Raw genomic sequence first — 576,716 nt, 5'->3', positions numbered from 1 at the left:
TGACCCAAACATGCTGCAAAGACAATCAAAAAACGCTTTCATGTGTCTTAAGGACATTTTAAGTCATTTCCCCATGTGGAGTGTTTTCAAATTATGATTTGAAAATCGTTTTTGGGGAAAAGGAATGGTTTTAAAATTTATGACAAGGACATAATGGTGTATGCTTCTTTATAAGGCAATTGAGTGTCTCTGATGTTATTTTTCCCATTTTAATGTAAGACCTTTCCCTGTGGAGCAAATTGCTTGTAAATATGCTCCCACCTGTGCATGGCAAATTTAGATTTTGAATGTTTGCGTTACATAGTCATGTTAAAAGCGACCCAAACATGCTGCAAAGGCAATCAAAAAACGCTTTCATGTGTCTTAAGGACATTTTAAGTCATTTCCCCATGTGGAGTGTTTTCAAATTATGATTTGAAAATCGTTTTTGGGGAAAAGGAATGGTTTTAAAATTTATGACAAGGACATAATGGTGTATGCTTCTTTATAAGGCAATTGAGTGTCTCTGATGTTATTTTTCCCATTTTAATGTAAGACCTTTCCCTGTGGAGCAAATTGCTTGTAAATATGCTCCCACCTGTGCATGGCAAATTTAGATTTTGAATGTTTGCGTTACATAGCCATGTTAAAAGTGACCCAAACATGCTGCAAAGGCAATCAAAAAACGCTTTCATGTGTCTTAAGGACATTTTAAGTCATTTCCCCATGTGGAGTGTTTTCAAATTATGATTTGAAAATCGTTTTTGGGGAAAAGGAATGGTTTTAAAATTTATGACAAGGACATAATGGTGTATGCTTCTTTATAAGGCATTTCAGTGTCTCTGATGTTATTTTTCCCATATTAAATTAAAAGACCTTTCCCCGTGGAGCAAATTCCTTGTAAATATGCTCCCACCTGTGCATGGTAAATTTAGATTTTGACTGTTTGAGTTACATAGCCATGTTAAAAGTGACCCAAAAAAGTTGCAAAGGCTTTAAAAAAACACTTTATTGGAAATGAATGGGTAATTTGCAATTAGCAATTTGCTCATCGCAAATTAGGAATGGTAAAGAATCGCTATTTATTCCTTAAAATTCGCTATTTAGGAAATGCAAAATAGTTTGATGATACATATGGCGGTTCATCTCTAACAAGATAAGAAGCTTAGGGATACATTTATGATGACTGGCGCAATGAAGTGGACATCACTTACTTCATTGGTAGGCCTTTACATGTATTATCTCCTCTGTATTCTTCATCAAGCGTAACTTTGATCTGCAATCCTGAGTAGGCCTCACCTTAAACAAACCTCTGGATAGGCCACACCTTATCGTCATCCTGAATTAATCATTTAAAATGCTAGGGACAGATTTATGATAGGTGTATGCCTCTTTTGCGCCACTGTGCGTCACTTTTGTGATGCAGCGGCGGTGCAAAAGATTTGCTATGAGGCGACAAAATTACAAATTGATGCATTTAGGCAGATGTGTCATGGTGTAAAAAAAACGTGCCACATGAAACCGATGCAGCAGTGATGCAAAAGATGCACCATGTTGCAAGACAGGCCTCACTTGGGGCCATATGTATCAAGCTAAGTAGCTTTCGCAAAGGCCGAAATTCTGCGAATTTCGGCCTTTGCGAATGCTAATTAGACAAATGGTATGTATCAAACATGTTTGATGCAAAATAAGGAATAGCAAAATTTGCTATTCCTTATTTTGCGATTGCACTGAAGGATTTGCAAATTTTTCGATTTTTTAAATGCAATGTATCAAACAAAAAATATGCAGAAAATGCCATTAAGGATTTGCAAATTACCACCAACTTCTAGTTGGTGGTAATTTACGAATTCTTTTCAAAAAGCTTTTTTTCCAAAAAACAAAAGGTGCCATATGACGCCCATACATGCCCTTAGGGCATGTATGTGCGCCATATGCCCCCACATTTCTTTTTCAGGGGTGCAGCAGGGTGTTCTTGAGACACCCCTGCACCCTTGGAAAAATTCCTAATTTGCGATGAGCTAATTGCTAATCGCAAATTGCACCTTCATTCCTATGGGCCTCCTGGCCCATGGAAATGAATGGGTAATTTGCAATTAGCAATTTGCTCATCGCAAATTAGGAATGGTAAAGAATCGCTATTTATTCCTTAAAATTCGCTATTTAGGAAATGCAAAATAGTTTGATGATACATATGGCAGTTCATCTCTAACAAGATAAGAAGCTTAGGGATAGATTTATGATGACTGAAGCATCACCAGGGATGTGCCAGTCATCCTGCGCCGCTGTTCCACCACCCATGGTGTGCTGCATTTACAATGCGGCGCACCATGGGGCAAAAACGGCACAGATGCGTGACGCATCTGTGCCGTAAAGGTGGCGCATTGCTGGAGTTGTATTGCAAGTGCGATGCAGCTCCAGCAAGGCTCAGGGGTGCTCCATCTCCACAATGCTGCGTCAAGACCTATGCCTGCTTCAAGCAGGCGCAGGGTTTTGACGCAGCTTTGTCCTATCTGATTGTAAATGCGGCACACCATGGGTGGCAGAGCAGCGGTGCACGTTAACTGGTGCATCCCTGGGGATGTGCCAGTTAACATAAATCTGCCCCTTTACATTTAAGTATGTGCAGGGGACACAGAGTCGGTGAGGCTTATCCAAGGTTAAGAAGAGATGAGTCCTGTTCACTGAAAAATTGGACATAGGCTTCACCTCCTCAGCATCGCTGGACATGGCTAAATAATAGGTGCAAAATGTTACTCTTGTTAAACAATTTTACTATTATAATCTCTGAGATTTGTCTCTTACTCTGCAACATCTCATTGTTGTTATCTTTCTTTAAAGATAAAGACAACATCAACATGAGCGACAATCAGCAATCAGTTGATTTCGACTTCATCATTGAACTCGTAATTTAAACATCAATGGATGTTGATCCCTTGGATGATTTAAATCCTGAGGATGAAGAAGAACGTGATGAGGATGCAGATTTGTCAGAATTGTATGACATAGGATGGGAAGCTGACGTGCTTGAGCCTATGGAACTATAAACATTTATTTTAAAAATTTATAATAAATAAAAAGTAAAAATGTAAACCGTTTAATTTAAAAATAAAGACACCTTCAAAAACAGGTAATGTGTAGTGTCTTCAATAAAATATTAAAATATGCTCATAAAATTAGATCAGATTCACATATAAAACAGCACAGGTAAAATAAATATAAATTCCATTTCTTTTCTGCTATTTCTGTATTCTAAATTTGCCAAGCACTAAAAAATCTTCTATGTAAAAATGTCAAGTAGTGTTTTAAGTTTTTGATTACTGTTATTGATTTACTGTTGGGTAATAGTGGTTAATAACATTTTTTATTATATTTTACCACAGATTCAACTGCAGATCATTTCAAGATTTCAGCATGCCAACCAAAGAAAGACTGAGAAAGGCTGCAAAACGTCAAAGACAGCAGGTCAATGAAAAAAAGCAGCAGTCCTCTAACAAAAAGATTTGTCAAGTCACCAAGAAAGCACCGGGTAAGAGTACAAAAACATTCATAAGAAATATCTGTAGTAAAAAAAATATTACTACAGAAAATGTTTCAGTCCAGAAAAAGAGAAGCAATTCAAACGGAAAGGAAAGGCCAATGAAAAATGTTACTGCTAGAGCAAAAGATAACTCTTGCATGATAGTAGAAGGAAACAACAGTTTAGGGACATTCATAAACGAATGTTCCGCAACAGGATAATTGGCAATTTGTTAAAAAATATTAAGAAAGGTCAACAGAAAGTGGTTTTTTATAAGAGAAAAAAAATAGTTGAGAAAGTTATTGATCAGGCATTTGAAATTAAACGTAAGTTATTTATTTTGATAATCAATAGAATTAGGAAGCTAAACAAGGCAATTTATGATTTCAAAAGAAATAGTAGATGGAAGAGAATAGTTAATCGTAGTAATTTTTGTGAAGTTTTTTCTGGAGAATGGATGCATAGTTCAAGCTGTGAGGCATTTTTTAATGAGGAGAGTTATGTCCAGGATAATGATTTGGTGCATGCAGTTGACACCAGTGGTCGAGCTTATGAAGTGAAAGATGGTTGTCCAGTTGAAAAAGAAAAACTTGTGACAACAGAGGCAGAAGAGGTGTTAGGTAATGAGGTTTTAGGAAGACGTCCTAAGGGTCCTGTGTATACCTGGAAGTGTAGTAGTATTTGCAGTGTGCGACAGGATTCCATCAATTTGCTTTGTGATTTTGTACGGTCATTTAATAAGAAAAGTTTGAAGCAGAAAATGAAGTTGTTGCAAGAATTAGATCCTTGCAGAGTGAGAGAAGTGACAGGTTTGCATGGTCATTCACTGGCTTGTCTTTCCAGGAGAGTATGCCAGAGTGTTTTTCATCATTTCAGGATGCTAGCAGTGCATCATAATGAAGTGAGGAAATTAGTTAGAATGTTGTATTATGCTAAGAGTCCAGCAATTATGCTTAAACAATGATGCGCTGCTCTTTTGCATGGTTCTGAAATAGATGTGAAGAATATATGTGAAGAAATTGAGTTTTGTTACTTTGGAAGTAAAGAGGAGAATGTTGAAATTGACCAAGAAGAAGCGGGTAATGTGGAAGATAGTGTACAGGTTTCCAGTACAGATAATTTCCAGAGGGAAATTGCGACGTTTCAGGTGAAATCAAGTGAGAGGCCAAATTTCACTTGTGTGTGTTGTCGACGCACTTATTATAAGAATCAGACTAAGTTAGTGGATTTATATGCAAAAAGTGAAAGGGAAAATAATAGTGAATGGAAGGATTTCACAACATACTTGATGGTAGAAAATTGTTTTGATTTGGGATTGGATCAACGTGTGTGTACTTATTGTTGTAACAAATTAAATCAAAACCAGATGCCTGCTAGAGCAGTTCATAATAATCTGGAATTGGTTGAGATTCCTTCTGAATTGAATGATTTAAATACTTATGAATCTATTTTGATTCAAAGTATCCATCCCTTTCAGGCTATTGTAAGAATGGAGCCAAAGACAGGGAAATTGCCTCCATCAGATTTACAGAGAGGATTAAAGGGAAGAGTTGTTTATTTGCCTCTAGATTTGAAGAAAAACATTAACACAATTGGAGTAGAAAAAGTGAAAGAGGAACCTCTGGTTATCTTAGTTAATGGGGTTCCGACAAAGAATAAGAAAATATGGCAAGATTTAGTGGATGTTAGGTAAGTTAAAAAGGCAACATTGTATTTGAAAAAAAATAATAAATACTATAAGAATGTATATGTTGCAGAAGAGGAAGTAAGTGAGGAAGAGGATAGCGATGTCATGCCTGCCGTGTGGGTAATGTAGGACACCTCGATTCGGTCCGTTAGGTATGCAGCGTCTGGTGGTTGGCGTTGGTTGGCAAAAAGACCGGCGAGTAGAGTGCGCATGCGCTGGAGATTAGCGTCGGAGCCATAAGCCCGCCTTCACGTACAGGAAATTGCTTCGCGTTTAGCCAGAGTGTGTTTGTCGTTCCGGGTTCACGTTGGCGTCCGAGGAGCTAGGGGATTCAGGCGTGCAGGTATTGTGCGTCGCCTTTCTTGATTCACGAAGCGTCTTGCTTCTGAAGTATTCGTTCTGCTTTTTGTTGAATTATTGGTTTTTCCTTTATCCGCGGTTGCGGTGGCCTTCTAAGTTGATTCAGATTTGGTACCTCGTTGTTTTCGGAGGTTTCCTTTGGTTAGTCTTGTCCAGGTTCTTTATTGTTCTTTCTTGAACTCGGACTTGCATTGGAGTTTGTTACAGTGCACCTGAATGGTGCTCAGGGTGAGTGTGTTATCACATGTATAGAGTGAGAGAGCATTATACACGGGGGATAATAGTGCCTAATGAGTGTTGTTTTTATTTCAAGGGTTCAGACATTAAGCATACAGTCAGCGCAGTACAGAGTTCCTGTTATTCCTTTTCTGTTTGATTCACGTTTCGTTGCCCTTCCACAAGGTATTATATAAAATCATTACATCACATTCAGGGAAGACACGGGGAGGGATTGGTTTTCAATATTGTTTCTTTTGTATTTCTGCAGTGCCATAGCAGAAGGTTCCGCATCGCCTGCGCTAAAGAAGACTGTGGTGTGTCTGTCTTTTCTTCCCCTTCCTACCCTTGTTTTGTTCCCCTGTGTTCCCTGGGTTACGCTTTGGGCGTTAGTGTTTTGTCCTGACGCCCGGAGGGTGATCAGGGGAAGCAGGGTGTTTAGCATCGTGGATCCAGGACTCTTCTGAGACATAAGGTGCGTGTATGACAGAACGCGAAGCCTTATATATAGTGTCTCCTAGGGGTCATGGATCTTACGCTGCAGGACGTAGCTAATATGGTGGGTAATCTCCAAAGAGAAACCCAAAACATTGCGGACAGGTTGGCGGTTTTAAGTGCGCAGGATGGGGAGAGAGCAGGGACCAGTAATGCAACACCAGTAGTACAAGTGGTCACCCCCCATTCCATTCCTTTGGCCCCACCTGAAAGATTTTACGGAGAACCCTCAAAATGTGCGGCTTTTCTGACCCAGTGTCAGCTACATTTTTTATGTAAAGCTGCATGCTTTCCCAATGATCAAGCGAAGGTGGCTTTTGTACTGTCATATTTAGGGGGGTCAGCAGCTAATTGGACCATCCCATTGATAGAAAAAGACGACCCTATGCTATTGGATTACGAGGCATTCCGCAGAGAACTGCGTAAGATGTTTGACAAACATACATTTACTCACGCAGCAGACACGGAGCTACTACATCTGAAACAGGGTTCGAAAGATTTGGTTACATACATCACTACCTTTAACAGATTGGTGGTAGAGGCGGATTGGCCTGTTAACAAAAGAAGCGCACTGTTTTATAAAGGGTTAAGAGAAGAGCTTAAAGATGAACTGGCTCATGTAGTGGACCCTCCTGCAACTTGCCCAGAGCTGATAGATTTAGTTGTGAAGCTGGATCATAGATTGGGCGAAAGGAGAAAAGATAGGGGTAGAACTGAATACCCTAGATACGGTCACAAAGAAAAGAAACCAGAAGTAGAAACTAAAACTGAAGAACCTGAACCCATGCAAATAGGGAGTATCAAAGGTCCCTTGAGTGAGGCAGAAAAACAAAGACGTAGAGTAAATAGATTATGTCTATATTGTGGAAAAGGGGGTCATTTCCTTAGAGAGTGTCCTGTCAAACCTAAGCCTTTTCGCAAAGCGGAAAACTAGTAGACCCTAAGGTAACAGAGACCGTACCGCCGGGTCCTATAGTTCAAATGGTCTCCTCTGTAATGGATAATAAAGGACATTTTTATGTGGACTCCAAATTGTCATGGGTGAATACCTCGGTTAACCAGGCTATTATGATAGATTCCGGGGCCTCAGGTAATTTCATGGACTATCAGTGGGCCATGTCCAAAAGTATACCTAACGAACCGAAAACAACGCCCGAGGAAGTCTTTACTATAGATGGAAGTCCTTTAACATCCGGACCCATCACCCATTCCAGTATTCCATTGGAGATGTGTATCGGTACCTCACACATAGAAAACTTATCTTTCGATTTGATTGAATCCCCCCAGTTCCCCGTAGTCTTGGGTCTTCCTTGGTTGCGCCTCCATAATCCCCACATAAATTGGAAGTTGGCTAGTATTACTTTTCCGGGGCAAGAAGAACCCTTACCTCCTGTGGAGAAGAATCCAGTTTCTCTCTCGTCTTACAACCTTATCTCCGCTAACATACAGAGTCCCATACCAGAGGTAACCGAGTCCTTTATGGCAACAGATCAGGATGAACAACCCGATGTAGCCCTGCCTTCTGTTTATCGTGAGTACCAAACCGTGTTTGACCAAAAGCAAGCCACCTGTTTACCACCGCACAGAGTTTATGACTGCCGAATAGACCTCCAGCATGGTGCTCGCATCCCTACCAGTAGGGTATACTCCCTGACGGAGAAAGAGAACATTTATCTGAGGGAGTATCTTGATTCCATGTTGGACCTGGGGTTTATTCGGCCGTCTAGATCCCCTGCCTCTTCGGCTTTGTTTTTTATCCCTAAACGGGAAGGGGGCTTGCGCTGCTGCATAGACTATCGTTCGTTGAACGACATCACTATTAAAAATAAATACCCTCTGCCGCTCATCTCCTCTCTGCTCGACCAGGTGAAGGACGCCCAATGGTTCACGAAATTAGATCTACGTGGAGCCTATCACCTGGTTCGAGTTAGAGAGGGTGATGAGTGGAAGACAGCCTTTTGCACCAAATATGGGCTATACGAGTATTTAGTGATGCCCTTCGGGCTGTGCAATGCTCCTTCAGCATTCCAATACTTCATAAATGAGGTGCTGAAGGAGTATCTTGATAAACACGTCATAGCTTATATCGACGATTTGTTGATATATTCCAAAACCTTGGAGGACCATGTAAGTCATGTAAAATCGGTTCTTCAATTATTACTAGACAACGATTTATTTTGCAAGCTGGACAAGTGTTTCTTTCATCGTCATCAGGTTGCCTTTTTGGGTTACATAGTGTCAGCCACGGGTCTAAGCATGGATCCCAGGAAAGTCAGTGCAGTGTTGGATTGGCCCCCTCCCAAAAACGTGAAAGAAATCCAACAATTCATTGGGTTCTCAAATTTTTATAGGCGCTTCATCCACCACTTTTCAGATCTAGTAGCTCCTATCACCAAATTATTGAGGAAAGGGGTTCCGTTCCAATGGTCTGAGACTGCGAATAATGCATTTACCTTACTCAAAAATGCTTTTACACAGGCTCCTATTCTCAAACACCCTGACCCTTCCAGTCCCTATATAGTGGAGGTTGACGCTTCACAAGTGGCGGTGGGAGGAATACTTTCCCAAGCTGATGCTTCTACTGGCGAGTTGCATCCTGTGGCCTATTATTCCCACAAATTGACTCCGGCGGAGGTGAATTATACTGTGGGGGAGAGAGAGCTTTTGGCAATAAAAAAGGTATTGGAGGAATGGAGACAATATCTCCTAGGGACAAATCATACTGTCACCGTCCTAACAGACCATCGTAACCTCCAATACCTCAAATCGGCCAGAGCGCTGTCCATGCGGCAGCTTAGATGGACTCAGTTTTTTAACGAGTATGATTTCAAGATCCATTTCAGAGCTGGGAGGCAAAACGGGAAGGCCGATGCTTTGTCCCGTTTGGGATTTGATCCAGACCCGTCAGTTGAGACCCCTCCCTGTATTATTGCTCCCCACAGATTGATTGGCGCATTACACACCGAAGAGGACTTCATCCTTAAGGTTAAAAACGCACAAACTGACCCTGTGGCTAGAGAAGTTGCACAGAAATACCAGGCCAGGGTAGCTTCCGATTTGCTGTACATTCAGGGGGGGTTGTTTGTCCCCACGGTTCCTCTACAACAACAAGTAATGGAGTGGTGCCATTCTCATGGGGTGGCGGGTCATCCTGGCTATAAAAGGACCTTAGAGTTGGTCCGGAGATACTGTTGGTGGTCCCATATGGCTCAAGACATACAACGATTTGTACAAACTTGTCATGTTTGCGCCCAAGGCAAGGCTACACATGAAGGGTTAGTGGGTTTGTTGTTGCCCCTTCCTACACCTGTTGCACCCTGGCAATCTGTCTCTATGGATTTCATAGTAGAACTGCCGAGAACACATAGGGGCAATACTGTGTTATTAGTGGTAGTGGACATGTTCACTAAGGCAGCTCACTTCATCCCGCTACAAGGCCTCCCTACCTCAGCAGGGCAGGCAAGAGTGTTCTTGCAACAAGTTGCACAACTTCATGGTTTGCCGTCTGTTTTGGTTACTGACAGAGGCTCTCAGTTTATTTCCAAGTTTTGGCGACAGTTATGCAAATCCCTGCAAATAGAGGTGCGTCTGTCCTCTAGCCACCATCCGCAGACGGACGGACAGACGGAACGTGTCAACCAAAGCCGAACAATTCCTGAGGTGTCAACTGTTGCAGGAACAAAAGGAGTGGGATGAACTGCTCTGGTTGGCAGAACTGTCCTATAATAATAGTCACCACTTCTCCACCCTGTATACACCCTTTTATGCGTCATATGGTTTTCATCCTAAAGTCCTCCCTTTCCCTCCATTGAGACCTTGTGCCATACCGGCTGCTCAGGAGTTAGTTGCACACCTACAGGTGGTGCATTCCACTGTACATACCAACCTTGACAGGGCTAAAACAGAGTATAAGAAAAAGGCGGATGCGCATAGAAAAACAGGACCAGTGTATCAAAGAAACGACAAGGTATGGTTGTCCACCAGACACATAGCATTGAAGGGAGCATGTAAGTTCAAGCCCAGGTACATTGGCCCCTTTTCTGTTGTAAAGATCGTCAATCCGGTGGCCGTCAAATTGGGTCTGCCCCCTTCGATGAAGATCCATCCTGTTTTTCACATCTCCTTGTTGAAACCAGTGGTGCCCGATACACGTCTCCCTGTTGTCCCACTTGCCGTCCCCGTTGATTCAGACGAGGAATATGAGGTGGGAGCTATTGTAGACTCTAGGAGAGTGAGGAATCGCCTCCAGTACTTGATTCACTGGAAAGGGTTCGGAATCGAGGAAAGGTCATGGGAACCTGCCACTCAGGTACATGCGCCTCGATTATTGCGAGCCTTCCATAGACGGTACCCCTACAAGCCCAAACCAGTGGGGGGCGTTGTGGGAGGGGTGTTCTGTCATGCCTGCCGTGTGGGTAATGTAGGACACCTCGATTCGGTCCGTTAGGTATGCAGCGTCTGGTGGTTGGCGTTGGTTGGCAAAAAGACCTGCGAGTAGAGTGCGCATGCGCTGGAGATTAGCGTCGGAGCCATAAGCCCGCCTTCACGTACAGGAAATTGCTTCGCGTTTAGCCAGAGTGTGTTTGTCGTTCCGGGTTCACGTTGGCGTCCGAGGAGCTAGGGGATTCAGGCGTGCAGGTATTGTGCGTCGCCTTTCTTGATTCACGAAGCGTCTTGCTTCTGAAGTATTCGTTCTGCTTTTTGTTGAATTATTGGTTTTTCCTTTATCCGCGGTTGCGGTGGCCATCTAAGTTGAATCAGATTTGGTACCTCGTTGTTTTCGGAGGTTTCCTTTGGTTAGTCTCGTCCAGGTTCTTTATTGTTCTTTCTTGAACTCGGACTTGCATTGGAGTTTGTTACAGTGCACCTGAATGGTGCTCAGGGTGAGTGTGTTATCACATGTATAGAGTGAGAGAGCATTATACACGGGGGATAATAGTGCCTAATGAGTGTTGTTTTTATTTCAAGGGTTCAGACATTAAGCATACAGTCAGCGCAGTACAGAGTTCCTGTTATTCCTTTTCTGTTTGATTCACGTTTCGTTGCCCTTCCACAAGGTATTATATAAAATCATTACATCACATTCAGGGAAGACACGGGGAGGGATTGGTTTTCAATATTGTTTCTTTTGTATTTCTGCAGTGCCATAGCAGAAGGTTCCGCATCGCCTGCGCTAAAGAAGACTGTGGTGTGTCTGTCTTTTCTTCCCCTTCCTACCCTTGTTTTGTTCCCCTGTGTTCCCTGGGTTACGCTTTGGGCGTTAGTGTTTTGTCCTGACGCCCGGAGGGTGATCAGGGGAAGCAGGGTGTTTAGCATCGTGGATCCAGGACTCTTCTGAGACATAAGGTGCGTGCATGACAAGCGATTTGTGTGCTGGTCAAATTGAGAAAGTAGAACCCTCTACTAGTGAAGAAATAAATGAACATTATAGTGTTCATCCTTTGCATTCCAAGGAAGTCATGGGGAATGCTATTGAGTTGTTTCAAATGAAACAAGCCAAAGGGAGTCCCATTAGTGTTTGGGAGGAAAGTTTGGAAGCTCGGTGTTTCCCACAGCTTTTTCCAACAGGTCAGGGAGGAAGATATGATGAGCGACCTCATCAAATTCCTGCTTCTGAATACCGGACTTTGCGATTGTATGCAGGAGATGCTAGGTTTCGACAATGCATTCCCTATTTGTTTCATCTCCTGTTTGAAAGCGATCTGTCTGGACTGTCATATGCAGTGAACCACATCTTGAAAAGTGGTATACACATGCAAAACATCTCGGCAAGTGACTTTATGGATAAAGTCAATGTCCAAGACAGTATTTTGGATTCTCACCTGATTAATCTCATGGCGTGTCAGCGTGGTACTAATGAGTACTGGTACCGTCGTCATGGTGATTTAAAATGTATGCTGAGGAACTTAGGAACTCCCACATGGTTCCTCACTCTGAGCTGTGCCGAGTATGGCTGGGAAGACTTACTTGAATTTCTACGAGAGGCAAATGGAAACATCGAAAACATCGAATTCAAGACACCCGGAGAACTGTGCTCTTTGGATCCAGTCAATGTATGTAGGTACTTCAATCATAGATTTGAAGCTATGATGTCTTTCATCATGAATAAGAAGAATCCACCTCTTGGAGAGGTGTTGGATTTCTTCTGGAGAAAGGAGTACAAAGCAAGAGGTGCTCCTCATATACATATGTTGCTGTGGATCAAGGATGCACCTAAATTTGGAACGGATCTAGAAGACTCAGTGATGAGTTTCATACAACAGTATTCTACGTGTGCTGTTCCAAACGCAAAGGAGAAGAAAAGCCTAAGAGAAAAAGTTCTACGTTTCCAAAGCCATCGATGTGGAAAGTACTGTCGTCGTAAATTCCGAAACAAGGACAAGTTCTACACCAAATGTCGTTTCGGCTTTCCACGACCGGTGATTTCTAAAGGAAGAGTAAACAGTTTGATGTCTTCGCTGCGACATAATGTGATGAAGAAATCACCTAAAAACACATACAATTTGAAGAGGAACGAAGAGTCTAAGTACATCAACGACTACAACCCGGTGATTTTGTCCATGTGGAATGCTAACATGGATATACAGTTTGTGGCTGATAACTGTTTGGCTGTGGCTCGGTATGTGACATCTTACATCACCAAAAAAGAGAAGACAGAATTGAAGGATATGTGGGAGGACATTTCCCATGAAAAGAGCCTCAGCAAGAAGTTGTACAGTTTCAGTCTGAAGATGTTGTCGCATCGAGAAATCGGAGCTTACGAATGTTCTGACCGGTTGTCTTCAGCAAGTCTCTATGCCAAGTCCAGGAGTATCGTTTGGGCGAGTCTTGGTCTTGCTGCAACGCGTAATCGAGTTCTCAAACCTGTGCGGGAAATTGAGTATTTGGCGGAAAAGGAGCCAAACAGTACCGACATTTTGAAGACCAACATGTTGGATACATATTATCCAAATCGAAGCAGTCACCTCGAGAATGTTTGTCTGTATGAGGTTCTTCAAAATTACATATTCAAGAGGAACATCAAAGAAGATACTGAGAAAGGAGTGTATGCTGTAATAGGAAGTGAGGGATGTCTGGTCAAGCAAAGAAAATGCCACTTGGTAAACCATCGAAAACTGAGTGGCGAATCTCCTGAAAAAAAGGAGTTTTTCTATTTAGCACTTTTGCAACTTTTCAAGCCTTGGCGTGCAGAAGAGGAACTGCTTGGAGATTTCCTCTGTTACGAAGACTCTTTCAATGCTGCCAAGGAGACCATAGAATGTCCTGCTTTTCCCAAATATGTAGAAATGTTGAATGCGGAAATTGAGCAGGAAGCAACGATTGCAGCCGAGATTGCCAGAGACAGTTCTCAGGACAGTCAGAGTTCTGCTTCATTGAGTCAGGATCCACTAGGAGGACCTGTTATCGAAAATGAAGCTGCCACTGCTATGAATGAAGTGGAAAGAGCCATGGCACATGCTCAGGAGGATGCGGTTAACTTAGAAGAGTTGGAAAGACAACTCAATGTTGAGCAGAGGAAAATAAATGACGAAGTTACTATGCAAATTGATCATGGATTAAGTCATGACAAGAAAGAGTGCTCATGTGCGTCGTTGAAGCCTGTCCGACTGTACGTGAGTGGAGAAGCGGGAACTGGAAAAAGTTTCCTTATTAAAGCAATTTCATGTTATTTGCAGGAAAGGACAGAGTCATCGCTGTCTTGTGTTGTCACTGCTCCAACTGGACTGGCAGCACATAACATTAAAGGGATTACTTTACATCGTTTACTGATGCTGCCAGTGGAGCATGACAACAAATTACAATATCACAAGCTATCTGGAGATGCTTGTTGTGAAGTTTCAAGAATCTTGAGGAAAATGAAACTTCTTATCATTGACGAAGTAAGCATGGTTTCCAATGTCATGCTTGCCTTTGTGCATTTGAGAATGCAAGAAGTTCTCAAAACAGAGTATGATGTGTTATTTGGTGGCAAACACATCATTGTTTTCGCAGATCTTCTGCAGCTGACACCAGTGAAAGGGCAACCTGTGTTCAAAATGCTCACGCATGAAGATACCAGGAAGTGCCTAGGGAGCATTGGCAATGTCAATATATGGTTAAACTTCAATTATGCTGAACTGCATGAAAATATGCGTCAGGCGAAGGATGAAGTTTACAAGACTATTCTACAAGATGTTAGAATTGGAAAAGTGACCGAGCATGGGAAAGAAGCTTTACATGCACGATTACTGTCAAATTTATATCCAGAACAAGATGTTGTGCCTGAGAATATTTTTCAGAAAATTACTGAGAAGAAATCTGGAATATGTTTGATGCCAACTCTTGCAGAATGTGCCAAATTCAACAACAAAATGTTGCATTTAGAAAAGCAAGAGATTGTGAAACTGGAAGCTATTGACAGAGTAGAGCATATGGGATCAACAATTATTTTGTCTGAGAATTTGAAAACAAAATTGGATTCATTAGAGAAGACTATATCTAAAACTGCAAGTTTTGAAAAGACTCTGAATGTCTGCTTGAACTGCCGTATAATTTTAAGAAGGAATTTACATGTTGAAAGAGGTCTGGTAAATGGATCAATGGGTAATGTTGTTGATTTTGTAAAATACAGAAATAGAGATGGAATTGAATTTTTAAAAATTAAATTTGATGGCATTGAGGAAGTACAGCTAATTGGTCGTTGTTCTGCTAGATTTTTGCTTGTAAAAGACTTATATGTTCGCCGTAAGCAGTTTCCTGTTTGCTTGGCATATGCTGTGACAATCCATAAATCGCAAGGTTTAAGTGTAGACAGTGCATTGGTGAATATTGGCAGTTCTGTGTTCAAGGAGGGTATGGCATATGTGGCATTGTCACGAGTTAGAACTTTATCGGGATTGTACTTGATTGAGTGTGATGTCACAAACATTTGTGCGGATCTAGATTGTGTTAAGGAATACAATAGGTTAAGAAGAGAGTATGCGCCACATTTGCCTCAATATCCTTTGTTTGAGAAACGTGTGGTAGGCCGGAAACGAAGAAATTTGACCAATACTGGGGAGGTTGTAGCAAACAGACGGAAAGTCGATGAACCTGAAATTATAAGCAGAAACAAAAAGGATTCTGTTGAAGATTTTGTTGGTTTTCAATTTGAAAACAGTTCTGGTGTCAACTGCTATGCTAATGTAGTGGTTAATGTTTTGTTTTCTCTAGAAAATGTAAAAGAAGAGATTGTGGTCAATTCTGATCAAAGATTTAGCAGTTTGTTAAATTCTATGTTAGAGAAATGTAGCACTGATAGAACAAAAATAGAAAGTGTGTCTGAAATTCGAAATCTGTTAGACAGATGTTCAGGCCAAACACAATTCTCTCAAAATATTCAGCAAGATTGTCAGGAGTTTTTAATGTATATGCTTGATGTATTGCATGCTAAAGGTGTAGATGTAGATCACCTGTTTGGGCTTTCTTATCAATGGCAGCATGACTGCGAGAACTGTAGGGTATCAAGTACTACTAGTGTAGACTCAGAAAGATTTATATATTTAACTTTGCCAGACAGTAAATCAGTCTCTTTTAATAAACTAGTAAAAGCAGCTGATCACAACATGGAGTGTAGCCAATGTAAATCTGAAATGATGTCCACATTATTTATACGAACATATGGCCAGTATGTTATTTTAATGTTCCAACGATGTAGGCCTGATGGAACAAAATTGACAACTTTAATTAAAAATTTTGTGGCTTCACAGTTGTCAATATCAGGAAGGACTTTTGTAACTGCAGCAATTATATATCATGACGGTCCTTCAATAACATCAGGACATTACACAGCTTATTTAAAGTCTAGAAATGGCTGGTCATTCTGCAATGATTCTGTTTTAATTTTCAAAAAAAAATTGCCGTATGACCTTAAAAACTCTTACCTGGTGTTTTTAAAACCAAAATTTTAGGGAAAGAATCTCGGGATGTGCTCTGAGGAATTTCAAGAAGTTCTAATGGCTCCTACACGATTTGGCCTTGAGGATAAGTGTAGTACAGAGACATAACTTCTTACCATAACACTGGACGTCATTGAGAAATAAGTGCACTTTGAATGAGTTCAGAAAAACTGTTTTTTTTATAAGCTAATTGAAGCAGCCAATCAAAACATGGAGTAGAGGGAATGTAAGTCTGCAATGCTGTCTACTGTTTTACATTGCTTTGTGATTAAAAGTGATGTAGAGAATTAAATAATTGTAGTAGTCATAGAGGTAGTGTAAGTCTGCTTCATAGTAAGCAGTATCAGTGTCATAGGAAATGTAGAACATGACTGAACAAGAAGGGGAAGATATTACTAGTCCAGGATTGTGAAAATGATCTTCAATATTTTATTTGTGAAAGTTGCGGAAATACAACATGACGGGATTGGCTTACAAGAATTCTAAGAGTTATAAATGGCTCAGACATGATTTGGCCTTGTGGAAACGTGTGGTAGAGAGCAAGAAGTCATTTATTGTATGTAACATGTTTTTCAAAACGATGGAGGTTTTCTTTCAGAAAGTGGCGGTCTGAAAGTAATAACAGCACAACAGAGTGTAAGCTGTTCATAGGACATCCTTCAACGTCATGGAAAGTAAGTTAACTTTAAGGAGTTCTGAATTCTGATTTGTTATGTTGTATGGGTTTTTTAAACACAATCATTTTGATTGTGTTTTTTTTTCCCCGCTGTTATATGATGAATACCTTCAAGTCACTGTTTTTAGTGAAATTTGATACATTCTGAGAACAGCAAAAATAAACGATTTAACATGTATAATTAATTCTGTACTGTTTGCATTTATGATGTACATTTAGAACTGTGTAGGAGGCATGGAGAAGGAGAGGCTTCTGTAAGTGTCAAAGTTGTTGCATACAGTGCTCATATTCTACGTAGTCTTTCATATGATAGACTACATTTCCACAATGAGATACCTAAGCAAAGGAAACACAGGTGATATGATTGTGGAATGAGCAAAATAAATTGCACGTTTTTAAAATATATTACCTGTGTTTCCTAACATCACACATCACATTGTGTAGATGAGGTTTAGGCCTGTTCCTGGAGACAGAGGAGGTCTGACATTTGTTCAAGAGTACAGTGGACATGACTCACTTCGTTGGTAGGCCTCCACATGTATTATCTCCTCTGTATTCTTCAACAAACCTAAATTCCATCTGCAACCCTGAGTAGGACTTACCTGAAACAAATCTGTGCATAGGTTACACCTTATTGGCATCTTGAAACAATCATTTAAAATGTTAGGGTCAGATTTATGGTGGCCGTGCGCCTCTTTTGCTCCATTGTGGGTCACTTTTGTGTAAAAGATGCACCATGTTGCAAGATAGGTTTCAGTTCATCTCCAGCAAGATACCATCAGTTTAAAATGTATATTATTAGCACTGTGTAGGGGGCATGCAGAAGCTGAAGCTTTTGTAAGTGTCAAAATTGTTGCATGCAGTGCTGCACTTCTGGGTACTGTTTAATATGCTGCACTACATCTGCACTATGAGATACCTAAGCCTAGGCAACACAGGTGATGTGATTGTGAAATGAGGAAAAGAAACTCCACATTTTTCAATTACATCACCTGTGTTTCCTAAGTTTACGAATGACATTGTGCAGATGAAGTTTAGGTCTGTCCACGGACACAGAAGAGGTCTGGCCTTTGTTCAAGAGTGAAGTGGACATGACTTACTTCATTGGTAGGCCTTCACATGTATTATCTCCTCTATATTCTTCAACACGCATAAATTTGATATGCAATCCTGAGTAGGCCTCACCTTAAACAAACCTCTAGAGAGGCCACACCTTATCGTCATCCTGAATCAATCATTTCAAATGTTAGGTACAGATTTATGATAGGTGTATGCCTCTTTTGCGCCACTGTGCGTCACTTTTGTGATGCAGCAGCGGTGCAAAAGATTTGCTATGAGGCGACAAAATTACAAATTGATGCATCTAGGCAGATGTGTCATGCTGTAAAAAACCCGTGCCACATGAAACCGATGCAGCAGTGATGCAAACGATGCACCATGTTGCAAGACAGGCCTGACTTCATCTCCAACAAGATAAGAAGCTAAGTCTTCTGTAAATGTCAAAATTGATGTATATACTGCTCAACTTCTATGTACTCTTTGATATGCTAGACTCCATCTGCACTATGAGATACCTAACCAAAGGCAACACAGGTGATGTGATTGTGAAATGAGGAAAAGAAACTCCACATTTTTCAATTACATCACCTGTGTTTCCTAAGTTTACGAATGACATTGTGCAGATGAAGTTTAGGTCTGTCCACGGACACAGAAGAGGTCTGGCCTTTGTTCAAGAGTGAAGTGGACATGACTTACTTCATTGGTAGGCCTTCACATGTATTATGTTCTCTGTTCTCTTCAACAACTCGAAATTTCATTTGGAACCCTGAGTAGGCCTCACCTCAAACAAACCTCTGGATAGGACACATCTTATTGGCATCCTGAAACAAACATTTAAAATGTTAGTGTCTTGTGACACTTTTGTGAGACAACAGCAGTGCAAAAGATGCACCATTTTTTAAGATAGGCCTCACTTCATCTGCATCAAGATACTGTTAGTTTAAAATGTATATCTTTAGGACTGTGTAGGGGGCCTGGAGAAGCAGAAGCTTCTGTAAGTGTCAAAGTTGTTGAAAAACTGTTTATCCTTCAATCTTTTCCCTTGTCTTTTCTAATTTTTAAATACATGTTTTAATATTTTTCAAATGTTTGTTCTCTCTTTCACAGATTGAAAGTATAAAAACAAAAAGTGAGTAAGTTAATGATAATTATAAGGTAAATGTTTTGTACTCTTTTCGTTACATTTCTATCACATTCACCTACTAGTAGTTCGACAGCTTCATTTCTTTAACCCTCAGTTTCCTGCCTTTGCTACTTCCCTCATTCCTTTCTCTATTATCTACTTACTCTACTCCTTCCACTCCTTTTCTCAGTCCCTCTCTTCTCATAGTTCCTCACTCTTGTTCACTCACTCAGTCTCTATTACTCTTAGTGTCTTTGACTGATCACTCTTTCACTACTTGTTCATTATGCTTCTTCTGTGTAGTTGAAGCACACTAAGGGGCATATTATGAACACAGCCAATAAAATTATTGCTGTTTTTATTGGCAGAAAAGTGTTGCAAAAGTGGTTTTAGCGGCAGTTTTCCGCCACAAAAGCGGCTTTAGCGACACATTTCTGCCGATAAAAGCTGCAAAACTTTTATTGCCTATGTTGATGATATGGCTCTAAAAGAAAAGAAAGAAAAGAGAGAACCACGGAGAAACATCCACCTTCCTCCGGATGCATGCCCCTATGTAGTGATCCTGACTGGGGTCACTGAACTTGTAACAACTGAAACTGAGTCTTACCAAGCCTTAAAAAATAAGGTTTGTCACTGGCTGTCAAAAAATTATCCTTTACCACCTGGCATGCCTAGTAACATCCTAATGGTGGAGAGAACCCCTTGGGTGGGAGGCAATAGGAAAAACCTACAAGGTGACTGCGTTGTGGTCACCTTTGAGCACCAACAGGTAGTAAATTACATCTGTGCTGGTACACCACGCCATCAGGCGAGCACGGTCACTGCCAGGCCTCTCTCCTACTTCTATGTACAGGGGAATCAACCCGACAGTAGGTGGAGCTGGTTAAAGGGTCCCCAGGAGCTTAACAACAGACAGAAGTTCAATCCCCCATGGGAGGCTCAATCTCGCGGGTGGGAGGAGAGGGGGGAGGACGGGTGGAATGTGGTTAGGAGAAGAAGAGCCAGACCTTTTCAGGGTGGGTTTGCTGCAGGCCCCCAAAATAAATATTCATATCATGACCATCACTATGTAAACGGGCAAGAAAATGATTTTAATGTCCCAACGTTTAATCATTACGATCACCCGTCCTTTATGGATTGGGTAGATTGACAAACATCAGGCCCCCCCACCATACAAGTCTTAACTGCTCCTTACATCACACCACAGTGCAGTCAACATTCACAAGAATTAAACTCCGAACCAACTATTGAGCCAATGTTAACCACAGGACAGGGCTTGGAGGGAGGGACAGCCTCGAGTGTGACTGATGGGAAAAAAGGAAGTAGGCGGGTGATCGCAATGGCCACTTGGAATATAGCGGGCCTTAGGAATAAGATTGATGATCCTCATTGGAGAGACTTAATAGGCACTATGGACATAATTGCCATGCAGGAAACGTGGGCGACTGAAAATTTGCTCACAATGGATGGGTATACCACCTTTTTCCTCCCAGCTGTCAATTCATTGAGAGGGCGGGCCAGAGGTGGTCTGGTTACCTTGATATCCGCTAAAATCTCTGGCACATATAAAGAAATTCCCACTGGCAGCCCCTATTGTCTGGCAGTTTTAATTACACACAGGGGATTTAATGCTGTACTATTAGTTAACTTCTACAACTCCTTTGATAGAGAACACCCACTTGATAACCTGTTGAGGTTAAACTCTTTCTTAATTAGTTTTCAGGAGTCTATGGAGGCTAACTGTATTGTAATTTTATTGGGTGATTTCAATGTCCATGGCTGTAAGGAAGAATGCCCTCCGAACCTTTTGTTTGGTCCCCCAGAAGAAGAGAATTTCCATTTTGAACATTCAGAACAGGGATCCTGTTTAGAATCCCTGTTAGCTGAAAATGGTCTAATGTTGCCTCTTGGGGGGGAAGAGGGTATCCCAACCTTCACGGGACATGGCAGTGGGTCTACCATTGATTATATTTTTCTAAGCAGTAGTTATAGTAGTCATATTTTCGGCTATACTGTTGTAAGGTCCCACTTTAGTGACCATAATCCTGTTGTTTTAAAAATTGAAAATGTACTAGCTATTAATGTTAGCACTCTGAGTCTAGCAGACAAATGTGACTTAAGAACATCGGATCAGGCCCGCCGAATCAAATGGTGTAAAATAATCCCGGAGGATTTTTTTGGTAACCTGCGCATAAGTAGCCAGGAGGCCTTTGCACTTTGTATGGATGATCAGGCGGGGGACACAGAGGTGTTAGAGGCGTATAATAGGGTCTGCGCCAATATTGTGTCGAACCTGACACAACAGTGCAAAAGGAAAATCCAAGAAAGGGTGGGCTGGTTTGACAACAAATGTTCTGCTGTTAATCGTAAATTAAAATCAGCTTTAAAATCGAAACCAGTAGATAGAAGACTTGTGGCTACCCTTAGGAAAGCATATAAGACCGCCATTGAGAGAAGAAGGCGCGAGATCAGAGAGGATGCTTGGGCTGACCTGACCTCAACTGATGTTTTGAAAAGTAGCGCCAAATTCTGGGCCGTGGTCAACCAACCATTTTTTGCGGACTCACACAACAGTGAGTTGGATTGTGGTATTCAAGAAGACAAATGGCACCTGCACTTTAAATCTGTGTACGAACAGGAAGCCCCCGGGGCTGAGGACATGACCAGCTTATACCAACTCCCTTACAGCCTAACGGTGGATGAGGAAGAGGTGGGCTTAGCCATTGAACAAATGACCAGCAATAAAGCTCCCGGGCCGGACGGGGTTCCTGCTTATCTTTTTAAAGTGGATATTTTATTTTGGTCCAAAATTTTAGCCAGAGTTTTCAACAGCATTTTTAAAACAGGTATCCCAGCATCATGGTCCCAATCAGTAATTGTCCCTATTTTTAAAAAAGGAGACAGGGGGGAACCAGGAAATTACCGCCCTATATCCCTAATAGACTCTGCGGTTAAGGTCATAGGGAGAGTGGTTCTCAGTAAACTTACTGATTGGCTAGGTGAGACTAACATTCTCTCACCCCTTCAGTATGGTTTTAGAAAGGGAAGGAGCACCATCGATCAGAGCCTAAACTTACAACTGTTGATAGGAAAATACACCATAGCTAAGCCTGGATCCCTGTACATCGCCTTCATGGATCTGTCCTCGGCTTTCGACCGAGTCAACAGATCCAAGTTGTGGGGCCAGCTCCTCAGCATAGGCATTGGACCAAGTATCGTGTACTTCCTAGCAGACCTCCATAAAGACCTCACCGCCACTGTCCGTTATGACAGAAAAGGGAACTGCACAGGGAAAATCCATATTACCAACGGTGTTAGGCAGGGCTGCATTCTTGCCCCCCTGCTGTTCACTTTATATATTAACAATTTGGGTGGAATATTGGGTACAGCATGTATAGATATACCGAGGGCAGGGAAATACACATTGCCTGCATTATTGTATGCAGACGACGCTGCTCTCATAGCTAGAACCGCAGTCAGCCTGCAAAGTCTGTTGAACTCTTTTTATAATTTTATGGGTAAACTGGACCTAAGCATCAATTTTGGTAAATCCCATGTAATGGTAGTAGGACATAAAACAAAGGCCAAAAAACATGCCATGACCTTACACTGTAATGGTCATAAATTATCTAGAGTTCCTAGATTCCCTTATCTGGGCGTAGTGTTTGACGATCGCTCTACATGGCTTCCCCAAATGCTGGAGAAAAAAAAGGTTTTAACACGATCCATATCTGCAGTTCTCGGCTTTTCACGAAAAATTGGGGTGAAGCCTATAGAGGCTGTTTTAAAAGTGTACGCTGCTAAATGCATAGCTATCGTTATGTATGGCGCAGACCTGTGGGGTTTTAGGCCTGTTAAATTTCTTCAAGTGATCGAAGATAACTTTTTAAAATCCATTCTGTCCTTACCAAAATCCACGGCAAGCTTTATTGCTCATCAGGAATGCGGGGTGGATTTTCTGGAGGACCGGGTCGCTATGGCTCCCCTCCTGAAATGGATATCTGTGTGGCTCAACCCAGAGCTTGAAGTTAATCACGAAATCCTGAAGGACTGCCTTAAATTAGATCACTGGAACAAGATCCCCTGGCTGAATTATGTTGAGCAGTTGTGTACTAAGCTAGGAAGGCCTGAATTGTTCCATAACCCCTCTGCTGTCGTGAAGGCAGACTTGAAGTGGACAAAGAACACTTTGTTGTTGTACAGTGGAATGGACAGGGAAAACAGGGAGTTGATAAAACCCTCGGTTAGGTCGCATCAATTGATTGTTTCTTCAGACCATGATCCGGAACTTTATTTGAAGGTCGTAAACAACCCAAACCACAGGTACCTTCTCACAAAGTTCCGTCTGAATAAAGTCCACTTGTTAATCTCTGGTCGCCCTGGTTGGACCAGGGACTCGGAACTGAATATATGTACTTGTGATGGACACTCAATTATGGACACTGCCCACTACTTGTTCTTTTGTATCCACTTCAAATCTATCAGGGAAAAATGTATTATTCCCCTGTTAAAAGGGAGAGGGTTTAGGCAGGTTAAACCATCTTTATTATACCTTCAGATGCTAAACGATATCTGGGAAATCTATAATGTGGCCAAATTTTTAACTATTGCAGTCAGAATGGGTAAAAAGATCAATTGGGTGTAGAATACCTACCTACAACAATCATGCTTACTGTAAAATTGAATCTAGTTTTTTAAAAATTTTGTAATGCTTTTATTTGACTGATAATTGTAACCTTTTTAAAGATATATTGTGATTTTTGGACCATTGTTTATGTGTGTCTTGTACTTTTATGGTTTTGAAAAATTCGAACCGAATAAAGTATTTCTTGACTGACTGATATGGCTCTATGTTATTTACATTTCTTTGCTGTTTCAATTAATCTTTTTCTGTTATTTTTTCTTTTTTGTTTTCTGTTTTTTCTCTCTGTTATTCCACATGTTTTACTCTGATTTTGAACATTCACTCACATTCTCCAAGAAACTCTTCTTTGTTATTGTTCTACTCTCTTTTTTTTCTTTCACTTCCTTATCTATTTTGTTTTTCACAATTATACCCTCTTCCATCTTTTCTTCGGTAAATAGATCTATTAAACAGTATCTCTGGTTTACTCCCTATAGCTGTCTTTCTTTTAACATTACTCTCTGTTTACTTCCCTTATACTTACTCTTCTTTTTTTTTTTTTTTTTTTAAATGTTTTGGTTCGCGAACCGGGAAGCGAACGGGGAAGCGAACTAAAAGAAATAGAGCTTGCCAGAGTGCTAAACATTCTAGCAATTTTTTTTTGAAAGGGGAGGTAGTTCTGAAAAGAACTTTTTTTTTAATGTTTTTGTTGTTTTATATATATATTTTTTTTGAACATTTTTTGTTTTTTTTGTATTTTTTGAACAGTTTTATGTTTTTTTTTTGTTTTTGATGGAGGGGAAACAACAAAAAACAGGCATTGAAAAGGGCTCAACAGGAGCAAAAAAATAATTACTGTCTGGGGCGGTTAGGGCAATTGTGATTTACATAAGCTACGTTGATTAACGTAATGCTCATGTTACCACAAGACAGCAATGCACCGCAGTACATACAAGTAAATTTCATATGTGCAAAATTCTCCTGAATGTTTGGCACGGTTTCCCGTGCCTCTGCTCCTGTCAACGATATTAGTGATGTTGACCTGGCCACAGGAGTTGTTGTTGGGTTATCTTGCATGTCACGTATCTCCGCCTGGCTGTAGTTCAATGGATGCCACCTGGTCATGTGACGATGCATTGTATAGTTTCCGTAGCTATATTTTTTATCAGTGCCTCTAGATAACCGGTCTTTACAAATCAGGCAGGTGACTTACCTAGCATTTACTTTTTTTTGCCCTCGAGGGAGTGAAAAAAACTGCCAAATAAAGCTGGCTTTCCGACGGGAAAACCCGGGGCACCTCCTGTAAGAACTGTGGTCCTTCGGTCTCCTCTTCCTCTAGTTCATCCTCTTCCTCCTCTGTCTGGCTGATAAACTGGGGAGGTGGTCCTCTCTTCCCATGAGGAGGTGGAGGTGGTGGTGGGGGTGCACCAGCTGAAGCAACTATTGAAGCCATTGCTCAACTATCAAAAATGGTCTTCCTCTCACAAAGATGAAAGTCAGAGTGAGGAAAGAAGGAGGGGTTTTCATCATTTGGGATAAACAATAGTTCTAAACCAATGAAAAGTGTTATTTTTAGGTCACCTGACCTAGCCTTACATCATTATGAAACCAAAAGTGAAATGAACCAATGAAAAGTTTTATCAACAAGTCACATGACCTCTTACGCTTAAGTTACGCGCTGCGGAACGCGCCCCGGATCGCTCCCGGGTCGCTGCGCTTCGCGCCTCGGTTCGCGCTCCGGAGCGCTTCCGGGTGCGCTAACGCGGCGCGTCATAAGACGCATTACGCGGCAACGCGATACGTCGCGCTTTCACGACGCGCCGCGGATCGCTTCCGGGGAGCAGCGCTTTGCGTCTCAGTTCGCGTACCGGAGCACTTCCGGGTGCGCTAACGCAGCGCGTCATAAGACGCATTACGCGACAACGTGATACATCGCGCTTCCGCGACGCGTCACGATGTTGATTTCTAACACGGCTGTTGCGCTAACGGAACGTTTACCGGTTCGCGGACTGGGTCGCGGCATCAAGATGAGCTAACGGGAAGCTTCCCGGTTCGCGAACCGGGAGCGAACAAAAAAAAAGTATTAAAAAAAAAAATTATTAATAAACATATAAAATATATTTTTGGATTTAAAGAAGAATACATTTTACAGCTACAGATATTAGCTTTTAAAAAACCAATGAAATTCACTGAAAAAACCATAGGTTATAGACCATATATAGTTAGGAATTAGCATTTACAAAACCTTGAAAATTCACTGAAAAAACCATAGGTTATAGACCATATATAGTTAGGAATTAGCATTTAAAAAACCTTATTTTACTCACACAAAACCATTGAAATTCCATATATAGTTAGTTGTACTAACTATATATCGCGCACCCGCAATCCACTGCTGATGATGTCACATATTACATCATTCATGACATTGTCAGTGACATCACTGATGACATCACTGATGATATCTCAAATGACATCACTGATGACATCTCGAATGACATCACTGATGACATCACTGATGACATCTCAAATGACATCACTGATGACATCACTGATGACATCTCATTTGACATTACTGATCACATCACTGATGACATCATTCATGTGATAATACGATGAACCTCTTCAGACTCTAATATAACCTTAGATACACTCAGTGTAAACAGACACTCATAGACTGTCACTCATCCATGGAGTTACTCAGACACTTAGTCAGGCATGCAAAGAATCAATCACACCTCCATTTCCTCAACTATACAGTTATACACACCTTACTTATTCAAACATATACTAAAACATATTTACTGACTTTTACAATCCTGGATACAAGTTCACAATGATCCATGCAGCCACTCACACATTCACTGGCTCTTATGCACAGTTATTTATATATGTCAACTCTCACATGTACTGTATTTTACATATGTACTTACTTTAACATGTAGCACTGAGATATCCATTCACTCACCAATACACTCATGCACACAGTCAACCGCCCATACAGCTGTTTCCACATGCACTTTTGAACCCATACATCTAGTCAATCAACTGCTCACACATCTATGCAAAGAGTCATACACCTCCCAGCCACCCACACACACACTCAGTCTCCCATACAAATGGTTGGGCAACCAATCAATAACCCATACAGTTAATCATATAGCTATTGATCAACACATGCAGCAGTTTACAGAACAACGGACATAATGATGCACAAATTAAGACAGTTTAGTCACTAACCCATGCACTCAGTGAGACTCATTTAATCAGTCACTCATACAGTCAGTCATGCCCCTACTAAATCCTTCATCAAGACACTTATACATCCACTCATTCTTCAATATGTAAGACATATTTTAACTTTACAGAATTATACAGTCACTGAATGTAGTCATCAGTGATGTCATCAGTGATGTCATCAGTGATGTCATTTGAGATGTCATCAGTGATGTCATCAGTGATGTCATTTGAGATGTCATCAGTGATGTCATCAGTGATGTCACTGACCATGTCATGAATGTTGTAATATGTGACATCATCAGCAGTGGATTGCGGGTGCGCGATATATAGTTAGTACAACTAACCATATATGGAATTTCAATGGTTTTGTGTGAGTAAAAGAAGGTTTTTTAAATGCTAATTCCTAACTATATATGGTCTATAACCTATGGTTTTTTCAGTGAATATATATATATTTAAAAAACCTTATTTTACTCACACAAAACCATTGAAATTCTATATATAGTTAGTTGTACTAACTATATATCGCGCACCCGCAATCCACTGCTGATCATGTCACATATTACATCATTCATGACATGGTCAGTGACATCACTGATGACATCACTGATGACATCTCAAATGACATCACTGATGACATCACTGATGACATCTCATTTGACATTACTGATCACATCACTGATGACATCATTCATGTGATAATACGATGAAGCTCTTCAGACTCTAATATAACCTTAGATACACTCAGTGTAAACAGACACTCACAGACTGTCACTCATCCATGGAGTTACTCACACACCTAGTCAGTCATGCAAAGAATCAATCACACCTCCATTTCCTCAACTATACAGTTATACACACCTTACTTATTCAAACATATACTAACACATATTTACTCTCTTATACAATCCCTGATACAAGTTCACAATGATCCATACAGCCACTCACACATTCACTGGCTCTTTTGCACAGTTATTTATATATGTCAACTCTCACATGTACTGTGTTTTACATATGTACTTACTTTGACATGTAGCACTGAGATATCCATTCACTCACCAATACACTCATGCACACAGTCAACCGCCCATACAGCTGTTTCCACATGCACTTTTGAACCCATACATCTAGTGAATCAACTGCTCACACATCTATGCACAGAGTCATACACCTCCCAGCCACCCACACACACACTCAGTCTCCCATACAAATGGTTGGGCAACCAATCAATAACCCATACAGTTAATCATATAGCTATTGATCAACACATGCAGCAGTTTACAGAACAACGGACATAATGATGCACAGATTAAGACAGTTTAGTCACTAACCCATGCACTCAGTGAGACACATTTAATCACTCATTCATACAGTCAGTCATGCACCTACTAAATCATTCATCAAGACACTTATACATCCACTCATTCTTCAATATGTAAGACATATTTTAACTTTACAGAATTATACAGTCACTGAATGTAGTCATCAGTGATGTCATTTGAGATGTCATCAGTGATGTCATCAGTGATGTCATTTGAGATGTCATCAGTGATGTCATCAGTGATGTCACTGACCATGTCATGAATGATGTAATATGTGACATGATCAGCAGTGGATTGCGGGTGCGCGATATATAGTTAGTACAACTAACTATATATGGAATTTCAATGGTTTTGTGTGAGTAAAATAAGGTTTTTTAAATGCTAATTCCTAACTATATATGGTGTATAACCTATGGTTTTTTCAGTGAATTTTCAAGGTTTTGTAAATGCTAATTCCTAACTATATATGGTCTATAACCTATGGTTTTTTCAGTGAATTTCATTGGTTTTTTAAAAGCTAATATCTATAGCTATAAAATGTATTCTTCTTTAAATCCAAAAATATATTTTATATGTTTATTAATAATTTTTTTTAAATATTTTTTTTGTTTCGCTCCCGGTCCGCGAACCGGAAAGCTTTCCATTAGCTTAAATTGATGCCGCGACCGGGTCCGCGAACCGGTAAACGTTCCGTTTGCGCAACTGCCGCTTTAGAAATCAACATCGTGACGCGTCGCGAAAGCGCGACGTATCGCGTTGCCGCGTAATGCGTCTTATGACGTACCGCGTTAGCGCACCCGGAAGTGCCCCGGGGCGCGGACCGAGGCGCGAAACGCAGCTCCCCGGAAGCGATCCGCGGCGCGAAATCGCGACGTATCGCGTTGCCGCGTAATGCGTCTTATGACGTACCGCGTTAGCGCACCCGGAAGTGCCCCGGGGCGCGGACCGAGGCGCGAAGCGCAGCTAACCGGAAGCTATCCGGGGCGCGGACCGGAGCGCGTAACTTAAGCATAACAGGTCATGTGACTTGTTAATAACACTTTTCATTGGTTCATTTCACTTTTGGTTTCATAATCATGTAAGGCTAGGTCAGGTGACCTAAAAATAACACTTTTCATTGGTTGAGAACTATTGTTTTTCCCAAATAATGAAAACCCCTCCTTCTTTCCTCACTCTGACTTTCATCATTGTGAGAGGAAGACCTTTATTAATACTTCAGAAATGGCTTCAGTAGTTGCTTCAGCTGGTGCACCCCCACCACCACCTCCACCTCCTCATGGAAAGAGAGGACCACCTCCCCAGGTGATGACCAACACAGAGGAGGAAGAGGAAGAAATGGAGGAAGAGGAGAGAGAAGAACCACAGTTCTTGGAAGAGGTGCCCCGGGTTTCCCATAGGAAAGCCAGTTTCATCTGGCAGTTTTATTCAATCCCTCCAGGCCAAAAAAAAGTGAATGCGCGGTATGTCACCTGCCTCATCTGCAAAGATAAATTATCAAGAGGGACTGATAAGAAGTATAGTTATGGGAAATATACCATGCATAGGCACATGACCAGGAAGCATCCACTTAATTACAGCCGGGCGGAAATACGGGATTTGGAAGAAAATCCAACATCAACTCCTGTGGCCAGATCAAGATCGTCAATATCATTGACACCAGCAGAGGCACGGGAAACTGTGCTAAACATACAAGAGAATTTTGGCCACATGAAACATACTTGTATGCACTGTGGTGCGTTGATAGCATGTGGTAATATGAGTATAAATGCTATCAACCTGGCTTATGAACATCATAATTGCCCTAACCGCCCCCAGTAATTTTTTTTTGCTCCTGTTGAGCCCTTTTCAATGCCTGTTTTTTGTTGTTTCCCCCCCAAAAAAAACCAAAAAAAATATAAAATCGTTCAAAAAAAACAAAAAAAACAAAAAATGTTCAAAAAATAAAAAAAAATATAAAACAACAAAAATATTTAAAAAAAAAGTTCTTTTCAGAACTACCTCCCCTTTCAAAAAAAATTGCTAGAATGTTTAGCACTCTGGCAAGCTCTATTTCTTTTGGTTCGCTTCCCGGTTAGCTTCCCGGTACGCGGACCGGGAGCTAACCCAAAAAAATTTTTACAAAAAAAAAGAGTAAGTATAAGGAAAGTAAACAGAGAGTGATGTTAAAAGAAAGACAGCTATAGGGAGTAAAGAAGAGATACTGTTTAATAGATCTATTTACCGAAGAAAAGACGGAAGAGGGTATAATTGTGAAAAACAAAATAGATAAGGAAGTGAAAGAAAAAAAAAGAGAGTATAACATTAACAAAGAAGAGTTTCTTGGAGAATGTGAGTGAATGTTCAAAATAAGATTAAAACATGGGGAATAACAGAGAGAAAAAATAGAAAACAGAAAACAAAAAATAACAGAAAAAGATTAATTGAAACAGCAAAGAAATGTAAGTAACATAGAGCCATATCATCAACATAGGCAATAAAAGTTTTGCAGCTTTTATTGGCAGAAATGTGTCGCTAAAGCCGCTTTTGCGGCAGAAAACTGCCGCTAAAACCACTTTTGCACCAGTTTTCTGCCAATAAAAACAGCAATAATTTTATTGGCTGTGTTCATAATATGCCCCTTAGTGTGCTTCAACTACACAGAGAAAGCATTATGAACAAATAGTGATAGAGTGATCAGTCAAAGACACTAAGAGTAATAGAGACGGAGTGAGTGAACAAGAGTGAGGAACTATGAGAAGAGAGGGACTGAGAAAAAGAGTGGAAGGAGTTGAGTAAGTAGGTAATAGAGAAAGGAATGAGGGAAGTAGCAAAGGCAGGAAACTGAGGGTTAAAGAAATGAAGCAGTGGAACTAATAGAAGTTAAATGTGATAGAAATGTAACGAAAAGAGTACAAAACATTTACCTTATAATTGTCGTTAAATTACTCACTTTTTGTTTTTATACTTTCAATCTGTGAAAGAGAGAACAAACATTTGAAAAATATTAAAACATGTATTTAAAAATTACAAAAGACAAGGGAAAAGATTGAAGGACAAACAGTTTTTCAACAACTTTGACACTTACAGAAGCTTCTGCTTCTCCAGGCCCCCTACACAGTCCTAAAGATATACATTTTAAACTAACAGTATCTTGATGCAGATGAAGTGAGGCCTATCTTAAAACATGGTGCATCTTTTGCATTGCTGTTGTCTCAGAAAAGTGTCGCAAGACACTAAAATTTTAAATGATTGCTTCAGGATGCCAATAAGATGTGTCCTATCCAGAGGTTTGTTTGAGGTGAGGCCTACTCAGGGTTGCAGATGAAATTTCAAGTTGTTGAAGAGAATAGAGGACATAATACATGTGAAGGTCTACCAATGAAGTGAGTCATGTCCACTGCACTCTTGAACAAAGGCCAAACCTCCTCTGTTTCCCTGGACAGACCTAAACTTGATCTGCACAATGTGATTCGTAATGATAGGAAACACAGGTGATGTAATTGAAATACGTGCAATTTCTTTTGCTCATTTCACAATCACATCACTTGTGTTTCCTTTGCTTAGGTATCTCATTGTGCAGATGTAGTCCAGCATATGAAAGAGTACGCAGAAGTGCAGCACTGCATGCAACAACTTTGACACTTACAGAAGCCTCACCTTCTCCATGCCTCCTACACAGTTCTACATATACATCATAAATGCAAACAGTACAGAATTAATTATACATGTTAAATGGTTTATTTTTGCTGTTCTCAGAATGTATCAAAATTCACTAAAAACAGTGACTTGAAGGTATTCATCATATAACAGCGGGGAAAAAAAAACACAATCAAAATGATTGTGTTTAAAAAACCCATACAACATAGCAAATCAGAATTCAGAACTCCTTAAAGTTAACTTACTTTCCATGACGTCAAAGGATGTCCTATGAACAGCTTACACTCTGTTGTGCTGTTATTACTTTCAGCCCGCCACTTTCTGAAAGAAAACCTCCATCGTTTTTAAAAACATGTTACATGCAATAAATGACTTCTTGCTCTCTACCACAAGTTTCCACAAAGCCAAATCTTGTCAGAGCCATTTATAACTCTTGGATTTCTTGTAAGCCAATCCCGTCATTTGGCATTTCTGCAACTTTCAGAATTAAAATGTTGAAGATCATTTTCACAATCCTGGAATAGTAATATCTTCCCCTTCTTGCTCAGTCATGTTCTACATTTCCTATGACACTGATACTGCTTACTATGAAGCAGACTTACACTACCTCTATGACTACTACAATTATTTAATTCTCTACATCACTTTTAATCACAAAGCAATGTAAAACAGTAGACAGCATTGCAGACTTACATTCCCTCTACTCTATGTTTTGATTGGCTGCTTCAATTAGCTTATAAAAAGAAATAGTTTTTCTGAACTCATTCAAAGTGCACTTATTTCTCCATGACGTCCAGTCTTATGGTTAGAAGTTATGTCTCTGAACTACACTTATCCTCAAGGCCAAATCGTGTAGGAGCCATTAGAACTTCTTGAAATTCCACAGAGCACATCCCGAGATTCTTTCCCTAAAATTTTGGTTTTAAAAACACCAGGTAAGAGTTTTTAAGGTCATACGGCAATTTTTTTTTGAAAATTAAAACAGAATCATTGCAAAATGACCAGCCATTTCTAGACTTTAAATAAGCTGTGTAATGTCCTGATGTTATTGAAGGACCGTCATGATATATAATTGCTGCAGTTACAAAAGTCCTTCCTGATATTGACAACTGCGAAGCCACAACATTTTTAATTAAAGTTGTCAATTTTGTTCCATCAGGCCTACATCGTTGGAACATTAAAATGACATACTGGCCATATGTTCGTATAAATAATGTGGACATCATTTCAGATTTACATTGGCTACACTCCATGTTGTGATCAGCTGCTTTTACTAGCTTATTAAAGGAGACTGATTTACTGTCTGGCAAAGTTAAATATATAAATCTTTCTGAGTCTACACTAGTAGTACTTGATACCATACAGTTCTCGCAGTCATGCTGCCATTGATAAGAAAGCCCAAACAGCTGATCTACATCTACACCTTCAGCATGCAATACATCAAGCATATACATTAAAAACTCCTGACAATCTTGCTGAATATTTTGAGAGAATTGTGTTTGGCCTGAACATCTGTCTAACAGATTTCGAATTTCAGACACACTTTCTATGTTTGTTCTATCAGTGCTACATTTCTCTAACACAGAATTTAACAAACTGCAAAATCTTTGATCAGAATTGACCACAATCTCTTCTTTTACATTTTCTAGAGAAAACAAAACATTAACCACTACATTAGCATAGCAGTTGACACCAGAACTGTTTTCAAATTGAAAACCAACAACATCTTCAACAGAATTCTTTTTGTTTCTGCTTATAATTTCAGGTTCATCGACTTTTCGTCTTTTTGCTACAACCTCCCCAGTATTGGTTACATTTCTTCGTTTCCGGCCTACCACACGTTTCTCAAACAAAGGATATTGAGGCAAATGTGGCGCATACTCTCTTCTTAACCTATTGTATTCCTTAACACAATCTAGATCCGCACAAATGCTTGTGACATCACACTCAATCAAGTACAATCCCGATAAAGTTCTAACTCGTGACAATGCCACATATGCCATACCCTCCTTGAACACAGAACTGCCAATATTAACCAATGCACTGTCTACACTTAAACCTTGCGATTTATGGATTGTCACCGCATATGCCAAGCAAACAGGAAACTGCTTACGGCGAACATATAAGTCTTTTACAAGCAAAAATCTAGCAGAGCAACGACCAATTAGCTGTACTTCCTCAATGCCATCAAATTTAATTTTTAAAAATTCAATTCCATCTCTATTTCTGTATTTTACAAAATCAACAACATTACCCATTGATCCATTTACCAGACCTCTTTCAACATGTAAATTCCTTCTTAAAATTAAACGGCAGTTCAAGCACACATTCAGAGTCTTTTCAAAACCTGCAGTTTTAGATATACTCTTCTCTAATGAATCCAATTTTGTTTTCAGATTCTCAGACAAAATAATTGTTGATCCCATATGCTCTACTCTGTCAATAGCTTCCAGTTTCACAATCTCTTGCTTTTCTAAATGCAACATTTTGTTGTTGAATTTGGCACATTCTGCAAGAGTTGGCATCAAACATATTCCAGATTTCTTCTCAGTAATTTTCTGAAAAATATTCTCAGGCACAACATCTTGCTCTGGATATAAATTTGACAGTAATCGTGCATGTAAAGCTTCTTTCCCATGCTCGGTCACTTTTCCAATTCTAACATCTTGTAGAATAGTCTTGTAAACTTCATCCTTCGCCTGACGCATATTTTCATGCAGTTCAGCATAATTGAAGCTTAACCATATATTGACGTTGCCAATGCTGCCTAGGCACTTCCTGGTATCTTCATGCGTGAGCATTTTGAACACAGGTTGCCCTTTCACTGGTGTCAGCTGCAGAAGATCTCCGAAAACAATGATGTGTTTGCCACCAAATAACACATCATACTCTGTTTTGAGAACTTCTTGCATTCTCAAATGCACAAAGGCAAGCATGACATTGGAAACCATGCTTACTTCGTCAATGATAAGAAGTTTCATTTTCCTCAAGATTCTTGAAACTTCAAAACAAGCATCTCCAGATAGCTTGTGATATTGTAATTTGTTGTCATGCTCCACTGGCAGCATCAGTAAACGATGTAAAGTAATCCCTTTAATGTTATGTGCTGCCAGTCCAGTTGGAGCGGTGACAACACAAGACAGCGATGACTCTGTCCTTTCCTGCAAATAGCATGAAATTGCTTTAATGAGGAAACTTTTTCCAGTTCCCGCTTCTCCACTCACGTACAGTCGGACAGGCTTCAACGACGTACATGAGCACTCTTTCTTGTCATGACTTAATCCATGATCAATTTGCATGGTAACTTCGTCATATATTTTCCTCTGCTCAACGTTGAGTTGTCTTTCCAACTCTTCTAAGTTAACCGCATCCTCCTGAGCATGTGCCATGGCTCTTTCCACTTCATTCATAGCAGTGGCAGCTTCATTTTCGATAACAGGTCCTCCTAGTGGATCCTGACTCAATGAAGCAGAACTCTGACTGTCCTGAGAACTGTCTCTGGCAATCTCGGCTGCAATCATTGCTTCCTGCTCAATTTACGCATTCAACATTTGTACATATTTGGGAAAAGCAGGACATTCTATGGTCTCCTTGGCGGCATTGAAAGAGTCTTCATAACAGAGAAAATCTCCAAGCAGTTCCTCTTCTGCACGCCAAGGCTTGAAAAGTTGCAAAAGTGCTAAATAGAAAAACTCCTTTTTTTCAGGAGATTCGCCACTCAATTTTCGATGGTTTACCAAGTGGCATTTTCTTTGCTTGACCAGACATCCCTCACTTCCTATTACAGCATACACTCCTTTCTCAGTATCTTCTTTGATGTTCCTCTTGAATATGTAATTTTGAAGAACCTCATACAGACAAACATTCTCGAGGTGAATACTTCGATTTGGATAATATGTATCCAACATGTTGGTCTTCAAAATGTCGGTACTGTTTGGCTCCTTTTCCGCCAAATACTCAATTTCCCGCACAGGATTGAGAACTCGATTACGCGTTGCAGCAAGACCAAGACTCGCCCAAATGATACTCCTGGACTTGGCATAGAGACTTGCTGAAGACAACCGGTCAGAACATTCGTACGCTCCGATTTCTCGATGCGACAACATCTTCAGACTGAAACTGTACAACTTCTTGCTGAGGCTCTTTTCATGGGAAATGTCCTCCCACATATCCTTCAATTCTGTCTTCTCTTTTTTGGTGATGTAAGACGTCACATACCGAGCCACAGCCATACAGTTATCAGCCACAAACTGTATATCCATGTTAGCATTCCACATGGACAAAATCACCGGGTTGTAGTCGTTGATGTACTTGGACTCTTCGTTCCTCTTCAAATTGTATGTGTTTTTAGGTGATTTCTTCATCACATTATGTCGCAGCGAAGACATCAAACTGTTTACTCTTCCTTAAGAAATCACCGGTCGTGGAAAACCGAAACGACATTTGGTGTAGAACTTGTCCTTGTTTCGGAATTTACGACGACAGTACTTTCCACATCGATGGCTTTGGAAACGCAGAACTTTTTCTCTTAGGCTTTTCTTCTCCTTTGCATTTGGAACAGCACACGTAGAATACTGTTGTATAAAATTCATCACTGAGTCTTCTGGATCCGTTCCAAATTTAGGTGCATCCTTGATCCACAGCAACATATGTATATGAGGAGCACCTCTTGCTTGGTACTCCTTTCTCCAGAAGAAATCCAACACCTCTCCAAGAGGTGGATTCTTCTTATTCATGATGAAAGACATCATAGCTTCAAATCTATGATTGAAGTACCTACATACATTGACTGGATCCAAAGAGCACAGTTCTCCGGGTGTCTTGAATTCGATGTTTTCTACGTTAGCATTTGCCTCTGGTAGAAATTCAAGTAAGTCTTCCCAGCCATACTCGGCACAGCTCAGAGTGAGGAACCATGTGGGAGTACCTAAGTTCCTCAGCATACATTTTAAATCACCATGACGACGGTACCAGTACTCATTAGTACCACGCTGACACGCCATGAGATTAATCAGGTGAGAATCCAAAATACTGTCTTGGACATTGACTTTATCCATAAAGTCACTTGCCGAGATGTTTTGCATGTGTATACCACTTTTCAAGATGTGGTTCACTGCATATGACAGTCCAGACAGATCGCTTTCAAACAGGAGATGAAACAAATAAGGAATGCATTGTCGAAACCTAGCATCTCCTGCATACAATCGCAAAGTCCGGTATTCAGAAGCAGGAATTTGATGAGGTCGCTCATCATATCTTCCTCCCTGACCTGTTGGAAAAAGCTGTGGGAAACACCGAGCTTCCAAACTTTCCTCCCAAACACTAATGGGACTCCCTTTGGCTTGTTTCATTTGAAACAACTCAATAGCATTCCCCATGACTTCCTTGGAATGCAAAGGATGAACACTATAATGTTCATATATTTCTTCACTAGTAGAAGTTTCTACTTTCTCAATTTGACCAGCACACAAATCGCTATCCTCTTCCTCACTTACCTCCTCTTCTGCAACATATACATTCTTATAGTATTTATTATTTTTTTTCAAATACAATGTTGCCTTTTTAACTTTCCTAACATCTACTAAATCTTGCCATATTTTCTTATTCTTTGTCGGAACCCCATTAACTAAGATAACCAGAGGTTCCTCGTCCACTTTTTCTACTCCAATTGTGTTAATGTTTTTCTTCAAATCTAGAGGCAAATAAACAACTCTTCCCTTTAATCCTCTCTGTAAATCTGATGGAGGCAATTTCCCTGTCTTTGGCTCCATTCTTACAATAGCCTGAAAGGGATGGATACTTTGAATCAAAATAGATTCATAAGTATTTAAATCCTTCAATTCAGAAGGAATCTCAACCAATTCCAGATTATTATGAACTGCTCTAGCAGGCATCTGGTTTTGATTTAATTTGCAACAACAATAAGTACACACACGTTGATCCAATCCCAAATCAAAACAATTTTCTACCATCAAGTATGTTGCGAAATCCTTCCATTCACTATTATTTTCCCTTTCACTTTTTGCATATAAATCCACTAACTTAGTCTGATTCTTATAATAAGTGCGTCGACAACACACACAAGTGAAATTAGGCCTCTCACTTGATTTCACCTGAAACGTGGCAATTTCCCTCTGGAAATTATCTGTACTGGAAACCTGTACACTATCTTCCACATTACCCGCTTCTTCTTGGTCAATTTCAACATTCTCCTCTTTACTTCCAAAGTAACAAAACTCAATTTCTTCACATATATTCTTCACATCTATTTCAGAACCATGCAAAAGAGCAGCACATAATTTTTTAAGCATAATTGCTGGACTCTTAGCATAATACAACATTCTAACTAATTTCCTCACTTTATTATGATGCACTGCTAGCATCCTGAAATGATGAAAAACACTCTGGCATACTCTCCTGGAAAGACAAGCCAGTGAATGACCATGCAAACCTGTCACTTCTCTCACTCTGCAAGGATCTAATTCTTGCAACAACCTTATTTTCTGCTTCAAACTTTTCTTATTAAATGACCGTACAAAATCACAAAGCAAATTGATGGAATCCTGTCGCACACTGCAAATACTACTACACTTCCAGGTATACACAGGACCCTTAGGACGTCTTCCTAAAACCTCATTACCTAACACCTCTTCTGCCTCTGTTGTCACAAGTTTTTCTTTTTCAACTGGACAACCATCTTTCACTTCATAAGCACGACCACTGGTGTCAACTGCATGCACCAAATCATTATCCTGGAAATAACTCTCCTCATTAAAAAATGCCTCACAGCTTGAACTATGCATCCATTCTCCAGAAAAAACTTCACAAAAATTACTACGATTAACTATTCTCTTCCATCTACTATTTCTTTTGAAATCATAAATTGCCTTGTTTAGCTTCCTAATTCTATTGATTATCAAAATAAATAACTTACGTTTAATTTCAAATGCCTGATCAATAACTTTCTCAACTTTTTTTTTTCTCTTATAAAAAACCACTTTCTGTTGACCTTTCTTAATATTTTTTAACAAATTGCCAATTATCCTGTTGCGGAACATTCGTTTACGAATGTCCCTAAACTGTTGTTTCCTTCTACTATCATGCACAGAGTTATCTCTTGCTCTAGCAGTAACATTTTTGATTGGCCTTTCCTTTCCATTTGAATTGCTTCTCTTTTTCTGGACTGAAACATTTTCTGTAGTAATATTTTTTTTACTGCAAATATTTCTTATGAATGTTTTTGTACTCTTACCCGGTGCTTTCTTGTTGACTTGACAAATCTTTTTGTTAGAGGACTGCTGCTTTTTTTCAATCACCTGCTGTCTTTGACGTTTTGCAGCCTTTCTCAGTCTTTCTTTCGTTGGCATGGTGAAATGTTGAAATGATCTGCAGTTGAATCTGTGGTAAAATATATTAAAAAATGTTATTAACCACTATTACCCAACAGTACATCAATAACAGTAATCAAAAACTTAAAACACTACTTTACATTTTTACATATAAGATTTTTTAGTGCATGGCAATTTTAGAATACAGAAATAGCAGAAAAGAAATGGAATTTATATTCATGTTACCTGTGCTATCTTATATGTGAATCTGATCTAATTTTATGAGCATATTTTAATATTTTATTGAAGACACTACACATAACCTGTTTTTGAAGGTGTCTTTATTTTTAAATTAAACGGTTTACATTTTTACTTTTTATTTATTATAAATTTTAAAAATAAATGTTTATAGTTCCATAGGATCAAGCAGGTCAGCTTCCCACCCTATGTCATATAATTCGGACAAATCTGCATCCTCATCACGTTCTTCTTCATCCTCAGGATTTAAATCATCCAAGGGATCAACATCCACTGATGTTTCAATTACAAGTTCAATGATGAGGTCAAAATCAACTGATTGCAGATTATCGCTAATGTTGATGTTGTCTTTATCTTTAAAGAAAGATAACAACAATGAGATGTTGCAGAGTAAGAGACAAATCTCAGAGATTATAATAGTAAAATTGTTTAACAAGAGTAACATTTTGCAACTATTATTTAGCCATGTCCAGCGATGCTGAGCAGGTGAAGCCTATGTCTAATTTTTCAGTGAACAGGACTCATCTCTTCTTAACCTTGGATAAGCCTCACCGACTCTGTGTCCCCTGCACATACTTAAATGTAAAGGGGCAGATTTATGTTAAATGGCACATCCCCAGGCATGCACCAGTTAACGTGCACCGCTGCTCTGCCACCCATGGTGTGCCGCATTTACAATCAGATAGGAGAAAGCTGCGTCAAAACCCTGCGCCTGCTTTAAGCAGGCATAGGTCTTGATGCAACATTGTGGAGATGGGGCACCCCTGAGCCTTGCTGGAGCTGCATCGCACTTGCGATACAACTCCAGCAATGCGCCACCTTTACAGCACAGATACGTCACGCATCTGTGCCATTTTTGCCCCATGCTGCGCCGCATTGTAAATGCAGCACACCATGGGTGGCGGAACAGCGGCGCAGGATGACTGGCACATCCCTAGTGATGCGCCAGTCATCATAAATCTATCCCTAAGCTTCTTATCTTGTTACAGATGAACCGCCATATGTATCATCAAACTATTTTGCATTTCCTAAATAGCGAATTTTAAGGAATAAATAGCAATTCTTTACCATTCCTAATTTGCAATGAGCAAATTGCTAATTGCAAATTACCCATTCATTTCCATGGGCTAGGAGGCTCATAGGAATGAAGGTGCAATTTGCGATTAGCAATTAGCTCATCGCAAATTAGGAATTTTTCCAAGGGTGCAGGGGTGTCTCAAGAACACCCTGCTGCACCCCTGAAAAAGAAATTTGGGGGCATATGGCGCACATACATGCCCTAAGGGCATGTATTGGCGTCATATGGCACCTTTTGTTTTTTGGAAAAAAAGCTTTTTGAAAAGAATTCGCAAATTACCACCAACTAGAAGTTGGTGGTAATTTGCAAATCCTTAATGGCATTTTTTGCATATTTTTTGTTTGATACATTGCATTTAAGGAATCGCAAAATTTGCAAATCCTTCAGTGCAATCGCAAAATAAGGAATAGCAAATATTGCTATTCCTTATTTTGCATCAAACTTGTTTGATACATACCATTTGTCTAATTAGCATTCGCAAAGGCCGAAATTTGCAGAATTTTGATTTTTGCGAATGCTAATTATCTTGATACATATGGCCCCAAGTGAGGCCTGTCTTGCAACATGGTGCATCTTTTGCATCACTGCTGCATCGGTTTCATGTGGCACGTTTTTTTTACACCATGACACATCTGCCTAAATGCATCAATTTGTAATTTTGTCGCCTCATAGCAAATCTTTTGCACCGCCGCTGCATCATAAAAGTGAAGCACAGTGGCGCAAAAGAGGCATACACCTATCATAAATCTGTCCCTAGCATTTTAAATGATTAATCCAGGATGACGATAAGGTGTGGCCTATCCAGAGGTTTGTTTAAGGTGAGGCCTACTCAGGATTGCAGATTAAAGTTACGCTTGATGAAGAATACAGAGGAGATAATACATGTAAAGGCCTACCAATGAAGTAAGTAATGTCCACTTTATTGCGCCAGTCATCATAAATGTATCCCTAAGCTTCTTATCTTGTTACAGATGAACCGCCATATGTATCTTCAAACTATTTTGCATTTCCTAAATAGCGAATTTTAAGGAATAAATAGCGATTCTTTACCATTCCTAATTTGCAATGAGCAAATTGCTAATTGCAAATTACCCATTCATTTCCATGGGCTAGGAGGCTCATAGGAATGAAGGTGCAATTTGCGATTAGCAATTAGCTCATCGCAAATTAGGAATTTTTTCAAGGGTGCAGGGGTGTCTCAAGAACACCCTGCTGCACCCCTGAAAAAGAAATTTGGGGGCATATGGCGCACATACATGCCATAAGGGCATGTATTGGCGTCATATGGCACCTTTTGTTTTTTGGAAAAAAAGCTTTTTGAAAAGAATTCGCAAATTACCACAAACTAGAAGTTGGTGGTAGTTTCCAAATCCTTAATGTCATTTTTTACATATTTTTTGTTTGATACATTGCATTTAAGGAATCGCAAAATTTGCAAATCCTTCAGTGCAATCGCAAAATAAGGAATAGCAAATTTTGAATTAAGGACATTTTAAGTCATTTCCACATGTGCAGTGTTTTCAAATTTTGATTTGAAAATCGTTTTTAGGGAAAAGGAATGGTTTGTAAATTTATGACAAGGACATAATGGTGTATGCTTCTTTATAAGGCATTTCACTGTCTCTGATGTCATTTTTCCCATATTACATTATAAGACCTTTCCCCATGGAGCACATTCCTTGTAAATATGCTCCCACCTGTGCATGGTGAATTTAGATTTTGACTGTTTGAGTCACATAGCCATGTTAAAAGTGACCCAAAAAAATTGCAAAGGCTTTAAAAAAACACTTTCATGTGTCTTAAGGACATTTTAAGTCATTTCCCCATGGGCAGTGTTTTGTAAGTGGCGCAAAAGAGGCATACACCTATCATAAATCTGTCCCTACCATTTTAAATGATTAATTCATGATGACGATAAGGTGTGGCCTATCCAGAGGTTTGTTTAAGGTGAGGCCTACTCAGGATTGCAGATTAAAGTTACGCTTGATGAAGAATACAGAGGAGATAATACATGTAAAGCTCTACCAATGAAGTAAGTGATGTCCACTTCATTGCGCCAGTCATCATAAATGTATCCCTAAGCTTCTTATCTTGTTAGAGATAAACCGCCATATGTATCATCAAACTATTTTGCATTTCCAAAATAGCGAATTTTAAGGAATAAATAGCGATTCTTTACCATTCCTAATTTGCGATGAGCAAATTGCTAATTGCAAATTACCCATTCATTTCCATGGGCCAGGATGCCCATAGGAATGAAGGTGCAATTTGCGATTAGCAATTAGCTCATCGCAAATTAGGAATGTTTCCAAAGGTGCAGGGGTGTCTCAAGAACACCCTGCTGCACCCCTGAAAAAGAAATTTGGGGGCATATGGCGCACATAAAATTTAACAACATTCCTTTACCTCAAAAACGATTTTCAAGTCATAATTTGAAAACACTGCCCACAGGGAAATGACTTAAAATGTCCTTAAGACACATGAAAGTGTTTTTTGAAAGCCTTTGCAATTTTTTTGGGTCACTTTTAACATGGTTATGTAACTCAAACAGTCAAAATCTAAATTTACCATGCACAAGTGTAACCATATTTACAAGGAATGTGCCCCACGGAGAAAGGTCTTTTAATGTAATATGGGAAAAATGACATCAAATGTCCTTAAGACACATAAAAGCGTTTTTTGATTGCCTTTGCAGCATGTTTGTATCACTTTTAACATGGCTATGTAACACAAACATTCAAAATCTAAATTTGCCATGCACAGGTGGGAGCATATTTACAAGCAATTTGCGCCACAGAGAAAGGTCTTACATTGAAATGGGAAAAATAACATCAGAGACAGTCAATTGCCTTATAAAGAAGCATACACCATTATGTCCTTGTCATAAATTTAAAAACAATTCCTTTTCCCAAAAAACGATTTTCAAATCATAATTTCAAAACACTGCACATGGGAAAATTACTTAAAATGTCCTTAAGACACATAAAAGCGTTTTTTGATTGCCTTTGCAGCATGTTTGTATCACTTTTAACATGGCTATGTAACACAAACATTCAAAATCTAAATTTGCCATGCACAGGTGGGAGCATATTTACAAGCAATTTGCGCCACAGAGAAAGGTCTTACATTAAAATGGGAAAAATAACATCAGAGACAGTCAATTGCATTATAAAGAAGCATACACCATTATGTCATTGTCAGAAATATTATAACCATTCATTTTCCTCAAAAACGATTTTCAAGTCATAATTTGAAAAGACTCCACAGCTCCTATGCAGAAAAACACCCTGTCAGTACTAATACTTCACATTTTCTCCAATTACATTTTCTCAAAGAAACAAAATCTATTTGTAAAACACTTGAGACAAAGCAACATTTGAAAAACACAACTTTCTTCATAATTTTCTCCTTAAAGCACACTATTCTCTATCTAAATTAAAGAAATATTTTCTCACCTTAGCAAATACTTTGAGTTTCAAAACAGTCTCAGAAACACACCAATTTGTCTTCAGCAGAGCAAAAGGTATGCACTCCAGAGTCTGCAGCTATCAAAAGCACAGAAATGCTGTAATTCTTCACACATATCTCTCATGTCACCCAATCAAAACTCTTCCCTCACTTTTTTTCAAATGAAAACCCTTCCCCCCTCTGCCATTTCATGCCTTTTCTGCATGGCAACCACCTCTTGGAAGACCTCTGGTGTTTGCAAGTTCACACAACAATGTTGCAATTGAACTCTGAACTCTCAGTGCACCTGCGTATCCACTGCAATCTTTCATTTAATGACTTTTTATTGACCATTCAAAATACATCTTTCAAAGAACTCATCCATGCACCCTAACTTTCTGTTTTCAGCAATCAAAATCCACCAATAACTGTTACTGCTTCATTAACACAGAAACTCCACAGTTTTTTTCATTTTAAACTCTCATTTTTTCAACTGCCATTTCATTGCCACACTTCATCTGACTGCAGCAGAACCTTCTCTCACCATGTTTTCTGTCTGGATTGTTGGACATAGTTATATCCACTGGGCTCACAGGTATGCTGAGAACAGAAATTTACCTAACCTCAATTTACAAGATGTGGAAATTAAGTGGTTTGGCCACAGAGGATTAAAATGTCACCAATTGATACCATTGGTGAAAACCTTTATGCATTTGCCAAAACCTGACCTGTTAATTGTGCACTGTGGAGGTAATGATTTGGGCACTTTGACTGGGGTAGGTCTGGAAATGCTTTTAAAGGACACCTTTGAGCAATTGATGGCACTTTTTCCTCAAACTGCCTTGGTATATTCAAATATATGCCAAAGACAGAAATGGAGGTGGTCAAACCAATTTTGTCCACAAATTGAGAAGTCGAGGAAGCATGTAAACAAATCTGTTTCAGCTTACATGAGAGACCATGGAATGGGCTCCCTGTACAACAATAACTTGCGTTACTACATGCAAGATATCTACAGAGGAGATGGAGTTCACTTCTCAGATGAGGGCAACAGAATTTTCATTCTGAATTTAAGACTGTGCATTGGTACCTACTTATAAGTACCTAAATGTACCATAAACCCAAAAGCTCTTCTCAGAGCTACCCTACATCTGATCACTCACAATTATTATTTTACTCTAACATTTTTCACTAATTTTCAACAAAGTACGCTCCCTGGGGCGCTTCCCGGTACGCGAACCGGGAGCTAACCTCGCGAAATTTTTTTAAAAAATGTTTTTTTTTCGCACATATAAGCCTCCTCAGCCACCCTCAGAATACCTAGGGGGTCAAAATAAGTCTACCGTGCCCCCTTCTACCCATTCTGAACATTATTTGCCCTCCATCTTGTATCTTAATTCGACCGAAACACAAAATGGTGGACTCCCGTAACGCTTAAGGTTCGCGAACCGGGGCGCTCACCAGTTCGCGTACCGGGTCGCTCCCTGGGAAGCGCACCATCAAAAAAGGTGGGAAAGTAGTTTACAGAAAAGCAACTGGAGACAATTTCACCAAATATAGATTAGCTCATACTACATACCAATCCCTACCATTTTCACAAATTTGATTGGAATTCCATTTAGCCATTTAGCCTGTAGACCTCTCTAAATACCCTGAGGTAAATTACTTCTCAAAACACATCTGAAGTGTTGGAATTGACAACCAATTAAAATGTTACTTTCATTTTCTACTTTTTTTACCTGACATTTGATTGGTTATGTACCTGAATATATATAAAGAAAGAGAGAGAAACACAGCCATTTTGACTACTACTTCCTGAATTACATTGCAAGATCATTTTCACTCACAACTTAAACTTGTTTTTAGAAGGTGAGATATTATTTTATAAATTTGAAAACATTTTCAGATAGTTATATACTATCCCTCTGTAAGAGTTAGACATTGAGAAAGGCTTCTTTATTATAATTATGGATTGATTTATGTTTCTGTGGTATAATTATGAATTTACTTAGGCTTCTTCACAGGCACTTTTTAATAGTACTACTTCACGCCTGAAACCATACAGTGCCCATAGATTACTTCTCTGTTATAAACTCACAAGTACCTGTCTGAACTTAAACCCAACAGTGCCCTATCACTACTGATATATTTATTTTTTATGCAAATTACAGCAATAAAATGGAAGGTGAGCAGAATGTTTCCTTCGAAATTGTTCTGGACAGCAACAATGAACAAGTTATGGAACCCATTGATGACTTAGAATTCATGGATGAGTCACTGGACTATGAATTACTTCAATGTGTAGAATCTGTCGATCATTTACTCCATTATGATGACGGTCAAATGTGGGAACTTATGTTCACTCAACAAGAGGACATATCGGACAGTCAAATGCTAGACGTTCTATTAAATTTTGAAAAACAATCTGAAAAATAAAATTGTATGTAATATTAAAAAATTGTTTGAGTCTTTAATCATTTTTATATGTAATTCATAAACTAGTTAAATGTTAGAAATGTTATTAAATTTTGAAACACAATCACAATAATAAATAATTGCTTAAAAAATAAAAAAATTAAAAAATAATCAACAAAACCAACAATCAATTAACATACAGTATTTGAAAAGTCTATCATTCATTTTTCATTATAGTTCGCTGCCCAGAACGCTTCCCGGTTCGCGAACCGGGCGCTACCCACGCAAAAAAACAAAAAAAAAATATTTGTTTTTTGCCCCGCGGGGCCCTTTTAAAGCCTCCACATTAAACCTAGGGGGTCAGGGAGGATATACTATGCCCCCTTATGGTCATTTCCCCCTTTGTTTTGGCCTCCTCTTGTCTCTCAATCCTACCGAGAGACAAGATGGCGGCCGCTCCGGACTGTTTAGAATGTTGACAGACACCGGAGAGCCAATCAGCTTCGCTACGCCAAGTTCCGGTACGCGTAAAGTCCGCGAACCGGAGTGCTGCCCAGAGCGCGCTTACAGATATATATCTTTTTTTAAACGTTAATTTCTCAAAATCCACTGAAGCACATATATTGAGACCTAGCAAAGGCACATCGGGCTACCAGTCCCTACAATTTTGCCAAGTTTCGTGCAAATCCATTCAGCCGTTCGAGCTAAAAGTGAGGCCAACCGCCCTATGGAAAACTCAATGTTAAAAACACGTTTTGGGACTCCCCTTTTTTCTCGGCCCCCCCTTGACGAACCCCCCCCCAAATTTCCAGGGGCTGCTCAGAAACAAAATGTTCCATTTTCCAGAAAATTGCAGCCAATTCCGTCCACAAACGCCAAAGTTATTAGACATAGAATTTTCAAAAATCCCATAGGGAAAAAATCCTAACTATATATACCTACTGGGGACCGCCAGTAGGTAATATATATATATATATATATATATATATATCATGACATATCGTCTGGTCAGATGAGGAGTGGAATGTTATGATTCACAATGTACCCCAATATAGGCCTGGGCAGTCTCCTAACTTTTCACCTGTATTTACCCTGCCAGTGAACTACATAACGGTTTTTGGTACTGACCTTTTACCTAGTTAGTTGCTAAATAAATGTTCTGTGGTTTCTCCGAAAAACTAGCTGCATTTATTATGCATGAGGATTCTCAGAATCACAGCAGGATTACCATCTTCTGCATAATAACTGTGTATAAGCTTCATCACTATTGTCATTCTCGGTCGACATGACACAGCAAGGTAGAACCCCTGAGGGTACCTTTTGGGTGTATAAGAACCACATCTCCACTAACCAAGGAGAGGAGAAAAAGACTTCCATGCTGACACACTGACATGAGACACTGTGGTCCCTGCAAGCAGACACTCCAGCTCCCAGTGGTCTGACATCCCTCGCGGGGTGTCCATCTCGAGGCCAAAGGCGTGGTCCTTCATTTTCTCACTTCAGGTAATGGGGTTGGCTTTATCCTAAGGGGATTCTTGTCTATACACCTACATACATGCTAGGTACAGTTAGGTACATCTAGTTAGGGTTCTCATCGTAGGATAATGTATTATTACTGTCATGTATTTATATGCCTGTATATATCCATTGATTTAGCACTGTGGTAGAATTCTACCATCTATTTACTCTATTAGTGCTTCTAACCGTATACATCTGTTTCTGTTTTGTGGTTGTTGCAGCACACATATTTTACACTAGAATAACGCTGGATCAATAAATGCTTAATGGAAACGTCCCCATCGTTTATTCTGTGTATCACTCTGAGACAAAGTGAACATATCCGGCTGGGGTGTCTGAAATCAGTCTGGACACAACTTTTGCAGTTTATGTTGTCTAAAGGAGCAGATCCTATATAGAGTCATAGAAACTATGTGACACTGCAAAGATGCACAAACATAAAGGATGAAGTGTCAGAGAAAGGATACTGTACCAGGGCAATACTCCAGGGGACGAGTAAGACACGACAGTGGGACATATACGCACAAAAAACCATACAGAAGAAAGCATTTTAGAAAGACACACATCTTAACCCATGGGCAGTGAGGGCCAAAGCTCCATAGACGTGGATACAGCATGCCTCGCAGAGCAGCGCATGAGCACAAAACTAGACCTAAAAATGACTTAGGGCCAGATGTAGGTCGGTAGGTAACGGCCGGAAATCGGTATTTTCGGCCGTTACCGACCGGCATGTATGAATTGGTATGTAGGGGCATATTTTTACAGAATCGGTAAATTTACCAATTCAGTAAATTTACCGATTCGGTAAAATACCGAATCGGTATTTTTACCGAATCGGGAAATCTCAGCTGTAGGTGGGACTCTTCAGAGTCCCAAAGGCCCTACAAATTCGGTATTTTACCACACAATCCTATTGTGTGGTAAAATACCGAATTCAGGTGTGCATGCACACCTATGCCATGTGACAGACAGACATGCCCTGGGGGGGCAACACCATCATGCCCCCCCAAGAGAAAACAGATTTGACTATAATTTTTGCCTCCTTTGGGGATCAGCCTGTATGCAACAAGGGCCAACCCCATCACAAAATGGCCGCTATTGGTTTTACCCTATGGGAGCACAATCGTGCCCTCCCCAGGGGGACAATCACAACCCCCAAGGAGAAAACACACATGGAAATAAATGCATTATACTCCCCTGTGGGTCACGTCATATATCTGAAGAGCTGACCCCAAACACATTGGCCACCATTTGTCTTCCGCTTGGGGCATGCAATCCTACCCCAGGGGAAAACACACATTTTCATAAAATATTTTTGCCGAGGAGATCCATCCCATATACCAGAGGGGCCAATCCCTCCAAAATCAGACACACACTAGAAGTTCTGCTTTGGATTGCAGCACAGCAAACCCCACAGGATGCGGGAGCAGTGGGAGGAGTGTGGGTTGTGGTCTTTGCGTGACACCTGCACTAAAAGGTTTAAGGGAGTCGGTGAGAAGGAGTCCTTACTGCAGTGCTGTTGCCCATTTATTCCTATGGATTTTTTCTTTCTTTTCAGCAAGTGATTCTCAATGCTGAGAGATGAGCGTAGGTGACCAACTCACTACAGTTCATGCAGTGCACCAAAACGTGAGCACGGCAAGTGATGAAATCAAAATTTCAACTGCATGTACCTGCATGCTATTTGATGTTTTTATGACACATGTTGTTGAATAAAGCTATTTGAAATGAAATGAAAGAAAATATATTTTGGTTGTGTCACATGCCCCATATTTATTATGCTACTGCACTAATTGGATATGACTTGTTTCTTTGTTTTGCTTTGAAAATAAAATATAAAAAAAATCTAATTTAGAAAGACAATGGAGGACAGCTTAGTGCACAAAATCTAAAAATGTACTATTCTGTGTCTGCAACTTAGCTGAGCTACTATTTGCATGTGTCTAATTACAGACATGTGTGAACTAAGAGTTTGCCTTATTTTGTTGATCAATGTAATGGGCTTCATTTAGGGGTTGACCATTCAGGTTTGCTCTTTGTAAAGTTAGGGCAAGGCAGTAACATTGACATAGAAATAGTCTTCAACCTTGCCTTACCTTAATGTTGTTCAAGAAACATGTTCTAGCGATACTTTATTAAACATAGTGTACTCAATAATGTCATTATTATAACACAACACATTGCTGTTAGAACGGGGGACTCTAGTTGGCAGAGGTAGGTACCACTGTCCAAATAGGGACCCTTGCTTCTAGTCCGGGTAAGGAGGAAACACTCTTTAGATAACCTCTGCTCACCCCCTTGGTAGCTTGGCACAAGCAGTCAGGCTTATCCAAAAGCAATGTGTAAAGTATTTCTACCAACACTCACAGTAACACAGTGAAAACACCACAAACTGACTCCACAACAGTTTAGAAAAATAAAGGTATTTAATCTAAACTACACAAGACCAAAAAGACAAAAATCCAACATACACAGTTCAAGAATATGGTTGCAAAAGAGTTCTTAAGGTTGCGATAAAATAATCCACAGTTGCGTGAAAAGTTCACAGTTGCGTCACGTTTTGCCAACAGTACCTTTTAAAAGCGACAAAGTTCCAAACCAGAAGCTGGTGCGGTGGAAAACAAGCAATGCGTTGCTCCTGAGACCCTGGGGAGGCGTTGCAACAGCCCCGCTGCAGCAGCGGGCGTGTTGCGATGAATCCGGTCTGTATGGGGAGGAAGGCGGACTTGTATAGATTCCAGTGCGTAGGTTCCGTAGGAAGTTTTCTCTCGCAAAGGCACGATGCGATGATCTCTGGAGTTGCGACGATCTCTGGGGCGACGATGCGCGGACCAGCAGTGATCTCTCTCTCGTACCTCCTTGATGCGATGGCTTCTGCGGTGACCTCGCAGCGACGTGATGCGGTCCGCAAGCAAGTGGTGCTGCGATCTCACTCAGCGAGGACAGGCTCTGCGACGACACTCGCAGCAATGGTAGTCTTCCCACACCGGTCCGGTGCGTCCCGCAAACGAAGGATGCGACGGCTCTGGCAGCGGCAACAGGCGCTGCGATGATCTCGGCCTTCGTAGCAGCGGGAATTTCCTTGCACTGTCGAGGATGCGCTCCGCAAGCGAGCAATGCGACAACACTTGCAGAAAGTCTTTAAAAGCTTGGTTTCCAGCTCCCCAGCACAGGTACAACTTCCAGAGGCACCGCACATGGGCTATGCACTCCAGGAAGAACAGAACTCTCTCAGTAGAGCTCAGGGAAGCTGGGGCTAAAGTCCTTTTGTTCCTGGGACTTCAAAAACAGGGAGCCAGCTCTTCTCAGGCCCTTGGAGATTCCTTCAAGCAAGGGGACACAGCACAAAGCAAAGTCCTTCCCTTCTCCTTGGCAGCAAAGCAACAGCAGGTCAGTCCAGCAGAGCAACAGCAGGACAGTCTTCCTTCTTCAGTTTCAGCTTTCTCCTTGGCAGAGGTTCCTTCTTGATTCCAGGATGATCTAATTTTCTGTAGTCTAGGGTCCTGTACTCATACCCCTAAAAGTATTTGTTCCCTTTGTGCAGGAGGGCTCTGAGCCCGGTCTGAACCAGTTCTGGGTGTTCCTCAAGCACTTTGTTTTCCTGGCCTCTCCTTTCCATTCAGAGAGAAGGGCAGGGTCTTCAGCTGCCCAGCAGGAGGTGGAGCCAACATTGTGGAGGGAAAGCACAGACCTGGAGCACTTTGTTGACATGATTCCTTCTCTCCTTTCATAGTGCAGGGCAGATACATCAGATGCACCACATGGGGTGGAGCCAGCACTGTGGGGGGCAGGCACAGTCCTATTCAGGTTCCAGGTGCTATCCCCTCCCACCACTCAAGATGCAGATGCAGTCATTCAGCCTAGGGCTTACTGATCCTGCCTCCTGGGGGCTCCCCAGCCCCTGTCACTCTCAAACCAAACAGTCAATTCACAAACAGACCAAGGCACACAGAAAGGTCAGACAAGAGAACAGCCACTTTCTAAAAGTGTTGTTCTCAAATACAGGACTTAAAAACAACCTTTACTAAAAGATGTGTTATTAAATTCTGAGTTCAGGGATACTAGACTTTTATGTCCTATCTTGTTCCTATGAGAAGATATGCTGGTAGCCACTGTAGCCAGCATCCCCCATGATAGCCTATGGAGCAAGATAGCCTTGCAGCAAGATAGCCTTACAGCAGTGAAAAACGAAAATGGCTGTAATTCACTAACAGAGCAAGTCACCTGCACAAGTACATGCTCTTCCTTTCACCCTGCCCAAAGAGGTACCTTGGGCCTTCCATAGGGGTGACCAATGTGCACAGAAAGGGAAGGGTTAGGCCTGGTCAGTGAGGACACTGACCAGGAGGACATGGCAGTTCACAGACTGCACACAGGCACTGCGGTGGCAGGCCTGAGACACTATTTTAGGGCTACTCATGTGGGTGGCACAATCAGTGCTGCAGGCCCACTAGTAGCATTTGTCATCACCAGCCCTGGCACACTCAGTGCACTTTACTAGGGACTTCTTGGTAATACAAATATGCCAATCAGGCATAACCAATTAGCATAACAATTTACACAGAGAGCATATGCACTTTAGCACTGATCAGCAGTGGTAAAGCGCGCAGAGTCCTATTGCCAACAGCCACAGGTCAGGAAAAACAAGGGAGGAAGAAGCAAAAAGTTTGGGGATAACCCTGCAAAAAGGGCCAGTTCCAACACAACCCCCTTCCAGCCTAAAGCCAGGGTAGATACCTCAATGGGAATCCCTGCTTAAGGCGATAGAACACGGAAACTGGCCCAAACAGCAGGGCAGTCCTGTTCTACGCCATCCTAAACCTAGTTGGATTACTCTATCCATACGCACAGGGTCCGCCATGCCAATCCATGTGGAACCCTCTTCCTCACCTGTGAACACCACCTGTGCAGCACCTAAACTTAACCTGCTCACAGGTGTGTCCCAACCATCAGACAGCAAGCCACAGTGGCCACAGACAGTGGTCAGGAATGAGACCCAGGCCTCAGGCCTCTCAAGGCTCTCAAACCCCTGTGGCGTCAGAGGGCGGGGGCAGTAGCCCCAGGTGCTGGGCACTCTTTGTCCACTCCCTCTTTTGTCAGGTCAGGTCTGATACTCTGGCCTGACCCACAAGTCCCGGACCTGTATCGGAAGCTGGAAAGGAGGCTGGGGTGGGCTTCCCCACACCCGGTCCTCCTCTTCCTTGGGGCTCTGTACCCTCCCACCAGGAGCGGTACCCCCTTCTAGAATAGTCAGGGTACCTGTGGTAGGTGTCCTGCACCATTCATCTACCAGTTCAGGGGTGGAGCGGTACCCCCTTCTAGAATAGTAAGGGTACCTGTGGTAGGTGTCCTGCACCATTCATCTACCAGTTAAGGGGTTATATCCTGCAACTGGTATCCCAGGTCAGGGGGGACACCCCGGACCTGGCCCTCAAACCTAGGCTCCAAAGCCTCCAGGTCAGACAACACCTGAATCTGGCTTCCCCACCCAGGGACCAACCCCTGTGGTGGAACACTTGCCTGGCGCACCAGGACTTCACTCACAGATGTGCCCACACTGGTAGACAGTACCCTCCTGGCCAATACAACGGTGTGGCCCAGTCCACCCCCAGGGTGAGACTCCTGCCCCCCTTCCAGGGGCAACCCTGTCCACCAGGACAACCAAGAACACAACTCTCCTATCAGTTTAGGACCTCCCTCCAGCAACGAGTCTCCCAACCTAGGGTTTAAACCCTCAGGCTGCACCGGGGTCAGAGGCGAGGACTCCCTCCCTCTGCCCTCCCCTTCCAGAGCGCTGCACCCTCCCTACTGGAGGGGTACCCCTGGAAGCCAAACTGGTCAGGACACTGGTTACAGATGTCCTTCCTTCCAGATCAGGCAGATCCTGAACCTGGTCTCCCAACCCAGGGACCAAAACCTGTGGTTGTGCACTTTCCTGGCATGCCAGGACTTCTGGGGACTCACCCAGTCCCCCCTTGAGGGTGACACACCACTCATGTGTCCCGTGACAGTCTGCCTGGCGCAGATCTCCTGACCCCTGTCCACCTGACAGTGCGTGAGGATCCCCCAGGACAGAAGTGGTGTCACCATGGTCACTCCTGGGAGACTCAGCCCTTCTGGCTGGCCCCTGACCCACTGGTTCTCCCACTGGGGACTCCTTCCCCCTCTCACACGTCAGTCTGGACTTCTGCACCCTACCAACTGGAGTGGCACTGCCAGACACCAGAACTGATGGAGGCCTGGTTGCAGGCACTCCCCGTTCACCAGACACTAGGAGATCCTCCTCCAATGGCCGACAAGTACAGTCTAGGTCCCCATCCTGGTGTTCCCTTAAGGAACCCTCCAGGCCCTGAGACTGGGTTTCGGGCACCGTGAGACACACCGTCCCACACTCACTCCTTCTCCACTGAGACCGGACATGAGCCCCTACACCCCTCCCACTACACTGGGACCTAACTGGGTTACACTAAACCTCTTCCACCTCACATGTTCCGAAGATATCTGTGCCACTCCTTTTGAGATCACTCCCCAATGCCTCCTCAGACTCTCTGGAATCCACCAAGAGGTCTGCCTCCAACGCAAGCTCTCTGGGGTCACAGAACTCACACTCCACCGGGTGTTGGCATAGCTCTGGAAAACAGGACTTAAAATATGCTCTCCAACAAATGACTCACACAGTCCCCCACAGTTGTTACCCGAGCTACCCTTTGCCGCACCCTCCAGTGCCTCACACAAGTACCCCACACCACTCTCCTGGGATTGGCAAGACAGCATCTGACTGTCTCTGTCACACAACCCACACTCTTCTGGCTGGTCTTCACACACACACACCAAGGTTTCTACCATGGGGGAATCCCTCTCCCTGTACCTCTCATCTAGAGTCAGTAGAGTGTCCCTCCCACCACTAGGAATATGGTCCCCTGTGCCAGTCCCCCAATCTACTTCAGGGACACTGCACTCCACTGGAACTACATCATAAACCTGAACCCCTTGGTGTATGTCAACCCCCTCCCTCAAGTTTGCCGCCACATCTCTGGGTGTTTGTACCTTTCTCTCAGCACTGGAAACTATAATCTTGCTGCCACCATCTGAGCTGGACTCCACCTTCAACTCAGCAAAGCTCACCTCTTGAGCTACCCATGTTTCTTCTTCAGCTGAGACCCTCATGGCCTCACGCCTCCTGAGCTCCAACTCAAACTTCCTCATTCTTAATTTATGGGCCAAGGTCAATTTCAATTCCTGCAGGGCACGGGCATTTTTGCTCTCCTCCGCCGCCCTTTCTCTTTCCGCTGTTTCTCTTTCTTTTTCCATTTGCTTCAGCTCCATTTCAAGCCTCAACATTGCTAACTTATGATCTCTAGCCCTTATGTTTTCCTCCAACTCCTCTGGGGAAAAACTTTCAGCTGAATGGTTGCTGCCAGCCCTTGAGGCTGCTCTGGAGACAGGCAAATCATTTGGCCTGAAACCATCCCTTTGTGCATCCTCATCCACTTCTGCACCATCTGTCTCCCCAGCCTCTTTGGTCTCCCACCAGGCCCTTAAGTCCTCCTGTAGCTCCTCCTTCTTGGAGCGGCGCTTCATGGGGCATCCAAAGTTCCTGCAGAACTGCCTGAGTTGACCTACTTTGTAATCACCTAACATTTCAATATCAAACTCCAGTTCTGCAACATCACTTGCTGGTTTACCATTCAGAGACAAGATGCTTGGATTCCTTCAGTGTTATAATCAAAAATTGAACAAAAAAATAAAAACTCAACAGTAGTATGCGGTGGAGTATTGGTCTGCACTCACTAGTGATGTACACCAATCACTGTGGGTCTAATACAAATACAAGTTCAAATCCCACCGCTGACCAACAATGTTAGAAATGGGGGTCTCTAGTTGGCAGAGGTAGTTACTACTGTCCAAATAGGGACCCTTGCTTCTGGTCCGGGTAAGGAGGAAACACTCTTTAGATAACCTCTGCTCACCCCCTTGGTAGCTTGGCACAAGCAGTCAGGCTTATCCGAAAGCAATGTGTAAAGTATTTGTACCAACACTCACAGTAACACAGTGAGAACACCACAAACTGACTCCACAACTGTTTAGAAAAATAAAGGTATTTAATCTAAACTACACAAGACCAAAACGACAAAAATCCAACATACACAGTTCAAGAATATGGTTGCAAAAGAGTTCTTAAGGTTGCGATAAAATAATCCACAGTTGCGTGAAAAGTTCACAGTTGCGTCACGTTTTGCCAACAGTACCTTTTAAAAGCGACAAAGTTCCAAAGCAGAAGCTGGTGTGGTGAAAAACAAACAATGCATTGCTCCTGAGGCCCTGGGGAGGCAATGCGACAGCCCCGCTGCCGCAGCGGGTGTGTTGCGACGAATCCGGTCTGTATGGGGAGGAAGGCGGACTTGTATGGATTCCGGTGCGTAGGTTCCATAGGAAGTTTTTTCTCGCGAAGGCACGATGAGATGATCTCTGGAGTTGCCATGATCTCCGGGGCAACGATGCGAGGACCAGCGGTGATCTCTCTCTTGCAGCTGCTCGATGCGATGGCTTCTGCAATGACACTCGCAGCGACGTGATGCGGTCCCCAAGCAAGCGGTGCGGCGATCTCACCCAGCGAGGACAGGCTCTGCGACGACACTCGCAGCGATGGCAGTCTTCCCGCACCAGTCTGGTGCGTCCCGCAAATGAAGGATGCGATGGCATCGGCAGCGGCAACAGGCGCTGCGACGATCTCTGCCTTCGTAGCAGTGGGAATTTCCTCACACTGTCGGGGATGCGCTCCGCAAGCGAGCAATGCGACAAAACTTGCAGAAAGTCTTTAAAAGCTTGGTTTCCAGCTCCCCAACACAGGTACAACTTCCAGAGGCACCACACATGGGCCACACACTCCTGGAAGGACAGAACTCTCTCATTAGAGTCCAGGGAAGCTGGGGGTAAAGTCCTTTTGTTCCTGGGACTTCAAAAACAGGGAGCCAGCTCTTCTCAGGCCCATGGAGATTCCTTCAAGCAAGGGGACACAGCACAAAGCAAAATCCTCTCCCTCTCTTTGGCATCAAAGCAATAGCAGGTCAGTCCAGCATAGCAACAGCAGGACAGTCTTCCTTCTTCAGTTTCAGCTTGATTCCAGGATGATCTGATTTTCTGTAGTCTAGGATCCTGTACTTATACCCCTAAAAGTCTTTGTTCCCTTGTGCAGGAGGGCTCTGAGCCCGGTCTGAACCAGTTTTGGGTGTTCCTTGAGCACTTTGCTTTCCTGGCCTCTCCTTTCAATTCAGAGAAAGGGGCAGGGTCTTCAACCACCCAGAGGGAAGTGGAAACAGCGTTGTGGAGGGAAAGCACAGACCTGGAGCACTTTGTTGACATGATTCATTCTCCCCTTTCACAGTGCAGGGCAGAGACATCAGACGCACCACAGGGGAGGAGCCAGCACTGTGGGGGCAGGTACCATCCTATTCAGGTCCCCAGGAGCTATCCCCTCCCACCACTCAAGATGCAGATGCAGTCATTCAGCCTGGGGCTGACTCATCCATCCTCCTGAGGGCTCCCCAGCCCCTGTCACTCTCAAATCAGCCAGTCAATTCACAAACAGGCCAAGGCACAAAGAAAGGTTATACAAGAGAACAGCCACTTTCAAAAAGTGTTGTTCTCAATCACAGGACTTAAAAAAAACCTTTCCTAAAAGATGTGTTATTAAATTCTGAGTTCAGGGATACTAGACTTGTATGTCCTATCTTGTTCCTATGGGTAGATATGCTTGTAGCCACTGTAGCCAGCATCCCCAATGATAGCCTATGGAACATGATAGCCTTGCAGCAGTGAAAACCGAAAATGGCTGTAATTCACTACCAGAGCATGTCACCTGCACAAGTACATGCTCTACGTTTCACATGCACTGCACCCTGCCCAAGGGGTTACCTTGGGCCTTCCATAGGGGTGACCAATGTGCACAGAAAGGGAAGAGTTAGGCCTGGTCAGTGGGGACACTGACCAGGAGGACATGGCAGTTCACAGACTGCACACAGGCACTGCGGTGGCAGGCCTGAGACACCATTTTAGGACTGCTCATGTGGGTGGCACAATCAGTGCTGCAGGCCCACTAGTAGCATTTGTCATCACCAGCCCTGGCACACTCAGTGCACTTTGCTAGGAACTTCTTGGTAATACAAATATGCCAATCATGTATAACTAATTACCATAACAATTTACACAGCGAGCATATGCACTTTAGTACTGATCAGCAGTGGTAAAGCGCGCAGAGTCCTATTGCCAACATTGCCACCGGTCCCCATTGCTATCATTGTTACCACGCAGCTACCGGCTCGCGGCTGGCTCCCCTTGCTGCCCTCCGGGTGACTATCAGCTCCCGCCACTGGCGGTGCCAAGCTCGCCATGGTGCACCGAAATTACGCCACCATTGTTGTAGAGGAGTTCACCTACGGGGCTAATTGGCGCTGGCGTTTTCAGTATTTGGAGACACCGTTGTCATTGTTATTCCACCTCCCTCCCCCTGTTTCGGATGGTACTTTAACTCTACCAGTCCTCTTCATGTATTAGTTCATTTCTGTGTTTGCCACTTTCTCCTACCAGGCTACAAACATTGTATCATCAATCCACGACTGGAGGAGACCGTTGAAGCAACACACATTTTACACTAGGGTGAGGATACCTACATCTGTTGTTCCTCACTTAGAACGTCTCGTAGCATTCATTTTTAATAACCTGTTCACTCTGTTGTGAATTCATGTGCGCCTTATTTTTAACCATGCTGACCAGCAACCAGTTACGCTAATTTCAAATAGGGTAACCTGTCACTTCCCCTTCCCTTAGGTGTGTCTCTCTGAAAGTACTGCTAAATCTTGGGCTGCCAATCACACCGCCCTATGCTCAAATGTACCTTTATATTTCTTCTTTTCCCAGATTGCACTAAGAAGTGGTAGGACCCACAGCCTATCATCCGACCCCATGTGAAGTAGGTAAATGCTTTGCCGTTCACACTGTGTAGATAGTGTATTTTTATAGGTCCTGACGAATTGCGCTGTATCCTTAAGAACTACTGCAAGAAACATGTTGACCAATCACCAATTGACCACCTGGTAGAGTACACTATCCCGGATCATTGAACTGGGAAGTATATCTCGCCATATTTCTTTTACCATGGTAGATAACCACGCCAATAAAAAATTTGTGGATTACATAACCTTTTTTAACTCTGCACCGCCATCACTCACACACATCCACACCCTTTCAAACTAGACCCACATGCACCAACTGGCAGGGACAAAAGATCTCCGACAAAGAACCCCATCTGGGTGCCCGTCAGGCATTGCACCGTCAGCTTGATGAGGAGCAAAAACCCATATGATGAAGCATGACACCTAGCTTGCTGGGTGTGTGAGGGTTTTAAGTCCCGAAAGGGAGGATCCCCATCCCCCCTTTGCTCGCTCTTAGTTTGCTTTCTTCATTTTAGTTTGGTTTCTCAGAGCACACTCCACTCTCCCAAAAAGTTTGGGGATAACCCTGCAAAAAGGGCCAGTTCCAACAATTGCCCTTTGATGGTACAATGGAGAGGAAATATTAGACAATACTCTTACTCCACTAGCACCAACTGTACTGGCCTTATATAGAGTACACATGATAAACAGTCAAGGCAGTGCTGTTAAGGAATTAAAACAATTATTGTCAACCTTTAGGTGGTCTTCCCCCAAACGTTTTGCTTTACTTCTCCATTTTTGCTGATCTTGTTTTTGTTGGCCTTAGGACTCTGTGCACTTTACCACTGCTAACCAATGCTAAAGTGCGTGAAAACATGGTAACATTGACTTATACCAAATTGGCACATTTCATTTACCTATAAGTTCCTAGTAAAGTGGTACTACATGTATCCAGAGCCTGTAAATTAAATGATAGCAGTGGGCCTGCAGCACTGATTGTGCTACCCTCTTAAGTAGCCTTTTAAACATGTCTCAGGCCTGTCATAGCAGCCTGTGTGTGCAGGTTTAAACTGCCATTTCGAGCTGGCAAAATAAACCTTTTGTCAGGTATACATCTTCTCTGTTAAAACAAATAGATCGCTCCTAGGGTAGGTCCTAACAGCCCTAATAGGACAGAATGCAGTGTATTTAAAAAGTTAAACATGTACTTTTAACTTTTTTGTGTCCTGGTAGTGAAAAACTCCTAACATCGGCTTACCTTATTACATTTAATAAGTGATGACTTATGCATTGGGGGCAGGTAGGAATATTGGGTTTGGTAATATTGTAATTTAAAAGCCTCTTTAATGGTAAGGTCAGATTTTAAGTCACAATCCTATAAATGACATGTTTAGAAAATTAGCATTTCCTTGTCCCAACCATTGGGTGCCTGTAGATGGACTGTCCTGGGTCATTTGATTAGGTATAGCTGGTAGTTGGCCTTTGTGTATTGATCCCAGACAGTGAGACAAACGGGGAATAGATGTTGACAGGATGGGCCATCTCTGACTTGATAGGGGGCGGAGCAGTCACCTCCCACAATTGCACATGACAAAGCCTCTACCTACGAACACACAAAAAGGGGTTGGCATGAGACTTTGGTGCCCCTAGGGGTGGAAACCTCTGGAAACTTTGCCTTCAAAGCTGGCACTAGGTTTAAATATTGAACCCTCAGACACTACTCTTCAGTATACCTCTGGACCTGGGAAGACACAAGAGGAGTACTATACTGCTCTGCTACTCTGCTGCCCTGCTTGTCTTCTGTCCTGCTGCTCTGCTGCCTGAGTGAAAAAACTGGATCTGCATCTTGAACCCAGGACCACCAGAGCTAGTTGTCTGGCACTCTAATCAGAGCATCAAGGACAGAAAAGTCTCCAACCACCTTGAAACCAGCACCTGGACTCTGTCTGGCGAGAGTTGTGTCCTCCATGGAATCCATCCCAGTCCTGGACTCTTGGAAGAGGGCCTGAAGTTATTTTGCTAACCCCACTGTGGTCTTTAGGCAGAACTGATGCAGCACAATGCATCTCCTTGCAGCTCAGCATACGAAAGACCACTGCACAATGTACATCAGGCACTGGACATCGCACCATGGCTTATAGTTACACATAACCGCCACTGCGCAATGCAACTTATATGCCGGACTTCGCATCACAAGACCAAACAAAGGCATCCTCAACGTCGACGAAGGATAGCTCATCTCAGCCTGCAGCTCCTTGGAACCACTGTTGCATGGTGCATCCTCGATGCCGGATTTTGCACCACAAGCCCCTTGGGAACGCTATCCTTGACAATGACACAAGACCTTTCACCGTAGTCCCGCAGCTTCATCGGATCCTCCGCTGTGCGATGCATGCTCGAAGCGGGGTCTTGCAATGCTCCACAACCAGGATTTAAGGCACTTTGTTCAGCGGGCCTAACTTTGTCCCTGTCTCTGGCCTGCGCTCTATCATGGTCGGCCTGAACTTAAGACTTTGTCTCGGTCCAGAGCAACCAGATAACCACAGTTGGCGCATTATGATTTTAGGCATTACTTTTACTTACTTCTTTAACATTTTGTATCTCTGGTTCTACTGATTAGATTTTGTTGTTTTGGTCTCAAATAATTAAGTAAATTTGACATCTTTTTTTTCTAAACTTGGTGTCAGATTTTTCTTGTGTTGAGTTTTCACTTTACTACTGTTTGACGTGCTGTATAAATACTTTTATAAATAGTTACGCCTCTTTGGTCACACCCCTATCAGATCCGCTATCCATTTCGTCCACCTTAAAACACTGAACATAACATAAAATACTGAGATAACTAATAAGAAAGTCTCACCGTAACAACAGATGTTAATGATAAATGTATCAGTTTTTTAAACAAGTAAAAAATACAATAAGAAATAAGGTTACAGTATTTGAAGATATTTATATAAAAACTCTTCTGAAAAATGATGAGCAAGCATCAGCTATGAAATTAACTGAAAAAGAAAATATTTGCAAACCATTTTTTTACAATATACAGACATGCAAATGAATGTCAATACATCGCAAGCTACCACTGTCATGAAGCACCCGATTTTTTTAGCGACATGTGAGATTGTTTCAGACATTTCATTACTTTAACCTTTATAAAAATATAGATTTTTTTATATATAAATAAATTAGGTGAATTTGAATGTCAAAACAGAAAACATTTGTTGACATTTCATTTTAAACAGAATAAGCGGCAAACAAAGCTAAAACGATATCTTACTGAGGCATTGTTGTCATAGAAAACATAAAAGTATCCATTATTTGTTTGCTCTTTGCTGTGTCTGCCTTTCACAGTGCTGTCTCCACCCCTTTAGTGTGGCTGAACCAGGGAGGACAGAACTGGTTCTAGTAAGCAAGAGAGAATTTCTTTGAAACCTGCATCCTTTAAATGCTGGAAGTAGTATCAGTAGTGGGGCCTTGACCCCAGAACTTTAGAACACTTCTGGACAAGCAGGAACCTCTGTCCTGGACAAGAGTTGAAGAGCTGTGAGGAGGAGTACTGCCCATTTGCTGTGTGTTGCTTTGCTGGGTTGGCCTGCAGTTGCTGCTTCTGCTTTGGAGAGGGAAAAGACTGAACTTGCTGTGCATCCTGCTTGAGAAGATCCTCCAAGGGCTAGATGTAGAGCTTGCATCCTGTTGTAAAGTCTCAGGGAAACAAAGACTTTACCTGCAGCATCCCTGAACTCCACTGCTGGGATTTCTGATCTGACTTCTGGCGCCAACTCCACTTCTGGGCCCCCTGAGGTGTTTTCTGGGATGCAAACCTCAAGAAAAAGATTCCAGATGCCATCTCCAATACCACTACTTGCGCCAACGCCGTGGTCACCACTCGCTGGGTGAGCGCAGCACCGACCGTGACGACACCGCATCCTAGACGTCGGGCAACGCTGTCTTCGCATCAACTCTGACTTCATCACCGGGCAACTGCCTTCACCCAGGCCGAGGGCATCTCTCGTGGGGTGCATGAAGCACCACTCAACGCAAACCGACGCCAGCAACTCGAAGTCAGCGCTGTACTTTGGATTGGTATCTGCCACGATGTCAGATAGCCCCAGTTGAAGCTATTGTTCTCTGGGAACTGTATTTTTGCAAGAAACCTTTTTAAAAGTAATATTTTGAGCAGTGTATGTTGGATTTTTGTAGTTTTGGTCTTATTTCATTTACATAAAGATTCTTTATTTTTCTAAAGTGGTGTGGTGTCCATTTGTAGTGTTTTCACTGTTACTGTGTGTTATATACAAAGATTGCCACTAAGATAAGCCTTACTGCTTAAGCTAAGCCACCGAGGGTGTGAGCAGGGGGTGTTTTAGGTGTGTACCTCCCTTATCTGGACTAGAAAGAAGGGTCCCTACTTGGACAGGATAAAAACCTGCCAACTAGAGACCCCCTTTCTAACAGTAATACAATTATATTTTGTGTACATTAAAGAAATGATCTCTAGCTAATCTCTAATGACCAAAATAGAGTTGCTATTAAAATTCAGAAAGCTAAATATAATTGTTATGTCAGTTGAGATCTTATGTGGCTGAGACCTTATGTGGCTCATGGATATGAATCTGGTATTGGTGCCGGCAGTTGGAATCCTGGTGAGGTAATAGAATATCTTAAGTTTCATTGGAAACAAACAAGGGAAATGTACATAGCAATATTTGAAATCTCTTTCAGCTTAAAATGTTCTAAAGAATTCACATACAACATACAACTGCTTCCTGGGACACATTAACTCTTCAATATATATAGAATTGAAAGGGAAAGTAGGTTCTTTCTAACCAATATGTATCCCTCTGCAATACAAATCCTGTGTGCCTGTACCTTAAAATAAGGCCTAATCATGTCAGTAGATAGCTGAAAACTATCCATCAGTAGGGTGTGCACTAATACTATTCAGGGCATTGCAAAACTGTAAAGGTATATAGTTTAGCTGGTTTTATGAAAGTCCTAAATTATCCAGTGATACATCTTTTGCAATGACTATAAAATACCTTTTCTAACAGCAACAATTTAAGCAATTATTTTTAGCATATTGTGTCAGCCAAGTCCTAAATGTTATCATGGCCTTGTGCAACATAAATTGTTTTTCTTTTCTAAAATGCCTATGGGTTGACGCTGTTTAATAAACCCACTGTATATCATTTCTCTTTCAGATGCTCAGAAAATAAATAAATACAGATACCTACTGCATGTCCTATATCTTTAAATAAAATGACACAGCTGCCTGTTGAAGAATTTACACATGTTCAATATGGGATCCTTTATTTTAGTGAAATTAAATATCATTATAAATGTGTTATGCACAGAATTCCTACTTGTCTTTTAACTAGTTCTAATTTTAAAAGACCTGCACTCATTAGGGCATTCTTGGTTTCACATAGTGTGCCACATAAGATTTCACATTGGAATAGAGTATCAATCTGGAAACTAAGGGCCTTACTCAGCGTTCTCCAGACAGGAGACTCTGTCACATAAGTATCGGATGTCCCATCCACCATAATACACGTGCATTAGAGTGTAGGGTACTTGTAGTACAATGGATAGGATATCCACTGCATTTTGATGGACTATCTTATCTCTCAAACTGCGGACCTAAATCTGCTGATCAATCAGTAGTTCCACACTGAGGACTAAAGAATAAAGAGTGCCAGATAACCTGCCATGTCTCCACTTTGCAAATTAATCTTGAGGCTGATACATTGCTTGAGGTGTGGACTAATCACATTTATATCTGCGATATGCTCTTCCCTCCCATGTGCCTTCCGTACATCTTTTCCCCATAGCACTCAAGGTGGGATTTGAAATTGAGTTGCACTTGTTTTTCATATAAGTCATTTAAAAGTTTCAAACGAGACCTCACTGAAAACGTTTGTACAGGGTGCAATGAAGCTATTGGCAATATATTCAGTGAACTACTAATAGATGGATTATTGAAAATCCTTAATTGTTTATGTCTTATTTTGAGAGAAAACAACTTCAAATAAGTATCTGAAAATTATTATGCTCTGGAGACGTGAAAGTACTCCTACTAACTTTTTGAAATTCACAAATATTTGCAGTAGTAGTCCAGGAATGGTATGCCAGTTGCTGGCTTTTCATTGTGCTACAACGGATGTAATTTAAAAAAATCTTCATTTTTCCTCAATGCAGAAATTATCTCAGCATACAGTTATGCATTGGGGAAAGGCACATTTTTCCATTTTTTTGCCACAGGGAAAACATTCCAGTAATGAAAGTAATTTCCCTACCCCCAGAGTGTTCTATTTCTCTGTCTACTATGGAAGAAAATCTATAACTATTTCCAGGATGAGAAAGGGTTTTTGAACAGGTTATTTCAACTCCCAAAGCAAAGGCTGCCTTGATCCACCCACTTGCCTGCCTTGATCTTGAGTGGGGTTTACTACTGTGTAACGGTATGCAATTCTCTTGTGCATTAACACTGTAGTAAATTCACTTACACGTACTAGGTATTCTTTTATGGATACTGGATAGGTTTAAATTGAGGCATTTACTCTTAAAAATTCAAGATTACGACCAACATGGCTATGTTAATCTGAACCCAAAAGTTTAACATATGTTTCTCGTTTTTCATTTAACCTGGATATTTTATGAAAGCATAGTAAGAGACTTCTGTCTGCGAAGAATCGTACTCCCTTCTCAAAGATCCTTAGGAACTTCGTTTTAAAAATAGTACATTTCTCCACCAAATGTCACACAGCTAAAAAAGAAGGTCAGCATGTTTTACATTGTCTTTTTCAGAATAATTGAAGTCAGGGACTGTGTGTTCATACTGTATGATCCTCGCACTATAACTTATCCTGGTTTCCCTTAGAAATCAATCCATAAGCCAAGCATTTAGATTGACTATAACTTCTGGGAGCTGCAAAGTGAATTTCCATTCACCATGTATGTTTATTTTGGATGTTACAGAAAGTGTTTATATTGTCATGTTGCGAGGGGTGGCAAGAAATCCTGAGTTCCACACACCTACTCCACTACTGATACAACCTGCATCTTTCCTTGAACCCAAGGACAGACACAGGCTGCCACAAATACCCTCTATCTGACCTAGATGACCTTTCCTATATTCTCTATTCATCTGTCTCCAACAGTAACTCTCTCCATGAACCTTTAAAATCTGTTAACTTGCCTTCCCCACATGGGAATCTAGAAAACCCCTTCCCCATCTTCATTTCTAACGCTATTGTAATGACAAGTAAGATATTGGCTGGCTATCTCCATTCCCTTGTTATATCGCTACTTCTACGAGGCACATACATGGCCCATTCATAGGATTGCTGTTCACTGACTACTATAAAGTGCACAACTCAGAACATTGAAACAATTTTCCAATCATTTTGACACAATCACTCACTATGTTTGTCTTCACCTAAAATCACTTCTCAAACAAAGGAAACGTTTCGTTCATTCGCTGTCCAAATGTTTAGGAGACAGAGCTGGGGGGACATCTGCAGGGGCCTATCGAAGGTTCTCACAATTTGACGGGTGACTGTTTCCCAATACTGCTGTATGTGTGGGCATTCCCATAGGATATGGAAAAAAGTACCTAATAGGTTGCAGTGTCGGAGACAGAGCGTGTCAGGACACCTACCCAGACGGAATAGGAGTTTGGCATCGAAGTAGACTCTATGGAGAAACTTCAACTGGATTAAACGTAACCGCATGGGAATGGCTACTTCCCTGGAGGAGGCCAAAGGGTCACACCAATCCTCGTCTTCTATAATACCCAGGTCTGTTTCCCAGCACTCTTTCAGTTTCTGTCCAATACACGGAACACGGTGACCCGGGGAGACAAGACGTGGCTCACACAGCGTTTTGACCTAATTTGGGCACTGACTGAGAATTATCCGCTCCCGGCTGTGCAAGAAGTTTCCCGGGTTTTTCGAAAAGTTTGATTCGTTGCAAGAGCGTTATTTACTTTGAGCAGCACTGAAACTATCAATCCACGTAGTCTCCACCTTTTCAGACTGCCCGGAGGACGCACACGTACTGGGGTCTATCATTACGTCTTTAGACGTGATTAACTGGCTTAGGACAGTCACGGGCCCGGCCGAGTCGGAAATATCACCGGTGGAGCGACCTATACTGGGTTTACGCTGTACATGCAAGCCCTGAGGAGTCACAAAAACTCTGTTCCTAACGCGACGAAACACGTGTCGGCTGGTTGTGGAACGATTAAAACCTTGACATTCACGGATACCTAGTGTCAAGGCATCTGAATAATGTTGTTGTCTTTGGTTTGACAATTGTGTTTTTTGTTATGTAGAGAAACGAAATGTAAATGACCAGTGCAAGTGTGTGACTAGGCATTTTGTGTATTAGTTTCTGCATTGGATCAGGACAGTTATTGAAAAGCTTTTTGTATGTGAGCGAAATTGCCTTGCGGTCCATGGGGTCTAAAAGCAACCTGTCCTCCAGGGGGGATGAGTCAGGAAGAGGGGTCCCCTTAGGTAAGGCCGTCAAGATAACATGTCTAATCTGTAGGTACCTAAAGGCCTCTGATGGTGCAAGTTGGAATTTTGTCTGGAGGTCACTAAATGAGGCCATCTTCCTCTTTATCCACATGCCTCCCACTGTGGAAATCCCTATTGTGTCCCATTTATCGAACCCAGGGCATTGACTGAGTCGACCCAACTTTTCAAGCTCCCATTACGGTGTCACCTTGGTCAGTCGGTTATACCACCCCAGCTGTCTAGTGACTTTGTGCCAGGTCACCACCGTACGGGCAGTGGGGCCAGTTAACTGCAGTTTGTGGGGATTTGTGTACAGTGTCCTATTATAGCCACCCGTTCCCATGAGCCAACAGTCCGTACGGAAGTTGGGATCATCATATTGGCCGAACAACCAGCTGTTGATAACAATCAACTGGGAGGCCTGATAGTACAATCGTAGGTCTGGTAACCCTATGCCCCCATCATACCATCCCATCCTAAGCTTGGATAGTGCAATGAGTGGGGCTCGGTCTTCCCATAAAAGGCCCTAAGAAACGCCATCGATTTGGGGAAAGTAGGACTCTGGAATAGGAATGGGGCATTTTGGAGCGCATACAAAAACCATGGGAGCGCTAGCATTTTAACCAGTGACACACGTCCCAGGAGGGGGAGGGGAGAGACCGCCAGTAAAGGTAATCAGACTTAAAGCATTGAAGAGGCCCAATCACGTTTTGTTCATAGAAGAGATCAGCATCCGGGGTGACAAAAATGCCAAGGTAGCGGAAGCAGCGGGCTGCGACCGGTATCTCAAAGCCCCTTGGACTGGTGGGGCGAGCACCCCACAACGCAAACATTTGGGACTTGGACCAACTTATCTTATAGCCGGAGAGGGCACCAAAAATATGGAAAATGTGCAGCACCTGCCGTATAGATCGCGCCGGAGAGGTCAAATATAAGAGAATATCATTGACATATAAAGAAATGCGATCCTCATGGTCCGCCAACCATTTGAACCCCTGGATCGCCAGGTCCCCCCTGATCCAGACGGCTAATGGTTCCAGCACCAGGGCGAAGAGCAGTGGAGATAAGGGGCACCCCTGCCTCGTACCCCGGTGTAGAGCAAACGTGGCCGAGTGAAGGTTGTTAACAGTTATGTGTGCGGTAGGTTGAGTGTACAATAACCTAATCCAGCTTATCAATTTGGGCCCAAACCCCATGCGAGCCAGCACGGCAAAAAGGAAGTCCCATTCAATAGTATCAGACGCCATGCTGGCATCTAGAGATAAGAGGGTCGCATCTCCTTCGATAGTAGTAATCCTACCGTGGGCCCCGATCACCCTCCGTAGATTTCGGGCCGTGTTTCTGCCCGGCATGAGGCCGGACTGGTCCGGGTGAACTAAGTCAGTGACATGAGGAAGGAGTCGATTGGCCAAGAGTTTGGCCAAGAGTTTGGCTTCTACTGTCAGTAGGGATTTGCAATCTTCGACCGGCTTGTTGGGTTTATGGATGACCACGATGACAGCTTTACGGACATCGTCCGGGAGGAGTCCCAGCTCGAAGCACTCCTGGTAGAGGTTCAGCAACAGTGTAGCCATGGGTTTATTAAGCTCGATGGGAAGTCCGTTTGGACCGATCGCCTTCCCGGGGCGGACTCCGTGAATGGCCTTCTGGATCTCAGTCAAGGTGATATCGACCTCAAGCGCCTCCCTGTCCTGCGGGGAGATGCTGGTCACCTCTATAGTGACCAGTAGGTCAGCCGACATCGGAGCTTGAGATGTCAGTGAAGCAGCATAAACCTCCTCAAAATAAAATGGGAAAGTGTCAGCCATAAGTTGGGGATCTGTGAGAAGCGCACCACCCGGGGATGCAATTGTGAATACTGCTCTTTACGCTCCAGCCATGCCAGGAGTTTACCCATTCATTCCCCTTGTTCATAAACCCGGTGCCGTGAGGACAAGGAGCGCATTGTAGCCTCTTCTAGAAGCAACTGTTTATAGTCCTGCCTCTTGATTTTGAGGCTATGCTGGGTAGCCTGGTCAGATGCAGCTGCGGTCAACACCTCTAGAGCTAAAATGTCCTCTTCCATCTCATCTGTCAATGCTGAGTCAACTGTGCCCACATTTTATGCAAAATAGTATTCCGCGTCCTTGCATAGAGCATAGAGCATAGAGCGTCCTTAATGTGGGGGACCCTCAACGCCCATGGCTGTACGGTGAGTGTACCAGGGCGACTGACCCGTCCTAGTGCAAAAGATGTAAGAACAGGGGAATAGTCCGAGATCCCGCGATCCCGCGAGCCAGCCGCCAACTCTCCCAAGGAGATTTTTCGGATAGCGAAATCTCTGATTACCCCGCCTCAAATACCTCCTTCGAGGGAAGGGGCTTTGACCCGCTGTAACAAGCTAGCGTTGTTCTTTCAACAAAAGATCCAAGCTATCCATACAGCCTTCTCCCTTAATCAGCCTGAGCCAGAGGAAACCGAGGCAAAGGGTTCGGTCCCGGTTCCGGTGCTGGAACAATTTTGCCCTCTGGACGCAGATACATTAGATCAGGTTATTGGTAAGGTGTCTTCAGGCTCCCCGTCGGACCCTGCGCCGCCTCAACATCTCCTGGCGGCTGTGGATTCTGTCCGTACAACAATCATCGAGGTATTGAACTCCTCTATTACAACTAGTGCAGTCCCCTCCCAGTGGAAGTGCACGATGGTTAGGGCCCTATTGAAAAAGCCTAGTCTGGATCAATTAAACCTTTCCAACTACCGCCCAATCTTGCTCCTGCCCTGGTTGAGTAAACTGTTGGAGAAACATATTATCAATATCCTGTCAACCATCTAGAATCCAACAACCTGCTGGATGCCACGCAGACCGGCTTCCGTCCTTACCACGGGACGGAGACCGCTCTGTTGTTGGTAACAGAGGAGGCAAGGAAGTTGGTGGATGAGGGGGGAATGGCTGCCATCATTCTTTTGGACGTCAGTGCAGCGTTTGATACGGTCAATCACATCATCTTGGCCGACCGACTTAAGAGTGTCGGGGTAACAGGCGCTGCACTGGCATGGTTCTCATCCTTCCTCAGCGACCGCCATTTCCAGGTCTTTGAGGGAGATGTGGCCTCCTCCAGTCTATCTCTGGTATGTGGGGTTCCACAGGGTTCGGCCTTAAGTCCGACGCTCTTTAATATTTATGAGGCTGTTGGCAGGGATTATCCATCCATTTGGCATTAAGATCGTCAACTATGCAAACGATACCCAGTTAGTGGTATCACTTCACCACGACAAGGGTTCATCTTGCACCTTGGCTCCTTGCCTTGAAACAGTGGCCACATGGATGGAGTGCGTTTACCTCCGCCTCAACGGGGACAAGACAGAGATCATGCTGTTGGGGAATCCATCACCCACTGTCTTTGTCCCCATGTGGCCGTCATGTCTAGGTCCCGTACCATCTCCAAAGCCACAAATAAAGAGCTTAGGCATCTGGCTTGATAACTCCCTCAACTTTGGCCACCAGGCCACCATGCTCTCATCAATCTGCTATGGATTGTTGAGAATGCTCCGTAAAATTCTTCCCCTCCTTCCATTTGACACTAGAAAGATAATGGTCCAAGCCCTCATATTGTCCCGGCTGGACTATGGAAATATTCTGTACTTGGGAGCCCCTCAAGCCATAATAAACAAATTACAAGTAGTTCAGAACTGTGCAGCACGGATGCTCCTGCAGGTTCCACGGCGGCAATCAGCAAGGACAGCACTGCAAATGTTACACTGGCTACCTATTGCTGCCAGGATACAATTCAAGGCCATGTGCCTGGCACATAAAGCCATGTGGAAGACCGGCCCATCCATCTTACACCCATTATTAACGCCCTACTTGCCGCCTAGGACTTTACGTTCTAGTTCTCTATATTTGGCCACCACTAAGAAAATACGGAAGGTGAGATGGGGAGGTCGCTCTTTCTCAGTCACTGCTGCTAAACTGTGGAACTCCCTTCCCCAAGCTATGCGGGGGAACAACAACTTGCTGACTTTTCGCAAGCTCTTAAAAACACACTTGTTTAGAATGTTTCCCTAGCGGTGTAGACTGACGTGATTCTGCTTCCTTTTCCGTAAGCGCTACGAGGCCTCCGGGTAGTTAGGCGCTATAGAAATACTCTTCATCATCATCATCATGTGGCGTCTGTGAAGGAGTGGATGTCCTGGGCACGTGTGAATAAATGATCTATACGAGATTGGCTACCATGTGCCCCAGACTGAAATGTGAAGTGTGTGTTCAGAGGATTGTACCATCTCCAAATGTCTACGTCCCCCGGGGCATTAGTGAATTCAAATATTTGTGACCCCCTGCAGGGGTCCTCCTGGGCTGGAAGACGGTCCTGATTACCTTCCATGGTTAAATTAAAATCCCCTCCCATCACCAAGATTCCCAGGGGTTGTTCCAACAGCAGGGCACCTATATCGCATAGCGTCAGTCTCTGCATCCCTGGGGGGGCCTATACAGATACAATATTGATAATACGTCCTCCCAGGAGCCCGTGACTGCTGAGTATCTGCCCTGCACATCCATCCAGGAGTTGTGAACAATATATGGACAGTTCTTTCGGAGGAGAATCCCCACACGCCTTGACCCTGAGGTGAATCCGGAGTGGACTATCAGTCGATAATCTTTCCTGTTCAAAGCTCCACACGTGTTTCCAATTAGGTGTGTCTCCTGCAGCATTACTACATCAAGCTCCTGCCTTTGGATATATTGCAGTACAATACCCCTTTTAATGTTATCCCCAAGACTGTTGACATTCCATGTCGCTAGTTTAAGCGTGAGGTCAGTCGCCATCATGTAGGCCAAGGGGGGAGAGAGCACAACAGGATGCATCTGTTAATGTGGGATGCCCCCGGGTGACCCCCAACTCAAAACACTTTACCCTGGACCAGAGGCTAATGATGTGGACCTTTTGAGCGCTAAGCACAGTGGCACTGTGCCAAATGAGGGAGCATCGAACATTACTATGCAACTGATATAAAACATAGAAGAACAATAAACCATAGTGTTACCCAACCCAAAATGACCCCCTCCCCCAAACCCCCATCCAACTCCCTCTCCCCTCCCTGCCTCTCTGCATAATGGGTTGGAACCGCCCAACACCCCCAACTAGCAGAGTGCCTGTCGCCCACCCTAAACATTTCAAGGAACGTGACACAACCTCATTCCCTAAAGCATCAAGAAAGAAAACAGTGCCCACCCCTGCCCACCAACCCACAAATAGCAAGTTAAAAAAGTCACGGAGCCTGCTGCCATAACCTGATGACAGGCCAACAGTTCTGGTGCAAAAAGATTCTCAATCCTGGTAAGCCACACCCCCCTCCATCTCAGACGCCATACAGCACTGAGGAAACCAAAGTAGGAGAAAAAAAACACCCATCAATGACAGTCTAAAGCCGGTGAAAGGCTGGAGGGAACCTCCACCTCCCTAGGCAGAGTGTGTATTTGCAGATCCGAGTCCATCACCCTTCCGGACCACGCGTCGTTGAGTCTTCCAACATCGGCGGCCCCTGCCGGCGTCCGTGTCTGCTGGGGCCCCCAGCACCCCCCATGGACCTGTTGGTTCCCTTGCCAACAGTTCTACAGCCTTCAAGCCAGTCCCATGCCTCCTCCGGACGGGTGAAGAACCAAAGTTTCCCTTCTGATTCAATTTGCAGCTTGGCTGGAAACACCATTGCATATTTAACATCCTGATCTCTTAGGGCGCGTTTCACTTCCAGGATACTGCGCCGCTGTTTCTGAACCCGCTGGGTGAAGTCAGGAAAGAAGGTGACCTTGCTGTAATCAATGAATATTGGTGGGGCAGCCCTCAATGTTTGTAAGATAGCATCCCTATCGCGGTAGTTGAACACCCCTGCCAGGATAGGTCAGGGTGGCGCCCCAGGCCGAGGCCTACCCCCGGGTACACGGTGGGCACGTTCAATGGAAAAGCATTTTGAGAGGCCCCTCGGCTGAAGCTGCTTGAGAATCAGTTCTTCCACGCTATAGGTCGGCCACCGGCCCCTCCGTCTGCTCCAGTACGCCCAGGATACCGACGTTATTGCGTCTCATGCGGCCTTCATAATCATCAAGTTGCAGTGTTAACACCTCCTGCGCCATTTGGAGCGCAGACACTTGGCGCTTGAGGAGCTCTGATTCCGCTTTAAGTTCTTTTGTGGTCACCTCAACAGTCCCAACTCGTTCCGACATTTTCTGCATGTCCGCCCGTATCAGGGACACCTCCGTGGCCACAGATGCTATACTGGCTTCAAGGGAGGTGCGCACTGTTGTTATTGCTGATAAGATGTCTTGTAATGTGGGCTCCGGGCGTCCCCCTGGGGCTTTTGAATTAGAATGATCTCCCTCCTGGCTCCCCTGCCACGCAAATTTGTCCAGCTTGGCTTGGATCGTGTTGCGCCCACTGCGGCCAGTCGCCATCTCATCAGCTGTGGGCCCCAGTCTGTAGCGGAAATGAAATGGTAGGGGGAACAAGCCCTGCTGGCTACTTTCCGCCGCCTGCTGCGGGTAACGACCCGCACCGGCTTGTCGGTTTTTGCCTACCTGGCACCCCCCACGACCTGTCTAAGGACACTGGTAGCGCAGCAGAAGTCAATAGGGGCAGAACAAGCGTGCGGGAGAGACTCTGTCGGAAAACGTGCAAGTTGAGGATGGTCCTAACTTGTATTATAGGGAGCAGGCATTACCGGGTCCAAACAGAGGCACCCCCCTTCGCGGGCACCCCTGAGTCCAGAGCTGGTTCCACTATGGTGATGCTGCCCACCACTGTACCATCCTGAGGCATTGCGGCGCTGACAGAGGCCCAGGAGCAAAGGATAAGGCCAGCCACCCATGGCCCAGATTGTCGTGAGGCTCCCCCTGGGGTGCCTTGCTGTCAGAGATGCACACGTACCTGTTCGTGCAGGCCGCGGGATGCTGCTGAGTACTTCGGCCAACCCACCGGAAACTTGCAGCCCCCAGGTAAATATTAGAGCTGGGGATGGGATCCACTGGCGGCTAGGTGCATGAGCAGCCTCCGAATCAGAGTCTGCAGCGGCGGGCGGGAAAAGTCAATTGGATCAGCCGCCGGCAACACTTGAGGCCCGCACACCATGCGACCCCGGTGTCGATTTCTGTGCATGCCCGGGACAGAGTCAGGTACGCTCCGTGTCACTGGAGCCTCCTCATACGATCAGGACCTGCCACACCTCACAAATGCCCCCGAGGGCCATGAAACTTTACCCAGTCTTCGGGATCAGGGTCACCGACAGCCAGGCACCGGATAGGGCTTCGGCGGCCAGGGCAAGCTGGAGTTTTACGGATTATACGGGAATGGCGCAGCGGAGCTCAGCTACCGTGCGGCCATTTCCCTGGGCAGTTGGCCACGCCCCTCCAACCTAGGCATTCTTGACAGCAAACTATCAATAAAAAAACATTTAAATACCATTTCCTCACCATGCTTCCACATCCTCCACATGCTGATGAAAATCTTCATTTGCTCCCCACCGACATAAGAAGCATCATCACCCAAGCACTCATCACCAGCAGCCTTGACTACAGCAACACCCTGTATGTAGGATCACTACCCATCTGCTAAACAGGCTCCAGACCATACAGACAGCAGCTTCTAGGCTTGTCCTCGACCTCCTGTGACAGACCCACATAACCCCTCACCTCAAAGCACTGCACGGGCTCCCCATCAACAAATGCTGCCATTTCAAACTCCTTATCCACACCTACAAAGCCCTTCACAACGTGGGCCCAGCCTACCTCCACCAGAGATTACACTTCCACCAGCCCACCAGACATCTATGCTTCTCCGTCCTCTCCCTCGCCTGCACCCCTTCCACCCTCAGAAGCGGCAGCCGCGCTTTCTCCCACCTGGCCCCCAAACACTGCAACAACCTCTCCCTGCTACTGCGATTATCACCAACCCACCAGGAGTTCAAAAAGAAACTGTAAACTTGGCTGTTCAACAAGCAGTGGAGCAGCAGCCCCCCCCCCCCCCCCCCCCCACCAGTGCGTGAAGACCCTCACAGGTAATAAGAAGCGCTATATGAATCCCGTTTGATTGATTGAGAAATATTTCCAGTACACAACTGAGAACTGGAGTTCTCCATCTGATTTCCTTATGTTTAAATTCAAAACCACATCAAGGTACCCCTAGATGAAATGGGAAATTGTATGATGATGTTGTCATGAGTTCAGTGACCTTAGAATGAAATTTCAATAGAAGCCTTGGGAACAGAGAGCTATGTCTGTGCATCACTTTCAGGCTCAAATCACCACACTACCTGCCTCAGTCTCATTCAGTTTTATTTTGTTTAATTTGATTGTATTAAAGCAATCGCTACCACTAATCTTGCATGCTTTCTGTCGGAATTAAATACATTATTCACATCCTCTTCGTGCACCTGCTGCCTGTCTGTGCTCTTGACACAGAGGGCGTACACGGGACATGAGAAACTGAGCATTGTGACACACTATCTGACTTTTCGTCTGCAAGGGAATTAACCCATTAGTCACTATCTGTATATAAACAAGTATAATTATTTTATGATAGTCAGTTTTAAACCACTTAAGGCAAGGGAGGCAGATGTGCTACTTGTTGGTGCACCCCAGTGCTGCCTTTCCCTAAGAGGCCAGAAAGGCACAGAGCTCATAAAACACTTCACTTAAAAAAAAAACTGTTGCATAGCATTAATACCAAGGGCCAGATTAACATACATTTTATGCTGTGTTTGTGTCACAAAAGTGAGGTAAAACCTGCAAAAAATGTTTTTTTGTTATTTAGGGGCTTATTTCTTGTAGCCCAGTATGACATTTCCACCAAGTAAAGTGGTACATGCATGATGCAGAGCTCTCATAAAGATTTATGAAGCCACGCAAAGCAACCCTGCATGGCTTTGAGTGACCTCATAAATCATGAATAAGTTGACACAGCACAAATCGCGGCGTCGTATTGCTTTTCTCCTGCGAGGCGTTGCATTTGGTTTTCCCATGCAACACCCATGAACTTTGATGCTGCCTCAGATTTACAAAAACATGTAAATCTGGGGAAGCGCCAAAGCTGTACACCTCCTGGGGTGAGGCATAACATGGAGACATAACTTAATTTCTCTGTGTTTTTTCCACTTTACATTTGTTATGCATTCTACAGCACACATAGAAAGAGGAAAACGCCTCTTAGGATTGTGTTTGTGCAGGAAGGTGCCCTTTCCTGCACAAAGACAATCCTGCCTGCAACGGAGGCACCCTTGCACCATGGGGCAGGGGGCCTATGTAGGCGCTAGGCTGCCGAAACGGCACCAGTGCAGGCAGAAAGGACAGGAATACACCATATTCCTTAAATAAGTGGCATTCCTGCCCTTTCACTTTGGCGTAGGGCAGCACAGCAGACTGCCTTGCTGAACTGACCTACACCAAAATGCCATAAATAAGGACCTTTGTTTCCAGCGTAAAACTTGTTTTGCACTGGAAAGTTTCCTAAAAGTGATGAGCAGCAGCAAGAAGCACTGCTTTGCAGTGCTTAGCATCAAGAGGGCATTACAAGGGCATTCCAATGCATTCACCCCTGCTTTTTGATGCATAACCCTGTTTACTAGCAATAGTTGACGGGGTTTCAAGTAAAAATGAATGCCTCTTGAAAGTAGGCTTTAAAAGGTGAAATGTTTCATTTTTCCTTTCTTTTATGAGTTTGCATGTGTGCTGCACTGTACATTTCACTTCAAAGTTGGAAAAGTTTTAAAAGTTGTCTAGGCATGGTATTTTGTACTGGCAGGACATTCTTCCAGTACAAAACCTATGCTAGTGTCGCGCACACACTCTTGCACTGTAGTGCAAAGATATTTGCAGTGCGCTTGGCAGGAAAACTCTGCGCTAGCACTAGGTAGAGGGGATTAGAGTGCAATTTCTCTGTAGATACGGGGCTCTTCTGCTCCCTCCCTGTCACACAACGTAGCACAGACATTTTGGCTGCTGCGCTGAGTTAGGTGACCCTTTCGTAAATCTGGTCCCAAGTTGGGCATTTTACCACCCTAAGTAAAATGTGTTTGCCACTTGCGAATATGCAACCTTTATTGTCTCTTTGATGCCCCATATGCCTGCCTACAATTCCTGTATCCTAAAACTGGCCTTTAGGACAACAAGCTCTGTGCTAAGACACATTTCTGAGTAGGGGTGTTGCACTATGCTTTTAGGTTCCTAGAGTATTAACACAGGTGTGGAAAGGACAGTATAACTTATTTGCACATGTCCACTTAATGTTTTCTGTCATCACATGCAACACATCGTATTGGAGGGACAAGACAAAAAAATTCAAATTTTCTTACAGGCCAAACTAATACTTTTGTAAATCAATCAGCATCCTGATCTACTTTTCACCACCTCTGTGTTCTCCGCAAGAGCTTGAGAACACCTTTTTAGTGTACATGCATTGCTATTAGTCATTTGGCTTGGTAAATATTGATGCAAGCTAGATGAGCAAGAGTCTCACACTTGGGTTTATATGTATCTCTTCAGGACCTAATTTTCATCCTGTAGATTCCAGACATTAATAACAGGTTCTGAGGATATTGACAGCCAGATACTTTTTTCTCCGGTGTCTGCATCTGTGTAAGTTCTGCCAAGACCTACATGGAATCTTGGTGTCTGATTTTTCTAGTGTTGTGTTTTCCCTTTATTACTGTTTGAAGTGCTGCATAAATACTTTACACGTTGCCTCTAAGATAAGCCCGGCTTTTTTTTTGCCAAGCTACCTGGGGGTTAAGCACATGTTAATCTGTGGTTTGCTTGTGATTTCACCCTGACAGAAACTGGGGTTGTTGCTGGAGTAGGGGTTCACCCCACTCAACCAGTAACTCAATTTCCTACAACACTCCTCTTTCAAGGGATCATAGTTACGCCTCGTTGGTCCTATCAGATCCCCTAACCATTTGGGCCCCCTTAAAACACTGAATATAACATAAAATACTGAGATACCCAATAAGAAAGTCTCACCATAAACAACACACATTAATGATAAATGTATCATTTTTTTAATTGAGTAAAAAATACAGTAAGACATAAGGATACAGTATTTAAAGACATTTATATATAAAACTCTCCTAAAAAATGATGTGCCAGCATCAGCTATGAAATTAACCGAAAAAGAAAATATTTGCAAAACATTTCTTTTTGTTTCATTTTTTTACAACTTACAAACATGCAAATGAATGTCGCTACATCTCAAGCTACCACTGTCTTGAAGCACCAGCTTGTTTAAAAACTTCTCTCATTGTTTTAGACTTTCATTACTTTGACCTCTTTACAAATATAGATTTATATATATACATACATTATTTTAATGTGGATGTCCAAACAGAAAACCCTTTGACTAAGAATAGATCATCGACATTTCATTTTAAACAGTATTAGCTGCATACAAAGCCAAAATAGTATCTAGCTGAGGCATTGTTGTAATAGAAAACATAACATTATCCGATATTTCTTTGCTTTTAATACTCTATTGAAATATCTTTGGAATGTTTAAAGTATTTTCCACACTTACTGGTAATGCAATTAGGCAGCCATGGTACCTGAAGTAAAGGCTAATCTCTAGTAATTGAATGCTAATTTCAACAGTCTTACTACATTCATTATATCCTATGCTCGGAAAGGAAGTATAATTACACTTTATTGACATATGATGCATGTCTTTAGGACCAACATTTGAGGAGAAATTCCTGAGATGGTGATACAATTATATATTTTTGGTACATTAAAGAAATTGTCTCTATCTAATTTCTATTGACCAAAATAGAGTTGCTATTGAAACTTAGAAAGCTAACTGTAATTGTTAAGTGAGTTGGGAGCTTATGTGGCTCAAGGATATAAATCTGGTATTGGTGCCGGCAGCTGGTATTCTGGTGAAGTAATAGAATAGCAAGCTCAGTCTTGTGAGATGGTTACATTTCATTGGAAACAAACAAAGGAAATGTACATAGCAAGAACTGTAATCTCTATTAGCTAAAAATGTTTCAAATAATTCCCATACAACTGCTTTCTAGGACACATTAACACTTCAATATATGTAGGATTGAAAGTGAAAGCAGGTTCTTTTTAACCAATATTTATCTCTCTGCAATAAAAGGCCTGTGTGCCTATACCATAAAATAAAACCTATTCATTTCAGTAGATAGCTGAAAACTATTCATCAATAGGGTATGCACTAATACTATTCAGGGCATTTGAAAGCTGCAAAGGGTTATAGTTTAGTTGGGTTCATGTAAGTCCTAAATTATCAAGTGCTACATCTTTTGCATTGACTATAAAATACAATTTCTAAACATGACAATTTAAGCAATTTATTTTTGCATATTGGGTCTGCCAAGTCCTAATGTTATCTTGGCCTTGGTGCTATGTAACTTGATTTCCTTTTCTAAAATGCCTATCGGGGGGGATGCTGTTTAATGAACTCTCTGTATATCATTTATCTTTCAGATACTCGGAAATGAATAAATGCACATACCTACTGCAAGTCCTATATGTTTAAAAAAATGCCACTGCTGCGAGTCGAAGAATTTAGACATTTTGACTATGGGATCTTTTATTTTAGTGAATTGAAATATCATTCTTACAAAATGTCTTGAACACTGAATTCCCACTTGTCTTTTATCTAGATCTAAGTTTAAAAGACCTGAACTCATTAGGGTATCCCCGGTTTTACATTGTATGTCAAATAAGATTTCACATTGGAATAGAGTATCGATCTGGAAACTAAGGGCCTTATTCATTGTTTTACAGACAAGAGATTCTTTCACATAAGTAGCGGATGTCCCGTCCACCATATTACACATCCCGTACAGTGTAGGGCACTTGTAGTACAACAGATAGGATATCCACTGCATTTTGACTGATTATCTTATCCACCAAACTGCAGCCTAAATCTGCTGATCAATCAGGAGTTCCAGATTGAGGACTAAATAATAAAGAGTGCTAGATAACCACCCTTTTCTCCACTTTGCAAATTATTCTTGAGGCTGATACATTGCTTGAGGTGTGGACTCATCACTTATATCTCTGAAATGCTCTTCCCTTCCATGTTCCCTTTACCTACCTTTTCCAACAACTTCAAATAAGTATTTAAAAATTATTATAGTCTAGAAACAGTATCAATTAATATATTCTTTAATTTAAAGCTATACCATGCATGTAGATAATTATTTCCTGAGCATATCTTTAAATGATGTAAATTAAATTTCTGCTCTTACCAGTAGTCCAGAATTTATATTTTCTGTTACAAAATACCTGTGATAATCTGGCCAAAAACTACAACCTAAAACGTATTTTCACTTCTTACAATTCGAGCAAGTCCATCAACCATGCTTTTCTGTTGTATTACTCAACAAAATCTGCTTGGCCGGTTCCCAATCTGTATAGCGTTTTATATGTTAAGAATTGTAGCTATTTTAAACCACTTGTGCATTGCAGAGTGACCTTCCTGTACACAATATGAACAGAAACTATACTATGGTATCAGGCAGAGTTTTGGTAAATTGAATTTAGTTGGACTAATTTATATACGTCTTGTGAATGCATGTAATGTGAAACTGTAATGAAGTCATATGAATAGTTTAGAAGTTAATATTAATTGTATACACCATGGGCTAATTCACATACAAGGGAGTAAATATTCATCAGTAAAAGTAGTCCTACTCACTTTTTGAAATTCACAAATATTGGCAGTAGTATTCCAGAAATGGTGTGCCATTTGTTTGCTTTTCAGGGTGCTACTGGCAATGTCATTTGATAGTTGTCCTCAATACAGAACTGCTGTTACCATACAGTAGTGCATTGGGGAAAGGCACATTTTCCACACAAAAAAATCACCACAGGGAAAATATTCCGGTGGTGAAGCCAATTTCCCTACACCCAAAAAATGTGGGAGTGTTTTATTTCCCTGCCATCACGGAAGCAAATCTACAACTATTTCCCGGATGAGAGAAGGCTTGGGAATAGATTATTTCAACTCCCAAAGCAAAAAGTGGCCTGGTCCACCCACTTGCCTGCCTTGATCTCCATCTCTTGAGTGGGTTTACTACAGTGTAAAGATATGCAGTTATCTTGTACAATTACAAGGTAGTAAATTCATATACACTTTCTAGGTATTCTTTAAAAGATATGTGATAGGTTTAAATTGAGCTGTTTACTCTTATAAGTACAGGATTGAGACCAAAATGGCAGTGTTCATCTGGACCCAATCGTTTACAGAGTGTTTCAAATTTTTCATTTAACCTGGATATTTTAATGAAAGTATAGTAGGAGGCTTCTGTCTGCCAAGAATTCTACGCCCTTCTTAAAATTCCTTCGGAACTTCATTTTGATACTGGTCAATTTCTCCACCAAACGTTAGAAAATAGGGTCAACATTTGCGACATTGTCTTTTCAGAATCATTGAAGTCTGTGACTGCTTGTTCATACTGTCTGATTTGTATGTGTTGGTTTTGATATAGTTGTGTGGGGAGGGGTAATAGCGTATATTGGTATGGTGGTGTATCTGGGTTCAAACTAGCTTAACATTGTTTTTCATTGTTCCACGTAAGATCCTCACACTGTAGCTTATCCTGGCTTACTTTGGAAATTAATTCATGAATCAAGATTTTGATTGACTAGAATTTCACTGTGCATGTTAATCTTGGATGTTACAGAAACTGTCAAAATAATCATGTTGCGAGGGGTGGCAAAGATTCCTGAGATCCACACCTTTACTCCACTACTGATACAACCTGCATTCTCTAATCATCTGTATGCAACACTAACTCTACATATGAACTTTTAAAGTCAGTGAACTTACCTTTACCACGTGGGATTCGAGAAAACCCGTTCCCCTTCTTCTTCTCTAATCTATTGTGATGACAAGTAAGAGATTGGCTGGCTATCTCTATTCCCTTTTTATGTTGCTACTTCTACGAGGCACATTCAGGGCCAATTCATAGGATTGCTGATCAGTGTCAGACTACTATAAAGTGCACAACTCAGAACTTTTAAATTACTTACTGATCATTCTGACTCAATCACTCACTATTCGTTTGTCTTCACCTAAAAACACTTCTCAAACGAAGGAAGCATTTCCACATTGCTCAATTGCAAGTATTTTTATTGTTTCTTACCATGGATATGAAAACTACTTTTCTAATGTCCCACCTGTCGTGTCCGAGGACCACAGATTCCCTGTGTACAACAGAGAACTGGAATTCTCAATATGATTTATGTATGTTTGAATTCAAACCCACATTTAGGCACCCTTAGATGAAATGGGAAATTGTACGATGATGTTGTGATGTGTTTAGTGAACTTACAATGAAATTTCAATAGAAGCCTTGGGAACAGACAGCAATGTCTGTCCATCACTTTCAGGCTCAAATAACAGCATTACCTGCCTCAGTTTAATTCAATTATATGAAACTGAGATGTTTTTGTTTAATTTGATTGTATTAAAGCAATCACTACCACTATCTCGCATGCTTTTTGTCAGAATTAAATACATTATACACACCATCTTCCTGCACCCTCTGCCTTTCTGTCCTCACGAAACAGAGGGTATGGGGACTGAGCATCATGACACTCTGTATGAGTTTCTCTTCTGCCGGGGAATGCTCTGATTATCCACTGGCTGTATATAAACAAGCATGCTTCTTTTTTGATAATCGATTTTAAACCACTTAAGGCAAGGGAGGCAGATGTGCTACCTGTCAGTGCATCCCAATGAGAGAAGCGGAATGCACAGGGATCATAAAACACTTCACTTAAAAAAACTGTTGCATAGGAGTAAATCTAAGGACCAGATTTACAAACATTTTGTGCTGTGTTTTTGTCACAAAAGTGATGCAAACCTGCACAAAATGCTTTTTTGTTATTTACAAGCTTTTTTTGAGAGCCCTGCATCATATTTACACAGTGTAAAGTGGTTCATGCGTGATGCAGGGCTCTCAAAAAGAAGATTTATTAAGCCACACAAAGCCACCCTGCATGGCTTTGAGCTGCATCATAAATCATTAAATCACTGCGTCACCTTCCTCTGCCCACGGGAGACGTTCCATGGGTGTTGTGGTGGGTTATCCCATGCAACACCCATGGAATTTGATGCTGACCAGATTTACAAAACCATGTAAACCTTGGGAAGCACCAAATCTGTACATCTCCCGAGGTAAGGCGTAACATGGAGAAATAACTTTCTTTCTCCTCGTTTTTTCTCCCTCTGCAGAATGAGGAAAACGCCTCTTAGGATTGTGTTTGTGCAGGAAGGTGCCATTTCCTGCAAAAAACACAATCTGCATTGGAGGCGTCCTTGAACTATGATGCCAGGGTGCCTACATTGGCGCTAGGCTGCCAAAATTGAGCCAGCGCAGGAAGAGAGGGTCAGCAATGCACTGTATTGTTTAAATACGGTGCATTCTTGCCCTTTCACTTTGGCGTAGGGCAGCACAGCAAGGTGCCTTGCTGCACTGCCCTATAGAAAAATGGCATGAATTAGGTCCTGTGTTTCCAGTGCAAATCTTGTTTTGCACTAAAGAGTTGCCTAAAAATGTCAAAGAGCAGTGGGAAGCACTGCTTTGCATTACTTAGCATCAAGAGGGCGATACATGGTTCCATGCAGCCAACCATGCTTTTTGACGCATAACCCTATCTACTAACAATAGTAGACAGGGCATTTCGTCAAAAATTAACACCACTTGAAAGTAGGCTTTAAAAGGAGAAATGTTTTCATTTCTCCTTTCTTTTGCAACTTTGCATGTGTGCAGCAAATGCAAAGTAGGAAAAGTTTCAAAAGTTATCTAGGCATAGTACCTAATATAGACTCACACACACACACCCTGCACTGTTGCGCAAAGATGTGTGAGGGACGCTTGCCAGCAAAATTCTGCACTGCCGCTGGTAGAGGGCAGTAGAGTTCAATGTATTAAAAGGGGACCCACTGTAACTATTAGAGGTTCCTAGGACAGGGCAACAATATTTTAAATATTAAAAAATCCTAGGCAACTCAGACCCTGAAGAATGGCAGGTAAAACACAAAAAATAATAACAGAAACTCCAGTGTACTAAGCTAATAACGACAAAATGTATAATAAAATATTATTCATTTATTGTTGTTTAAAAATATATATTAAAAAAACAAGATAAAAAGGGTGGTGACTATCAGATGCGTATCCCTTACGCTAGGTTGCCGTACATCCAAAGTCGGCGCCTGTGGCGATCTGCCTTTTATTGAAATTCAAGGATCATTCCCCAGATTGTTGTCATCATCTACATACTTAAGGTTTTATTCCCTCGGTGACCTGGATTTACATGGTCAAGTTCCTCATTTTAAAGTTGTAATAATTTTTCTTACCTCTATACAAGCTTTATCTTCGATCGCTTTCTGCACTACATTCTATCAGAACGGTCATTGGCACCCTGTCTTTCTCCAGCTGATGTGGCCATATTCCTTTGGCTTCACAATTGAGTGGACTGCATTTGCCTGCAGGGTTCTGAGGCATATCTCTGTCATGCAACCTAGCGTTGCCAGTGAAGATCAATTTTAGAATTCCCAAGTGGTTCTCCAGAAGAAGGCATGTCATACGCCGAAACACACATAGAGATCTACATCCGACCCCCTTTTTTTGTATTAATTCTTTGTATTGTATTTTATTATTGAATGTATATTTGATTCTCAAATACTGTTCTGTATCATTTCATACCTTATTTTTGGTATGTGTCTTGATCATTTCAATGTTTGACAATAAGATTGTTTTTTATCTTGTTTTTTAATATATATTTTTAGAGGGCAGTAGAGTGTCATATATCTGTAGTTAAGGTGCTCTCCTGCTCCCTCCCTGTCACACAACACAGCACAACATTTTTGTCTGCTGCGCCGAGTTAGGTGACACTTTACTAAATCTAGCCCCAAGTCCGGCATTTTTACTCCCTAAGTAAAATGTGTTTGTTGCTTGTGAATATGTGACCGTTGTTGTCTTCTTGGTCCCCTAGGTGCCTGCCTACAGTCCCTGGATCCTAAACTGGCCTTCAGGACTACACAATTTGTGCCAAGGCACATTTCTGGGTTGCTTCATAAACCAAATAGCAATGTCGCTCTAAGCCTTTAGGTTGCTAGAGTATTAGAGCAGTGGTGGAAAGGACAGTATATCTTATTTGCACAGGTCCACTTAATATTTTCTGTCATCATATGCTACACATTGTATTGGAGAGACAAGGCAAAAAAACACATCCTCACGTAACAGTGTGTCAAAAGGATATCCAAATCTTGTGCCAGGCCAAACTATTAATTTATGAAAATTGATCAGCAGTGCTTTCTGATCTATTTTCCACCGCCATTTTTCTTCTCCGTATGAGCTTGAGAATACATTTTTTGTGAATATGCACTGCTGTTAGTCATTTGGCTTGGTAATTATTGATGCAGGATAGATGAGAAGGGGTCTTACACCTGGATTTGTATGTGTCTCTTTAAGACCTAATTTTCATCCTATACATTGCAGGACATTGACAACCAGATAACGTTTTTTCTGGTGTCTACATGTGTGTCATATCCATATTTCCAAAACACTCTACCTTACACCGATATTTTTACCCATCCATATTAAAGAAATGTTATTACAAATGTCAGTCTCTTAAATGTATATGTCCTTCATAACCTGAGGTAGTGATAAAGATGTGAGAATATTTGAATGTGAACTTGGACAAAACACCCAAATTTAAACCGTATTTTCCACCTATCTCATTTGTTGGCTATGAATAAACCCACACAACAGAACCCTAGATTCATCCAGTCAATGCATTTTTTTGCACTGTAACTTCGGAAACATTTCTCCAACTTTAGTATGGAAGTGAACACCTGCTGCAATCATCACTCGTCCTTGCTATTCTATGATCCACCTAAAGTGGAAAACAGGCCAATGTTGCTTTGCTACTTTATGTTGGTGCACCGGGATAGGTGATCCAAATATAGAACAAAGTATCATGTGCCTGTTTTGTACTCCTATGTTTTAGGAAATAAGAAAGACTGTTTAGGTAGGGAACTGCCAAGTGTTGGCTTGAAGCTGGAAAATTCAATGTATGATTCAGCGATTTCTTATTGTAGGCCGATCGATGCACTAAAATAAATTGGGTGTAACATCCCCTTTAAGCCTAGAGAAAACAACACAAATGAAAACCTAACATTCTTTTAAACAAAACATATACAGATGTAGGTAGCTGTGTTTTTGTAAAATGTACTGTACGAAGTGCAAAACAGAGATAATACGTCTGATATGGTGTTTACACCAATCCATTGATGTCTGCCAATATTTCAACATTTAATATTCAAAATGATCTAGTTAAAACAATATTCGATGAGAACATTCAAAGTTAAGGTTCAGTGTATGATTCAGGTTTTGTGAGCTCAAAAACAGCATTGCTGCTCTAAATTAGGACAATTCGTTTTTTTTTCCTTTTCGGTTATTAACACCAACAGGACACTTTACTCTATTTTCGTTTATGAAAAAATATATATATTATAAGCATCTGTACAAATAATGATGTTTGAGAAGAAAGCAGCCAGTCTACCTAGATCAAGGCAATACGTTTAAAAAAGCTTTGCTAGTTTTCTTTTAGCTCCGATCAAATTTCAAACAGCAATATTACTACTTGGATTTGGATTTTTTTACCATCTGTTGCATTCACCCTAGAGAAACTCTTAATATTCTTACACACGTTACAATTTATTTGATTTGTATATATCAAGGCAGAACTCAACCTCCCACTTGGCCTCTGACATAAACAGTACTTTTTCAAGGATGTCAAATTTTGACTATGAAAAGAAGGTTTCCTTTCAGTCTGCTCACATTGTGGACACAAAATACCGCATAACAATGTAGTTTTTGTAATAGTATCTAATGGAGCTAGCCAAGTTTGTTGTAAACAAACGTTTTTGGGGCAACTGGTCATGATCCTACAATTGAGTGTCTGCAGCCACTGGTCTTGCAACCGTTTACTCTTGCCACTGACTACTTATCTAGAGCCCTCAGTGGGTCACTAAAACTACTGCCCTTTAAAAAATATCTCAGAGTTCTGAAAATGTTTGGGTCAAAACCAGATGCTGCTGTAGCAGTGAATCTGAAAATATCAAAAAAAGTATAAGAACCTTTACACTGGCAGCTAAATGTACCAAACATCGTATTTCCTTGCAAAATAGATGTGCTTTCTGAAAAAGTATTTATTCAAAACAGAAAGATGAACTTGGGTACCATCTCTATTAGATGGAGTGTTTTTCCAAATGAAATGCAACAATCCACCAGTAGCACAAAAGCATATGTTTCCATAATGGTTGTAATACTGTTTCATGTTGTTTAAAAATAGATGTTTACTTAAAAAAAACATACAAAAAGCGTCAAGTATATCCTCAAAAAAGTGAGGATTTTAAGAAATATTATGTTGGTGCAATCCTAGCGATTTTGATGCAGCCCATAAATCATCATTTTAACTTTATTTCGGTTTTTTTATGAACCATAAAAGTACATCAAGAAGAAAAAAATACATTTATAACAATCAACTAATACACAGTTACATCCCATTTTATATATATACAGTAAATCCGTTAGCATGTGGTATCTAGAGTGACGATTAAAATACTGAAACAATAAATACACAGATTAAAAGATTTAAAACACGATAGAAATCTAAATTTTCGTAGGACAGGCAATCTACCTCCATTGGAGTGCCTTGCTACTACCGAATCATTCTCCGTCTGATTAACCACATTGAAAACAAGAATTTAACTATAGCAGTAACTATTAATGCATTATTATCAGTTTTTAATATTCTAAAAAACTCTTTATGGTTCCTAATTCCTAGATTCACACATAGCTGTATAATCCATTTCTTCCTGCTAACAGAATAAGCAGGACAGAACAAAACCACGTGCATCAGGGATTCATTTGGATCATCACAACCTGGGCAAGGACGAACTAGACCAGTTTTCCATTTATCGGTGTAGGAGTGGAGGGGTAGTGTTCCATACCTAAACTGTAAATACCGTTTTTTTGCTAGGACCGGTTCTATGGTGTCTAGTTCCCTCTCAAAGCTGTATACATTCTTAAAATCCAAAAAGCTGTCGGTGAGACTAGAGGGCCCTGCCGCTCGAAGGACTTCTTGTAAGTTGTAATATTTTATAGTATCTGCCAGGGTTCTCTTTGAGATGGATTGGCATGCGACCTCCGGATTGGACCAGAGATTCTCCATGCCAATCCTGGACGCCTGCCCCCTTATAAAAGATAACCACTTTATCCTCCCTGCACCCGGACGTGCCATCACAATCTTCAGTTCTTCTCTATAGCACTCAAGCTGGAGGACACTCCACAATCGACGCCAGTAGAGGAGTGGGCGTGAGGCAATTGTTTCTGCAATTGGCCTTAGGTTTAAATCCAGCCTTAGTGGAATTAGTGGTGTATTCTTTGGTAGGGAGAGAAGCTGTCTGATGAAGTTATTCTCAGTTATGCTAATCTCACTCGCTGGGCGGTGCCCCCAGAGTTCCGCCCCATAAAGGGTGGAAGATCTGGTTTGTACCTTGTATATTTCCATCGGTACGCTGACTATTTTGTGGACACACGATTTCTGTACTTTGAGAATCCCCCCCGTGGACTGAGAAAGGGTTAGGTTAGCCTTAATCATTTGATTTTCCCAACTCATTTTATCATTTAGGGTCAGACCTAAGTAGGTGAAATTATTTACCCTTTCCAAGGGTCGTCCATCCATTTTCGGGCGTGGGCAATTAATTGCGCTGGCATTAAATACCATGTACTTTGTTTTATCTATATTAATCACCAAATTCCTGTTCCAACAGAATTCGGTGAATTGGTCTAACACCCGCTGCATCCCCATTGATGTTTTTGAGAGCAGCAGGGTGTCGTCCGCAAACATAAGTGCAGGAAATTTACCACCAGCTAAATTGGGAGCGTCAATATTATGGACGCTAGTTAGGTCATCAACAAGGCCGTTTAGAAAAAGGGAAAATAAAGTAGGGGCAAGTACGCATCCCTGCCTAACTCCCTTCTCAATTGGAAAAGGTCTTGTCAGCTGGCCATATTTGCCATAGCGTACCTTCGCATAGGTTCCTTCCTGGAGTCTCTTAAATTGATGACACAAATAAGGTGGAATCCCCATTGCTGTTAATATGCTCCACAATTGATTCCTGTCCACCATATCAAAAGCGGATTTGAGGTCCACGAATGTCAGGTAGAGACTACCCCCTTCCAAGACCACGTGCTTCCAGTAAAGTACCTGGAGCCGTAGTAATTGGTCGATGGTGGATGTTTTAGCTCAGAACCCTGCTTGCAGGTGGGAGAGGATGTTGTTCTCAGTAATCCAATCTTGCAAGCGTTGCAAAAGCAGTTTGGCATAGATTTTTTGAGTGACGTCAATTAGGCTGATTGGCCTATAGTTTGACGGGGCCAACGGAGAGCCCTTTTTGTAAATCGGGATGATTTCGGCCCCCAGCCAGGTACTTGGAACATCTTGGCCGTCGAGAATAGCATTAAATAGGACGGTCAGATAAGGGACCCAGATCTTCGGCTCATCTCTGAAAAGATCTCCTGGGATCTTGTCCAGCCCTGGGGCCTTGTTACATTTTAATGCTTGTACCGCAAGTGTAACTTCCGACATGGTAAATGGGGGAGGGAGACATCCAGGTGCCAATCTCAGTGACGTGGTTAGTAAAGCTTTGTGCTGGGAAACAGAACTAGAGTAAAGATCGCTGAAGTAGGCACACCAAGCTTCCTCAGCAATGTTGGGGTCAATCTTTGCCTTACCCTCTGGCTTCCCAGTATGGACCAGATTCCAAAAAGTTCTTGCATCTTTTATAATTAATGCCTGTTTAATAGCATCCCATTTCTCTGTTTCCCATTCAGATTTTGCGTTGGAAAGGAGTTTCTTATAGGTATTCCTTGCAGCCATGATGGTTGCTCTGTGGCCTATTTTGAGGGCGGAAATTAAAGTGGTCTTCGCCCTCCTGCAAGACTGATTATACCAGGGATTGGTGGTACATGCCTGTCGGTTGGACTGGTTTGTTGGTTTAAAAAAACTAACCACCAAGGCCAGCATTAGTTCTTTATGAATATTTAAGAATTTAGCGTCTTTATCAAGATTTTGGGCACTTTCGTGCAATGTTATTAAGCGCTCAAACTGGGGAATGACACTTTTATACAATAGGGCCAGGTTATCTGACGAGGACTTAATAGAAGCCCAACGAATTCTTTTACCACCCTGTAGGATCCTCATGTTACTGGAAACCATATCATCCTCTCGATACTCCCCATCGGGAAGTGGCAAATCCAAGTCTGCTACCAGGGGATTGTGGTCACTTTCAGAACGGTCAAGTACATAGAATTCTCGGATCAAATGCCATAAGGACATGCTAACCATGAGATAATCTATTATTGATGAGTGGCCCATTCCATTGTAGGTATTCCTTCCTGGGCTGTCCCCCGGAAAGCGACCATTACCAGATCTAAGCGAAAATGTATATGTCAATGAAGTGAGCTGCATGGCCATGGATGTCCAAGATTTAGTTTGATAGACATTTGGGGGTGGAATCCGGCAGGCATCATCCTCATCTGTTGTTATTTGAAAACCCCCCCCAAGTGGCTCATAATGACAATTAAAATCTCCCCCTATTAACACCTTGATCTCGCTTGAGAAGCTGTTTAATAGTGCAATTAAGTACTCTAAAGTCTGTGAGGCCCCATCCCCTGAAACAGGGCGTAGGTAGATGTTAATAATCGCTATTTTGGGTGTGTTTGGGCGGGTTAGGAGGATACATAATATATCACAGGTATTGGTGTTGATCCTTTTAATCGAGAACCCAAGATGAACAACCACCCATATAGTCAGGCCACCAGATGGTCTACCTCTAGGTCCCTTAGTTGCAAGCTCAGCGTAAGTAACAAAGCCCATTCTGTGTTGAGTAATCATGGCCCATGTCTCTTGGAATATACAGATGCCATGGTTGTCCACCAGGTTGCACCACTCCATACTATCTAACTTTCCAGCCAGGCCCGCCACATTCCATGATATTAATAATAGATTTTTATTTTTGCGAGGCTGTTGGGCAGTTAACTGAATAGGGGGTATGGCATATTCTACAGTTGGATCTCCCACTTCAGAACTCGTCTGTACCATAGGGATATCATGGTTAGTTGTGATGCTGGTGGCCTCATGTATACTAGCGGGGGGATGCCAGGTTGGAGGGGTATAATTGGGAACCTTGTCTTAGTCAGGGTATCCTCCCCTACTAGCCCCCCACCACCAACACTTGGATCATTTGCAAGGGGGGTGGCCAAAACGGGAAGTCAATCGCACCCTTCGAGACTGGAAAGGGCGCCATATCTGTTAGAGGTTTCCAGTGGGGTAAAAGGGATCAGGTGTTCCATGTTCCTACTCCCATGCAGGTGCTCTGGCGCCCCGAGGGGCATACTACGGCCACTGGCAGGGACTGTGTTCCACCCTAGATTGTTTCTAGTTAACGGGGGCCTTTGGAAAAGACTCACATAGCTATTATGGGAGGGAATGTGAATGTTCCTTATACCATGTAAGTCAGGTAGCCCCCCGGAAAAAAGGGCGGGGGTCACATACGACCTCGGATAAAATTAGGTTAAATAGTGTGGGACCATAGCAGTATTCTGATTCCCAGGGAGGCCAGTTAGTATACACCTAACTGCTTCTGGGTTCCTAAAATTGATAACAACTATGTCTCCCTCGATGTTTTTTTCCCTGCTACCCAACCAGGGCAGACGCCTGACATGGACTATCTCCCCATCGATGTAATATGGGAGTGGTCTATTTTGTCCTAGCCAATGGAGAATCTTATTCTTTAGTTGAGGGTGGCCCTCCTTTCTGCCTACCTCTAATGGAGGGACCCCATAAATATTCGAAACCAATAATTTCACATTTTGTTCACAGTTTTGTGTTTCTTAGACTATTTAAGCATTTAACCACATGCTCTATGGTCAGGACTCCAAAAGGCCCTTTTCATTTTTGGTGTAACATTTTACAGGGATTTACGGTACAGGTAATAGATAAGAAAAATATTGCTGTTCTCCCTGGCGGTAACAAATATTAGAGAACAGACATAAATACAATATGCCACTTCTGGAACCTTCCTGTAGCACAAGACAAATAAACCAAGAAATACTGGACACTGGTAGCGCAGCAGAAGTCAATAGGGGCAGAACAAGCGTGCGGGAGAGACTCTGTCGGAAAACGTGCAAGTTGAGGATGGTCCTAACTTGTATTATAGGGAGCAGGCATTACCGGGTCCAAACAGAGGCACCCTCCTTCGCGGGCACCCCTGAGTCCAGAGCTGGTTCCACTATGATGATGCTGCCCACCACTGTACCATCCTGAGGCATTGCGGCGCTGACAGAGGCCCAGGAGCAAAGGATAAGGCCAGCCACCCATGGCCCAGATTGTCGTGAGGCTACCCCTGGGGTGCCTTGCTGTCAGAGATGCACACGTACCTGTTCGTGCAGGCCGCGGGATGCTGCTGAGTACTTCGGCCAACCCACCGGAAACTTGCAGCCCCCAGGTAAATATTAGAGCTGGGGATGGGATCCACTGGCGGCTAGGTGCATGAGCAGCCTCCGAATCAGAGTCTGCAGCGGCGGGCGGGAAAAGTCAATTGGGTCCGCCGCCGGCAACACTTGCGGCCCGCACACCATGCGACCCCGGCATCGATTTCTGTGCGTGCCCGGGACAGAGTCAGGCACGCTCCGTGTCACTGGAGCCTCCTCATACGATCAGGACCTGCCACACCTCACAAATGCCCCCGAGGGCCATGAAACTTCACCCAGTCTTCGGGATCAGGGTCACCGACAGCCAGGCACCGGATAGGGCTTCGCGGCCAGGGCAAGCTGGAGTTTTACGGATTATACGGGAATGGCGCAGCGGAGCTCAGCTACCGTGCGGCCATTTCCCTGGGCAGTTGGCCACGCCCCTCCAACCTAGGCATTCTTGACAGCAAACTATCAATAAAAAAACATTTAAATACCCTTTCCTCACCATGCTTCCACATCCTCCACATGCTGATGAAAATCTTCATTTGCTCCCCACCGACATAAGAAGCATCATCACCCAAGCACTCATCACCAGCAGCCTTGACTACAGCAACACCCTGTATGTAGGATCACTACCCATCTGCTAAACAGGCTCCAGACCATACAGACAGCAGCTTCTAGGCTTGTCCTCGACCTCCTGTGACAGACCCACATAACCCCTCACCTCAAAGCACTGCACGGGCTCCCCATCAACAAATGCTGCCATTTCAAACTCCTTATCCACACCTACAAAGCCCTTCACAACGTGGGCCCAGCCTACCTCCACCAGAGATTACACTTCCACCAGCCCACCAGACATCTATGCTTCTCCGTCCTCTCCCTCGCCTGCACCCCTTCCACCCTCAGAAGCGGCAGCCGCGCTTTCTCCCACCTGGCCCCCAAACACTGCAACCTCTCCCTGCTACTGCGATTATCACCAACCCACCAGGAGTTCAAATAGAAACTGTAAACTTGGCTGTTCAACAAGCAGTGAAGCAGCAGCCCCCCCCCCCCACCAGTGCGCGAAGACCCTCACGGGTAATAAGAAGCGCTATATGAATCCCGTTTGATTGATTGAGAAATATTTCCAGTACACAACTGAGAACTGGAGTTCTCCATCTGATTTCCTTATGTTTAAATTCAAAACCACATCAAGGTACACCTAGATGAAATGGGAAATTGTATGATGATGTTGTCATGAGTTCAGTGACCTTAGAATGAAATTTCAATAGAAGCCTTGGGAACAGAGAGCTATGTCTGTGCATCACTTTCAGGCTCAAATCACCACACTACCTGCCTCAGTCTCATTCAGTTTTATTTTGTTTAATTTGATTGTATAAAAGCAATCGCTACCACTAATCTTGCATGCTTTCTGTCGGAATTAAATACATTATTCACATCCTCTTCGTGCACCTGCTGCCTGTCTGTGCTCTTGACACAGAGGGCGTACACGGGACATGAGAGACTGAGCATTGTGACACACTATCTGACTTTTCGTCTGCAAGGGAATTAACCCATTAGTCACTATCTGTATATAAACAAGTATAATTATTTTATGATAGTCAGTTTTAAACCACTTAAGGCAAGGGAGGCAGATGTGCTACTTGTTGGTGCACCCCAGTGCTGCCTTTCCCTAAGAGGCCAGAAAGGCACAGAGCTCATAAAACACTTCACTTAAAAAAAAAACGGTTGCATAGCATTAATACCAAGGGCCAGATTAACATACATTTTGTGCTGTGTTTGTGTCACAAAAGTAAGGTAAAACCTGCAAAAAATGTTTTTTTGTTATTTAGGGGCTTATTTCTTGTAGCCCAGTATGACATTTCCACCAAGTAAAGTGGTACATGCATGATGCAGAGCTCTCATAAAGATTTATGAAGCCACGCAAAGCAACCCTGCATGGCTTTGAGTGACCTCATAAATCATGAATAAGTTGACACAGCACAAATCACTGCGTCGTATTACTTTTCTCCTGCGAGGCGTTGCATTGGGTTTTCCCATGCAACACCCATGAACTTTGATGCTGCCTCAGATTTACAAAAACATGTAAATCTGGGGAAGCGCCAAAGCTGTACACCTCCTGGGGTGAGGCATAACATGGAGACATAACTTAATTTCTCTGTGTTTTTTCCACTTTACATTTGTTATGCATTCTACAGCACACATAGAAAGAGGAAAACGCCTCTTAGGATTGTGTTTGTGCAGGAAGGGGCCCTTTCCTGCACAAAGACAATCCTGCCTGCAACGGAGGCACCCTTGCACCATGGGGCAGGGGGCCTATGTAGGCGCTAGGCTGCCGAAACGGCACCAGTGCAGGCAGAAAGGACAGGAATACACCATATTCCTTAAATAAGTGGCATTCCTGCCCTTTCACTTTGGCGTAGGGCAGCACAGCAGACTGCCTTGCTGAACTGACCTACACCAAAATGCCATAAATAAGGACCTTTGTTTCCAGCGTAAAACTTGTTTTGCACTGGAAAGTTTCCTAAAAGTGATGAGCAGCAGCAAGAAGCACTGCTTTGCAGTGCTTAGCATCAAGAGGGCATTACAAGGGCATTCCAATGCATTCACCCCTGCTTTTTGATGCATAACCCTGTTTACTAACAATAGTAGACAGGGTTTCAAGTAAAAATGAATGCCTCTTGAAAGTAGGCTTTAAAAGGTGAAATGTTTCATTTTTCCTTTCTTTTATGAGTTTGCATATGTGCTGCACTGTATAGTACACTTCAAAGTTGGAAAAGTTTTAAAAGTTGTCTAGGCATGGTATTTTATACTGGCAGGACATCCTTCCAGTACAAAACCTATGCTAGTGTCACGCACACACTCTTGCACTGTAGTGCAAAGATATTTGCAGTGCGCTTGGCAGGAAAACTCTGCGCTAGCACTAGGTAGAGGGGATTAGAGTGCAATTTCTCTGTAGATACGGGGCTCTTCTGCTCCCTCCCTGTCACACAACGAAGCACAGACATTTTGGCTGCTGCGCTGAGTTAGGTGACCCTTTTGTAAATCTGGTCCCAAGTTGGGCATTTTACCACCCTAAGTAAAATGTGTTTGCCACTTGCGAATATGCGACCTTTATTGTCTCTTTGATCCCCCATATGCCTGCCTACAATTCCTGTATCCTAAAACTGGCCTTTAGGACAACAAGCTCTGTGCTAAGACACATTTCTGAGTAGTTTTCATAAAGCAAAGCGAAAATAGGGGTGTTGCACTATGCTTTTAGGTTCCTAGAGTATTAACACAGGTGTGGAAAGGACAGTATAACTTATTTGCACAGGCCCACTTAATGTTTTCTGTCATCACATGCAACACATCGTATTGGAGGGACAAGACAAAAACATTCAAATTTTCTTACAGGCCAAACTAATACTTTTGTAAATCAATCAGCATCCTGATCTACTTTTCACCACCTCTTTGTTCTCCGCATGAGCTAGAGAACACCTTTTTAGTGTACATGCATTGCTATTAGTCATTTGGCTTGGTAAATATTGATGCAAGCTAGATGAGCAAGAGTCTCACACTTGGGTTTATATGTATCTCTTCAGGACCTAATTTTCATCCTGTAGATTCCAGACATTATTAACAGGTTCTGAGGATATTGACAGCCAGATACTTTTTTCTCCGGTGTCTGCATCTGTGTAAGTTCTGCCAAGACCTACATGGAATCTTGGTGTCTGATTTTTCTAGTGTTGTGTTTTCCCTTTATTACTGTTTGAAGTACTGCATAAATACTTTACACGTTGCCTCTAAGATAAGCCAGGCTTTTTTTTGCCAAGCTACCTGGGGGTTAAGCACATGTTAATCTGTGGTTTGCTTGTGATTTCACCCTGACAGAAACTGGGGTTGTTGCTGGAGTAGGGGTTCACCCCACTTAACCAGTAACTCAATTTCCTACAACACTCCTCTTTCAAGGGATCATAGTTACGCCTCGTTGGTCCTATCAGATCCCCTAACCATTTGGGCCCCCTTAAAACACTGAATATAACATAAAATACTGAGATACCCAATAAGAAAGTCTCACCATAAACAACACACATTAATGATAAATGTATCATTTTTTTAATTGAGTAAAAAATACAGTAAGACATAATGATACAGTATTTAAAGACATTTATATATAAAACTCTCCTAAAAAATGATGTGCCAGCATCAGCTATGAAATTAACCGAAAAAGAAAATATTTGCAAAACATTTCTTTTTGTTTCATTTTTTTACAACTTACAAACATGCAAATGAATGTCGCTACATCTCAAGCTACCACTGTCTTGAAGCACCAGCTTGTTTAAAAACTTCTCTCATTGTTTTAGACTTTCATTACTTTGACCTCTTTACAAATATAGATTTATATATATACATACATTATTTTAATGTGGATGTCCAAACAGAAAACCCTTTGACTAAGAATAGATCATCGACATTTCATTTTAAACAGTATTAGCTGCATACAAAGCCAAAATAGTATCTAGCTGAGGCATTGTTGTAATAGAAAACATAACATTATCCAATATTTCTTTGCTTTTAATACTCTATTGAAATATCTTTGGAATGTTTAAAGTATTTTCCACACTTACTGGTCATGCAATTAGGCAGCCATGGTACCTGAAGTAAAGGCTAATCTCTAGTAATTGAATGCTAATTTCAACAGTCTTACTACATTCATTATATCCTATGCTCGGAAAGGAAGTATAATTACACTTTATTGACATATGATGCATGTCTTTAGGACCAACATTTGAGGAGAAATTCCTGAGATGGTGATACAATTATATATTTTTGGTACATTAAAGAAATTGTCTCTATCTAATTTCTATTGACCAAAATAGAGTTGCTATTGAAACTTAGAAAGCTAACTGTAATTGTTAAGTGAGTTGGGAGCTTATGTGGCTCAAGGATATAAATCTGGTATTGGTGCCGGCAGCTGGTATTCTGGTGAAGTAATAGAATAGCAAGCTCAGTCTTGTGAGATGGTTAAATTTTATTGGAAACAAACAAAGGAAATGTACATAGCAAGAACTGTAATCTCTATTAGCTAAAAATGTTTCAAATAATTCCCATACAACTGCTTTCTAGGACACATTAACACTTCAATATATGTAGGATTGAAAGTGAAAGCAGGTTCTTTTTAACCAATATTTATCTCTCTGCAATAAAAGGCCTGTGTGCCTATACCATAAAATAAAACCTATTCATTTCAGTAGATAGCTGAAAACTATTCATCAATAGGGTATGCACTAATACTATTCAGGGCATTTGAAAGCTGCAAAGGGTTATAGTTTAGTTGGGTTCATGTAAGTCCTAAATTATCAAGTGCTACATCTTTTGCATTGACTATAAAATACAATTTCTAAACATGACAATTTAAGCAATTTATTTTTGCATATTGGGTCTGCCAAGTCCTAATGTTATCTTGGCCTTGGTGCTATGTAACTTGATTTCCTTTTCTAAAATGCCTATGGGGGGATGCTGTTTAATGAACTCTCTGTATATCATTTATCTTTCAGATACTCGGAAATGAATAAATGCACATACCTACTGCAAGTCCTATATGTTTAAAAAAATGCCACTGCTGCGAGTCGAAGAATTTAGACATTTTCACTATGGGATCTTTTATTTTAGTGAATTGAAATATCATTCTTACAAAATGTCTTGAACACTGAATTCCCACTTGTCTATTATCTAGATCTAAGTTTAAAAGACCTGAACTCATTAGGGTATCCCCGGTTTTACATTGTGTGTCAAATAAGATTTCACATTGGAATAGAGTATCGATCTGGAAACTAAGGGCCTTATTCATTGTTTTACAGACAAGAGATTCTTTCACATAAGTAGCGGATGTCCCGTCCACCATATTGCACATCCCGTACAGTGTAGGGCACTTGTAGTACAACGGATAGATTATCCACTGCATTTTGACTGATTATCTTATCCACCAAACTGCAGCCTAAATCTGCTGATCAATCAGGAGTTCCAGATAGAGGACTAAATATTAAAGAGTGCTAGATAACCGCCCTTCTCTCCACTTTGCAAATTATTCTTGAGGCTGATACATTGCTTGAGGTGTGGACTCATCACTTATATCTCTGAAATGCTCTTCCTTTCCATGTTCCCTTTACCTACCTTTTCCAACAACTTCAAATAAGTATTTAAAAATTATTATAGTCTGGAAACAGTATCAATTAATATATTCTTTAATTTAAAGCTATATCATGCATGTAGATAATTATTTCCTGAGCATATCTTTAAATGATGTAAATTAAATTTCTGCTCTTACCAGTAGTCCAGAATTTATATTTTCTGTTACAGAACACCTGTGATAATCTGGCCGAAAACTACAACCTAAAACATATTTTCACTTCTTACAATTCGAGCAAGTCCATCAACCATGCTTTTCTGTTGTATTACTCAACAAAATCTGCTTGGCCGGTTCCCAATCTGTATAGCGTTTTATATGTTAAGAATTGTAGCTATTTTAAACCACTTGTGCATTGCAGAGTGACCTTCCTGTACACAAACTGAACAGAAACTATACTATGGTATCAGGCAGAGTTTTGGTAAATTGAATTTAGTTGGACTAATTTACATACGTCTTGTGAATGCATGTAATGTGAAACTGTAATGAAGTCATATGAATAGTTGAGAAGTTAATATTAATTGTATACACCATGGGCTAATTCACATACAAGGGAGTAAATATTCATCAGTAAAAGTAGTCCTACTCACTTTTTGAAATTCACAAATATTGGCAGTAGTATTCCAGAAATGGTGTGCCATTTGTTTGCTTTTCAGGGTGCTACTGGCAATGTCATTTGATATTTGTCCTCAATACAGAACTGCTGTTACCATACAGTAGTGCATTGAGGAAAGGCACATTTTCCACACAAAAAAATCACCACAGGGAAAATATTCCGGTGGTGAAGCCAATTTCCCTACACCCAAAAAAATGTGGGAGTGTTTTATTTCCCTGCCATCACGGAAGCAAATCTACAACTATTTCCCGGATGAGAGAAGGCTTGGGAATAGATTATTTCAACTCCCAAAGCAAAAAGTGCCTTGGTCCACCCACTTGCCTGCCTTGATCTCCATCTCTTGAGTGGGTTTACTACAGTGTAAAGATATGCAGTTATCTTGTACAATTACAAGGTAGTAAATTCATATACACTTTCAAGGTATTCTTTAAAGGATATGTGATAGGTTTAAATTGAGCTGTTTACTCTTATAAGTACAGGATTGAGACCAAAATGGCAGTGTTCATCTGGACCCAATAGTTTACAGAGTGTTTCAAATTTTTCATTTAACCTGGATATTTTTATGAAAGTATAGTAGGAGGCTTCTGTCTGCCAAGAATTCTACGCCCTTCTTAAAATTCCTTCGGAACTTCATTTTGATACTAGTCAATTTCTCCACCAAACGTCACACAGCTAGAAAATAGGGTCAACATTTGCGACATTGTCTTTTCAGAATCATTGAAGTCTGTGACTGCATGTTCATACTGTATGATTTGTATGTGTTGGTTTTGATATAGTTGTGTGGGGAGGGGTAATAGCGTATATTGGTATGGTGGTGTATCTGGGTTCAAACTAGCTTAACATTGTTTTTCATTGCTCCACGTAAGATCCTCACACTGTAGCTTATCCTGGTTTACTTTGGAAATTACTTCATGAATCAAGATTTTGATTGACTAGAATTTCACTGTGCGCGTTAATCTCGGATGTTACAGAAACTGTCAAAATAATCATGTTGCGAGGGGTGACAAAGATTCCTGAGATCCACACCTTTACTCCACTACGGATACAACCTGCATCTTTTCCTGAGCCCCAGGACAGTCACAGGCTGTCACAAAGACCCTCTATCTGACATAGTTTAACTTTCCTACATTCTCTAATCATCTGTATGCAACACTAACTCTACCCATGAACTTTTAAAGTCAGTGAACTTACCTTTACCACGTGGGATTCGAGAAAACCCGATCCCCTTCTTCTTCTCTAATCTATTGTGATGACAAGTAAGATATTGGCTGGCTATCTCTATTCCCTTTTTATGTTGCTACTTCTACGAGGCACATTTAGGGCCAATTCATAGGATTGCTGATCAGTGTCAGACTACTATAAAGTGCACAACTCAGAACTTTTAAATTACTTACTGATCATTCTGACTCAATCACTCACTATTCGTTTGTCTTCACCTAAAAACACTTCTCAAACGAAGGAAGCATTTCCACGTTGCTCAATTGCAAATATTTGTATTGTTTCTTACCATGGATATGAAAACTACTTTTCTAATGTCCCACCTGTCGTGTCCGAGGACCACAGATTCCCTGTGTACAACAGAGAACTGGAATTCTCAATATGATTTATGTATGTTTGAATTCAAACCCACATTTAGGCACCCTTAGATGAAATGGGAAATTGTACGATGATGTTGTGATGTGTTCAGTGAACTTACAATGAAATTCCAATAGAAGCCTTGGGAACAGACAGCAATGTCTGTCCATCACTTTCAGGCTCAAATAACAGCATTACCTGCCTCAGTTTAATTCAATTATATGAAACTGAGATGTTTTTGTTTAATTTGATTGTATTGAAGCAATCACTACCACTATCTCGCATGCTTTTTGTCAGAATTAAATACATTATACACACCATCTTCCTGCACCCTCTGCCTTTCTGTCCTCACGAAACAGAGGGCATGGGGACTGAGCATCATGACACTCTGTATGAGTTTCTCTTCTGCCGGGGAATGCTCTGATTATCCACTGGCTGTATATAAACAAGCATGCTTCTTTTTTGATAATCGATTTTAAACCACTTAAGGCAAGGGAGGCAGATGTACTACCTGTCAGTGCATCCCAATGAGAGAGGCGGAATGCACAGGGATCATAAAACACTTCACTTAAAAAAACTGTTGCATAGGAGTAAATCTAAGGACCAGATTTACAAACATTTTGTGCTGTGTTTTTGTCACAAAAGTGATGCAAACCTGCACAAAATGCTTTTTTGTTATTTACAAGCTTTTTTTTTTAGAGCCCTGCATCATATTTACACAGTGTAAAGTGGTTCATGCGTGATGCAGGGCTCTCAAAAAGAAGATTTATTAAGCCACACAAAGCCACCCTGCATGGCTTTGAGCTGCATCATAAATCATTAAATCACTGCGTCACCTTCCTCTGCCCACGGGAGACGTTCCATGGGTGTTGTGGTGGGTTATCCCATGCAACACCCATGGAATTTGATGCTGCCCAGATTTACAAAACCATGTAAACCTTGGGAAGCACCAAATCTGTACATCTCCCGCGGTAAGGAGTAACATGGAGAAATAACTTCCTTTCTCCTCGGTTTTTCTCCCTTTGCAGAATGAGGAAAACGCCTCTTAGGATTGTGTTTGTGCAGGAAGGTGCCTTTTCCTGCAAAAAACACAATCTGCATTGGAGGCGTCCTTGAACTATGATGCCAGGGTGCCTACATTGGCGCTAGGCTGCCAAAATTGAGCCAGCGCAGGAAGAGAGGGTCAGGAATGCACTGTATTGTTTAAATACGGTGCATTCTTGCCCTTTCACTTTGGGGTAGGGCAGCACAGCAAGGTGCCTTGCTGCACTGCCCTATACCAAAATGGCATGAATTAGGTCCTGTGTTTCCAGTGCAAATCTTGTTTTGCACTAAAAAGTTGCCTAAAAATGACAAAGAGCAGTGGGAAGCACTGCTTTGCATTTCTTAGCATCAAGAGGGCGATACATGGTTCCATGCAGCCAACCATGCTTTTTGACGCATAACCCTATCTACTAACAATAGTAGGCAGGGCATTTCGTCAAAAATTAACACCACTTGAAAGTAGGCTTTAAAAAATGTTTTCATTTCTCCTTTCTTTTGCAACGTTGCATGTGTGCAGCAAATGCAAAGTAGGAAAAGTTTCAAAAGTTATCTAGGCATAGTACCTAATATAGACTCACACACACACCCTGCACTGTTGCGCAAAGATGTGTGAGGGACGCTTGCCAGCAAAATTCTGCACTGCCGCTGGTAGAGGGCAGTAGAGTTCAATGTATTAAAAGGGGACCCACTGTAACTAGTAGAGGTTCCTAGGACAGGGCCACAATATTTTAAATATTTAAAAAATCCTAGGCAACTCAGACCCTGAAGAATGGCAGGTAAAACACAAAAAATAATAACAGAAACTCCAGTGTACTAAGCTAATAACGACAAAATGTATAATAAAATATTATTCATTTATTGTTGTTTAAAAATATATATTAAAAAAACAAGATAAAAAGGGTGGTGACTATCAGATGCGTATCCCTTACGCTAGGTTGCCGTACATCCAAAGTCGGCGCCTGTGGCGATCTGCCTTTTATTGAAATTCTAGGATCATTCCCCAGATTGTTGTCATCATCTACATACTTAGGGCCCGATGTAGGTCGGTCGGTAACGGCCGAAAATCGGTATTTTCGGCCGTTACCGACCGGTATTTTAGAAATGGTATGTAGGGCCACATATTTTACAGAATCAGTAAATTTACCGATCGGTAAATTTACTGATTCTGTAAAATACCGAATCGGTATTTCTACCGATTAGGTAAATTTGATATGTAGGTGGGACTCTTCTCAGTCCCACAAGCCTTACCGATTCGGTATTTTAGCATCAAATTCAATTTGATGTTAAAATACCGATTCCGGTGTGCATGCACATGTGTGCATGCATGCACACCTATGCCATATGACAGGCAGACCTGCCCTTAGGGCAGGTATGCCTGCCACATGGCACACGAGCCTCTTTTGGGGGTGCCAGAGGGTGTCAAAGTGACACCCCCTGCACCCTTGTGTAAATCGGTATTTACCGATTCGGTAAATACCGATTCGGTAATGCCCATTCATTCCTATGGGCTTCAAAGCCCATAGGAATGAATGGGCATTACCGGTCGGTATTTACCGATTCGGTAAATACAGATTTTTACCGATTCGGTAATAGGAACATCTGGATGCTCCTACATGTCCCCCCTTCCTTTTTACCGATTCTTAATTACCGAATCGGTAAAATTCGGTAATTAAGATTCGGTAAATAAGTCCTACCTACATCAGGCCCTATAGGTTTTATTCCCTCGGTGACCTGGATTTACATGGTCAAGTTCCTCATTTTAAAGTTGTAATAATTTTTCTTACCTCTATACAAGCTTTATCTTCGATCGCTTTCTGCACTACATTCTATCAGAACGGTCATTGGCACCCTGTCTTTCTCCATCTGATGTGGCCATATTCCTTTGGCTTCACAATTGAGTGGACTGCATTTGCCTGCTGGGTTCTGAGGCATATCTCTGTCATGCAACCTAGCGTTGCCAGTGTAGATCAATTTTAGAATTCCCAAGTGGTTCTCCAGAAGAAGGCATGTCATACGCCGAAACACGCATAGAGATCTACATCCGACCCCCTTTTTTTGTATTAATTATTTGTATTGTATTTTAATATTGAATGTATATTTGATTCTCAAATACTGTTCTGTATCATTTCATGCCTTATTTTTGGTATGTGTCTTGATCATTTCAATGTTTGACAATAAGATTGTTTTTTATCTTGTTTTTTAATATATATTTTTAGAGGGCATATTTTTAGAGGGCAGTAGAGTGTCATATATCTGTAGTTAAGGTGCTCTCCTGCTCCCTCCCTGTCACACAACACTGCACAACATTTTTGTCTGCTGCGCCGAGTTAGGTGACACTTTACTAAATCTAGCCCCAAGTCCGGCATTTTTACTCCCTAAGTAAAATGTGTTTGTTGCTTGTGAATATGTGACCATTGTTGTCTTCTTGGTCCCGTAGGTGCCTGCCTACAGTCCCTGGATCCTAAACTGGCCTTCAGGACTACACAATTTGTGCCAAGGCACATTTCGGGTTGCTTCATAAACCAAATAGCAATGTCGCTCTAAGCCTTTAGGTTGCTAGAGTATTAGAGCAGTGGTGGAAAGGACAGTATATCTTATTTGCACAGGTCCACTTAATATTTTCTGTCATCATATGCTACACATTGTATTGGAGAGACAAGGCAAAAAAACACATCCTCACGTAACAGTGTGTCAAAAGGATATCCAAATCTTGTGCCAGGCCAAACTATTAATTTTGAAAATTGATCAGCAGTGCTTTCTGATCTATTTTCCACCGCCATTTTTCTTCTCCATATGAGCTTGAGAATACATTTTTTGTGAATATGCACTGCTGTTAGTCATTTGGCTTGGTAATTATTGATGCAGGATAGATGAGAAGGGGTCTTACACCTGGATTTGTATGTGTCTTTTTAAGACCTAATTTTCATCCCATACATTGCAGGACATTGACAACCAGATAACGTTTTTTTCTGGTGTCTACATGTGTGTCATATCCATATTTCCAAAACACTCTACCTTACACCGATATTTTTACCCATCCATATTAAAGAAATGTTATTACAAATGTCAGTCTCTTAAATGTATATGTCCTTCATAACCTGAGGTAGTGATAAAGATGTGAGAATATTTGAATGTGAACTTGGACAAAACACCCAAATTTAAACCGTATTTTCCACCTATCTCATTTGTTGGCTTTGAATAACCCACACAACAGAACCCTAGATTCATCCAGTCAATGCATTTTTTTGCACTGTAACTTCGGAAACATTTCTCCAACTTTAGTATGGAAGTGAACACCTGCTGCAATCATCACTCGTCCTTGCTATTCTATGATCCACTTAAAGTGGAAAACAGGCCAATGTTGCTTTGCTACTTTATAGGTCATCCAAATATAGAACAAAGTATCATGTGCCTCTTTTGTACTCCTATGTTTTAGGAAATAAGAAAGACTGTTTAGGTAGGGAACTGCCAAGTGTTGGCTTGAAACTGGAAAATTCAATGTATGATTCAGCGATTTCTTATTGTAGGCCGATCGATGCACTAAAATAAATTGGGTGTAACATCCCCTTTAAGCCTAGAGAAAACAACACAAATGAAAACCTAACATTCTTTTAAACAAAACATATACAGATGTAGGTAGCTGTGTTTTTGTAAAATGCACTGTACGAAGTGCAAAACAGAGATAATACGTCTGATATGGTGTTTACACCAATCCATTGATGTCTGCCAATATTTCAACATTTAATATTCAAAATGATCTAGTTAAAACAATATTCGATGAGAACATTCAAAGTTAAGGTTCAGTGTATGATTCAGGTTTTGTGAGCTCAAAAACAGCATTGCTGCTCTAAATTAGGACAATTCGGTTTTTTTTCCTTTTCGGTTATTAACACCAACAGGACACTTTACTCTATTTTCGTTTATGAAAAAATATATATATTATAAGCAGCTGTACAAATAATGATGTTTGAGAAGAAAGCAGCCAGTCTACCTAGATCAAGGCAATACGTTTAAAAAAGCTTTGCTAGTTTTCTTTTAGCTCCGATCAAATTTCAAACAGCAATATTACTACTTGGATTTGGATTTTTTTTACCATCTGTTGCATTCACCCTAGAGAAACTCTTAATATTCTTACACACGTTACAATTTATTTGATTTGTATATATCAAGGCAGAACTCAACCTCCCACTTGGCCTCTGACATAAACAGTGCTTTTTCAAGGATGTCAAATTTTGACTATGAAAAGAAGGTTTCCTTTCAGTCTGCTCACATTGTGGACACAAAATACCGCATAACAATGTAGTTTTTGTAATAGTAACTAATGGAGCTAGCCAAGTTTGTTGTAAACAAACGTTTTTGGGGCAACTGGTCATGATCCTACAATTGAGTGTCTGCAGCCACTGGTCTTGCAACCGTTTACTCTTGCCACTGACTACTTATCTAGAGCCCTCAGTGGGTCACTAAAACTACTGCCCTTTAAAAAATATCTCAGAGTTCTGAAAATGTTTGGGTCAAAACCAGATGCTGCTGTAGCAGTGAATCTGAAAATATCAAAAAAGTATAAGAACCTTTACACTGGCAGCTAAATGTACCAAACATCGTATTTCCTTGCAAAATAGATGTGCTTTCGGAAAAAGTATTTATTCAAAACAGAAAGATGAACTTGGGTACCATCTCTATTAGATGGAGTGTTTTTCCAAATGAAATGCAACAATCCACCAGTAGCACAAAAGCATATGTTTCCATAATGGTTGTAATACTGTTTCATGTTGTTTAAAAATAGATGTTTACTTAAAAAAAACATACAAAAAGCGTCAAGTATATCCTCAAACAAGTGAGGATTTTAAGAAATATTATGTTGGTGCAATCCTAGCGATTTTGATGCAGCCCATAAATATTCGAAACCAATAATTTCACATTTTTTCACAGTTTTTTTTTCTTAAGACTATTTAAGCATTTAACCACATGCTCTATGGTCAGGACTCCAAAAGGCCCTTTTCATTTTTGGTGTAACATTTTACAGGGATTTACGGTACAGGTAATAGATAAGAAAAATATTGCTGTTCTCCCTGGCGGTAACAAATATTAGAGAACAGACATAAATACAATATGCCACTTCTGGAACCTTCCTGTAGCACAAGACAAATAAACCAAGAAATACTGGCAACAATATGTATAAAATAACACACCCCAATAATTCATTTGGCCGCGCAATCTGTGTCTTTCCTTTTGCTTGTTTTTCTGTAATTCAAAGCAGGGTCAAAGCATCAGGAACCACAGATTGATTTTGCAACATCTCTTTCCTGTCCCAAATTGGGGTGGCAGGGGTGGGGGCGGAGTAGGCACCTGTCTGCACTTTAAACAGTGTCCTCATTGCAATTGCATCCTCTGCTGTCAGCACAATGTGCTAAAGTAAGGCCATTTTAACAGTGCAGGATACTTAAAAAAAACATTTTCTTGGTTTAAAAAATGATTGTAGGCACTCATGTTTCTTTTAAGGTTTTCATCTTGTGGGTTTACTCATCATTGTCAGGCTTGACGTCCAGCATGGCATGCAACTCCTCTGCTGTATATCCCAGCAGGCTTTGCAGGTCACATACAAAACGGTACACGTAACGTTTGCCAGCTGTCTTGTGGATGATATTTTTGTCATAGTAGTAACGTAGGCCGCGGCTCAATTTCTCATAGTTCATTTTCGGCTTATTTTTCCTTTTACCCCACCTTCTTGCAACCTAGAAAATGAGACACCAGCATTACAAATTGTAAGAAGTTTCAAGAGAATGTGACACACAAACACACACACACACTGATAGTTAATCGTCAAACATGCTAGGATGAACTGTGTAAAACAAGTGAACATTGTTTTCAATTCATTGAGGATATCAAAGTCATTTTCATACAAAGTTGCTATATCCTTATGCTTGCACTTATTATGTAAGTACTTCCATGTTACATCTTTCAATTCTAATAGTTGCCTAGCACTGTAGAATGGTAGAATGTTACTCTCTTAGAAGCTCCAGTGATCAGTTAACTTGCTGGAGGCTGATGATGAGAGACGCTTTGTGAGGGTCCTTTGTGCTGTACTCCTTTACTGGAATAAATCTACTTTAAACCTACCATTGGACTGTGTAGGACGATGGATATCTGACTATGATTACCCCCAACTTTTTGCCTAGTGTTTAGCTGGTTTTCGACTTAGTTGGCCTGGGATCCGCCTAATCAGGGCCCCAGGCTATCTGCTCTCACTGTAAAATGGACTCCGTGTACTTTAGGTACATACCTAATTGGATATTGGGTCACCTTGTGAGCCCCTGTATAGTGTACCATAGGTACCCAGGGCATAGGTGCATCCAAGGCCTACCAGGGGCTGCAGCATGAATTATGCCACCCCTGGCTGGCCATCCAAATTGACATAACTGGCTCATCACTAAGCTGGGGCAAGGTTGTGTAATCACCCCTTGCTTAGATATAGTATTCCTATATCTAACCTTATATATAGACACATATGTACCTATAAGTCACTCCTATGGCAGCCTTAACAATCCTGAAGGCAGAGTGCTTGGTTTTATGTGAGAAGAGGCTCTAGCATGAGCTGAGCCTGTCTGCAGCTTTCGGAACCATGTCCTTATAGCTGTTCTATGATATAGCCATACCATATACTCTTAAGTGCATTATAATCCTCGCGGTTATTGCTAACTTTGGTTTGGCTTTATCAAAACATGTCGTGTAAGGTGTCATACGCTTTGGAATACTACCCCCTCATCAGTTCTGGCATTCCACCCTTCTAGAGGGAGAAGACATGTTGTTCCTGTTAATCCCGGTTAAAGTTAACCAGAGCCTCAGCATCACCAAATGGATGCTGCTGCCACAGACACAAGTCTGACCTCCTGCTGCTGGGAGTCCTTCCAGCGAGGGAGGCTTAGACAATAGATTTCCTGCATTGGGAGGTGCTAGCACCACCCCAGACAGGCCTTAGTGTATTGGGGCAGGGAGGGCTGAATGAAATGAGACACTGCCTGGGGCACACAAGGTGCTCCATGCATAGTCCGGTTGAAACCAGTTGCTGGGGCACTCCAGCCCCAGATCTGGCACGAAACTGGACAAAGGGAAAAGGGTGTAACCACCCCCTTCCCTGGTCCCATCCATAGGAGGGACCTAGGAGGTAATCCAGCCCCTTTGATTGGTATAAAGGTAGGAGCTGAGCCTAGAGACTTTAGATTTATCCTGAACTGAAACTTGAAACGAAACTCTCGACCTTCAACATTCTACTACAACTAGAAGACTGAAGAATCTCCCTTGTGGTCAAGGAGTGACCACCCTGTGCAAACAGGCACTATCCAGCGATCTGCGGTTTGCTTTGTCAACGCTCCCGCCGGAGCCCGAGCACAGAGCCTGACAAGAACTGGACTTCCAGACTTTCTTGAGCCCGATCCACAGCCACAGCAAAGCTGAGACCAGTGGAGGTGACGAGAGACGTGGGACCGGACATCTTGAAAAATCTGCTACTTGTTACTTGTGCAGCTTCTGAGGCACCCTCGAAGTTGTGCATTGGGGATTGAGAAGCCCTAGCCCTGAGCACCTTTTGCACCGACGCACAACCCCCCACACTCACCGAGTGCTGCGTGGGGCCTGCTAGTACTTTTGTACTTGATGCGTCTGTCTGGTCACTTGCCTGTTGGCTAGTGGCCTCTGTGACGACGAACCTTTGAATTTAAACTGCCTGCCTGGTTGCTCCAGGTTAGCCCCTGCTTCCCTGAAAAGGAGAAACCCCCCCAGACCTTGCTGGTCTGAACAGAAGCCCATCTTTGATTCCTACGTGGGTTGCATTTGCCAAGGCCTGTTGACTCCAATCCGGAAGCCAACACCGCCTACAGCGAGATCCTTTGTTTTACAGTCAGTATTTAGCGCCTGGTTGTTGTCGACACCTCCTGGTCCACGTGGCTGCAGAGACAAGCTTTGCATCTTCACCTGATTGCACCTGACATCGCCTGGTTCCTTCCTGGTCACTGGCTAGTGACCCAGACTCTGTCCCCTCTGATTTCAGGTACTCTTCATCCTCGATCTACCCTTGGATCTCAACCGGACACTTCTCTCCTGGTCGCCTGCAGCATATTTTTACAGGTCTCCATAGGATTCAGCGACGAAACCCGACACAACTTGACACCTCTGCACCCGGCTCCTGTGGGTGAGGTAACGCGAGTACTCAGGTGCTCCTGTGGGTATTGACTATCCAAGTGTCCTAGTTTTAAGTAGCTTTCTCCTAGTCCATCCGGAAGTGTCCTAAATCAACTAGTTTCTGACTCTTATGTTCCCATTGTATCCCTATGGTAACTCGCGTATGTGTTTAGACACTGCACACGCATCCTGTGGGCCTCCTGCTTCCTAACTCTTGTTAGCTTAGTGTAGCCCCGGCGATTCCCTAGGCCCTAGGCCTATTCTCTGTTCGTGACATGGTTCTTATACCACTATTTTAGTATATGGTTTACAACACCCCTAAGACTCGACTGTATTTTGTGCAACTTATTGTATGATAATTGAGTAACTTGTTTGGTGCTTTAGCATCTGACCTCATAAAGAGTTCAGAGGGGTTGTGTTTATAATAAAAAACATATATATTTTATATATAACCTGTGTGGTGTCCTTTCATTTGATATTCAAGGGGTTACATATGGTAAAACAGCTGGCTTCATATGCTCTCTGAAGTTTTAGCCTAAGACTGCTTTGTCCATGATACCACTAGGATAGCTGGTTTATAAGGTTGACTTTACAACCATCACCATAAGGGTTGTTTGGACTGATACAGGGTGCCCACTATAATAGTGGACATCACATATCAGGCCAACTTTTCACATTGGTGTGCAGCGGTTGGGATAAGAGCTTTCTGTTGTTTTACCAATTGTAATCTTAAGACATCATTTGAAAGATCACATAAGGTACCTATAGGTACATATAACAAGTCTTATAATACTTAAGTTCTACTGAATTTAGTTGTTGTAGAGCAAAGGGCTTGGCACACCCTGACTACAACTCCTAGAGAGGTTCTAGTAGGAAACACTTAGTGTAGGTAGCTGCACACACCACACCACACTAGATAATGTCTACCACAGGAGAGCCTAGTGTGACTCTCCCTGTGGGAAGTGACCCTGCCAGGGCACCTTCAAGATATGATACCCTAACCTTCCAAGACTTAAGGCACTTGTGCACATCTAGAAGGTTAAAACAGGGTTCCAACCCTACCCTCAAGCACCTGATAGAGCTCATGGAAGAATATGATGCTCAGAAAGCCTCTGTCTCAGGCCCCTCAGGTAATGCAGATGAGGTCCTACCCTAAGCAGAAGATGCCACTGACCCTACAATCATAGATGATGAGGAAGAGGTGGAGGAGGAAGATTCTGGGGAGGAAGTATGCAGCCAGCTCCAAGTAAGAAGGCTTAGCCAGGCTAATCTAAGCCTACATGGGGCTGAGGATGGGCTGGCCCCATACAGGCCTCTAAGTAGACTTAACCAGAGGTATAGGAGGAGGAGGTCCCACTCCAGGGACTCTCTCCACTCTAATGCTTCTAGGGGCTCTAATGGCTCTGCTCAGAGGGGAATGACTTCTCCTCAGAGGAGAGAACATCAGGCAAGGATGAAGGAAGTCAATCTGAGGATCCTGAGGGAGGAAACTGCCCTCGGCAAGGAGAAACTTGCCCTTGCCAGGGAGCAAAAATTTAGTGGGTTAGAACCCATTGGTGGCAGCACTATCCCTAAGGATAAAGATAATAAAGATAGGTCCTATGATACTAGAAACCTAAGCAAGATAGCCCCACCCTACGAAGTTGGGGATGACATCCACAAGTGGATTACTGCTTTGGAGAGGGCTTGCAAAGTACAGCAGGTACCCCAAAGTCAGTGGGCAGCAATCGTATGGCACTCCTTTTCAGAAAAAGGCAGAGATAAGCTCCTCACAGTTAGTGATGAGAATGCTAACAACTACACAGTCCTGAAGAGTGCTCTGATTGATGGGTTTGGATTAACCACTGAGCAATATAAGTTGTTGTTCAGGGATACCCAGAAGACACAGACTCAGGACTGGACTGATTTTGTAGATTGTGCTACTAAGGCTCTGGAGGGATGGTTATTGGGCAGCAAGGTACATGACTATAAAGGATTGTATAATTTGATTATGAGGGAGTAGATCCTTAATACTTGTCAGAACAAGCTTCTACATCAACACCGGGTGGACTCTGATCTGACCTCTCCCCAAGAATTGGGTAAGAAGGCAGACAAATGGGTCAGAACCAGGGTTAGGCCTAAAAATCAGGGTGGTGACCAAAAGAAAGATAATACCAAGCCTCAAGAGAAAGGTGGGGATACATCTAAGGACAAATCCACTACAGGGCCCCAAAACTCCTCTGAGGGGGGTGGGTCTCAAACTCCTTCCTCTACCATTAAGAAACCTTATTGCCATGTCTGTAAACAGCCTGGCCATTGGAAAACTGACAGCACTTGCCCAAAAGCCAACAATAAGGAAAATGTTCCTCCAAGTACTACTCCAAAACCTCCTGTTACTATTAGTAGTACTCCCCCAGGTGGTGGGAGTGCCCCCAAGAATTTTGCAGGGTTTACTTGGGGAACTCAGGTGGACTCTGGCCTAACCAGGTCCCCTACCATAGCTACTCTTGTCTGTGAGAATGGCATGGGGTTTTCCAACTTCACTGCTTGTCCCAACACTTTGGGCAAGTACAGACAGGAGCCCCTCATCAATGGTCAGAAGGTTGACGCCTATATAGACACAGGGGCTAGCATCACCATGGTTACTGAGAGTCTAGTCCCCTCAGGGCAACTTTTACCTGGGTACACATACCAGGGGGTCAATATTGATGGAGTGCAGAAAGATCATCCCATGGCAGTAGTAAATCTTAGCTGGGGAGGTGTCACTGGCCCAAAGAGAGTGGCAGTGTCTACAAACTTGCCTGTGGATTGTCTACTGGGAAATGATCTAGAGATCTCAGCCTGGGCTGAGGTAGAACAAGAAACCCATTCCAAAATGGTAGGTCTTCCTGGAAAGGTTAGTGGGGCTGTGATAGCCACAGCCCCAGCTCAAGATTTCCTCCCTGAAAAGGTTGGTAGGGCTGTGATGGTCTCAGCCCAATTTCAAGCAGACTCCTTCCCTGAACAGGTTGTCAGGGTTCTGATGGGCACAGCCCACACGCAAACAGAGTTCCCTCCTGAAAAGGTTGGTAGGGCTGTGATGGTCGCAGCCCAAACTCAAACAGATTCATGTGTTGTGAAGCCTGAAACTATGGATCACTCCACACAAACAGAGAGCACTGGGTAGGAAGAAAAGTCTCCCTCCCACCAGACTTTAGGTGAGAGTCAGCCTCCTCAGGGAACTGACACTACCCCTTGTAAAGGAACTGCCCCAGAGGTAGTCAGGCCTAGCCTGGCAGAGCCCCTGATGGCAGTGGACCCTTCCAAGGTGGGACCCAGTCTGGAGCAGGTAACCTGCCCCTCTCTACCCTGCCTCAGTCAGCCCAGGGCTGACTGAGGCTGACTGAGGCTTCTGCCGCTTCCTGCCCTCGTGCCACCGGTACACTTGTACTGCATTGTGCGTCTCTTTCGGCTGTATTAACGTAATATTGTGCCTCCTTCTTCTGTATTTGTGCCTTAGTTCCTCCACTGTTGTGTACTTCTTTGTACCCCTGCCCCCCATTTTTTCCCTTCTGTATCCCCCTCCCGCTCCCCTCCCTCGCACTCTCTCCCGCCGCTGCATCCCTGAAGCCCCGCTCCCCTGTGACCCCATTCGCTGCCCCGCTCCCGCCTCCCAGCCGCTCCTCCCTCCCACTGCCCTTCTTATGGAGGCCGCGAAGAGGCCGTGCAGCGGACGCACGCAGCGGGCGCGCCGCTGGCGCGCTGAAGTCACGCCAAAGGCAAGCCCGTCTGCGCCCGTCCGCGCCTGGACCGCGCCCAGCACCAGAACCCCTGGCCCCCACAGGAACCAGAAGCCCTGCCTAAGATACGACACCACCGCCCTCCACGCACTCAACACCGGCCGAATACCCGCCTGCCATCAAGCCACCCCGAAACGCACCCACGGACCCTTCACCTGCCATGCCTGCAAATTCACCTCCAACCGAACCGCACCGCGCCCCCCCCGACCAGGCGCCAACAACAACCACCTCAAGTGCATCCTGCTCAACACCTGCTCAGTCCACAAGCACGCCGTCAAACTCTGGGACCTCCTCGACACAATAGCGCCGGACGTCGCCTTCCTCACGGAAACCTGGATGAATGCCTCCTCGTCCCCCGACATCGCCATAGCCATCCCAGACGGCTACAACATCACCCAGAGGGACCGCATCAACCAAACCAGAGGGGGCATCGCCATCATCTAAAGGAACACCATCCACATCACAACCAACTCCGAGGACACCCTCACTGCCGCCAAACACCTTCACTTCCAGATACACACCGACCCCAAGACCACCCTCCGAGGTACCCTTATCTACAGACCCCCAGGGCCACGCACACAATTCAGCGAAGCCATCGCAGACTTCATCAGCCCGCATGCCCTCGCCTCCTCAGACTACATCCTCCTAGGGGACCTGAACTTCCACCTGGAGAACAACAATGACAGCAACTCCACCACCCTGCTAGACAACCTCACCAACCTCAGACTCAAGCAACTGGGAGACACCCCCATCCACAACACCGGCCACACGCTTGACCCCGTCTTCTCCTCCGGCAACCTCATCACCTACAGCCACTCTACCGGACTACATTGGACCGATCACAGCTGCGTCCATTTCAACTACAGAAGGACCACGACTCACCACCACACGCAACAGGCTCCCCGAAAATGCTGGAGCAAGATCACCACCGACCAGCTTACCACTTCCCTCAGCCAAAACCCCCCTACCTATACTACGGACACCAACGACGCAGCCCGCAACCTCACACAGTGGATCACCAACTGCGCTGACGACCTGGCACCACTGAAGAACCCCCGAAGCAAACCTGGCAGCAGGAAAGCCCCATAGTTCACCGACGACCTCAAAGACTCAAAGAAATCCTGCCGTACCCTTGAGAAAGCCTGGCGCCATGAACAGACGGCAGATAACCTGACCGCCCTCAAGAACGCCACCCGAAAACATCACCAGCTGATCCATGCTACCAAAAGGACATCGTTCAGAGAACGACTGGACAACAATACCCACAACAACAAGGAACTCTTCAGCCACTTTAAAGAGCTCTCCAACCCCAGCGCCAGCAGCAACAACATCACGCATTCGCAAGACCTCTGCAACTCACTCGCCACTTTCTTCCACCGCAAGATCATCGATATAAACGACAGCTTCGACGCCCAGCCCATGCAACCCACCACCGCACCAACGTCCCCCAGCACCACCCTCTGCGCCTGGACCCCCGTCAGCACTGAAGACACCACCCACGTGATGAACACCATCCACTCTGGCTCCCCAGCTGACCCCTGCCCCCACCACATATTCAACAAAGCCGACTCCATCATCGCACCCCAACTCCGGAACATCATCAACAACTCTTTCGCATCCGCTACCTTTCCGGAGAGCTGGAAGCACGCAGAGATCAGCGCCCTCCTGAAGAAACCCACCGCGGACCCCACAGACCTCAAGAACTTCTGACCCATCTCGCTCCTCCCCTTCCCAGCAAAAGTCATTGAAAAGACCATCAACAAGCAACTGACGCCTTCCTCGACACGAATGACTCCCTCGACCCATCGCAGTCCGGCTTCCGAGCGAACCACAGCACCGACACCGCCCTCATCGCAGACATCGACGACATCAGGACCCTGCTCGACAACGGGGAAACTGCCGCCCTCATCCTCCTCGACCTATTCGCCGCATTTGATACAGTCTGCCACCACACCCTAACAACCCGCCTCCACCACGCCGGGATCCAAGGAAAGACCCTGGAATGGATCACCTCCTTCCTCTCCGACAGAACCCAGAGAGTCCGTCTCCCGCCCTTCCACGCCGCCGCCACCAAGATCATCTGCAGCGTACCCCAAGGTTCCTCGCTCAGCCCCACCCTCTTCAATGTCTACATGAGCCCCCTCGCAGCCATCGCTCGCAACCACAACCTCAACATCATCTCCTACGCTGATGAAACCCAGCTGATCCTCTTCCTCACCAAAGACCCCGCCAAAACCAGACTCCAGGAAGGAATGAAAGACGTCGCGGAATGGATGAAGCTCAGCCGTCTGAAACTGAACTCAGACAAGACGGAGGTCCTGATCCTCGGACCAACCCCCTCCGCCTGGGACAACTCCTGGTGGCCCCTTGCCCTGGGCTCCGCCCCCAAGCCCACGGACCACGCACGCAACCTGGGCTTCATCCTTGACTCCTCCCTCACGATGACCAAGAAAGTCAATGCAGTCTCATCCTCATGCTTCAACACCCTCCGCATGCTCCGAAAGATCTTCCGGTGGATCCCCACCGAAACCAGAAAGGCGGCCCTCGTCACCAGCCGGCTGGACTACGGGAACGCTCTCTACGCTGGAACCACAGCCAAACTACAGAAAAGACTCCAGCGCATACAGAACGCATCTGCACGACTCATCCTGGACATCCCCCGTCACTCCCACATCTCCGTCCACCTGAGAGAACTGCACTGGCTCCCCGTCAGCAAAAGGATCACAATCAGGCTCCTCACACACGCACACAAAGCTCTCCACAACAGGGGCCCCGAATACCTCAACAACCGCCTTACATTCTACTCGCCATCCCGCCAGCTCCGCTCCGCCAGCCTCGCCCTCGCCACCATCCCACGGATTCGCAGAACCACCACCGGAGGAAGATCCTTCTCCTACCTGGCTGCCAAGACATGGAACACCCTCCCCACCCACCTACGACTGACCCAGGACCACCTCTCCTTCAGGAAGCTCCTCAAGACCTGGCTCTTCGAGCAGTATCAGCCTCCCCCCCAGCGCCTTGAGACCCGCTTGGGTGAGTAGCGCGCTCTACAAATTTCGTGATTGATTGATTGATTGATTGATTGATTGATAGAGGTCAGGGAGGCCTGTGGACCTCAAAGGGCCCCCTGTCCACCGGAACCCCCCATCAGCAGATTAGGGGCACCAAAGCTAGCAGTCCTAGCCAGGTGAAAATTTTGAAAACTCCTGAGGGAACTCCCTTACTCTTAGTTAGGAACCTCCCCCAGATGTACTCTGTTGGGCACAGCCAAACCTGGGACCTAAGGGCCCCAAACCTGACCTGTCCCTCCAGTAAGCCAACAAAAGGGACCCAGCCTCCAGCTATAGGTAGCCAGAGGTTGACCCTGAGAGCACAGTGCAACTCAGTCATGGAAAGAAAGGCCTATATGGTGGATAGTGATTGGAGGAAGCTGAGCTCTACATTAGTGGAGCCTCACTTCAGTACTCCATCCCAAAACACCAGCCTTTTACTTTGCCAAAACACACCACAGGTAGAGATTCCCTATGGTGGAGACCCTCTGATACCCCTAGGGTGAGGGATTGCTTAGTGGACCATGAGACAGGGGATAACCATGGCAGTGCAGGTACCTCCATATATGGCCACTCAGGTAATATAGGCTTACCTGGTCAAGATTAGCATTATTTCCTTTCGTTTGGGGGGGGGGGGTTGTGTAGGAGGATGGACATCTGACTATGGTTACCCCCAACTTTTTGCCTAGTGTTTAGCTGGTTTTCGACTTAGTTGGCCTGGGATCCGCCTAATCATGGCCCCAGGCTATCTGCTCTCACTGTAAAATGGACTCCATGTACTTTAGGTACATACCTAATTGGATATTGGGTCACCATGTGAACCCCTGTATAGTGTACCATAGGTACCCAGGGCATAGGTGCATCCAAGGCCTACCAGGGGCTGCAGCATGAATTATGCCACCTCTGGCTGGCCATCCAAATTGACACAACTGGATGATCACTCAGCTGGGGCAAGGTCGTGTAATCACCCCTTGCTTAGATATAGTATTCCTATATCTACCCTTATAAATAGGCACATATGCACTTATTAGTCACTTCTATGGCAGGCCTTAACAATCCTGAAGGCAGAGTGCTTGGTTTTATGTGAGATGAGGCTCTAGCATGAGCTGAGCCTGTCTGCAGCTTTCGGAACCATGTCCTTATAGCTGTTCTATGATATAACCATACCATATACTCTTAAGTGCATTATAATCCTCGCGGTTATTGCTAACTTTGGTTTGGCTTTATCAAAACATGTCGTGTAAGGTGTCATACGCTTTGGAATACTACCTCCTCGCCAGTTCTGGCGACGGGGGTAGCATTCCACCCTCCTAGAGGGAGAAGACATGTTGGTCCTGTTAATCCCGGTTGAAGTTAACCAAAGCCTCAGCATCACCAAATGGATGCTGCTGCCACAGACACAAGTCTGCCCTCCTGCTGCTGGGAGTCCTTCCAGCGAGGGAGGCTTGGACAATAGATTTCTTGCCTTGGGAGGTGCAGGGAAGACATGGCTTGGCAGTTCGGGCTGGACTGTTCCCATGAGGCACAGGGTCAGACTGATTTGCATAAGGCAATGTCTGAACTGGGGAGGTGGAGTGAGCTAAAGAATGATGATGGATTAAACCCAGATCAGTTGATTGGGGGGGTGTTTGATTTGCTCAAATGCTCGGTCCATCATCCCCTTTAGTATCACCATATATATAAGATGGGCGACATTGTGGCCCAATACAAATCAATCATAACCTCTACGTAGAATATTTATATTTTTCTGTCACTACAGCAATATTTCGTATATTCCTATTATGTCAAGATCTCTCTCTCATCACAATGATATTTGAAGTTCAGCCAATTAAAGAGAACAAGCTGGAAGGTTTAGTCTCACTTACCTCATCAGGGTCTGAGAGCTTGAATTCCCAGCCGTCACCTGTCCAGCTGATGAAGGACTGGCATGATGTGTCAGTGAGCAGCTCGAGCAGAAATTGCCACAGCTGGATAGGTCCACTACCTGGGAACACATACACCAACACAATTCTTAATAATTGGTCACCAGAGGATCCTTTATCCCAAACAAAACATAGTGCAGGACCCTAATATCTTACAGGTCACCCTCAAAGACCTCATCTCCCTTGCTTATTAATGGGATTGCTCCACCATAAGCAATCCCATCCCTATGTCATCGAATTCACTGGTGAGTCTGCTTTCAGCCAAAGGATAAGTACCACCACTGCTACACATAGTGATATTGATTGTCCATTTACCATACACTCGCAACATCATGCAATAATTCAGTTTGTGTTAACTTTTTTCACCCGCTCTCTCAATTCATCATAATAGAAACGCCCCTGTAAACCCAGTGACAAAAAAAGAATGTTGGGTAGGACAGAGTGATATGAGTTAGAGAAGTGAGACAGTGCTCATATAGTCCAAACCTTTTACTACTATTTATAACTCTAAAAATGATTTTGGTCTATTCTGTTCACTTTTCCTATACTCCTTTGCTAACGGAGATGGGTGTGAAGAAGCTTAATGGTTGCATTGACTTTTCTGAATTATCCCTTCCAGCAAACCATAGGCGGTTTGTCCACTAGGTCTCATGATGCAGAAAGATTTGCACACACACTTTCCTTAAAAAATGTCTAACTGTTGTTAAATGCAGTACTTTTAGTCTAGTCCATTCCTCAATACCACTATTGTGGGAAAATGCTGCTAGAAGTAGATGGTTGTATGCCATTATGGTGTGAGCTACAACATGGGAAAGGTGCTCCATCATTACCTGCTATTACATTGCAGGAATTCTATCTTTGCAGATACACTCTTAATAGTCATTTTGTATGTGGGGATAAACAACGCAACCAAAAAGCCCCTGCCTCTCTTTATTTTTCCATGTCATTTATGAAGTTTATGTATGAAGGTATATATACATATATTGCAGTCACTGGTAGGTAATTGTAGTTAGGATCATGTTTACATAGAAAAAGCGATTTTTGACTTGCCTATATCTCTGGTGCTGTTTGACGAATCTTCGCAAAAGTTCCCAAAAAAAGTGTGCTGGTGATTCTTGTTACGTATGGAAAGTTCTGGGGTGATCTGTCAAATGGGGACCGAGAAAAAGGTGCTAAAAAAGACGGTGTTATCCCATGTTAATTCCCATGGGACTTGTCAACAAACCTACACGTAGAACTGCTGGATGGAATTACACAAATTTAGCAGAAAGGAAGATTTTGTTACGCAGATTACGCTTTTTCTTATTTGGTGTAAATCCGTTTAGTAGTTGTTGAGAAATTTAAGAAAATACAATAAGTGATATCTGTGGCTGTGTGGACTTTGTGAATAATAACAGGATCGTTCAGGGAAATACTGAGTTCTGATTGGCTGTCAACACTTCAAACAGGAAGTGTTGGCAGCCATCTTGGGACTCGGCTTGGACAACGTCCCCCCAAAAATGTTTACAAATATAAAGAAATGGGGGCAGGGTAGGAATACCCAGACCACATTAAGTTGGAGAGGCCAAAAAAGCATGAAAAAAAGAAAGGGAAATTGTGATATTTGCGGTAAAAAAAACAAGGGTGTCCCGCATTTGTTTTAAATTAACTGGTCCGCAGCCCTGGTGATCCCAACTACCTGGGGCTATGTAATGCAATGGAGAGGGCCACATGCCTCCCACTCATAGAGCCATAGATGGTTCTGTAGACCAGCAACGCTCAGGGACAGTTCCTGCTATGTCCTGGGGTGCCCACCCCTGGAACATAGCTGTTTGCTGTGGCTTGGCGGGAGTTTTAACCGCTCCCGTCAAGCCACAGCAAAGTCTCCATTTCAGCAAGTAAAATAAGTGAAAATGTTCTTGCTTGCTGACAGCACCCACACCCTCGCCTCCACGGACTACATCCTCCTCGGGGACCTGAACTTCCACCTCGAGAACAACAACAACGCCAACTTCACCGCCCTGATCGACAACCTCGCCAACCTCGGACTCAAACAGCTGGTGACGGCACCCACCCACGCCGCCGGTCACACGCTGGACAGCATCTTCTCCACCAGCCCCCACGTCTCCTTCAACCACACCTCCGAACCCCACTGGACCGACCACAGATGCGTCAACTTCACCTTCAGGAAACCCACCACACACCACCGCACCCAACAGCTACCACGCCGCACCTGGGGCAAGATCACCAAGGACCAACTGACTACCACCCTCGCCCTGAGACCACCCGCCGACCCCACAGACCCAGACACCGCTGAGACCAATCTCAAACAGTGGATCAACGACTGCGCCGACACCCTCGCACCTCTCAAGGGCTCCACAACCAACCACACCACCAAGAAAGCCGCCTGGTTCACCGAATACCTCTGGATCTCCAAGCGCACCTGTCAGAAGCTGGTGAAGAAATGGCTCCACGACCGAATACCAGACAGCCACACAGCCCACAAGAGCGCCACCCACAGACACCACCAACTCATCAGGACCACCAAAAGGACCGCCTTCAAGAACCACTTAGACAACAACGCACACAACACCAAAGAGCTCTTCAGCATCGTGAAAGAACTCTCCAACCCCAGCTCAAACACCAACGACATCCCACCATCACAAGACCTGTGCGACTCCCTGGCCGCCTTCTTTTACTGCAAGATCACCGACATCCACGCCAGCTTCAACTCTGACACCCCCGTACCCGCCACTAAGCCCACCACCCCTGAGACCACCACCCGCACCAGCCGCCTGACCGCCTGGTCCAACGTTAGCGATGAAGACACCATCAAAATCATGAACTCCATCCACTCCGGATCCCCATCTTACCCCTGCCCTCACCACGTCTTCAACAAAGCTAGCACAACCATCGCGCCCCACCTCTGAAAAACAATCAACAGTTCCTTCGAGACAGCAACTTTCCCGGAAAGCTGGAAGCACGCCGAGATCAACGCCCTTCTGAAAAAGCCCAAGGCGGACCCCAAGGACCTCAAGAACTTCCGGCCCATCTCCCTGCTCCCATTCCCGGCAAAAGTAACAGAGAAGATCGTCAACAAACAGCTACCCCGCTACCTCAAAGACAACAACATCCTGGACCCCTCTCAATCTGGTTTTCGCAGCAACCACAGCACCGAGACCGCCCTCATCGCCGCCACTGACGACATCAGGATCCTGATGGACAAAGGATAAACAGCCGCCCTCATCCTCCTGGACCTGTCGGCAGCCTTTGACACAGTCTGCCACCGCACCCTATCAGCACGCCTCCATGAAGCCGGAATTCAAGAGAAGGCCCTGGCCTGGACCACATCCTTACTCTCCGGCAGAACCCAGAGCGTCCGCCTCCCACCCTTCCGCTCGAATTCCACCGAGATCATCTGCGGCGTCCCACAAGAATCCTCCCTCAGCCCGACGCTGTTCAATATCTACATGGCACCGCTCGCCCACGTCGCACGACAACATAACCTCAACATCATCTCCTACGGCAACGACACCCAGCTGATCATATCCCTCACCGAAGACCCCCACACCGCCAAAGCCAACCTCCACAGAGGAATGAAGGCCGTAGCCGACTGGATGGAGGACAGCAGACTGAAGCTAAACTCAGACAAGACGGAGGTCCTCATTCTTGGACCCACCCCATCAGCCTGGGATGACTCTTGGTGGCCCACATTGCTAGGCACAGCCCCGGAACCCACAGACCACGCACGCAACCTGGGGGTCATCCTCGACTCTACCCTCTCCCTGACCAGGCAAGTCAACGCCGTCTCCGCGTCCTGCTTCAACACCCTCCGCATGCTCCGCAGGATCTTCAAATGGATCCCTCCCGACACGAGAAAACCGTCACCCAGGCCCTCATCACCAGCAGACTCGACTATGGGAACGCCCTCTACTCAGGAACAACAGCCAAGCTCCTGAGACGACTTCAACAAATCCAGAACGCCTCGGCACGACTGATCGTCCCCTGACGCAGCCACATCACACCCTACCTGAGAGGCCTGCACTGGCTCCCCATCAACAGAGGATCACCTTCAAACTCCTCATCCACGCACACAAAGCCCTACACAACACCGGACCCACATACCACACCAACCGTCTCAGCTTCCACACCCCCACCCGAAACCTCCGCTCAGCCAACCTCGCCCTCGCCACAGTTCCTCGTATTCGGAAAACCACCGCCGGCGGCAGATTCTTCTCCTACCTCGCCACCAAGACCTGGAACGCTCTCCCCACCAGCCTACGACAAACTCAGGACCTGCTGGCCTTCAGAAAACTCCTCAAATCCTGCCTCTTCGATCAGTAGCGCCCCCCTCCCCCCCCCAGCGCCCTGAGACCCTCACAGGTATTTAGGGTGCTTTATAAATGCAGTGATTGATTGACAGCTGAGCATTTGACTGTCTCACTGCCTGTTGTCAAGCCAGCAGGGAAACAGATGAATTGCTTTCACAGACAAGGAGCGGCATGTTCAGAAGCTCCCTATGTGTGAAAGCAAAGCCAGCTCCTGCAAGAGGCGGGGAGGAAGCAGGGACCCGGGGGGTGGGGTCCCATGGGCCATAATCGGCCCAAGCGAAGGGGTGCCCAGGGCTGAAATCGGCTTGCTGAATGTATCAGATACAACATTAATGTTTTGAACTAAACAAAAGACAGAAAATCTCCAGTTATATTTAGCACAGCTAACTATGACTTTCCCCTGGCCATGCACTGCTTATGACCTCAAATATTACGTCACTCATGATATGTTCTATGATATCATTTATGACACCACTCATGAAATCTCAAATGACATAATTGATGACATCACTCATGTCATTATACAATATTCTTCTGTACACATTGCTCCATAAGTGAGTATGGCATTATAGATCTGAAAGTAAGTACAAAATAGCACAGAATAATACGAAGCATCATTAATGCCATCACGCATACAACCCCCTTAGGTGAACCAATCCTGTGATATGTGTAACAGTCAGCCTAACCATACACTTCATGGGTAGCCAAGTTCATATTAACAATCAAGCACAGATAGATGGGTAACCCAACTGCACACCGTGTTCAATCTGTATGCAGCTGTTCAGATAAAACTAATTTCCTTCAGATACTCAACTTCTGTTACATTACTAATGCCCTACTTCGATTATTTGATACAGTCCTTTTCCTGTATCAAACCCTTCACAGTCAATGAACACATAGTGAGAAATTAAGGGACTATAAGTAGAAAAGTGGGTACTGTAAACAGAGTTTACTCCATGGAGAAAGTTTTCTCTGTAGCAAACTATTTGCAGTCATAAGAAATACACTAATCAAATGGGGAAGGATCACTTGTCCTGCACAACCTTTGGTACGCAGGAAGGATATGGGGTGGCCCATATCCTTCCTGCGTACCAAAGGTTGGCAAGGACAAGTGATCCTTCCCCATTTGATTAGTATATTTACTCAGGAAACTGAATGGATCAGTCTTTTCACCTCCCTCTTTTGATTAGAGAGTCATAAGAAATACACCACAGAGTATTAGAAAGAATCTACTTAGAAAAGTAATCACTCTATGCAAAACTTGTCCAAAGAGACACTATTCAGTACCAATACCCGAGGTCTGAAGGTGCAGAAGGTCATACTACTGCAGCCTTCATACAGAGTTTGGAACTACGTGAAGTAACCCAAAAACTCCACCACGTTAAGCGAAGTTCCACACTAGGTCATTTTGTTTGCGCTGATTTTTAAAGTCTGTTGTTAGTCCCACGCTGGAAAATCAGTGGAAACTGTACCATGTGCAGCACAAAAGGGCACTGCTTCTTTCTGCCACTAGAGTAGATGTGGCCATAAGCATAGAGAAATCTCACCAGAAGGTGGTCTGGAGTAAGATTTGCCTCACGAGCGAGGAAAAAACTCCAGTTCGATGACTATAGTTCCACAAAGCTTGGAGTCATATTTATTTATGCTACCAGAACTACCGCATTTGGAGTAAATGGCTCTTAGGAAGCTGAACTGAATGGTCCCGGATTATGAAATTTGAGGAATTATGGTAATCGGACGAGACTCCTGTGCTCATTACTATATGATGTCAATGACGGCAGGCGAGGGGCAATTGTCATGTTTTCAAATCCATTGTGTGAGGAGGTACATCATTTGAATAAAAGCGTGCTGGCTTGGAGTTGCATCTGTATAATAACCCTGACCTGCTCCCACGAGAATGTAAGGCAACCCTTACAGGGTGAGATTGTATAAGGGGGACAGTTTGCTGAAATTGAGCATGCATAAGATATGATTAGAGACTTGTTATTTTACTAGCAAATGTCAACAAAAGGCAAGACAATTTATAAAGCATAAACTATGACCATTACCCAGGAAATACAACGTTTGCCATTTGGGATTTATCTACATGAGAAATGCTAATATGGCAGCTTTGAGAACTACTAAGTCAATTAGATTGTCAGTCCATCCTCAAGTATCTATGAAGTGTTCACTAAATGAGTGCATATTTACCTGAAACTGCAATTTGATGTTCTCTTTTCCGTTGTGAGCATTGACAACGGCTAATTGCAAAAACGCGTCTGTTCTATTGTAAAAATAAATCACTTATAGACCCGAGAGTGTCCATCCTGCTTTGTTGTGGGAGTTTTTCGATGTATTTGTGAGTCCACCCACACATTTGGAGCACACGCCTTAAGGTGTTTGGCAGCAGGGGTGGATCTTGGAAACGTATCTATGTATGCAGCTAGAACCACCACCTTTGGAATTAAATGGCTTTTAGGACACTGACCTGAATGTTCATGGATTATGAAATTTGAGGAATTATGGTCATCGGAACCGGACTCGTGTGCTTATGGGCCAAAGGATTACCATATGATGTCAAAGACAGCAGGTGAGGGTCAAATTGTATGTTTTCAAATCCATTGTGAGAAGAGGTCATCATTTGAATACAGGCATGCAGGATTGGGGCGTGCCCTGTAATATAACCAAGAGCTCCTCCTGTGAGAACATAAGACAACTTATACAGGGTAATATTGCATGAGGGGATAGATAGTTGACATTGAGCGTGCATAAGATATGATTATAGATGTTGTTATTTCACTGGTAAAGGTCAACAAAAGGCAAGACAATTTATAAAGCATAAACTATAAGCATTACCCAGGAAATACAACGTTTGACCATTTTGGGACTTACGTACATGAGACCTGTTAATATGTGGGCTTTGAGAACTGCAAAGTCAAATCGTTTGTCCGCCAATCTTCATGTGCCTATGAAGCATTCAACAATGAGAGTGGGGTTTTATCTATTTGAATGAAACTGAAATTTGATGTTCTCATTTCCATTGTGAGCATTCACAGAGGTTAATTGCCTAAACGCTTCTGCGCTATTTTGAAAATAAATCCATTATAGACCCCAAGAGTGTCCTTCCTGGTTTACTGTGGGAGTTTTTGAATATATATATTATATATATATATATATATATATATATATATACATATATATATATATATATATATATATATATATATATATATATATATATATATATATATATATATATATATATATATATATTCACTGAAAAAACCATAGGGTTTACAGATGTTATAGTTAGGAATTAGCATTTAAAAAACCTCTGAAATTCAAAAAAAAAAACTTAGGTTTCAGGGACGTACTAGTTAGTTGGAAAATGGACTCATATAAAACTAGAGAAATTCGCCCTTATAGTTAGTTGATCTAGTTGATCTGATACGATCATCCAGTGAATGTGTGTTTCTGTAAAGTTTAAATATTTTTCATATATATCTATTCCAAGTTGTATTGAAGAATGAGTGGATTTACAAGTGCGTGCAGGGATTATTTAGTAGGTGCGTGACTTACTGTATAAGTGAGTGATTGAACGTGTCTTACTGAATGCATGGGTTAGTGACTAAACTGTATGAAAGTCTGTATTAGTCTCTCAGTTGGTGTGTAAGCGGCTGCATGGGTTGGTGAGTAGCTACATGAGTGTCTATATGGGTTATTGATTTGTTGTCTGAGTATCTGTATGGGTGCCTGAGTGTCTGTGTGGGTGGGTTGGGGGGTGTATGACTCTGTGCATAGATGTATTATTGGGTGATTCACTGGTTGTATAGATTCAAAAGTGCATATGGGAAGGGATGTATGGGTGAGTTAGTATGTGTATGGGTGTGTTGGTGAGTGAATGAATGTCTCAGTGGTATACGTGTGAGTAACTACATGTGTTTTAAGGCAGTATATGTGCATGTTGGAGTATATAAATGACTATACGTGAAAGTAAGTTATTTGAAGAGTGGGTGTATAAATGAGTTTCTGCTTGTATCAGTGATTGTATAAGACAGTAAGTATGTGTTATTATCTGCATAAATACATGATGTGATGGGTGTATTAATAACTGAGTTGATGTGTTTAACTGAATACATGAGTAAATGGGTATGTGATTGATTCTTTGCATGACTGACTAGGTGTGTAAGTACCTCTATGGATGAGTAGCAGAGTGTGACTGTATGTAAAGTTGTTCGAGTGCATATTATAGTACTGTATTGATGAGTAACTGTATGTATAAGTGACTGGATGTGTGTGTGTGTAGACCTAGCAAATAGTGGGTAATATGTAGTATCTGGCATTGTTGTGTGTAAGGTTTCAAAAATAGTAGTCTGTATTTTAGAGTTGGTGTATCAAAGTTTATATTAGGGCATCAGTATGTGCATCAGATTATCACGTGGATGGTGTCATCAGTGATGACATTTGAGATGTCATCAGTGATGTCATCAGTGATGTCACTGACCATGTCATGAGTGATGTAATACGTGACGTCATCAGCAGTGCATTGCGGGCGCGCAAGTTATAGTTAGCTCAACTAACTATAACAGGCGAATGTCTTTGGTTTTATATGAGTCAAATGTCCAACTAACAATAACGTCCCTGAAACCTATGTTTTTTTAGTGAATTTCGAAGGTTTTTTAAATGCTAATTCCTAACTATACCGTCTGTAAAACATATGGTTTTTTGCAGTGAATTTCGAACGTTTTTAAATGTTAATTTCATATTTTAATATTTATAAAACCTATATATTTTTTTAATATTTTGGAACTCTATTATCTTTTTTTTATTTTAAAAATTATGTAATGTTTTATATCTTCAAAAAAAATATGTATATATATATTTTTTTTTTTCTTAGAAAACTGGACTCCCGTACCGGTAGTGTATCAAGCTCCATCAGCACGTGAATCCTATCCGCCATATTGCTAAACTCTTAAATGATGCCCATTTCGTATCCGAAGGGTTCGTGGCACCGCGTCCCACGTAACATCATACACGTATGAGGTCACGCCAGCTGCCACTTTTGTATGCGATGGGTACACAGTACCAAGCCGCGCATTACGTCATGTACGTACGTGGTCGCGCCCGCTGCGCGTTGCGTACGTGACGAGTGCACGCTGCCAGGCCCTGTGTTACGTTATAGACATATGGTGTTGCGCCGCGTACGCTATTCCCTAATTTTTTTTTATGTCTCAAAACTATTTATAAATAACTTTTAAGTGTATATGGAAGCCAGCAATAATGTAAAATATGTTAAACATTTATATATTTCTAACTGTAATAAACTCGTATTATGGTAAATATATTTTCTCAAAATGTGTCGGGCGCGGTCTCCTTGCGTGCTGGGTGTGCGATTGCCATGTGACCTTAAAAAAAAGCATTTGATTAATTCATAACATTTCCCATTGTAGCAGTTGGAGAACACCACCCATTTTAGTAATTCTCTCTACAGCATTTGATGATACACACCTTTTCTGCTTAGAGAGATTTTTTTTAAACCTTTTGCTATGTACACATATCTTACACTACACACAACATGCAACCGTCATCTTCTTCAATATTCATGGTCTATAAAGTAGCCTTCCACCTGTGATAGCCATGCACCTAAAAGTTACATAACCAAAGTTTTCCCCACTGCCAGAGGTAACATGGTTGCTTACGCTGTCCACAGCACAATGTAATGTGGTATGGCCCAGGGGCAGTATCATGCATATATAATGAACACACAGACACAGATAGATAGTGGAAGTGGGTACAGGCACGTGCGCTCGACTCCTTTTTATTACCAGGGTCACATATCCAGTGACGTCTGTGCTGGATGCGTGAGGTGTGAGTGTAAACCAGCCTTAAGGGAATGGTTGCTGCTAGCATCAACTGCAACAGTAATCACTGGATCACACACAGCGATTCAATAATAAAAGGGTCAATAGTTTGTGCTGCATTAAGGTAGGGACAGTAGATTTGAAATAATACACAAAAGATTTTATCGTAAAATAACCATAACTTGTGGTATACTGAGACACAGGCAGTAGATCTGAAATAATACACAAAAAGATTGTATCATAAAGGGTCCATCAGTTCTAGTGCACTCAGATAGCCACATCAAAAGCATTCAGCATGTGCACAGCCAGCGATGATGCGTGCGGGCCGTACTAGGAGCAAAGTCTCTAGCCTACAGGACTGCATTGTCTGCAATAGTGACTCAATCTGAATTGTGAACACTGCTGTCTGCCGTGTAAATTGAAGGCACTAGTCAACACAGACATACATGAATACTTTTTCTCACTTCCTCTGCACAAAATACAACAACATAAATTACAAAACACTCTGCAATAAATAAATCTAAACAATTCGAATTGTGATCTCTGCTGTCCACAGTGTTGACTGTTATTTAGTGTTCTTTTCCACTACCAAGAAGAATTTGGTCATTGTAGTAAACCAATAAAAAGTTCTTCAAGCAAGTATACTAAAAGGATATTGTGTATATTTCAATAGACGTTGTAGTTACTTGCCTACTGGATTCTGTAATTAAACAATCACCACACAATCTGAATTGTGAGCCCTGCTGACCGCAGTTTAGGCCAGAGGCAGTGGTCATTAACGCCTCACAGCCACGTGCCATTGGAATTCAGAAGCACGGAGTTGGTTGCACCTGATCAGAGGGGGTACATAGAAATCATTACAGACTTTAACTTCTGACATCCTCAATCATAGAATCAAGACCCTGTTTCACTGTTCGGACCTGCTGTACCGCGGTGTAGTCCAGCAACTGCACTCGGCCAAACCTAATAATCATGTGCAGTAGTTAGCTACGGAAGCACAGAGTGTGATGCACCTCAACGGAGGGAGTTGTACGAAAAGAAAAGCAGCAGGTAATATTGGAAATCGTCCATTGTGGGATCAAGACACCGTTCCACTGTTGGGACCTAGAGTTGGTTGCACCTGGTCGAAGGGAGTAGCTTCATCTCCACTCTCAGATACAGTTCTAACATCGTCTATTGTGGGATCAAGACACCGTTCCACTGTTGGTACCTGTTGGACTACTGTGTTAGTAGTGTACAGAGTAACCCTGGGCAGCCAACTACACTACTCTGGCGAAGTTTGCGTAGTTTGTGCTATGCGAATTGCAAGTAGCACTGTGCAAAATCGCGTAGCGTTGTTGGCATTTTTTGCTCGCTCGCGGTCCTCAATGTCAAGTTGGCGACAGCGAGATACCAAAATGACATTCAGGCAAGACTTTTTCCTTGTTCGCGATCAGCAACATCAAGTTGGAAAATAAACCTCCCGGCGCGATTCTCAACACTGGGAGGTCAGGTTTCTCATTGCGAGCGGTCACGTATGCTCGCGACCGCTCGCGATGAGAAACTACCAGTCCGTGTTGAGAAAGCTGCTGCTCGAGTAAAAATCTACTCGAACGGCAGAAAACGACAGCTCGCACTATGCGAGATGCCGTTTTCAATGATTGCACAGTGCGGAGAAGCATCCGGCACTGTGCAATATCTTGCGTAGTGCGAAGTGCACTTCGCATAGCTACGTGTAGCGCAACTACGCAAACTACGCGCAGGGTTAATACAGAGCACTCCACGGTGCTGGGCCTCAGGCTGGGCGCTGTGTGCCTGTGTCAGGGTAGCCAGCGTTGCTCTCAGGAGCCTTCCGAGCTCGCAGACCTTGGCCCAGGAGCTTCCACCGGCATGTGGTGTGCCCTCTTTCACATACGGCGGTATCAAAAGGTGAGCTGTGGGGCATATGTGCATCACAGTGGCCATGACAGTTTCTGGGTACCAGCAGGCTGAGAGCATCATTAACGCAGCCACCTTCGCTCATGGCTTCAGCCTTGTGGCGGTGTAAGCTGCGCAGACCTGCCAGACATGTTCGCCATTCCGGAAGAGAACCACACCCTGAGAAATGTGCCTTTTATTCATACCCCTACGCTAGCCTTGCGTACGCCGAGCCAGCCCACTACGCTAAAGATTTGGGGGGCGGGAGTGGGCATGTACGTGCTATGTTTTCATAATCTTCCCTACTGACTGTACTATCATGGTTGCGTCCACTCTCCACTCCACTCAATAGACTATAAGTGTATGTGACACGTACATGTCTGTGCTCAGCATGCTCGAGCCTGTCCGGCACATCACCTAAACACTTTGCATTGTATACTTTTATAATCGAGAATCACTTGCCACCTTAGCACATACTTTGCTCCCATCTCTCCCTGCATTCTGCATTGTGTGGCAGAGGTGCCATGCCATGTTTGGTTTGTGTACATGGCTAGCCACTGTTCCCACAGTACATAGTGTTGTTGTGTCTGCTAGGTGTACATGTTGTTTGTCATGTATTTGATTATACAAGGTAGCGCATTTATTCACGAGCAGTGGTTTCTCCCATTTACATATTGCTGTCTTAAAGAGGATACAGAAGTTTTTCTCACAGGTGAAAAGTGCGACCACAATGGCAGTCATTCATTACTATGCAAGCAAGTCCAACTGCATGATGCTTCTAAGCTTACAGCCCCCAATCTTGCGTGCTTTCTTAAAAGCACACCAACTACCACAAAAATACCAACATTCACACAGCTTTCTAAAGGCAGTTATCTGCTTCTTAATAACATGGACTGATAATGGAATGTGAGCTGGCACACCGTATGTCCTTACTGTTTCAAACCGAGTAACTTCCTGTGGCAATGTCTATTCCCACCCACAAAAAGTAACTCCCAAAGATCAACTTGGCCTTCAACACCTACTTTGAAAACAGATTTCATTTAACTGAGCAAACTGAAAGCTCTTCTTTTTCAAACAGAAGTGTCCCTCACTTCTGCAAAAGAAATTTGTTGACTGCAAATAGCACGACCTTCAAGTAAAATACAGTCCCTTTTAAATACAAACCTCCCATTACACTTTGTGAATTGTTACACAATTTTCAACACATCTGAAACTCAAGCTCTGGCACACTTTTTTAACACTGTCTCCTCCGGCCTTGTCACAGGCTTCCAAACTGTTTTGGTATAATACCATACTTAATTCATTCGATCATCTCTGGAATAACAGGAACAGTGCCCATAATTCTCGCTCACTTTACGGCCATCCTACTACTATTTTTGCTTGTAAAAAAATGGCTGCGCTCCCTGTGGTAACAAGCATATCCGACAGAATACGCCTCTACGCGATGCTACATCAATACCGTGAAAAAATGGAACAACTTTTCGGCTGCCTGCCTCTATCTATTATCGGAGCCAGCTACAAAATGACATTTATTTACACATATGCAATATGCGTGCAACCATCTTTCTATTGCAAAACGTGCCTATTCGACTGGCGAATGGATCTATGCCTTGCCAACATCCCAACAATCGCTCCAGATATCCAGCAGGTAATGGAGTATCTTGAAAACCATGAACTTGATTGTTTGGGCAGTGGAGAAATGGCGGATGCAATGCAAAAAGGTATCCTGGTGGAGTGGGATTTCCGTACAGCTGCGAAAGTTCTCCTGCAACGTGCGACCTTTGACAACATCGCAGATTGCCTGCCAATTCAAATTGCCGCTATAACATTTGAGGAACATTACGGTCCTTTCGAGGAAGTGAATTAGATCGCTTCGCTTTTCTCACACGATGGCAACAATCGCCTCTTGAAATATTACGCATCTCAAGCCGCGGAACAACTTCCGGACTGCAATCTCCAAGACTTGTAAGAAATTCAGGTTATTCTTGGACTGATTTTTTACAACTTTTTTGACTTTGTCCTGTACATTTTTTAACACACTTCAATTGAACTATTTTCATACAAAAACTTTCTATGTATGCTCAGGCATTTGAACTCTGTTTTCATATTGTCCCTTACGTCTCCAGCCTAACCAGGGATGGGTGATGTATGGCCTATGCAAATACACTATTTACATGCTAAATTAGCCTAAACCCAACATCCATTTTGAAACCAAGTCTATTCTTTGTGCACACGTCTCTCTGCCTGCCTGTTATCCACGAAGCCCTTTCACATAAATCAGCTCATCCTCAGCCTCTGCTCACGAGCTGGCGATTAAGATAAAAAAACACAATATTGTTTAGGAACTGGTTGGCATAGTGTGGTAATCGTATCCTACCTTTATTTTCATTATAGAGTTTAGTCATTCATGTCTAATAGCTATTGTTTATGTTACATGGAACTGTAACTTGTAATGTGGAATTCACTGATGCAGGAGCCTAGGTTTGAATACAGCAGAAGCGGTTGGAGTTTGCCTCAGCTCGATGCCTTAGCACTTGCACAATAATGTTTTTTTGAAAGGGCTGAAGACAATAATGTATGGTTTGACGAGAAGGGTACCGAATGTGCTTCTGAGAACCGCAATGTTTGTGTTCCTCCTCAAAGTCTCGATGTGGGTAGAACTATTACCAATTCTGACACGCACCAGATTGAATCTACTGTAGAAGAGATTGCTGACTGTTTTGCTGTTTATAATTTTGTGTTACAAAAAAGGAGTACCAGGGTACTTAAGAAGTTTGATGATTACATTTTGCAATATTTTTTTATTGTGTTTTGTTTTCTTAAAGGATACATGTGGTAATCGTATCCTACCTTTATTTTCATTATAGAATTTAGAGTCATTCATGTCTAATAGGTATTGTTTATGTCACATGAAACTGTAACATGTAATGTGGAATACACTGATGCAGGAGCTTACGTTTGAATACAGCAGAAGTGGTTGGAGTTTGCCTCAGCTGGATGCCTTAGCTCTTACACCAGTGGGTTCATTTATGGCACTTAAATAAAGACACTTTTTATATAACTTGCAGACTCCATCGCTTTATTACACATAGCCACTTTCTTAGACACACCTGATTTCACCATTTGTCTTCTGTAGCATTGCAACACTCTGCATTATATTCTTCACGATTATTTCTTTATTCCTGCTTGCTAAAACACTGCATTTGAGTCTTCAGACCGGTAGAGGTGAGTAGTTCGCTTCCAACTCCCTGTATAGTATAAACGCATACTAACACTACTTACACTGGTATGCTACAGCGACCAGTATCCTACAGCGCCCACAGCACATCACTTTACAGCGATCAGCTCACGGCTTAGGCTCACGGTTTTATCCCCGAGTCTTCAGACCGGTAGAAGTGAGTAGTTTGCTTCCCACTCCCGCTATAGTCTAAACGCATACTAACACCACCTGCACAGCTATGCTACAGCGGCCAGTATGCTACAGTGCCCAGAGCACATCAGTTTACAGCAATCAGCTCACGGTTTAGGCGCACGGTTTCATCCCAGAGTTTACCGGCACCTCACCTCAGCACAATCTCACTCAGGGCAAAACAGCACTTAAACACCGGTAGGTGTGAATACTTCGCTTAACACTCCCTGTATAGCACACCCTAACCACCCCACAGAGCTCGCAGTACTCCTACCCTCCTCTTTCCTACTTTTTTCATCCTTTTTCTGCCTTACTCGCTTCAACAGAATCACAAAATGGCTGCCAACACTTCCTAGTTGCAACCGTTCTCAGCCAATAACCAGCAAGCTCGTGCTCGTAACGCCTCAGCCAATCAGATGGCCGAATTCCCAAATATCGATATCTGTAAATTTTTATATTTCTCCCAAACTACTGAACGGATTTACACCAAATAAACAAAAGCGTGCTTTCTAGACCAAGACCCTTCTCCCTGCCACATTTGGGGTAATACCGTTCACCTGTTCGACCTGTAGTCTTGTCTAAAGTTTCCTCTGGAAATTGCATGGAGAAAACACGTTTTGGGACCCCAATTTTTTCTCGGACCCCCCTTGATTAATCACCCCCAAACTTTCAACATAGGAGCTGATATGAACAAAGAATTAGTTTGGAAAATTTCATGAAGTTTCATCAAACAATGCCAAAGATATAGGCAAAACTAAAAATGTTCTTCCTATGGAAACTTAGTCCAAACTATAACTACCTACTGGCGACTGGCATTTTTATGTTTGACAAGAAGGTATACCAGCAACTCAGAGGTGTGGCCATGGGAGCCTGTTTCTTGCCCAGCTACGCATGCTTGCTTGCTGGCTGGTGGGAGGAGCGGGTTCTCATGGTCAAACACTCAGGGGCATTAAATAACAACATAGTATCTTGGCTGCGGTACATAGAAGACGTCTTTTTAATCTGGCGAGGTGATGTGAACAGTGCAAGAGTTTTTATTGATGAGATAAACACTAACGATCTCAACTTGGAATTCAACGCCAGCATTAGTGCCACCTCTATCGCATTCTTGGACGTCAGTCTGTATAGCGCCAATGGTACTTTGCACTCCAAATTCCATCGCAAGCTCACTGCAGGCAATTCCACACTGCACGCCTCAAGTTTTTACCCTAGGCACCTCATAGTCAGCATTCCCTACGGGGAAATGCTACGGCTGGCTAGAATATGCAGTACCCAAGACAACCTCCTTGAGTGTCTGGGTGAGGCAGCAAAAAGATTTAGGGCACGTGGTTATGCACCTGGCGTCATACGCAAAGCCACAGAAAGAGCCAATGCCATCCCCAGAGAGGAACTTTTGGTGGGGAGACCCACCCCTGAAACCATCATTGCAGAGAACATACTGGCAGAGCCAAATAGCACAGTCATCACTAGACTGATCATAACCCACGACACAGAAGAAAGAGCCATCAGATCAGTTATGAACAAATACTGGGGTATCATAAGATCTGACCCAACGCTGGGACCGATAGTGGCAAAACAACCTGATATCACTTACAGGAGGGCCTTTTCAATGCGGGATGCACTAGTCAGGAACAGTCCTGAAATCACAACCACCCAGAACTGGTTGGCTGACAGAAAGAGTTTTTTAAAATGTCACAGTTGCAGGGCGTGCAGGTTCGTTAAAAACATCATGCAGCTGGACTCTGCCTTCAGGTATGCGCCACTACTTATCAAGTACAGGTTAACTTGTATAACTGAGTTTGCTGTGTGCATCCTTGAATGTAAATGTGGGTTACGCTACATCGGTAGCACTAAGCTACAAGTACACTTGCCAATCCTCCAGCACCTCAGGGTGATCGTCAATAGTGACCCAGCATACCCCGTAGCCAGACATTTCAAGGAGATGCACAATAACAACTTAGAGCACCTCCCATATTCAGTCATTGACTGCGTTCCACCACTTTGGCATGGAGGCAACAGGGAGAGGCTATTGAGGCAACTTGATAGTAAATATATCTTACAGTTTAATACCAAAAGGCCAGCCTGCCTTAACACCAGCGAAGATCTGCACCATTTCGTGTGAGAATTACCCATATTTGTACACAGACACCTCATGCCATACATTTCTATTGTGGAGCTTTGACCTCTGTCACCATTGTACATAGTTTGAGCACACCACAACCTTACTACTACATTACACATGTGAGAGCGTTCCTATTAACAATGACAAGTCATTCACACATTTGGTGCATTGACTTAATATGATCCTGGATATCTGTACCTTCTGTTGAAAACAATTTTTATCTAATCACTTGTATGAATTGCATTAGCATCATGCCGTGGCTTCAGTTTGTTGTTTGTTTTTACTCCTCGCATACGCATGAATTTGAAACAGGATTGAACCTATCAATAATGCGTTTACAGTTATATTCATTTTGGACAGACATGGAGTATACATTATACTAGATTGGTATTCCACATGCATTTTCCAGCATATACCTATATAGCATTATATGTCACTTTTTACATGCCCTTGAGGAGGTACAATCACTGCACGGACCTTCACTGTATATGTGTGCAATATGCATGCACGCCTGCCTCAGCTTGTATAGTAACACCATTCTTTAAGCCTCACCCTCACTCACATTCATTATGCTTATCGACCCAGAGGTGGTTAACTTTGCATTCATGCATTTTCATTTCTTCGGGCATCAAGGTTTTATTATGGTATGACGCGAACAGATCGGCATCACATGATTTACACTGATACCTCCTGCCTACACGTTTAATTACGGGTATGTCAAAGCATATGTGATCTCTACCCACATCACACATGTGACTACATTTTGAGGTCTATTCTATACACCGCTGGCACTATGTGTCTAGGCACGGACCAAGACATCAAGCGGAGGGCTGCTTACTCGCGCATGCATGCGGGCATCTTAATTGTCTGACCTTCATGACACACGCGTTCTGCTTTTGATAGTTCAAGCATTTTAAGTTTCCACACTTACTGCCACAATGTACACGCAGAATGTCACAAGCAGCCACTGACTTTATATTTCACTCGGTATGAACGTAGTCTGTTTACCATGTATATGCATATTTAAGTAACTGTGATGCCAGTCAGCAGTAAAGCAACATTTTATCAATAGTCATTACATGCTGTAAAATGCCTACTCACTTTGAGTAACATAGAAAAACACTACCACTGCCACAAGTATATAATTGCACCATTTACTATCAGCGTGCTATGTGAACAAGGCCGCTGTCTGGTGGCCGAAACGCGTCATTTGGACCTCAGATGTGATAATAAACAACACTCTCCTTTGAACATTGCCCATGGAGTCTATATCCTGGTGTTGCGCTGTTCTGATGGATGGTATATATATATATATATACACTGAAAAAACCATAGGTTTCACACATGTTATAGTTAGCTGGAGATTTCACTCATACAAAACCATTGAAATTCACCCGTTATAGTTAGTTCAGCTAACTATAACTCGCGCGCCCGCAATGCACTGTTGATGAAGTCACATATGACATGGTTAGTGACATCACTCATGACATCACTGATGACATCTCAAATGACATCACCGATGACATCACTGATGACATCATCCAGTGAATGTGTGTTTTTCGGAAAATTAAATATGTTTTATATATGTACATCTTAAGGTCGATGGAAGAATAAATGGGTATATAAGTGTCTAAATGGATGATTTTTTTTGTAAAATTGATTGTATAACGGACTGATTAAGTGTATCTTAGTGAATACAGGTATTACCGAGTAATTTTTAAATATTTAGATATCTATATCAGTGTCTCACTTTGTGTATAGGTGGCTGCATGGGTTGGTGAGTAGCTACATGAGTGTCTATATGGGTTATTAGTTGTTTTTAAACTATCAGTATGAATGTTTGGTTCGGTGGGGAATAATACTTAGTACATAGATGCATGAATGAGTGACTCACTGTTTGTATGTGTTTTGAAGACAGCATGTATGCAGGACTGTAGGGGTGGATGAGTGTGTATATGGGTGTGTTAGTGAGTGAATGTCTCAATACTATCTTTATAAGTAAGTACATATGTTTTAAACTACTATATGTGAGTATTAATGTTTATAAGTGAGTATATATGAGAGTGAGAGATTGGAAGAGTTCCTGTATAAATAAGTATGTGTTTCTATAAGTGATTGTTTAAGAGAATAAGTATGTTTACGTTTCTGTAGAAGTAAGTGTAGTGGTATGTGTATAGCTGTATATGCAACTAAATGGATTTTAGATAGTTTATTTGCATTTGTGAGTATGTGTGTAAGTAACTCTATGGATGAGTATTGGTGTGTAACAGGATGTATAGGTGTATGAGTACATATGATGAGTGAGTACATGTATGAGTGACTATATAGCACTGTTGGTGAATGAGTGGATGTGTATGTAGATGTTGGAATTACTGAATAGGTTGTTGTAACTGGTATTGGTATCTCCATTTTTTTGAAAATGTTAGTTTCTATTTTTGAATGTGTCTATCAAAGGTTATATTAGGGCGAGAGGAGGTCTGCCATTCTTTCACAAGGATGATATCATCAGTGATGTCATCAGTGATGTCATTTGAGATGTCATCAGTGATGTCATGAGTGATGTCACTGACCATGTCATGAGTGATGTAATATGTGACGTCATCAACAGTGCATTGCGAGCGCGCGAGTTATAGTTAGCTGAACTAACTATAACAGGAGAATTTCATTGGTTTTGTATGAGTGAAATCTCCAGCTAACTATAACGTGTGAAACCTATGTTTTTTTCAGTGAATTTGCAAGGTTTTTTAAATGCTAATTCCTAACTATAATGTGGCCGAAACCTATGTTTTTTTCAGTGAATTTCAAAGGTTTAGTAAATGATAATTTTTAAATGTATAAATTATTACATTTCTTTCTTTTTATACTAATTTCTTAAATTTTTATGAAAAATATTTATATAAATGTAATTTTTTTAATTATATTTCATATTGTTAATGTAAAATAATAACAAAACTAAATCCCACATTTTTTTTCTCCAGTTTTTACAATTAGAATCTCTATAATTCCTTTTTCATATTTTTTGGGTAATCGCACCGTACGCATACAGTGATCGCACCACACTTTGTACGGCAAATGGTCCTCTGCGCATAGCCACGCACTCGTTACAGATACACTTTGACCATGCGCATCGCATCAACGCTTCTGCGTGACGTCATATACGGCGCCCCGTAAGCATACGGTGCAAAAGTTTCTAATTGTTCAAAAACATATATTTATGTATTTAATGTACATATTAAGAGAAGACAGTATCTAGGACAAACATGAAAATACTTTTTTAAAACTTTTAATAAGCAATTATTACTTTTAAACGTAATTACGCAAATCGCAAAGGTACGTCATACATACTCGCATCTTAAGAGCACTGTAAGAGCACTGTAAGCGTATGCAAAGTCATCTGACCATAAAAGGAAAGTTTTGATTAGTTCATAATACATCCTATTCCAACTGTTGAAAGACCCCTCTCATTTTGATTATCCTACTTCGACTTTCCCAGGAAAAACATCTATTCTATGGAGCTGTAGTCTTTTACAACCAAACTCTACAATGGCTGCTCTTTTAGGGACTTCATCAGTACATTCCTCTAAGAAACATTTTGTTACTAAGCCACCTCAGAAAAAGAGAAAAGAAGTTTTCATTTGGAAGTTTTCTTCATTCCCGGAGGGACAGAAAAACGTGAATCTACCGAAAGTAACATGCAAGATCTGTGAGGTTACACTTTCCAGGGCTGACCCCACTAAAAAGTACTCTTTCGGGACAGCCTCAATGGTTCACCATGTCAAAAATTTGCATCCAAATAATTATGGAAGGATGACAACACAAAGGTTCCAGGAAAACCCTCAACCTGCAGTTCCTTCTACCTCAAAAGCACCACCACCTCCTCTGAACATTCCGCATCCTAATATTGTGCCTCAGTTTGCAAATCTTACAATTCATTGTACATTTTGCAGAGAACTCCTTTGTTACGGTGAGCAGTCTATTCAACTCATTGTGAAGAGCAAAGAAGAGCACCGTTGCCCAAAACAATAATATTTTATTTTCTTTTTTCTTCCTGTTCCACAGTTTTTTGTTTCCAGTTTAATTTTTTGGGTTTAAAAAAGAAACAACTAAAAACTTCCTGAAAAAATACAAAAAAAATAGAAAACTAAAAAGAAAAAAACACTTCTTTTCAGAACTACCTCCACTGGCTTAAAAAGAACTATATTTCTATATTAGTCTATAAAACTTTGTCAGAATGAACGTGAAGTGCATAAATGAACGAATGAATTAGTAGTGTATGGTGAATGTGAAAGTGCAAAAAGTATAAGAGAGTGCTACAGCATAAATGTATAAGGTGTTTACCTATACTATACTGTAGTACCTCCGAAGCACTTCAATGAAACACTTCCAAATAAATATGTTAGAAGTCTATACTTCAATTTGCACTGCTAGTGCACTTGCCTGGGTGAATTTGTATGTGTTAGGAGCGAATTTACAACCCCCTTGTACCTCTTTTACACATCTTTTCCGTCACTTTTGTGATGCTGCGGTGTTGCAAAAGATGTACCATAGTACCTGATATTTACAATGTGATGCATATGGAAGGTGCATCATATTCTAAAGCCCTGCGCCAGAAAGAGACTTTCCTGCGCAGAGAGGGGAGGGGGAGTGCAAGTGTTCTAGCATAGGAACACCTCCTGAAAGTGACTAAGTGAAATCTATAATATTTCATTCAGTCACTTTTAGTGCTATGCTACATCAAAACCCTGCTCACTGCTTGAAACAGGTGTAAGGATTGACACAGCTTTGTGAGCATAGAACCCCAAGAGCATTGCTGGAGCTGCGTTGCACTTGGGACGCAAGTCAAGCAATGCACCACCTTCATAACACAAATACATCACATATCTGTGCCGATTTAGCTCCATAATACACTACATTACAAATACTGTGCATCCATTGTGCTGATATCACAGTGCACAATAACTGCCATATCTCTGGGAATGTACCACTTATTGTACATCTCCTGATTACTGTTTCAATGTAGAGAATGGATTACTACACACTGATCAATGAGTCACTACAAAACTATAAGAGGAATGACAGAGTGTTTGCTGGAAGTGTAAGGATAGAGACTGGGGAATTCAAAATATAAAAGGTAAATTTGCAGGTGCATAGAACAGTACATGCATAGTAAATAGGAGTTTGAATCAGTCCCTATACTAAGGCCTACTTTGCTCCATAATTACTTTTGTACTGACTGCATGATTACAGTTCTGCAAAGAGAGTGCATGACCGAATGTATAACAGCTTCAGTTTTACCACAGTACATATATAAGGAAATACGGCTGAATGTCTCACTACAATATTGAAAAAAGTAGAGTGAGAGTGATTGTGAATGTCTAATGATACAGACTGGACAATTGAATGTATAAAAAACAAATGTACAGTTACATAGAAGAGTGCAAGCATACTCGATACAGGTTTAAAGCAGTACATGGCCTAAGGCCTACTTTACACCATGATTACTTGAGTATTGACTGGATAAATACATTTCTGCAACGAGAGTGTCTGTCTGAATTTGGAAGACCTCCATTTTTAGCACAGTGCATACATAAGGGCATTCTGCTGAATACTTCATTACAATACTGAATCAACAATCACAAAGAGTTTGCTGGAAGTGTAAGAACATAGACTGGATAATAAAAGCTATAAAAGACAAGTTTGCCCGTGCATAGAAGAGTGCATGCATAGTGTATAGGACTTTGAAGCAGTCCAAGCCCTAAGGCCCACTTTGCACCATGACTACTTGGGTACTGGCTGAATTATAAGGAGAGTGTCTGCCAAAATGTACAGCAGCTTCTTTTTTAGAACAGTGTATACATAAACACATACTGCTGAATGGCTCACTGCAATACTAAAATAGCAGTACCAAAATGTTTGGAGGAAGTTTAAATATACAGATTAGGCAATTGAAAGTTTAAAAGCCAAGTCTACAGGTGCATAGAAAAGGGCATTTGTTATATAATAACATTCCCAAAGCCCCAAGCACCAGCACACCTTTCCGAGGGTAGGATTACGATCTACAAATGTTAGCATTTTTTTAAATTAAGAACAATAAAAATAACAAATATGAAACCTTTTTTTTTTTCTTCTAATGATAACGATTTTTTTTATACGTCTTCTATTTAGATGCTTTTAATCATGAAAATGCAAAGAACACAGTTTACTGAGTAACACTTTTTAAACTCTCCAACGTATGTAGATAATAATACCTTATACGTGTTACTATCAAAATCGAAATCTTTACAGCTTCACAGTTTGAAACTTTTCCGAACACGTGCAGACGAAAAACAGTTAAAACGTGAGCACGTGTAAACTGAAAAACGTGCCATCTACATAGGCGGAGCCACATCTTCCTTCCATAGACTACTAAACAACAAAGAACTATATAAACCACACCTAGGCCCCCATTGCGGAAAATGGGACCGCCCGCTTTAGGGCGGGGTTCCCGATGTCTGCATTAGGATGCACCCGCCACTGTGGTGGGCGCATCCCCCATTTTCAACATTGTGGCGGGCGGTGCTCACTGCACCGCCCGCCACAATGTTAAAAATGAATGCGAGCATTTGCATAAACAAAGCGGCTGGCACCGCGCGGTGCCTGACGCTTTGTTCATGCAAATGCTGGGGGGTACCACAGGTACCCCCCGTTTGCACCCCCACCCCTCCTAAGACCGCATGCCTTTCCGTGGCGGCGATTTGGCCCATCAAAATATGGCTGGCAGTGTCTATTAGACACCGCCACCATATTAATCCTTTTTCGCCACGGCCGCAAGGCGACCGGGGCGGAAAAGCGGCGGACGGTCTTTCCGTCCGCCACGGTCCCCCGCCATACTAATATGGTGGGAGGGCATTTGGGAGTGGATGTCGGGCGAATTGCCCCTGCCAGGCCGGCGGTGGCTACCGCCAGCCTGGCGGGGGCAATCCGCCCGACATCCTAATGGCCTCCTACTGTGCAATTAGTTTTGTTTTCCCGAGGTATTTCTGAATCGCCAATCTCTGTTGCAGGTTCCGTTCTCCAGCATCAGATTCTCTTTTTGCGTCAACAAACATATTCCGGAGTTGTAAGTTGTTTCAAGATGGCATAGGCATAGTACTTAGTTGTAAATTGTGACTATTTGTCAATATTTAAACATTTATATGTAGAAAAAAATTTTATTGCATGTTTTCCCTTTTTCTCTGTAATGTCAGCAGCTTGTTCTTAGAAACAGATATATTATAACAAATATTACTCCTTTTCTGGCTCCTTTTACCTTATATATAGTGACTTTTTATATTATAATATTGATATTGTACTTCGCTCGAGAGTTGTTGCTAACCCGTCGACGCAAACCCTAAACATTTACAATCAACGTGACAATGATACACTTGTTATTATGTTTTATCCTAGAGATCACATCCTGTTAATATGTATATTATAACATTAACAGTCTTAGTGATCCTAGCGAATTCACAATCCGTCGTCACAAACAGTAACGATAAGTAAGCAACATTACCGGCTTGCGGCTTTCAGTCTATTTTCCCATTGTGATCATATGCTGTGAGAATATATACATATTATAATTCTCACCGTCATGATCTCAGAGGAGTTTATGACCCGTCGCCACGAAAATCTAATTTTTTCACCTCCCGGAGAAAAGAAGTTCAGTAAATAATTACCGCTTGAAACTATTTCATTATGGATGTTCTGTTAAATACATAACTTTATTTTCTTTTTGTTTTTACTGTAACAATGGTCTCAATCGATATATTATAATAGATTGTCCTGTTGCTACAGACGAGGAATGGGAGATTTTTCAGCGCCGTCTGTAATATAATTATCAAATATTTATAAAAACCTGATCAGATATTTTTATATATATTAAAATATAGCTATCATGCATACTTTGTTACTTTAAATATTTAATAAACCCTACATTTCTGAATGTTATTTTCTAATGTCCATCCTTATTCACCTTCTCCCTAAAGAATATATAGGACCTGTACTATATATTATAAGAGTAACATTCTATATATTCTTTGGTATGTGATTTATTAGCGCAACAGTCTGCAACTTGTAAACACGACGAGAGCATGTTTTTGAATTGTACAGAATACAAATGTTTAAAATAATAATGCATGCATTTCTATGTAATATGAAACAATTTTGATTTTACTGTTTTACTTGTTCTCTTGATCTGAGATAATGTAGTGTGGGAGTGTTTGTTGTAGCACTTCTATTCTACTTTATCTAAAAGTAACTGATGCCCTCTTACATCAACAAGAATGTGGGGCTACACTTTTACAAACTGTAGCACAAAAATGAACTATATAGCCACGCTTAACTGATATTATATGAAATTCCATTTTTAATTGTCACCCCTTTCATATATACTGCAACATTTCTGAAGAAAGTTTATTTGTATTTGCTTAACAAAAACTGTTTCAAACCTCGACTGAATTTTTTGCCGCGCAACCACCCCTCCCCATCATGAATGTAAACACCACATTATAAGTAAATAGTAGTACAAAGAAGTATGTCACCTACAAACTTGATAAAAAAAAACAGCGCAAAACACTGTCATGTTTCCGCCGTGATTAATACACCACACGGCAATTATATACATGGCCTTTGAAACATATATAAAAAATTGTTTCCCTCATAATTACTCTCCACCACCTTATGGGCACTGTACATAGTTAATAGTTTTCCTAACTTACCCTCTACTACTTTCTTTCCCCATACTCCTTTGGAAAATGCATCACAATATCACTGACAACAGTGAACCTTTCCCACCCAATAAGGAGCAAACTTGTGTTCGGAACACTTTAGCTAATAAAATGTCGATGTTCTCCAAAGACGAGCAAGGAATGACTGCTAAGCCTTCTACTTTTAATACTTTACAGCCAATGAACATTAAACTTCGTAAAGTCCCGCTTGGAGCACGTTACCCTAATACTTCCCGAACAGGAAGGAATCCTGAATAAAAACTTTTCCACAAACTTCTTCTACGACTAACGGTTCCTTTGAAAAAAAAATATATAAATCTCCAGCACAGTAAGTATTTCAATTACCAACATAGTGTGGTGAACTTCTAACCTCTCTACTCACGCAAGTGATCCATGATCTGTTACTATGGTAACAGGCAGAAAGGTAGTGGCTGTACAAAAAAACGTTATATTTCCCTTGGATCCTCTACAAGACAGAAACAAAACCAAAATACCACATTTGCAACACCTTTGCACAGATTTGTTTAATAAAAAAGAGGCCCAGGAGGTGGGGGAGGGGGGAGGGAATCGAGTGGAGGAGAAAGCGGTCCCCGGAACTCTGGGGGGGGTAGCGATCCCCGCGCAGCGGAGACCCTCTAGGCCCCCCATTATGAAAAACAAATAGCCCCAGAGATTTGACCCCCCCAGGGGCTATTAAACAATAAAGCGGGCTTCACGTTTTTTTTCTTTTTCACCCAAAACGCATACCCTGCGTTTTAAAATATATATATATATATATATATATATATACATATATATATATGCTGCGTGACGTCATATACAGCGCCCCATACACGTACTCCACGTAAGATTCTAATTATTCAAAACCATATATTTATATATTTAATGTACATATTAAGAGAAAACATTATCTGGGATAATCATAAAAATAGTTTTTTTATACTGTAAAAAAGCGTATATTACTTTTAAAATCAATTATGGAAATATCGCACGTACATCGGAAGAGTAAAGATAGTTTGAAGACTTATGCCCCTGGGGGGGTGGTAAATTAATCGAGAATGAATACGTTAGTATAGCCTACTGTGCTTACGCTACCAGAAAAACACAACAACAGTACAAAGCCCAGATTTCCATTGTAGTGATTTCTTAGTTGCAGGTCTAGATGTCAGATCGACACACACTCTCTCATGGCTGGTATACACCCACACCACACCTATCCAGCACATCCGTCACTACACACATGAACCTATGTATAAAAAAAATGGGGCGCACGTGTTCTACGCCATTTTAGAGTTGTTCCCAAAGCACCAAACAAGGGGCCCACTTCCACATGCGTGGCCTCTTTGGTCACTGAGTTAGTGGTGCCAGAAGCACTGAGCGGGTGAAGAACCTGCGATGATGATGATGGGAGCACGAATATATCGTTAACCATAGAGATATCAAGACTCGGCACCATATATGAGACTTCTTAGTTGGAGATCGGAACTACCTCATGAAGAAGGTGTCTTTTGCATGAAAAGGTGAGCAGTGAGACTTGAGTGTGCATCGCAAGGAGTCAAAGGGTTGTAGCTGACTACATACAAAAATGCGACTTAATTTTTTAGACGAACGCACTGCTACATATTGTATTAATTTATATGTTGAATTTTTTTCCCCAATAGCAGTAACGTTTTTATAATCGCTGAAATGTCCGGAATACATTCACAATACAAGCAGTTCGTAGAAATCTGAAAATCAAACGTCTATAAAAGCGCGATATTATCTAACTCCAAATTAATATAGCAAGAATTACCAATCATAACATCTTTCTTTTAATATATTTTAGATGTACAGCTTCAGGATGGATTATGTACACGGACTACGGCAATAGCACATGGTGAGCAAACAAGCTTGTTTCTGAAACAACGACAAGTTATCTGTCAAAGGAGAGAATATGCAGTATGTAGCAGGCGCAAAAAAAACATTGGGCTAACGGAGCTTCAGCAAGGATGACATAGCTTCCTGGGCCCACACACACTCGCACCTGAGTACGTGACAGGTCTTTTAAAGACATTTTGCTTGTTAATGAGGCTTTGATAATCCCCCCCGCTTACAGCCCCTGCAGCTCCACTCTTCTTTTTGCTTGAACTAAAGCCCCCACCCCAAATTTTTTCTAGGCCCCCCACCCCCGTTATTTTTGACTGGTTGCGCCTCTGGCTTCATCTACCCCTCCCCTGTCCTGTGTGTCTCTCCCAGGTTTTAATATCCTTTTTTCCCTTTCTCTTTCTTACGCTCTCACATCATTTCTCTTTCTTTTTTAAAGATTTGGACACTGCTATCTCCACTCTGCTGTATACAACCTTATCTGAATTGAAATGATTAACTCTCTTGATTACAGTGAATGCTTCTTCCACACGTAGAGCACCATGTTTCAATCACGCCAATGGCACTAGGTGACAAACAATTTTGTTTCCGAAACAACAACAAATTATCTGTGAAAGGAGTGAGTGGGTAGTGTGCACCAGCTTCACTGTCTAAAAGGTTAAATTAGCTCCAAGCAGTGACAACACATAGGTTACAACAGTCTGACAAACAGATCTACAAGCTTATTACGCCACTTTTGTGTCACTTTTAACATGGGAAAAGTGACACAAGCAGCTTGTAAATCTACGTCTGACTTTTCAAGAAAAAATCTCAACTCCAGACTCTGCGAGACAGTTTTAATGTTGTTTTCTCTCTCTTTCTTTCTCTCTCTCACTCTGTGACATCATTTCTCTTTCTCTTTTGAACTTATAGACACTGCTGTCTGCTTTGACGTCTAGAACAACAGTTGAACTCAACTTGTGAACTTCGGTGGCCGCAGTGTTTATACAATGGTAAGCACAGAGGCCTAGATATACAATGCCTTAATTACAATGCACTAGAAATATGTCGGCATATTTTCAATACCGTTCTGCCACTTTTGTGTCTGTAACGCAGTAGGCACTTCCATATAGACACCACTTGATCGCAGCACTATAACAGAACTGAAATGTACTAGGCACACTGCACACGTAAAACTGTAGTGTTACCTTCATTTGTGAAAGGAGACAGTGTGTCAGAACCTCTAAAAATCCGCAGACAGTCATGGGCACTTGTGTATACAACAAAGCTTGAAAAGAAAGAAGAAGGCAGACTAACGGGAGCAGTTGGTCAAATCTATTCCGCTTCCGGAATCTTAAGATGGCCACCGATCTCGGAATCGAGATCGCGGTCTAGTAGTTGTCCCCATCAAAGGCTCACAGGTGTCCTGCGGTGATGTGAGGTGCGCGCGAAGGAAACGCTGTGCACTTCACTAAAGATTTGAAGCAGTGCACTCCCGAAATACATAGCTCTGTTAGTATTACAGAATAACCCTCTAGAAGCATCGGGTCGGTCCGGTTTTTCGTCCAAAGCCTTGTCGGGAGTAGGTCTTTCGAAAAAACCACCACGCTCGAGTTTCTAGAAGCCGTAGTTGACAAGAGAATGTTTCCGAGTCCGGCCAACTTGAGTAAAGCGAGAAGTCTTCCTGAGTGAATTCCAGAGTCGAGCAGCACCTGAGGAGAGAGAGAAAATACAGAGCTAAGTCACACTTATAGATATTTACTATAAGAAACTGATACAGTTAAATAGAGAGAATACTTACCTGGTATAGATTATCATCCAAGTGTTCAGAACCTGAAATACAAGAAAAAACGAAAAGGCATTAGTATATTCAAAATACAGTGAGAGAGACAAAGAATACACACAGAAGAGGATAAGGAGTATTTAAGAGATAGTGAATTCAGTGAGAGAAGTAAGTAGTTGCTCAATACTAATAATATTAATTCAAGAGAGAGAGTAGGGAAAGAGAATATAGAGTAACACATGTACTATATAATTTCTTAGGTACAATATCAAACTGAGTCACGCAGAAAAGACTGAGAAGAAGAATATTTTCAGCAATAGAAGAGAAGCTTAGTTCTGGATTATCAGAGGGTAGGTAAGAAGCAGAGTATTAGATTAGAGGCAGGATAGAGTAGGTAAGAATTACAAACCTTGTGATTTATGTTCCAGGTCCTTGCAGATTTGGTAGCTCGTTAAACAGCAGAAGCCAACAACAACGGGATAAACTCCAGAACCAGTCTCTTCTTGTTTATTATTTTATCCATTTTTCCCCTTCCCCCTGAGAGGTATAGCAGGGTCCGGTATTGTAGAAGTTGTCTGGAACCCTGACTTATCTTTTGGAGGGAGTCGGAAATCTAGCGTCTCTGTTCCTGCACAAGACCTAAGGTGAGCTTGACACAGTGGGTAGTGTGCACCAGCTTCACTGTGTTGAAATGTATAATTACCTCCGAGCAGTGACAACAGATAGGTTACAACAGTCTGACAAACAGATCTACAAGCTTATTACGCCACTTTTGTGTCACTTTTTAAATGGGAAAAGTGATGCAAGCAGCTTGTAAATCTACGTCAAACTTTTCAAGAAAAAATCTCAACTCCAGGCTCTGTAAGATAGTTTTAATGTCTTTTTCTCTCTCTTTCTCGCTCTCACTCTCTGTGACATCATTTCTCATTCTCTTTTAAAGTTATAGAAAATGATGTCTGCTTTCACATGTAAAAGCAAAGAAGTCTTCAAGTTTTGAATTCCACTGGCCGCAGTGTTTATACAACGGTAAGCACAGAGGCCTAGATATACAATGACTTCATTACAATCCATTAGAAATAAGTCGCCATATTTACAATCCGTTGTGCAACTTTTGTGTCAGTGACGCAGTAGGCACTTCCATATAGACACAACTTGAACGCGGCACTATAACAGAAGTGAAATGTACCAGGCACACTGCACACGTAAAACCGTAGTGTTACCTTGACCTGTAATGCTTCAGCTCATTTAGTCACATCCACATAATTCTAAACTCTAATTTTCTAGTTCTTTATATATAGTTATCATTAAGTTTTGTTTACAGTTATTGTTTTAATAAAAGTTAATAAAAAAACTACATACTTCTTTTTGTTTGTGGGGGTGTGACGGTCCACAATAAAAACAATATTAAAAATGTTGAAGTACTATAGTAAGATGTTCAAGACTAGGATTGAAAAGTACAGAGTTATATTTTCTCTGGATACACTACAACATGGTAAAGAAATCAAACTAATACGAAACAATGTGTACCACATTTACAAACATCTTGTGACATTTCCCCATGCAACCCAAGTACTCATTGTGCAAAGTGGGCCTTAGGGGATGGACTGCTTCAAACCCTTATAGACTACACATGCACTCTTCTATGCACCGGCAAACTTGTCTTTTACAGCTTCTATTCCCCAGTCTGTATTATTAGACCTACACCAAACACTCTCACACTACTGTTTCAATATTGTAGTGAGCCATTCAGCAGTATTTGCATATCTATGTACTGTGGTAAAACTGAAGCTGTTATAAATTCAGCCAGGCAGTTTCTTTGCAGAACTGTAATCATCCACTCAGTACCTAAGTACTCATGCATTAAACTATGTCTTAGGCCATAGACTGCTTCAAACCCCTATAGACTTTGCATGCAGTCTTTTATGCACCTGCAAACTTGTCTTTTATACCTTCAATTTCCCAGTCTGTATCTTACATTTTCACCAAACACTCTCACACTACTGTTTCGGTATTGTAGTGAACCATACAGCAGTATGTGCTTATCTATACACTGTTCTAAAAGTAAAGCTGCTATACATTCAGCTAGACAGTCTCCTTGCAGAATTGTAATCATTCAGCCAGTATCCAAGTACTCATGGGGCAAAGTGGGCCTTAGGGCATGGACTGCTTCAAACCCCTATAGACTATGCATGTACTGTTCTATGCACCGGCAAACTTGTGTTTTATACCTACAATTCCCCAGTCTGTATCCTTACACTTCCAGCAAACACTCTGTGATTGCTGATTCAGTATTGTACTAAGCTATTCAGCAGAATGTCCTTATCTATGCACTGTGCTAAAAATAAAGTTCTTATAAATTCAGTCATACACTCTCCTAGCAGAACTGTAATCATGCAGTTAGTACCCAAGTAATTATGGAACAAAGTAGGCCTTAGGACATGGACTACTTTAAACCCCTACAGACTATGCTTGCAGTCTTTTATGCATCTACAAAGTTGCCCTTTATACCTTCAATTCCCTAAACTGTATCGTTACACTTTCACCAAACACTCTCACACTACTGTTTCGGTATTGTAGTGAACCATACAGCAGTATGTGCTTATCTATACACTGTTCTAAAAGTGAAGCTGCTATACATTCAGCTAGACACTCTCCAGTATCCAAGTACTCATGGGGTAAAGTAGGCCTTAGGGCATGCACTGCTTCAAATCCCTATAAACTATGCATACACTCTTCTATGCACTTGCAAACTTGCCTTTTAAACCTTCAATTGCTCACTCCCTATCCTTACAGTTCCACTAAACATTTTCACACTGCTGTTTCAGTATTGTAGTGAGGTATTCAGCAGTAAGTGGTTATCTATGCACTGTGCTAAAAGTGAAGCAGTTATATATTCAGCTCGAAATTCTCCTTGCAGAGCTGTTATCATTCAGTAAGTTCCCTAAATACTCATGGGGCACAGTGCACCTTAGGCCATGGACTGCTTACAACCCCTATAAACTATACTTGCAGTCTTCTATGCACCTATAAACTTGCCTTTTATACCTTCAATTCCACAGTCTGTATCCTTACACTTCCACCAAACACTCTATCACTCCTGTTATACTTTTGTAGTGACTCATTGGTTAGTGTGTAGTAATCTATTTACTACATTAATACAGTGATAGGCAGATCTACAATAACTGGCATATCCCCAGGGATATACCAGATATTGTGTACTGTGACATCACCACCATGGATGCGCTGTATTTACAATGTGGTGCACCATGGGGCAAAAACAAAACAGATATGTGATGTATCTTTGCCATGAAGGTGGCACATTGCTTGAATTATGTTGCAAGTGCAACGCATTTTCAGCAATGCTTTGGGAGCCTTATGCTCAGAATGCTGTATCAATCTTTACACCTGTTTCAAGCAAGTGCAGGGTTTTGACACAGCATGAGCTCAAAAATGAGAAAGTGAAATCTTGTAAATTTTACTCAGCAACTTTTAGGAGGTGTTCCTGTGCCGGAACGCTCCCTATCTCTCCATGTAGGAATGTCTCCTTCTGGTACAAGAATTTACAATGTGACGCACCTCCCACATGAATTACATTGTAAATACCACACACCATGATGCGTCTTTTGCACCACTGCTGAATCAGAAAAGTGATGCAATAGCGGTGTAAAAGAGGTAGACGGAGGTTGTAAATCTGCCACTAACACTTACAAATTCACCCACACAGTTTCACCAGCAGTGCAAAGGGAAGCATAGACTTGTAACATATTGATGCACATATGTTACATTCAATTGCTTTGAAAGTACTACAGTATACTATAAGTAAATGCCTTATAGATTTATACTGTAGCACTTCCTTATAGTTCTGCACTTTCACATTCACCAGACACTACTAATGTATTCATTCGTTCATTTATGAACTACACATTCATTCTGAAAAAACTTTTACACACTAAGACAGAAATATAGTTCTTTCTTTGACCAGTGAAGGTAGTTCTGAAAAAAACAGTTTTTTTGTCTTTTTAGTTTTCTATTTTTTTGTATTTTTTCAACAAGTTTTTTTTTTAAACTAAAAAAATGGAACTGGAAACAAAAAAACTGTGGAACAGGAACAAAAAAGTAAAAAAAAAAAAAAATGTTTCGGACAACGGTGCTCTTCTTTCCTCTTTACAATAAGGTCAATAGACTGCTCACTATAACAAAGTAATTCTTTCCAAAATTTACAATGAATTGTGAGATCCGCAAACTGTGGCACAATAATAGGATGCGGACTGCTCGGAGGAGGTGGTTGTGCAGTTGAGGTACTAGGAGCTGCAGGTTGAGGATACTCCTGCAACCTTTGTGTTGCCATCCTTGCATAGTTATTTGGATGCAAATTTTTAACATGGCGAACCATGCTGTCTATCCGGAAAGAGTACTTTTTAGTGGGGTCACCCCTGGAAAGAGTAACCTCACAGATCTTGCAAGTTACTTTCGGTGCATTTACCTTTTTCTGTCCCTCAGGATATGTAAAAAACTTCCAAATGAAAGCTTCTTTCCTCTTTTTCTGAGGCTGCTCAGCAAGAAATTCTTCCTCAGAGGAATGTTCTGATGAAGTCTCAAAAAGAGCAGCCATTGTACAGTCTGGTTCTAAAGGACTACAGCTCCACAGAATAGATGCTTCTCTTGAGAAAGTCCAAGTAGAATGATCAAAATGGGAGGGGTCTTTCAACAGTTGGAATAGGAAGTATTATGAACCAATCAAAACTCTCCTTTTATGGTCACATGGCTTTGCGTACGCTTACGGTGCGCTTACGGTGCTCTTACGCTGCGAGTACGTATGACGTACCGTCGCGATTTCGTAATTGCTTTCAAAAGTAATATACGCTTATTAAAAGTTAAAAAAAACTATTTTCATGATTAGCCCAGATAATATCTTCCCTTTTTATGTACATTAAATACATAAATATATGTTTTTAAACACTTAGAAACTTTCGCGCCAAGCGCTTACGGGGCGCACTACAAGACGTCACACGGAAGCGTTGATGTGACGAGTAACGTCAAAGCGCATTCGTAACGTATGCGCGGGTACGTGCAGAGTACGATTTGCCGTACAAAATATGGTGCGATCACCGTACGCGTACGGTATGATTATCCCAAAAAAAACAATGAAAAAGGAATTATATAGAATTTAATTTTAATATATTGAAAAAAAATTAATTCATAACAAAAATATTTTTGAATTTAGTTCATTTATTTTACATTAAAAATATGAAATATAACTTAAAAAATAAAAGAAATGTTAATATGTATAATAAAAATGTAGGAAATTAGTATAAAAAGAAAGAAATATAATAATTAATACATTTAAAAGTTATCATTTACAAAACCTTTGAAATTCACTGAAAAAACCATAGGTTTTACACACGTTATAGTTAGTAATTAGCATTTAAAAAACCTTAGAAATTCACAGAAAAAAACATAGGTTTCACACATGTTATAGTTAGCTGGACATTTCACTCATACAAAACCATTGAAATTCCCCTGTTATAGTTATTTCAGCTAACTATAACTATCAATGTTTTTAACATGGATGAAGAATTGTTTACCTTTCTCTACTGATATCTACATCTCACCAAGCGCATTCATCACAAAGCAGAGATACCTGTATAGATAATAGGACAGCACAAAAACAAATGTAGCACTTTATATTTTTTAAGGATAGCACTTTAGTCATAGAACAAAGATTTTAATTTTTCATTTTTTGGTACTGGGGAGATCGGAAAAAATAAATAAAAATGAACTGCTGTGACGGAATGGGGGGATGTAATACTTAAAGGACCACTATGGAGGGGTATTAACATATGTCCTAGATAGAAGATCATTGGTACCAATACTTACGTTGGGAATAGATAAAATGTAGGGATAGATTGCACTTGAAGAAAATTACAGCACTTCTTTAGCACAAGCACTATACAATGATAAAGCACTTTAGCATGTTTTGCACAATAATAAATTGCTGAGAATGTTTTTTAGGAACATGCCAGTAGGTGTTGTGAGTCAGGAACCAATAGGCATTTGCCTAGTTTAAAAAAAGAATTCCAACTTATAAGTTAGACAAAGAAAGAATTCAAATTGAATGAAAGTTACAACATTGTTTCTTTAAATTTAAATTAAACTATTCAGTTTTTTGATAAGAAAGTGCATTGTATGTAAATGTAAACATGCTCCAAGATGGCACCAATGCATACCTAAAAATATGTGTGAAGGTAAAAAACGACAGAAGCTGTCCTCTTTCTCTGTTTGTGAAAGTGTAGATTGTATTTAAGCAAAAAAAATATGGTGCTCATCGTTGTGAACAAGGCTGCGTGTGCCAGCTGAAACGCGGAGATGATTGTGTCACCCATAAGGAATTAAATCGGAGTGAAGAACCAAAGGAGTGCCGATTCGATCTCATTTATGCAAACAAGGTGTTCTGATCATATATATTGAGCGACCGCAAACAAGGACAGGAGCAATGCGGTGGCGAAACACACAGAGGAGAAACATAACAGTGACTGGAAGGCCTTAAAATTTTATGGCATTGAAAGCGCTAACAAACATGCAAGAGGTGGAAATTGTGAAACAAGACTACGACAATGCGAGTCTCGCTGGATTCTCTCATTGAGAACATTTGCCCCATATGGTTTGAACCAAGATGAGGAGATGTATGTACATGTTTTATAGCCAGCACATGTCAATAGCCTCATAGCAACAATAGAATAATTTTCCCCTTTCCCCATCTTTTAACTTTTGGGGAATTAAAAATCTATAAGGGTAGACTTCCAATGAAACTCAGGAGCTGAGAATGACAAAGAAGTCGCCTCTAAGGGAAAAGAGGCACTTTTGGTAAAGACTTATTGCCTATAATGTAGTAATTGAATCACAACTCTTAACCCCAACCTCTCCTATCCATCTTCCCTCCCCCCTTTTTCCGCTCCCCCCCCTCGCCACTCCCACCACTTCCCCCCTTTTTCTTTCTCTTTTGGTTTGTTTTGATTTGTAAATAGAGTTGATCAAATATGTATCAAACAGGAAATATGGGTCAAACACAATCTGACAAAGTTGTGCCCTAAAGATATAAAAGGTATAAAATGAACAAAATATAAATGCCCACTGGAGGGCACAACTAGAAAACTTAACTGTTTAATTAATTTGACGAATAAGATGTTTGACTCATAATAATTATGTTAAAATGAAATGTAATTTGATTTAGAATGAGAGCCTTGGGAATGTAATGATTAGGAAATGTTAAAAATCCAATAAGTCATTATCCAACTACATGTACCAGAATCCTACTCGTGAGGAAACAGGAAGTCATGTGATTACAAATTTTAAACGTGTATATATGTGAAAGAAAGAGTGGTATTTTCCGACCGTGATCAAGGTGTTAGCTTACACCGAAACGCGTTGGTTGTGCAAGCTCTATCTGAAAATAAAAACAGATACTTGGAAAAAGTACCCGTGAGTGCGAACCCTTTTCTTCCTTTGGAGAGTAGAAGAATATTGTACGGCTGGGCTCCGCCGTGGAAAACGCACCGCTGCAAGAGGCGCCGAGCCCCGACGAAAATCGAGTCATTAAGGAAACACTTTAACATAGTCGGAGCGGCGAACACCGGCAGATTTGCAAAATGGAGAATTCAAGCTGAGTGGAGAGCACGTTTTCCGTAACCGTCTGGAGAAGGAGTACTGTCGATTCCACCGGCGAGTAAGAAGAAACATATTATACTGCATTTGTGCTTGCCGGTTTCTGCTTGTGTAAAGTTAGTGAAACACCAGCAATATTAAGCCACTGTCACAGCACTGTCTGCAAGGCATAAAATAACGGACTGTTAAATATAACGTTAATACACAAACGGGCACTTCCTTTGAAGACTGAAAGCATAAAGTCTTAAACGAAATACATGATTATGTCAAAATAATCTTGCACAATGGAGAAACGTGAAGCTAGGAGAAATGCGCTGGCAGAAAGCTTTTGTGATCCGAAATTAAGCGAAAACCAGGAAGCAGGAAGCACCCAAAGCTCAAAGAAAACAGACACGAAAATAAAATAAAGAAACTGGGAAAAATTATCGCGAAAGGAAATCAACAAATGGTGGGAGATTCTGGCATTAAAAAAATATCTGGAAGTTAATCGGATTCCAAGAGGCTTAAGAATAACACTGATGCAGAGTCACCAAGATACATACAAGTAATGAACTTCTAAACGAGTGGGGTGAATTCATCCTAAACACATCGAGAGGTTTAATAGAAATATTGGTGAAACATCTGGAATTAGCCCTAAGCAAAATTAAAGATCAATTGAAAATCTTTGAAACAGAAATCGATTCACTAACTTTAAACACAGAAATTTTGAAATTAAAGGAAGATATGGAAAAACAACTAGAAATACATGAAGACAGTGTGCAGGAGAGGAAACAAGCTACGTTTTTGAGAGACCAACGGGATTATATGGAAGGACGTATTTTCACCTTCTCCAGAAAGTATGACAACTTAAAGCAACGGGAAAAACAAGAATGGGACTCCGATGCCTCCACCAGCGCCTCATCACTAACATCAATGGGGAGAGGCGAGAATATGGGAGATACAGAAGACGCCAGACAAAAAAGGTCTTTTTTAGTGGATATGCGGCTGGTGCTCCAACAACGCCAATGGGAACAAAATATGAGCAGCCAGCCGCAACAATATCGAGGAAGAGGCAGAAACAGGGGGAGAGGCCACTGAGCAAACAAACAAGGAGAGGGAGAAGACAAAGGATCCCAAAAAAAAGTTGGAGCACAGACGCGAAGCATGAGATTGAAAAAACTCTAGAAAATATCACAGAAGAAAGTGATCTGGAAGATTTGAATGTGATAAATCTCTCAAACAAAAAAATAACAGAAACAGAAAAAACTCTCCTTCAACGTGGTCTAAATTTTTGCCCGAAGAGCAGTATGGATATAGCTCAGACCAGGATAGACCTGTATAAATACATAAGGAAAATAAAACTAGCCAAAGTATTTAAAGAAAATGATTGAATGCGCCGATATGCAGAAAACACAAAAAAACCAACGCAACAAGTCATTAGACCCACAGTAGGGGAAACATCTATTTACCTAACTTTGTTAAATCTAGACACACCAAACGAAGAAAACCATATCGAGCTGTAATCGGTGCAAGAACAACTTGGCGCAGGTCTGAGTGGTCTAAAATCAAAATCCCGGTTTTTGCCACACCTCCCACCAGGAAATAAAATCGATATCTTCAGCGAAAATGTGATTCATGATCTGTATAAAATTAAACCTAAAAAATACAAAGACAATCTGAATGAATTGGAGAGACATGCTTTGAAGAACTTAATGCAAGACGATCAAATAGTCTTGAAAATAGCGGACAAAGGCGGAAACGTAGTAGTATGGGAAAGAACTGAATATGAGAGGGAAGCCCACAGACAATTGAACAACACGGAATATTACATTAATCTAAAGGATAACCCCACAGAACTTTATAAAAGAGAATTGGACATACAACTAGGGAAATGGAAAGATAAAAATTTGCTAAATGACGACGAAGTGAAATACCTAAAAAGAGAACATCCAGTAATGGCAACTATATACTTTCTACCCAAAGTTCATAAACACCAGACCAAACCACCAGGGAGACCAATTGTCTCGGCAAAGGGTTCTCTGTACGAACCAATGGCAAACTATGTGGATTACTTCTTGATGCCTTTTGTTCTCAATCTGACATCATATCTAAAGGATACAAGCGACCTCTTGAGGCATTTGACAGACCTACCGTGGCAGGATTCCTATCATCTAATCACGATGGATGTCGTTGCGTTGTACACAAATATCAAAAACAACATAGGAATCAAAGCCTGTGAGTACTTCCTTCAAAAACGTAACATCAAATACACAAGACACAATGAGATGGTACTAAAAATGATTGAACTATGCCTTACCCACAACGTTTTTCTCTTTGGTGAGGAAATATACAATCAGACAAGCGGAACTGCTATGGGTTTTCCTCAAGTCCAAGCTACACGTGCCTAGCGATGGGCTGGTGGGAGCAGCACCTCGCCTGGCACGTGGTCAATGACATATACACAGAAAAAAACATCGTCTGGTTACGATACATAGATGATTTGCTAATTATATGGGACGGGGAAGAACAAGGCTTCAAGGACTACTTCTCCATTCTGAATACAACAGAAGCAGGTTTCAAATTTACCTATACGATGAGCCGTGAACGTGTAACCTTTTTGGACACAGAAATGTATATCAATGAAGGAAAAATCCAAACCACCCTACATCGCAAAATAACCGCTACCAACTCGGTTTTACATGCAAACAGCTTTCACCAAAACTCACTAATCCGCAGTATCCCCTACGGGGAATTTTTGAGATTTCACAGAATTTGTTCTGAAGACAGTGAATGGCATAAACATAGCCAAAAAACAGCAAGAAATTTTGAACGCAGAGGATACCAACGAACAGTAATTGAAAAAGGCTTGGAAAAATCCAAAGAAAAAACAAGGGATGAAATCCTAAAAGAAAAAACAATTACCCCTGAAGCAGGAAAAATAAGATTCATAACAACCTATTCACAGGAATCAAGCGAAATAACGAAAATTTTGAGAAAGAACTGGACATTTTTAAGAATGGACCAGACTGTGGCAGAAATTGTAGGAAATCATCCCAAAGTGACGTACAAGCGAGCAGGCAATTTAAAGGACAAGCTAGTACAAAGCCATTATTGGAAAAATCAAAGCAAAAAGAAACATTGGCTCAAGACATCAGGCTGTGTAAAGTGTTCAAGCTGCAAGGCATGTCAAATTGCAAAAAATACAAAAACATTCACAGGCTTCAATCAAAGAAAATGGAACATTCGCCAGTTGATAAACTGTAAAACACCATATGTAGTGTACATCATCGAATGCCCCTGCCCTTTGAAATATGTGGGCAGCACCATAAAAGAAACAAAACTACGAATTGTAGAACATGTGAGAGCGACTGCAAACAAGGACAGGAGCAATGCGGTGGCGAAACACATGGAGGAGAAACATAACAGTGACTGGAAGGCCTTAAAATTTTATGGCATTGAAAGCGCTAACAAACATGCAAGAGGTGGAAATCGTGAAACAAGACTGCGACAATGCGAGTCTCGCTGGATTCTCTCATTGAGAACATTTGCCCCATATGGATTGAACCAAGATGAGGAGATGTATGTACATTTTTTATAGCCAGCACATGTCAATAGCCTCGTAGCAACAATAGAATAATTGTCCCCTTTCCCCATCTTTTAACTTTTGGGGAATTAAAAATCTATAAGGGTAGACTTCCAATGAAACTCAGGAGCTGAGAATGACCAAGAAGTCGCCTCTAAGGGAAAAGAGGCACTTTTGGTAAAGACTTATTGCCTATAATGTAGTAATTGAATCACAACTCTTAACCCCAACCTCTCCTATCCATCTTCCCTCCCTCCTTTTTCCCCTCCCTCCCCCCCTCGCCACTCCCCCCCACCTCCCCTCTTTTTCTTTCTCTTTTGGTTTGTTTTGATTTGTAAATAGAGTTGATCAAATATGTATCAACAGGAAATATGGGTCAAACACAATCTGGCAAATTTCTGCCCTAAAGATATAAAAGGTATAAAATGAACAAAATATAAATGCCCACTGGAGGGCACAACTAGAAAACTTAACTGTTTAATTAATTTGACGAATAAGGTGTTTGACTCCTAATAATTATGTTAAAATGAAATTTAATTTGATTTAGAAAGAGAGCCTTGGGAATGTAATGATTAACAAATGTTAAAAATCCAATAAGTCATTATCCAACTACATGTACCAGAATCCTACTCGTGAGAAAACAGGAAGTCATGTGATTATGAATTTTAAACGTGTATATATGTGAAAGCAAGAGTGGTATTTTCCGACCGTGATCAAGGTGTTAGCTTACACCGAAACGCGTTGGTTGTGCAAGCTCTATCTGAAAATAAAAACAGATACTTGGAAAAAGTACCCGTGAGTGCGAACCCTTTTCTTCCTTTGGAGAGTAGAAGAATATATATATATATATATATATATTACCTACTGGCGGTCGCCAGTAGGTAGTTATAGTTAGGATCTACTTTCCATAGGAAATCCGCAAAATTCTATTGGGAATAACTTTGGCGCCGGTGGACGAATCTTTGCGAATTTCTCAAAGAATATGGCCCGCTCCGCTCTGCTCCTTCCCTGAAAGTTTGGGGGGGATTCATCAAGCGGGGGCCGAGATAAAAGGGGGGTCCCAAAATGTGTTTTCCCCATGTTAATTTCTATAGGGCGGTTGGACTCACTTTTAGCCCGAACGGCTGAATGGATTTCCACCAAACTTGGCAAAATTGTAGGGACTGGTAGCCCGATGTGCCTTTGCTATGTCTCAAGATATGTGCTCCAGTGTATTTTGAGTAATTTAGGTTAAAAAAATATATATATATCTATATGCATGCCCCGGTACGCGCACCGGGGCGCGTACCAGCGCGCTACGCGAGTATGCGAGCGGAAAGCTGATTGGCTCTCGGGTGTCTGTCAACATTCCAGACAGTCCGGAGCGGCCGCCATCTTGTGTCTTGGTAGGATCGAGACACAAGAGGTGGCAAAAACAAAGGGGGAAATGACCAAAAGGGGGCAGGGTAGACCCCCCTGACCCCCTAGGTTTGATGTGGGGGCCATAAAAAAATTTTTTTTTTTTATTTTCATGGGGGGGGCGCCCGGTACGCGTACCGGGGAGCGTACCCTGGAGAAAAAAGAATGACAGAGTTTTTAAAAAATGTAGCATTTTTTTATAAATTGGAGGTAGTTCTTAAAAGAACTGTTTTTTTATTCTTTTTGTTGTTTTAGATTTTTTGATTGTTTTTTTGAACATTTTTTACTTTTTTCGGCTTTTCTGAACAGTTTTATATTTTTTTGGTATTTTTTATGGGGAGAAACAAAAAACAGGGAATTGTAAACGGCTCAACTGGAGCAAAAAAAAATCAGGAAAAAATTAGGTTTTTTTGGGGGCAATTGTGGTTGTCACCAGCAAGGACGATGAGCTTTACGCTCTGTTCACCATAGGTGATGGTCTTACCACAAAAAACTACATGTGATCCTGAATTCACCAAACCGTGGTTGTATGCTTGGGATCATCTCCCTTGTCTCTGGTCCCGATGGAGTGGGTTACTTTCTTTTGGAGATGCTGGGTGAAGATTGGGGAGGGTTACTGGCCAGTTCTCTCACCTCTGCAGCAGCATAGTTGTTGGGATGCCTGCGCTGCATATGCCGAATCATGGTGTAATTGCCAAATGAATATTTCTTATTAGGGTTCCCCCTTGAAAGTTCAATGCCACAGATTCGGCAAGTCACCTTTGGCGCATTCACTTTCTTCTTGCCCTCTGGGATGGAAAAAAACTCCCATACAATGTGCTCCTTTGGCCTATATAGGGTATTGTCTTCTGGCAGGAATGTCCTTCTCCCCTCATCCTCCTCCTTCTCCTCTTCTTCTTCTTGACCACCAATGTGATGTTGTGGTGGTCCTCTTGGTGGTGGTGGTGCAGATGCTCCAGCTGCTGCTGCTACTGTAGCCATTTTAAAGTACAAAAGATTAGTGACAGATCTCCAAACAGGTCTTCCTCAGTCAAAGGACAAAGTCAGAATAAGGAAAAAAAGGTGGGGGCTTTCATCATTTGGAAAAAAAAAACTGTCCTGGACCAATGAAAAGTGTTATTTTCAGGTCACATGACCCGGACTTTTATCATTTGGAAACCAAAACTGTTCTGCACCAATGAAAAGTGTTATTTTCAGGTCACATGACCCGACGCGCTTACGCTACGCGCCCCGGGGAGCGCCCGTCATCGCGCCCCGGGGCGCGCCCGGCGGCGCTTACGTTGCGCGATCGTATGCGCTCGGGTGCTTCCGGGTGCGCTTATGCAGTGCGTCATATGACGCATCACGCGGCTACGCGATACGTCACGATGTTGTTTTCGTTCGCGGGAATAGCGCTAACGGGACGCTCACCGGTACGCGCCCCGGGGCGCGCTGTAACACTGCGCTTACCGGTGAGCGCATCGGTACGCGCCCCAGGAGCGCTCCGGGGCAAAAAAAATAAAAAAATAAACATAAAAAAATACTATTACATAATTATACAATATAAAATTCGTTATAAAAAATATTACTTTTCATACCTATAGAGATTTGCTATTCATAAACCTTTGAAATTCACTGAAAAAAACATAGGTTTCACACCAGTTATAGTTAGGAATTAGCATTTAAAAAACCTATTAAATTCACTGAAAAAACCATAGGTTTCACACCAGTTATAGTTAGCTGGAAACTTTACTCGCATAAAACCATTGAAATTCCCACGTTATAGTTAGTTGGACTCACTATAACTTGCGCGTGCAATGCACTGCTGATGACGTCACATATTACATCACTCATGACATGGTCAGTGACATCAACTCATGACATCACTGATGACACCATCCAGTGAATGTGTGTTTTTCTGAAAAATAAATATGTTTTATATATGTATATGTAAAAGTTGATGGAAGAATAAATGTTTAAATAAGTGTTTACATGGATGTTTTTTTTTTTTTAAAATTGATTGGTTAACTGGCTTATTAAGTGTATCTTAGTGAATACATATATTAATGAGTAATGTTTAAATATTTAAATATATGTATTAGTGTTTCACTTTGTGTATAAGTGGCTGCATGGGTTGGTGAGTAGCTACATGTGTATGTATATGGGTTATTAGATGTTTTTTTAGTATCAGTATGAGTGTCTGTATGGTTTGGTGGGGGTATTACTTAGCACATAGATGCATGAGTGACTGACTCTGTTTGTATGCGTTTTAAAGACAGCATATGTGCAGGACTGTATGGGTGAATGAGTGTGTATATGTGTATGTTAGTGAGTGAATGACTGTCTCACTAGTGTCTTTATCAGTAACTACATATGTTTTAATCTAGTATATGTGAATATTGATGTATATAAGTGAGTATATGTGAGAGTAAGAGATTGTAAGAGTTCCTGTTTAAATAAGTATGTGTTTCTATAGGTGATTGTTTAAGAGAGTAAATATGTGTAAGTTTCCTTAGAAGTAAGGTGGTAGTGTGTGTATAGCTGTATATGCAAATAAATGGATGTTCAATAGTTTATTTGCATGTGTGAGTATGTGTATGAGTAACTTTTGGATGACTGTCGTTGTGTAACAGGAGATATAGGTGTATCACTATATATGATGAGTGAGTATATGTATGAGTGACTATATAGAACTGTTGGTGAATGAGTGGATGTGTATATACATGGTGGAATTACTGAATTGGTTGTTGTAACTGGTATGGGTATCTCCATTTTTTGGAAAATTTTTGTTTCTATTTTTGAATATGTGTTTCAAAGGTTACATTACAGTGAAAGGAGGTCTGTCACTCTGTCACAAGGATGGTGTTATCAGTGATGTCATGAGTGATGTCACTGACCATGTCATGAGTGATGTAATATGTGACGTCATCAGCAGTGCATTGCATGCGCAAGTTATAGTGAGTCCAACTAACTATAACGTGGGAATTTCAATGGTTTTATGCGAGTAAAATTTCCAGCTAACTATAACTGGTGTGAAACCTATGGTTTTTTTCAGTGAATTTAATAGGTTTTTTAAATGCTAATTCCTAACTATAACTGGTGTGAAACCTATGGTTTTTTCAGTGAATTTCAATGGCTTTTTAATAGCAAATCTCTATAGGTATGAAAAGTAATATTTTTTATAACGAATTTTATATTGTATAATTATGTAATAGTATTTTTTTTTTTTTTTGCCCCGGAGCGCTCCCGGGGCGCGTACCGATGCGCTCACCGGTAAGCGCAGTGCTTCGGCGCGTACCGGTGAACGTCCCGTTAGCGCTATTCCCACGAACGAAAACAACATCGTGACGTATCGCGTAGCCGTGTGATGCGTCATATAACGCACTGCGTAAGCGCACCCGGAAGCACCCGAGCGCATACGATCGCGTAACGTAAGCGCCGCCGGGCACGCACCGGGGCGCAAAGCGTAAGCGCGTCGGGTCATGTGACCTGAAAATAACACTTTTGATTGGTTCAGAACACTTTTGGTTTCCAAATGATGAGAAAGCCCAGGTCATGAGACCTGAAAATAACACTTTTGATTGGTTCACAACAGTTTTGTTTTCCAAATGATGAAAGACCCCACCTTTTTTCCTCATTCTCACTTTGTTGTTTGAGTGAAGAAGACCTGCATTAATTCTATGAGAAATGGCTTCACTAGTAGCAGCTGCAGGTGCATCTGCACCACCACCACCTCGACCACCACCACAAGGACCACCACAAAACCACATTGGTGGTCAAGAAGAAGAGGAGGACGAAGAGGAGGAGGAGGAGAGGTACTTTCTGCCTGAGGACAATCCCCCATACAGACCCAAGGAACATTTTATTTGGAACTTTTACAAGATGCCATGGGGTGCAAAAAAAGTGAATGCAGCTAAGGTGACTTGCCTCATCTGTGGCGAACAACTGTCAAGAGGGAACCCAAATAAGAAGTATTCTTTTGGGAACCACACTATGATTCGACATATGCAGAGGAAGCACCCGAACAATTATTCGGCAGCAGAGATCAGGGAACTGACCAAGAACCCTCCCCGTCCTTTTTCTTCAAGCGCCTCCAATCAACCCACTCTATCGGATGCAGAGGCTAGGGAGATGGTCCCTAATGTACAAACCAGGTTTGCAAATTTTACATTTGTTTGCAAATATTGCAACAAAACAATTTCATAGGGTGAGCAAAGCATCACTTTACTCAATCGAGCTGCAGACAACCATCACTGCAGCAAGCAACTTTAATTGTTTTCTATTTTTTTTTTGCTCCAGTTGAGTTGTTTGCAATTCCCTGTGTTTTGTTTGACCGCAGAAAAACTACAAAAAAATATAAAAATGTTCAGAAAAGCCAAAAAAAGTAAAAAATGTTCAAAAAAACAATAAAAAATATAAAACAACAAAAAGAATAGAAAAAAAACGTTCTTTTCAGAACTACCTCCAATTTATATAAAAATGCTACATTTTTAAAAAAGTCTGTCTTTCTTTTTTTCTCCAGGGTACGCTCCCTGGTACGCTCCCCGGTGCGCGTACCGGGCGCTTCCCCCGCAAAAATCGATTTTTTTGTTGTTTTTTTTCGCCCCGCTGGACCTTTTATGACCCCACATCAAACCTAGGGGGTCCGGGGGGGTCTACCCTGCCCTCTTATGGTAATTTCCCCCTTTGTTTTTGCCACCTCTTGTGTCTCGATCCTACCGAGACACAAGATGGCGGCCGCTCCGGACTGTTTGGAATGTTGACAGACACCCGAGAGCCAATCAGCTTTCCGCGCGCGAACTCGCTTAACACGCCGGGTGCGCTCCCCGGTGCGCGTACCGGGGCGCGCTTATAGATATATAAATTACTCAAAATCCTCTGGAGCACATATCTTGAGACATAGCAAAGGCACATCGGGCTACCAGTCCCTACAATTTTGCCAAGTTTCGTGGGACTCCATTCAGCCGTTCGGGCTAAAAGTGAGTCCAACCGCCCTATGGAAATTAACATGGGGAAAACACGTTTTGGGACCCCCCTTTTATCTTGGCCCCCGCTTCACAAATCCCCCCCAAATTTTCAGGGAAGGAGCGGAGCGGAGCTGGCCACCCAATTTGAGAAATTCGCGAAAATTCGTCCACCGGCGCCAAAGTTATTCCCAATAGTATGTTGCGGATTTCCTATGGAAACTAGGTCCTAACTATAACTACCTACTGGCGACCTATATATATATATATATACAGGACAGTATGGGTTGCCTAATGAACTGGAGTCTATACAAGTTTTCGATTGTACAGTATATGACGATACTGGATGCCAATGATTGGATATATCAATAGCCCATTACGGGGGAGTCGGGGACTGCCCTAACCCACAACAACATTTACCTCGTCCCTTTTCTAGGCCTTAGCCATTTCCACTGGGTCGGGAGGTGTGCTGAGCTGGTAATCGTGGCCCTTTATTTAAAAGGTTTTATATAGCGCTGGCTAGACCCGGAGGTATCAGAGCGCTTTACATGGGTATCAGTTGCAGCTGATTAATGCGGGGTTTCCTGCAAGTTTTCTGCTTTTATAATAGCTCTGAGTAACTCCGGTACCTCTTCCCAGGTATTTCAGCGCCTTTCCACGTCTTCCGCGTCTTCCTCCTCAGGGTCTTCCTCTCGAGGTTCTGTGAGCATTTGGGTGGGCGGGGTCGAGCACGACAGGAAGCATATGTGCTCGTCGGATGCAGGCTTCAACAGGCTACAGGCAGCTACGGCAGCAGCAGAGAGAATACTCAACAGGCAGAGAGAATACTCAACAGACTCTCATACTGTGATGGATTGTTTTTGAACGTTCTTTATTACATGATTTTTCATTTAAACATTTAATTTTTATGTCTAACTGCAGTTTTATTCATAAAAACTTCATTATAAAATATTCTCAACATTTTAAGCATACAATATTTAACCAAGGTTATGCTTTTTACCGTTCTTTTCTTGTATCATCCATTTGATCAAATAAATTCATTACATTTCATCATAAATCATTTTATTTTAAGTTCTGGAAAGAAAAGGGTATTTTATATGTTCATCATATGGTTTCACATAATTCTATTGTACTTTTTTCTCACCTTCAAGTACGATGTAACTAGCCCAGCTCTAGATTACAAGAACATGCCCAATTATCACTAGCTTTTCAATCCTTTTTGATAAATAGTAGTTTTCCTCACAATTCCCTTGACACATTAAACAATATTACACATGATTCCACTCCCAAAGCTTCATTCGTTTATAAGATTTTATTATCACCTATTTCTGTAAGACTTAAAACCTCTATTGAACTATAATGGGAAAATTACATTTCTGTATCGCTTTATGTGCGTCAATGGGATAACCTATTGCTTAAAATTTTCAAAACCTCCAAATCTGCTGATATCACCCAATCTTTGTTTTCTGTTTATAAAAGAGCTCATATTACTCCCACCGTTAGCCATAAAATTGATCCTTCTATTTCTCCATTATGCTGACCCTATTCCTCTTCTAATGGTATTTCAACCCATCTACTATACTATTGTTCTCGTGTTTAATTTTTGGAAATCTTTTTGTCTATATGTTTAAAGATTTTTCAATGTAATATTCCATTATCAATTTAGGATAATTTTGACACTCTCTCACCCAAGTCTGTATTATTTGTTCTTTTCATTACACTTGCTTTTAAGTTTATACTTCCTTGTTGGAAATATATTCCTAAACTATGTATGTAAAAATAGTGTAATCTTATTTGTAATGGGCATAGACTATCTACTGTTTCTTCATCTTTGTTAACTCCAAAAATAACATCTTATTTATATTGGCTACTTTTCACTACTTTTCTGTCTTCATACTCACCTATGTCCTAACTCTCATATTTCCGCTTACACGTTTGTTTCCTTCTCCTTTCTTCCCTACTTTCTATTCCTATTTCTTTTCTCCATGTCTCTTCTTTTACGCTTCTTTTTCCCTCTTTTCTTTTTCTTCCCCCTTTTTCTTTATTATATTAAAACACAAATGTAAGCTGTTAATTCCTTATATTTTAATATAACATTGAATTTTTATTTTTTATTTTAATGTTATGGCTTGACTAACAGTTATACTGCTGTGTAATATATATCATTGTCTTATCCTTTTTGCCAAGTATACTATTATTGCTCTTTAAAGCTTAATAAAAAGTATTTAACAAAAAAAAACAATAAACGAAAGGCAATGGCAGAGCCAATATTCTCAAAGGCGAAACTTATTGACTTTGCCAATGCTTGTTCAGTCTCGGCACAATACCCCTGTGATTCTGAGCAAATTAGTTAATCTGCTGATGTATGAAAAAGAAAAAAATATGACACTTGACAAAAAATTCTAGGACATAAAGAGAGCAATTGCACCCATGTCTTAGTGAAAATACATTTGAAAGCAAATAATGTCAGTTGTCAAAAGAAAAGCAGATAAAATCGGTTGTCACAATAAACAACCATTTCAAAGGAGAAAACAGCTTCTTTGAACTGCTTGTGGTATAGTAAAACATAGCTACACATTGCAGGAGGTTCAACAAGGAGGACGGGGAAGAAGAAAATATGAACGAAGCACCTCAATCACAGTGCAATCAGCAGAAGGAAAGCAGTCAAGCAATCAGTACTTGGTCCAACCTTCAACCAAAAGAAGAGAAGTGAAACCTGCCCGTGCTGGCCAAATAGAAGGCAGCAAATAGTAGTGATGATGAAGTCAATTAATGTTATGCAATGGGCAGGCTCAAGATCCTTCTTGTGTACATTATCTCTCGCAGGTGAAACCTAAAGGGTAAGCTATACTTTCTGGTTCACCCATATGAGTGGTCTCATTGATAAGGAGACAAGGATGAAGGCCCAGCTGACTGAAACCGATGCAGGCGTTTTCTCCCGGATACAATTTTTTTTCCAAAGTTTTAATGTATCCAGAAGAGACATTCTAGGACTTTAAGTGTGGAAAGTTTACATAGTAATTACCTGCCCTTTTCCATTCTCTGATTTTGTAGGAATATTTTCACCCACTCTCAAGCACAAAACGTACACAACAGAATTTGCCTTTCACCATTGGTCTTAGCGAAGTGTGTCATTGTCTGAGGTTGATGATCCTGGAAACCTTTTTATTGACTTAAATGTTTCCAGAGATATCACAGTTTAAAATTGTGACTGGATAGTGACACTGGATCTCAGTTCCCTGATCAATTGAAACTGGGAGATGATGGATCCAGTGTGCCCCAAATCCCTTAGATTCCACAACCACTTGAACATTCTGACAAAGACCAGCCAGTCATAAGACCTGGACCCATAAAATGTGTCACCCCTAATGGAAACACCATGGATGCTAGCGCATGTCCATCTCCAGTGAGCCACTTGTTTGGGAGTTTGAAGACGGTTTGAAGAGCAGTAAGTTGCAATTGGATGAACTGTGTCAACTTATCCTGTGTCAGGGACCACTGGACCCTGTGAACTGGCACAGGAACATTGGCCCAATGGCCTCTGTTAGGTACATATTCTGTCTGGTAGCTCTGTGCGAGCACCAGGTGCAACAACAGCATGGAATGCTTGCAACGTCATATGTATGACTGACCTTGTACCGACATTCCTACCATGTGGCCCCATCAGCCCTGTGTTTGAGTGCCGTTACCTGGGAAACAAAAAATGTGATGGATAGAATGCTTAAATTTATATTAGCCATTAGTAAATAGTCGAGCTACATTCCAGAGCATTGTTTTTTTGTCCACCATAACACCTTCAGCACTGACAAGCCATGTTCATATCTACCTTAATATTATTTCAAAAGAAAGAGTTTGAACACAACTGTGAGGCCAAGTCCCTTCTAGATGGAAAGCATCATGAAACAACATTTCCCCCATGACCTGTATTACTTCGTAAATTAGAAGTAATACAGGTCATGTGGGAAATGTTGTTTCATGATGCTTTTCACAGACCTAAAACAAATAACTTTTAGGGGTACCTTTTTTCCTTTTGCCCTTCTAGATGGAAATTCATGCATACTTAGCCCGGTTTCGGCCTATTGATCTGTCAGATATATGTCAAGTATAGCTTAATAACTGTGGCACAGGAACAAAGTAGCCATGCCTTGGGATACCAGTCACACGGAGGGCCTTATCTGGCCTATTTTTTTTGTAGGAGGCTACGGGCCACCAGTTAACAAGTAGTTTAGAGTTATATCCTCCCCTTCTTTTGTGCCCTTTTTGTGTGTTTCTCCTGAGTGGAGACTCCCGGCTCTATCCTAGCATCCTGCTCATTCTTAGTGGCCAAGCCTATGACCAGACCAGTCTGAGTGGAATATGCAAAAGGGAAGAACTCTCCAGAACCTAACTCAAAAGTGACAATTGAAATACACAACTGCCCACAGTACGTTGGTAGAAAGATGAGACAGAAACTTTCCTTCAGGGTACCAAGAATACTCTATCATATTCTGGGATCTCCACACCAGTTGAGATGAGAAAACCTTTGTAGTCAAGGGCTGGGGTGTCTATCTCCAGCTCCCCTTCCCAGGTTTAGCTTTACAAACCTAGGAAGATTGCTTGGATCTACCAAGAAAGTATGCATAAACTTTACTTTGATAGAAAGAGCTGAGTAAGTCTCAAACTCTCGAGGTGTCTATACATGAGGAAGTTGGCGCACAGAAGTTGAAATCATGAAGGAGCTGAGAGTACCAAAGAAGGACCTGCACTAGTTTTTGAGGGTGAGGTCAAGTGTTCCCTGAAGTGCCGTAGCTATGTGACCGGAGTGTTTATCCAAGTGGACGGAGGTGGCAGTGGAACTGATGCCTGTCTGAGTGTAAATGCTACAGTCAAGCCCCATGAAGCTTCAAGGCACACAAAAAACAGTATTGCTTCCTCAAACATTTGCCAAAGCATAGACACTAAGGGCCCTCTTTAATATCCGGTTTGTGCTGCTCTCGCACCATGCAATGTGGTACAAGAGTGATGCAAACCTTAAGTCACATTTTTTAAGCCACGCAAAGTGTGGCTCCAAATATATGGAGTAACACAATACAGCGCAAATCGCTGTGTTACGTCACTCTGCCCTGGGTAGAAGTTCCTTGTGCATTGCGTTGGTGTTGCCACACAGCTTCCATGGTATTAGATACATTCACAGATTTTCAAGGCCTTACAAATATGGGAAAGTGCTAAAAATATAACGAGGAGAAATATGTTATTTCTCCTAGTTTTGACCTCTTTCTATGTGTGCTGCATTCTCCAGCACAAATGGAAAGAGCAAAAAGCCTCTCAGGGTTATTTTTGTGCAGGAAGGTCCCCTTTCCTGTACAAAAACAATCCTGCCCACAACACAGGCACCCTTGCACCATGGCGCAAGGTTGCCTGCATTGGTGCTAGGCTGTCAAAACAGAGCCAGAGCAAGGGGGAAGGACAGGAATGTACATGCCTGCCCTTTTCCTGTGACGCAGGGCAGTGCAGTAAAGTGACTTGCTGCACTGTCCTGTGCCACAAAATTCATGAATATGTCCCTAGGGGCATGTGCGCGCTACAGTGGCAGCACAATGCCTGACTCCCACACGCAGGTCGCAGACATTCTTTCCTTTTTAAAGCAGTTCAACAGAGGTTAATTCTTGTCCATGGTTGAAGGTGGCGCTTACCAACTCTCATTTTTTGGACTAGAACATATTTTTCATCATCAGAACTTGACGAAGAGAAAAACGAAGATTGAGGGGAGAGCAAGCTAGAAAAATTGTGAAAATGTAGATAGTATGGATGAAGAGGAACCTGCTAGTGTGAAATCAAAAGACAGGAAGTGTAGGGTGAGGAAGAACAAGGCATGAGTTGAAATCGAGGCAGGGTACCTTTAGTATTTACAACACAGGATTTCAGAAGTTCCAGCATTCGGCATATAATAAAAGCTTTGCACTGAAACTAAAATAAACTAAAATACTAAAATAAAAACTGTGCCTAATTATTTTTTTTTATTTAAAATTTTACAAATTAAGCACTGCGTTTGTGCGAAAGATCTACTCAGACCCCTATGTCAGTTGTAAGGATCAATGATGTTAGTTCCCCATGCATTACATTGCGAGGGATTGTCATCCGATACCTAAATGGCAAGAGGCAAAGGGCATGAAGTTCTGGGCCATATGAAATTCTTTTCATATGCACTGTATGTTTAATGCAAAGTTCGCCATTTCCATGAGCTTTTGGGCCCTCATCGTAGGTGGTCTGGAAAACGGACCCGATTTTCTGTACCCCCGGAGATACTGATACCAGGGGTTCCGTTAACTCCAGAGGTGGGAAAAATCTAGCCCGTTGGATGCTGAGCGTCCTCTAAAAAATGAGGAATCATCGGGGAACACTGCCAATTCTGAGTCGACCCCCCTGTGCTTTCTTCCTCATTTACCCCTACATTTTTACACGGGGAGTTTTGGCAATTTTCACCAGTCGAAAAATGTTTATTTAGCTCAGTAACACGTCCTATCTAATAAACAAATATGAACAAAACCGATCCCACATAGGTTGTCGATGCGTTGGCAGACCTATTAAAGAATAGAACACCTATGCATAGGTTAAACCTAAGTATAGCAAAACAGTGACCCATAAGTAGATCCAAAAACACAGGGCCTGTCCAGACTTGAATATGATTGAAACAAAGTGATCGGTACGCACCTATTAACAAAGTGAAGCCAAGCAAAGTGCTGAGAAGTTTTGTTGCGGAACTTCAGCAGTATGTGGCTTTATGGACTAGCGCAGCCTGCGCGTCACGTCACGCGGCGGGAGCCTCTGTTGCTTCCGGGACCGTGCCTCGGATAATAAAGGGCACTCTTGTTAAACTTACTCACCCCATTCCTCTCCCGGTCCCAGACGATGACCTCACTCGCATTAAGGCGTCCAGATAGTAACACCCTTGCGGGCTAGTGTTGGGAGTCACAAGTTGCCTTTGTGTGACGCCGGCATCTGCCAGATTTTATAGTGTGGCGAATGTCTTTAGGAGAGATTGGGCAGCGTTAAACGCTGAAAGTTGGGAGTCTAAGCTCCAGAAACGCCAGGAAGCACGGTTAGGCGAATGCTGTCACCATGCACAGTGCTAAAGACACTGCCCATAGAGCATAAAGAACAGGGGTAAGGGGCAGCCGGGTCGGGGATGGGGCGGAATGAAGCTAAGAAGAGGGATAGTCAGAGACGATCACATGCTGATTCTGATTCACATTCCCAACTCTGTTTGGTCTGTAGCAGCCCTAGGATTCCTCCGGCGAGGGCATAATGCACGGCGCATGACAGGAATGGAGCAGGATCCGTGGAATTAAATGCTTTATTGTCACATTCTTCATGCATTGAACGAGGACATCAAAACAGAATAAGCAGAGTTGCCCAATCGACAACATAAACTGCACGTTGCTCACAATTTGCGACGCAGCAGTTTTTGTCAATAATTCGATAACAAGAGTGCATTTGGCCATTTTGAATGTAATAATTTCACATTTTTACTTGACTTCCACAAGATAGTCACAATGTCCACAACTACGGATCCAATACCGCAAGCAGTGGCCCAGGAGTCTCCACTCACAATCTCCCATGCCAGATACCATGAATGCTCTTAAGTATGAAGGGTGATGGAGAGCGTGAGGATGAATGGTCCCTGAAGATGATGGACCCCTGCTAAGACTATCACAGGGTCTTGTTTATGGCTTGTGCTTCGTTCTGACGCCTATCCTAGGATTAAGAGCTGGCACCTACCTTCTTTTTCGAAATCAATACTTTCCTTCAACACCGGTCTCTTCGCAACACTTCTAGGTGCACAAACTGCATTTTTCGATAAATGTTTGTCCAAAGTGATTTGATATAGGTGATTTGAATCACTTTCAGTTGAACAGCCCTTCAAGTGCCTTAGAAAGTATATTCAAAATCTTACATTTAGTGCAGAATGGAAAATGAGTGGGGGAAACTTGCTTTACTCACCATAAAACTGTACATCTGTTTAGTTCAATGGTCCATGCAAGAGCGAGCTCGACCTTAACCCAAAGTTGACCTGGTCCTTAATAGGGTGACTTTTTGAGAGGGTAAGTTTTGGACACATTCTATTGCTAAATTCCAAGTTGAGATAATTAATTTCAAGTATTTTCATTAAAATAAAGAAACATGTTTCTTCTTGTTGTCACGAAGTGGCATATATGTAGTACTGTCATATTTCGTTTTCAATTATGAGACATAAGCTGTATTAGGATATCAAGGACCAACATTTGCTAACTATGGGGGACAGCGATTTCTTTTTCATTTCCTTTCCTGAACTGTAATGAGTGGCTATCCAAATTTCAGACGCCTGGCTCTGATTGGGCTTAAATTTTCAAAATTGCCCCAATGCCACTTTTCAAAGTCAGGCTTTGAAGAACTAATCCTGGACCAGCCAGACGTCTGCTACAATGTTCATGAAATAGACTTTTCCAAATCTGTGATGAATGTCTCTGTCAATGGCTTTAACGCACAAAGGGGCAGATTTACGAGTTCTGCTGCATCTCTGAAAATCAGCAGGGATGCGCCAGAAAAGATGCGACACAAAATTCCCTCCCTGGCCCACGATGAAAGCGTCGCATTTACAATGCGGTGCACTATGGCGCAAGGATAGGGCGATGTGTGTCGCATCCTGTGGCATTAGGGCGGCGCATTGCAGGAGTCGTGTCGCCAGAGCAACGCGGCTCCAGCAATGCTCAGGGGCACCCTATGCCTAACATGCTGCGTCACTCCTTACGCCTGCTTCAAGCAGGCGCAGGGTTTTGATGTAGCATGGACATAAAAGTGACTCAGTGAAATCTTGTAGATTTCATTGCGTCACTTTTACGAGGCGTTCCTGCAACGGAACACCCAGCCTGCGCCGGAACACCCACATGAAACTTAATCCAGGGTTCATGTGGCTCAGGGCTTTTCAACGTGACACATCATCTAGATGCGTCACGTTGTAAATTAGGTGCAACGTGGCGCACTGTTTACACTGCCGCTGCGTCACAGAAGGGACACAACGGTGGCGTAAATGCGGCGCATGGGGCTTGTAAATCTGCCCCAAAGTAGATATTCCAACACCAAACTGTGGGCTCACAGCTGTAATGATGGGTTTTGGCATAGGCAGCTGAGTTCAGGGCCCCAATCTTCAGATGGGCACATCATAGAGCTGTCTGCATGCAGTTTATGCAAACAGCACTGAGACACACATCCAGCACTGAGGAACGCACACCCAGCATTAAAATAACCAAGTTCAGCACTGAAAAACCCACAGGCAGCATAAAAGGAGTCCAGCGCAACATTAAATGATCCACATACAGAGCTGCAGGAATCATAATCAACACTAAAAGAGCCAATCACAGCATTGAAGGAACCACGTACAGCATAGAGGAAAGCATGTCTAACAAAGATTGAACCGCACACAGTACTGACAGAAATACAGCCAGCACTGGTGGAATCAGACTGGGCATTATATCCAGAACTGATGGAAGGTTGCTCATTAATGGTTTCAAAACATCCAGCACTGGTGGAATTAAATCCGCAACTGATGGAATAACTCACTGCATGAAAAAAATCACATCCAAATCTGAAGGAATATGTTGGACTTGGCCCTTTTGGCAGGTTCATCCCTAAACTTTTTGCATTCTCCTAGCCTTTTTCTGTGACCTGGTGATGGTGGTTTTAGGCCTCTAGGCACTTTAGCACTGTGGTCCAGTGTAAAGTGCGTGCGCTCTCTGTGTCACATTGGTGAGATTGGCCAGCCCTCCCATAGGAATGCATTGGGGATTCCCTGATCAGTGTGTGTCAGTGGTAATTCATGGTATGTGAGGAGCAGTGTGGTCAAGTCTGGTGTGGGTGGAATTGTAATAATAAATGCTGCTCAATGGTGTGCGCAGATTTATTATGACTATTTGAGAAATGCCACTTTTTAGAAGTTCGTAAAAGGGCACATTTCTCCTGCACCCAACTGTCGCACTGCTGAAAAGGAAATCCTTCCTGAATTAAACACTTCCTCCAAATTTATGTCATTTTTGTCAATTCATCAATTGTAGTCCAAAACCTTATATCATACTTATTTCTTAATATTTCACCACCACGGAGACAGCATGTTTGCGCTTTAATGCTTTATTCAAAATTTTCAAGTGCCAAACGTTGCCAATCCAGGCTTTTACGTGGGCATGTGAGGTCAAACATGTTCTGAATGTGGGCTTATTACAATAGCGTTCTCCCAATGCATTTCAAATCTTTACAATTCTTCGTCAGGGCTTAACTAAAATGAAATTAAAAAAAAATTCAACTCGCTGCTCAACCATTACTAATGTGTAAAAAGCCCTACTCGTTGCTCTGCCTCCACCCACACCCAAATTGAACTACAAACCATTCGATGCTAACACTAAAAGTGAAACCCCCATCATGCTCACAACCTTTGGCAACTCACAAGGTGAACATCACCCATTTTACCAACATATACAGTGAATCTCAACTCCCTGCCAACTGACAAATTCCCCAAAACTCCAAACCACCCTCCTTGTCTCCCATTTACCTTCTCAGCGCCACAACCGGCAGCATGACCTCATTTCACTTACTCTTCACAGAATCTAGTTCCCTTTCCTTGCCGCTCGGGCCGTTTTTAAAGCAGGAGCTCTCTCACCTGTAACCAATCAAGCCATAATTCACTCCACCCCCGTGACATGTGCCTGTGCAATACACTACAAATCCCACAATACACTCCACTGTTGTCACAAAAAACAAAACTAATCCACCCCCCTGTATCCTTCAACATATGAAAAAACCCAATATAGCGTTGAAAGTAACCTTCCCTAACCCCACCTATCAAGTGTGTGACCTAAAGATAAATGAATATTTAGAAACGCATTTAATAATAGAAAACCATTAAAGCAGCAAAGTTCAACTGTCCCATCATTTCGATGTCGATGTTAGAAATCCTTTAATTTAAAGCAAACGTTCCACTTTGAATGTTCTTAATCTTCTGTCTCCGTGATGATAATATCTTCTTAATTTAAACTTGAAACCTTGGGGTGCAAGCTCATTTTGAGGCGATTGTATTGCTAAGCAGATGAGTCATTGTTGAGCAACTGCACACCTTCCCTTCAATAATTGTACTTGTAATCCAACTCACTGAATGAAATGCGTGCGAACAGAAGCCGTGAAAACGTCCCTAATCACAGCACAATTTGAAAAAATACGCAAAAGGGCACATTTCTCCTGCACCCAACTGTCGCACTGCTGAAAAGGAAATCCTTCCTGAATGAGACACTTCCTCCAAATTTACGTCATTTTTGTCAATTCATCAATTGTAGTCCAAAACCTTATGTCATACTTATTTCCGAATATTTCACCACCACGGAGACAGCATGTTTGCGCTTTAATGCTTTATTCAACATTTTCCAGTGCCAAACGTTGCCAATCCAGGCTTTCAGGAGGGCATCTGAGGTCAAACATGTTCTGAAAGTGGTCTTATTACAATAGCGTTCTCCCAATGCATTTCGAATCTTTACAATTCTTCAACAGGGGTTAACTAAAATGAAATAAAAAAACAATTCAACTCGCTGCTCAACCATTACTAATGTGTAAAAAGCCCCACTCGTTGCGCTGCCTCCACCCACACCCAAATTGAACTACAAACCATTCGGTGGTAACACTAAAAGTGAAACCCCATCATGCTCACAATCTTTGGCAACTCACAAGGTGAACATCCCCCATTTTGCCAACATATACAGTGAATCTCAACTCCCTGCCAACTGACAAATTCCCCAAAACTCCAAACCACCCTCCTTGTCTCCCATTTACTTTCTCAGCGCCACAACCGGCAGCATTACCTCAGGTCACTTACTCTTCACAGAATCTAGTTCCCTTTCCTTGCCGCTCGGGCCGTTTTTAAAGAAGGAGCTCTCTCACCTGTAACCAATCAAGCCATAATTCACTCCACCGCCCGTGACATGTGCCTGTGCAATACACTACAAATCCCACAATACACTCCACTGTTGTCACAAAAAACAAAACTAATCCACCCCTCTGAATCCTTCAACATATGAAAAAACCCAATATATAACGTTGAAGGTAACCTTCCCTAACCCCACCTGTCAAGTGTGTGACCTATAGATAAATGAATGTTTAGAAACACATTTAATAAAAGAAAACCATTAAAGCAGCAAAGTTCAACTGCCCCATCATTCTAATGTCGATGTTAGAAATCCTTTCATTTAAAGAAAACGTTCCACTTTGAAATTTCTTAATCTTCTGTCTCCGTGATGATAATATCTTCTTAATTTAATTTTGAAACCTTGGGGTGCAAGCTCATTTTGAGGCGATTGTATTGCTAAGCAGATGAGTCATTGTTGAGCAACTGCACACCTTCCCTTCAATAATTGTACTTGTAATCCAACTCACTGAATGAAATGCGTGCGAACAGAAACCATGAAAACGTCCCTAATCACAGCACAATTTGAAAAAATACGCAAAAGGGCACATTTCTCCTGCACCCAACTGTCGCACTGCTGAAAAGGAAATCCTTCCTGAATGAGACACTACCTCCAAATTTACGTCATTTTTGTCAATTCATCATTTGTAGTCCAAAACCTTATGTCATACTTATTTCTGAATATTTCACCACCACGGAGACAGCATGTTTGCGCTTTAATGCTTTATTCAACATTTTCAAGTGCCAAACGTTGCCAATCCAGGCGTTTACGAGGGCATGTGAGGTCAAACATGTTCTGAAAGTGGTCTTATTACAATAGCGTTCTCCCAATGCATTTAGAATCTTTACAATTCTTCGTCAGGGGTTAACTAAAATGAAATAAAAAACAATTCAACTCGCTGCTCAACCATTACTAATGTGTAAAAAGCCCCACTCGTTGCTCTGCCTCCACCCACACCCAAATTGAACTACAAACCATTCGATGGTAAAACTAAAAGTGAAACCCCCATCATGCTCACAACCTTTGGCAACTCACAAGGTGAACATCCCCCATTTTACCAACATATACAGTGAATCTCAACTCCTTGCCAACTGACAAATTCCCCAAAACTCCAAACCACCCTCCTTGTCTCCCATTTACCTTCTCAGCGCCACAACCGGCAGCATGACCTCATTTCACTTACTCTTCACAGAATCTAGTTCCCTTTCCTTGCCGCTCGGGCCGTTTTTAAAGCAGGAGCTCTCTCACCTGTAACCAATCAAGCCATAATTCACTCCACCCCCCGTGACATGTGCCTGTGCAATAAACTACAAATCCCACAATACACTCCACTGTTGTAACAAAAAACAAAACGAATCCACCCCCCTTGATCCTTCAACATATGAAAAAAACCAATATATAATGTTGAAGCCCTTCCCTAACCCCACCCATCAAGTGTGTGACCTAAAGATAAATGAATGTTTAGAAACGCATTTAATAAAAGAAAACCATTAAAGCAGCAAAGTTCAACTGTCCCATCATTCCGATGTCGATGTTAGAAATCCTTTCATTTAAAGAAAACGTTCCACTTTGAATGTTCTTAATCTTCTCTCTCCGTGATGATAATATCTTCTTAATTTAAACTTGAAACCTTGGGGTGCAAGCTCATTTTGAGGCGATTGTGTTGCTAAGCAGATGAGTCATTGTTGAGCAACTGCACACCTTCCCTTCAATAATTGTACTTGTAATCCAACTCACTGAATGAAATGAGTGCGAAAAGAAACCGTGAAAACGCCCCTAATCACAGCAAAATTTGAAAAAATACGCAAAAGGGCACATTTCTCCTGCACCCAACTGTCGCACTGCTGAAAAGGAAATCCTTCCTGAATGAGACACTTCCTCCAAATTTACGTCATTTTTGTCAATTCATCAATTGTAGTCCAAAACATTATGTCATACTTATTTCTGAATATTTCACCACCACGGAGACAGCATGTTTGCGCTTTAATGCTTTATTCAACATTTTCAAGTGCCAAACGTTGCCAATCCAGGCTTTTACGAGGGCATGCGAGGTCAAACATGTTCTGAAAGTGGTCTTATTACAATAGCGTTCTCCCAATGCATTTCGAATCTTTACAATTCTTCTTCAGGGGTTAACTAAAATGAAAAAAAAAACAATTCAACTCGCTGCTCAATCGTTACTAATGTGTAAAAAGCCCCACTCGTTGCTCTGCCTCCACCCACACCCAAATTGAACTACAAACCATTCGATGGTAACACTAAAAGTGAAACCCCCATCATGCTCACAACCTTTGGCAACTCACAAGGTGAACATCCCCCATTTTACCAACATATACAGTGAATCTCAACTCCTTGCCAACTGACAAATTCCCCAAAACTCCAAACCACCCTCCTTGTCTCCCATTTACCTTCTCAGCGCCACAACCGGCAGCATGACCTCATTTCACTTACTCTTCACAGAATCTAGTTCCCTTTCCTTGCCGCTCGGGCCGTTTTTAAAGAAGGAGCTCTCACCTGTAACGAATCAAGCCATAATTCACTCCACCCCACGTGACATGTGCCTGTGCAATACACTACAAATCCCACAATACACTCCACTGTTGTCACAAAAAACAAAACTAATCCACCCCCCTGGATCCTTCAACATATGAAAAAACCCAATATAGCGTTGAAAGTAACCTTCCCTAACCCCACCCGTCAAGTGTGTGACTTAAAGATAAATTAATGTTTAGAAACGCATTTAATAAAAGAAAACCATTAAAGCAGCAAAGTTCAACTGTCCCATCATTCCGATGTCGATGTTAGAAATCCTTTCATTTAAAGCAAACGTTCCATTTTGAATGTTCTTAATCTTCTATCTCCGTGATGATAATATCTTCTTAATTTAAACTTGAAACCTTGGGGTAAAAGCTCATTTTGAGGTGATTGTATTGCTAAGCAGATGAGTCATTGTTGAGCAACTGCACAGCTTCCCTTCAATAATTGTACTTGTAATCCAACTCACTGAATGAAATGCGTGCATACAGAAGCCGTGAAAATGCCCCTAATCACAGCACAATTTGAAGAAATACGCAAAAAGGCACATTTTTCCTGCACCCAACTGTCGCACTGCTGAAAAGGAAATCCTTCTTGAATGAGACACTTCCTCCAAATTTACGTCATTTTTGTCAATTCATCAATTGTAGCCCAAAACCTTATGTCATACGTATTTCTTAATATTTCACCACCACGGAGACAGCATGTTTGCGCTTTAATGCTCTATTCAACATTTTCAAGTGCCAAACATTGCCAATCCAGGCTTTTACGAGGGCATGTGAGGTCAAACATGTTTTGAAAGTGGTCTTATTACAATAGCGTTCTCCCAATGCATTTCGAATCTTTACAATTCTTCGTCAGGGGTTAACTAAAATGAAATAAAAAAACAATTGAACTCGCCGCTCAACCATTACTAACGTGTAAATAGCCCCACTCGTTGCTCTGCCTCCACCCACACCCAAATTGAACTACAAACCATTCGATGCTAACACTAAAAGTGAAACTTTTTACAAGTTGGCATTTCTGTGTGCTATGTGCCTGCCTGCCAGGGGCTGGGAGGTGTGTGGCCCAGGAGGGGCAGGGTGAGTCAGCGCTGGGCTGAATAGGACATCTCTGCTGGGAGGAGTAATCCCCTGACCCTGAATAGGAGAGTGCCTGCCCTGTACAATGCTGGCTCCGCCCCCTGTGGTGTGTCTGATCAACTAGCCCCCACCTGACAAAGGGGAAGAGGAGCATGGAAAACGGAGTGCTTCAATTCCCCCCTAAACCAGTTGCATCTGGTTCCCCAAGCACTGCGCTGCAGACAAAGAGATTATGGGATATAAATATAGGGGCTGTGACCCCATGTGCATGCTATGCTGGTGCTGTTCCAGATTCCCTGGGGGCTTGCTGCTGCTGGGGCCCAGGAGGTACCACCATGGGGGCTTGCCTCCCTGCTGGAGGGCCCTGTGTGCTGGCATCCCTGGGTCCAGCTATGTCCCTGGCCCCTGGGAGTCTTCTGCACCCTGTGAGCACTTTTCTTTCATAGTCCAGGACCTCCAGGACTTTTGCTGCCTCTTACGCCCCTTTGAGCGCTGAAATGTGTCTCCTGGAGGAGCACTGGAGCTTCTCAGCGCCGAGCTGCACATTGCCCTGAAGGAATCCCCAGCATAGGGATTCCCCTGAAATTGCTGGGATCGAGCGGGTGCCCACCCCGCATTTACCTGCTGCTTCGCGGGTGTCCACCTGCTTATATGCAGCAAAATAATCTTTATAGTAATAGCGGGTGCCCACCCCGTGTCTAGAGTTGGTAGCGGGTGCCCTCCCGCATGGCAGCTTTATGTATTTTGATCACGCCGTTGGTACCTACCCCGCATTTGGTGAATTATATGGTGAGCGGGTGCCCACCCGAGCTCGCCGCGAAGAACGAGTCAGCCGGCCCGACCCGGAAGACAGGCAGAGTCCGCCTGACTCTGGGCGGGCCCAAACCTGGAAGAGGCTGCCCCGGCCGCCGATGGCAGCGTGGCCGGCCGGCACACCGGGTGAAGAGGGAGACGCTGTAGGCAGACGGGAGCCCACCCCACCTGCGTGGATGCTGCCAGATGCAGCACGGGGCTCCCCTTAGCACAAGGGAGCCCCGTGTACCACAAAATTGGAGCCAGCGGGCACCACATCAGACCCCCGGGTCCCAGGAGGGGGCCCGGGTGAAGCGAGGTGACCAGAGGAGGCCGAGAGTCCAGCCTCCCGAGAGAGACAAGTGAGTAGGGGCTATCTCCAGTGTGGTGGTGCTGTTCGAGGCACATTACCGGTGCTTGCGGGATTCAGAGTTGCCCTCCTGACAGTGGGCCGCTCCAACGTGAGCTACAGGGGTCTGGAGGGCCCAGGGGTGCCCGTGCCTCCCCACATGGCTATTTTTGTACAGTTGCCCGCTTACTAGAGGGCAGCTGCATAAAAGGGGCACTTTCATTTTCTAAGAGTCCATCCATCAAAGTACTTTATTCGGTTAAAATTAATAACCATAAAAGCATACAACATACACATTTAATTTGCAATTAAAAAAAATATAAAAAACCTAAATCAATTTTCCCTGTGAACACACAGTAAGGAGTCAACCCAACAAGATAGATTTTGCAAGTTAAAAAAAAGAAACAATTACAATCGAGGAAGTGAAATTAATGTGAAACTATATCTAAGCTATGTAAAAGAAAGCACATAGGTGACATCAATTAAGATTCATTACATTTGACAACGCAAAAAAGTAACTGTGCTTATTGGATGCTTTCAGATCACCAAATCTAAGCCATTGAGAAAGTCATAACGATTGTAAGTGGGTATCTTGTAACTACTCGTTACGGGGCCCCTCCTGCCCATCCAGTGGTTTTCCTCTACGCTCCATCTTGTGGGGGGCAAATACGTTGTTCTGGGATAGAAATCGGACAATTCTCTTGTTGTTATGGGCCCGACTCCTATTTGTGAATCCCAGCTACGTAGATATGGTATGACTTGGTTATCCCTAAAGTTAGCAATTACCAGGTCTCCAACCATATCCTTAGGACGGGAACCTATCCATCCCACCCTTCTGACATTTAAGATTCTTCCGTCAATATTAGATGGAAGGGGTCTATTCCTAGTTAACCAAAATTTTACTTTATTTTTGAGGTCCAGATGCCCTTCAGTTTTCCCGTTTATGAGCACCGGCACTCCCGAGAGGACGCACTCATAAGGTGCTCCCTCTGGTGGTAGATTTATACAATTGATTTTTCTACGCATGTTAACTTGGTTAGCAACTGACCCCTCAGAGCTCGTGGCTACTTTGGTCGGCCCTGCTCTAGCGGCAACTCTCGGTTCCTTTGTCGATTTTTTGGGTACTTCCTTGCTTTTTGAGGCTAGCAATGTGGAATCTAGTGATCGATTTTGAGCAATTTTACTATGTGCAGTGGTTTCGAGCATATTGGAAGCAACTAAGCTCTGCGGTTGCTTGCTTAGCTTGATAGTTTCTTCTATCGTCGTGAGCTTTTCCCCAATTCTCTCTATCCTTTCTATGAGCGGGGATAATAAGGTTTTAACCAGTTCTCCAAGCAGGGCTAAAAGATTGGGTGGTAAAGTGGATACAGAAGTTTCCAGTATTGGACATGCTTTGAGTGGTTCAGGTGTGATGGTGGCATTGACCGAGGGGGGACTTGAAATCAATTTTGGATGTTTCGCTAGGCTCCCCCTGTGTTCCGCACCTTTACGCTTTCTGTTCTGGGGAGGGGCCTGGGAATGCATAATCGCTTGAGTGTTTGCTTTGTCTATTAATGGAAACGGAGTTTCCAGGGGATTTTTATTTGGTTGGGGTGATTTACTAAACTGGGGGCTTCTATTTCCCATCGAGCATGTTGGGGGACTGAATTGCTCAGTTACCTGTTCTACTGGGAAGTACCTAGTGTTACAAATTTCGTTTATTTCCCTCAGTAATAAAGAGTTCGGTGAGTCAGTTGAAATCAAAGGGGATCGTTTGCAGGATATAGTTTCTGTAGACAGACTATGTTCTACTCTCTCAATTGCCGATGTTACCCTAGTTAGTTCGTAGTCCAGTGTCCCCTTGAGTGAACCCCCCAGGGAGAGTGTTTGTTTAGAGGCCCCTTTCAAAGCCATGGTACAACTAAGTTATAACCAATAATAACATACAAAAACCTATATCGGTCCAGTGGGTATCTTAATAACCAGTATGTAGACCATTTAGAGGAAGCAAAAGTGTTTGTGGATAGTCTCTAGATGCGCATACCTTAGTTCATGTCCTTTGTCCCCCAACACCAAGGGTGGTTGCCCGGCCCGACCTCCTCTGGCCTCTGAGGGCCACAGAGGGCCCGCCCTTTGCCCGGGCTTCGCCGGGCGCCGGCCTGCGCGCGGATCCCGCGTCGCGGTGCTATGTGGGTAATTAAATAGCCCCGGGATTAAGGAGGGAGGGGCTGCTTCTCCGCTGGAAGCCCCGCTGCTGTGTGGGCCTTGCAGTCCCGGCCCCAGGTGCTCTGCTGCCTAAGCCGATGCGTCTCCCGCGGAGCGGGAGACGCGAGAAGTTAATATGCCCCCGGGATGAAGGAGGGAGGAGCTGCTTCTCCGCTGGAAACCCCGCTGCTGTGTGGGCCTTGCAGACCCGGCCCCCGGTGCTCTGCTGCCTAAGCCGATGCGTCTCCCGCGGAGCGGGAGACGCGAGAAGTTAATATGTCCCCGGGATGAAGGAGGGAGGGGCTGCTTCTCCGCTGGAAGCCCCGCTGCTGTGTGGGCCTTGCAGGCCTGGCCCCAGGTGCTCTGCTGCCTAAGCCGATGTGTCTCCCGCGGAGCGGGAGATGCGAGAAGTTAATATGCCCCCGGGATGAAGGAGGGAGGGGCTGCTTCTCCGCTGGAAGCCCCGCTGCTGTGTGGGCCTTGCAGTCCCGGCCCCAGGTGCTCTGCTGCCTAAGCCTATGCGTCTCCCCGATGGCAGCGTGGCCGGCCGGCACACCGGGTGAAGAGGGAGACTCTGTAGGCAGACGGGAGCCCACCCGAGCTCGCCGCGAAGAACGAGTCAGCCGGCCCGACCCGGAAGACAGGCAGAGTCCGCCTGACTCTGGGCGGGCCCAAACCTGGAAGAGGCTGCCCCGGCCGCCGATGGCAGCGTGGCCGGCCGGCACACCGGGTGAAGAGGGAGACGCTGTAGGCAGACGGGAGCCCACCCCACCTGCGTGGATGCTGCCAGATGCAGCACGGGGCTCCCCTTAGCACAAGGGAGCCCCGTGTACCACAAAATTGGAGCCAGCGGGCACCACATCAGACCCCCGGGTCCCAGGAGGGGGCCCGGGTGAAGCGAGGTGACCAGAGGAGGCCGAGAGTCCAGCCTCCCGAGAGAGACAAGTGAGTAGGGGCTATCTCCAGTGTGGTGGTGCTGTTCGAGGCACATTACCGGTGCTTGCGGGATTCAGAGTTGCCCTCCTGACAGTGGGCCGCTCCAACGTGAGCTACAGGGTTCTGGAGGGCCCAGGGGTGCCCGTGCCTCCCCACATGGCTATTTTTGTACAGTTGCCCGCTTACTAGAGGGCAGCTGCATAAAAGGGGCACTTTCATTTTCTAAGAGTCCATCCATCAAAGTACTTTATTCGGTTAAAATTAATAACCATAAAAGCATACAACATACACATTTAATTTGCAATTAAAAAAAATATAAAAAACCTAAATCAATTTTCCCTGTGAACACACAGTAAGGAGTCAACCCAACAAGATAGATTTTGCAAGTTAAAAAAAAGAAACAATTACAATCGAGGAAGTGAAATTAATGTGAAACTATATCTAAGCTATGTAAAAGAAAGCACATAGGTGACATCAATTAAGATTCATTACATTTGACAACGCAAAAAAGTAACTGTGCTTATTGGATGCTTTCAGATCACCAAATCTAAGCCATTGAGAAAGTCATAACGATTGTAAGTGGGTATCTTGTAACTACTCGTTACGGGGCCCCTCCTGCCCATCCAGTGGTTTTCCTCTACGCTCCATCTTGTGGGGGGCAAATACGTTGTTCTGGGATAGAAATCGGACAATTCTCTTGTTGTTATGGGCCCGACTCCTATTTGTGAATCCCAGCTACGTAGATATGGTATGACTTGGTTATCCCTAAAGTTAGCAATTACCAGGTCTCCAACCATATCCTTAGGACGGGAACCTATCCATCCCACCCTTCTGACATTTAAGATTCTTCCGTCAATATTAGATGGAAGGGGTCTATTCCTAGTTAACCAAAATTTTACTTTATTTTTGAGGTCCAGATGCCCTTCAGTTTTCCCGTTTATGAGCACCGGCACTCCCGAGAGGACGCACTCATAAGGTGCTCCCTCTGGTGGTAGATTTATACAATTGATTTTTCTACGCATGTTAACTTGGTTAGCAACTGACCCCTCAGAGCTCGTGGCTACTTTGGTCGGCCCTGCTCTAGCGGCAACTCTCGGTTCCTTTGTCGATTTTTTGGGTACTTCCTTGCTTTTTGAGGCTAGCAATGTGGAATCTAGTGATCGATTTTGAGCAATTTTACTATGTGCAGTGGTTTCGAGCATATTGGAAGCAACTAAGCTCTGCGGTTGCTTGCTTAGCTTGATAGTTTCTTCTATCGTCGTGAGCTTTTCCCCAATTCTCTCTATCCTTTCTATGAGCGGGGATAATAAGGTTTTAACCAGTTCTCCAAGCAGGGCTAAAAGATTGGGTGGTAAAGTGGATACAGAAGTTTCCAGTATTGGACATGCTTTGAGTGGTTCAGGTGTGATGGTGGCATTGACAGAGGGGGGACTTGAAATCAATTTTGGATGTTTCGCTAGGCTCCCCCTGTGTTCCGCACCTTTACGGTTTCTGTTCTGGGGAGGGGCCTGGGAATGCATAATCGCTTGAGTGTTTGCTTTGTCTATTAATGGAAACGGAGTTTCCAGGGGATTTTTATTTGGTTGGGGTGATTTACTAAACTGGGGGCTTCTATTTCCCATCGAGCATGTTGGGGGACTGAATTGCTCAGTTACCTGTTCTACTGGGAAGTACCTAGTGTTACAAATTTCGTTTATTTCCCTCAGTAATAAAGAGTTCGGTGAGTCAGTTGAAATCAAAGGGGATCGTTTGCAGGATATAGTTTCTGTAGACAGACTATGTTCTACTCTCTCAATTGCCGATGTTACCCTAGTTAGTTCGTAGTCCAGTGTCCCCTTGAGTGAACCCCCCAGGGAGAGTGTTTGTTTAGAGGCCCCTTTCAAAGCCATGGTACAACTAAGTTATAACCAATAATAACATACAAAAACCTATATCGGTCCAGTGGGTATCTTAATAACCAGTATGTAGACCATTTAGAGGAAGCAAAAGTGTTTGTGGATAGTCTCTAGATGCGCATACCTTAGTTCATGTCCTTTGTCCCCCAACACCAAGGGTGGTTGCCCGGCCCGACCTCCTCTGGCCTCTGAGGGCCACAGAGGGCCCGCCCTTTGCCCGGGCTTCGCCGGGCGCCGGCCTGCGCGCGGATCCCGCGTCGCGGTGCTATGTGGGTAATTAAATAGCCCCGGGATTAAGGAGGGAGGGGCTGCTTCTCCGCTGGAAGCCCCGCTGCTGTGTGGGCCTTGCAGTCCCGGCCCCAGGTGCTCTGCTGCCTAAGCCGATGCGTCTCCCGCGGAGCGGGAGACGCGAGAAGTTAATATGCCCCCGGGATGAAGGAGGGAGGAGCTGCTTCTCCGCTGGAAACCCCGCTGCTGTGTGGGCCTTGCAGACCCGGCCCCCGGTGCTCTGCTGCCTAAGCCGATGCGTCTCCCGCGGAGCGGGAGACGCGAGAAGTTAATATGCCCCCGGGATGAAGGAGGGAGGGGCTGCTTCTCCGCTGGAAGCCCCGCTGCTGTGTGGGCCTTGCAGGCCTGGCCCCAGGTGCTCTGCTGCCTAAGCCGATGTGTCTCCCACGGAGCGGGAGATGCGAGAAGTTAATATGCCCCCGGGATGAAGGAGGGAGGGGCTGCTTCTCCGCTGGAAGCCCCGCTGCTGTGTGGGCCTTGCAGTCCCGGCCCCAGGTGCTCTGCTGCCTAAGCCTATGCGTCTCCCCGATGGCAGCGTGGCCGGCCGGCACACCGGGTGAAGAGGGAGACTCTGTAGGCAGACGGGAGCCCACCCCACCTGCGTGGATGCTGCCAGATGCAGCACGGGGCTCCCCTTAGCACAAGGGAGCCCCGCGTAGCCAAAATTGGAGCCAGCGGGCACCACATCAAACCCCCGGGTCCCAGGAGGGGGCCCGGGTGAAGCGAGGAGACCATAGGAGGCCGAGAGTCCAGCCTCCCAAGAGAGACAAGTGAGTAGGGGCTATCTCCAGTGTGGTGGTGCTGTTCGAGGCACATTACCGGTGCTTGCAGGATTCAGAGTTGCCCTCCTGACAGTGGGCCGCTCCAACGTGAGCTACGGGGGTCTGGAGGGCCCAGGGGTGCCCGTGCCTCCCCACATGGCTATTTTTGTACAGTTGCCCCGCTTACTAGAGGGCAGCTTCATAAAGGGGGCACTTTCATTTTCTAAGAGTCCTGGAGTGGGGCTCAGAGAGCACGTGTAGTGCCAGTGCCATGTCTGCAATGTTTTGGGGGCAATTTGATTTAGAGAAGCCCAGTGGGGCTGAAGAGGCACAGATGTGCCAGGGCCCCTTTATGTTGTTTATTCCCAGCTGCGCTGCACCAGCGTGGGCGGCTTCAACGTTCTGGGCATACTGTTCAGAGGGCACAGTGAGTGCCAGGCCTTGTTGGATTCACAGCTGCACGGCAATTAGTGTCAGCTGCATCGTTTAGGCTACAGCTCTTTGGGGCTTTTTTAAGGAGACAGGAGTGAGATGCACTCCTACGCCCCGGCGCAATGGCACACTTTGGATTCTGCTGCATTGGCAGCCGCCCTGACTTTGTTGGACATAGAATAAACACATAATATCCCAAATGGTATTATTGAAAGACAATTAGAATGGATACGCAGTAGACAATATCAGAAAAGAAAATAAGGAGACTCTTTGAATATTTCAAATGTGCTCATGGCATCATATTTATCTAAAGAAAGTAAAGCAGAGTACAGTTGTAGCAGCACTGTAGGTAGACAAATAGCAATACAACCCATATTGTACTTGGTGCTCAAGTTGTGCAAGTGATGAACAGGGTGGCGACGCAAGTGACAATTGTGATCAGCATAAACGGCGCATAGTGACTGGTACTATAATATATTCAGCGAGGAAATAAGGCACAATGTGGCTCCAGCTGAATCGTGAAGCTTGAGTTCTAAATTAGGTTGATTGTAGTAATGGTGAACCGCATTGTGGACTGTGCCTCTTATTGCGCTGAGGTGTAGACGACGTTTCGATCCACATTAATTGGGATCATCTTCAGGACTGGGTTGAAGGGGAAACTGCTGTAGGATCTTATGTTAGTCAACTGTATTCCAGGGGGAGAACAAAATTCAATCCTGGGGTAGCGATTCGAAATTGCCTGTACGACGGGATATTCAGGCCCAGGGGCTGGGGTTCCGTAGATCTCAATGGGCCAACCGATCCATTTGGTGATCGGGGTATGGAGAGTCAATCTCTGGCTAGAAATTGCAGCAAATGCGAGTCGGTTCCGATCTGTTGGACATAGGGCATTTGAGCCCCTTTGAGAAGGCCAGTTGGCCAGGGGGACCGTGAGGTTTGTTGGGTGCCAGGCCCTAATGTGATTTATGTGGTGCTAGGAAATGTGATTCATGTACTGTATTTCACGAACCGTGATTTATGCCTCTACTGTGACTTATGTTATGAGGTTTTGCATATTGTGGTTTATGCTTGTGAGGTTATCCTCTACTGTGAGTTATGCCCCTAATGTGAGTTATGCGTAGGAGGTTATGGTCTAATATGATTAGGCTTATGAGGTTGGCGCTGTATATATTTCATGCCTAATGTGATACTGTGCATAATATGGTTTGTGTTACAGAATGATGCTGAGTACAGTGTTTGCCAGTGCTGACTGGTTGTGTTCTACATTTATGATATGTCCTACAGTTACTATGTTCACTGAGTGATGGTTCTGACAGTGGTCCAAGTGGCCCTGTTTGGTGTACATAATCCCTTGTAGCTATTACCCAGTGCCAGGTGGCACCATGTATATTATGTGATTACTATTCTAATGTGTTATGAGAATACAAAGGCTATTTTTGATATAACCTTGTGTGGAGTTCCTTTTGTGGTGTGCCTGGTATGTTGTTTCTTTGTTCGTGTTGCGCTAACGCTTTACACATTGCCTCCGGGATAAGCCTGACTGCTTGTGCCAAGCTACCAACGGGTGAGCAGGGGTTATCTTTGGCATGTAACCCCCTTGCCCTGACTTGAGTGGTGGTCTCTGCCTGGCTTTGGCGCAAGCCTTAGCCAACCAGAGATCCCATTTCTAACAGAATACCATAGAGCACAAAAGGAATCACATGGGGAAGCAAAGGAATTGCACCACACTGAAAGAATCACTTCCGACGGTGATGCAACCACAGTAGGAAATGGTGGAAACACACACAGTCAGTGGCGGTTTGTCCGTATGGGCATTGGGGCGTTGCCCCACAAACAATTATTGCCACATTTCAATTGCGGCGTTAGCGCGCCGCCGCCGCTAATTATTAATACAATTTCAACTTTCAATGTTGAAATTGTATTAATTTAAAGGGGCACGCTCCGTCGCGGGTTAAACATCAACGTCCCGTGCACAAACATCGATTCTGACTGACACTGCAAATTGCTTGCAAATGCAATATGAGTGCCTCGACTGTACACTGAACGCGGCACAGTGAGCACTTCACATGTTGGGTTTGGCCGGATGCCTTTCTGCAGCCAGGTTCCCAACATGCGCACAGTGCCCTTTGAAAAGCAAGCACAAGGTGGCTGGGGGTTTGCCGCAAACCACAGACCCCAGTGGTTGAAAAATGAGCAGGGAGTTTACCTGCTCACCCCAATACTGACACTGCTCTGTTACAGAAAGAGCCTCTCTCTGTAAGAGAATAATTACAAAAAGGGGGTGGTGATGGACAGAGTATCTGAGTTAATCAGAACACTCCTACCCAGTCAACAGATCAGGGCTTGATCCATCACCGTTTTTTAGCTCACTGCACCATCCCAGTTCAGAACCTGGCTATATGCAAATTAGTCTGTCCCTGGCCCAGTGCATCATGGGAACAGGGCAGACCAAACTACCAAGCCAATTCTTCACTGGAAAGGAAACAAGCTTCCGGGGACCGGTTTCTGGCATTACAGCCGTCTTCGGCCCGGCTTGCTTGAATCCTGATGGTGCAATGAGCAAGGGACTCATGTCTGAGCATACCCTTCCACACTCATGGTGGCCAAAATAATTACAAAAAGGGGGTGGTGATGGACAGAGTATCTGAGTTAATCAGAACACTCCTACCCAGTCAACAGATCAGGGCTTTATCCATCACCGTTTTTTAGCTCACTGCACCATCCCAGTTCAGAACCTGGCTATATGCAAATTAGTCTGTCCCTGGCCCAGTGCATCATGGGAACAGGGCAGACCAAACTACCAAGCCAATTCTTCACTGGAAAGGAAACAAGCTTCCGGGGACCGGTTTCTGGCATTACAGCCGTCTTCGGCCCGGCTTGCTTGAATCCTGATGGTGCAATGAGCAAGGGACTCATGTCTGAGCATACCCTTCCACACTCATGGTGGCCAAAATAATTACAAAAAGGGGGTGGTGATGGACAGAGTATCTGAGTTAATCAGAACACTCCTACCCAGTCAACAGATCAGGGCTTGATCCATCACCGTTTTTTAGCTCACTGCACCATCCCAGTTCAGAACCTGGCTATATGCAAATTAGTCTGTCCCTGGCCCAGTGCATCATGGGAACAGGGCAGACCAAACTACCAAGCCAATTCTTCACTGGAAAGGAAACAAGCCTCCGGGGACCGGTTTCTGGCATTTTGGTTTGCCCTGTTCCCATCATGCACTGGGACAGGAACAGACTAATTTGCATATAGCCAAGTTCTGAGCTGGGATGGTGCAGTGAGCTAAAAAACGGTGATGGATCAAGCCCTGATCTTTGGACTGGGTAAGAGTGGTCTGCTTAATTCAGGCACTCTGTTCATCACCACCCCCTTTTCTGAATCATTTTGTCCACCATAAGCGTGGAAGGGTATACTCAGATGTGAGTCCCTTGCTCATTGCACCATCAGGATTCAAGCAAGCCGGGCCGACGACGCCTGAAATGGCAGGAACCGGTCCCCGGAAGCTTGTTTCCTTCCCAGTACAAGAATTGGCTTGGTAGTTTGGTTTGCCCTTTTCCCATCATGCACTGGGACAGGAACAGACTAATTTGCATATAGCCAAGTTCTGAGCTGGGATGGTGCAGTGAGCTAAAAAACGGTGATGGATCAAGCCCTGATCTTTGGACTGGGTAAGAGTGGTCTGCTTAATTCAGGCACTCTGTTCATCACCACCCCCTTTTCTGAATCATTTTGTCCACCATAAGCGTGGAAGGGTACACTCAGATGTGAGTCCTTTGCTCATTGCACCATCAGGATTCAAGCAAGCCGGGCCGACGACGCCTGAAATGGCAGAAACCGGTCCCCGGAAGCTTGTTTCCTTCCCAGTACAAGAATTGGCTTGGTAGTTTGGTTTGCCCTGTTCCCATCATGCACTGGGACAGGAACAGACTAATTTGCATATAGCCAAGTTCTGAGCTGGGATGGTGCAGTGAGCTAAAAAACGGTGATGGATCAAGCCCTGATCTTTGGACTGGGTAAGAGTGGTCTGCTTAATTCAGGCACTCTGTTCATCACCACCCCCTTTTCTGAATCATTTTGTCCACCATAAGCGTGGAAGGGTATACTCAGATGTGAGTCCCTTGCTCATTGCACCATCAGGATTCAAGCAAGCCGGGCCGACGACGCCTGAAATGGCAGAAACCGGTCCCCGGAAGCTTGTTTCCTTCCCAGTACAAGAATTGGCTTGGTAGTTTGGTTTGCCCTGTTCCCATCATGCACTGGGACAGGAACAGACTAATTTGCATATAGCCAAGTTCTGAGCTGGGATGGTGCAGTGAGCTAAAAAACGGTGATGGATCAAGCCCTGATCTTTGGACTGGGTAAGAGTGGTCTGCTTAATTCAGGCACTCTGTTCATCACCACCCCCTTTTCTGAATCATTTTGTCCACCATAAGCGTGGAAGGGTATACTCAGATGTGAGTCCCTTGCTCATTGCACCATCAGGATTCAAGCAAGCCGGGCCGACGACGCCTGAAATGGCAGAAACCGGTCCCCGGAAGCTTGTTTCCTTCCCAGTACAAGAATTGGCTTGGTAGTTTGGTTTGCCCTGTTTCCATCATGCACTGGGACAGGAACAGACTAATTTGCATATAGCCAAGTTCTGAGCTGGGATGGTGCAGTGAGCTAAAAAACGGTGATGGATCAAGCCCTGATCTTTGGACTGGGTAAGAGTGGTCTGCTTAATTCAGGCACTCTGTTCATCACCACCCCCCTTTTCTGAATCATTTTGTCCACCATAAGCGAGGAAGGGTATACTCAGATCTGAGTCCCTTGCTCATTGCACCATCAGGATTCAAGCAAGCCGGGCCGACGACGCCTGAAATGGCAGAAACTGGTCCCCGGAAGCTTGTTTCCTTTCCAGTACAAGAATTGGCTTGGTAGTTTGGTTTGCCCTGTTCCCATCATGCACAGGGACAGGAACAGACTAATTTGCATATAGCCAAGTTCTGAGCTGGGATGGTGCAGTGAGCTAAAAAACGGTGATGGATCAAGCCCTGATCTTTGTCTTTGGACTGGGTAAGAGTGGTCTGCTTAATTCAGGCACTCTGTTCATCACCACCCCCTTTTCTGAATCATTTTGTCCACCATAAGCGTGGAAGGGTATACTCAGATGTGAGTCCCTTGCTCATTGCACCATCAGGATTCAAGCAAGCCGGGCCGACGACGCCTGAAATGGCAGAAACCGGTCCCCGGAAGCTTGTTTCCTTCCCAGTACAAGAATTGGCTTGGTATTTTGGTTTGCCCTGTTCCCATCATGCACTGGGACAGGAACAGACTAATTTGCATATAGCCAAGTTCTGAGCTGGGATGGTGCAGTGAGCTAAAAAACGGTGATGGATCAAGCCCTGATCTTTGGACTGGGTAAGAGTGGTCTGCTTAATTCAGGCACTCTGTTCATCACCACCCCCTTTTCTGAATCATTTTGTCCACCATAAGCGTGGAAGGGTATACTCAGATGTGAGTCCCTTGCTCATTGCACCATCAGGATTCAAGCAAGCCAGGCCGACGACGCCTGAAATGGCAGAAACCGGTCCCCGGAAGCTTGTTTCCTTCCCAGTACAAGAATTGGCTTGGTAGTTTGGTTTGCCCTGTTCCCATCATGCACTGGGACAGGAACAGACTAATTTGCATATAGCCAAGTTCTGAGCTGGGATGGTTCAGTGAGCTAAAAAACGGTGATGGATCAAGCCCTGATCTTTGGACTGGGTAAGAGTGGTCTGCTTAATTCAGGCACTCTGTTCATCACCACCCCCTTTTCTGAATCATTTTGTCCACCTTAAGCGTGGAAGGGTATACTCAGATGTGAGTCCCTTGCTCATTGCACCATCAGGATTCAAGCAAGCCGGGCCGACGACGCCTGAAATGGCAGAAACCGGTCCCCGGAAGCTTGTTTCCTTCCCAGTACAAGAATTGGCTTGGTAGTTTGGTTTGCCCTGTTCCCATCATGCACTGGGACAGGAACAGACTAATTTGCATATAGCCAAGTTCTGAGCTGGGATGGTGCAGTGAGCTAAAAAACGGTGATGGATCAAGCCCTGATCTTTGGACTGGGTAAGAGTGGTCTGCTTAATTCAGGCACTCGGTTCATCACCACCCCCTTTTCTGAATCATTTTGTCCACCATAAGCGTGGAAGGGTATACTCAGATGTGAGTCCCTTGCTCATTGCACCATCAGGATTCAAGCACGCCGGGCCGACGACGCCTGAAATGGCAGAAACCGGTCCCCGGAAGCTTGTTTCCTTCCCAGTACAAGAATTGGCTTGGTAGTTTGGTTTGCCCTGTTCCCATCATGCACTGGGACAGGAACAGACTAATTTGCATATAGCCAAGTTCTGAGCTGGGATGGTGCAGTGAGCTAAAAAACGGTGATGGATCAAGCCCTGATCTTTGGACTGGGTAAGAGTGGTCTGCTTAATTCAGGCACTCTGTTCATCACCACTCCCTTTTCTGAATCATTTTGTCCACCATAAGCGTGGAAGGGTATACTCAGATGTGAGTCCCTTGCTCATTGCACCATCAGGATTCAAGCAAGCCGGGCCGACGACGCCTGAAATGGCAGAAACCGGTCCCCGGAAGCTTGTTTCCTTCCCAGTACAAGAATTGGCTTGGTAGTTTGGTTTGCCCTGTTCCCATCATGCACTGGGACAGGAACAGACTAATTTGCATATAGCCAAGTTCTGAGCTGGGATGGTGCAGTGAGCTAAAAAACGGTGATGGATCAAGCCCTGATCTTTGGACTGGGTAAGAGTGGTCTGCTTAATTCAGGCACTCTGTTCATCACCACCCCCTTTTCTGAATCATTTTGTCCACCATAAGCGTGGAAGGGTATACTCAGATGTGAGTCCCTTGCTCATTGCACCATCAGGATTCAAGCAAGCCGGGCCGACGATGCCTGAAATGGCAGAAACCGGTCCCCAGAAGCTTGTTTCCTTCCCAGTACAAGAATTGGCTTGGTAGTTTGGTTTGCCCTGTTCCCATCATGCACTGGGACAGGAACAGGCTAATTTGCATATAGCCAAGTTCTGAGCTGGGATGGTGCAGTGAGCTAAAAAAACGGTGATGGATCAAGCCCTGATCTTTGGACTGGGTAAGAGTGGTCTGCTTAATTCAGGCACTCTGTTCATCACCACCCCCTTTTCTGAATCATTTTGTCCACCATAAGCGTGGAAGGGTATACTCAGATGTGAGTCCCTTGCTCATTGCACCATCAGGATTCAAGCAAGCCGGGCCGACGACGCCTGAAATGGCAGAAACCGGTCCCCGGAAGCTTGTTTCCTTCCCAGTACAAGAATTGGCTTGGTAGTTTGGTTTGCCCTGTTCCCATCATGCACTGGGACAGGAACAGACTAATTTGCATATAGCCAAGTTCTGAGCTGGGATGGTGCAGTGAGCTAAAAAACGGTGATGGATCAAGCCCTGATCTTTGGACTGGGTAAGAGTGGTCTGCTTAATTCAGGCACTCTGTTCATCACCACCCCCTTTTCTGAATCATTTTGTCCACCATAAGCGTGGAAGGGTATACTCAGATGTGAGTCCCTTGCTGATTGCACCATCAGGATTCAAGCAAGCCGGGCCGACGACGCCTGAAATGGCAGAAACCGGTCCCCGGAAGCTTGTTTCCTTCCCAGTACAAGAATTGGCTTGGTAGTTTGGTTTGCCCTGTTCCCATCATGCACTGGGACAGGAACAGACTAATTTGCATATAGCCAAGTTCTGAGCTGGGATGGTGCAGTGAGCTAAAAAACGGTGATGGATCAAGCCCTGATCTTTGGACTGGGTAAGAGTGGTCTGCTTAATTCAGGCACTCTGTTCATCACCACCCCCTTTTCTGAATCATTTTGTCCACCATAAGCGTGGAAGGGTATACTCAGATGTGAGTCCCTTGCTCATTGCACCATCAGGATTCAAGCAAGCCGGGCCGACGACGCCTGAAATGGCAGAAACCGGTCCCCGGAAGCTTGTTTCCTTCCCAGTACAAGAATTGGCTTGGTAGTTTGGTTTGCCCTGTTCCCATCATGCACTGGGACAGGAACAGACTAATTTGCATATAGCCAAGTTCTGAGCTGGGATGGTGCAGTGAGCTAAAAAACTGTGATGGATCAAGCCCTGATCTTTGGACTGGGTAAGAGTGGTCTGCTTAATTCAGGCACTCTGTTCATCACCACCCCCTTTTCTGAATCATTTTGTCCACCATAAGCGTGGAAGGGTATACTCAGATGTGAGTCCCTTGCTCATTGCACCATCAGGATTCAAGCAAGCCGGGCCGACGACACCTGAAATGGCAGAAACCGGTCCCCGGAAGCTTGTTTCCTTCCCAGTACAAGAATTGGCTTGGTAGTTTGGTTTGCCCTGTTCCCATCATGCACTGGGACAGGAACAGACTAATTTGCATATAGCCAAGTTCTGAGCTGGGATGGTGCAGTGAGCTAAAAAACTGTGATGGATCAAGCCCTGATCTTTGGACTGGGTAAGAGTGGTCTGCTTAATTCAGGCACTCTGTTCATCACCACCCCCTTTTCTGAATCATTTTGTCCACCATAAGCGTGGAAGGGTATACTCAGATGTGAGTCCCTTGCTCATTGCACCATCAGGATTCAAGCAAGCCGGGCCGACGACGCCTGAAATGGCAGAAACCGGTCCCCGGAAGTTTGTTTCCTTCCCAGTACAAGAATTGGCTTGGTAGTTTGGTTTGCCCTGTTCCCATCATGCACTGGGACAGGAACAGACTAATTTGCATATAGCCAAGTTCTGAGCTGGGATGGTGCAGTGAGCTAAAAAACGGTGATGGATCAAGCCCTGATCTTTGGACTGGGTAAGAGTGGTCTGCTTAATTCAGGCACTCTGTTCATCACCACCCCCTTTTCTGAATCTCTCTGTAAGAGAGCAGCACCAGGATTACCTGCAGTGCTGCAGCGCAGCGGTGGTTGCCAGCCCAGTCTGCAGTAGCAGAGGAGGCATCGACTTGGCACCGTGGGGGTGGGAGGGCCCGCCCAGTGCCCCACTTCGCAATGCGATGCCCAATCACTGTATTGGCTTATTGTTAAGCCATGCAGTGATTGGGTCATTCTGCCGTTGCTGGGTAAATCGGGATGGTCCTTCGTCCTCCTCTCAGTCTCACAGTCACAGTGGAGGGAGCATGTGTATACTCTTGACTGGTCACTCGACTTGAGACTCGGAATCCAATTGACTCATCGAGCACTGCAGTACTGAGTCCTCCTCCAGTGCAATCATCTGATCCTAGAGATCTGTCACTGTCAGAAGAAGAGTCAATTCACTCAAGTTAGCAGGTAGATTTGTGGTGATTGTTAACTTAGTACTTAAGTTCTGTTCAGTTGTTATTGTTAATGGTTCATGGTGTGGGACAGGTGGTTGCTGAGGTGTGAGGCCATGATCACGCCTTTATGCACACTACACAGCAGCAGTAAATTATATAACCAATATATCCTAAACTGGCCAAGTGGCCACATAATTGCAGAGGCTGCTCCCGAAGGGGGCACGAGAGCCGGCGCCATAACCAGCGCCATGCCCTCCCCCCCCCCCGGACAAACTAGTGGGGCGGCATTTTGGCGCGAAGAGGACAAAGAGGCCAAAAGAATCCCCCCTCCCCTTCCCCCCACGGCGGCTGCCGGAGCAGCGACGACACCCCCGGCCAATGGGGGGACAGGGCGGGCATACAAACCCCCCAATGGAAAGGGGGCTCCCGGGGGGCGAAGGCGAGTTGGGGGGCACATAACCACAGATCCACCAGGCAAGCTCCTATCTTCACGGAGCGGGGGAGCAGCAACAACGGCGGAGCCCAATCTTGTAACTACAGGGCAGAAGCAAGCTTGTACCTGGGACGATCCGGAATACGGGAGGCAAAGCTCTGTCAATGCTGCAGCAAGGAAGAAAACGTCCAGGTAGCCCGGTGCTCCCCGAGGGACTCGGAGTCGGATGCCGAAATCGAGCTGTAGAACTCCCGGAGCGGGGGAGCACAAGCAAGCACAGGTGGCCTGGGAGCGGGACCTGACCTGCCCACCAAAAGAGCACACGCTTGTCCGGCGCCTACAGCCTGAACGGCGGTGCCATGGAAGCCATCGACCAGACGAGGGAGGAGGACCTTAAGCGAGAAGTGGCGGGACTTTCGCCTCCCAAAGGAGCACACGAATGTCTGGCGCCTGCAGCCAGAACGGCGGTGCCATGGAGGAAGGATTAGAGGGAAGCTGCCCTGCCAGCACGCAAGTCGAATCCAACTGGGGCGGGTCTCACACCACCAGGGGTCGGAGCGGGTGAGGATGCCCCCGAATCCTCGTGGGCAGCGGAAGGCAAGGTAAGCAATGGCGCGGAACTAGGGACCCACCACCCCCAAGGAGAAATGGGCAGCGAGGGGAAGAGGGGACAATAGAGATTTCCGACGGTAACGCGGGAAATAGGGGCAAATCTCGGGAGGGCGCAGCGAGCGGCTAGAGGCGCCCATAGATTACGAGGGTAGAGAACCCAGGGCTAACCAGGGGCATCGGGACGCTGCTCACTTGCTCACCGCCGCTGCATGGCGACACTCAGGACCCCAGCGATTACCTACCAACCCTGTTAGCTCCCCCCGGCAGCGCTCTGCGCTTTGGACGGTTCGTGCCCCGCACTCGTCCAAGCGTGCAGATTCAGCGTCCTGTCCTAAGAAACAAGGGCTGCGCTATTTTTTCATTTTAATATTTGCGAAGTTGGCGTAGCACCACCATCCTGTGGCCATTTAGAGTAGCATGGTGGATACTTCATCCGCTTCGAAGGAACCCTTAGTTCGGAAGAACCCGAGGCCATGAAGTTACCCCTCCTCCCTATCACATAGAAGGGACAATGTAAGGCCAACCGCATTATTGCGCGCGGCAGTAAGGCCACGGCGGCCACGAGGGGCTCTCTCATTAGTGTATATGCAATGGGGATTGCTCAATGGCTTAAATACGCCACTAGAGAGACTTATGGTTATGTGGCATTTTGCAGGTCTGTCTTTTTAAAGTTAAGAGAGGATAGATCCGAGGGTTAAGCACAGGGGCAGAGAACGGTGTTTTACCTCTGAGACACATGTTGCGCTCATACTGGGAAGGAGCAAGGTGTAGCTGCAAGACCCTACGCAAGAAATATTTTAAAAAAACAACCAAAAAACTTGGGAACATAATTAAGCCACTATTTCTAACAAGCACCAATACCGCACTCATTCCCACTCCGAAGTCTGCCCATCACACTCCCTAGACCGACTCCAGACCAACACGTGGGGATCTCTCTCAGGCTTTCTGGAGGGACTGCTAGAAACCACTCTAGAAGTCCCACACACTTTATGGCAGGGGTGAGGTGTCGGAAAGGGTTCCCATGCTACTGGAACAGTGGCAGCAAATCCGGGCATGTTAGCGCTCCCACAAGCCTCCAGGAGCACTTGAGGTTAACAGGGGCAGCAGATTGTTCCCCCCTATTTATTCATTACTAGGAAGCCTCCTGCTACTGTAAGAATGTCATGCAGCGTTAAAATGCTTGTGGGTACAAGTGCATAGAAGCTGACAAATCAGTATACCAATTTTAAGCGTGAACTTAAAAACATTTCTGTCTCCTCCCTGATGACCATGCAGTTAGTCAAGTAAGAGGCAAGTTAGTTCTTCTGTGTGCCCTAAATGTGCATTTCATTTTTATTAAGCTGGAGCAACATTATAGGCTATTAAATCAAACACAAGAACAGAACACATGACGAACACATGTTTTGAAGGTGCTCTCATATATAATAATGAACGAAAAGGAGGTTCAGTGAAATAAAGTAATTTCCTAGGATCACACTGTAGGAAGGTGGCTACCTGACTATGGTTACCCCAGATTTTTTGCCTGTGTTTAGCTGGTTTTTAGGTCTCGGCTAGAAGCGAGCGAAGCTCGCTCTCGCCAAAGACCTATAGTTAGCGTGTCAGCGTTCCAGGAGGACAGCACTGGCCGCGCGCGGCGATTTGTTAAGGTCACGCGCACGAGAACGCGCTCGCGGCCAGGTGCTGTCCTCCTCGAAAGCTGCCTCCCTTCCCCGTGCAGGGCGGGCCGCCGCGCTGCCTGCGGCGACCCGGAAGCATTGCCGGCCAAACCGGAAGTAGGTGCTCAAATAACACAGCTCAATTTAAAACAAGCCCTCTCACTTATGTTCATATTTGCTCGTCTGCCCCGGGGCTTTGAGGGACACTGTGTCTGGCTCTCAGCGTCGGTGCTGTGAGGCTGCTGCGACGCTGGGTCTGAGACTACAGGGTCTGGAAGCAGCAGGACTGAGTAGAGCATGTACTGGAGGAGGGGGCGGGCTACCGAGGGTGATAGCTGCGGCGGCGGAGGAGCGGGGTGAGTAATGCCAGAGCGCAGACAGAGGCACACTCCAGCCCTGAGCCTGCACGCACACACACACGGCCAGGCACCTCCAGCTGCCACTCTGCGGGAGCGCAGCCCTGCCCCACCCCCTCAGCCGGAGAGCAGCCGCGCACAGACCGCGGCCCCTCCGCATCCAGCGCTTCTGACAGAAACTTGTGCCTGGACCCGCCGGCGCCCCGGACGGACCACGGAGGTGCCTTCAGGGAGACTGACCCATGCAGAGGGTACCGAGGAGCCCGCCGGGGACACCCCGGCATTGTAGAGCAGCAGGTAAGGGCCGGAAGCTGCTTCTTTAAAAAGTGTCCCATTTGGGAGTCTTACATCTACTGCATTAGTTATTATTGCATTTTTTTCTTAATTGGGATGTGGGAGAGCGCGCCACAACTGCCGAATTTTCTGATTAAAGAGCCTACTCTACAGACACATACATCTTTGATTAATCCCCTCAGCGTTTGGAGATGCTTCAGGAGCGCTATTTTGCAGCAGAGTAAGGCTCTATTTGTATAGCGAGCTGCTTAAAGAGTAAAACAGATAGAATTAATTATGTCCCAAAATAATGATGCCTATTACACAGGTGCCTACAGATAAAAAAAATGTGCAGGCTATCACGATGCAATAATTCACAATATATAATGTTCATTGAGCTTGGCAACGTCGTATATTAAATAAAGTACTCCTTGATGTCAATGAGGTGTAGTCAGGGGTAGTGGCTGCAAACCCTGGATAGACCACCGGTGCGACAGCAACAGGCAGGTTTTTAAGCCCTATTTACTGTTGTCTGTTACCACACTTGGACAATTCCCTAGTTACCACATCTATTTTATTTATTGTTGTAAAAATGTATTTATCTTGTGATGTTTTATTATTGCTCTAGTGGATTTCGAAGGAGTCAAAAGTTTGAAATAAACGTGCCTTGTTCCTTCCAGTTGTCACACTTTGACAATTCACTAGTTGCAACACTTTGACACTGACTTACTCACACTGACTCTCACTCACACTGACTCTCACTCGCACTGATTCTCTCACTCAAACTGACAGACTCTCCAACTCTATCACTCACTCACTGTCACTACCAGACTCTCACTGGCTGACTCTCCCACTCAGTAACTCACTCACTCACTGTCCAGACTCTCACTGACCGACTCACCCACTCTCTCTCACTCACTAACTGACTCTCTCACTCACTGACTGACTCGCCCACTCATTCTCACTCACTGACTCACTCACTCGCTCTCAACACATATTGCAGTACAAATGCAATAGGTGTCACATTTGCGAAAGTTATAACTATTGGCATTGTTATACACAATGCCAATAACTCAAACTTTAATGCTGCGAGACCTATTGCATTGTAAATGCTTGTTTGACTTAGTTGACCTGGTTCCCTGCTAATCAGGGCCCCAGGCCATCTGCTCTCTCTGTAAAATGGATTCCATGTACCCTAGGTACATACCACAATTGGAAATGAACTCCTTGTCAGCCCCTGTATAATGCACTATAGGTGCCCAGGGCATAGGGGCCACCAAGGCCTACCAGGGACTGCAGCATATCTTTTGCCACCCCTGGCTGGTTCTTAAATTGACACAACTGGCTGATCACTCAGCTGGGGTAAGGTGGTGTAATCACCCCTTACTTAGATATAGTATACCTATATCTAAACCTATATCTGGACACATATAAACCTGTGAGCCACTCCTATGGAAGGCCTCATCAATCCTGGAGGCAGAGTGCGTGGTTTAATGTGAGATGGAGCTCTAGCATGAGCTGAGCCTGTCTGCAGCTGTCGGGAACAACTCCCTAAGCTGTTTCAGGATAATGCCATACCATATACTCTTAAGTGCCTTATAATCCTCGCGGTTATATAGCAACTCTGGTTTGGCTTTATCAAAACATGTCGTGTAAGGTGTCATACGATTTGGAATACTATCCCCTCGCCAGTTCTGGCGACGGGGATAGCATTCCACCCCTCTAGAGTGGTATGACATGTTACTTTACTTAAATGCGGTTACTTTCTAAAAGGACCTTAGATCCGCAAAATGGATGCCTCTGCCACAGACAAGAGTCTAACCCCCTGAAGCTGACCGAAACTCAGCCAAATGAAGCCTGGACAAAGGGTTTCCTGTCGCAGGGGGGTGTTACCACCCTCCAGACAGGAGATAGTGGATTGTAGCAGGGAGGTTTGAAAGAAACCAGACACTGCTTGGGGCGCACAAGGCTGCCCCTTGCATAATCCGGCCAAACCGGTTCTGGGGCACTCCAGCCCTCGTGCCAGGGCGGCCTGGATCAAAGGAAGGGGGTGTATCCACCCACTTCCTGGGTCCCACCCATAGGAGGGGACCTAGCAGGTAATCCAGCCCCCAAAATTAGTATAAGACTGGGAGCAGTGCCAATGCACTTCAGATTATCCTGATGAAACATAAGAAACGAAACTCTGGACCCTTCGACATCCTACTCGACGTAGAAGACTGAAGAATCTCCCTTGTGGTCAAGGAGTGACCACCCTGTGCAAACAGGCACCATCCAGCCATCAACGTCTGCTTTGTCGCAGTTCCTGCCGGAACTCGAGCGACAGAGATCGACGAGATCAAGCTTGCCTGCCTCCCCACAGCCCGATCCACAGTCCCTGCAGAGCTGAGACCTGTGGAGGCGACCGGAAGCGTGGGGCACGCCATCTTGGAAAGACCACGAGACGCTGACCGTGCAGCCCACGAGTGACCCTCGAAGCTGTACACCGGGGTTTGAGAAGCCCCAACCCTGAGCCACACTTGCACCGAAGTTCAGCCCTCCACACTCGACGAGTGCTGCGTGGGGCCCTTCTGCTTCTTTTGGCTCAACGCGTTGGCCCGGTCACTTGCCAGCCGGCTAGTGGCCCCTGTACCAACGAACTTTGAAATTCGACCTGCAAATCTGGTTGCTCCAGATCTGCACCAGCTCCCCTGAAAAGGAGCCCCCACTCTGACCCTCCTGGTTCGAGTGAGAAGCAATCTCCCGGTTCCGCGTGGATTGCTCTTGCCAAGTGTTGTTTGCTCCAAACTTGAAGCCGACTGCGCCAACGGTGAGAGCCCTCGTGGGACAGATCGTGACCCGCTCCTGGACGTCGCAGATGCCCCAGAGCCCACGTGACAGCGGAGAGAAGCTCCTGGACGACCACCTGATTGCGCCCGACATTGCCTGGTTCCGTCCTGGTTCCACCCTGGTCACTGCTGAGTGACCCAGACTCTGTCCCCTCTGCTTTCAGGTACTTTTTGACTCGAGTCCACCCTTGGACTCCACCGGACACTTCTCTTTCACCCCGCCTGCAGCCCTTTCAGCTTCAAGCACCAAGAGCCTGCGTGACGAAACCCGACTCAACTTCGACCCTGTGCACCCGCTTCCTGTGGGTGAGGTAACTTTGCTCTGCCGGTGTTCCCACACTGGTACACATCTCTAGGGTCTGTGTCTTAAGTTTTGTTCCTCTAGGTTCAGCGGAAGTGTCCTTAAACTTTAACTTTACTACTTTTACGCACCATTGGTTAACATTGGTGCATGCGTGCGCTTTCCGCACTGCTCCCGAATCCCGTGGGCCTCTCCCGACTTCAGCACTGCTTGTCCCGACTGCTCCCAGCGATTCCCTAGGCCCTAGGCCTAACCACTATTCGATTGGTATCTCTTATACCACTTGTTTAGTATATGGTTTGAGTGGCCCCCGCCCTCATCCATAATTGTGCAACTTTGTATGTTTAAACTGTGCTTTTGATTTAACGCTTGTGCCCCCTTATTCATAAAGAATACTGGGGATTGTTTTTAGTAATAAATACATATATTTTTATAATATATACTTGTGTGGTGTCCTTTCATTTGATATTATAGGATTGTATGTGGTAAAACAGCTCGCTTAACACGACCTCTTAAGTTAAGCCTTTAGGCTGCTTAGTCCATGCTACCCCAGGGATAGCTTGTCTAAACAAGGTTGACTTACAACCAGACACCATAAGGGATTGTTTGGTCTGATAACAGGTGGTTCCAGAATTGGAAACATCACCTATCAGGCCAACTTCTCACATTGGTGAGCAGCGGTGCGGATTTGAGCTTGCTGTTGTTTTACCATTGCAATCTTTTATCAAAGTGAAAGATCACATCAAGTACCTTTAGGTACATATAAATCAAAAGCTTAGCATATTTAAGTTCTACTGAACTTAGTAGTTGTAGGTTGAAGGGATTAGCACACCCTGACTACAACTCACTAGCAAGGTACAGTAAGGAAACACTTAGTGTAGGTAGGTGCATCACTTACACCACACTAGAGTCATGTCTGACACAGGAAAAGCCTCAGGGTCTGCTCCTGTGACAGTTGACCTTACCAAGGCAACTTCCAGCTATGACAAATTAACCCGAAAGGACTTGATTGCCTTGTGCATATCAAGAGGGTTAAAAAGGGGCAGAAGTCCCACCTGTCCTATCCTGATAGCCATTCTAGAGCAGGATGACTTAGAGAAGGGAAATGAAGCTCCCTTAGAATCAGGAGATGGAGGGAACCCCCCTGTAACTGATACCCCTCCAGAGGAAGAAGAAGAGGAGGAAGAGGAGGAGGAGGACTCAGATGTAGAGGGTCCAGAAGATCAGGATCAGAGGGGTAGCCAGGTTATAGTTGCCAGGCTTAGCCAGGCCAACTTAAACCTACTTGGGAATGGAGAGGGCCAGCACCTCCCCAGACCCTATAACATTCTCCCAGGCAACAGAAGAGTGAGATCTCCCTCAGGGGACTCTCATATTTCTAGTGCCTCAAGAGAATCTCAGAGAGGCATGACTGCTTCTCAAAAGCTAGAGCATAAGGCCAGGATGAGAGCTGTCAAACTCCAGATAGAGAGGGAGGAGGTAGCCCTGGCCCAAGCTAGACTTGCCTTGGCAAGAGAGCAAAAATTGTGTGGCTTAGATGCCACTGGTGGCAACAATATTCCTAAAGAGAAACCCAGGTCCTATGATAGTAGAAACCTGACAAAGATTGTGCCCCCCTACAAGGAAGGGGATGACATCCACAAGTGGATAACTGCTCTTGAGAGAGCCTGCCTGGTACAGCAGGTTCCTGAGGAACAGTGGGCAGCAATCTTATGGTACTCCTTTTCAGAGAAAGGGAGAGATAAGCTCCTCACTGTCAGACATGAGGATGCAAACAATTACAAAGTCCTGAAGAGTGTCCTAATAGATGGGTTTGGCTTAACCACTGAACAGTACAGGTTGAAGTTCAGAGACACCCAGAAGACACAGACACAGGACTGGACTGATTTTGTTGATTGTGCAACTAAGGATCTGGAGGGTTGGCTAAATGGCAGCAAAGTACATGACTTCACAGGATTGTATAATTTGATTATGAGGGAGCAGATCCTAAGTAATTGTCAGAACCAGCTCTTACACCAGCACCTGGTGGACTCAGAGTTGACCTCTCCCCAAGAATTGGGAAAGAGGGCAGATAAATGGGTCAGAACCAGGATTAGGCCTAAGAATCAGGACAGTAACCAGAAGAAGGAGTCTACCAAGCCTCAAGATAAGGGTGGGGATAAAAATAAAGAAAAGACTTCCCCAGGGCCCCAAAACTCCAAGAATGGGGGTGGGTCCCAAGACACTTCTTCAACTGAGAAAAAGCCTTATTGTTATGCCTGTAAACAGGTTGGGCATTACAAAACAGACAACTGTTGTCCCAAGAATAACAATAAAGAGAATATACCTCCAAAGCCAGCTCCAACACCTCCTGTTACTGTCAGCAGTAATCCCCCAGGAAGTGGGAGCACACCCAGGAATCTGGGTGGGTTTACTTTTGGAGCCCAGGAGGACCCTGGCCTATCCAGGTCCCCCTCCCCAAATAATCTTGTTTATGAGACTGGCATGGGGTTTGCCAACTTCTCCGATTGCCCAAATACTTTGAGCAAATATAGACAAGAACCCATCATCAATGGTTTGAAAGTTGAAGCTTTTAGAGACACAGGGGCTAGCATCACCATGGTGGCTGATGGTATAGTCCCCTCTAAGCAACTTTTACCTGGTGCCACATACCAGGTAACAAACATTGATGGCATCAAAACAAATCATCCCATGGCAGTAGTAAGTCTCAGCTGGGGAGGTGTCATTGGCCCAAAGAGAGTGGCAGTATCTTCAAACTTGCCTGTAGACTGCCTACTTGGTAATGATTTGGAAATCTCAGCCTGGGCTGAGGTTGAACAGGAAATCCATTCTAGAATGATAAATTCCAATGGAAAGGTTAGTGGGGCTGTAATGGCTACAGCCCCAATCCAAGATGTCCTTCCTGAAAAGGTTGGTAGGGCTGAGAAACTCTCTGCCCCATCTTTAGCAAAAGCTCTTCCTGAACAGAATAGCAAAGCTGTTATGATAACAGCAGAAACCCAAACTGAGTCTCCTCCTGAAAAGGTTGGTGGGGCTGTGATGGCCACAGCCCAAACTCAAACTGATATGTGTGTTGTGAAGCCTGAAATGATGGATAACTCCACACAAACTGAGAGCATGGAGGAGGAAGAGAAATCTCCCCCTCACCAGACTTTAGGACAGGATCAGCCTCCTCAGGGAACTGATCTTACCCCTGATGAAGGAACTGCCCCAGAGGTTGTTAGGCCTGGCCTGACAGAGCCTCTGATGGCGGTGGACCCTTCTCAGGTGGGACCCAGTCTGGAGCAGGTAACCTGCCCCTCTCTCCCTTGCCTTAGCCAGCCCAGGGCTGCAGAGGACAAGAAGGACAGTGAGACCCAGAGGGCCCCCTGTCAAATAAAGCACCCCCATCAACAGATTAGGGGCACCAAAACTAGTAGCCCTAGTGAGGTGAAAACCTTAAAAACTCCAGAGGGAGCCCCCTTAAAAACAGTTAGGGACCTCCCCCAGATGGATTCTGTTGGGCACAGCCAAACCTGGGACCCAAAGGGCCCAAACCTGAACTGTCCCTCCAGCAAGCCAAACAGAGGGACCCAGCCTCCAGCTTTAGGTAGCCAGAGGCTGACCCTGAGAGCACAGTGCAACTCAGTTAAAGAAAGAAAGGCACAAATGGTGGAAGATAATTGGAGGAAGCTAAGCCCTAAATTAGTAGAACCTCACTTCAATACTCCATATCCAAACCAGCCTTTAACTTTGCATAAACACACCCAAGGTAGTGATTCCCTATGGTGGAGACCCTCTAATACCCCAAGGGTGAGGGACTGCTTAGTGGACCATGAGACAGGGGGTACCCATGCTAGTGCAGGTACTTCTTTATATGGCCACTCAGGCAATATAGGCTTACCTGGCCAAGGATAGCCTTATCTCCTTTCGTTTGGGGGGGGGGGGTTGTGTAGGAAGGTGGCTACCTGACTATGGTTACCCCAGATTTTTTGCCTGTGTTTAGCTGGTTTTTTGACTTAGTTGACCTGGTTCCCTGCTAATCAGGGCCCCAGGCCATCTGCTCTCTCTGTAAAATGGATTCCATGTACCCTAGGTACATACCACAATTGGAAATGAACTCCTTGTCAGCCCCTGTATAATGCACTATAGGTGCCCAGGGCATAGGGGCCACCAAGGCCTACCAGGGACTGCAGCATATCTTTTGCCACCCCTGGCTGGTTCTTAAATTGACACAACTGGCTGATCACTCAGCTGGGGTAAGGTGGTGTAATCACCCCTTACTTAGATATAGTATACCTATATCTAAACCTATATCTGGACACATATAAACCTGTGAGCCACTCCTATGGAAGGCCTCATCAATCCTGGAGGCAGAGTGCGTGGTTTAATGTGAGATGGAGCTCTAGCATGAGCTGAGCCTGTCTGCAGCTGTCGGGAACAACTCCCTAAGCTGTTTCAGGATAATGCCATACCATATACTCTTAAGTGCCTTATAATCCTCGCGGTTATATAGCAACTCTGGTTTGGCTTTATCAAAACATGTCGTGTAAGGTGTCATACGATTTGGAATACTAACCCCTCGCCAGTTCTGGTGACGGGGATAGCATTCCACCCCTCTAGAGGGGTAAGACATGTTACTTTACTTAAATGCGGTTACTTTCTAAAAGGACCTTAGATCCACAAAATGGATGCCTCTGCCACAGACAAGAGTCTGACCCCCTGAAGCTGACCGAAACTCAGCCAAATGGGGCCTGGACAAAGGGTTTCCTGTCGCAGGGGGGTGTTACCACCCTCCAGACAGGAGATAGTGGATTGTAGCAGGGAGGTTTGAAAGAAACCAGACACTGCTTGGGGCGCACAAGGCTGCCCCTTGCATAATCCGGCCAAACCGGTTCTGGGGCACTCCAGCCCTCGTGCCAGGGCGGCCTGGATCAAAGGAAGGGGGTGTATCCACCCACTTCCTGGGTCCCACCCATAGGAGGGGACCTAGCAGGTAATCCAGCCCCCAAAATTAGTATAAGACTGGGAGCAGTGCCAATGCACTTCATATTATCCTGATGAAACATAAGAAACGAAACTCTGGACCCTTCGACATCCTACTCGACGTAGAAGACTGAAGAATCTCCCTTGTGGTCAAGGAGTGACCACCCTGTGCAAACAGGCACCATCCAGCCATCGACGTCTGCTTTGTCGCAGTTCCCGCCGGAACTCGAGCGACAGAGATCGACGGGATTAAGCTTGCCTGCCTTCCCACAGCCCGATCCACAATCCCTGCAGAGCTGAGACCCGTGGAGGCGACCGGAAGCGTGGGGCACGCCATCTTGGAAAGACCACGAGACGCTGACCGTGCAGCCCACGAGTGACCCTCGAAGCTGTACACCGGGGTTTGAGAAGCCCCAACCCTGAGCCACACTTGCACCGAAGTTCAGCCCTCCACACTCGACGAGTGCTGCGTGGGGCCCTTCTGCTTCTTTTGGCTCAACGCGTTGGCCCGGTCACTTGCCAGCCGGCTAGTGGCCCCTGTACCGACGAACTTTGAAATTCGACCTGCAAATCTGGTTGCTCCAGATCTGCACCAGCTCCCCTGAAAAGGAGCCCCCACTGTGGGTGAGGTAACTTTGCTCCGCCGGTGTTCCCACACTGGTACACATCTCTAGGGTCTGTGTCTTAAGTTTTGTTCCTCTAGGTTCAGCGGAAGTGTCCTTAAACTTTAACTTTACAACTTTTACGCACCATTGGTTAACATTGGTGCATGCGTGCGCTTTCCGCACTGCTCCCGAATCCCGTGGGCCTCTCCCGACTTCAGCACTGCTTGTCCCGACTGCTCCCAGCGATTCCCTAGGCCCTAGGCCTAACCACTATTCGATTGGTATCTCTTATACCACTTGTTTAGTATATGGTTTGAGTGGCCCCCGCCCTCATCCATAATTGTGCAACTTTGTATGTTTAAACTGTGCTTTTGATTTAACGCTTGTGCCCCCTTATTCATAAAGAATACTGGGGATTGTTTTTAGTAATAAATACATATATTTTTATAATATATACTTGTGTGGTGTCCTTTCATTTGATATTATAGGATTGTATGTGGTAAAACAGCTCGCTTAACACGACCTCTTAAGTTAAGCCTTTAGGCTGCTTAGTCCATGCTACCCCAAGGATAGCTTGTCTAAACAAGGTTGACTTACAACCAGACACCATAAGGGATTGTTTGGTCTGATAACAGGTGGTTCCAGAATTGGAAACATCACCTATCAGGCCAACTTCTCACACACACAATTTGGTCAAGCAGGAAAGCTGGATTGAATCCATATTTTTCCGTTTCCACCTTGCAATTCACCCTCTAGATGTGAGCATTTCTTTCCGAGATCAAAAGTTGATGTTTTATCCACAATTCTTGCAGGATGAGGTTAGACCCTTGGTGACTTCTAGAATACACATTTTATTTTTGGGCAGTTTTACTTGGCATTATGAGAGTTGCCCCTAATCACGGGATGTTAAGCGAGGCAGAGGCTGAGATTCGAACCTGGTTCTCCATGACATATGGTCTGCAGCTGTAGGCACGTCCAAGCACGCCTTGTTTTGGGCTTGTGGTTCTAAGAGGATCTCGAGCTGAGCCACAACCACACTTCTAGCTCGAGCCTAGTTCAAGGTTTTAAGTGGCTTGCTTGCCCACCTCTAGCTACATAATATTACTGTTAAAAAAAAAAAGCACCAGACAAAAGAAAAGCACTGAAAAACCAAGAGATTTTAAAAAGACACTGGCCGGGTGTGGAAATCGGACATCTGGGTGGTAGAACGTCACGTCTATGTGGTAAGAACAGTGTTGTCAGCTGGAATCAGCCTGTTACCCCGCTCTGGTTAGTCCCTACGTTATTTGAGCCGGGCGAATCACCCCCCGTGCCCACAAACCATGTGTGAGTCCTCGAGTAATGGAACTGGTGCGAGGGAAAGCACTCTGATACCTGATGTGTATGGCAATCGGCCAGCACTAGAGGCAGGGTCGGTCCCGTCAGTGGGGGGCACACAATACGGATGTCACTTTTAATACCCAGTGGGGGGGATGATTGTCAGGGAGTGAGGCGATAGCCAGTCCTGCCAAAGGTGTTCGGGCCCAGAGTTTAAGGCATAAGCCCGCACCCCGGGCGAGGGAAGTTTGGAAGGCAGGATACCAAGGCTGCAGGGGCTGGACCCGACCTGAGGCCAGGCCAGAGCAGCGGGAGGTCGTGCGCAAAGCGTGGAGAAACATGCTAGGCCTAGGAAGCGCTAGTCAAACAGAGGGACATGGCGAGGGAAGTGGGTGCTTCCAGCGCAAACACAATCCTAGACAAGAAAGGCTCTTTTATGCACAGCTCAGAACGGGAGTGCTGCGGAGGATTAAGAGAAGGGAAGGTAACCCGCAGGCACTCCCGAGTTTTCTAAAAAAAAAAAAGAGGGGCATTGGTGCGGGAACAGAAATAGTTTGACAGGATGAGCCACTGCCAGGCCTCTGGGTGCTCCCTTTGACCGGGTCACCGACAGTGCGCTGGATACTCGGGCAAAGTGCAAAAGCGCTTATAACGAATATTCAAGGATAGCCGCAGTGGCCTGCAAGAACTGTAACATGGCAGTGGCTGCTTAAGGATTCTGCCAAGTACATAGGTGCCACCCGCCCTTTGGCCAAGGCTCTGACAGCGAACAGGACACTGCAAGGCTAAAGGCGCGACAGCGAATGGGCAAGGGTAGCGCCAGCGTTTTGTGGCGATTGTTATGACAGATCACTAATAGTGCTGCCAATAATTGGTGGTACACCCGATCAGTGATGAGAGGCTGGTGCCGATTTCATTAAAGCCGATAGGGCAGAAAGCGAAGGAGGAGAGTGGGGGAATTCTCAAAGAGACCTACAGGGGGTCACACATCCCCTCTTAAAGTCCCCGGGAAGCGAACACGCAGAAATCCCCCAGCGGAATCAGAAGGGGCTGGGGTTAAGGGATGGCACTACTGGCCACAGAGCGGAGCAGGCACTTCCAATGGAGTATGGGGGTCCACCTACATACTTTAGGGCACTAGGAAAGGCTGTGGATTAATAAAACCACAATACACACCCCAGTGGGAGCTCCGGGTATGGCTAGCAGGAGAGATGAACTATGTAGTCCACTGATGAATACTATGGTGAATTTCACAGGAAGGATTACTGCAAAAAAAACCACACAAAAAACGCCTCTTCGGCAAGTAAAGCTCAGAGGGGTGCATGGCTACTCTGTCTCATGTTGGAACGTTGACTAGGGCAGTGCCCGCAGAGGGGATGAACGGCTTCCAAACCTCCAGCCCTATCCCGTAGAGATGCTAGATAAGATACGCAGTAGATGCCATAAGACCATGGAACAAGAAATGGCACGTGCACCAGGTGGTGCTGCGCTTGCGCAATATATTTCAGAGACGTATGCAGAACGTAAATTATATGGCCTTGAAATTACTCCCATTTAGAGTTGAGTCTCTCCCGACTGTCAAACAGATTGCTGCTTATATCCAACAAACCGATGGATGCGCAGCCTAGAGCGGGAGCAGGGCGGGCCGAGCCAGCACAGGGCAGGGTCCTGTAGCAAAATCCAGGTGTCCCGCCAGGGCCGAACAGGGCGGTGACAGACTAGGGCAGCCACCACATTACATAGAGCCCCTGTGAAGGCATTTTTGAATAGGCCGGAGCTACTACTAACAGCTGCCGGCAGCCCTCAGAGACGTGCAGGCAGACATGGCAGGGCAGGCTCGGGACAAAAGCACTCCTACACGATATACAGAGAGACCTCACGGTCACAGCAAGGGCGCCAGGGAAGACCGCAATGGTCTGGGCGGAGCTGACCGATAGGCACGAATGGCGCTAGGCGGACCCCTAAAAAAGCAGTCGAGAGGCTCTGTAAGAAACTGAACTTCGCAGGGAGCGAGATGCTGCAGAACGAATGGTCTGGCGACTGGCAGGCACGGGCTCGTCCACAGAGGTCGCCCGGAATGCCATTTCAAAGAGGAAGTGCACCTGTCGAATGAAGGCAAGGGTGGGTTTGGGGCTGCCTTTGGGGCACCAAGAGGGCAGCAAGTGGCAAGCAACAAAGCAAAGGGCGTAGTTGGGGGGAGCCGTGGGGAGACGGAAGCCACCCGGACGGCGTTGCGAAGAACTACGCTGATATCGGTTGGTACGGAGGCACACCGGAGGGCGGTGTGCCAGAATAGGTCCACTCACCTTCAGATGCCGCACGGCTGGGTGAGTTGGCCTAAGGACAGGTATGTAGGACCACCCACTCTGGGATGCCTCACGGCTGGGTAACTTGGCCTACCGAATGGGGGGAGTAGCAAACAGAGACGGCACTTGCAGCCCAGCCCCCGCCGGACGGCAGGGCACAACAAAATCGGACAAGGTAGCGAGGGGGCCTAACTCTGGGACAGAAGCTACTCCCTTCCCGCGCAAACGGGGCGCAAGAATATCCAACCTACCAGAAAACGACCCAGAAGGGCCAAGAGACAATACCAAGGAAGTCTGTGATGACATAGCATGATGCAAAGTAAATACATGATTCCTTGTATTCTTAATAAACTGCGGCCAACAAATGACCACCACAAGACAGATGTGTGCGTTGGCTTTTTCTTGTCATGATAAGGAATACAGCATGGGGGTATATGCTCCATACAGGAGGGAGTGGGGCAGAGTGCGCAGGTTATTGCAGAGGCTGCTCCCGAAGGGGGCTCGAGAGCCGGTGCCATAACCAGCGCCATGCCCCCCCGGACAAACTAGTGGGGCAGCATTTTGGCGCGAAGAGGACAAAGAGGCCAAAAGAAGCCCCCCTCACCTTCCCTCCACGGCGGCTGCCGGAGCAGCGACGACACCCCCGGCCAATGGGGGGACAGGACGGGGATACAAACCCCCCAATGGGAAGGGGGCCTCCCGGGGGGCGAAGGCGAGTTGGGGGGCACATAACCACAAGCTCCTATCTTCACGGAGCGGGGGAGCAGCAACAACGGTGGAGCCCAATCTTGTCCCTTCCACCCACACCTAAGGAACAGCAATGTCGCAGTGATGAGGAAGAGGCAAGGCGTGGCGAAGAACTACGCTGATATCGGTTGGTACGGAGGCACACCGGAGGGCGGTTTGCCAGAATAGGTCCACTCACCTTCAGATGCCGCATGGCTGGGTGAGTTGGCCTAATGACAGGTATGTAGGTCCACCCACTCTGGGATGCCTCACGGCTGGGTAACTTGGCCTACCGTATGGGGGCAGTAGCAAACAGAGACGGCACTCACAGCCCAGCCCCCGCCGGACGGCAGGGCACAACAAAATCAGACAAGGTAGCGGGGAGGCCTAACTCTGGGACAGAAGCTACTCCCTTCCCGCGCAAACGGGGCGCAAGAAAATCCAACCTACCAGAAAACGACCCAGAAGGGCCAAGAGACAATACCAAGGAAGTCTGTGATGACATAGCATGATGCAAAGTATATACATATTTCCTTGTATTCCTAATAAACTGCGGCCAACAAATGACCACCACAAGACAGATGTGTGCGATGGCTTTTTCTTGTCATGATAAAGAATACAGCATGGGGGTATATGCTCCATACAGGAGGGAGTGGGGCAGAGTGCGAAGGTTATAAAAATAATCCCTCTACTTTCCGGAAAACAAGTGTTGGGGCCTGGGCCGGCTCGCGAGTCACAACTAGTCTGTTAGTCTGTAAATAAATTTAGTACACACATGATCATCGCATCGCATGGAAGGCGTGTGGGCCTTGAAAGTTAATGAATGACCCCGGCTGCGCCACATAACATCACTAAGTTCGCTGCCTGTCCCTCACCGCAGTGGCAGCACGTTTCATGTAACATTTTACATAATCCTGGGCCGCACCCACACCGATTCGCAATTGCATGCGCATCGCATGGAAGGCGGGGTGGCCCTTGAAAGTTAATGAATAGCCTCGCCCGCAGGCCGTCACATATGAGTTTGTTGGTGTTCTACTTCCCATCCACTGTCTGTTCCCCATGCATCGCCTCGGGTGGACATAGCATGGATGGATGCCATTGCCAAGTAAACAAAATAATATATTTCCTGGCTTCCAGCCCAGCCCCGGGCCAGCCGTGAGCTTCATAGGCCGGCCAATGCGGCCATCAAGCGTAGATGCCTTAGTGTGAAATTGAATTGACTTTTATAATATATACAACCCCTGAGATTTTATGGGTGCATGTTTTTTTTCTTATATGTAGCGCTGGCCTGAGTGGTTTCATAGCGCTTGAGTGTCCTAAACACAGGTCTAGTTCACCAGCGTCAAAGCCCTGGTAAAAGAGAGCCTCGGTTCAAGTGAGTAACAATGATGGCTATTGTGACCGGGTAGTGATTTCTCCCGTATCAGTCTGGGGGAGTGCGAGGTTCCAAATTCACCAGCTATTACGCTATTGTGTGCCAAAAAAAAAAAACGTGGTCAAATCCAGACTGCTCAGTTTATCTGCCACTGTTGGCCATCTTGTGACCTCCGTCTTTCTCTGGTGTTCACCGATAGCTGTGTTAAAGGTGATTAAGTCTGTAACAGGTAAAGGGAGCGGGGGCTTTAAAACAAAGGACGAGCATTATTCAGGCACGTTTTCAGCAACACTCCTCCTGCTGCTTCTGTTGAGATTAAAACTTCTGTTTCCCCACTCTCTTGCTCTTGGCGGAACCAGCAGAAATCTCTTTATATTATTATTCGGGTGCCTCTCAGATGAAATGTAATTAAAGTGGTGACCCATCTGTGTGCAAATCTCTCTGCATGTCTTGCTGATGGGAAGGAGAATGATTGAGGGTGAAAAGGCCCAGTTTACAGGGTCAGAGTTTGTCTATGTCAGGCGGTCGGTATTTTAAGGTAAACTGGTGAAAAGCCACTTGTTTCAAAATTGTGCCCATGGATTCAGAAGAAGATGATATCTCACATTTTGCTCCTGAGAAATACATGAACCAGTGATAACTTGTTTTCTAGAAAGTGATTCCCATTGAAGTCTGTGTAATAAATTACCTTTCAGCGGCATCTGTGTGCCTACGAGCCACTTCTTCTCGTTTTACATCTGCTCCGTACTTGTGGATTCTTTGTAATATGCAGCCCCAGTAGTCATCACACCAGACATCATTATCATACCAAATCTCTTTATTGATGTCATAACTACACTTTCACAGTTGCATCATTATCCTCCTTGTTTTCTCAGATTTGCTTGAAAGTCCACCATTTGCTGACTCCTTTTTCTAAATTTTCTCAGGCGGAGAACCCCCCAAAACCTCCGTATGGCAGTCGGGCTTGCTCCCTAAGCTCACTCACAACCAGCCACTTACCCAGAACTTTTACGTCGCACCACTTTCAAATGTCACTAGCCGCCACTGCACACAGTACTGTTGAAACCATGTCCAGCACTGCTTGAATCTCACCAAGTCTTGATAGGAACACACCCAGCACTGGTGCAGCAGACTGAAATCCAGCACTGCTGGATTCATATACAGCACAGGTAGCAATAGATTCAAACACAATATTAATAGTCGCATACCTAGCACAGAGGAAACACAGCACAGACTTAAAGATATCCTGCGTTGCCACTGATGGAATTATATAATTCGTTTTTTTTTGCTTGTGAAGCCTGCATTGCACAGCCCAGTTGCTTCCAGTTGCTCTTTAATAGGGTACATTGTAGAATGCAAATTAGCTGACTGCCATGGCCTAGGTTACAAGGCCATGGCAAGCAGACGGCGTAGTCACAAATAAAATAAGTCACACTGCATCTTAGTGTATTCAAGTTGTTTCCTTTAGAAGGGGGGGCATGTATTTTTGTCTGCAGGTCAACTGAGTGTCAGCTTACTGGCAATGCCTGTGATCTAGGATGGGTCTTAATTCATTGAGAGGTGGTTCATTGCTCACTCCCAGAGTTATTTTCGGCTTTAACTTGCGTTCTGGGCATCTGGCTGTTGCCAGTAAAATTTGGTGTTTTGCGATTCTTTTACAACTTCAAGGGATGGCTGGGATGGACTGAAGAGGTCGATTTTTAGCTTTGATATGAAGCCCATGAGGTTGAGAGCATTGCAGATTGTTCTATTGTCAGGGCTCCTAGGTTGGGAACTGTCTTTTTTTACCCTCGATTTACTTTTAGGTTGAGCAATGATTACGAGGGGGTCAGAATGATTGGTTCATGGTTGGCTGGTGATACAATTTTCTTTCTCGCTGATGTGTGGGTACTGAGGTGCCCAGACATTTTTTAAGTGGGGCAAAGTAGTTTGAAATTAGTTCTGGAAGGACAGCCAACACATTTCAAAGAGGCAATGTGACTAAATAGTGTTTTTCTTACCCTCAATAAAAGCGTTCTGTGTTTTGCTTTTTTTTTAGTCTTCCTTTTCTACGTAGATGGCAATGTGCATACTGTGTCATAGTACTTTAGGTGTGATTTGACTAACATGCCTATTACCATGGGGTGATGAAATGTTGGAAATAAAGGACGGGGTTCTTTTGGCCACGGCTGCTCTCTCATGCTGAAACGCCATTCAAAAACTCTCATGCAGAGTTGATGAGTTTTTTGGGGTGAGGATCCCAGGCTTTCCTAAAAAGATCGTATATGTCTAATTGTAGAAATATAATTATCACGAAATAAAGCAGCTTGCAGCAGTGTATGCACATGCACATCTCAGTTACATGTTACATTTTGATTTGTCATTCTCCAGGAACCTTATGTTTGACTTCATAAATATATGTACAATGTTGTAGGAAATGTAGAAAATATGAAATATAAAAATATAACGCAACATCAACCCAAGCAGAAACCACACCGCTGTTCGTGGTTGAATACCAGTTTAGGCCCAAATCCTGCACTAACATGAACAAGGTGAAGCATTTACTTGAGGATTTAGTGGAATAGGAAACTTAAATGGGGTTTAATTACTCTCCTCATGTCACCATATGTGCTGTGAATAAAAGGAGTTGATATTACCAATTGTAATGGTGCTTTATTCACAGACTGACCTCTCTGTTTAGCATATACCATTTTAGGTATTGATCTATTCAGCAGTGATAAGGTAGCCCCTACCGAAGACTGAAGACACACATCCCTAAATGAAAACTTTAAAAGCAGAGGGACATAAAAGGGCTTAACTACAACAGCTGTAAAGTGGTAGCACTTTAAGAAGTGAAATCTTGATCACATCGGAAGATAATGAAGGAGGAGTGCATCATATTCACACTCAGTTATACTCTCTTGTGACTAATGTACTAAATGGAGGAGCATAGCTGCCAAGGTTTCAGATTGCTTATGTGTGACATTTTCATAATTTTAGTGTAATTATGAGTGACATTCAACGAGTATGAGTGATACTTTCTCACGAGAAAAAATCAAGCATATCAGAAATTACATCTATTTGAGCAACGAGAAACTCTAAGAAGATCTGAAAACTGCTAAACAAAGAACCAGAAATGGAAGGGTACTAAGAAGTCTGTCCAGGGTCTCTCTCCACGTGGGACCCTAATGTAACCAAGCTGAAACCGGATTATGTGGGAGAGGCCCCAGCCTGGATCTCAGCTGCCTCAGCCTGTTAATAAATTATGATAATAGTACTAGTCAGGACAGCTGACAGACTCACTGACTCGGAGCGTGGCTGCAGCACCAGGAAAGCCTCAGGATTACCAATGTCTGTCCTTACTCCTGTGCAGATATTTCGACACGTGACAAGTGCAGCAAGGCCCACCTTGGCATTTACCCTAAATCTAAGGAGTTTGTCAATATATTCTGGAAAGCCTTGCTTCTCTCCCTAACTGTGAGAAAAAAACCAATGTCACGCCGCCGAGACAGAGCAGCCCTGCTGCGGCCTGCAGACAGTGCAGATTTGTGAGTTTAACATCATGATCAATCAGAACTTGCAGATACCTCGATAATGAGACAGAGCAGACCTGCATGTAGATTTTAACTAGTTAGGGTGACTGAAATTATCGATGCCGATCTGCACTGGTGGTGCGCTCCGCGGTGCAGGCGCTTTGTGACTGAAGTTAACAGTGTTCACTTAATATTAAGTAGTGGCCGCAGGTTGCCTCGCGTCAGTGTGGGACCAAAGTACTTACTTTTTACTGACAGCACCGGTGTCTCTCTATCTGCGGGTGCGTCCCTGGTCAAGTGGCCGCGGCGGTGAGCCGTATGGGTCCCGCGGCCGCACAACTGCAGCACTGAGTTCACGATGCGCCGCGGCCAGCGGCCATCAGAGCTGCTGAGCGTGAGTGTCACTCACTAAGGGTCGATGCTGGCCAGGCTCCCACCACCGCCGGCTGGGTCCAACGCGTTAATTTATGCCACCAGGAGTACTCACGGCGGACGCGACTTTCAGATTTGAGTCCCCAGGGGTCGCCGCTTCGACCAACAACCTCACTTTCTTCCTCCTCTGTTCCAGGACGTGAGGGAGCGACAGAGGACCTCATATCCGGATATTCCACCCCCAGTGGCAACCACTGCTGAGGGCAGGCCCAGGTCTCGGTAATTCGACAGTCAGTGTCAGCCGCGAGCGGGAAATGATACAACCAGGCGCCGCGGGCAGATTTGTAATATTGTAGCACAGTGCACTCTCAGCCAGAAAGCTGAGACAAGATCTTTAACTGTTACTGAGACACTGCAGCTAGTGCTGGCAAGTCTGCCGAGCAGCACAGAACCAAAGGAGGCGCTGGCGGCGCACCTAAGCACCCAGTTTCAGAGTGGCAATAAATGCGTGACAATGCATTTCAGTCCGGTGATGCGGATCACCGCACTGAAATGCGTTAGCGTCACACCTGATGCGTGATACTTGGCAGGACTGGAGGAGAATATTATGCTGCTAACATTAAGGTTTGAAATGTAATTCACATTTAGCCTTCACTATGGAATGTATGTTGCTGAGTTGTTTTTACTGCAGATGTGGATAACCCTCATTAGTTAGAATAAAGGAGTTTTGTGTAAAAAGATAGCAAAGCATGAGAAGGAGGAGTCGGCGAGGAATCGTGTTTATGAGTGAGGAGAGAAGATCTCATGGGAGAGGAATGCCAAGTGTCATGTCAACGACAGATGATAATATGTGCTGTGTTAGTTAGGGAGAGATCCATTGTCTGAGTTTTCCTATTGAAGACTCTGATGGTTGACACCTTTCTTCTTTCCTTATTTGATTATGTCCTTACTCAAATGCTTTAGTTAGGGTTGCCCTTATTGAAGTAAGGTAGAGAAAGTTAGGTTCCTCACGCTCATTAAAGAGAATCATCTGATGAAGATTAACATACATTTCTTCTATCTGATTACCTTAGTCACTATTTCAGAGTTAGTTATTTGCTTTGTACTATATATGGTACATCTCTTGAGGAGATTTCGACTTACTTTGATCTTTTTTAGGTCGAGCCTATGGCAGCGCGCATGGGCTACATAGGAAATCGACCTCTTGGAATCACTTCAGCTTCAAGAGAAGCTCGTGCATGTGGTGCTCACATGCCATTGGCCTTTGCGTCCGGATTTAGTGCTCAATTGGCCAAAGGCATGTGGATGTCCCAGCTTTTGGGGAAATAATCACTCCCAGAGCGTTTTGCTCTCAGGAACCAGCAGCGGCGCGCAGGGGCCATCTGCTTTTAATCAGCATGTGAGCGCTTGGTTTAAATGCAGTCTTTCTCTCCCCGTTTGTCTCGGGCCTCTTCCTGTTCGCACTCCTCTCAGGAGATAGCTTCATGGCGTGACAGTCAGCAAGAGACGAGCGCGGCAATTACCGAGGGCCAAGGCGGGAGAGTTAAAAAGGTGACAAACTCACCGCAGAAGCACAGACTGTGTAAATGCCGTGCGCTACCTCCTGGCGTTTCAGGCCCGACACAACTTCAAAGACGAATACCAGGGCCTGAGCTTTCACCTCAGCCCGGGATGTTGTAATACCCATGTCGGGCCCAGCCGTTCTCCTGCAAATGTATACGGAAATTGCGGCTGGTGCGGAACACCTTATCCATGAGTCCCTGCTGAGGAAACACCCTACCCGACCCACAACTCTTCCTTTAATTTGGGATATTTGTACTTTTAGGTATCAAAACCTAGCTTCGCCGGGAGCCAGCATTCACTAACCTGTCCCTAACACTTCCTCTTAAAAAGCTAATGTATTTCCCAGACAAAAAAGTGTTTAATAGTCCCACGAGCTTTCAAGGCGATCAGCGTGTGTTAAAAGTGGCGCTCCAGTAGGAAGACAGTAATATTATCAAGATATTTCTCCGTAATGAGACAAAGGTGTACTTTTATATTATCTTTTAAAGGCAGGGGTTTGCAGGAGGGCAGTAAAACATTTCCTTAAAGACGAATATTTCTATGAATATTGAGAGAGGCACAAATATTTGTATCCTGACGCCAGAGCTGTGTGCGTGATTTGTGTACTTTGGTGTGTGTTTGTATAAAAACAAAGCATAAATAATTAGTAAAGATTATGATGGGTTTGTGTTTCTGTTTGTCATGTTCTGAAGTTCCTTAAAACACGGTTTGTAATTCCGTGGAAAGCAGTGCCCTTCACCCGGTTGAAAAACGCACTTTCAGAGATGCTTGTTTGCGTTTTCGCACTCACTGCCCCTAGATCCCTGTGAAAATGTTCGCATTGCGGGCAGCAAAGGATGTTGCCAGGCAGGGGGCGGCAGTAGGGGAGGAGCCCCTGCTCCACCTGCGCACCAGCAGCACAGCCGCACTCCCTTGCCCTGGGCTGGCACCTGGCACTCAGCCCTGCATCTCCCCCTTTCGCATTTGGGATGCCAGGCAGCAGTCTGGCATTAACCATCTCTACCTAACATGGACCTTATTTGAAGCTTTGGGGGCGGGATCTTAACTTATTTAAGACCACCTAACCATAGGTATACACATTCCTCTTATTAGCATTTCTAAAGTTAAACCCATTGCTGAAGCTGCTTTGTGCACGCCCCTTCTGTGCATTAGTTCCATTTATTATGTAAACAAACTTTCAAAGCATATCTGCCCAGCTTATGTTTATGGTGTGCAGGCCTGCATGAGGGAATCTTCTCCCCACCGGACCAGTTGAGATATCGTAGGGCCAGATGAACAAATCATTTTAATGGTCAACAATGCTATAATTCGGCCTTTGCTACCATTTAAATGCTTATTGCTGCTTACCACACTAATTTGAGAAGTGAGAAATGCTTTTTGACTCCTAAAATGGAATTCCAAATGGCTACTGATTCTGTGTCAGAAAGGGGCGTGTGATTGACAACCCTTCAAAATACCTGATTGGTATCATATTTATCAATGTTTTGCAATCAAATCAGGTTGTACTTCACTGCAAGTTATTATTTCAAGTTTGGGAATAGACCATGCTTTTAAAATGACTCATTCAAGTCTGCATTGTGTTAAAGCTCAGAATACAGCATGTCTTGAAGTTCGTGCAGGCTTGAATTGCAAATGCTTAGTAGTGCCCCAAGGAAAGGCAGGCCCGTCGCGTTACTGTGGCAGAGGCCGCCATGTTAGAAGCACGTATGGTTAATATGGAATCTGAAAACAGTGAGAGGTTTTTTTTTAATTCAAGGAAATGTTTTACTTTAATTTTTTAATTCAAGGAAATTTTATTTATTTTATTTATTTTATTTATACTAAATTAGCGGACACTTTGAAAGGCAGCCTCTATACATAAGTTCTTTGTTCAGGCGCAGTAGGGAAGAAGAATGGAGTAATAACTATGATAACAAAGAGATCTAGGTTAGAATTAATTTCATACTCAACAGACAAGCAAGGAAGGTGGATTACCGCTAAAATACAGAGAGAAAACTCAGTCCTCTTTGTAACCAACATCTATGCCCCGACTAAAGACGACAGCTTAACTTACCTTTGGACCCTTGTCTTGATAGGAACTCCTCCTGTAAATTTAAAGTTAATAAATCACACAAGGCACTGATACACTTATGCAAAAGATTCAATATGCTAGATGCTTGGAGTTTGCAAAATCCCACAGAGAGGGACTACACATTTACTCGTTTCCCCATAACTCATACTCACGGATAGATTTCTTTTTGGTTTCAGGGAATGATATAAGCAGGGTCGACCAATCAACCATTGAACCGACCACTCCTGTATTATATTGACGCTTACTGACACATCCTCACATACCAAAGAATCTCTCTGGAGATTTAATGATGAGGTCTTAGTTTCACTGGATCACAAAAAAATTATTGAAGAATCCATCATTAACTTTCTGTTTGACAACAAGGTGAATGACACCTCTCATCTTTCCAGATGGGAGGCCCTAAATGCGACTGTGAGAGGTGTAATTATAAAACTTAGAACTAAGATGAGTAAGGAGGCTAACTCGAAATTACAAAAGCTAGAGGAGGATATTTTAAGACTGGAAAAAGCACACATCAGTACTAACGATCCTGAGACTCTAACAGAAATCCAGAATAAAAAATACAAATATAACAAAATTATTAGCACAAGAGCGGGTATCTAGGTAAACAAACAAAAGCCGGGAAATCTCTGGCTTCTTATTTAAAATTCAAAGTCAGAAGTACGCGATAAAAGGTATCAGGGATAGAAAACGAACAGTCCAGACAAACCCCCCAAAAATTTCAGACACTTTTAAAGAGTTCTACAAAAAACTATATAGTCCCAATACCGAAATAAAAGCACATAAAACACAGGAATACTTAGAAAAAGCAGCATTAAACTCACTAAGTGACCATGAGAGGGACTCCATTAATGGAGTAATCACGATGGATGAACTCAAACTGGCCATTAAAAAAATTTAAAACTGGTAAGGCCCCAGGACCTGATGGGTCCTGGGGCCCATCGGCAACACATTTGTGAACCCCTACTACTCCTGTACCAACAGTTTGCAACCTCTGGCCAAATAACTGGGACACCATTGGAAGCCATAATCACAGTCATCCCAAAAGAAGGGAAAGATGACTCATTGACAAAAAACTACGGACCAATTTCGCAAATAAATCTTGACTGCAAATTATATGTGATGATTTTATCTTCGAGAATACAAACATATATAACTAAACTCATCCACCCCTCTCAAACAGGATTTCTAAAAAACAGGTTGTCCAGTGATAATACCAGAATATTTTGCCATGCAATAAAGAAAGCGAAATTACTAAACTCTCCGACTGTCGCAATAATGCTCGACGCTGAAAAAGCGTTTGATAAAGTCGACTGGACATTCCTAGAGGCGTCACTTAGGAAATATAATCTAGGAAGAACATGATCAAGATGATCATGGCACTATACCATGAAACAAGAGCTCGAGTGAGAGCAGGAGGAACGCTTTCAGAATGTTTCCCATTAAAACAGGGCACCAGGCAAGGCTGCCCATTATCGCCCTCCTTATTCTTACTAGCGATTGAACCTCTCCTCCAACAGCTACGTGCCAATCAGGAGATCCAAGGCATAGATTTTGGAAAGAACACATTCAAGGTCGCAGCATACGCGGACGACATTCTAGTTGTGACCAAGGATGCAGCAAACGCCATACCGGCCCTCATGAAGTCGATCCAAAACTATGCGAAGGTTTCAGGGTACACCCTCAATAGGGATAAGACCGAAGTTAAATTACTCAATCTATGTGGCTCCAGGGAAATCTTGGGCGAGTCTGGACTGTCTTGGCAACCTGGACCAATAAAGTATCGTGGACTGGAATTCAAAAACGACCTCATCTCCACTCTAGAGGTTAACAAATCCATCATCCTAAAAAATCACTCATTTTCTAGAAGGGTGGGCTCCAAAATTCTTATCGTGGTGGGGAAGAGTCGAAACGGTTCAAATAATAATCGCTCCTCTCATAAACTATCTCGTTAGTATGCTCCCCATGATGCTATCGGATAACTTTTTAAATAAGGTGGATAAGGCTATTAGTAACTTCCTATGGAAAGGGAAAAAAGCAAGGATCTCCACAAGTAAATTAAGGCTCGGGAAGAACATGGGAGGAGTAGGCCTTCCTAATTTCAGAAATTATCAAATAGCATTCCTCTGCAAACAGGGAGCTGCATGGTTCATAGATAACCCCAACTACAAACCACAATGGGTAGATGTGGAATTAGAACTCACTAAAGGAATCCCCCTCCAAGCGATTATGACTATGCAGACAAATAAAATGGAACACTCTAAATACATCATAGCAAATACAAAAAAAGCCCTAAAACGTATGGAGACTCTACTCACAACAAAAATGGGTGCCTCAAATTTACAGGCGATCTGGAACAACCCTGCGATAAAAATAAATAAAGAAACTGTATTCTGGAAAGATTGGTCACACTTCCTTAAAGACCTATACAACGAGACTGGTCATATTCCATTCTCCACACTTAAAAAAGATAAGGGTTTTACTGAGTTAGATTTTTATGACTTCCTGAAATTGAAAGTCCAGATCACGAAACTTGCCTCTAATTTTAACTCCCCCTCACTCCCCTCAAAACTCACCCAATTACTAGGAGCAGGTCACATAGTCTCAAGGATTTACAAACTTCTGATCCGAGAGCCATGCAAACAACACTTGAATAATGTGGCAAAGTGGGAAGCAGAACCTAACAGCAAAACAATTATACTGGACTGGAAGCAAATACACACAATGCCCTTCAAACACAAAATCTCCCCAACTCTCTCACAAACAAAATTTATGATCATAAACAGGTCATACTGAACCCCTGAATGTCTATTTAGATTAAATCTAATCCAATCCCTACTCTGCTGGAATTGTAATGCCCACACAGGTGATTTATCTCACATGCTTCTGTTATGCCCAATGCTAGAAAAGTTTTGGGATCAAATTTTGAAATACATTTCACTGACTTTTAACATCCGCCCAGTTAAGGAACTATCTTATATTTTGGCTGGCTTTTTAGACCCTGACTTGACAGGGGAGGATGAACGCTTTCTGCTTGACTTAATGTTGACACTTACGTGTAAAATAGTCCTTTGTAATTGGAAGAGCTTTGGGAAAATCACATTCAAGAAATGGCAAGAATGGTTAATTTTTTTTAAGACGAGCAGATAATATTGTCTTAAACACCTCCCCCCTGGAAGCCCAGACACAGGAAACTATGGAAGGTGCTTGACGCTAACACTAAGGTTTTTAAACCCCCTTGAGCTACTAGACCAAAATGATAACACTCCATATCACCTTACACCCTCCACTGCCGTTGGAGACCTCCCGGGGGAACTAATTGAAGGCTTCCCCCTTTTTTGAATTGACTTTAATACACTACCTCTAGTTCTTTGGCACTGAGTTCTACCCTCGCTCCTCTCTATTTCTCCTCCTTCTGTACCTCTGCACTCTCCGCTTTCATTCTCTTTTTTCTAACCTTATTCTGCGGGCCTTGTACTGTTCAGAATTTGAACCTTGCTAGAATTTGGTCTATCAGCTAATTCATGGATAATAGGCTGTGCATGAAGTCCGGTCACATTCAACTTGTACCCCAGCGAAACATTACCGAGGAAAGTACAACTCAGCATATGGACCAGCCACGATCCTACCAAGTTCATCAAGTGTACATGCTATCTCATCAAAGTTCTCGGTAATTAAGGCCTTCGACGTGCCTGGTCGCTGAATCTATTTCTTGTCTCCATTTGCATTTAACTGATTGTAATATTATGTCCGTTCCACCACTTGTTGTCTTCTAGTATTGGTATACTTCGCCCGTTCTTTCATGTATTTTGTGTTGTAAGTAAAATCAATAACATTTCCTTGAATTAAACTGTGAGAGTTTTTAATCGTTCATAATTAAACAAATGCACATGAAAATGCACTGCAGGACAGGTCATTTTTCAAGCGCTAAATATGGTTATCATGAGAATGAGTAAACAATCAAAATAATTACATTACCAAACTGACAGCATGATTAATGGTTCGTTTCAAATGTACACAAACACACGTCTAGGTAAAAGTTGCAGACAAAGCTCAGGTTTTCCTCCCTCGGTTTTCAACTAGTAAAACAAGCATTAGCATAGCCAATAGGTCTTGCCTTTGGGAACGTATAAGTGTTTAGCCATGCAACTGTTAATGTTGTTGCACTAAGGATATTGTGCTGGATAACTAAACACTTGTAAGGTCCCAAATGCGAGATCTATTGGATATGCTAATGCTTGTGTATTGTTATATGATTAATCTGAAACTAATCTCTATTGATTTGTTTCTGAACTTATAATGAAACCTACTAAACTTAGATCAAGAAGTTGAGTGGATTAACGTGTAGCCACATTAGTTGCACTGGTTTGAAAGGATAATCAGTGATTTGATTCCTTTCACCACTCACTCGATTAGAAAGACCTGTCCCCTCTGGAGAGAATAGTGTAAATGAGCCTAAACTTTAACACTTGGTAGCATTATTGGATGGTTAGTTAGTGAAGTGCAAGGAATTAGAACTTGTCATAGAAAATCTGGATCCCAAGATTAATGTCTCTAGTTCAGAATCCAGGATCAAAGCGTAGAGAACAGACGGAGTTGCAGTAGTGTGAACTGAAACGGCAGCGTAGGAGGAGAAAGTATTAGTAGAGATGCGTGTGTGAAAATTATGCATAACTTGCAGTGCCGTATTGATTGAATGATGTCTGGAGGAGATGTTGTGAGAGTTGTGTGAATGTGGTACTAAGCTGAAGTTGTTATCGGGTTGGACGTGTCTTAAGATCTCAGGATATATAATAAAGGTGTAGATCACCCCATGTTGTGATTGTCTGCCACGGTTTTGTGGTTATTTTTCATGAGGCGTCATCCATGGCCCAATTGAGATAGGGAACTTTCATATGCAAGACAGAGTTGTAATTGGTGTAGTGGACCTTTGTGTGTCGGAGGGAAACAATACTGATTTGGGTGATTCTTTGTGTGTCGTGGTTTCAATTGTGGATTTGTGTTCTTTGGGAGAGTGATTCTATCAATTCTTTCAGAGGAGCAGACAATTGTTGCTTGTTTGAGAAATCAAAGTGAATGAGCAAGAGTGTGGGAAAGACTGTGAAAGAGGGTTTACTGCTACAAGGAGTGAAAGTGAAGTCAAGGTGTGCCTCACTGGGATAGGTCGGTTAGTGAAACGCCACACTGGGATTGGTTGAAATGTTTCCTTTGATGCTGTGCTGTTATTAGTGATTGTATTGTTGCGGTACTTACATTTCATTTAATTTAGATTCAAGCTAAAATTGTTGAAATAAAAGATTAGAACATTAGATGTTTTAAAGCAATTAGATTTGATACGAGGAGGTGTAGGGGTGCATACTACAATTGCTGAGGAATTGCCACCAGAGGATAGGCCAGCGCATTATATGGCGACAAAAGTCGGGCTACATACTACTGCTTGGCTTAAACATTGGCACAAGATCACAGAGAAAGAAGGTACATTGATGTTTCCCCGCTACAGTACTTTCAATTTGACAATAATTGATTATGTGAGGGGGTATTATTTGCAATTAAACTATTACCTCAACCCACACAATTTGAAGCTCTTAATGCATGGGAACAAGTGGAGCATGTAAAGCAGGGAGAAAAATATCAAGGGAGGATGACAAAAGTGATGTGTGCATATGCGGATGCGAAATGAAATGACCAACAAAAGAGAAGGAGAGTAGACATGATTGAGAGAGCGAGATTGTACCCTACTATTATAAGTGAAGGAAATGAGGTTGAGAGAAAGAGGAAGGAAATGAAAAAGGAGGGAAATGCAGACAGTGATAGTAACGCAAGTGTTCGCTTACTCGATGGATTGCTAGTCCACCTCCATATAATCAAACGTAAATGGAAAGTGGGGGAAATGGGAATCTTACTGATTGCTCTGGAGGTGCTTCAGCATCAGCTGCTCCTGGTTTTGTAGGGTATATCGACTGGGGGACACAAACATTAACCTTGGGAAATGGTAACGCTAATTTGGCTTTACAGCTTCTGGATACTCTTACAGTACTGGTAACATGGGCCCAATTGTTCCTGTGTATCATCCTAACTCTCCTGGAAATGGAGGTCAGGGAATGCCTGCTCCTACAGAAGTACAGGCAGTAGAGAGTCAGAGAATGCAATTTGTACCATTCGTTCCGATGAATGCGAGTACACCTTGAGTAGCAAGTGCAGATCCATCTGCATTGCTTAATGGATGTGGACCCGTAAGGTCCTTTCTGGGATACGTAGGTTTTGAATTGCCTGTATGGGAAACACTCTCAAATGTGCGTAACAGCACGCCTCAAAAGAATGCCACTCCAGAGAAGGGGATGTCCGAGGGTCAACATGTATTCGATGTCCAAGATTTAGAGAAGTGGTTAAAAGACCATAATGATAAATCACTGGAAGGCCAAAGTACTTAAACTAATTATGGAACTAATACATCAGCTGTAACGGAAGATTTGATTGATGTGCTTGTGGGGCCCCCCTGTGAGTGCTGGCGCAGCGCGGTGACGCTGCGCTGGACAGAGGGACTCCGGACACCTTGCTGCTTCTCCGCGTGGTCCGGACTAACCCCGAGACCACGCCTCCTTTATTTTATAGTACGCGCGGACGCCACGTACCACGTCCGCGCTGGCGCACGACTACGTGCGTGAACACTAGACTGCGCAGGGCAGTCTTGGACATTACACTCCTTTCCACCTTTATTGAAAAAAAACAATATGCAAACTGAGAGTCAATGGTGAACATGTGGAAAAACAAACAAAGTGGCCGGCAGGCCTGTTACCAGTCCGACGCTCATGGTGCACAGTCTCAGTCCACAGCAAAGTCCGCCAGCTGTGATGAGGGGGCTGGATTTCTTCTTAGCCCATAGCCAGCGGCCTCACCTCGAAACAGTGTTCTCCTCGGGGTGACCTGCCGGGCTGGGGTTGGAGACAGCTCATCCCCGGAGGGACACCGACTGGCTATGCCGGGCCTCTCAGACTCTGGCGAGCTCGCCTCTGGCTGGTCTGCTGCGTCGTTGTACCCGCTCACCGGGGATCTGGTGCTTGGAGTCGTTGGGCTTGGTGTTGCTCTGTCCGGGTCTCGGCTGGGCATGCCGTTGGGCGGGACTGCAGCCCGCTTGAAGAAGGACACGTTGCGGGTGACGGTTTCTCCGTCGCGTTGAGCCGTTACCATCGTGCCTGTCCTGCGGGTGACAGTCCAGGGCCTGGGTTCGAACGGGAGCCTGAATTTGCTTCCGGGATATCGGTCTCGCACGTATACTCGATCTCTTTCTCCAATGTATGATTCCTTGGCTCGGCGTCGGAAGCTCGCGTACTCGTTTGATCGCTTTCTGTTGAGCAAAGTCTGCTGAGGGTTTGCTTCCGTCGGGGTCCAGGTGTGGTGGTGAGGGATCGTGTCTCGGACAATTCGCCCCATGGCGGCTGGCCCTGGGGCCGCTGTAGTGGTACGGTGGGGTGTCAGCCTGTACTCCCTCAGGAACGTGTAGATGGCTTTCTCCAGGGGTGTCTCCTCCGCATGAGCAATCCGAATCACTTTATTGAGGGTCCTCATGAAGCGTTCTACCTCCCCGTTGGCTTGTGGCCACCTGGGGGTGACCTTCCTGTGCTGGATGCCCCACTCCTGGAGATAGTCCGCAAATTCTTGGCTTTGGAATGGCGGCCCGTTGTCGGTCTTGACCAGGTCGAATATGCCATGGGTGGCAATGAGTTTCTCGAACTTCGTCGTTACTTCCTTGGCTGTGAGTGTAGGTATTATCTCCACCTCGGGGTATTTGGTCAGGTCATCAATGACAACGAGCATGTACCGCCCGTCCGGGAGGTGTCCAAAATCGGCGCTCACTCGTTCCCAGGGTCTCTCGGGGTTCTCCTCGGTGATTACCGGCGGTGGCGGTTCGGGTGGACCTGCGGCCTGGCACCAGTGGCACTCCTTGACCATTTGTTCGACCTTCATGTCCAGGTCCGGGAACCACACTTTGGCTCTGAGTCTACTTTTTGTTTTCACCACTCCCTGGTGGCCGCGGTGTGCCAATTCGATTACTTGTTGAGTCAGGCTCGCCGGCATCACAATCCGTGGTCCTCTAAGTACGCACCCTTGACTGTCTACTGACAGTTCGTCCTTTACCCTGCAGAGGGTCTCTAGGGCTCGCTTGGCTTCCGGTGTCCTCTGACTCAGCGAGGCCTGGAGTGTTCTCCAGTCGTTGTCTCTCAGGGCAGTGTTCACTAGCTGCAAGACTTCATCCTTGCGGGTTGCGTCCACAATCATGTCAAGGTTCATGGGCAGCGGGCGTGATCTTTCGAGGATAACTTGTACATACTCTTCTGTCTCTTCGGCATCTTCTCTCTCTCGGGTGGTTGCCGCTCGGGGGTGCCGTGAGAGGTAGTCGGCCGGATTGGACGCACCGGGCTTAAATTCCAGTTTGTAGTCATACTCTTGGAGTTGTAGAATCCACTTCTCGATTCTCGGGGGAGGCTTCGAGACTGACCCTCGGAACAGGGGGAGGAGGGGCTTGTGATCCGTGGAAACAGTGAACGGATGTCCATAGACGTAAACGTGGAAGTGCCTGCAGGCCCAGTGGATCGCAATGGCCTCCCTCTCAATCTGAGAGTAGCGTTGTTCCGTTTCTGTCAGGGACCTGCTGGCGTAGGCTATGGGTGCCCAGTCTTCACCGTTTTGGCTTTGTGTCAGCACTGCTCCGAGTCCATAGGGACTGGCGTCCACTGCTACGTTCGTCGCCTTGGAAGGGTCAAAGTACGACAGGGTCGTGTTGGCTGACAGGGCTGCCTTGGTGTTCTGAAACGCCTGCTCCTGTTCTTCCCCCCACTGCCATGGGGTGGTGGACTTGGTGAGCTCCCTTAGTGGCCTGGTGAGATTGGATAGGTCGGGGATGAATCGCCCGCAGAAGTTTACCATCCCGAGGAAACTTCGAACTTCTGATGTGTTGTTCGGCGCTGGGGCTGTTTGCACGTCCTTCACTTTTTCAGGGTCAGGGGCTACTCCCTTGTCGGAGAACGTGTACCCAAAGAAGCTGATGGTGTTCTGCAGGAACTGACACTTCTCTCTGTGTAGGGTAAGGCCTGAGTCTTTGATCCTTTGTAGCACGCTTCTGAGCCTTCTGTGGTGCTCTTCTACTGTATCGGCGTATAGCAGCAAGTCGTCGCTGACATTTAGGACGCCTGTGATCCCACTCAATACTTCTCGAATCGTGTTTTGGAAGACCTCTGCAGCGCTTGATATTCCAAAATTGAGTCGCCGATAGCGCCGGAGGCCAACGTGAGTGGAGAAAGTGGTGATGTACCTGGAGTCCGGGTGCAGAGGTAGCTGGTGGTATCCTGATCTCAGGTCCATCTTGGAGAACCACTTCGCTCCGTTTAACTCTCCTAGAATGTCGTCTATGGTAGGCGTCAGGTGTCTTTCTCTCTTCACCGCTGCGTTGGGGAGGCGCATGTCGACGCAGATGCGGACCTGTCCTGGTTGTTTGGGCTTCCGCGCTACCACAATCGGCGACACCCAGGGGGTGGGCCCACTGACCTTCTCGATTATCCCCTGTTTTTCAAGGGTCTCCAACTCCTGTTCCACTTTCTTTCTTAGGTGAAATGCTATCCGTCGATGACGGAGGGCTACTGGCTGTATGGATTTGTCAATGTGTAGAGAGACTTCTTTGCCTCGGAGGCATCCAATACCTTTGAATGTGTCTTCGAATTCTTCCAGGATTGTGTCTAGCTCTTCTTCCCAGACGGCCATGGCAAACGAGATGAGGTGTAGGTCTTCAGCTGCTTGGCCACTCAGGAGCATTCCGCTACCTTCTTTGGTCACGTAGATGGTGGCTGGCGTCCTCAGTTCTTGGTGCTGTATGTCTGTCTGGAAGCACCCTATTAACGGTATTGGTGTCTTTTGTCCATAGGCGAAGACTCTGATCTTGGCTGGTTTCAGGAGTGGTTTGTCTCGCAGTTGGTTGTAGACGTTTGCCGCCATCAGCTCTATCGAGGCCCCTGTGTCAATGGTCGCTCTCACTTCTTGGTTTAGTACCTTTATCCTGCACTTTGGGAGTCGCCGTTTTTTCCTCAAAGGCTGATCTATGGCGAACACATAGTGCACCGGATAGTTGTGAGCGTCATCGTCCATATCTTCGCTCTCAGGGTCTTCCCTTATGGCATGGGCGGCTTCAGGTTTGGGTTTAGATGATCTGCACACCGATGCGAAATGGTTCATGCGCCCGCATGACCCGCACTTCCTTCCCCGTGCCGGGCAGTCTTGTGCTCTATGTGGTGCGCCCCCGCAATATCCGCACTCTTTCCGGCGTTCTGGCGTTCTTCCTCTCCCCGCCGGGCGTTGCTTCGGTCTCACCACGTTGACGTGCTCTGCCACGTGAACTTGCTCTGCCTTTGCTGGTCTGTGAAGCGCTGCCTCCATATGCGACGCCCTTGCGTGGGATAATTCCTTTGAACGGCCTAGTTTTAGAATGTCGGCCAGGGGCTTGCCGTCCTCCTGGAGGATCTTTACCCTCAGGTCAGAGGAGTAGCAGTTCTGGATAATCTGGCCGCGGATTTCTTCTTGTTCATCCTGGAATCCGCACGTGCTCGCGAGTTCCTTCAGGCGACCATGGAAGGCATCGAGGGATTCATCCGCTTCCTGACGCGCTTGCCTGAAGATGAAGCGCTCGTAGTCCTTACTCTGCATCGGCTCAAAATGGGCATTGAGCGCGTTGAGGAGCGTGGCATATGTTCGAGGGGTGGCCTCTACCAGGGTTTTGTATATCCTGTAGATATCTTTTCCTCCCAGGTGCAATAGGAGCGCCCTGCGTCGGTCGCGCCCCGTTCCCGCTCCTTCAAAGTAGAACTGGAGCCTCTCAACCCAGTCTTTCCAGCGAGGGGCCAGGGATGCTGGGGCCCCGTCAACAACAAAAGGCTCGATTGGGGGGATGGACGCCATGATGACGCGGTGTGACTAGCCTCCGCTGCACTGGCACGTGGGGCGAGGGTTGTGTGAATCCTCTGCCTCCTAGGCGCGGATCTCGAGCCAGGTGAGCAATGCCAGGTGAGAAGTCAATTCAGTGGCCAGAAGAGGGCAGTATGCTGGAGCCCTGGCTGCACTGCTTGGGATTGCGCGGGGGAGGGGCTCATAGGAGTAGCTGTGGCCCTGAGCAGATGCACGGCGCTGGTACCTCGGGTTGATCAAGTCCTGCTCCCATCATGTGCCAGAGCTGAAAGCACTCGAATTGTCCCCTGGGAGGCAGAAAGCACTGAGGCCAGCCTGCGCCGTCGAGGAGATGCAGGGCCGGCCGCTCCGCACTCGGCAGACACACGTGTTGTCCCAGGAGGTCGGGGACGCCTGGGCGCACCGGCGGTGCAGGCGAGATAGCCTTTCCTCACGCAGCGTGGGCACTCTTCGCCCTCGTCGCCATTGTGGGGCCCCCCTGTGAGTGCTGGCGCAGCGCGGTGACGCTGCGCTGGACAGAGGGACTCCGGACACCTTGCTGCTTCTCCGCGTGGTCCGGACTAACCCCGAGACCACGCCTCCTTTATTTTATAGTACGCGCGGACGCCACGTACCACGTCCGCGCTGGCGCACGACTACGTGCGTGAACACTAGACTGCGCAGGGCAGTCTTGGACATTACAGTGCTCAAACTAAAGTCTGAGTTGGATGCGATTATAAGTGGAAGATTGGAACTCTGTTGAAAACATACTTTTCAACCAGATGAATTATTGCTCATAAGTAAAGATGCCACTAGGAGAGCACAACAGGCACATGAAAACGTTCTGAATTGGCGAATAGAAATGAGGTTGATATGGAACGAACTAAGACATTGCAGAAAAACCACAAACTTGTATTCAGTGATCAGGATTTAGATAATCTGAGTATACCAGGATTAAAAACACAAATTTGAGAGCTCATAATGTGCATTCGAGTTTGGAGTACATTAGATGGATTGGAAGAGAGATGGGCTAAGAGGAAGGCTTCTAAATGAATAACAGGAGAACCTCATCCTGGGGGAGGAAAGGGAGTGGGTGTCCAACCCTTCACTTTCTGAGAAGTACTGATTGGAAGGTATGTTCATGTACCTTGGAGTAGAAGTGATCTTGCAGCATTCACCAACGATTTTCTGAGATTGAGAGCAAAACTTGTAAAGTGGTACAAGTAGGTAGAAAGCTTTGTGAATATTTTGAAGGTGCTGTGAATTGACCTAAACACGTTTTTAAAATTGTGGTCCCTAGTGAAGTATGGTCAGCATGTAAGATAGCTGTATATTGGCCTGTAGATTAGCCTGACCGGTGACACATGGTCAGGCACCAGTAGTAATGAAGAAGTATGAACAGGTGATTACTTGACTGAAGGCCACAATAGGATATTGATTGGGTAAAAACTCACAGGACGACTCAGGATTCTAAGAGACGATTAATGCTTTTTATGAGAAAGGCTTCAAAGCAATACAGTGAAAAGGATACTCTGGAGCCCAGGGATATGTTACAATTTGTTGCTAGATTTGTGACTAGATTGAGACCTGAGATTAGTATGATGACACAGCAGCAGCTAATCTGTTGGCAGAACATGTCTGTCAACGAGATTCTGTGATATGCAAGTATTGTTGTGATGAAATTGAAATGAAGCACAAAAGGTTGAAAGATAAACTGATGGTAGCAGAGATGAAGGCAGCTTAGAGGGGTCAAGGACAGTCCTATGTGGGAAATACTAACCCTATGCAGGGAGTCCAGCAGCCTGGGACTCCAGTGCAACAAGTTAGATATATTCCTATAGATTATAAGACTGGTGCTGATATTGCCACTTTGAAAAAGACAAACCCATGTCACTATTGTAATAGGGTGAGGCATTGGAAGTGAGAATGTGGTTTGAATCAGGAACAGAATGGTGGTATGGTTCAGTCTCAAAGAAAGGTCATACAGTCACAAAATGTTCCCTGACAGAGGTATCAAAATTGTTGTAGTTAACAACCTCCTGTAATGAAAGTACTGCATCCTCGGATACTACAGCAAGTAGGAGGTAATCATAGATGTCATCCGAATATGGATATGAATGCAAATCAGCACGTGACTCAGAAATACCCAATGTTGAAGACTTCCAGTGTTTATGATACCGATCCATCCTTATGACGGTGCCTGACGGGGGAGGAAGACTGGACACTTGGTGCATTCTTAGAGGTGAACCAGAGTGGACCATATGCCGATGCTGATGTAAATGGCCACTATGCCACTTTTTTGATTGACACTGGTGTTACTGGCTCTTATGTTGGAACAGCAGATTTTCTACACCTACCCCTCTCCGGATAAAAAATCCAAGTTGAAGGAGTTGCAAACAGATGATTATTGAATCCACTTACAGAAGAAATACCTGTAAAGAGAGGGACATTTGAAGATAATCATCAATTTGTGGTGTGAGATTCTAGTCCTGTATACCTTTTAGGACATGATATGCTGTGTAAGTTAAATTGCACCATCTATTGAACGCTGTTAGACCTGGCACCATTGGTGTGGGTCTCCCTTCCATTATTCACTGTTGTACCTTTGTTTTTGCTGGTATTAGATGCTTTGGGCGCTGTGCCACTGCCATTCAGTGCCACAGCGTGAATGCTCCGTTGGTAAATATGACTGTGAATATCCCTGATTGGCCTATTTGAGTTACCTGTTAGTCCCTAGTAGTGTGGCCGGTGTGTGCCCAGGGCTGGTAACCCAAATGTGGTGGGCCTGCAGCGCTGGTTTGCGCCACCCACATAAGCAGCTTGTAAAGTGTACCTTAGGCCTGCCACTGCAGTGTCTGTGTGCAGCCCAGAACTGCCATCTTGGCTGTGAAGTGCCCACACTTCCCAGCCCCTGAACCTTTCCTTGGCATCATATCAGTCACCCCTATGGTAGGGTGCATTGTGTGTGTACGGTAGGACATGGCTTGATATATGTAGCATGTCCTCGTATTGAATTACCCCCCATTTCGTTTTTTAACTACTGCAAGGCTACCTGTTCTCCAAAGCTAGAATGGGCAGTTTGACTATTACATCTTATAGTCCTAACTGACTCAGGGAACATGGTAGAAATTCGAGTTTAGTATGCCTGAACTCAGAATGGTAAAATACATCTTTTAACAAAGGTGGTTTTAATATTCAGTGTTTGAAAATACCACTTTTAGAAAGTAGGTATTTTCTTGCCTAAGCCTTCCAGTGTGCTCTGCTGTTATGTGTATTGGCTGTCTGGGTTTAGAGGGGCAAGGCAGGCTGAGTCAGACCTGGGTTGAATAGAGAGATCTACAATGAGTACTGGGAAGGGGTATTTCCTTGACCTGAATAGGGTTGTGCCTGGCAAGGTGAATGCTGGCTCCACCTCCTACTGTGCGTCTGATGGCATACCCCCTCTTTTTGAAAGGAAGGATGCAGCCTGGTAAACAAAGTGCTGCAGGCCTGAGCAGATCTGGTTTTGGCTGGGTTCAGTGACTAGTGACTTTTTAGAACAAAGACTTTTGGGGTATAAATATCTGTGCTTTTATTCAACAACACAGAGGGACAAAAAAGGGACAATATTTATGGGGGTCCAGTGAACGTGTCCTATAAACTAATAACCAAGTGATGTACAAAGTTCCCCAGAAGGTAAAGTTTATATGGCTGAGGACGTCTCTCTCTCTCTGAATGGATGTGTGCAAAAGCGTCAGGGAATAAAGGTAATCCCTTATCGGAACTTAGGATGCCTCACACAACTAATCAGCTTGACGACTGTTGTCATCCTGCCAAATGGTTGTTTCGTCTCATCATCGGCCTCCTGCTCCAACGACAGGCTGGCGCTGCAATGCCTGCCGGGTAGCACGGAGTGCTACACTTTTGTGGAGTTCTTTTGTTCCTGGCCGTCGGTTGAGTGCGTGTGAGGGGCCTAAAAGGTGAGATAGTGAGCGTGAAGATGTGTTTAAAGAAGGTAAGTATAGTCCACTCAGACAACTTTATTCATGTGGCTAACTGCCTTATTAAAATGGTGAAGGGAGGGGTACCGAAACTCAAAAATGAGGTAGTTTGGCTTCGTTCAACCCTCACCTATAGTATGGTCAACATGTTTCATGCCTTATAGGCAATTCTTCAGGACCTAAATGTGCTCATAAACTCGTGATAAGCCCATCCGGGCTAAAAGGTATGTTATATACAACCTGCGCGGTCAATTACCATGGCAGGAAGGTATCCTGCGTGGAATTCCGCCTTAGAAGGAAAATAAAAAAGTAATTATTCTCCGCAGCCCCATATTTGCTGTGCTGGTCAGTGCTGTATATGAAAAGAAAAGACCCTTAACCCAAGCATAGATCTTAGCTCATGGGGGTCTTGTGAATGAACCGTGAGAGAGAGACATAACAAGTGCCAGATTTAACATGCTTAATTGAAAACAATTGTCTATACATTTTGTCAACAACCAATTTACTGCTACTGATTCATATGTCAGATTCAATGGGTTGGTTGTGTAAAGAATGAGGGGCCATGAACGCCGTCAGAATCGGGAGAGGGGAGGGGGGGAGGAGGGGAAAGGAATCCCCAAGTTAGTGGTATTTGGGGGTTGATATCTTACCCTCAGTCCCTGATAACGGTCCCCACAGACTGTCCTTGTGGGGCCTGAGCTGCTGGGGAATACCGGGAAGGATATGGGAGCGGGGAAAAGTGAAAGAGGACAAGGTTAGACTGTCCCGAACATCACGACCATCACGACACATGGGAGGGGTGGTGGGGAGAGCCGGCCAACAAACCGTATGTGGTCTAGTCCCGCCAACCGTGGGCGCCCGGGAGGTACGCCACCCGGGTCAGGCAGCGGCGGATGGGAAAGCGCCGCGGGCACCAGTCGGGCCCCGAACAACAGCGCCGTGCGTCACTCAGAGCGCAACACGATCCAACCCACTGGAGGTAATCTCCCCGTAATGGTCGCGGCAGCTAGATCAACGCGATGCTCCCAAAGAGGCACCGCGGAAGCCCACAGCCCGACCGTGCCAAGCGGGTCACACCCGCGCCGCAAACCGGGGCAAGAGCAGCCCCCAAGTACCCCCGGGTGGTCGGTGATTGAGACCAAAACGACCTCGATGGACGCTCCGAGGGGCGGAAGACAATTCAGTACAGCCCACCACAACACCTTACCTGGTTTGCTCGAGGCCGTTGCCTATAGGCACCTACCCCCACACCGCGGCGAGACTGGGCACGCAGGACAGCTGGCAGCGTTCAGCGGGAATGCTCGCTGTTAAATGCGGGCACCCAGGGCCGCTGTATGTGGGCGTGACCAAGGGTTCGTTGCCAGGCAACGAGGCCAATCAGGTTCGGTGGCGGGCAGGGGAGGGATCCGGTGATGACGCTCCCTCGCGCCGTGATTGCGCGCCATGTTGGAATGGGGCCGGTACTATGGAGACGGGTGGGGACAGTACCGTTTATTCAGGGTCTATTTGACACTTTCTGTGGGGATTGTGTACATCGGTCGCCCTTGTCTCCTCGATCAGGGACGTGATGGGTCGATTACGTAGACCCAATTGTTAATAACGGGCTTGGTAACCATCGAAAATTATTGGGATAAAGATTAATTTATTTTTTCTCTCTTGGGTAAGCAAGACCCGCAGGGCCTGTGTGTAAGCGAAGAAGGCCAGAGTACCCAGATAGAGGCACAGAGTGTCTTGGATCGGCAGGCCAGAAGGTCGGGCTGCCTGCATGAGTGTCCCACATGGACGCCATCTTGGAACAGTGTAATGTTATAGGGGATTGATCAGGAGACTGATCAAGAAACCGGGGGGTATGGCGTGTGGTATTGGTAGGATTGATACTCAGGGAAGTGATATAGTATACTTTATACTTGTGGCGAGGACACACAAATTTGATTTATCTGGTTAGCATATTCCAGGGGACAGAATCATTCAGTCCCTGTGTGTCTGTTTGCAAACGATGCACCCATCTCTGTTCGATTCTGTATAGGGCTTGTTGATTGATTGAAGGATGGCATTCTAGAACAGTCCATTGTATGCTTTCTGCATGATGGCCTTGTTGCTTACAATGTTCATATAGACGTGTATGTGTCTTCATACAGCGGATGTTACTGTTGTGTTCCTTAATGCGCAATTTAACAGTACGCATTGTCATTCCGATGTATTTTAACCTACACGGACAGGTCAGCATATAGATGCACTTGCAGCTATTACAATTCGTGTGTTTGTTTAGATGCCAAGTAAAGGTGTCAGATAGTACCATGGATTTACCTTGTGTCGACTGGGTACATACAACACACATACCACATCGGAAGTGGCCCACAACTGGGGGCAGATCCCAGAGAGTGTTCTGAGGGCGAGTACTCGTCTTCTTTGGTCAAGTGTGGATCAGTGTGTCTTTGAGATTGGTTGTTCTTTTAAAGGCAAACCGGGGGCGGGGGATGTCCCAACCCGCTGAGTTCAAGATACCCCAGTGAGAGTTCACTGGTTTTTTTTAATAAACGTGGAGTTTTTCGTATAGGAGGTAACACAGGTGATGATATCCTCTGTCTCCTTGGTGTGTGTTTCCAGGAGAGATTCTCTGTTATTATTGAGTGCTCTCTTCACTGATTGTTTTAGTAGTCTTGTCGGGTAACCCCTGTCCTGGAGTTTATGTTGCAGGGTAGTTGCCTCTCGTTTGTAGTCCATTACCGTGGTGCAGTTTCTGCGGAGCCTAAGAAATTGGCCGAACGGCAGGTTGTCCCTCAGGGCCCTAGTGTGGTGGCTGTTATATAGCAGGAGGCTGTTTCTGTCGGTCTCTTTTTTGTAGAGGGTAGTAGTGATTTCTGTGGGTGTCAGCTGGATAGTTAGATCCAAAAAGGGTAATGAGTGTTCAGATATAGTACCCGTGAATTTTAGAAATGGATCCTGGAGATTAATCCATGTGCAGAAGGCATCACAGCTAGTCCGGTCACCTTTCCAAAAAACCAGAATATCGTCAATATAGCGACGCCATAAGGTGAGGTTTTCCAGGAACGGGTTGTGATCAGATGAGTAGATGAAGTATTTCTCGAAAGTGGCCATGTAAATGCAGGCCAAGCTCGGTGCGAAAGTCGATCCCATAGATGTTCCACGGATCTGGTGGTATAGCTGTGACTCATATTTGAAGAAATTCTCCGTTAGGGCTATGTTAGCCAGTTCCATAATGATGGAGATAGGGGTCGGGGAAGACCATTCTTCCGACCTCAAGGTGGACTCAACCGCCTCCAGGGTTGCCTGTTGTGGGATGTTCGTGTACAAGGCTTCCACGTCTAAGGTCAGTAGGATGTCAACATCCTCTCTGCCGTCCACGTCGTTGATCAAGCGGAGGACGTCTCTGGTGTCCTGGAGGTAGGATGGGATTTTCTTCACTACTGGTTGTAAAAAAACATCACAAAATTGGGACAATGGTTCAAGTAGAGACCCTATTCCGGAGACAATAGGTCTTCCGGGAACAGGGGTGGGACCGTTATGAATTTTAGGAAGGGTATAGAAGTAGGGTGTAACTGGTTCCGTTGTAATGAGAAAGTCAGCCTCCTTCTTGGTTATCCATTCATTCGTTTCGGCCTCGATCACCAGACTCATAATGGTAGTCGTCAGACGTTTCGTTGGATCTACGGTGAGAGGCCTGTAGTGGGTGATGTTGGACAGTTGTCGTCTGCATTCTTGGTCATAGTCATCATAGTCTTGAATGACCGTGGCACCCCCCTTATCTGCTTGTTTGATGACAATGGTGTCATTATTGCCTAAAGCGATAGAGGCCTGTCTCTCCGCATTCGTCAGGTTCTGATATTGGTTGACATGAGGTTTTTTCTTAAGACTGGCAAGGACCGCCCGCTCGAATGTTAGGATCCCTGGGGGGACCATTCCATCCTTTGGGGTAAAGGTGGAAGGTTTCCTTAATCCAGTGTCTTGGCTCGTTGGCTCGAGTTTGTCATCAAAGAAAGCACGCAAGCGTATCTTTCTGAAGAGTTGTCTGATTTCGATCATTTCTTGGAAACTATCTGGGGTGGGGGTGGGGACAAACCCCAGTCCCTTTTCTAAGACGCTTTTTTCCGTTGGGGTCAAAACTGCTTTCGAAAGGTTGACAATTAGACTCTTCTCCCCCTGGTGGTGGTGCTCCTGGTCTCCATCATGGTCTGCGGTGTAGGCTGGTCTTGCCACTGCACCCCTTTCTGTCCGCCTCGCTTTCGCCCTCTTCCTCTGCCCCAACCTCTGCCTTGAAAAGGTGGCGGGTTCAAAGGGTAAAATTGCGGTGGGCCCTGTGGAAAGAAGGGGTACTGCCATGGAGGTGTCATATGTGGCGGGCCATGAAACATTGGACCTTGTAGGTAGCCTTGTTGCCAATTGGGGCATTGTGGGAGCCGGTTGTTTTTAGGGGGGTAGCCTCCACTGGAGTCACTACTCGTGGAGCCTCGTCTATTGTTATCATCCGAGTTGTCATCAGAGGAATAGTTGGTCTTTTTCCCTTTGAAACCATCTCTTAGGTAAGGATATACCTTCTCTTTTTCAAACTTTGAGATGTCTTTTTGAAGTTTTGAAGTTTTGTTGTTTTTTGTTTCAAGAGGCATTCAAGATGGTCTGCCATCTCCTGATTAATTTCAGCTAACTTGGTGGTGAACGCAGCGTTGTATAAATATCTGTGCCCAAACCCCTGATTTTGGTATTGTTCCTGGATGTCACTGAAGGAATCTGCAGGAGAAAAATGTCCTTGTGCTTGTGTGCTATTTCTTGGACTGGCCTGCAGTTGTTCCCCCTGGACTTGGAAGAAGAGGGAAAAGGACTTTGAGAGAACTTTTATTTTGCTAAACAAATCACCCGAAGGGCTAGAAGAGAGCTAGCATCCTGCTGGAGTCACAGGCACATCTGACTCCCCCACCAGCCTCCTGATTCCTCCCAGCGAGGATTTCTATCTGCAGGTGAGACCCCTGTGAGTTCCAGAGCCTCTAGTTCTACTACAGAGAAGAGAGTGCTGAAATTGTCGCTAACACCCGTTTGCGAGCCGCCACAGCTGAAGAGCGTAAGAATAATTATTGCGCTGCTGCCGCCGAGCGCTCGCAGACCAAAGTTCATCGCATCGCACGTATGCGGGGTGTCGAGTGCTCTCTAACCCCGAATCATCACATCAAGATCCTCGCATCACAGTGTGGGTGCCATACGTCCACCATTTTCATCGCATCACACTCTGAACCTCGCTCCCTCGCGGGGCGCCATTTCTTCTCATCGCCACAGAGTCGCACACGCAACAGGCTCAACGCATCATCCTCCCTTGCGGCAAGGATTCAACGCACCGCAGGCCTAGCGTAAAGAAGTTTGTCGCTTTGTCCCACATGCATCTGCAGATCGGCGCATCATCCTCCCTTGCGGCAAGGATTCAACGCATCGCCAGCCTAGCGTGAGGAAAATCATCGCTACAGCTCATTTGCGACCTTTTGTTTGTTTTGCTATGAAATCCAGGTCCTTTGTAAGTAAAAGGGTCGCAGAGACAACTGCTTTGAACTGAACTCCTATTTGCACACTTTGAACTATTTTTACAGCATTTCAAGAGTAACCCTATTTTTCAGTATTGTGGCTTTTTATCGCTATTGGTCTTGTGTTAAGTCTATATGTAAAGATACTTATTTTTTATAACTACTTGTGTGGTGTCCCTTTGTAGTGTTCTTCACTGTGTTACTGTGTATGATCATAAATGCTTCACATACTGCCTCTGAGATAAGCCTGGCTGCTCGTGCTACGTTACCACAGGGTTGAGCAGGGGTAATCAAAGGGTGTAGCCCCCTTACTCTGACTTAGGAAGAAGGGTTCCTACTTGGACAGTGGCCAGCATTGCCAACTAGAGACCCCCATTTCTAACATACGCCAAAGGGCATGGAATTCCAAACAAATGATAAGGACATTGCCTTTATCTATATCCATTTGGAATTTGAATGTCTCATTGTTCGCTCTGTTGACAGAGTAAGATTTATCATTGGATCTCAGAGATACGGTGAAATACCTAGTTTGGGAATTTACTGGAAAGGATATCAGTCTCATCCGAGGGGTTGAGCCAGTCCGTATCCACTTTAAGCCAAATGCAGAAGATCCAAAAACACCACAATATAACCTTATGCCCGAAACGGTCGCTGGAATTACAAATGTGATTGAGACAATGATTGAACAAAGCATACCAAAGGAGATCCTGGCAAGTCCATGCAACTACCCATTATGGGCTTATAGAAGCCAAGCGGCAAGTACAGCATCGTGCAGGATCTTCGGAAAGTTATTAACATAGTGGTTCCTTGTTGTTCCGTGCTACTAAATCCATCTGTGATATTGTTTCACATTCATGCAAGGCCGAATAGTTCACTGTCATAGATCTTTGCTAGGCCTTCTTTTCTGTTCCCCTTCAGGAGGAGAGCCAATTCTTATTCACTTTCTGGCTGGGGAACCATGTTTTAACATGGTGCCGTGTCCAACAAGGGTAAACGGAGAGTCCTTTTATATTCAATCAGATCCTGAAAAGTAATCTGGAGTCTCAGGTCATGCCCTGTAATTCTGTACTAGTCCAGTATATTGATGACCTGCTGGTCGCATCAAATACTGAAGAGGCTTGTAAGACTGAAACAATAGCCCTGCTGCACCATCTGGCTGCGAATGCACATAAAGTAACCCCAAGTAGGTTGCAATGTTGCATGACAGAAGTTCTATATTTTGGACATCATATTGTGAAGGGTGCAAGAAAGGTGTTACAGGAAAGAATCTCAGCGATCATGCAAATGAATCTGCCTCGTATGCAGAAGACAGTCAGGATGTTTTTGAGAATGGCTGGCTACTGTCGCCAGTGGGAACTCAACTTTTCCTTGTTGGCCAAGCCTTTGCAAAGGCTAACACACAAAGACTGTGTCTGATCCAGTTTGTGAAAATGGTGGGGTACTATTGCCAGTGGATACCTAACTCTTTCTTAGCCAAGGCTTTTTCAAGCCTTTGCAGGGCTAACACAAAAAAAGACTATGTCTGATCCAGTCCCTTAGGATTGGGACGATGATTGCATGAACGCCTTTCTAAAGCTGAGATAAAGCCTCTGTCATGCTCCTGTACTAGGAAGCCAGTTTTAGCTCTTTTGCAATGAACAAGAAGGTTGTACACTCTCATTATTGACACAGACTCATGGAAATGCCATAGAATGGAGGCTCATTTTCGCACTACTTTAGATCAAGTAGCATCAGCATTGCCCGGATGTCTCAAATCCATTGCTGCTACAGGTATCAGCATAGAGAAATGTGAAAGCACCATGGTGGGCCATCCTTTGACTATCTATGTCCAATGGTGAATATTACTCTGTCAACATAGCGAACAATGAGACATTCAAATTCTGAATGGCTAGGATAAAGGCAATGTCCTCATCATTTGTTCGGAGTTCTATGCCCTTTGGCGTGCAATAGATGGTGCAATTTAACTACGCATGCCTTTACATCACAGATTTTACAACGCATGCTGTTACAACGCATAGCGTTAAGGGGTGCTGGATAGTGAATAGTTTAATTTACTATTCCAACTCCAGTCCCCGTGGATAGTAGGGAAGATGTTGGATAGTAAATTAAATCCATTCCCTATCCTAGAGCGCCCCCCAGCGCAACGCGTTGTAATGACATGCGTTGTAATAGTTGCGTCGTATAGGCACTGGTGGTAAAAGTTGCGTTGAAAAGGATGTTTCCCTGCACATCATATCATGTCCTAAAAGGCATACAGGACTAGAATCTCACACCACAAATTGAATTATCTTCAAATGTCCCTCTCTTTACAGGTACTTCTTTTGTAAGTGGATTCAATAATCGTCTGTTTGCAACTCCTACAACTTGGCTATCTGTGTTCCTCACTCAGTAGAGATTTTGCTAACAAGAACACATACTCAACATTTCACAAATAGCAGGCTCACTAGATATGAGCAGTTGATCTTAGTAGCAGAGAATGGACCCGAAAGAGATGTTGCACTCTAAATCCTGAAACCATAATGCCTTTTCTTGATTGGGATGTGGATGCAATTGAAGTAGAACATGACTGTCTCGATGTCACTGAAATCTGTCCCAAGCCCCGTCCCGAGATTTCTGATGAGCTGTTACCTGAATCTGACCACACCCTGTTTGTGGATGGCTCTTGCCGGAAGGGCAGTTATGGAATCCTGAGAGCTGTCTATGCTTTCTGTTATGGGAGTAGTGGAAGCTGTCTGGCTCCAAGGAGAATTCTCTGAGTAGGTGGCAGAATTGATTGCCCTTACCAGAGCATGCTGTGTTTTAGACCACCTGAAAGTGACAATCTTTATCAACAGTCAGTATGAGTTCGGTGTGATTCATGACTTAAGACAGTTATGGTCTCAGAGGGGATTCTTGACCTCGTCAGGATCCCCCATCTTCAATGGAGAAAATTTGAGAAAACTGTTAGAGGCGCTCTGTATGCCAGCACAAGTTGCAGTTGCTAAGTGCCCTGCTCATTGTAAAGGGAATCATTTTTTGACGATGGCAACAGATATGCTGATTAAGTCACACACTACTGTGCACTGAATGTCTGTACTTTTAATGGTGAATACACAAATTAGGGAACAGATTAAACCAATTTCAAACTTTTGATGACAATTGCTGATACATGGGAGGAAGTGAAGAGATTGTAAGAACAGGTTACTGAGGAAGAGCAACAAAGTTGGATAAGAGCAGGTTCTGTGAAAAAAGATGATGACATTTGAGATTCAGGAGACAGAAGACCAGTATTGCCAATAGTTTGCTGCCCCTATTGAGGTATTATGATGATCAAATGCATATAGGAAGGGATACCATGGTGAGATTGTTTAGGCAGACTTGGTTAAACCCGAAGTTTTGAGCGATGGTTGAAGTATTGTGCTATTGGTATGTGGACTGTGAGCAAATGAATGTGGGAAAGCGAACTGCTGTTACACTGAGTTACATAGGGAAATCTGGAGGTCCCTTCAACAGGATGCAGTAGGACTTCGTTGAGATGCCAGTATGGAATGTATTGAGGTTCATTTCAGAGGTGGTATGCATCTTTTCATGTTGGGTGGAAGCCTATTCGACTAGGAGATGTGTTAGCCACACTGTAGCTAAATTGTTGTTGAGGTACCTTATCTCATGATTCAGATTTCTAATCTCTTTAGAGTCAGATGAGGAACCCAATACTTGCAGGCAGAAAAATCCAAGAAGAGAATAGTGGAGCAACCTGGACTCACAAATCCTTGACCAGAGTAAATAAGCAGCAGAGTCCAGGAGATGGTGCAGGATTCTAGAAGAGGGAGCAGGATTTCACGAGCAAAAGCAGGATTTTATATGAAAGTAACCAGAAAGGACAAGCATTGGCATAGCCAATAGGTCTCGCTTTTTGGAATGTAAGTGATTTTTTATAAGAATTCTTTTTGTAGTGAGTTGTATTATGTGTAGTGTCTGTGGTATTTATTGTTTTATTAATATGTGTTATGTAATTATATGGTTGTGGTAGAAGAGTAGAGGGGTAGTCTAGGGGTAGAAAATGGTAGAAGGGTAGAGGGTTGTAGCGTTAGTAGAAGGGTAGAAGAGGGATAGTAGAGGGCTATAGGGTTAGTAGCGGGATATTAGAGGGCTAGAAGGGTAGTAAAGAGGTAGATAGGTATTTGATGGGTATAGGGTTAGAAGTGTAGATGAGGGGTATAAGATGGGTAGAGCGATAGTAGAGTGTTTGAGGAGGGGTAGTAGAGTGTTAAAGTGGTAGAGGGGTAGTAAAGGAGTAGATTTGTAGAAGATGTGTAGAAGTGGGGTAGTATAGGTGTAGAAGAGGGTTAGTGTAGGTTTTGAAGAGTGGTAGTTGAATGTAGGTGATAGGTTCTATACAACCTTTATTGAAAGGTGAAGTAGTGGTAGCTATGGAGATCTGCCATCTGTTTAATGTGTGTGTGGTTGTGTGTGTGTGTGTGGTTGTGTGGTTGTGTGTGGTTGTGGGTCTCTCTGGTTGTGTGTGTGTGGTTGTGGTTGTGTGTGTTTGTGTGGTTGTGTGTGTGTGGGATTGTGTGTGTGTGGTTGTGGGTGTGGTTGTGTGTGTGTGGTTGTGTGTGGTTGTTTGTGGTTGTGGTTGTATGTGTGGTTGCATGTGTGTGCGTGTGTGGTTGTGTGTGTGTGGTTGCGTGTGTGTGGTTGTGTGTGGTTTTGTGTGTGGGTGGTTGTGTGTATGTGTGGTTGTGTGTGTCTGACCTGTTAGACAAGTCCTTCTGGCGCTGACTGGTTGCACTACGGGTCAGCTTGACCCAGAGCAAGGGGCAACAAAGTTTTCTGTCTCCGTCGAAACTCCTGATGGAGGAAATTACTTCCTTCATCAGGATAAGTGGTACTGGAATGCAACTATCTGGGTGCTGTCTGTGTGGGTGCTCTACTGTATCCTTGCTGGTTATCTTGAATTCCTTCTTTTTCTCTAACACTATTCACGTTTCCTCTGGAGACACTCTGAGGCAAGTGGCATGCGATGCAGAACAAATCACCAATAAATGAAATATGAGGGAGCTGAATCCGTTTACAGAATTCTGAGCACCTCTGTCAACGGGGTCAGAGTTTAGCAAACCAAAACGTGTTCTTTAAATGTAAAGGGTAACTTACTTAACCACAGCTGGAGTCCCAATCACAAACTCAAATAGATCTCAACAATTCTACACATTTCCAATTCTAGCGTCCACTTAGGAAGATAAAAGATGAATCGCCCCACAGCTTGCTTAACCCGGTTCCATGTATGAGTGCTCGGGTGTTTCACCTCATGGTGGAGACCAGACTCCGGGCAAGGATTCCTAGCGCCACCCGCCGGTCTGTCGGTGGGCTTTGAGCTAACAGTTTTCAATCCATCGTGCTGGTGACAATCAGCATCTTCACAAAAGAGCCTGCTGGGCACTAATTAGAACTCTCTGCAGGGGGAATATGGCAATAAAGGGCAGAAAGGCATTTGGACCAACGCATATTCCCATGCAACGCTTCTAAGCAATGGCGTCACTTCTAGAAACTGTTTCGAAAGACAATGGTCCCAACCATTAACAAAGATGGAAAAAACCAATAAATACAAACCATGAATCAAATCTATATTAACTCTCCAGCCAGGCAAGGTGAAGGGCAGTCTGCAGGTTATTCAAGTTAAAACAGACAATTGGTATTGTAGTACACTTTAGGTGATTTTACATTAAAACATTTAAATCATCAAGCGTACATTGTCGACGATGTTTCGATCCCTATTTAATATGGGATCATCATCAGGACCTATTGATTCATGCCTCGATGTATAACAAGAAGACAATGTCGTCAGTTATTGCATGGTACAACGGCCTATGCATGCGGTGACCGCTGTTTTAAAGTAAAATCACCTAAAGTGTACCACAATACCAATTGTCTGTTTTAACTTGAATAACCTGCAGACTGCCCTCCTCCTTGCCTCCCATTTATATGTACGTCATATGTTTTCACATATGTGGTAGTTGGACACAGGTTGTGTTCCACCTGGAAATCGTCTAATATCTTTGTTACATATAATTATACTTGTTATTAAAACCTGTCCGGCTGGACAGTTAATATAGATTTGATTCATGGTCTGTATTTATTGGTTTTTTCCATCTTTGTTAATGGTTGGGACCATTGTCTTTCGAAACAGTATATACTCCCAAGGTCCCAGACCGATTGCTACTTTGGGTTCCCTTGTTCCTTATAACAATACGTCACTTCTAGAAAGCCACGCAAATTCAATTAGTGATCTTTGGAATGTCAAGAAAGTAGAAATTAGGAGGTTACCTTTAGCTCCGGGATAATTAATCCATACCCGTCACACTATTGCTAGTCTGCATTTCAGATTTGATGCTGTGATAAATCAGTAACTATTTTTTTCCATGTCAGTTAAAGAACAAGCACAAGCTTGCGCGGCAGCAGGGGGAGGCGCGCGGCGGGAGGAGGGGGGCTGCGCGATTCACTTGCGGGAGGGATAATTGCTACCATATGGCGGCGCTCGCTTCTGCAAGTGAATCGCCAGACGATCACGCGTTGCCATTGAAGACAATGGAATGCGTGCACTTGTTTGGCTGAAAAGCCGAAGCGATAGGTCATTTTGCCTACATGCGCGCTGCGTAGGCGAGACCTAAAAAATAGCCAAAACACAGTTTGTGAAAGCAGATCATTTGGCTCTGCCACTGCTGGATTTTCTTTCTACTATATCTTTCCGTTTCTTCTTTTATCCTCCCTTTATTGTCTACCAGCAAGCCTATGACTCTTCCTATGGACTAAAAATGTATATTTATCTATGTTTATCCACGCTGAAATCATATACAAATATGTTGTAGTATTAGTGCAACACAAGTCAGTGCTCCCCTGCTAACAATTACTGAAAATCATATAATCTTAATCCTCACTTCCTGTTTGCTAATGTTCAACCGTACACAGTTCTTTTCGAAGTAAAATGTTCATGCATTCATGAATCTTGTTATTTATCAAATAAAAGATTTTAAACTAAAAAAAAAACAATGCCAATTTCACAAACCACAACACTGCCACTGGTAAAACAATCGTGAAGAATGTGCCCCCTTTCAATTGTGAGCAAGACCGTATTGTATAATTGTTAACAATGATGCTGGTGAACTTTCGTTCTGTTGTGTGTCTCGGGCCACAGCCTCTAATTATGGTGCGTGTATATTGTATTGATTATTGGTCCTGAGATGAAGTAAACTACTTATCCAGGCACTACCCTTATTTATTTGCTCAATATTCTGTAAATTCTATTGTGTAAGAACCATTTCAAGCGCCATGCATTTAACATAAAGTCTTAGTTTCACCCACTTTGGTCTACCTAATTTCAGGAAAACTATTAAATATCATTAAAACCATGTATCGTTAAAGCCAATAGGTCTGGCTTGTATTGTGAGTTCATAATAAAATATTAAAGCATGTTAAAATGAAAGAAAAATGAACACCATGGTTTTCTGTAATCGTGCATCTATGAAATAAAGAATTTAAAGTGCCATGATTCGGTGTACTTCGAGATGCAAAATATTGCCTCGTGTTTTGCAATGCTGGAACTCAATTGGAGACAGAACGATAAACCATTCAGCCAATAGCATAAAGGGTGACAGAAATACTCGTCAGCCCACTCTAGGTATATTTAAAAAATATCAATTACACATATCTTTCAGACAGAGGTGCTGTAAAGTCAGATCTATAAATTGCAGCGAAAATGAGTCTTGTCTTTCAGTTGAAATTTCCCTTCTGCAACATATGGCCCTGCTGTATCCACTCAACTTTTTTGTCGTTGCCACTGCCCTCTCTGTCTTTTCCTCAGATACAGATGCTAAAGTAGGTGCAATAGCAGGATGTATACTTTGATGAATGTGCGACTAAAATGCTACTTTCGCTGTATACTTCCATGACGCCATCCCTACCTAGTTCAGTTAAGGGACCATTTAAAGGAATTCTGAAGAAGCATTTTTTTCAGCAGGATGAAGTAATATAGAATTGGGTATAACGTGTATATATACCATGTTTGTAATAGAAGTATGTGGAAATAGGATGTTTTTAATCATCTTGTTGCATCCTATATAGAATAGAAGTTGGCCCCCTAGGAGGTCACCTAGATTTTTATTCCGTAATTCTTAGATCCCATCCCTCATCCTTAAGTGCTTCCTGTGAGTTCATGGGAAGCCTGCCTGCCATTAGAATATTCTTTGGCGCACAAGGATGGTTTCTGATGAAGCATGACACCATGGGGTTGTGCGAATCCATACCTTACAGTTTTTTTAAATTGCCGCCTAAAGTTTGGTAGATGCTCAGATGCAATGTGCTCCTATGCAGATTACAAAAACAGCCTGGGATTTTTGCGTTGCCATGGTCTTAAAAAGTTTCTCTAGTGCTGGCCCTAGTCTTCCTACAATGTTTCATTTGCTCATTGTGATGTGTGTTGTTGTATTCTAATGTTGCCACTCAGTGACAGCAACAAAAAAAACTCAGCTGTTAACCAGGCAGAATTACAGAACAGTGTATTCATGTGCAATAGATCAGCTGAGAAAGCATGCGGCCTAGCCAACCCCACTGCTACCTGTCTAGTTACGGGGGTTTGATGGAGGAGAGGTCTTACCAGTGGCAGCCCACGTACAAACAGGTGAAACGCTCTTTCTCGGCGGAAACCGAGGGCGGTGGCTCATGTCTCGGTGGCTTCATCTTCACAGGCACTTATTTGATCTTGTTATCATCCCCTCACATCTTGACCTCGATCTGTTGGTTGCCATGGGAGCCGTGCGAGACTGAGGCAGCCGGGTTATCTCTGCAGGCGTTGGCAAGCACGAGTCCGTAAAAGTAAAATACAAAACTGATATCTTCTGCATTCTTTGCTCTACTTTATGAACTGTAATTGCACACTGAAATGTCATCCATTGGCACGAGAGTCGTGTATTATCAGAAAACAAATGCTCATTCTGCCCCAAGCCTGTGATGCATTTAATGTACCCCCTCCCCCCCTCCCCCTTTTCTTAAATAAGGAGAACGTCTCTTTTATTGAAGGAGATCCCACAGAGCCTTGTTCGTGATGAATTGCAGCGAATCGACCTTTGCCATTTCAAACAAAGGCAATTTCACTCATGGTGGCTGGTATACCTAAACCCAGTCCAGAAGGACCCCATAACGTGCATTGGCAAAGCCAATAGGTCTGGCCTTGTCAAGCCTGTTTTTAACCTTTTTTCCCAAACACATGCATTATGCAAAAAAGTAAAGGTTGGTCCGGCAGCCCGGACAGACCAGCCCTGGCACTGAAGTGTTCTTCTTTCAGAGGCTCTGCACATGGGATCAGGCAAAATGCCACCACTCACAGTTCAAGATAGCCAATGGATGAAGTGGGCTCAACAACTACCCCAATGCTCTAGGCTGCAGTAGGGGGGAGAATAAAAGGGATTCACACCTCAACAGTTCAATGGATGAAGAGGACTGATCAAAACCTCATGTATCTTTGTATGTATGTATGTATATGTATCATGATGTTTTTATCATGATTTAAAAAAAAAAAAAAAACACGAGGCTTGTGAAACAGCTTAAACTACCACTAGGCCAGACCAAAAAATGAGACTAGAGACACAGTGCTGCAAATACACTTCAATTCAGACCTGAAGCACCACCCAATTTACACAAATTATGAACAAACACACATCTCATTCTAAATTTGAAGGGACTTCCTATTCCTATACTGGGGCATTAGACGTAGGTCCGGAAGTGCACTCCCACTAAGACCTTACCTACCACTCTTTAGCGCAAAACTACTACCTCGGACATTGTAATGCGAGCCTACCTTAACCAGTACTTGAGGATTTCGCCTACTTTTCATGAGAGACTTTGCAGTCGTAGACCTGGAAACTGCTTACTAGTCGAAAAATATGATGTAACACACAGTTCCGACGATCTTCTTCAATCCAAACATAAACGATCCCCTTCTGTTACTAAGCTGGGATCTCAGAGAAAATCTAATTTATGGGAATTAATCCAACCTAGAAGAATCTACGTCTTTGAATTAAAAAAAACTTCATCTGCAGCGCTGCCTTCCCATATAGTATCTAAACAATATTCAACTCTTCCGATGCAGCTTAACTATGATCTGTTCCATGTCCTGTGTTAAAAAAAAATGAATTATCGTGTAACAGTTGTAGCAATGGAACTGGCTACGGAACTATGACCGCTCCTTAGTGGACACTCGATCACTTAACAGTTCCTGTACTCTGGCATACCAACACTTGCAAAAGTATTTACTGTTTTTATCAAAGAGTCTCAACGTACACTAAACCTAGATACAGTTATCAACGCTCATAATGTTTGCTAGTGATTGAATCGAGGTCTCAACCTAAGAGATATATTTGAGATAGGATCGGACGAGGTATCTTTTGAGAATGATGAATTGTAACGTTGTCTACGCCTTTGGATTGTTTTATGCTTGTTGTGTTTACTGTCATTTTTACAATTTTGCAGTACATTGTTAGGTATTAGGGTCACTGGAATTATGCAAAGCTGTGGATGCAGGTTTTTTTGAATAGTTATGGATCTTCTGCATTTGCTACATATTATACCATCTGCTGCATATTCCACAGATTAAAAAAATTGCTTCCAGCTCATAAAGATCAAAAGTTGTAAAAACATAGTTTTTGCGACATATGTTCGCAATCTGTCGAAGGCCTATTGCAAAGGCTAACGGGTGATGTTACGGTTGCCTATTTCTGCAATTGGTTATAAACTGGTACTAATGAGGTGACATTTTTGTCCCAGACATTATTACTTTGTGTAAAATGTACACAATAGTAATGTAATACTATTCCAATAGGTGCCACATTATACTGTGCAATGTGCCTTTTCATTCAGCATAATGTAATCAACTCTGCTGCATAATTTGATGTTCTGTTGCAGCATAATTCCAGTGGCTCTGTTTAATATAACTGTTTAGTTGGTTCAATGCCTTAAAAGTGTTTTAATGATATAGCTGATCGTAACAAACAAATAAATAAATAAACTAAAGTCTAATGGTCTGTGCCAAATAGACCAGTGCTGCCAACAGTGTATGCCCTTAACCCAGACCATGACCTACAACCTAGGGACACCTAAAGGCAAACGTGAGAGCTCATGAGGTTTATATTAATCAGGAATACTTGGCAATTTGTCCGAGATGGAAAGACTCCAAAGTTACCTGCATCAATCAAACGCAGTCCAATCTTAAATAATCCACAGATGTGATACAAATCTTGACTCAACATTTGGGGAATAAAGGCCTCGGCACATTTCAGACAGAGATAACAGCCTTCTCTGTTATTTATAATATATGTACCAAAACCTGAAGCAACAACTTTCTATACGTATTTACTGGGTACAATTTGCATACACGGCATAGCTGTAACATCTGTAAATGCTTTTTTTCTGAAAGCTTGCTTGAATGTGGTGCAGCAGATGTGTTTTGCTCTTAGGTCTCGCCTTTGTTGGTGTGAACTTATCTGCCGTACTAGAGAGATATGCTCGGGTGCACAGTTGAGACACACCTTCTCCTTCTTCCTCTGCAAACCACAGGACATGAAAAGGTGAAGAGAAACCATCCGCAGACGGGTTACCACCCTCATGTTATTGCGCTGTTCTGGGCTGGCTTGTGCTTAGCTCAACACCTACAGAATATGTAAGTCACACATATAGTGAATGGGGTCATTACATACTCTCATCACAGTTGGACAAAATTAGTTTAGAGATAGTTTCTGTATTGGGCCTAAAACATTTTTGGCACTCACTGCTAATCACCTTCATTACTTCAGAAGCAAATACATTCCTCTTCATACACTCCTCTCCATTATAATCCTATTGGGGCCTTTTTTTCTCGCAGCCTAAACAAAAGTCTTCCACTTTTCTGTAGTGGTTTCTCACACCTGTGTTCAATAAATAATTTCTATGTATGTCAATCATTGACCACTCCATCCGACCGCTTGTCTTCCCATTACCTTCCTTCCCACACCTCTGAAACAAGCACCTCATGCACAAATGCACTTCTTCAGCCAATCCACCGCTTTGACCATGCTATGATATTGCTACTTCCACAGCCTCCAACCTAGTCGCCGTTCTACAGCTCCTACCATGAACCGCTTATCTGACACTAACCTCTGCCACGTACTGCGTGCACCTGAAAGCTAGTGTGCTCACTCTGCCCTCATCGCCACAAATTCTACCCTTCCCCATTGGTAATGGTTCTACCTACTCCAAGGCTCCAGTTTACTCTTGTTCTACAGCTCCTGCACCTCACTCTTTGGTGACTCCCATTGCCTCAACCCCTAAGTCTCCCACTGTGCAGCAATATTTACATCTCTCACATCATATCTCACTGACTCCATCATAACCCTACTTGTACAGTTTTCATGATGCCCTTGCTTAATATGTAAAAACGTGGTGCAGCCAGGTGATACTTCAAGAATTTCTAAGCTTTTGGTGGAATAGATCGTGACTGTCCCCGCCGTGCTTCTTCTCTGGGGCTTTCTAATGAGCTGTGTGAGTTGTTATGTTCTGTTGCTACTTTGGTGCGCTTGATCTAGTTGATTCTAACAGTTGTTTTGGAGTGACACACATACTACCCAGAATCTGGACTAAAACGGCTTCAAATCTGCATTGTGCATCATCAGCATCCTGGAGAAGCAGTTACAACTCCCCACTCGAGCAGTAACTCATCGTTCCCGTGTATCTGTCCGACTAGGTAGCAGGAAGTGGGGGCATGGCAACCAAAAACTGTAAGAGGATCTTTGCGATGGGAAGTATACAAAGCAGTGCTGCGTGAACTACCTAACATGGAGGAAAGGGCCTCATTCATTACTATGAAGTCAAAGTTGAAGTGTAGTGTCACAGATTGAACGGTAACTTCAGAGGAAGAACCACAGCATTGCAGGGTCAAATGTAGTGCTGGACTGTGCTGTGTTAACCCCGGAGTCAAAGGGGGAAGCATATTGTTCTGTGTTAGCCAAGCTGCACCATAGCGATGTATGATGTCATTTCTGAATAATGGTGTAACTGAGTCAAGTGCTGTGTTTCAAGAAGCACCATGGTCTAGGAGAGTTAGGCATTGCATGATCTAAAGAAAAACAGATGTTCTTGTTAAGCAGTTTAACTATTGTTTTGAACATTGAATATATGTCAATCAGGAGTCCACATTTTACAAAATAACCAACTTCTAAGGCAAAATCCTAGAGTTCTTGATAGACACCTGTACTATCATGAATCACTTTCCTAAGTGGACCCAGGATGGTAAAGCAGCTTCCAGGACTCCGATCTGAGACATTAGCTATATATGAGCACCAGTAGCCATTATCTTCAGAATGCAATTGATTTAGTTAAGTGACCCTTACCCGTGTATCCAGCAAGGACTGCGGCGGGGATGACTGGCTTGTCCTTGTTGAGGTCTGCTCGGTCTCGTACATAGTCTTTAAAGGTACCTTTGGGCTTGTGGCTGGGAAGGGTTACAGGGTAGTCTTCAGAGTCAAAGCTGTCGTAGGAGGGGACACGCTGGAGGCTGTGGAAGGATGACTGACTGCCCCAGGACTGGGTAAGACGGTCAAAGCTGTCGTAACTCTCAGTGCTTTCGAACGAGTCCTGTCCAACCAGCTTACCTAAAGTCGAAAAGAGAAGTTTAATGAATAACTCACTTCACTCCAACTCCCTCTCTATATAAAACCAGTGCTGGCCTGAGATCAGTGAAAACAAACTCCATAACACAATAACGCTGCCCGTAATTTACAAAATGCTCTATTCTCCCATCTCTTGAAATGCATAATATTGTCACTCATTCCACTCTCATTTACTATTTATCCTTACACTTGATTCAACCAAATATACTCTACGACACTTCCTAATCCATCAGTACATATGTAATCTCACAAGTTGATGGGGGCCCTTCTCTTTAGTCTCATTCTGTGGTAACCCTATGTATTTTCATGGTTTCCTGCTATCTTTGAACCCCACTTTAGCGCTTACATCATTTTTCCTGATATTTTACTTTCACATGTATAGCCATGTCATCGACACACTTTTTTGCAATTGCACAACCTGGTATTTTTTAAATTAGCCTTAACAGCCAGAAAGCTGTGTTGTACATCATCTCAGTGAGTTGTCCAGATGTGGTTAAAATAGGCAGTTTTGGCACGGCCTACCAATGTAAAGTACATGAGAATAATTGTGCAGGATAGAAACACTTGTTCACTCATTTTTAAAAAATTTAAATGGTAAAACTTGGTTGCAGGTTAATTTAATGCCCACCATATCTTCTCAAATATACTTGATTCCTGCTCTCATAACAAAGATCCCCAAGATAATTTTTAAACTGTAGACCTTCAGAGCTGATAGTTTTATTTTTTGCATTTTAAGTATGTTCCAAACTATTACCAAACTCTACATACAATAGTTAGTAGTATCGAGGGAGCTCTTATGCTTGTGGTCCTGCACACTGGGAAAATGTCTGGGGCCGTAGTTGATTGCTGATATCCACATGTGACCATGCCGGAGATTAGGCGTGCAACGACCATTGGGCTAAAAAGGGCTTCAGCCCTCTCCATCATGTGTCTTAGCCCAGGCTGCTGCAGCTTCCAGGGCACACACATTTCTTTAGCTGATGCGTGCTTGGCTGCACTGGAGATGGGGCCTCAGTGACAGCCTTGTACAAAGTATTTTGCAGTTCATCCACAGGCTGAAGTGACAATTATTGGAAGTGTATTAAAGTAATGAATGGGAAATGCATGTTGTATGTTATTCACGCTCAGTTGGTTAAATGAGATCATTGCAGACGTCTGTTTGTGTAACCAGTCACAGAAATGATTCTGGCTGGTACACTGGGCCCAATCCTGTAAGCAAAAACACAGTGAATATTACAGTCATTATTTAAAACTGGTATTACAGTATACGATAGGCTGTTGCGAAATGTACAAAGAGATGTGGAGGCCCACATTTTCTAAAAATGTGTACAGGAGTTGCATCACAAAAGTGACATACACTCAAAAAGTGTTCTAGTGGTATTTACTGGCTCGCTTATTCAATCGCGGAAGGAGATAAAACTGCCAACTGATTGACATTCACGCTCTCGTATTCAATCTCAGGAGGTATGGAAGATGCATTAGGAATCAAGCCCATGACTTGCCAGCCAGACATCCCGAAATCATTTGTGATAACCCACTAACCTGAATTTTCTGGGACATGTACATGTGTGCAGCTTCAAACAAGAATATGTTGCAATATCCCGATGAAAATACTTAGGGGCATATTAGCAAGAACCTCGTTAAAATTATCGCCGTTTTAGCGGCAGGAAACTGACGCTAAAACGGCGATAATGGGCTTGCCAATATGCGTTATAGAATTCCAATAGAAGCCCAGGTTAGATGTGCAGAACATCTAACCTGAGCTTCTATTGGAATTCTATAACGCATATTAGCAAGCCCATTATCGCCGTTTCAGCGGCAGTTTCCTGCCGCTAAAACAGCGATAATTTTAACGAGGTTCTTGCTAATATGCCCCTTAGACCGTACATTTGGTCAACAGTCAGGCACCAGTGCCTTTCTGAAGAAGGAATACAACATATTTGATGACCTTATTATCATTTATCAGAAGGAATTTTTGGAGCATTGGCAAAAATGATGCTGGTGTCTTGAAACAACTTTGCGTAAACAAGTTCTAAAGTCCATTGTTTTAAAATCTGTAGAATCTGCTTATTAGTCATTAAATCACACCTTTGCCTTTTTAAAGATGTCTGTCAGTAGCCCAATAAACATTGTCAAATCCACTAAAACATATCAGTAGCCTATAAACATTGCCAGATCCATTAAAAAAATGTTTGTTGTAATCCTATCAAGTTTGACCTATATTCTGAAAATGCTAAATGTATCACTGTTTTCTTGTATTTGTTCTAAGGATCGCTCCGACCTACTGTTTAAAGTGTCAGCCTGACCACCATTGGTTGACCTGTAAGCCTTAACCGACCCCCCCACTTTGGGCCTCCTTGCACCCCTGCCCAAGAAGGAGGGGTTTGCATGGGGTCTAGATCCCATTTATAGGAACTAGTTTAATGCCCAATGAAAGTGCGACCTTGTGTTCCTCAGGTATATTTGGTGGTGTAGAAAAGACGATTGGGCACTGTTCAGTCTGTTTAGCTGCATGAGAGAATGTTTGTGAGTAGCTGCTTGGAGCACAGCTTGCTTACATCACCCAATTCCCTCCATATGTAAAGATAATGGTGCTCGATTGGGCAGGCAGGGGAACAGCTTGCATTGTTGAGTGTTTTTATTAAGATGGTCTTATGATACATAAACTGATTTGTTGCCTTTTCCATTTATTGTCCCCTCTGTTTGATTGATATTCTAGAAAAGAAAAAGCTGGTTAATATTTTCTACTGCGAAATTTAAATAGTTGCGTAATGCCTTGGGGTTTAGACGCGTAACATTGCTGTTTATTTTGTCTCTCTTTGACATTAACATTAGGAATCCACATTGTATCTCTTCGTCTTATTTTGGTTGCAGCCCTTATCCTACCCTTCTCACTTTTCTGAATACTCCCATGCTGATTGGAGGTTGGTGGACACCCTTCTCATTTTGGGGACCCACAACTTATTTTTCTTGATAGGACTTTGAACTAGAGCGAGAGAGAAAAAGGCAGAAATCGAGAAAGATAGGAAAACAGTAACAAAGGAGGAAGGGTAGAAAAAGAACTTTCGAGGGAGAGATAAATGGACAGGAGGTTTTGAGTGGTGGAAGAAAGTGGCATGGGGTGGAATCAAGAAGAGGCCACCTTGGTATTGGTGGTCTGCTCCTAAAAACGTGGGACCCCTGCACATATTTGCTTCACAAATTAAGCGCTGCATAACCCCAAATACAAAAGACACATTGACTATCAGCAAACTGGTTCTACTAGTTAGATATAAAACTTGACAAACCTCTGCTGATACGGCCTACACACATGCTGTCATGTGACACCACTTCTTGCTTGATTGTAAAGTAGTTCGTCTGGAGAGAGTCTGCCTGCAGAGGGTCGCGCTGGAGAACAGAAGGGTAATCGGTCTCATACTTCAGGGTGAGGAGTTCTTCCGAACTGATTGGGTGGAGGGTCTGAAAGGACTCCGTGATGAAGCTCGGCTCCGAGAACTCAGAAGGGGGTACGCACTGTGCATGCTCGATGCCATAACCTACAGACATGAAGGTTCGGGATACAGTTAGGCAGCTTTACAAGGTTAGTGTCACAATCTGATTTGGACACAGGTGTGATCCATGCAAGATGGTGATGATGGATAGACAGATACGAGAACGTTTGAGACCTAATGTGAATGTGTGCCTACAGTGTAAGGATAGAATGATTCCAGATGGAAGGATCTATTATGTATTTAGAATATTGTTAGTGGATGGATAGATCGATATTGGAAATAGCAATGGATGGATAAATGGATAAAACTAGGATGAATGTATGGAGCACAATTTTGATGTTGAGCGAATTGGTGCACGTTTGAAGAAATATACATTAAAAGAACGTGGGAGGAAGTAGATTTCTATATAGTAGGAAAGATGATGATGAAGTGATGGAGAGATGTATGGGTGGAAGACAGATACTAGAATAAACATAATTGAGGGATGTTTGAAACTGATGGATGAATGGCTATAGGTATTGTTTAGATGTGACAGATAAAGGGAAGGCATGGATGGGATAATACACAAATGGACAAGCTTTATAGATGGAAAACGAGAACATAAGGAGGCTGGGAAGAGACAGTAAAGAATTCCAATAAAATAAATGAACAGCAGAAGGTTAAACCAGTCATGACTCGAACTTACTTATGAAGTAGTCGGAGGTATATCGGGATTCAGGGTAAGAAGCATTTGCACTGTTGATCAAGTGTGGTTTTACATCTTCTGTGTACGGGAGAGATAAAAAAAAGTTCAGAACATCTGAATCTTATTTTCTTTACTGAGATGACGGTTAATAAACATGTTATTTGTATCGAAGTGGTTGACATTTGTAGACAAGGCGAAGGCAGGAAATGCACTCTATGAGGTTTGTGACAATAATACTGAAGGGCTTGCAATTTTACTATCAGTACTGAGACATAAGCAGATACCCAAAGACTCATTTGTAAAACAATACTGCTTTAGCTATGATATTGCAAGGCTTCGGAAGTACTTTTAAGCCATAAGGACCAGCCAACAAATCATTATTGAACTTAACTAAAGAACGGTGTGGGTGCTCACAGGGATACTCAACGTGTAAAACATATGGAACTTTTAGAGTTTTAGACACATAAGTATAGGAGTGAGCCAGAGTGGTCCTTGGACTAAGAAAGGGCACTCAGTGCTGGTGCACGCAGACCATCTTTGTTAATAACCTTAAGAGCAGAAATACTATTTTAAACTAAGCCACACATACTGTAAACTGTGGAATCCAATCAAAACAGGGGCTCGCCTTTTTTACTCCCACATCTTAGTGCACTTCTAATAAACAACCATTTGCAATAAAACAGATCTCGCATTTACAAGAGTTGGAGCTACTGGCCTGTAAAGACCAATACCTTTTATTTATGTGTTATTTGTAAAACAGATAAATAAAAGGTATTGTCATTTACAATGCCAATAGCTTAAAGTCTAGCAAATGCGAGACCTATTGCGTTGCAAATGCGTTCTGCATGGCCTGTGCTATAATGTTTTTTAAAGCGTTAGGAGAGAGCGTGCCTTGCCTGCAACAGCAGGGAGGACAAAGCTATTTGAGGAAATTGCGCTCTGAGTCTGTAATTAAAGCCTACCGAGTAACAACACACGTAACGGGGGTTGTCACCACGGGAGGTTACAAAATGAGACAAGGCGGTACTAAGGCGGGACTACTAAGCCTATTGACCAATGAACAGCCACAGTTTAAAGTGGACATGACACAAGCCAATGAAAAATATGGGCAGAGAGTGGGCAGAGCTTCAAGTCCCTCCCTGAATAGAACATGCCTCGCAGAGCAGCGCATGCGCTTCACAGGTTCAACCCAAAAAAGAGTTTTGTATGCTTTAAAGCAGCCCTCGATGTGGCAATTCCCACTATTACCACAATTGTACATTGATGCAAGAAAGGTGGACTTGTACCTGCCTTATCTCCCAAAAATAAACTATAACAAAAAGTAGTGTGTGCATACCCATACAAGCACTGGCAAAGAAACTAAGTAGCGCCTGTAAGACCTACTGGCTTTGCTATGATGTTTTTTTAGACATGCTGCATAGCATCGTGGCTGCTGTGACTTAAAAAAACAAGAAGAGATGATGCAGCCGCTGGGTCATTTTGTATGCATGCACATGTATTCAGCATGCACACTTGTACAGAAGGACTTTTTTGTTTTTAATTTACCGATCTTGGATGGAGCAGTAATTTTACAAAGGTAGAGTGAAAGCACGATTTTAAAATGTAGTGTGAATGGACTTTTTATAAACAAAAAACAATAATGGATGAGCAGGTTTGCCCAATCAGTTTTTTGGGTGTGGGAGAAGCAACAAGAGGGCAAGAACACAAGCAATAAAGAGCAGCAAGGAGCGCAGGGTGAGGCAGAAGCGCGTGGGTTAGTGAAAGCAACATCAGTATGCCCAGAGGTGGTTTCCATGCTCACTGTGCCACTGAGACCTTGCTGCACCCGACTAGAGAGCCCCAACAAGGGTTAAAATGGTCTCAATTTGCTTGTGTTCTGGTTCAGAAAGTATATAGCTTGGCAGTTTGGGCTAGACTGTTCTTATTGGAAGACAGTGAAGGCTACTTTGCATATGGCTAAGTCTAATCTAAAGTTGTATGGCAGGCAAAAAAACGATGGAGTGGTATACAGCCCCAAGTATTTACCAGTGGCTGAGATTAATTCAAGCATCCCACCCATCACTTTGTTGTGTACTTCAGTGTGATGCCATGGGTCTGATGGGTATGCAGAGATGTGTGTCCCTTCCTGAAAGTGTCACTGTAATCAAGCTGCACCCGACCAAGAGCCCCAACTATGGTGAAAAGGTCTCTGACAGCTTGTGTTCTGGTTCAGAGAGGACCTGGCTTGGCATATAGGGCTGGACTGTTTTTACTGGAGCAGGATTAAGGCTCATTTACATATGGATGGGTCTAATCTGAGACAGTGGTAGACAAAAAAACAAACGGACTGGGATGTGACCCAGAGTAATTACCAGTGGCTGAGATTAACTCAAGCATCACTCGCAACAGTGTTTTGATTATTTCACTGCAGACCACATGCAATCACTCAAACGTGTTGGTGCCCACTTGGCCTCCTAAAGTATTTTGAGGATCAGAAGTCTACCATATATCAGATTTTAGATCTGCACAATAGGTGAACTGAAATAATTTAATTCATTGGGGAAATCATTAAAAATTGAAAAGGACTCACATGAATGAATTCTTATATTTACTTCCTTGTGTTGTGTATTTTCTGTATCATCTGTATTTACATGAGAGTATGTACACGTTGTGCTTTCCTTCTTCTAGTAGAGAGACCAAGAAGGGGTGAAAAGCACATGAGAAAGACAGATGGAAAACACAGGCATTCTGATCCAAATTCTTAATCAAAAAGAACAAGTAGTTCCCTAAATGTGAGCAGAGAAAGCATAAAAGCCAGCCAATCAAACCGATTGTAAAGAGGCCATGCTGCATTGGCAGGGAAAAATTAAAGATTGAAAAAAAAGTAATCAGTTTAAGAAGCAGCCAGATGAGAGTGACAGGAAAACTAACCAATGGTACGTAATGGGTGGGATTCAAGCCCTTATATGTTCTTGGTACACACACAATATGTCTTGTGCAACCATCCAGCGTGTGCTGTCATTTACACTCGACTTAAAAAGCGATTGCAATGTATTCCATGTATATGTAAATAAGATACATACAGATCAATGTGGCAAATAAAGAAGAAATGGGCAGACACCTGCAAAGTACTGTGAGTTACAAAACATATACTATTTCATTATTGTTCTTTGACAAGTGATGCTGCTTTGACTGATCCAAAAATGCAGACATTTTGTTGGGGGCAAAAAAAGAAAATTCATACTTGTTTGCTGTTGGACCTGTTAGCGTTAGAGCAGTCTCCCCCTACCTTATTGCCCTTTTGCCTCCCTCTTTAAGTGTATATTTTTGTTGGACTTAGGACTCGGGCACTTTACCACTGCTGATCAGTGCTAAGGTGCGGGTGCTCGCCCCTAAAAACATGGTGACATTGGCCTACCTGCCGCAGGCCTCTGCCATCGCAGTGAGGCCTAACCCCTCCATAGGCCAGCATTGGGAATTTCCTTATATCCCTTTAAGTGATAACTCCTGAATGGGAAGTAGTAGATACATCATATTTAGTATGGTTGGAATAGTAGTGAGGAACCCTCTCTAGTGGTGAATTTTGACATTACTGTCTCAGAAATGCCACTTTTAGAAAGTGGTTGAACTAAGGGTTATTATTTTTTCGTTTCTTTAGGTATTGGGCAGGTTACAATTTAGAGTGGTTGGCTAAATTCATATTTCTAAATCTGTTACAGCAACCCTGACGAAGAACCAGACCGGTTCGAAATGCATTGGGTTATATTGAAAGTCCTGTACTGAAATATGATTGACTGCACACGCTCATGTTAAAGCTTGGATTGGCTACAGAAAGCGTTTTGAAAATGCATGAATAATGTATTCAGTGCTATCTCTCTGTCTCCGGATCGATTCTACAAAAATACAGAGATTATGATAATTAACATGACAAATTGACTGGTTTAACATGGATTACTTGTTAACAGCGAAGGCTTCGTTTACTTGGAAAATGTTCTCTTTAAAGCAGTGCAGCAGATGGGGCCGCTAAACGCGCAACCTTTTTGTAATGACTTTTAGAAAGTGAACATTTCTCTGCCCTTCACTTAGCTCTGTGTACCTGTAGCTTGCCCAATCCACGCCTGGCCCAGGGTAGCAGCCTCACACTTGCAGACTCCTCCAAACGCAAGAAGAGCTGCCTTCATCTGCATACTGAGGTCCTTCCTGGAGGGAGAGGTGATTCACACTTACATTTTAATAGGCTGGGCCCTGCTGCCACACAATAGGCTTAACAACCCTGCTTTGTCACTTCAGATAGCCGGGAGCTGGGTCAGATGAGACAAGGAACACCCCAGTACCCCAAAGACCCTTCCAGAAGCTTCTGCCCCCTTCTAGTAGCCGGGCACCAGTGTATAAAAATAGTGCCCTGGCCACACATCTTTGTTATACTACTGGACCAAAAAGAAACTCTGCATGAGTAAATACTGCTGTGCCAGGAATATTGCCACTGCTCTGAGTTTGACTGTCCCCAGGAACTGATAGCCTGCCGTGCTGAGCTGCCTTACTGGCTGCTGATCTTTGCCCTGCCAGGGAGAACTGAAGAACATCTCCAGAACGACCCAGGGTGGCTGGCTTGCCCCTTGCCTGCCCTTCCCTGAGCTCCCAGATCGTAGAGGACCTCTGCACGATCCCTCCTAACAGTGTGCGGTGACAGGGAGTCATCACCAGCCCGTGTTCTGTCAGTTCTATGACCGGAGCACTTCATGACTGTAAGCGGAACTGTGCCTCAGTGCGTGGTTACATGCTTTAAAGGACCGGCAGCTGTGCCTCACATTAGGAGGTGGGGATTGCACCACACGAGTCACGCTTGAGTTGGTTCATTGGCCTGCTTCACCCCAGGCAGCAATACTCCATCAGTGCCACAACATCAGACTTCGCCTGGCGGGACCACAACGCCCTCAACGCAGGGGACCAACTCGCAAGTGAGTCTCCGCAGTCCCGGTGAGTCTTACGGCACACCTCCCAGCTGGCGGTATCTCCGCTGTCATCCTAGAGAGCGGGAGGGTACCTCCCCGTATGGTTCCAGAAGCTATTCACTATGCTCCCAGTAGGTAAAAGACCCGCGCTCTGACTACAACTGTCCCAGAGTAGGCCGGCGTTGGCCCCTTTCCCAAATGCACAATAATACCGTAAAGGCCCTAAAGCGGACCCTTCGAGATTCAGGACATTGCCAGACTTTGTCTCCTCTAAATGAATAGTACTTTAGTTAAAACTGCTTATAAGAATTATTTAAGCCAAGTATTGGATCTGTATTGCTTTAAGCATACTCTCCCTAGATAGAGGTGACTTATTTTTCTAAACCTGTGTAGTGCCTTTTTTATTGTGGTGTTTTTACTGTGTTGCTGGGGGTGTGTGGTACACAACTACTTTACACATTGCCTCTCAGGATAAGCCTTTCTGCTCTACGGCAAGCTACCAGAGGGCGAGTACAGGGCCCATGAGGACGGTCTAGGCCTCACCCTAAATAGAGTGATGGTCCCTGCTTGGTCAAGGGTGCATACCCCTGCCAATCAGAGACTCCCATGTCTAACACTTGTTTAAAAAAAGATCTTTCATGCCAATAAAAAGGATACTGTGGCTACATGAATTGTTGCATATTGTGTTAAGAAACCGACTTATATGTTCCGAGCATGCCTTAACTTTCAGTGAGGAGAATCTAACAAGCTGTGGTAGCCCAAAATGATTTCAGAAAATGGGCCTCTTAACTAGATCAACTCAGTCTCCCCACAAAGGCTTATTCCAGGTCTAATTCCTGCTTGGATGATAGTATTTCCTAAATACATATGTTAATTGAAAAAAGGTGTGCACCTTATATTCCACAACAAACCCTCTTCTGATGAACTTCCTGAGGCATTACAGAGGTGTTCTTGCATTGCAAATGTACTTCGGAGAGGAATTATTTTATTTAATTTTATTTAAAGAGTTTTATATAGCGCTGGCTAGACCCGGAGGTATCAGAGCGCTTTACATGAGGTTAAACAAAATTACAAGATTACATCAGTTTCAATTTACAACAGGTGCTAGAAAAACAGTTACAAGAGCATAGAGAACGAGATAAGTGGAGTGTAGAGGAGAAGGGGTAAGGGTAAAGGGGTGGGGGGGAGATACAGCAGAAAGACGAAGGAAGGTCTGCCCAAAGTTGGCTGGGTAGGTGACGGATGAGGGGGAGTCCCAAAACCCATCTCCTCTATAGGTATCAGGTAGCTCCACTGGGCTTTGGCCAAATAGCTAGGTCTCAAGGGAAACATTAAAAGAACATGGAGGGCAAAATAATGGAGGGTAGAGGGGAGGGTGAGAAAAGGGAGGAAAGGGGATATACAACAAGGAGAGACGAACAGAAGTCTGTCTAAAGGCTGACTGGATAGGTGACGACCAAGGAGGGAGTCCACGGCCCATCTCCCCTATAGCTAAACCTGGTAGCTCCATCGGGCATCAGACAAAATAGTTCAGTCTCAAAACATTGAGAGAGGAGAGAAGGTGAGACATAGATAGAGGGAATATGCGGGAAGAGATGACAGGAGAGATGAAAGGAAGTCTGGCTAAAGATCGACTGGGTAGGTGACGTCCAAGGAGGGAATCCCCGACCTTTCTCCCCTATAGCTAAACCAGGTAGCTCCATCGGGCATCAGGCAAAATAGCTAGATCTTAAATGACAAGGGAAAATTCACGGGTAAGCAGGGTGGGGACTAGGGCCAGGACAAGGTGAGGACAGAGGTCAGTAGCAGGAAAGTGGTCGCTCCACCTGCCGCACGGTCCCCGTGTGCCAGGTCCTCCCTCTACCTGCCGCCTGCCGGCCAGGTCCTCCCGCTGCCTGCCTGGTCCCCCTGCTGCCTGCCTCCAGCCCCTGCCTCGCACGTTCCGCGTGCCAGGTCCCCCTGCTGCCGGCTGCCTGACCCCCGACCCTGCCATAGCACGGTCCCCGGGGGCCAGGTCACCCTGCTGCCGGTCTAACCCCTGCCCCTGCCTCCTGGCCGCCGCCTGCTAGGGTCAGCCCTCAGGCCTCCCCCCTCGCCGCTCCGCCGCTTTTCCCGCCTCTTTTTCCCACCACCCCTCCTCCTCCCGCCGTTCTCTTCCCTCCCTCCCCGCCGCTGCCCCCCTGCGGCACGCCCCCCTCCTTTGCCCGACCCTCATTCACCTCCCCGCTACCGCCTCCCAGCTGCCCCTCCCTCGCTCCACCCCCCCACTACGCCATTTATGGCGGAGTCCACGCGCACGCGCAGCGTGCACGCGCAGCGGGCGCGCCAAAGGTAAGCCCGTCTGCGCCCGTCCGCGCCTGGACCGCGCCCAGTGCCAGGACCCCTGGCCCCCACCGATGGAAGCCAACCCGACGGACATACGACGCCACCGAACTCAACGCACTCAACACCGGCCGAACCCCGGGCTGCTACCGAGCCACACCGAGACGCACCCACGGACCCTTCAGCTGCCACTCCTGCAAGTTCACCTGCAACCGGATCCACGCCACACCAGCACCCACCAAACCGAACTCCAGCTGCACCCACCTGAAGTGCATCCTGCTCAACACCCGCTCTGTCCACAGACACGCCGTCGAGCTCTGGAACCTGCTCGACACCACAGCCCCAGACGTCGCCTTCCTCACGGAAACCTGGATGAACGCCTCCTCAGCGCCCGACATCGCCATCCCGGACGGCTACAAGATCATCCGGAGGGACCGCATCAACCAGACAGGAGGAGGCATCGCCATCATCCACAGGAACACCATCCGCATCACGACCAACACCGACGACACCCTCGCACCCGCCGAACACCTGCACTTCCAGATCCACGTCAACCCCAAGACCACCCTCAGAGGCACCCTCATCTACAGACCTCCGGGACCACGCACACAATTCAGCGAAGACATCGCCGACTTCATCAGCCCACACGCCCTCCCCTCCGCCGACTACATCCTCCTCGGGGACCTCAACTTCCACCTGGAGAACAACAACGACCGCAACACCACCACCCTGCTGGACAACCTCGCCAACCTCGGACTCAAGCAACTGGTGACCACCCCCACCCACTACGCCGGGCACACACTCGACCCGGTCTTCTCTTCCAGCAAGGACATCGCCTTCAGCCACGCCACGGGACTCCACTGGACGGACCACAGCTGTGTCCACTTCAGCTTCAGAAGGACCACGTTCCACCATCACCAGCAACAGGTCCCCCGCAGAAGCTGGAACAAGATCACTGCAGACCAGCTCGCTACTTCCCTGAACAAGAACCCTCCCACCAGCACAACGAACCCCAGCCAAGCGGCCACCAACCTCACAAAATGGATCAGCGACTGCGCAGACGACCTCGCCCCTCTGACGACCCCGCCGAGCAGACCCGGCAGCAAGAAAGCCCCATGGTTTAACGACGAACTCAAGAGCTCCAAGAAGAACTGCAGAGCACTCGAGAAAACCTGGCGCAGAGACCCAACACCGGACAACATGACTGCCCTCAAGCTCGCCACCCGAAAACACCACCAACTGATCCACGCCACCAAGAAAACCGCATTCAAGGAACGACTGGACAACAACGCACACAACAGCAAGGAACTCTTCAACATCGTGAAAGAGCTCTCCAACCCCAACGCCGGAAACAACGACATCACCCCTTCGCAAGACCTCTGCAACTCCCTCGCCTCCTACTTCCACAACAAGATCGCGGACATACACAACAGCTTCAGCACTCAACCGACGCACGCCACGACCGAACCACCGCTCCCCACCACCACCCTCCGCGCCTGGACCCCGATCAGCACCGAAGACACCATCCGCACGATGAACTCCATCCACTCCGGCTCTCCGACCGACCCCTGCCCTCACCACGTCTTCAACAAGGCCGACGCTGTCATCGCACCCCACCTGCATCATCTACACCTCCTTCGACACCGCCACTTTCCCGGAGAGCTGGAAGCACGCCCAACTCAGCGCTCTACTTAAGAAACCATCAGCCGACCCCACCGACCTCAAGAACTACCGCCCCATCTCGCTGCTCCCGTTTCCGGCAAAAGTCATCGAGAAGACCGTCAACAAGCAACTGGCCGCCTTCCTCGAGACGCACGGCTCCCTCGACCTCTCGCAGTCTGGCTTTCGGGCCAACCACAGCACCGAGACCGCCCTGATCGCAGCCACCGATAACATCCGAGCCCTGCTCGACAACGGAGAAACAGCGGCCCTCATCCTCCTGGACCTCTCCGCGGCCTTCGACACTGTCTGCCACCGTACCCTAGTGCAGCGCCTCAGCAACGTCGGAATCCAGGAGAAGGCACTGGAGTGGATCATCTCCTTCCTCGCCGGAAGGACACAGAGAGTCCGCCTCCCCCCGTTCAGATCGGAGGCCACCAAAGTCATCTGTGGCGTTCCTCAAGGCTCCTCGCTCAGCCCAACACTCTTCAACGTCTACAGGAGCCCCCTCGCAGCCATCGCACGCCAGCACAACCTCAACATCATCTCCTACGCCGACGACACCCAGCTGATCCTCTCCCTCACCAACGACCCCGCCACCGCCAGAGCCAACCTGCACGAAGGGATGACAGACGTAGCCAAATGGATGTCGAACAGCCGCCTGAAACTGAACTCGGACAAGACGGAAGTCCTCATCCTGGGATCATCACCCTCCGCCTGGGACGACTCCTGGTGGCCCCCCGCCCTGGGCAGCGCACCCAAACCCACAGACCACGCTCGCAACCTGGGCTTCATCCTGGACTCCTCCCTCTCCATGACCAGACAAGTCAACGCCGTCTCCTCGTCGTGCTTCAACATCCTGCGCATGCCACGTAAGATCTTCCGATGGATCCCCACCGAGACCAGGAAGACGGTCACCCAGGCCCTCGTCACCAGCCGTCTGGACTACGGCAACTCCCTCTACGCCGGAACCACCGCCAAACTCCAGAAGAGACTCCAGCGGATCCAGAACACCTCAGCACGACTCATCCTGGACATCCCCCGCCGCAGCCACATCTCCGGACACCTGAAAGACCTACACTGGCTCCCGGTCAACAAGAGAATCACCTTCCGGCTCCTCACCCACGCACACAAAGCCCTACACAACCAATGCCCAGGATACCTCAACAGCCGCCTCAACTTCTACGCTCCCAAGCGCCAGCTTCGATCGACCAGCCACGCCCTCGCCGCCGTCCCCCGCATCCGAAGAGCCACCACAGGAGGAAGGTCCTTCTCCTACCTGGCCGCCAAGACTTGGAACTCCCTTCCGACTCACCACCGCCTGACCCAGGACCACCTCGCCTTCAGGAAGCAGCTCAAGACCTGGCTGTTCGAGCAGTAGCGGACCCCCCTCCCCCCAGCGCCTTGAGACCCTCCGGGTGAGTAGTGCGCTATATAAATGCTTGATTGATTGATTGATTGATTGAGTAGAGCGGGAAGAAAAGAAAGAATTGCAGATGTTCACATAAGGGTAGGCGCAGTCCTGGACGGGCAGAGTAAGTCAAAGTTCAGCAGGGGGGGGAAGAAGTCATCATTTTCGGCCATGATAGGGTCAGGCATCCTTGGACCCTGTTCCATATGGAGTGTGTCAGGAGCGGCGGAGGTTTGCAGGGATGGGGCGCCCATTCGTTGTTAAGAACGGCAACAAAGAACACCCTTGGCGTCCCTGGCGCCCTGCAGGTGAGCTGGGACACATTGGGGGCCACCATTTTGCCTTGCGTATGGGTGGGGGAGGGGAACAGGGCGCTCACTTCGCTTCTTCAGCAACCGGAGGCTCAGGGTAGACAAGCTGGCAAGACCGCTGAGGCAGTGGGTGGGTAATACCTTAGGACACTGGCAGGGCGTCTCATCACAGTCAGGGGATTGCCAGAGGATGAAATCGCCCCCCCCAAAATTCAAAATGGCGGTCCTGTGCTTCAAAGTCTGTAGGAACCATTTGCAAGTCACTGTTGCCTCCCACTAAAAGATATTGTAAAATAAAAGCGAATATAATACGTGTTCCTCTTATGATTTTAATGACCAGTGTATGATAGCATAGCCCAAATCTGCCCTAAACAGCAGCAGGATCTGTTATGATTATAAATGGTCTTCTTCAATATACTAACTTATGTTTCAACCAGGTACTCAACTTCCTGAACTATCTCACTTGCTCAAGTAGTCTTGTATTAGAGGTGAGATAAAATCGGAGAACCACTTTTGAAACACGTTTAAAACTTCTCTGAAAAGGATGTTGTGGCTTTAATCTGGCGAATATACTTAGATTTTTGAGAAATAGTTTGTTTCCACTCGGTTTGCCTATACTGCCCAGATTAGCCAAGAGTTAGAACTTCTGATAACTTTCAACATAACAAACTTCATTTCGCTAGACATATCCGAAGAACTTACAATAAGTTCACTGTAAAAATTAAAATCTTTCTGTTTATTTGAATAAAATAACCAGGGAAGATGCATTTTTCAGGATGGATAGTGTGTTGGTGCCTGTAAGGGTGATAGAACACTGCAAATGATACAAATACAAACATACATAATGCTGAGCCCATTGCCTTATTTACAACACATTGCCTGAGGGCTTTCATTTAGTGGACAGCAGGAGGGCATAGCATCATTACCTTTCTGCAAGATTTCCAAATGCTCCCATAGAATGTCCCCGACGAAATCTGGAGCAAGCTCCAAAAAGCATTCTTTGCCCAGGGCACAGAGCGATGCACCATTCATGCGGAACTTCTGGAAATCCACACCTTTTAGGGTAAACTCATTGACAGCCCACATGACCCAGTCCCTGACGTGGGCGTCTGTCCACTCACGTGGGTCTGAGAATGGAAGAGGAAAGGTTCAAATGGTTATTACAGATTTCACTTGAAACTGATCTCTGTACAAATTCGGAAGGTGGGGAACTGCCTTCTAAAGTGGTTAATCGACTTCTGGAATCACCCACAGGGTATGGTACTAGAATATTGTTCTACATAAATATTGTGTCCTAAATATCGTTTTAAAAAATATACGTCCATTGGAGTTAATGATAGAGGATCTAAATCATGTCAGATGATATTTTTCTAAACAATAGGACACAATATGTCAGTGGATATTTTTGATAGCGATATTCTGACATACAATACCAGAAAGACCAAGGGACTGATTTAAATTTTGGTGGAGAGGAAGCTCCATCACAACAACAATGGAGTTCCCTCTCTGCCAAAATTATGATCCGCACGCCCTACTTAGATTCAGGTGAACCATAGTTTGTCTCCGTCATGGTCAAACTTGTCTGATGGACCGACGGAGTAAGGGCCGTTGGAATTTGGGCTGCATGTCCACCACCCCAATTTAGATGGACAGAAATACAGCTGATATGCAATGCCCATCACTGCCAAGAAAAGCCTGGAGGTAATAGGTAAGGAGCAGAGCTTAATGCCCCCCTCGTCATGGGAGCAAAACTCCCACAGCGAGGGGGGCATTGGTTTTGTTTATTTTCAAAAGAAAATTCTGCTTTGGGATTTTGTTTGAAAATAAATAAAAAATGGAGGTTTAATGTGTGGCTCAGTCATGTTTACAGAGGTATCCGTTGAACTTACAGTTCATTGACAGCAACCGCTGTGATGGTTCCTGCCAATGCTAAGAATGTCCGCTGGGACTACAGACATTTCTCAATTTGGCAGGTGAGGACTCCATCAGAGCGATGGAGTAATTTACTCCGTCACCCTGACGGAGTTACTAGGCCTGCAGAAATATAAATTAGGTTCCAAATTTGGTCACTGATGTAGGCGATGCTAGAGAAATGGTTGGATCGTCTCATTTTTAAACGTAATGAGTACCCAGGCACCTTTCTGGCTCTCTAACCAAAGCTAAACATTCAGGTTGTGTTTATAGGAGCATGCAAATCTAAAAATAAAATGAAAACCGCACCCATCTCCAGGTCGTATGACCTGGTACCTTTAATTTTTCAAGGAAAATATTTGGCTTTGAAGGGCCAGTGGGCTTTGAAGTACCAGTGCGCAATGCAGTGTTCCTTCTGAAGACCTTTCACCTGTAGCTAGAGCTGATATGTCTGCAGTCAAGAAGCAAGCTCCATGAACTCAAGGATGAGGGTTTATTAGCGAAAACCTGAAATAAACTCATACTATGCTGCTCCCATATAAAACCTGTATTTCATAACCATGAACCTTGGTGTTGACAGCCATGGACTGCTCAATACCACACAGTAGTAATAACCTGTTAAGCAGTGACATTTGACCACCATTGTCAACTGCACATTTCTCAGAGCCCTAGAAAATGGAAAGTAGTTTCGTAGAATTTGGCGTGATGGATAGAAATGCTGTCTCACCATTTGGAGACCCTCTTTAAAGGTCTTGTTTGTCAGTGAGCTATGAGGTGGAACCCGGCTTGACAATATATAACCAGTTTGGAATCAGGGCAAACGCCCACCCCACTCATGATCTGTCAATCCCACCCATTCCGGTTTGGAATGTACCTAACCCTCAGTTCATTGATCACACCCCCTTTACAAATGCTCCAACCTCACCATTAAAAGGATATGGAACCCCTCTGGTCCCAAATGGTCAACTTCCTCCCCAAGAACTAGTCACCTCCAAAGTGGAACCCGCTGGCTTACACCGAGATCCCCCTTCTCCACTTGCTTTCCCCTCACTCCATCCACACCTTGCCCAAGACTCAGACTTGTGTGGCGACAACAAGGGAACCCAAACAAGTCAGCCAAGGACCTTGGGATCAGTTACTTTTAGACAACAGTGGTCCTCTGGAGTGAAAAGGTTGAAGAACAATAAAATATAGACAGGATCGTGACTATATTGGTTTAGACCTATCCAGCCGGAAAGAGGTCTTATGTTTTACTTTTGAATCAAATAGCAAGAACAATTTTTACAGTAATACACAGGGCAGGGCACAAGCCTGAACCCCACTGATCGCACAGTGGTATAGACACATAAAAACAAAACAAGGGGCTTTTTAGGCAAAAGCCCAGGGTTAGTTGCACTTCTAGTTTTGATAATATCAAAGTAGAACAACAATAAACAAAAACACCTTTACACATCTAGTACACATCTTTAGTGAGTATAAGGTGTTTGAAGGGTGTCGACGGCGTTTCGATCCGCTTCCTAGGTCGTGCGGATCATCATCAGGACATGATATATGCCTAAGGGTAGCCTTAATTGCCTATGAAAGGAGGGAGGAAAATACAACAAAATGGGAGTTAGGAAGACCTACACAAGGGACCGTGTTGGAAAACGCTCAAAATACATATGCATGGCATGTAATCAATAACTGGAGGAGAGGAATAATTAATTGAGAACCATCTCCTGCTCAACACCTCCAAAACGGAATTCCTGCTCATCTCCCCTCCCAACCACATCCCCAAGCTAGACCTGTAGCTGAGTAACCTCATTGTCTTCAACTGCACTCCTCTCATCATAGACTCAGCCAAATCGCTCGGAGTCACCATGGACAAGCACCTAAATATGAAAAATCATATCAGTAAGGTGTGTAAGGGAGAAAACCACTTGATGAGTACACTCAGAAATATCAAACCTTTCCTTCCACAAAATGATTTCAAGCAGGTGGTCCAAGTGCTTGTCTTGCCGAGGCTTGACTACAACAGGGCGACCCTCCGTGGCCTTCCCAAATACACCCTGGCTCCACTAAGGGCATGACTGAACACAGCGGCTAGACTGGCTACTGGCACCAAATGAAATGAGCATATATCCCCAGTCCTAAAATCTCTTAAATGGTTGCCCTATGGAGCACAAATTCAGTTAAAGATTGCCGTTCTGGCGCACAAAGCCCTTCACTTCAATACTCCCAGGTACCGTGCGCAAAAACTTGAGCTATCTTGTGGTGCAAGAGCCTCAAGAAGCGCCAATTCTTTCCTCTTGAAACCACTCATCCTTAGCAAAAAGAGAACTTGTCACAGAGCCTCCTCCGGCGCTGCCCCAAAGATATGGAACTCTCTTCCACCGGAAGTATAAAGAATCTGCTCAACTACGGCATTCGAATTGGAAGCCAAAAGATTCCTTATGAATAAATTCTTACCCTAATTGAGCTAGGCTCATCTGATCGAAGACACTGTTTCCTACGTCCATTGTACCATCATTTGTTATGCTCCTCTTTACCGCATACTGTGACCCCCTTCATGGCCCTCTTATAACTGTTTTACTGCATTACCCTCCATGGTGCAATTGTCCTGGATTCTGCGATTAATCCTGTTTTTGTTTGTCTTTATTACTTCTACTTAATGGCAATTTTGCATTTATGTCCTCCCTTCCATCCTATTGTAAAGTGCTCTGCTATCCTTCAGGATCTTGTTTGCGCTATATAAAACTTTATAAATAAAATAAATATACCAAAAAGGGAAGACTGGAAGTGAATAAAGGGCTAGACATCAAGATTACTTGGGCCATAGGTAGGAAGCAAATCTAGGGTACTGTAAAGGTCATATCAGTACTATGTGTGTAAACTCTTTAGCAATAGTATCGAGAGGAGCTACCATCTGATTGTGTTTTTGTAAGGCGCCTAAAAGCACAATGTTCATTACACAATTAAGATTGTTTTAATTGGTGAATAACAACTGAGCAATCATAAATGTGTGTTGCATGTGCTGCACTCATTAGTGCTGTTCTGATTTATCACCATGACACCATTCTATGACACTGATGCTGCTGCACTCCTAATGCCGTGCTGATTTTTCTCCAGCTCATAATACGGAATTAATGCACAGCAATACCGTGTTGATCTATCTTTGCCCTGATGACACTGAACGAACACAAAGACCATGAATAATGTTGCTGTTGCCATTCCTGGAGTTGTTTTGAAACATGGGGTCCCTCATGGTGCTGCTGCTTACCTATGGGTATTCCAAGCCGCTCCTGCTCTTTTGTGAACCCACTGAAGGTGGCTTTCAATGCCTGAGACATCATCTCTTTGCTACTTGGTGTCAGAAGAGGCACATCTGCACATTCCATGTCTGAAATGAGAAATAATTAAAAATGTAAAAGACTCAAAATTGAACAGCACAATTCAGACCATTTTTATTGTCACAGTTGAAGAAAATCTGTTTGAAGTCCTGACACTATCAGATTCCTGGCTTCTCGGACTATTGTGTAGTATGCAAAGAGAGAACGACATACAATTGACAAGGAGTGTGCACAAAGCCCTGGATTCTCACTCGCATGAATCTTCCATCTGTTTGTTTTCTAAGGTGACAAAAAACAAAAGGAGATACCCTCAAATACAATTGGGACAGAGTGCGATATAACAAAGCAATAATGGTCCCTACTACAAATATACAATATCACTCTAACCACCTATGTGGATGTGTAATCAAAACAAGATATATATCAAAGCAAAGACACAATTCAAAATACGTCAGGAGAGCACTGTACTATATATCAACAAGACAAAACATTACTTTAAAAACATCACGTTTTCTTATAAAAAAGAGGGATTAGCCTCCATAATTTTTTAAAAAAAACACAATGTACATTTCATATACAGAAAAAAAAACAGTCGACCCGACGTTTTGGTGCTTTAGTGATGACATCTTCTTCAGGACGCTTTTCTATACAGAAGAAATACATACATTATTTATAGGCTCCATAAAATACTGACGTACATATCCATACACTTACAATTTGTAAATAATATTACATTAAAAACAAATCAGCAGTTAATTACCCTACACACCTACCCTATGCATATCTCTATGTTAGAGAGTTGTGGACTATACCAAAAGGCCAGAGTTACATACATATTCTCAAATCCTGCAATCTTTTATAAAAGAAGGATCATTGTTCATGTTTTCTAAGGTAAACAGGGTGTGGTTAGAACTTGAAACTAAACTGTGCGATTTTTGCACACTAACGAGAGGTAAGTGGTGGTGGGTAGGTTGGTTGGTTATGGAGAAAGGGTGAGGCTGGAAGAGAAAAAGTGGTTGAGAAAGAGAAATAATGTATCCGAATAAAGGAATCAAAATTGCAGTTCACATAATATTTAGTCCTTTGTACAGGGGGCATATTTATGTGATTTGCAATAGTAGTGAGGTAGGCTTTTCTGTTGAATGTAAACAAGCACCATGCATCAAAATCAATTTCCTCATCCACATAATTTCCATTGTAGGCTGATCCTGTGATGTGTTGCCTTCGAATCATGAAAATAAGACGTCCTGCTTCAGCAACATGGCCGCAGCTAGTGGGCAGAATAAGTTACATTCCACCAATGTATTCTCTCTTCAATGTCCTCACACGAAATGCAAAGGACCTGAAGATGCACCAAGAGGGGGAAGAGATGGGAGGATGGAGTGTTAATTCACTGCAGTGAGCTTTCAACAGAACAACTCTGAGTGCCTTGGGTTAGCAGCGTAGATGTCTGATAGGTCATAGCTAGGGATAGCAGTGCTTGCTTTTGATACCTCACCTACAACACTGCTCTTGCTACCTCTGATTTCAGGGCTCAGTGATCAGCAATGCTTCAAGAGAACTCTTTACTTTTTAGGTCTCGCCTACAGCAATGCTTGTTTGGCGAGATTATAGTAAGGCTTTCAAAAGTCTACACAAACTTCGGATTAGGGTCAGTGCATGTGAGCCAGGCGCGTGCACATCGCCAGCCACATCGCACATCGCACACCATTTGTCTGAGCCTCGGCATCAGACTTCAAAGGAAGCCGCTCCCCCGCCACGCAATGCAGCTCCCCCGCCCCCACCATGCAATGCCGAGAGCTTGTTGTAGAACATATGGCTTACTTTCGAGAGCTTGTTACACAATTTTACCGACTAAACATTTAGGGCCAGATGTAGGTAATTCCGATTTACCTACTCTTAAATACCGAATCATACCGATTCGGTATTTAAGAGTAGGTAAATTGGAAGTAGGCAGATGTAGGTAATTTTTCTTTTTCAATTACCGAATCTGTAAGATTCGGTATTTACCGATTCGCTAAATACCGAATCGCTATTTCCCATTGATTCCTATGGGCCTTGAACCCCATAGGAATCAATGGGAAATACCGAATCGGTATTTACCGAATCGGTAAATACCGAATCCTGGCAGGGGGAACGGGGTGTCACTTTGACACCCTGTAGCACCCCAATTGCAGGCTTGTGTGCCATGTGGCACACATACATGCCCTAAGGGCATGTCTGTGTGTCACATGGCATAGGTGTACATGCACAGATGTGCATGTACACTGGAATTCGGTATTTTACCATCCAATAGGATTGGGTGGTAAATACCGACTCCTAAAGGGCCTGTGGCACTCTTTGAAGTGCCAGGTACATCTGGATTTACCGAATCGGTATATATACCGATTCGGTATTTTACCGAATCGGTAAATTTACAGATTCGGTAAATTTACTTATTCGGTAAAATTCGGCCCCCTACATCTCAAATACCAATTACCGGTCGGTAACGGCCGATTTCGGCCGTTACCGACCGGTAATTGGCGACCTACATCTGGCCCTTAGCTCCGAGGTTCTCAGAGTAAACACTACTGGTAAATAGTGGTTAGGAGTTGGCTCTCTGTTTTCAAGTTGTGCTGTCAGCAACTTGTTTGTCTGTGAGTCACGTGAGCGTGCTTTAGAGAGCAATCACCGAAGCACAACTGTGTCCGATACTACCCTGACTTCAAAGGGATCCGGTCCCACGTCCCCACCACGCAATGTCGAGAGCTTGTTGTTAGTAATGCGCTTCCTTCCAGGGAAGGTGCTTTTTTTTCCCACGGAAGGTACGAGGACTCTGTAATGCCCATTTCCCCTGTACTGAGCAGTGCCAAGTCCGTCCAGACCAGAATTGCCCGCCTGCGGAACCCACTGCCCGTTGCTGAGCACATCCTGGCCTTCAAAGATAAATGGGAAAGCCACAGCCCTCCCTCACCCTGGCTTACCCCATGAGGCCAATCAATCACCACAGCGGGAACCGAGCTGTAACACAGCAGAACTGAACTGCATTTCGCATTCATGGTCCAACAGCTTCCGATATATTTTTCATCAACTGAACTCAAACACGCCGTCCTTTGTTTGGCCAGTTTTTTTAGTGTCAGTTCGGAAAGCTGCTGTGCCTGTTACGTTACGGGTTGCTGGGCATCTTGAAACTGTTGGTTTCGACTGGATAGTCTCAGACTACTCACCATCCGAGGAAAGAACAATTTAGTAAAAGTCGCCTTCACTTTTGCTCCGAATCCAGTGAAGTGGATCTTACGGTTTCTTCTGCCTATTATGGCTGGCACAACCAGCTCGTGGCCCCGTAAAATAATGTGTTTCATGTATGCGAGGTTCCAAAAGTTAAAATTATTATTATTATTATTTTTTTTTTTAAATAATGTTGTGATCCTTGCACTGACTCTCGTTGAAAACTGCTTGCTGGCACTAAGAACTTAACAGCGAACATGGCAACGCAGCACAACCTTTAATTTCCAGAGACTGAGTTTATTTAATTTGTACCTTAACAGAAGCAATGGCAAACTGGTCATTCCCCCCCACCCTGTTATCCTTATCCGAGACATTCCTTCCCCTGGACGGCCTCCTCCCCCCAACCCAGCCCCTCCCTCCTTTGCCCTGCCATCCGCCCGTTGCTACCTCTTCCATAGCTATCTAATTGGTGCCCCAGGCACACTTTTGGCGCCTTCTCCCTCTAGTCAGTGTGTCTGTGTTTGTGCTAGGAATATCCAGCCCTGCCCCCGAGGCTCGTTTCCCCCCCTGAGGAACCGCCCTCCGTAAATCCCTTCCCTCACTACGCGCTCCCGACCCCCCACCCAGCCTTCCTTCACTTCCATTGAACCCCCCGTAGCCCGGGATAGAATCCCCTTCACTTTTGCCTCCTGCAACTTTTTCTTCATGTAATACACCGTTTGCTACCGCTTGTATTTTGTTGCTCACCATTGTCACTTTTGCCTCCTGTAACTTAATGTTAGGCTTTTGTAATTTGTTCACTTGTAATTGTCTCCTGTGTATCATTACTGTTCCTATTGCAAAGCGCTCTGACTCCTTCGGGTAAAGTCTACGCTACATAAACACGCATAAGTAAATAATTACACAAATTAAATCTTACCACTCACACAACCAGCCCCCGCCCGCACTCTGGCATATTGCAGCGCATCTAGTAGGGTACCGTGCAACACATAACAGGCCATCCCAATCCGCAATGAAGCCGGGCGCCCGTGGATCCCCCAGCTGACCCTCTCATCGGCCATGCCTAATAGCCATCCTAGAACCAGACATGCTGCGCAACTGCCACCCATCGCTTCCAGTCCCGGCCTGTCTCACCCAAAGACGGCTATCCACAAGCCCGCTGTGCAATGCAGAACCGGTTTCCCAAGCGGCCTCTATTGCCATAAATGACAATCCCCACCCTCCACTCCAGGCCCCCTGGCCATTCCCCCTCCGTGCCTCCCCCGAGGGCACTTCTCCGCGAAGCACCCCATGACCCATCCCCGCATCCTCCACTGCAATCCCCCTTCCAAACAGTGCCCGACCCCCCGCCATGACTCCCCAGCACCTGCAGAACTAAAACCCTGTCCCGACTGGCCCCAGAAGGATGAAAGGCCCCTGCCTGCCGCCCACCCAATCCTGCACTAGCCCCCTCCCGCAACCACTGCTCCTGCGCACCGCCACCTCCCATCCGCGTCAGCAGCTACCCGCATAAGCCCTCCCAACCATGCCCCCCACTGACCTGCCAGGCCACACTCTGTGTTCCCGAGCCCCCCATCCGCAACCCTCCACTGGCCCACCAACCACTCAAAACCGGCCCCCCTTCCCGAACGCCCTTCCCCACGTCCAAACTTTCCAGTCTACCCACCCATCCAAAACTTCGCACCCACCCTCCCTGTTATCGCTATCATCACCTTGGCCACTATTTATGCTGCGCTATTGACCCTGGCAGCCCTGATCCATCCCACAAGATGCCTACTGCACCAGTCACTCTTTTACGAAAACCTTTGTCACCATCCACTGCGAGGCCCCCCGATGGCATCCGGGGGGAAGCTCAGTGCTGAGCACCATTGTGCATTTTGCGAAGCCTGACAGCTCTTACCCCTGGTCCCCGGTCCTTGCCCGTGTGAGGCCGAGACCCCCTGCGCCTCCGACTGCACCGCGACCTGAGGTGTGTTCTCCCCGTGCGCCTGGTCCAACCATGAGCCCTGCAGCTGCCCGCACATCCCCAGCCCCCCATCACCTCGACCACCCTCAATAACTCCATGCCTGACCCCCACGTCCGGCGGCTCAAGCCCAGGCACTCCAAGCCCTCCACCACACCTCCATCAACCACCTGCAAATAGGCAGCGCCCCGCAACCACCTCCATCATCTTTAAACAGCGCCTAAGACGCCATCTCCTAGCACTCCTGCATGGCCACGCCTGACCAGCCTAGACAATACCCAACCCACCCAACTCTGCCCACCCGAGCTCCCGCAGGTACCACACCCGACCCTGCACTGTCCTTGAACCCCCTGGCCTCAGTCAGAGGAAAGGCCGAGAGCACGAAACTGGGCCTCCAACCGCAACCTAGTACTGAGATGGCGTGACAGCGCCCAAGGGCAACATGAAAGTGTGTGGAAAATGTGTGTGGGGGGGGTTAAGTGGGCTCGAGGCACATTGCTTAGGCGCACTGCAACAGGGACTTCCAGGCACATTTTCAAGTGACAGGTGTTTAGTGTGGGCTTTCAGGAGCCTGACACTACGTCAGTGCCCACCCAGGGCACAGGGTCACAGCCCCACACGTTCAGCAGGTGACAGCCGGGTTCCTCTCCCAGGGCTTTGCAGAGCTGTCCCTTCCTGTTTCTCTGTCCTCTGCTTCTCTTCTCGTCAATGCCTCCTGTGTCTGACCCCTGCTGTTCTTCTCTCTCTGCCCTGCAGATGGCGCCCCTCTGAGTGTGCTCTCTTGGTCCTCCTCCTTTGCCGTGGTGGCGGTTTCCTTCTCTGGCCTCTTCACCTTTTTATTTTTGCAGAGTTTTAGATAGCGCAAACTTGACCCAAATTGGGTATCAGAGTGCTTTACATAGCACCAGTTACGTTACATGAGAACACACATTCATTTTTGTTAGGCAGGGGGAGATTAAGTGATGTGCCCTGAATCACAGGAGGTGTAGTGTCATTACCGAGACTCAAACCCAGTTCCCCAGGTCCGAGGTCCGTGGTCAAGCGCCCTAGCTGTTATCTTCCTCATGTTGGCCTGCCTGTGCTGCAAGAAGGGCGATGGCGGATTCAAGGTAAGACAGACCTGTAGAAAATCACCCCATGCCAGGGCCCATCTGGGTGGGATTATAGGCAGAGCCACTGGGATAATACGGCAGGGAAGGGACAAACTCTGCAGTAGGGTTAACTAACTTGTATGCCAAAAGATGGCAAATTAAGTGCTACCTTGTTTGGCAGTGTTTTTTCACTATTTTGTCATTTTAACACATGTAGATAGGAAGAAAAAAAAAGATTCCAAACAGCTTGGAGAATGCAACAGCTTTTTAGAAAAGAGAAATATACACATTCCCCAGGCCCTATTTAACTGTTATTAACCAACAAGGAATATTTTTGTCTTTCCTCGAAGCACAACCATAGCTTCTGACCCCAAGAGTAAAATAGTGTGTTTTCTGAAAACAAACCTACGCATGTACACTTCTAGAAATAAAAGGGGAGCCTCCTCGTGTACCAATTTTCCTTAAGATTTTTTCAGTTTTGGGTTTAGTCTGTGTCCACACTAGGGTTTTAGAAGCACCACTTTCTATTAAGAGGCCAATAGAACAGTGTTGTACATTACTAGGTACAATGTCAGCGTCTTCCTAGAAGGAGCTCTCACATCAAGGCATCAGACCTTAAAAAGAGAAGTCAAATGTTTGGCATCTTGTTGTACTCCGAGCACCCTCTTGAAGTACCGGATGACGTGTCTCCGGTGTAACATGACTTTGCACGTATAACGAAGTACATTTAACCAGTGAGGCTCCGAAGTATAATTTTCTTCCTGTTTGATAATAAATTTACGAATTAGAGAGTCTTTACCAAAGACCATCTCCGTCGGTTTCAGCATTAATCATTCATTATTGCTATATGCAAACCCTCGAATAAAGCACTGATTGTAATCTAGTATCGGTAACAGAGATAAGGAACAATATTTCATTAGATCGCACACAAACTGCAAAAATACCAAAACCAAGCCATATAAATACATTGCAATTTGTGTTCTTTGACCTGAATGTGAACATCTTTTCTCTGAGGTCTTCACTTGGCTCTCTCTGCTGGCGAGTGGGTTTATGACCCAAAAGTTCTTGCTTTACTGAAAATCATTTCTATGTCCAGATTCACTCGGATGGACACAAAACCCCACACACACACTCAAGCCCACACACACATAACTCCACACACACAACTCCCACACACACCCAACCCCCCCACACACCCAACCCCCCACACACACCCAACCCCCCCACACATATACACAACACCTCCACACATACAACCCCACACACATACAACCCCACACACACACAGCCCCCCCACACACAACCCTAAACACATACAACCCCACACACACACAACCCCCACACAACTACACACACACAACCACACACACACACACACAACCACACGCACACAACCATAAGCACACCCACAACCACACACAACCACTCAACCACACAACCACACACACAACCCCAAACACAACACACACAACCACACTCACAGCCCCAAACACAACACACACAATCACACACACAACCCCACACACAACCACACACAACCACACACAACCATGCACAACCACACACACATCCACACACACAACTATCTATATATCTATCTATCTATCTATCTATCTATCTATCGCACCCACTCTATCTATCTCTCTATCTATCTATCGCCCTCACTCTATCTATCGCATCATCACAGCATCACTCAGCACCACCACAGCATCACTCAGGGGCACCACAACATCACTATGCGCTACCACAGCATCACTGAAAGCCACATCATGACTCATCACCACCACAACATCACTCAGTGCCACCACAGCATCAATCTGTGCAACCATTCAACAACAACTGGTTCAAATATGTTCTCTCAATGTTTCAAGCTTTATTACAAATGCCACAAAAAGATGTTAATATTTCACTTCTGTTCTTGGATTTTCGTCACAATAAAATACACTGAACATAATCTTCACAAAAGTTATTCACAAAAGTTTCAGATATTGCCATTATAAATAACAATAACTTTTATTTAAGTATTAATTATTAAAAAAATTAAAAGCCATTGTTATTTGTAATATCAATACATCTAAGTCACGTAAATACAACACATATTGCATTACAAATGATACAGGTGTCACATTTGCGAAAGTTATAACTATTGTCATTGTAAATGACAAAACTATTAATTTTGCTATTTTCAAAACCAACACATCAATAAAAAAATTGTCATTTACAATACCAATAGAGCAAACTTTTCTAATGCGAGACCTATTGCATTGCAAATGCTTGTTGTAGATTCCACTGGTGAGTACCCTTACACTAGCCATTAGCAGTAAGTAGGAAATGGTTGTCAGACCACGGGTGCTTCTGAAGGTCAACTGTGTCATGAAGGATAAATGGGTTTATTGCATAACTCGGGAATGTAGGTGCCAGGAAAAAATGAGGAACATCTCAGAGGAAGGGGCTATTTCTGACAACTCATTCAGAAATACACTTACATCCCTGCCAGTTTCACTGACAGAAGGTGGCTATTTAACATTTTGTAATTAAATCATTTAGGATCATCAGGACACGGTGAATCAGTGCATAACGTACAATTTGTCCCCTTGACTCGACACTTTGGTGCACAAGCATTTAGTGCATAGATATGTACACTCTCTTCAGAGGCTGGTTGCTCCTTGTGAAAAGAACGGCTTTCACCCTCTAATGAGGATACATAAAGAGTTAAATCAGGTTGCAGTCTGGTGAGCTGCTGGCCCGCATTCCACGCACTGCTCAGATTTACAAGCTGCATAAATGATTTTACTGGTCGAGGAAATTACAGTGGATGCAAACAGGATCTGGACGGCAGCTTGGGGGAGCCGGGGGTTGGGCGAGAAGAAAGTTCCTCACAACGAAAAGCGCCAAGGACCTCGAAATGCTAAACTCCATAATCCGTGGCTTTCACGTTATACGTTGTCTCTACCTGGGTACAATGAATAAGGAGGGACTAACAAAGTGCATGCAGCCTGGTTACTGTGTTTTAAGGGAGTGGGTCTTTGTTAGATATTGAGGACAGCCTCATAAAATAAGTATACATTCAATGACTGTAAATAAAATGTATTTACATAGTCCGTGGGATTCCTGAAAATCTGGCATGGATCTGTCCCTTTGGCAACTCTATTGCACATGCTTTGCAGTGTATGCTTCCCATCTTCATTGGCATTGAGCACCCAAATCGCATACTATAATGGTGAACACTGTTTCTTTTTGCATCACCCGAAAGAATATGGTCATATTGCATGTATGTACACAAATTACAAACTGAGACCGCATCACTGACCCTCTTGCACATTGTCTCCTGCCATACGTAGGCAATATCCACAGCTGACACGCACATTTTTGCAAGAGAAATACTTTTACGTTTAAAAAGTCAACAGTGCAATGTTATCAGATGGAAGGAAAAACAAGTATGGCTAGCATGCAGGTAGAGTATAACAACTTACGAGACAAATCTCATGGACTTAAGGTGAGTATGGGGCAAGCTCAAATGCCGCAGGAATACTTCTCACCGGGTGGCACTGGGTCGTCTGGGTGCAGAGGTGCAATACAGCATTGGGCGCCCAATGTTATTCAATGGGGATAGGTCCAGTCACACAGTGGCTGCAGGCAGGGACTGAGAGGTCAGTCTGACTGAACCAACCAGTGGGTTCAAGTCTTGCGATGTTAGGGGACTTGAAGACACTGTTGGCCCTCTTCTCCTCAGGCCGGGGCAACCTGTGCCCCGGCCTGAGGAGAAGAGGGCCATCAGTGTCCTCAAGTCCCCTAAACATCGCAAGACTTGAACCCACTGGTTGGTTCAGTCCAGTTGTCGAAGTGGGGGGAAAAAGTTTGGGAACTGTGGGTGGAGAATCAAAGGGCGGGAATAACCCAAAAATTGGATCAGTGGGTGGAGAAAGAGGTGTGACCAAAATGCGCAACCATCCCAATTTTCAGTATTTTTTTGGCATTTCAATGCCCAGTTTAATCAACCAATTGATACACATGGCTATTTAAGGTTATAATGGGTTAATTACATTAAAATACATTCAGAAAGTGGGATATGCTTCTAATCACAGAATGCCCTAAATACGACAAAATGTGAAAGCACAATCTATTTGTCTCCGAGACATGGAGTTTCTGTTATCAGTACTTCTCCCCTTTTCCACAACAGCAGTTCAAACATGAATGGCAAAATATCCTAGTTTGCAAATGTTTTCTATGTAATTATGGCTCTGCCATATTTGCCTCATTTAAACTAATAAATTGTTTGTAGCTCAAGCGTATCAAAAGTTAATAAAAAATGTGACTTGTGTTGCTGCGGAGATGATGGCCTATTGCAAAAGTTGACTGATCACCTTTGTCACTGCTACATGTGTATGTTACATTGGTACTAATAAAGCAAAATCTTTCCAGAGACGGTTAGCGTGGGTACACATGTCAAAATAATAAAATATCAGAAAAGATACTGCATTATGTTGCAGCCTTTTTTTAATGCATAATTTAGTCAACACTGCAGCATACGTTTGTCCTCCTTTGCTGCACAATTAATTCCTGTGGCCCCACAGCAGGCAGCACATGTTAAAAGTGCTTGTGAATGAAGCAGAGAGATTGTAAAGTTTGCGAACTTAGTTCGGTTTGAGTGCAACTCCTGCATTGCCAAACTATGGTGAGTTGCAGCTACTAATGCTGAAACAAGGCCAATGGATTTGCCTATGGGTGAGGCAGACTGGCCTCAAGGGCAGTGCCGGCGTCAGCACTGGGGGCGCCCTGTGCATTAATGTTTGTTGGTGCCCCCCAATGAGCACCTCTGCCACGGATTCCCTCACTACCACCCTTTAACAGTGCACCTCAACTCTCCACAACCACACTCTCTCTCAGTTGCATTTTATTTGATTTGCAGCACCACTCATACCATTGCAGGGTGTCAGAGCACTTTACATCACACACATTACACAATCAATATGAAATAAATATATACATAAATAAATTAATAAATCACTGTATAGAAAATGTTACATAAGACAAAGGACTGCAAGGTGTAGGAGTCACATGACAACCATACTAGTAGGATGTATAGTTTAATAGTGATTGGTCTGGAGAAACACAAACTCATAATTTAAAACATAATACCATGGTTGGGGGTTCTCTTTAATAATCAGAATTGATTTCTATCCAAAAGAACACTCTTTGAAACATCTTTCAGCGCCACTCATATCATTGTAGGGTGTCAGAGCACTTTACATCACACACATTACACAGAGACAATCAATATGTGTGTAAATCATTGTATAGAAAATGTTACATAAGACTAGGACAACATGGTGTAGGAGTCACATGACAACCATACTAGTAGGCTGTATAGTTTAATACTGATTGGTTTGGAGAAACACAAACTCATAATTTAAAACATACCATGGTTTGGGGTTCTCTTTAATAATCAGAATGTATTTCTATCCAAAATAACACTGTTGCAACATTAGGATAATCAAAGACTAGGGGAAAAAACATAACACTCTAATTTATACCTTGGAGTTTGTATGCAGCTCTTAGAAGACAGTTAAAAGCTCACTGTTCTATGTTAGGATTTTAACTTACAAACTGCAAGTAACAAAAGGATCTCTCTGACAAAAGCAGTAGCCCACTGACCTATTTTTATAATGTGCACTTTGTGATCTGCATGGTACATGTTCTTTGCAGCACGCACATTAACCCTCTGAGCTACCTTTCCATGAGTCAAAACTTCCACTAGACAAAACTCCGATCTCTTGAGGAAGAACATTAATCACCAGAGTCATCATGACATTTTTATTGTTGTGCTGAAAATTGCTGGAGGCCACGAAGGAGGCAGCAAGCGCTTTTAAAACAATAATATACTTGCAGAAATGATGCCTCCACCCGAAGTCAGCCCCCCATGCATTCACACCAGTTGCAACACCCTAGAGCTGGCCCTTCTCAAGGGTCCTGTGACCTCAATGACAGAGTCACAGTTGTTCTAAGGTGTGCTGCTTCATATGCCTGACCGCAAGACTGGAGGTGAACTTCAGTATGTATTGTGGTGGACAAGCCTTGAAGGTTAACTTAAACTTATCATGCTAGGGTCCACCTCCTGGTGCTAATACACCAGGGCTTCTAAGGTCTTGCGAAGCCTTCTAAGGTCTAGCATTGGATTGTGCTCCCTTAGGAGAGTGATCTGGTTGACTGGGTATTAAGGCTGAACCTGGTTCCCCAGTTCCAAATTCAGCAGCTTTGGCCATAGTGCCACACCATCTCCCCCACTGAACACCATACTGCCCCACTGAGAAAAACTTGCACTGCCTCAACTACAACCCAATATTTGTCGGCTATAAACACCTGGATGCGGCTCAATTTAAATTAGGCACTAGACAAGAGAAATATGCGGCCTATCAAAAAAAAAGTAACATCATCTTGGAAAAAGCAAGCACTCATAGGGAATGCTAAATGTAGCAAACCATGTGAAATGTAAGCAGGAACAACATGGTTACCTTAACGCTTTTACACTCACTATTCAGAAGTCAGTGAGTGCTTTTACCTGAAAAGTTAAGGACATGACTACAGGGCCCTGTCCATTGCTTATATCCCTAAAAAACGTAAGCTGTATGGTAAAAAGACCACATTCCTGGACGCAGAGCTGCTGTACACATTTTGTTTTCCAATCCACACATTGCAGTACCTCCAGGATTGGTTCACCAGTTCCAAGCCCGGGGAAAACAAGCACAAGAAAACAAAAATAGCGCTCCTCTAGCAAACTCTGTAAAAGTGGCGCTAATGTGTTTGGGTGTGAATAAAATCAATCTAGCCAGTTTGGTACCGCTCTGTCTTATTTTTATTTATTTTTCATAGTTTTAACCTTTTATTCCCGATGCTGCACTTTGGAATTAAAATGTCAAAAGAAAACGACACTTCCAGCAAAAGTGTTTTTCTTTTTTAGATCCATTTCACAGGGGAGCAAATAAAAAAAAGGAGAGGAAAGAGAGCGTTAGCCCCTTCTTGAAGTCATGGTTTTCAGTAATAGAGGAACTGCTAGACAGAAAGAGAGGGAAGAAGGAAAGAGAGGGGGGCAGCTGAAGCAGCAATTCAGAAGTGGACACGCCAACCTTTGTTTATAGGTGATGGCGGTTTCTTGCCTCCTGGGACACATTTTCAAAATAAATAAGTAGGGGAACGGAATCTTTAGAATTTAAGAAGTGGGGGCACGCCGTGCCCTGCTGATCCTGTCCACTTCGACCACTGGTTCAGTCAGACTGACCTCTCAGTCCTTGCCTACAGCCACTGAGTGACTGGACTGAACCCCATTGGATAACATTGGGTGCCCAACGCTGTATTGCACCTTTTTGAGGTGTCAGGTTTCTTCGTCTGGGAACACTCGCAGTTGAGGGAGGCCTGCACATAGCGGTTGCAGGTGGAGTTGGATAGTACACGAGGGGGGAAACAAAAGTCAACTCTGTCTTTTGAGTGTTTTGGAACCATGCTGGCACCATTGGCCCACTTCATCTTAGGCTGGGGGGCTCAGGTGCTATGGTGCTTGGTGTGTTGTTTTTGGCGGTCCCGGAGTCCTCACTGTTCTTCTTGTGGTGCCAGCAGGATGCTCCACTGGAGTCCTTGAATCTTCACTGGAGGCAGATAGGCCTTTGAGTTTTGGAGGTATGACAGCTTGCAGGACGAGATGACTTTGGTGCAATTTGATGAGGAGCAGCAGACACCCCAGCAGGGCTGTTGCAAAGTAAGTTGCTGTTCTTCAGTCTTTGCTTTTATGGCTCTTCGGAGTCCTTCTTCTTTGTAGGTCAGCAGGATCTACTTTTCTGGGGCTGCAGGCTCCCCTAAATACTGGATATAGGGGTGGCACTAGCCTGAAGGTGGACACGCCTACCTGACTATCTAATTTTCTTGTCTATCCAGGTGCCAAATGGCTCTGGATAGGGGGCGGCATCCTCTCCTATGAGGGAAGCCAGATTAGAATACCAAAGGTGGTGGGCTCTTTGAAGCTCCCCTGCCTTGGAATGCTTATCTGCAGGTCATCCTGTGGGTGGGGGTATAAACACCCTCTGCAGGCTTTGTTTCTGACCTCCTGTGAGCAAAGGCCTTTGTAACATGTAGGATTTCCACAGGTTTATGTTCAGTAGGTAATATTTATTCAGCCCCAACCAACAGTCAGCTAACAACTGACAATTATGGAATTTACAAGTTAGAGGAACATTGATGTCAAATGGTTCCAAACTCTAGGTTCCAACATGGAACCAGAACACCTAGGGAGGCAGGTCATCACACTTCTCCCTCTTAAACACTAAACAGGTTTATATGTCCAGTAATAAAAAGGCAACTGAAAGATAAGGAAAAACAAAGAAGAAAATACCTAGACATAATCACGCAAGTGAACAGGAGGCCTGCGTACTCTCACACTCTTGCGAGAATAATTAGAACACAAATCAGGAACAACAACAAAGTCATCACATTTCCCTTTTCCCCCAAAATGAGAAACACGACTATTGTTCCAGATACGACCATCCTCCGTCTTTACAGCATTTTTGAAAATTTTCACAATGGTTCTAGGAACAGAAAACTTCGACCAGTTTTGACAGCCCACAGGAGCCCCGATCTTAACTACCTCCCCCACCATGAATTTGGAATCTTTTGCAGAATTTCTCCTATCAACATATATTTTCTTTTTCCTCTGTAGTTTCAACTCCCTTTCTCTCCATGCACCCACCTCATTATTTTTTTACACCCTTGTCTAAATCATTGAAAACGACTACCTTAGCCGATTTTCGTCGTGTTTTCGTCTTCCTCAATGTTCTTCACTGCGTTTGTTTCGCTGAGCCACAGCTTTTCCTTGAAGATGTGAAGAAATCTTCTTTCATCGAAACAGCAGTCACGTGAGATTTTCTCTTTATGTTTAGCTATTCACCTGTTGTTGAGGCTAACTTGCACGAGTAGATCCCATCCTCAAACGTCGCCAGTGTAACAAAGTAGGATTTCCACAGGTTTATGTTCAGTAAGTAATATTTATTCAGCCCCAACCAACAGTCAGCTAACAACTGACAATTATGGAATTTACAAGTTAGAGGAACATTGATGTCAAATGGTTCCAAACTCTAAGTTCCAACATGGAACCAGAACACCTAGGGAGGCAGGTCATCACAGCCTTCACCTTTGGGGATCGGATAATCATCTCTGGTGGCAGGCTGGCAAAACCCAATCAGTCAGCACACCAGCAGCTGGTAGGTTTTCAGGGGGCACCTCTATGGTGCCCTCTGGGTGCATGTATTAATAAATCTATCACTGGAATCAGTGTGGGTTTATTAATAAAAGATGTTTTAAACCAAACATCCCTATTTTCAATAAAGCCATCATGTAGCTGGGTAGCTCGTTTTCACCAGTGTTCAGCACATGCTTTAAATTGGCTTCCCAGTTCATTTTCACTGGCAGTAATGGATCTGACCAGCACATGGCGTATCTGCTCATGCAGGTGTACTCTCACATGTAATACTCAGCACCCTGCCTTAGGGATGTCCGGACTGCTGTAGGGGTGACTTACAAATATTACATGTAGTGTTAGGGGACATGGCAAACAGGGATGTGTGTCATGTCATGTTTTCACTTTTCTCTGCACCAAAATATGCAGCCTACAATGGCAGTCTTGCATGAGTTTGGTGAGAGCTCCCTCTGGTTAGCAGGAACGCAGTACAGTTTCAGTCTAAATTACATTAAACACCAGGCACAAAGTGGCTGGGACCATGTCAAAAAGAGGCACTTTACGTCAGGCATGTTTCTGAAACAGAACTATACTCAGCCATCACTGTGGAGTGACGTCTCAATCAATAGCTTAGTCTGTTGCAAAGTACAATTATACATATACATCAGTAGGGGCTGTGTCAGTGTAGAAGTTAGTTTACTGATAAATAGTACGCCTGCTTTAAAAACTGGATTATAGATCAGATAACGTATGGTAGAAATAGTATCAGTCAGTAGTACAGAAAGAATAGTAATTTAACTTATGCAGTAGCTCAGTATATATCTTTAAGTATAAGAAAACTTTTAGAAAACACACTCACTGGATGATGTCATCATTGATGTCATCTGGGATGTCACTGACTATGTCGTGGGTGATGTGTTGTGTGGAGTCGTGGGCGGTGCATTGCTGGGGTTTACTTTGTGGTTGGCTTAGGTAGCTGTAGCTGCTGAGTTTCTGTGATTTTGTGTGTGTGGGATCTGAACCTGGCTGTGGCGTCCCTGTGACCATTGGTTTCAGGAGTATAAATAAATATAAATATATATATGTATATATATATATATATATATATATATATATATATATATATATATATATATATATATATGGTGTGATGACATCATTAGGGGGAGGGGACACAGTTACCAGCGAGTATTTGACACAGGATGAGTACCATTGGGTTGTATTCATAACAGCACAGGGCACTGAAGAAGGCGAGTGTGCCGAAATGCATCTGCCGCTGCTGGGATGTTTGAAATAAAGGGTTCCTGCACTGTTTCCCCCTTGTGGCCTCTGATCTTTGGCGCTGCGAGGCCTCAGGGCAGTTATGCGCTATACAAATGCAATTTTTCATTTCATTTCATTTCATCTTTTCTTCTTGAAGGGATTTTACCGGATTTGTTATTGCGCTTGCCAGATGCGCAATCCAGATGGCCCCGCAGCGATAAGAGTCACGGAATAAACACTGGCAACTTGCTGCCTGCAGCATTTTGAGACTGAGGAATCAGTAATTCCGTTGACCGCCAAGAACGACAGGACATCGTATGTGGACTGAGGTATTTGATCTCGAGGGGGCGTGTAGTCTCGCATTTGACTGCCCCCACACACGAATTTGCCTGAAGGGACAGGCTGCTGCGGTTATGGGGGACTCAGGGAGATTCCCGCTGTTTCACTAATCTACGGTCGAGCCGACTCACCTGGAGCTGGTTCTAACTCACAGTTATCCCCACTCCCCCACGCCACCAGCTTTGCAGCGCCGGTGCCTGCTGGGATTTGGAGTTCATTGGACAAGGATTGAGCTCCCATTGGTGTGATGACATCATTAGGGGGAGGGGACACAGTTACCAGCGAGTTACCAGCGAGTATTTGACACAGGATAGTTCAAGTTCAAGTTCTTGAGTACCATTGGGTTGTATTCATAACAGCACAGGGCACTGAAGAAGGCGAGTGTGCCGAAATGCATCTGCCGCTGCTGGGATGTTTGAAATAAAGGGTTCCTGCACTGTTTCCCCCTGGTGGCCTCTGATCTTTTCTTCTTGAAGGGATTTTACCTGATATATATATATATATATATATATATATATATATAATATATATTTGTTCCACAATGTGATCCTTACAGGTCTTTGTAGCGCTCAATAGCGGGTGCCTAGCGCTGGGATCGGATCCTGACCCTTTGGCTTAGTTTCAACACAAACAAACGGCGCAGCACTCCAGAGTAGGTTTCTTAATGGGTTTTATTATTCCACAGCTCCACTCAACCAACGCGTTTCAGCCTGAATGGCCTTAATCACGGTTAGTGAGTCCCTTTTCTCTTTCACTTTAAATACCCATTTCTGCTGTAATGTAGCATTATGGGATTTGTAGTGTGAAATTAACAATACAACTTTATACATATTTACAAAAGGACATTATGGTGTGCAAGGGATATTCCTCGTTGATAGACATTAATTTCATGTATCACAATTTTGAATGATTTACATTGCATCAAATGTAATAACCCTGATTTTATACCTATCATATATTTGGTTTATTTTATTTAAACGCATTCATCTGGTATATTGTCTAAAGTGAGTTTCTGTTTCCTGGGTGTATTGCCCAATTATTTACACATTAGTACCAGTTCGTTGTATGTTTGTAATCCTGGGTTTAGTAATCTCATGTTATGTTTTCTGAAAGCTGCCGTTCGTTGTATTGCTGTCTGTTTGTTCAATTCATCAAAGGTGTACGTAAAGTTCCTCATCAAAACTGATTCCTCTGGGGAACTTGGTTCTAAGGCACACAATATATTTGGATTCAATCTGACGCAATTGTTTGATTCGGTCACCTCCTCTTTCTCCTGGAGGGATCATGTGTATTCCATAATAAGACATTGCTTTCCGTTCCCATTTTGGCATTGTGAAAGATGTTTTGCCGTTGCATATGCCATATTTCAATTTTTTACAGCACGGATATGTTCCAGCACTCGTTTCTTGACCATGCATGTTGTGCTGCCTATATATTTCATGCAACTGTTACAGTCTATTATGTATACCACAAATTGTGATGTACAGGATATGTTTTGTTCGATGGTGATGATATTGCCATTAGGATCTTCTATATGTTTCATATTTCGACCAATTTTACACGCTTTACATGCGTTGCATTTTGTGAACCCCTTTTGTTGGTTTACCAGCCAGTTTGTTGGCGGTTTTTTTTAAAGTGTCTTCGGACTAGTATGTCTTTTAACGATCTTGCTTTCCTGTATGTTATATTTGGGCGTGAGCCAAGCAATTGGCCAATATCTGGGTCCCCAGCGATCAAATGCCAATATTTCTGAATTTTGTTGGTTATCATATGGCTCTCTTTGCTGTACGTTGTGATGAATCTAGGAGCCGATTGTTCCTGTGGTTTGTTGTCTTTTACTATGGGGATTAGTGTCTCTTCCCTTGTTTTGATATCCGCTCTTTTCTTGCATTTTTTGAGTGTTGTTTCATGATAGCCTCTTTTCTTTAATCTTGCTATTGGTTCATCTATTTTTGCCTCTGCATCCTCTTTTTTTGAACAGTTCCGTTTCATTCTTATCATTTCTCCATATGGAATGCTTTCCAAGAGGGCCTTGGGGTGGAAACTGGTGCCATGTAATATACTATTCGTGGCAGTTTCTTTACGGAACAGTGTTGACTGAATTTGGTCATTATCTATATAGATCTTGGTGTCCAGAAATTCTATTTCCTCTTTATTCTTACTGCATGTGAAAGACAAGCCTATGTTGTTATCGTTTAATTTCAGAAAGTATTTGTCGAATTCCTGTTCTGTTCCATTCCATATTAGGAATAGGTCGTCTATGAATCTGACCCATAGCACTATTTTATCAGTTTCTTCCTGGTTGTCACTGCTCCATGCTATTTCTCTCTCCCACCATCCCATTGTCACATTAGCAAAATTCAGAGAAAAATAGATGCCCATAGCTGTTCCACAGCATTGTCTATATAGCTGCTTATTAAATGTAAATACATTGCTGGATAAACAAATTTCTATCAGTTTGATGAGCATCTCCGAATGTTTCAGTTCTGTGATACTCCGTTATTTGAGGAAGAATTTACAGGCTTCTAGGCCTATTTCATGTCTTATAAACGTGTATGGTGATACTGCGTCTATTGTAATCAATAAATAATCTTTGTTCCATGTGATGCCAGATAGTGTTCGCAGAAAATCTCCTGTGTCCTTTATATATGATGTCATGCTCATTGCTATTGGTGCCAGATATTGATCCACATACGTTGATATGTTTTAATATATCGAATCACATGAGGAGACAATTGGCCTCCCTGGCGGATTCACCATTGTTTTGTGTATTTTCGGCACAAAATAGATTGTGGTTATCGTTGGGAGGTCCACAGTTAAATATTTTACTTCATTGTCACTTAGCAGATTTTGTTCTTGCCATTGTTTCAAGTGATCATTTAGTTCCAATACCATTTTATTTATTGGATTGTGATTCAGCTTTTCATATTTTTTTTGCATCGTTTAATTGTCGCATGGCTTCCTTTTTATAGTCTGCTGTATTCAAAAGGATGATATTGCCCTCTTTGTCAGTGGGTTTTATCGTCACTTGGTTGTTCTCCATAAGTGACTTCATTGCATTCCTTTCCTTAATTGTTAGATTTTCCCTTTTGTCAAAGTTCAGTTTTTTTGGTATTTTCTTCAGTTCTTCAATTATTGCATCTGAAAACAGATCGAATCTGTTACCCGGTGAGAGGATTGGGCAGATTTTTTTCTTTAATCCGCTCTCCACTCTGTTGGTTGTTTGAATGTCCAGTGTTTCCAGGATCTGAGTTTCTGTCATGTCTTCTTCTTCCAGATTATAGAGTAAATCAAACATATTTTTCAAGTCAGTTGCTTGGTCTATTATAAGTGTTGGTTTGTTTGCCATTTCAGATGTTGTTGGTTATGAGGCTTCTTTTGGGATATTTCCCCTTTTGGTTGCATGAACCTTGGCCAGCTTTAATTTCCTGACATATTTGTAGAAGTCAATTCTGACATCCATGTAATTGGAATGGTTTTCCGGGCAGAAGGAGAGTCCTTTGTTCAATAGTACAATTTCGTCTTCTGTGAGTACATGTTTGGAGAGATTTACAATGAGGTTGGTATCTATTGTTTGTGGCTGCGCAGGTCATACCGTTTTTTTCCGCTTGGCCCATTTTGTTTTTCTGGTGCTGGCGAGGCATCTGTTGGACCTCTTCCTAGTCCTCTGTTAATTATTCTGCCACAGCCTCTTCCTCTTGATAGTGATTTGTCTAAATTCATTAGACGCACCTCCTCTAAAATAGACATTTTAGTTGTACCACTTGCTCCTGTGAGTTCTCCTTCACTTAAATCAGATTCACTTGTGCTATCGACCATTATCCTTGTCTGTTGTAGTGGATAGTTTTTCTTTAGGTTTTCAAATCTTTTGGCAAATGTTAGTATCCTTCCTTCCGAATAATCTTTTTCGTCCCTTCGGAACTTTCTTTGTTTTCTTTCTTCAATTTCTTTTTCATATTTCTCTAGTCTGGAAACCATTTCCTTTCGCAGTTTGGAGATTTCATCTTGGTTTGTCAGGGTTTTCATTTTATCCTCCATTTCTGACAGTTTCTTCGTGATCTCCCAAACATCTATTTTAGCGTGTTTAATTAGTATTCTCATCATATTCATGGACCACTGTAAGTTATTTTCCACCCCTTCGTTGATTAACTCAACTTTTGTGTCTGGGTGTGTGGGCATCGTGAAAATTCGCAAGCCTCTGGGTATACGTTTTACAGCAATTTAATTTTCCAGTGCAATGATCTCCCAACTTTTGTTGACTTCCTTTTTGTACAGTTTTTCCATTTGATTGAATGCTTGTTTTATCGTGGGATTGTCTGTATTAATCACTGGCTCTGCTCTGACTGTTTCCGCAGTTTCATTATTTTTAAACATGACTGCTGCTTTATTTATGCGTTTAGCCACTCGTTCTTCCATTTTATTAAAGTCTTTAGCTTAGTTCAGGGTATTGTCAATCACCCTTAGTCCCTTGCACTCCTTCACTTATGGTTCTGTGGATGATGTCATCATTGATGTCATCTGGGATGTCACTGACTATGCCGTGTGTGATGTGTTGTGTGTAGTCGTGGGCAGTGCATTGCTGGGGTTTACTTTGTGGTTGGCTTAGGTATCTGTGGCTGCCGAGTTTCTGTGATTTTGTGTGTGTGGAATCTGAATCTGCCTGTGGCGTACCTGTGACCATTGGTTTCATGAGTATAAATAAATAAATATATATATATATATATATATATATATATATATATATATATATATATATATATATATATATATATATATATATATATATATAAATTACCTACTGGCGGTCGCCAGTAGGTATATATAGTTAGGATTTTTTCTCTATGGGTTTTTTGAAAATTCTATGTCTAATAACTTTGGCGTTTGTGGACGGAATCGGCTGAAATTTTCAGGAAAATGGCACATTTTGTTTCTGAGCAGCCCTTGAAAATTTGGGGGGGGTTCGTCCAGTGGGGGCCGAGAAAAAAGGGGGGTCCCAAAACGTGTTTTTAACATTGAGTTTTCCATAGGGCGGTTGGCCTCACTTTTAGCCCGAACGGCTGAATGGATTTGCACGAAACTTGGCAAAATTGTAGGGACTGGTAGCCCGATGTGCCTTTTGTAGGTCTCAATATATGTGCTCCAGTGGATTTTGAGAAATTAACGTTTAAAAAAAGATATATATCTGTAACAGCGGACCGGTTAGCGCTCTGGTTCGCGGACTTTTCGCGCAACGGAGCTTTGTGAAGCGAAGCTGATTGGTTCTCCGGCGTCTGTCAACATTCCAAACAGTCCGTAGCGGCCGCCATCTTGTCTCTCGGTAGGATCGAGAGACAAGAGGAGGTCAAAACAAAGGGGGAAATAACTATAAGGGGGCATAGTAGATCCTCGCTGACCCCCTAGGTTTGATGTGGAGGTTTTAAAAGGGCCCCGCGGGGCAAAAAAAAAAAAAAATAATAATAATCGAACGGCTGAATGGATTTGCACGAAACTTGGCAAAATATTAGGGACTGGTAGCCCGATGTGCCTTTGCTAGGTCTCAATATATGTGCTCCAGTGGATTTTGAGAAATTAACGTTGAAAAAAAGATATATATCTGTAACAGCGCTCCGCTTCGCGTACTTTTCGCGTTACGGAGCTTTGCGAAGCTGATTGGTTCTCCGGCGTCTGTCAACATTCCAAACAGTCCGTAGCGGCCGCCATCTTGTCCCTCGGTAGGATTGAGAGACAAGAGGAGGCCAAAGCGAAGGGGGAAATGACCATAAGGGGGCATAGTAGATCCTTCCTGACCTCTTAGGTTTGATGTACCATTTTGCCAAGTTTGGTGTAATTCCGTTCAGCCATTCAGGCTGTAGACGTATGTAAATGTCCTATGGAAAATTGCATGGGGAAAACACATTTGAAAGTGTTGAAATTTAGAACCAATTAAAATGTTACTTTGGTTTTGTATTTGTGTGTGATGAAAGTTAATTGGTTATGTATATATGTCAAATGAGAGGAAACCACAGCCATTTTGTGATACTACTGTCTGAGGTACATTTGTGAGGAATTTTTGGTGGTGAATTTCTGGTGTTTGATTTACACAGTACTAACACTTCTGCTACTTTTAAAAAGGTGAGTTGTTAATTTGTAAGGGGAACTATGTTGTACACTTGAAGATAATTTGAAAAATGTTTTCTGTTATTTATTTGCAGTCCTTCTGTTATACTAAATACTTGATGAAGTTAGTTTTATATTATGTATTACTAAAAACGATAAATGAAAGTGATTATTTTTTTCTGCAATTTACAGCAAGCAATTTCAAAATAAAATGGCTCACAATGAAGAGACCGTGGCAATTTCTTTTGAATTGTCCACTACATTGATTGAAATTGAGAGCACCAATAATGAAATATTGTCACAAGGAGGACATGACTTGTATGATTCCATTAGATTGATTGAAATGGACAGCACCAAGAATGAAATATTGTCACAAGGAGATGACTTGAATGATTCCACTACATTGATTGAAATTGAGAGCACCAATAATGAAATATTGTCACAAGGAGGAGATGGCTTGTATGATTCCATTAGATTGATTGAAATGGACAGCACCAATAATGAAATATTGTCACAAGGAGGAGATGACTTGAATGATTCCACTACATTGATTGAAATTGAGAGCACCAATAATGAAATATTGTCACGAGGAGATGACTTGAATGATTCCACTACATTGATTGAAATGGACAGCACCAATAATGAAATATTGTCAGAAGGAGGAGATGACTTGAATGATTTTTTTGATCAATCTCTTGATGGCGAATTTATCGAGTGTTTGGAGACCATAGAGTTACAAGAATCATCATTGCAGACTTTTAATGAGGAGATTCCAGATGAGATGATTGAAGAGGAAATTACTGATGAGGACATGTTACTAGTTGTTTCAAATTTAGAAAATTCTGAAGAATAAATTTATATTTAGAAATCAAAAATTGTTTGAGACATTATTTATTTTTATTTTTAATTTATGAGGTTGTAGCGAAGTGATTGTAGTATAAAATGAGACTTATAGTATAGAGTGCAACATTTTTATGTTACATGGTAAGTTTACTCATATTTACTTCCCTTCTGCCACTATATTATCTCCAATGTGTATTTGACATCTCTTCTTCATCTCCGGCCTCCTTTCTCTCACTGTGTGTCTCCGATGCATCTTATCGCTGCTATTTTGTGTAATTACAGAAGACAGTAAAATAAAATAGTTCGGAACGTGAAAAGGGGGCAAAGTAGAGTACTCCTCACCCCCTAGGCCTTTTTAGGCGGTCCCAAAAGGATCAGTTTCTGCTTTCCTGAGAGATTATGGTATGAGTTCCATATACCACAATAACTTGCATTACAACATGCAAGATATCTATCTCCTATTACCAACTTTTGGAGATATTCGCGCTAAGCGCGAATATCTCCAAAAAGTAACACCTGCCCTGAGCAGTTCTTAGCCATGTTATCCAATGGGAGGTGGATAACATGGCTAAGAGTATTAGCTCGGTAATGCATGAATATCGCTGAGTTTTTAGCGATATTCATGCATTGCGGCCGTTTATTATCGCATTTGCGATAAACCTTGATAATAGTAAGGTTTATCTTCGATAATTTCTGACGATGCTTAGTGGTAAAAAATTGGTTGGTAAGCATCGTTAGCGATAAATATCGCTTAACTTTGGTAATATGTTTTTACAATTATGTGTCACATTAAAAATATATAGCACTCCAACAAAGTAGTAGGAATATAAAACTTTAATAACATATAAATATATACAACAAAACAAAAACAGTAAAAACATTTAAACAACGAAGAGACCGTGGCAATTTCTTTTTAATTATCCAATAGATTTATTGAAATTGACAGCACCAATAATGAAATATTCTTGTCAGTAGCGGTCTGTTGTGCGAATAGTTCCAAGGCAGCAGAACGCGCTGAAATCTAGATGGCACGAAAGTGATGTCTAGTAAGTTGCCGCCCAGCAAAAAACGGCGTGGGGCGCCGCGGGGGTGAGTGAGTCCAGTAGGCACCACAGCTATTCTTACCGGCATTGCAGAATTACTGCTGGGGACAATGCCTGTGCTGTAGCAGGGTCACAGCAGAAACAAAAAGGATTCTGTTGAAGATGTTGTTGGTTTCAATTTGAAAACAGTTCTGGTGTCAACTGCTATGCTAATGTAGTGGTTAATGTTTTGTTTTCTCTAGAAAATGTAAAAGAGGGGGAGGCAGTCCAAAGTTCCGTTAAAAGGGCAAAGGAAAGGATCGGTGGTTTGAACTATCAGTCAAAAAGGGGAGGGGGTGCAATAATTTTTCCTACCGGGTCACACTGTGCTTTCACCGGAAGTGAGGTCTGCAGGATTGTAGTAATTCAAAGTGAGGCTGGCGCCAGCATGGGAGCGCCGACGTCCCGCGGATACAGTTTCGTCACTCCACGGGCGATCATGGCAGTCATTCCCCATCGGGGGTCGGAGACTCCCGCGGCTCCTCTAGAATCTTCAAGGTCGTGGAGGACTACGGTGGTGGAGTCAACCAGTGACCGGGCCATTTCTTTATGTTGGGCCCGCTCTTGCCAGGTCGACAGCCATTTTGAGAGTTCGGCAGCTACCGGCGATCGCGGGGTCACATGAGCGGACGGGCTCCACCCTGCCGGGCGAGACGTTGCAGCATGGCCACAGTGGAAGAACCGTTATCTAGGTCGTTCCGAAACTGTGCAGCACTGTAGTTGTTAGGATGCCACCGCCTGGAGCGCTGAGGGTGCAGCTGGGAAGCCTCCACCTGGGGAGGCGGGAGAGGCCTGTTCGCACCGTCTCTCCCTCCCAGTGCACCCCACGGCGTCTCGCTTGAGATTTGTTATGGCCGGACCAGGCGATGAGGACGAGGGGGGGGTCGGAGGCATGTGCAAGACATCCCCCTCCAGTGTTGTCGCAGCCATTATAAAAGAAAGAAGTGTCCCGTCCGTCTTCGGGCCGGGCTTCCGGTGGATGTCGGCCGGACGCCCCTGGCTCTGGCCCCATGAACGGGTTTCTTGGTTTATCGGCTGCAGCCGGATCCCGTCGGCCTCGGCCCCCCGACCGTTGGTGGTCGGACCGGAAGAGCATGTGGCGGGACTACCTGCAACTCTCAAGGGCCACCGCGGCCGGACTGGGAGAGAGAGGGGAGGGTCGAGGAGACATTCCCCCCCCCTGCAACTGTTCAGCGTTGTAAAGGCAATCCCCTGGCCGGGTCCCGCTGGTCTCGGCCTCTCCTCCGGCTACACCCTACGTTAGGATCTCCTGGCCGAGGCGTGGCAGCAGGACCTGCCGTATATGGGCTGCTCCCGGCTGGGCGTAGCCGGAACCCTGCCCCACCTTGGAAGTTTCCAGAGTGGGGGTGGATGTTCTACTGACTTGCATTTTCCCTAGTCTATCGATTTTTTTGGCGTGGCAGGCGGTGGGACAGCGAGGGGTGATTTGGTTTCTCTTACTGTTTTTCTGGTCTCTCACCACTGGCATATTTTAACGTTTTCTTGTTTCTAGGACATTAATAGGTTTTATCATTACGTTATGTTATCGTTTCTTTGTTCGTTGTTTAATAAAAGTTCATGTTCATCAGTGGCCTACTGATTTTCGTTTTCCTATTTTTTTCTTTCCAGGTTGTTTCATGGTAAAGTTTCTGTTAACAGGATACAGTGATCACTTCGTTATTATTGCATATGTCCTTTTCACTAGGGGTGCTCTCTGGTCGGGCCAGATGACGTATCTCTAGTAAATGGTCCGGGTGAAAAAGGTGCATCAATCAGTGGGGAGTAGATAGGCATGACAGATTACAACGGGGGAGAACGGTCCGCATTACGTACCCTTTCACTACTTGCAAAGATTTTCCTACGTTTATTTGCAAACAGGGAATACCTCCAAAAAGAACTAATTCCCAAACAGTCAATGTTCGGACAATCAATCAATCAATGAGGAATGAAATAGGTACGACGTGTTAAAGGCTTGCGTTACCTACCCTTCACTATCTGCAAAGGGAGATAGAATATTCCTATTCTTCCTCGTTTGCAGGTAGAGAAGATCGTTAAGAGAATTAACTTCGAACAATTCAATGCTCGATTGAAACAATCAACAAGGGGTACTGTGAACACAAATGAACGCCGCTTATATACATACGCATTGCTATTTTCAACAGGTTGTTCCTAATGTTTCTATTTTAGCGAGGTCAAAAGAGATCCCATTAGTGGCCTACTGATTTTGCTCGATTCCTTTTGTTTTTTTACACGATTTTTCGCTATCTGCAAAGACTAAACAGAGTATTGCGACTCTGTGCTTGTTTGTAAATAGAGAATGAACCAAAGAGAACAATCAATCAAATGGAGAGAGAAGCAGGCACGACGGATTACAAAGGGGGAAAGGGCTGCATTAACTACCCTTCACTATCTGCAAAGAGAGAGTACTCCTAATAGAAATGAGGGGTGGGGGGCAGCAATCAAAGCAGATCAGTGTGCATAAACACGAAAAAAAAAATTCTTACCACGTACTTGACATTCGACAGCTTATGATATTTGCTATTAAAAAACCATTGAAATTCACTGAAAAAACCATAGGTTATAGACCATATATAGTTAGGAATTAGCATTTACAAAACCTTGAAAATTCACTGAAAAAACCATAGGTTATAGACCATATATAGTTAGGAATTAGCATTTAAAAAACCTTATTTTACTCACACAAAACCATTGAAATTCCATATATAGTTAGTTGCACTAACTATATATTGCGCACCCGCAATCCACTGCTGATGATGTCACATATTACATCATTCATGACATGGTCAGTGACATCACTGATGACATCACTGATGACATCTCAAATGACATCACTGATGACATCTCATTTGACATCAATGACCACATCACTGATGATATCATTCATGTGACAATACAATGCATCTCCTCACATTTTAATATAACCTCTGTTTCACCCAGTGTTAAAAACAGAGTATAATTTTTGAAACCATTGACACACCAATACTAGTTACTACATACGTACTCACTGATTCCTACGTCTACACACACATTCACTCATTCACCCATACAATCATTCATACATACAATCACTCATGTTTACAACACAATCATATGCACTCATACACCTGTACAGACACTCACACTCTGCCACTCATCCATGGAGTTACTCACACACCTAGTCAGTCCTGTAAAGAATCAATCACACTTCCATTTTCTACTCTATACAGTTAAACATAGAGCACCTTACGTTTTCAACCATATACTAACACATACTTACTCTCTTATACAATCATTGATACAAGTACACATTGATCTGTACAGAGTCACACACCTCCCATCCAGCCACACACACACTCAGTCTCCCATGCAAATACTTGGGCAATCAATCAATAACCCATATAGTTACTCATATAGCTACTGATCAACACATGCAGCAGTTTACAGAACAACAGACATAATGATGCACAAATTAAGACAGTTTAGTCACTAACCCATGCACTCAGTGAGACACATTTAATCACTCACTCATACATTCAGTCATGCACCTACTAAATCCTTCGTCCAGACACTTATACATCCACTCATTCTTCAATATGTAAGACATATTTTAACTTTACAGAAACATAGTCACTGGATGTTGTCATCAGTGATGTCACTGACCATGTCATGAATGATGTAATATGTGACATCATCAGCAGTGGATTGCGGGTGCGCAATATATAGTTAGTGCAACTAACTATATATGGAATTTCAATGGTTTTGTGTGAGTAAAATAAGGTTTTTTAAATGCTAATTCCTAACTATACATGGTCTATAACCTATGGTTTTTTCAGTGAATTTTCAAGGTTTTGTAAATGCTAATTCCTAACTATATATGGTCTATAACCTATGGTTTTTTCAGTGAATATATATATATATATATTACCTACTGGCGGTCGCCAGTAGGTAGTTATAGTTAGGACCTAGTTTCTATAGGAAATCCTCAACATTCTATTTGGATTAACTTTGGCCCTGGTGGATGAATCTTTGCGAATTTCTCAAAGAAGATGGCTCGGTCCGCTGCGCTCCTTCCCTGAAAGATTGGGGGGGATTGGTGAAGTGGGGGCTGAAATAAAAGGGGGGTCCCAAAACGTGTTTTCTCCATGTTATTTTCCATAGGACGTTTAGACACGGCTACAGGTCGAACGGCTGAATGGATTTATAAGAAATTTGGCAAAACTGTAGAGTGCGGCTCGCAGATTACGCTTTTTTTGGAATGGTGTAAATCCGTTCAGTAGTTGCTGAGAAAATTAAAGTTAAAGTCAATTATATATCTATACGCGCGCACGGGTGCGCGCACTCAAGCGGCTACGCGCGAGCGGATTTTTTTTTTTGCTGCGTGACGTCTGTTAACGTTCGATTCGAAGGAAATCAGGAAGTGTTGACCGCCATTTTGTCACTGCGAGTAAATATATTGTTCATTTCAAAGCGTTGGAACATGGAAAGGGGAGAAGGTAGAGATTGTTTTGCTGCGTAGGTTTTCTCAGGGTGTGCAGTAAGGCCCTTAAAGGCGAAAATATATATATATTTTTTTTTAAGTTGCGGGGTGCGCGCACCCGGGCGCGCACACCTATTTACAAGAGTGTAAAAATGGAGATAAATCAGAAGTTTGAGTGCTTTGATATAAGGTGGCTCTGAAAAGAGCCCTTGTGTTAATTGAGTTTTTTCTGCATTTATAAGTAAGTAGTGATGCAGAGCCTGATGTTGCAGAGGAAGATTCTGTTTCTGCCTTCCTTCTTACCTAGTTATGGTTTTTTCACTCCCACTCCAGGCTTTTAGTCTGTGGATGGAAAACCATGAACCTAGACTCACCTATGAAAATCTTACTATTGATGCTTGACTGAGGCCAAGGAGATCAGAGTGCATGTCTGTGTAAGGTGATGTACCTCTGGGGAGATGATGTTACGTTTAAACATAGCCCCTGAGTGCTTAGTTCGGTTCTGTTCTCTGTCACTGTTGTTGATTTAGAGCCCCAAATACAAAGGCTTGTTGTTGCTTGTGAATCCCCAAGTGTATATTTGCCCATACTGATCTAAAACGCCCCGGCCTATCCATGTCGTAGGCCGCAAGAGTGGGCGAAACTCAGCTGGCCGAGCAAGACTTGGGGAGGGGGCAGGAGCCAAGAGGAAACAAGGAGGGGTTTTCATCATTTGGGACAAAAAATAGTTCTAAACCAATGAAAAGTTTTATTAACAAGTCACATGACCTGTTATGCTTACGTTACGCGCTCCGCGCCGCGCCCCGGATTGCTTCCGGGAAGCTGCACTTTGCGCCTCGCGCACCGGAGCACTTCCGGGTGCGCTAACGCGGCGTGTCATATGACGCATTATGCAACAACGCGATACGTCGTTGGAGCTCCACCGGAACTGATCGAATTGGTAGTCTACAGTGTTTCTGGATGTTTCAGACTGAAGCTGGCGTCAGCAAGAGAGCACCCCGTGGCTACGTCGTGGCCATTCTGCGAGCAATCATGGCAGTCGCTCCCCACCGGAACTCTGCGGGAGTCGGGGGCCTCGGTGACTCTTGTAGAATCTTCAAGGCTGATGGGACGCTTTTGGGAATGGGGCCCATGCCCTAGCAGTCAAGCGTCCGAGTTCCAGGGTTGTCCAGAGCCATCCTTGCAGGCCAGGCCCAAGTCTGTGGAGCCGACCGCCATTTCCTGAGCTCCGTGGCTGCCGCCTGTCGCTGTATCGCAAGAGTAGGTGCAATTCAGCCGGATGGCGGGTGAGACGCTGTAATAGCAAGAGCAGGCGTTATTCAGCTGGCCGAGCGAGGCAATGTGCCGCAGGAGCGGGCGCAACTCAGCTTGTCGACTGAAGCGCTGGGGTGTAGCTGAGAAACCTCCACCTGGGGAGGTGGGGGAGGCTCGTTCGCGCCGCCTCTCCCTTCCAGTGCACCCCACGCCGTCTCCTGGCGCAGGTATATGTGATGGTTGGACCAGGGCACCGCAGGACGAGTCTTTAGGGGTGTAGCTGAGAAACCTCCACCTGGGGAGGTGGGGGAGGCTCGTTCGCATCGCCTCTCCCTTCCAGTGCACCCCACGCCGTCTCCTGGCGCAGGTATATGTGATGGTTGGACCAGGGCACCGCAGGACGTGTCTTTGGGGGTGTAGCTGAGAAACCTCCACCTGGGGAGGTGGGGGAGGCTCGTTCGCGCCGCCTCTCCCTTCCAGTGCACCCCACGCCGTCTCCTGGCGCAGGTATATGTGATGGTTGGACCAGGGCACCGCAGGACGTGTCTTTAGGTCAAACGCTCAACTATGGCACCAAACATACAGGACTTATGCCATTTGTGCAAGGCAGTGACATCGAAGCATCTCAGGGACCAAGCATATCCAGAGTCCTACCTACAGCCTCTGCGTTCCTTCTTACCTAGTTATGGTTTTTTCACTCCCACTCCAGGCTTTTAGTCTGTGGATGGAAAACTATGAACCTACACTCACCTATGAAAATCTTACTATTGATGCTTGACTGAGGACAAGGAGATCAGAGTGCATGAGTCTCAGGCTCGATCGATTGAGCTGGCCGGATCAGGCAACAAGAAGGTGGTGGGGGTGGCGGTATCAGCAAGGCATCCCCCCACACAACTTGTCGGACATCACCTCTGGATGTACTGGGGACGAGCCTTGGCGCATGGTGTCGTCCCCGGGGTATTTGCACAACGGTCCTCCACCCCTAGGCCGCCAGCTATGCTACCTCGACAGGAACAGCATCATGCATTTGGATCGATGTTGCAGCAGGCTGCCATGTAAATAGTTATTTAATGAAACGTTTTACCCTGTTACTTTGTTGGTGTGTTGTATATATTTATAATATTTGCATAGGGTTTGTCGTTTTTTTGGGCGGGGCGGGCGGCGGAGCCGAGCTGTCTTGCAGCCATCATGGCGTCGAGCTCGGTTCCTCTCACTAGTTTCATATTTCTCATGAGGGGTTGTTCCTAATGTTTCTATTTTAGCGAGGTCAAAAAGAGATCCCATCAGTGGCCTACTAATTTTGCTCGATTCCTTTTGTTTTTTCTAACGATTTTTATGTTATAGTTTGCTAGCACGATACAGCGGCTAGTCCGCATTTTATATATATGTCCTTTTTATTAGGGGTGTCCTCCGGTGGAGTCGGACGATCTACCTCTAATAAACGGTCCGGGTTGAACCAACTACCAACAAACGGGGCAGAGATAGGCATGACGGGTTACAAAGGGGACAAAAGTCTGCACTACCTATCCTTCACTATCTGCAAAAACTAAAAAGAGTATTGCGACTCTGTGCTTATTTGTGAATAGGGAATCACCCAAAGAGAACCAATTTCGAACAATCATAGGCTATTGGCAGTGGGCAGAGAGGGCATGACACACAAAATGGCTGTTACTTACGTGCATGATGGGGCCTAAAAGGGACTAGATGGCGTGGCAACTGTTTCACGACTTTCACTTTACTTTCAACAGTGGCTGTGGTGAACATAAATGAACGCCGCTTATGTACACCTAATTTTAGTCATTTTCCACAAAAAAGCTTTTGATATTTTCTATTAAAAAACCATTGAAATTCACTGAAAAAACCATAGGTTATAGACCATATATAGTTAGGAATTAGCATTTACAAAACCTTGAAAATTCACTGAAAAAACCATAGGTTATAGACCATATATAGTTAAATATCTCAAGTCCATCTCTGCACTCGATGGAGATACAGGTCGTCGATCAGAAGATGTGCTGGCCACCTCTAATGGTAATAGCGTGGCCAGGGCTTTTGTCGATGCCTCTGCAAATTGCACAGGGTGCACTTGTTTGACATGCCGCACCATGGTATGTATGGAAAAGGAATATTTTTTTGTTGGATTTCCTATTGAGAGAAACGAGTCACATATCGTGCAGGTTACTTTTGGTGCATTTACTTTCTTTTCATCTTCAGGATAAGTGAAAAATTGCCAGATGAAAGATTCTTTTTTTCTTCTTAAAGGTAGTCGATCATTTTGTTCAGATTCGGAAGATGAATGAGATACGGTAGCCATTTCACCAAAGTCTTCCGAAAAATGTAGGACGTTGTTCTCTCTTGAGAGTACAAAAGATAGTGAGTGAAGTGGGTGGAGTGCTGCGTGTAAATTCCAGAATAGAAACTAGTAAGAACCAATTGGAAGTGTTGTTTTCATGTTGCAGCAGGCTGCCATGTAAATAGTTATTTAATAAAACGTTTTACCCTGTTACTTTGCTGGTGTGTTGTATATATTTATAATATTTGCATAGGGTTTGTCGTTATTTTGGGCGGGGTGGGCGGCGGAGCCGAGCTGTCTTGCAGCCATCATGGCGTCGAGCTCGGTTTCTCTCACTAGTTTCATATTTCTCATGAGGGGTTGTTCCTAATGTTTCTATTTTAGCGAGGTCAAAAAGAGATCCTATCAGTGGCCTACTGATTTTGCTCGATTCCTTTTGTTTTTTCTAACGATTTTTAAGTTAAAGTTTGCTAGCACGATACAGCGGCTAGTCCGCATTTTATATATATGTCCTTTTTATTAGGGGTGTCCTCCGTTGGAGTCGGACGATCTACCTCTAATAAACGGTAAGTGTTCCTCTGAAGGAATGTGTCTTGAAAGTGGCTGACTGTAATGCATGATATTTCACTCAGTGACTTTCAGGCCCATGCTGTTTCAAAACTGTGCATGTGCTTGAAGCAGGCGTAGGTATTGACGCAGCATTGTGAATATAGTGCATTGGTGAGCCTTGCTGGAGCTGCATCACACTTGCGATACAACTCTAGCAATGTATTACTTTTTCAGCAGAGATGTGTTACGCATGTATGGTGTTTTTGTACCATGGTGCGCCACATTTCAAATGTGGCACACCATGGGTAACGGAGCACTGGCATACTGTGGTGCACATTAACTGGTGCATATCTGGGTATGAAGTAGTTAACATAAATCTGCCCCATAGGTTAAAAATCCGCGTTTAGTAGAGTGTTCGGCCTTTGTAGTGTTATGTTTTTTCTGTTATTCTATGTAGGTATGTAATATTGCAAGATTTTTGTCACGAAAAAGAAGCCATGAGTATTGGGTTTGTGAAAGATTGCAAGATTTTTTAAATTAAAAAGCAACAACCATGGCATTGTTTAATATAGTATTGTAAATACTTATCTTTAACAATGATGAGAGAGTAAAAAAAGGTTAACCTGATGTTTTAAAGTTATTCACAGGCTTCTTTAGAGGAAGTATTCTATATGATTGTAGCGTGGGTGTTTCACTTTTTTATAGGTAATAGAATGCATTCTGTATGCTGTAGCAGGAGGAGTACTACATGCTTGAATATTCTTCAGTGCTTATTTTCATTTCGTAAGTGGTATTGAGACCGACACAGAACTTCAATGGATCGGAGGGGCTGTTCCTGTGCATCTGGAGGACTGCCAAGCCGTTGCAGCAGTGGGAGTGAGGCCTCTCACGACAGAGAACTTCAATGGATCGGAGGGGCTGTTCCTGTGCATCTGGAGGACTGCCAAGCCGTTGCAGCAGTGGGAGTGAGGCCTCTCACAGGGGCGTAGCGCAGCTCCTTTTGATGTTCACAATTGCAGATAACAGGGTAGAGATGTCCGTGGAATTTATGGATGGTTAGTCACACTAGAGAGTGCGCGGCGCCCTAGCACCTCATTACGGCACACAGGGGAGCCGCGTTGCACAGTTTGAGAATCAGAGACTTAGGAGATAAACCTTCATAATAGGAAGGCTTCTAAGTGATAAAAATCGCCGGTGCTCGGCGTTAAAAATATCACTGCTATCGGTGGGATTTTCCACGGTGTTAGTGCTTCAACAGCAATGGGAACACATATATGATAGAAAATCCTGTAACAATCTCAGTATTTCACATTATCGCGTGAAAAGAAAGTCTTCCGAAAGATGTTGAACGTTGTTCTCTTTTGAGAATAGAAAAGATAGTGAGGGAAGTGGGTGGAGTGCTCCGTGTAAATTGCAGAATAGAAACTACTAAGAACCAATTGGAAGTGTTGTTTTCAAGTCACATGACTTCACATGCGCGTCTCAGGACGTGTACGCGGTGACAGTATCTGGTCACGTACGTCATTTGGAAGTAGCGGTCTAATTCAGCAAAGTTTCAAAACGTGAAAATGAGTAAATCCAAACATATCCGGATTTAATATATCTTCTGAGCTCGATTCAAGCATACAATTGTTAAAGTATAAAACCTTTTATATTTTTTTTTAAAATACCAAGGTGTGTACATTCGGTCACGCACGAAAGTTTAAAAAGACATTCGGCTCCATTTAATGAAAATTTTCATAATATTAAAAAAGAAGCCTAGGTTTAGTCTCTTTGACGTACTATAAGTTCTTTGATGGGTCTATGAAGAAATTCAATAAGTTTTCACGAAATATATAGGCGGGTGGGCGCAGTCGGTCACGCACGAAAGCCTGGAAATGCGCTATCCATTTTATTGAGAACTGTTGCCGAGAGTGCGCACACCGGGTCGCGCACGAAAGTTTAGAAAGGTTATTTTTATTTACAGACAAATTTTAATGCGTTCAAAAAAAGGCAAGGTACAGACTTTCTAATTCTGTATCGCTTTACAAGGAGTCTCTATGCAACTTGAACAGTGAAGAAAACGGCTTGTTTCCGAAAAAAATATTGCCAGAACTTTATTGACAAAAGTATAGGTTGCATACACGAGATATTTCTGAATTAGCATTTTAAAAACCAATGAAATTCACTGAAAAAACCATAGGTTTTACACACGTTATAGTTAGGAAGTAGCATTTACAAAACCTATGAAATTCACTAAAAAAAACATAGGTTTTACACACGTTATAGTTAGGAAGTAGCATTTACAAAACCTATGAAATTCACTGAAAAAAACATAGGTTTGACACCAGTTATAGTTAGCTGGAAATTTTACTGATATAAAACCAATGAAATTCCACGTTATAGTTAGTTGGACTCACTACAACTTGCGCGTGTAATGCACTGCTGATGACATCACATATTACATCACTCATGACATGGTCAGTAACATCACTCATGAGATCACTGATGACACCATCCTTGTGACAGAGTAATAGATGCCCTTTCAGTGTAATGTAACCCTTGAAAAACATTCAAAAAAAGAAAAAAGAAACTAAAATTTTCCAAATAAAAGAGATATCCATACCAGTTACAACCAATTCAGTAATTCCACCATCTATATACACACCCACTCATTCACCAACAGTTCTATATAGTCACTCATACATATACTCCCTCATCATATGAAGTGATACACCTATACTTCCTGTTACACACCGACAGTCATCCAAAAGTTGCTCACACACATACTCACACATGCAAATAAACTATTGAACATCCATTTTTTCGCATACAGAGCAATACATACACTACCACCTTACTTCTATTGAAAATTACACATATTTATTCTCTTAAACAATCACTTTTCGAAACACATACTTATGTAAACAGGAACTTTTACAATCTCTTACTCTCACATATACTCACTAATATGCATCAATATTCACATATTCTAGATTAAAACATATGTAGTTACTGTTTAAAACACTAGTGAGACAGTCATTTACTCACTAACATACACATATATACACTATTCAACCATACAGTCCTGCACATATGTAGTCTTCAAAATACATACAAAAAAAGAGTCTGTCACTCATGCATCAATGTTGTAAGTAATTCCCACACTAAACAATACAAACACTCATACTGATACTAATAAAACATCTAATAACCCATGTACATACACATGTACCTACTCACCAACCCATGTAGCTACTTATACACAAAGTGAAACACTAATACATATATTTAAAAATTTAAACATTATTCACTAATATTTATTTTTCAGAAAAACACACATTCACTGGATGGTGTCATGAGTGATGTCATGAGTGATGTAATATGTGATGTCATCAGCAGTGCATTACACAAGCAAGTTATAGTGAGTCCAACTAACTATAACGTGGAATTTCATTGGTTTTATATCAGTAAAATTTCCAGCTAACTATAACTGGTGTCAAACCTATGGTTTTTTCAGTGAATTTCATAGGTTTTGTAAATGCTACTTCCTAACTATAACGTGTGTAAAACCTATGGTTTTTTTTGTGAATATATATATATATATATTCCTCCAAAGTGCTGGGTTACTCCCACACCTCCTGATCAGAGGGCGCGTCGACGAACAGACTCCCAGACACAGTCCGATAACATTGAACTGCTTTCCAAAAGAAATGTCGACGCCGTGTCTCAGTGCAAAGTTGTTTAATTGTCAGCTACAATCGTTGAACGCGTTTTGCTGGCAACACCGGCTTGGTGAACAAGCCGGTGTTGCCGGCGAAACGCGTTCAATGATTGTAGCTGACAATTAAACAACTTTGCACAGAGACACGGCGTCGACATTTCGTTTGGAAAGCAGTTCAAAATATCTATATATATATATATGTATATCCTACTGGCGGTCGCCAGTAGGTAGTTATAGTTAGAACCTAGTTTCCATAGGAAAAGCAATCTTTGATTTGCTAATAACTTTGGTGTCGTTTGACACATATTCCTGAAATTCTCCCCCAAAAAAGTCTATCCAGGTCAGCTCCTATCCTGAAAGTTTCGGGGTCATTCATCAAGCGGGGGCTGAGACAAAAGGGGGGTCCCAAAACACGTTTTCCCTATGTTAATTTCCATAGGAAATTTTGCGACGAGCTACAGCTTGAACTGCCGAACGGAAATACCCCAAATTTGGCAGACAGGTAGGGCTTGGGTCAGAAAGTGGCCTTTGCAAAAATGGTGTAAATTTGTTCAGTAGTTGCCAAGAAATTAGAAAAATAAATGTTTTGATATCTGGGTGGAGCCTAAGTCGCATGCACAAACTTCATTGTGATTGGCTGCCAGCACTCCAAACCAGGAAGTGTTGGCAGCCATCTTGTGGCTCGGTAGAAGCAGGTCACCAGAAAGTTGAGAAACAAAGGTATAAATGGTATAAAACAAGAGAAGGGGGCAGGGTAGAAACATCCTGACTCCCTAGGCCTGCTCAGGGGGTCCCAGAAGGACCCCCAGGGCCCAAAAATAATTAAAAATAAATAAAATCTGCATAAATTTGCGCTGGGGTCGCGGGCTCTCGCGTTTTATTTTAATAAGGCCCCTGGTTGGACTATGTCTCTGGGGTATTTGTTAAAAAAATTATAGCGGGGGCGCGCTAGGGCCCTTGCAGTCCCGGGGCTTCACTTATGTTGGGAGGGGGGTTTAGTAGGCTGTGGAAATAGGTCCCGGGGGTATTTGTTAAAAAAATAATAGCAGGGGCTCGCTGGGGCTCCTGCTGTCCCGGTGCTTTACTCATGATGGGAGGGGGTGCAGTAGGCTGTGGAAATTATATCGAGAAAACAACAATGCGTCGTATTGCGGCCTTTCTTTAATATAATGTGGAATTGCTTCACTGTGACTTTCCTGTCCTTATCTACCTTCCTTTCCCTTTCTTTCTGTTCTCACCCCTCTTCCTTCCCCTGCACCTTAAATTATTCTTGTCTCTGATTGTCTGCAGTTTTTACTGTTTTTCCACTGCTTTACGTTGCCTCTCCTAGCGTCTTCGTTTGCCATCCTCGAGTACTCTCATGTCCTTAATCCCTGTTTTTACTATGTAACTTTGTGTAATGTATTGTACCTCTGTAGATACTCTTGTAAAGCGCTCTGATACCTTCGGGTCTAGCAAGCGCTATATAAAACCCATAAAATAAATAAATACATAAATAAATAAATAATAATGTTTATTTATTATACAGTGTTAACTTTTGTTACGGGTAGAGTCACTTTGTTACAGGAAATGTATTAATATGTGGGAGAGTGTGTTCTGAATGTGTGCGCGGAACAAAATTATCGTTTAATTGGCTGAGGTGTTCCAACAACAAGCTTAATGTTCATTGGGTGCGAATCATCGAAAGTAGAAGTGTTTTCTGCCATTCAATTCTCCTCCACAGAGTAGCAAGGACATCTAATTGGCTCACATGTTGTAAGGAAGACCTTCCTGGACTTAATGTTGATTGGTTACAAACTATTGTAAGTAGAAGTGTTGCTATGTATTTCCTTCTCCTCCGCGGAGTAGGAGGGGCATCTGATTGGCTGACGTGTTCTCAGGAAGAGCTTCCAGAGCTTCTTGTTGGTTGTTTGGGAACTATTAAAAGTATAAGTGTTGGGGGGCGGAGCTAGCAGGCAACAGGAATGGCCGCGTAGACCCCGGGCTCCGCTGGCACCATTCATATAATCCTGAAATATCCTGCAAAGTTGTGCATTTATAATCACTACAGATACCCCAAGTGCTCGCGGAACCTCCAGGGACCGATCCGATCCGGCTGGGAAGAGCACACGACGGCTCGAGCTGAGGCGGACGACTCGCTCTCCTAGGCGCTGGGTGGGCCTACAGACCGCGGCCTCCGGTGATCTCTCGGCCGGACCTACGTAAGGGGGCGTGCGGCCGCCAAGCGGGACAACCTCCACGGTGGGCAACAACTCAGCTCCAGGCTGCCGCGGACCTAGCGGCAGGCAGCGGTTGCCGTGACGAGCTACCGGCAGCCCCCGCTCGGGGCTGCACTGCGCCCACGGACATAACGGCAGGTCGGCTCCGCCGGGTTCGAGGGACCTCACGGCGCCATTTCTTGCTGCGCACATCGCGTTGGGCAGGAGAGGCTGCAGCGCACTACATCGGATTGGGTGCCAGGCCCCTCTGTGAACAGAAGGTACGTCGGACCCCTCGGCTTGGTGAGGCCACCCCCCCCTCCATTACCTTAACCCAGGACATTCAACTCTTACATGACGGGGGTGAAAGCGACCCCTGCAGCGGCCCACCTCACTCTTCAGTAAGCCTGGCCCATAAGAGAGTGACTTTGTTTTTTGGGGGGAGTAGGCCTGTGTTACACTCGCTCCTGCAGGAGGACAGCACTGTCGTGCGGCGGGGCACCCTTCAACCGGGCCTGGCCAGACGAACTCCTTCTCCAATATACCGAGAGAGGGAGGGGGCCAGTGGGGAGTGACCTTACCCCTAATCCCGCTGCGCAGGGCAACGTGAATAGCGCCCTGAAGACAAGGCGCCCGACAGTGCCGCTAAAGACCCTCTTGCATTAGTGTGCAGTTCCCGGAGGCAAGCAGAGAACCGCGTAGCACTACCGAGCATGGGCAAAGGGGACAGGACGCAGAGTAAGCTCCCCTTCTCGCAGAGGCGGTTGCCGGTGCAAAGCCCCCCGGCGCAGCGCGATGAGGAAGCGCGGACGGGGGAGACGCACCCCGAAGACTCCGATATAAAGACAATGCTCCGCTCCATGGAACAAAATATTCAGACGAACATAGCGGCGCTGGGATCCAAGATGGACGCCATGTCCTACAGAATGGATCGCATGGCGGAACGTCTTGACAAGCACACGGAGCGGCACGACATGGCTGACCGGCGGATTACGGAGGTTGAGGAGGCCCAAACGGAACTGGACACAGCCCGACGGCGGGCGGAGACACTCATAAGAACGTTGCAGGACAAGACAGAGGACTTAGAAGCGAGGTCACGTCGCTGCAACCTACGCATCACAGGCCTTCCAGAGACCACCCAGACGGGGAAGATGGAACTGTTCGTAGAACGCTTGCTCACTACACTGCTGGGCGACGGAGTATTCTCTGCAATGTTTGTCGTGGAGCGCGCACATCGCACGCTAGGCCCAAAACCTAACCCCGGTTTACCTCCTCGACCGGTAATAGCAAAGCTGCTGAACTATCGAGACAGAGACAAGGCGCTCAGGTTGGCACGTACCAAATGGGACCTGCAATACAAGGGGTCCGCGATTTCCATCTTTCCGGATTTCACGGCCAGAGTGCAGGAGGCACGGAAACGTTTCGCTCCTCACAAGAAGAGACTTAGGGACATGGGCCTCGATTATGCAATGTTATATCCGGCCAAATTGCGAGTGAATAGACAAGGACACTCGCATATTTTCACGGACCCAGCAGAATTGCAGAAAGCCATGAAAACATGGGCTAGGGAGGTGAAAGACGGCCAAGCTGATAATCAGAAGGAGGTGGATGACAGCCCACTGGACGAACAGGATTGAAGCGGAGGTCCGGCGTCGTGAAGGAACTGGCACTGGAGAAGAAAACCGTTGGGACGCTATGACAGATAAGTGGCACCGGGGTGTGGGAATATGGTTGATCCACCCCATAGCTTGAACTTTTCTGAACTCGTTAATTGGGTGCCTCTGACGTATATATTGGCTGATGGACTATGGTGGTCACCTGGGGGGCGGCGGGGGGAGAAGGGGTAACTGAGGTAAAACGTAGTGACATTTCATTGTGGTTTGCATATTAGTACTTTGTCACATGACTGATGGTGCAGGGCGGGGGGAAAGGGGGCTGGGCGCCAGGATTGAGAGTGGGGCGCAGAGGACGAGTTGCTTGCTGCCTTTGCCCCCGAGCGTAATGCAAATGGGACTGTTGAATTTGTATTTGGGGAGGGGCGGGAGGGATGGGGAACTGCAAGGCCAATTTGGGGTGGGTCTGCTGTGGGTGGCGGGTGGAATGTTGGGAAATGGGGTTGGGTGCATATTGTTGTTTTGTTTGCCTGCGATTGTGCTCCTTGTTGACTGTCGGTTAGGTTCCGCTGTGAACACTGCTGCGAATTCCATGTCACAAAGCCTGCTTGATAGAGTCCCCTCGGTCACTCGAGAGTATTTCAAGATAACTGCAACACTTACACTAACCGACAGGGTTATGGCTGATCCCTCTATGTCGCAAGTGGGCACTGCACCAGATCACCTAAGGGCACTGACATGGAATGTTAGGGGCCTTAATGACTTCAGAAAACTGCGCAAGATTCTCAGTTATTTGCGCAGACACCAAATAGACCTGGCTCTTATTTTACCAGTAAAATGCTGACACATAGAGGCGTGGCAGGCTGTAGTGTGGCGGCGGGCTTCACGACTCACTCAAGGGGAACGCTCACATGGGTCAACCCGCACTCCAAACTCACACTGACGCCGCTCGAGGCAGATCCCGAAGGTCGCTATGTAATATGTAGGTGTCGGGGAAAGGGACACGATTTGTTAGTGGTAAATGTATATGGCCCGAACTACGACTCCCCTGACTTTTACACGGAGTTAGCCCGGAAAAGCAAGTCATATGCCTACACGAACATGCTCTGGGGAGGGGATTTCAACTTAATTTTAGATCCAGACCTAGATAGGTCGGCGGGGCCCCCTCGGAGCCTTTCGGCTGCCGCTGCGGTGGTCCAGTCTGAACTGGTACAACTAGATCTTCAGGATGTGTGGCGCAGCCGACATCACTCCAGAGGGGGGTACACCCACTATTCTGCATATCATGCACTACACACTAGAATAGATTACTGGCTGGCTTCCCAACAGCTTTGCAACGGCATTAGGGACTGCCTGATTCTGCCGCGCACGCTGTCAGACCATTCTCCTCTCCTCCTGATTCTGGAGACGCCGGCGCACAAGATTCCCCCCTTTACGTGGCGATTTCCTCCGTACTCCCTGCTAGATGAGGTTTTCCGAGGAGAGATTGCTGAAGAAATAGATACCTTTTTTGAGAACAATGTGGATTCAGTCGACAGCTTCCAGACCCTTTGGGACGCATTTAAGGTCTATGTACGCGGGATAGTCATGGCCAAACACTCCAGTGTCCTGTAATCGATTAGGCGAAGACTCCAACTTCTCGAGAATCAGCTCTCAGAATTGGAAGCGAAACAGAGGGAGGAGCCCGAGGGAGACGCTCTGCCAAAAATCAAACAACTGGTGTCGGAGTTTAATGCAGAAGCGGACAGGGAAGTGAAGCATATGGGCAAATACGCCTCGGCCCGCACATATGGCGAAGGTGAGAGACCTGGCTCTCTTTTGGCCAAGATAGTTCGGAACGAAAGGCGTCAACTGAGAGTGGGCGAGCTGGCGTCGAGCTCGGGTGAGATCCTTACAGAAGAAGAGCAGATCTTAGGGGAATTTCGGCAGTACTACTCCTCTTTATACAAGTCTAGGTCATCTGGTATGGAGGAGGCGATAGACGATTACCTGAGTTATATACGAATGCCGCAACTGTCAAATGCACAGAGAGAATTTCTCATGATGCCCATTCAAAAAGAGGAAATAGTGGAGGCCCTCGAAGGCATGCGGTCAGGTAGCGCCCCAGGAGCTGACGGGCTGACGGTGAGTTTTTATAAGGCCTTTAAGGATCAACTGGTGCCCCACCTATCCACGCTCTTTGATGATATTTGCATGGAGGGCAGCATGCCTGCCACTATGAGAGAGGCTCTCATTGTAACACTCCTGAAGCCGGGGAAGCCCTCCACGGAGTGCGGCTCATACAGACCTCCGTCTCTGATCAATGTCGATGCGAAGTTGTACGCCAAAGTGCTGGCGACCCGTCTCGCATTACTTGTTCCGGAACTGGTCGCCCCAGAACAGGCTGGGTTTATCCCCTCCAGGAACCTCACGTACAATATCCGCACGGTATTGGGGACGATGCAGCACGTAAAACCAGAGAACAAGGCATTGGCGGTCTTCCTCGATATGGAGAAGGCGTTCGACTCTGTAGAGTGGTCCTTCATGTCGAGAGTACTTAGAAAGCTGGGGCTGGGTGAACCCTTCCTACAAATGATTGGTGCCTTGTACTACAAACCAACGGCCAGACTCCGCATAGGAGATAGGGTCACGGAATCGTTTGACATCTGCAGAGGAACCAGACAGGGATGCCCCCTCTCGCCGTTGCTGTACGCCCTGGTGGCAGAACCGCTAGCATGTTCGTTGCGGGAATACCACAGTCATGAGGGCATTAGTTTCCCAACTTACAAGATCTGTATCTCCACGTACGCGGATGATACGCTCCTGTATATTCGAGACCCAGAACTCAACCTCTCCTCCGTACTGAGGGAAGTAGTCCAATTCGGTGCGCTGTCTGGTCTGCAGGTGAACTGGAAGAAATCGGTGGCATTCCCACTGACCCCGGTGACCCGCAAATTTGTTATGGATTTCCCACTGCAATGGTCAGATGACCCGGTCAGATACTTGGGCATACAGCTACATCCGAATCCGGACATCTTAGTGAGGGAAAATTACGGAGTCGCCTATACCAAACTGACTGAGGACATAGACAGATGGTGTATATTACCTCTGTCCCTGGCGGGCCGTATTGCATTAATGAAAATGATTGTGCTTCCGCGGTTTCTGTTTCTCTTCTACAATATCCCGGTGATCCTCTCGAAAGCCTTTTTTAAAACAATGACACAAGCTCTCACGCGTCTTGCGTGGGGAGGTGGGCAACCACGGGTCCAGTGGCAAATTCTGACGCTCCCATATGAACAGGGTGGCCTAGCTGCTCTTGATATGGAGAGGTATTACAGGGTGGCGCAAGCGACTCATTTACACACATGGATACATGGGGAACGCACAATCCCACATGTGATTCTGGAGACTTTGTTCACGGACCCACTCCCTCCGCAGGCTACCATATTCGAGCCAGCCACGCGACGGGTTGGGATGCTGGACTCAATAGCCACGACGAATCACGCATGGCACTCTTTGGCTAAGAACCGGGACAATATGTTACTATACTCACCCCTAGTGCCAATTGACTGGGCCCTGTGGCTGGCGCCACTAAGGGAGAAAGGGGTCACACGCACCCTTGAACAACTAGGAATACGGACATTGGGAGACCTGTTCAGGAATGGAGTGGTGGTCACCTGGGATCAGATCGACACATCCCAGATCTCGATATCGTTGCTGCACCGCTTTCATCTTCACAGGGTCCGTGCAGCACTTCGGGAACTGCTGGGACCAGACATGGCAGAACCACCCGAAATCCCGGAACTAACTTATGTCCTAAAAACGCCCTCCCCTAGTCATTTGATCTCGCGATTATACAAGGCAGGGCAGCACAAAGCGGAACAGCCTACCTTGAAAGCCCGATTGGCGTGGCAGCGGGATCTGGAAATACAAATAGACGATTCAATGTGGAAATACTGCTGCCAAAATACTAAAAGAGTATCGCTAAATGCCAGACACAGGCTCATTCATTTTAAATTTCTGCAGCGAGTTTATTACACCCCAGAACGTCTACACAGATACGGACTCCGTCAAACGCCGGAGTGCGAACGCTGCCATGCACCAATGGCGGACTTCATGCATTTGGCGTGGGCCTGTCCGGGAATCAACAACTTCTGGGAGGACGTTTTTCAAGAGCTAGGACTAGTGCTTGAATTGGAGCTCCCGGCTGACCCGGCACTAGCGTTGCTGGGACACACCAGGATTCTTCCACCGGCGGCACGCCGTCTGGCAGACATGGGGCTACTTATGGCACGACGCGCTGTTGCGCAATGCTGGATGCGCGGCCCATTCCCGACTAAGCGCCAATGGGCCAGGCACATGCTGTATAGCTGCACCCAATCACAGCACTATAGCGAACTCCTACCCCCTGTTAGCAGACCAAAAAATTTCTGGGACCTGTACCTGACTTTCAGGTCTAACAAGGACGCCGCGGAAGCAGCTCAGGAGGAGAGTGAGGGGCAGCGGGTTGGGGAGGAAGGTATTGAAGCTTTGATACAGAGAAACCTGTAGTTCAGACGGGACAGCGGGCAATCGGGTGAGACACAGGGGATGCTGGGGGGCAAGCGAAAGGCATAGGTGTTTCGGGCGCGGAGCGAGTTGAGAGTAGGGTGGCCAGGCGGGAGCAGGTGGGAGGCTAGCGGAGTGACCAGAAACAGCGCAGCATTAGGTAAGGTGGCGCAGGGAACAGATTTGATAATGCAGCAGTGGTGGTTGGCACATAGGCAGGCAGGGAGGGGGGCGGGTGGGCGGGTTTGTTGCGAAAGCTAGGTTATACTTGGTGTTTGGTTGCGTACACACACACTTCACTGAATGCTCCCAGGCGGCACAGTAGCCATCACTTCCATGTTTCCCCAGGGAGGGAGGGGAGGGGGATCGCTGACAACTTTTGAGAACAGATGGGGAAGGCTTCCCGGGGTCATGTATTGCCGGACACTCTGATTGATGGCGAATTGCCTTTATGTTTTGACATTATTCTCAATATTGACTTTGCCTTATTTTTTGCTGCCGGCCCCAGGGTTGTAGGCGAAAAGCTGTGTGTGTATACTGATGACGATTAAAAGTTTATAACCAAAAAAAAAAAAGTATAAGTGTTACCAGCCATTCACTTGCTCTCCATGGAGTAGAAGGGACATCTGATTGTCTGACGTGTTCTAAGGAGGAGCTTCCAGAGCTTAATGTTGGTTGGTTGCGAACTATTGAAAGTAGAAGTGTTGCTAGCCATTCACTTCTGCTCCGCGGAGTTAGAGGGACATTTGATTGGCTGATGTGTTCCAAGGAGGACTTTCCTAAGCTTAATGTTGATTGGCTGTAAACTATTGAAAGTAGAAGTGTTGTCAGCAATTCCTTTCCTCTCCTCAGAGTATTAGGGAAATGTTATTGGGTAACGTGTTCCAAGCGGGACCTTCTGAAGCTTAATGTTCATTGGATGTGAAGCATTAAAAGTAGAAGTGTTGGCAGCCATTCCCCCCTCTTCTGCGGAACAACATAGACATTTTATTGGCTAAAGTGTTCCGAGCTCAAGTTTTCTCTTTATTGGATGGGAACGGTTCACTGTTGTCAGTCATTTTGTGACGCATTTCCAAAGGAGTACGGGAAAAGAAAGTAGTAGAGGGAAGGGTAGAAACACTATTAACTCTGTACAGTGGACACAAGGTGGTGGACAGAGATTGTGAAGGTATAAATTGTTTTTTATTTATTTAAAGGGCCATTTATATGATTGCTGTGGGGTGTACAAATCACGGCGGAAAAATAACAGTGTCTTGCGGTCTTATTTTATCAAGTTTGCGGGTGGGATACTTCCCAGGAGCACTATTTACTTATAATGTGGTGTTTACTTTTCTGACGGAGAGGTGTGGTTGCGCAGCAAATATTTCAGTCTAGATTTGAAACAGTTTTTATTTATCAATTACAAATAAACTTTCTTCGGAAACTGACGCTGTATATATCAAAGAGGTGACAAATAGAAATGGAATTTCATAAAATATCAGGTAAGCGTGGTGACAACCTCCTTTTTTCTGCTATAGTTTGTAAAAGTGTTGTCCCATATTCTTGATAATATAAGAGGGCATCAGTTACTTCTAGATAAAGTAGAAAAGAAGTGCTACAACAAACACGCCCGTACTACATCATCTGAGGTCAGAAGACCATGTAAAAAACAGTTAAACACAAATGACTTCATATTACATAGAAATGTATGTATTATCATTTTTCAAATTTGTATTCTGTAGAATTCTGGTATGTTCTGTCATAGTGCTTAGAGGTCGCACACTGTTCCGCTAACAAATCACTTACTCTTTAAAGAATATATAGCACAGTACTCTTATAATATACTGTACTGGTAATATATATTCGATAGGGAGAAGGTGTATAGGAACCGCAACTGAGAAGAATATAAATTAGAAAATAACATTCAGGAATATAGGGTTTATCAAATATTTAAAGTAACAAAGTATGTATGAAAGCTATATTTTGTATACTTCAATTTCGTAAAATATGCTCACTGAAAAATCTGATCAAGTATGTTATAATGTTTCGTAAGCTGTATTACAGATGGCGCCGACAAATCTCCAATTCTTTTTCTGTAACAATAGGACAATCTATTACAATACAACGAATGACACCATTGTTACAGAAAAAAGAAAAGGAAAATAAAGGTATCTATAGAGCAGAAGATCCATAAGGAAATACTTTCGAGCGGTATTATTTTCTGAGCTTCTTTTCACCGGGAGGTCGAAAAGTTTGATCTTCATGGCGACAGGTCATAAACTCCTCTGAGATCATTATACTGTGAAAATTATAATATACATATTCACAGTATATGATCAAAAGGTGGGAACAGACTAAAAACCAGAAGCTGGTGACGTTGCTTATATATCTTTACTCTTTGCGTCGACGGGTCATGAACTCCTCTGACATCACAATGACTGTTAATATTATAATATACATATTGACAGTATATGATTTGCAGGGGAAAACAGACTAACAAGTGAAAGGTGGTAACGTTAATTGTAAATGTTTAGGGTTTACGCCAACGGGTCACCAATACCTCTGAGGTCAAGTACAGTGTCAATATTATAATATACAAAGTCACAGTATATGAGCACAAAGGAGCCAGAAAAAGAGCAATGTTTGCTGTAATCTGTCTGTTTCTGAAAACAAGCTGATGATGTTACAGAAAAAAAAGGTAAAAAAATACAATAACACTTTTTTCTACATATAAATGTTTAAATATTGACAAATAGCTACGTATTATAAATAACTACTATGCCATAATCAAACAACTTACAACTCCGGAATATGTTTTGTTGACGCAAAACAAGAATCCGACGCTAAAAAAGGGAACCTGCATCACAGAATGGGCACGGAGAAATAACTTGCGAAAACGAAACTAATTGTACAACGAGTGTGGTTTATATAGTTTTGGGTTATTGAGTAGTCTATGGAAGGAAGATGCGTCTCCACCCATTTAAATGTCACATTTTATAGTTTACACGTGCTCACGTTTTAACTTTTTAACTTGTGCACGTGTTGGGAAAAGCTACAAACTGTGAAGCTGTCAAGGTTTCGATTGCCATCGTAACACGTATAAGGTGCTTAATATGTACATATGTTGGAGAGTTTAAAAACTGTTACCCGGCAAACTGTGTCGTTTGCATTCTCATGATTAAAAACATTTAAATAGAAGACATTCAAAAAATAATGTTCACAATAGAAGAAAATAAAAAGGTGCTAATATTTGTCATCAGTACGCTGTTATATTAAAAAAAATTCCAGCATCTGCAAAGCGTAAAGCTACCTCCGGAAAGGTGTGCCGGGGCTCGGGGGCATTGAGAAGACTAAGCAAGGTGTTACCCACAGTGAGAACAGTGAGATAGGGGTGGGCTAAGATGCTGCTGGAGTCGGGAATCGAACTTTGTGTGCTGTTGTTGGAAGTCAGGTATTATAGGTGCTGCATCATACTTTTACTACGGATGTATGACATTACAACGCATGCTTTTACCACGCATGCTTTTACATAGCAAGTTTTAGAACGCATGCCTTTACAACGCATAGTGCTTTGGGGCGCTGGATAGTGAATTATTTAATTTACTATTCCAACTCCAGTCCCCGTGGATAGTAGGGAAGGTGTTGGATAGTAAATTAAATATATTCCCTATCCTAGAGCGCCCCCCAGCGCAATGCGTTGTAATGGTTTGCGTTGTAAAAGTTGCGATGTAAAAGCATTGCGTGGTAAAAGTTGCGTTGTAAGTGATGTTTCCCTTTTACTACACTTATATGGTAATTATTGCTAATTAAGTTGAAAACATTGTTAAATTATAAGTAGGGCTCCTGTTTTACAGCACTATAATTATCTAGTTACTAGTCATGTGCTTATGGAATGGCCTAACTACAAATACAAGTACCTGCTATGATTATTAATAGTAGGTTTTAGGGAAGGTATAGTTAGAAATTATCATTTAAAAAAACTTTTGAAATTCACTGAAAAAAACCATAGGATTCAGGGGTGTTATAGTTAGCAGGACATTTCACTTGTACAAAACTATAGAATTTTCACCGTTATAGTTAGTTCATCTAACTATAACTTGCACCCATGTAATGCACTGCTCAAGACAACACATATTACATCATTCATGGCATGGTCAGTGACATCACTGATGAATATATATATACATATATTACAAAGTAGAAGTTGCCACTTTGTAGTTATAGTTAGGGTTTCTAGAGATAGGAATTCCTCTGATTTTTGACCCTTATTAAATTTGCACCCGTTTAAGAATCTCCATTAAACTTTTCAGACCTATTGTTTCTTCTACATTGGTTGACGATGTGAAATTTCGTGGTGATTGGTCATGGGGGTCCAAGGAAAAAAGGGGTGTCCCAAAACAGGTTTTGACCCTAATGCATTTTACATTGAACTTTTGTATTGGACGTGGCGGCGAAACAGCTGAACTGAGTATAATGACATATCAAAGCAATGTACATTAGAATATGTAGATGATCCTTTCTGCTATTGTAAGTGTTGTTATGAAGTGGTTATGAAGTTATAAGGGCCAAAAACCTAGTGTTATCTGTAACTCAATGTTACCAAAAGTAGCAAGAAAGCCCACACTATAAGCTAGACTGCATATGTAAAGTTTCAGATTTACTACATGAACACCTAAAAGATCCATTTATGTTCACATGCTAATGGAAACCAATAAACAAATACACAACACATAGAATACATCTTAATCCACATAAGTTTTCTTTGCATGCTCTCTGGCTCACAAAATAAATTTGTGCCCAACAAGCCAAACAAAATTTTTATAACAACGACGATAGCCTTTCATTCACTTTGGCCTTTATATGTAGCACAATTCTACTAAACGCAGCAAGGACGCCTAAAATAAAACTAGATTATTTAAAGCTTCAGAATTACTACATGAACAACTAAAGGACACATTTATGGTCACATGATTATGTAAACCAATAAACAAATACCATAGATAAAAAGAAAGAAATCACATTAAATCTGATTGCCGCTCTGTAGTTATAGTAAGGATTACCATAGATAAGACTATTGTATTTGACGTAGCACGAAAACGGCTGGTGGATTTACATGAAATTTGGCAGGATTATATATTATGATGCTCAGATGATCCTTTTTGGGTACTGCAGGTAAGAATGGTAAATATTTTTTTAAGTTACAAGGCATTTAAACTTAGTGATAGCAGTGTCAGCGGTACCTTTTCTGCATTCTGGGTAATCTCAACATTTAGTTTGACAAACCAAATATGCCCAAATCGAAAACAATAATCACTAGCCTGGAGGCACTGAACCTGCATCAGATTGTCCACAAACCCTCACACAATGCTGGACACATCCTAGATGTCATTTTTGCTAATACAGAACTAGTTACCTATCAAATGATGACTCCGGTCACATGGTCAAACCACCATTTGCTTGCCTCCCAACATAAAACAACACTAAGCAACGCACCTACAACCACCTTACATGCATCCACCTATCGGCTGTGGAACAAACTCAATTTGGAACACTTAGAAACACAAGTAACATCCTGTACAGACCTAGAAACAATACATTATATTAAAAAACTATATAAGTAGCTACAGGAAGCTTTGAATTCCCTGATACTACTCAGAACCACACAATAGTGCAAAAGAAAACAAGCACCATGGAGAAATACTGAGATAAAAGAGATAAAACAACAAATTAGAAAGCTGCAACATTCCAGCCATCAAAACAAATGCCAACCAAGTCATACTTCGCCTGCAGAAAATTAACAGATTTTTCTTATCAGCTATCAAAAAAGTGAGGAAAAATTACTATTCTGACAGAATTCAAAATGCTAAATGTGCAAATAAAGAATTCTATAAAATACTCAATGAATTTCATAAACCTACTTGCCTAGAAGCAGCTCATCCTGTTACTCAATAGTTCACAGACAAACTGGCAAATCATTACACCGACAAGGCAGACATGTTAGACTCATACTTTAAACAGAGACAAAGCATCATCACTAATCCTTTTACAAAGCTGCAATTCAAGAATACTCTAACCCTAGCCTCTCCGTTCCTTTCCGACACATTTCACAGAATGAATTTATGGACCTAGTCAAAGCAAGCAGGTCTGCCGGCAGCCCTTCTGACACGTGTCCACTACAAACCTTCAAGACAATTCTTCTTACAACCTCTGCTGCCACTCCAGTAAGAAGAATCATCAACAACGCATTAAATACCGAAATATTTCCAGAAGAACTCAAAAAGTCATACATACACCCATTACTGAAGAAGACAAACTTCGACCCGCTGAACCCTGACAAATACAGATCTATTTCAAATGGACCTTTCCTAGACAAACTGGTAGAAAGAGCAGCTTTCGCCCAGATGTCACAATCGATTGCAATACTTTCAGACTTCCAAACAAGATTATGTCCAGGGAGAGTCACAGAATCTGCCCTCCTTGCCATCTGGGATGACCTGAAGAACACAGTTGACTGCAACTGGGTTGCTGTGCTACTTCTATTAGCTCTTTCTCCGCTATTGGTATGGTACTTGTGGATCCCCAGCGCCGGGACGCCTCTTTGCTGGAGCAGCTGTTGCGCTTAATCAAAATGTTAACATAACATAACATAACATAACTTCTCTTGGACCTCTTGGCTGCCTCAGACACAGTTGACAATGCCACTCTGATACAAGGACTCTACTATGCTGGCATGCTAGACTGGATTGTGTCCTACCTTCGCAACAGAACTAATGTCCTCCATACCCCACCTTTCTCGTCCAATCCATACTTCACAAAAGTAGGGGTCCCTCAAGGCTCTATTATCTCGCCCATGCTTTTCAACATTTACATTAAGTCATTACCGGTAAAGATCAATCCGGTACTGATCAATCAAGTTCACCTTACGTGCTATAACTATGCAGATGACATGCAAGTACTCCTTCAACTGTAATGCCCCAAAGACATTATAAACTCACCAATTTTCAGTTGTCTCAGAGCCATGGATCAATGGATGACATGGAGCCATCTCAAATTGAATGCTTCCAAAACGGAAATACTCAAGTGTGGAAATTGGAAACATTATGACCCGCTCGCTGTGTGGCTTGATGATCTTGGACCACCGCCTAAAATATCGAAGGAAGTAAGAAACTTCGGAATGACCAGGGATTCCAAGCTATCGATGAATGCCCAAGTGGACAAACTAGCAAGATCAAGCTTTGTTACTATAAAATGTCCATGCCGAATCTTCTCCTATTTGGGATTGCCACACAAGGTCCAAGCTACTATCTCCCTTGTTCTGCCCAAACTCGATAACGTAAATAGCCTCTACCACAGATCACCTTTAACGACCATGAAAGACTACAAAGGATTCAGTACTCAGCTGCCAGACTACTCTTACACATAAAACCACATCTCCCCTGCCTTGAAAGCCCTGCATTGGTTACCGGTTGCCAGAAAATCCATGTTCAAGCTGCTTTGTATAACACACAAACCAATACATGGAATGGGACCACTCTTCCTCAGGAATAAAATTACCAAACACATTCAACAAAGAAACCTCCGCTCTAGAGTGGCACCTCTCCTCAAAACCCTAAGATACAAGAAAAAACACAATGGGTGGCACATCATTCTCTGTTCAAGCAGCCAAACTATGGAACCCTCTACCCCCCCAACATAAGATCCATGGATAAACATCTTATCTTCTGAAAACTACTCAAGAATTGGTTCTTCCCCACATAACCACCATACAAAAACAGATTGAAATATACAGCATATCTCTCTGTATATAAGCATTCATTTCTACTATAGATATGTACCTATATATGTGCATTGCTTTGTATGAACGTGTAGAATACTTATGTTAAAAAAAATATTATATATATTCATTAGTTCTGCTTAGCAAATGTACATATTGCTGATAGTTACATTATTCTATGTTTTAACATGTATATGTGACTGTATAAATAAGTACATCTTTTTATCATAACTATTTATCTACATTTCACTATTGATCTACAAAAATATATTTGTATATATAAATAAATAAAGCTAATTTAAAGTACAACACTTGAAAGCCAGAGTTTATTTAATGCATCTTTAATCTACACATACTACCTTCCTTTATGCATCTATATACCTTCCATGCACTTATGGATCTATATCTTTATTACTTTTGGATCTATATATTTTTTACTTTTACGTATTTATGACTTTTCTTCTAAGTAACCATATCCAATGCACTAGCCTATTTTTCACCCTATACCACTCTCATTATATCTTCTAGCTCAACTCTCTGACTCATCTCATACCTCTTTCTACTACTATCACCAATGCACTAGCCTATTTTTCCCCCTATACCTCTATCAATATATTCATTACCTCCACTCTCTCATTCATACCAAACTCCATACCACTACTATGATCCCCAAAATAACCCTTTAGAGACTCTTTCCTACTGTACCCCTCCGTGCATCATCTCATACCTCTTTTTACTATTCCGATCTCCCAAAACAAGCCTTTCTAAAACCTCCCACTGACTCTTCCCCCTCCAGCTGCCCTTTCCTCATCACAAGCCTCCTCCTACTACTATGAGCTCCAAAACAAAAACAAAAACTTTTTAAAACCCTCTAAATCCTTCCCTTCTATTCCTCCACTATCCTTTTCAATCCAAATAATAGACTAACATGTCCACCACTCAAAATAATTTCATATTTCACTATACTAATTCACCACTAATCCTTTATGTGTTACGGAGTAGCGTGCTACTTGCTGAAAAAGCACTTCAACACCTTATCAGGGGTAACAAACCCAAACCTTTTCACCTTTTCTATCCCCTTTGCTCTCCTTTTCAATCCAAATAACTGACTAACATATTAACCACTCTTACTTTCATATTTCACAATACTAATTCACCACTAACACTGTATGGGTTCCAGAGTAGCGTGCTACTCACCAAAAAAGCACTTCAACACCCCATCAGGGGTAGCAAGCGCTATATAAATGCAAACCTTTTTCCCTCTCTATCCCTGCACTATCGTTCTCATTCCAAATAACTGACTAATGTATCAACTGCTCAAATGACATGAATATTTTCACTATACTAATTCACCACTAATCCTTTATGGGTTCCGGAGTAGCGAGCTACTCACCGAAAAAGCGCTTTGATGCCTTGTCTTGGGTAGTAAGTGCTATATAAATGCAATTACACTATAATACAATCCAGAGGACATAATCTTCAACGTACTTTGCAACCTTGCATATCAGTCTTCGGGATATTTGATTTACCAATTCCAGGCAGCTTTAGCTGTGCTGGCCATGTTTGAATTGGCTTTAGGGATGTTTGAGCAGGATCAGTCCATCCTCAAGTTCACATAGATGCTTTGACTGGTCCTTAATAGATATATCTCTGAGGTTTCTCTCTTAGGTATATTAATTCCATTCTTGGCAGCTTCGTTTGTATTCTGCATGTTTAAATGACTTTGAGTACGCTCATCGTGTATGGTTTTGTTAGTGTCACTGTTTGGCCCCTAATCACCCCTAAGGAAAATAAACACCCACACCTCACTCTGATTCACTCCATTTAAGGCAAAGGAGCGGATACACATCGCTGCGACACAATATGAGCATGCCCTGCATTAACCATAGACTTCCCACATAGGTCATGGCATTCAGACAGACACCTCATCCATACATAGCTCCTTATAAACATAAACATCTTATCCCTCATCCCCATTGCTCTGCTGCACATAACAGGAGCAGAATCACAAACACAATAGGTTACTATAGCAACTGTGCTTAAACTTACATTCTTCCATCCAAGCAAAAGTCAAGGAGCAGCCTGCTATGCATCGCCAAATGTGCTTTATCACCCATTTATGTGGTGGGAAGTGCTCTCTAAATGTAAAATAATGCTAAACAAACGTGTTCTATAAGCAACCCTCGAGTCAATGGTGGCAGGCAAGAGACATATAAATGACACAAAACATCATCATTTCTACAGTACTGTTTAGTTTAATATAATTTAATTTTGTGGAAAAAATAAATAATTCCTTTTTTAACCAGAGATTTTGCTGTACATTTGATAACTTAGCAGGGGTTTCAATTCCGCGTAATATTTCTTACAAAAATCAAACATTGCAACATCTCTAGTGCTTAGTGCTTCTGGGTTTGATCAAAGGGTTTACATTGCTGTGAGAAGTTGGCCTGGCATATGCTGTCCACTATTCGAGTGGGCACCTTCCACCAGTCCAAACGACCCTTATTGATGGTAGGTTAAAGACAACGTTAACAGAAAGCTATCCTAGTGGTAGCTGTGGAGAGCAGCCTTCAGGCTAAGTCTTGAAGGAATGTAAAGCAGCTTGTTTTACCAGTCTATAATCTCGTGAATGACCAAATGAAAGGAGAACCACACCAGGTATATACATAAAATATATGTATTTATTCTAAACACATCCCTCTAATGAGGCTAGAGGCAAAAGTACATTCAGTAAACGTAATTATCACACAGTAAATTAGCACATTATACGTTGAGCCCTAGGGGCGTACGAAACCATATATTAAGAAAGTGGTATAAGAACCATGACTGACATAGAGACAAGGCCTAGAGCCTTTAGAACCGCTGGGAACACCAGGAACCACCCAAGGTAGTGACACAGGGGACCCACGAGGGATGCGTGCAGTGTCTAAACACAGCCGCGAATCACCATTAACTTCTACGGGAAAAGTCGCGGTTGGAATTTTAAAGATAAAGGACATTTAGAAGAGGACTTGGAGCAAACCACTTTAGAACTAGGCAGTTCCAGAGTCAATACCCACGGGAGCACAAGACACTTAACTCTTCAGCCACGAGGACCAGGAGACGTTGACGACTACCAGGTGCTGGATTCGAGCTGTCCCACGAAGGATGTAGAGTGCCGCGGTGTCGGTTTCCGTATTGGACTCAACAAGCCTTGGCAACAGCAACCAACGCAGAACGCAGAGATTGGCTTTGGTGCAGACCAGCAAGGTCTGAAGGACTCACCACACGGTGGGGAGTCAGGGCACGTCTAGAGCAACCAGGGAAGCCCAGGGAAAAGAAGAGTTACCCTCGTGGGGACCCACCAGTCGACGGACCAGGGATCGCGAAGGGGCCTCGAGCATAAATGCTAGAAGCAGGCACATGGAACAGTCGTGGAGTGTAGGTCCACAATCTTCAGTGCAGATGGTGCTCTGGCTTGGACTAAAAGTAGCCCAATGCAAAACTTCAGGAAAGCTCGGGAAGTTGATGCACTAGAAAATGTGCACAGTGTCCAGGAGTTCCAGTTCCACGTCACTCGTTAGGGCTGCGGGTCTCAGCTTTGCTGGGATCTCGTGTCGGCCTCTGAGAAGTCTAGAAGTCTATGTTCTGAGTCGCAAATACTTCAGAGACTGGCGGGAGCTTCGGAAATGAAGACCGGCAAGATGCTTCTTCGGTGCCGATTTGAACAGGGGAGTTACTCCTTGACCCCAAGGGAGATTCTTCAGTCCTCTAGTAGATATAGTGTGTCGAAGTTACAGGATTCAGCTTCAGAGTTTTCATCCAGGTATAATCTAAAGTCCTGTTGCCAGGGGTCCCTTACTTATACTTAAGAAAGGGGTTGGACATACTCTGGGGACCCACCTATGGGAGGGTCTGGGGAGAGGGGTGGTTATACCCCTTTCCATTTGTCCACTTTTGCGCCAGAGCAGGGGCTCCCTGCAACCGGTTTGAACTGGGGTATGCACTGGAACACCAAGTGTGCCCCCAGCACTGTCTGAAAAGAATTCACTGACTGCACCCACCCAGCCCCAATTCACTAAAGCCTGTCTGGGAGGTAGTTACACCTCCCTGTGACAGGAAAATCCTCCCTGTGACAGGAAACCCATTGTCCAGGTCTCCCCTGCCGGAGTTTCGTCCAACAGAACCGCCTCCGAGAATAGGCTCCGAAAGCTGCAGAGGGAACCAGCTCATGCATGGGCACCCTCTCACACAAAACCAAGCACTCTGCCTTCAGGATTAACAAGGTCTGCTTTAGGAGTGACTGATAGGTTTATATGTGTCAGTGATTTAAAGGTAGATATAGGTAAACTATATCTTAGTAAGGGGTGCATGCACCACCCTACCCAGGCTGCAGTAGCAGACCTGCGGTGCCATTTTGGAAGGCTTCCAAGGGGTAGCATAACACATGCTTCAGCCCCTGGCAGGCCTCTGGGGTACCTATGCCCTTGGTACCTAAGGTACCATATACTAGGAATTCACAATGGTAACCAGTAACCAATCTGGAGTGTACCTAAAGTATATGCAATCATTTTAGAGAGGAAGCAGCTAGGCTGGGGTCCTGAATAGCAGTGCCCCAGCCAGACCCAAGTCGAGAAACAGTGAAACACCAGCAAAAAGTGGGGGTAACCATAGTAAGCAGATCCTACTCTCCTACACAACTACCCCCAAACGCAGGGACATTAAACTAACCTTGACCAGTTGAGTCTTCATGTTCTAAGTGGAAATATCTGGAGAGTCCATCTGCATTGGCATGGTTTCTCCCAGGTCTATGTTCCACTGTATAGTCCATCCTCTGTAGGGAAATGGACCCCCTCAAAAGTTTGGGGTTTTCACCCTTCATCTGTTTAGCTATAACAGTCAGTCTGAACAGTGAAGTGAGTGCCAAACTAGTATGGCCTCAGCTTCTTCAGAGCCTTAACCACAGCAAAGGCCTCCCTCTCAATAGCTGACCGACGTTTCTCTCTAGGGAGCAGCCTTTTGCCAATAGAAAGCTACTGGCTGGTCCTGACCTTTATCATTCAATTGTGACAGCACAGCCCCAACCACCAACTCAGATGAATCTGTTTGGACAATTAATTATTTGGAGTAGTTAGGACTTTGGAGCATTGGTGCAGTGCCCATGGCCTGCTTCAGGTCATCAAATGCCTTTTGACAGCAAACTGTCCACTGAATTTTCTTTGGCATTCTTTTAGATGTTAAGTCATTCAGGGGTATCACTATGGAGCCATACCCCTTGACAAATCTTCTGTAGTACCCAGTCAGGCCCAAGAAAGCTCTGACCTGAGTCTGGATAGTTGAAGCAACCCATTCCATAATGGTCTGGATTTTGCTCTGTAATGGTTGAACATGGCCTCCACCTACAAGGTGGCCCAGGTACACAACCTGACTCTGCCCTATCTGACACTTAGTAGCCTTGATAGTTAGGCCTGCTTTCTGCAGGGCCTCCAAAACATTTCTCAGGTGGACAAGGTGATCCTCCCAGGGGGAGCTAAAGACAGCAATATCATCAAGAAATGCTGCACTATAGTCTTCCAGGCCTGTTAGGACTTGGTTCACCGACCTTTGAAAAGTGGCAGGTGCATTCTTCAAACCAAAGGGCATTAGCACACATTGATAGTGCCCACTAGGGGCAGCAGAAAATGCAGTCTTCGGCTTTGCATCACCAGCTAATCTGATCTGCCAGTAGCCAGCTGTAAGATCAAATGTGCTCAGAAATTTGGCTGAGGCCAACATATCTAAAAGCTCATCTGCTCTTGGGATTGGTTGGGCATCAGTCCTAGTGACTGCATTGAGACCCCTGTAGTCAACACAAAACCTCATCTCTCTCTTACCACCGTGGGTGTGAGGATTTGGTACCATGACCACTGGACTAGCCCAAGGGCTATCTGAGTGTTCAATAACTTCCAAATCCAACATTTTCTGGACCTCAGTCCTGATACAGTCCCTGACATGATCAGGCTGCATGTAAATCTTATTTTTGACAGGCAGGCTGTCCCCAGTGTCTACTTCATGAGTGCACCAGGTAGTCTGACTTGGAGTCAGAGAGAACATATGTCTGTTCTGATTGAGTACCTGTCTGCAATCAGTTTGCTGCTGGTCAGTGAGGCTGCCTGCCAAGGCTACACCATCTACTGACCCATCATCAGGGTTCTGTGAGAGCAGGTCAGTGGGTGGCTCACTCTCTTCTTCCTGTCCCTCATCAGTAGTCATGAGCAAGCCCATGTCTGCACTGTCAACATATGGTTTCAGTCTGTTGACATGAAGCACTCTATGGGGGTTTCCTGGGAGTTCCAAAGTCTACAAAATAGGTAACCTCTCCCTTCTGTTTAACAATCGTATGGGGGCTGCTCCACTTGTCTTGGAGGGCTGCTGGGGCCACAGGCTCCGACACCCTCACTTTCTGTCCTGGCTGATAAACAGCCTTTTGGTCATGCCAGGCTTTCTGCAATTCCTGGCTAGCCTCCAGGTTTTTAGTTGCCTTTTTCATATACTCAGCCATCCTAGAGCAGAGACCAAGTACATAGTCCACCATGTACTGTTTAGGGGGTTTGAGAGGTAACTCCCATCCCTCCTTCACCAGACACAATGGGACTCTTACAGGATGCCCAAACAGAAGTTTAAAAGGGCTGTAGCCAACCCCCTTCCGAGGAACCTCCCTGTATGCAAATAAAAGGCAGGGTAGTAGGATGTCCCATCTCCGCCTAAGCTTTTCTGGGAGACCCTTGATCATACCCTTTAAGGTTTTGTTGAACCTTTCAACTAAACCATTGCATTGTGGGTGATAAGGTGTGGTGAATTTGTAGTTCACTCCACACTCCTTCCACATTGCAGTCAAGTAGCTAGATATAAAGTTTGCACCTCTGTCAGATACTACCTCCTTAGGGAAACCCACTCTTGATAACACTCCCCAGAGGGCTCTTGTCACCACAGGTGCTGTAGTGGTCCTAATGGGAATTGCATCTGGGTGCCTAGTGGCATGGTCCAACATCACTAGGATAAACCTGTGCCCAGATGCTGTTTGAGGATCCATGGGACTAACAATGTCAATCCCTACCCTCTGAAAGAGAACCCCCACCACAGGTAGTGGTATCAGGGGGGCCTTTGTTGTACCAACTGCCTTGCCACTGGCTTGACAGGTGACACAGGATCGACAAAACTCCTTTGTGTCTTCAGACATGTGGGGCCAATGAAAGTGAGGGACAATTCTGTCCCAAGTCTTGTTTTGGCCCAGGTGTCCTGCTAAAGGAATATCATGGGCTAGTGTCAGTAGGAAGCCCCTGAATTTCAAAGGTATATCCAACCTCCTGGCTGCACCAGGCTTGGGTTCTCTACTCTCTGAATACACGAGTTCATCATCCAAATAAATCCTATGGGTGCCACTAGCCTTCCCAGCTGCCTCAGGAGCAGCCTGCTGTCCGAGGGGTTCAAGAGAAGGGCAGTTCAGCTGCTCCTGACTCAGATCCTCCCTGGAAGGGCCCCCAGTCCCTAAGAACTCAACCTGATCAGGCTCAAGCTCATGTAGGACAGTTCTTTCTTCAGGAGCACAATCATCTCCCTCAAGAGACTGATCTTCACTCTTGAGTCAGGGGTAAAGGCACTGCCTTAACCCTACTGCTCCTTGAATCCAGGGCCTTTTCAGTTTTAGACATTTTGGCCTGTGACATAGTAACAGCAAACACATATGCAGAGATCCCTAACATTTCTGCATGGGTCCTTAACTCCACTTCAGACCAGGCTGAAGTCTCTAAATCATTGCCAAGTAAGCATTCTAAAGGGCGGCCTGCACTTACCACAACTTTCTTGAGGCCAGTTACCCCTCCCTAGGAGAAATTAACAACTGCCAAGGCATGGTTGGTCCTGACATTGCTAGTATTGGTCACTTGGTAAAGTTTATCAAGTATGATCTGTCCAGGGTCCACAAGGTCTCGGGTCACCATTGTGACACGTGCCCTGTGTCCCTGTAGGCCATAGCCTCCTTTTCATTTATCAGAGGCTGCTGTCTGTATTTGCCCAAGTTACTGGGACTCACAAAGGAGGAAATATCCATGCCTCCATCACAGACCAGTAAAGCCTGAGTTGGAACTCTGACTAGGCCAGAGTGCATCTCAGAACCCAGGGTTAACCCTACTACACCCTTCTGCTGAGTATCACCACCTGAAGCTGAACATGGGGGAACAGTTGTCTTAGGGGCAATGGTGGCTGGAGTTGAGTCTACTTCTAGTGCAATCACTAGTCCAATGGCTGTTCTGCTTACAGATTTTACACCATGGTTTCTTTTGGCCTTTCGTTTTGGAAGATTGGAAATTTCCACCATTAGATGATTTTTGGGGGCCTTGTGATGGCTTCTGGTCTTTACCCTTCTCTCTACCCTTATTAGGATCTTGCTTCTTCTGGTCACCACCTTGGTTCTGTACCTTCTGCTTCACCCTGGTTCTGACCCATTTGTCTGCCTTCTTTCCCAATTCTTGGGGAGAGGTCAGATTAGAGTCTACCAGGTGCTGATGCAATAGCTGATTCTGACAGTTATTAAGGATCTGCTCCCTCATAATCCAGTTGTATAATCACAAACTTTACTGGCCAGTAACCAGCCCTCCGGAGCCTTAGCAGCACAATCAACAAAGTCAACCCAGTCCTGAGTCTGAGTCTTTTGGGTATCTCTGAACTGTATTTTATACTGCTCAGTGGTTAGGCTGAACCCATAAATCAGAGCACTCCTCGGGACTTTGTAATCATCAGCATCCTCTTCTCTTACAGTGAGGAGCTTGTCTCTACCTTTGTCTGAAAAGGATAGTCACAAGATAGCTGCTGACTGCACCTGGGGGACCTTCTGAACTTTGGTGGCCCTTTCCAGTGCAGTTATCCATTTGTGGATATCATCCCCACTCTGGTAGGGAGGGACAATCTTGTTTAAGTTTCTATGGTCATAAGACCTTTCCCTACCACTAGGGAAGTTAATGCCACCATGGGGCTCTAGCCCCATCTTTTGTCTAGCTTTTTCAAGCTCTAGGGACTGCCTTTCTAAGGCTACTTTTTGTCTCCTTATCCTCAGTGGAGCTTCTTCACGTCTCATCTGTCTTTCTCTCCTCTCCTGGGAGGTGTCCTTCCTAGGAGAAGAGTACCTACAGATGTGTCAGAATGGTTACATTCCTGTGAAGGAGATCTTGACCTTCTAGGCACACCCCCAACTCTTCCTGGTGGGACAAAGACAGGGTCACTTTTCCTTCCTCATCTCCAGTAGGAGCTAGATTGTCCAGGTATAGGTCATTGTCACCTGCCTGGTCAGAATCAGAGTCTGAGTCCTGGTGGTTTGGACCACTGGGCTCTTCTTTCTCTGCTGTGCCCACCCCACTGCCTACCCTTTCAGGCTCTGCAGCCTTCCTAAGGTCATCTAGCAGTAACATCTCTATGAGGCGTTGGGTGTTGGCATTTTTGCCTGTCTTCAATTTCCTCATAGTACACAGAGCCCTTAATTCTAAAAAAAAAGGGAATGTATCATACTTGGATGCCTGTAACATACTGACATCTGGCAGGGACCCACTACCTACTCTAGATGTTACCGACTAAACTCTCTTGAGTTGTAGAAAGGGTGTGCTAAGCCCTTAACACACAACTCTAAGTTCAGTAGAACTTACTGTATTTAAGCTTGTATTATATGTACCTCTGGTACCTTTAGTGGTTTTCAAATTATCAATCACTTGAGATTATCTGGTAAAACAATGGCAAGCTGGAATCCCACACACTGCACACTAATGTGAGAAGTTGGCCTGGCATATGCTGTCCACTATTCTAGTGGGCACCTTGCACCAGTCCAAACGACCCTTATTGATGGTAGGTTAAAGACAACCTTAACAGAAAGCTATCCTAGTGGTAGCTGTGGAGAGCAGCCTTAAGGCTAAGTCTTGAAGGAATGTAAAGCAGCTTGTTTTACCAGTCTATAATCTCGTGACTGACCAAATGAAAGGAGAACCACACCAGGTATATATATAAAATATATGTATGTATTCTAAACACATACCTCTAGTCTCTTTATGAGGCTAGAGGCAAAAGTACATTTAGTAAACTTAATAATCACACAGTAAATTAGCACAATATTCGTTGAGGCCTAGGGGCGTATCAAACCATATATTAAGAAAGTGGTATAAGAACCACGACTGACATAGAGACAAGGCCGAGAGCCTTTAGAACTGCTGGGGCCACCAGGAACCACCCAAGGTAGTGACACAGGGGACCCACGGGGGACACGTGTAGTGTCTAAACACAGCTGCAAATTACCATTAACTTCTAGGGGGAAAGTCGTGGTTGGAATTTTAAAGATAAAGGACACTTAGAAGAGGACTTGGAGCAAACCCCTTTAGAACTAGGCAGTTCTTGAGTCAATACCCACGGGAGCACCGGAGTACTTGAGTTACCTCACCCAGGGAAGACGGGTGCATGGGTGTCTTTTCGTGTCGGGTTTCGTCGTCGATTTCAATGTCGATCTACTGCAAAGTGCTGCTGGCGTCCAAGTGGAAAGTGTCCGGGTGGATCCAAGGCTTTATCGGAGATGGGTAGAACCTGAAAGCAGAGGGGACAGAGTCTGGGTCACTTGCCAGTGACTAGGAAGGCGATGAGCGGATGCTGACGATGTCGGGTGATTTCATGTGAAGAAGGTGAAGCTTGACTCTTCAGCCACGAAGACCAGGAGGCGTCGACGAAAACCAGGTGCTGGATTCGAGCTATCCCAGGAAGGATGTCGAGTGCTGCGGTATCGGTTTCTGGAGTGGACCCAGCGAGGCTTGGCAACTGCAACCCAGGCAGAAAGCAGAGATTGTCTTCAGTGCAGACCAGCAAGGTCTGAGGGACTCACCACACAGTGGGGAGTCAGGGCATGTCTGGAGCAACCAGGGAAGCCCAACGAAAAGAAGAGTTACCTTCGTGGGAACCCACCAGTCGACAGACCAGGGATCGCGAAAGGGCCTCGAGCAGAAATGCTAGAAGCGGATTCACAGAACACCCTTCGGTGCAGATACGGCTCGGGGCTTGGACTACAAGTAGCCCAATGCACAACTTTGGGAAAGCTCGGGAAGTTGATGCACTAGCAAATGTGCACGGTGTCCAGGAGTTCCGGTTCCATGTCACTTGTGACGGCTGCAAGTCTCAGCTTTGCTGGGATCTCATGTCGGCCTCTCAGAAGTCTGGAAATCCATGTCCTGAGTCGCAAATACTTCAGAGTCTGGCGGGAGCTTCAGAAATGCAGACTGGCAAGTTGCTTTTTCGGTGCCTGTTTGAACAGGGGAGTCACTCCTTGACCCCAAGGGAGATTCTTCAGTTCTCTAGTCGATATAGTGTGTCGAAGTTCCAGGATTCAGCTTCAGAGTTTAATCCAGGTATAATCTAAAGTCCTGTTGCCAGGGGTCCCTTACTTATACTCAAGAAAGGGGTTGGACATACTCTGGGGACCCACCTATGGGAGGGTCTGGGGAGAGGGGTGGTTACACCCCTTCCCCTTTGTCCAGTTTCGCGCCAGAGCAGGGGCTGAGTTCCCCTGCAACTGGTTTGAACTGGGGTATGCACAGGGACACCAAGTGTGCCCCCAGCACTGTCTGAAAAGCATTTACTGACTGCACCCACCCAGCCCCAATACACTAAAGCCTGTCTGGGAGGTAGTTACACCTCCCTGCGACAGGAAACCTATTGTCCAGGCCTCCCCTGCCGGAGTTTCGTCCAGCAGCAAGAGGTCAGACCCGTGTCTGTGGCTGTAGCATCCATTTTGTGAAGCTAGGGTTCTTTTAAACTATTCTCGGTTAGGTCAGTGTGTACATGTCTCTCCCTCTAGAAGGGTGGAATTGCACCCCCACCACCAGGATTGGCGGGGGGTAGGATTCCAAAGTGTGTGACACCAAACACGACATATTTCCATGCAGCCATTCCAAAGTTAGCATTTACCCCGAAGTTATAATGCACTTAAGAGTATATGGTCCGGCTGCATCATAGAACAGCCTCATAGAATAGCTGCAGAGGGGTCAAGCTCATGGATGTGCACTCTCTCGCACAAAACCAAGCACTCTGCCTTCAGGATTAACAAGGCCTGCCATAGGAGTGACTGATAGGTTTATATGTGTCAGTGATTTAAAGGTAGATATAGGTAACCTATATCTTAGTAAGGGATGCATGCACCACCTTACCCAGGCTGCAGTAGCAGACCTGTGGTTCCATTTTGGAAGGTTTCCCAGGGGTGGCATAACACATGCTTCAGCCCCTGGCAGGCCTCTGGGGTACCTATGCCCTTGGTACCTAACGTACCAAATACTAGGGACTCACAAGGGTAACCCTGTAACCAATCTGGAGTGTACCTAAAGAACATGCAATCATTTTAGAGAGGAAGCAGCTAGGCTGGGGTCCTGAATAGCAGGGCCCCAGCCAGACTAAAGTCGAGAAACAGTGAAACACCAGCAAAAAGTGGGGGTAACCATAGTAAGCAGATCCTACTCTCTGCCTTATAGCAACTGTCACGTGTGGGGCAGGTATTAAAACGTCATGGACCACTACCGCCTTTCTTCAGAGGAAAGAACGCAGCTGAGTTTATACTCTAATTCATATTTCAGTCGCTTTACACCTCATCTTTGGGAAAGGGCCATTCATATTCACTGCTCCCTCAAGTGTGAGCAGGCATGCATACTGGGAGTAAAATGAGTCAGTTACTTGAATTGGTGGGCCTGGTCCAGTGACACCTCACATTTCGCCTTCAATCTTTTTCAGTGTTTACTAGCGTGCTGGCCTTAAACGGGCCAAGCAATGGAAATAAAAAAAGTGTCCTCTTTATCCATAGCTACCACACCAGCAGCTAAACACCTTAATAATATTTTTTTTAATTTTGCACAGTTACTTAAAACCATTGCATCAAAGCATATTAATACATTTTTGTAAAAGTTATGTAATAGTAAAAATGAATAAAGGAAAGTAATAAAATAAGTTATTGTTTGTTTTCATTTTAACTTGTAGTTGAAAATTCGTTCCCTGGACTTCTATTAAAAACATATGTATTTAGTCTGATTTTATAGCTATGTAGTCATGGTATGTGGGATCGTACAGTTTTGGAAGCAGCTCTTCCTTCAGAATTTCTGTGATGTATCTCAGTTCCCGTTGAATAGAGCTCCAGCTTTTATCTGGCATTTTTTCCCTATCAATCTCAGAGACTTCACCAAGCAGCAATTCAGCTGTGGATCCGTCATGTGCGACGCAGGCCAATACAGTTTGTTTCCGGGTGCAAATACATCATTGAATAAAATGAGCTTTTAAAAGTTGCTTTTGTTCATTCAAGAGCTCCTTACATGTACAAAGTAGATGCAGCATGTCCTCCGGTGCTGTGCCACATAGTCTAAATGTGGGGTCCGTTTTGACCTTTAGCCAATGTGGAAAGTGCTTCGTGCAGGGTAGAAGGCCTAGTCGATATCTCAAAAAATGGTTTTTGATAGTTTTAGCATACCCCAAGGCTAGATATTTTTGAGCTGCAGGTGTTGTGTATGTATTCAGGATCATCCAGCCATGAGTTATTTTTGACAAGGAAGCATTATCCTCAATCCATGATAGAATTTTGACTGATTTCCCTCCGTGAAGATGCCAGTCCGCGTGTTTGTGACCCGTGTGGCAGGGCTGGTTTGGCAGTTCGAGGGGTTTGGCGGCGAGTGCAGATGGTGTAAGCCCGGAGCGGATTTGAGAAAGTGGCTTAAACCACGTTTGAGTCAGCGGGGAAACAGTGCAACGGTTCTGTGCCTATTTTTTGTTGATCCTTCAACACTGTGACGGCAGCAACACTTCTGGAGTAGTCCTGATAGTAGAAAAGCTTAGCATGTTAACACAACGCTATTTCCAGCTGCTTTTTTGTCAGTTGTGATACTTACAGCAAGTCCTGATTTTTGTTTTAAGCCAACAAGAGGCACATGTTGAGCGATGGAAGCGCAAAATACAAAATACAAGGTACTTGACTGAAAAGCCAGGGCAGACTACCTGAAGGTGCCACACATAGGATTAGGACATAGGGAGCCCGTTATCCTTTACAACCTTCAAACTTTCATAAACCCTCACAAAACTTCACAAACTACACTGCTGAGGAATTGTTGGGCCGGAGACCCTGACTACTGACCACTGTTGGGCCAAATGGCTGCCGTTGTTGAGCTGGCTGACCCGGGACTACATCCCCCAACATCCCCCATCATCCCCTGCGTACCGCGTTGCACGCGCCAAGAGGCGCTGAAGAGGGGACCAGGTCGCCCGCAGCCCGAAGCTCGGGCCAAGGGCGGGCTTGTCAGTGCCCGTCACAGACTTGAGGAGGCCAGGCTGGGCCCCCCCCATGACTTATATCGTAAGAAGGTACAGTGGATGGTTCTTTTAACTATACATCACCTATACATCACCACTAAGATCACTAAGTCACTACCTCCGACCCCTTGTTCATTCATACACCTGTCATAGTGATATAACATCAAGATGAACAAACGAGAGGGGAAGGGAAAAGGCATGCAGCCGGGCGGGAGTATTGTGGGGACACTTGACCAACTTTTTATCAGGGCTACCTCCGCACTTGAGCATGAGATAGTGAGGACGGAACAGCACCTGTCTCTGGAACATTTCTCTAATAAAAGATCCTCGCTGGGGGGTATGGCTGCCTTAACTACTAACGATTGCGGACTCAGTATTGATCTAGCTAGCAAAACAGCAACTGATGTAGTTCCCGAAACAGCCCCCGTAATATTCATCGGCTCGACACCTTGCGAGCCTGTGTCTGAGCTAGAGCCAATCAGTACCACCCAAAGAATCTCAACTAGGTCATCAGGAGTAACTAAAACCTTGAGCTTGGGACCATTTTCTGACCCTGTTGTGAAGAGGAAGAGGGGGGGGGGCGCAGAGACCGAAGCCTGCAAAATATGCAAAGCAGTCTAGAAGAGGGGGAGATGACATAGCCACCTATGACACTAGAGCCCCAAGTCCTTCAGAAGTACCGAATACTGACATCACCCAAGCATTCTGCCAGCCCCCAGGCGAAACTTCATGGCAGAGGCTGGAAACCTTGGTCCTTACTACGTTAAACCCCATTATCTTGAGATTGGCCAAAATTGAAGATAAAATAAATGGTCTTGAATCGCAGACTAAATCAAATTTTCGTACTACAGAGGCATTAGTGATCAAAAGGAGGTCCCTCCCTCTGCCAAATGAAATTGTTCAGACCCCTGAAGACACTAACCAAGAGACAAGTAAACAGGTGCTCATTCCCAATCCAACTATACCAACAAGGATGAAGTCTGCATCCCAAAACTCGGCACTCTCCTCAGATATTTATTCAGCCAGACTATGGATGAAACTGATATTGCAGCTGATACATCCGGCAGATTTTCCCAAATTCCTACTAGCCAAATTGATACTAACAAACTAAATAAATTGGCCAACGTAAATAATCATTTAATTGCTAATATTGACAGTGTAACTACTGGGCAGAGTACAATACCTCCGGGGCAGGGATGCTCAGGGGTAAATAGGAAGTTTGAAAGACCTGACCGAGGAACATCAAATACTGGTACTCAGACTTTGACTCTGCACCTTCCACCGGCGGCTGCCCCCCTGGTGGTGGTACTGGGAAATGTGCCATTATTGCGGGAGGTCCAGATTGAATCCACAGCTCAGCTAATGACCAAAGCTATGCACTGGGTGGACCAAAAGTTGAGGGGGGCGGGGGTCTGGTATGTGGATATTCAAGTACAACTGATCATGGCCAGGAGAGTAACCTGGATAGGGCCTACAAGGGAAGAAAAGGGGAGAGACTGTGTAGTCCTAAACTTTAATAATGGTTTCATTTTAAAATTTCTTTTGGATATCCTGTGTACCGACTTTGACAGAAATCCCAATAATATCATTGTGCTATCACTGGGCTTCTTTTACAGGCCAGCTCTCCTAAAATTACCAGAGAACAACCTACAGTGTCTGATGCTGGAGAAAAAGACCTGGGTATCCCCAAGAGGTCCATCCATGGCATATAATCTAAGCTGTGAAAATAGATTTGTCCCTCTTTCTGATTTAGAAGCCTGCGATTGACTACAGCCAGCACAACTGCATCATATTGAGAGCAGCGTGAGTCAATCTTCAATAGCTATGTCCACTTGTGATAGTGCACAGGGAGCATCATCAAATCAAATAGAGAGTAAAGGTTCCCAACCTTTTTTGGTCTCTACAGCCGGTGATAGTCTACAGTCAATAAATAGACTAAAGGGGTCCCAAAATGCGGCATTTAAAGTCAATCTAAGGAACACATTGGGAAATGACTTAAAACAGTGTAATAAATATCAGTTAGACACACAGCGATATTACGATTGTTTGGCCGTTTTTTCGCCTCAGCTGTCGCTAGAGGAGGCCTAAGTGAAGGGGATGAACTTATGCATCCCTTCTAATATGGAGGAAATTGTCCATCATTTTACCACAAGTACAAACATGGAAAATGGTAATCCTAAAACAAATGCAGATAAGATTAACTTAATAGAACCTCACATATAGAGATAGAGGATGTACTTCAGCATGATTATAGTAATAGCCCCGATAACATGCTGATAGCTGATTCTGGAATATCCTTGAGTAAAAGTTTAAAAATTATGACATGGAACATAGCTGGTATTAAAAATAAAATCTATGATGTTAACTGTCAACAAATGTTGGAGGGTTCTGGGGTTGTACTACTAAAATAAACTTGGTGCCCTGAACCTTTTTATGTAAATGGGTACCAAAGTATTTGCACTAATGCAATACCAACAAGAAAGGGAAGGGCGAAGAAAGGCCTGGCTACCCTAATTCCAGTTGCCTCCCCTCTGACCATTAGGAAAACCTTCATTGAATCACAATATTACCAGTTTTTACATCTTTATTCCAATGAAAATCAGACTTTTGTCATAATAAACTTCTGTAACAATATTTTTGATAACACAAGAAGCTCTGTAATTGACCTATTAGAAGAATATTTGGACCAATTTGTGAAGGGAATTGTAGGGATTTGCGTTTTAATTTGGGCAGGAGATTATAATTGTGTTAAATGTGATCTTGCAGCTGGTGAGTCTTGGGGGTATTGTGACGATTTTGGTGAGAAGATCCCACATTTCCACCACGATAGATATGGAGAAGCCATCAATAATGCAGTGCATAAATATGATTTAATATTTTGGAACCGATCATACCAGATGGTGAAGAAAAAAAGTGTACCTTTGTGGGAGCAAGGTCATCATCAAACATAGACCATATCATAATATCTTCAAATTGTCACAATTTGGTCTAGAATGTTTCGATAAATATTAGTATGGTTAGTGACCATCATTCCCTAAGTGTGAAATTAAAGGTAAACGTGTTAACAAAACAAAGGGGCAAGAATGCAGATGTTGATATCGACACCCAAGGAAATAATGGCATCTCAATAATATGGACAGGTGTTAATCCATCTTCATTCATGGAAACCTTCAAAGGGAAAACACAAGAATATTTAGAAATCAGTCTGGATGGTTCCTCTACGCAAACAGCTGTTATAGCTGCTTTCGCCAACATCACCAAAGAAATTGCAGGTGACCTAAAATCTAAAAGAAGGAAAAAAGTGTGTGGTCTAACTCCAAGATGGTTTAACCATGAATGTACAAGGGTAAATGGGGAGCTGAAACTTGTGCTTACACAAAAACCTAGAGACCCACAAAAAATCAATGCTGTAAGGAAAGAGTATAAAAAGACATTGGAAAAAGAAAAAAGGCGATCCGTGAGGAGGCCTGGGAGAAATTAACACAGGCAGTAGAGCTGGAAGATTCAGCCCTCTTCTGGAAGATAATAAATCATCCATATTTTAAAGATAATAACGTGGTGAGGATCGATACTGTAGTACCACCAGAAGACTGGGTGCAACACTTTAAGAGTATTTTTAACCCCGCAGGAACAGATATGATTGATTTGAAAAAAGAAAAATGTATAAAGGTAAACCCAGTGAAAACATCACCAATCACACCAGAGGAAATAAAATCAGCACTCCAAAAAAGTGCAAATGGGAAAGCAGCAGGCTCAGATGGGGTGCCGAAATATGTTTTTAAGTATGATTTGGAATTCTGGATATCAATATTAATGAAAGTTTTTAATGCTGCTTTGGGAGGAGTATTACCAGCCACTTGGGTTGAAAGTATTATTGTACCCATATTTAAAAAAGGGGACAGGGAAAAGGCAAATTGCTACCGCCCAATATTCCTTCTTGATTCCTCTTCCAAGATTATGGGCCGAATTATGCTGGAGAGGCTTGAAGCTTGGGCCAGTGAAAAAATATACTAACAGAGGCGCAGTATGGTTTCAGAAGGGGTATTGGGACAGTAGAGCAAGGTTTAAAACTAGAGATGTCAATTGGGAAGCACACAATTGCTAAGGAGGGGATACTTCAATAATGTTTTGTAGACCTCACCAGTACCTTCGACTTAGTCAATTATCAAAAATTATGGCAAATTTTAAAAGGGCTTGGTGCTCCCACAGAACTAATCTTATTTTTATCACACGCGTGGTATCAGACAGGAATGCGTATTAGCTCCCCTTTTATTTTCATTGTATATAAATAACTAGGGGACTGGTTATAAACACCAACAAAACAAAATACCTTGTTCTTAACCCCCCGAAACAGCAAGTGCGTCCCCCTATCTTAAACACTGAGACCCTGGAAAGGGTGAAAGTATTTGACTATTTAGGGATACGCATCTCAGACAAAATGGATTGGACTCCTCATCTAGATAAGATGCTGCTAAATCATAAAAGGATCACAGGCGCCCTATTGAGGGAGCAACGTTCCAGTTCGTTGAAACCAATAGGAACAGTCCTAGAGATCTATGCCGCCAAGGGTGTCAGCTCTGCACTCTACGGAGCTGAACTCTGGGGCTTTGCATCTTCAGTAGCTATCCAAAAATCTGAGAATAATTTCTGTAGACAAATAATGTCCCTTCCTCGAAGTACCCCCCTTTTACCTTTATTTATGGACCTTGGCTGTACCCAGATTGGCGAAATTGCGAAATTTCGCCCTCTTTTGTTATGGGCCCGCATTTGGCGGGTAGAGGAACTTAGTGCCTACGCCAGAGGCCTGGAAGAAATAATGGCGTCACCACATTGGGCTAGAGTCAAATGGCTAACAGACATGAAATCCTTACTGTTGAACTTGGGCCTTTTGGACTCTTGGTCAAGTAGAACTTCTCCACCAAAACAAGTACTCAAAAATCTTTATCGGGATTGGATCTGCTCCCAAAGGCATTCTAGCACATCCATTGGCAGGCTTACTGAGGATTTCCTGAAGTTTAAAGACATTCCTATGCAAGAACCCTATTTAGATATAATCGGGAAACCGTTTGCCCGGTCTTTGTATTTTAAATTCAGAACGGGTACCTTGCCATTGAACACTTTTACCAAAACATGGAATTCCTGTCAAAACAAAACCGACCTGTGTCCTTCATGTTTAGCCCATCCAGAGACATTGGCCCACTTCTTATTCGTCTGTAGCAAATATGCCAATCCAAGAAGGGTTTGGCTGAAGAATCTGTGCCGGCAACTGGGAACCAGGAGCCACGATGTGGCAATCAGGATTCTTGTTTCGGACAGTTATGTACCCTATGTCTGTGCCCTAGCCAAATTTTTATTCTGGGCTTGGGCCATCCGAGCCAGAAAGCTTAAAAACCTTGTTTAATTCCTTCTTAAACTATATTAATTTTAGCAAATGTTACACTTGTCGTTATTAACTGGATATGTCTTACTAATTTTATCATTATTAATTCTTTTTAAACTTGCTTTTATGATAATGAAATTTTATCGAAATAAAGCTTTTTGACTGACAAAAAAAAAAAAAAAAATAACTAGGACTTGTTTTTACAAAAATTGGTTGTAGATGCCCCGAAAGTTGAAACACGCCCACCCCTGTTTTATCATATGCAGACGATGCTGCCCTAATGTCTAGAACTGCAAATGGCCTGGAATGTCGAATAGAAAATGTTGCCCAATATATGAATGACATAGACTTGCAGCTGAATCTAAAGAAAACATTTGTAATGTCGTGCAGTGGGAAGAGACAAAAGTGTAGAAAACATCATGTGGGAGGGGTTTTTATAAATAGAGTCCCAACTTTTCATACTTGGGGATGTTATTTGTTAAAACGGTACATGGAAATCACATATTGAATTATGCAAAATGAAATTCTTAAAAACAATTGAGCATATATTTAGATTTGCGGCTAAATTAGGGAACAAACCGAAATGAGAAATGTTAACCTTGTATAGGAGTGTGTCCCAGCAGTTAACCCCTTCGCTGCGGGGATTATTTACTTGCTGTGCTGGGGGGAGGGGGCGCGCACAGCGCCCGCATGCTCATGACGAGCTCAGCTCGTCATGAGGCACGGCGCTCCTGTGCTCATGACGAGCTGAGCTCGTCACAGGTGCATTGGCTCCCGTGGAACGTTCAGCACAGGAGGGGAATTCTCCCCGCACCTGAGCGTTCCACGGGCTATGACGAGCTGAGCTCGTCATGAGCACCGGAGCGCCGTGGCTCATGACAAGCTCAGCTCGTCATGAGCATGGGAGGGGTTAATTATGGAGCCGCAATATGGGGGAGAGCAAATAAAACAATCCTACAAACTAATGAAAACAAGTTTTTAAAAAGATTATTGGCTGTTCCCAGTGCAACTGCAAACAACATTGTTCATAAAAAAATCTGTCCGTCCCATATATATCTTACCCTCTTGCTTGGCATATGGACGAAGGAAGAAACACAATTTTCTAAGAATTTAATCATTGACTGTCTAGCTCTAGAACATAGTATGAAAATACCATGGCTAGGGCACATTTTTTATCTCTTGGTGAAATGCAAAGTAAATACAGATAACGCCCTATGTATACAGGAATACAGTAACAGCAAACTGACATTTATATAACCACTGCAGACTACGAAAGGGAAAGGGTAGCTAACAAAAAACAGACTGTGGTAGCTTATTGTGAACATCCATACATGAGGGGTACCCAGTTATACCTAATTTTGGTTCGGAATATTCAGCACAGGTTTTACCTAACCAGGTTAAGGATGGGTACCTTACATTATCTAATTGCATTTCCAAGTACAGAGAAATGGCAACGAATATGGCCATCCTACCCGTGTGATGGTAAAACCTTACAGTCCACCTTGCATTTTATCCTTTTTTGTCCTTTTTATATGGAGAAGGAGAAGGAGAAGTGTGGCTCAATGGTTAGAGCGGTAGACCCTGATGCAGAGGTCTAGCCCGGGACCAGGGTTCAATTCCCCGCCTCGGCGGGTCTTGGGCTCAAAAATTCCACAGACCTGATAATTCTCGCCTCGGTGCCTATTCTAATCATAGAATCCCACTCTGCAACTCTGGGCAATAGCTTGCTTAATCTCCACAACGGCCCCCACGACGCTAAGGATGCCTGGCCTTCACCCTGGGGGTGCCCAGGTGTGGACGCCTCACAGGGAAAGCCAGGACGGGTTCCACAGCGGTATTCGTACAAGCGCCTTGAGACCCTTGCGGGTGAGTAGTGCGCTATACAAGTATCAATTTACATTTACATTACATTTACATATGGTTATCCGGAAAACCTTTTTAAAACCCCTCTTTTTAAAAAGTATGCTTTTTTACTATAAGGATGAGTTTAACTTTATATGTAGTCTGGACACTATGAAAATCTTCGGCTCAGTTATTCGCTTCATACAACAGTCGATTAGAAAAAGAAAAGACTACGCCTTTTTGGTAGTATTGCTGCATGAAAAAGAAGATGCATAACATTATTTCTTTTAAATTGTACCTTCCTGCACTTTCTGCACTTGCATTTTATCGTATGAATAGTGGTAGCCTGTATTTTTTGAAACCTCAGAAAATAATGTACTTACTACTTTATCATGTTAGCCTCCCCATGAAGCCCAAATTTGTAAATATAATTTTTAGTAATAATTATTGCCTATGATAAACTGTAAGAAAGTATTTTTTAGATATATGAGTATTAGTATGCTTTTATGGTGATTGTTTCATTGTCACCGAATAAAGCTGTTTTGATTTGATTTGATTTGACTGATTTCCATACTAGCTTTTTAAATGTGCAGTTATTGGTTGATGTTTCCTAGAGCGGAGTTAACTTCATGTTGGACAGATTGGTTTGAAGGTAGTTTGCGGCAGGTGATGAAGTTTGCCATTGTAGTTTTAACCACAGGTGTTGGTTGAGAGTTTCTGCTGCAGATTTCCAGACTTTGTCCCAGGAGATGATATATGCTCCTTGCCTTGCCAGGGTCTGTATTTGTATGTCGAACTCCAGCCTGATCTGTGCAGGCGAGGTGTCCTTGGGTAGGCCAAAAATAATTTGGTGCGCTGTTATGACTGTGCTATCCAGGCCTTTGAAGCCGCTACTCCTCTGCGGCTCGTTACGATAGACTATTGCTGGTAGGACTTTTGCCTGTACAACTTAAGTTCAGGGGAGTAGCGATGGGCCACTCAGTTTGCAGTTGAGATTCCTTAATGAAAACGCCAGGGCGAGACTCGTCATTCTTATTTAATTCTTCTGGGCAGTAAAACAGCCACCTGTGTCAATGACCACACCTAGATATTTGTATACTGGTACAGATTCAATGCGTATGGTCCCCCAGAACCAAGCCGGTGGTTTGTTTGAATTATTCCTGATTGTCATAGTCTTAGTTTTCTCCAGATTAATATTCAAGCCATTTGCTTCAGAGTACTTCCGTGCGGTAGTAAGTAGATGATGTAAGCCCACCTGCGTCTGATTGATTAGGACTAAATCGTACACGTAGGGTAAGGACAGTAGTGCTAGACCCCCTAATCTTGGGGTGTGTGAATTGCTGCCCTTTAATATTGGGACAAAATCGTCTAGGAACAAATTAAAGAGGGTTGGGGCTAATACACAACCTTGTTTGAGCTCCTTTGTGGTTGTTATACATCTTGACAGGGACAACCCATCGCCCAACTTTATTTGATTCCATGTATCTGTGTGCAGATTGATTATCAAGTTCAGCAGTGGTTGTGGTATTCCCCACTTCGCTAGTTTTGCCCACAGTCTATTTCAATTTACATGGTCAACCGCTGCCCTGTAATCGATAAAGCAAAGGTGTAATGGCATTTTTGTTATTTCTGCCTTATCGATCAGCATTGCCATGGTCATGATGTTTGTTGTTGTTCCAACAGATTTTGAAAAGCTAGCCTGATTTATGGGAATGATTGATCTTTCTTCGGCCCAGGATTGGAGCTCTTCTAGGAGTATTCCTGCAAAAATGTTTGCCACGTTGTCCAAGAAAGAGAAAAAGAAGATGCATAACATTATTTCTTTTAAATTGTACCTTCCTGCACTTTCTGCACTTGCATTTTATCGTATGAATAGTGGTAGCCTGTATTTTTTGAAACCTCAGAAAACAATGTACTTACTACTTTATCATGTTAGCCTCCCCATGAAGCCCAAATTTGTAAATATAATTTTTAGTAATAATTATTGCCTATGATAAACTGTAAGAAAGTATTTTTTAGATATATGACTATTAGTATGCTTTTATGGTGTTTGTTTCATTGTCACTGAATAAAGCTGTTTTGATTTGATTTGATTTGACTGATTTCTATACTAGCTTTTTAAATGTGCAGTTTTTGGTTGATGTTTCCTAGAGCGGAGTTAACTTCATGTTGGACAGATTGGTTTGAAGGTAGTTTGCGGCAGGTGATGAAGCTTGCCTTTGTAGTTTTAACCACAGGTGTTGGTTGAGAGTTTCTGCTGCAGATTTCCAGACTTTGTCCCAGAAGAGTATATATATATATATGGGAGGAAGCCTGGGAAAATAATTTGCAATCTGTGGATGTGCTGAGGGACAGTAGAATGTTTTGGGCTATTATAAACCACCCCTTCTTCTCGGACCAGGAGATGCTGGACACGGACTGTGTTATCCCCGACGACAGTTGGCTTTCACATTTCAAAGGCATTTATGAAACTGACCAGGGGGGTCCTTTATTGGGTGGCGAAACCCCCTATGGGAATAACATACCAGTTAGGTTTCACCTTGACGAGGTAGAAAGGGCAATCAGAGAGACCACTAAACACAAGGCTCCTGGCCCGGACGGGGTCCCCGCAGACTTGTACATTCTGTATCCACAATTTTGGGCTAAAATCCTGAGAAATGTGTTTAATGCGGTGCCCACTGCTGGTTTTCCACCATCCTGGACCTCATCTGTCATAGTTCCCATTTTTAAGAAGGGGTGTAGAGGCGACCCGGCCTGTTATAGGCCTATCTCACTGCTCAACTCTGCCGTAAAGATCATGGGCAGAGTCATACTGAAGAGAGTGGGGGACTGGCTGGCAGGTGCGGGGGTCCTCTCTAACCTCCAGTACGGGTTCAGAGCACATCGGGGCACCATAGACCAATGCCTAAATTTGCATCTTCTTATTAGCAAATATACAGTCGCAAAGGATGGTTACTTATATCTGGGTTTTATGGACCTTTCGTCAGCATTTGACCTAGTCAACCGCTCGAAATTATGGAAGATTTTATGCGAGCTAGGCCTGGATGAAGCCTTGGTAAACTTTCTAGGCCACCTTCACCAGAACTTGACAGCCTCTGGCAGGGTCACGAGGGAAGGCCGGTGCACCGGGAATTTTCGGTCCGGTAGGGGGGTAAGACAAGGACGCATACTGGCCCCCCTTCTCTTTACCATCTACATTAACGCCCTCAAAAAATCTTTGGGCATGGCTACACTGGACTTACCGCGTATAGGTGGATCGGGCATCCCGGTCCTCCTGTATGCGGATGATGCTGTTCTACTGGCGTGCACGGGCCAGGGCCTACAGAGGGTGCTGGACCACTTTGGCGGCTTCATGGAGGCCCTGGATCTAAAAGTTAACACCATTAAATCTCATGTTATGTTGGCCGGAGCGCTGAGTAAGAACATGGAGGTGAAAAGCTTTAGATGTAATGGAACGGTCCTGACGAGGGTGCCTTCTTTCCCCTATCTGGGAGTTCTTTTTGATGAGAGGGGTAACTGGGGCCCGCAAATGAAGTTAAGGAGTAATGTAGTTGTAAGATCTACCACAACCCTCCTGAACTTCTCCAAGAGACTGGGAACAAGACCCATGGAGGCTATACTCAAGATTTATAAATCAAAGTGCCTAGCGATAGCGTCCTATGGTGCGCCAATTTGGGGTTATGTAGCCACGACCAACATACAAATTGCGGAAAACAGGTTTTTTAGATCTCTCCTATCACTCCCACAATCGTCCCCCACATTTTCAATACACTCTGAATTGGGCCAGGGTTATATCTCGGATCAACTAAAGATGGCGCTGCTGATTTGCTGTGCCAAAACTTGGTTGAATGAGGAGCTCACCCTTAACCACCTGATTTTGAAGGACTGTGTTGCCCTGGAGAAGGCGGTGAGGGTCCCTTGGCTGTCGCATGTTAGAGCGGCATGCATCTGGCTTGGCCGACCAGACCTCTATTCTTCGCCACAGTGTATCAAGATGGAGGACATAGGGTGGATTAAACATAGCTTCCTCAGGTTGCTGGAGGTTGAGAGGGAGGAGGAGGAACTTAGAAAATCACTTGTCAGGAGGACTTATGGCTCATTAACCTGCCCATCTACTGAACCCTACCTGTTGTATGTCACCAAACCATTTCATCGTTTTCTGCTGGTGAGATTCCGGTTTAACCTTATCCATCTCACGCTGGGCTTATTTCCTAAATGGGAGAAACCAGAAGATGCCCCACCTTGCTCCTGTGACAATTTTTCTGGCCAGGACACACTCCATTTAGTAATGTTTTGTGAGCGCTACCTGGAGGTGCGGAAAAAATTTCTAAAACCGATTTTGCGGGAAATTGGATTTACACAAGTAAGGCCCACCCTTATGCACCTCCAAATGCTTAGCTCTGTCCGGGTGACGTACAGTGTAGCTAGTTTTCTGGTGGCCGCAGCCCGGATAAATAAAAAAAGACCCTCTTAAACTGTTTTTCTCATTAGAGGAACTTCCATGGTTCATGGCTATAAACTTTTATATTGCTTTTATATTGTCTGGGAAACCATTGATTAAGGGTTTCTTTTTAATATTTTTAAAATCCTAAAATCATGTTTTTATACTTGATATATTTTAAAACAAATGTAATTTTTGTGTATTTACATGAATTTTAAGATTTGTTTGTGGTCTGTGATTTCACTTTTAATGTGCGGAGGATTGTCTTTTCTGTATTGTCTTTCTTTTATGATTTTTATTAATCGAAATAAAGAATTCTTGACTGACTGACTGACTGACTGATTGACTGATATATGCTCCTTGCCTTGCCAGGGTCTGTATTTGTATGCCGAACTCCAGCCTGATCTGTGCAGGCGAGGTGTCCTTCGGTAGGCCAAAAATAATTTGGTGCGCTGTTATGACTGTGCTATCCAGTCCTTTGAAGCCGCTACTCCTCTGCGGCTCATTACGCTAGACTATTGCTGGTAGGACTTTTGCCTGTACAACTTAAGTTCAGGGGAGTAGCGATGGGCCACTCAGTTTGCAGTTGAGATTCCTTAATGAAAATGCCAGGGCGAGACTCTTCATTCTTATTGAATTCTTCTGGGCAGTAAAACAGCCACCCTTGTCAATGACCACACCTAGATATTTGTATGCTGGTACAGATTCAATGCGTATGGTCCCTCAGAACTAAGCCGGTGGTTTGTTTGAATTATTCCTGATTGTCATAGTCTTAGTTTTCTCCAGATTAATAATCAAGCCATTTGCTTCAGAGTACTTCCGTGCGGTAGTAAGTAGATGTTGTAAGCCCACCTGCGTCTAATTGATTAGGACTAAATCGTCCACGTAGGGTAAGGACAGTAGTGCTAGACCCCCTAATCTTGGGGTGTGTGAATTGCTGCCATTTAATATTGGGACAAAATCGGCTAGGAACAAATTAAAGAGGGTCGGGGCTAATACACAACCTTGTTTGAGCTCCTTTGTGGTTGTTATACATCTTGACAGAGACAATCCATCACCCAACTTTATTTGATTCCATGTATCTGTGTGCAGATTGATTATCAAGTTCAGCAGTGGTTGTGGTATTCCCCACTTCGCTAGTTTTGCCCACAGTCTATTTCAATTTACATGGTCAACCGCTGCCCTGTAATCGATAAAGCAAAGGTGTAATGGCATTTTTGTTATTTCTGCCTTATCGATCAGCAATGCCATGGTCATGATGTTTGTTGTTGTTCCAACAGATTTTGAAAAGCCAGCCTGATTTATGGGAATGACTGATCTTTCTTCGGCCCAGGATTGGAGCTCTTCTAGGAGTATTCCTGCAAAAATGTTTGCCACGTTGTCCAAGAAAGCTGCTAAGCGGAAATTTTTTGGCTGGGATTTGTCTCCTTATTTATAGATCGGCGAGATTATCGAGGCTCTCCAAGAGGGGGATAGTAAGCCGGACTGCCTTATTTCAGTGAAGAAAGGGCTGAGTGCTGTGGCCCAGTGATCTGTATCTTGTTTGTATAGGACGGGCAGGATTCTGTTAGGGCCCCTTCTCTCCTGCCTTTCCTATTTGCTGTTTAATTTCTTCAATATAGTCACTTGTGTTTAGAGCTCCTGGTGTATTGTCCTCTGCTTCTTGGGGTGCTAGGGCACACTCATCTTCCTGTAGGGTTTTAGCGGGTGCTTCTCCCGGAATTGCTATGATCCTTGAACTTGTAGCCAGTGAATTGTGATCTTGATGAAAATGATCTCTGAGGTAGGTTGCCCGAACTTCTTCTGACATGTTAGATGATATTCCCTCATGTGTGGGGCGAGTAAGTCGGTTTATTGTTCCCCAGAATCTTGCCATGTTGTTCTGTTTGATGTTGGTGTGCAGTTTTGCCCAGGCAACTTCCGAGGCTCTCTTGGCCGCCCATGTTTCTCTCTTTAGCTTGACTTTCGGCTGCCATAGTGGGGCTGAGTGCATTATGTCTGTTGGGTTATGGTGAAGGTATCTCAGTGTGGGGTAATTTTTGTTTTTTGTGAGCTTTATCTGATTTTTATGCGCTTTTGAAATATTATTCACGCTACTGTGATTGAGGTGTGCTCTTGGTTTGTTCGGGCGGCGAAGGTCTGCCATTGTGGTTGTCAAGTTCCTTCATTACTCCATTTCGTTCCTCCCTACCCGTGCTTCAAAAAGGAATTTTGCAGTTTGCAGAAAGCTCCCACGTGATACTTGTACAAATTTGATTTTCCTGTAGTTAATTGAGAGGTTCACTACCTGTAGTGACTGAGCCTGCTCGAACTTGGGCATGTTCGTTCGGAGTGTGATTTCCTGTGAGTGATGATCGCTGTCCACTTTGTCACCCATAAAAAATGAAACAATTTGATTAAACAAAGCTAGAGAGTATAGTCCAGTATAACATTTTTGGTTGAAGAATAATGGATAAATGAAGGACTGTTGTAACCTGCAGTTCTGCCATTGACTACTCTAAAATTGAGATGTTCAAGATCCTCTAAAAAAACACTGGCCAGTTTTTATTGGGCGACCCAAAGGACTGTTCCCCTGCAATGGGATGTTCCAGACCGAGTTTTGAGAAGTCTGTGGTATATAAATAAATAATACCGGATCTAGGTTTGACTGGACATAGTAATAACAGATAGCTCAATAAATAAGAGTCAAGATTCGAGGTAGTAGGAGTTTGCAGGTTTAATACAGCATAAAGGACAGGAACAGGACAACCTGCACAGGAATAGGATGGCAGCTGCCTGAGGGCAGGATCTGGAATGAGCGCGCAAGGGAAAAAAGGATCGGCGTAACATTTAATAATAGTGCACAAGCATATATACTAAAACAGTTGCAATTGCAATACATACAATAGGCGGAGCAGTGGGTGTGGTCAATAGCAGTCGCGAAAGATAAGGGTGAAAGTAGGTGTAACAGGAGGCGTATACATAGACATGTGATGTAAACGTAACAGAATATGTCATAAATGGGGCGGAAACATGGAGGGGGCTACCTAAGGAGCCGGGACCTCTAACCTAATGGTGCGCGCAAACTGACAATGACGTGTTACTAGGAGAAACTGGGGGCTATGACTTCTGCACTAGGAGCAGAGACTGAAGTCTGGAGAGTCAGGGCGACATGTACCTAACCACTATCTAGTATCTGATGTTTAGAGGACATGTTGATAGAATCCAAAAGTTATCAGGGTAAAGGCTAACAGACTCTAAGACTGGTGCATGCATTATTCTACATGTAGTGTGTGTTGAAGAATATTAAATGACCATTAATACAGTATTTCTCTTACATGGAGACGTAAAGGCTAGACTGTGACGGAAACTATTGATGCGATTCAGTAGCTTAGGAATGCAGAGAAGGAGGGCTGGACTGATAACTAGAATCATAACATACTCTTGGCAGACTCGTAGGCAGAGCCAGGCCGAGCCGGGCACTGTGAGGCAGGAAGTAAGTGAAGGGTCAGGAACACAGGTGGGGGCTGTATCGCTCCTCAGCGAGGGTTCAGGAGACAGGAGCTGAATCTGGTGTCCAGGCCCTTTTGAGGCCTAGAAACGGGGACTTTTCAATGAAATAACGTGCACACTGGGAAACGTGGCAACGTAACTTTACATAGGCCTGATATTCGTAGTATTCACGAGAACTGGAAACTGGCATACTAAAGATGGACACAACTATAATTGCGTCTTTAATCAAACATGGGGAATACATATGCATATTAATCATGCACACATAACATAAGATGGGGAACACGTAGGGACACAGAACATGGCAAAATTTACTTTTCCACATTCCCTCCTTGTCACTACGTTTCCATCAGGAAACATCAATATTCATGATACCATCTATCATTTCATACAGTATCATTTGCTCGTCTCGAATTTTCTTGGCACGGGATTTAGAACGGGACTTGGGACTAGGAATACAAGAGGTAGCACAAATGCCACAAATCGCAGGGCCACATTGTATACAGAGGCAGCAACTGAATATGATCGCCACTGCAATACTTAGAAAGGACAAGACTTTCCATCCCCAAGCGGAAATTATATTCCAGAACCAACCGGACCATGTCCAGGTGCCTGGATCTTGGTGTAACATATGGGCAATTTTATGGAGTCTGGTTATAGCTGAAAAAACAGACGGCGCGTTATTTGGAATGAAAATGCAGCAACTAGATCCGATGACTCTACAAGCCCCGCCCCTATCGGCCAGTATGACGTCAAGGACGAGACGATTCTGGAGCACGACAATTCTCATAAAGGATTGCTCTTCGGTCAAGTTACCTAGAGCAGAGGTAGTCTCAATCACTACTGCTTCAAGAGTTCTGGTTAATCTACGTATCAGTTTACTATTCACGACAGTACCTAAGTAGGGAAAGACACCTTTATTGATATCTATGTATTGTTCCAGAGCAGTTTCAGTATAATCGACAATCGGGAGGTCTCTCTTGTGTCTGGTATGTACTAGGTGGGAATTCCTATGATAGTCAGGTGGTGCTAGAAAAACTGGTGGCAGTAGGAAGGCAATGTAACAGGTTCCCTCCCAATCGAGGGGCAGACGAACATATGCGGTCTGACCACAAACAAAATAAGAATGACGTGAAGCTTTAAAAATAGATTTCCTACTGTCACTATACTTGACAATAGTAGTACAATCACTATGTCCTATATGTACGGAACCATTCTTTCTGATACATAATTCGCCTTTAACTGGTAGTACTGACATAAACAGATAAGTCTGGAGTAGTATCAGACTGAACATTCAGGACCATGAAATTCGAAGAATAATTACCTAAATTATAAACTTCATTCTCTAGATCCAACCCTAGTCTGTGGGGAAGACCTTGCTTGTCTGGAAAACATGTACTGTTAAGAAAAGACATATCTGTTGAGGATGACGTTAACGTGGACCATGCTCCACACAAACCATTATGGGAAAATGGATAAGGAAAGAGTGGCAGAACTCCCTTCGGTGTCTGAAAAGGGGGGAGTCGACCACACACCCAACAATTTGTGGCATTGCTGGTCTGGTGTGAATAATGTAACATGCGGATAAATGAGTTATTACGCATAGCAAGACGATAAGATAGTTCATGAGGAGGCAGATCACTAAACGTGTGCTCTATTGCAACATTTAGAAGACTTATTATGAGAAACTGGAAAACACAAATAAAATGCATAACTTGTGCAAGTAGTCATAAGGCTGAAAAACAATATGAAACTTAGAAAAACGATACATCGGATTGAGTTTTGACTAACTCTCTCACTATGGGGGTCTATTTTATACATGTCAGAAACCGGTCTAACCGTTTCACCTAGGGGAGGACTTAGACAATCAAACTGGCTGACTTATTTTACTAGACCTTAATTTTAGCTTATACTCCTGTTGCGGAGTTTTCTCTAACAGGGAGGGTTTAGTATCATTGTCTTTTGCGGGACAGTCCTTAAGAATAGTACTTTGGCAGTCTTTCAAATCCTCGGGAATGTTCTTAGAAACAGTCTTTAATCCATAAAACTTTTTCACATGAGACAGGTGGACCCAGCCCTTCCTGCCTTCCAGCTTGACGGCAGTACGGGTGGCCAGGAGGACCTGTTTTGGCTCCTTCCAGCGAGGCTCCAGCGGACTTGAACGATCAAAGTTCCTCACAAGAACCAGATTTCCGGGAACGATCTCATGCGGTGCCACCTCGGTATTGTCTGGAAATGCGGCGGCAACCTGTGAACGACAAGAGTGTAGGGCAGACATCAAGGAAGCTAGGTAATCTGTCAGCATATTACTTGAAACATCTGTAATACTTCGGGGTCTAGGTGTACCCCACATATTAGGGGGGCGGCCGAAAACGACCTCATAGGGGGACAGACCTGATCTGGAATGTGCGACCATGCGCATATAAAACAAAGCGACTGGCAAAGCTACTAACCAGTCTACACCTTTTTCTTGACATATTTTGGCAATGCGGATTTTCAGGGTCTGATTATGTCTCTCTACGAGACCGGCTGCTTCTGGATGGCGTACACAATGGAACTTCCACTGGTACCCTAACAACAGGGAAACATGTTTCATAAGCTCAGATGAGAATGGCTGGCCGTTATCAGAATATACGACTCTAGGGAGTCCATAACGGGGGAAGAACTCACGAACCAACTGCTTGGCAGTGGTCGTGGCTGTGTAATCTGGGACTGGGTATGCCTCTGTCCATCTGGACAAAGCGCATACAACTACAAGGACATACTTGAAACCTCGACATCGCTCCATCTGAATATAATCCATCTGGAGGACTTCAAAAGGGTGGTCAGGGGGCTGGAATCCACCTTGTTCCACCGGGACACTTTTACCTGGATTGAACTGGCAACATATCATACAGGTACGGACTTTCTGCTTGGCTGCAGCTCGTAAATGCTTGTTGAACCAAATGTTCTGGATACTGTCTAACATAGCTTTTTCTCCTAAATGTGCTGGACTATGTGCGGTATTGATAATGACTTGAACCATAGAGTCGGGGAGAAACCATGTGGCTTTACCCTTCGTTACCCATCCCTGATCTGTCTGGACCCCTCCTTGTTCGGACCATTTCTTGATTTCATCGGGAGTAGCATGTAACTGGATATCTATGACATCTTGAGTAGGGTCCTTAACTGTCATGCATGTAGTCGGATCTGGAGTATGTGTCTGTGTTGGATTAACTGAAATGTCTGGAGTCTGTGCTGTAAGCTTGGCTGTGCGATCTGCTAGATCATTACCTTGAGAAATAATGTCAGTAACTTTTGTATGTGCTTTGCACTTCATGATAGCAATAGATGTCGGTAAATGTATGGCATCTAACAGAGCTTGAATAAGGAGACCATGCTGAATCTTGGTTCCATGAGAAGTCATGAAACCTCTCTCCTGCCAGAGCACTCCGAAGTCGTGTACAACTCCGAATGCATAGCGTGAATCTGTGTAAACATTAACTTTCAGGTTCTTGGCGTGTATGCAGGCTTGTGTCAGAGCAACTAGCTCTGCTGCTTGAGCAGACAGGGTGTCAATGCGGTGTGTTTCTATAACTGCAGTGTCAGTAGTCACTGCATACGCGGCTACTAGTTCTCCTGTACTTGTTCTCATACATGAACCATCCACATAAAGTGTCAGGTCGGGATCTGGTAATGGAATATCTGTCAGATCTTGTCTTGGCTTAGTCATAGTGTTAACTACTTCCACACAGTCGTGTGTGGCAGGATTCGAATTAACTGACGGTAACAGTGTAGCAGGATTTAGAACGTTGCAGCGTCTGATTTCTATGTGTGGCTGGAACAGTGTCAATTCATAACCTGTTAAACGTGCAATTGTCAAGTGCTGAGTTTGTGTTCGGTTTAAAAGAACTTCCACGGAGTGTGGAACTTGTACTGTCAAGGAATGTCCTAATACTATGGAATCACTTTGTCTGATAGCTAGTGCTGTGGCTGCAACTGACTTAAGGCACGCAGGCAGAGCCTGGGCTACTGGATCTAATGTGCTCGAAAAATAAGCACAGGGCTTGTATTGTCCTGCTTGATCTTGTGTGAGAACAGATAATGCTGTACCTTCGCGTTCTGTGACGAAAAGTGTAAAAGGCTTACTGTAGTTCGGTGTAGCTAGAACTGGAGCTTGGCATAAAGCTTTCTTTAACTCATTGAAACTAAGTGTATGTTCAGATGTCCAAGGGAGGACAGTCGATACGGCTGCCTCCTGTGTCGTTAACTGTATCAGTGGTTTAGCTAGAAATGCATACTGAGGAATCCATTGTCTGCAATAAGAAGTAAGGCCGATAAAAGCACGTACCTCCTTCTGGGTCTTGGGCTGAGGAAGACTCGCTATTAACTGGATACGGTCTGGTGTCAACTGCCTACCCCACTTGGACAGTAAGTGGCCTAAGTAGATCACTTGCTGGACACAGAATTGAAGCTTCGAAGGGGACACCTTGTGCCCCATCTCAGCAAGAAAATACAAGACTGTAAGTGATGCTCGCTCGCAAGCACGTTCAGAACGGGCTGTGATCAGTAGATCATCGACATACTGGAGCAGGGCAGTGTCAGTTGGCATGTGAATGTTGTCTAGTTGTCTCTTAAGTGCTTGACTGTAAATACTAGGACTTTCTGTGAAACCTTGAGGAGCTCGTGTGAACATATAGCTCCTTCCATTTAAACAAAATCCGAAAAGAAACTGGCTGTCTGGATGAATGGGGACACTGAAAAACGCGTTCTTGAGGTCTATGACTGTGAAAAATGAGGCTTCGGAATCAATGGCTGTCAATAGGGAAGAGATGTCTGGAACAACTGGGTACTGGGGAATAATACATTTATTGAGTTCTCGAAGGTCAATCACTAATCGATATACTGGGGGAGCATTTGGATCAGTACGTTTCATGACTGGAATGATCGGAGAATTACATACATTGGAGTCAGTTTCCACAACTACTCCTTGAGCCATGAGCTCGTCAATAATTTTGGATAAGGCTGCTACAGCCTCAGGTGGCAATCTGTACTGCCTGATTCGTGGCAGGACTACACCTGGTTTGAGAGTCACACAATGGGGTGTGATTTGCATGAAGCCAACATCAGTTGGACCTTGTGCCCATAGATGCGGCGGGACATTAGACAATCTCGGATCAAAATCTCGTAATACATAGTGACCCTTGAAGTCACGTAAAAACAATCGTATTCCCTCTGGGGAACAGCAAATAACTGCACCTAATTCTTTCAGTGTCTTAATACCTAACAGATTTTCTGGACATGACTTCGTAAGTAATAGATCAGTAGTGCGGGACAATGGACCTACTTCTAGAGTAACTGGCTTTGAAATCTCATTTACAATAGGCTTTCCTGAAAATCCAAGGGAAACATTTCTAGACCCTGAGAGCGGAGCCCCTGGAACTTCGGCGTGACTGATGGTCGTCCTACTTGCCCCTGTATCAATCAGAAACTTTCTGTCTTTCCCTAGTACTTGACTATGAACATAGGGACCTTCTTGATCTACAGGAATCTCGATGAGAGGCAAGCCTACCTCCCTCTCTAGGCTGTTTCATGAGTACTGTTGATACTCTGGATACTCTGTCTGAGCATACTGGTACATCTGCTGTGTAACATGCTGTGTTGCAGCAATAGGCTGCGGTGCTGTAACTGTCTGGTGTGCATTCTGTGGCTGAGAAGTCTGTGAAACTTGTTCCTGTCTAGGCGGACGTGGTCTTTCTTTAGTCTTACCGGTAGCTATATTGTGTTTCAGAACTGCACACTCGTTTATGAAATGACCTGGCTGTTTACAATAATTACATGTCCCTTTAACGGGAGCTGCAGGATGACTGGCTTGAGTCGGACCCCTCTTCTGACTGTCTTGAGGAACAGATTGTGCAACTAGTACTTTCATTTTCGTGTCTTTCATACGTTTTCTCTCGTGTTCTTGCTCTTCTCTGATTCTATTCTGGTGGTACTGGAGCATCTGTAACATCTGGGACGGGGTACTAGCTTGCCATGTACTTTCGACTTTCAAAACTCGATTCTTAACTTGTGGACTTGAATTCTCGACTAACTTAGTAACAAAAAGATGAGGGTATGACTCGCTACTCGTCTTCAAGCCACTGTTTATAATAAAGCATTTCTCGAATCTAGAATAAAAATCACTAGTGTCTTCATCTTGTTTCTGTTTACAGGCTGAGATTGCATCCCAGTCTTCCTTTTTAGTTGCTAATAATCTGGGCAAAACTTGTATTAATAGTTCTGGTAATTCTTTACATTTCTCTCCAAGACCGGTACCTGGTACTCGTATCTTATCTTCAGCTTCTAGAACTGCCCAATCGATCTTTTTCTCTCCCACCTCCCAATCTTTTTCCTTGAGTTTCTCGTATACCCCTGCGGGCAACAGGACCTTTAACATTTTAATAATATCCGGATACGTGTATTCTCCCATACGGAGCATGTCTTTTAATTCTCGGTGGAACCCTGCTGGATCTTTGTCGTGACAAGGAATTAATTTCTTCATCTCTAAGAGTTCCATCTTTGTAATCGGGGTGTAAACAAATACTCTTTGCATTTCACCACCTGCTGTCCTGACTGGGTGTACTTCTCGTAGCGGGTTCTGTCTATCTATGTAAAATGGTTTACTTTCTGGAGGTGAGACATGAACAAAATGCGGGTTCAGGAACGTTCTATATTTATGGCGCTGTTCTAGAATGACACTAATTAAATCGGTACCTAAACCTTTCCATCGATACTGGAGTAACTCGTTCAGGACATCATGTAACGGACCTGGATCAGAATGTTGACCTTCATACAATGTGATGAGGTGCTGGATCATATACATACCCACCAGTCGTTACTCGGCTGGGGGCAATTTCAGAACCATGTGTGCCACTATTTCGTCTGGAAAAGTGGTAGAATCAGTAATCCATCGGACTGCTGATCGGACTAGTTCTTGTTCATGCATAGTACTTAACTCACTATAACCGATTCGTGATTTCAGAATATGATCGGTAGCTTGAAATACTTGTTCTAGAGAACCTTGTTCTGGTGCTGGATGATGAAGAACTGACTTGTGTTCTAGGCGGAAATGGCGATCTGGAAATCTAGATTTACCTACATACGCTATTCTGGCGGGATTCTCGTCCTCTACCTCTTCTGTAGGAGAGTCATTCTCTTTCTCGCTTACTTGTGCTGCTTTACGTTGTTCGTGTAACCTTATTATTTCCTTACGAATTTTCTTGTACATACTCTCTATACTACTGATAGTTCTGTGCTTACCCTCGGCTATATTATCACTCCACCTTGTCAGGATTCTCATTTCGCTCGGATCTTTGGACGGATAATCTTGTTCCCTTATTAAACAATTAATCAGAAACTTTAATATCATGAGCTGGATTTCAGCTTTCCTTTGAGACATGGCTTCACCAATGCTTTCTGGATCATCCCCTGTACGGATGAAACGATATATTCTGTCTAGATCTTCTTTCATATCTGGTAGGGTGTCCAAATACCCGGTCACCCGTCTTACTCGTATGGAATATATAACCGTACTATCATCACCTGCGACTGGATCATAGCGGCATTCAGTAAGAGCTCGTCGGATATCTGCAACGGACTTATATTTGGGCGTACGCTGTAACGCACATTCATGTAACTCGACTAACGTTAAACGTTGGTGTGGTGGCGGGGTACCAGGAGGACCTCCTCCTGCGGCCCCTAAACTGGTATCATCGACTGATACTCTTCGTACTGGCGCGGCGGGGAATTGTAATGTAGGCTGGACCGGGGGTACCGTAGCAGGTACTCCGGTGTCTGGAGGAGCAGGAATGGCATGATTTACAGGGACTGGCGGAACAGGATTTGCATATTCTGGGACTGTGTCGTCCAAGTAGGACGAGATGAAAATATCAGCTGCGGTCGGTTTGTGACGTAGCTTGGTCGGAACTAATGGTGGCGGAAAATTACTGGATGCCTCCGGGGTCGCTTTTGGCAAGCCCTCGGCAAGAAGAGGATACATACCCTTAATAAGGGCATGCCTCTGTCTATCTGACTGTTCGGTTTTGACTCGTTCACCTATCTCGATTAATTCCCTTTCTTGGGCTCGTTCTAAGGATTCTCTACTTAATTCTGACTTTCTGATTTCTTTTTCGGTTCTTTTATGAGATTCTTTGCGCCATAACTCGATGGCATCTTTCTGTGACTGTCTGGCTTTCTTTTTCCATAATGCTTCTTCTACTCGCATGATGCACTCGGCATCCCACGTACCTGATACGGGCCATCTATACTTTTCTTCTAACTGTTTGGTATACTCTACCCATAAATCTAGATATAATATGGCACTTATGCCATGCTTCTGATACATAAAATGACCTGGACTGTCCCTAGGCGGGACAGGAACTGCTTCTTCTAACAGACCTTTTCTAGTTCTTAACTGACGTAGTCTGGAAAATAACGGCATGACTGAACTGTAATCTGGACACAATACAATACACAATGAACACGATAGTTACACCACTTTCATACCACGACATTAAAATACATGAAGAACATTTAAAATAACAGTTCGAACAGAATACTACCTGGAATACGGAAAACAGAATACATGAATCTTCTCGAGAACAGAACTGACTAGAACAGAAACTAGATGCACTGCTGAAACAGTACGAAACTTACCGGTCTCATAAAGAGACACGTCAGGACCCGCATCCACCGGAGTGGACACTTCGTTTTGGGATCTGTGTACCACCAAACCCCACGGACCAGAGACAATTAGATTGACCCTGTCTAGATACTACCCCAGCAACGGTACTCACCGGGCAGCAAGAACGGAAGGCCTCGGACTGGACTGCTTCGACGCCGGACGGACGAACTTCGGACTTCTGTTACGGGTGGGCCTCCGGATACCTCGGACCTTGGACTCTCGGCTTGGGCTCTGGTCGGGACTCGCCGCGTTCCTCCACCGCCTCGTCTGGATGCTGGACCGCAACCTCCGTCTCCTCCGTGGGCCTGAGGGATACTTGAAGCAGAAATATCTGCACGTGCACGGTATGGTTCCGTCACGGCTGCAGAGGATCAGGGGGCATACGTGGCTTCACCGGCGCGTGGGGAAAGGGCAAGTCCCTATTCGGGCGCCATTATGTGGTATATAAATAAATAATACCGGATCTAGGTTTGACTGGACATAGTAATAATAGATAGCTCAATAAATAGGAGTCAAGATTCGAGGTAGTAGGAGTTTGCAGGTTTAATACAGCATAAAGGACAGGAACAGGACAACCTGCACAGGAATAGGATGGCAGCTGCCTGGGGGCAGGATCTGGAATGAGCGCGCAAGGGAAAAAAGGATCGGCGTAACATTTAATAATAGTGCACAAGCATATATACTAAAACAGTTGCAATTGCAATACATACAATAGGCGGAGCAGTGGGTGTGGTCAATAGCAGTCGCGAAAGATAAGGGTGAAAGTAGGTGTAACAGGAGGCGTATACATAGACATGTGATGTAAACGTAACAGAATATGTCATAAATGGGGCGGAAACATGGAGGGGGCTACCTAAGGAGCCGGGACCTCTAACCTAATGGTGCGCGCAAACTGACAATGACGTGTTACTAGGAGAAACTGGGGGCTATGACTTCTGCACTAGGAGCAGAGACTGAAGTCTGGAGAGTCAGGGCGACATGTACCTAACCACTATCTAGTATCTGATGTTTAGAGGACATGTTGATAGAATCCAAAAGTTATCGGGGTAAAGGCTAACAGACTCTAAGACTGGTGCATGCATTATTCTACATGTAGTGTGTGTTGAAGAATATTAAATGACCATTAATACAGTATTTCTCTTACATGGAGACGTAAAGGCTAGACTGTGACGGAAACTATTGATGCGATTCAGTAGCTTAGGAATGCAGAGAAGGAGGGCTGGACTGATAACTAGAATCATAACATACTCTTGGCAGACTCGTAGGCAGAGCCAGGCCGAGCCGGGCACTGTGAGGCAGGAAGTAAGTGAAGGGTCAGGAACACAGGTGGGGGCTGTATCGCTCCTCAGCGAGGGTTCAGGAGACAGGAGCTGAATCTGGTGTCCAGGCCCTTTTGAGGCCTAGAAACGGGGACTTTTCAATGAAATAACGTGCACACTGGGAAACGTGGCAACGTAACTTTACATAGGCCTGATATTCGTAGTATTCACGAGAACTGGAAACTGGCATACTAAAGATGGACACAACTATAATTGCGTCTTTAATCAAACATGGGGAATACATATGCATATTAATCATGCACACATAACATAAGATGGGGAACACGTAGGGACACAGAACATGGCAAAATTTACTTTTCCACAAGTCACTGCATTGGCAGTAGAGGAGCCTATTAGATGTAAATTGAGATCCCCATTGAGGATCATGTCTGTTGTGTTTTCCTCACTTATGTATGACTCCAAGAAGTCTGTCTGCTGTTTTGCATCCTTGGTTTTCCTTGTATCCGTTTTCTGGAGACACGGTTGGTGCAGCTATTTTTATTACATTCGTTTCTGGTGTTATAGAGCTAATTGTGCAAGCTTAGGTTATACTTGTGTTGGACACGTAAATTACAAGGCCTCCTTTCAAATGCCTGTATCTTGCCCCCCAACGGCTGAGGTGAAGAAGCACAGAAATCCTTGGAAGTGCGATGGATCAATCAGCCAAGTTTCCTGCAATGCGATGATGTGAAATGATCTTTGATAGTTGATGAAGTCCGGATCTGACATCTTGCTGGACAGTCCGTTGATGTTCCGAGAGCATATCCGCAGTAGACTGATTTCTCCTGTTTGCAGGGGTTGATGACTGCATTGTCAATTATCCCTTTTTGGTTTTCTGGTTGTCCTTAAGAGCCATCTCAGGTCCCATGCCTGTCCGCTCGGTGTACAGATTCCAGGTGATTTCTGTTTGTTTCCAGAGAATGCTCCTTTGTGGTTGGTGAGTGACCTCTTGCTCCTATTAATACTGATCTTCCTGTGTGTTTTAGGACCGTCAGTGCGCCATAAGTGTGCTCCCAAGTCAGCGGAATAGAATAGCCAGGTTCGATAACAGAGATAATGTTTATCCAGCAACAGCGACATCACACCATCACAAGATCTCTGCAACTCCCTTGCCACATTCTTCCACCGCAAGATCACAGATATACACGACAGCTTCAGACCCCAAACTCCGCCTCCAGTTACCGAACCAACGACCCCTACCACCACCCTCAGCACCTGGACCCCCATCAACACTGAAGACACCACCCACGTCATGAACACCATCCACTCCGGCTCCACCTCGGACCCATGCCCCCATCATATCTTCAACAAAGCCGACATCATCATCGCACCCCACCTCCGGAACGTCATTAACAACTCCTTCACGTCAGCCACCTTCCCTGAGAGCTGGAAGCACGCAGAAATCAACCCCCTTCTGATGAAACCCAGGGCAGACCCACGGCAGACCTCAAAAACTTCCACCCAATTTCTTTTCTTCCCTTCCCGGCAAAAGTCATCGAGAAGACCGTCAATAAACAGCTGACTGCATTCCTCGAGGCAAACAACTCGCTCGACCCATCCCAGTCCGGATTTCGAGCCAACCACAGCACCAAGACCGCCCTCATCGCAGCCACCGATGACATCAGGACCATGATGGACAATGGAGAAACAACCTCTCTCATCCTCCTGGACCTCTCAGCAGCCTTTGATACCGTGTGCCACCGCACCCTAATAACCCACCGCTTCAACACTGGGATCCAAGGAAAGGCCCTGGACTGGATCACCTTGTTCCTCTCCGGCAGAACCCAGAGAGTCCACATCCCTCCCTTCCGCTCAGTGGCCACCGAGATCATCTGCGGCGTCCCCCAAGGCTCCTCGCTCAGCCCAACCCTCTTCAATATCTACATGACCCCCCATTGCACGCAAACACAACATCAACATCATCTCCTATGCCGACGACACCCAACTGATACTCTCTCTCACCAAAGACCCAGCCACTGCCAAAAACAACCTCCTGGAAGTAATGAAAGACGTCGCAGAATGGATGAAGCTCAGCCGCCTGAAGCTGAACTCAGACAAGACGGAAGTCCTCATCCTCGGACAATCCCCACCCGCTTGGGACGACTCCTGGTGGCCCACGGCGCTGGGATCCGCACCGACACCCTCGGACCACGCTCGCAACCTGGGATTCATCCTGGACTCCTCCCTCTCAATGACCAAGCAAGTCAACGCCGTCTCGTCCTCTTGCTTTAACACCCTGCTCATGCTCCGAAAAATCTTCAAGTGGATCCCCACCGACACCAGAAAGACCGTCACCCAGGCCCTCGTCACCAGCCGACTAGACTACGGAAACGCCCTATACGCAGGAACCACCGCCAAACTCCAGAAACGACTAAAACGCATACAGAACGCCTCCGCACGACTCATCCTCTGCATCCCTCGCCACAGCCACATATCCGCCCACCTGAGAAAGCTGCACTGGCTCCCCGTCAGCAAGAGGGTCACGTTCAGGCTCCTCACCCATGCACACAAAGCGCTCCACGACATGGGCCCCCGAATACCTCAACAACCGCCTCTCGTTCTACACCCCCACCCGCCAGCTCTGGTCCGCCAGCCTCGCCCTCGCCACCGTCCCACGGATTCGCAGAACCACCACCGGAGGAAGGTCGTTCTCCTACCTGGCAGCCAAAACATGGAACACACTCCCTGCACACCTACGACTGACCCAGGACCACCTCACCTTCAGGAAACACCACAAGACCTGGCTATTCGAGCAGTAGCAGCACCCCCCCCCCTCCCTCAGCGCCTTGAGACCCTCACGGGTGAGTAGCGCGCTCTATGAAAATGCAGTGATTGATTGATCATCCAGCTCTTGAGTAAGGGGCTTTCTGAGAATATTCTTTGTGCAACAGGTGGCTTTCTCCACATGGTCTTTGTGTCCTCTCCCCCTGGGGTTCTTTGAAGTGAATGAATTCTACTGTGTCCAAATCTATGGTTGTTAGGTCTGTCAGAGTTGGTGTGTGTGACATCAGGCGAAGTATGTTTCCTTGATTCAATATCGTGTGGGTCTCTAGAATTATATTTTGGTATAAACATATGGATTTTTTCACCCCTACTTGAGTTGCCAGCTGGTGGGGTCGGGAGCATGTTTAGAATCGAGTGGTGATTTTAGTTGCCTAGTATGTCCTGGGTTATCGACGACCTGGTGACAGCCTCATGCCCTCCCCTGTGATTTTGTTTTCATTGAGTTCGATGTTGATTGATTGATTCTTTTTTCCATTGGGAGTGACTTGAGACTTTGCTAGCTTAGCTTTGATGGAATAAAGTCTTCCATCCTCTCATCCGTACTTGATAATGTGAGTAAGTCAGCTGAGAGTTTGGTTCCAGTGTGGGATGTAACTCCCTATGGTCTGAGTGGAGGGTAGAGTGGTTGGTAGATGTGGCCGTAGACGTTTGGGTGGCCCTAACTGCTTGGTGGTCTGTTGATGCTGTTGATTGAGTAATTGGTGGACAGGGCAATGAGTTTATTGCAACCAGTGTTCTGTTGAAGGATTGGCCTGAGGATTCTGCATGTGTTGAAAATTATTATGGTTGGGTGGGTTTTTGTCTTCGTCCCCAGTTTGCCTTAGTTTGCGCAGCGTCCCTGGAGTGATGGTGTGCTTCTTGCAGTTTTGATATATTGCCTTTTTCGGCGGCATGGGATATTTGGTCCTCACATCCGCTGTAGGTGTGGTTTGTTGTTGAGTGTGTGCTAGCGTCTCGAGTGGTGTCAGCCTAAATAGGCTTGAGAAGTCTTTCTGAATTCTGCTGGGATTTTGGTTTCAGCCTTTCATCCTTCGAGCTCGTTTTTGTTTTTCATTTGTTTTTGTTCACTGACAGTCAGGGACTTAGTGGTGGCCCCAGGTCATTGTTTTATCACATCCGTCTTTAGTAAGTTCAGGTTTAAGTCCTGTTTTAGAAGGGGTGAAGTTTTGTGCCCGGCTCTGTGCCTGATATGTTCTCATGCTTTCTTGTGTTACTGTAAGGAATTGCTCCTCTGGCTGAAACGTGGTTGATTACTGGGGTGCACTTTTAAGTTGTGCGCACAAGTTGCTCAGCATTGAGAGAAGGGAGGCTAATTTGTCGATGATTGGGCCACACCCACTCCTTGATTTGTTATCTTGAGGATTTTCCTTTGTGTTTTGAAGGTATGTGTATAGAGCTCCTAGTTTCCCGTTGATTGCTACCACAAAGACTGCCAGGGTGTTCAATAAAGTAAGCTGAGTGTCCATTTAATCTGATTGCTACTGGAAGGCTTCCACCAGTAATTGCACTGTTATGAGCAAGCTTGCCCAGACACTTTCAGAATTTGATTTTTGCGCCTCCTCAGTGAGACTTCTGGGCCTTGTCCCTAATGTTGGATTTGCCGTCTCCTGGTTCCCCTTTGGATCCTGGTACTCCTGTGCTTTGGACTTTGGCCGAGAGTCGCTCGAGGGCTTTGCTGGCGAGTCCTGTGTGTAGGTTCCCAGCAATTCCTCCCATTCCTTTGTGTCGAGGTATGAGAGCTGTTCTGGGTCTCAAGGCTCATGTCAGGATGCTCGATCTGATCTGATCAGTGTTGGTGGTGTTTGGGGTTCTATGTGGGGTCCGTTTGTCATTAGGATGGATTTGAACTTTGCTTCATTACAGGAAGTCTGGGTTTGCTTGTGCGGCTCTGGGCTTTCCAGCTCTGTTATTATTAAGTCCTCGTTTCCGATGCAATTGCTCCTCCGTCTGCTGCCATGGGGTGCCCTTCCGGAACCTTCCTTTCCCTACCAACGACCCCCTCTGGGGTGAAGACCTCCCCGGTCCTTGCTCTTGAGATGCTATTACTTCTGCCATGTCCAGCTGAACAGGGTGCTGGGGATTTTACAGCAAGGGTGTGGCTTGAAGCTTTGGGCTTGATCCTGAAACTATTGGAGCAAGTTGATTGGCCCCAGGTCTAAGTTGGATTTCTGGGTCAAGTCTGGTGCTTGACCAGAGGTCTGATCCACGTCCGCTGCTGCCATCACCTTGCAATTGGAGTGATTTGAGCGGTGTTTGAAGGACCTAGACTGCAATTCTAATTGAGAGGAGAGTATTTCCTGTATTTTTCAGAAACCGCAATTTGGTGTAGATCTTTGGTTGTGTGAATGTGGGATGGCTATTGAAAGCCCTGCCCGATCTCATCATTTTGGGCTTGCCTTGATTCTTGGTTCCTGGGTCCCTTGGCCCCTGTACCTCCTGTACCGATCTCTGCTTTAGCTGCAGGGTTAGTATTTCTGGCCTTGTGTGGTACGTGAAAGCTAGCTAGGCGAGATAGTGACCAGGTGGATGACTAGCTCTGAGCCACCTGCATATCCTCACCGTCTCTCCGTGCTTTCTCGGCTTCCTTTTCCCTTCTGCCTGGTCTACCAATCTATCAGTCACAAGCCTCGGGACCCCTCAGGCCCTCTCCCTCCGTTGGGTGCCGACTAGTGGCAGCTGAATCAGAGGCGGATGCGTCCGTCAGCCCTTTAGAATAGAAGTCGGAGCAGCAGCTGTTAAGATGGGCTGAAACTGGTTATGGCAGGTTGGAGCAGCAGACCAGGGCTTGCCATCTAGGGTTTGTAGTTTGGCTTGAGGTTAGGCCCCCTGGCTCTTCTGGCTCACGCTCACAGGGGTACCAGCGCTGAATATGAGCCTCCTTGTGCGGTTACTAGTGTTGCATCACGCTTGGGCTGTGGTTCTGCTCCAGACCCTCATGCTCCTTTGCCAATCTTTGTCAGCCCTGGTTGCTCACACGCATTGAGGGGGGCTGTCTTTGGGGTTGTTGGTAACCCAGCAGTCTGAATAGATTGAGGCAGATGGGGCAGGGAGGGGAGGTGGCGCAGTTCTGGGGCAGAGGTAAAGGTGTAGATGGGGTAGAGCTGCCCTGCTTTCTCTATGGAACCCAGACTTCCTCTCCCCCTCTGCAGCACCCACTATTCACACAGCAATGCAATGCACCCACTATTGATGTAACTGATATTGCTGCTACCCAAACTGATTTATGCGCTGCTGTCTCAACACAGCCCTGAGGGACTGGACCTGAAGGTCAGGCCAGCGGGGCACTGAGGTGGTTCCGCAACCTTCACCCAACCTAGTTGGGCACCTTCCGCGGTTGCTCCCTGGCTCACACTCGGCAGCCACCCACTAATGTCGGCTGCGCTTGCCGCCCTCCAAACCCTCCAAGCCGCTGAACCAGCTGTGGTGTTCCTGGTAGCGCTGGCGCTATTAATAGTGGCGCCTAAACATACAAGAACACACGGAGCCGGTTGCTGGTTTTAATCGCGGCTCCGGACTAAACCCGTGGCCACACCCCTTTATTTTTATAGCTAGCGCGTGACCACGCGCTCGCGCTAACGTGTCTTTACAGGCGCGGGTAAGCTAGAATGCTACCCTGCGCCGCAGGACACTACATTCCTTCTAACCTTTATTTGAACAAAACACAAACAGCATCATAAAAAAACAACGAGGGTCTGTTACCAGTCTCTTGGTTTCAGTCTCTGGATGGTCACACCATGAAATCAGCTAGCCGGGATGACAGGGCTGGTTTCCGGCGCAATCCATACCTGGATTGCTCCCCTCGGGATAGTGGCACGGACGGTGTCACTCTCGGCGATGCCCCACTTGTTGGAGACTGCACGGGAGAGCTGGGCAAGCTATTCCCCGGCGTCTCCACCATCGGCTGGGTGTCCAGGTCCATCCGGTTCTCATTTTCGGTGGGGTACTGCCTTGGTAGCTCATATTCATCTTCGTCAGCTTGCTGGCTGGGCCTGGCTGGCCGGTAACCTGACTCCTGACGATCTGGTGCTCCGGGGTGTACCTTTTTGAAGAATGAAATGTTCCTTGTGACGACTTCTGATCCTCTCTGTGCGGTCACCATGGTGCCAGTCCGGCGTAGAACAGTCCAGGGCTTGTGCTCAAATGGGAGCCGGAACTTGCTTCCTGGATATCGGTCTTTGACAAGTACACTGTCCCCTTCTTGGTTGTCCGATTCTCTAGCTCCTCTCCTGGCACTGGCTTGGTCATTGGATCGGGCCGGTTCTCCAGGGTCTTGTCTACATCCACTCTAGCGGGGACCCAATCGGGGTGGTTTGGGAGAGTGTCCTTCACTGCTCGGCCCATGGTTGCTGGGCCGGGGGCTGCTTCGGTAGTGAGATGGGGTGTCTGCCTGTACTCCCTCAAGAAGCTGTATATGGCTCTTTCCACAGGTGATCCGTCTGCATGTGCGATGCGTATTGTTTTGTTGAGTGTACGCATGAATCTCTCCACTTCCCCGTTGGATTGGGGCCAGCGGGGGGTTACTTTCCGGTTGTTGATTCCCCAGCTCTGTAGGTAGTCTTCAAACTCTTGTCCCTGAAAAGGTGGGCCATTGTCTGTTTTGACCACCTCAAATATTCCGTGCGTGGCAATGGTTTTTTCGAATTTGGTGATGACTTCCGAGGCTGCCTGGCTTGCTACGATCTCCATTTCGGGGTACTTTGTGAAGTCGTCAATGATCACCAGCGCATAGCGCCCGTTCGGAAGGTGTCCAAAGTCAGCGCTTACGCATTCCCACGGCCTTTTGGGGTTCTCCTCCGTGATGATCGGGTGAGGGCGGTCAGGTTGTCCAGCTGCTTGACACCATGTACAAGTCCGGATTGTTTGTTCCACCATTGCATCCATTCCTGGGAACCACACTTTGGCCCTCAGCCTACTCTTTGTTTTTACCATGCCTTGGTGTCCGCGGTGTGCCAGGTCCACAGCTTGCTGAGCCAGGCTGAAAGGCATCACCAGTCGTGGTCCTCGCAGGAGACAGCCCTGGCTGTCGACCGACAGTTCGTCTCTGACCCGCATCATGGACTCTAGTGACCCTTTTTCTTGTGGCGTTCTCCGGTTCAAGGTGGCTTGTATCGGATGGCAATCGTTCATTTGGACCGCTGCGGCAACCAGTTGTAGACACTCATCGCTCTAGGTTGCTTCCATGATAGATTCCAGACTCATTGGCCAGGGCCGAGCTCTCTCTAGTACCAACCAGACATACTCTTTGGTATCTTCCGCCTCCTCTCTTTCTTCCTGTGTGGCCTTTCGGGGATGTCTTGAGAGATAGTCGGCCGGGTTCGACGAGCCAGGCTTGTACTCGACCCGATAGTCATAGCCCTGGAGCTGGAGTATCCACTTTTTGATCCGAGGCGGAGGTTTGGACACCGAGCCTTGGAATAGGGGTATAAGTGGTTTGTGGTCCGTTGACACAGTGAAGGAGTGGCCATATACGTAAACGTGGAAGTGTCGACAGGCCCAGTGGATGGCGATCGCTTCCCGTTCTATCTGTGAATACCTTTGCTCCGTGTCTGTTAGAGAGCGGCTCGCGTATGCAATCGGGGCCCATTCTCCATTGTCTTGTAGCTGAGTGAGCACTGCTCCAAGTCCATAAGGGCTGGCGTCCACTGCGACGTTGGTGGATTTGGTCGGGTCAAAGTATGACAGTGTTGTGTCCACTGATAGAGCCTGTTTAGTGGCATTGAAGGCTTGTTCATGCTCTGGGCCCCACTGCCACGTCGTGGTGGACTTCGTCAGTTCCCTCAAAGGTTTGGTGAGGTTGGAAAGATCGGGGACGAAGCGCCCGCACAAATTCACCATGCCTAGGAAACTTCTGGTTTCAGAGATGTTGGTGGGGGCTGGGGCTTCTTGGACGTCCTTCACCTTTTCGGGGTCCGGGGCGATTCCTTGATCTGAGAAGGTGTAACCAAAGAAGCTGATCTTGTTTCTCAGGAATTGACACTTCTCCCGATGTAGGGTCAAGCCAGACTCTTTGATCCTTTGTAGGACTCCCCTCAGCCTCCGATGGTGATCTTCAACTGACGATGCGTAGATGAGTAGGTCGTCGCTCACGTTTAAGACTCCCGGGAGACCACTGAGTACTTCGCAAATGGTGTTTTGGAACACCTCAGCGGCACTCGAGATCCCAAAATTGAGGCGTTGGTACCTCCGGAGGCCTACGTGTGTGGAGAAGGTAGTTAGGTATCGAGAGTCCGGGTGTAGTGGCAGCTGGTGATACCCCGACGGGAGGTCCATCTTTGAGAACCATTTCCCGCCGTTCAGCTCACCCAGGATGTCATCAATGGTTGGGGTTAGATGACGTTCCCTCTTGACTGCCGCGTTTGGGAGGCGCATATCCACACAGATTCGGACCTGTCCAGGCTGTGTCGGTTTCCGCGTCACCACGATCGGGGATACCCACAGGGGGTGGTGCCGCTGACTTTCTCCATGATACCCTGTCTCTCCAGCGCCTCCATTTCCTCCTCTACCTTCTTCCTCAAGTGAAACGCAATGCGTCTACGTCTCAATGCCACCGGTTGGACCGAGGGGTCAATGTGGAGAGAGACTTCCTTCCCCTTTAGGCATCCTATGCCTTTGAAGACGTCCCCAAACTCTTCTAAGATGGCCTCTAGTTCATCTTCCAGTACAGCCATGGCGAATGATATGAGCCTCAGCTCTTCTGCTGATTGTCCACTAAGCAGCATGCCGCTGCCTTCCTTGGTGACGTATACTGTGGTGGGGACTTTGAGGCCATGATGTTGCAGCTCCGTTTTGAAACATCCTATATGCGGAATGGGCGTCTTCTAGCCATATGCGAATACCCTGATTCTTGCTTCGTGGAAGGGGGGCTTATTGCTAAGCTGATTATACACGTTGGCTGCCATCAGTTCAATGGGCGCTCCTGTGTCAATCGTGGCTCTCACCTCTTGCTGATTAATGTTGATTCAGCATTTTGGCAGGCGTCGCTTTTTTTGCCGTGGCTGATCAATCGCAAACACATAGTGGACCGGATAGTCACTGGTGTCGTCGTCCATATCTTCACTATCTCGTTCCTCCACGACTGCTGGCGCAGCCTCTTTCTTTGATCTCGTCGACCTGCATACTGCCGCATAGTGGTTCACCCACCCACATGTGCTACACCTCTTTCCTTTAGCCGGGCAATCTTGCATGCGGTGAGGCGGTCCTCCGCAGTATCCACATTCCTTGCGCTTGTCCTGCTGTTTCTTGCCACCATATTGGCGCACCTTTGGCCTCACGACATTCGCCGTCTCCGTCTTATTGACTTGCTCTGTCTTGATGGGCCGATGGAGGGCTGCTTCCATATGGGACGCTCTGGCCTACGATAATTCCTTGGATCGCCCTAGTTTTAGGATGTCCGCCAGTGGTTTGCCATCTTCCTGGAGGATGGCGACTCTGAGTTTGGAAGAGTAGCACCCTTGGATTATTTGCCCTCGGATTTCTTCCTGTTCGTCCTGGAATCCACACGTGCTGGCCAATTCTTTCAACCTCCAATGGAAGGCGTCCAGTGATTCTTCTGCGTCCTGCTTGGCCTGGCGGAAGATGAACCGCTCGTAGTCTTTACTTGCCATAGGCTCGAAGTGTGCGTTCAAGGCATTGAGGAGGGTGATGTATGTCTTCGTGTGGCTTCCACTATCGTTTTGTATATGCGGTGGATATCTTTTCCTCCTAGGTGAAGGAGTAATGCTCTGCGCTTCTCCCGGGCCGTGCCTGCCCCTTCGAAATAGATTTGGAGGCAGTCCACCCAGTCTCTCCATCGCGGAGCGAGGGATGACGGAGCTCCGTCGACGATAAATGGCTCTATGGCGGGAATCATCGCCATTTTGGCGCGTGCGTGGTGCTCTCTGCGGCACGTGCGCTGTACACCTACCTCACGGGGCGTCGGCGATGGGTTGGCCGGTGTCAATGATGATTGCGCCGGGCAAGACTCGAGTGGCCGTCTTCCCTCCCTTCTTCACAGATGGTGGCCTGCCAGGTGCACAGCCCTAACCTCAGTGGGGGCTCACGTGGTACTCCAGCGTGGGTCAGCTGCTGGGGCAGTGAGGGTCTCCTTTCCTGTGTTGCCAGGGGCTTCCCATGATGGCTGGTACAAGTGGGGTTCCTCAGGCTTACTGGCAGCAGCAAGTAGCTTCTGGAGCCAGCAGCAGGCTCACACGAGGCCCTCGTGGTCTTTCTGGGCCTAGAAAACCTGGCTCACAGACCTTGCCTCCCAGAATGCAGCAGAGGGGGGTACTGGGCACTGCATTGGGTCAATAAGCCCCTCGTCACCAGTGTGGTGTTCCTGGTAGCGCTGGCGCTATTAATAGCGACGCCTAAACATACAAGAACACACGGAGCGGTTGCTGGTTTTAATCACGGCTCCGGACTAACCCCGTGGCCACGCCCCTTTATTTTTATAGCGAGCGCGTGACGAAACGCGCTCGCGCTAACGTGTCCTTACAGGCGCAGGTAAGCTAGAATGCTACCCTGCGCCGCACGACACTACACCAGCCTAGTCATGTGGTCACGAAATCGGTCACAAAATCGCGGGCTGATTGCGGCGGCGGCTGTCGCGTTTTGCGGAGATTATGGTGGGGGTTATGATACGGTTGTGCTGGGAGAATCCTTTGCAGTACCCCCCTTGGTGGAGGCGTGGATCTGCAGGGAGCAGCGGCAGCCTCTTCTCCTCCTAAAGGATTGCAGAACGGCGCTTTGCCAGTGGAGGTGCATCCCTTAGGGTGCTGGGGCTTTGACCCACTCATATTTAGGCCCCCTGACCCCCATAAATAAAGGTGAGTACTATTGCAAAAACAAAGTCTTTGCCAAGGAAGAGCGCTTGAGGCAGGTCCTTGAGAAGCCAGTGCGGCCAGGCCATAGGGGTGGGGGTTATATTGACACAGACTAGACAGACAGTATTACTGATGTACAGCGATAGCGCGTTGGGCGCACCTGGCCCCAATTGCTCATGTCATGTTGGTTGTCTGCCTTTCGCTTGCCAACCCAACAAGCGCACCAGAGGCATCTTCACCTGTGCAATAGTGAGCCGGGGTGACTCGAAGTCACATCCCCCGGTCTCAGTAAGGAGTGGTGAGGCTGTGGTAAATTAAATTTACTTATTACCTCATTTCTGAATTTCTATGCTTAATAAATCATAATTTCTTGTCAATGCAAAGCGAGGAGTCCGTGGTGCTCAAATGAAGGAGGAGGAGACCAATAACTCGAGTTAAGGGGAGCGCTTCCAGCACCAAGCGGGCACAGGAGCAATCTCTCAAGTCCCTCTCTTGAAGTGGGGTGTCTTTATTTTCAACAGCAGGACATTTATACAGTCTTGGTCACGAGGCAAAATAGAGGAACAAACAGGTCACGGCAGATAGAGGAACAAAGATCAGCAAGAGGAGCAGATTGTGAAGAAATGGGGGCGTGTCTTAGGCTTCGTGAGGGGACTTGCGATGTGAAATAGTCTGACAGTTGGAAGGGGGAGGCTTCCTCATTTGGGGTTTGTGCTCGTGCTTCATGTCAAAAAGAGGAACTATCTTGTGTAAAACAGAGAGCTATCTTGCTGGTTCTGGGAATTGGCTGAACCACAAGAGTCAAAAAGAGGAACTATCTTGTGTAAAACAGAGACCATCTGCTCTCTGGCTTGCAGTAACTAATTCTTAAAACAGGAACTATCTGCTGGTTCTGGGAATTGGCTGAAGCACAGGAAAGGGTGGTCAATGAACTAATATGCCAGGTGCAGGGTGTCTTACAGTTAAGAACAGGAACTATCTGCTGCTGGTTCCCAGAATTGGCAGAACCACAGAAATGTGTGTGTTCACAGTGTACAACCTTGTGCTTCCTCTATTAGTTGGGGGTGGTCACAGGGCAGTTGGTGTGACAGGCTGAGTTACCAAAAATGGACAGGATGTGGCTGAGTCTCTGGCACAACTGGGGGAAGGCACACAGGCAGGCTTCTTGGAATTGGCTCGACCACAAGGAGCAGGGGGTTGTGCAAGATTCAATGGGGATGTGAAGGACAGTTTTCAGACAAGTTGCTGAGAGCATGTCACACACAAAATGGGTGTTTGTCTGAGAAAAATGGCTACCAGGCAGAAACAGGGAAATGATGGGGCACAATTGTCAATTTTATTTCCACAAGGCCACCTGCCCGAGCCAATCCTGGTGCTGCTGTAACAGCAGGAACAGTGTCTGGTTTGTCTCAGGGAGAGATGCAGTGGCTTGATTAGGGGCCTCCTGGAAGTGTGTGCTCGTCAGCGTCACATAAGGCAGCATGGGGTAGAAGGAGGGGTTCTCTGTCTGTCTCTCTCTCTCTCTCTCTCTCTCCTCTCTCCCATTTTGGTGTGACATGATTACGACTGCGCTGAGTCAGCTGAGATACCTTAAGTTCCAGAGGACACAGGTAAGTAAAAAGAAGTTTAATTACTAATTAGTGAGCTTGTTGTTAGTGACTATGGATTCATCCAGCTATAAGTTGTTTTAATTACCGCATTGTTGTTGGAGTGAGTTGGTGTGGCAGGCTGACAGCCTGTGGATGCCTTCCACAGGATGGAGTCGCCGTAAGTTACACACGTAGATGGTGGAAACAATGAACATGTTGCTTGAGAAGAGTTGCAAGAACTTGGCAAATAGGTGGTGATTCAAACATTGCATGACCAGAATCTACTCAGAATGCTTTTTGCTGCCTGTGTGGGACTCATAGCGACAGGGGGTTGCAGAGAGAAAGAGTTCAAGTTTCCCCACTACACACACAAACACAAATTTCTCACAGTGTCAGGGAGGAGGCTGGGCCTGTGAGGGCGCATAACAGAGAGATTGTCATCCGGTTATGCCTGACTTTCTGGCCATCACAGTAACTTTGAGGGAAATCGGAGGGGGTGGGGCTTTAAGTCATCATAAAGGGAATGGGACCTTGAGAAGCGATGGCTACTTCAACCCAGGCCAAAAAACACAAGTGCTCCCTAAAACCACCTCCCACAGATGGCCCGGCAGGGTTGTGAAACCTGTAAAGCATTTTGATCATGCCAGTAGTGCTGGAAATGTCCACCTCATCTGTTACTGACTGTGATATTGACTTGTCAAGAGTTCACCGCGTGAAATTTCTGGATTTCATGTGACACAGCAAGTCTGCAGCTTAACTAAAGCAACGTCAGCATTGGAGGAGGAAATGGAAACTTGACTGCGGTACTGTGCTAGTTGGGGGGCATCAATGACCACAAGTTGGAGCACACATCAACAACTATAGAAACTGACAGAAAGGGCAGCCATGCAATGTAGTTAAAGAACACTTTTCTTCCTCAAGGCAACCAGAATATCCACGTAGCAATTACAGTGTTTCCTTCTCGAGATAAAATTAAATTATATAAGAATTGGTTTAATTATTTACAGATTTGTCATGAAATAAATAATAAATAAGCAGCCATAGTCCCTGACGTGGGCTGTAGTGTGCTTTCAATAACTCATGAGAAGGCCAGTAACAGGAGCGTGGTGGCTGCCATGTTTTCAGTTATCCTGCTACCCAAGACAATTGTCAATTTTAGAAATTCTTAGTTTTTGTTCAAGATAGAAAGGTATTTCAATATGTTGTATGACGACTACAATGGTAGGTTTGAGGCAAGGAATGGACCATGGTGCATGGAACAACTAATTCAGTTCACCTTTTCATGTTGTCTCTTAAGCTGGCCCGTTGTCTTGAGAGGGAAGAGCTTTTCGCTCTAGTACTGGCTATACGACTTATATTACACTTCTCAGGGAAGTCTCCACTACGAAATACTGCACACTGTTGTAAGTCTGCTCTAACCACTCTCTCACAAGATAGTTGGCATAATGAACCCCCATATAGCAAATCTGCCTTTAATTAAAGTCTTTCTTATACAGTATGTTCACGTAGGGTTACCATGATGGCAGTAGAATTGCCATTTTCCCTCATATGTCGCAAGCATCATAATTCACTGATTAACTGTGCGCATACTGGTTCAAAATTAGCTGCTTTGTTACTTTGTATGCGTTTTACTTTTTCCCTCTAATATTTGTGTACTCATTGGTGCGATTGAGTGCCTATCTTTTGATTACTTTGCTAGGTAATATTTCAGTTTGACCCCCCACGAGGTCACTCCAACACAATGTACTCAGGACACTTGCGAGAGGACACGCATACTCCTCTAGTGCTCTGTACTCAGGACCAGAAACAAGCATGTGCCAATATGACAATCATGATTGTGCACTCGTCCAGCACCAGGGAATCCAGACACGAATTAGCGCCAAGGCCATGACTGGCCGTACCTGGCATTGGGTGTTTCCCCAGGAGGTTGGAAGGGTGGGAGACCACTTTTGTTACTGAAGGAGGGGGTGCTTTTGTAGCGGTGCAGCAGTTTTGAAAGCACAGCAGAGTTCCTTGTATATCCAAAAGTGCACAAATAACTCTGGTAAGGTAGTGCAGAGGGTTAATATTCCTGCTACAAAGAATGTGTACGATGCAGATAACAGAACAGTATTTTATTGCACAGCTCTGTGGGGGATACTGCTTTTGTCAATCAATCAATCAATCAGAGGTTCTTGTAGAGTGCAGCTTGTCACCCTGGGGTCTAAAGGCACTGGGTGGAGGTGCGGGATGTGGTGGTCTAAGAGCCAAGTCTTGAGCTGTTTCCTGTAGTACTTAAGGGATATGCGATGCGGAGGTTAAAGGGGAGGTCATTCCAGGATTTTGCGGTGAGGTAAGAAAAGGAACGACCTCCGCAGCGGCTGCGATGGATTCAGGGGATACGGGCCAAGGCGGGGGTGAAGCAGCGGAGCTCTCTGATCAGTTGGTGGAAAGTTAGGCGGCTGTTGATATAGGCAGGTCCTGTTCTGTGGAGGACTTTGTAGGCATATGGGAGGAGCTTGAACAGACATCTCTTTTAGACTGGGAGCCAGTGGAGGGCTCTGAGGTGCGGGGTGATGCTGGATCTTTTGGGGAGGTTGAGGATCAGTCTAGCTGCTGAGTTCTCGGTCGTTTGGAGGCAGTTCAGGAGCTGTTTGGTGGTTTCTGCGTACAGTGCATTGCAGTCGAGTCTGCTGGAGATGAGAGCTTTGGTGGCTATCTTGCTGGTTGAGATGCGTATTCATTCGAGGACCTTGTGGAGCAAGCAGAGGGTGTGGAAGCAGGCAGAGATGACAGCGTTGATCTGTTTCTTCATGGTGAGATGGGAGTCTAGGGTGATTCCGTAGTTGTGTGTCTGCTCAGTAGGGGTGGGTGCGGGCCGAGTACAGAGGTCCAACATGTGTTATCCCAGGAGGAGTGCTTGCTTCCGATGATGATGATGACCTGTGTTTTGTCCTAGTAGAGTTTCAGGCAGTTGGTCTTCATCCAGGTACCGTCGTCACTCATGGTGGATTGGAATTTATTTAATGTGGTATCTGCATGCTCTGTGAGGGATACGACAAGCTGGGTGTTGGCATATGAGAAAATGTAGCTGTCATGTCGGGTTTAAGAGAGTGAAGCTGAGGGAGAAGCCTTGGGGGACGCTGCATATGATGTCATTGGGTGTGGAGGAGAAAGGTGAAAGGCGGATCCTCTGAGTTCGGCCGGAGAGGAAGTAGGAGATCCAGTCGAGAGCCTTGCCCTGGAGTGGTGGAGTCTGTTGATGAGGATGTGGTGGGAGACCGTGTTGAAGCTGCCAAAAGGTCGAGGAGGATGAGGGAGGCTGATCCGCCTCAGTCGAGGAGGTGTCTTATGTTGTCCATTGCTGCGATTAGGGTGGTCTCGGTGCTGTAGGCGGGCAAGAAGTCTGATTGGGAGGGGTCGAGCAGGTGGTTTTCTTTGAGCTAGTCTTTTAGCTGGTGGTTGATGGCTTTCTTCAGGTCTCTGGCGGGGAAGGGGAGGAGAGAGATGGGTCAATAGTTTTTGAGGAACGTTGGAGTTGGCTGAGAGTTTCTTCAGTAGAGGTTTACTCCCAACGTGCTTCAAGCATCTGGAATGGTGGCTGTGGTGATGGAGGTGTTGAAGAGTACTGTGAGGGGGCATCCTATTACTTCTCTTCCTAGGTTGTAGATGTGGTAAGGGCAAGGGCTCGAGGGAGATCCGGAGTGAATGGAGTTCAGAATGGAGGCGGTGTGTTTGGCTGAAAACTGCTTCCAGTCGATGATTCTGTGCGAGTGGGAGGCGTTTGTACAGTGTGGAGGTGGTTGAGGGCTGTTGGTTGGGGGTAGAATTTGCTACAAATGTCCGAGATCTTGTGGTGAAAGTAGTGTGCTAGAGTGTCGCAGAGGGCTTGGGAGGGCGGATTTTGTTCTCAGTAGCAAAAGAGCAGGACAATTCTCGGAAGATGATGAAAAGTTCCTTAGTGTGGTTGGTGCTCGCTTTAATGCGAGTGTTAAGGACTTCTTTCTTGGTTTCTCTGAGCCGGAGGTGGTAGCTGTTAAGGGCGCCTCTGTAGGAGTCAAGGTTGACGGAGGTCTTGTTAGAGCATCAGTGTCTCTCCAGTTTCTTACAGTGGCGTTTGAGAGTCAGACGTTCTAGAGTGTTCCAGCTTGCTTGACTGCCGGGTCTTCTGCTGGTGTTGCTTTTCCAGGGCACGATGGTGACGGCATCTGATGAGATCCAGTTAGAGAAGTTTTATAATTCAAGGTCAAGGGAATCCAACAGGGCTGGTCTCGCTTCCTTAAGGGAGGCTGTCCAGAGGGGTTCAGTAACTTTTCTCCAGTTGCGTTGAGGGGCGGGGGTTGTCTCATCAGAGCTTCCAGCGAGCCGTCGATGGAGAAGTGAATGATGCCATGGTCTGTCCAGGTAAGTTCTGTGGTTTTAGGAGAAGTTGGAGTGGTTGCCGGTGGAGGATATGGGGTCCAGTGTGTGTCTTTGGCTGTGCAAAGGGGGTGGTGACCAGTTGAGAGAAGCTGTTGGTTCTCATGTTTTCGAGTAGCATGGAGGAGTTGATGTTGTTCGGGTCCTCAAGGTGGAGGTTCAGGTCTACCAGGAAGATACAGTGGGTAGAGTTTATAACTAGGGGGAGATGAAGTCCAGTATGGTACTACAAAAGCTGGAGAGGGGGCCTGGCAGTCTCTAGACAAGGGTACCTCTGATGGTTGTTTTGGCATTAGGTTTGTCACAGAGATCCTTTTGTTACTGTGCAATTCATAAGTTACAATCCTAATCTAGCACCCGTAAGTTGCAATACTTATGCATTTTGCTTGGTAAATTTTGAGGAGGATCCCCTGGGGCCTTCTACCCATTTTGTTCGTGAAATTCATCACTGTCGCAGTCGAACTGCTGGTCCCCAGGTGCCTGTATCCTCGAGCAAAATGCTGAGATAAGAAAACCTTTTGATTGATTCGATTCTACCACTTCCGGCTACTAAGCTACTACATTTATTCTTCCCCTTCCCACATGACATCACAATTGTTTTCTTTAAATTGGGTTTCAGGCCCAGATTGTCCATAAAATCAATGTAGGTGTCAAGGGCTCTCTGTAATCCGAGCTGGGTTCTGGCCATTAACACCGCGTCATCCGCCTAGAGAAGGGAAACAATCTGCTTGTTATTAAATTGCGGGGATCTCTCGCTCTGGCCATCAGTTCCTCCTCCAGTGCGTTGGTATATAATGAGAAAAGGAGCGGGGCCAGTACGCAGCCTTGCCTAACACCCCTCTCCACTTGGAAATACTTGGTGCACTCTCCCTTTAGACCATATTACACCTTTGCTGAGGCCCCCGCATATAGTTGCCTCAAGAATTGCACCAGTGTAGGCTCGACCTTGAGGTCCTCTAAAATTTTCCATAACCTACTATGGTCAATGCAATCAAAGCCGGCGGTAAGATCTACAAATACCACAAATAATTTCCCTGCCTTTGCTTGGGTGTACTTCCCCTGAAAATAGAAAAGTTTAAAACCTGCTCGATTGTACTCATCCCCTCCCTACATGTTTCTTACAGTGGCATTTGAGGGTCAGACGTTCTAGGGTGTTCCAGCTTGCTTGACTGCCGAGTCTTCTGCTGGTGTTGGTTTTCCGGTGGACCATGGTGACGGCATCTGAAGAGATCCAGTTAGAGAAGTTTTGTCATTCAAGTTCAAGGGACTCCATCAGGGCTGGTCTCGCTTCCTTGAGGGAGGCTGTCCAGGGGGGTTCAGTGACTTTTCTCCAGTTGTGTTGAGGGACGGGGGTTGTCTCATCAGGGCTTCCAGGGGGCCGTCGATGGAGAAGTGAATGATGTAGTGGTCTGTCCAGGTAAGTTCTGTGGATTTAGGAGAAGTTGGAGTGATTGCAGGTGGAGAATATGGGGTCCAGCGTGTGTCTTCAATTGTGCAAAGGGGGTGTGACCAGCTGAGAGAAGCCGTTGATTCTCATGTTTTCGAGAAGCATGGAGGAGTTGATGTTGTTGGGGTCCTCAAGGTGGAGGTTCAGGACTACCAGGAAGATATAGTGGGTAGAGTCTATAACTAGGGAGAGATGAAGTCCGGTATGGTACTGCAAAAGTTGGAGAGGGGGCCTGGCAGTCTCAGGCAAGGGTACCTCTGATGGTTGTTTTAGCATTAGGTTTGTGACAGCGATCTTGTTGTTACTGTGCAATTTATAAGTTACAATCATAATCTAGCACTGTGAGCTATGAACTACCAGTAAAGTGCTGCATGCAAACCTTTTTATTGATGTCTTGACTACACTTTCACAATTGCTTTATTCACCTTGTTGCATTCTCAAATATGCTTGAAAATGCACAATTTACTTACTCTTTATTTAAAATGTTCTCTGGCGGAGAACCCCCTGATCCCCTCTTATGACAGTTGGGCTCACAAGCTATGCTTGGTCGCCACTGGACACTCATCTCAAACTTTAAGGCCCACCATTTTCTAATTTAACCAGTCGCCACTGTGCTTGGCGATGCCTGGTGAATTCCTAAACTTAAGGTGGTATACTTTATTGAATATCCTCTTTACATATTACGATTAAAGCTCCAAGAAAGCAGAGCTCTCAAGTTTCCCAATTTGTTTGTGTGAGTAGCTCACCTAGTCCAAGTTAGCCTATTTGTGTTTTGGTACTTTTAGTACCGAATTGGTAATGGGACAATATAGATTACACAGGCCGGAATATAATGACAAGACCTGGATTTATGGACTGGGTGAGCTACTCATACATAGAATTATTTTGAGAGTTAAAGGATTATCAACTATAACTGGAACTTTGCCAGATTTCGCAGACAAATAACTATGTAAATTATTCGGATTTAAATTAATTTTATGTACATTTATTTAATTTAGGTATCCTAAAAAGTTGAAGTGGATCCATTCAATGTAGACCAATACTGGGAACCTCTGGCGTATGAAAACGAATTGAATCCAGTTGGGTTATTTGAATAAAGACAAATAGACATTTCAATATCAGTTGAAATGGGGAAATGGAAGAATAAGGAGAAGTAAACAAAGAGACGGACAATGGAACTATTTGCCCTATAGTGTGAAGAAACCTTAATAGTGTCTCTTTAGTGCCTTGCAGATATGTAGTATAATTCAAATAGCTTCAACTAAAACATACTTAAAAGGATGCTGCCTTGAGCTGTCACTGGGCACCATCCAGCTAAAATCAGCTGGTGAGCAGTGGAGAACCAAATGTAGGGAACAAAAGGAATTCTTGCAGGGTAGCATGAAGCTACCCCAAATAGTATGCCATCTAATTCCTTACAGATAAGCAAATACAATTCAGTTGGCTTGAACAAAGATTGGTAGGTATTTCAAAGATAACCCTATGAGCTGTCAATGTGCATGCAGAACTTTTCTGTGTATGGAAAGCTTCAAGTGATGATGATGTGAGTCTGGTTCAGCCTTTAGTTCAGTTTATAGGTAGCTTTACCTGTCTGCCTGACATACATCTTGGTACTAGAACTTATTGTGAGCTATGGGCTGCCCATTGTTCATGATTCAATGAATTCTCTTTTTATTTCTCTGTTTGTCCTACCCAGAGGAGTATTTAGTATCACCATGTTTTTACTGGTTGAGTTGCACCTTTATATTGCTAATTTCAGGGAGCAAGTTTTCCTTTTCTATGCCATTCAGCTTTTAACTGGAAGTGCATAGTTGGTCATTTTACAATTGTTTTTGTCTTCCTTCCCCTCGTGTGTCAACATCTCTCTGTTCACAATAATCCCTCCTCTCCTCTCTGTATATTTGGTCTTCATTCCTCCCTATCGCCTCCTTTTTTTTCTCGAGTTTTATATAGCGTGAACTCGACCCGAAGGTATGAGATTGCTTTACATGAGCAGCAGTTGTGTTACAGACAGACACATTAATTTTGTTAGGAATGGAGATTAAGTGATTTTCCCAGAATCACAGGATGTTGAGCGTCCCTGCCGACACTCGAACTAGGGTCCACAGCTTTAAGGTTGACCACTCTAGCTTTTAGACCACATCCTCTCCCCTTCTTTTCCATTGTTGTGTGCTGTTGCTCCCACTCTGCCCTATCCTCCTCACTCACCTGTGTTCCCATTATTTGCTCCCACTCAGTCATCCCTGGTGTCTCAAGACCTCCTCAGACCCTACTGGCATTGTCATTGCCATCCTGTCTCCGCTCGCCTCGTCATTGCCATCTCCGTCCATCTCATCACTCATCCTTGCACCATTGTCTCCAGTGGAACTAGTCTATTTATCCCCACTGTACCTCACGCTATAAATCCTTCTTCCACCAGCTCCCATTTGCCCCTTCACATGGATAGCTGCTGCCTTCGCATCTCCACCCCTCTGACATCATCATCTGACTCTCCCCTTCATCATCAGTTCCAACACGCCTCCGTTCTCATCTCACTTCCATTATTCCTGCCAGCCTCCTTCTGTCTTTGCATCCACCATATCTACACCATTGCATCGCTCATCTTTCCTCCTGTCATTTCTGCTAACCTCTTCCATCTCATAAAGCTGTATGAGCCTCTCAATTTTCACCCTTTCCTCCTTTCTATCACCTTGGCGGCTGCTGCCTTGTGCATTGTAGCGTCTCCTCCTCTGCACTCCCACCAGTCTTGTCAGCTCCTCAATCCTATTCCCACCTTCATTATCATCTTTGCCCTCCCTCCTCTGCTTATACATTTTTGGGGTTTTAAAACATAAATAGAAGGCAGCTTCATTTACAATACTAATAGCTTGAACTCGTGCAAATGCGAGACCTATTGCATTGCAATAAAGAACCTTCTTGACCACTTGTTAGATTGTAAATATCAGAGGAAGAAACTGGCCTGCGATGTAGTGATAAAAAGTGCAGTAAAGAAGATGTGTAAGTGTTGTAAATTACACAGACACAAAGTGTGAAGTGGGAGTTACGTATGATCTGAGCTATAAACATGAACAAAGCGCTCCAACACCTTTCACTCTGTGATTACACTGTCACGGCTCAGGAGGAAGAGCGGGAGGGGGGCTATTTCCTACCCTCTCCGTGATTTGAGTGTGCAGTGTGGCATTCCGTAATGTCATTGCTATCTTTGGCCTAATAAAAACACACTCCAGCTGTAGTAGGGCCCTGGCTTCACCTCCTTGTGCAGGGCGGGATGAGCTTTATGGCAGGCATGTAGAGAGGGAGGGATGGTTTTGGCTGCAGCTCTGGCCTCGTACAGTGCCCCTGCTATTACTAGTGAGTAAGAGGCACTGAGGTGGTGGTATTGGTATTGGTGGTGGTGGTATTGGTATTGGTGGTATTGGTGCTAGTAGTATTGGTGGTGGTGGTGTTGTTGTTAATAAAACAGGCGACAGATGACTGTAACACAGATGTGCTGTTGTCAGCTTCAGCCCATTAGCCCATTAGCATACAATTATGAGCTAACTGGAATTCACACGACTTAATTTGCTATTCATTTCTAAATCCATTTTACTTGGAGGGTTGAAACAGACTTGAGATAATGCAGGGTTAAAGTGATTGAAAGGGGGCGCCCGTGTTACGGGAGCGGCTGTGCTGCTCAAAAAACACACACGCAGTTTCAGCTGAAGCAGAGCATGTCCGGCCTGCAGTAAGAGAAACTCAATAAAGTAAATAGTGCTTACAGGCTAAATAACAGGTCCTGTGTAACAACTGAAGTGAAAGGGCCAGCAGCTATGGGTGATTACAAATGAAGACAAGGCCATACTAAGGAGGGTCTAACAAGCCTATTAACGAATCCAAAGGCAGCATTTATTAAAGACAATGACACAAGCTAATGAAAAATATGGGAGGCGAGTGGGCGCAGCTTCTCTCCTATTCTCTACTACAGCAGTCTCGCAGACCGAGCAGCGCATGAACGCTGCCGCTGGGTTCGACCTAAAAATGGTTTTATTTTGAAAATATATTTAAAGCAGTAACCCGAGTGATAAATTGTACATCTTTGAAAGGCTTACTGCAGCTTCTTCTATTAAGTGTCATCCATGTAGAGTTATTAAACATTTATAAAGTCTTTAGCTGGCAAAAGCAATTTGATTTGCTGCAACAAACTGCGTTAAACTCACATGTTCAGCAAAAGCAGAGTTAGTGCAATGCTGTATTAGTACACAAAATTAGATGTAGAGACGTTTGGAAAAATGTCGTACTACAGTGAAAGGATTCACATTTCGGAAGCAGGACAATGCATGGAAAACACGAAACAGGAGCACATCCATTCAAGAAATGTACATGCATTTATCTGCATTGGGTGGTAATATTTGTGGTACATCTAGCCTGCCAAACTAAACATTTTAACTGATAAGGGTCAGAGAATTTAGAAGCATATTACCAACAAATAGCGATATTTATCGCTAAGAAGGGTTAGCGGCAATAAGTTTATCGCCGTGCATCACCAGTTTTTATCGCTGAGATAACTTGCTATTAGCATGGTTTATCTCAAAAGAGATAAAAATCCAGGCGATAGCAGCGAAATGCGTGAACATCGCTGAGAATACAGCGATATTCAAGCATTATCGCTAACAGGGTCTTAGCCATTATATCCACCTCCCATTGGATATTATGGCTAAGAACTGGTTTGAGCAGGGGTTAGTTTTTGGAGATATTTGCGCTTAGCGCGAATATTTTCATCACTACGCCTGCCTTGCTAATAGGCGATAGCGACGTTAGCGACTGCTTTAAGTCGCTAACGGGTTGGATACGCCCACTTTGCATGTCATTAGCGATAAATATCGCTGACATGCAAAGCGGGCCCCAAACCGCTCGCTATCGCCTACAAGCTGTTGCTAACCTCTCTTAGCGACAGCTTGTTAATAGGGCGATAGAATTATGGCCGCTAACGCGGCGATATTCGCCTATCGCCCTCCTTGGTAATATGCCCCCTAATTTTTAACTAATGTCATAGTTGGAATTGAAACTGACAAGAAGCAACCGTACTGCAATTTACGTTTCAGGCCTCCCAACACGAGATCCACGTGTGGTTGTACAAAGTGTAGTTGAAATTAAAAATACCAAAAGCCCTGAAAACGCTCTGACCAGCCTGGTTTCAGTTGTCATGAGTTTAGCTACTTTGTGATTGAACGTACCCCAGAAGAAATCATTTTGTTTTCCCAGCTACGTTCTACATTCCTGGAATTTACCAGCAATTTGTCTTCAAATTCAGGTCGCCACACCTAGCAAGCACCAGCCTAGAAAACTGATGCAACAGTTTCACCAGCTTCCAATAAACACAGCCGATTATAATGCACCTCAAATTTCTCCCGACAAAAATCACACACTAAATAGTTAAAACCACACCAAGGCCATTGTTGCGGTGGCCATTATTTACGTTACTACCCGTGGCAGGATAGTTGAAAAATAAATTCGATTAAAGTGCATTAAGAGGTTACAAGCAAAGACAGGGCCGCAGGGTTTATTGTTAAAGGTTCATCTACGGATCTTTACAGGACAAGGAACGGCTCCGTAGTCACAGGCCATTTCATGTGCAACTCATTCATGAATTTGGGGTACCTCAAGCTCTGGCAAGTTCTAGACCAAAACTGTCAGATAAACTTACCAGAAGATAAAAACCAGATCCCCCTTCTTGGTTTCCTTGGTATCATCCAAACAGACCTGGCCGAAGAAGAGAAGGGTTGAAAGGTCCGCATTACAAACTATAGCTCAAAGCTATGATAAAGCACCACAGCTTGTAGCAATCTGTACATTTTTGAAAGGCTGTGTAATGCCCAGCACAAGTCAGCATTCTAGTGCTGAGCCTGTAACTACACTGAACACCCACCCACCACTGATGTCACAGGTCATGTGACACAGTACCAATAAAAGAGGCCGAGCGCACGTGCTCTGGGCCAGTTGCACCATGTATGCAGTGTGTCCTGTGTCGCATTGAGTAACAGCATGAGGGCCTAAGGCCCGACCCTACAATGGTGACGAGGGCGGAGCTGTGCCCAGCGTGCCACAGCTGAAAAGAACACTTCGAAGAAAAAGGGGAAGGAGAGCTGCCTGCTGCAAAGGCACACCCCTGAGAAGAATCGATCCGGCCACCGAGAGGCCCACGAGGCGTGTGTCCAGCCCCGGGCCTGGAGGAAAAGGAGAAGGTGACCGGGAGCTCACCCCGTACCTCTGGAGCCTGCCGTAGCCCGCCCTGCCGAGGCGGTGCCCCGAGAAAGACGAAGAAGCCATCGCGGTGCCCACCCGCGGAAGAACAGGCCCGTCGGCCGAAGGTGAGCCCCAGATGGTGAAGCACCAAAAGCGGAGCCCACCCGCCATAAACTACGAACACTTAATGTGCCCCCTGAATTGCGAGCGGCACAGAACATTAGCCCAGTAATTAAGCAAGGCTCGCGGAGCCCACCCGCGGCCTGCCTGCTGCGACGCGGCATCGGCCGCAAATGCCCCGTAATTAAGCGAGGCTCGCGGAGCCCACCCGCGGCCTGCCTGCTGCGACGCGGCATCGGCCGCTATTGCCCCCGAGATCAAGCGAGGATCGCGGAGCCCACCCGCGGCCTGCCTACAGCGTCCTCCGCCGCGGGGTGAAGAACCTTAGCTTAGAGCGCCCGCAGCGTGAGGAGAGCTGCCGGGCGCCGAATGATTAAAGCGGAGCCCACCCGCATCGAAAATGACGTCTTGCCCGGAGAAACTGTGTGCATAGCCCGCAGCGTGTGGAGAGCTGCGGGTGTGAATAAACAAAGCGGGTGCCCACCCGCGTCAATGCGACTGCCCCAGTGCCGCAAGAACTGAAAGCGGAGCCCACCCGCGAAGACTCTGAACACTGCCCGTAAGGAGATCAGAAATCTCCGGGAGCCGCGTTGACCTCTTCCCCCGCCCCGCGCAGCGTGTGAAATGAGAGGCTGCTGCGGGCGGGGAAATCGAGAAGACAGCGCGTGGTCTGCAACCCAACAGAGCAGACAAGCCCCAGCAATAGCGCCTACGTTTTGGCCCCCAGCGCAGCGTGTGAACAAGGAAGCTGCTCTGACTGAGAGAAGCACTGCACTTGCAGCAAAGTGCCGATCGTGAGTGCATTTGTCCACAAAGCACACAGACACTCACCAATGCTCCAAGGAACCCTCTGGTGGAGCCTCACCGGCACCGTGTGCCACTGGACATGCAGTCCCAGGAAGAACTTCCAGCTCCACGCTAGCCTGAAGTTTTAGGACACCACGCAGCACACAGCCAAACACCGGCGAAATAGTGAAGGACCCAGAGCAAGGGAAAGACTGCCAATGCCTGCCAAGGAGCAACCCTGCCATCTAGTGGATCTTTTCAATATTGCAGCAGATGAAAATAAACAAGCCTGCAACAAGCCAAACACTGCACCCAACAGCACGAAGGAGCTACCCCATGGCAGCAACCTACATGCCATAGAGCGACACGAGCCAACAGGCAACCGGGTGCCAGGAGGAAAATAAGGCAGCACAGAGCAAGCTGCTGCAGCCCAGACCGACTCATAAGGTAAACTGACCACTGCAGCCCCGTAGTATAGCCCCAAGCGCACCAAACGAAAGCAGACGCCCAACAGAGGAGAACAAGCTGGGGAGCGCTCAAAAGGACGAAGCAAAGTGCAAACCAGTGCTACCTGACACGCCAGTGGCGCCGCGCCACCACAAGACTTCAGAACACAGAGAGTGGTACTGCGCCGCGCCACGCCAGACTGAAACAGGAACGCCACACAGCAACAAGGAAGCCCGACCAAAGACGCTGCACAGCGACACACCATCGCCACCAGGACAGCATAGCATAACACTGCACAAAACGGCGCAAGGAGTGAAGGGACTCCGCACCAGGTGACTGCGAAACAACGCCAGGATAAAGTGACCGAGCGCAAGAACACTGGTACACCGGAACGCCACCAAATCATCACACAGCCCGAAGAGATAAAAGAGTGATGACCCCGAGAACGCGCCAGGGACCCCAGAAGCACGTCAGGAGTGCAGCAACTCCACGCAGGACATTCTAGAGGAAAAGTAACCAACTTCCTCCAGGCAAGCAAAGGAGAAAGCGAACAAGCTCACCGTACTAACAGAACAAGACCACAGCACAACTGAGAACACAACCATGCATGAAGGTAAATGCACAGCAACACTGACTACAGTAGTACCGAGACACTACCCAGATGCAAAAGGCAGAAACGCAAAGAGCACCTCCGCCAACAGGAGTGCAAGAACTCCTCAGAAGACACTCGAAAGCACGCCGCAAGTGCGCCCAGAGAAAATCCACAAGAATCGCAACCAACACCAAACAGAAGAAGCAAGACCAGAAGAACGTCAACGGAGTGGTGATGCAACCCTCCAGAAGCATCTACGCCACGCCAGAAGAGAAGACAGCGATGCCTGGTGGCCACAGGCCGTCGCTGCAGCAGAATGGCGAAAGTAAGAACACCCCACACGAACCAACGATGGTTCTAGAACCCAGCACCAGGAAGTGCGAAAGCGCATGACGCAAATGCGCAGCAGTGCGGACAGCACTAGCCCAAAGCAGCAAGTCACAAGGGAACACCCGAAGAGCGCACCCAGTTGCGCACCAAAGCAATTGAACTGAGATAAAAAGAAAGTGGTTGTGCAGACAACCCGCAGAACTGAAGATTCAACACAGAAGCCTACCTGCCGGACATCGGCAGAAGGGACCAGCACGAGGTCCAAGAAGCTCAGCACCACAAATCTTACCTGCCAGACCTCGGCAGAAGGGACCAGCACGAGGTCCAAGAAGCTCAGCACCACGAAGCCTACCTGCCGGACATCGGCAGAAGGGACCAGCACGAGGTCCAAGAAGCTCAGCACCACGAAGCCTACCTGCCGGACATCGGCAGAAGGGACCAGCACGAGGTCCAAGAAGTTCAGCACCACGAAACCTACCTGCCAGACCTCGGCAGAAGGGACCAGCACAAGGTCCTAGAAGTTCAGACAAGGCGCGGTCCGAGGACCTGGACCCACGAACTTCAACCACACTAATTAACGAAATCGACAGAAAGAAGTGTGAAGGTCGCGACGCTAACCCTGGAAGTGAGTGGCAAGAAGACAGTATCCTAGGACTAGGACAAGACCAGGAAGACACGTGCAGAGTGCGCGCGCTGCATGGGGAAGCCTGGCCAGAGAAGATGAAGAAAAGGGGACCAGGGTACGTCGCGAGGAGAAGAGAAGAAGAAAGCTCGGAGTGGCATGCCGCCACCAAAGAAAGGAAGAAAGGAGAAGGAACAGAGTGGCCACCGCCACTACGAAGAAAAGAAGGAAGAAGTAATCAGAGTGGCACGACTGTCAGGTTAAGAAGAGGGAAGAAAGAACAGAGTGGCCGCCGCCACTAAGCAAAGAAGAAAGAAGCCACCCCTGCGCAAAGTAGGAAAGTAACAGGCACTGGAACACCTGAGTGCAATGGAAGACAAGCCTGGCAAGAACACCGGCAGCGCAGACCAAAGACAACCACCTACGAGCCATCCATCCACATGGCGAACGCAGAAGAGAGCAAGATAGACTGTTGGCGACATCTACCTCTGGGGTCTGAGCGGAAGATTGGATGGCGAGACTACTCAGGACTCCGGGAGTGGAGGACCTGACCTACCTCACACCAGCCCGTGGCAGACCAGTATCAGAAGCCTCAAGGGACTCTGGTGGCAGCAAGTCCCGCACGGGAGACAGATCTAGAGAAGCACGTCTGCAGGACCCAAGAGGATGAAAGCCTCGAGAGCAATGAAGAGAGTCGACAACTCAACCTTCAGGTGGAACTAGGACACGACGGTGAGGCTCGTGGAGCGCCCTGCTCACGGCCCGAAGGCTATGGTAGAGCAACGCGACCAAAAACACCAGTCCAGTGGAAACCTGGCAAAGAGGTCCTCCCGGACATCTTGTGGCAGAAGAAAACCGGCGAGAGGGGCATCCTAGTGAGAGGGATGTTTGCACCTACTCTATTCCCCTGCTAAGAAACACACTGAAGCCTGCCTGGAAACATCACGCAACCAGCATGGAGAAAAGAAGCCGGAAGGCAAACAACAACCACGTCATCCATCTCTCTTGAACCATTCGTCACCAAGAGAGCAAAGCAAAAGGCAGGGCTGAGAACAGCCGACAGAGAAAGAATGAACCCGCCGAACAACTAAGAACCGTGCCACCAAGAACTGCTAATTCAAAAGGCAAGAACTATACTGCCTGCGGCTTGCAAGCAGCCAAAGAGACTCTTTTTGAAAGCGCAAGTCCAATGTTATTTTCTGTGTTTTCTTTCCCCCACAGGTGTTTGGACTTTTTCATGTTTGGTTTAATTTTTAACCAATTTGGGGAGGGATGTAATGCCCAGCACAAGTCAGCATTCTAGTGCTGAGCCTGTAACTACACTGAACACCCACCCACCACTGATGTCACAGGTCATGTGACACAGTACCAATAAAAGAGGCCGAGCGCACGTGCTCTGGGCCAGTTGCACCATGTATGCAGTGTGTCCTGTGTCGCATTGAGTAACAGCATGAGGGCCTAAGGCCCGACCCTACAGGCTGCTTAACTACTCTTTACAACGCAGCACTGCAGCAAACTTATCTTTGGATTTGTAAACGGCAATAAACCATTACAACAGTTTTAGAAAGAAAACAGAGCATTTAGCCCTACAAAAAATAAAATAAAAAGTACTTAAGAGTTTGGGAACAAAGCCTGGTAATGGCAATTAGAATAGGTGAGGTGTAGGGCTGAGAACGCAATGTGTGGGGGGGGGAAAAAGTCTAATGTGGACATCGTATACAAGGAGATTCACTCTTTGCCACATATGTTGCCAATAGGCGAACAAGTACCATGTGGACGCATGAAGCACCAACTTGTAGAGGTTAATTAACCTTCCACGGGGACTCTGTTGGCATGGAATTGCAAATCCTAGAATAAAGATTTTAAGCTGCTCATTATAAAATAGCATTACTTCGCCAGCTGGTCCATCATTATTCCTGGCATCAAAGGCATATCAACTTAGTAAAAAAAATAGACCCGTGTCTTGATTGTAAAAGGAGACCAAATAAACCATTTGAGTACTACTATGATGTGATCTTCCAACATGACTTGTCACGACGAAGTGCTAACTATTCGAAAATATAAGTGGCCTTCTAAACCTTTAATGCACCCAAATAGGAGTTAACTCTCAAAACTTAGGTACCATTGTCATCAGCGCACAACAAAACCCCGTTGTAAGGTAATTGTAAATATATTTAGACAAACCTATTGAGATCAAAGAGTCAAAGGCTTCCACGTGATAAAGAGAATGTTCTATGGGTGACCAATTAATGTCAGGTACAAGTTAAACACAGTATCATAACGTACCAGTCACAGTCAACAAACACGGCTACATAATGACACCGACGGTGTAAAAAAGTGGAAGGACACCAGCTTTATCGGCAGTTTCCTGCCGATAAAAGCGGCGATAATGTAATGCCCTCTCTTGATAATATGCCCCCGCATTTCTTCCACATCTAGTGCTCAGCTAGCGAGACAGATGTTGGCTATGGAAAACGTGTTTCACTTGCGCCGTTCACTATACCTCCACGAGCACTATGTGTGTTCACTGTGTACTTTGTTGATGCTGCTTCTAAGCTCTTTGTAGCGCATCTCTGAAAACATAACCAACATCGTTGGTGCTATTGTTGTTTTCCTTACAGTTTGGTTATATTTTAAAAATGAACTGTGCCACTGTTAACCTGGTGAGACATCGTTACATGTTACCAACAATCAAAGAATACAAGCACATTCGAAGGGCTGTTTCAAGTGACCGCATTAGGAAGCCTCCAGCACTAGGTATCAAAGTAAAGTGAAAGAAGTGTTACATGCCTCCACAACCAGTCCGGAGATGACCCACCCCTATAGAATGGCTGGTGGCGCAGTCAGGGCCGGCTCTAGGGTGGTGCAATCGGTGCCACCGCACCGGGCGCTGACTTGGGGCGCCATGTTTATTGTTTTAAAAGCTCCAGATACCACGTTCCTTGTCCCAGCAATTTTCGAGCATCATTAAAAATGTCATGGTAACTCCGGTGATTAACGTTGTTCCTGGAGAGAGACCGGAGCTTTGTCTAGTGAAAGTTTTAACTCATCATAGCAAGAAGGTTAATATTCCTGCTGCAAAGAGCGAGTCCCATTCTGATCACAAAGTGCATACACTATAAATAGGTCAGGGGGTTATTGCTTTTGACAGAGAGATCCTTTTGTTACTTGTAGTTTAAAAGTTAACATCATAGAGCAGTGAGCTATTAACTGTCACCAAAGAGCTGAATGCAAACTGCAAGGAATATATTACAGCTACATGTGTTTTTTGCCTAGTCTTTCCTTATCCTAATATTGCAAAAAGGGTTAATTTGGATAGAAATCAATCCTTATTATTAAAGAAAACCCCTAACAGTGATGTTACATTTAAAATTCTGAATTGGTGCTTTTCCAGACCAAGGAATTTGAAACTATACTGCCTACCAGTATGGATGACATGTGACTCCTATACATTGTAGTCCTCTGTCTTAGGTAACATTTCCTATACACTGATTTACACACGCATGATTGTCTCCATGCAACGTATGTGTGATGTTAAGTGTTCTGAAACTGGTATGAGTGGTGCCTTAAAAATAAAATGACTCTAAGAGACAGTGGTTATGGAGAGTTGGGGGCATTGTCAAATGGTGGCAGTGAGGTAATCTGTGGCGAGGTGGTCATGGGCGGGGGGGTGCCAACAAACATTGTTGCACAGGGCACCACCATTACTAAAGCCGGCCCTGGGTCTACAGCATCAAAGCGATGCCACATCCCGTTTTCACCTCCGCCTGAGCTTACCACCCTGGGGGAGGGAGGGCAATCAGTGGTGTACGAGGGCTTCTTAAAAGCCAGGTCTGGTGCTTGCTCACCAGAGACACGTGAGGCTGTATAATACAAGCATTTGAAATGCAATAGGTCTCGCATTTGCGAGTGTTTAAGCTTTTGGCACTGTAAATGACAATGCCTTTTATTTATGTTTTAAAAACCGACACGTAAATAAAAGGCATTGTCGTTTACAATGCCTATAGCTCAAATCCTGGCAAATGTGAGACCTATTGCATTGCAAATGCTTGTTTTCATTGGCAGGGGGCAGTCGAAGGGTGATGGGGTAGAAGGGAGAAAGAGCTTTTTACATCAGAGGGGGAAGGTTTTTTCTGCTCCTTACATGGTGCTGTATGCAGGAGGACGGGCTGGGGTGAGGCATGTCAACTGCATTAGACTCCTGGTCTGGTTAGTCAGATTCAGAGATTGCACACCTGATTATTCTGTGCTCAGAGAAAACCCAAACCTTGGGTGTATCACTCTAGGAAACTCGTTACAGGGGGCAAAGTAAGCTACTCTGGCAAGATATCACAGGGGTGAAACATTATTAGCACATGACTCATGGATGGTAAATGCAACTGCTGTGCAAAAACTGAACATCAAAAGCTTATTTGCAAGCAATGGCTGAAAAATTCCCTTCTTATACAGTGCAACTGTCAGAGAGCGGCGTTACCATGCTATAGTTCCGTATTGGGTAAAGCCTTTCAACCCCTGAATGTCATAGTCAAAATTGTAGGTTAGCACCATGTCTTAATTTCAAACTAAAAGAAACACTCGGGATACAAACATATCATCAATGAAAAAAGAAAAAAACTGGCGAGCAAAATTGTGAAGTAAATGGTTTAAAAGAACAATGACAATGTGTTAGAAATGGGGGTCTCTGGTTTGCACTGGCTGGCGCCAATGTCCAAATAGAGACCCTTCTTCCTAAGTCAGGGAAAGAGGGCTACCCCCTTTGAGGGCTACCCCCTTTGATAACTCCTGCTCAACCCTGTGGTAACGTAGCATGAGCAGTTAGACCTATCTCAGAGGCAGTGTGTGAAGCATTTATGACCATGCACAATTAGGCAGTAACGATACCACAAAAAGACACAACTCAAGTAGGTATATAAAAATAGTATTTTTATCTAAGGTTTAACTCAAGACTCTCAAAGCGTTTCAACAAGCTACACTACACGTTAATCAGTAGGGACTTGAGAATGCACTAATGTATTCACCAGAACGTGGCACTGACTGAGTTCAAGGCCGGGGCCTACGCGGCCTGTTGCGCACCAGGTATCTGCCGTTGAAAGGGGACACAGCACACAGCTTCGAAGAAGAAGGGGAGACGGTGACAGGCGAACTCCCAGTGACCACAAGTCATGGCTGCAGTGGTCCGCAGCGTGCAGCCACAATGAGTAGGGCACCCGGGGACAGGCGGGCTCTCAGCGGCAGCAGCACGCGGCTGCGGCAGCCCGGGCTGGTGGTGGCGATGACTCTCGTTGTGGAGCTCCGTGGTGGGCTCACATCGGCAGCAGCTCTCTCTTACCTGCGGCGACCCACGAGCCGATAGCGACAATCCTTGACAATGGTGAACAAGATGCAGGCATACAGTGGCGCAGGCTCTCCCTTAGCTGTGACGGCCCACAGGACAAATCAAAATGAGGCAAAGTTGGCAAATGCGCGGGCACTCAGCACAGCAGCTCTCTCTTAGCTGCGGCGGCCCAGAGGATAAATCACGATGAGTCAAAGTTGGCCAAGGTGCAGGCACTCAGCGGCAGCAGCTCTCTCTTAGCTGCGGCGGCCCACAGAACAAATCACGATGATGCAAAGTTGGCAAAGGTGCGGGCACTCAGCGGCAGCAGCTCTCTCTTTGCTGCAGCGCCCCACACAGATTCAGCTAAGGTTCTGAGGGTTCAAACTAAGGCGGGTTCTCAGCGGCAGCAGCTCTCTCTTAGCTGCAGCGGCCCACACAGATTCAGCGAAGGGTTACCAGTCCGCGTTCCTCACAGTAGAACTAGAGGCTCCAGAGTACTCGACGGAGGCCTCACCTGCAAGTAGGGTTCCCCGCACAGGAATTCCGACGGCTGACGGGGTGAAGTCTAATGTCCCCGAGACTTCAGCAGGAGGCGCTCTCAATTCAGGCCCTATGGTAGTTTCTTCAGCAAGCTTGGTGAAAGTTTCAAAGTCCTTTCCTCTGTTCACTCGGACTGAGGTTCGTCTTGACATCCAGAAGGAACACACCTGAAAAAGGTTTCAGCGCAGCGTTTTATACCTAAAAGGTCTTTGTTCTTCTAAAGTCGCAAATCACTGAATCCAGCCAGAACCAGTTTGATGGGGTCGAGGAGCACTTGGTTTACGAGGTGACATCCTGACTTTCAGAATGAGGGGGCCTGCTATCAGACGCCCCGTGGGAGGTGGAGCCATCATTCACCTTGCCAGGCACGGCACTGCTCGGATCAAAGAGTCACCCCTCCCCAAGCTCCACATGCAGATCTCTCTCTCCAGCCAGGTCTGACCCAGCTGGCCCTGCTGCTCCAAACCCAGACGGCCAATACACATACTAGCAAAGCCTACAGAAAAGCTTAGGCAAGCAAATACCTTGTTTCCAGAAGAGGCATTTTCGAACATGGGATATATAAATAGTCCTTACTAAAAGGTGTGTCTCCCTGTCCTGAGCTTAAACATATCAAATTCGAATTTCCTATCAGTTTCCTGGGGTCAGATAGGATTATGGAAGGTAATCCTCAGCCTGCCCATTCTGGCCTATGAGAACGGATAGCTTCACAATAGTAAACAGTGAAATGGAGGGTAACTCGCTATTAGAACATGCTACACAGACCTAGGCATTATGGTGATCCCAATTCATACAGTCATATTTACACAGGGAGCATTCACGCTGTGGCACTGATTAACAGTGGCACAGCCCCCAGAGAATCTAAATCCAGCCAACATTAAAGACAGGAAGAGAAAAGAGGAAGGGAGATCCACGCCAAGGATGCCAGGACTAACACGCGTCCCCTCCAGCTGAAATGTGGGGAGAACTAACCATCCCCTTGGGAGTTCTCATCACTAAAGCAGAAAAATCTGGACAGACCATCAGCATTGGCGTGTTCTGTACCAGGGCGGTGTTTCACCATGAAATCCATACCCTGTAGGGAAATGGACCACCTCAACAACTTCTCACCCCTCATCTGCATCAACCATCTAAGGGGCCTGTGGTCTGTCAGAACCCGGAAGTGAGTTCCAAACAGGTACGGTCTCAGCTTCTTCAGTGCCCAGACCACAGCAAATGCCTCACGCTCAATTGCACTCCACCTCTGTTCCCAGGGAAGTAACCTCCTGCTTAGGAAGGCTACCGGTAGGTCTAGTCCCTCCTCATTGATCTGTTACAGAACAGACCCTATACCATGCTCTGAGGCGTCTGTCTGGACAACAAATTCCGTTGAAAAGTTGGGCGCCTGAAGTACTGGTGCGCTGCACATGGCAGTCTTCAGGGCGTCAAAAGCTTTCTGACAGGTGTCAATCCAGTTTACCTTCTTTGGCTGCTTCTTAGAAGTCAGCTCAGGCAAGGGTGCAACAATGTTGCCATATCCCTTGACAAACCTCTTGTAGTACCCTGTGAGTCCTAAGAAGGCTCTCATCTGCGTCTAAGTCTTGGGGGGGTTCCCACGCCAAGATAGTTTCAATTTTAGGCTGTAGGGGTGCCACCTGGCCGCTCCCCACCTGGTGCCCCAAATACACTACAGAACCCTGCCCAATCTGGCACTTACTGGCTTTGATTGTGAAGCCTACCTTCCACAGTACCATCAATATCTACCAGAGGTGGCACAGGTGATCCTCCCAAAAGGAGCTAAACACCGCAATGTCATCCAAATAGGCGGCACTGAAGTCTTGCAGCCCAACCAACACCCTGTTGACCAACCTCTGAAAGGTGGCAGGGGCATTCTTCATTCCAAAGGGCATCACCAGGAACTGGTAGTGCCCATCTGATGTGGAGAATGCTGAACTCTCCTTTGCTCCCTCGGTCAAGGCGATCAGCCAATACTCAGACGTCAAATTAAATGTGCTGAGGTATTTTGCAGCCCTCAACCGATCTACGAGCCCATAAGCTCTGGGGATGGAGTGCACGCCAGTCTTTGTGACTGAATTGAGGTCCCGATAGTCCATGCAGAACCAAAGTTCTGGGGTGGCACCAGGCGTTGCAGCTTTCGGGACCAGGACCACTGGGCTGGACCAAGGGCTGCTAGAGGACTCAATCACCCTAAGGGCAAACATTTTAGTAAACTCATCCTTAATGTAAACCCTTACCCAGTCAGTCACTCGGTAAGCCTTGTGATTAATGGGAGGACTTTCCTCAGGGTCCACGTCATGGACACATCAATCAGTGACACTAGGCACCAGGGAGAATAGATCACTGCATTGTCCCAACAGTTGGCAACAATTACCCTGCTGCACGTAGGTATGATTTGTATGCTCTTAGTTTACATGCCCGCTACATCAGGTATTCAGGTTGTCATAGGTTAGGCCTTGATGTTATGCGGTTGTCGCTGTGACGCTTTGGAGTAAGGCTTGCATTGGAAGGGGATTCGTAGAATAATATTGATAGTAACGGTGTCACAAAAGTTAGCTCTGCTACTTGTTGGAAAAATACTGCATTGGAAGGGGACTCGTGCAAACCTGTCTTAATAACAATGATAAAAAATGGAGAGCACTAGGGTTACATAGGAGCAACACTATTGAATTGCATGGTTGTGTTGTTTACGCTGTGACGCGTAGGAGCAAAAAAAGGTTCGCTGAACTTTTGAGTTAAAAGCATAGGGGTAGACATTTCGGAATCAACAAAAACTGGTGGAAGAAGATTGGCTAATTAACAGCCTGATTCATGAAAAAGGAAATCTGCGATTCTCAAATTGCGAATTACAGCGAATTGCAATTTGAAAATCGCAGATCGGCATTCATCATAGTTAGCGAGAAAATAAAGCGAATCGCACACGGCCGCAAAAAGCGTCGATTTAGCGATATCGCAAATAGCGAGATCGCTAATTGCGAGATCACAAAATGCGATCTCGCAAGTAGCGAGATCGCAAAAACGGGAAGTCGCATTTCGAGCACAGTGATGACATCACAACCAGGAAGCAGGCAGTTCCCACCCCCATTCAGAACTGTGAGGCTGATCTCGAGGCTGCAGCTGAACAGAGCTCCTTCCAGGACACCTCCAAACTTGCAAATCCAACCCATTTGTGACTGCAGCAATGACAGAGGAGCCAGCACCAGGGCCCAGTGACACCGGGCGCAAGAGGAAGCTCAAGTTCTCGGAGCAGGAGTTGGAGCACCTGATTGAGGGAGTGGTTGATAACCACTCCAAACTATTTGGGAAGGACTCCAGGAGGGTGCCGGAGGTGGAGAGACGTCGAATCTGGCTTGGGATAGCTGCTAAAGTGAACGCTGTGGGCGTGACACACAGGTCACTGGAGGAGCTGAAAAAGAGGTGGTACGACCTCCGAGGTCGTGCCAAGGAGAGGGTGGCAGAGAGGCTGGGCGAGACCCAGGCTACTGGGGGCGGAGATCCCACAGTCCCTCCCAACACCCCCATGGAGGACCGCGTGGAGGACACTCTGGAGCCAGAGGCGTGCATAGGGGTCGTCAATCTGGACTCATCCCGACCCAGCCAAGACAGCCAAGGTAAGTGGCATGCGACTGCGACCCTGTCCCCTAACAATGGCCATGGCCCTATAGCCTCCCATATTCATCCCAAGTCATGCAAACCATGCACATCAGGTCATGCCCAAAAGCATTGTGGGACATGTAGTCTGCCCACAATGTATAAGAACCCCAATGCATCCTCACATGTCCCAAAGTACGCAATGCCAAAGCCAGGCAGGGAATGTCATCCAGCATGCATGTAGCAACTGCACGTGTGACAGATACATGCAATTAATGTACGTCCAATTCCCCTCACAGGTGGCGCTGACAACAGCAGCGACAGCGACAGGCTGCTTATTGACGAGGCACGAGAGGATGCCGAGGAGGTGTCAACACCGACACTTCCTGCACCATCAGGCGCAGCACCTCTCCCCGCAGCCAGGGCAACACCAACTGCGCCAGCACCATCAGGCGCAGCACCTATCCCCGCAGCCAGGGCAACACCAACTGCGCCAGCACCATCAGGCGCAGCACCTATCCCCGCAGCCAGGGCAAGACCAACTGCTCCAGCACCATCGGTGCTGCACCTTTGACAACCACAACTCCACCACCAGCTGGACCATCTACATCTGGTGCAGCTACTGTGGTGACAGTGCGCACACCCACTGTGGGCAGCCAGCAGAGCAGGCATGGCAGGGCTCGCCAGCAGAACACAGCACGCAGCGGCAGGAGGGGGATGGCTGTGCGCGTGCCAGGCCTGAGCATTGGGCGCCGGATGCTACGCATACACCAACTGCAGGCACGACGGCAAGGGGCTATTCAACTGAAGCTAAACAACATTGGCCGCAATGTGGCCAATGTGGGCGAGAGGATTGAGCGCATGACGACAGCCATGGAGGCCAACACTGCTGCGCTCATATCGCAGCGCAACTCCGCCCGCCGCCGCTACTGGCAGCTTCTTACGCGGCTGTCAGCCTACACCCACTCTAACTATGTAATCGGGAATGCCACCTCCCAGCTCTCACGACGGTCCCTGGTGCAGCAGCAGCAGTTGATCCAATGCGTTGAGGATGTTGGACGAGTGTTGGAGCAGGTCACCACTGCCGTGCTGGCACTCCATCCTACTGCGCCAGGCAATGGGGGGGGGGACGACACCAGTGAGGGCACCTCCAGTGTCAGCAGCCTGTCTGCCTCACTGGTTGGCGTGTTACGCCGCAGCACCAGACCCACTGCAGGGACACGTGCCGTCCCAGAGGAAGAGCCAGAGAGGCCTTTGGGTGCTGCGCGCCGGAGGCGCAATTGAGTTTCATGTACATTGGCTGGGACATGCTGCTGATACAAGCATGTCCAGTGTTTCGTTAGGAGCAGTATGGCGCAATACTGCTAGCATTTGATGAATGGAGACATAACATTATTATTGTGCATTTAACAATAATATTTATTCCTGCATCATACATCGGCCTCCTGTCATTATTTCCATTGGCATGCAATTGTGATTTGTTGGGTGAGGGGAGTGGGTGCACTAGAAACTGTTCATTGTGATGTGGTTGCGGCGTCTGTGTCCTTCAGCTGGGTTCTCCCCGCGTGCATGACGCACATATGCAGGTGGCCGGTCGTCCCCTTCCGACTCACTGCCAGAGATCTCTACAGGTATCCGGCGCTTGGTAGCAATGTTTTGTAGTATTGCACACACAGCCACAATGCGGCAGCACACATCAGGACTGTAGTACATGGCCCCACCAGTCTTGTGCAGTATGCGGAATCTGCTTTTCAGTAGCCCAAATGTCCGCTCAATGCAATTCCTTGTGTGTATGTGTGCTACATTGTAACGCCATTGCTGTGGTGTCGCAGGGTTGAGGTATGGGGTGAGGAGGTATTCACGGAGGGCGTAGCCACTGTCACCTGCATGAGAGGAGCAGAGGGTGAGTGCCTGTGCAGCGCAGATACTACATCACAGTGTGACATTGTGGGGCAAGTGTACTTTCCAAGTAGGTGTCCTTCACCAAAGTCTCCCCTGGCCAGTTGTGTGTGGAGGCCGCTGTGCCAGAATATGAAGGAGTCATGTGTACTCCCCGGGTACTGTGCCACAATGTCCGTGATGTATGTCTTAGCATTGCAGACCATCTGGATGTTGAGGGAGTGGTAGGACTTGCGATTGCGGTACATGTACTCCGTTGCAGCTGGTGGGCAGATGTGGATGTGAGTACAGTCAATGCATCCTATCACATGTGGGAACTGCGCAACATTGTAGAATTGCTGCTTGGTCACATCCAAATCCTGTTGGCTGGTGGGAAATTTGATGTGCTGGTGTAGCTGGGTCAGCATTGCGTCAAGGAAACTCCGTAGGCAGCGGGACATGGTGGGCTGGGATATCCCCCCAGCAGCCGCAACTATCCCCTGGAAGCTCCCGGAGGTCAGGAGGTGCAGGCTACACAATACCTGGACATGTGTAGGCACGGCATTGGTCCGCCTTGTTGGGTGCTGCATCAGGGGGTCAAGGTCCTGTATTAGCTTGATAATCATTGCCCCATTCAGGCGGTACTTTGCTCTCTGGTTTGGCCCAGCAGGGTGACCCGCTGGCGGAATATCCTCTCCTGGATTCTGCGTCTCCTCCGTGCTGCTCGCTGTAGCCTTCGCCGCCTGACCACCATGTATAGTCCTGGCATTGTGAGACTCCTAATGCTGCTGCTGCATCTCCTTATGTGTGTTTGGTCAGGCCTGCACCTGTTACTGATTGGGCAACGGTTTTTCGAAAGAAAAATTCCATGGCTTTGATGGTTACCACCTGCTTTGGGTTGTCCTTAATGTGCGCCTCGCAAACAGCGATTTTGTTTTTTTTCGCTATTTGTGATTTTTCATGATTACCGATTGCGATTGTATAGCGAAATCGCTATTTTATTCCGATTCGCTAATGCTCTCCTGCCGGGATTCTGCGAATCTTTTAGCGAATTCGCTATTCTGTGGTGAATGCCGATTTTGTGAATTGCGCTCGCAATAGCTTTTTCGCAGCTATTGCGAGCTCAATTTCGCTTCATGAATCAGGCTGTAAGTGTTTCCGGTTCTTCCAGGTTTTAAATAATAAAAACTGGTGAAAGGGGATTGGATAACATAGTGTTTCCAGTTTTCCGGCATGCGTAAATACTAGAAATGAGGTAGCGGACCACATGGGAAACAGACATTCTATCGAATCGGAGCTCAGGATTGGATGACTTCAGTCATGTGATCCTCGGTGATGGGGAATGATTTGATTGGGTATTTGGACAGGAACAGCGGTAGCGGACCTTATTGGAAACAGGTTAAGAAGCACAAAAATTAGATGGGACTAGAAATACCCTGACCGGAATGGTGGTTGGTATATTTAAATAGCGGCAGTGGCGGGAGTTTCAATTCACAGCAGATTCATCAGGACCGGCTGTCAACGAGATGTTATGTGGGAAGCAGAATTACCAGGACATACGTGAGGAAGGCTAGAGTGATGTGGATTAGACAACAAATGTAATGGAAGGTTAATAGGAGGGGATGTGGGTAACATAACTAGGAGACATCACATTGATTGGGTGTCTTTTAATTTTGGTAGATTTGGAAGCAATGACTTTGATATGAAGATAGGAGCGCGCTGTAAGAAAACGGTGAGATAAACAACTACTATTTTTAAATTTTGCATGCTGTAGAACCGGAGATATTAATAATTGGATTGGGGCATTCATCATGGATAGCAATGGGTTGTTAATCTTATATACTGATTACGTCTAGTATTTTGAAAATAAAGGCGAAATTTACCATGTAAATAAATTACTGTTAGTAATGGGAGATCATCTCTATATACAGATTCCGCTTTAAGAATTCGGTGAACAAGGCAAAATTGCACCACAGGAATAAGGAGGAACCAGTGACAACTTTAAGCTTTACAATATATAAGGTATGTTTATTTAGGCAAAAAAGTTTCAAAGTTAATGGGTCTGGAGTAACACAGGGGTACCAGGCAAAAATTTGGAGGTATGAAGGAAAATCTATGTTAGATGGAGGGTCGAGGCAGAGAATTGTAGGCAAAATGGACAACATAGGGTGTATGAAGGTTTTAGTCATTACTGTGGGTGGATCAAGCATAATGATTTCGGAATAATTTATGAAACAATTCAAGTGTAGAGTAAGAACATACAGTTACTAGATTAATGAATATAGGTGTGGTGTTCTAGAATGAGGAAACATGACGTTACGTAGATTGTGAAAATACTGTATATAGGTATTTCTTTCCTTATACTGTAGAATATTAAATAGGCAGGTTCTTAATGTGGGATTGGTAGCTTGATGAATGTTAATATGATAACAATGTTTGTATGTAGCATGACAATTTTTTTTTCATTATGGTTCGGATGGTGAGATTGTGTTTTTTCTACTTTACAGCCCTGATGATGTCCCAAGGGGAGCGAAACGCGTAGGCTGTTTTGAATCAAAAGATTGCATGGATCAATAATAGTTTGATTGGACTTACGAATTGATGATTACTTTGTTGGATGTTGGACTTCAGAAATTCTTTTGAACTTTGGAGAAAAAATTCTGGTCAATAAAGAAACGGAAAAGAAAGAAAAAAACGGACTGCAATATTTGATTGTCTATTATCGTAAAGCATACGCTCCTTTTGTTACTCTTTAAATTTGAAACGTTAGTGGTCTGGACGGTGGGCCACAGGAAGTTGAGCGTCTAAATTTAGATAAATATCATTGGACTGTTAAAGAATAATCTCACCAGTGCATACCAAATCGTGACCCTCATCGTTGTTTTCTTATAAAACATTTTGGTAACCTCAAACCTGATGTAGGCCCTTACCCTGTCAGTCACTCGGTAAGCCTTATGCTTAATGGGAGGACTTTCCCCAGTGTCCACGTCATGGACACACCAATCAGTGACACTAGGCACCAGGGAAAATAGATCACTGAACTGTCCCAACAGTTGGCGACAATCACCCTGCTACTCAGGAGTCAGTGTGGTGGAGAGGACCACACCCTCCACTGACACATCCCGCTCCCCTGCACACAGGTCAGGAAGGGGCTTGCTCTCCTCTTCCATCCCAGCATCTGTGGCAAGAAGCATGCCTACTTCAGACCTCTCAAAGTGGGGCTTCAGCCGGTTAACATGCAGGACACGCAAGGGGTTCCTGGGAGACTGCAAGTCCACCGTGTAGGTAACAGGACTCTTGTGCTCCACCACCTCAAAGGGGCCGGTCCACTTATCCTGTAGCACGTAGGGCTCCACTGGGGCCATGACCCAAACCGTTTGTCCAAGCTGAAACTCGATCAGAGTGGCATTCTGATTGTGCCAGCGTTTCATCTCTTCCTGGCTGGCTTCCAGGTTTGCCTCAGCAAGTTTCTTGAAACGCTGAGTCTGGTTTCTGAAGGCCAGCATGCAACTAAACACATCCTGGGGAGTTTTCCTGGGAGAATGCTCCCAGCCTTCCTTGACCAGACTAAGAGGCCCTCTTACCAGGTGACCATAGAGCAGCTTAAATAGACTGAACCGTAAGGACTTCTGTGGCACCTCACGGTAAGCAAACAACAGGCATGGCAGGAGGACATCCCACTTACGCCTCATGGGCTCACCTAGGCCCATAATCGTGTCCTTAAGGGTCCGGTTGAATCTCTCAACCAGCCCATCACCCTCGGGGTGGTAAGGAGTGGTGAACTTATATGTTCCCCACACTTCTCCCACAGAGACTTCAAGTACTTGGAGATTAAATTAGTTCACCTATCGGACACCACCTCTCTGGGGAATCCCACACAGGAGAAAATCCCCATCCGTGCCCGTCCCACCACGGGGGCCGTCACTGTCCTGAACGGGATGGCCTCAGGGTACCTGGTGGCATGGTCCACCAAAACCAGGATGAACCTGTTGCCCATGGCTGTCTTGGGATCCAGAGGCCCCACAATATCAATGCCCACTCTCTCGAATGGGGTACTCACAATAGGACATGGCTGCAGTGTGGCCTTAATCTTCCCCCACTCTTCCCACTTGCCTGCCAAGTCTCACATGTCCGGCAGGGAGCATCTGAGCTCCTGCGCATCTGGGGCCAATAGAAGTGGGTGACCAACCTCTCAAAGGTCTTGGTCTGCCCCAGATGTCTGGCTAATGGCACATCATGAGACAACCCCAGTAGGAAGGTCCTGAAGTGCTGGGGTACCACCAAAACACCGGCTGACCCAAGCCCAGCAACCTTAGGCTCGCTGTAAAGGAGGTAATTCTCCCAATAGATCCAATGTGACTCTGTCTGGTCACCGGCTGCCTGGGCAGTGGCCTGTCGCCTCTCCCCCTCAAGAGAAGGGTAGGTTCTCTGTTGCTTGCAAAATTACTACCTGGAGGGCACCCCTTCTTGCTGCCAATGGGACAGCTCTGGTAGGTCCCCCAGTTCAGCCACTTGTTCCCTTGTAGGTTCCAGATAATACCCCTCAGGGTCCGCTCCCTCCGTGATGGTGGGAACCGAGGGGGACGGTTTGCCGTGACCCCTACCCCTAAGGCATGGGCCTGGGCCATAGTTTTAGGCTCCAGGCCCTCCTGAACACCCTTCTGAGCTGTCATGGACTGAGTGGTCACACACACCCACTAAGGCAGGCCCAACATTTCCAAATTAGACTTTCTCTCCACCGTAGCCCACGAGGAGTTCTCTAGATCATTGCCCAACAGACTGTCTACAGGCATGGCGAGCCTCACGGCTACTTGCAGAGTTCCTGCAACATCCCCACTCAAAGGGAACCTGGGCTACCTCACACTGGCTCTCTGAGTTGTCTGCTGACACTACGGGGCAGAATGCATGGGGGACAACCTGCTCTTTGGACACCAACCTGGAGCTGACAGCAGTCACACTAGCTCCGGTGTCCCTGAGAGCCGTTATTGTGAGAAGTTGGCCTGATATGTGATGTCCACTATTCTAGTGGGCACCCTGTATCAGTCCAAACAACCCTTATGGTGATGGTTGCAAAGTCAACCTTAAAGACCAGCTATCCTAGTGGTAGCATGGACAAAGCAGTCTTAGGCTAAAACTTCAGAGAGCATGTGAAGCCAGCTGTTTTACTATATGTAACCCCTTGAATACCAAATGAAAGGACACCACTAACCCTGGGCGGAGGAATCGGCTACGCCCACGGAGTAGGCGTAGTGTTGCCTTCTACGCATTTTGCGTAGGCAGCGTAGCCGGCAACACTACGCCCACTCCGTGAGCGTAGCCGAGTCGGCCGCCACCCGCCTCCCTCCCGCCCTCCACTAGATACTTTATTTAAGCAATTACACTGATTAAAACAATTTTAAAGCACTTACCTTGTCCGGGGCTCGTCCGGGGCTCCCTCTTTGAATAGCGTCCTTTTCCTGGAAACAAATGCGCATGCGCGGGCGGCCGCGCATGCGCATTTCTCGGGAGAAATGCGCATGTGCGGCCGCCCGCGCATGCGCATTGGTATCCAGGAAAAGGACGCTATTCAAAGAGGGAGCCCCGGACGAGCCCCGGACAAGGTAAGTGCTTTAAAATTGTTTTAATCAGTGTAATTGCTTAAATAAAGTATGTAGGGGAGAGCGGGAGGGAGGTGCGTAGTGGGGCTACGCGGAGTGCGGGAGTGGGCGTAGCTTCTCGCCCTCTCCGCGTAGCTCCGCGGAGCCCCACTACGCCCCACTACGCCCAGGCTTAGACACCACACAGGTTATATATAAAATATATATGTATTTATTATAAACACAAGCCCTCTGAACTCTTTATGAGGTCAGAGGCTAAAGCACATAACAAGTTACTCAATTATCATACAATAAGTTGCACAAAATACAGTTGAGCCTTAGAGGCGTTGCAAACCATATACTAAAATAGTGGTATAAGAACCACGTCACGAACAGAGAATAGACCTAGGGCCTAGGGAATCACTGGGGCTATGCTGAGCTAACGACAGTTAGGAAGCAGGGGGCCCACGGGATGCGTGTGCAGTGTCTAAACACACACGCGAGTTACCATAGGGATACAATGGGAATGTAAGAGTCAGAAACTAGTTGATTTAGGACACTTCCGGATGGACTAGGAGAAAGATACTGAAAACTAGGACACTAGGATAGTCAATACCTACAGGAGCACCGGAGTACTCGCGTTACCTCACCCACAGGAGCCGGGTGCATAGGTGTCAAGTTGTGTCGGGTTTCGTCACTGAATCCTATGGAGACCTGTAGAAAGATGCTGCAGGCGACCAGGAGAGAAGTGTCCGGTTGGATCCAAGGGCGGATCGAGGATGAAGAGTATCTGAAAGCAGAGGGGACAGAGTCTGGGTCACTAGCCAGGGACCAGGAAGGAACCAGGAAGGAACCAGGCGATGTCGCGAAGCAAATCAGGTGATGTCGTGAAGCTTGACTCTGCAGTCACGTGGACCAGGAGGTGTCGACGACAACCAGGAGCTGGATACGGACTGTCCCACGAAGGATGTCGCTGCTGGTGGTGTCTACTTCCGGATTGGAGTCAACAGGCCTTGGCAAATGCAACCCACGCAGGAATCGAATATTCGGTTCGAGGCAGACCAGCAAGGTCTGGGAGGTTTCTCCTTTTCAGGGAAGCAAGGGCCCACCTGGAGCAACCAGGCAGGTGGTTGAAATTCAAAGGTTTGTCGTCACAGAGGCCACTAGCCAACGGGCAAGTGACCGGACAGACGCGTCGAGCACAAAAGTACCAGCAGGCCCCACGCGGCATTCGGTGAGTGTGGAGGGCTGTGCGTCGGTGCAAAAGGTGCTCGGGCTTCTCAATCCCCAATGCACAACTTCGAGGGTGCCTCAGAAGCTGCACAAGTAACAAGGAGCAGGTTTTAAAGATGTCCGGTCCCACGTCTCTCGTCACCTCCACAGGTCTCAGCTTTGCTGTGGCTGTGGATCGGGCTCGAAGGAAGTCTGGAAGTCCAGTTCTTGTCAGGCTCTGTGCTCGGGCTCCGGCGGGAGCATCGACAAAGCAAACCGCAGATCGCTGGAAGGTGCCTGTTTGCACAGGGTGGTCACTCCTTGACCACAAGGGAGATTCTTCAGTCTTCTAGTTGCAGTAGAATGTCGACGGTCCAGAGTTTTGTTTCAAGTTTCAGTTCAGGATAAATCTGAAGTCTCTTGACTCAGCTCCAACTTTTATACCAATCAAAGGGGCTGGATTACCTGCTAGGTCCCTCCTATGTGTGGGACCAGGGAAGGGGTGGTTACACCCCTTTCCCTTTGTCCAGTTTCGCGCCAGAGCTGGGGCTGGAGTGCCCCAGCAACTGGTTTGAACCGGACTATGCATGGAGCACCTTGTGTGCCCCAGGCAGTGTCTCATTTCATTCAGCACTCTCTGCCCCAATACACTAAGGCCTGTCTGGGGTGGTGCTAGCACCTCCCAAGGCAGGAAATCTATTGTCCAAGCCTCCCTCGCTGGAAGGACTCCCAGCAGCAGGAGGTCAGACTTGTGTCTGTGGCAGCAGCATCCATTTTGTGATGCTGAGGCTCTGGTTAACTTTAACCGGGAATAACAGGAACAACATGTCTTCTCCCTCTAGAAGGGTGGAATGCTACCCCCATCGCCAGAACTGGCGAGGGGGTAGTATCCCAAAGCATATGACACCTTACACGACATGTTTTGATAAAGACAAACCAAAGTTAGCATTCAACCGCGAGGATTATAATGCACTTAAGAGTATATGGTATGGCTATATCATAGAACAGCTATAGGGACATGGTTCCGAAAGCTGCAGACAGGCTCAGCTCATGCTAGAGCCTCATCTCACATAAAACCAAGCACTCTGCCTCCAGGAATGTTAAGGCCTGCCATAGGAGTGACTTATAGGTATATATGTGTCTATATATAATGGTAGGTATAGGAGTACTATACCTAAGCAAGGGGTGATTACACAACCTTGCCACAGCTGAGTGATCAGCCAGTTGTGTCAATTTGGATGGCCAGCCAGGGGTGGCATAATTCATGCTGCAGCCCCTGGTAGGTCTTGGATGCACCTATGCCCTGGGTACCTATGGTACACTATACAGGGGCTCACAAGGTGACCCAACATCCAATTGGAGATGTACCTAAAGTAAATGGAGTCCATTTTACAGTGAGAGCAGATAGCCTGGGGCCCTGAATAGCAGGATCCCAGACCAACTAAGTCAAAAACTAGCTAAACACTAGGCAAAAGTTGGGGGTTACCATAGTCAGATATCCATCCTTCTACAGTTATCATAAGGCCATTGATGGTCACCCACTGCTGGTACTTCTTAGTGTAATAAGGCAGTGTGGGGTTAGGGACCTTCTCAAACTCTCCTAGCGAGACAAGGGTTAACTCTACGGGATCCACCCACCTTGGACCTCCACCTCCTCCCCCATGGCTACACTGGCAATCTAGCGGGATGGTACACGGGGTGGTGCACGAGGGGGTGCATTGGGGTCCCTCTGAGGACACTGGGGATCATAATACTGGTGGCCCATTTGACCACACTTGAGACAAGTGAGTGGCCCCCTCTGAAAAGGCCTACCTGTCGGAGACACTGGCTTCTTCTCCGTGGGAGGCTGGGACACCACGGCTCGGTTCCCTTGGGAATTACTTTGGGGCCTTCTCTGGAACTCCCTCACCTTACCCTTGTCCCCAACACTTCTCTGCTGGAGACCCTGCCCACCTCTGGTGAAGTCTCCCACAAAACCTTTGCGGACCCGGGTGCTCACCCAGTGGTCCGCCTCCTTAGCAAGCTTCCTAGGGTTAGTCAGCTTGCTATCAATCAGGTGCTGGCGTAGATCTGGAAAAAAGTTACTAGAAAAATGCTCCTACACAAACAAATCATACAATTGCTCAAAAGTTTCCACTTTGCTACCTTTTACCCAGTTATCCATTGCCCTGCAGAATTAAGACACATATTCAACCCATGTGGTATCTTCTAACTTCTAACAGGTTCTAAACCTCTGCCTGTACATTTCTGGGGTCAAACCATAACAGGTCATCAAAGCTTCTTTCATATGGGCATACACCATCCAGCTCTCCTCAGGCAGGTCCAACAGGGTATCCTACCATCACTCACAGAGCGTCCCCACAACCCTGCTCCCCAATCCTTCTCGGGGCCCCGGTGGGACACCATTGCTATCTCATATGCGCAAACCATTGCCCAATATCCTCACTCTTGTGAAAATCCTTAAATATATCTTAAGGAATACAAACTCTACTCTCAGGAGTTACTAAAGGTATGCTGTCACCAGAGGGGGAGACCGGGACACTCCTCACCCTGATCTCTATCTCCCTCAACATTCTCTCCTGCTCCATTTTCATTTTCTCAAGTACAATTGACAATCAATTCTTTTCAATGTCTAACTTTTTACTCTCAAGGTCCTTCTGACCTTCCAATTTAGCCATCTCCAAACTATGCCTTCCAATTTAGCCATCTCCAAACTTAGCCATCTCTCCCTGTCCTCCGGCTCTTCTGGGGCAGGCTCCTTTGGAATACACTAGTATCTGGATTGGAGGGTGTTCTATTTCCCCCCCTATACTGCATCATCCTGCTGCCCTTCAGCATTCTCTTCCTCATCCACAGTGAACTCTCTCGCTTCCCACCAGGCCTTCAGCGCCTTCTGTTACTCCTTCTTCCTAGAGAGACCTATCACGGGGACTACAAATTGCTTACAAAATGAGTTCAGCTGTCTGGCAGTATAGGTATCTAATCTTACCTCCTCAAAGGTGAGATCCTCTGATGCATTGGATGTTGGCCTTCCCATATTAGCAGGACTCATGGCTGCGATCAACTATTGAATCCTAGAACAACCAACCAAAAACAATTAGTGGCTGCTCTTTGGTCTGTACTCACTAGTGGCGTCTACCAGTTATTGTACGTGGATCATAAATGCAAGTACTGATCCTCATCGCTGACCAGCAATGTTAGAAATGGGGGTCTCTGGTTGGCACTGGCTGGCGCCAATGTCTAAATAGAGACCCTTCTTCCTAAGTCAGGGCAAGAGGGCTACCCCCTTTGATAACCCCTGCTCAACCCTGTGGTAACGTAGCACAAGCAGCTAGGCCTATTACCAGAGGCAGTGCGTGAAGCATTTATGGCCATGCACAATAAGGCAGAAAAAACACCACAAAAGGACACAACTCAAGTAGGTATAGAAAAATAGTATCTTTATCTAAGCTTTAACTCAAGACTCTCAAAGCGTTTCAACAAGCTATACTACACTTAAATCAGTAGGGACTTAAGAATGCACTAATGTATTCACCAGAACGTGGCACTGACTGAGTTCAAGGCCGGGGCACAAGCGGCCCGTTGTGCACCGGGTACCTGCCGTTGAAATGGGACACAGCATGCAGCTTCTCGAAGAAGCAGAGACAGTGACAGGCGGACTCCCAGTGACCACAGGTCTTTGCTACAGTGGTCCGCAGTGTGCACCCACAATGATTTGGGCAATCTGCGACCGGCGGACTCTCAGAGGCAGCAGCATGTGGCTGTGGCGGCCCGGGCTGGTGGTGGCGATGACTCTCGTTGTGCAGCTCTGTGGTGGGCTCACAGCGGCAGCAGCTCTCTCTTTACTGCGACGGCCCACAAGACGATAGCGACAATCCTTGACAATGGTGAACAAGATGCAGGCACACAACGGCGGCAGCTCTCTCTTAGCTGCGGCGGCCCACAGGACAAATCATGAAGATGCAAAGTTGGCCAATGTGCGGGCACTTAGCGGCAGCAGCTCTCTCTTAGCTGTGGAGGCCCACAGGACAAATCACGATGATGCAAAGTGGGCAAAGGTGCAGGCACTCAACAGCAGCAGCTCTCTCTTAGCTGTGGCGGCCCACAGGACAAATCACATTCTCGACTAAGCTGGCACAACAGGGGGCACTCAGCGAATACAGCTCTCTCTTAGCTGCCGCGGCCCACACAGATTCAGCGAAGATTCCGAAGGTTCAGATTTACAGCGGGCTCTCAGCGGGGGGAGCTCTCTCTTAGCTGCAGTGGCCCTCACAGATTCAGCAAAGGTTCTGAGGGTTAAAATTAAGGCGGGCTCTCAGCGGCGGCAGCTTTCTCCTAGCTGCAGCAGCCCACACAGATTCAGCGAATGTTCTGAAGGTTCAAATTACGGCGGGCTGTCATCGGCGGCAGCTCTCTCCTAGCTGCAGCAGCCCACACAGATTCAGCGAAGGTTCTGAAGGTTCAAATTAAGGCGGGTTCTCAGCGGCGGCAGCTCTCTCTTAGCTGCAGCGGCCCACACAGATGCAGCGAAGGATTACCAGGGGGTGTTCCTCACAATAGAACTAGACGCTCCGGAGTACTCGACGGAGGCCTCACCTGCAAGTAGGGTTCCTCGCACAGGAACTCCAACGGCTGAAGGGGTGAAGTCTAATGTCCCTGAGACTTCAGCAGGAGGTGCTCTCAATTCAGGCCCTAGGGCAGTTTCTTCAGCAAGCTTGGTGAAAGTTTCAAAGTCCTTTCCTCTGTTCACTCGGACAGAGGTTCGTTTTGACATCCTGAAGGAACACACCTGAAAAAGGTTTCAGCGCAGTGTTTTATACCTAAAAAGTCTTTGTTCTTCTAAAGTCGCAAATCACTGAATCCAGCCAGAACCAGTTTGGTGGGGTCGGGGAGCACTTGGTTTACGAGGCGACATCTTGCCCTTTTCAGAATGAGGGGGTCTGCTATCAGACGTCCCATGGAAGATGGAGCCATTATTCACTTTGCCAGGCACGGCGCTGCTCGGATCAAAGAGTCACCCCTCCCCATGCTCCGCATGCCGATCTCTCTCTCCAGCTAGGTCTGACCCAGCTGGCCCTGCTGCTCCAAAACCAGACAGCCAATACACATACTAGCAAAGCCTACAGAAAAGCTTAGGCAAGAAAATACCTCGTTTCCAGAATAGGCATTTTCGAACATGGGATATATAAATAATCCTTACTAAAAGGTGTGTCTCCCTGTCCTGAGCTTAAACATATCAAATTCGAATTTCCTACCAGGTTCCTGGGGTCAGATAGGATTATGGAAGGTAATCCTCAGCCTGCCCATTCCCGTCTATGAGAACGGATAGCTTCACAATAGTAAACAGTGAAATGGAGGGTAATTTACTATTAGAACATGCTACACAGACCTAGACATTATGGTGATCCCAATTAATTCAGTCATATTTACACAGGGAGCATTTGCGCTGTGGCACTGATTAGCAGTGGCACAGCGCCGAGAATATTTAAATCCAGCCAACATAAAAGACAGGAAGAGAAAAGAGGAAGGGAGACCCATGCCAATGATGCCAGGTCTAACATGATGCTCGAGGTAACTATAGAGTAAGGAAAGGGTTAAGTTTAAAAGCTAAATGGAGAGAGTCGGTTTGAATCAACTGGGCTGCAAGAATCCTCCTGGGTAAATTAAAAACAAATACTTACTTTGCATTTTAAACAACAAGCATTTGCAACACATGGACAACTGGAGAAAGGACATGAAAGCAAACTAAATGAGCACCCTGAGAAGATTTATGCCCTGATGCGGGAGATAAGCTGTGCGCAGCGTGGGGATGTTGTGAGGGTTGGCAGGGAGGGGCCCCAGAAGAGAGACTCCAGATGCGAGGCTCCGCATGTTTTAAATGAATGCGCTTGTCCTGTGCTGGAGCGGTGCTCAGGGAAACAAAAGAAAGGAAGGGGTTAAGGTTGGGTGCAGGGTGGGAGGGTGACTGAGGGAAATGATGATAAACCCCTGTAAACAAAGCTGATGTATTTGGAGAGCCGATGTGGCATAACACATGCGAAGCTGGGGACTTTGATACTGGGGAAAGTGGTTCAAGTCTCTGCTTTCCCAAAAATAAAATTCAGACACTTAAAGTATTAAAAGTTTAGTAAAACAATAGCATAAGCCTGCTATTTATTGTTGCCTTTGTACGATTTCAAAGGGGACAGCAGGCAGATGCAGTGGTGCGGGAATACTTGTGACAACCCAAGTAAAACCGCGCATCGTGCTGCGATGTCGTGGGAAGCAACCTTTACTTTGCATCTTTTACTTCGCAGGTGTTTTACATAGCATTTATTAGTACGCATTGTCTTTTACTTCGCATGCTTTTAATTAGCATGCCTTTACTTCGCAATGTTGTTTACTATGCGTTACTTCGTTTTTCGTTTTTTTAAATAATGTTAAAGATGTAAAATTATTTATGGTTGAAGGTGAAGAGAGGGACCACGAGGAGAGAGAGGTAAGTGGGGCAGTGTAGTTAGGGTAGTGTTGTATTGTATGTGTAGTGTATGGTGTAGTGTTGTAGTGTATGTGTAGTGTAGGGTAGTGTTTTAGGGTTTAGGGTAGTGTTATAGTGTATGTGTAGTGTAGGGGGTAATGTATTAGGGTTTAGGGTAGTGTTGTAGTGTATGTGTAGTGTAGGGTAGTGTATTAGGGTTTAGGGTAGTGTAGTAGTGTATTTGTAGTGTAGGGGTAGTGTTATAGGGTTTAGGGTAGTGTTGTAGTGTACGTGTAGTGTAGGGTAGTGTTTTAGGGTTTAGTGTAGTGTTGTAGTGTATTTGTAGTGTAGGGGTAGTGTTTTAGGGTTTAGGGTAGTGTTGTAGTGTATGTGTAGTGTAGGGGGAAGTGTTTTAGGGTAGTGTTGTTGTGTATGTGTAGTGTAGGGTAGGGTTTAGGGTAGTGTAGTAGTGTATGTATAGTGTAGGGGGTTTAGGGTAGTATTGTAGTTTATGTGTAGTGTAGGGGTAGTGCTTTAGGGTTTAGGGTAGTGTTGCAGTGTATGTGTAGTGTAGGGTACTGTTTTAGGGTTTGGGTAGTGTAGTAGTGTATGTGTAGTGTAGGGGGTAGTGTTATAGGGTGTAGGGTAGTGTTGTAGTGTATGTGCAGTATAGGGTAGTGTTTTAGGGTTAAGGGTAGTGTTGTAGTGTAGGGGGTAGTGTTTTAGGGTTTAGGGTAGTGTTGTAGTGTATGTGTAGTGTAGGGGGCAGTTTGTAAAGGGTTTTAGGGTAGCGCTGTAGTTAACCGATATTTTTTAAATTAATTACCCACCCAAATCCCCTATTCCCCTGGCATCCCGTCCCAGTGGTTAGGTTACAAATAAAAAAAATAAAAAAAAACACTATGTATGCGTAGTAAAAACATGCGAAGTAAGGTACCGCTAAGAAAAGCAAATTCTAATGTTATTATTAATTTTGCGAAGTAATGACATGCGTACTACAAAAAATGCAAAGTAAATGCTTTTGCGAAGTAAAAACCGCGTAGTAAAAGCATGCTATGTAAATGCATGCTAAGTAACATCATACAATCCGATGTCGTGGGTGGAATAGGGAAAGATCATAAAAGAAAATAGTGCTCACCGACTTATAAAGCAGACCGTGTAACGACACAAGTAAAAAGCCCAGCCATCATGGGAGGTTACAAATGCAGAAAAGGCAGTATCAAGGAGGGACTAATTAAGTCTATTCATGAATCAAAAGCATTGATTTCGCAAGGAAAGTAACAGGAGCCAATTGAAAAGATGGGTGTGAAATAGTCGGAGCTTCTATGCCTAACCTTAAGACAGCATGACTCGCAGAGCACACATGCGCTGCCCCGGCTCAACCTAAAAACATTAAGAGTATAAAAGACAGAAACAATCAAATTATTGAAATTAAACAGGGAATTACATGTGAATCCCAGTTTATTGTGCACATCCTTGAGTGAGAATGTGGAGTAAGACTGGTTACACCATTCGCTCTTTTTTTTAAGAGTATTGAAAATTGTTCAGGCAGTGCAACAACGAGACGTCACAGACGTCGTCGTCAAACACTATGGGGCCAATTTCGATCTCGGTCGGAAGGGCACCGAATCGGGTTCGGAATTAGCGGATCCAATTTGGAGGCTGATTTTCCGTCCGAGTCGTACACGGGTCCGGACGTCGAAGTGTGATGCGAACGAGCGCGAAATATCTGTCCGAATTGTTTCCGGGTCCGAACCGCTCCGTACGAATCGGTCACATGCAAACCGTGGCGCAAAATGGAGATGTATCATGACCGAGCTAGTACGATGCTTGATTCGGACAGCCGGATCGAGTCGGAGTGTCCGGCTCGCAATAGCTCCTGGAGTGGGACTTCAGGGGTCCGTGTCAGACCCCCGTCACCCACAGACTTACCACTCAGACACAGGGGGAGACCCATGGGTCTCCCCAACACAGGCATGTATGGTGCGGATGGCACCAACGCGTACCCACTGTAGAGGAAGCACTTGTCCGCGACGTACCTATTCAGTCAATGGGAGCCCATGTACGAGTCGTACGACCGGCTCCCATTGACTTCTATGGGAGTCCGACCAAACCGAGACCGACAGCATACGTCCGGATAAATCGGAAAACACCCCGGATCCGGCTCGGTCGGAGTGCTTTTCGACCCAGATCAGAATCGGACCCTAAATGAGACATCATCAAAGTAACTTACAAAATATGAAATACTATGGTATTGACATTGTGACATAAAATGAATGAGGAGGAGATCGAGTTAAACAAAATACATTATCAGATTGGGTGCCAAGGTCCACTTTTGACTTGAACAACAACGTACACACACACATGTGAAAGTGAATCACGAATTGAGAGGATATCAGGAGCTATTAGATTTTAACAACGAAATCAGCATGGGAGTAAATTGACAAGAACAACAGTTACAGCATTTGAGAATTTGTGAATATGGATATGACCAACTCGGTATGGAGAATTTGAGCCATGGGTGAGGGTTACCATTGGTGAGAATTAACATAAGCAACAGAGGCATAAATGAGACAAAACGAGTGGCCAAAGGGTATGGAGAATGACAATTAGCAAGTGAAATTAAGAGTGACTAATAAGAAAAGAGGTATGCATGTTAAAATACAATAAATGAGGGCAACAAAATTAACATATTTTGGGCCAACATGATTGTTGAACAATCAGATGCTTTAAATATAAAAGCTAGCATGAGGAAGCAAACTGAGGGGAACTGACCTCAGCATGTAAATGATAAGGAGTAATAATTTAAGAACCCTATAACTAAGTAGAAGCAAAGAACAAAGAAATCCTCAGCACACATCATAGGTGTATCAACAATTTATTAAGCGCACGATGTAAGCACAAATTATACACAAGTTATTTCAATTCTTGCTTTCTTTCTTTATTCTTTTGGTCTTGCTTCAGACAGCCAAAACCTGTTTCATAGCTTAAAAATGGAAATTGTTCGGCGACTTTCTCAAGGCTATGTCCTTTTTGATAAAGACCTCTCAAGGCTATGTCCTTTTTGATAAAGACCTTACTTTTGTGGTGATATTTCCAACCCTCAAAGGGATTCAATATCTTGTGCGACGTCAATAAGGCAGTCCATGCATCTGAGGGATCCTATTTTTTCCTCAAATATTAATCTTGCGAGTCTGATGGTCTCGTCCTAAACGTTGCTCTTCATGTAGCTCGAGTATGAGAAGCAAAGTTTGGGACGAGACAGTCAGACTCACGAGCTCAAGATCTTTATTAAAAAAAGGCTATAGTCTTGAGAAAGTCGCGAGACGATTTCCCTTTGTAAGCGACGAAACACGTGTTGGCTGTCTGAAGCAAGACCAAAAGAATAAAGAAAGAAAATAAGAATTGAAATAACTTGTGTATAATTTGTGCTTACATCGTGCACTTAACCAATTGTTGATACACCTATGACGTGTGCTGAGGATTTCTTTGTATATTTTGTTGGCTTTGGCCGCTATTTTGGGGTGGTTGGTGGTGCTCCTTACCTTACAGCACCGTCTTCCAAATAAGTGGTTTTATGTACAAATACATGTGTTATTCTCCTGAGTGGCGCCCATACACGTAAGCATTAAACCACTGTTCATTAGTAGTTGAGAAGCAAAGAACACCTTGTGAAGCAAAAAATTATACAAAGTGACTTTGTGTTAAGAGATAGTCTTATAAAAAAATTTAGATGCACCACAATAAAAACATGCACATCTCCAACTACTCATCCCAGAATGCCTCATAATGGGCGGAATGGGCGTTTATTATTACATATTGAAATTGAGAAAGGGCTTAGCAACAATAACAAAGTATTTGATGGTCGAGATGCGTTGGTTTTGTGTGCTATGTAAATAAATCTATGCAATTACAAATTCCTTGAGTGCTGCAAAGCTTCTCTTACTGTAAGACATATACAATATATCAATATATTTATCTGTTAAGGATCACTGACAGAATATCGAGAAGGAAAATATCGACCTGCCAAAATATCGTTGATAAAATATAGAATGCCAAAATATTCAATTCCTATCTACAAACAGGTAAGTACAAAAATATCAAATCCAAAATACCGTTTTAAATAACCTAGTTTGTTAAAATATCGAATATTTTAAATGTGTTAAAAGTATTGTAAAAATAATGAAATAATAAATATAATTAACTAAAACATACCTAAAAATACTTAAATAACCTTAAAACGAATAAATAATTAATGTAAGTAAAAAAAAGAAAATGAATTGTATTTTTTAAAACATATATATTAACTTAATATTAATAAAAAATATTCACTATTTTTAGTGTAGGATAGCGGGAGGGTAAAATTTACTATTCCCACTCCAGTGAGTGCAACAGTAAGGAAAGCGATGGCTAGCATAGGGGTAAAAATTTGTATTCCCACTCCAGTGAGTGCAATAGTAGGGAAAGTGTTGGATAGCGGGAGGGTAAAAATTACTATTCCCACTCCAGTGAGTGCAACTGTAGGGAAAGAGTTGAATAGCGTAGGGGTAAAAATTACTATTCCCACTCCAGAGAGTGCAAAAGTAGGGAAAGCGTTGAATAGCGGGGAGGGTAAAAATTACTATTTCCACTCAGTGAGTGCAACAGTAAGGAAAGCGTTGGATAGCGGGAGGGTAACAATTACTATTCCCACTCCAGTGAGTGCAACAGTAGGGAAAGCGTTAGATAGCGTATTGGTAAAAATTACTATTCCCACTCCAGAGAGTGCAACAGTAGGGAAAGCGTTGGAAAGTGTAGGGGTAAAAATTACTATTCCCACTCCAGTGAGTGCAACAGTAGGGAAAGCGTTGGATAGCGTAGGGGTAAAAATTACTTGTCCCACTCCAGCGAGTGCAACACTAGGGAAAGTAATGATTTAATATTTAAATAAGAATAAATTAATTATCAATATCAATAATACATTTATTAAAATGAATTACCAATTACAAAATAATGAATTAATTAATTATAAATACCAATAAATCGTATTTATTAAAAATTAATGACCTATTAATAATTAATTAACACACAATTAATTATCAATACCAAAAATATGATGTCATAAAATAATTGCCAATTAATAATTAATTAAAAATACAATAATTATCAATACCAATAAATAAAAATAAATATTTACTTAATTACAATGAAATTACTTCCCACCCTATTCCCCTATAAACCCACAACCCGCTACAGAACTAAAACACAAAATTAAATTAAAAATAATTAATAATTCCTAAAAATTAATATGTAATTTACTATATTTAAATTACTTTCCACCCTATTCCCCTATATAAACGCACAACCCGCTACAGAATTAAACCAGGCAAACAATAAATAACATAAAATTCATTCCTTCGAAAAAATTAAACGCACATTACAAAAATAATATACACTTTTAACACATATACTAACATACAAAACACTTTAAAAAAATGTATATTATTAAAAATTCGATATATTATAATGCCTATATTATGTACTTCGATATTTTTTGACAGTCGATATTACTTACCTGTATGTCGATATTATGAACCACTATATTATGTCCATTCGATATTGAGTCCATGCTATATTTTGAATTCGATATTATGTCCATTCTATATATTTTTTCGATATTGTGTCTAGTTACCATATATATATGCATATAAACTACATGAACCAGAATGCTGTAATAATGGCTACGTCCACTTGGGCTGGTTCAACAGTGATAAATTAGCAGCACGTGTGACCTGGAGTTTAGCAGCACCATCAGCCACTGACGAAAGGGAAACCTGAAACACGTTTGACAGAGGTTGTCATTTGACTTTTAAAAGCACGTTTGTTGTTTGTGGTCCGCTGTTTTCCATTAAAGAAAAGTGCTATTATCACCTACCTGGAGGCTCTTCCATAAGGGTAACATTGTTTTGACTGATATTGAGCGACTGGCCCAGTCGCGGAAGAAGCCACTCTGCTGGAGCGGACCCACGGTGATTTCGGGTTAGAGGTCATTACAAAAGCGGGAGGTAGAGTCTAATGGGACACGTGAAATAAGCAGCGTCCCAACCAGACGTTTGTTTTTTACCCACTTGGGATTATATATTGCATTGAATCGGACTCTGGGGAACACCTCACTTGAGCAACACATATCGTGCAACTACGTGAATCAGAATGCTGTAGTAATGGCTACGCCCACTGGGGCTGGTTCAACAGTGATAAATTAACAGCACGGGAAACCTGAAACGCCTTTAGCAGAGGTTTCCATTTGACTTTTAAAAGCACGTTTGTTGTTTATGCTTTGCTGTTTTCCATGAAAGAAAAGTGCTATTATCACCTACCTGGAGGCTCTTCCATAAGGGTAACCTTGTTTTGACTGATATATATTACCTACTGGCGGTCGCCAGAAGGTAGTTATAGTTAGGACCTAGTTTCCATAGGAAATCCCCAACATTCTATTGGGAATAACTTTGGCGCCCGTTGATGAATCTTCTCGAATTTCTCAAAGAAGATGGCCCGCTCCGCTCTGCTCCTTCCCTGAAAGTTTTGGGGGGATTCGTCAAGTGAGGGCTGAGAAAAAAGGGGATCCCAAAACGTGTTTTCCCCATGTTATTTTCCATAGGACGATTAGACACGGCTACAGCCCGAACTGCTGAACGGAATTACAAGAAATTTGGCAAAATGGTCTGATTCGCAGATCATGCTTTTGCTCAAATGGTGTAAATCCCTCCAGTAGTTCCTGAGAAAATCAAAAAAAATATATATATATATCTAGGCGCGTGAACCGTACGTGTACGGTACGCATACAGTACTCGTACCTTCCCGAGCACGAGATGCATGCTGATTGGCTGTCAACTGTCTGTCAACACTCCTAACCAGAAATTGTTGGCAGCCATCTTGTGCCTCGGTAGACTGAGGCACAAGAAAGCAGAAAAACAAACGTTTAGAACTCAAAAAGGGGGCAGGGTAGAAGCACCCTGACCCCCTAGGCCTGCTCAGGGGGTCCCACAAGGACCCCCAAGGCCCCCCCCAATTGTTATTTGGGGAAAAATCGTGGGGTACGCGTACCGTACGCGTACGTTACGAGTACCTTTCCGAGCACGAACTGCATGCTCATTGGCTTTCAACACTCCAAACCAGGAAGTGTTGGCAGCCATCTTGTGCTCGGTAGACCAAGGCACAAGAAAGCAGAAAAAGAAACGTGTAGAATGCAAAAAGGGAGCAGGGTAGAAACACCATGACCCCCTAGGCCTGCTCAGGGGGTCCCACACGGACCCCCAAGGCCCCAACATTTTTTTCAAAAAACCCGGTCTGCTTTTTTTCAAATTACCCCCCGGGGGGACCAAATCCCGGGGGCATAGTGAAAAAGAAGTGTGGGGGCACCCAACCCCACCCACACTGCCCCGGGGACCGCCACCCCCCGGGGCAAAGCAACGCAGCCCCCTGGCACATACTGGAGGTTCCCGGTGGTCTAGTTGGCCCCCAGGGACCCCCAGTATGTAAGGGGACTTAATCCCCCAACTTAGAACACTCTACAGGGCGCGTTAGCACAGTGGTGAAGATAGGGGGCGGGGCTTGAGTGGTGCAAACATGCCCTGAGGCGTGTTTTAAGTTGGGGAATTAATTCCTGTTCAATCCAGAGATCCCCTAGGGGGCAACTAGTCCAACAGGTGTCTCCAGTAAGCGCCACGGAGCTGTGTTGCAGAGTGTTGTAAAATGGGGCGTGCCCTTTGAACACTTCTCTACAACACAGCTGCCTGGCGCATACTGGAGGTACCTGGTGGGCGAGTTGGCTCACAGGGGACCTCAGGATTGAAGAGGAATTAATTCTCCAATATAGCTCACTACTATTCCTGAAAAGTAAATTTAACTGTACTTACCAGTGACTTGAATTTCCTTCCATAGAATATCATTGCCTGCTATATAAAATATATATAACTTAAAAAAATATTACATTAAAAAAATATATATTACAATTTAAATATTTTTAAAACATTTGTTTTCAATGTATATTAAAAATATGTAATGTAATTTAAAAAATAAAATATGAAAAAAAATAGTTTAAAATAATATAGTGAATTGGTATAAAAAATATAACAATTAATACATTTAATAATTATCATTTACAAAACCTTTGAAATTCACTTAAAAAATTATAGGTTTCACACACGTTATAATTAGGAATTAGCATTTAAAAAACCTTTCAAAGTCACTGAAAAAAACATAGGTTTCACACACGTTATAGTTAGGAATTAGCATTTAAAAAACCTTGCAAATTCACTGAAAAAAACATAGGTTTCACACACGTTATAGTTAGGAATTAGCATTTAAAAAACCTTTGAAATTCAATGAAAAAACCATAGGTTTCACACTAGTTATAGTTAGCTGGACATTTTACTCATACAAAACCATTGAAATTCCCCCGTTATAGTTACTTGTACTCACTATAACTCGCGCGCCCGCAATTCACTGCTGATGATGTCACATATTACATCATTCATGACATGGTCAGTGACATCACTGCTGACATCACTGATGAATATATTATATATTCCAACGTAACAGGTTGCCCTTCAAAAAACGCCATTGCACAAAAGAGTTAAATCCATTCCTTTAATGCGAGCTGTCAGCACATCATGTTCACTCCTTCGGTAGATATTTATCAAAGCCAAGCGCGTTTCGGGCACCTCTCTGCCCTTGGTCACTGGCTACAACAAAAGTCACGGTTTGCAGGTGAGAACATTTATTTAAATGCGAAGGAGTGAACATGATGTGCTCGCATTAAAGGAATGGATTTAACTCTCTTGTGCGATAGCGTTTTTTGAAGGACAACCTGTTACATTGGAATATATATATATATTACCTACTGGCGGTCGCCAGTAGGTATATATAGTTAGGACCTAGTTACCATAGGAAATTCCGAACATTCTATTGAGAATAACTTTGGCGCCAATTGAGGGATCTGCCAGTAATTTTCCTTAAATTTGTCTCTCTGCGCTCCGCTCCTTCCCTGAAAGTTTCGGGGGGATTCGTCAAGCGGGGTCCGAGAAAAAAGGGGTGTCCCAAAACGTGTTTTCCCCATGTTAATTTCCATAGGGACCTTTAGACACGGCTACAGCTCGAACGGCTGAGTGGAATTACACCACACTTGGCAAAATGTTAGGGCCTGATATGCAGATGTGCCTTTGCTATGTTTGGTAAAAATCCCTCCAGTAGTTCTTGAGAAAATTGAATTTGAAATTTTTCAAATGGCATTTTCTATGGGACCTTTAGACACGGCTACAGCCCGAACGGCTGAACGGAATTACACCAAACTTGGCAAAATGGTAGGGACAGGTATGCAGTATTGCCTTTTCTATATTTGGTGAAAATCCCTCCAGTAGTTGTTGAGAAAATTGAATTTGATCAAATGATATATCTATATGCGCTCACCGTACGCGCACCGTACGCGTACGGTACGCGTAAGTGCGCGTACCCTTACGTGCGCGAGCGAGTTTCTGATTGGCTGGCAGTCGACTGTCAACATTCCAAACTGTCCAAACCAGGAAGTGTTGGCCACCATCTTGTTTTTCAGGAGAACTTTCTGGGACCCCCGAGAAGGGCTAGGGGGTCAGGGGGTCTCAACCCTGCCCCCTTTTTGCGTTTTCCACTCTTGTTTTGTGCTCTCTTGTGCCTCACTTCTCCTGAGAAACAAGATGGCTGCTCAGGTGGTCCCAGAAGGACATTAACATATATAAACGTTATCCGCTAATAGAATTAGCATTTACAAAACCTTTGAAATTTATTGAAAAAAATATAGGTTTCACGCCTGAGATAGTTAGGAATTAGCATTTAAAAAACCTTGCAAATTCACTGAAAAAACCATAGGTTTCAAGCCTTATATAGTTAGGAATTCGCATTTAAAAAAACTTGCAAATCCACTTAAAAACCATAGGTTTCAGGACTTATATAGTTAGGAATTAGCATTTAAAAAACCTTGCAAATTCACTTAAAAAAACCATAGGTTTCAGGCCTTATATAGTTAGGAATTAGCATTTTAAAAACCTTGCACATTCACTTAAAAAACCATAGGTTTCAGGCCTTATATAGTTAGGAATTAGCATTTAAAAAAAAACATTGAAATTGCTCCTATATAGTTACTTGTAATAACTATATTTCGCGCACCCGCAATCCACTGCTGATGATGTCACATATTACATCATTCATGACATCTCATTTGACATCACTGATCAAATCACTGATGATATCATTCATGTGATAATACGATGCACCTTCTCACACTCTAATATAACCTTTGATACACCCAGTGTTAAATACAGACTACCATTCTTGAAACCATTGACACACCAATACCAGTTACTACATACGCACTCACTGATTCCTAGGTCTACACACACATTCACTCATTCACCCATTGAATCACTCATACATACAGTAACTCATCAATACAACACTATCATATGCACTCATATACCTATAAAGTAAAGTCCACATTTGTAAAGCGCACAATCACCCGTAAGGGTCTCTAGGCGCTGGGGGCCGTCAGGAAGATTAAGCGAGCTATTGCCCAGAGTCACATGGTGCTGGGCTAACCTGCCGCCGGAGCCGGGGATCGAATCGTGGTCTCCAGATTCCAGCGTCAGTCGCCCTGGCCGCGGCGCCACACCTCTCCCCTAACAGACACTCACACACTGCCACTCATCCATGGAGTTACTCACACACCTAGTCAGTCATGCAAAGAATCAATCACACTTCCATTTCCTCAACTATACAGATATACACACAACACCTTACTTATTCAAACATATACTAACACATACTTACTCTCTTATACAATCACTGATACAAGTACACAATGATCCATATAGCCACTCGCACATTCACTGGCTCTCATGTATAGTCATTTATATATGCCAACTCTCACATGCACTGTGTTTTACATATATACTTACTTGCACATGTAGCACTGAGATATCCATTCACTCACCAACACACCCATGCACACAGTCAACCGCCCATATAGCTGTTTCCACATGCACTCTTGAACTTATATCCCTAGTGAATCAACTGCTCACACATCTATGCACAGAGTCACAAACCTCGTAGCCACCCACACACTCAGTCTCCCATTCAAATACTTGGGCAACCAATTAATAACCCATATAGCCACTCATATAGCTACTGATCAACACATGCAGCAGCTTACACAAATCCAGACATACTGATGCACACATTTAGACAGTTTAGTCACTAACCCATGCATTTAGTAAGACACATTTAATCACTCACTCATACAGTCAGTCACGCACCTACTAAATCCTTCATCCAGACACTTATACATCCACTCATTCTTCAATATGTAAAACATATTTAAACTTAACAGAAACACACAGTCACTGGATGATGTCATCAGTGATGTCATCAGTGATGTCAAATGAGATGTCATCGGTGATGTCATCTGAGATGTCATTTGAGATGTCATCAGTGATGTCATCAGTGATGTCACGGACCATGTCATGAATTATGTAATATGTGACATCATCAGCAGTGGATTGCGGGTGCGCGAAATATAGTTAGTACAACTAACTATATAGGAGCAATTTCAATGGTTTTTTAAATGCTAATTCCTAACTATATAAGGCCTGAAACCTATGTTTTTTTAAGTGAATATATATATATATATATATTGTTTTTTCACTGAAAAAACCATAGGTTTCAGGGACGTTACAGTTAGAAATTAACATTTAAAAAACCTTTGAAATTCACTGAAAATAACATAGGTTTCAGGGACGTTACAGTTAGAAATTAGCATTTAAAAAACCTTAGAAATTCACTGAAAAAAACATAGGTTTCAGGGACGTTACAGTTAGTTGGAGATTTCACTCAGACAAAACCATAGAAATTCGGCTGTTATAGTTAGTAGACCTAACTATAGCTTGCGCCCCGCAATGCACTGCTGATGACATCACATATTACATCACTCATGACATGCTCAGTGACATCACTGATGACATCATCCAGTGAATGTGTTTCGGTAAATTATAAAAATATGAAGTATATATATATATATATATATATGATCAAGGCTACTGTGACGTAGCCGAAACGCGTAATGCTTGCGACAAGGGGTCAATAAACCACCTTTGAATTCATCTACAGCGCTGTGGTGTGGTCTGTACCTGTTTTTCTACGTCGGAATCCAGATCCGAGTGGGAGGTGTAGCAGGAGTTTGGATCGTACATATATATATATATATATATATATATATATATATATATATATATATATATATATATATATAAATAAATATAATATTCACTGAAAAAAACATAGGTTTCACACCAGTTATAGTTAGCTGGACATTTCACTCATACAAAACCATTGAAATTCCCCCGTTATAGTTAGTTGTACTCACTATAACTCGCGCGCCCGCAATCCACTGTTGATGATGTCACATATTACATCATTCATGACATGGTCAGTGACATCACTGATGACATCACTGATGACATCTCAAATGACATCACTGATGACATCATCCAGTGAATGTGGTTTGCTTTGATATTTAAATATGTATTATAAATACACTACTTTGCATTGAAGAATGAGGGGATATATAAATATAAATGTGTGAATGATGGATTTAGTAATAGTGTCATTGATTGTTTCCTTGACTAATTTATAGAGTCTCACTATATATATTATGTAGTTAGTTAATTGTGTTAAGGTCTTTATTGCTTTGACTTAATTGGTATATTAAATACTATATTTGTTATTGGTTTCATAACTTAGTATTTGTATGGGTAAATGAATGTCTATGTGGTTTGGTGGGGGGTATGTCATTGCCTAAAAATGTGTGAATAGTTCATTCAGTAGGTAAATGAGGTTAAGACTACATGTTATAACACTTGTTTCAGTGAGTGTATATGTTTATGGGTGTGGTGGTGATTAAATATGTCTCTCAATAGTATATCTCCATTAAATTTCCATAAAGAAACAGTGTATGTTACAGTTATATCTAATTAAGAGAGCCTAAGACTTAGTGATTGTATGAGTCACTGTATGGAGATCCGATTTTTTCTAATAGTCATTTTATAACACACTATGTGTATAGATGAATAGATGAAGTGGTGTTTGTAGAAGTGTGTAGGTGAGTAAATGTAAGTATGATTCATTGTTTGCATAAGTCAATAAGATGTCTTTTTAAGTGAATACAATGTGTGCTGTGTGTAATGTTGAAATAGGCGTATAAGTATATTTGTTAGTGTTCTGTTAATTATTCACTGTATATAACACTGAATCTATAGGTAAGGGATTAGATGTGCATATAGATCTATGATTCACTGAGTGGATGTTTAGAAAATACTATTGATGTGTCAATGGTTTGATAGGGCACTTTCTATTTTACATTGAGTGAAAAATATTATACTAGTGTGTGATGATGTGTATTTCATTGTCACATGGATGATGTCATCAGTGATGTCATCAGTGATGTCATTTGAGAGCGATCACAAAAGGTCTTAAATAGTGATTATATATTGAGAGGTATGTTCCAACAGGGAGCCCATCAAAGACACAATCGGCCTCCCTGGAGGATCTGTGGGACAGATCTTTTATGGATGGTGGTTATAGATATGGTGGTTTTGGGAATTCGAGTTGGGAATAGAAAACTGGTATTACGCAAATTGGAGTCAAGATATACAATTGATTTTGAATGTACGACTCCGAATGGGTTAAATTCAAATGAAGAACTGGCTGTGCACCTTGCTGAATGAAATAAGAGAGTATGAAATTCCATGAGAAATTCTGCAGTTGCTTCTATAGGTGTCTGATTTTAATTTTTTACAACTTTTTTAGGTATGATTGATGGAATCGGTTGGACCATGGCAGTGGATTAGAATTTGTCTTTCTAACATTGAAGCCTGGAAATAAAAACTTAGCGCTTGTTCGAACAAAGTGATACTACGGGGATTTGGCTCAAACACCCACTTGGGCATAGAAGCCAGGCTATATTTCTCCTTTCCATAGCAGTTTTGGATTGAACACTGAAATAATGGTTGTGTCCCGAATGAGTTGTATATATGCCCACTTGGGCAAGGACTCATTGAAACTATTGCAGATATAATCACAAATACCTTTTATTTGGTTTTGGAGATAATATATAGCCAAAAATGAGAGTATCATGTGGTTTTGAATATGTCAACTTTATTGAGTAAAATGAAATACATGCAAAGACCTGTAACTCATGAAATGAACCAACTGATATATTATCAATATCAAGTGATAATTTTGCGCTATGCTCATGTACATTTCCGGAATATTTTGACTATATTTTAAATATGTTAAAAATCATGAAATTCTGTTCGACATTTCTAGAATTTTTAATGTTTATTTCTACGAGTGGAAAGACCATAGAAAAATTGATTCACAAATGAGAAGTGTATATTCCATCATGCATTTGTAATCTGCTAATCATGGCCGCCACGATGATTCTTTGTTTGTATACACTTAGGGTGATTAGTCCTATTTCTATTTTGTATAATGAATTATAAGGACACACTTTTGGTTTCACGGTTGAAACGTGATCAAGCCGAAAGGTGAAACGCGTTGTTTCCTGCCAAATAAATTTTCGTGCACCAGCAACTCCAGTGTTTCGAGTACGTCCATTTTACGAATGGATTGCTTGTTGGAACATATATATATATATATATATATATATATATATATATATATCACGTACAATCTCTTCAAAGAAAAGATGAGAGGCCAAAACGGGAGTAAGGAACAGACAAGCCGTTTATTTCAGGAGTCCGAGCAATGGCGAATGCATTTCGGCGTGATAGCCTTCTTCAGAGCCTTCCTCTGAAACGAACCATTCCCTAATGAGCTCCTCCTGTGTGTAAATACCTGCAGGCACTGAGTTCCCTCCCCGTAATGCGTTCAGCACAGCAATGGCAGTCCGTGTTGATTGTTACGGACTCCAATTCCCAGCATGCACAGTCTCGGCAAAATCAGGTAGCTGGTGTGGGGGAGTGGAAAAATGATGGATTAGTGCCCGCTGCAGGAGGGCGGGGTGGTCGAAGAACAACGGACATCACGGTGCCAGTCCTGTGTCCCCTCTAGCTGCAGCAGCCAGTCCTCCAGGTCAGACGAAAAACAGTGGCAGTCAAATGAGAGACAGCTTGCCCCATCGAGATGAAATATCTCAGTCTGCTTCCTCCGGCCTGAGATTCTTGGCGGACCTCGGGAATATCGATCCCTCAATTAGAAAAAAGCTGCAAGCAGCGTGGTGCCAGTTTGATCCCGAGTCACTTGTTGCTGCAGGGCCATCCCTTCTGCGCGTCTGGCAAGCGCAGTATACATCACGTACAATCCCTTCAAAGAAAAGATGAGAGGCCACAAGGGGAGTAAGGAACAGACACACCATTTATTTCAGGAGTCCCAGCAATGGCGAATGCATTTCGGCGTGATAGCCTTCTTCAGCGCCTTCCTCTGAAACAAACCATTCCCTAATGAGCTCATCCTGTGTGTAAATACCTGCAGGCACTGAGTTGCCTCCCCCTAATGCGTTCAGCACAGCAATGGGAGTCCGTGTTGATTGTTACGGACTTCAAATCCCAGCATGCACAGTCTCGGCAAAATCAGGTAGCTGGTGTATTATATATATGCCAAGGTGTATTGAAGCATGAGTGGGTGTATGAGTGTCTGAGTGGATGATACAGTAGGTGACTGACTGACTGTATAAGTGAGAGATTAAATGTTTCTTACTGAATGCATGGCTTGGTGACTAAACTATGTCTTTATTAGTCTGTTAGTTGGTGTGTAAGCGGCTACATGGCTTGGTGAGTAGCTACATGAGTGTCTATATGGGTTATTTATTGGTTGTCTGAATATCTGTATGGGTGCCTGAGTGTCTTTGTGGGTGGGTTGGGGGGTTGTGACTCTGTGCATAGATATCTGAGTGGTTGTTTAACTGGCTGTATGGGTTCAAGAGTGCACTTGGAAACAGCTGTATGGGTGGGTGAGTGTGTGCATGAGTGTGTTGGTGATTGAATGGATGGCTCAGTGGTGCATGTGTGAATAACTACATATGTTTTAAAGCAGTACATGTGAGTGTTGGAGTATATAAATTACTTTATGAGAGAGTGAGTGATTGCAAGAATATATGTATGAATGAGTGTATGTTTCTATGAGTAATTGTTTAAGAGAGTGAGTATATGTTAGTATCTGTATAAATAAGTGAGGTGGTGTGTGTATGACTGTATAAGCAAGGAAACGGATGTTTGATAGTTTCTTAACATGGCTGACCAGGTGTATGAGTTACTCTTTGGGTGAGTGGCAGGGTGGGAGCGTCTATAAGGGTGTATGAGTGGATATATCAGTGGCTGTATAGATGAATGACTGTGTGTATGAGTGACTGTATGGGTTAGTGGGTGGATGTGTGTGTCTGTGTAGATGTATGAATCACTGAGCAGGTATGTACTAACTGCTATTGGTCTGTCTATGGCCTCGATATTGGTGGTCTGTATTCTAGAGTGGGTGTATAGGGTATGAGGAGGTGCATCAGATGATCAAGTGGATGATGTCATCAGTGATGTCATTTGAGATGTCATCAGTGATGTCATCAGAGATGTCACTGAGCATGTCATGAGTGATGTAATATGTGACATAATCAGCAGTGCATTGCGGGGGCGCGTGTTATAGTTAGGTCTACTAACAATAACGGATTAATTTCTATGGTTTTGTACGAGTGAAATCTCCAACTTACTATAAAGACCCTGAAACCTATGGGTATTCAGTGAATTTCTAATGTTTTCTAAATGCTAATTTCTAACTATAATGTCCCTGAAATCTATGGTTGGTTCAATGAATTTCTAAGGTTTTTTAAATACTAATTTCTAACTATGCCTACAACGGTTTGACATGTGAAGAAAGAGGAAGAAAAGCGCAAAAAGAAGCAAGACAAATGCAGAAAGAGGCAACAGAAGTCCATAAAGGCGAAGAAAAGTGCAGGAAGAAGAGATGTGCCAAAATAACCAACAGAGGAGCAGAAAGTCCTCCTGTGCCCCAAAAGTTTTGCTGAAGGGTACTGGTGGTAACTGACTCTGGCTAACCGGCCTAGAGCCAGTGCTAGGCTAAAAGACACTTAGAATACAATCAAAACCCCTACATATACTAGGGAACACTATGCGTTAGGGTACCCCTGTGATTAGCCTGACCTCCTCTGTATTTGCCATGAGTTAATGCCTGGGTCATTGCATGAGTGCATAAGTAGTGACTGGATGATTAGAGTGCTACAAGGAGAGTGCCTGGTGATTTTATTATAAGTGCTTGAGTTTTGGCGCAGTGATTGGATATGGACATAGGATTAGCTGGGTGATTGGAGGACTGCATAGATAGTACCAGGGAGATTACTGGACTGAATAGATCGTCCTAAAGGTATTGCAGCAGTGCATGTGTTAATGACTGGGTCATTGCATGAGTACATGGGTACTGAGTGGATAATTAGAGTACTGCAAGGAGAGTGCATGGTGAATTTATAAGTGCTTGGGTATTGGAGGAGTGTTTGGATTCCTACATGGTAGTGGCTGGGTGACTGGAGAAGTGCCCAGGGAGTGACAGTGTGATTGTGGGACTGCATGGGTACTACCTGCGAAATTGAAGGAGCAAATGAGAAGTGTGTAAGTGGGTACAGGACTGTATGGGTAGGGCATATGGGATTGTAACAGGGATCTGTTAGTGCCTGGATAATTGCATGAGTACATAGGTACTTACTGAAAGATTAGAATACTGCAAGGAGAGTGCCTGAGTGAATTTATAAGTGTTTGGGTATTGGCGGAGTGTATGGATTAGTACATGGTAGTGGCTGGGTGATTGGCGAAGTGCACAGGGAGTGACAGTGTGATTGCTGGACTGCATGGGTACTACCCGGGGAATTGAAGGCACGAAATGAGAACTGTGTAGGTGGTTAGAGTGCATGTGTTAATGCCTGGATCATTGCATGACTACAGGGGTAGTGACTGGATGATTAGAGTATGCGAGGAGAGTGCATGGTGAATTTATAAGTGCTTGGGTTTTGGCGCAACGATTGGATAAGGACCTAGGACTGGCTGGTAGATTGGAGGACTGCATAGGTAGTACCAGGGAGATTTCTGGACTGCATAGGTAGTACCAGGGAGATTTCTGGACTGCATAGGTAGTCCTCAATGGATTGTAGCAGTGCATGTGTTAGTGACTGGGTCATTGCATGAGTACATGGGGTAGTGACTGGATGATTAGAGTGCTGCAAAGACAGTGCATGGTGATTTTGTAACTGGTGGATTTTGGCTAAGTGATTGGATAAGTACATAGTGAAGGCTGGGTGATTGGAGGAGTGCATGGGTGGTGACAGAGGGATTTCTGGAGTGCATGGGTACTACATGGGTATTGGAGGAGTGAATCAGTAGTGTGCAGGTGGTTAGAGGTCTGCATGGGAAGCGCTTAGGGGACTGAAGCAGTGCATGTGTTATTGGCTGGGCTATTCCATGAGTACAGGGATACTGACTGGAAGATTAGAGTACTGCTGGGAGAGTGCATTTGTGAGTTTATAATCGCTTGGTTTTTGGTGGAGTGATTGGATAAGTACATGGTGCTGGCAGGGTGATTGAAGGAGTGCATGGGTACTGACAGGGCGATGGCTGGACTGCATGGGTAGTGCTCAGGGTATTGTAGCATCGCATGAGTGAGTGCATGGGTCATTGCATGAGTACTTGGGTACTGACTGGATTATTAGAGTACTGCAAGGAGAGTGCCTGGTGAATTTATAAGTCCTTGGGTTTTGACAGAGTGATTGGATGAGTACACACATGTCACATCAGTCCCACCCCCTCCCTTCACCACTGTCCAAACGCGCCCCCTGGCAGGTTTTAAGTTGGGGGATTAATTCTCCTTGAATCCTGAGGGTCCTTGGGACCCAACTAGCCACCAGGTACCTACAGTAAGCACCACAGAGTTGTGTTGCAGAGAGGTGGTCTGAGACCACACACTTTTTTCACCTCTCTGCAAAGCAACTCTGTTGTGCTTACTGAAGTTACCTGATGGGCTAGTTGGCCCCCAGGGACCCTCAGGATACAAGGGGGCTTAACACCCCAACTTAAAATGCTCCACGGAGCGTGTTTGCACACTTGTCACATCAGGCCCCGCCCCCTGCCTTCACCACTGTGCAAACGCGTCGCGTGGCTCGTTTTGAGTGGGGGGATTAAGTCCCCTTAAATCCTGAAGGTCCCTGGGGTCCAATAAGCCCACCAGGTATGTCCAGTAAGCACCACAGAGCTGCGCTACAGAGAGGTGTAAAAAGAGGCATGGCCTCAGACCACCTCTCTGCAATGCAGCCCTGCGGTGTTACTGGAGGTACCTGGTGCGATAGTTGCCCTCCAGGTACCCTCAGGATTCAAGGGGAGTTAATACCCCACTTAAAACACGCCACAGGACGTGTTTGCACACATGTGACACCAGGCCCCGCCCCCTCCATTCTTCACTGTGCAAATGCACCCGTGTTGCATTTTAAGTTGGGGGATTAAGTCCCCTTGAATCCTGAGGGTTCCTGGGGTCCAACTAGCCCACCAGGTACCTCCAGTAAGCGCAACAGAGCTACGTTGCAGAGAGGTGTAAAAAGGGGCATGGCCTCAGACCACCTCTCTACAACGCAGCCCTGTGGTGCTTACTGGAGGTACCTGGTGGGCTAGTTGGCCCCCAGGGACCCTCAGGATTGAAGGGTAATTAATTCCCCAACTTAAAACGCGCCACAGAGCGTATTTGCACACGTGTCACATCAGGCCCCGCCCCCTCCCTTCACCACTGTGCAAACGCACCCCGTGGCGCATTTTAAGTTGGGGGATTAAGTCCCCTTGAATCCTGAGGGTCCCTGGGGACCAACTAGCCTACCAGGTACCTCCTGTAAGTGCCACAGAGCTGCATTAAAGAGTGGTGTTCAAAGGGGCGTGGCCTCAGACCACCTCTCTACATGGTAGCCCTGTGGCGCATTCTGGAGGTACCTGGTGGGCTAGTTGGCCCCCAGGGACCCCCAATATTGAAGAGGAATTAATTCCCCAACTTAAAACGCGCCACAGAGTTTGCTGGGAGGTGGCGGGGCCTCTGTCACAATGCCGGTCTTTTTCTTTTTTTAGAAGGGGGCTGTGTGGACCCCCTTCTTTTTCCTTTTTTTGGGCCCTGGGGACCCCATCCCCCAGGGCCTGACCCCTTTAAAAAAATTCTGAACAGGAAGGGGGCCGTGTGGGGCCCCCTCCCATGGCCAATTCTGGCCCAGGGGACCGCATCTCCTGGGGCATGGCCACATTTAATTATTTTTTTAAGGAGGGGGCTGCGTGTCCCCCCCCCCCTCCTGAGGTCTCTATTGGCCCCAGGGACACCATCCCCTGGGGCCATCCTTTATTTATTTTTTTAATTTTGGGAGAGGGGGCCGTGTGTTCCCCCTCCTGGGCCATTTCTAGCCCCGGGGACCCCATCCCCGGGGCATGGCCACATATATATGTATTTTACGGAGGGGGGCTGCGTGGCCCCCGTCCTGAGGCCTCTATTGGACCGGTGACCCCCATCCCCGGGCGGGCCTTTATTTATTTATTTTTGGGAGGGGGACCGTGTAGCCCCCTCCTGGGCCACTTCTAGCCCCAGGGACCAATCACCCGGGGCTGGCCCTATCTATTGGGGACCATGGGGGACCCCAATTTCCTCACGGTACCGCCGGCTCCCCATGTCCTGCAGGAGCCGCCATTGCTTTTCCACATGGGGAGCTGCTGACATGCAGCTCCCCGTGTGGAAAAGCAATCTGCTTAGGATTTTGGAAGAGAGAGTAGGTTTCCCTGCTCTCACTTCCAAAATCCAAAGCAAGTTTGCTATGACAGGACGGGAGCCCTACGGCTCCCGCCCTGCCATAGCAAACAGCAGTGTCCCGGGGTGGGCCCCCAGGAACACTCCCGGAGCCAGCCCTGGGGGGTGGCGGTCCCCAGGGCCACTAAGGGTTCCAGGAGGGGGGCCACGCGGCCCCTCCTCCCAATGTGATTGAAGCCATAACGGACCCCCGCATCTGCATTATTAGTGCCCCCGGGGAGGTGGTGGTTCTCGGGTTGGGGAGTATCGAGCCCCCCACACAGGTTTTACATTTTTTTAAATAGAAGTCTCGGGGGTGGCGGTCTCCGAGCTGCGGGGGGGGGGGCTGTATGCCCTGGCCAATATTTGACAAAACCACTGGGGGCTTGGGCAGCCTTGGAGGCCCCCCGCAAATAAATAAGCCCGGGGTGGCGGTCCCCAGGACTGCCAGAGGGCCGCAAACCTGTACCAAAGGGGGTGGTGATGGACGGAGCATCTGAACCAATCAAACACTCACACCCAGTCAAAAGATCTGGGTTTGATCCATCACCGTTCTTTAGCCCACTCTGCCACCCCAGTTCAGACATGGCTATATGCAAATCAGTCTGACCCTGTGCCTCATGGGAACAGTCCAGCCCGAACTGCCAAGCCATGTCTTCCCTGGACCGGAAACAAGCTTCCGAGGACCGGTTTCTGGCATTCCAGCCGTCTTCAGCCCGGCTTGCTTGAATCCAGTGGCAAAGTGAGCAAGGGACTCACATCTGAGCATACCCTGCCACACTTATGGCGGCCAAAGCGGTACAAAAGGGGGTGGTGAATCTCCCAGCATAACCTTCCAGCATATTGAAAACAGAGCCCTGGAGGGTGGCGGTCCCCAGGGTTGCGGGGGCCCCCGCTAATATATTTTTGGAATGCCTTCGGGACCTGGCCCACCCGGGGACCTCCATTAAATGAAGCGCGGGGGGCCTGCGCTTCACTTTTTAAAAAAATTTCAGCGGGATTCGCAACACCATTTGAGATGTCATCAGTGATGTCATCAGTGATGTCACTGACCATGTCATGAATGATGTAATATGTGACATCATCAGCAGTGGATTACGGGCACTCGAGTTACAATTAGTACAACTAACTATAACAGAGGAATTTCAATGGTTTTGTACGAGTGAAATGAGCAGCTAACTATAACACCCCTGAAACCTATAGTTTCTTCAGTGAATTTCTAAGGTTTTTTAAATGCTAAATCCTATTTATAACATGTCTGAAACACATGATTTTTTAGTGAATTTCAAAGGTTTTTTAAATGCTAATTCCTAACTATAACCTATGTGAAATCTATCGTTTTTTCAGTGAATTTCAAAGGTTTTTTCAATGCCAATTTTGAAATGTATTAATTGTTATATTTATTTCTTTGATACTGAGGTACAACAGTTTTTTAATCTATTTATTTTTAGATATCTTATTTTTTTAGATTACATTTCACATTTTTTATATATTTTTTTCAAAAATATAAATATTTATTTATTTTTAAAAATATATTTATAATATTTTCTTTTTTGTTTTTTTCCAAATTTTTTGAGGAGTCGCGCATCCAAAGCGCACCTTTCTCGATTACTGCAGGGAAGGTAGTCGCCATTTTAGAATTGTTCTGTAGAGTCCGCGTAGGATGTGCGATGGGTGCTTATTTTCATGCGCGATCGCTTTGCGACCCGTACGCGACCTCAAGCGCATACGCGACATATACGTATCACGCCATGCCACACTCGCGCGTTTCCGAATGACGTCATCTACGTGTTCTACGCGGTGGGCGCGTGACTTCCGTGAAATTCTTTGATAAAAAAAATGTATTTAATATAAATATTAAGGTAAAACACTAATATTCTTTTAGTTTTAATAAACATATTACTTTTGAATGCAATTTTGCGAAGTCGCGCTAGGTGCGTGTTGCGTGTACGCACCCATCGCGGATCCCATGTGACCAAAAAGAAGAGATTTGATTGGCTTATAACACTGACTGTTCTAACTATTGAAGTACCCCACCCATTTAAATTACTCTTCTTAGACCTTCCTTAGGAGAAGACCTGTCCTGAGAAGAACCTCACTTTTTCTTCATTGGAAACCTGAATTTCTTTTTATGAGACAAAAACGGCTACACCACTAGAAGAATCATCTAATTCTGATCATTTTGTTGCAGAACAATTTCTACCAGAACTTCCCCTTCTACAAAGATACACATCCATTGTATGGAAATGTGGCACAAGTTACTTACCTTCGGTAACGATATATCTGTAAGAAACAGTAGTTAGTATTAGATTCATTACCGTAGAATATCCCCAGGCGTCAGACTGGATCCGGCAATTTTTGCGTAGCAGTACCCATGCGCATCGGTAGGCGTCGTCCGCAGCTCCGCGTCCGTCGTCGGCGTCGAGGGAGCCGTGATGATCGTCGGAGTACTTCGACGTCGCCTCCGCGCGCTGACGTCAGTTCTTATACACAGCTTTTCCGCGTCAGAAACGCAGAGCCATGATAAAAAAAACAACACCATGGAACTAGGGCCATGAAAGGGGATGACCTTAACCCTAGATATCGGTTCGCAGAATGGGGAAGATGGTTGGGGCGGTAAGGAATCTTATACTAACTACTGTTTCTTACAGATATATCGTTATCAAAAGTAAGTAACTTGTGCATCTGAAAGAATCAGGTTAGTATTAGATTCCTTACCTTAGAATAGATACCCCAGCAATACAAACTCCGGTGGTGGGCCTGCGAACCAATGATCACACCAGAAAGTCCTGGAGGACGGAACGGCCAAAGAAGCCATCCCTCCGGACTTGGCTGTCAAGGCAGTAGTGTCTTGCAAACGTGTGCAGTGAGGCCCACGTAGCTGCCTGACAAATGTCCTGCAAAGGGACTCCCTGGCTCAGGGAAGTAGTAGCCGCCGTGGCCCGAGTGGAATGGGCCCTCAGCCGAACAGGAGGCTCCTTTTTAGCCAAAGAGTAGCATGCCTTGATGCACAACACGACCCACCGAGAGTTGGTCCGTTTGTGCACCACCCGCCCCTTCTTTGCGCCCACGTAACCAACAAAGAGTTGGTCATTCACCCAGAACTGGCGTGTGCGATCTAGATAGAATGACAGCGCACGTTTTGGGTCCAGACGGTGGAGCCGCTCTTCCTCTTTAGAGGGATGCAGAGGCGGAAAGAAAGTGGGCAGGGTGATGGACTGCCCGATGTGAAAGGCTGTAACTACCTTGGGCAGGAAAGAGGGTCTTGTCCGCCATACAACCTTGTCCGGATGGACAGAAAGGAAAGGAGGTTTAGAGGTAAGAACCTGGAGCTCACTCACTCTCCTGGCAGAGGTGATGGCAACCAGGAAAGCAGTCTTCAGAGTAAGAAGGCGAAGAGGACAGTTATGAAGCGGCTCAAAAGGAGCGCACATCAGGTAAATCAAAACCAGATTCAAGTCCCACTGGGGCATCACGAAAGGAACAGGGGGAAACATATGAGTGATGCCCTTCAAGAATCTGTTAACAATCGGGGACTTGAACAAAGGAAGCTGATCAGGTAGCCTCAAGAAGGTGGAAAGGGCAGAAAGGTAGCCCTTGATAGTGCCCAGAGCAGAGCCCTGCTGGGCAAGAGAAAGAAGGAAGAGGAGAACCTCAGAAAGGGGGGCAGAGAGTGGACCCACAGCCTTTGCTGTGCACCATGCCACAAATCTGTTCCACCTGCAGGCGTATACCAACTTTGTGGAGGGACTCCTGGCTGCCAGAACCACATTACAACTTCAGGAGGCAAGTCAAATGGCCTCAACTGTCGCAGCTCAATCTCCAAGCATGGAGGTGGAGACTGGACAGGTTCGGGTGGAGGACCGTCCCCTGCTTCTGCGACAGAAGGTCCTCCTGAAGAGGCAGATGAATCGGGGGATCGACTGACATGCTGAGTAACTCGGGATACCAGTATCTTTGTGCCCTGTCCGGAGCCACAAGAATGACTTGGGTCCGGTCGCTCTTGATCTTCTTCAGCACTCTGGGCTGAAGTGGTATAGGCGGAAAGGCGTACAACAGACCGCAACTCCACTCGCGACAAAAAGCGTCTCCGAGCGAGTGCCGCCTTGGAAATTCCAACGTGCAGAACTGATGACATTGCGTGTTCTCTTCTGTGGCGAATAGATCTAACCAAGGCTCTCCTAACTGCTGAAAGAGGCCTTGCACCATGTCCGAGTTCAGATGCCATTCGTGATCCATCATGCACTGACGGCTGAGTTTGTCCGCCCTGGCGTTCAGGGAACCTGCCAGGTGTTGAACCACCAGGGTCACGCCCTGATGTTCCAGCCACTGCCAGAGGCGCAGAGCCTCCTGGCATAGGGTCCACAACCCCACCCCGCCCTGTTTGTTGCAGCACCACATGGCGGTGGTGTCATCCGTGAACACCTGCACTACACTCCCCCGGACAGAGGGGAGAAATGCCTTCAGTGCAAGCCGGATCGCCCGCAGCTCCAGAAGGTTGATGTGGAGCCGGGACTCCGCCGGAGACCAGAGGCCTCTGATCTCTGCTTCTCCCATGTGGCCCCCCCAGGTCTGCACGGACGCGTCCGTCACAACTACGTGCTCCGGTTGGGGTAGGGAGAGGAATCTGCCGCTGACCCAATCGCGGTCCGTGAGCCACCACTGCAACTGTCTTGCAGTACCCTCCGAAATCAAGACATGGTCGGACAAGTTGCCCTGATGCTGGGCCCATTGAAACTTCAGGTCCTACTGCAGAGCCCGCATCCGCCACCGGGCGTGATGCACCAGAAGGATGCAGGAGGCCATCAGCCCCATAGGCCGCAGAGTCAACCTGACCGAGACTCGGGATAAAGGCTGAAAGATCAGAATCAGAGCCTGAATATCCCGAACCCGCTGTTCAGGAGGATAAACCCGAAACTGCGCCGAGTCTAGAAACCGCTCCGATGAAGAGGAGCTTCTGAGAGGGACACAGGTGTGACTTCGGCACATTGATGGAGAACCCCAGCAGGTGCAGGAGGTCGACCGTAGTCTGGAGGTGGCTGACGACTGTCTGGGGCGAGCCCGCCTTCAACAACCAGTCGTCGAGGTGAAACCCCTAACCTGGGCAGATGAGCTGCAACCACTGCCATCACTTTCGTGAACACCCGTGGGGCACTGGTAAGGCCGAAGGGGAGCACGGTAAACTGAAAGTGCTCGTGGCCTACCGTGAACCGCAGGTAATGCCGGTGGGCCAGCAGGACGGGGATGTGACAATAAACGTCCTGCAAGTCCAACGCTACCATCCAGTCTCCAGGGTCTAGGGCAGCTAAGACCTGAGCCAATGTCAGCATCTTGAACTTCTCCTTCCGGAGAAAGCCGTTGACGTTCCGTAGGTCCAAGATAGGGTATAGGCCCCCTTTGCCCTTCTTGGGTACCAGAAAGTAGTGGGAGTAACAACCACACCCTACTTCTGGCCCAGGAACGCGCTCGATGGCCCCCTTGGCCAGGAGGACCGTAACTTCCTCTTGCAGAAGTTTCAAGTGATCCCCCGACATGCGGTGGTACTGCGGTGGCATGGCTGGAGGGGACGCCTCAAAGGGGAGGGAGTAGCCCCTTCGGAAGATTTGCAGCACCCACCTGTCCGATGTGACAATGCGCCAGTGGTGGTGGTGATGGCAACCCCTGCCCCCCACTGGCGTCACATGGGCCTGAAAGCTCAGACTAGGAGGGTTTTGAGGCGGATGCTGCAGGGGTAGGTGTGGACTGGCCTCACCGTTGTCCCCGACCGCCGCCACAGCGGTTCCCACATCCGCCACCGCGCTGGATGGTAGTCTGCGGCCCGTGGCTGGCAGGATGTGTGGGGGCGCCCCTTCCTTGGCCACGAAAGGGGCGAAAGGCAGCCGTTTGCTGGTGTGGGGCCGAGAGGCCCAAGGACTTGTCCGTAGCCCTGGAGTCCTTAAAGCGCTCAAGCGCATGGTCTGCCTTGTCGCCAAAGAGGCAACGGCCATCAAACAGCATGTCCATAAGTGTGTTTTGGACATCAGCCGAAAAGTTGGCAGACCTAAACCAGGCGTGGCGACGAATCGTCACCGTAGTTGCCATCGCTCTGCCTAGTGAGTCAGTAGTGTCCAGCCCACACCGGATGGAATAACGTGCCGCATCTCGACCCTCCACAAGGGCTTGGCCGAGTTTAGCCCGGACCTCCACCGGGCATTCTGGCAGCATGTCCGCATCCCACAGAGAGTGGGTGTAGCGGCCCAAGAACAGGGGTCGAAAAATGTACTCGACCGCCCGCAAATGCGAGTGAATTTCCTGAAGGGCGAGTCATTTTCAAGGCCTACTTGACCGGCCTGGCGAGTGCTATCTGGCAGGGCACTGCAGTAGCAGGTGAAGGCTCTAGGGGGCAGCATGATTGGTGGTGGTGCGGTGCGCGGTGAAGGCTCTAGGGGGCAGCATGCACACACCACCTAACTTAGTGGTGGTGGTGTGGTGTGGTGTGGTGTGCTGCCTATTGTTTCTGTGGGACCCAGGGCCGTCAATCTTGTAGCGCGCGAAAGTGCTACCAATGACAGCCCTGGTCTGCCCCCACGCTGTGCTGCTGAAAGTGCAGCAGTGACGTAGCACGCCACCATGCTCTCTCTTCGGTGGAGTCGGGACGGAGTGCAGGGCGATTTGCTTGCAGAGGTGGGTCGGTTTTTAACACTAATATATTGTTTTGTTGCACATGAAAGAGTGCGCTGTCAGTGGGGTTCCGCTCTGGACAGCTGGGGAATGTTTGGGAACCATACCCTTCACTCGAGGGTTCAAGTTATAGATATGCGGCATGTCGAATGAGGCGGTGGGGATTCCGGGCTTCAATGGAGGGACATGGGTCTATTTACAAGCTGGTTTTCCAGCAGCTGCCTCCAGAACTAGACAGTAATGTGGACATAGCTCCTCTAATTGGAGCCACACCGGGGATGCGGCCTCCCAGCTATGTGCAGTGACTCCCATGAATCTGATACATGGGAGCGCTTCAGTACCTCGCTAGGTGTACGCAGCGCTATATACATAAATACAGAAGAACGACCCAGAAAGTGCTTTGGGTCTCGCAGGTGGCTGAAAAGCGTTATACAAATAGAAATTCAGTACCTACTGGGGGTTCCTTCATAGGGGTTAAAATTATGTCTTTTTTTATTTTAATTTTTTAGGCTCTTCGATTCCCCTTCATTTTAACATGCTCCGTGCACGGCGGGAGATGCAGTGCTCATGTGACGTGTCCACTCACCCCTGCCGCGCCTAGAAGGCACAGGCTTTATTTACAGCGCCAGTTCCTGCCTTGGCTACATGTGATCTTGGGCAAAGTGTGTCTGGCCCCATATTTACAGCATGAATATCCCTGCCTAAACAGCATCTGCAAGCCAATTGTTGAATTGTGTTTTAGGAAACCGTTCCGACGATGGCTCTTTTCCGAAATGGTCTGTCTGTCTATTGCAACACCTCATTTACCCAGGTTTATTTTGGATGTGCTATTCTTTTATCTTGACATATATCTCTAGGACCCTCTCTGCAATGGCGGCCCCGCCCCCTCCCCCGCCAGCAGCTAAACAGCCGTTCTTGGAGTCCCTTGTTTTTCCTCCTCAAAAAAGTGCTAATTTACGCTGTCTGTTTGTCCCGGCGTTAGATACCAGGTCTCGTCTAGGTGTGCAATGAATCAATTCAGTATGTTATTAAATTATCATGTCTTGGTGTGCAGCACGTTGGAAGTGAGCCAGGGTGACTTAGTACTACCCGTCTGCTCTTCATTCACAGGCTCACCTTGCTAGCCGGCTTTACTCCTATGTAGTATGTGTTGCTCTTCTACTGTTTCAGTCCCTGTTTTTATCTGTTACCTCTGATAGGAATCCGCCCCTGAATTAAATGCTGTTTTCACACAAAACATTCTGATCAGTAGTTGCTTCTATGCATTTAAGAAAAAAATATATATATATTTTTAACAAACATTATTTATTGCTTCTTTTCTTTTGTAGAACATAGAACATAAACATGTAGAAAAGACGAAACCAAAGGGGTAATATGGAAGAATAGGCAGGGAAAGTCCAGGTAATCGCAACTCCAATAGAAAGTAAGCAAAATATGTGAGTGCAAAGTGTGATAGCGCCACATTGGTACATAGGACAGTGCAGTAATTCAAACATAAGAGAGCCATCAAGCCAATGAGTCATCCCGACGAGGTAACGTTGGTGGCGGGATTGGTTATGGTCACATGTCAGTCCTCATGTCCCAGTTCTCCATCGGATGATGACAGGCCCTCCAAACGGGCTCGCCGGAGGAGTTCCTTCTCTTTCTTTAGTTTCATATTGTGTCCTATCCTCCCCATCAGTCTCGCGTGCTTCTGTGCCCCTTCCGTCTCTTATGATCCATACTGTTCGTGACTTCATCCATGAGCCCCCCTCCCTGGTCTCGTATATTGCATCTACTCGTTGTCTCCTGTCTGGACCACTCACCTCTGAGCCACTCCTTTTCCTACAAAAAATATTTGTTTCAAGCTCAAATGCATGAAAAGTGGTACCACGCAGAGGCAGGCCATTTGCAAATGTTAACCGGTTGCCTTTCAGTTGCGGATTGCTGTGTTCTGCTATTAAATTGGTTCTATTGGAAGAAATTGTTGTACAAATCACTGCAATGTGTGCTAAAGTGACTAGATGAAATAATTCTGAGCCTCAACGTGTTGCTTTATTTGCCTTTTCTTGGTCGCCAAATTTGTCAGGGGTTTTGCATAATTTGGTTGTATATTGCCCCATAGTAGCCCTGGTCGTTACCCTTAGTATCATCACTGTGTGCTTCTGGATCCTGTTTCAGGATCTTTTCAGGATCTCTTACTTCTAAGCCTTCAGTCTCTTTGTCCCCTAATGTTCAGAGTGGTGGTGCTGCACTCACTGAACTCATACGGATTCTGAAAATGTTTCATTAACAGATGTCGCAAATGAGCCAGGCCCATTCAGATGAAGTCCTAAAAGGGCGTTTTTTTCTTTCTCGGAGTTTTATATAGCTCAAACTTGACCGAAGCTATCAGCACGATTTACAGGAGCACCAGTTGCGTCTCATTATAGACAAATTATTTTAGGCAAGGGGAGATTAAGTGATTTGCCCAGAATCACAGTAAATTTGTGGGTCGAGTGCATTGATGTTAGGTCGAGTAGAAAAGTCTACTCACTCGACCTGCAGGTCAAGTAAGATTTTTTGGATTTGTCGAGCCCTGAAGAGGCATGCGGTGTTGACTGACCGCAATCCTAAACTCAGGGAGGAGAATACTTTCTTTCCGTATTGCTCGTACCTCTTGGATTCCCGGTCGGGGGGAGCCGACGGGAATGCGGTCTGGGAATTAGAGGCCTGGATGACCAGGCTCTCGGGGGTGGGGTGGGTAGACAGAAAGCAAGGGTTGCCCGGAGCCGGGTGGTGGCGCCTGGCCACGTTCCTATCCACAGGCTGAACTGTAGCGGGCTTGGACCAAGTGCCCAGAAGAACGTCTGATAAGGCCTCATTAAACGGCTGCAGAGGCTCGGCCGAGCTTGCCTGTGGTTTAAGGACCTCAGTGAGGAGGTTAGTCCTCACGGCCATGACGGGGAGCTCAAGGCCCAAGGCCTTGGCCGCCCTCATCAGCACCACGCTATAGGCAGCCCCCTCCTCCGTAGCCACGCTAGGAGGGGAGACAAAACCAGTGTCGGGCGAAGTGTCCAGACCACTGGCCTCCCTCAGGTTCAAAGGATGGGGCCAGGTCGTAGAAGTAAAAATCTCCCATCGGCGTCGAAAGCGGCACCGAACGGCGCCGTTCCGATGCCGGACCCGAATCGAGGGCAGGACCAGGGACGGCATCGTCCTGGGACGGCACCGGGGGTAACACCCTTGGGGCCGGCGCCGGCAAGGTCGTGAGGTCGACCGGCAGCGACCCGGATCCGGAACCGAATCCAGTGGGGCCCTGCGGCGTCTGGACCAAAGTCGCCAACGGCGATGGGGCCGAAACACCCGATGGCGCCGGGGCCGAAGCACCCGGCCCGCTGGGGGACCCAGTCGGGCCGCTTTGCCCGAAGGTGCCGCGGAACCCGACGGAGGAGTGAGCGACCTCATGGCCGAGAGGAAGGCCTCGATCTCCTCCAGCGTCGCGTGCTGCCCAGGAACCGGCGGGTATGGAGCAGGCCGCGACGCCTGCGGCTCCGGCGGAGCCTCGTGGGCGTTGTCGCCTGAACCCCCGGCCGCATCGCGCGAGCGTAGGGGGGAGTCAGGAGAGCAATGGTGCCTCTTCGACTTCTTGTGCCTCTTACCTGAGGACTTTGAGCCCGAAAACCGATGACGACTTCCGCAACTGTGTTGACTCCGGCCCCGCGACCGGTCCCTCAACCTCCTTCCGGACCCGGACCTCAAGCGGGGCGGGGCGGACTGCCGAAGCTCGAGACGCTTACGGGACCTCTCTCGTCTAGCTTTAGAGGTCAGGGCCCGGCAGTCGGAGCAGGACTTGTCATCGTGGTCCGGGCCTGGACAGTGCAGGCACCGGCGATGGGGGTCGGCAACCGACATCAGTCGGTTGCAGTCGGCGCAGGGCTTGAACCCGGGCATCCCTACCGGCACCGTCAGAGTCGAAAGACTTCGAAAGTAGATCAAAAAGGATCGTAAAAAGTTAGTCAAAAATTGACTAGGGTACAACTTTTTCCAGATCTGCGCTTGCTGGCGCGGAAAAAAGAAGAACTGACGTCAGCGCGTGGAGGCAGCGTCTAAGTACTCCAACAACGTCATCACGGCGCCCACGATGCCGACGCCGAACGCGGAGCCGTGGACGATGCCTACCGACGCACATGGGTACTGCTACGCAAACATTTCCGGATCCAGTCTGACGCGTGGGGATATTCTAAGGTAAGGAATCTAATACTAACCTGTTTCTTTCAGATTTACTTTTCCGGAGGGGCAAAAGAAATGTAATGCTGCGAAGGTGACAAGCAAGATTTGCCAGGCAGTGCTGTCCAGAGGAGATCCAAACAAGAAATACTCCTGTGGCACTGCTAGTATGCGCGAGCACCTCCAATCCCTGCATACTGTGGACTAGGCTCACGAAGAATGTAGAAGACTGCGCCAAAATGCACCTCCACCACCGGCAATACCAAGTACCTCTGGGGTATCACCTTCAACATCACCACCAGAAAAACGTCCCCAATTTGTGAAAGTTAGAATGCACTGCGTGAAGTGCAATCATTTAATTTGTTATGGGGAGCAATCAGTAGACCTAGTTTGCAGAGCAATTGATAACCATCGATGCTAGTTTTTTTTTTATTCCCTCAAAGTTAATGGCTTTGTTCGTCCTGTTGACTTTTTTCTTTTTTAAAAAAAAAGAAAAAAAGATAAAAACGTTCAAAAAATTAAAATAAAATATAAAAGTACAAAAAAAAAAGTTCTTTTCAGAACTAACTACTCTGGTTAAAGAAAGAGCTAAATATGTATGCTAGTGTGTGAAAGTTTAGGTGAATGTATACGTACTGCATAACTGAGTGAAAGAATGCATTTGTGGTGTATGGTGAATGTATAACTGCAGAACTATAAGGAAGTGTTGCAGCATGACACTGTAAGCTCTTTACCTACAGCATGCTAAGATACTTCCGAATCACATGGATGCAACATATGTACATAAATATGTTGCAACTCTGTGCGTCCCTCTGCACTGCTGCTTAAACTACATCCATGTGGTGACATAGGCACCCTTGCACCACGGTGCAAGAATATCTGTGTTATGTGTAGTTTATTTTTCTACAAAAAGGCTCACCTTCCTGCACAAAAACAATCAATGAACACATTTTCTCCTTCAATGTATGGTGTGCATTTTAGCATATATTGAAAGAGGAAAAATGAGGAGAAATACAAAGAATTCTCCTTGTTGTGCATCGCTACATCAATTGCAGGATTTTATTTTTTGAAGTTTTGTATAGCGCTGGCTGGACCCGAGGGTATCAGAGCGCTTCACATCAAAAACACACATAAAAGAAGAACAAGGAGCACAGGCGGACATAAAGTCAGTACAACAACATCTTGAGCGGAATACGGGACGGAGATCAGGAGCGAATCGTCCGGCTCTGGGTTCAAAGAGAAAGCGGCCTTTTGCAGTCAGGCGTGGGGTTCTCACTACGAACCAGAGCTCTCTAGGAAGAGGGCTTTGAGTAGCGTCTTGAATTGCGGGAAGGAGGCGGTCATTCTGATGTGGGGGGGAAGGAGTTCCAGATCCTTGGGGCATTGCCCACAAAGGATTTATTCGCGGTTTTGTGTTTCTGAGATTTCAGAGGGATGAGTAGGAGTGTGTTGGAGCTTCTGAGGTTCCTGGATTGACCGGCCCTTTTGAGTTTGGAGGCCAGGTATTCTGGTTTGCCTGTATGCAGTGCTTTATGTGTGAGGCAAGCCGTGCGGAAGTTGGCTCGTTGGTCTATTGGGAGCCACTTCAATTCCTTGAGTGCCGGGGTGATGTGCTCATATTTTTTTGTTCCTGTGACCATTCTTGCTGCTGCATTGAGGGTGGAGGTGAGAGGTCCCAAGTGCGATTTTGCCGTTCCAGTCAGCACTGCAATGCCATAGTCAATTCTGGAGAGCACTAATGCCTGAGTGGCCTGTTTCAGGTCTTTAGGGGGGAGGAAAGGCTTGATTTTGTAGAGAAGTTTCAAGTTCAGGAACGCACTTTTGGCGTTTTTTGAGATGTGTTGGCGCTAGAGTCCGTTGCGCTAGAGAGACATTGAGGGCATTTACGGCTTTGAGACATTCCACTATTTGGGGGTTTTCATCTCTGTTTGAAATGAGGAGTACTTCCGTTTTCTCTTCATTAGGTTTGAGGTGGTTGGCTGAGAGTCAGTGTTGGACCTCCATGAGTGTATCTTTTAGTCTGTGAATATCTTCGATCGAGGTGGTTTCCAAATAGAGTTGAGTATCGTCTGCGTAGCGATGGAAGGGGATGTTGGAGTTCCTTAGAAGTGAGGTGAGGGGTTCCATGTTCCACACACATGTCCAGACTTATCATTTCTGATAAATCTGGTGATGTGTCTTGTTCTGTGAGTGTTCTGTGCAAACACACATAGCAACACCTATAGAACGCTCTTTCAACGTGGTGTGTATGATGGAGTCGTATTTACATGGAAAAGAAAAGGTACACAGACAGCCTTTTCCTCTCATTGTAAATATGAAAAAAAAATTACGCTATCACTATGTTACAAAAAGTGACATATTGTTGGCATAGGATGCTTTCTATATATATCTGCTGGGTTAATTGGTCCTCAGTGACACTGTGGGGCAGATTTACAAGCTCTCTGCGCCACCAGTACATCACTTTTCGTGATGTACTGGTGGCGCATGGGGCTCCTCCATATTTACAAGTAGAGGAAACGTCACCCTGCGTGAATTTCCTTTCCTTGTAAATACGGCCCCTTCACACGCAGCACTTTGCGGTGAAGGGGCGTTTCATGGGTGTTGCTGTGGTTGTTTCCATGCAACACCCATGGAAGAAGACACATCTCCAGAAAACATTTAGTGATTGTTTTTGTGCAGGAAGGTGCCCCTTCTTGAACAAAAACAATCTAACCATGGCACAGGCATCCTTGCACCATGAAACCACGAAAAGCATTCAGTAGGGACTGCAGTCCTCTGGCAGTTCTTGCCAGGAGGACGGCATCGTCTGCATATAGCAAGACGGGCAAACCCCTGCGCCCAACATAAGGGAAATCAATACCGATTTTAACCAAAAATGCATCTAACTCATTAATATACAAATTAAAAACGAAGGGGATCGGAATACAGCTGCCTCACTCCTCTCTCAACGGTAAAGTCCCTTGATACCCTGAGGTCTAGCGAGTATCTAACGTTTGCCTTTGTATCCTTGTGAAGGTCCCTCAGGAAGTTGACCAGGGTAGCCTCCACCCCATGGCGCCCATGGATTCTCACGGTTTCCCCCGGTTTACACAATCGAACGCGGAAGAAAGATCCATGAACGCCATGTAGATGGTGCCCCGTCGAGCTATGGTATACTTCCCGAGGACCATGTATAAGTTGAGACATTGTGCTAGTGTAGAATGGCCCGAGCAAAACCAATATTGAATGTCCGATATGATCCAGTTTTTCTCAGCCCAGGTTGTCAATCTATTCAGCACCACACCTCCCACAACCTTGACCACGGAATCAATCAGGGAGATTGGTCTATAGCGGGTAGTGTTATTCCGAACACCCTTCTTGAAGACCGGCACGATTGTGGAGGTACCCCATGACCTAGGGCAACCCAAAGCTACTGCTGAATTGAGCACTGCTGTAAGGACCAGCGCCCATAATTACATTTTTTATTTGAAAAGGTCCGGGGGCATGCCATCTGGGCCCGGTGCTTTGTTATTCGTCAGCCCCATGATTCCTTTCTCAATTTCTCCTAATGTAAAGTGCAGTGATGTTACACCCTGCCCACCATGGTAAAATTCTAGCTGAGGAGTATTGCTCTTAAATATGGAGCTGAAGTGGGATACCCAATCATTTTCAGGAATATTAGTGCCTAATTCAGGTTCCCCACCCATATCAAACAGTGGTCTGTTGATTATGCCCCAAAATTTCTCGCGGTTTTTCAGAGTGGTGGAGTCTAGGAGGTCTTTCCAAACCGTCTCCTTTAATTCAGTCTTTCGCTTTGCTTATGCTTTTTTCTATGTTAAGCGTAATGATTGAATCTGCAAAAGTACTCGTTTCACTCCATCACCCATAACCTGCGGGTCCGCCTAGATGAATGCTTATGCTCCGCGGTGGTATTGCCCAAAATCCACCACACGGAAAACCTGGGTAGGGTGGTCTCCGACCATGACGCCCATATCCTGCGACTCAATTGGAGGCCCCCCAGTCCCCACATGGCGACTATCACAGGACTGCCTAACAGACCAAGCCTTCAAACACGAGGAGGGACAAAGTATCCAGGAATACTTTGCCAACAACACAGGGACAGCGTCCTCGACGTTAGTGGAGTGGGTCACATTCAAAGTAGTGGCCAGGGGAGAATGTATCAAACAAAGGGCCGGGGTAAAACGGACACTAGAACAGGCTCTCACCAAAGCTGAGAAGCAACTCGCCACAGCTACCAAACGAGACAATACTTCAGATGAAATGCGACACTAGTGGCTAATACCAAGACAGAATATCAAGCGGCCTGTGTCGATCTCCGGTGATACAATTTTAGAGCATATGCGACCCTGATGCTCAAAGAACGGGACAAAACCGGTACATTATTGGCATGGTTAGCCAAACAGGATACTGACGCGAGGCCCATAACAGAAATAATAGACCCCCTCAGAAACCTTGTACGGTCCCAGGATGAGATCCTCTCGGCGTTCCATCAATAATAATCGGGGGGTTTACTGTAACCCAGCACCGACCGAGCAGGGCACACATGACCAATTTCCAGATCCCCTGACAATCCCCAAAATTACGAGGGCAGACAGGACAACATTGGATACGGAGATACAATCTACCGACATTACTCAAGCCCTTCACGTCCTAGCTCGCAAAAAGGCTCCAGGACTAGATGGGTTTCCCCTAGAATATTACACCACTTTCTCTCCCTTATTGGTTCCTCGATTGGTGGCAATGTTAGCGGTCGCATTGGAGACAGGGGAATCTAGTAGAACCCTTCGGGAATACGTTATAGTGACTTTCCTGAAACCAAACTGCGATCCCCAACAAATGGCCTCCTATCGCCCACCATCACGCTTCTGTCCGCCGACTGTAAGATTCTGGGAAAGATACTAGTGGACAGATATTCGCAAATCATACAACCGCTGGATCACCCAGAACAATGCGGCTTCATCCCAGGCAGGAACACATCCCAAAACATATGCCGACTATTTCATGTGCAAGATCAAGTCAGTGACGTGTATCCTCGGGCAGGCTGCCTCATCCTAGACCTTGAGAAGGCCTTCGATACCCTTACAAGGCAATTCCTTTTTTTCGGTCCTACAACGAGTGGGACTAGGTCCCACCCTCATGGCATATACACGGCTCTTATATACCAAACTCACCTCGCATGTTTGCATTGGGCGGTCCATCTCTCCAGAATTCACTGTGCAAAGAGGCACGAGGCAGGGCTGCCCGCTTTCGCCTTCGCTCTTTGCCCTTGCGGTAGAACCCCCTAGCTATACGGCTGCACCAGGAGGGACAACACTAGGGTTTCCCATAGCGGACACCATACACAGTGTATCCATGTACGCCGATGACCTTCTTCTATATGTTCGAGACATCACCGCGGATCTCACACCCATTTGGGCAATGCTCACAGAGTTTGCTGACGCCTCAGGGCTGAGAGTGAATTGGGATAAATCCACAGTATACCCATTACATCCAAACCTTCCCCCCCCCAGGACATTTGGTTAGGGGACCAGAGAGTGGCCTGGAGTGCAGAGGCCCCCCGATGCCTCGGGATCCGTCAGTATCATTCCCCTGCGGACATATTCGAGGGCAATCACTGTAGGGCATTAGGTCAGTGATTGGATTTTGGCAGAACCTCCCATTAGCCTCGATCGGCCGGGTGGCTTTAGCCAAAATGATAATAGACCCAAGGCTGCTGTACTATTTTACGAACCTGCCAGTAATCCCACCCAGAACCTTTTTCCAGAGACCTGGTTTCATTCCTCAGCTCGCTAATATGGGGGAAAAGCAGACATAGGATAGCATTGGCGAAACTAACACTACCCATCCTTTGAATCCTACTTCCTCACAGCACAACTGCAGTGGTTGGCCTACTGGATGGCAGGCAGATACTTAGATGAGACATACACCACAACTGGTCGGGTGCCCATCCCGGAACTACGCCGCCTATTAGTACCAAGAACTACACCGAGACGGACATACCCCTTACAAGTAGCATTGACCCGCAAGTGTATGCAAAGAGTACATCGTATGTCACCAGGGAAACCCTCATACTCTCCCCTGTTGCCGCTAGTCGGATGGCCCAAACCCGAAGACTATTACACACCCAACATGCTCCACACATGGACGTCCTGCGGTATTACTGAAGCAGAGTCGCTATTGGAGGACGGACAGGTAAGACCGTTCCAATGACTCATGGATGACTACGATCTCCCCCTGGCCAGTTTTTACTTCATCGTCAACTACTCGAGGGGTACCGACTGTATCACGACCTATCGACGGGGGAACCCGACACACACCCAGTCATCCATACAATCTTACATATGGGGGTGGGGCGACACCTAACCACATGGCTTTATAAAGTCATAAGGGAACTCACTTACAAACCCTTAGAGACCCAATGGACCACTTGGGAGGACGAAATAGGGCGTCCCTTACACGAGACACAATGGGAGAGGGCTCTTGAATTCCCTAAGAAGGTGTCTAGAAATGCACTTTTTAAAAATATACAGTTCTACATTCTACATAGCGCATATCTGACACCAGCCCACCTCCAAAGATTTTATCCTGACACCCTATTCCTCTGCCCTAGATGTCACTCACAGGAGACAGATTTTTACAATATGTTCTGGAGCTGCCCTACTATACTAGCATACTGGCACAATGTTCACAAATCACTCGTAGAGATCACCGGGCTCACACACCTGACCACCTGGGAGTCCTGTGCACTGGGTACCTCCTGGAAACAAAAGCAACTCAAAGTGCCCCCTAGGTTTGTCTCACTGGCCATTTTACTAGCTAAACGGAACATAGGCATGCACTGGGGATCCCCCACTGGCCCCCCAAATGAGGCATGGGTGGGAGCAGTACACAAATGGGCAGCAGCAGAGGAAGACACACTATGAGAGAAGGAGGTGAAAGGGGTACGCAAGCTTCCCATCTCCATGGAATGGGCTCTTTTATTGCACCAATTCAAACAGTCCCCGCCCCGCGATAACCCAGATTGCGACCCACACGTATCGATGACTCCACAACTGCTAGTCCCGTCTGCAAGTACAAACCCGGACCCTTGCCGCGGCGCCAACTTAGAACCACTAGCGCATTGCACCATACATCACGCCATGCCTGAAGGTCAGAAGTCAGAACGCGTCTGACTCTATGTCTCCCATTATCCCTAGTAGTGCACAACTGTACGGACCAATGTGTATACAACGCCCTTATCCTTCACCTGACAATAGTACCCAGAATTCCAAGAACACCCCCCCAATTTCGTACCCCAGTTCTACATGGCAATCATTTGACTTGGCGCCTCACTGTTGCCAGAACTCTGAACCAATTATAGCATGAATAGCACTTTACCACATGGTTAACAGAGAGTATTGCAATTCAACCTACTATAGCCAAATATACTCTGTTATTGTAAAATGTAAATGCCAATAAAAATATGAGAGAAAAAAACGAGTAGCTCATGAAGCCCATGGTTTTACTTTGCATTCTGGGACTTCTAGTACTGATAATATAAAGGGATATGAGGGCTGCATGTTCCAGAATCCAAACCAAACATTTGGACTGGCTGAGTTACACGAGCACTGAGCTAGCTGAGCACGGTTCTTACCTCTTCTTCTCCACTTGCTTAATTTGTTATGGTTCAGGGTAAACACATCTTTCTTCCCATACTAGGTTTCCTTATCGTACTTTCTGGGAGTGCTTGGAAACGGGCTTTACACAAAAGCACTATTTAAACAAAACTGAACTTTTTAACTGTAGTTAATCTTTCTTTGAGTGCTGAAAATGGAGGAAGTTGATTGCGGTGTGCCAAAAAATAAGAAACTGTTGTCCGTATTTTCATAAGTCAACTAACTGCATTGCTCTCAAGCAAAGCATGAGCATTTTATACTCTCTAAGTTTTTGCTTACCCATTTCGGCAGCAAACTGGACTTGGTGACATAAGCATGGACCTTTGGAACTTGAGTGCTCTGCAACTACACTGTAGAGTATGGAGGAACAGCCACAATGCTGCACCTGCACTGCAGAGGTTCTGGAATAGCATATTTTGGTGCTACCAGTGTTGTAGAATAATGAGAAATAACGAGACACTCCACCGTACCTGTTTTCATAAAGCTTCCAAAATGTAAATTAATTAGTGTAATGATTGTAGTGTATATTTGTTTTCCCTGTTTAATAAATATGACACAATAAATGATTATTCTCAAATGCTATATTTGGAGGCAGAGCTGGTCCTAGAACTTCTGGGGCCCCGGGTGAAAAGGAAGATGTGATGTGGAACTCGAAGAAATTACCATTAGCATAAGCCGAAGCCATTTTGTTTGTAGCATCCATTTTAGTTAGCCATGTGTTAGCCATGTGCTTCTTCTGTCTTCACTGTTGCCTGCTTTTCTATTTTGCTTGAGTCATCAACTATAGTGAACTCTTTCAGTACTGAGCCAGAGCACTGTGCAGGCTCAGAAAGGCCTGTAGTTGCAAGAATGCACCTGTCTTAGACTGTAACTGTCAGGCTGTTTTAACTGATGTAAGCAGAAATGTCTCCCCTCCCACTTTGTTGACCAAGCAATATGTGTATGCCCATGTTAGTCAATATCTATTCTTGTATATGTCTGTACCTCCTCTTTGAGTCTCCATGCTTACTCAGCTGTAAACTGAGTATATAAGGCCCATGGCCTCTGTATTCTATGGACTACCTCCAACAGTGGCCTGAGGGTACTGTATTGATGTAGTCCTACTCATGAGAGGTTAATACCCTCTATTCTTTGATATTACAGCCTCCGTGCCAATCAGACAGATAAGGCTGAACCCCTGCACCAGTGAGCCCCTAAAAAGGCTCATTTCCACAGTGAGGCTCCTCTAATTTGCATGTGACATCACAGAAAGTGACATCGTAGGACTATTGATCTTATTTGGCATCACTAAAGAGACCTAATGTGTATATCAGTAACATGGCCAAAAAAATAAATATGCAAATGAAAGAAGTCCATATATTTTAAAACTGAGTGAACATGGATTATTGTCACATTGGAAGGAAAAGCTAGGTGCAGATGTCACAAAGATGGATATTTTTTACTCCATTTCAACTGATTGTTTCCAGATGAGTGCATGATAAAAACTCCAGTTCTCTCTTATAGAGGGGAGAGATCCTGTTGAGGTAATGAGGGGCGGGATCATTCAAAATATAAAATTTAACAAGAGAAAACCCCTCACACCATGGATATGATCACAAATTTCAAAAGGCTCCATTATCTTTCCGTGCCATTATTGTGCCAGCTTACGAAGACATTAAGTTCAAAACATAACACATATAATACAAAAATACAAGACACCATTGCAAATAAATAAAGATTGTACATAAATGGAAAAAGACTTAGAACAACTGAGACCACTACTAAATCATACATTCACTTGAAGGTGTGCTGTAGATTCAGGGGGGTTTCAAATTGACGTTTTTGATTTGGTGTTAGAACTGTAGGAAGTGGTATTGGCCAGATTTAGTGCTGGTCGAGTCCTGTGCAACAATGTTTGTTGGTGCCCCGCAATGACTCCCTCTGCCACGGATTCCCTCACTACCACCTGTTAACAGTGCCCCTCAAGTCTCCATAACCACATTCTTGCTCAGATGCATTTAATTTGATTTAAAAGCGCCACAGATACCAGTGTATTGTGTCAGAGCACTTTATATCACACACATTACACAGAGACAGTCAATCATATGTGTGTAAATCACTGTATAGCAAATGTTACGTAAGATAAAGGACTACAATGTGTTGGAGTCACATGACAATCATACTAGTAGGCAGTATAGTGTAATAGTGATTTGTCTGGAGAAACACAACCTCTGAATTTAGAACATAACACCATTATTGGGAGTTCTCTTTAATAACCAGAATTGATTTCTATCTAAAAGAACCCTTTTTGAAACATTAGGATAATCGAAGACTGGGGAAAAAACCATAATGCTCTAATTTATATCTTACAGTTTGCATGCAGCTCTAAGATGACAGTTAATAGCTCATTGTTCTATATTAGGATTTTGACTTATACATTGCAAGTAACAGAAGGATATCACTGACAAAATCAGTAACTCAGTGACCTATTTACATTACGTGCACTTTGTGATCTGCATAGTACATGTCCTTTGCAGCAGGCACATCACCCCTCTGCGCTACCTTTTCATGAGTCAAAACTTCCACTTGACAAAACTCCATCTCTCTCTAGGAACAAAAGTAATCACTGGAGCTATCCTGACATTTTTAGTGTTGCCGAAAATTGGTGATGGCCAGGAAGGAGGCACAAGTGCTTTTAAAAACATAATATACTTGCAAACATGGCGCCCTCACCCGAAGTCAGTGCTCTGTGTGATCTCACCGGTCACACCACCTTAGAGCAGGCCCTTCTCAAGGGTCCTGTGACCTCAGTGACAGAGTCACCATTGCTCTAAGGTTTGCTGCTTCGTAGGCCTGCCATCAAGATTGGAGGTGAACTTTAGTATGGGTTGTAGTGGACAGGCCTTCAAGGTTAACCCACACTTACAACCGCTAAGGTCCACCTGCTGGTGCTAGGACACCGGGGCTTCTAAGGTCTTGTGGGGCCTTCTAAGGTCTAGCATGGGAATGCGCTCCCTCAAGAGAGCGGTCTGGGGAACTGGTCATGAGGCTGATCCTTGTTCCCCAGTACCAAATTTGTCAGCTCTGACGATAGTGCCACATCCTACTGAGAGAAACTCACAATGCCTTCAACTACAACCCAATTGTGCCTTGCTATAAACACAGGGATGCTAGTCACTTCAAAATACGCACTAGACAAGAGTAATATGCTGGCTCAAAAAAAATAACATCCTGGAAAAAGCAAACACTCCAGGGAAGGCAAGATTATGTAACACATGTGAAATGTAGGAAGGAACAATATGGTTACCTTAACGCTTTTGCACTTATTATTCAGAATTCAGTGAGTGCTTTTGCCTGAAAGGTTAAGGACATTACTACAGGAACAAGAAGGGACCTGTTTAAATGTCCATTACTTATATTCTTACAAAACATAAGCAGTATGGTTTAAAAAGACCAAATTCTTGAACACAGACCCGCGGTACACATTTTATTTTCCAATCCACCCATCAATCAGGTATTGCAGTACATCCAGGAATGGTGCACTTCCCCACCCGGGGAAAACAATGTTGTTCAAAGAAAGACGAGAAAACAAAAGTAGTGCTTCACTGGCAAACTCTGTAAAGTGGAGCTAATGTCTTTTGGTTGTGAATAAAATCAATCTGGCCGCTTTGCGACGCACTCTTGCTTTATTTCGTTATTTTTCCCATTTTAAACCATTTATTTCTCTCCATCCCGAGGCTGTACTATGGAAAAGAAAAATGTCCAAAAAAGAAATGTCCAGCAAAAGTGTTTTTCTTTTTTGGATACATTTCGAGGAACAAATAAACGGAAGAGGGAGTAATGGCTACAAGGCCCAAGGAAGGGCATCACACACTTGGACCTTGCAGCTTGATCCAATGCTTCGAGGCCAAGGGAAGGGGGTGGCCCTCCCCTAGGCCTCAAAGCACTAAGGGGGCCTTTTCCAAAACACTTCCCTATTTACATTTAAATGCATATTTACATAAAACAAATCTTTGCTATGGGTGATGTAAAGGTTAAAAATAGCCAGTTGCTCCCTCTATCCCTCACCCACCTCTCATTACCTGTGTCCAGCTGGTCCTGGAAACAAAGGGGCCTTCTGTCATCTAGCAACAGAATGTAGAAAGGGCGCCTAGAATGGCAGGTACTTAACAGAGGGGCTGCCCCAACCCTGACTTTGCCGGCCCCATTCGGTTTGTTCCTTCGCCCCACCCCTGCACCCCCAGGAATGCCACAACACCCTGAAAAACATGGTCAAGACATATCACATTTGTAATGCGGTTGTATGGAGCAGGGGGCCCTAGAGGAGCAAGTGGGCTAGCAGTGGCCTTTCACAGTGAAGCGGGCACCCTGTTTTTTAGCTGAGCACGAGGCCCTGGCAGCCGCCCACACTGCCGATGCCTAGCGCCGACCATGTTTGGAGGTTTATCTTTGCTACTGTTCCAAGTGAGCGTTTAAACATCTGACTGACGTACAGAGGAATGCTGTGGACGGTGGCACGAGAGATGTGAGAGGCAGGGCCTGGGTGCAATGTGGTCAGCGCTTGGACTATTGGACCACCTCCCCTGTTCGCGATACTGGCCGATTTATGGCTGCTGGCTTCCCCACCACTACCTCAAGCCGACCTTAACAGGGGGGCTAGCGGGGTCAGCAGATACCAGGGCTTCGTTACAGAAGCGGTCTAACCAGGTTCGGGTGCAGCTTGTGGAACGGACTATCTCCTTCACCTCTTTCGAGGCCCCAATGAGCTCAGCATAGCTCACACCTGAGCCCCACATCGCATAAACATATGTGGTCTACAAGTCATCTGATTTGACAAGCTCGTCTGCCCGCACCTGAGAGGAGGATACTAAGATGTTAGCAACACGTTTGTGCCTCTCTACTGTTTTAAGAGAGGTGGGGTGACGCAGCTAGGAACAGACGGTATGATAACCTGGTAGAATACTCATTGCAGCTCAGAGAAAGCAAGGGACCTCCCAACACCAGATTTACTGGGCTTGCCCCTCCCCCGGAGCACAGGAGGAAGGCGGCACAGACTGCAGTTTACTGTGAAACAACTGGCTTTGTGATCTGCAAAAACCAACGAGAGGTGGGCCCTCTGGATGCTCATTTGGAACAACCTGTGATCAGTGATCAAAGACCACAACATGTGATCAGGAAAACCCTGGGGCCCAGTAGTGACCCAAAAGAGGAAAAGGAGGATGCTAAGCAGCCAAGCCAGACATCAGTACCTACACTTATCCCAGTAACTTCACAGCAATTAGCAATAGCTCCATCCTTGGACGCAGCCAGACCCCTTTTGGAGGTCAACAAGGGGCTGCTCCAGCAAAGGATCACAGCTAAGTTTACCTTTTTGAAAGATGAAGGGGGAGCCGTATTTTCAAGTAATACAAACATTAAAGGGCTTCCTTTACCACTAAGCGCCACAGTTCTGGTTCAAAACCCACAAAGAGGACCAATCACCTCCCAGCACACAGAGGACACCTCACTAAGCAATTCCCTTGCAAACCTAAAGAATCCTACAGGACTCCTGGTATTCAGTACAACCCAGACAATCTGGGCATAGCGTTTACATGTGGGGCCAGCCTGAAAGGTAAAATCAGCCCCACAGGCTTAGACCTTCAGAACATTCTGAGATGTATCAGGAAGTAGCAAGGAAAAATGACACTCCTCGGAAAGCTGAGACATCTTGGCCAGGGGGAAGACCTGCTCCAGCTAATAAAGCAGCTAGAAGAGCAAGAACCCAAACCCCAAACACCTAGGTCTGACTCGCCGTCAGAATAGGAATGCGCCCCCACAATAATTGCTCAAACATGACTGCAAAAACTCCCTCAATAGCACCACTTCCCCAGAATACAGCTGACAATCTGGCTGGAATCGGCAATGAGGACACACTACCAGCTGAGCACTAGACCTCCTATCTCTACTTGAAGGAATGGGAAAGGATGCTTGCCTCATACGACTACAAAGCATCAACAATCTCTTGCCTGAACACAAAGGGAAATAAGAACCCACAAGGGGCTCTACGGTCAACCATGATAAGAACCTTGCAGAGCATGGCAGAGGCACTTCATTTTCAGGCAGATCAAATGGACATACAAATCAGCCTCATGAACACCCTTGCAATAGACGTGTCTGGCATAGATGAGAAAATTGCAAATCTAAATAATTTAATAAAGAGAGCTCAGGCTGACACACAGGGAATAGGACAGAGGTACAGATACTCCCCTGTCCTAGACAAGTTGTCAACCCTTCCAGCAACAATGTCTAATCTATTGGTGGGTCTTAAGGATATGATTAAAGATAGGCCTCAAATGAGGGCAGAACCCCAGAACCCTGAAGTAGGCCACTCCATGGCTCCATCTGTAGCAGAGTCAAGAAGGTCAAAGTGCACCTACCCCTCCAGCTGAACAAAGAAGGCTTGGTGGTTGCTAGACCCAACTCTGAAGGGATACCTTTAATATCTGCAGACTCACCCTTACCTGACAGGAACTAAGCATGGAAAGACCACTAATACAGAAGAGAAAAGGGAAGAGAAAGGGTCACAACAAAAAACTCTTACAGCCCAGTTGGCTGACAACCTATCCTATCTTTAACACAAGACCCAGAACACACGATTTCCCCCCGCCCCCCCAGACACCCCACTCCGGGACGCCGACCCCCACGTGAAGCTGACCATGTCAAACAGGGGGACAGGCCAGCAACAATGAGTACCTGCAAGCAAACAAGCCTTGAGAACGGAACGCATAACAGAATGGAAGGAGACCTGAAGACTGATCCACTACCCAATCTAGCCCCAAATGCAACAAATCGCGAACACCCTCAAGACACAGTCAATTGGTGCCAGCAAACCGACCAGCACTCAGGACAGTGGCACCATAAGACCATCCCACCATATATAAGGTCTGGTCCCTGCAATAGGAAAGGAGACTCAATTACCTATACTTTCAATTTGCCTAGACAATACAATTACCTGGACCGAAATATTCACAACACAAGTACAAAATGCCACCATTACCAGAGGGGAGATTCAAGTGCAACAAACTAGAGGGCAACAAGGCCTACAAAATTAGGAGGCTCTCGCAAAAATGGCCCTGTACATTATTTTACCCTGAAAACACCTCTAGGGGCCCATTAGACATTCTAAATAAATGTAATATCCTCAAGCTCATTTAAACCCTGGATGGTTGGGGAGGCCACCTCACATGATAGACTATCAATAAAATGTATTGACCCAGGACCAGGTCAGCAAAACGAATCAGCTAAAGTAGTCTGGAGCTCCTTTGAGATGGCTGAGAAGATCCTGAATGCAGTCGACGCATTTCAAGGTTGAGGGATTACAATAACACCATGCAAGGGAAAAAGATACCTCCATGTCCTGGAGCTACAAATAAATGCAGATTCAACACTGACCCAACCGAGAATTGTTTACTCAGTCTTGAGGAACACACAATGCAAAACACCTGGGCACCAAACTGAATGGGCGGACTGGCCTTGTAGTGGGTCTGTTATAGGGCAAGACGTGGTCACAGAATGGGGTTGGCTGTCGGGCACCCTGAACACAACAAGACTTCTACAATGACAAGATACTGCTCTTACTACCGGCTCTGAAAAAACACTTGGGATCTGCTCTTGGAATACCAATGGCCTGGCCAATAAGCTTGAAGATGTAGACATTAACCAATGTCTTTGCTCTTTTTAAGTAATTCTCCTCCAAGAAACCTGAGCTCAGGTCCCAATTCACCTGGATGGTTTTATACATTTTTACACACCAGCAGTCAAAGCTCAAACATACAACCGCATCAAGGGAGGATTGGCAATGTGCATTTCAGCCACAAGTGAGATTCAAAGCCTACAGCAGAATTTGACGGGGCTTGCTTCCAAATTGTGAAAATGGACATTAATACAACAAACTACCTGTTTAAGGAAATTATACTGGTGAACATCTACATCCAACCCAATGCTAGAACCAGGTCTAGGCTAACAGAAAAGCTGACTGAGATGATCATGATACAGGCTAACAGGGCTTATGGGCTTGAAGAGAACCTGGAAAGCAATCACTAGCCATGGGAAAAAAACCTTATACTTGAAACAGACGTTCCCACTAAGGAACAAGGAACCCCAGGGTATACAATTAACCATAAGGGTACAAAATGCTTGGTTGCCTCCCTACCAGTACTGACTCAAACAGACAAGCAATTGGCAATTAATGTGAATACAACCGGTAAAAACCCACTGTCCAGTTGGGAAATGTTTACAACGGCATTAACAGATCAGACCGCAAAACCAGTTAAGAATATTTCAACACACAGGCAATAGCAAGATATCAAGTCCATCACCCTGGATAGGAAGGGGTGCCACCCTATGACCAGGATGCTTAAAAGGGAGATCAACCACCTCTGGTGGGCCCTCAAAAGGTCACCAGCAGACTGGGTCACTCTGAAGAAACTCAGGGCCTCAAGGGAAAAAAATTAAAAAAGGTAAAATGGCATCTGCAAAGGGAAATGCAGGATTTGTCTGCGCACAACTGCTGTACGACAAAAGGGAAAACAATTCTGCCACTTTCTGGCAAGCTGTAAACGGGATAGGCAGGCCCCGTACCAGGAGTGGCTGCTTCCAATATTTCTAAAACCACCTTGTACCATTTCCTGACAAATCACTAAAATCAAGGGACCTTGATGGAGCAACGCTATCCCAAACCAAAGGATCGCAGCCCAATAAGTCCACTGAAAATCTCTCAAACTGAGAGGGCCCCAGCCCCGAATTGGAGCACATTCACTCCTTGCTCCGTACAGAGGCAAATTGTAAAGGGACGCAGGGAAGGTGCGCCTGGACCAAATGATATCCCACCATAAATATTTAAGGAGGATCCTCCTGTTTGGGCAGCACAACTTGCCCTGGACTTCCATGCAGTTAATCAGCTCTACAATATTCCTTCCTCGTTCAGAGGTTCAATTCTCACCGCAAAATACAAGGACGATCGTGGAAACTACAGTTTAATAGCCCTAATAGACAAAGACGCAAAGTATTATGCTGGCGTTCTACTGGAGGAACTCCAACACTGGGCAGAGGAACACTCTATTATTCCTTTAAATCAAACTGGAATTACTAAACAATATGGGACTACAGTCAACATCATGACACTCTTGATGCTGTTTGACTCCACATAAACAAATAAACACCACATCTACCTGGGACTTATTAACTTTAAATCAGCTTTCAAAGCGGTGGTAGACTCTGGAAGAAACTGGCACATTTTAACACCCCAAATGGTCTGCTAAAGGCTATGGAAACCCTCCACTCAGTCACCTGGGTCAGGATCAAGTTAGGGGACGACTTAGACCTATCAAGGAAAATCACAACCACGCGAGGATTAAAACAGGGATGTGTCTTGGTCCCTACATTGTTTAACCTGTTTCTCTCACTCCTCACCCCCACACTAAATGAAGTGATCTCATACTCGCCCAAACTAGGGGGCCTCCACTTATCGAACCTGATGTATCATTTGACTTAGTCCTGGCAAATAAAAATAAGGTTGGTCTACAGCGCCTGCTTAATGAAACCCTTGCTTACTCTGAAAGAAACGGATTGACCATCAATAAAGAAAAAAATAAAATAATAACAGCACAAGGAAAAATGGTTAAAGAGGCACACCTAGCGCCTGGAGGAAGAAAGAATCATAGCACTTAAAAGCTTTAAGTACCCCAGAGTTCATTTCAATGACAAGGGAAGTGTCAGTGACCAACTGGAAGAAATTAGGAAGAAGGGCGTTCTACTGGAGGAACTCCAACACTGGGCAGAGGAACACTCTATTATTCCTTTAAATCAAACTGGAATTACTAAACAATATGGGACTACAGTCAACATCATGACACTCTTGATGCTGTTTGACTCCACATAAACAAATAAACACCACATCTACCTGGGACTTATTAGCTTTAAATCAGCTTTCAAAGCGGTGGTAGACTCTGGAAGAAAATGGCAAATTTTAACACCCCAAATGGTCTGCTAAAGGCTAAGGAAACCCTCCACTCAGTCACCTGGGTCAGGATCAAGTTAGGGGACGACTTAGACCTATCAAGGAAAATCACAACCACGCGAGGATTAAAACAGGGATGTGTCTTGGTCCCTACATTGTTTAACCTGTTTCTCTCACTCCTCACCCCCACACTAAATGAAGTGATCTCATACTCGCCCAAACTAGGGGGCCTCCACTTATCGAACCTGATGTATCATTTGACTTAGTCCTGGCAAATAAAAATAAGGTTGGTCTACAGCGCCTGCTTAATGAAACCCTTGCTTACTCTGAAAGAAACGGATTGACCATCAATAAAGAAAAAAATAAAATAATAACAGCACAAGGAAAAATGGTTAAAGAGGCACACCTAGCGCCTGGAGGAAGAAAGAATCATAGCACTTAAAAGCTTTAAGTACCCCAGAGTTCATTTCAATGACAAGGGAAGTGTCAGTGACCAACTGGAAGAAATTAGGAAGAAGGGCAATGCGTTGTCTTATGGTCTGAGGTCACTTTATAATAAGCTAAATGGGCCCATGCTTACACCCATTCTACAGGTTGCACAAGACAAGATCCTTCCCACCCTGACATATGGGAGTGAGGTGCTCAGAGGCAAGGACATCACCATGCTGGATAGAATAATTCTTAAAATATTCAGGTCACTTTTTCACCTATGTCTGAACACATCACCTGCAAATAAAGCTAATATTTGGTATCTCTAAACAGTCACAAGTTTAGGATGGCTCCAGAAGGTACCCTGGGCAACCATATCTGGCAAGAACTGCAACTTTGGCCCTGTATGTGCCTGTCTAAACCAGGCTTTGAACTCACTCGGCCTAACAAATGCTTGGGACTTACACCTTGACCATTGAGAATTCAAAAGACTAACCAAATCCAGGGCACAGCTCCCATCAATGCTTGAGGATAAAGACAAACTCTCTAAATGCTGTCATGGATTGATGACGCTCCAAAATCATACCAGGTCTAAACCACAGGGCTACCTAGGGTAAACATATGGTAATCGGGTAAAAGTGCAATTCCTGAAGTACAGGCTAGGCGTTTTGCTGCTACTAAAGCATATCCCTCCTTTGAAAAGAAGGCCAGGGCAAGTTGCATGTCAGTTACGTATGCAAGAACCGGGAAACATCATCCACCTCCTGTACCGGTGCCCCGCCGCTATGGAAGACTGCTGTGAAGTCTTGAGTGGGAAGTGGGGAAAATGGGGTATGAGGTCATGCAGGGGGGCAACGCTGGCCAGCTTTGACCCTATGGGCATTAGCCTGAACTGTGCTATGATTACATTTCTTCAGAGATTTGAAAAGAGCACTGCGAGGAGGGCATTAAAAAAATTGGTGAACCAGGAACCACTCATGAAGCCACCACAAGCACAGTAATCCACTGAAACTTTGCTAAACTGCCTGTCACTATGCCCTAACTATTAGCACAACCCTTGAAGAAGGTAATTATCGCACTTTGTACCTTACCATCTAGATTCCTGTGACTATTTTATTAGGTTATCTGTTATCAACAAGAGAGGGAGGGATAATGTAAAGAATACACTCTTGGTCCCCCAATAAGTAGTTTGAACAGCAAAGAGTGTGATTACTATAACCTCAAAAGAAGGAGCATGGGACTAGATATATAAATCTGTTTGAATTTATATAGAAGGCCCTCAGTCACCAACCTGGTTGGTGACATACTTTGTCATTGGGCCCCACCGGGAGAGGCTGAGTGCCTCCCCGGTGTGCTACAACGCCGGAGTTACTGCGGAGCTGGTTTTTTGTGTGTTGTGACAAGTGAAAGCGTGACAGTGTGATTTACTTAAAAATGTCTAGATTGTGTCACAATTTTTTTTTATTAGGTGGCCAATCAGACATATTAAAAACAAGGTGTTGGAAGGGAGTCAAATAAATTGTTCGGCTGCTTCCTTTTAGGTGGGGTCAACATGTTTCTGCCATTGTGGTGTAAATTACCTGGCATTCGTCAGGACCATAAAGATTGAATCTCGGCGGTATGGGCGCGCTAAGGCCCACCCTAGCCTGAGGGTGTGAAAGTGAAAAATACGTGTAAAAAGTGCAAGTTGAAGAAAAATAATTGTGGGTGGTTAACCTCTAGATTAGAGGAACCTGTTGCTCCTGTAAAGAAGAAAGACAGTAACAAACATAAAAAGAAAAGACAAAACAAACAATTAAATAAAAGTGCTTTTTGTGCTCGGGCTGAGATCATCAGCTGATGATTAACCTGTACTCGTTATCTTATGCGTGATGGCAAAGCTGGAATGGTCCAGCTAGCTAGTGCGCATGATTTGGGGGAAACAGTTTCCATAGAGTATAAAAACACCTGCACGCCAGCTAGGGCATTTAGTGGTAAATGTTGTGTAGGGTGGACGATCAAAAGGCCACAAAAACAGCCAGTGAGCTATAGTGGCGTGACACCAACCTCACAAACACATGCACATAATCAGAAAAATATACATAATTAAAAATCTCACTTGTAGTACGAGAGATCCTCACACCATGGGTCTCGGGAGAGGGGTGATGGCGAAAATGGCACCCCCTGCAAGGGGAAAACAAGGAGGGATCTCACAGTGAGTATTGAGCTAAGCTAGTAGCGTGTTTTTTTTAGCTGAGGTGCCGAGGAAGAAACTCACGCCCGCGTCGCCAGGCCCCCGCTCGATACCTGCGTTGATCCCTCTGAAACCGGACCCCGTGGATACGAGGTCCAGTGGTGCTGCGGTATTTAAAGCCCGTAGAATTCAGGCAAATTGGCGCATCTTCGTGGAAGTGGGGGGCACAGCCACACGCGTCGTGACGTATGGGTGCGCCTCGACCACCAATCACGCGGCGTGGCAGGCACTAGACCGCTGTCGCACACACTCGGAAAGAAAGTAGAAAAAACTTTGTATAAAAAACTTATCAATGAGGGAGACAGGGAGAGGACAGAGACTGATCACTAACCTCTCGGACAAAGTCCTAACCCATGATGAAACCCAAGTCCTGGAAAAAGGCCTTGGCTTTGTTCCAACAGCTAGACCAGACAAATTCAAGTTACATTGTAAGCTATCTGACTTTTTCAGACAATTTAAATTAAAAGCTTTCTTTGAAGGAAAAGAAGACACTACCTCTGAAACTCACAAAGGTGATACCGTCCTAAGATTAAAATCTGGGTTCATACCACCACCCTACACAGTGCCTGCGGAGATAATAGCCTTTGAACAAGCGGTTTTCCATGACATGGAAGTCTACCAAGAACCCACCACTTTCAAAAACGTCAGTGCCCTGGAATACCAAGCCCTTCAAGACCTCCAAAATAACAAAGATATCACTCTTAAACCAGCTGATAAAGGGGGTGGTATAGTCATCCAGAATACTAAGGATTATGACAAAATGTGTCTCAACCTCCTGGATGATAGGAAGAACTACACCCTACTCAGTAAAGACCCATCACCTGAGCTCAATACACGTATCGGCAACCTAGTCAAGGAAGGTGAAGAGAATGGACAAATCTCCAGATATGAAGCAGAATTCTTGACCACAGGGGATAGTGTGATGCCATACTTTTACACACTACCAAAAACTCACAAGAACAAAATACCCCCACCAGGAATTGGTTCATTGCTGAAACCACTGTCACATTTTTTTGACCATTTTTTGAAACCTATCATCCAAGGAACCCCTACGTATCTGAAGGATACTAAGAGTTTACTACAACTCTTTCAGGACCCAACCTTTGAAGAAGGGTCTATCATACTAGTAACCCTTGACATTGAAAGTCTATACACGAGCATCCCCCAGGATGACACCATCAGGGTCCTGGGGGCTGCTCTTGACTCCACCAATTGGGAATACCAGACACCAAAGCAATTCTTCTTGAAATGTGCCACCCTGGCCCTTAAAGAAAACTTTTTTGAATACAAAGGAAATTTGTTTCTCCAATGTACAGGCACTTCAATGGGCAGTACTTTTGCCCCAAGCGTGGCTGGGCTCTACGTCCATAATTTTGAAGCCAAACATATTCTACCCACGAACAGCCGATTTGCCTCCTCCATAGGCTTATGGAGGAGGTATATAGATGACGTCCTCCTGATTTGGAAGGGCGGAGAATCTCTTCTCGAAGACTTTCTGGTATGGATAAACACCTTAGATGTGAATTTAAAATTCACTCATTCCAGTAGTCAACATGAAGTGGTCTTCTTGGATGTGGTAATCACAGTTAAAGACACGACCCTGACCACCAGAACACACTATAAACCTACTGACAAAAACAATCTCCTTGAATTTTCAAGTTTCCATCCACAGCCACTCAGGAAAAATCTACCGTCTGGCCAATACCTTAGAATCAGGAGAAGTTGCAGTAACCTCAAAGATTTCCGTGAACAAGCCTCTGATCTAACATCCAGACTCCAAGCGAGAGGCTACCCTGCTAATATTCTGGACAAAGGTTACAAAAGGGCTCGCAATCGACCCCGTGAAGTTCTGCTAGAAGACAATGTGAGGGAACCCCAGGATACCCCTCTCACTTGTGTAACCACATGTAGCAGCTTATCCAATGCTATGAAGAAATCCATCAATAAAAACTGGAGGATAGTCACAAGCAATAACAAGAATTGGAAGAATCCCCTGTTCTCTTTTAAAAAAGGACGGAGCCTAAAAGACTCGTTAGTACACACACGTCCGAGGGAGAACTTACCGATGGCAGTGAGATCAGTCACAGACACTTGGGGTCTCCCAAGAGTAACAGGCCATTTCCCTTGCTCAAACTGTAGTGTGTGCCATCTAACAACACTGACCAAACATCTGAATCTGGAACCTGGGATTATATGGACGCAACATGTTCTCACAAACTGTAACTCTATGAATGTAGTCTATCTAATCACATGCCCGTGCCAACTGAGGTACGTAGGAATGACTACAAGCAAAATAAAACAGAGAGTATGTGAACATAAAAGTGACATCAGGTGCTGCAAAGTTACCACCAAGATGAGCGAACACTTCCTCCAGAAGAACCACACTACTAACGACCTCAAATGGACCATCATTGAGAAAGTGTCTACTGGTAAAAACATCCTCCAAACATTGTTCGAAAAAAGAACAAAGATGGGTCTACCGTCTGGGGACTCATAAACATGGTCTAAAGGACGACTGTCCTTGGGCCACAGTATTAAGACACTAGTACGGAAAGGGCTTAACCTTAACTTTCCCCTTCGCTGGCGCCCCACTAGGTAAGACAACAGTATCTTGATACAAACATACCATGGCCCTATCCATACTGGTCCCCTAACCCAACTCTCACACCAGTGCCCAAACCGACTGATCTCCCATATTGGGCGAATTCTTCATCAAGCCAGCCACACGCCCTTGAACCAGTAATTGATTGTCGTCCTCACATGTTATGATTTATCTAGTCTTGGGATCTAGATTCCAGCGAAGGAGAACTATTCTACCTTTACAATAGAGGCGTCGAGCTATGCCTAAATAGAAATTTAAGATCATTCATCTTACTGATAACCTTTAGCGTTAACTCCAGGTCAGTAATTCAATATTCAGTCTTTGTCCTCTCCCTGCCTCCCTCATTGATAAGTTTTTTCTACATAGTTTTTTCTATTTTCTTTAAGTCTGTGTGAGACAGTGGGCTAGTGCCTGCACGTCACTAGCACTTTCCCTAACGTGTCCCGTGATTGGCGGGCGAGGTGCGCCCATATGTCACGACGTGCGTGGCTGCGCTCCCCGCTTCCACGAAGACACGCATGTCTGCCTGAATTCTACCAGCTTTAAATACCGCAGCACCACTAGACCTCGTATCCACGGGGTCCGGTTTCAGAGGGATCAACACAGGTACTGAGCGGGTGCCTGGCGACGCGGGTGTGGGTATCTTCCTCGGCACCTCAGCTAAGTAAACCACACTTCTAGCTTAGCTCAATACTCACCGTGAGATCCCTCCTTGTTTTCCCCTAGCAGGGTGTGCCATTTTCGCCATTACCCCCATCCCGAGACTCATGGTGTGAGGATCTCTTACACTACAAGTGAGATTTTTAATTATGTATACTTTTCTGATTATGTGCATGTGTTTGTGAGGTTGGTGTCACGCCACTATGGCTCACTGGCCACATTTGTGGCCTTTTGATCGTCCACCCTACACAACATTTACCGCTAAACGCCCTAGCTGGCGTGCAGGTGTTTTTATACTCTATGGAAACTGTTTCCCCCAAATCATGCACACTAGCTAGCTGGACCCTTCCAGCTTTGCCATCACTCATAAGATAACAAGTACAGGTTAATCGCCAGCTGATGATCTCAGCCTGAGCACAAAAAGCACTTTTATTGAGAGCATGGTATACCTGTAACAAACTTACTGCGCAAGATAGTAATTAATTGTTTGTCTTGTCTTTTCTTTTTATGTTTGTTACTGTCTTTCTTCTTTACAGTTGCAACAGGTTCCTCTAATCTAGAGGTTATCCACCCACAAATGTTTTTTTTCAACTTGCACTTTTTAAACGTATTTTTCCCTTTCACACCCTCAGGTAAGGGTGGGCCTTAGCGCGCCCATACCGCCGAGGTTCAATCTTTATGGTCCTGATGAATGCCAGGTAATTTACACCACAATGGCAGCAACATGTTGACCCCACCTAAAAGGAAGCAGCCAAACAATTTATTTGACTCCCTTCCGACACCTTGTTTTTAATATGTCTGATTGGCCACCTAATAAAAAAAAATTGTGACACAATCTAGACATTTTTAAGTAAATCACACTGTCACGCTTTCACTTGTCACAACACACAAAAAAACAGCTCTGCAGTAACTCTGGCGTTGAAGCACACCGGGGAGGAACTCTGCCTCTCCCGGTGGGGCCCAATGATGAAGCATCTCACCAACCAGGTTGGTGAGTGAGGGCCTTCTATATAAATCCAAACAGATTTATATATCGATTCCCATGCTCCTTCCTTTGAGGTTATAGTAATCACACTCTTTTGTTGTTCAAACTATTTTATTGGGTTACCCATGGCTTGTAAATCTGCAGTGACTAATAATTGTTTTACCTCTAGAAAAATGAATTTTATGTAATGACACCTGCATTTTAACTCCTCGCAGCCTATTATTGCCTGCATTGGTACGGATCCTATTTTTTTAATTTTTTAATTTTTTATAAATAAAGTAGCACAAATAGTTTTAGCATGGGTCAACTTACTTCACTGCTATAAAATGGATCGAGTTATGTGTTTAACAGATGTTTTATCATGCAATACATTGCAAAGGTTTTTATTAATCATGCACTAAAGATTTACTTACTTACTTAGTTTATTTGGAGGGTCTCAGACATTTTTTCCTTGAGCAGGCTAAAAGGATGAAAGTATTTGGTTGTTGGGTAAATTCAGCCTTGGGCTTCCCCCTCCCCTCAGCCGCCAACCCCACCCAAGGTGAGAATTTACAGATGTCACTTGGTTCTCTGGAATGTGCTTGCCTGAAGGATAACAGTAGGGCTCCACAGTGCCAGAGCAATCCAAGTGAAATTGCGTATGCAAGGTGCTCTGTAAATCGGGATGGTGGGTCAAAGAAACTTATGTCCCACTTGGCAAGGACAAATAACTCTCCAAAGCACCTGGTAATCCATGTAAGAGTTATTGGCCCTCTTTATAAATATTTAGGGCCTTCTGAGCAATACTGCTTTGGTGGATTTACACATGGCCCTGAGCCATGGCAAGGCAGCCTTCCTGCATCTTTTCTGGAAGGAAATTGTTTAGGAAGGCATTGGGGGACCAGGAAGAAGAACTCGCTAGTTGTGCCAGGGCAGGACATATTCCACGAGCAGCTCATGTAAGAGGAGCCATTTTAGGAAAAAAGATGAATTAATTCACTTTGGTATTTAAAATGGAAAAAAACAGGAGTCAAGCTCTGCCAATACCATAAATAAAAACTCAGATCTATTCCTGGCAACTCGTTGATGGTCGGAAATCAGACGAGTTCCTGACTAGGATTGGTGGCCAGGAATAGTTCAGCTCAGATCCCAAAGTTGGGAACAATGTACTACAAGTGAGATTATGAGAGATAGTAAAATAGTTACCACAATCCAGCATGGAAAGCCCTGGAACGAGGCTATTGAGTGTGGGCCCTAGAAGGCTAGATCCATGCCTGATTTTGAGGAAAAAACAATAATGGGTCTTAGCTCCAATCAGTAGGGCTGAGCCCTTATAACAAAACCAACCAACAATGCCAATACTGATCATCAATTAGTTATTATTTATTGGCAAACCAAAGTAATGAATCAAAGATAGCCTGAAACACTCGTTAGATTCTCACATTTATTTTGAAACTATTTTCTCTTTTTCTCATTTGAAGAGACTTTTTTCTTTTCTTAGGACAAACTTTTACATAAATATAACATCTAAAGTAGCTTTCTATCTACAAACATCAAACTCTCACTTTGTCATTGACTTTACACATTCAGACATCTGCATTCAAACTCATTAATAACCCATACTGAAATACAACCATACAACACTAACCCTTCCTGGTTAATCTACCCTAGTTAATGCTTTTACAAACCAGAGGGAAATACCAAACAACGGCGCACATCCTACATCAGTCTTTCTAGTGCACTAAAGTACAAAACTTACAAAAAGATTCACAAAGTGAAAAGATATTTAGAGTGCAACTAAAAGCTAAATTATTACAGCAGGTTTGTTTGGCAAACAACGCAAGGTCGACGCGTTTCGAACCCTCTTCCTTTTGAGAGTTCTCTTCAGGACCAAAATGGCTGAAAAAACAAACAGAGATAGCATCTCTTACTATTTAGTCCAACACAACCAACACTGTGCTTGAAAAGACATTACATCAACACCCCCCCGAGTGAGCAACGGCTTACCTTTACTTATTGTAGAATGGCCTAATGGTAATGTCCTGAGGCGCAAATAGTCTGTGAAAAAGTGTAAAAAAAGAATAAATAAAAATGTCAAGCAGTGTCCAAAACAAAAATAAAACACTTTAGCTATCGTAAGTCAAATGTCATAATAAACTTACAAGCAAAATGGTGTCCGAATCTTATAGCTGCCCAGTGCGAAATCTATTTCTTTTAGCACGCAGGAGATGCGGGGAAAAGAACACGACATCAAATCTCTAATCACTTTTGTATCCTTAACGGGTGTCATATCTAAGTGGGAAATGTGTACCTAATTGACGTTCTGACAAGGAGGCGTTCCGTACTTCTTTTCGGCTGGGTTCGTTGTAATAATTCTGTTGAAAATAGAACTACGTGTGAGTATAGAGCCAGACTCTACTGGCAGAACATGTCTTCCCAAATTGTTCAAATGTACCTTCATGACAAGGTATAGATGTTCACTTTTTTCCCCAAAAATTGATTGTCTGATTTTAAGGTGATCCCAAGGGAAGACAGGGACCATAATGCGCTTGAATTGGAGTCCGTAGCGGAAGTCCTATTTACCACAGGAAAAAGTGGGGGCAGCTGTTTCAATCGCCCCACTTGGTATAACGCTGCATGCCGCAAGGCTAAATCAGACTTGCTGATTTCAATTAAGGCGGGTACAGACAGGTTTGAGATTCAGGTCAGAAGGAGGGATTACAAGCGCTTGGTCACCCACGCAAAGAGTGAATGGGAACAGGAGAAGTGGGAAAATCTCGCAACCTCATTAGTTGCCAGGCATTCTCGCAAATTCTGGAGCATTGTTAATACAGGGTCCGAGGAGCCAGTTTCGGCTATCGAACCTAATATTTCAGCAGAGGTCTGGCAGGACCATTTCCAGTCACTTTATATGGTTGATGATGGGGCTCTAAGTCAAGCACAACCGACCATTAGCGGCTCATTGAAAGGGGAACCCTTTACAGAGATGGAGGTCCGAGCCGCCATTGCAGGGCTGACATCAGGCAAACGCCTGGACTAGACGGTTTGCCTGGCGACTTATTTAAGCAGGAGCCTGACGTATGGGCCCCCTACTTGGTGTTGATATTCAATGCTGTCCTAAGGGGTATGGAGGTACCAAGTACTTGGCTGGGCGCAGAGATTTTGCCGATATTTAAGAAGGGGTCACCTCTGCTCCTAGCCAACTACAGGCCTATCAGCCTCATAGACGTACCCCAGAAAATATTTGTAGGCTGATACTTGACCGTATCCAAAGTTGGATAGAGGAATTTGGAATTTTGAGCCCCTACCAGGCAGGATTTAGAAAGGGGGTCTCAACCATGGACCAGATTTTCCGTTTAAATCTTCCGTTTGGAAGACAGCGGTAATCGAGGGCGGCAGTTTGTACACAGTATTTGTGGACTTACGGGCCGCCTTCGATTTAGTTCCCAGAGTTAGATTATGAACTGTGTTGGCGGAGTTGGGCATTCCAGCCGATATCCTCTCGATCTTAATAAGATTGCATCAGGGGAATTTTGCACATGTCAGGTGCGGTAGGAACGGGGCACTTTCTGGTAGATTCCCCATTGACAGGGGGGTGAGACAGGGTTGTGTGCTTGCACCAACCCTGTTCTGCCTCTTTGTCAACGGGGTAATCGCCCATTTGACTAGGATAGGTGACATCAATGCTCCAAAGCTCAACGGCAGCAGGGTGCCCGCTATTATGTTTGCGGACGACACCCTGCTGCTGTCTAAATCCCCTATGGGAAAACAACGGGTCTTGGATGGGTTCTCGATTTTCTGCGCGGATCAGGGGCTTGAGATCAATGCTCTTAAATCTAAATACATGATTCTCAACCCCCCTCCTCCTCATCACGCCCCAATCCCACTATAGCCACTCAGAGACTTGAGAGGGTATTCAGTATTGAATACCTCGGGGTGACTATTAACCAAAATATGACCTGGGACACGCACCGGACCAAGGCGAACATGAAACTAGTACAGTTAATGGGTGGCATTTGCAGGATGGTAAGCAGGTCAACCTATAAACCCCTTGGTCCTGTGCTTCAAATTTATAAAATGCAGGCAAGGGGGCAGTCACCTACGGGGGGGGGAAACTCTGGGGCCACATACCAGCCCAAAACCTGCTGTCCACTGAAAACAAATTTATTAGGCAGTTGCGAGCTCTACCCCCAAGTACCCCGCTTCTCCCGATGAGGCTAGATCTGGGTCTAAGACAAATTACAGAGGAGTTGGGACTGAAACCAATTAGTTTCTGGCGTCGAATCTGGAGCACGCCTGAACTCATGAATTATAGGACTGAGCTCCGAGAGATTCTATCTTTACCAAACGCCACACACATTCCATGGTTGAGATACATTAAACAAACTTGTGAGAGCCTAGGAAGACCAGATTTATGGCTAGACCCGGGAAATGCATGTTTTAGGATTCCACGTAAACTCCTCTAAAGGGACTTCTACGAGCGAAACTTATTTGCATTAGTAGAGAGTACACGGGAGGGGTCCCTTACTAATTTGTTTATCAAATTTAAAGACTCATATTATCTTGAGCATGTCCTCGATGGCATTAGTCCCGTTTTGACCAGGAAATTGTTTCTGCAGTGGCGATATCGCACACTTCCCCTCAGGGCATTTACCAAACGCTGGGGTCAGCCCTCGCCCACAGAACAGTGCCCGGTATGCACACATCCCCAGGAAAATGATTTGCACATCATATTTTTTTGTAAAGCTTACCATAGATCTAGGAAGCACTGGCTTATCCAACTTTTAAAAAACCTAGGTTTTAGACATCACCTTCCGGCATGCAGAATTCTAAAGACGGAATTATCACCACTGATTGTGTTCGCGGTGGCAAAATTCCTAACAGCGATGTGGCATACCCGTACTCGTCACATAAAGTCAGTCACTGATTTGTGAATAATGAAATGTACTGTCGACTTTTAATCACAATGCACTCTAATTCTTTTAAAATGTTTATTGTAAGGTCATATAATTTCTGTTTTACTGGCTATTGATTGTAAGTTGATTTTAAACTGTATGTATATCTTTTATGATCTAAGTAGATCGAAATAAAGGTTGAAATGAAAGAATGATTGTCTCTTTGTGAGCACCGTCTTTCTGGTGGGAAAAAAGAAGATATCAATCAACCTTCCTGTCTCTGACACTAGACCTTTATCATTAAAAGGCAAAGTTTGTGAAGGAAGTTACCTCTTGTTTGCGATGTTTAGCTGTCAACCGCAACATCCTTGTTCGAACATGCCACGCTCCGTTCTGCTATGAGTTCCCCACTTCCAATACATCACCCGCCTACCTAACGTAGATGGTCTCCTGCCGACTGTATAGCGTCTCAATCCGTCATCCACTTTTTGCCCGTAAAGGCAGTGGCGTGTACCTGCCTCCATTAAAACTTACTCAGATGGTGCAACGTAACAACCCAGCGCCTCCTGGGAGTCGTGTACCTGGGATTTGTAGTTTATGTTCCTTTTGGAGGAACCCGTACTCAAATGGTCACGGGACATTTTGCGTCAGTGGGTGTTGCAACCTCTTTTTTCAGAGGATTCTGCGAACCGTGTCCGGGTTATTGGAACTTGTAGTTCAACTCAACAGTTCAAAAAACGAGTCACAAGGGGCCCGAGGGGCCTCTCCGTTTGGCAACACTAGTAATCACCCCAGAAGTCTAAAACAAAATCTGCCCTACGGGCAATTTCTAAGGATTCGACGTAACTGTCTTTTCAAAGATGAGTACTTTGTGCATGCAAATAATTTGGTAAGTAGGTTTCTTGACCGTGGGTACCCAAAAAGACTTTTGAAGAATGCAATGAAGAGGGCATGGTGGACACCACGCGAGTCACTTTTACAAAAGCAAGAACGATCACCCATGGATAGAATGGTATGTGTTACCACATTCTGCTCTAACTCCAACCAATTGAAGAAAGTAACGCGCGAAATTGGCATTTGATGAAGGATCTGGACCAAACTCTTTCAAATGCCCCGATTTTCGCTTTCAAGAAAGACAAAAGCATTGCTAATCATATTGTCCTTGCAGAGTTACCTAAGACATCAAAACCAACTCTGGGAGATTCTATGGGCCTAGCACCTGTAAGTGGACACCACAAATGTGGGTCCTGCTCCTGCTGCGAACAAACGATTGAAGGGTCTCTGTTCTCCCATGATGGCATTCGTTGGAAGCATCAAACATTTACCAATTGTAAATCTAAGTTTGTAGTCTATGGAATTGGATGCCAATGTCCAAAGCTGTATGTCGGAAAGACGAATCAGCAAATTCGTCAAAGAATCACACAACATAAATCCAGAATCAAGAGAAATGTGGAAACTTCACCTTTGGTCAACCTCTGGAAATTGAAGGGCCATACAGAGAGAGATCTTAAATGGACGGTCATTTCAAAAGTGGAAGTTGATCCAAGAGGTGAAAACCTCGATCAGAAATTAATTCAACGGGAGGCAATGTTGATTGTCAAATTCAATTCTGCGACTACCGGGTTGAATGAATTCTCAGAACTATATAAATTTTAAATTGGAAATGTGCTTACAGGGGTGCTGCCTTTCTTCTACTAGTTGGAGAGAAGCAATAATTTATTCATCACAATACGTCATAACCACCCAGCTCGAATAATCAGAATGACATTCCACCTTCGAGCGACAGTCATTGCTCAGAATAGGACACTGCTGTGTAGGAAAATCGAGAATGCACTTTGTGGCATTTGCAGAAGTGGCCACCCGTGACATGGTGGCAAAGTGTTACATTTGTTGCGAAATGGAGAGACCCCTTGGGGCCACTTGGGACCCGTTTTGTGGACTGTAGAGTTGAACTACAAGTTTCAATAACCCGGACACTGTTTGCAGAATCCTCTGAAAAAAGAAGTTGTATCACCCACTGACGCACAATGTCCTGTGACCATTTGAGTACGGGTTCCTCCAATAGGGACACAAACTCCAAATCTCAGGTACACGACTCCCAGCAGACGCTGGGTTGTTACGTTGCACCATCTGAGTACGTTTTAATGGAGGCAGGTACACGCCGCTGCCTTCGCAAGCAAAATGCAGATGACGGATTGAGACACTATACAGTCGGCAGGAGACCATCTACGTGAGGTAGGCGGGTGATGTATTGGAAGTGGGGAAGGCATAGCAGAATGGAGCATGGCATGTTCGAACAAGGATGTAGCGGTTGACAGCTAAACATCACAAACAAAAGCTAACTTCCTTCACAAACTTTGCCTTTTAATGATAAAGGTCTAGTGTCGGAGACAGCAAGGTTGATCTATATCTTCTTTTGTCCCAACCGAAAGACGGTGCTCACAGAGAGACAATCAATTTTGGGTAAAAGAAGTGAAAATCAATAGCTTGTCATTAAGTTACATTTAAATAATTTGGGAAGACATGTTCTGACAGTAGAGTCTGGCCCTATACTCACACGTAGTTCTATTTTCAACAGAATTATTACAGCAAACCCAGACAAAAAGAAGTATGGCACGCGTCCTTGTCGGAACGTCAATTAGGTACACATTTCCCACTTAGATATGACATCCGTTAGAGATACAAAAGTGGTTAGAGATTTTATGTTGTGTTTTTTTCCATGCAGCTCCTGCGTGCTAAAGGATATAGATTTCATACTGGACAGCTATAAGATTTGGACACCATATTGCTTGTAAGTTTATTATGACATTTGACTGGCGACAGCTACAGTGTTCTATTTTTGTTTGGGACACTGCTTGACATTCTAATTTATTCTTTTTTTACACTTTTTCACAGACTATTTGCGCCTAAGGACATTGAGAGCATTAGGCCATTCTACAATAAGTAAAGGTGAGACGTTGCTCACTCGGGGGCGTTGATGTAATGTCTTTTCAAGCACAGTGTTGGTTGTGTTCGACTAAATAGTAAGAGATGGTCTCTCCGTTTGTGTTTTCAGCCATTTTGATCCTGAAGAAAACCCTCAAAAGGAAGGGGGTTCGAAACACGTCGACCTTGCTTTGTTTGCCAAACAAACGTCTTGTAATAATTTAGCTTTTGGTGGCACTGTAAATATATTTTCACTTTGTGAATCATTTTGTAAATTTTGTATTTTAGTGCACTAGAAAGGCTGATATAGGATGCGCGATGTTGTTTGGTAGTTCCCTCTGGTTTGTAAAAACATTAAATAGGGTAGATTAACCTGGAAGGGTTAGTGTTGTATGGTTGTATTTCAGTATGGGTTATAAATGAGTTTGAATGCAGATGTTTGAATGTGTGAAGTCTATGACAAAGTGAGAGTTTGGTGTCTGTAGATAGAAAGCTACTTTAGATGTTGTATTTATGTAACAGTTTGTCCTAAGAAAAGAAAAAAGTCTCTTTAAATAAAAAAAGAGAAAAGCAGAAAAGAATTTCAAAATAAATTGGAGAATCTAACGAGTGTTTTAGGCTATCTTTGATTCATTACTTTGGTTTGCCAATAAATAATAACTAATTGATGATCAGTATTGGCATTGTTGGATGGTTTTGATTTTGAGGATAGCACATAAGAACATTGAATATTCAGTAACTCACAAAATAATTCAGTTACATAGTATGTGCTTATTCTCAAAATATGGCATTTTTCTAGCTGTTCTGGAACAAGGGTGAACACCCTTCATCAAGAGATGAAGACTGAAGCCAAAGTATAGTATCAAGGGTTTTCAGAAGATATGGTTGCATTTGGGATGGCCTAAGAAACCTCCTCTTAAGAAGAAGATGTGCGTAGTTGCAAAAAGAATATACAGACCCATCTCCAACTACTCGTGGATTAGCCTAGAAGATGCCATTTTTTTATACGAACGAGGAGTTAAGTAGGAAACTTGGAAATACACGAGAGGGGTGGCTTATGGCTTGCTTAAGAAAATGAGGAGTAGAAAAATCAGTCTTAGAACTGCACTGGAGTTGGCGTGTGTCAAGGTCCCAACACCATATGTAAGCATAACCAATGCGTTTTTTAACTTTTATGGTTTTTAGGGCAGTTCTTGATTTTAGCATTTCATGAACTTTGTCAAATTTGCCAGCTTACAGTTGTTTTCATCCATGCAGAGTTTTTCTGTAAATTGAGAAAATGTTGAATATAATCAAACCTAGCCAAAATGGAAACCGAATGTAGGTATTTTCTGTACAAGTCTGGGACATAAACCTCTGCAAAATTCAAATTTTTTAGAAAAATGTGGGAAAGTGTATTTTTTTTCAGAACTTTGAGGCATTGCTGAATTGTTCATTGAAATCTCAAAAGTGCTTTTGTTGCAGATGCAGTTCAGCATCGGCAAAAAACAATTTTTTCCTTTACCATTGGCAAAAACAATAGGCCTACATAGGCAAAGCTAACAGGCACAAAGTACGGTCTTTGGCAATTCTTTTTTAAGACGTTCGGTGGTTACTGGGTGTTACTTTTATCAAACTCACTTTTTTGGAACTTATTGACCTTGGAAGGAATGGGAGGCTGTTTTTTGCTACGGGTCTCAAACCAGTGACTAGAAGGTTACACTCAGATTTCTGGACAGAGGCATTAACCCACTGAGCTATCGGGCTGGATGATGGCACGGCCGCTCTAGTGATATAAAAGTAGATGCAGGAATTGGAAGATGCTCTCTATGCTCCACGTACTTGGATACGATGGTCAGGGAGCTTCGCAGCCCTCAACGTGACAGACAAGGATGGGAACAATGAAGAGTTAACCAACGGAAATCCCCGACACTCTGAACAAGAAGTCTCATTGAAAAGTATAAATAGCTCAGTTGGACCGTCTAACCCAGAACCTACTGACAAAGAAGTTCATGGTGTTAGTGCCTCCTCCCTCTTAGCCCAAACAGGAGACTCTGTGCCCCCTCACATTTCAGCTTTGACACCCATCAATGAATCTTCACTCTTCTAGGTTTTTGACTCGACTGGAACGAACTTTAGCCTCGTGAAAATGTATCTAATTTAGAACAGCCTTCACAAATTGACTTTTTAAAATAATTTTTACCTCTACTGGAGTTTGCGTCCTGGCGAAAGTGTACCGTGATGTCAGAGAAAGAAGGCATATGTTAATGAGATTTTGTGAAATTAAATGAAATGAAAGCTACACAGTAGTAGATAAAGTAAGAAAACTTGGAAAAGTAACAATGTGATACTGAACTTCTTTGCTAGTTAAAGATGAATTCAATGCCATGAAGACAGGGTAGGCACAAAGGTGTTACACGACAGTGGTTTGTCACTCATCCACATATCCGACTGTTAAAATGGACATGGCAGACTGCTCCCAAAGAGCTTGGGGCCAGATGTACATAGCATTTTTTCTGGTGCCAAAAGGCCCAATTCTCAGAATCGGACCATTTGCGATCAGATAAAAAACGTTTTTAAATGTACAAAATGCAAATGATTCTGTAACTTGATACGGAATTGCATTTTGCGTTTGCGATTCAGTACGGGAAAGAGGCGTTTACAGAGTCCTTTCCAAAGATCGAATCAGTACGGTATGTATTACTGTTTTAAGACCGAAGTCCAGTCGCAAAACAGTAATGTAATAGTAATGGTAACCCATTCGCAAAGGGGAAGGGGCCCCAAGGGGTACCTTCACCTTTGTAAATGTAAATAATAATTTTTCAGAAAAGGCTGTGGTCCCCAGGACAACAACCTACCCTTAAAAAAGTAATCTTCAATGTTTCATTTTTTTCTTTTTAAACGCATCCCGTTTTCCTTTAAGGAAAAAAGGCTGTATTTGTTGTTTTTTAAGATTGCTGTATTAAAAAGAAATCACAGACATGGTGGTCTGCTGACCTTAGCAGGTCACCATCCCTGTGATGGCTATGATTCCTAATGGGTCACAAACTGCATCCTACCTCATTGATGAGGTAGGTAGATTTGCAAACCAAAAGGAATCCCTAAATAAAACTCAATGAATTACATACATTAGGAATACTGATTTTCAAATTGCGATTCGTAGATTCCCTATATTAACTCCCCTCCACCTCCCCTCTACTCATCCCAAACCCCTGCCTACGGTTATATAAACAAATACAATTCTAGAACCTTCCTTCTTTTATCCCTCCAATATTCCTTTTCAATCCAAATTACATACCAACATGCCCACCGCTCAAATGAATTGCATATTTTCCAAAACTAATTCTCACTAATCCTGTTTGGGTTCCAGAGAAGCATGCTACTCACCAAAAAGCGCTTGAACACCTCATCAGGGTTATCAAGCACTATTTGAATGCAAACCTTTCCCCTTTTCTATCCTTCCACTATACTTATCAATCAAAATAACTGACTAACATATCCACCAATCAGATTACTTTAATATTTCACTATACTAATTTACAACTAATCCTTTATGGGTTCCAGAGTAGAGTGCTACTCGCCGAAAAAGTGCCTCAACACCTCATTAGGGGTAGCAAGCACTATATAAATGAAGTCCTTTTCCCTCTATTATCCCTCCACTATCCTTCCCAATCCAGATAACTGACTAGCTTATCCACCACTCAAATGACTTTCATATTTCATAGTACTAATTCACCACTAACCCTTTATGGGTTCCGGAGTATTGTGCTACTCACCGAAAAAGCGATTCGATGCCTCATCAGGGTTGTAAGCTATGTTTCCTCTAGGCTGCACTCCTGGGCGGCCGCGCACAGTTGATTTTTCACCGTGCAGGAAGCCTTAAGGAGCGCTCACAACAAATGCATCTCCTGCTTACAGGAGAAGAGTTCTCAGAGCTGCTAATGAAGGCCAAAAGAGGCCTTTCATATGTTTCCTAAGTCCTCCTGACTTTGTTTAAGGTGTGACTGCCAAGCCCCTCCACAATTCTTAGATTAACTGTTTTTTAAATAGTTAGCAGCCAATAAGATTTACACACTTTAAAGATGTGAAAATGAGGAACGATAGTGCGGTGTAAGAAAGTGGCTCTATATATACTGGACCAAAGTAGGGTACAGTGTGTATAGAGTCCCAAGTCTCCAGAGGTATAACAGAGGCTAAAGTCAGATATGACCTTACTCTCTAAAGTGGTAGCTTGGTCGAGCAGTAAGGCAGTATCGGAGGACAGTGTCAAGCATTTGTTGTATACACTCAGTCAGCAAAAGGTTTCACACACTCATGAACTGAACTCTAGGCGAATTATTTTTATATCAAAAGATATAATTGTTTTATTTTAGAACCAACAGGTATCAAAATATACTTTTCTCAATATGAGTGACTTTAGGTAATTACTTTGCAGAAAGGCAATAGACTTTGTAAGTACAATAGCTACAGTGGTTGCAATAGGCAACATAATTCTAAACACAATATAACATTGAGCTCAATGGGTTTTTCTACATAAATGCAGTTGATTACTTTAAGCATTACTTTTCTAACCACAGGGTTGGATCCTGAATTCAGTCCTGGGACCTAAGCTGTAAACAGTTAAGGAAAAGCGTATTTGTTACAGTTGTGACTTTTAAAGAATATAAATGTATTTTCAAAGTTGACACAGAAACTTTTCAGTGAAAAACTAGCAATGCTATCCTATGGAAGGAAATTCAAGTCACAGGCAAAGTAGGTTCTCGTTACTTATGTAATCCAATACTGGACTCCTAGATTCAGCACTGAGACCTCTACCTAAGACAGGTAAGTAATTACGTTTTAGTATTTGGTACGATTTTTGAGGAATATATCTAGTTTGCAAAAATCGACACTTAGAAGAAATTTCAGAGAAAAACAGTCAATGGTTTCCTATGGAAGAAAATTCAAGTTACTGGTAAGTACAGTTAGGATTACTTTTGCGGTTCAGTACTAGGCTAAGAGGTACAGTACTGGCTTCTCTCCTGATCACAGGTGAGTATTTCGGGATTTGTTATTTGGCTGATTTTAGATGAATATTTTAAAGTTTCAAAACTCCACACTTTCAGTGAAACCCAGTCAATGTTAGCCTATGGAAGGAAAGTGAGTTATCGGCTTTCAGGTGAGTACTCGACTGGCGAATTTAAGGTTCTGGGCATAGACTCAGGGGTCTCCCAGGGTCGGAAAGGTACAGTTGTTACACCCTCAGCGGCACAGGGGCAGCCGGGTGCAGAGAGAGTAGGCCCAATGCAATCCAATGGAGGGTAGGGGTCCTTTGGTTGGTGGCTGCAAGCAGGCAGGCCACGTGGCTGTGGGAGCTGAGCTCCTGGTCACTTACTCAGGGCAAGTGGGGAAGTAGAGTAGGGTTCACATTTGCACTTCCAGCGGCACTCGGGCGGCTGGGTGCAGGGTGCTTTTGAGCCGTCGGGTGCTCAATGTTATCCAATGGGAGAGTTAAAAAGTGAACAAAGCCTGCAAGCTCGGGGACGGAGATTCTTCAGGTGCGGCCACCACTTCGAGAGGTAAGTTGGGATCTTGGAGAAGAGGTAGGTACCCCAAAGGAGAGCACAAGGGGCTGTGGGGCACCAGGTGCAGGGCTGTCTTTTGGTGTCGGGAAATCTTACCCTCGACTGGTCGCGGTTGGAGGGGTCCCTGGTTCTGAGGCTGCAGGCGTCGTCTGGGTCGTCGAGGAGGGTCTTCGGGCACTGGACCTCAGGTCTCAGTCATCGGGGGTACATCCTCGTGGTCTTGAATCACTAAGGCACCGGCCGGGCTTGGCGGGTGCAGAGTGGGCTGGATTCGCGGTTCCTGGCTGGCACCAGGGGTATTCCTGTTGGAGCAGAACCACTGCTCATGGGAGTCCCAGTCTTTTGGAAGGTTCAAGGCAGGCAGGTCCTCCGGGGTTGTCGAGGTTGCTGTCCGCTGGAGACGCCGGAGTTTTGCAGGAGCAGGTACAAGGATCAACAGGACTTTTGTTAGCAGCTGCACGGCAGATCTTCGTGTTTCTTGGTCTTCTTGTTCTTGCGAATCGGGATCTGTTGAAGGAAGGTTCAGGGTGCCCCTAAATACTACGTTTAGGGGCGTTACAGGTAGGGTAAGGGCAGGGACCAATGGGTCCCTGTCCTGGGGTGAGTACACCCCCTATCCTGCTCCTCTACTGTGGGAGAGGGCCAGTAGCCTAGTCCTGATTGGGCAGGGCTCCCCATCTTCAAGATGGCGAGAGCTCGCAGAGGTGCTTTGCCTCGCCTCCCCTACCTGAGGGGTGGGGTTTGAAGAGGCTGGCACACCCCCGTCCCTCACTTAAGGTTTCCCGCCAGTCTTCCCGCCAGAGTGGGGGTCAGAACCAGTGGGGGCCAGTTGCTGAGTACAGCAAGTGGCCTGGAGAAGCTCACAAAGGCAGCATGCCTTTGAAGCTTCCCCCTGCCCATCCTGGGGGAGGAGACCAAAGCACCTCGCCCAGGATGTGCATTGTTGCAGGCCCAGGAGAGCAAAGGGCTCTCCACCTAGGGGTCCAGCAACATGTCTGGTGTGTGGCAGCCTAGGCAGCCTCTCAGACAGGACGTGGATTGTAGGTTTGGTTTCAGGGGGCATCTCTAAGATGCCCTCTGTAGTGTATTTTACATTAAATCCCACACTGGCTTCAGTGTGGGTTTAGTGTACTGAGAAGTTTGATACCAAACTTGTCAGTCTTCAGTGTAGCCATTATGGTGTTGTGGAGTTCGTAATGACAACCTCCCAGCACCATATACTCTTAATGGAATCACTGCCCTTACAGTACCCAGGAATGGCCCTGGGTACTGTAGGGGCACCGGGCTCATGCACCTGTGTCCACACCACTGGCATAGGGCACCCAGCTAGAGGGGTGACTGATGTATGCCAGGGCAGTGGGTTTATGGGCATGGTACACAGGGAGGTGGGCCATGTCGACTCTCTGTTTAGTTCTGTACTTGGACACTCAGCCTGCAAAGGGAGTGTGTGGGTGCCAGGGTACAGGGCCCCTGAGGGTGGCACAATAAGTGCTGCAGCCCTTAGGGGTCTTCTCTGGTCACCATGCCCTGGGTACCAAGGGTACCATTTACTAGGGTCTGACAGGTGGCCAGAGATGCCAATTGGGTTTTAGTTTCAACACAGTTTTAGGGAAGGAACACAGGCCCTGGGCACCTGATGGCAGGAGCCCAGGGCACACTCAGTCAAAGAACATCAGCAATCCGCAATAAGTGGGGGCATACACATGCAAGAAAGATGGCACTTTCTCACATGCGGGGACTGCAATTTGTACAAAAAAGCATAGCAACTAAACAAACTCTTTTGGTAAAACTATATTGGCATGCTTGTATTTGAAGGGGTTGACTATAAAAGCCCCAGATGTTCGAACTAAACAATGTTCTGTTCAAGGTAACTTATTTAGGGAGGTAGAAAACTGCAGAGATGATAAAGAAAAGAGAGCCCTGTTGGAACAATCTGCATATCAGACACGCTGTCTGCGGCTAGTTGTTACATAAAGTTAACAAATTATATTCCTAATGTAAACTGAATAGACCAAACTATTCTTCTCTATATGCAATTTGAAAGCTGCAATCTCTCTGTCACTGTCTGGGGCTTTGCAGGGGTTTCTAAACGTACTTTGTGAAAACAACTCATGTAAAACTACAGATGGGCGAGCCAACAGATTAACAGGGAGAGCAGAGCCAGAAGCTTGCCAAGAGTATGGCTATGATCTTAGAGCATGTGCACGAGCCGGGCCCTGTAAATGATTGCTATATAAATCATACATCAACCGACATGTAAAATATAATATAGCCTAATCAACGTTCAAAAACGTGTACTTCTTTAACACGTGGAACCTTTGACATAATAGTCACATTATAGCACTGCTCTGAGAAATACATGTTGAAAGTGCTAGCTTGAAAAACAAGAACAATTGGTGAACTAAGAGGCAAGAAGTTGTCTTGTAACCCCAGTAAGTGGGTAGGATTATTGTAAAAAAACATAGTCAATTAAACCAAACAGAATAGATTTCTGTACAACTGGCAGTCTGAACTCACATATTTCAAAGTGTTTGCATATGCAGTAATGAAGAAAAAAGTTTGGGTACAATGAAACATTTGCCTAAGATCACACAATTTAGGAGGAGAAACTACGATTTATCCACGTTTTCTTGTTCACTTTGTAAAAATCAGCCAATAAATGGGTATCTAGTTGTCTTTTCTTATGGTAAGGCTTGGTTTTTACCTCTTTGTGCAGTTTTCTGCAGTTCTTATACAGCGTGAACTCAACCTAAATGTATGGGAGCGCTTTATATAAGCACCAGTTTACATTCATTTTTTATAAGCACAGGGAAATTAAGTGACGTACACAGAATCAAAGAATGTTGGGCCAGCACCGAGACTCGAACCTGGTTCCCCAGTTCCAAAGTCAGCAGCTCTGGTCATAATGGCACATATTGGGTAGAGGGAAAGAGGGATGGGTAGAGGGAGAGAGGGAGGCCTGCAGAAGCCACATGAAGGTGTGGCTCATTATGGGCTTGAGGTTGCAATAGGAACTTCTGGTAGGCCAGGCCTCAGACTCGAGCCGAGCTTGAGCTCTCAGTGGCTCACCCACCTCTATATAAAACAATTACTTGAAAGACAGTTATCAAGACTAAGATTGCTGAGTAAGAGCAGGAGTCAATCCAAGTAGTAGTTAAAAATAAGGCCCCTAAGGAAAATAAATAAAGTGAGAAAAGTTGTGTATCATTGACTAGGGAAACAAGCATCTGTAATACAGCACCAACAAACTCTTGGATAAAGTCTGGTGTACATTTTCTCTTGTGAGTGGCTGAAAACAGTTTATGCAAAAACAATCCAGGCTGTTCCTATAAAAAGATATGAAAAGTTAAGAGTAGAACGGTGGTCACAAGGAGGGGTAAGGTAGTGCTCAATGGAGTGCTACCCTGGGTATCCAATATGTTGGTATTATTGGCCTCACACACCCTTGCGAGTGTCATGCTTCATCATTGGCGGTTGCTCCTCGTCGGGCAGGCGGTGCAATGCCCAACGGGCTCACCTCGTAGAGGGGCTCTTTAGCGGAGATCTTTTTACCAACTGCCTATGGGTGAAGTGCGAGTGAGGGGCCAAAGGAAAGCGGATAGTGTAAATAAGTGGGTCAAAATTTATTCTGGTGGTCCCTTGTCACAAGTAAAAACAGTGGGTAGCCTATGATCGCCTGGAAAAATTTAGGATTCCACGTGACGATTCGGAACTACAGTATATATTGTGTGGTCAACATGTTTCTCGCCAATGCACATTGGCGGCGATTCTTCAGGACCTAGTGTTTACATCTATCTAATATAAGACATGACCTAATTAAGTATCAGTTCAAAAAAGGTTGTACTACCTGTATGGGACAGCTCTTGCCTAGAGAGACAAAAGAGATCGTTACCATAATTTAGTTACAACAACTCCCTTTAAGTGACCGTGAAAAACGTCGTGCTGTGGTGAGTGCAGTGACATAAAGATAGTGACATACCAGTGGTAAATTCGTGACCAGTATGTGGTGACTCCATATCACACTGCTACATGACACAGCACTACTATGTACAAAATTAATGGAATATAAGAGGTTTACAAACAGCAGCATTCAGGGTACAGACGTCCGTCCACACCCTATAGTGTAGGTCTCATATGTACTCACCTATAGGTCAAGGTGTCTGGGTGTCAACAGTACCCGGTAGGAATTACGTCAAGGGAAAGAACCATAGGGGTTTAAGGCTAAGAAGAGGGGGAGGGAAAGGGGAGAAAAACAAACACAACAGCAGGTGGTATAACCCATTGGGCATGAATTTACACTCTTGCATATTGGTGGTGGGAGAGAAGTAAATAATCTACTCTGGTGAGGCAACATTGCTTGATCTCTGTGTTTGCTTTAATATCATGCTCCATAAAGGGTACTGTCTCAATATGGATTATTGGATATACACTACATGGATATTCAGTGATTGTATTGTTGAAAAGGTGTGGCGATGCTCAAGGCGAACCTTCTTTCAATTACAGCAGTTAGCTGCAATGTTTTAAAGAGGTCCGAAATATTCGCAAAGCTATTATTATTTTATTTTAGCGAGATAACCAAAAGTGCTCGAGGCGCTGGTGTGGGCGTAACCGTTAGCCCAGGGTAGTGAAGCCTGACGCGCTGGGTTATCTCGACGCGGTGCTCCAAGCAATTAAAGGAGTTGCCGAGTGTGTTTATCTAAACACTGGTGTGGCGTGTCAGTAATTAAGGCTTAAAAAAAAAAAAACATTTCATGCTGGGTTAACGAGTGTGCTGCTGAATTATAAGTTTTAGGTACGCGCGGTGCTCAATAAAGTTACTCAAAAGTGGTGAGCTCCGACGAGCTGGGTTTACCGGCGCGATGTTTAGAGCAGTCTGGCAGAGATGCCGCGTGCATAATCTAAACGTAGAAGGGGTGTGACAGCATATATTTTGCGTGTTTAAAATTTTTTTGGGTATAGCGCGCTGAGATTGCAAGCATGATGCTTAAAGTCACTTGTTGGTAAGCGCGGCGCTCCGTGAGGTTAATCCGGAGTGGTGAAGCCTGATGTGCTGGGTTGGTCGGCGCGATGCTGGAAACAATCTGGGGGGGTTTGCCGAGTGCGTTAACTAAACGCTGGTCGGGCATGTCATCATATTAGGTGTTCCAAAGCATAACGCGCTACGATAGCAAGCATGCTGCTTGATTCTAATTAATGATGAGCGCGGCGCTTCATGTGATTTACCCATAGAAATGGAGGTTGATGTAAGGGAATAACACTTACTTCTTAAAGCCTTGGTGAGCGCATGGTCTGCCTACCCATCTCTACCGGGCTCCGGATAGTACTGGGTCCTCGGGTGGAAAACTAGTTAAGAGGTTTGTTGGGGGCGTGATCAGGGTCGACTCTCCCTCCAGGTCATGTGAGAACCCAAGTTACTACGGGGGCCATCTTGGAAGGGACCCATCTGTATTATAATAGATACAGTGTCAAGATGGTGAGATTGTAAATGTAATTAAATGCAGAAATCTCTAAAAGACATTAGTATCATTATTGCAAATAATTCAACGTGTTATCATACACAAAGACACTAGGTGTATCAAGCTGATATGTTAGTCATTATTCATAGTGAGCTCCACGGGATGTCTTCGTTGAGTCCCCGCTTATCTGAGGACAGCCTGTGCACCCACCTCTGTTCGTTCTGGAATAGGTTCTGTTTGGATTTATTGCTGGGAGTATCTAAAACCAGCCATCTCAGCGAGTCTGCAGTGTGGTTATGATCTAAAAAGTGCCTACACATCTTGGTATTAGTTTTTTTGCAACGAAAGTTGCTTCTGTGTTCAGAGATGCGGATCTTGATTGGGCGCGTGGTCATGCCCACATATAGAAGATCGCAGGGGCATCTGAGCAAATAGATGCAATTGGCGGTGTTGCAATTTGTGTGACAACGGAGTTCCCACAGGAATGTTTCAGTTAGTTGGATAGACTTGGTGATACTAGTAAAGGGGCATACACTACAGGAGCCACATGGGTAGTGGCCTTTCACTGGAGGAAGTTGCCAGAGTGTGTTCTGTCTAGGGGTCTCTACCTGTTTAGGTCTCGTGTGGACTAAGATGTCTTTCATATTTTTGGACCTTTTGAAGGCAAACCTTGGAGTCGGCAGGTTCAGATCTCCTGTGTTGAGAATCTGCCAGTGTCTCTTTATTATTTTCTTGATTTCAGTAGAGGCTGGGGAGAAAGTAGTTACACAGGTCAACAGATCTTGGTCTCGTGGAGTCGGAGTATTGTGTTCTAGGAGAGCCCCTCTGTGGTTGTTCTTTGCCCGTTTTTGTGCTCTATAGACCTCCCTAGCTGGATACCCTCTCTCTCTCAGATTACGAGATAGAATTCTGGACTCGTTGTTGTAATCTGTGAGTCGGGTACAGTTGCGTCTCACCCGCAAGAATTGGCCAAAGGGAAGGTTGAGCCTCAGGGCTTTAGGATGGTGGCTAGTGAACAGGAGGAGGCTGTTCCGATCTGTAGGTTTACGATACATGGTAGTATCAATTTTACCCTCCTCTAGTCTAATCGTGAGGTCCAAAAAGGCTATCTTAGAACTAGAGGCAGTGATGGTAAAGGTAAGGTAGTTGTTTAGGGTATTTAACCAGTTGAAGAACTCTAGGTAGATGTCCTCAGGCCCTTTCCAGAGAATAAGGATATCATCAATGAACCGCTTCCAAAGTTGGATATTGGTATGATAGGGGTTCATGGGTCCATTGATGTGTCTCTCCTCAAAATCTGCCATGTAGAGGCATGCCACCGAGGGAGCAAAAGTACTGCCCTAGACGTTCCCTGGGTTTGGTGGTAATGTTGCCCTTTAAACTCAAAGAAATTTTCTGTCAGGGCAAGATCTGCACACTCCATGATGAAGGAGGGAGGCGTAGGGGAAGTCCATTCTTCAGTATTGAGTATTCCCTCAATCACCCAGAGTGTGGCCCTCTGTGGGATGTTTGTGTAGAGGGCCTCCACATCAAGGGTGATCAAGAAGTCGATTTGTACGTCTTCTTGCAGGTTTTCGAGAAGAAGGAGAACGTCCTTAGTGTCTTGGACATAAGACGGGATTCTCTTCACTAGGGGTTGTAGAAAGTGATCGCAAAATTGCGAAAGGGGTTCTAGCACAGAGCCTATGCCTGACACAATAGGGCGTCCAGGTACTGGGGTGGTCCCCTTGTGGATTTTTGGCAGTGTGTAGAAATAGGGCACTTTCGTGTCTTTTTTCACCAGGAATTCCGCCTCCACCTTCGAGATCCATTTCTGACATTCAGCAGACTCAACGATACCTGTGATTACAGTTTTCAATCGTTCAGTAGGGTTGGTTGGAATGGGGGTATAGTACCGTCTATCTCGTTCTGCGCATACCTTCTTCTTACTAGTCTCTCTGTTTCCCCAGCTTCATAGAGGATCCCATGCTTGCTGCAGACAGCACAGTGTTATATATTAAAGTGCCTGGGTTGCAGAGTGTTGTTGGTCTAGAAATGGGTTTTGCCACAGAACTAGAGTGACAGTGTTGAGGAGTGGTGTCTCCCCGTTGCACAAGTCATGATACAAGGTAGGAAGGATTCCAAGTGTACTAGAAGCCAAAGCATGAGAAGAGGAGGGACTAGCTCCAGCTTAGCGAAAACAGGCACCTGATCCACAACATCGCACTGCATAATTACTTAGTGTTGTGTGGTGCACTGCAAATAAGTTGTAGTGAAGTGGGTAGTTACTAAATTGCTGGATTAGGAAGACACTTGTTTCTTCCGCTCAGCACTCTCTCCCAATAAAAGCTCTCTCAGTCCCAACACTCTTCTGTCTACTTCTGTCTTTCCTGGTCAACACCCGGGAGCAGTATTTTCTTCTTTGTGCAGCTGTGTTTTATAGTTACAGTTGTTTCAGCTCTCGTTCGCTCTCTGTCACTGCTACTTCCCTGGCAAGATTTCTTTCCTTGCGGTTTCATTTTATTTGTGCAACAGCCTCTCACAATTAAAGCTCTCTTATGTTCAGTTCCCTCATCACTACAGACTACTGTGACCATTATACACTTAAGAAAGTGTCTTGATTCTCTGCCTGGCTCTCAGACCTCCAGGCAGTCTCCCTCCTAGCACAGTCTCTTCTTTTTGTAATGTTATTTTGCCAACATTTGGTAGGCTTGCTTCAAACTACCTGCTTGCCTCACATAACTGTCCTTCCTTACTGTCTGTAATATCAAAGCTGCCCTATATTTTCATTTCTTCGTTATGTGTCTTAATTCATTTTTTTCTCCTGCATCCACCTAAGCCGAAGAAGGATGGGGTGTGCCTTTGTGAATTTACAGTGAGTGCAGGGTTAGTGGTGTGAATAGTGAGTGCTCGGGGATGTGAGTCCGTACAACTGCATAGTGAAGGGATTTTCGACATGGATGTCATTTGGGAAGAGTCAGGGGTCACAAAGGAAGTGCCAGGAATAGCAGAGAGCAAGCTAGTGGTCACAGCCGCCACCCCTGACTTCCCCAAATGACGTCCATGATTTTCGATTGTCTGTATACTTGCAGGGTAAGCAGTCTGCCTGTGTGAGAATAAGACATGTTCAGTCTGTAAGCAAAGTGTATTTTGAGTGCAGGTTGAATGGTGTGTATTGTGGGGTTGAGGTCTACCTTTGCGAGTATACAATTAGCAGATTGCTTGCATGAGTGCGGTGAGAGCAATGTGAGTCCAGGGTGAGTTTTGTGCCTTGGGAGTTCAGGGTGAGGAACTGCTTGTGGGGTATCAAATAAGTGGTGTGCATGTTTGAGTGGGGTGACTCTGATCTGTGTGAGAGTAGAATGAATGGTGTGTGTGTGTGTATACAGTGAATAATGTGCCAGAATGCAGAGTTTTAGTGTGTTTATGAGTTCATCTATGCAGGGTAAGCAAAGTGTTTGACTGTGGGATAAGCAATGTGTCTGTGTGAATGTAGGGTAGGTGGGGTATCTTTGTAAGTGTAAGGTGAGTGGTGTGCTTTGTGATTGCAGGGTGAGTAATGTGCCTCAGTGCACTTTCTCAGTGTATATTGAGAGTGCAGGATGAGTGGTGTGCCTGCTTAAGTACAGGGTGTAGTACATTAAAGCCAGACCTATTAGGACTGCCAATACTTGTTAAACAATTTAGCAGGGAAATGTACTTTCAATTCACTCTTTATTTTTTAAATATTTGGGTAGGTGTCTTTTCAATTATATACTGCTTTGCATGCTTTACATCGCTTGCTTTTACAACGCAGTCGTTACAACAACCTCGTTGTTACAACGCAAGCCATTACATCGCAAGTTTCAACAACTTGCTGTACGGGGCGCGTTGGACTTAGGAATAGTATCATTTACTATTCCTACTCCAGTTTGCGCAACAGCTGAGAAGGTGTTGGATTGTACATCCAACAACAGTGCGCCTTGTGACGTCATGGCTCGTGTTGTAACAAGGCAGTCGTTGTAAAGCATGCGATTTAAAAGCATGTGATGTTATGGCTGTTTGTTGTCCTTTCTAGTCTCAATGGAAAGTAGTATCATTTTTGCTAGTATAACTCAGTTGCGCCCACAAACAAGAACTGTGTGCACACAAACAAGTCATTGCTGCACAAATATAAAAATAATTAGAGGGAACACTGGTGGTAAGGGCTATATAAATGCATACATACAATACAAACTGTCCCTAGGTTTCTTCCCATTTATTCATCACAACAAGACCATGGTTTGTCATAAAGAGATTATGTCCAGGAATGTATGGCTGTCAGTATTTTATTCCGTAGCCCCAGAGACAGCCAAGGTCCAAAACGACAAAGACGTTGCTCACCAGCACTTTTGCACCCAGGGAAGTAACCCACTTTGCTATAGTATTGGTGAAATTCCAGGAAACAAATTCCCTCCACTGAAGTGGTGCTCATTAGCGAGAGATGACATATCTCGAGAGGTTGAGAAAACTGAAAGACACAAGGACCCCACCACACTGTCCTGACCACCTAGTGGTTTTCCCCCTAACCTTAGCCATGCACAAGCCACAAAGGCACAAGACATAACATCAGAATCTACCAAAGAAAGTTTCCCACAACTGAAAGGCACCAGCACACTGTTTTCAGATACCTATTGATTTATCTCCTGACCTTATCCATGCACACACCATGAAGGCACAAAAGCATCATTTTGCAACGGTGAGGGAGATATTTCCCATTCATGTAGATCAACAGAGCTGAGAGACACAAAGACTTTATTTATTTATCCCCAACTACAACCAAGTGCAGACCACAAAGATAAAGGTCCATGTGCTATCACACTGCATTTTACCTTATCGCATGACCTAGCCAACCGACTAAAACGCATACCTTACATTGCAGTGGTTTGTCGCTCAGCCACATACCAGATTACTAGGCTACCATAACATTTATTCTCAATCCTAAAAGATGAAGCATTTCTGAAGGTGCATTGTCCTTGCATTACAGTGCCTGCCAGTCAACCACACATTTCCTAGTAGGCAATGACCACCAACAAAGAGCCATTACAGTGATGTTTAATAATAATGTTTTCTCCAAACTCTAGAGATGGAGTTAACTTTTTAGACACAAGCAGCACAAACTACAGAGTTTGGTGATACAGTAATATAACCCCGAACCCTACAAAGATACAAAAATCCATTAAGTACACAACTTCGATTCGATAGACAGAGACAAAGAAACTGTACTGCCACAGAGCCAAGTACCCCATCACTTGATCTCGACAGTCTTCCAAGATACAAAAACATTGCAATGAGTGTTTATTATATACTGGTGGTAGCATCTGGTGGGCCCCAGTACTCATTATTGGGCACCAGCGCTTATTCTTCAGCATCAACTCTGATCCGACAAAAGCCACAACATGAGAGAAAGAAGAGGAAGAGAAAGATGGCAAATAAATAACAAAACGAGAAAGAATGGATGAAAAATCAACTGCAAGCGAAAGCAATAGGAAGTATTGAGCGGTGCAAGAAAGAGGAGTGAAGTGGAATCTAGACGAAGCAACCTTGTCATTCGGCAAGCCTGTCATTCAATAGCACTGCAATAGCCTTCTATAACAAGCATTTGTAATGCAATCGGTCTCGCCTTTGGGAAGTTATATGTATTTAGCTATGAAGCACATTAGCCTGGGTGCTGAAACATCTACTGGTCTTTAACATAGAGGCAACGTAAGCACCAAACTGCGTGACACGCCAGGTATTGGAACACATGGTGAGAAATATTGACTTTCAGCTGGAAATGTTATAGTCCAAAGCTCTGTATTTAATATAAAAGCAAGGCCTTCACTGGTCACAGCACTGAAAATACAAGATTTAAAAAAAATATTATTGTCTATGGGTGCTTGTGGAAGACAATTTCCATGGAATGGAATCTAGAGAATATTAAAGTGATTCTTGTATTTTACTGACCTCTGCTGGTCGTTCTCTATCAAGAAGGTTAAAAAGAGGCAGTTGAACGGAAGAAAAAGTCCCTAAGAGGAAGCAGATAAGTCTTAGGGCTGATGTCCAGAGCCCACAAAGTACATACACATATAAGTATATACTAAAGTATATACTAAATTATATATATACTAAAGTATATACAAGATGTCTTGAATGCTCAACCTAAAAATGGAGGACGCTACTGAGTATCATCAGAGGAGGGTTTCCACTGTTGTTCGCTAATAGCAATAAATAATTAAATTCAGAATCCTGTGTTCATGCTTCTGACTTTAACGAGAGGCATATGTATATATGCATATGTATCTTTGTTTGAAGCAAACACATAATACCTGATTTTAGCAGATATTTTGTTCTTAAGATGTCTTTTAATTTTTCTTTTTTCAACAATAGAATTCTTTCAAGGCAGCTTCCTAGACACCATTCAAGAACATTTTGTTTAAGGATCACTTTCCATTTCTCGTATACTAAGGTGTTTGGGTAGTAGTAGTCGGCATAGACATTTCTATGAGTTTCTCTATTAAGTAAATTATCTCAACTCTTCCCATTTGACTTTTGATATCCAGTGGGAAGAATTACAAAAAAGCATTACCAGTGTTGTCATGGAATCATGTTATACACTTTTGGGTGTGGTTGTAATGCACTGATCAATGTCAGAATTCTAAAATACCAAGAGCAAGAATATAACCGGTGTCATTTGAATATGAAGTTGATAAAGACTTATGCTTTTCCTCTCCATGTACATATAGGTGCTTTCTTCATCTATTTATCCCAACCCACATTTTCAATCTGGTACCCGTAGGACACCCTTTAGTGAACCTTTGAGCACAACACGAGTATTTCTAGCAGAAGTTCGAATAAGCTTTCCACATTAATGCACATTTATGTGAAAGCTGAGACTGAATGGGTGCCATAAAGATGTTCTTGGATGCGGTTAGGTTATTATAATTTCTGCAGTCAGAGAAAAATCTCTGTTTGATTATCTGATTTGTGGCACATGCCCACCCGAAGAACATAATCTTTTCATCTGCCTGCTACAAATAGTACACAGGGCTATCTTTCATGTTCCATTGTTCAGTCTTTTTGCCGCATCATTATAGCCTGATTTGCGGGGAGCTCCTAAGCCTAGACTGTGAGAAGTTGGCCTGGTATATGATGTTCACTATTCTAGTGAGCACCTTGCACCAGTCCAAACAACCCTTATGGTGATGGTTATAAAGTCAACCTTATAGACCAGCTACCCTAGTGGTAGCATGGACAAAACAGTCTTAGGCTAAAACTTCAGAGAGCATGTGAAGCCAATTGTTTTACCAATAATATCCCCTTGAATACCAGATGAAAGGACACCACACAAGGTATATATAAAATATATATGTATGTATTTCTAACACAACCCCTCTGCACACTTTATGAGGTCAGAGTTCGAGATACAGCACAAGTAACTTAATAAGCATACGTTAAGTTGCACAATTACAATTCTGCCCTAGAGGCCTCGTAAACCATGTACTAAAGAAGTGGTATAAGAACCACTTCAGGAAAGGTGAACAGGCCTAGGGCCTTGGAAATCGGTGGGGCTACACAGAGTAACCAAAGGTTAGGAAACAGGAGTCCCACGGGATGCGTGTGCAGTGTCTAAACACAGACGAGGGTTCTCATAAACTTTTAATGGGAACGTAAAGTTTAGAAACTAGTTGATTTCGGACCTTCCGGGTGGACTACGGGAAAACTCAGTTAAAGTAGGACACTTGAATAGTTATTACCCACGGGAGCACCGGAGTGCTCGAGTTACCTCACCCAGGGAAGCCGGGTGCATAGTTGTCAAGTTGCGTCGGGTTTCGTCGTCGAATCCTATAAAGAGCGGCAAGAAGATGCTGCAGGCGACCAGGAGGAAGATGTCCGGGTGGATCCAAGGGTTGATCAAGGAAGTGAAGGACCTGAAAGCAGAGGGGACACAGTGTGGGTCACTAGCCAGTGACCGGAAAGGAACCAGGAAGGAACCAGGCGATGTCGAGATGCAATCATGTGATGTCGTGAAGCTTGTCTCTGCAGCCACGTGGACCAGGAGGCGTCGACAATGACCAGGAGCTGAATACGGACTGTCCCACAAAGGATCTTGCTGTTGGTGGTTTCGGATTCTGGATTGGAGTCAACAAGCCTTGGCAAACGCAACACACGCAGGATGTGAAGATCGGCTTCTTGTACAGACCAGCAAGGTCTGTGGGGCTTCCCTTTTGCAGGAAAGCAGGAGCCAGCCCAGAGCAACCAGGCAAGCAGTGTTGATTCAAAATGGAGTCTTCAAGATGGCCACTAGCCAGCGGGCTAGCAACCGCAAAGATGCATCAAGAGGAAATGCAAAAGCAGGCCCCAAGTGGCACTCGTGGAGTGTGGAGGGCTGAGCTTCAGTGCAATTACGACTCGGTGTTGCGGCTTCTCAAGTCCCAATGCACAACTTCGAGGACACCTCAGAAGCTGCACAGTTTAGCAAAGAGCAAAATGGCCAGGTGTCCGGTCCCATGTTTTTTGTGTCCGCCAAGGCTCTCAGCTTTGATGGAGGTGTGAGTCGGGGTCAGAGAAGTCTGGAAGTCCAGTCCTGTGAAGCAGGGTCATTGGGATCCTTCTGGAGCATTGACAAAGCAAACTGGCAATTCGCTACGTGGTGCCTGTTTGCACAGGGTGGTCACTCCTTGACCACAAGGGAGATTCTTCAGTCTTCTAGTTGCAGTAGAATGTCGAAGGTCCAGAGTTTCGTTTCAGAGTTTCAGTTCAGGATAATCTAAAGTCCTAGACTCAGCTCCTAGCTTTATACGAATTAAAGGGGCTGGATTACCTGCTAGGTCCCTCTTATGGGTGGGACCAGGGAAGGGGGTGGTTACACCCCTTTCCATTTGTCCAGTTTCACACCAGAGCTGAGCTGGAGTGCCCCAGCAACTGGTTTGAACCGAGCTATGCATGGAGCACCTTGTGTGCCCCAGGCAGTGTCTCATTCCTTTCAACCCACCCTGCCCCAATGCACTATAGCCTGTCTGGGGAGGTGCTAGCACCTCCCAAGGCAGGAAACCTATTGCCCGGCCTCCCTCGCTGGAAGAGCTCCCAGCTGTAGGAGGCCAGACTTGTGTCTGTGGCTGCAGCATCCATTTTGTGATGCTGAAGCTCTGTTTAACTTTAACAGGGTAAAGATACAACTACATGCCTTCTCCCTCTAGAAGGGTGGAATGCTACCCCCGCCGCCAGAACTGGCGGGGAGGGTAGTATTCCAAAGCATATGACACCTTACACGACATGTTTTGATAAAACCAAACCAAAGTTAGCATTAACCGCGAGGATTATAATGCACTTAAGAGTATATGGTATGGCTATATCATAGAACAGCTATAAGGACATGGTTCCGAAAGCTGCAGACAGGCTCAGCTCATGCTAGAGCACCATCTCACATAAAACCAAGCACTCTGCCACCAGGATTGTTAAGGCCTGCCATAGGAGTGACTTACAGGTATATATGTGTCTATATATAATGGTAGGTATAGGAATACTATACCTAAGCAAGGGTGATTACACAACCTTGCCCCAGCTGAGTGATCAGCCAGTTGTGTCAGTTTGGATGGCCAGCCAGTGGTGGCATAATTCATGCTGCAGCCCCTGGTAGGCCTTGGATGCACCTATGCCCTGGGTACCTATGGTACACTATACAGGCGCTCACAAAAGTGACCCAATACCAAATTGGATATGTACCTAAAGTACATGGTATGAATTTAGAGAGAGAGCAGCTGTGCTGTGGGTCTGATCAGCAGGCCCACAGCCACACTAGAGTCGAAAAACCAGTGGATCAGAGCAAAAAGTGGGGGTGAACACAGGAAGCAGACCCTACTCTCCTACATAGACAAACACTCAGTTACTGGAAGCAGACCAAGAACCTCACAATGTACAGTTCCCTTTGCAGGGGGTTCATTCATATGTTATCATGTGGTGTTAAATAGGTTTTAAAAAAACAAAATTAAATCCGCATTTATTTTTCTCAATTTGTTGTTCGTTGTTTCGTATTTTTGTTTTTTATGTTCAGTATAAACTGAGGTAATCTCAGCAAATTGTGAAGATTTGCTTGCGAAAAAGTTTGCCTTTTGTGTCTGCTTTTTCTATTTCCGTGGAAGTAATGCATCTAAACGTGAAAAAAGCACTATCTTTTTTTGCTATTTAAAGATTGCGTTCATCGAAAACATGACAACAAAAGAAAGTCCTCTTTGTTCCCTTGAAATTGCACTGATTCCCTAATAGAGCTGCATTGTTGGGTTTTGTGCTTTAGATATTTATCAATTTCATGAATTAGTTAACAGAACAGATTTTGAGATGAGCATCTTCCTTGTCGGTTTCTGCTAATTTTTAACAAGCGCGGCAGAGGTCTGGAGTGATTGCAAAAGGCCCTCTCCTAGAGCAGCGCATGCACGCTGCACTAGACGAGACCTAAAAATAATGGGCGACTGCACTTATGTTTTTTTAACAAAGTAATCACTGCTGATATTACAAGAAACACTGTCAGGGGTAGGATGAACAGTTTTAGGATTTTAATTATATTTTGTACAAAATGAAGATTATTTGCTTTGGAACGCATATGCAGTGTTTAAAAAATAAGACCTTTTATAATCCAGATAAGTAGTTCTTATTAATTTTCAATGTCCATAATTTTATTCTTCTGTCCAGATCGTATTTCCTTCAATTGGTACAGCACTCCAGTCCATATATCCAAATCATATAGTATAATTTGTTCATCCACCAAAAAATCATATCTTAGGCAGCCAACACGTGTTTCTTCTTGCTATATCATTTAACATAGACTTCTTCAGGGCTGCAAACCCAATAAACAATTTGTAAATGAAGTTCAATATTAAATACAATACACTCTAAGAAATGTATGTATGTAGAAAGCAAGCCAGATCAAGAAATAAAATGTCTGAGCCATGTATTAAAGAAGTAACCATCAACCTGCGTTAAAAACAATGGAACTTCAAAAGTTAGTAAATGTGTCAAACCGGACACCAGAAAATTTGTGAAGGCCCAAGAGAAAAATTATGTATAGAAGTATGATAATTCCAAAATATAGTCACCTGAAATGTAGATTCCAAAATTAGGCAACTTGCACTCTAATCCAAACTAGTAAAACCCCGCACAACTCTCAATCTGTAGAATCAAAATCATATATCAAATGTAGCCTCACATATAACAAGCCTCTTAATCCACACAGAAGATACCCCCATACTATCACCGGTATATTTAAAGTTATCATTTTAAAAACACAGAAATTTACCCTTTAATCTTTCCTGTTCTTGTAACTTGTCTTATTCCAAAAATGATCAATATATCCATCCGATAGTTATCACAATCTTATAGCTGTCCAGCGTTTCTGTATCTATAGGTAACAAACACACAGACCATGTACGGTAAATCACCAAGTAATAATCGTTGCGAAGAAGAGCCTAATGTTTGAAATTTGTTAGTTCAAAATCATTTTATCAAATTACCCTGTTGTCATTCCATTATGCTCCAAAACCTTCATCCCGAAGTATACGGTAATTGATCACGAAAACCCTCAGGCTGTATCCTCAAGTGAAAATAGTATCTCAGTAGTATAAAGTAATATTGCCTATGGGTAACAAAACATAGAAAAGGCTCAACCCCCAATACCACACGACTCCTAGTCAATTCCTTTGCATTCATATTTATCGACAAAGTATTAAAAACACTGTTTATACCGTGCTATTCAAACCCCTTATATTTCAAAGCCAATTTTGAAACTTCAACTGATTATACATTCTCATGAAGACTCTCATATTCTAATATACTCAAAAAATATTAAAATAACCTCTCTGTCATACCATCTTCCTCTGTATCACACTCCGTAAGAATTTCAATTAAGAGGTAAAACGTGTCTCACCTCATTTTGTTCCTTTAAACTAACCCGTTTGGATTATGAAGAACACTACGGATATATGGTGAGCTGGGTTTATAATTTGTTTTGAAGTTAGGCGCGGTTAGTTTAAAGGCATATTTTACTTGGATCATGACAGTTCCAGAATTTCAAGGATTACTATTTACGATATATGGGTATTTATTTTAGATTGCTGCTTCTGAATACATGGGGTGAGAAGAACACTGGAGTTACAGTATATTACGGAACAAAACGAGGTGAGAGACTCTTGCCTATTAATTGAAATTCTTACGGAGTGTCATACAGAGGAAGATGGTATGACAGAGAGGTTATTTTTATATTCTTTGAGTATATGACAGTCTTCATGAGAACGTATAACGAGGGCGAGATCAGTTTCTGCCTAAAATATGATTTTTTTGTTGGTTGAACATATTATACTATATGATTTGGATACATGGACTGGAGTGCTGTACCAATTGAAGGAAATACGATCTGGACAGGAGAAGAATAAAATTATGGACATTGAAAATTAATAAGAACTACTTATCTGTGTGCTCGGGGGAGGTTCTATTTTGTATGTATTACTGTCTGCACATGCAGGCTGAGGAAGAGTTGTTTGGTAACCAACTCTTCTTCCCCAGGGAGCACACGCTTTGAATAACTATCGTATCCATACTGTGACCCAGAAACTCAGTAGAGTGCCTTTCCTATACCTGGTTATCGGTCAGCTTGGATTTCTTTTTTAATCCAGCTCCTTGGTCTAAGAGAAATAAAGCCAAGAGTCATTTTTTCCGTACTATTTCCGCTTTTGTATAACTATCTACACAAACAGCTGGGAAGGAGCAAAGACATGAATGGTTGTAAATTGTTATTTATATGTGTAAATCACCTGACTGATCTTTGACTATAAAGGTTTTGAGAATTCCCAATGTGAGGCTTTAAAATGCTTATAATTTAGAGCTTGTCCAACAAAGGATCCATCTTTGGCATACAAACATGAGACATATACATGAACTAAATGGCTATGAGTCTCGTCTCCCAATCAGATGTATGAGTTTGACTGATCTAGGCATTGTATAATCCAGAATTGTTAGCCACTTTGTAGAGCGGTTATGAAAATAATCGCTTAAATCTGTCAAAAGGTCCTATTTTTTGTTTACGGCTTATAATTTATTGAGGGTGCCTTAATCAAATTACCTAGACAATTGAATTTGTTGCTATATCGGTGGACTGAAGTGTTAGTTTGTATATTTTTTACATGGAATCAATCCCATATACTGAGTTACTTTAGTCACTTGTTTACATACCGCAGAATACATTTTTCCCACACTCACCAAACTCCTAAAGTGTTCCTGTTTCAAGCAGGTGTATATGGTATTATTTTTTTCAGGGAATTTCCTTATAAAAAACTAACTAACTCATTCCTTTAACCCTAAGCATTGGCTACTATGTGGATAATACAATGGCATAGTATTATGACTGACACGCATGCCCTAGAGAAACTACATAAGAGCTTTGAGCTAACATAAATATGCCAGCAGCTTATGAGCAGAAAAATGTGGTGATGTAAGTGAGATGTTGATGTATGCATGTGAATGCTTAGTTTTCTGCATTTTTAGGTCTTGCCTGAGACAGCCATTCACTGTCTCTTCCTAGTCATTTTGTTTACTAACAGGAGACTAGAGCCCGCCCATTGGTTGGCTTCATTGTCACTCTCATTTCCTTGCTTTTCTCTAGTCAGCACATGCTGGCTTCACTTCCTCACCAAAACTTAAGAAGGAGTGAAAAGTCTTTACAGAAGATATATCCTCATCTTCCCAAACAAAATGTTTCAACAAACTAAAAGGAGGAAGTATCTTGAATATCATAAAGTGCATGTCTATGGTCTATCAGAGACTGGTAAGTAACGGCACCCAGGTAAATCGGTGCTCACCTTACAATTGTCTCAGACTTGTGGCTGGGGGGGGGTCGCATAACTAGTTAGCATGGCGGAGTCTGGTTCGAGACAAATGTAAGGTGACCATCGATTTACCTGGGTGCCGTTACTTACCGGTCTCGGATAGACCATATACATGTAATTTAAGATATTCATGATATCTCCTCCTTTAGTTTGTTGAGGCTTCACTTCCTCTTCATGTGTTTGCCCCTCCTCTGGAACATGGCTCCAGGGACTGTTTCCTTGACAGGTGCAGTGTCATTCCATTGCTTGCGCTTTTTACAGCGGTATGGTTTTGTCCTTTTTCACTTGCAACATTCCATAAGAGTGTATGTGTTTGCAGGTCATTTTCCGTCCTCTCGCAGTCCTGCTCTGTGTCATTGCTTTCCTCGTCTCCTTCCCCTCTCCTACATTGTTGCTTGCCTAATTTCCCCCTCACCTGCCACCCTCCCGTCATTGATTTCCCTGTCCCCTGCAACGAATTACATTGCGCACGCTGCATCGCCATTTGACACTGCAACATGCACATTATAATTTGTTTTGTTTATTTATGTACTTACCTCCGTTCGGCCGTATTCTGTGGTTTACTATCCCCCACCCTGGCCCCACCCTGCCCCTCCCCTGCCCCGCCGCACAGCCCCGCAGCACTCCCTCCAGGAGCCCCTACTGCCCCTCTTGCCACTTACACAGTTCTCCTGCATTGTTGCTCTGTTATCGCTGCTTAACGCTTACCCCTCTGCTGTGTGCTTGGCCCTCTCCTCTCACTGTTGCGCTTCTCTGCCTCTTCCCTCATCATTGCTTGCCCTGTTTACCTCCGTCTGTCATTGTTTGTCCTGTACCCCCGATCCCCTTTTCACCCACCCCCTCCTTCCAGAAAAAAAGGCGATATCTGCGTCATCCACACTGGTCGAGTCATAGAGCTATTTTCCTAACTATTAGCTACAATGCACATCAGCTGCGTTGCTGTACAACATGGGTAAAAAAACATTGGCAAAGCTAATAGCTGTCGCATGGGCGAGAGCTATTTACTTTGCCAATGTTTGTTTGTGACGCGGTCCATCAACGTCAACAGCGCATGCAACTTAAAACATGAGATAACCCAAAAACTATAATGATTCCCATGGCGTGGTAGGACAGACCTCGGAGAATCGCAAGGTATTTTAATTTTCACACAAAAACAGGGGATCTAAAATGGGCTACAGGAACATGAAAATGATCTGCTAGTAAAGAAAAATAAGCAAGAAATTGAACCAAGTGACAGATGTCTGTTTTCCATCTGATTATTATTTTTGCTATAATGCATAATACAGTGATTTGCACTTTTTCCTCGAATGGCTGTCGACTTGGAAAATTAGAATAAACGTCAATTAAACTTTCAGTTTTGCATGCACATCCCCATGCTCCCAAGACATCTTTCACCTTTGGTCCGTAAAGAAAACAACTGTAACATTAATATTATGTAACTGACCTGCAATAGTGAGGTCATCATAAGGAGCCAGTTAGGCTCATACATGGAAAGGAGATAGATGGGCGAATTGTTAACTCTTTCGAGACCACGAGAACAACATTTCTCTGTGTGTGCCTGGTATCACCCCTTAGATGCGCCCCGAAAATGTTTACGTTTTTTCCAGATTTGTTTAAACGCTTGCACTGCAAGGCTTAGCTTACAGATTAGTCCTGCCAGACTTCCCACTTCTGGCATTTTTCATAGAGTACCTTACTCGTTTGCATCAACTGCATAAAACCAACTTCTCCACCAACCCCATCTTATCCACAGGCACCCAAGTCTCCTTCGACCACACCACCGAACTCCACTGGACCGACCACCGCTGCATCCACTTCACCTTCAACAAACCAACCACACTACCGCACCCAACAGCTGCTTCGCCGCTGCTGGAGCAAAGTCACCGAAGACCAGCTGATCACCACCCTTGCCCATAACCCACCCACTGACCCCACCAACCCAGACGAAGCAGCCCACAACCTCAGACAGTAGATCGGCGACTGCGCCAACACCCTTGCCCCACTCAAGAAACCGTCCAACAACCATGGAAGCAAGAGAGCCACTTGGTTCACCGACGAGCTACAGACCTCCAAATGCGCCTGCCGGAAACTGGAGAAGATATGGCTTCACGAACGCACTCTGGACAACCGCGGAGCCCACAAGGACGCCACTCGCAGACTCCACCACCTCCTCAGAACAGCCAAGAGATATTCTTTCAAAGACCGCCAGGATAACAACGCACACGACAGCAAAGAGCTCTTCAGCATCGTAAAAGAACTCTCCAACCCCAGCGCCAATGCCAACAACATACCCCCCTCACAAGAACTGTGCAACTCACTACCCATCTTCTTCCACCGCAAGATCATTGACATTCATGACAGCTTCAACACCATGACCGCCCCGACTACGCCAGACCCCACCCCCCTTGTGAACACCACCAGCGCCAACCGCCTGACCTCCTGGTCCAACGTCAACGACGACGAGACACGCAAGGACATGAAATCCATCCACTCAGGATCTCCGTCAGACCCGTGCCCACACCACGTATTCAACAAAGCAGACGTTGTCATCGCAACCCAACTACGGAAGGTCATCAACATCTCCTTCGAAACAGCAACATTCCCGGAAAGCTGGAAACACGCCGAAATCAACACCCTCCTCAAGAAGCCCAAGGCGGACCCCAAGGACCTCAAGAACTTCCGGCTCATCTCCCTGCTCCCGTTCCAAGCGAAGGTCATCGAGAAAGTCGCCAACACGCAACTGGCCCGCCACCTGGAAGACAACAACATCTTGGACCCGTCCCAGTCCGGGTTCAGACGAAACCACAGTACCGAGACAGCCCTCATCGCTGCAACAGATGACATCAGGCGCCAACTAGACAACGGCGAAACATCAGCCCTCATCCTCCTGGACCTGTCAGCCGCTTTCGACATGGTCTGCCATCGCACTCTAAAGACACGCCTCCTAGAAGCCGGAATCCAAGAGAAGGCCTTTGACTGGACCACGTCCTTCCTCTCCGGCAGAACGCAGAGCGTCCGCCTCCCGCCCTTCCGATTCGAGGCCACTGACATCATCTGCGGCGTCCCCCAGGGCTCATCCCTCAGCCCAACGCTGTTCAACGTCTACATGGCCCCCCTCGCACAAGTGGCCCGCCAACACGACCTCAACATCATCTCCTACGCCGACGACACCCAGCTCATCCTCTCCCTCACCAAGGACCTGCACACTGTCAAAACCAACCTCCACGAGGGAATGAAGGCTGTCGCCGACTGGATGCAGAACAGCCGTCTGAAGCTGAACTCAGACAAGACGGAGGTACTCATCCTCGGACCCACCCCCTCAGCCAGGGATGACTCCTGGTGGCCGACCACACTGGGAACAGCACCGACACCCACCAGCCATGCACGCAACCTAAGATTTGTCCTCGACTCCTCCCTCTCCATGTCTAAACAGGTCAACGCTGTCTCCTCCTCCTGCTACAATACCCTCCGCATGCTCCGCAGGATTTACAAGTGGATCCTGACCGAAACTAGAAGAAAAGGTGACAAAAGGCCCTAGTCAGCAGCAGACTGGACTATGGCAACGCACTCTTTGCAGGAATCCCAGCCAAACACCTATGACAACTACAACGCATCCAAAGCGCCTCCGCGTGACTGATCGTCAACGTCCCCCGCCGTAGCCACATCACCCCCCACCTGAGAGACCTACACTGGCTCCCCGTCGACAAAAGGATCACCTTCAAGCTCCTCACCCATGCACAGAAAGCGCTCCACAAACACCGGACCAGCCTACCTGAACAGCAGACTCAACTTCTACACTCCGACCCGCCAGCTCCGCTCCGCTAGCCTTGCCCTCGCACAAGTGGCCCGCCAACACGACCTCAACATCATCTCCTACGCTGACGACACCTAGCTCATCCTCTCCCTCACCAAGGACCCGCACACTGCCAAACCCAACCTCCAGGAGGGAATGAAGGCTGGCGCTGACTGGATGCAGAACAGCCGTCTGAAGCTGAACTCGGACAAGACGGAGGTACTCATCCTCGGACCCACCCCCTCAGCCTGGGATGAATCCTGGTGGCCGACCACACTGGTAACAGCACCGACACCCACCAGGCATGCACGCAACCTAAGATTTGTCCTCGACTCCTCCCTCTCCATGTCTAAACAGGTCAACGCCGTCTCCTCCTCCTGCTACAATACCCTCCGCATGCTCCGCAGGATTTACAAGTGGATCCCGACCGAAACTAGAAGAAAAGGTGACAAAAGGCCCTAGTCAGCAGCAAACTGGACTATGGCAATGCACTCTATGCAGGAATCCCAGCCAAACACCTACGACGACTACAACGCATCCAAAACGCTTCCGCCCGACTGATCGTCAATGACCCCGCCGCAGCCACATCACCCCCCACCTGAGAGACCTACACTGGCTCCCCGTTGACAAAAGGATCACCTTCAAGCTCCTCACCCATGCACACAAAGCGCTCCACAACGCCGGACCAGCCAACCTGAACAGCATACTCAACTTCTACACCCCGACCCGCCAGCTCCGCTTAACTAGCCTCGCCCTCGCTGATGTCCCCCGCATCCAACTAACAACCTCCGGTTGCAGATCCTTCTCCTACCTCACCGCCAAGACCTGGAACACCCTCCCTACCCACCGACGGCAGACCCAAGACCTACTCGCCTTCAGAAGACTCCTCAAGACCTGGCTCTTAGAGCAGTAGCGGCACCACCCCCCCAGCGCCTTGAGACCCTCGCGGGTAAGTAGCGCACTCTACAAGTGTTCTGATTGATTGATTGATTGATTCTTCAGAATTGCCATTCGTTAATGAAACACATAAGAGTACATTAAACATCTAAAAGCCATCGCAGAGAGACTACTCTGGAATACAAGAACATCACATGAACAACCGAATAACAACCTAAGAAAATCGTACACCTGAAGAAGCAAAAACAGCTGGAAAAACCCTTAAGATTGCAACCTAGCTAAAGAATCACAATTGAAGCACCCCAGGCCGATTGGCTCTCGAAAAAGCACATTAGACAGTTAAGACTAACCAAAAAATAAAAGCTACTGAAGGATCACCTCTGAGTACAATTAACACACATAGAACCAATTCAACACTGAATCACAAAATATATGTATTTTTGTATTACTTTATGTTCTATTTTCAAATACAAAAATATTATACATATGAAGTCATTCACCAACATTTCAGTATACATTGTCAACCACATCTCTGTCAATGATTATCCTAATTGGCAATCCTCAAGATAAATACCAGGCAACAATATACTGAAACATTGACAGTTTGACATGTAAAGATGAGGGGAACAATAAGAGGATCCCTGTTGAGAACCTATTCCCAATCAGCAACATCTGTACTCGTGGTCTGCACCCGTTGGATAAATTTACATAGTAATGTCATACAATATCAATAAAGCGATACCAAAGGAGAATGATGGACGGAGCGTTTGAGCAAATCAAACACTCGCCCCCAGTCAACTGATCTGGTTTTAATCCATCATCATTCTTTAGCTCACTCCACCACCCGAGTTCAGACATTGCCATATGCAAATCAGTCTGACCCTGTGCCTCATCATAACAGAACCATTTACAAATCATCTCTATCCCACGCCTTCTGGGACAAAGCCTTGTTCCACTTGCGAATTTGAGTCTTGGCGCAGTTTCTCAATGTATGAGCGATACAGGAACCATATATCTTTGGGGCGTGATGTGCTGGGCATCACACTAGCGTATACCTCACTATTGAAATTACAGTACGCTAGGCTATGCAGCCAGCTCTGGGCGGTTGAGGCTGACTTGCGCCCCCAATGGATGGCAACCTCTCGCTTTGCCAACAAAAGGCCTAGTGATGCAAATCGCCGTATCTTTTTAGGGAAGTTTACTGTATAACCCAGCAGGGCTACTTCCGTGGTTGGGATCAATGAAAGATTAGTCATTTTCCCTAGCGTGTAATGTAGCGCTGCAGTTTCGGACACATCCAGGTAAGGTGTGCAAAATCAGAATGGGGTGGAGTATTTACGACAGTTGTGTGGCTTGGAGGGGTCTATCTTATGTGCCAATGTCGGAGTGAAATACATGCGGCGTAAGAATTTAAAGTGTAGGAGATTGTATCTGCTGTTGAGTGAGATGTCATGTGTAACCAAGCAACAATCAGCCCATTGCTTATCCATAATTGTCGTCCCCAAGTCCATTTCCCATGCTATACGGATATTACTGTCATCACCGATTTCAGTGCCACACATGCTTTGTACAGTTTTGAAGTGAGATGTATGTTGTCTGCGTTTTCTATCACCGTAGTAAGAGGGGGCTCAACTTTGAAAGTTGACAAAGTAGAGCGTAGGGCGGAGCGGATGCGGCCCATGACAAACCTATCCATTTTGGTACCTGCTTGGAACCGGGCGTCTTCCATTAGGGAAAAGATGTGGCCATCTGGATGGAGGTCTCCTATCCATGAGATTTCAAATTTGGCAAGAGTGCGCTGGACCAATTGTTCCTCGGTGATTGGAATCAATCGGGGGTTCACGATGGGTAAGGCTGACGAGTAAAATACGGCTGTGCCCGTGACCCGGCAGAGTTTCTTCCACTGGGTCTCTAGGGAAGCCCACGGGTAGAATGGCCGAAAGCTGTCCCCACAGAACGAGATCGGACTCTGGCCGAAAATATGTGGTTCGAGCGTCAGGGTGATACCATGAATAGGCAGAACTACACTGGGCAACTACATAGTACAACTGGAAATCTGGAACATTATATCCCCCTCTCTCATAGGGTAGCGTGAGGACAGCCCATCGGACTCGCGTGGGTTTCACACCCCAAATCAATCTGGATAATAGAGTACGCATTGTTTGAAAAAGCTATTAGTAAGAGGAATAGGTATATTATTAAAAAGATATAAGAATCTGGGGAGCACTACTATTTTTAGAATCAACACCCGACCCGCAAGTGATATGGAGAGTCTCAGCCATCTTTCTATTTGGGTTGTGAGTGCGTCAACTGTTTGTCCATAATTCAGACGTAGGATTTGGGTGGTGTCTAAGTGAATATGGATTCCTAAATATTTAACTGAGTCTGTGCACCAAGGGAATTCGCAATCCCATTTTTGAGTAGTGGCTGTCAGCGGAAATATGATGGATTTGTGCCAATTTATGCCCAATCCTGAGAAGCGACGGAAGCGGATGATTTCTCTGATTAGTTCATGTAAATTAGCTTGAGGGTGTCTAACATAAAGGATCATGTCGTCAGCATACAAGGAAACCAGGAGAGGGCCAGTGTAGGTGACGCTTCTGAAAGTGACGTACCAAGTGGTCCATAGCCAGAATTAATAATAATGGGGACAGTGGCCAGCCCTGTCTGGTTTCACGGGATAAAGGAAAGGGACTCGAGAGTGTACCGTTTAGACGCAGCCAAGCGGTTGGTTTGTTTTATAATAGTGTGGTTGTAGCAATTAAACCAAAGGGCATACCCATGCATCTCATCACAGATAGAAAGAAAGGCCATTCTAAGGAATCAAAGGCCTTCTCCGTGTCGAAAAGAATAGCGGCCACTGGAGTGCCTGGATTTATCCAATGGATGACCGAAAAGAGTGTTCTAAGGTTCAGCGATGTGGAGCGATGTGGTACAATACCGGATTGAGTCAGTGAGATGATGAATTCCATCAGTTGGGACAACCGATTGGAGATGACTTTAGCTAGGATTTTGTAACTTAAGTTGAGGAGGGACCCTGGTCAGTATGAACCACAGTGTGCGGTGTCCTTACCAGGTTTGGGAAGGAGAATTATGACTGCCTCTCTAAAGGTGGGGGGTAAAATCTGTAACTCCAAAGCCTCAGCATATACCTCAATGAGCTTCAGAGCTAATAGCTCTTTGTATTCTTTGTAAAAATTGCCAGTAAATCCGTCGAGCCCAGGTGCCGATGAGCCACAAATAGTCTCAATGGCCAACAATACATCCGCAACCGGGATGGGTTCAGCCAAAAAATCCTGCATGTATTTCTCAAGGTACACTAAGGCTATCTCATCTAGATAACCTCCTTGGGCTGTATAATCGCTCCCTATAGTAGTGGAGTATAGAGCAGAGAAATATTCCAAAAATGTGTTCTGAATGTCCACTGTGGAGGTGCATGTGCGCCTGTTCGGAGAATGTATTTCAGTGATGTAGGTTTTGATTCACAAAAGAATTCATATCACACTTTTGAAATATCCTTGAACAGTGACAAAACACCCAGAGTATGTTAATCCCAGCAAAGAAGCACCTAAAATGATACCACACATCCGAATCATCAAGTCAGAATACACGACACTCCTGGACTTTATACTTTGATGTGGCCACAAACCTACAGCTCGTTCATCTCAAAGATGAAACATATACTACTGCTAGATCCCCAAATTTCCTCTCAGAGAAAATAAACATGCGCTACCAGCTCAGAAAACACTTGCCATCAAAATCACCCAATCTTAAAACGGTGAAAGGTTGAACAACCTCGGATATCACAACTGATAAGCAATCTTATAAGACAGCACTGTAACAAACACCCTCAGAGGCACTTACAAGCATAATGGCAATCTAAATAAGTTTACATACCTCAGCGCCTTTAAGAATAAACCAGCATACTTGAAAAGGCATATCCGAGGAACTTGCAGACCTAACTATGAATCTCACAGGTTATACACATCCATAGAAAAACTTCAATACAACATCACAAAACGGAAGTGCCATCTTAAATGAGATGTTGCATCTGACTCAGTACTCCAGTAGACATAAAACCCATAAAACACCTGAGAGAACATAACACACCTGAAGAAACAGTTGGGATGACATCACAAATTTGAAGAAGCACTCCATAAACCTTACACGCCTAAAGGCGTATCTTGGAGGACACAATAGATAAAAAAAAAACACACCCCCACACAACTCCAAAATGGAGGATATCGCACAATTTAAAATCCCTTCCGAGGTCAAGAAATTTAAAAGCATACTCGCATGGCACTGTATGGGACCACACTAGAATAACACTGTTGCCCAAGGCCAGTTCTCCCAGCTATCGTCTTGCCTTTTGTGTGGAGAAAAATACTTTAAAATGCAAGTGTTGTTTCCGAAAGGGGACAATAATGCAAGCACAATAAATATCTGGAGCTCAAACAGCAGAAAACCCTCTCTCGAAGCAAACTAGATGTCATAAGAGAGCCGTTAGAGCAAAGAAATAATGACATGGAAAAACTAAGAAAGAAACCAATAATTGCCATCTCTCGCCAGGCTTTTCTCAGCTGGACTTGAGCCTTCTTTGGAAAACAAAGTGGAACTGAGTCTCGTAGCTGAGTGATGTGATTCAGCGTTGCCACATCAGATAGTCCGATGTTTGTGAAATCGTAAGGCCCCACCAGAATGCTTTTTCCCTAAACCACAAGAGCCAGCTCTGCACAACCTGCAGCTGCAAAAATATGAGGCAAGAGTGAAAAATGCAAGGAAGAGGGAAAATAAAAGGACTGCTGGAGGCGGAGGGGGTGTGATGAAACCCCGTAGCGGCTCCCAGCTCCCACCCCACCCCCACCTCACCCCTCCCCGGCTAGCGTCAGATCAGCAGCGGGAGCCTGTGAAACTTACAGTGAAAAATTACCATTGGGTCAGGAATTCACCATGACATGCAAATGACGAACAGCTCTTGATAGCCTTGAAAACGAGCAGCAGAGCCAGAAGCTGGTCCAGGGACCTGAGAGAGGCCATCGGAGTCTGCAACTAGCTGAGCAGCCTGAAAGGGTGCATATCTGGAAGTGATCGTTAGAACCTAGAAGTGGCAGCTGTTGTTACTGGTCCCAGAGGCTGCAAGAGACCATTGGAGCCAGCCTACCAGACCAAGAGCAACAAAGAGTGTTAAATGACGAGAGACTCAAAGCTGGGAAGGAATGATAAGAGTCTGAATGCAACTACACCCATCAGAACCTAAAAGTGTCCAACTGAGTTCGAAAGTAGTTGTGCCGCCTAGGAAACATACAGATTGCAACTAACCACGCGGAAACACGTGCCAGGTACTGCCATTTGTTGCAGAACCTGAAACTGATCAACAGGGCCAGTTATTGACATAATAGCCAGGAAGAGGACACCAGTGTCCGTCACAGTCCTGTGAACATGACAGCACCCGTCACACCCGTCGCTGGTCTTGCTTTCAAGTGATGTGCAGTTCTCCCTCCTGGCCATTAGTGCTCGAAATTGACCAGCAAAACATGCCTCTAGCTCATATGCTGAAAATTACAACCAGATCCGGTCACACTGCCTGCCACTGGCCTCAGAATCTGGTACTGGCCATTAGTGGCAGCCAGTAACCACAGATCCTGGCAGCGCCCAGAGCATGAGACTACTCATCTGCGACCAGCATTGGCCTCGGAGCAACCCTGCCCACTAAAAGTGGTTATTGGCCTCTGAGCCTGCCCCTGCCCATAGGAGGCTGTTGTTAACCCTAGAGCCTGGCAGTGCTCATTATAGATTGCCAGTAACCCCTCCCCCCTCCCATCTGATCTGAGCCTGTCTGTGACTTAAAACTCTGGCAATGTCTATTATATTCTGTGCCCTGACACTGGCTCCCCCAGCACATTACAGAGCCAATCAGGCCCTACCAGTGACCAAAGGGCCCGATACAGCACATTACATATTGATGTTGATCTTAAAGCTCGTCGACAATGGCAATAAGAGACTACCGCCGACATCAGCACCTTACTGTGCACATCAGATCTCCTACTGGCTACAGAACATAAAGGTGCCAATTGGTTAGAGTCTTGTATTTACAGAGCCTTACACTCCAGATCAGGCCCTGCCGCTGAGTCTTGAGCTTGGCAATGCCATTCAGAACCTGCGTTGGACTCCGAGCTAAACAATGCCAATCGGAGCCTGCCACTGCCCACAGACCCTGGGACTGTCTGTCAAATCCTGCCTCTGGCATGATACCGTTAAAGTGGTCGAGTCCAACGTACTTACCGGGGGAGCATAGGCATGGCTCGAGATCAAGTCTTTCTGTCTTGATGATGGTTAACGTTGGTTTAATGTCCACAGCTGCCTTCATGGTGACTGCCGCTGTCTTTTAGACAGGGGTAGGGTTGCGGAAGTCCCTCTGCGCAACCTGTCCCGGCCGGGGGTTCCCTGTGAAGCCTGTTGATGGCACGTAATCAGCTGCCAGGCTGTTTCTGGCGGGCTGGGGTCCCCGTAGAGCCCGTCGATGGCAGTGTAAGCTCAGCGACAGGAGGGCTGTTCCGGACAGAGGTGCCCTACAGATACAGCGGGTGTGAAGCTGGTCCTCCTGTGCGTGATGCAGTGCCCTCCCGTGATGCCCACTGCCCTCCTGGCCTCCCCGCTCCTTGCTTGGCTTCTCAGGGCGTAGCTCCGTTCCTCTGGTCAGTGTGAGTCTGAGGAGCTCATCGGCATGGTGGGCTCGGCCAGGCCAGTGACAGCCTCGGGGGCGGGCTACTGAGAGCCAGCCCCTTCTTGATGAGTAGGAGGAGATTCAGGGGCGGAGATCTGTCCACGGGTAGCACCGCGAAGAGAGATGTCTGTCTGCCTGCCGAAGAAGCGATGTCGTGGAGGGTGGGGGTGGGTATCTGTCTGGAGACGAGCTGAAGAGAGAGACCTTGCTCGGCCAGCTGCAGGGCTGAACCTACACTGATGGGAGTGAGAGTGGGAATTGGACTCACGAGAAAGAATTATCTCGGGGTAGGGATGCCTGACTGATGAATGGAATATCGGGTGGTGGAGGGGCTAGCGTGCAATCCACCGTAAAGCTTGTCAACGCCTAGTCAGGGATTTATAAGCGCTATAAAATCAAAACAATAATATATTGACGAGATGGATTGATGGAAGTATACCCAGGTCTTTAAGTGGAATGACAAGAGGAGGGGAGGGGGTCTCTCTAAGGAGCGTGGCCGATGTAATTGGATTGGCTCTGTAATTAGAGTTTATCTGTTTGTATCTTTTATGTATTGTATATTGTATATTGTATTGTAATTGCATTTATATAGCGCTTACTACGGGACCCATAGAGGATTAGTGTTGAATTAGTATAGTGAAACATGCAAGTACATTTTAAGTGGTAGATAGGTTAGCCAGTTATTTGGATATGGAATGATAGCAGAAGGATAGAAGAGGACAAAGGTTTGTATTTATTTATCGCTCGCTTGTTGATGCATGCTATTCAGGAAGCCTATAAAGGATCAGTGGTGAATTAATATGGTGAAATATGAGTTAATTTCTGTGGTGGATATTAGTCTGTTACTTGGAGTGAGAAGGATAGCGGATGGATAAAAGGGGAAGAAAGATTTTGCATTCATATAGCACTTGTTACCCCTGATGGGTGTAGAAGCGCTTTTCTGGCGAGTAGCACGCCACTCCGGAACCCATAAAGGATTAGTGTTGAAAATTAGTATAGTATAAATATGAAGTAATTTGTGTCACAGCGATGAGGGAAGCTTCGTAAGCCGAGAGGGTGACCGTGGGAAGGGCATCGATGGGGGCCCTTTGGTCTGCTTGCTTAGGCATCACTCTAGCCCAACCTTTGAGCGCCGCCCTGGTTGCAAATAATGTGGTTGGGTCCTTTTGACCTAACAGCCTGTCCTGATGCCCGGTGGCATACAGGTGACCGGCCATCCACGAGTGGCTCTTCCCCTCACCTTTCGCCCAAACCACGCAAACCAACCACCCTTTTTGCAGGTAACAAAGCAGGCCAGAGGTGGGAAGCCACTACCAGTGGGAAGAGTTCCAATACCGTTATATTGGCAGTTATCTTTTTTCTTCCTCCATGCATTGGGCCATTTCGCTGAGCACCATTCCTTGTCTAATATTGCGCCGAAACCCTCCCTGCCTGACGAGTCAGTAAACAACGTCAGCTCCTGGCTGCTGGTCCAGGGAACCCTCCATATCCTGGAGCCATTTAACTGCTCAAGGAGTCCCCCCACATCCTAAGGTCTTCTTTAACTCCCAAGCTCAGCCTCACCTGATGGTGTCTGTGTTTTATTTTGTTGCTGTCTTGGCTAACCTGCGCAAAGGCTCTACCAGTTGAAATCACTTTGTGGCCTAAGCAATGACTTTTGCAAAATTATTCTTAAAAATTGGTACACCTGGAGGAAGCTACAAGCTGGCCCGCCTGGAGCTAGTAAACTTCCTAACAGGCCGGTGCGACCGGTCACAATTTCTGTAACAGCCTATAATAGGCATTATTCGGGTGAGATGATACCTCTTTTGTGTGGCACGAGGGCCATGGCAGTGTTGTATTTGCCCATATGCCAGTGTGACAGTGTTTTACTGTTTCTATGCTTCTAATGTGCTAAATCAGGTTTGTGTTGGCATACGTTGCCATGAAATTGAACTGTCTTCAAATTTAAAATGCCGTCGCAATACACCGCATCATTGTTGTTGTTGCCTTTGCTCTTTTATTTCTGAGCCTTCCCTTGAATGAATGATTGTTTCTAGTCTTTGTAACTAAGATGTCCTTAACCAAGGGCAACCTTTCCGTCCAGGACCGCTCAGTAGTCAGTTTTACAATTTCCCTTCGCCTGAATATATTCTAAGAACTTTTAAAGCAATGTATTGGCCTTATGAGAAAGTCTTGGATTGTGTAGTATTGTGTGAAATCCTTTGCCTGAAGTCCTATAAAAGGACCTTACAGGACCTCACTCTTATGACCGATCTATGCTGGGTTTACTATTGAACTTACAATCTAATGTAGTTACTAGCACTTCCAAGAGATGGAAACGCGTTCCTTCGAGGCACCAGGTGTTGTATGTGAACTATACTTCATAGTAAGCGCCTATGGCGCGCTCTGGATATGTTTATGTGTAACAGGTTTGGCCGCCGCCACCCGGTGACAAAGTGGTACAAGCTAGGCTACCGACATAGGAGCGGGGCCAAAGACGGGCCACAGGGTCGCGTCCACCTCCTGTTATTCTGGGCAAGTCACTCCGATTTCCGTGCCTAAAAATAAATATAATGTGTCATTGTGTAACGAGACCGGTGTTTATTTAGCCACTCCAAATACTGTTGGGTCATGTTTGCGCTATATACTTCTGCAAATTATAATAATAAATAAAGTGTTGTTATATATTCCAGATGCAAGATATGATTACCTGATGGTGACAAGGCGAGTTCCGTCTTGGGACAACTAAAGTAAATCAGGATACTCACACCAGTTAGGCACATCGCGTACCTTTTGACGTTATCTGCGGTGCCTCCCCCTTGCAATTGGAACTCCCACTTCCAAAGCTGCTTCTAGCTGCAGGGATCTAATCTGATGTACTGGTGAAACGCTTAAGCGTGTTCCGCAATATACTTTTGTGCCTTTTTGAAGACACTTTATTACATTGGAGCATGAGCTTTTGTTGCCTGATTTGCAAGCCCCATATTTACAAGCCTTCGCAGTGCTCGGGCTAATGGCCAGTGTTGAACCTCGGCTCGCCTCTCGCCTGCCCCCCTGCCTTCCTAATGGTCGATGGCATTCAGCCACTTCTCCGCTTGTTCACCAGCCCCCTTCTCCGGTTCAGACAGGGGTTGAATCTTCGTCTGATGCACCCGAGAGGTGTAACATAGTTTTGCTGCCTATGCCACTGCATCCAGATATATAATAATTCAAGTAGCATTAGATGACAATTAGAGAGCCAGAGGTACCCGTGCATGTGGGGTTAACTCGAGCAATGTATGTGGCCATACTCGGGAAATCAACCTATGAATTTCAGGCATTTCGCTGTGAATCTCCGAAACAAGATTAAAGCGCACAAGGAATGCACTATGTGCCAGACGCACATCACTTAATTTCGGATGTATGACGTTACAACGCATACTTTTACCACGCATACCTTTACAACGTGGTTTTTACATCGCATACCATTACAACGCATAGCGCTTTTGGGTGTTGGATAGTGAATAGTTTAATTTACTATTCCAACTCCAGTCCCCGTGGACACTAGGGAAGGTTATTGGATAGTAAATTAACCTATTCCCTATCCTAGAGCGCCCCCCAGAGCAATGCGTTGTAATAGTTTGCGTTGTAAAAGTTGCGTTGTAATGGTAGTTCGTTGTAAAAGTTTCGTTGTAAAGGTTGTATACCCTTAATTTCCCTTTCCCAACTGGTACGCTGCATGCAACGTTTTTGGCACTCGTTCCCACCTAAATAAAACTTTTGCCGCGGGACACGTCACTATTTGCGTAAATTAGCGTGTAATCCTCTAGGAAGTCTGAAGCTAGCAGTTACTTCCTCCCATCATAATGAAGGTTGTACATTGATGGGCCTTTATGCCGTGACATGCGCAGTGCAACTCAAAGAAATCTTAAGTAAGGTGAAACACAAATGAGTATTTTAAACGTTGCATTGGCAAGCATTAAAGAAAGAACGTCGGCAATGCTGAGAGGTTGACGTGACGGTCGCATCAGAGTGTGCGCAGTCAACATAAGTTGTATCGCATTCCTATTAGCAGTTCATGTGCTTTTAATTGCAGGATCCCCATTTTCGGGTCCAGGGAGCGTAGCTTAAAACAATAATTGTATTGTATTGTATGTATACTTGTAAAGCGCACTGTTACCTCGTTACGTGGTGTCCTGGCGCTGTATACTGCTGGGGAACCCGTCCTGGCTTTCCCTGTGAGAGGGCACCCCAAGGTGAAGCCAGGCATCCCCAGCGTTGCTGGGGCCGTTGTGGAGATTAAGCAAGCTATTGCCCAGAGTTGCAGAGTGGGACCCATGGTTAGCGTAGGCACCTAAGCGAGAATTATCGAGTCCGCGGGCATTGACCCAAGACCCTGCCGCGTCGGGAATTGAACCCTGGTCCCGGGCCGACCTCTGCTTCAGGGTCTGCCGCTTCTAACCAGTGAGCCACACTTCTCCAATAATAATTCCGTATTTGTAAAGTACGAAGCTAATCCCACTTACGGGTTTCAAGGCGCTGGGGGTCGTCGTGCAAATTAAGTGAACTATTGCCCAGAGTCACATGGTGCGGAGCTGCGCCGGAGGTCGAACCGTGGGCCCTGTGCTCCGAAATCCGCTGCCCTGGCCGCTGCACCACAATCACCAGCTTAACAAATTTTGTTGAGCCCTCCAGTTTGCAGTGTTTAAGCTAAGCCTAATCAGCCCCTTCTCACAACGAGAGACCCCCCCCCAAGTGTTTAGCCTATCCTCGCTAAGAAAGGCGGGCTCCTTCAGTTCGAGTTATAATCCATCTACTGATGGAAGGAGCTTTTTGATCTGAATTGATGGAAGTAGTATAAATAAGGCAAACAATGTCGCCGGAACCGTACTATCCATGCTACAGTGCCTTTTCGAAGACGTAGCTTGTTTACAAATTAAGTGTAATGAGCGTGCTGGTGCAGACAAATTGTGCACAGTGGCGAGAATTAAATGAATAACGCTTCCACACGGGCTGTGTGAGGCCCGGGCGTCGCAAGTCAGCCTGTAAACACACATCATTTTACCTGGTGTCTCGCACAGGCTACAGGGAGCGGGCCACACGTTGTTATACAAACTGTGCCCGTAAGGGAACGTTGCAGAAGCAGACAGCAACGTTTATGCAAACGGTGCCCAGAAGAGTGTTACAGAACTAAGCGGAATTCACACAAACCCGCTTCAAAGAGCGGTATAGGAACAAAGCAGCATTTAAACAGACCGGCCTTACAGGGCGTTGTAGTAACTGCCGCCAGGTTCACACAAACTGACCAGCCGAATGTTCACCACAACAGACGTAAATACAAACCACAGTTGAAGGGAGTTAAATAGCCTGGTGATGAACAAAGTAAATCTCTTACCCTCATTCCTAAGAAGAAATTTATTATTAAAGTCGCGATAGTGCAAGACACCTTTTGTGACGTCCTTCCTGTTGTGCATCACTTTCGGTGAGCGCGTCCCCCCACTTCTTAGTTTGTGACTCGTGCCTTGCCCAATCACCTTAAAGTGCACATCAGGTAGTACTGGGGTTTGGAATAATTTGTAAATTTCATGCGCATGCCACCTGAATTAGTTGCCCTTTACCCGGCCACCGTGTATTTCCTAAACTGTGTTAAATTGTCGGCAAACCGGCAAATATAATTTAAGCGGTGACGTAATTTAACTTCCATGCACCCGGATGGCGTGAGACACTCAGCGACTGATCATCCCATTCTGCAAGCGCTTCCGGGAGAAAAAAGGGGGGGGGGGGAGCTTGCGGATGAGACGGCCGCCATTTTGCCGCTCGTGGCCCCTTGGGCCACAATTAAACTTTTTGAGCCTACCCCATGTGGCGTGGCCTCGGCCATGATGGAGCCGACGCCCTTCCCGCGCTTGTAGAGTTATAACCCCAGTTTCAGTGGCCGGGCGGTCACATCAGCGCAAGGCACCCCTCGATAAAGAAATCGCTCTGTTACAGAAGGCGTGCGCGTTCCCCGCCTATCGGGCGTCTCCCAACTGGGCCGGAGCGGGTGCAGCACTGTGGGGCATCCCTCTAGGTGGAGAGTGGGGGCACTGGCACGTGGAGCACGAACCCCAACCACCGCATAATGGTGCGGCCTACCAGCAAAGGATGCCCCTGACCGCCAAGCCCGCCAAGCCTGGCGGCCGCCATATCCGGTGCCAGAGACCGCTTCAGGCAACCTTCAACCCGCTCTTAGCCCTTGACCGCCACCGCCAACGAGGCCTGTGCGGCCACCTGATCTGGTGCCGAAGAGCGCTTCAGACAACTTTCACCCCGCGCATCTCGTCGTGCCGGTAGACCCACATGCCGCTCCCCAACACCCCGTACCCGCTGCTTAATTAATTATACATCTTAACGTGACCCCGTTACATCTGCGGGTGCCGGCGGGCCGCTTCATCTCGCTCTTCTCGCGGTGCCGGTGGAGCCACATGCCGCTCCCCGTCACCCCGACCTCGCTGCCCCCTTAATTATAAATCTAAACTTGACCCCGTTAACATTCGCAGGTGCCTGCGGGCCGCTTCTTCCTGCTCTTCTCGCGATGCCGGTGGAGCCACATGCCGCTCCCCGTCACACCGACCCCGCTGCCCCATTAATGATAATTCATAAACTTGGCCCCGTTAACATTTGCGTGTACCGGCGGGCCGCGTAAGGCAACCTGCCCCTTCGATTCAACCCGCTTGCGGTGCCGGTGGAGCCACATGCCGCTCCCCGCCACCCCGACCTCGATGCCCTGACGCTTCAATTTTGCTAAACTGCGGGAGCCGACGGAAACCACCTGCCAACCCGCTCCTATGCCTCACTGTAGTTTGCGGTGGCGGTGGACCCACACGTCGATCCCCGCCACCCCGACCTCGCTTGCTTTAACTTCTCAGATACTGCTCGGCACACCTCGCCCCATGGACGCCATGCGACCTTCTCAATCCCTCTGCCCGCACAACAGACCCCGCACGCCACACACAACGGATCTCTGGGCTCCCCCGTGGTAGAACCACGGAGCCCAGTCACTCGGATGTTCCCGAGGACGGGGCCCGGGGTGAGGCCTATTGATCCCTTACCTCCTAGGTGAGCAGAATGCGCGGGCCTCGCGTCCGGCATCGGGGGGGGGAAATGAGAGGGGGGGGGCTAGGAGACCTAATGGACCTAAGGCTTGGCGAGGAGCAGCCTGGCACGACCGAGCTGCCTCGCAGCTGAAGAGCGCGGGCCTCGCGTCCGTCGGGGGGATGGGAGGGGACTGGGAGGCCTAAAGTTTACGGCTGGCGAGGAGCAGCCTCGGAGCGACCGACTAGTGAGGGGGGCAGCAGCAAAGAGGGCGCGAGGAGGGAGGGGCGACCATTTAACCTGACCCAGGGGAGACGCCCCTTTCCCTAGTTGTAGACGCCCCCCCCACCATCTCCACCCACCGGAAAAGGGCGGACGGCTCCCCACGGCACTACTACGGGGTCTGCCCTCCTATGGGGTCCCCTGCAGGGACCACGGGCTTCCTGCAAGTCTTTCTGTCTTGATGATGGTTAACGTTGGTTTAATGTCCACAGCTGCCTTCATGGTGACTGCGGCTGTCTTTTAGACAGGGGTAGGGTTGCGGAAGTCCCTCTGTGCAACCTGTCCCGGCCGGGGGTTCCCTGTGAAGCCTGTAGATGGCACGTAATCAGCTGTCAGGCTGTTTCTGGCGGGCTGGGGTCCCCGCAGAGCCCGTCGATGGCAGTGTAAGCTCAGCGACAGGAGGGCTGTTCCAGACAGAGGTGCCCTACAGATACAGCGGGTGTGAAGCTGGTCCTCCTGTGCGTGATGCAGTGCCCTCCCGTGATGCCCACTGACCTCCTGGCCTCCCCCGCTCCTTGCTTGGCTTCTCAGGGCGTAGCTCCGTTCCTCTGGTCAGTGTGAGTCTGAGGAGCTCATCGGCATGGTGGGCTCGGCCAGGGCAGTGACAGCCTCGGGGGCGGGCTACTGAGAGCCAGCCCCTTCTTGATGAGTAGGAGGAGATTCAGGGGCGGAGATCTGTCCACGGGTAGCACAGCGAAGAGAGATGTCTGTCTGCCTGCCGAAGAAGCGATGTCGTGGAGGGTGGGGGTGGGTATCTGTCTGGAGATGAGCTGAAGAGAGAGACCTTGCTCGGCCAGCTGCAGGGCTGAACCTACACTGATGGGAGTGAGAGTGGGAATTGGACTCACGAGAAAGAATTATCTCGGGGTAGGGATGACTGACTGATGAATGGAATATCGGGTGGTGGAGGGGCTAGCGTGCAATCCACCGTAAAGCTTGTCAACGCCTAGTCAGGGATTTATAAGCGCTATAGAATCAAAACAATAATATATTGACGAGATGGATTGATGGAAGTATACCCAGGGCTCTAAGTGGAATGACAAGAGATGGGGAGGGGGTCTCTCCAAGGGGCGTGGCCGATGTAATTGGATTGGCTCTGTAATTAGAGTTTATCTGTTTGTATCTTTTATGTATTGTATATTGTATTGTAATTGCATTTATATAGCGCTTACTACCCCTGACAAGGCGTCAAAGCGCTTTTTCGGCGGGTAGAACGCTACTCCGGGACCCATAGAGGATTAGTGTTGAATTAGTATAGTGAAACATGCAAGTACATTTTAAGTGGTAGATAGGTTAGTCAGTTATTTGGATATGGAATGATAGCAGAAGGATAGAAGAGGACAAAGGTTTGTATTTATTTATCGCTCGCTTGTTGACGCATGCTATTCAGGAAGCCTATAAAGGATTAGTGGTGAATTAATATGGTGAAATATGAGGTAATTTCTGTGGTGGATATTAGTCTGTTACTTGGAGTGAGAAGGATAGCGGATGGATAAAAGGGGAAGAAAGATTTGCATTCATATAGCACTTGTTACCCCTGATGGGTGTAGAAGCGCTTTTCTGGCGAGTAGCACGCCACTCTGGAACCCATAAAGGATTAGTGTTGAAAATTAGTATAGTATAAATGTGAAGTAATTTGAGTAGTAAATATGTTATTCAGTTATTTGGGTAGTATATTAGTATAGTTGAATATGGAATATGGAATTTGAGAAGTGAACATGTTAGTCTGTTAATTTTGATTGAAAAGTATAGTGGAGGGATAAAAGAGTGAAGGATTGAAAAAACATTTTTTTAACGGTCTTAGCAGTAGGAAGAGGCTTTTGGATGAGTAAAACGGAGTTTTGGAGGGAAGGAGTCAGAGGGGAGAGTTTAGAAAGGTTTGTTTTAGGGGATCGGTGTAGTAAAAAGAGGTGTCAGATGATGCAAGGAGGGGTAGAGCAGGAGAGAGTCTAGAAAGGGTTATTTTGGCGATCATAGTAGTGGTATGGGGTTTGGGATAAGTGAGAGAGTGGATGTAGAGGATATATTGATACATGTATAGGATGAGAGATAGGGTAGGACATTAGATGGAGTAGTAGAAAGAAGTTTGAGATGAGTCAGAAGGTTGGGCTAGAAGATGTATAGAGCGAAGTATAGCCTGAGAAATAGGCTAGTGCTTTGGAAATGCTAAATTAGAAGAAAGTGATAAATATATAGATCCATAAGTACATTGAAACTATATAGATACATAAAGGAAGTAAGTATATTTAGATTAAATATATTGATAGAGGCACAGGATGAGAAATAGGGTAGTCCATTGGATATGCTTTTTCAGGAGAAAAGTAACAGACACACAGATCCAAGTACATGGAAGGTACATAGATGCACAATGGAAGTATGTACATGTAGACCAAAGATGATTTTCATTTATTGATTAATATTATTATTATTATTATTATTTTTATTTTTATTTTTTATTTTCTCTTAACAACATAATTATTTTACATGTTTTATAAAGTAATACACAAAGATAGGTACATATCTATAGTGAAAACAAATGCTTATATACAGAGGGATATGCTGTAAATGTCTTTTTCCGTATGGTGCTTATGTGGGGAAGAGCCAGATCTTGAGTAGTTTTCTGAAGATAAGGTGGTTGTTGGTGAATATTATGTTGGGGGGTAAAGAGTTCCATAGTTTGGCTGCTTGAACAGAAAAGGATGTGCCACCTATGTTTTTTTTCTTGTATGGTGGGATTTTGAGGCGAGATGCTCCTTTAGAGCGGAGGTTTCTTTGTTGAATGTGTTTGGTGATTTTATTCCTGATGAGTAGTAGTGTGGCTCACTGGTTAGAGGCGGCAGACCCGGGAGCAGAAGTCGGCCCGGGACCCGACGCAGCAGGGTCGTGGACTTGGGTCAGCGGACTCAATAATTCTCGCTTCGGTGCTTACTCTACTCAGGGGTTCCACTCTACAACTCTGGGCATTAGCTTGCCTAATCTCCACAACGGCCCCATCAACTCCGGGCATGCCTGGCTCCACCTTGGGGTCTCCCAGCAGGGACCATCCCACGGGGAAATGCCAGGACGGGTTCCCCAGAGTTACACAGCGCCAGGAAACCTAGTACGGGTAGCAGTGCGCTTTACAAGCTCAAATACATTTACATTTTTATGAAGAGTGGTCCTATTCCATGTATTGCTTTGTGGGTAATACAAAGCAGCTTGAACGTGGATCTTCTGGCAACCGATAACCAATGCAGGGCTTTCAAGGCAGGGGAGATGTGGTCTTGTGGTTTGATATGCAAGAGTTGTCTGGCAGCCGAGTTCTGAATCCGTTGTAGTCTTTTCATGGTCATTAAAGGTGCTCCGTGGTAGAGGCTATTGGCGTAATCGAGTTTGGATAGAACAAGGGAGATGGTACCTTAGACCTTGTGTGGAAATCCCAAATGAGGGAAAATTTGTCGCAGCGTTTTTATAGTAGCAAAGCTTGATCTTGCTAGTTTATCCACTTGGACATTCATTGACAGCTTGGAGTCCATGGTCATTCCGAGGTTTCTTACTTACTTCGATACTTTAGGCAGTGATCCCAGTTCATCAGGCCATGCGGCAAGTGAGATGTAATTTTTCCAATCGCCACACATGAGTATTTCAGTTTTTGAAGCATTCAATTTGAGATGGCTCCAAGTCATCCACTGATCCACGGCTCTGAGACAGCTGAAAATTGGTGATTTTCCAAAGTCTTTGGGGCATTCCAGTTGAAGGAGTATTTGCGTGTCATCTGCATAGTTGTAGCATGTGAGGTGAAATTTATTGATCAGCACTGGTAAAGACTTCATGTAGATGTTGAAAAGCATGGGCGAGATGATAGAACCTTGAGGGACCCCTGCTTTTGTGGAGTGCGGTTTGGACGAGAAAGGTGGGGTGTGGATGACATTAGTTCTGTTTCAAAGGTAGGACGCAATCCAGTCTAGAGCAGTTCCCTTTATGCCGGCTTCATAAAGTCTTTGTTTCAGAGTGTCATGGTCAACCGTGTCAAAGGCAGCTGAGAGGTCCAAGAGGAGTAGCACAGCAACCCCGTTGCGGTCAACTGTATTCTTTAGGTCATCCCAGATGACAAGGAGGGCAGATTCAGTGCCTCTTCCCGGACGGAATACTGTTTGGAAATCTGAAAGTATGTAATTCTCTTCAATGAATTGTGACATCTGGGCGAACGCTGCTCTTTCTATCAGTTTGCCCAGGAAAGGAGAGAGGGGAGAGGGGTTGGCCTAACGGCTAATGCGCTCGACCTCGGACCTGGGGATCTGGGTTCGAGTCTCGGTAACGACGCCAAAAACCCCCTGTGATTCTGGGCAAATCACTTAATCTCCCCGTGCCTAAAAAAATGAAAGTGTGTCCTCATGTAACGTAACTGGTGCTATGTAAAGCGCTCTGATACCTGATTCGGTTCGGTTCTAGTTCGCGCTATATAAAACTCTGCAAAAAAAAAAGGTCCATTTGTAATGGGTCTGTAGTTGTCAGGGTTCAGCGGGTCCAAGTTTGTTTTCTTCAGTAAAGGGCGTATGTATGACTTTTTGAGTATGACTTTTTGAGTTCTTCTGGAAATATTCCAGTAGTTAAGGCATCGTTGATGATTCTTCTTACTGGAATGGCAGCAGAGGTTGTTAAAAGAATTGTCTTGAAAGTTTGTGGTGGACAGGGGTCCGAAGGGTTGCCGGCAGGCCTGCTTGCTTTGACCAGGTCCATACATTCATCGTGTGAGATGTGTTGGAAGGAACGGAGAGGCTTGATTAGAGCATTCTTGGATAGTTGTTTTGTACAAGGGTTAGTGCTGGTGCTTTGTTTCTGTTGTAAGTACGAGTCCAATGTGTCTGCTTTGTCCGTGTAATGATTTGCCAGTTTGTCTGTGAAATCTTGAGTAACAGGATGAGTTCCTTCTAGGCAATTTGTGTATTGGTTAGTGGTATAGGATAGAGTTGTGTACTGTTTGTGTGTGATGGTGGATATGTGTGATAGTTGGGATAGTAGGGTGTGTAGATGTGGTTTGGTTGGTGGTGCATGCTGGTACATTAATCTGTGCATAGTGTTGTGCGTGGTGTATATTTGGTGTGAGTGTGTTGCTCTGTTTGTGGTTATGGATGGTGTGGGCTGGGTATTGTTAAATGAGAAAAAGGGCAGCATTTCTGGCCCTAGTCCCGACCAGTCTCGAACAGGCTCAAACAGGCAACTACCCTTGTTCTCTCTGCCCTTAACAGGCTCAAACAGGCAACTACCCTTGTCCTCTCCGCCCTTAGCCTCGACGCCCGGGCTGAGACGCCCTAAGCCTGGCCTTTTTTGTAGCCCTAGTAATCAGGTGACCCCTTCAGCCAATGGGAACCCTAGTCCTAACACTATCCAATCACAACACTAGCCCTAAAATCTAGAACCAATAGGAGACCAGGACCTTACTGCCAATCTTAGCCCTAGTCTAAGCACCCAATCAGTTCAAAACCCCTGATCTCTACGTCCAATAAAGGCCTTAGCCCTACCACTAGTCCCAACCCAAGTCCAAGCAGCCAATGGTACAGGTAGCCCTAGTCCCTACTTCCAATAGAAAGCCTAACCCTACTCTTAGTCCCACAACTGGTCCAACAACCAATCACACCAGAAGCCCTAAATAGCTACTTCCAATTATAGGTCTAACCCTAGCCCTAGTCCCACCCTACTCCCAACAACCAATAACATAGGAAGCCCTAGTCCCTACTTCCAATAGAAATCCTAACCCTAGCCCTAGTCCCAACCCTACAATGATTGAATCACAGACCGAGAAACCAATCAGAATCCTCAAATACCCAACCAATGAGGACATTAACCCTAACCCAATAGAAGCAACAGATACAACCACCAATCAGTGTACACATTTGCCAACCACTAGCAGACCATATAAGGTCCCAGCAACCTCAGACAAGGTTTGCTGGCCAAGGAGTTGGAAGCTGCTTCTCCTGTTCAGAATCTCCTAGGAGACAGACAGGCTCAATCCACAACTTTGGACTTCTGCAGGTTAAGGCTTCACTAACTCGAAATCTAACAATACTGTTTGAATAAAGCTTTACTCCCCCTGCTGGCCAAAAAACGAAGTCCACAGGCCCCAGTAAATACAGTTTAAACAGCTCACAGAAGCACCCTCTGATGTAGAAAATCCCTGTTGCTGGAGGGGGAGGCAGGGGGGCTGGCCTCACTGGCTTGTGAACACAAAATGATGGCTGGGGGTGCACTGTTTTAGCACACAGGTCTAAGCACAGAGCAAAGGAGAAATTTGGAGGGAAAACAGATTTGTCACCAAGGAATGAGAGGGACAAACTACAGAGGTTGGACTGCAAATCCCACAATTCAACACACTAAAGTGCTCTTGCACCTTTGGGTTAAGTTTGTGCTATATAAAAATACATAAATAAATAAGGGTGTGGCTCAAAACCCATAAACTAAAAATATGTGCTTAGCATAGTCTCCCGCTCAGCAGGTATTTTGATGCTTCTGTCATTGCATCCAGATATATAACAAAACAAGTAACATTACACCTACAACAAACCTCAACTATTGGCTCTGTCAATGGTTATTAGTTGCCTAAGATAAATAAGCAACAACTATGGCTTTGTATAGAACATTGATAATGTTCAAGGTTTTGAAATGATGAGACTGAAAGAACTAGAAACGAGTCTCTTTGAATTTACCTCAAATGCATTGAAGGGTGGTATTGCTGCACAATTGAGATATTTTTTTGATCCTGAGGGTGAGGGCAAACATGTAGAGCCAAATAGGGACCCTTTTCAGCACCTGCTTTTTAGAACTGCCGGTGTTGAGCACCGGCAGGACCCATCCCACTTAAAGTCCTGAGTATACCTAAAGAGTTGCACCAAGAAGGAGGTCTGCCTAACACAGAGAAGCAGGCACTAAAGAGGAGGACAGCATGCACTTCGATGCTATCAGCAGGAAGAGGTTTGCCCATGGAGGAGCTCAGGTCTTTGGCGCAGCCAGATGCCACGGACGTAGGTGTGGTGGTGAGCCTCAGCAAGGCCTACCAGTGTTAGGGGTTCTCCCTTCTCTGCACAGAGTCCTTAGACCAATAGAAAGAAGTTGGCACAGAAGCTGGAATAGAAAAGAGAGAGTTTATTAAACCTTATGAGGTGGAACTACATTCACACAACACCCTTCGGTAGTGTATGAGGTAGCACATTAACTGGTAGGAGTTTGGTCCTTTTATACCCACACAGGGGCTCAAATAAAGGCGGTACAAGTACAGAATGCTGGTTTCAAATACATACAAGGTCATACAGCGAGTGAGCTGGCAACAAGTGGGAGGGGCTGACAGTTAGCTAATTCTGGTGGACACATCCTGACAGTTACAAGTTGGAGACAGCTGTAAGCTCAACTGAGCATGTGAAAAGCAGAAGAGGCTAAATATATCTCGTCTCTAGGCAGATTTCAAGAGCAGTTGACAGGAAGGTAGGACAGATCACATGGCGAGCACATGGCAAACAAAATGGCTGCCAGAAATACAAAATGGATTCCACACAACGGACAAGATAGTCTCTAAATACAAGATGTCTTCTGCTAATGCTTAACCTACTCGCTGCTAAATTACAACAGACGACCCTTTCAGCATTAGCTGAAGACATTCGTTTATCTGGGGTAATCTAGATATGCATCCTGTACATTGATGCTCATCATCTCAGCTATTTCTTTATTTAACATTTGCTGTGCTTTTATATCTGCAATATTTCTTTTGGCAGGTGTACTAGCAGTGATGCACATGGAGCAAAGAATAGGACCACATTGTATACAAGTACAGCATGTAAATAGTATCACCAGTAGTATACATAGAATAGACAGTAGTTTCCAGCCCCAAGTAACAAAGAGTGTCCATATCCAGTTAAAAATGTCCATGTACCAGTCTCTGGGTGAATTTCTGCAGGAATCTTATGCAGTTTAGAGATTGCATCATAAACTGAACGTGAGTGATCAGGTATGAAAACACAACAACTGCTACCAATGATGTGACATGCACCACCTTGATCAGCCAAAACCACGTCAAGCACCATCCTATTCTGGAGTGCTACAATTCTTGCAATTTGCAGTTCTTCTGTAATTTCCCAAGTGCCATGGCTGTCTGATTGGTGACAGCTTCCACAACACGAGTCAATCGTCTGATCTTTCTGCTACTCAATGCAGCACCCACAAAGAAGAACAAACCCAAATTGAAATCAACATATTGTTGTAAAGTGGTATCTGTCTGGTCGACTTCATCTGTATTTATTGTTTGTTTGTATCTATTCTTAGAAATATCATTGTACAACTTTAGGTCAAGGTGATATGATGCCGGTGCTAAAAACACAGGGGGTAACAAAAATGATATGTAACATACCCCGGACCACCCAACAGGCAATTGATAGTATCCTTTATTACCACACACAAAGTATGTATTGTGCGCCGATGTAAAACTACTGTTATTAGCACCTTCAATTGTCAATGTAGAAATACATTCACTCCGTCCTACGGGAATTCTCCCAACACTGCCATTACATAAATCTGCTTTAGCTCTAGTTACAGAAATCACAAAGGGTCCAGTGTTTTTCATATTCCTTATATTTGTAAAGACATACGGTGTTGAAATATTGTCCGGTTGGTACTCTTCCTATTCCCATTTAGTCCCTTTAGCTTGAGGATAACCATCTTCATCTTGGTAGCATTCTTTATTGAACCGAAAAATGATTCCACCTACTAAGGGCTTTCCGAAAGCATACAAAAGAGCATACCAAGCTTGACATGAACCATTATGGGAAAACAGTATAGGAATAAAAGGCGTTCCTCCTTTCTTTTGGTGTGCAGGTATAATCCCACACACCCAACAAGTGGTAGTATTTGTGGCATTGTGTGTATGATGCAACATCTGGATGAATGTGTTATTCAGGTAGGATTGTCGATGCTTCTGCTCATGATAGGGAAGCGTATAATAATGGTGTTCCACTGGAGCTGTAGTAGTGGCAACGAAAAGCTGTCGAGCAGGAGCCACTTTCTCAACAAACCAGGTGATTATTGCCATAACCACCAGGGCAACAACAAACCCTACAGCACAAATAATTCTTTTGTTATTCATTTCAGCAACAGTGATGATTGATCTTTCTAAAAACTTGTTGAAAACAATCGTTGGAGCTCTTCTCCCTGGGCAGCGGTTGATTTCTTCACCACGGGCCAAGACGAGTGTCACTACACTAATGCAGGGCTGATCCCCCCCTTGCCACATTGGCTCTCCGTTTCACAAACCCAGGGCGGTACCTCAACCAGTCTCGTTTAACACTGCAGATTATTTCCTCGGTCTCAAGTGGTATCGCGATGCTCCAGGAATCGTGTGGTCTGGGAAGACTTCCGCAGATTTGTCAGGTGAGATAGCTTGACCTTTCTCCGTCTCCAGAATCTCTCGATGGTCGGTCAGCACAGCAGTTTCCACCAAGACAGGCGACACACGCTTGCAATGCGTGCTGTGGACCCAGTTCTTTTTGTTCGTCACTCGAACTGCTGTCCTTGTAGCCAAAAGCACCTGCTCCGGACCTCGCCACCTCGGTTCCAAGCTGTTCAATCTGTCGAAGACCTTTACTATCACAAAGTCGCCGGAACGGAGTTCATGGGCCTCACCTGTAAATCTGTCAGGAAGAGCTTCTCCAACCTGTTGATGAATAGAGATCAAACTGTCGGTTAACTGTGCCAAATGATCATTCAACAGAACACAAGGTACATCATGTATGGGGCGTGGCTTAGGAACTCCCCAAATGTTCATAGGTCTCCCAAATACCAGCTCATACGGGGTAAGACCTGATCGTGAGTGTGGCACCGATCCTATGGATAATAATGCCAAAGGTAGTGCATCTGGCCACTTTAGGGACGTGGAAGCCAGTATTTTTGCCAGCTTCAATTTTAAAGTAGCGTTATACCTTTCCACCAATCCTGCTGATTGCGGGTGGAAGACTGTATGGAATTTCTGTTTGATCCTTAACCCTTTCAGGACATACTCAACAACTTGCCGAATAAAATGAGGTCCGTTGTCACTCCACAAAAGCTTACAAACACCATACCTAGGAAAACATTCCTTCAGAAGCACCTTTGCTGTGGTAAGAGCAGTATTATCCTTTGTAGGGTACGCCTCTAACTATTTACTGAAGGCACATACCACCATTAGGACGTATTTTAGATTATTGCAGCGTTCAAGTTGGATGTAATCCATCTGCAAAACTTCAAAAGGTGCGGTTGGTTTAGCAAACCCTCCTGTAGGAGTTTGTGTCCCTTTTCCAGGATTATACTGCCAACAGATCAAACAGGACTGTACTATTCTTTTAGCTGTGCTGGCAATTTCAGGTTGCTCACAGACTAGTGTAAGCAATTTAGTTATTGCTAGAGCTCCAACATGTGCCAGCCCATGTGCCATTTGAACCATAGGTTGTAAATAGGCTGCGGGCAATTTCCATTTATTCATTTCTTTGTTACGCCAACAACCCTCATCATCTAACATTCCTTCTTTAGACCATTGCTCAAGTTCGTCCACAGAGGCAGATCTCTGTATATCCAATACTTCCTCTCTAGCATCATGCCAACGCTCAGCTTGTGATTTTACTTCGTACATGGATGTAGTGCTTCGCTGCATTGCAGTCTCACGGTTTATGCGGTCTACGAAGGCATTGCATTGTCCTATTTTGTCAATGATTTTCTTGTGTGCGCTACACTTCATAATGGCAACTTTCCTCGGGTATGTAAGTGCAGTCAAGAGATTATGCACCAAGTCTCCGTGCATTATCTGCATCCCATGGGATCTAAGAAAACCTCTTTCCTTCCAGAGTAGGCCAAAATCATGAACCACTCCAAAAGCATAGCGGCTAGCCGTGTAAATGTTCACACATAAGTCAGTGCTAAGTTCACACGCTCGTGTCAAAGCTATTAGTTCAGCTGCTTGAGCCGACTTCTGTGGTAGGCCAGCTGTTTCCACTACTGTCTCAAGTGTTGTTATTGCATATGCGGCTGAGGTTGTGTCATCTGGTAACTTCAAACAGGACCCATCAACCCACAGCTCCCCATCTACATCTGGAAGGGGCGTATCTTGCAAATCGACGTGACCCTTTGTCTGTTCCTCAGTAAGGAATATACAATCGTGAGGTTCTTTTGACTGGTACTGAGTCGCAGGATATGGCAACAAAGTGGCTGGGTTCAGTGTCGCGCACCTCTTCAAAGTAATATGAGGTGCTAACAGTGTCAATTTGTATCCTGTCAAACGAGCACTAGTTAAGTGTTGTGTCTTAGTCTGTTTCAAAAGGGCATCTACTGCATGGGGTACTAGCACCAACAGTTTGTGTGACAAAACTATCCCTTCACTCTGACGTATGGACACAGCTGTTGCTGCAACTGAACGGAAACATCCAGGCAACGCACGAGCAACAGGATCAAGAACTGCAGAAAAATATGCACAGGGACGCTGCTTGTCACCGTGTGTCTGTACTAAAACTGATAATGCACATCCATATTTCTCATGTACCTAGAGTGTAAAGACCTTCATGTAATCTGGTGTGCCTAACACTGGTGCAGAGCAAAGAGCTTGTCTTAACTGACGAAAAGCATTTTGACATTCATCTGTCCATGGAAGGGGAATCGGAGTGTTCTTAGTCAAAAGTGCTAGCAGAGGTTTAACAATATCTGAAACACCCAATATCCATTGCCTACAAAACAAAGTCAAACCAATGAATGCACGGACATCTTTCTGTGTGGAAGGTACTGGGTGTCTAAAATTGCTTTAATACGATCTGGTGTCAGTGCACGGCCCTCCTTAGACAGAAGGTGTCCTAAATAGGTCACCTTCGGTCTACAATATTGCAATTTCTTCTGTGATACTTTAGGGTCGTTGTTAGAATTGGGGGTTTCTAGTTGGGAGAGGTAGGTACCACTGTCCAAATAGGGACCCTTGCTTCTAGTCAGGGCAAGGAGGAAACCCTCTGAGATAACCCCTGCTCACCCTCTAGGTAGCTTGGCACAAGCAGTCTAGGCTAACCAGAGGCAATGTGTAAAGTATTTGTACCAACACTCACAGTAACACAGTGAAAACACCACAAACTGACTCCACAACAGTTTAGAAAAATAAAGGTATTTAATCTAAACTAGCCAAGACCAAAACGACAAAAATCCAACATACACAGTTCAAGAATATGGTTTGAAAAGAGTTCTTAAGGTTGCGATAAAAATTCTTCAGGTTGCGATAAAATTCTTTAGGTTGTGACAAAATAATCCACAGTTACGTGAAAAGTTCACAGTTGCGTCACATTTAGCTCACAGTACCTTTAGTTGCGATAAAGTTCCAAAAGCAGAAGCTGGTGCGGTGGAAAACAAGCGATGCGTTGCTCCTGAGACCCTGGGAAGGCGTTTGCGACAGCCCCGCTGCAGCAGCGGGCAGGTTGCGATGAATCCGGTCTGTACGGGGATGAAGGCCACTTGTATGGATTCCGGTGCGTAGGTTCCATAGGAAGTTTGTTCTCACAAAGGCACGATGCGACGATCTTCGGAGGTGAGACGATCTCCGGGTACATGCTCTACCTTTCACATACACTGCACCCTGCCCAGGGGGGTACCTTCGGCCTTCCATAGGGGTGACCAATGTGCACAAAAAGGGAAGGGTTAGGCCTGCTCAGTGGGGACACTGACCAGGAGGACATGGCAGTTCACAGACTGCACACAGGCACTGCGGTGGCAGGCCTGAGACACAGGCCCACTAGTAGCATTTGTCATCACCAGCCCTGGCACACCAAGTGCACTTTACTAGGGACTTCATGGTGATAAAATATGCCAATCATGTATATCCAATCATAATAACAGTTTACATAGGGAGCAACAGGCGCTGCGACGATCTCGACCTTCGTAGCGGCGGGCATCTTCTCGCACTGTCGGGGATGCGCTCCGCAGCCAGCGATGCGATAACTTTTCTTTAGCAAAGTCTCGCAAGCTTAGTTTCCAGCTTCCCAACACAGGTACAACGTCCAGAGGCACCACACATGGGCCAAGCACTCCAGGAAGGACAGAACTCTCTCAGTAGAGCTCAGGGGAAGCTGGGGGTGAAGTCCTTTAGTTCCTGGGACTTCAGAACAGGGAGCCAGCTCTTCTCAGGCTCTTGGAGATTCCTTCAAGCAGGGGGGCACAGCACAAAGAAAAGTCCTTCCCCTCTCATTGGCAGCAAAGCAACAGCAGGGCAATCCAGCAGAGCAACAGCTGGACAATCTTCCTTCTTCAGTTTTCAGCTTTCTCCTTGGCAGAGGTTCCTTCTTGATTCCAGGATGATCTAATTTTCTGTTGTCAGGTGTCCTGTAGTTATACCCCTAAAAGTCTTTGTTCTCTTTGTGCAAGTGGGCCCGGAGCCCGGTCTGAACCAGTTATGGGTGTTGCTTGAGCACTTTGTTTTCCTGGCATCTCCTTTCCTTTCAGAGTGAGGGACAGGGTCGCCAGCTGCCCAGCAGGAGGTGGAGCCAGCATTTTGGAAGGCAGGCACAGCCCTATTCAGGCCCAGGTACTATCTCCTCCCGCCACTCAAGTTGCAAATGTAGTCCTTCAGCCTAGGGCTGACTCATCCAGCCTCCTGGGGAATCCCCAGCCCCTGTCACTCTCAAACCAGACAGTCAATACACAAACAGGCCAAGGCACACAGAAGGGTCAGACAAGAGAACAGCAACTTTCTAAAAGTGCTGCTCTCAAACACAGGATTTAAAAACAACCTTTCCTAAAAGATGTGTTATTAAATTCTGAGTTCAGGGATACTAGACTCTGATGTCCTATCTTGTTCCTATGAGAACAAATGCTGATAGCCACTGTAGCCAGCATCCCCCATGTTAATCTATGGAGCAAGATAGCCGTACAATAGTGAAAAACGAAAATGGCTGTCATTCACTACCAGAGCATGTCACCTGCACCAGTACATGCTCTACCTTTCACATACACTGCACCCTGCCCTGGTGGGTACCTTGGGCCTTCCTTAGGGGCGACAAATGTGCACAAAAAGGGAAGGGTTAGGCCTGGTCAGTGGGGACACTGACCAGGAGGACATGGCAGTTCACAGACTGCACACAGGCACTGCAGAGGCAGGCCTGAGACACCATTTTAGGGCTAGTCATGTGGGTGGCACAATCAGTGCTGCAGGCCCACTAGTAGCATTTGTCATCACCAGCCCTGGCACACCCAGTGTACTTTACTAGGGACTTCATGGTGATACAAATATGCCAATAATGTATATCCAATCATAATAACAGTTTACATAGGCAGCACTTACACTCTGGCACTGATCAGCAGTGGCAGAGTGCCCAAAGCATCTAAACCAGCAAAAACGAAATCCAGCACAGCATCAAAAATACAGGAGGTAGAGGCAAAAAGATAGGGGGAAACCACGCCAAGGATGCCAGGTCTAACACGTGTCCCCTCCAGCTGAAAGTGGGGAGAACTACCCACCCACTTGGGAGTTCTCTACACTAAGGCGGAAAAATCTGGACAGACCATCAGCATTGGCGTGTTCTGTACCAGGGCGGTGCTCCACCGTAAAGTCCATTCCCTGTAGGGATATGGACCACCTCAACAGTTTTGGGTTCTCTCCCCTCATCTGCATTAACCATCTGAGGGGCCTGTGGTCTGTATGAACACGGATGTGGGTCCCAAACAGGTAGGGCCTCAGCTTCTTCAGAGCCCAGACCACAGCAAACGCTTCCCTTTAAAACGCACTCCACCTCTGTTCCCTGGGGAGTAGTCTCCTACTAATGAAAGCTACAGGCTGGTCTCCACCATCCTCAGTGACCTGTGAGAGTACTGCTCCCAGACCATGCTCTGAAGAGTCCGTCTGCACTATGAACTCACTGGAAAAGTCAGGTGCCTTGAACACCGGTGCTGAGCACATGGCAGTCTTCAGGGCCTCAAAAGCAGTTTGGCAGGCTTCAGTCCAGTCAACTCTTTTGGGCAACTTCTTAGAAGTGAGTTCTGTCAAGGGGGCAACAATGGTGCCATACCCCTTGACAAACCGTCTGTAAAACCGGTGAGACCCAAAAAGGCTCTCACCTCTGTCTGTGTCTTGGGGGCTTCCTAGCCAGAATGGTATCAATCTTTGCCTGTAGGGGCGCCACCTGGCCGCTCCCCACCTGGTGTCCCAAATACACCACAGATCCCTGCCCTATCTGGCACTTGCTGGTCTTGATAGTGAGGCCTGCCCTTTGCAGAGCCTTCAACACTTCACAGAGGTGTTGCAGGTGTTCCTCCCATGTGGAGCTGAACACCGCAATGTCATTCAGGTAGGCGGCGCTGAATTCCTCCAGCCTGGCCAATACCTGGTTAACCAGTCTCTGGAAGATGGCAGGGGCATTCTTCAACCCAAAGGGCATGACTCGGAACTGGAATTGCCCCTCTGGCGTTGAAAATGCAGACCTCTCTTTGGCCCCCTCAGTTAAGGCAATCTGCCAGTACCCAGAAGTCAAATCAAATGTACTGAGGTACTGGGCAGCTCCCAACCGATCCACGACCTCATCAGCTCTGGGGATAGGGTGTGCATCAGTCTTCGTGACCGCATTGAGCCCACGGTAGTCCACGCAAAACCTGAGTTCTGGAGTGGCACCGTGCACAGCAGCTTTTGGCACTAAGACCACTGGGCTAGCCCAGGGGCTGCTGGAGGGCTCAATCACCCCTAGCACCAACATCTTGGAAACCTCTTCCTTGATGCTGTCAGCTACCCTGTAAAATGTTTGTTTCACAGCAAACTATCTCCAGTGTCCACATCATGGACGCACCAATGGGTGATACCGGGGGTCAGGGAGAACAGGGAACAGGGGGGCGAACTGACTCAGCACCTGGCAACAGTCCCTCTACTGTTCTGGGGTCAGGGTGGGCGAGAGGACCACTCCATCCACTGACCCGTCTTGCTCCTTAGCTGCCAGGAGGTCAGGAAGAGGATCACTATCCTCTTCCCCTCCAGCATCTGTAGCCATGAGCATTGTCACTTCAAACCTCTCAAAGTGTGGCTTGAGGCGGTTCACGTGCAGGACCCTCATGGGTTGCCTGGGGGTCCTCAGATTAACCAGGTAGGTTACTTCACTTTTTCTTTCCACCACCTCATATGGCCCAGTCCACTTGTCTTGGAGCGCACATGGCTCCACTGGGGCCATCACCCACACTTTATGCCCAGGTTGAAATTCGACCAGAGTGGTATTCTGGTCGTACCATCTTTTCATTTCTTCCTGGCTAGCTTCCAGGTTCTCCTGAGTGAGCTTCCTGAAGCGTTGTGTCTGGTTGCGGATGGCCAACACATAGCTGAACACATCCTAGGGGGTTTTCCCACGAGATTTCTCCCACCCCTCCTTCACCAGTGCGAGAGGTCCACTAACAGGGTGGCCATACAGAAGTTCAAAGGGACTGAACCCTAAGGACTTCTGAGGCACCTCCCTGTAGGCAAACAAGAGGCATGGTAACAAGACGTCCCACTTCCGTCTCATGGGCTCTTCAAGGCCCATAATCATACCCTTCAGGGTGCGGTTGAACCTTTCAACCAACCCATTTCCTTGAGGGTGGTAAGGAGTGGTGAACTTATAAGTTACCCCACACTCCTCCCACAGAGACTTCATGTACCTAGAGATGAAGTTGGTACCCCGGTCGGAGACCACCTCTCTGGGGAATCCCACACGGGAAAAGATCCCCATCAATGCACGGCCCACCACGGGGGCTGTGATTGTCCTGAGAGGGTCAGCTTCCGGGTACCGGGTGGCATGGTCCACCAAGGCCAGGATGAACCTGTTGCCTAAGGCTGTCTTGTGGTCCAGGGGCCCCACGTCGTCGATGCCCACCTGCTCGAAAGGGGTGCTCACCACAGGGAAGGGTTGGAGGGGTGCCTTGCACTTCACTCCAGTCTTGCCACTGGCCTGACATGTTTGGCAGGACCTACAGAAGGAACCAACGTGCTTCCTCATCTGGGGCCAGTGGAAGTGGGTGACAAGCCGGTGTAGGGTCTTGTCTTGCCCCAGATGTCCTGCGAGGGGCACGTCATGAGCCAGACCCAGTAGGAAGTTCCTGAAGCGCTCGGGTACCACCAGCTCACGGGCTGCAAAGGGCTCAGCAAACTTAGGCTCGCTATATAATAAGTCATCTTCCCAGTAGATGAAGTGATCTCTGGCCACTCCACCTGCTGCCTGGTCTGCAGCCTGTTGCCGCAGACCCAAGAGGGACGGGCACTGTTTCTGCTCCTGGCAGAATTCCTCCCTGGAGGGCCCACCTTCTTGTTGCCAATGGGTCAGCTCAGGTAGGTCACCCAGTTTGGCTACCTGCTCCCCTGTAGGTTCGAGGGCATCCCCCTCAGGGTCTGCTTCCTCCTGGACCGTCGGAATGACGGGGGCTGGTTTCCCATGCCCTCTGCCCTGTCCTCTCCTGGCAGGTCTCTGGGCCACTGCCCAGGGGGGAGCCTTCGTCCTTCCATAGGGGTGATCAATGTGCACAAAAAGGGAAGGGTTAGCACTGTTCAGTGGGGACACTGAACAGGAGGACATGGCTGTTCACAGACTGCACACAGGCACTGCGGTGGCAGGCCTGAGACACAATTTTAGGGCTACTCATGTGGGTGGCACAATCAGCGCTGCAGGCCCACTAGTAGCATTTGTCATCACCAGCCCTGGCACACCAAGTGCACTTTACTAGGGACTTCATGGTGATACAAATATGCCAATCATGTATATCCAATCATAATAACAGTTTACATAGGGAGCACTTACACTCTGGCACTGATCAGCAGTGGCAGAGTGTCCAAAGCATCTAAACCAGCAAAAACAAAATCCAGCACAGCATCAAAAATACTGGAGGTAGAGGCAAAAAGATAGGGGGAAACCACGCCAAAGATGCCAGGTCTAACAGTCGTGTGTAGCAAGAAAAGAAAGCAAGGACAAGGTACATTTTTCACACTGCTCTGGCGTATCAGCTGCCAACAAGATGTCATCGACATATTGTTTGAGAGCCACTCCTTCAGGCAAAGTAAAGGAATCAAGCTGTCCCTTCAATGCTTGACTGTAAATACTAGGACTCTCAATATAGCCTTTAGGAACTCTACAAAATCTATACGATCGGTTATTCAAAGTGAAACCGAACAAATACCGACTTTCAGGATGAATAGGGATCGAAAAGAAAGCATTCTTCAAGTCTATAACCAAGAATGTAGTTGCTGTCTGAGGAACCAAAGTAACTGGTGTCGTTATGTCAGAAACCACAGGGTACTGCGGTACTACAATTTTGTTTACTTCTCTCAAGTCAATGTTAAATCTATAAATTTTAGTGTCAGTATCTTTTTTCAAAGTGGGAAGAATCGGACTATTGCAAACATTGTAAGGAACTTCTTCCACAACCCCCACTTTAATCAAATCGTGAACAATGCGTGTAAGTGCTTCTTCTCCTTCTTTAGAAAGTTTATACTGAGGCCGTCTTGGCAAAGAAGCACCCTCCATGACACTAATATGCACTGGCGGAATAACCATTTGCCCTACATCGCTGTCTGAAGTAGCCCACGAAGCACTAAGGAGTGAGGCTAGTGCAATTTCTTCTTTAACACCTAGACTGCTCCAGCAATTCCCCCTCTGTGCTAACATTTACTGGATCCCCTTGTTCATGACGAGCTCAGCTTGTCATAAGCACACGAGCAGTGTACTGCATGACGAGCTGAGCTCGTCATGAGCATGGAAGGGGTTAACAATACAAGATCTCTCAATCACAGCGTAGTTGTCATTCAAAATAACCCGTACTCCTTTCGGAGAACATCGTATCGTAGCCCTGAAATATTTAAGCATATCAAGACCCACAATATTGTCTGGTGTGTTTGGAGAAAGCAAAAACGGACATGGAGCAGTAAACTTATCAACATGAAATGCGAGTGGTTGTGACAATGGGCTAAGGGAAGGTGTTCCATCGAAACCTATCGATGTAATGGTTAAGCCAGAAAGGGGAGCCCTTAGAACCAATTGTTTAGACAAGGCGCTACGAGTAGCTCCTGTATCAACTAGAAACTGATCAGTAGAACCCAAAACATGTGCTGTAACATAGGGCCCCTCTGATATACAGGAACTTCAACTGATTCCTTACCCTATCCTAGGCAATCCTATGCATAAGCAGAATCTTGAAAATCAGACGGCACATAGTCGGACATTTGATATTGGTTCCTTCTATCAAAAGTGTTAAACCCATCCTGCCCACGTGTATTGGCATCAAACCTAGCGCGATTATTCGTGCTTCCTCTAGGCCACCGCACCCTAATACACTGCCTCAGCAACACTGGAATCCAAGGAAAGGCCCTGGAATGGATCACCTCGTTCCTCTCCGACAGAACCCAAAGAGTCCGCCTCCCTCCCTTCCGGTCCGCGGCCACCGAGATCATCTGTGGCGTACCTCAAGGATCTTCACTCAATCCAACACTCTTCAATATCTACATGAGCCCCCTCGCCACCATCGCACGAAAAAACAACATCAACATCATCTCCTACGCCGAAGACACCCAGCTGATACTCTCCCTCATCAAGGATCCAGCCACCGCCAAAACCAACTTCCAGGAAGGAACGAAAGAGGTAGCAGACTGGATGAAGCGCAGCCGTCTCAAGCTCAACTCAGACAAGACAGAGGTCCTCATCCTCGGACAATCCCCATCTGCCTGGGACGACTCATGGTGGCCCTCGGTCCTGGGAACCGCACCAACACCCACGGACCACGCACGCAACCTGGGTTTCATCCTGGACTCCGCTCTCTATGACCAAACAAGTAAATGCCGTCTCATACTCATGCTTCAACACCCTTCGAATGCTCCGAAAGATCTTCTGATGGATCCCCACCGAAACCAGAAGAACAGTCACCCAGGCCCTTGTCACCAGCCGACTGGACTACGGGAACGCCCTATACACAGGAACCACCGCCAAACTTACGACTCGGCTGCAGCGCATACAAAACGCCTCCGCATGTCTCATCCTCAACAACCCTCATCACAGCCACATATCCACCCACCTAAGAAACCTCCACTGGCTCCCCGTCAACAAAAGGATCACGTTCAGACTGCTCACCCACGCACACAAAGCACATGGGCCCCGACTACCTCAACAGCCGACTCTCATTCTACACCCCACCTGCCAGCCTCGCCCTCGCCATCGTCCCACGAATTCGCAGAACCACCTCCGGAGGAAGATCATTCTCCTACCTGGCAGCGAAGACCTGGAACTCCCTCCCCACTCACCTACGACTGACCCAGGACCATCTCGGCTTCAGGAAGCACCTCAAGACCTGGCTATTCGAGCAGTAGCAGCGCCCCCCTAGCGCCTTGAGACCCTCACGGGTGAGTAGCGCGCTAAATGCTTTGATTGATTGATTGATTGATTGAATATCCTGAGCGATTTCTCATTTTTCCCCGACCACGTGGAAACTGCTGAGCACACAGTACTGGACAATCAGAAAGCCAATGTCCGAATTTCTTGCAGTCCGCACACTGGTCAAAAGATAAATTCGAACGAGTATAAGAAGGAAAAGACGAACCATAAGCTCCACGTCCGCCTCTATCATTACCTCTAGAAGGCGGTCCATATGCTTGAGCTACCATAACCTTTGTTTTCAACTCTTTAGATTTTTATCCTCATTATTTTTAGCTTCTAATTCTTGTCGCTCATAATACTGAGCCATGGTTAGGAGAGAAACCTGAGAAGAGGTAGTCCATGAACTCTGACTGGCCTTTAGGCGACTAGCTATTCATGGCAAAATGTTTGCGACATATTTATCGACAAACAAATGCCTACCCGTGTCTTCTGTTAATGACTGGCCACTAAAATCGTGGAATGCCTCTTCAAAGCGTGTAAAGAAATCTGAAACTGATTCATCTGCCTTTTGCTTACACAATGCTAATACAGTCTAATCTATCTTTTTAGGGGGAATATTCGTCTTTACCTTAACTAATATAGCTGCCCGAAGGTCTGACACGGTTTCTGTGCAGGTTCTCTATCTTCATCTAACTGCTCTAAATCTTTCCATAATGCTCCAAATGTCGCACGGACATCAACTTTACGCACAGTTCTCCACATATCAGGTGGTAATATTAATCCAAAAAACAAATCAATATCAGGCAAAGTCATAGTACAAGAACTAATTGCACCCTCAACTTCCTCATAAAAGGCTGCTGGATTATTTCGCGGATCAGGCAATGCATTTTTAAGGGCCATAACATCTGCTCTATTCCAAGGAGTGTAAACCCAATTATAAATAAAATACCCTTTAGCATCTACAGAAGTCTTATCATCATTTGTACCCGTTCCCTTAGGTGGAACATAGAAAGGCGCGGCTTCCCGCATGCGTTTCATATTAAATACAACATTCTTATCTGTTTCAAGAGTAGAAGTTCGTGCCATGCTGATCCGAGATGTTGGTGGAGCTGCATCTGCTGCCTTTTTCTCCTCTCGCAAACAGGCTGCTTCAACACGCAGTTTAACCAAGCGTCTGATCATGTCAGCCACCTGGGAGAAGACAAAAAGACCGTCACGTAAATTGTTTACAATCAGCTGTTACATCATCGTGCTCCATTTCTACCGAATGTTTCCTAAATCGTTCAATAACTTCTGCAGCAAATACCTCAGTAAAATATATCTGCTCCCTTTCCTGCCAACTTTTTATACTATCTAGAAGTTCAGAAGCAGTAGTAGTACTAAGAACGGCTTTACGCGCAGCAGATTTAATCTGAGATGCACTTTCAGCAGATAACATTGAGCGAGATTCTCTAGCTTTGTCCTGGTCTGTAGAAGAGTCCTCATCTGACTCGTAAGGAGCAGAAGGAAGAGTATACTGAGGTGGACAACGATCTAATAAGAGAGAGAGTCATCTTGGGGTTTATTAAGAATAGGATAACGAGGTCTACGAACAGCGTATTGGCCATTTACCTGTAAATGACGCTCCCTATCTTCCCTCTCTTTAATTTCTTTAATTTCCCTATTTTTCATTTCCAATGCTTTCGCATGGATACTCTTTTGCTGTTCATTTTCAATCAAGGCTTGCTCACGCTTCATTCATTCACGCACTTCTTTCTCCCACATTCGTACACAGTCAAACATATCTTGCCTAGCCTTTTGCTTAAACATACGTTGCTCCACATACTGAATCTTTCGCAAATCAAATGACCCATGAATGGGCCAACGCAACTCAGGATCTTTACTAGTATGTTTATTCCATAACCTGCTGTACATTATGGAAGAAATACCATACTTAACATACATGTCCCTATTAGGCGTCCCCTCCGGGGGGGCTGGTTGTACTTCGTTGAATCTCAAATTCACACCACTACAAAAGCAACACATCCTACGAAGTGTGCTGGAAACAGGCCTGCCAAAAATAGTGCAAAATATGCAATATTATAATCAAAAGTAGCGCATAAGGTACTCTTCGTACGTTGCGCCGTTCAAACAAATAAAAATAGAGCAAAAATCTCCTCATTACCTGCCTATATGTATTGCAACACATATATATTTGTCAAACAAAATTCAATATTGGCCAATCATACAAACAAAGCCGCAGTAAGTGTTACTAAACTACCTTACCAATCAAAGGCGTCCAACCAACAGCAAGTGCCGCAGAATGGCTCTTACCAATCTCTAGGCAGATTTCAAGAGCAGTTGACAGGAAGGTAGGACAGAGTACATGTCGAGCACATGGCAAACAAAATGGCCGCCAGTAATACAAAATGGATTCCACACAACGGACAAGATAGTCTCTAAATACAAGATGTCTTCTGCTAATGCTAATGCTTAACCTAATCGCTTCTAAATTACAACATAGGGGCTAATTTATAAGCCCCTTTTGCCACCAGTGTGTCACTTTTTCTGACGCTCCTGTGGAGCAGGAGCCTGCTCCATAGTTACTAGGCAGCACTAAGCCACTTTTTTGGCTTAATGCTGCCTTGTATCTTTCCCTTTAACATAGTTTTCTGCATTAAAGGGGCGTGCAATGGGTGTTGCCGGGGCGTTTCCAGCAACATTCATGGCTTTTTGACACTGCCCCAGATTTACAAGAAATTGTAATTGTTAGGAATGAGATAGCTGGTTGGCTAAGGCTTATTCAGGAAGGTCCGCTTACGCCATTTCTTTCAGGCTAGACCAGACATTGAAAGAACAGACACAGGCTTACGAAACCCATCGACCTTTACCCCAACAGACAGCATGGTCCCTCCAGCAGTGTTAGCCTTCGAGGGGGCGGTTCTTAAAAGCCTTGAAAATAGGCCCATGACTAATTGCTTCAACAACTTGAGCACTATTGAGAGACAAGCTGTTCAATCACTAGCGAATGACACCTCTATAGTCATCAAACAGGCGGATAAGGGGGTGCCACTGTTATCCAGAATAGCAAAGACTATGATGTAGAGTGCACACGCCAATTGGCTAATAGCTCTCATTACCACCCGCTTGCTGTAGACCCTACTAAAAGACTGACTACAACTATTACCGGCCTCATTTTAGAGGCAGAGACCAACGAATGGATCACAAAGAATGAGGCAGGTTTTCTACTGACTACGGAACCAGTAACTCCCTCCTTTTACACCCTCCCAAAAATACATAAGGGCGTGACACCGGTCCCGGGGAGACCCATTGTCTCAGGAATTGGTTCCCTTCTTGAACCTCTTTCCAAGTTTTGTGATTCCTTTTTACAACCGTTGGTCAAGAAGATCCCCTCATACCTCCAAGACACCAGGGATGTACTCCGCCTTCTAGAAAATATTGAAGGAAGAGAGGGAGTTGATTGGCTTCTAACACTTGACGTGGAAGCACTCTATACAAACATCCCACAACAAGCAACACTTGAAGCTGTAGAGACCGCTCTCCAACAAGAAGAGTGGTCTTCCCCAACACCAATCTCCTTCATCATGGCATGTGCAACCATAGCTCTCGCTGAGAACTTTTTTCAATATGGGACACAACTATATCATCAAATCCAGGGAACTTCAATGGGTTCAACATTTGCTCCCAGCCTGGCCTGTATTTACATGGCAACATTTGAGGAACAAGTAATTAGAAATCCTCAGAACCCATTCTTGAGTAACATAACACTCTGGCGTCGTTTCATTGACGACATCCTCATTTTTTGGAAAGGGGATCGTTTGTCTTGCGAAACCTTCGGCACCTGGATTAATGAACAAAATCCTTACTTAAGGTTCACAGGGACTATCTCTAACACATCAATCCCTTTTCTTGATCTAAAAATCAACTTGGAAATGGATAGTCTGAACCACTCTATTGTAAAAATACAGACAGAAATAGTCTGCTTCCATATGGAAGTTACCATCCAAGAGAACTGAGAGACAATCTCCCTTTTGGGCAATTTCTTAGAATCCGTAGGAACTGTTCCATCCTGGCTGACTTTAAACAAGAAGCCACCGTCCTCTAACATAAATTACAAGACAGGGGTTATCCAACCAGGCTAATCGAAAACTCTTACAAAAGGGCAGCCAACAACCCAAGGGAAGCTCTACTGGAGACTAGAGTGAAATAACCAGAGGATGTGATCACCTGTGTCACCACATTTACTAAGAACTCATCCTTTATAAAGAAAACCATCAATAAACATTGGGGCATAATTAACTCTGGTGGGATGAATCTTCCAAACCCTAGATTTGCATTTAAACGTACCCACAATCTAAAGGATGCTTTGGTCCACACTAGACCTAAGAGAGTAAACAACAATAATCAGAGCACATTGTGGGATCTCCCACGGGTACAAGGTCACTTTACATGTGGCGGCTGTGCGGTGTGTCCCCAGACAGGTATGACTGAAGAGATACAACTGACCGATACCTTTAAATGGCAAATACGCAAACACACGAACTGTAACAGCACCAAATGCATTTACCTTCTGACCTGTCCCTGTGACATGCACTATATAGGAATGACAATGAGACAGGTGAAATTACGCATCCAAGAACATAAGAGCAATATACGATGCCTAAAAACACATACCAAACTATACCAGCACTATAATAAAAAGGGGCACACAGCCGACAGTGCCCGCTGGGTGGTTCTTGAAAGTCACCCTGGCATCACCACTCAGGGGTTGTTCAAGATCGAACAGAGGTGGGTTCATCGCATGAGACTTGATATAGTGGGTCTCAATGGCTCTGTACCATAGGCCTCATTTCGAGACTAGTCCACAAAAAGATACTTTCTCTGACATAACAGTCATGTTCCAAACTTTCCATTGAGAATTCCCTCTAACATATGATGAGAAAATCACTATGCACATGATTGGACCTTGCCTTTAAAATCTCTCGTCCTCTACGGTATCATCATGATCAAAATGATTGATATGATCGTTAACAGAGAACCAAACATTCACCCCACCGAACTTAACCCGGCAATCACAATCGGGTTGGTTCGTTCTTTTCCCACTCCAACATGGCCGACGGGTAGATCCATCACTAAGTGTCTGTCAACACCGACCGATACTACCCCGTCAGCCAACCAATGCACATGCGCGGTCACTGACCGTACAGCCACGCCCACTGCAACATTCGCGGGATCTGGGCGGCGGAGAATACAAGGACCACTCGCAACAGGCGATTCCCCACCAGCTGCTGCAGATCCCTTTCGGATGATGCGTGGGGGGTAGGTTTGCAGGCAGAGACCGCACACCCCCTGAGTGAGTATAATCAAATCTGAGCCGTGTCTCTTCAGGTTCTGGATCACGATACCGGTCGAGGCCAGTGATGCCTTGACTCGCTGGGGTTCGTTGTATTTACTGTGACCACCTAACTGGGGGCGCCACGGTTTCAGCGAGATCCAGGGGTCCTCTCGGTGTTACTCGTTGGCATGTGGCTCGCTGGTGGACTGGCATGGGCGCGGTCTCTTCTCGGGTTCCCGCGTGTACCGTCTTCAGGGGCGGTGCGGGACCCGGGGAGTATGCTGGTGCCCCTTGCTTTGCCCTGGCGGGCTTCGCGTGAACAGTGGCACTTGCCCGCCTGAGTCTGTTCGATCTGGTGCTGTCAGCCCGGGTGGCCTACGATGTGTACAGACGACCCCTGTAGTGTTGTGGGCTAACCTGTCCCGGTCGTTAGTGGTCTTTACCACGACTTGGTACCAGCACTCGTTTGAGGATACAATTTGTCTTTCCCTCCATTCTTCTCCTCCCAGGTCCCTGACTCTTCTGTGCAGGTACCACAGAGCAGACTGAGAAGTACCCTAGGGACTTACTTAGGGTAAGCGTTCCTTGTCCTTCCTTCTTATACTAGACTCCTCTTGAGTCCATCCAATAAATGTTTACCAGAGTGTGTATACTGTTTTATGTAGAAGCTTGCACCTAATTTACATAGGGGTGTTATTTTGATCCCCCTCCTGTTGTATTTTCCTCTTTTTAGGTTGCATTACCCAAGGCAGGACCAATCGGCCTGCCCCACTACAGACCCTAAGCACAAAGGTTGTATGTTGTTTTTAATTTCACTGTGTAGTACGAGCACCAAGGTCCTGAGGAATTGCTAGTAAAAGCATGAAACATGTCGACCTAAACTGAGGGTAGTAGATATTTTCGCCATATACAATAGTGACGTCTATCTCCCCTCCCACCATTTTAATTAAGGGAGTTAGCCACGCTAATAAATTTCCATGTGGACTAACCCACCTTTTTTAATTAATCACCACTTATCCACGTCTACACATTTCCCTGCCCTCTCACACGCATGCACCATATGGCTGGAAGAAAAGATCTCCGCTAAAGAGCCCCTTCGCGGGTGCCCGTCGGACATTGCAGCGCCAGTCTGACGAGGAGCAGGACCCATATGATGAAGCATGACACCTAGCTTGCTGGGTGTGTGAGGGTTCTAGTTCCCAAGAGGGAATCCCCCCCTTCCTTTACATCTTGGCTTTTGCTTCTACACCACACACACTCTCTCTTTTCTAACTAGTATTCCTGGGGAACTTTGTGTACCCTCCTTGTTGTTTGGCTAAGGCTTGCGCCAAAGCCAGGCAGAGACCACCACTCTAGTCAGGGCAAGAGAGTTACACACCAAAGATAACCCCTGCTCACCCCCTTGGTAGCTTGGCACGAGCAGTCAGGCCTATCCTGGAGGCAATGTGTAAAGCATTTGCGCAACACAACCAGCAACAACATACCAGGCACACCACAAAAGGAACTCCACTAAAGGTTATATCAAAAATGGACTTTGTATTATCAAAAAACACATTAGAATAGTAATCACACAATATACACCGTGCCAACTGGCACTGGGCAATTTTTACAGGGGATTATATACACATTACATGGTCACATGGACCACTGTCAGAATCAACACTTAGTAAAAATAGTAAATGTAGAACATAGAAGAAACATAGAACACAACCAGCAATTACTGGCAAACACTGTACTCAGCATTATCATGTAACACAAATCCTATTATGCACAGTATCACTTTTAAGCGTGAAATACATTCTGTGCCAACCTCATAAGCCCAAACATATTAGACCATAACCTCCTAAGCATAACTCCCATTAGGGGCATAACTCACAGCAGACAAATAGCCTCATACCAAAACACAGTATGCAAAACCTCATAATCCTAAAACCACATTTAGAGGCATAAATCAGGGTGCGTAAATCATTGCATTTAAATCACATTTCCTAGCACCACATAAATCACATTAGAGCCTGGCGCCCTATAAACCTAACAGTCCCCCTGGCCAACTGGTCTTTACAAAAGGGGTTCAAATGCCCTGTGTCCAAAATGTCAGGGCGAGCTGCCAATGTAGCAGGATCCATGTGCGCAATTGCGCTGGAGCAAAGGAGTGCGTTTCACTCCTCTCTCCTAAAGCATGCCCCCAAAGAACTACCAGGCTAAACTTTGCAGCTGGCACTACTTGCTGCGCAGCTGTGAATCTCATTGTAGGCATGGGTCCTCACTGGGACTCCTATCATAAAAAGGCTGCCAACCGTTGCAGCTGCCCACGCTGGTGCGGTGCAGCTGTGAGCAAAGTCAAGAGCGGGTACCTCGGTGCCCTCTGGACCCCCCCCGGGGCCCTAAAACTAATATGGCAAAACATTGCAGCTGCCCGCTACAGCGGTACTGCTGTGAGGCAAGTGATGGGGCCCTAGTACATCTGTGCCCTCAGGGCCCTACTGGCTTTTAAATTATATTAGTCCCCATTGTTGGAGCAGCCCCCTATCAGGCGGGGGCCGCTCAGGACTAAGGAATGGCTCTGTGCCTCACTCAGCACCAACACGGGAGAAGCCACGTTGGAGCGGCCCACTGTAATGCGGGGCCGCTCAGTAGATCGGCATCAGCACTGGTGCCTCTATCTCGCCTCCCCCACCGGAATCTCAACTCACCGGCTCACCTGGCTTCTCCTGGCTTCACCGGGTCCCCTCCAGGGACCCGGGACTTTGTGGTGGAGCCTGCAATTCTCCAGGCTCGAGGAGGCAGGGTAGGCTCCCATCCTCTTCTTGTCACATGTGGCTGGGGCAGGCACAGACAATGTTCCTCGTGTCCCCCCGCCACCGTCACTCAACGTGGCACCTCCTCTGACTTCACCCAGGCTCCCTCCTGGGACTCGGAACTTCGGTGGGCATATGTGGGGCTTCCCTTAGCTCACAGGAGCTCCGTGAGGACTGGGCAGTCTTCCCGGTCGCCTTCTCCTGGTCGGGGGAAGGCGGAAGTGATGCCTGCGGGGCCCCGCCCACAATCAGGCCGCGCGCCTGACTTCCCTTCACGGCTCAGGCTGCAGCGGCAGGCAATGAGGGGTAGACTCCCTCGTAATTTAACATATAAAGCAGGGTGGGCACCCGCAATTAAGATCAATAAGCGGGGTGGGCTCCCGCTCCCAGCAGCATCATGGGGGAATCCCTCCGGTGGGGATTCCCTCTCAACGACAGCAGCTCAGCACCTCGCAGCCCACGCTCCTCATTCCCCTCTGGGGCAATGGAAATACAGCACTCACGAGGCGCTAAAGGCATCAAAAAGTTCTGCATCAAAAGAAGAAGTCCCAGCAAATGGTCTTTAGAGATGAAGGGGCAATGCAGGGCCCAGGGAGGCAAGCCCTCATGGCAGCCCCCCTGGGCCCCAGCAGCAGAACGCCCCGGCAGGAATCAGGAAGCAAGACTGAACATTTTCATTGGGTCACAGCCCTTATATTTATACTACATATTCCTTTGTCTGCAGTGCAGGGCATGGGGGAACCAGATGCAACTGGTTCAGGGGGGGGATTTGGAGCACTTTGTTTTGCAAGCTCCTCTTCCCCTTTGTCAGGAGGGGGCTAGGTGTTCAGACACACCACAGGGGGCTTAGCCAGCATTCACTAGGGCAGGCACCATCCTATTCAGAGTCAGGGGATTACCATTCATTCATGAACTTTATTCGACAATTTAAGTCATAAAAGTATACATAGAAAAAAACAGTATTTTAAAATCCATTAAAAATCCATTAAAATTCATACAATAAATATTAAAAAGGAATTAAACTACAATAGACTATTGACGAATATCAACTTACATATTTAAAATCAATCTGATCAATATACAATTCTTTCAGGGGTAAGTTACACAGGAACTCACAGCTAGGGCTAGATCATCATATGTCTGTCGCTATTTGTTTTGCACGAATTGCCCAAGCTCATTTTAGGAACTTAGCCATAGCAACAGCAATTGTAGGGTTTGGGTCAGTACATAAAATTCTAAGAGCCTCCTTATGCCTGTGTATCCCAAGCAATTTACATATAGGTTTAATCCACATCGTTCTAGGGGCAGTGTACATGGGGCAGAAGAAGAGGAAATGGCTTATAGACTCTTGTTCCTCCCCACACTTTGGACATCTGTCATTACCATTTTTTCCTGCCCAATTTGCTGTAAAAGACCTTACTGGGAGGGGACCCACTCTCAGCTGAAAATAGAGCTTGCGATCCAGCTGTTTCCCAATTATATCCCAATAGGGCTCCAGGGTCGGGTGGGTCTTAATATCCATGAAACGACCTGTCAGGTGCCGGGAGAGACCCTCTGCCCTCTCTTCTGTGATCACCATGTCCAAGTACTTTTTTTTAAGAAGAGTTTTGGAGGGGAAAAAAGCATTTTCCGGATCTTCCCACAATTCCCTCATTCCCAATTTAAAAAGTAGAGACTGAATGGCCTTTAACCATTGTATTTTTCGAGAGGAGTCCTGTTGGACCCGGCCTCATGGCGTGGTCCTACCCCTCCCACATGGCGGGCCCAGGACGACATCGGCCCTCCACCCAGCATCGGGCAGCCCTTTGGCCCGACACTGCACGCCCCAACATTGCTGGTCCGGCCACCATCCCGGACCCCCACTACCGACCTGGCTCCAGCATGGGCCCCTCATGACCTAAGCACGAGGCCGCGCCTGACTCCATCTTGGGCCCACCACGTCACGACCACGTGGCCTCGGCCCCAGCCCAGGCCTCAGCACAGCCCAGACATCGAGGCACCAAGATCCACCCAGGTGGTCGAGTGGCCACTCGACAGATCCCGGAGAAAAGGGTGTTTCGATGGCCCTCCAGCCGTCCCCGGACGCCTGGTTTCGATCGCCCTCCGGCCTCCCTGGGCGCTGGCTCCACCCCCCTGCTGGGTGTCTGGACACCATCATCCCGGCCCCTCTGACCCCCAGGCGCGAGGGTCCGGACATCAAAGGACTCCAGTCCTATATCTGGGCCAGCCCTGGATTAGGACGTCAGTTGTATCCTGGACTGGAAAGCCCTGCTGACGCTGTCACGGCCGACCCCAGAAGAACTCATTTTTCCTGGAACCTCACGAGAACTTGGGAGCCTGCTGGCGCTGCCGCGGCCCACCTTTGCCGAAACATCTTGAGAGCCTGCTGGCGCTGCCGCGGCCCACCTTTGCCGAACCATCTTAGGAGCCTGCTGGCGCTGCCGCGGCCCACCTTTGCTGAACCATCTTGAGAGCCTGCTGGCGCTGCCGCGGCCCACCTTTGCCGAACCATCTTGGGAGCCTGCTGGCGCTGCCGCGGCCCACCTTTGCCGAACCATCTTGAGAGCCTGCTGGCGCTGCCGCGGCCCACCTTTGCCGAAACATCTTGAGAGCCTGCTGGCGCTGCCGCGGCCCACCTTTGCCGAACCATCTTTGGAGCCTGCTGGCGCTGCCGCGGCCCACCTTTGTCGAACCATCTTGGGAGCCAGCTGGCGCTGCCGCGGCCCACCTTTGCCGAACCATCTTGAGAGCCTGCTGGCGCTGCCGCGGCTCAACCTCTCGGAACCCCCGGCTCGAGGATTGAGAGCTGTGCGCCAGGTATCCCTTCCTCCACCCCAACCGAGACTGTCCCGCTACCCTGAGCCCCTCTTGCGAGACTTTACAGACCCCTCGGTCTGCTTGTACATATCGCTGAGAACCAGCAACCTTTATTTCCTGATAAAGCTTACGAACTCGACCTCTGGTGTGGTGTCCATTTGTAGTGTGTGGTTACTCTGCTGTGCGATCCTAGGAGAGGGCCCTCACCCAGGAGGCCTCTCAGTAACGCTCGGCTACTTCTTAACAGAGAGGTGGACCTAGGGGAGGTCAGTCAGACATCTTCTGCCTCCCCCGGGGTCGCCTTTCTAACAAGTCCTTGTTCATTATCTCCCTCAGGCCCTGAGCATAGTGGCTTAGTTCTTCTGTGGTCCATAGGCGGCGCCGATAAAGTAGGGGCCGCAAAAGGGCGACGTCCTGCACCGCTTTTTTTCCAAGGTCCCACATTAAGGGTGTTAGCGGGGTACTTACGGGAACGCTAGTAGCTTTTCGTAGAAATTCATTTTCTGCTAGCATCAATTTCCCTAGATCTTCAAAACCCCAAAGTTCGGCACCGTAAAGGGCCAAACTTAGGACCTTCATCCCATATACTTCTAGTAGAGGGCTAATGGGTCTTGTCAATGAAGAAGAGAATTTTTTCAAAAGAATGCCTGCCTGCTGTCGGTGTTTTAAGACTACAGTGTCTATTTGTCTAGACCACCCCAGATCTTTCTGGAGAGTGACCCCCAGATAGAAGGCATCTACACGCTCCAATGGGGAGCCATTCATATTTATCGTCCCTCTATAGGGCCTGGAAGTCCCATGTGGTTTACGGCCCGTAAGGACCATAAACTTGGTTTTTGCCGTGTTTATTTCCAGGCCCCTGTCAAGACAAAAATCTTCATAGCGCCGCAGCGCTAGTTGAAGCCCACTGGGTGTTTTTAAAATAATGAGGGTATCGTCCGCAATCATGAGGATCAGAACCCGCTCACCACACAATGCAGGGGCATCGGTCAGGACCAGGGAGAGAAAATCTGCAACCCCGTTCACGAAGAGATTACCACTCCTACCACTCTCAGCCCAGATGTCCTATTCAGCCCAGCGCTGACTCATCCTGCCCCTCATGGAGCCACACACACCTCCCAGCTCCTGTCATTCACAAGCCAGACATGCAACTCACATCAGGCAGGCAGACACATAGCACACAGAAATGCCAGCTTCTAATGCCAGAAACCGGTCCCCGGAAGCTTGTTTCCTTCCCAGTGTAAGAATTGGCTTTTGTAGTCTGGTCTGCCCTGTTCCCATGATGCACTGGGCCAGGGACAGACTAATTTGCATACAGCCAGGTTCTGAAACTGGGATGGTGCAATGAGCTAAAAAACGGTGTTGGATCTAGCCCTGATCTCTTGACTGGGTGAGAGTACTCTGCTTAATTCAGAGACTCTGTCCATCACCACCCCTTGTTGTAAATAATAGATTCTAAAAGTGTCATTTTTAAAATAACCACAATAAATCTGCGCACACCATTTCGCAGTATTTTCTTCACACAATTTCACACAAACCAGACTTGACCACACTGTTCCTCTCATACCCAGGATTTACCACTGACACAGACTGATCAGGGAACCCCCATGCATTCCTATGAAAGGGCAGGACAACCTTACAAATGTAACACAGAGAGTGCCTGCACTTTACACTGGACCACAGTTCTAAAGTCCCCAGAGGCCTAAAACATCCAATACTAGGTCAGATAAAAGGCAAAACGTTTAGGGGTGAACCTGCCAAAAAGGGCCAAGTCCAACACAACCCCCTTCCAGCCAAAACGCAGGGTAGACCAATCATTCCCTTGATGGGCTTCCAAGCTTTGGGCGAGACAACACGGACGCAGGCCCGCAACCGCAGGGACACCCTCCGGTTCTACGCCACCCTGAACCCATGTGGTTCCCCCTGAAAAAAAAACTCTCAGGCCCAACTAGGCTACCCCACTGGTGCTCCCTAGTTGTCCACGGCCAGGACCAGGCCTTAGACCCTCCAGGTACCACTGGTCCTTGCCAATACACAGAGTGGGGGGCAGTAACCCCAGGCACATAATAGCCATTCTCCACTCACCTTCTGAGTGTACTTCCAAACTACCACTGATTCTCCAACCTAGGGTCCACACCCTCAGGCTAAACAAGGGTCACTGGCGAAGCATCTCCTCACCCTACCTCTCTTTTGGGGTTCCGCACTCTCCCAGGAGAAGCACCCTAGAACACAACTCTCCCACCAGTTCAGGACTGAAGAACAGTTTATACCCACTTACTGGGACTCGGTGGCAGGGGAACCGCCCAAGTCTTCCATACCCTCCTTATATAAAAAATGAGACACAGGAGCTTTCGTCTGCAGGAGGAACCAAGTTTTATTCGAATAGCCTGGGCTATGGAACAGAGTCCCAAGCTTGTTGGAGACAAGAAAGAGGAGGCTGTGTAGGAGAGTAGGGTCTGCTTCCTATGGTCACCCCCACTTTTTGCTGTGATTCTCTGGTTTTTCGACTTTAATGTCGCTGTGGGCCTGCTAATCAGTCCCACAGCCCAGCTGTTCTCTCTCTAAATTGATACAGTGTACTTTAGGTACATACCTGATCGGCTATTGGGTCACCTTTGTGAGCCCCTGTATAGTGTACCATAGGTACCCAGGGCATAGGTGCACCCAAGGCCTACCAGGGGCTGCAGCATGTATTATGCCACCCCTGGCTGGCCATCCAAACAGACACCACAGACTGATCACTCAGCTTGGGTAAGGTGGTGTAATCATCCCTTACTTAGATATAGTATATCTATATCTACCTTACATATAGACACATAGTAACCTATAAGTCACTACTATGGCAGGCTGTTAGAATCGGGTTGGCACAGGTGAGTAATTGTGACAAGCAGGGACCCTCTCATCCAGTCAGGGCAAGAGACTCTTAAAAATAACCCCTGCTCACCCTCTAGGCAGTGTGGCCCAAGCAGACAAGGCTAAACTTCAGAGCGTTATGGGTTAAGCATTTGTGACCACATACAGTAATTATATGACACACTACAAATGGACACCAGTCTAGTTTTATATCACAAAGTAGTATCTTTTATATAAGGTTTATCACAAGATCCAATAACATCCAAAAATATCCACAATACTATTGGAAATAGGCAGTTCTTCCAAAATGCGTGATTTAAACAGGAGGTGTAAGTCGAATTCCTTCAGTGCGACTCGTGCGTTGAAAAAATGCCCAACAGAGTCTCACGCGCGCAGCGGACACTTCAGTCCGAGGCGCTGCACACGTGGTGCGAATCGTACGCAGTACCTTACTTGGGGGGGAGTTTGTTGCGAACGGTGCGGTGAAGATCCAAACGTCCCATGCGGCGCTGTCCTCCTCTTGTGTTGCGAGCTACTGCTTGTATGGGCTCGAAGTCACGGTACTTCAAGGGGACGATGCGTTGTTGGTGCAGGCACTTCGTTGCGGCATACGCGCCGATCCTGGAGAGGGGGCGCCTGAGCACGGTGTGAGGCAGCAGAACGCTTCAAGGGTACGAGAGGTACCCAGACGCTCTACGCGCCGCAGCCAATTGTCCACAGCGGTAGGGTGTGCATCAATCAGGACGATGCAAAAAAGGGGGGGAGCGGAGCCCAGAAGCGAAGTCAGTTCCTTGCGGTGCGAGCTACGACTTGTAGGAGGCAGAAGTCGCATTGCTCGGGCCAAACAGGTCCGTTTCTTACGTTGCGAGCTACGGCTCGAAGGGCAGAAGTCGCGTTGCTCGGGCCAGACAGGTCCGTTTCTTACGTTGCGAGCTACGGCTCGAAGAGGCAGAAGTCGCGTTGCTTGTCCCAAACAGAGGGCTCAGGGCTCTCAGAGTGCGCTGTGAGCTTTCACGAGGCGCACTCAGCTTTCTCCTTCAGCACGGCGGGGCAGGCAGCGCTCTCAGTAGATTTTCTCCAGGTGGGGGTAGTCCAATGTTCCTGGGCCTCCGTTCAGGGGGCAAGCTCACATACAAGCCCTTGGAGATCTTTTAAAAAGGCACAAGTAGATAAAAGTTCCTCCAATCTTTTCCTCTCCTCTCGCAGCAATGCACCCACCACAGGCCAGTCTCCCAGGTCAGAGAATGTACTACTCCTTGTAGATTTTCCAGGTCCTTCTCGTCGGGCAGAGGTTCTACTTGGTTCAAACAGGTTCTCCTTTCTTAGGAGCAGGGCTCCTACATTTATACTGAAAATCCTTTGTTCTCTCAGGGGGTCTGTGCCTAGTTCAGTCCAGTTTCTGAGCACTTTGTTGACATGCTGCAGGCTTCTTCTTTCAGGGTGCAGGGCAGAGACATCAGATGCTCTGCAGGAGGTGGAACCAGCATTGTGAAGACAGAGCACAGCCCTATTCAGAGTCAAGGGGCACTCCTCCCACCCATCCTGGTGTAATCTTCCTATTCACCACCTGGCTGCCCAGCCTGTCTCCTGTAATTCCCCAGCCCTGTCACTCACAGAAACCAGACAGCAGATACACATCAGAGCAGAGGCGGGTTGAAATGGTTAGGCAAGCAAATACCCACTTTCTAAAAGTGGTATTTGCAAACACAGAGAATTAAAATTAACTTTGCTAAAAAATGTTGTTAGACCTGTCCGCCCTTTGGGTGGTCCCTCCTAAATATTTATTTATTTTGTCTCCTTTTACCTCTTAGTACCTTTCATTTTTTTTATGTCCACTGGAATTTTTAAGGTGTTGTCCTAGGGGTTAGGTACTCCTTGACCCTATAGTTTTTCTATCCTAGGTGCCTTTCTGACTGAAACCACAGGATCCACAAAATGGTGGCTTCAAACTGCCACCTGCCTGGCTACCTCAGGATTGAGGTCCATAGGACAGTATGAGGGTTTCCAGAACCTTCTGGACTCCTCTGGACATTCTGGGGTCAGCCTATATAAGGCGGAATGTTGGGCAGCCATTTTGTATTGTGAGGAGTGGAGTGTTGTTCAGTTGGAGTACAGGCTGTGAGAGGAGGAGGCTGGCGCAGTGTGGAGGACTTGACTGCCTCGTCGGGCTGCTTTCTGCTTGCTGACGCTATCCCTCACATATTGACCTGACCCAGCGGGGGTATCTACCACTCATTCCCCTCTGGTTAAGAAGAAGTGTTTGCCCTCAGAAGTAGAACAAGACATTAACTGAAGAAGGTCAGGTGAGGGCAGCTGTGACTGTCACCTTCTTTTGAGACCTGAACCCCCCCCTCCCAGCGAAAGTAAACCCTAGCTGTCATCCAACACCCTGGCGCGATCTGCAGCTTCGTGAACTGCCTGAGATTGTTTTCCCCCCCTGGGCCAGGAACGTACTTGATTAGGATAGCTGTCGGCTGATCCTGAGTTCCTCGTGCTTGGGCGGCTCTGTGCGGCAAATCTGTGGTGGCTCGTGAGGAAAGGGACGCAGCGCTGTGTTAGCGGTGCTGTCAGCGCCCTCGGTACGGAGCTCACAGGGGTGAAGTGGTAGCTGCTGGGTGAGCCGCCGGAAGAAGAGGGAGTGAGACGCCGCCCAGTGTGTGCATCGCGGCATCGAAAGGGGAGGGGTGAACACGGCGAAGGCTGGGCTTGATCAGGATCCTTCCCGGGTGAAACCAGATAGGGGGAGGATCTCGGGAGGGCCAAAGAGAGTTGACTGAAGCCGGAAAAAGGAAGAAGATTTTGGAAGCGCTGAGAAGGAGTACAACAGACCCTGCCAGGTAGTCAGGCGAGATACGGATTCGGGGTGGGTCCGCCTAACTGTAAATTCCGCATCAACTGCAGGCGAGGCCAGACAAAGGAAACCGAATCCCGGGCCGGAGGGCCTGGCAAGACTGCAGAAGAAAGTAAGCTGGGAGAGTAAATTGGAGGGGAGGGAAGGTGGTCGAGAGTTCCTACCCATTGACAGTGAATTCAGCCCAGACTAAGGGAAACTTCTGCAGGCTTTGGGGAGATTGAACTTGCTGAACTACGCCCCAGTAAGAATTCTCTGACCAGTGGACTTGTTGTGAGACCAAACTGTCACCTGGGAAGGGTCTCTTTCAGACTAAGAGTCTTCAGGATATAGCGAGGGGAGCTTCCAGCTAATGAAAGGCGGGGTAACACGGCTGGTTCATGCATAGTTTCTGACAAAATTGAGGGGAGAGATTTTGTGCAGGTTATTCAGGGCCTGGAAGATCCATTGTGTTATCCTGTCAAAACTAATGGGGTTGTAGAATGAATCAAAACGCTTCATGAAATAATTGTTTAACCTACTTGTTTCAATTTAAGCTATAAAGCTGCTCGAATCCATATAACCAAGTGTAACAACTGTGGAGCTGTCTGCTGAACCCGTATATCTTCCTGATTAAAGAGACAAATAAGTATTGAGTGTAATGTGCATTCTGTTTACTCCATAAGGAAGCACCAATCTTGCAGTTTTCTTAATATACACTGTGAAGTTGTTGCTGAGCTTTAATCTTTCTGGAGAATAATTGTATTGCCATATGCAAGGTAATGTCGAGTTTTAATTGATGCAAAGGGACAGAGGGAGAAATACTTGATGTGAACAGTGACATAACAGACTGATGGAATAAGAGAACACAAAAGAGCTTTTATAAAAGTGAACTGTATTTTTCTAAAACTGGTGTAGTGTTATTTTTGAATGGATGGACGCTGAGTTACTGAAGGGTGTGACGCTGGTGGTGGGTGGAGGTAGCTTCTAATTACCCTCTTAACTAATTCCTTCCAAGTGGCTGTCCCTGACTCTCATTGGCAAAATGGAATTTGCTCTGGAAGAATTAGAGACCTATACTGTGGCTCAACTCCGAGAATTTTGTCAAAATATGGGAGTGTTCTTCAAGCGTAGTGCTAAAAAGGGGGAACTCCAAACCAGCTTGAGAGCGTGGGTGTCAGCGCACCCAGATGGGAAGGAGGAGGAAGAGGGGGAGCGGGACACGGTCATCGGGATAGATGTGTTGTACCAGCCTGAGAGGGAGAACCTACTGACAGGTCCCAGAACACTCTCAAGGGAGGACAGCAGTGTTTCCATGAGAAGTTTGACTGAAGCCGAACTAGCGGACAGGAGGGAGAAAAGACAGCTGAAGTGGGAGTTAGCCCGGTTGGAAAAGGAGAGGGAGGAGCAGAGGATGGCTCATGAGTTGAAACTCAGAGAGTTAGATCTTAACGCCCTACAGGCAGGGACTCCCAGTACTCCTAATGATGGCAGCGAATCCAAAGATGCAACCAGGGAACCCAGAACCTATTTACCAAAGGACGTCGTTTCCAGCTATAGCGCAGGGGATGACATCGCCAAGTGGCTGCCGCCTATGAGGTCTCCTTAAGAGCCCATGGGATACTGGAGAAACACTGGGGGGGGTGGCTTGTAGAAATACATGACTCCTGCAGGAAGGGATACCCTATTGTCCCTCGAGCAGGGAGAGCAGACCCACTACCCCACCATGAAAGTGGCGCAAATAAGAAAGTTTGGACTGACTCCGGAGAAATACCGACAGAAGTTTAGGGGTAGTCACAAACTAGGCACACAGAATTGGGTGGATTTCTTGGACTACGCAAAGAAGGCATTAGAAGGTTGGGTACAAGGCAGTGAGGTGAGGGACTATGAGGGGTTGTATGACCTTATTCTCAAGGAGCACCTACTCGAGAAATGTTTTCCAGAGCTGCGTCAACACCTGGTGGACAGCAAGCTGACCAACCCCCGGAAGCTTGCTGAGGAGGCGGACATCTGGGCTAGTACCCTGGGTGTCCTCAAAGGGGACTGGAGGGGATTCCCAAAGGACCGGACAGGGCGCCCCCCAGAAGAAAGAGGGGGGAGATAAAAAGAGGGAGTTCTCAAAAGGCCCCCAAAACAGTTTCCAGGGAAAGGGAACAGGATTCATCCCTAAGGCTAACCCGCCCAGAAACCCTCATCCTGGCCAAAGTCAGCAGCCAAGGGTTGTCGACTGCTTTGAGTGTGGTGGCGTTGGACACTATAAGGGAGATGTCAAGTGCCCAAAGAGACCATCCCCTCCCACTGGAGGAAAAGCCCCGGGAGTAGCTAGTGTAGTGCTCGGGGAGGAGTTGCCCTTAGATAAGGGGGGCAGTGGGCGGGTGTCACCTTAGTGTCCCTGGGAGATCGGGAGATGGTTCCTAAGATCCAGGTGCCCTCCAATACTACAAAGTATGGGCAGTGGGTCACCATCAATGGCCAAAGAGGGGAGGCTCTGAGAGACACAGGCGCCAGTATGACTATAGTAAGGAGTCAAATGGTGTCTCCAGAGCAGGTGATTCCACATGTACTCCACCCGCCGCGATGGCTGACGGCAGATTGGGCCACTACCCTGTGGCCGAGGTTCCATTTGAGTGGGAAGGGGTTGCAGGTTCACTTTGAGTTGCCGTAAGCCCTGCCGTGCCAGTCGATTGTCTGCTGGAGAATGATATGGAGCACAATGCTTGGAAGGAGGTAGAATACCGGACTCATTCTAAGATGCTGGGTACACCTGATTGGGCCTGCGCTAGCACAAGGTCCGCGACTACACGGAAGGGGAGTTCGCTTGGGCTGGAGCCTGGAACAAGGGCCCAGCCAGCTGCCAAAAAGGGAAAGAACCGAGGACAGGAGAAGCCTGCCTCGGCTTCCATGCCCCATGAAACAGATCGGCCACCTGCGGTGGTGGACCGGGAGTCCATGGAGGGGGAAGTTGTCTCCCTGGAGAACTTACCTATCCCTGCTGAGTGGCATGTGGAAGGAGGGCCTACCAGGGAGGAGTTTTGTAAGGGCCAGAAGGAGTGCCCTACCCTTGAGGGACTGAGGAGACAGGCCGAAGCCCAGGCAGCAGGGAACGTTACTGGGAACTACCATATTTACTGGGAGGATGGACTCCTCTACAGTGAACCTAAGGCACCCGTGCACGGTTCATCACGGGCCTTGGTTGTCCCTCAACGTTACAGAGCCTTTCTTCTAGAATTGGCTCATGAGATACCCTTGGCAGGACACTTAGGACAGGACAAGACCTTTACCCGGCTTGTCCCCCACTTTTACTGGCCTCAGATGAGGGTGGCATCCGACACACACTGTCGGACATGTGTATCTTGCCAAGCCAGTGGGAAAACAGGGGTAAAGCTGAAAGCTCCCCTGGAACCACTTCCTGTCGTTAGCACCCCCTTCGAAAGGGTGGGCATCGACATTGTGGGGTCATTGGATCCGCCAACTACAGCTGGTCACAGGTTTATCCTGGTTCTGGTGGATCACGCCACACGGTACCCAGAGGCCATACCTCTGAGGACCATTACTGCACCTGCAGTGGCTAGGGCCCTGATGGGGATCTTTACCCGAGTGGGTTTCCCCAAGGAGGTTGTGTCCGACAGGGGGACCAACTTCATGTCAGCGTACATGCGGGCTATGTGGAAGGAGTGTGGAGTTACCTACCGGTTTACCACTCCTTATCACCCACAGACCAATGGTCTGGTGGAGAGGTTCAATAAGACCTTGACAGGCATGATAAGAAGTCTGCCTGAGAGCCTGCGGAGGAAATGGGACGTCCTCCTACCCTGTTTGTTGTTTTCCTACAGGGAAGTTCAACAGAAGGGAGTGGGCTTCAGCCCCTTCGAGCTTTTGTATGGGCACACTGTGCGTGGACCTCTCAGCCTGTTGAAAGACGGATGGGAAAAGACTCCCAGGAAACTTCCCCAGGATGTGGTGAGCTATATGCTGGCCTTCCGTAGCCAAATGGCTAAGTTGTGGAAGCAATCTTCTGACAACTTGGAAGCTAGCCAAGCAGTGATGAAAGAGTGGTATGACCTCAACGCTCACCCTGTGGAATTGGAGCCTGGCCAGAAAGTGTGGGTGATGGAACCTGGAGAGCTTAGTGCCCTCCAGGATCGCTGGACAGGCCCCTTTGAGGTGATGGAGAAGAAGGGTAAGGCCACTTATTTGGTGGACCTTAAGACCCCTCAACAGCCCCTACGGGTGATTCATGCCATTCGTCTCAAACCCCACCATGAGAGGCCCGAGGTCATCTTGATGATGGTGACTGATGGAACAGAGGAAGCGGAAAGCGAGCCTCTCCCTGATCTCTTTTCGTCTCAGGAAAAGGATGGGTCGGTGGAGGGAGTGATTCTCTCCCCATCCCTAACTCCTGAGCAGCGAGAGGGCTGCCGCCAGGTCTTGGAGCAGTACTCCTCGCTGTTCTCCCTTGTTCCGGGAAGGACCCACCTGTGTACCCATGATGTGGACACAGGAGACAGCCCACCAGTGAAGTCTAAGACCTACCGGCTGTCAGACAAGGTGAAGGCCAGCATCCACAGTGAGGTCACAAAGATGCTGGAGCTAGGAGTAATTGAACCTTCTAGTAGCCCCTGGTCCAGTCCGGTGGTTTTGGTGCCAAAAGCTGCCCCACCGGGCACCACTCCAGAACTAAGGTTCTGTGTGGATTACCGGGGACTGAATTCAGTGACCAAAACTGATGCGCATCCGATCCCTAGGGCAGATGAACTTATTGACCGGCTGGGAGCTGCCCAATACTTGAGTACCTTTGACCTTACCTCAGGGTACTGGCAGATCTCCCTTACAGATGGAGCAAAAAAAAGGTCAGCCTTCTCCACGCCTGAGGGCCACTACCAGTTCTGCATAATGCCCTTTGGGCTCAAGAACTCCCCTGCCACCTTTCAGCGGCTGGTGAACCAGGTCCTCTCTGGGATGGAGGCTTTCTCCGCTGCTTATCTGGATGACATTGCTGTCTTCAGTAGCAGTTTGTGTCATCTACAAGCTGTTCTCCAAGCCCTGGAACAAGCTGGCTTGACGATCAAGGCCAGTAAATGTCAGATCGGGCAGGGGTCGGTTGTGTACCTGGGTCACTTGGTGGGCAGGGGAACGGTGCAGCCCCTCCAGGCAAAGATTGAGGCTATCATGGCCTGGGAGCCCCCCAAGACCCAAACTGAGGTCCGAGCCTTCCTGGGACTCACAGGTTACTACCGTCGCTTTGTGAAGGGGTATGGCACTATTGTGGCACCCCTGACTGAGCTCACATCCAAGAAGCAACCTCAACGGGTAGTCTGGACGGAGGCTTGTCAGCAAGCCTTTGAGAAGCTGAAACAAGCAATGTGTGCAGCACCGGTCCTGAAGGCCCCGGATTTTTCCAAAGAATTCATTGTCCAGACAGACGCATCAGAGCATGGCATTGGGGCAGTGTTATCGCAACTCAATGAAGAGGGTCTGATCAACCTGTGGTCTTCCTGTCTAGGAGACTGCTTCCCCGGGAACAGAAGTGGAGTGCAATCGAGCGGGAAGCCTTTGCAGTGGTATGGGCTCTGAAGATGTTGCGGCCATACCTGTTTGGCTCGCACTTCCTGGTTCAGACGGACCACCGACCCCTTTGTTGGCTGATGCAAATGAAAGGGGAGAATCCCAAGCTGTTGAGATGGTCCATCTCCCTACAGGGAATGGACTTCTGGGTGGAACATCGGCCTGGAGTGGACCACGCCAATGCAGACGGTCTCTCTAGGTATTTCCGCCTTAGTGATGAGGACTCCCAAGGGGTTGGGTAGCTCTCCCCACTTTCAGCTGGGGGGGATGCGTGTTAGACCTGTCCGCCCTTTGGGTGGTCCCTCCTAATTATTTATTTATTTTGTCCCTTTTTACCTCCTAGTACCTTTCATTTTTTTTTATGTCCACTGGAATTTTTAAGGTGTTGTCCTAGGGGTTAGGTACCCCTTGACCCTATAGTTTTTCTATCCTAGGTGCCTTTCTGACTGAAACCACAGGATCCACAAAATGGTGGCTTCCAACTGCCACCTGCCTGGCTACCTCGGGATTCAGGTCCATAGGACAGTATGAGGGTTTCCAGAACCTTCTGGACTCCTCTGGAAATTCTGGGGTCAGCCTATATAAGGCGGAATGTTAGGCAGCCATTTTGTATTGTGAGAAGTGGAGTGTTGTTCAGTTGGAGTACAGGCTGTGAGAGGAGGAGGCTGGCGCAGTGTGGAGGACTTGACTGCCTCGTGGGGCTGCTCTCTGCTTGCTGACGCTATCCCTCACTTATTGACCTGACCCAGCGGGGGTATCTACCACTCATTCGCCTCAGGTAGAAGTAGAACGAGACATTAACTGAAAAAGGTCAGGTGAGGGCAGCTGTGACTGTCACCTTCTTTTGAGACCTGAACCCCCCCTCCCAGCGAAAGTAAACCCTAGCTGTCATCCAACACCCTGGCGCGAACTGCAGCTTTGTGAACTGCCTGAGATTGTTTTTCCCCCCTGGGCCAGGAACATACTTGATTAGGATAGCTGTCGGCTGATCCTGGGTTCCTCGTGCTTGGGCGGCTCTGTGCGGCAAATCTGTGCCAGCTCGTGAGGAGAGGGACGCTGCGCTGTGTTAGCGGTGCTTTCAGCGCCCTCGGTGCGGAGCTCACAGGGGTGAAGCGGTAGCTGCTGGGTGAGCCGACGGAAGAAGAGGGAGACGCCGCCCAGTGTGTGCATCGCGGCATCGGAAGGGGAGGGGTGAAGACGGCTAAGGCTGGTCTTGATCAGGATCCTTCCCGGGTGAAACCGGATAGGGGGAGGATCTCAGGAGGGCCAAAGAGAGTTGACTGAAGCCGGAAAAGGAAGAAGATTTCGGAAGCGCTGAGGAGGAGTACAACAGACCCTGCCAGGTAGTCAGGCGGGAACCGGCTTCGGGTGGGTCCGCCTAACTGTAAATTCCGCATCAACTGCAGGCGAGGCCAGACAAAGGAAACCGAATCCCGGGCCGGAGGGCCTGGCAAGACTGCAGAAGAAAGTAAGCTGGGAGAGTAAATTGGAGGGGAGGGAAGGTCGTCGAGAGTTCCTACCCATTGACAGTGAATTCAGCCCAGACTAAGGGAAACTTCTGCAGGTTTTGGGGAGATTGAACTTGTTGAACTACGCCCCAGTAAGAATTCTCTGACTAGTGGACTTGTTGTGAGACCAAACTGTCACCTGGGAAGGGTCTCTTTCAGACTAAGAGTCTTCAGGATATAGCGAGGGGAGCTTCCAGCTAATGAAAGGCGGAGTAACACGGCTGGTTCATGCATAGTTTCTGACTAAATTGAGGGGAGAGATTTTGTGCAGGTTATTCAGGGCCGGGAAGATCCATTGTGTTATGCTGTCAAAACTGATGGGGTTGTAGAATGAATCAAAACGCTTCATGAAATAATTGTTTAACCTACTTGTTTCAATTTAAGCTATAAAGCTGCTCGAATCCATATAACCAAGTGTAACAACTGTGGAACTATCTGCTGAACCCGTATATCTTCCTCGTTAAAGAGACAAATACGTATTGAGTGTAATGTGTATTCTGTTTACTCCATAAGGAAGCACCAATCTTGCCGTTTTCTTAATGTACACTGTGAAGTTGTTGCTGAGCTTTAATCTTTCTGGAGAATAATTGTATTGCCATATGCAAGGTAATGTCGAGTTTTAATTTAACAGTGACATAACAGACTGATGGAATAAGAGAACACAAAAGAGCTTTTATAAAAGTGAACCGTATTTTTC

The 576,716-nt window shown here is 45.1% G+C and overlaps 1 protein-coding gene across 1 annotated transcript; it reads right to left on the bottom strand.

Annotated features, from left to right (window-relative positions):
- Nucleotides 1-106,166: 106,166 nt before the first annotated feature.
- On the bottom strand, nt 106,167-524,680 carry ETS1 (ETS proto-oncogene 1, transcription factor). The gene is made up of 8 exons (XM_078681989.1): nt 524,234-524,680; nt 278,601-278,720; nt 274,357-274,557; nt 262,797-262,874; nt 261,908-262,156; nt 258,342-258,602; nt 119,149-119,267; nt 106,167-108,032 (listed from the first exon to the last, which is right to left on the bottom strand). The coding sequence occupies exons 1-8, from the start codon at nt 524,316-524,318 to the stop codon at nt 107,817-107,819; spliced, it is 1,329 nt and encodes a 442-aa protein (XP_078538115.1). The 5' UTR covers nt 524,319-524,680; the 3' UTR covers nt 106,167-107,816.
- Between the last annotated feature and the right edge of the window lie 52,036 nt (nt 524,681-576,716).

This window comes from Lissotriton helveticus, chromosome 3_1, assembly GCF_964261635.1.
Source record: "Lissotriton helveticus chromosome 3_1, aLisHel1.1, whole genome shotgun sequence".
NCBI classification, from domain to species: Eukaryota; Metazoa; Chordata; class Amphibia; order Caudata; family Salamandridae; genus Lissotriton; species Lissotriton helveticus.
Note: the sequence above shows the minus strand (reverse complement) of the source record. Positions and strands in the feature narration are given on the sequence as shown.

Coding starts and splice junctions, on each gene's coding strand:
- ETS1 (XM_078681989.1), bottom strand. CDS start 524,318: ATGAAGGCAGCTGTGGACATTAAACCAACGTTAACCATCATCAAGACA. Junction 274,558..278,600: donor GCGGCTTGGAATACCCATAG/GTAAGCAGCAGC, acceptor TTCCATTCTCAG/ACCCACGTGAGTGGACAGAC. Junction 108,033..119,148: donor AGCTCTCAGACCCTGATGAG/GTAAGTGAGACT, acceptor CTCATTTTCTAG/GTTGCAAGAAGGTGGGGTAA.